Source organism: Eurosta solidaginis, chromosome 2 (genome assembly GCF_040869045.1).
Source record: "Eurosta solidaginis isolate ZX-2024a chromosome 2, ASM4086904v1, whole genome shotgun sequence".
In the NCBI taxonomy this organism is placed as follows: Eukaryota; Metazoa; Arthropoda; class Insecta; order Diptera; family Tephritidae; genus Eurosta; species Eurosta solidaginis.
The window spans coordinates 257,772,473-258,287,210 of NC_090320.1; the positions used below are offsets into that span (position 1 = coordinate 257,772,473).

General features: G+C 36.4%; 2 protein-coding genes and 2 pseudogenes across 31 annotated transcripts; 1 reads left to right on the forward strand and 3 right to left on the reverse strand.

Moving 5' to 3' along the window:
• Positions 1 to 16,701: 16,701 nt before the first annotated feature.
• LOC137241846 (uncharacterized) lies at positions 16,702 to 17,560 on the reverse strand (annotated as a pseudogene).
• Positions 17,561 to 38,939: 21,379 nt separating this feature from the next.
• Positions 38,940 to 465,070, forward strand: tutl (turtle). Of its 30 annotated transcripts, XM_067767694.1 has the most exons (14): positions 48,835 to 49,474; positions 55,409 to 56,172; positions 183,522 to 183,996; positions 249,088 to 249,209; positions 287,914 to 288,196; positions 331,842 to 332,083; positions 346,175 to 346,261; positions 361,191 to 361,461; positions 376,138 to 377,001; positions 407,413 to 407,496; positions 421,358 to 421,771; positions 437,779 to 437,992; positions 445,954 to 447,680; positions 447,738 to 465,070. In XM_067767694.1, exons 3-14 carry the CDS (start codon positions 183,579 to 183,581, stop codon positions 448,079 to 448,081), a joined length of 5,070 nt encoding a protein of 1,689 aa, XP_067623795.1. In that variant the 5' UTR covers positions 48,835 to 49,474; positions 55,409 to 56,172; positions 183,522 to 183,578; the 3' UTR covers positions 448,082 to 465,070. The 30 variants fall into 30 exon arrangements, with proteins under 30 accessions (XP_067623772.1, XP_067623770.1, XP_067623788.1 ...); XM_067767671.1 differs by lacking the exon at positions 48,835 to 49,474 and adding an exon at positions 38,940 to 39,039 and having other exon boundaries at positions 445,954 to 465,070; XM_067767669.1 differs by lacking the exon at positions 48,835 to 49,474 and adding an exon at positions 38,953 to 39,113 and having other exon boundaries at positions 445,954 to 465,070.
• LOC137242730 (cAMP-dependent protein kinase catalytic subunit 2-like) lies at positions 365,882 to 373,514 on the reverse strand. The gene is made up of 6 exons (XM_067769984.1): positions 373,418 to 373,514; positions 373,143 to 373,306; positions 372,850 to 373,079; positions 372,619 to 372,784; positions 366,221 to 366,498; positions 365,882 to 366,098 (listed from the first exon to the last, which is right to left on the reverse strand). Exons 1-6 carry the CDS (start codon positions 373,512 to 373,514, stop codon positions 365,882 to 365,884), a joined length of 1,152 nt encoding a protein of 383 aa, XP_067626085.1.
• Positions 465,071 to 466,636: 1,566 nt separating the features above from the next.
• LOC137241847 (gustatory and pheromone receptor 32a-like) lies at positions 466,637 to 472,746 on the reverse strand (annotated as a pseudogene).
• Between the last annotated feature and the right edge of the window lie 41,992 nt (positions 472,747 to 514,738).

Below are 514,738 nucleotides of genomic sequence, written 5' to 3' on the forward strand. Positions count from 1 at the left end.
AGTATATATTGTTGTCTGAAAAAATCATAGAGATCGGTTGTATATATAGTATATATCTCATACAACCGATTGTTCAGATAAGAAACTTTTCGCAATATCTACCCCATTTTAACAGCTATAAGCTTCAAATTTCACCGATTGCTTTCAACTATAGCATATATTGTTGTCTGAAAAAATCATAGAGATCGGTTGTATATATAGTATATATCTCATACAACCGATTGTTCAGATAAGAAACTTTTCGCAATTTCTACCCCATTTTATCAGCTATAAGCTTCAAATTTCACCAATTGCTTACGTATATAGCATATATTGTTGTCTGAAAAAATCATAGAGATCGGTTGTATATATAGTATATATCTGATACAACCCATTGTTCAGATAAGAAACTTCTCGCAAATTCTACCCCGTTTTAACAGCTATAAGCTTCAAATTTCACCAAAAGCTTACGTGTATAGCATATATTGTTGTCTGAAAAAATCATAGAGATCGGTTGTATATATAGTATATATCTCATACAACCGATTGTTCAGTTAAGAAACTTTGCGCAATTTCTGCCCCTTTTTAACAGCTAGACGCTTCAAATTTCACCATATGCTTACGGATATAGCATATATTGTTGTCTGAAAAAATCATAGAGATCGGTGGTATATATATTATATACTTCATATAAACTGTTATTTTTGCCCCTTTTTTACGGCTAGAAGCTTCAAAATTCATCAAATTCCATCAAATAGTTACGTTTACGTCATATATTGTTGAAATACGTGATTCGCACTCATAGTTTTTACACGCAGACCACAAAAAAACAGAAACTTTGCATCCTCACACAAAGTACCTACCTGTTTTTTATTTTATATTTATCTTAAAAATCGTTAAGGTATGCAGATCTGTTCACTATATATTTCTTATCTTATACATCCGAATATTCGGAGATTACGAACGGGATAAGATTATTGTTCAGCCCCATTCATGAAAGGTATGAAGTCTTCGGCACAACCGAAGACAGTCCCGTTCTTACTTGTTCCATTAAGTTTTACCAAATTGATGCTTGCTATATCTTTTGTAGCTATTATCATTTTGTAGATGTTCGTTAAGTAACTTATACATAGCAAGTAATTACAAATTAAATTTATAGGTATTTGATGTACGTATATATGTATATACTAGTTAGACAAAATCTGGGAAAGGCGCATTTTATCAAGTCCAATTATTATACTTTTTTATTGAGCACTTTATATGTATGTATGTATGTATCGCAAATATACCCCTTGAGACGATAACCTTAATAGAAGATTTTTACAAAATTTTCTCAAACAATAATTATTTAGTATTTAACAGATTTTAAACAAAATTTAACAGCGCAAACTCAAACATTTATTGATTTGTGTATTTTTCGTTTGTGTGGAAGTGCATTTGAGTAATTGTAACTAAAATACAACATTAAGCAAAACAATAAATCTTATTAAGATTTAAAAAAAATAAGTAAAATTCTAGAAGCATTTACAGAAAATCTGTTTCAAAAACACCTACTTTAAGAAATATTTTCAAATTGCATTTAATCCAATCGTAAATTTCTTTATATATACAGGATTTAGAGATATCGCCCACATCGTCAGTATCAACGTCTTATTTTGAGTCAGAAGTTGAGTTAGAAATTCTCTTGTCAATTTATTTAATTAATTATTGTAAGTGGTCTTTGGACGTTATGAAGATACATTCATGTGGGTGCAACCAATTTAATATCCTTTTACCAGTTGTTAAGAATAATTTTCTTTTTTGTTAATAAAGTCGCGTTTCGATGTAACAAAACAATATTCTAACGATTCCTCGAAAAGTCAGAACGATTTTGATAATGAACTATCTTCAAAACTTCAAGAAGGTATAATTTAATATTTCGCTTTGGTAATTTGAAAAAAAAAAAAAGAATAAATTTTAAAAGACGCACTTTATAAAACATGTGTGTATTGTATTACTTCCTATACTGGTTTAGGCCTAACTGAATTAGACAATACAAAAACCAGGGTAAAAGCAAAGTTGGTAAAGTTTCTTTTTCCCTGAAAATATTTTCCGTATCCCGAACGAACTCACCGCTTTCGTGTTGGGTATTGGTGTCACGGCTGGTCTGCTGGTTGCTGTTGCCCCGGTCGATGTTACAGCAGGCCTATATGCGTCGGCTCTGCTGGTTGCGCCTGCTGCTGTTGAGGTGGCGGCGGCCTAGTGGAGATTACGCCCTTGGTTGACGCTGCCGATGGGGTTGCGGTTGGGGTGGCCGGCGTTTGTTACGCCTGGCTTAGGTCGGTGGGCCTATATGATGCGGCCTGGTGGATGCTACGCGCTTGCTTGGCGCTGCCGATGGGATTGCGGTTGTGGTGGCCGGCGTTTGTTAAGCCTGGCTTGGGTAGTTGGGCCTATATGAAGCGCCCTGGTGGATGCTACGCGCTCGGTTGGCGCTACCGATGGGATTGCAGTTGTGGTGGCCGGCGTTTGTTATGCCGGCTTAGGTCGGTGTTGTGGTGGCCGGCGTTTGTTATGCCGGCTTAGGTCGGTGGGCCTATATGAAACGGCCTGGTAGATGTTACGCACTTGGTTGGCCTGCCGATGGGGTTGCGGTTGTGGTTGCGCCTGGTAGCCTTAGCGCGTGATGTTGCGCTGTTGTGTGGGTGCTAATAATAATAGTTACTTGAGTTAGTGGTATCTCGGGTACAGCCTTGATGGTGGCAGAGAGTGACTTTGCTTATGGGCGCCCTTGAATTCGTCCTGGGTCGGCGCGACAAAATCTGTATCGAGATCTTATACGTACAGATATAACATTGCCCCATCAGTCATGTCAGTTTCGTTTTGCCCAGCAATAATTTAATCAATTTTTTTTCACGAACTATCACTTTTTGGACTGTGGTTGCATACCATAAGTACACCTGGGTGACGTATGAATGTACTTTTCCTCAAATAGCAGCCACAGCGCATTAAACGTGGGCCTTTTTTCCACACCACTTTCACTTTGTACACAATCACTTTTTACCTTTAAGTGCGACATCCAATTCATACGGCAGCCGAATAGAAAAGACCGCTTTTTGACCATGCGTGCCGTCCCCTTAATTCCCTTTTTCTTTTTTTATTTTTTTTTTTCCTGCTCAAAATGGCCGCGCAGTTATAGTCTCGGCGAAAAATTTGCTCTTCTCTTTTTTCATTCAGCGATGGAAAAACGCAGTTATCTACTGCGGCGGCGATTATCGATTGGTTCATTGTCATCGTTGGCTCATCTCTACAGCACTATATCGGTCGCGTTCCAGTTGTCAAACCCTTGTATTGATGATAGGTGAATGGAACGTAGAGAAAGCGTAAAACTTTGCAACTTTTGTGTCTCGCGGGAACGTTGTGCGCCGAATTAGGTAAAACTTTACCACCACGCAGGGCATAATTGCTAATGCATCGGTTGCATTTTACGTTCACTATATCCTTTTGACAATCTCCATGTCAGTACAATGAAACGAATAAAATCAGCTGATGAGATGGGCCACCTACACCATTGCGTCAGGTGTTATTGAAAATCCGTCAATGTCATAGGAAATTTTTTGCGATGACACCCGCACGAAACTAACAAAAGGTGTTTTAACCATCCCAGGCAGACATGAGTGAGGGTGAATCCTAACCTTTTCCCTATCACTAGCCACTTGGTGCATTCCAAAGGTGACTCTCCCAAGTGGACCATAACAATGTCTTATCTTAACTGCTGTCTAGAGATCATACAACTCTGGGGCTTCTACCTCCTACCTCTGTTGTTATTGACGACGCTTCAGGCAGCGCCCTGTTAGTATACCCATCATGAGCCTTAAGTCCTCTCTCTATAGGGATTTGAGCAAATTTTAAAGCCTAATATCGAAAGGCTTTCACTTAGAAGCTGTGTATGGGCTCCGCTTTTCACCTCAAATTTGTTGTTTAATTGATCATAAGTATCTCTTGTGTCTTCTTAATTTCTCTTATTCCCTTTGCAGAAACAACTCACCTCTACTGTGGCTCTCAGATCGATTTTGAAGCTCGGATACGAGAATTTATAGTATGTCCGCTCTTTGTTAACTTAAGGTATAGTAAATTAATTATATAGCCAACACTGAAGCCTATTCGAGGCTTGAATTCTTGAGAGGCATCCATGCTAGCATTTTGAGCTAGAAAGATATAAGACCATAAGGCTGTAGTCTTTGAGGTGCATATGACTGCTCTTTCTTGAATTTTTTAGTAAGGCGGTGCGAACCCTCCTCCAAGTATACTAGACATCAATCAGTCTAACACCCCCCTCAAATATTATTTTCACCGATTTCACGGTCATTATGCCAGCCTAGTTCTAGTATACCGAAATTTGTACCTGCCAACTTAAACCTGGAAATTGTTATTACCACTTATGCAATACTGTAACATTCCTGTCTTCCGATGGCAGGTGTGTTTTGTAAAGGTCCCCGCAGGCCTCACCACTTCTTTTTTGACCACTCCATTTTCTCTATTTATATCAGTCTCTATACTATTTCACCTTTCGGTGGGACTTTTCTCAACCTAACTTTTTGCAGGAGCATTCAATTTATGCACAGAAATTTATTAGAATTGTTTTTTTTTTTTTATGCGTACTCATTTCAGCATACTAAGCTGTCTTCTACGAAGATTCAACAACTAACTTCACATTGGTGGCTTCGTTTTGTCTCGTAATCTCCTAAGAATGCCGAATTTGATATAAGCATTTTTAGAGTTTTTGATAAAATGTGTCCCAGAGTTTTGTTTAGTCCATTGACCTAGAGTTTTAAAAGACTTTTATGACTTTTTATGCTAAAGTCTGTGTAGGCATCGTCCAAGAAGGTCGGCTTATCAAGGACCATCCAATCATACCTAGACAAATTATGCCCTTATATGATACCTCTGGACAACGTTGGAGCAGCAATAAAGTGTGGTGCGTATTCACATCTTGCACTTGCCTATCAACTCTTCTGGTGGGCCCTACACGTATGACATATAAGGCTGGATGTCAAGAAAAGAGCCTTCTCTCTAGCCCGCTCGATGGCATCAACTTCTAGGTCGCTCGAGCTAAACCTAGACAACAACAATGAGTGCAGCTCGTACCCAGTCTCCAGTTTGCTGCAGTAATCCGGGGAGTTGTTGTTGTTGTTTTTGTTGTTGTTGTAATTGTAGCGATAAGGACACTTCCCGAAGGCGTTGGGGAGTGTTATCGATGTCGATGACCCTTTGACAGATGCAGATCCGGTACGTTCCGGTAACAAGCACCATAAAGGTACTAGCCCTCCCACCCCCCTTGATGCATCAGGAGTTCAGGGTCGCCAGAGCCCAGGCTTTTAATGAAAGCGGAGACGCTACGGCTAGTTGAGGTTGGAAATTGGGTTGGAGAAGCTATATATTGCGCTATCAACCCGTTGAGAGGGTTGCGCTACATATCCCCTTGAATCAATTTGGTATTTTAGTCGCCTCTTACGACAGGCATACCATCCGTGGGCATATTCTAAGCCCCCTCACCGAGGAGTTGTCATCTCCTTCAGTTGAAAACAATTTCTTCCTTTTCTTCTCTGTTAAGAGAAGTTTGCCCGATTTACCCACCTTGTTATTCTATAACAATAAATAGTTTGTCCAAAAATGCCCATTTGTTGAAAATTACGCGGCGTTTTCAACTTTGCGTTATAATTGGTCATTCACTAACTACTTTACAATCTACATAATAAAGCAGAACTTCTGATAATCTGACTTTTTTCATTGAAGTGCAAAAGCTAAACATTAACGAATTCAAAAACATATATGCATATGGGTGTGTGCGTGTTTAGTTAACAAAGTATTTGTATCTATGGCAACTGCCAAGCTTTCTGCCTGCTGATGGTTCATTTAAGTTTACCACGTTACAGGATTAAATTGCACGATAGAATAATAAGGCACACACACACACATACAAGAGTAAATAATTGCATACGTGCTAGTGCATTTAATAGCAGGAAAGCTGTGCAAAGCTTAAAAGTGGGTGTGAGAGGACACTCATTAAAAACTTTTTAGTAAATCATGCGCAACCGGATTGGTGTCGGCACGTTAAAATGTCGTTCTTATTGAAGAGATTTTAAGCTGATATCTCTATATAAATAATATTTGTTGTTAAATAATTTGTTATGCATTTATTTAATCAAAGTTTACAGCTTATTTTAGTAAATCAGAAATGCATGCTTTTGAATTTTAATTATTTGACGGCATTTAAAAATGGATATAGCTATTGGCTATAGGCGCAGATGCAAATGAGCAACACAGTGCGTGGGAAGGAAGAGCAAAAATGATTGATACGGGTCTCTTTAGTGTATTTCCATATATTGGTCCTACATACATTTATGCTCTTCATACTACCTTGAGCACTGAATATGAAACATCAAGGTATGATTGGTCCGATGGATGGAAGGATTGCTTAACAAGCCCTTTTCTGACCTTGCATATGTTAGCTTCACCGTCCGCCTAAAGAGGTTAGAGAAGGAAGAACCCTTAAGAAACCCTAGGCCAACGAACTGGACGAAATTCCATAAACACGCGGAAAAAACAAACTGTGACAACCCAAAGAGTTTGCAAATGTGGAAGAACTGGAAATATCCAATGAATTCCTTTCAGAGATGGTTGTGACTGCTTATAACAAAGCTTGCCTTATAAGAATATTCAGAGGAAAAGCAAAGCCGCAATGATGAAACATGAAGCTTAGTCTTCTTAGAAAACAGGCCTCTACGGTACTTTAAGCATGTAAAAGAATGCTGCGGTGTAGGTGGTCTACCGCCCGCTCTTTCACTGAATATTACAGCGATTGTAGAGCCTGTGCAACAGGTGTGGGAAGTGTGGACTGCAGGAAGAAACGGTTGAGCACGTTCTGTGTTCGCGTCCTGCGCTTGCCAGGTCAAGATTTCAGCTATTATGGGCGGCAGAGTTGTCAGATCTCGAGGCAGCAATAAAGCTAGGTCCTAGAAATTTTCTAGTTTTTTCCAACGGACAAGACAGAATTACTCTATAACATAAGTGCCGGTACCTTATTGGGGTTCTTCCGTTTGATGGCCAAATAAATACTGTTAACACTATAAACGCATTCAGTCTAGGCCAGCTCAAGCAAACCTAAAGCTTGTGGAGTCCTAGTTTGGTGAACAGCCACTCAAAAAAGAACGGTTGACCTTATGACGCAAAATAAAAAATTTGTAAAATTTTGGAAAATGGGCGTGGCACCCAGCTTTTATACACAGTCTACCGTCTGTCCTTCCTCTTAGCCGTTAACACGATAACTTGAGCAAAAATCGATATATTTTCACTAAATTTAGTTCACGTATTTACCTGAACTCACTTTGTATTGGTATAAAAAATGGATGAAATCCGACTATGACCACCGCCCACTTTTCCATATCGAGAATTTCGATATCGAGAATTTCGAAAAATGCCATAATTCTATACCAAATACGAAAAAAGGAATGAAACATGGTGATTGGATTGGTTTTTGACGCAAAATATAACTTTGGAAAAAACTTTGTAAAATGGGTGTGACACCTGTCATATTGAGTAGAAGAAAACGAAAAAGTTCTGCAGGGCGAAATCAATAACCCTTGGAATCATGGCAGCAGTACTGTTCATGGTGTTACATATATAAATAAATTAGCGGTACCCGACAGATGATGTTCTGGGTCACCCAGGTCCACATTTTGGTCGATATCTTGAAAACGCCTTCACATAAACATCGTACAAACACATTATAGAGTCACCCCTGGTCCGCCTTTATGACGATATCGCGAAAAGGCGTCCACCTATAGAACTAAGGCCCACTCCCTTTTAAAATACTTATTAACACCATTCATTTGATACCCATATCGTACAAACACATTACAGAGTCACCCCTGGTCCACCTTTATGGCGATATCTCGAAAAGGCGTCCACCTATAGAACTATGGCCCACTTCCTTCAAAAATACTCTTTAATACCTTCCATTATATACCCATGTCATACAAACACATTCCAAGTTAACCCTAGGTCCATTTTCCTACATGGTGATTTTCTCTTATTTTCTCTCCAAAAAAACTCAGCTGAGTATGTAATATTCGGTTACACCCGAACTTAGCCTTCCTTACTTGTTTTTTTTTTTAACTTGTATACACATATGAACTTAAATTTTATATGGGCTGCTAAGTGCATAACTTTATCTACATTTATGAAATTGTTGCGCACAAAATTAGTGCTATTCTCCAGTTTATACAGTATGATCTAAAACGTTTGTGTCTCCATCAGTCTTTAGTTGCAAATGTAGATGTATATACATGAGACAAAAAGCAAATATAGATGTATATACAGAAAAAAAAGGCACGGCTTATATCTCATAGCACACCATCTTAAAGTGTGTTAGAGTGTAACCAATCTCTCGAAAGAAACGGAATAGGGAAAAATGTGCATCTGTATTTGGTCCCTTGGCAATATTAGAATAGATGGAAATGAAATAAAGGATGAGCTAGCTAGACTGGGCGCATCGCTTGCAGCCTGTACCGTAAATTGGGCGAAATTAAAAGATCGCGAGAGCAGCAGATAATTTAACAAGCACGAATGGTTTGGAACCTGCGAGGTCTTACTGCAAAATTATTTACATATATTGAAAATATGGGACTCTAAACTCGTGATATTGTGATATTCTGACTGGGCACTGCCTTCGGCCAACACATGATTTTAAGTTAAACTTTGTCAGTGATAGCAGATGTAGGAAGTACGGCTTAGATGAGGAAATGATCGAGCGCGTTATGTACTTATGCACTGCGCTCGCAATGCTAAGATTTCAGCTAGGAGGAGGAGTGGCAAAGCTGTCAGATTTAGAAGCAGTAAGTAGCAGATATTAAAAAAACTTCTCGTATTTGCTAAAAGGAGTTATATTACTTGAAGTATTTATTATAGCATAGGTCCTGGTTTCTAATCGAGTTTTTCAGTTTCGTCGTTAAGCAAACTTCTGGTAATACTGTGGACTCATTCAGTCTGTGTGAGGTCCTCACCAACCAGTGCAAACACAGAGTTGATCAAACAGAGTGGGATATTTTTGCAATGCTAGAACACTGAAAGGAATGGTGCTAGTAAAATCAAAAAATCGGTTCTGTTGCTCTTGACTTAACGGAGATGCGGTGAAATTGATCGACTTATGGTTAATTCGATCGAGTTCTTTGTCAAGCGAACAAATTAGTTTAATCATATCAACGGAAGAGACTCTGGCGATCTTAAGTTAACAAAATTCTGTAAAATTGACAGATTCCTAATCAATCTAACTGATTTTTCTGTTAATACAACTGATCTCACTGGTCATTTCAACAGCGACCAACAGTCAATACATGAGCAAATTTCAAAGAGAATTTTACGCTCACTGCGCTCTCTACTATGTACTTATGACGATGGTGCCACTTGCTTAAAAAAAAATACCAAAATAAGAAAACCAACAAATGGAAAAAGCACACAAAATAGGAAAACAACATAAAACTAGTTTTTCAGTTATCAATACAAAACGAAAAACCCTTTTTTGAATTTACTGTGCAAAAAATTATGAGATACCGGGACTCTATTCATCGGGTACAATTTTGCAACTTCTCCCCAAAGCAAAATGCTAAACTGCGCCCTCTTGTTGCAAGAGTTGTGTTTGAACCAACAGGATTTTTCCAAATTTAGTAACATTTTGCCAAGTTTTTACGAATTTTCAATCACGCGAACGAATCTGATAAGATAATAAAAGACATCCTTTTTTAATGTTGATGTTTCCGACAACATAAAAGTTTGAGTTGTTTTGGAATCGCTTCAACTTAAAGTGTTACGAAGTTACTCCAGTGGTGTATTACCTTCTAACGATTTGATCTTCACTTTTCTATAACTTACAAGTTCTCCATTTAAAATGTTATGTCAAACATTTATACTACTGAGCTGCAACTGAAAGAATTGAGAATCAGTTTTGTGACTACTATTTGCACTTCTTTTTACAAAGCGGAGTGGGACTGGGACTGAGACTCGGAATGTGACTGGAGCAAACTACATACCACCCTCTGGGACTGGCAATAGGAAATGAAGAAGAAGGAGAAAAACTTGAGAGAAGAGAAAAGAGAGAAGGAGACTGAGAAAGAGATAGATTGAGACAAAGATGGTGATGAAGCGAAAAATACAGAGGGAGGAGTGAATAAAAAAATTAGGAAAAAGTGTAGAGGGGTAGGGCAGAGTTAGACGGAAAAAGCCTATTAAAATGTATGCAGATAGGCCAAATTTAGGGCAGAACAACGTCTGCCGGATCTGCTAGTAAAATATAAATTTGGTGAAAGTGCGTTTAATAAAACAAAATAATAAAGTGTATAATGTTTAATGTGTGCCAGCATATTTGATGTAAGGCCAACTGAAGTTCGGTTAGTAGGTCTGTACATATGTATGTAAATGTAGCAAGCATGCGTGTTTATATATTCACATATATACGTATGTATGTATATGGCCACCGTGTTGTGATGGTAGCGTGCTCCGCCTGCCACACCGGGGTTCGCACCCCGGGCAAAGCAACATAAAAATTTTAGAAATAAGGTTTTCCAATTAGAAGAAAATTTTTCTAAGTGGGGTCGCCACTCGGCAGTGTTTGGCAAGCGCTTATAATGTATTTCTGCCATGAAAATCTCTCAGCGAAAACTCATCTGCCTTGAAGATGCCGTCCGGAGTCGGCATAAGACATGGTCAAGTCCGGCCAATTTGTAGGGAAAATCAAGAGGAGCACGACGCAAATTGGAAGAGAAGCTCGGCCTTAGATCTCTTCGGAGGTTATCGCGCCTTACAATTATTCATTTATCTAATATATAAAATTCTTCTGTCACGGTTTTAGAGACTTAACTCCCCCGAAACGGCTAAACCGATTCTCATGAAATTTTGTGAGCATATTGGGTAGGTCTGAGAATCTGCCAGCGTCTACCTTTTTTTCGCTACGTACCTAGGGTCTTGAGATCAAAACGTGGACCCGGGTACCCCTAGTATGTGTTTATACAGTATGGATATCAAATGGAATCTGTTGATATGTGCTATAGTAAATGGTAATTTTCATAATCCTGGGTGACTAGGGTCTCGAGATATAGGCCAAAACGTGGACCCGGGTACCCCTAGAATGTGTTTATACAATATGGATATCAACTGAAAGCTGTTGATGAGTGCTATAGTACAGAATAATTTTCATACAACTGGGAGGCTAGGGTCTCGAGATATAGCCCAAAACGTGGATCCGGGTGCCCCTAGAATGTGTTTATACAGTATGGATATCAAATGAAAGCTGTTGATGAGTGCTATAGTACAGGATAATTTTCATACAACTGGGAGGCGAGGATCTCGAGATATAGCCCAAAACGTGGACCCGGGTGCCCCTAGAATGTGTTTATACAGTATGGATAACAAATGAAAGCTGTTGATGAGTGCTATAGTACAGGATAATTTTCATACAACTGGGAGGCTAGGGTCTCGAGATATAGCCCAAAACGTGGACCCGGGTGCCCCTAGAATGTGTTTATACAATATGGATATCATATGAAAGCTGTTGATGAGTGCTATAGTACAGGATAATTTTCATACAACTGGGAGGCGAGGGTTTCGAGATATAGCCCAAAACGTGGACCCGGGTGCCCCTAGAATGTGTTTATACAATATGGATATCAAATGAAAACTGTTGATGAGTGCTATAGTGCAGGATAATTTTCATACAACTGGGAGGCTAAGGTCTCGAGATATAGCCCAAAACGTGGACCCGGGTCACCTATAATGTGTTTTTAGATTATGGGTATCAAATTGAAGCTGTTGATGTATGATTTAGTACAGAGTAAGTTTTAAACCGCTGGGTGACTACGGTCTCAAGATATAGGCCAAAACATGAACCCGGATACACCTAGAATGTGTTTTTATATTATGGATATCAAATTGAAGCTGTTGATGTGTGCTATAATACAGAGTAAGTTTTGCACCGCTGAGAGACTAGGGTCTCGAGATATGGACCAAAACATGGACCCGGAAGAAGAAGGAGAAAAACTTGAGAGAAGAGAAAAGAGAGGAGGAGACTGAGAAAGACATAGAATGAGAAGAAGATGGAGATGAAGCGAAAAAGACGGAGGGAGGAGTGAATAAAAAGATTAGGAAAAAGTGTAGGGAGATAGGGCAGAGTTAGCCGGAAAAAGCTTATTAAAATGTACGCAGATAGGCCAAATTTAGGGCAGAAAAACATCTGCCGGGTCTGCTAGTATATGTATATATATATGGCAACATAGGTACTTTCGTACAAAGCTGTCGCAACAACTCGTTCATTTCATTTCATTTGACTACTAAAACGGTCAATTACGAATCAACGACTTGTGCGAAGTTGATTTAACATCTTGTTGGGATGGATAAAAATTAACAGAAATTTGAATTGACCCGTATTTCGGTTCATTTTACCAGTATTTTTCTTTCAGTGAAGATACGGTCTATAGTTCCGTTGAAGCCTTCTCACAATTTTGACTATTTCCCAGCGAAACCGAATAAAATATTTGTGATTTGAAACACGTGTTTCTAAGTGTGTCCCCTTTATGCAATAACAATATATGAAAGTATTATTTGCACAAATATCCAATTTTGTATTCAGCGACTACTCAATTATCATTCAAACATATGACGTCCTTATATAGCTAGCACCTGTGTATGGAATGTATGTAGTACAAACGCTATTGCTGTGTTAAAGTATTAAGGACTTTTTTTTACTTGCTTTAAGCTAATATTTTTATACCCTTGCAAACATATTTACATACATACATATGTAGATGTGTGCTTACATTTAATTGTGCTTTGGTACGAAAATTGTACTCCGCTACATGCGATTCCGCTTTGAATTTTTAATGAGCATTAAATTGCAAAACTGTAACAATGGCAATAAATGATTTAAAATTTCGTTAAGTTGTAAACGACTTACAGCAACATGTACAAGTGAAGCGATGTGTTTCGTTAAGTGAAGAAGAGTCTGAATTGATAGGCTGTCTGGGAAATGAATTCGCATATAATCAAAATTGAGGATAAAGTTTAAAACAGGTATCTACCAAAAAAGTCGAATATGAGTACAGAGAGCGTGCATAAACTTCTCGAAAGAGTTACTTACCTATATAGCTTTTAAATGAGTTATAGAGTGTGATTCAGAGCGAAGTATCAGCAAGTCTACGAATGGCAAATGTATAATTGATACTTCGCTTTGTTGTTTCCTACTGTCGGTGTCCTTTTTTATGTAATAGTACTCTTCGAGTATGATTTTGTGGCTCTTTCGAAATTGCTATTGCGCAAACGTCACAAACCACCGAGTGCAAAACCGAGTACTCAGCTGATGCGCCCTTTGCAGATATGCGCTCAAATTTGGAAGCTGTTCATCATCACACTATTCTCGTGAGCGATAGCTTAAGCTCGTTTCAAACAAGGATATGCCCAGTAACTCATATTGAGTGTTTTTTTTTTAGCTATTGTAATTCTCTGCGACTTGGTTTCATACACGCAAATGCTCATAAATTTTAATATCATTGCAGTATGCCTTTAAATATTTCAACTCATACCCAATATTGCTGTCGTCACTGACGTACTGACAGCTCACATATATGTTCCTATGTAAGCAAAAAATTAATCTTCATATTCTAATTGAATGTTTTACGAGTTTTTGCTTTTATGACGCTTAATTAGTGACTAACTGCCACAAATGCTTACACTTTAAGAGTTCATAAGAAAATATTTTCTTTCTCGTATGTATGTATGTATCTTTAGAAAAAAAGATCCCTCCGTCTTATTTGGTTTCACATCATATTCATTCACATACCGCTGTGCTTCGTGAGAATTGAATGACAACGCGCTAATGGCCTATCTACCTGTAAAACGCCTCATCAAACTACGAACACTCGGTTGTGAATGCATGCAATAGCCGTGTCAGCACAAGGGCTCGCTAGAATGTGCAATACACAAAAGCGGCGAGCAAATGAGATTTACTTGCTTATTTTATTATTTTTGCTTACATACATACCTACATACACATTTTTTTTTTCGGAACTGCATGCACGATTCAAAGGCATATGCCGCATTGCCGTGGGAAATGTATCAAATGCCGCTGCACATGCGCAGTCGGAAAGAGCATTACCTGCACGCACATGCGTACAAAGGTAAAAAAATATATTAATTCTTATGTTTACTTCTTGTTCATATTCTTGTTCAAGCATTAATAGATCACGATTTTTTTTTTCTCAGCCATTAAATCTTTGAGGGCAAACATAATCCCTCCTCCTCGTGTTGCCGAGAAGAAGCATTCATTTTTTTATGTTATTCTTATGATACGTAGACCCAACTTGGTATTTCCTTGTGGCAATAAATCAATTCGCTTACAAATTATTATTAATAGTTTGTTACGCAACAGGTTAAGGGAAAAGTGAAAATGTAATAAAACGATCAGCAGGAAATGCGTGGAAATGTGAAGTGATTGTTTGTGGGTAATGACATAATTCCTTTACAAAGGTGTAAGACAAAATAAGAAAACAGATTTATTTTTACCACCAATGAGCACGTTAAATAAATTGAAATAAATAAGTGCTTTGTATAAAGAATGTTTAATAAATTGGGTACGTTTTGAACCCTGCTCGCCTCTAAAAATTTTTGAGCAAATAGGTGTCTACTGAGCGTAGCCAACTGTGAATAATAAAAAAATTTTAATAGAATTTTTAAAGCCCACAAAGATAACAAGAAACTTAGAAACTTAAAACTTATAATTTTTCAAAAAAACGTGGAACGCTTTTTGGACGATTTTGGGTAAACGCGGTACAAATTTGACTTCCAACTGAACGCACCACCACCAAAAAGCGTTAAGCTATCAGTTTATGCTAAAATTCATTAAGCTCTGGGTGGGAAATTTGTATTTGCTTGGGAAAGTGCGGAAATTAAAGAAACCAAAAACTTAAGCCAATAAAGCGGAGACCGTTAGACAGGATATTACGGAGTTTCATTTACAATTTGAATAAAATTGTAAAAAAAAACTATTATTTCACGTTCTTTCAAGTTCGTATTAAAAATGATTTTTCTCATAGTGAAAGATATCTGAACCCTCCGATAGATTGTAGCGTATGGCCCGACAAGATGGCTTTATTTTCGTTAATAACTTTACTGCTACCCACCCGATCATTTGCAAACGTCAAGCTGTGTATTTGATTTTTTATCTGTGCTCTTGCGTTTTCAATAAATAAAGTGTTTAATATTACTAAATATAGTTTTATTGTTCACATAGTTGTTGAAGTGCAATAATTTTGTATGCTGAATTAATTAAATTTAAATTCAATTGATTTTGCTTAAATTTTTAATATTAAAAATTAAAATTTTCATCAATTTTGCATATACACATATGTACATATCTACTTGCAGTTGAATTACCGAGTGTTTTTGCATTGTGTTGTTGCTGTTGATAGGCTTCAGTTTTTATACTCAGCGTGTTTTGAACACAGAGTATATTAACTTTGATTGGATAACGGTTGGTTGTACAGGTATAAGCAATCGATATAGCTATAGACTTCAATATATCAAAATCATTAGTATCGAAAAAAATTTGATTGAGCCATGTCCGTCCGTCCGTCCGCCAGCACGATAACTTTAGTAAATATTGAGATATCTTCACCAAATTTCATACACTAGTTTATCTGGACCCCCCAGAATTGATTGGTATTGAAAATTACTCAAATCGGATGATAACCACGCCCACTTTTTATATATATAACATTTTGGAAAACACAAAAAACCTGATAATTTAATAAATAATACAACTACAATGTTGAAATTTGACAAGTGGACTGATATTGAGACTCTTGATATAAATTTCGATTTTTTTTTTAAATCGGGCGTGGCACCGCCCACTTGTGATAAAATCAATTTTACAAATATTACTAATCATAAATCAAAAACCGTTTAACCTTACTTACTTACTTAATTGGCGCTTAACCGTCTAAACGGTTATGGCTATCCAACAAGGCGCGCCAGTCTTTTCTCTCGATCACTCCCAGAGTCGCTTCATCTGCGGTTGTCATGGTTCATGTTTCTGCCCCATATAGCAGGACGGGTACGATAAGTGACTTGTAGAGTATGATTTTCGTTCGCCGAGAAAGGACTTTACTTTTCAATTGCCTACCTAGTCCAAAGTAACATATATTGACATGATTGATTTTTCTCTGGATTTCAGTGCTGATTTTGTTACTAGTGTTGATGCTGGTTTCCAAATAAACGAAGTCATTTACTATTTCGAAATTATGGCTGCCAACAGTAGCGTGGTTTCCAAGGCGCATATGCGCTGACTCTTTGTTCGATGACAGCAGCTACTGTGTTTTGTCCTCATTCACCATCAAGCCCATCTTTAGCGCTTCTTTTTCCAGTTTGGAGTATGCAGAACTAACAGCGCGGGTGTTTAGGCCGACGATATCAATGTCATCATCATATGCCAGTAATTGCACGCTTTTATAGAATATTGTTCCAGAGCGGTTAAGTTCTGCAGCTAGTATAATTTTCTCCAGCATCAAATTAAAGAAATCGCACGATAGGGGATCACCCTGCCTGAAACCTCGTTTAGTTTCGAACGGCTCGGAAAGGTCCTTCCCAATTCTTACTGAACTGATGGTGTTGCTCAACGTCATTTTGCGGGTGAGCAGAGAAGTGTTCCCTCCATAACCTAAGCACTCTCTGGAAATCAGTTACAAGGTCGCCATTTTCGTTCCTACAGGAGTTTGCTTCGGTCTTAAACCTTCCGTCTGTCGCCGTATTTTTGTTAAAATTTTCTGGCGTTATTCCTATTGGCTAGCAGCTCAAACTCCTCGCACTTACGACTTTCTGCTTCCGCTTTTTTCTTCCTGAAAAGGCGTCTCGCTTCCCTTTTCAACTCACGATAGCGTTCACACACTCCTCTTGTCGCGCTCGTTTTTAACGTATCCCTGTGGGCAACGTGTTTTCTTTCGGCTGCAACGCGGCATTCCTCATCGTATCTGTTGTTCTTTCGTGGCCGCAGGTAACCAATTTTGTCCTCGGCGGCAGAACGAAGTGCTTTCGAGATATGCTCCCGCTGCTCCAGTATTCCTTCAGGATAAGTTGTGCTCTCAGAGAGCATGTGTGAGAGTCGAGTTGCGAAATCATTAGCAGTCTGTTGTGATTGAAGCTTTTCGACGTCTAGCTTTCCCTGTGTTTTTTGTTTTTTGGTTTTAGCCGCGCTGAGGCGGGTGCGTATGTTGGCTGCAACGAGATTATGGTCCGAGTCGATTTTAGGTCCTCGGATCGTGCGCACATCTAAAACACTGGAGGCATGCCATCCGTCTGTCACAACGTGATCGATCTGATTGAGAGTATTTCGACCAGGAGACAGCCATGTAGCTTGATGTATCTTTTTATGCATGAACCTCGTGCTGGATATGACCATGTTTCCAGCACCGCTAAAATCAATCAGCCTCATTCCGTTAGGAGAAGTTTCGTTGTGTAAGCTGAACTTTCCGACTGTAGGGCCAAAAACACCTTCTTTGCCCATCCTGGCGTTAAAGTCGCCAAGCACGACTTTTACATCATGACGGGGACAGTGCTCGTATGTGCGTTCTAATTGTTCATAAAAAAGTATCTTTCACCTCATCGTCTTTCTCCTCTGTCGGTGCATGGGCGCAGATGAATGATATCGCTCGTCCACAGGCGCGAACGCCAGAACTTGGCGACAAAGTCTCTCTCCCACCACGAATCCGACGCCCGAAAACTGCGCTTATCTGTATGGCCACTCCAATAGATGTCATAATTTTGATCTTCTTTCTTCCATGCTTCGTCCAACGCATTTCTTCGATGGCGGTGATGTCAGATTTTGCTTTGACGAGGACATCAACCAGCCGGGCATCTGCAACAATCCCATTCAGGGAGCGAATGTTCCAGGTGCATGCCCTCAATTCATTGACATGGTCGGCATCAATAGAGAGTATATTTATTCGAGGCTTGTTGGTATATTTCATTGGAGTATGGTTTTACGTGGCGGGTCCCAAGCCCAGCGCACAACCCGCTCAGCGGGAGTGAAAATATTACTTGCACGTTTATATAGCGGGCCGCTTGCTCCAAGACAGACGCCCGCTTGCAGCCGCAACTAGAGGTGTACGGACGCTGCCGATGAGAGCTCCCCGGCTAGCCTTTAAACCGATTATGTCAGAGTGGCCTAGCCAGGTTGTCGCCTTCTCACAAATGAAATCTTTAAAAAACAAAAAAATCGCTTTCCTTCAAGCTGTACAAGAAGACGGGGTCACACTTCGACTACTTTAAGTACTCTATATTGCGCCATAAATATTTTGAATTAAAAAAGTGTTACAATACCTATCTCTGTGCGATGAAAAAGAAAATAACTTGCAATCCGAAAGCTTTCTATGATTTCGTGAGCTCTAAACGTAGGGTTAAAAGGTTTCCTTCTGGTATGAAATATCGTGATGATTTATCTAGCAAATATCAAGATTTACGGCACAAGTGGTAGAACCTGAAACCCATCTTAAAGCCTTAAAAACAGAAGGTTAGGTGAGGTTGAACTAGCCGGTCAATAAAGACCTCAAATAGCATAAGTGATTTCATAGTGCTACCAGAAATTGTTTGACGACCAAACGGAAAAGCCCCAATTAGGTACCAGGACGTATGTTATAGAATATTTTTGTCCTCTTGGCAAATACAAGAAGTTTTATAGCACCAAGTTTCAGGGCAGAAAATTTAAACTCTGTATATATATATATATATTGTGCCCGGTTTTTCAGTGAAAGTCTCCACTGTAGTTAAATTGAATTTTACTGCTTATCGCAGTTTATGTGGCAAAATTAATTTTTTTTTATACAGAGTATATTAAGTTTGATTGGATAACGGTTAGTTGTACATATATAAAGGAATCGAGATAGATATAGACTTCCATATATCAAAATAATCAGGATCAAAAAAAATTTTATTGAGCCATGTCCGTCTGTCCGTCCGTCCGTCCGTCCGTTAACACGATAACTTGAGTAAATTTTGAGGTATCTTGATGAAATTTGGTATGTAGGTTCCTGAGCACTCATCTCAGATCGCTATTTAAAATGAACGATATCGGACTATAACCACGCCCACTTTTTCGATATCGAAAATTTCGAAAAACCGAAAAAGTGCGATAATTCATTACAAAAGATAGCTAAAGCGACAAAACTTGGTAGATGAGTTGCACTTATGCCGCAGAATAGAAAATTAGTAAAATTTTGGACAATGGGGGTGGCACCGCCCACTTTTAAAATAAGGTAATTTAGAATTTTGCAAGCTGTAATTTGGCAGTCGTTGAAGATATCACGATGAAATGATATGGTGCAACAAAATACAAAAATAAAAGAAAATTTCAAAATGGGCGTGGCTTCGCCCTTTTTCATTAAATTTGTCTAGGATACTTTTAACGCCATAAGTCGAACAAAAATTAACCGATCCTTTTGAAATTTGGTGGGGGCATAGATCTTATGCCGTTAACTGTTTTATGTGAAAATGGTCGAAATCAGTTGATGCTACGCCCAGTTTTTATACACAGCCGTCCGTCTGTCCTTCCGCATGGCCATTAACACGATAACTTGAGCAAAAATCGACCTATCTTTAATGAACTTAGTTCACGTGCTTACTTGAACTCACTTTATCTTGGCATGAAAAATGAACGAAATCCGACTATGACCACGCCCACTTTTTCGATATCCAAAATTACGAAAAATGAAAAAAATGCAATAATTCTATACCAAATACGAAAAAAGGGATGAAACATGGTAAGGTAATTTGATTGTTTTATTGACGCGAAATATAACTTTATAAAAAACTTTATAAAATGGTTGTGACACCCACCATATTAAGTAGAAGAAAATGAAAAAGTTCTGCAGGGCGAAATAAAAAACCCTTGAAATCTTTGCAGGTATTACGTATATAAATAAATTAGCGGTATCCAACAGATGATGTTCTGGGTCACCCTGGTCCATATTTTGGTCGATACCTGGAAAACGCCTTCATATATACAATTAAGGGCCACTCCCTTTTAAAACTCTCATTAATACCTTTAGTTTGATACCCATATCGTACAAACTCATTCTAGAGTCACCCCTGGTCCACCTTTATGGCGATATCTCGAAAAGGCGTCTACCTATAGAACTAAGCCCCACACCCTTTTAAAATACTTGTTAACACCTTTCATTTGATACCCATATCGTACAAACATGTTATAAATTCACCCCTGGTCCACCTTTATGGCGATATCTCGAAAAGGCGAACACCTATAGAACGAAGGCCCACTCCCTTTTAAAAATACCCATTAACTCCTTTCGTTTGATAACCATATTGCACAAACGAATTCTAGAGTCACCCCTGGCCCACCTTTATGGCGATATCTCGAAACGGCGTCCACCTATGGAATTAAGGATTACTCCCTTTTAAAAAACTCATTAACACCTTTCTTTTGATACCCATATTGTACAAATAAATTCTAGGGTCACACCTGGTCCACCGTTATGGCGATATCTCGATACGGCGTCCACCTATGGAACTGAGGATTACTCCCTTTTTAAGTACTCATTAGCACCTTTAATTTGATACCCATATCGTACAAACGGATTCTAGAGTCACCCCTGGTCCACCTTTATGGCGATATCTCGAAAAGGCGATCACCTATACAACAACCACTACTCCCTTTTAAAACCCTCATTAATACCTTTAATTTGATACCAATATCGTACAAACACATTCTAAAGTCACCCCTGATCCACCTTTATGGCGATATCTCGAAAAGGCGAACACCTATAGAACGAAGGCCCACTCCCTTTTAAAAATACCCATTAACTCCTTTCGTTTGATAGCCATATTGCACAAACGAATTCTAGAGTCACCCCTGGCCCACCTTTATGGCGATATCTCGAAACGGCGTCCACCTATGGAACTAAGGATTACTCCCTTTTAAAAAACTCATTAACACCTTTCTTTTGATACCCATATTGTACAAATAAATTCTAGGGTCACCCCTGGTCCACCTTTATGGCGATATCTCGAAACGGCGTCCACCTATGGAACTGAGGATTACTCCCTTTTTAAATACTCATTAACACCCTTCATTTGATACCCATATCGTACAAACGCATTCTAGAGTCAACTCTGATCCACCTTTATGGCTATATCCCTAAATGGCGTCCTTTAATTTGATACCCATATCGTACAAACGCATTCTAGAGTCACCCCTGGCCCACCTTTATGGCGATATCTCGAAAAGGCGAACACCTATAGAACGAAGGCCCACTCCCTTTTAAAAATACCCATTAACTCCTTTCGTTTGATAACCATATTGCACAAACGAATTCTAGAGTCACCCCTGGCCCACCTTTATGGCGATATCTCGAAACGGCGTCCACCTATGGAACTAAGGATTACTCCCTTTTAAAAAACTCATTAACACCTTTCTTTTGATACCCATATTGTACAAATAAAACTAGGGTCACCCCTGATCTACCTTTATGGCGATATCTCGAAAAGGCGAACACCTATAGAACGAAGGCCCACTCCCTTTTAAAAATACCCATTAACTCCTTTCGTTTGATAACCATATTGCACAAACGAATTCTAGAGTCACCCCTGGCCCACCTTTATGGCGATATCTCGAAACGGCGTCCACCTATGGAATTAAGGATTACTCCCTTTTAAAAAACTCATTAGCACCTTTCTTTTGATACCCATATTGTACAAATAAATTCTAGGGTCACACCTGGCCCACCTTTATGGCGATATCTCGAAACGGCGTCCACCTATGGAACTAAGGATTACTCCCTTTTAAAAAACTCATTAACACCTTTCTTTTGATACCCATATTGTACAAATAAATTCTAGGGTCACCCCTGGTCCACCTTTATGGCGATATCTCGAAACGGCGTCCACCTATGGAACTGAGGATTACTCCCTTTTTAAATACTCATTAACACCTTTCATTTGATACCCATATCGTACAAACGCATTCTAGAGTCAACTCTGATCCACCTTTATGGCTATATCCCTAAATGGCGTCCACCTATAGAACTATGGCCCATTCCCTCATAAAATACTCTTTAATGCCTTTCATTTGATACACATGTCATACAAACACATTCCAGGGTTTCCCTCGGTTCAATTTCCTACATGGTTATTTTCCCTTATGTTGTCACCATAGCTCTCAACTGAGTATGTAATGTTCGGTTACACCCGAACTTAACCTTCCTTACTTGTTATATTTTTCCCTCATTTAAAATGACAAAAAAACTACTTTTCCTACAAAATATTATATTATGATTACATAATAACTAAAACTAAGAAAAAAATGAAACCACTTTAAATTTCGCATATCAATTGAGGCGTCGAAGAGGCTGCGCGCGACCGCTTTTTTTACAAAAGATGGCGCGCCCGCTTGAAGGCTAAAAGCTTACACGAAATATGGTGAGAAATATTTCACAGTGTAAAACTCAAAACCTATTACCTGTTTTTTTTTTTTTTTTTTTTTTTGAAAGAGAAATAACAAAAAAATGCTGATTCAAAAATGTCATTAAAGTTGATATGCATGTAAATACAAAAAAAAGCTTATATTGTTGTTTAATAACTCAACTACATATTTACTCTAGAAATCCATCAAAAAATCAGAAAAACAACAAATCAAATATAAAAACAAGTTTTAATTAATTAATTTTAACATTTAAATGAACAAGTCAACAATAAATTCAATAAGCACATATAATTCATTTATTAGTACGGTTATACACTGGCTACATTTTTTTATATTATAATTGACAGCGTGCCAAAATTTACAATATTTGTATGTACAAAGACACACACACACCCACACATATATCTAATATATAAAATTCTTCTGTCACGGTTTTAGAGGCTGAACTCCTCCGAAACGGCTGAACCGATTCTCATGAAATTTTGTGAGCATATTGGGTAGGCCTGAGAATCGGCCAACGTCTACCTTTTTTTTCGCTACGTGTTTAGGGTCTTGAGATCAAAACGTGGACCCGGGTACCGCTAGAATGTGTGTATATAATATGGATTTCAAATGAAAGCTGTTGATGAGTGCTATAGTACAGGATAATTTTCATATCCTGGGTGACTAGGGTCTCGAGATATAGGCCAAAACGTGGACCCGGATACCCCTAGTATGTGTTTATACAATATGGATGTAAAATGAAAGCTGTTGATGAGTGCTATAGTACAGGATAATTTTCATACAACTGGGAGGCTAAGGTCTCGAGATATAGCCCAAAACGTGGACCCGGGTACCCCTAGAATGTGCTTATACATTATGGATATCAAATGAAAGCTGTTGATGAGTGCTATAGTACAAGATAATTTTCATACAACTGGGAGGATAGGGTCTCGAGATATAGCCCAAAACGTGGACCCGGATACACCTAGAATATGTTTTTATATTATGGGTATCTAAAGATGCTGTTGATGTCTGCTATAATACAGAGTAAGTTTTACACCGCTGAGTGACTAGGGTCTCGAAATTTAGGCCAAAACATGGACCCAGATACCGCTAGAATGTGTGTGTATTATGGATATCAAATGAGAGCTGTTGCTGAGAGCTCTAAAGTTCATTCGATTTGGTCGCATCAACCTGGCAAAACTGATAAATATGCATGCGAAGCCGAAATAAAGACAGGAATTAATAATACCCACATACTTATTTGCATACGTCCTATTCGATTTGCCTGAAATTTCGTATATAAATTTGCCTATATAATTATTTACGATGCTTTTTTCCGGGAAGTATAATAGAGACGGACTGCGACTGGGATTAGGACTAGGACTGGGACTGAGACTGAGACTCGGAGTGTGACTGGGACTGAGACTCGGAATGGGACTGGGACAAAACACATACCACCCTCTGGGACTGGAAGTAAGAGATGAAGAAGAAGGAGAAACAATTGAGAGAAGAGTAAAGAGAGAAGAATACTGAGAAAGAGATAGAATGAGACGAAGATGGAGATGAAGCGAAAAAGATGGAGGGAGGAGTGAATAAAGAGATTAGGAAAAAGTGTAGAGGGGTAGGGCAGAGTTAGACGGAAAAAGCTTGTTAAAATGTATTCAGCTGGCCAAATTTAGGGCAGAAGAACGTCTGCCGGGTCTGCTGGTATATATATATATATCTACGTATATACATATACATATTTAATTACAATTTTGCTTTCAGGGTAGGATTTTAAAAACTGGATATTAAACGAGCAAGAGTTCAAAACATTTTCGGAAACACTTTTGAGCATAATTTATTAAAAAAACTGAATTTGGTAAATGACACTGAAGATGGCACAACATTGAAACCTATTTGTCTCCATATCAAATTTGACAAAAAATGACGGAAAATCGTTCAAATATACCTATGCAAAATGTCTCAATTTGTATGCATAGATATCACTTTTCCTAGTATATGGAAAATATTTTGTGAAAGGGGCCCAGAAACGCACGAAAGAGCTGAGAAGAACCAAACGGGTAACATTATTTTTATAAAATAAAACACCATAAATCGATAACGTTTTTGTTTAAAGTCGGTGATTTTTGCTAAACTTCTCGATAAATTTTCGATAGAAAATAAATTACACGACTTTAACAAATTAGTTGACAACCTATTAATAAATAAACGATACATTTTCGATAAAATTATTCGATAAATTTTCAATAGCTTTTGATGACAAATCGCTAACTTCTTGAAGAATTTTTCTTATTATTTCGATAATTTTTCGACTAAAATTAATAGATTTGTAATAAAATATCTATACATTTTTAATAAAAAATTCTCGTGTCACAGTGTTGGAGGTTGAACTCATGCAAATTTTCAGAGCATACTGAGTAGGTCAGAGTATCGGAACTTATCTATTTTTCATACCCATGAATAAGAGGATAAAGTGAAGGAGAGGAGAATGGGAGGCAGAGTAAGAGGTAAATAATTGTTAAAAGATACATAACTATAACAAAATTAGGACAGAACAACATCCGTCTGGCCTGCCATTAAACGATAACTTTTCGATAATAAATCCACAAATTCTAAGTATAATATTGGTAATTTTTTAGTAGCAAATCGTGATATTTTTGATAGCTTATCAATTAACTTTCGATTACAAATTTATAATGCTTTGATAAAATATTAACAACTTTTCGATAAATACTTTATTCGATAATAAATTGATATCTCGTTTATACCTCATCGATGAAAAATCTATAACATATCCATTACTCTTCGATAATAAATGGAAAACATTCTCATATGTAGTAGACAACAAACCGACAACTTATCAATAACAAATTGGTAATACTGCGATAATAAATTAATAGCACATACTTTAAATTGCTACCTGATTTCGCTAGAATCAACCCTGTTACGTACATTTATCCCACAAGTAACACTATTACAGTGAAGCAAGGCTCTGATTACGCTTACACCTAACTTGCACCCGTGTAATTTATTTGCTTCTTCCACTCAGTCCAACATATATTCGCAAAGTTCTGGATTAAGTTTTTTATGCATTTTAATTAGAAACGAATGAATAATTATAGATGATAGTGAGAACCCTCAGCTGGTATTATGGTGAATCCGACCCTTTGAGCATGAACGTATTAATATACAGTGAAATAACTTATAACCGGACACTCACCGTCGCACTGTTTTTGTCCGGCTTGTCCGCTTATAAGGGATGAAGTCACAAAATATACACCACACATATAAATTGTATTGTACATAGTTTATTTAAGAAGTTTTCGGAAGTAAAGAATATTTGCATATTTTAGTATTACATATAAATACATATACATATATCGATTAAATACATTGTACAGTTCTTTACATTTCAATACTAATTTGATTGAAAAAATTAGGTAATGCTTGATTGCTTGAACAGTGATTGCTTTAATTTAAAATGTTCATTTTCAGTGACTCGATATTTTTAATTTGCTGAAAAGCTACATAGTAATTTTTAGCAAATTGTTTCAAGCGCGCAGCAAGTTTTAAAGCCTCATCATTCATCTTCTCAATCACTTATGTCCAAATTGAATTTCTATGTTGTTGTCCTCAGTGAAAACATCTTGATCCATTTGGAGAAAACCTTCCAAATCATTTAACAAATCTAGTCCTTCCTGAAGCCTAGCATAGATTGCCAGTGGAATGTCATCTTCGGGATCAAAATCTGGAAGATCCTCATAAGTTTCCAAAAATCCTGCTTTACGGAAGCAATTTCGGACGATTATGGCTTCCACTTTATCCCAAGATGCTTTGATGAAATACACAGCTTCTAGTACATTAATCGATTTTGAGAGGTCCGAGGCTGAACTTGTATTGTCAATTTTAGATAGCAAGTGTTTTAAAATTAAGCTTCTATACAAAGTTTTAAAATTTTGGATTATACTCTGATCAAGGGGTTGGCTAACTGCCGTTATATTTGGCGGCAGGAAAATAATTTGTATGTTGGTTAAGTTTAATTCCTTTGGATGAGAAGCCGCTTTATCTAAACACAAGATAATTTTTCGATTCTGGGCCTTCGTTCTTCGATTGAACTGCTGCAGCCATTCACTCATTATTTCTCGAGTCATCCATGTTTTTTATTAGACTTCCAATCCACTGGCAGTTTTTCGCTTGTAACATGCTTAAAAGATCGAGGACGGGCTGCTTTATCTATAATCAAAACTGCTCCTTATCTCTCCAGCCATGTTAGCACAGAACAAAATTGTGTCTTTCCTTTGATAGTTTACTGCCCACGCATTTTTCGGATTTAAGAGCGAGGGTTTTGTCATGTAAGGCGCGAAAGAAAAGCCCACTTTCGTCTGAGTTTTAAATGTGTAGAGGCTTGTAACCGGTCAACAGAGATGGCAGTTTTGTCCTAAACTGTTCGACACCATCCTGGTATACATCTGCAGCTTCACCAGATACGCATTTGAAAGCAACGTTATTCCTTATTCGCCATTTCTTTAACCATCCATCTGAAGCATTAAAATTAGGTACACCCAGTTTGCCTGCAATTTCCATTGCCTTTGCTTTCAAAATGGGACCAGAAATCGGAATGTCTCTTTCAGAGCCGCCTTCTTTAAGAAAATTTCGCTTTTGATGAACATTAACTCCAGACTTCCATTTAGAAAGACTTTTTTCTTTATTTTTATTTATTTCAGTAGCTTGTGTTTTGCCAATATTGAACCTTCAAAACAAAATAAACATGTACCTACTACCATTAAATTTATGGGTTCCTTGCTTGTGATATTTTTGAATTTTGTCCGTTTATGAGAAATTTTTTTATGAAAATGGTTTGAAATCCGGTTTTAGAGTATCCGTTTATTAGGATGATATTTGTAAAAATAATAATTAAAAAATAACAAGTAAGGAAGGCTAAGTTCGGGTGTAACCGAACATTACATACTCAGCTGAGAGCTTTGGGGACAAAAAAGGGAAAATCACCATGTAGGAAAGTGAACCTATGGTAACCCTGGAATGTGTTTGTATGACATGGGTATCAAATGGACGGTATTAATGAGTCTTTCAAAAGGGAGTGGGCCTTAGTTCTATAGGTGGACGCCTTTTCTAGATATCGCCATGAAGGTGGAACAGGGGTGACTCTAGAATATGTTTGTACGATATTGGTATCAAATGAATTGGGTTAATGATTATTTAAAAGGGTATGTGTCTTAGTTTTAAAGGTGGCCGCCTTTTCGAGATATCGCCATAAAGGTGGACCAAGGGTGACTCTAGAATGTGTTTGTACGATATGGGTGTCAAATGAAAGGTGTTAATGAGTCTTTTAAAAGGGAGTGGGCCTTAGTTCTATTGGTGGACGCCTTTTCTAGATATCGCCATGAAGGTGGAACAGGGGTGACTCTAGAATATGTTTGTACGATATTGGTATCAAATGAAAGGTGTTAATGAGTCTTTTAAAAGGGAGTGGGCCTTAGTTCTATAGGTGGACGCCTTTTCCAGATATCGCCATAGAGGTGGACCAGGGGTGACTACAGAATGTGTTTGTACGATGTGGGTATCAAATCAAAGGTATTAATGAGGGGTTTAAAAGGGAGTAGGCCTTAGTTTTATAGGTGGCGCCTTTTCCAGATATCGCCATAGAGGTGGACCAGGGGTGACTCCAGAATGTGTTTGTACGATATGGGTATCAAATGAAAGTTATTAATGAGGGTTTTATATGGGAGTGGCCGTTAAGTTTATATGTGAAGGCGTTTTCGAGACATCGACCAAAATAATACCAGGGTGACCCAGAACATCATCTGTCGGGTACCGCAAATTTATTTATATATGTTATACCACGAACAGTATTTCTGCCAAGATTCCAAGGGCTTTTGATTTCGCCCTGCAGAACTTTTTCATTTTCTTCTACTTAATATGGTAGGTGTCACACCCATTTTACAAAGTTTTATCTAAAGTTATATTTTGCGTCAATAAACCAAACCAATTACCGTGTTCTATCCCTATTTTCATATTTGATATAGATATATGGCATTTTTTTCATTTTTCGTAATTTTCGATATCGAAAAATTGGGCGTGGTCATAGTCGGATTTTGGCCAGTTTTTATACCAAGATAAAGCGAGTTCAGATAAGTACGTTAACTAAGTTTAGTAAAGATATATCGATTTTTGCTCAAGTTATCGTGTTAACGGTTTTTCGAAATTTTCCAAATCGAAAATGTGGGTGTGGTTATTGTCCGATTGCGTTCATTTAAAATAGCGCTCTGTGATGAGTGCCCAGGAACCTACATACCAAATTTCATCAAGATACCTAAAAATTTACTCAAGTTATGGTGTTAACGGACAGACGGACGGACGGACGGACATGGCTAAATCAAATTTTTTTTCGATATTGATTATTTTGATATATGGAAGTCTATATCTATCTCGATTCCTTTATACCTATACAACCAACCGTTATCCAATCAAATTTAATATACTCTCTGAGCTCTGCTCAATTGAGTATAAACATGAATGAAAAACCCGTGTGCCCAAAATTTGTCCGGTTATTGGAGCTGCCCGGTTATATGGACTGTCCGTAATGGGACATTTTACTGTATTTTATTTTAAATGTTTATTTGTACATTTTTTAACACTTCATTCAATTTATAGCAGTTAATGCAGCGATTTGTGCGGAAAACTGTCATAGCAAAACTAATTACATACCTACAGCAATAACCACATATGTATATCTACATACACATATACATACATGTGTTTATAGAAAAGAACAAAAATAATCAACAATCAAGCGCGTAAAAGCAAGCAACCGAAACAATTATAAACTTTTGAGCTGTCAAAATGGTTTAAAAACATAATTTTTCATGTAATTAATTACAACTACAAATTACACATACTTATGCTATTTACAGCAGCGTAAATAAAAATGTGAACATACATTCATATCTACATACATATGTACGGTATACTATCGGTGTAAGTTGCTGTCAAGAAAATTTAAGTTGAATTTAAAGTTGAAGCGATGCATTTTTGATGTTGAGGAGTATGAACATTGGCTACTGCAAGCGTGTTGTTATTGTTGCTGATTTTATTGGTGCTGCTGCATTTTTCGAATGTTCAAACATATTAAGATACTCTTTTTTATTACAACACATTCAAAAGTCAAAATATTTCATCTGATGAGGCGGTAAAGCGTTGAAGAGCCAACATAACAACAAAAGTTTGAATATAAAATTATCGTAATAAAAATGCAGTTAACACACACTTATGATTTTTCATAACAATTCACTTGCGAGGGGGCGGGCATATGATTAAATGCTGCAAGTAATTTTAATGCGTAATACCTGTATGGTAAATAAATATACATATATATACGTAAATAGTTATATAAAGCTGGGGACTAAAAATAGTTCTACATAGGTATGTATATTTGAAGAAAAGTTTTTTTTTAAAAAGGAATAAAAAGTTGTGAGTACCAAGTACTCGTAAAGTTCGATGGGTAAGCATACAAGTCTACGTCTAAAATATTGGTGCAAACGAGAACTTCGGAGAGTTGCGAGGAGCAATTCGCTTTCACATACATCTCGCATGAGTGCAGCGACAGAGATTCTCCTGTTAGCAAATCTTCACTGAAAGTAAAGCGGGCAAATCCGAAGTGTTTTTTTTTCAAGTCAATTTAAACCTGTCAAGAGGAGAAAAGATACACATACATAAACTGTTATCCAAAATCTTATAAGTGAAAATGAGAGAAATATCACATATATTGGCGGCCGCCGTGGTGTGATGGTAGCGTGCACCGCCTACCACACCGTATGCCCTGGGTTCAAACCCCGGGCAAAGCAACATCAAAATTTTAGAAATAAGGTTTTTCAATTAGAAGAAAATTTTTCTAAGCGGGGTCGCCCCTCGGCAGTGTCTGGCAAGCGGTCCGGGTGTATTTCTGCCATGAAAAGCTCTCAGTGAAAACTCACCTGCCTTGCAGATGCCGTTCGAAGTCGGCATGAAACATGTAGGTCGCGTCCGGCCTATTTGTAGGGAAAATCAAGAGGAGCACGACGCAAATTGGAAGAGAAGGTCGGCCTTAGATCTCTTCGGATATTATCGCGCCTTACATTCATTTTTTATTTATTGAGAGAGCGCGTAATCTTTGTGGAGGTGATATATTTTGCCGGACGTTCTCACAAATTTAACCACGTCTGCAGTTAGACTTCCAACCAATATTAGTGCCAAATGTGTTAGTTTTGAAACTAATCAATTAACCCGTACTTTTCTTACTGGGGCAGTAATGCAAGCAGTCGATCAAGTTTGGCTTGTACTTCAAACAAGAAACATTTCATGCATGTGTTCTATACTCAAATATTGTTCATGAAAACACGATCTACTACAAAGAAAGCACCACTGGTCTAGAAAACTAGCTTTTTGCTTAAATTAATTAGCTCGCCCAGGGGTTAAAGGTAAAATACAAAGTAAATAATTTGGAGTTTTCTGAGAAGAGCTTCGTCGCCTTATTTGCAGTAAAAACCTATACCACCAAGTAACTGTTTTGTCAGCGTCTTTTTATCGCAGACGAATTATAAAAGTTGATTTGTCGGCTTTTTATCGCCAGGTCATCGGTTTCTTATTGGATTCTTATCGCCCTGTCTTGATTGTATTTTAAAATTTTATTAGTATCTGTTTTATGACAAGCCGATGTGTCGCCGTTAACAAATCGCCGATAAGAAATTGGTAATGTTCCGATATCAAATTGGTAATTTTTTTTTAGACAACTTTCCGATAACAAATCTAAAACTTTTCGATTAAAAATATCAACAACAAAAACAACATTTTTTCATCACAAATTGATAACATTTACATAAAAAATGACTAAATTTTCGATAAAAATTTGATAACATGCCCTTACAAATTGGTAAAACTCCGGTACCAAATCAATAGCTTATCGATGGCAAATCGATAACTTTTTGATTAAATATCAATATTTTTTCGATATCTCGTCGCGATGCCTCGTCTACAACAAACTTTTACATGACTTTTACTCCCTTTTCTTTCTTTTCTTTGCTTTGATTTGCTATCTGAGCGTACAAACGCCACACACTCCGCCCAAACCTACCCATTACTTACATTACTCACACGCTCCACTTACGCTGCCCCTTTTAGAACGGTGGCTAGTCCCACAATCGGATCAACCCATAGAAGCTTTTCTGATAGGTAGAAAACTCTCCCTTTCCCACAATGGGGAATTTTGGCCGATTATTGGAATGTATATGTGGAGCGTTGGCCATATCTCAGAAAGCTGATATATCCAGCTAGGATTTTATAAGGTAGCGCAATCTGTTAGGATGCGATCAAATTACGAAAGTACCGAGCAGATTATACCTCGTCCCAACGCAGATGTGCACTTCGAATTTCCTTCCAGTCCTTCCTTTTCAGTTTCAGTCTTAGCCGTTGTCGAGACTACACCGATGCACCTTCTGAATGAAATAAATTTTCTTCTTTTTCGAAATAGGTATATAAATAGCTGATGTGCAGGCCTAGAAATACATGATAAGATGCAATAGAGCTGTTGTGAAGGAAAGCATACCAGGGAACTACTTTACCCGGGACCTTCTTCGGTGTCTAAGCGGAGCACACTACCACCATATCACCAAGGCCACCGCAAACTCTTGTTAGTCCCCCCTTGAAAGCTCTTTAAATGTAGACAAGAACTCAACTCAGAAACTACATATGTTGGATATTTCAGTTTCGGCTAAGTGAATGTGGCCAGCAGCTGTCGCCAATGACCAAATCAACTGCAACAAAATTTATATACATACTTACAAAGTTCAGTTTAAATTTCAAAAATAAAATAAATCGAATGTTTTCAAAAAAGTGCATATAAACTTACTAACATATATTTGACACAGAAATTGTATTCGCATGGGGAACAAGTTCAACTTGAAGCCTAAAACTTTGTTGGTTTCTATTGAAAGCCAAAACCATAAACAAAAGCAAAAAAACAACAACAAATGAAAACTACAGCAAAAGAATGAAGCTGAAATATGCTTGTAAGCGCCAAACACTTAAGAAAAATGTTCGATGTACTTGTATCTATGTAGATACAACAACAAGAACTGGTTTCAAGAAACAAGCAAACAACAATAAACCAAAATATATGTCGAACTTGTTGTTTTGTAAAGAAGGTTAGGGCCAACTTTACTAGCGTACATGTAAAGGGCTACATGAAAGTTTCTTACACATACGCATACAAATGTTAACATGCATGCGAGCTTATATATGTACAAACGTACATATAAATGAACAGACAACATACATTAATTCCTGCATGCGTACATACAAATATTTATTGATTTCTTTTCTCTTTTTTATATTCCCAAGGCATGTGTTGAATGATTAGAGGAAAAGAACCTGTAAAGTGGTTTAAAAGCGAAATAAATAACAACAAAAAGCAGGAAGTCATGTGGTGCATTGTAAAGCAGCAGCAGCATTTCAAATGTACGTTAAGTTGCTACCGAAATGGCTACGATAACAAAACGTCATCAATAAAAGCATAAAATATCGATCACAATCGCAGCGGAAACGGATTGTTGGAGTTGCACGGTATGCATTTAGAAGAGCTTAAGATCAAATCAAATCCATTTTAACATCATTTTTTATAAAACCTATGTGACGGGTGGTGGTAACTGCGTCCAACCAGGCACTACGCAACTGATCCACGACAAACAACTTGTTTTCCCTTATAAAATTGAGTCTAGGTGAAAGATAAAACTTCCCTTCCTCCACTAAACTGTCGAAAATATCTGCTCCGCCTTTATTGTAGTCCTAGACATTTGCAGAGAATGTAATGAATCGAAGCCGCTTCCTTCTTATCCTAACAAACTCTGAAGAGGCCTGTGATGACACCCGTAAGTATTATCACTGCAGGTTTATTTTGCGTAAGCAGCAAGCTTTATCCATGGCCATAAGGACCTTGAGACCTCATAGTCATCACTGTTGGTCTATAGCAAGTTCGTTGCTCTAATAATGTATTTCTCGATTTTCCAGTGGAGACAACCCAGTGGTGGTCGTACGGAACTGTTCAGATGGTCTATTTACATTTCCGAACTTTTCAGGGGCATCCCAAGAGCAAATGCAATCCCTTCAATATTACTGTTTTGCATTCGTATCCACCAAAGAGGTACATTAAGGTCTCAGTGGATGCCAGCATGGATCGACAACTCCGTACGCTATTAGATTTTTAAGTTGGACTATAATGCTTTTAATACAGTCTGCCTTTCAACAAAAATGGAGTGGTACGGAGGAGAAAAGAATGATGAAGAACAAAAAATTAAGGGAAATAAAAGCGCAAGGGTATAAAAGTAAAAGCAAAAACTGTTTGTGGATTAAACTGGAAACCGATAGGGACGGGGAGAAATGTGGGAAAAGGAAGGTAATGAGTGGTGCAGTGAGAATAAGATTGCAAGTGGGAATAAAATAGGAGGAAAGGGGCGACTATGGAGAATAAGAAAAAAATAAATTTAATGCAAAATGGAGAACAGATGTGAGAAAAGAAAGAACGGGGGGAGGAAAAGGTGTTAGGAAAGGGAGAGAATAAGAGTGCTAGGGGGCTTAAAGTGTAAGAGGGAGACGACTTTGAAGCATACGAAAAATAGAAAGTATATGCAAAATTAATAGGAAAAGGACGATGATAAAACAAATAAAAAGAAATATGGTTTAGTAAATTTAGAAGAAATTGGTGAGGAGAAAGCGAGCCGTAAAATGTGAACAAGAGGAGAGGTAAAGAGAGGAATTGAAAAGCAGAATAGAGGCAGGGAGAGAATAATAAAGACCAAGTCTTTCCTTTCTAGTTAAGGTCTTACCCTTATGCTCTGAACACCTGTGACGACAATAAGAAAACTTTCTAAGCAAGAGAGTCTTCAAAAATTCGCAAACCATTACCCAGCCAGCAAAACCGCAGTGCGGAGGCCGCCTTGGTGTACTTTTAGTGCGCTTCACCTACCTCGCCGATGATCCTGAGTTTACACCCCGGACAAAGCAAAATCAAAATTTTAAAAACGATTTTTTTTTTTTGATTTTATTTTTATTTTTTTTTTTTTTTGTTTTTTTTTTTTTTTTTTGATTTTACAAACACTCTGAGCGTATTTCTGCAATGAAAAACTTCTCAGTAAAAACTCGTCTGCCTTTCAAATGACGTTCGGAGTCGGTGCAAAATATGTAGGTTCTGGAGCAAGACACAAATTGAAAGAGGAGTTAAAATGATGGGTAGGACTATAAATCGATTGAAAATTAATATTAGAAGCTTTATAAGACCTGCGCCACTCCTAATAGCTGGAGCCTTAGATTTACGAGCACAAAGCATGGGCAGAAAACATGCTATATCATTTCATTATCCAACCCACACATCGTCTAGTACTAATAAGGCCTAATTTAAAGTATGAAACTACACTCACCTTTATTTGAATGTTACGAGGTACTTTGTTAGTATGAGGTCTCCGGTACAAGCTTTGAGCTAATGCTGCCCTATCAAGCTAGCTCATTCGCTTTTATATTTCTATTCCCTTATGCCCAGGGTAAATACTTAACGCTTACCTGGTTCCTTCAAGTTCCATCGATACCTTCTTCACTTTCTCCATCTGCAACGAGAACTAACTGTCTAGAATGATTATATATATTTCGCAAAGTTTCTCCTAGCTAGGCCTAATCCGGCTTTGGACCTCCTAATAAGACCATATCAGTATTCTCCGCATTGGCGGTCAATTCGACATTCACCAGTTTATCATCCATATTGCACTTTATGTACATACCTATCAGCACCTCAAAGATTTCGAGCAGAAATGATATTAATCTAATTGGCCTGTTGCCTTTGGAATGTATATGATCGATGATGTATATTGGAACGATTTTCCGTCATCCCTTGGTTTTGAGACAAACCGGTTTCGGCGTTGTGCCATCATCAGTGTCGATTTTCGTTCTGATTTGTTGTTGTCGTTTTTCCTGTATTTATAGTTCGTAGGTACATGAGCAGGTATTGTCAAATTGATGCTTGTGTATATTTAGTTATGTGTATGTGCTGTGTGTTCATTCAGAACCGAGAGTGGCTTACTAATCGATTTGTGTGGCTGATTGGGATAGGTAAAAATCCGTGATTTTAATCGTTTGAGCTTTGTGGTTTTGTTGTTTTGGTGTGTTAATTGTTTTGTGTTTATTTGTTGTTGTCTGTGTGTCTGTTGTGTGATTATTTGTTTTGTTGTAAACAAGTTTTAAAGGCTCGAATATTGTGTCAGAAATTGTGTTTATCTATTCGTTTATTATTCTACCGTCGAATGTTTTCTGTTTGTAGATTTCCATGTTTTCGAGTACGTTGAGACGTCGGCCTTTTGTTTGTATGTGTAGAACCCTAACCGTTTTATTGATGATTGTTGGGGAACATTCATTCTCGACCATGTGAATTCGCGAAGTTAGACTCGGGTATAATGTTTGGATTCCGTATTTTTTTGTTGTAATCTCTAATATATTCTCTGAACCTCGTTATTATTTTCCATCCTGTTTGTCCTATGTAACTATGCTGGCATCCACAGGTAAGCTTGTATACACCGTGGCTGCTAAACGGATCCTCTGAGTTAGTGTTAGTTCTTAGTTTTCGCCCTAGATTGATCGATGTTTTGAATGCTGTGTTAATGTTGTAGTTTTTAAAGAAGTTTGCCAATTTATATGTTGCTTTTCAGTATATTTAATAGTCGTCCAACTATTATTTTCTTTTTCATTATTTTTTTTGGTTCTCCATTTTTCCTTCTGAGTTTATCTACTAGTGCTTTTTTATATCCGTTGTTTTCAGCGATATTATACATGACCTCAAGTTCTCTCTTATATGCCTCTTCTGTAAGAGGTGTTCTTTCAAGTATATGTACCAAGTGCCTTAATGCTGCATTTTTATGCTGTTGGGGTGATTTGAGGTATTATGTATTATTGTGTCGGTGGCCGTTGGCTTTCTATATATGTCATAGTTAAATCTTTTGGCTTCTTTATCAATATTTATTGCGAGGTCTAGATAGTTGATTCCTCCGTCTTTTTCGGTTTCCAATGTAAATTTTATATTTCCGTGCTGCTTTTTGAGGTACTCCAGTACGCGCTCTTCGCTATTAGTAGTTAAAACGCATATTATGTCATCCACGTATCTAGCATAAAATGACATGCCTAAATTGGACTTCAGCTCCTGTATGTAATTTTCTTCCAAATTTTGCATGAACACTTCCATAAGAATTGCTGATGTGGGGCTTCCCATTCCAAGGCCGCTTGTTTGTCTATATATTTTATTGTTGAATTGAAAATAGTTTTGACGTAAGGTGGTTCTTAGCGTATTTGTGATTTGCATACTTTTCACTTTGTTTTTTGTATTATGAACTATTGTTGAGCTAACTATGTCCAAAGTCTCCGATAGTGGTATAGATGGGTATAAATCTTTTATGTCAAAAGATGCCAATTTGCTGTTCCTTGTTAGCTCTACGGCCTCAAGTCTCTCTATTAGTTCTGTTGTGTTAGCTATTACATATTCGTCCTTAGCTCCAGAGTATCTTTCAATACCGTTTTTAAATATTTGGACAGTTTGTGACATGGTGCCGATTTAAAATTAATGATGGGTTTCATTGACGTGTCCCGCTTGTGGATTTTTGGTAGCGCAATCAGTGGAGGAGCCGAAGGGTTCATTTGGACCAATCTATGTACCATGTTAGAATCTACTATATTTGTTGCATTTTTTATAGCAACTTTGATTTGTTTTTGGTATTCATCTGTGAGATCCTCTCTCATTCTACGACATTTCATTTCCTCTATGAGATCTTCGGTTTTGGATATATATTGCTCTTTTTCGATTAGCACAGTGGTGCTTCCTTTGTCCGCTTTCGTTGTGAAAATATTGTTTTTCCTTAGTTTATGCCGTAGATTCTTTATTGTTTTCTCCTCTGTATTCAATTTTTGTCCTTCCTGTGCTTTCACCTCCTTTTTATTATTTCCATGCACATGTGTCTTGCGTGCTCCTGTTCTTCCTGTGGTATCAATGATATTGCGATCTCCGCATCTACAATCGCTTGTTCCGTTTTTCTTACTGTATTTTGGTCCATGATATTGTGCTTCAGGCCCTTTTCGAGAAGTTGTGCCTCTTCCTTGGTAATGGCCACTATTGTGAGGTTAACGAACTTGTCATGAAACTGGTGAGTTTTTTGGTTTTGGTTAACCGCTCGTCGTCCTGCCAGCTTGTATAATTTTCGGTTCAGCGAACAGAATTTTTGTTGTAGCTCCTGATCGACCTCTGTCTTAATGCGGTCGAAACATTCCATTAATGCAGTCGTAGGTAGTTGTTCTGCCAATCTTAAATGGATAGATAATAACTCGGCATTTATTTCATCCTTCTTCGAGTATAAGCTTTCCAACTTATATTTCAAAAAATCCTTTTCCGCTTTTCTAACTGTTTTCCTGCTAGATTTGGTATTTGCCTTTATTGTTATTTTAGCGAATTTTGGAGTAACATTCAATTCCAGGCATTGTTTGTTGAACCAAATGCTCGCCTTTGCTTTATATATTTTCAGTGGGTGTCGCTTTTAGAATTTTAAAAACTCCTAAAATTTTTTCCAGTGTATACACTCCAAACAAGGTATTTTTTTTTAAAAGCATACAAATATATAGAACTGCAGTTTAGTATGTAACACGCTTGTTTTTGAACATATTTATAAATATAATGCAAGCACCAACGGTCACTTGCGCACCATACAATTGTTAAAGGGTTCAGGCCGGTTTTGTGAATTTGAGCTGTTACAACAACCAAAACATCAAACACAAGGCTAGTAACACAAACAATAACAGGTTAGCCAATAAATAGATAGGTAGTAGTATTTGAGATGAAAGGTGGTAGATATAAACAAGGAGAGAGAAGTGTGCAGAGGAAGATAATGAGTGTGGAAAAACAGAAGAAGTAGCGCATAGCACCTGAGTGACATACACAAACAGATAACAAAAATTGCCTACTATACAGAGGCTGAGTGATAATCCACAACTGTGCGCATGCGCAATAGATAAAATATATATTGAGTATGTTTTTGTTAAAGCAAGCACTCAAATCTATCTATTGAGCGCTAGTGTTTGCAGCTGTGTTTAGTGGGCTGCTAATGCAGCCGTATCTCGCACACTCTCACCCAACTCGGCTTGGACCAAAACATAATCGAGGCCCGCTGTATTTCTCACAGATGCTGTTTCTGATTGTCTACTCTGATCACAAAAAGAGTTTGCGCATATTTTGTTTTACTGCTGTTTGCTCTCGCCCACAAGAGCGCAGATTCCTTTGACTGCAAGTGAGAGCTGCAGAGCAGCTCAATAGCTATATGGCTATTTGACTTTCAACTTTCCAGCCTCGCTTGCTGTACGTATGCCTGGCGCTCCATAATTTAGTACTCATTTGTTGTGCCCGTGAAGCGAACGTGTTCCGTAATTCAAAACGTGTGCGCTGGTTATTTATTGGGTGTAAAAGTGTGGAGTAGTGTAATAAGAGAGATATATGTGTACGCCGCCGAAAAATTCTATGTTTTGGCTATAACCACCACCTCTACCGACATCATAATCAACAACAACTACAGTAACAACAGCACTTTATTACATATATACCGACATCAACACTTAAAACCACTCAAATAATTTAACCGTTGTGTGTTGTATGTGGGGAAGTAAGTGTGTATGCGTGTGTATGAATGCAAAAATACGTGTATATGTTTTTCCGCAAAGTAAAAATTGAAGTGAAGTCAATTGGTACTAAACATTGTGGAAACTCTTAGAACAAAAATGTGAAAAATTACTGTGAAAATTTTTAGAGTAAAAGAAATTTAAAACAAAGAAAAAGTTCAAGAAAATTTAGGTGTATAATAAATTATAAAAAGCAATTAAAAATGTCAACAAATGCGTGGTGCGTATTGTAATGCTTGTGTGTGTGTGTGTGTTTGCTTATTCGTGTGGCGCTTAAGGGTGTGAAAATATTGTGTATCGTTTGATGGCATATAAAAATTGAAAAAAAAAAAAAAAATTCCAACATGAAAAGTTATCATAAATTCTAATCGAGCAACAATTTAGTGGAAAAAGGTCGCTGTGGAAAATAAATTGTGTGAACGAGAAAAATATGAAAAAAAATTTGTATGCACTGCACACCTAACTTAATTACGCACATGTGCCTGCTACCGTTTTCATATTCTACAAAAAAAAAAAAAAATACACACACGAAATTTTACGCATTTACACAAAAAAAAGGGAATTTTGAAATTTACCAAAAACAATTTCCATCGAGTGTATCGAATAAGTGCAAAACGGAAATAGGAAAATAGCAACGCTGCCACACACAACCAAAAGTCTGCAAATAACTTTTGTACGCAACTCCGGTTTTTGTGCACGTCAAACGGGTGGCATAGGAAGCAGGCGCATTGTAGTAGAGCCACGATTATGTGGTGAGGTAGGAAAAACAAGAAAAGGAAAATAGCCAAACTAGACAAAACCTGCAAATTCCTTTTACAGCCGATTTTTGCTATTTTTATACATAAACATGTTTTCACTAATTTGTGTGTGTGTGTGTGTTTGTGTACGTACACACCAAAGACCACACCCGCGCACGTTTTTCACAGGTTTGAAAAAATTTTCGGAAAATTTGCCAATTTGCCCGCTTTCAAAATTGCTAGAATAGTAGAAAGAATGAAAAATAGCAAAGCATAAATTAAAGAAAGGTAGTTGGATGGTCACAAGTAAAGCCAACAGTCAGTCTGTTAAATTGAAAGTCGCACCTTTAGCCGAAAAGGTCGACAGTCTCTTGGCTAGGAAGAGCAGTTGCCAAAATAGAAAACAGCAAGGCTGCTAAATAAGCAGACTGTTATTAAAGCATACATTCACACAGATTATACTCCAGTCAATACATTCTCTAGCCAGCCCGTGCTGCAGTCAGTCAAACAGTTGAACAGCCAGTTGTTTGGACATACAACCTGCAATGGAAATCGTATACATATATACGTACTTAAATAGAAAGGAATTTTTAGCAAGAACAAGCTTTAACAGTAGTTATACATAGCAGTAACAACAGAAGGAAGTAAAAAAGAAGAAGCATTAATAACATATTCAGTTGGCATTTAGTGATAAGTGCATAGTCGAAGGAGAGTTTAAAGGGGCTGATGTGACTTCTACAGCCAGCATCCCATTTCACTTGACCTGTTTAAAAAATGTGATTACATTTGCGTTTGATGATCACACTGCTTCCTCGACGCTATATTAAATCGGTTCCAAGTTTCGTAAGGGTTACATGAATTTATTGAATAATAAAATAACTTTTATTCGTCGCATAAGTTAAATCGACTTCTCGGTTTTATAGGTAAAAGAAAGTTCTGTTTCATCAGCTGGCACATCTCACTCGACAAGTTACCTTGCTCAAAATAGTATCTCACTATCCAAAATTGAACTATTGGCCGATAGACTTTAAGATAGGCTTAAAGTCAGAGTTCATCCCTAATTTTTTGAAGACCTTTTAATGGATAAACTTTGTAACCGCTGCATTCCTTTTGCCACATTCTTGATTAGTTTTCTCTAAGCAGTTACTATCAGGAGGATCATCCTACCACCAAGAGACCTACAGGTAGCGTTTCCCTTGTTTAGAAACGAAAATTGGCTTATGCACATAAATGGCTGCAAAGTAGAAAGGAGAACCTAATATTCTCTAAATTTAAAACTGTGTAAAATATTCCAGAATCTTTACTATTAGCTCATCAATTTTCATTTTATCAAGATCTGTGGTCGCTTGGAGGGACTTTAAGTGGCTTTAATTCATTTCCACAAACCATATCACGGCGGCTGTTGACTTCCACTTGCAGAATATGAGATATCCTTCGAGGAAAGAGTATGACGAAGGCCTATACTATGGAAGATGCATTACAATCAAAAACCACGGCTCGAAAATGGAAAAAGGGCTGCAATTAACGAATCTGCAAGTAAATTGGTCGACCCGACTTGCTGACTTATGCGATGCTTTCTAGGTGGAGGCCTGTGCTATAGGGATAGCACCTAAACTTCTTCAGAAGTGCACGATCTCAGGCAGCACCATAACAACCTTTGTCGATAGCCAGGCCGTTTTAAATGCATTAGAGTTCAGCGTAAAAAAGTCTGGTGGAATTTTCGAGCCCCGGTCGTGTCCATAGGGTATCTCAATATCTCTCTTTTCTGTTTCCCTAAGTACAGCGGTATTGAATTGGCAGAGAGATAGTCATAAAGGTGGACATATGCGAAGCGGACAGCTCCGTTGGTGTCGCTGGGTTATAACCAGAGGAAAATTAAAGAATATAAGACTAGAGCAAGGGAGTTTCTGTAGACTTACCAAAATGGTTGCAAAGTCTCAAGGTCTTGGTGGCCACGACTGGGTATAAAATGAATTATCTTCGTTATCAAGCTAAACAAATCTCCAATGAGAGTATGTACGGGTGCTGCCAAAGGTATTTGCGCTATTGCACCATTGCTCTGACGGTCGCGCTTAGCAACAAGTTTCCTCTGCAGAAGCTGTAAGGATTAAGATAAGTCAATTGGTCATTTTCTCTACCGATATCCAGGACTGCAGACAAGGTGACTCACTTGGATGCATAATGTTTGTACTGTCTGGCAGTGGGCGGGAATATGTATACCTTACGCTTATAAGTTCATCCGAGAAAGTAGGAGGTTCGTGGAGTACTACTATGAAGTAATCTGGTTGGACGAATGTGGTTGGCACTAGTAACGGCATTCAAAATTGACAAAAATGTAACCAAAGGAAGTCTGGGAAGTCTCAATGCACGCCAACTCAACCTAACCTAAACCAAGATATTTCATATTAAGTGGTCGGATAGGTGGCTCATGAATTTTGAGGTTAGGTTACGTTTATAGTGAAGGCCACGCAGGAAAATAGAGGGTTACACTAAGGCCGATTGACTCATTATGATCCCTTTCAGTTAGCTAGAGCTTATCCTTACTCAGACACCTACAAGATGAACTGATTCGTCATTTAAACATAGAACAGTTTCACTTCAGCAAAGCAAAGATTAACGGTTGGTGAAGTGGCTGTTCATTCTATACGCATTCTGGCTAGAGCAGAACATTCACAAAGAAAGTCTTAAACGCTTTCTGTCTACCCTTCGTCCCTACAGCTCCAACAGAATCCCTATCACTATGAAGATAAAATTAATATAAAATTGTTTTCATCATGTAATTAAATTGCTTAACTCAGCCTGTTCCTTGCTGGTTCGGTGGCACCATTTTTCCTAGGTACACCACTGTAGCCCTGACTGCATAAAACTGACATGGCCTAGATAAATTTGATGAAGCTTGATTGTCATATTGATTTTCTACGCACGTGGAACCCTTAGGCAGTAGCCTCAGAGCTATCCCTTCAATGACTTCAATACCCCACAGGATTTGCAATTTACAATTAAGGAGAGTGAGAGATCTTTCGAGAAGATACAACTGCCTACTTTGCCATAATTGAATCGTAGAGTATTGTTCGTGCGTCTGGTGGCCAGGGTATCAAAACTTTATAAAGCGTTAAGTCGGTACAGAAGCAATTCATTATATTTGCACTACGTGGTTCAAGTGTGCATTTGCCACCATATAGAACTAGGTTTCTCCTTATTAATCTGCCAACTTTAGAAAATCGAAGAACTTTACTAGGGTTAATTTTCATTCATAAGCTCATTATGGGCGAGATTGACTCCTCTGATCTTGTTAGCCTCCTGCGTAACTGTTGTTCGCACTACAACAACTTGTATAACTGCATCAGCTTTGAATGTTCGTTTACCGCGTTGCATAATTCAATATTATCACGTCTGGCCTGATATTTTGTACTTTCTCTCATATGTATGGTTGAATTTAATATATGGGGTATTCCATCCCATTTCGACCAATTTTGAACCCGACTCCTTTAGAATTGGCTGAAAGTTTTTCTTCTTTTTCTAGCTTACGAAAGACGTTTTTCAAATTTTTTCATCCAACTAAAAAAAGTTATGAATTTAAAAAAAAAAACACCGTTTTTGTTTTCAAAATGCTATAACTTTTTCAAAAATTGACCGTTTGGGATCTTTTTTTTTTTAAATTTGTTTTTAAATGTACTTTTCGGAAAAATTCAACAAAATTTTTAAAGTTTTTTTTTTTTGAAATTTTTCAGTTTTTCGAGATTTTTCGAATTTCGCCCTTTTTTTCTCATAAAAAACTTCAATCAATTCTGCAATCATCCCCACTAATTCCGGAGTGGGCCGAGAATTTTTTTTTTTTTATTTAATTGAAAAAAAAAAACTTTAAAATTTTTTTTGTATTTCTTCCGAAAACTACATTTAAAGACATATTTAAAAAAAAAAAAATGATACCAAACGGTGAATTGAAAAAGTTATAGCATTTAAACTTATTTTGAGTTGGAAAACGGTATTTTTTTTTTTAAATACTATAACTTTTTCAAAAATTTACCGTTTGGGATCATTTTTTTTTAATATGTTTTTAAATGTACTTTTCGGAAAAAATACAAAAAAATTTTAAAGTTTTTTTTAAATTAAAAAAAAAAAAAATTCTCGGCCCACTCCGGGATTAGTTGGGATGATTGCAGAATTGATTGAAGTTTTTTATGAGAAAAAAAAGGCGAATTTCGAAAAATCTCGAAAAACTGAAAAATTACAAACAAAAACTTTAAAAATTTTTTTGAATAATGAAAAATACATTTAAAAACAAATTTAAAAAAAAAAAGATCACAAAAGCATAGCTTTAACAGAAGTGCCTTTGATATAAACATTGCCGCCGATCGCTACACTCTGGACATCCTTCATACTGTGCTATTTCTTCTGCCTAAAAGTCATCAAACCCTGTTACGGTAAAATAAGACAGAACTTGCAATCAAAGTCCATAATTTTTTGTGTTATACTCCTCATTTTAAGCACGGCTGCTTAAGATGCGCTGTGTGCTGTGTGTGCTGTGCTGTGCTGACGCCTGCCGGTTCTATTGTGAAGAATATTTAATATTTGTCAAAGTCGAGCTCATCGTTCTTCATTGATGCGCACTCATAGTAAATCGGAGCGCAAATATACAATACATTACCTTTTCCTCGGAAATCATTAGAAGCTTTCCCTTTGCTTTGCGTCGAATGTCAAATGCAACATCATTAATAGATTTATTTTCAGAAGACAACTAAAACTGGGTAGTTAGGCTTGAGGGGCTAAGCCTAGACCCTTATTCCAGATCATTGTATTACTTATAATTTAATGAGAATACCTCCAAAATTTCACTCTCTTAATTTGTGAGAGTACCTAGCAATATGTACTTCCTAAAGAAACTTCTTCAATAAATATTGACGATATGCAGTTGACACCAAAGAATATTCTGTACATAACCAATTAGCCAAGGAAACATGCTGTGGTGGTTTAGTTGAAGCAACTTAAGGGCAGCATAACCAAACAAAACTTTTCGCTACATATGTCAAAATCATATATACAAAATCTGCAACATGCACATACACACATATACACCACGCAATGCATACATACAGCCATTCATGCATTTCTTTTGTATTCTTACTGCTTCTTAGCCGCATGTAACGGCCACTTTAAATGTCAACTTGCACAAATGCACGTCCTTTTGGCCCACAAATCAGGCACTTGTCACACAAACAACAACAAAATTAACAAAAACAACAGCAAACAACAACAACCAAATACTGCATACAGCTGTTGCCTCTCTCATACTCAACCCAGCTCACTACACTTTGGCACATAATGCCCTATTCTTTTCTGTTCTGTTACTCTCCCAACAACTTTCATCAATACTTTTTTCAGCTTTTACTCTGTTAATGTCACTTAACGGTAGTCCTGCACATAACTGGGTGTTGTTTTTGTGCAGAAATATTGTGTAAAAGTAAAAAAAGAAAAAGCAACAAATTAAAAAAAATATATATCAAAAATTGGGGCGCTGCTCTTTTTCGTGAACACTCGCTCGTTTGTGACTCCTGCTGATATAGTCGACAGTTTTTGACATGCTCCTGTTTGTTGCAGGTTTCTCTATTCGCGCTCATTTTTCTTGTTTTTATATTTCGTTCTCCTATTAGTTTTATGCTCTCTACATATGTTTTATATGGGAATATTTTATTAAATTGATTTCCTTTATTTTGTTTCCTTTTGACATCTGACGTTTATGATTTCACTGGGCACCGTTTCCTTTGTCTGCGAATATCATCAGCTGCTTTCGAGCTGTCACTATGAGGTTGTGTTAACTATTCGCGTATTTGATATCAATAATAGGCATTGTAAACATTAACAAGTAGCGCAACTAGCAGCTGATCGCCCAAAATCAACACACACATACAAACATCACTAATAGCCATATTACGAAAATCTTTTACAGAATTCAAGTTTAATTTTTAAACGGACTAAAATTGTGAAAATTTTGGAAAATATAGCACTAAGGACACCTTATTTGCAGTAATTGAAAGGAAATACGTAAAATGAAAGAAGATAAAATGCTTATATTCAAGAATCTAGTTATTTTATCTACATTTATCTGTAATGTTGTTATATAGATTGAAGGTATATTGATGCAATGCAACTCTGCTCTTTCTGCTGTTCTTCATTCCACTCCATTCCGCTGCCTTCTTTTACTGCCTTCCACTCAATTCGCAACATAACCTCAATTTAAGCTGCCAAACTATACAGTAAGCAATGTTTTTTTTTTCGGACGTTGTGGCAGCGCACTGCCCTTAAGTGGCCCGATGAAACCAGGCTAATCCTGTTTTTGTTTTTTTTTTTTTTAATTCATACATACTTTTTTTTTTCTTTCTTTTTTTTTTTGTATCCTAATTCTTATTTATATGTTATTTATAATTTTTTTGTTGTTACCGAGTCTTTGAGAGGCAGTGGCTTCTTAAGCGCCGAGATCTAAAACCGCTCAGCTACAGATAACCTCATCAGCTGAGAAATATAGATTCACAAAACACAATAGATTAAAAGTATAAATATAATTTTTTAATTATTAAGAGAAGATAGAACCGTTTATGGCAAAGAGCGAGTCCGAAACATCAATTATTCTCGAGTGAGAGTTATAATCTTCACACAAACATAGAAAAGGTTCGTGTAGTTGGAAATTGCTTCTGCGTTGTTTAAAAATTATAGGTTTATAATCCCTTGAAGCTCGGAGCTCGGCATGGAACATTCAAGTTTACTTCGTTCGAAAGAAATGGGCTTGAAATCGATCCATTTATAAGTCTAGCCATAAATAGTACACCTAGCATTTCTCTACGACTTGCAGGGGTAGGAAGATTTATTAGTTTTAATCGATTAGTGTAAGGAGGAAGATTATGCGGAGAGTCCCATTGAAGATTTCTCAAGGCGAAAAGTAAAAACTGTTTTTGAATTGATTCTCTTCTATCCACATGAACTTGATAACGCGGATTCCAAATTATCGATCCATATTCTAATATCGGCCTCACCAATGATGTTGTAACGTAAGGACTGTGGCATTACAAATTATTCCTAAGCTAATTAAAAATATGCTGTTTACCTCGTTTTTTGGTAGAAAGTCGTTTTATAATTTATTGTTCTCTCTTCAGCTGTGGTATCGAGGTTATATGTTGTTGTTGTTATCAAAGTCCTCCAACGGGAGTCCAAGAAAACGAGCAGTTTCAACAGTTGGATGGAGCTGTTAGAAACTTAGTTTCCACATTATAATTGAAAAGATAGTTATTGCCATGTGGGGACACATCACGTGCAGGTCATACATTACGTATGTCGCTGTTGATTTTGGACAAGTAAGAGTTTAAACTGAAATTATTATCCAGAAAAAAGTTGGACCAGAATGACGCGTTTCTCGTACTCTGCTTTCTTCTGAAAGAATTTTACAATGTATATTGTTAACAGGGTGCGACTTGGCAAAGATATTTACCGATTCTGTGTAGATTAGGCTTAGGACCTACTATTGCTTATCTCAGGGATGCACCTTAACGTTAAGCTAATTGTTTATCAAAAAATTTCCACCGTTTCCGTTGAAACACTTCGAAATATTATCGATAAAGAAATTATCAAGATAAATTGTATCTCGTTTTTAACCGAAACGAAAAGCTTTCTTTAACGTTAAAAACGTTAACAAAAACGTGATACTTTATGTTTGAATTGTGCTGGCAATGCTATAGCCATGGTGAAGCCGTAAGGTGGTAACAGCGAGTGGACATAAACACAAACTCCATGTAATTTGTTTGAGTAATTCGTTGGTGGTAATGTCAAAAATACTCTGAGAAATGTTCGTACTGTCAAAGTTCATGAGAAAAGTTGCAATCAGCTTGGCTAATGCTTTCACCTTTAATGACTCCGCCATCGATCAGCTTTGCCAGCATAGTTTGAAATTAATAACCAACATAAACGATTTGATTTAGTTTTGATATGGCAGAAAACGAAACAAAATCATTTCGTTAATTTGACGTTCTTAACGTTAATAAACGAAACGGAATGACTTTGTTTCGTTTATTAACGTTAATTATCGTAACGAAATGATATCGGTTCGTTGGTTAAGCATGCCTGGTTTATCTGGATGAAACCGGCAACGTAGGTAGCTGTCGGATCTCAACATAGTGCTTACGAACATTTTTCCTTCTCGGCGTTGGATGGATAGCAGTAAGCATGTATATATTATTCATATCTCTATTGAGGACACCCACAGACCTTTAATATGTTTATTAAAATGAAACAATTTTATCTTAGATTATTAATCTGTGAGGTTCACATTTCTTTACTCAATCAATGAAATGATAAGCTTTACAAGAGGAGATATATGATTTTTTTCCTGGGCCAACTGACAAGCACGTTTCATTTGCACGAAAACTTCAGCTACTTACCTTTTGAAGGGCTACGACCGTCAAATAGGGTCAGTCGCTTATTCGTAGTGCTAAATATCGCCAATTGGTAATACGAAGAGAATTTAAATAATTTACCACCTGATACTATAAGCGGCGTGATGGGCGCCCTCTTCCTCTGCTTCCATAGGTAGGCTCCGATAAGAATACATTTTTTGCCGCAGGTATAAGGTAAGCAGGGAAACCAAATTCACGTATACGAAGCTCATTTTTGGGCTGTTGTGGATTGGGAAAAGAACGCTTAAATTCCAATCGTCCGGCATGCACTCGTCCGACTATATTTTGTAAAGAAGAAAACATTACAAGCATGTCACCTATTGAAAATATGTCAACTTTATGATTTGGCTTAAATAAAAATTGTTTGTGACACAACCGCACCTAAAACACTTTCAACTTGACCTTCCACAAAAAATTGATCACAGCTCACCCTAAGAAGTAGCTAAATATATTTATCGAGAACGTCACTGTTACTAGTAACATGTAACCTACCCATCCAAAAAGGAAAAAGATTAATAAACGTTCAAATGTTACGATACAAAAATACGAAGTGAACTCGACTCATGACAGACAAAACGCGAAAGGAAAATTACAGTCCATTGCAGAATTTTCATACAATTTCTGCAATACTTTCAGCAAAAAAAAATTTCGGTTAAAGAGCTGCAGCCACTAATTTTTACTCGCCACAAAACTGGAGCTTCTAGAATTTTTGAGCAAACTTTGAGTGCTGATGCTATCGTCATCGTTCTCGCCGACTTCGTCATCATCACTAGACTTCGCGTCCTGCTAATGTCAGAGTCAATTTCAGCTATGGCTGTAAAACGAAAGTTGTGGATTGTGATCAAACATGCTGGAACACACAAAACAGACGAAGACGGACACAGACGCAGCTAAAAGACACATCAGAGTAGGACAGACGCGCGCGCGATTGAAATAAATTTAATTAAAATAAATTGTGTTTGAAAGAAGACAAAAAAAAAAAAAACATAAATTAAGGAATTGAAATGTGGAAAATGCATGCAATAAGTGAGTTTAATACAACAGCTAGAAGAAATAGAGTATGTCTGATTCAATGAGTGGTAATGATTTTTGCGTTATGAAAATATTAAAAATTGCAATCACCAGTCAAACTAAGCTACCGCATCACGCGCCCTCAAGCTAGTATGGGTCGTCCTTGCCCCACTGTGATTTGTGAAGTGATGAGCACGTCTGTTAAGTAGTACTAAGTATCTATTGTGACCTAATCTGGTAATAAGAAAAGTGTGTAAAAGTGCTTACCTTCGATGTTGCGGGGCGTTGAGTATAATTGGTAGACAAGTTGGCTGGTGCATTGTTGAAGAAATGAAATGAAAACAAACAAAAAATATTAAAAACAGACAGACAGTCAGGCGACAGTTCCAATGCCATAAGCACAAAACCGTCACATGCGTCGAAGCTGTCGAGTGAGTGAGTCACGTGCAAAACTATGTATTCGGAAACGAAAAATATTTTTGCGAGTATTATTATGAATCTGGCAAAAGGGCGTGAATGAAAGGTCAGGAATGTGAAAAAATTACAAAAGTCAGTTAATGGCGTAAAGCGGTCGTGAGTGTGAAGAAAGTTATAGTGGAAACTGAAGCTTTCAGTATATATGTAAAATGATTTTTATTAGTATATTAAATACAAGCCGGTGAAGAAAAATTGGTGTTTTCTTTTTAGTTAGTATAAATGAATGCGTAAATTGAAATAATTTAATTGTGCTAAAATTTTTTTTCCAAAGTAAAAATATTGTATTTGCGAGCTGATTAAAAAGAAAAAAATAGTGAGGAAGTGTATGCCAGAAATCTTCGAAGAAGTAGAAAGCTTTGCCACAAATTGGATATGTATTTATAACTAATATTTCGTGAGCCTATCTCAACGCATATGAAAATAACTAGAGCTACTCAACCCCTATACACTTGTGGCACTTTTTTTTTGCCCTAATTCATAAGCACAGTTACAAACACTTCAATTACACTTCAAATATAAAAAAAAAATATTTGTTTCGCACTCTCATATGCTGCCACATATGATTACGATTCATTTGAAAGTGCCTGAGGTTCTTATGGAAGTGTAAAGAAAATCTTTTTAAAGCACTTCCGCATGAAGTCCACGCACTTGGGTATGAAAAGCAAATTTACACTAACAAATTGGCAACTAAATATTATTTAAAAATATTATCGCACTCAAAAAATTTAAAATAAAAATTTAATCGTGAAGAAAATTAGAACCGAAATATTTTAAATACTAAAAATTTTAATTTGTATTTTTTTGAAATACAAAAAAAAAAAAAATTCCAATGTATCTACAATTTTGTGCATGTAATGTGATTTGCACTTCAATATAAAATATTTTGAGCCGCACTGAAAATAACCAAGAAATTAAAAAAAATATTAAAACAAAGTGCATGAAGTTCTTAAGAAAGTGTAAAAATTTTTTTTTAAAGCACTTCCATATGAAGCCCATGCAAAATTTTAAATGAAAGTTTGTTAATGAAAATAAACAAAATTAGAAAAATTACAAAAATTATAAAATTTCTGAGAAAAGAGGTTTTTCTTAAAACCAAGTAACTAACTGAAGTATACAATTGAGGACTTCTCAAATATATTACGGACGAATTTTACATAGGATTTAAAATTATTGAAAAAAATTTATAAAAACTCATATTACAGAATTTAAAGTAGCGGACTGAAAAAAGGCAGTGGAAATTTTTTTTTTATAAAATATCGGCAAATAAATTATAATTATAAATTTTTAAGAAAAAACGTTTTTCCAGAAATCACGGAAATCAAACTCGAAAAGCTCTTACCACCGAAAGGCTGCAAACCCAACAAAAAACAAATCGTAAAATTGGCCTAAATAAAGAGTAACAAAGATATTTTCGTAAAAATTCAAAAATTTTAAGAAATTCTCGAAATTTTTATTTGAAGTTTTCTAACTTTTTTTCGTTAGTATGCAGTTTTGTAGACCAATCAATTTTAGTTCATAAAAAAATACAGGCGTCAGAATTTGCATTTATTTTTGACATTTTTTGGCAAAGAGTGTTTTAGATTTTTCTGCACCTAAGTGTGAAAATGTTTTTATTTGGGTAAAATCAGAAACGCACTGCGAAAAAAATCTGTCAAAAATTGACATGAATTTTGAGAGGTCTATAAGTTGTACTTTTATAAACTAAAACTGTTCGGGCTACAAAACTGCTTAGTCAAAAAATTTAAGAGAAATTCCAATAAAAGGTTCGAAAATTGCGTAAAATTTTAAAGTTTTTTCTCTAATTTTCGAATTTTTTCGAAAAATTTTTGAAATTCGTTGGCATAGTTTCCGTTATAAGATTCACAGAAATTTTTTTTTAAAGCTTCGAAAATAAAAAAAAGCATTATTTACTTTACGAAATTTTGAAAAAATGCCTAGGAACTCAAATTCACTTGGATCTGTTTTCTCACGAGATTTCTATTAATTTTTACCTATAAAGCCGAATATTCACTTTTGTTCAGCAGCGCACACAAAATCAACAACAAAAATTTTAATCAAATTTTGTCAATTAAATTCTTGTTTTTTTTATATATAACTAATTTATTAAATAACTTTCATGAAGTTTAAAACTGTGCAAACCGATCATGGAAATTCAAGAAAATCTTCCAAATTTCGATTTTGGTTTTTATAGTTTCCGTATTTTTTTGAGTATCAAGTTCTGTATCCCATTCAATTCTACTCTAACAAAATAGGGTTTATAGATTTCTCAATATTCGCCTTGATTTTTGATAGGGTTTTCATTAATTGTAGTATAAAATATTTGGGAAAAGTTGTTTTACCTAAATTTTATGCAAAGATTAAAAATTTTATTTTCGCTTTCAACCAGACTAATTTTTATGTTGATAAAATTAGACACAACAAGTATCTGAAGCATGATAATTATCGTGTTAGTATTCAAATAACTTTCAAAAAAATTTTACACGAATTTACTAAGGGTCGAAAACGACGCAATGGGTAAAGTTAAAGATAGTGTTTTTTTACAACCAAATCATTATGACAAGTAATTTTATTCTCCACTAATTTCATCCATTTAAAATATCATAACTAAAAGTGGAGAAGACCTCACATAGCACTAATTATTGGCTATGTCCACTTAAAATAGCTTTTATGGTTATTTTCGACCCAACCATAGGCCTACGGTGAGTTTTGGAGTCCTACCTCACCATTAGTCTTAGAGATCAGGGGTTCTGCATGTTATAAAAGATCGAGAAATTTTTATTTATTTTAAAGTGCGCGAAGTCTCGCTCGTACCTACTTAATGATAAGAGTTAAATACTTTATTGGTTTTTTTGTTGATTTTCCGACAGCGTGTATAATTTATGTCTATTTTAATGATTTTGTGTCATCTTTTCCCGTCATATTTGGTTTGGAGAAAACCCGATTTCAGCATTGCGCCTTCATCAGTGTCATTTGTCGTTCTAAAATGTTGTTGTCGTTTGTCGTATATTTTAGTTCGTAGATACATGAGCAGGCATTGTCAAACTGAATGTTTGTGTTCGTTTAGAAACGGGGGTAGTTTTCAATGATCAACTTGTGTAACTAAGTGAGGCAGGTAGAAGTCAGTAATTGTAGTCGTTTGACCTTTTATTGTGCTTGTTGATTTGGTTTGGTAAATTTTTTTTAAATTATTATGCGTGTTTGTCTGTTGTATCTGTGTGATTACTTAATTTTTTTGTAAACAAGTTTTAATGGATTAAATACTATGTCAGAATTTGTATCTTTTTTTTTTTTGTTTATTATTCTATAATCGAATGCTTTTTATTTGTACGTTTCCAGGTTTTCGAAAACATTCAGATGCCGCCATTTTGCTTGAATGTGAAGGTCCTTGACTGACTTGTTGACGTTTGTAGGTGAACATTCATTTTCGACCATGTGATTCGTAAAATTGGAGGCTGGTATGATGGTTGGACATGTGTTCTCTGAACCTCAATCTTACTTTTTGTCTGGTTTGTCCTATGTAAAGGTGTTAGCATTCGTAAGTTAGCACGTTTATGCCGTGGCTGATAAACCGATCCTCTCAGTTAGTATAAGTTCTTAGTTTTTGCTCTAAGTCGTTCGAAGTTTCAAGCGCTGTGCTAATGTTGTATTTTTTCGAAAAAGCATGCCAATTTTTAAATTGTCATTTTCTTTTTTCTATGATTTCTTCTGAATTTATCTACTATTGATTTTTAAAATCCGATGTTTGCAGCAATGTTATGTCTTACTTAAAGCTTCTTTGTTATATGCTTAATTTAATGCTGCATTTTTATTATTTTGTGATGGTTCGAAGTTCTATGTCTTATAGTGTTGGTGGCTGTTGGTTTTTTATATAACTCGTATTTTAATATTGTAATGAATTTACTGCAATTCCTCTTATTTGCAATCTACTGCCAACGTTCGTATCGCTAAACTGTTCAATAAATAACTAAAAAAAAATAAATGTAAGGCGCGATAACCTCCGAAGAGATCTAAGGCCGAGCTTCTCTTCCAATTTGCGTCGTGCTCCTCTTGATTTTTCCCTACAAATTAGCCGGACGGGACCTACATGTTTTATGCCGACTCCGAACGGCATCTGCAAGGCAGATGAGTTTTCACTGAGAGCTTTTCATGGCAGAAATACAATCGGAGCGCTTGCCAGACACTGCCGAGGGGCGACCCCGCTTAGAAAAATTTTCTTCTAATTGAAAAATCTTATTTCTAAAATTTTGATGTTGCTTTGCCCGGGAGTTGAACCCAGGGCATACGGTGTGATAGGCGGAGCACGCTACCATCACACCACGGTGGCCGCCAACTCCAATATTGAATAATGGAAAAATGGCCTTTATTAAAGTACTTCACAATAACACTTATACTTTGCAATGATAGCTTGCTTAATAACCAAACTGATTGATAGCTCAAATGAAACTGATCTATTGCTCGACAGATAGCGTGCTTAACTGAAAACTGCTTGTAGCGCCTCTACCGCTGGTGCTTTAATACTCCGTGATTTCCTCGTGTTTTTCACCCCAAAGTGTTCAAAATCCAATTACTTCCAAACCAAAATGCAACAAAACATAATTTTTCAGGTCAAAACGCAATAATTATAGTAAACTATCTGTCTAGGCGCTTCCAGAATTTACTTAGTCACCGCCATGTAATTATAACTACAGATGCACGTATATAGCTTATCATATGCTTGTATTTGTGAGCGACACTTCCACAATTACAATTGCATACTTTTCGGAGCATCTCAGATATCTGCATGTGTTTGTGCATCTCTTCTCTGCTGCCTGTACGTACTGTCTACTTTATTGTTGTTGTGACTTCATTTACTTAGCATCAGACTAGGGATGTGAGTATAACTTAGTATTGCTAACATTCGTAACAATATATTGGAAATTTAATCTATACTTATCATGAGGTCTAAATAATTAATTTCTTCGCTATTTCTATTGTGAATTTTCTGTTGTCATGCTGCTCGTTGGCATCTTACATCTTAAGGAGCTCCATCTTATAATGGTTTAATCTGCACTATGCCAATGGGCTATATGTTATAATTCGTTATCATCTTATACGCAAAGTATAAAGTAGTCTGATTTATCAGTTTTATACAACGCAGGGCTGTGTTTTGAGAATACCCTCATTCTTTTTTAAACTCTTTTATATATTCCTTTTAAAATATACTCTTAAATAAATTTATTTAACCGTATCTGGCACAGAATAATTAAAAATAAAAGGTGAAATTTTTTGCATAATTTCTGAGAAAGTGATAAGCATTAAAAAGCTCAATCAGATTTAACACATTATCGAGTCCAAATTTACAGAAAACTCAAAATAGATTTCAAAGAAGCGAATGACAGTAAAATTAAAATGTAAAACATTTAATACAGGGTAACTTGATTATAGGAAACGTATAAATAGGGGAAATGTGTCGTTTAATTGCGTGCCCATGTGTGTGTAAAATTATAAGAACGTGCTTGTGCAACTTGTGGTTTCAATCATTTTAGTGAAAAAAGTCTACACTTAACAGAAAACGTCAATTTTAATTGACAGTTTCAAAAAAGTACAAAAAAAGATTGTCAACGTAACTTTATGTCAGCAAGGTTTTGCTATAATAAAAACGCCTTAAGGCACTAGCTCATAGAACCAAGACCAAAAAGCAACAAAGTAAGAAAAATGTGAAAAAATATCAGAGAAAATCTACAAAAAAAAATTAAAAGTGAAATAAAAAGCAGCAACAGTAATGTATCAACATCTTAAACAACTTCAATATTAGAAAGCGTATATAAAAAAAAAGTTGGAAATGTGTTTTTGTAAAGCAAAGTAAAAAAGTGGGCAAGAAAGTTCTCAACAACTTTATACAACTTACAACAACAAAAAAGTTGTGTGAAGAGTTCTTCTTTATTAAGAGATAATGCTATAATTGTGTAATTTATACTTTACAAGTAACGAAAATTAAGAAAATTGAGAAAAAAATACCCAACTGTAGAATAAATAAATATTCTATTCAAGTTACTGAAAGTGTTTGTATCTAAAAGTGAATTGTATGCACTGAAAAAGTATCAAATTTAGTTGTCTCCTTCATGCAAATTGGCATTGTAAGGAATTGTGCAGAAAAGGAAGAATAAATATCTTTGATCATAATTTACGTGAAAAGTTTTTTTCACTTACTGTGAGCATATCATATTAACGCTTTTGCTGCCAAGTTTCGAGAAAAGCAAATTTAATCATTGATTGGTTCATCAAGTTGGATAATGAATGCGCAAAAAAGGTAAGTTTTTGCTGTTTTTAATTTTGTATTACTTCTTATTTTATGAGTATCGCTCTGTATGTTTAGTGAAAAGAAAACTTTTTGGCTTATTTTGGCATATAAATAAAAGTCGTTCAAAACTTATAAATTTAAGATGGGTTCCAAGGAAATATCCAACTTGCTCTGCTAGTTGAGAGTGTCTAGCACACAATTTTTGAGAAAATATGTAAAAATCTTGTTTTTAAGGCATTTATTAAGCCATCGATTACCCAATTGCCATTTTGACTATTGATACCTGCATAAAGACCTTTGATCAATGATTCCACCCCACCGGGTTAGGGGGCTTTGAATATACCCGCGGCAGGTACGCCTGTCGTATGAGGCGACTAAAATACCAAACTGATTCAAGGGTTTGTGTAGCGCAACCCTTTCAAGTTGTTGCCAGCGCAAAATATAGCTTCTTCAACCCAATTGTCAACTTACCTCCAACCCAAATGTCAAACCCACCTACCCGTGGCGAATCTTTACTTTAAGAGCCGAGGCTATGGCGATCCCACCTTCCTCATGGTTCGAGGGGACGGGAGGGCGGAATGCCCTTGAAGGTTTCATGTAGTCATATTACATCGTTCCCGAGATGGTCGGGCTGGTGCTTTAATGATGCTTGTAACCGGAACGTACCGGATCTGCATCCGGCAAACGACCATCAACATAGATGAGACTCCCTAACGCCTTCGGAGAGTGTCCTTATCGCTACAACAAAAACAACAACCATTGATTCCATAAATTAAACGATCGAAACGATGCTATTAAATAAATAGATATTAATAATAATTTTCTTAGACTGTCAATCATTTTGAGAAAAAAATTTTATTTTAAGAAAAAAAAATTATAGAAATAGAGAACAGCCCTTTTTGAGAAGTTCCAAACCAAAACGCAATAGGTACACCCCTAATTTTGTTTTAAGATATGGGCGGGATTTTGATTCACTTTAAAAACATATGTAATAATCTTTATGAGAAATAAAAAAAGAACATCTAGACATTCTGGGACATTCCAGAAAATACGTTTCATAGAAAACTCAATAATTTCATACAATTTAAAAATTTTAGGATTGCACTTTTTTATGTTTATAGGAATGACGATAGGTTGTAAAGTACTGGTATACTACTTAACGATTTAAGGAATACTTTAAGAATGTTTTAAGAGTATACGAGTACACCACAACTGGTTCTCATACGTATAAAAATGTGTGGTCCAATTTACACTTTACATTGGCATATATATCATATTGGGGTACTAATATGACCAGAATGGTATTCATGATCAAACCATTGTTTCCTGGATCGGTGGAATGATACCAAACGACTTTGTGGTCTATAAATAGTAAATGTTTTTCAGCCCAAAGTGCTCAAAATCCAATTACTTCCAAACCAAAATGCAACAAAACATAATTTTTCAGGTCAAAACGCAATAATTATAGTAAACTATCTGCCTTAACTTCAAATCTAGTTTTCCGATATATGTAATTTTTTCGCTGTATTTGTGTTTTTTAACTGGTATAATATTGTAAGTATCATTTCAAAATGTGTCTCCGTTCAAGACTGAGCACTTTTTATCCATTATCTAGAAACTTGCTATTGCATTTTTGTTTGGAAATCCTCGTAATACCTTATAGAATTTCGAGTTTTTATACTCAGTTTTCAGTGCGAGTTCAATTTATTTAGAGTTTGACGCTGTTACTGCGGCCACATGAACTAAGATGAGCTGCAGTACTTTATGTGATCGAACAAATTGGAAGGTTAGGCCGGGTTCTTTTCTAGTTTTTTAAAGAAGGCTTAAATTTAGTTTGCTAAATTCTAGTTAAATCTAACTCCATTACTAGAGATTAGTTTTTAAGTTACAGTTTAATGCCGCCTTTGGGGTAGGCTTTTATGTATGGCAACATTGGTTTTTATATATCTAGAATCTAGATAATTTGTATATACATCAACAAGTAGGTTTTGTTAACCCAACAAATACGGAAAAATGATTTCTCCAACCTTTGCGAAATATACAATATCTAGTTCTGAAGTTGATATCCAACATGATTCACTTATAATTCTCAAACTTGAAAGTTTTCAAGTTGATTTCAAAGATCATTCTCCGATCACTTTCCAACCTTTGACAATGCTTTGTAAAATTAAAAGTTCTCGAAACGTTCTCCAATATCATTCTCAAATTATTCTCTAACCCAAAACATATTTTAAGAAATTTGTAGTTCTCAAATGAATATTTAGCACATTATCCAATTGATATCCTGGATTGCAAATCGAGTTGTAGTGGAGCTCAAACAAATCTTCTCCAAGGTGGCACCACCAAAGCAAACAGCTGTTTATTTTGAGAAATAAATAAGAGCCTGCTACCATGATTGAAGCGTTAACAATTTAAAATAACTTAAACATGTTTTTTTTTATTTTCATGAAAGCACTGCTGTAATGGATTCTTACATTCGAGTCCATTAAAGAATCACACTTGAGTACAAGTTGAGAATTTCTTTTTCTCAACGTGAGTAAGAGCATTTTTTTTTTAATTTTCTTTTTGTTTAGAACGCTATGATTCTCAGGTTGAGCCACTACTTAGGAACAAATATTTAAGTACGCTGGTTATTAAGATGAGCTCTAATGATACTCTGGCGCAGAAGTTTACTGGGTACGCAAATAATTGATAGGTAAAATAACCCTGCCAGATCGAGCGCTTACGCTTCAGCTAAAATTGACCGGAAAACTGCAAATTAAAGCATAGTTTAGCTGAAAAATCTGAGTTGCGCTAGCACTTAAAACCCAGACCTTAGTGAAAAATTAGCCTTTCTCGGCAGCCATTCAAGAAACGCTCTCTCTTAGAAATCTTTTCAAAAACGAACCTTTTGTGTCAGGTAGAGCGAATATAAAAATAGTTCTGGGAAATCAGCTTCTTCAGCCGCAAACTGAGAGTAGCTGATTTTGAGACAAAAACTGAAATGGGCGTTGTTGAAAAATATTCAAAAAAAGGCTTTTTTAAACTGGCGGCCAAAAGTCGTCGATTTAAAGTATGTATTGTAAGTATGTATTTGTTTGTGGAATAAGTATTATAAATTTTTGGTTTGTATTAAGTTCCTGAACGATTTCATGAGCAGACAGGAAAATGGTCTATACCTTGGACCATATTCAAATAAGTACACTCAGAAAAAATACATGAAAAAGATTTCCTAAAAAATTTTCATAAAATTGAGGAAAGCTTCAATGTAATGAGTTAGAATTTGTTATTTTCGAACAAAACTTTTCATACATTTTAGAAAAAAATTTTCTTAATTGTTTCAATCAATAATATTTGATTGATATTTACATGTATGAGTCAGCTCCGTGATTGAGAGTACTCGACTCTAAACTTGAGGACCTTGTCTAGATATCCACCTCTTAGACAGTTATACAATTAAATTTTCTCATATTTTTTTAAACAATTTTCTCCATTTTTAAGAAAGATATTCCTATTACCAAAGAAAATAAAGCTTAGTTTTTCATTAAACTTCTTATCTTTATTTAAACAGAATTTTTTTTAGTCATATATGCAATATAAAAAGGTTTTAGATTTAAGCTCAGTTTCAACTGTGAGGGTACTACTTAAATCATAGCACCAACTTAATAAATCACCTATTAATTTTTTCAAAACTGTGTAAATGATCAATTAAATCTTGAGTTTTATTCACATTTTGAATTGCTTAAATAATAGCGTCAATCCACAATAGATAGATACTCCATTATGATATTTTCAAATTATACAACTCATAGTACGTTAATTGAATGTCAGAACAGAAATGCTATATTGCGTGTTAAATAAGTGTCGTACCCACATATCCTTGAAAGGATACAAAATATGCATATAGATAAGAGATAAAAGTTATTTAACATAACTAATATTGGTTGTTGAAAACTCAATGAGCTTTCGACCTATTATATGTGTCTAGCTTCAAGCATATAACTACTAGAAACCACAATGAGAAAATTGTGAAACAAAAAATTTGTTGTCAATTTTATGTTTAAGGCCCGGTTTTTCAGTAATTGGTTAAGCTAAGCCTAAACTTATGGCATTTTCTATTTTAAGAATAATGTTACCCTGTTGCCTTTTCTGGGTTCTCTCAGAAGTATGTGTGTTCATTTCATAAAGTATTTTCATCTAAATAAGAAAAAGAACACTATTATCTACAGTCTCAGTAATTTTGCAGGGCGCCAAGTAACCAAATTCAGAAGTGAGGGTAACACTAGTGTAAAATTTTTCAGGAAAAGAAAACGCTATTCGTTTACTCAAACCCTATTTAAATTTAAACTACAGAGCAGTTTTTCAGTCACAGTTTAAGGCCGCTTTTGGGGTAGGCTTTTCTATACGGAAACATTGGTTTTTATTATCTAGATAAGTTGTAGATACGCTGGATCCTGTTTACACAAAAAAAAAATGGAAAAAAATATTTCTCCAGCTTTACAAGAATATATATCTAGTTCTAGAGTTGATATCCGACATCATCCCCTATTTATTCTTAAACATGATAGTTCTCAAGTCGATATCCAACATCATTTTCCAATCACTAGCCAACCTTTGAGAAACTCAGAGTTCTTGAGTTGATCTCCAACGTCATTCTCAAATTGTTCTTCAATCTTTGAGAGATTTTGAGAATTGTATTGTTTTCAAATGAATATCCAGCACTTTTCTCCATATTTATAAATTAAAAATTAATTTTAAAAATTTTACTTTATTTTCTTGAAAATTCTGTTGTATTGTATGGAGTCTTAAAACAATTTTTTTTTTATAAAAAATCCCCTCTTTTGTTGAGTACGCCAAGATTCTCGAGTTGAGCCACTATTTCGAAACAACTGTTAAGATTTTAGAAGTATGATAGTTATTAACTTAAGCTCTAATGGTACTCTAGGCTAAATGCTTGTTGGATTTATTCGACGCCATTGCGAACAAAAGAAAACTGATAGGTTAACTGCCAGATCGGTCGTTTAAGGTCACCTTAAACTTCGGTTAAAGTAGACTGAAAAACTACGGAATAAGCTTAACGTAGTTTTACTAACAAGCTGAGTTTAACTTATATTGGAGAAGTTACATTTTTATTGGTGTATTATATTTTTATCTCAAAGCATTGTTGAGATGCTTATGAAACTTTGTGATCTTTCATGAAAATCGGCAAAGTACTCAATTATTGATGCATATTGCAATGATTTTCCGTTATCCCTTTTCAAACTTGGTTTCGTGGCAAACCGGTTTCGGCGTTGTGCCATCATCAGTGTCGACAAACAAAATACTCATTTATTCATGTAACGCTTCTTCCAATATTGCGCAGCTATAAAATTGGTTCAATCCTTGAACTTCATGGTATATGTTCCAATGATTTCTTGGATTGAATTTTATTAAGAGTTGCAATCTGATTGGAGGTAAACAAAACTTCTAAATGTACCGACAAGACATAAGTTAATTTATGTTACTTATATGACTTGAGTTCTTCTCCTGAAACCCTCTTGAACAAATAGTAAGTTTTCTGACACAATAAATCGTTGCACATGCTATAAGTACAGCTTTGGAAGTGGGTAAAGAACATGAAAACAATTTTAGTTTAGTTTTTTTCAGTCTATGATAACCAGATCTCACAGACTGGATACAAAAAACAAAACCAAAAAACATAATTGTAAACATAAGTAGTGATAATGTCATATTAAAAATAAATTAAAAGATGACTTGAATGTGTCTCTGGACACAGAAAAATAAATATTTACAACCGCTGAGATTTTATAAAGTTCAGTTGTGGCGCGAAAGCTTGGATCAAATTGTTAGCAATTTGCTACCAAATAAAAGAGTGGGACTGAGCGTAGATATCTTTGAGGTACAATAAACAGCGCATTTTCAAGAAAGGTGGGACAGAGCAAAAAGCCTGAAATGAGATGATAGACATTATGACTAGTTTCACGTTTCTCCTTGTTTTAGGAGATAGAATATTTATAAGTTTGCAGCACGAAAAATAAGCTGCCAACGGATCACCAAAATTTGTAGAGTTTAAGGCAAAGCGAACCAACTTGTTTTGGAGTCTGTCTACTTGGACCGAATTAAGAGCACACCAAAGAGATGTATAGGGCTTTTAATAGTGAAAAATTTTTTCACATTAGGGAAAAGCTTGTTGGAACGGCCTCAATCAACCAAATCATTTACAGAAGGACGGCATCTGAAAGGGTATTTATTATACGGATGAGTTTGTGATCGTCATCATAAAGAAGGTAATGAAGTTTTTAAATAAGGGACCAATATATCTAATATAAAGCACAAACAGGAGTCGACCAAGAATACTGGCCTGGGGAGCTCCAAATATTGCAACAAATGGGCGTTATATTAGATTCCAACCAACTATCACAGAGTCGAAGCCAATACAGTGAAGCTTATATAAGAGGATATTGTTGGATACTTTATCGAATCGATATAGCAATTTATACCTTGATTCGTTTCGAACCATCTGTATATGTACCTTAAAATAAAGGGAAATAAATGTAAGATATAGCATAGGGGAACATATAAAGATAAGCTGCAACGCTTCAGAACAAAAGCCCGGATACCATCACTGTCATGATGGTTTTAACGTAAACATGGAATTACCAGCATCGTGTTTAGATATTGAGAAAGATCAAAAGTCTAATCGTTCGAAAACACCAGGAAAAATATTTGCAACAGCGGTAAGGTCATCAGAATTAGATTCAAAGAAAACGGCGAAAAACTCAACTTAATCGTCCATGAAAGTGGGTAAATTAGTGTAACCACGATTGCAGCGAACAAAATTCCAAAAAGCCCTAGGATTATCTTGCAGCTTTTACCTATATGCCGAACGTGCAGAAATTTTACGAACGCATTAAATTGTTGTTTATATTTTGGTATTTTCTCTACACAGCTTTACGTACTTATTATGTTTAATTTTTTAAGTTTCTTAGAGTTTTGTTGTACAAAATTATTTTATCTTTCCATAGGCCAAAAATGGGGCAAATTGAAATAAAATATATCAGAGAGTTAAGATTGGAAAGCATCAGATCAAGCACTGACATCTAGAGAAGTTAATATATTTTCCCAAGGTACTACGAAAAAAGCATTATTGAGTTCCTCAAAATTAGTACCCCGGAAGTTAAAATAGAATTTGTTCAAATGAGCAGCTGAAGGAATCGCCTCAGAGTTTTGTTAAAAATTTATTATTCACCCTTAATAAAACTCATAAGGAAAACTAACAGGTGTCAAGTGTAAATTTCCAGCACAAAATAAACCAAAGTAATCGACATTACAAAACATGAAGTACATCCACAATTATAGATAAATATCTATACAAAAGTAATCAATATTCTTGCTCCAAATATTTTAGTCTTAAGGAAATAATCAGAAGTAAGCTGTAAGAAAAGAAAAACCAAATACATAATATGAAACCTACCAGATGCCAATAGGAAGGAAAACAAAAAAATAAGTGGAATATCTTTCACCAATACAAATTCAAACAACCAAAATAAATGCAGTGGTTTTTCAATTTCTATTATATTGGTTTTCATTAATGCTTCATTACTTATGTATCTATGTGTGTATATACATAAATATACACATAACAACAGAAACTAAATAAGTAATTTAAAGCAACTTAGTATAAACATAAGATTTGTTACACTTTCGCAGCCTATTTTTCTGGGGTTTTAACATATTAACATTGGGGTGGTCCTTATAAATAAACGATTTTTTTCTAGTCTCACCCTCTCACACGGTAATACCTTAAACATAAATATCAAATATAAATTTTGGTCCCTACTGGGGGTCGAAATTAGGATTGTTCTAGGGAGCCCCAAATAATTAAAACTGTAGTTTTTGCTTTTCCATATTCAAAATCGATAAAACTATAGTTGGCAATATCACGTAATACTTTGGCCACGATTGGAAACGGTTAAGGCGCAATATAATAAAATCTGAACTACAATTCGGCACCCCTTAACCATCTTTTTATCGCGATCAAAACTTATAAATGATTTCGCAACTATCAAAAACATCTATTTATATTATTTGATTCTCCATAGAGCAATCTTAGCTTTGACTATTGTTTAACACGAAATTAAGAAAATTTTGGTTTTTCGTTGATATTTCGAAGGTTGAGCTTTTGTTTGGGCAAATTATATAGGGGAAAAAAACAATTGGGCTGGATACGAGTTTGCCTAAATTGTTACCTAAACAGTTAAAATATCTAAATCACTGGAAATTACCGGCAAGGCATTGCATACGCAAAGCTTTTTCAGCATACTTTTCAACCTAAATTGAAAAGTCACATTTTTCAAAATAAACAACATTTTGATCTCTTTTCTTATTTTGCTTTTTAATTTTAAAATAGTCTGCATCTGCATACAAACCAGTTTCTATACAGCCAAGAATGCGATGATTAGTTCTGCGGTCGGTGTTACGATCGTTTGATGATCGTGGTGCTTATGGTTGTGTTTTTGAGCAAATTTTTAAAGGTAGTCATCAATTGTTCTAAAATCTGTTATTGATAGAATGCCTAATTTTACCCACACATTTCCATCCTATGGCTGGTGACCAGATAGAGGATTCTAGAGGAAGAAACGTCTTGATATTTGCGCAGAGAGTATAAAAGCAGCGGAAGCTGAGTAGTCCGTAATCAGTTTGTTTTGAATAAGCTATCAGTTGCGAAGTGAAGTTTAATTGTGAAGTACTTTCAAAGCAGTCTAATAAGGACCATTTTGTCATACAGAATATTGGAGTGTTTTATTCAACAGTTTAGCGATACCAACATTGGTAGAAGGTGTAAAATAAGCGGAGTTCCCTAAATTCGTTACAATATATATTTTTCTTTACCCACACACAAACATTTATCTTCGTTTATAACGCAAAATTCTGAATCCTACGAAATTTGGTATTAATGATAAATGATTGCGTTTTTGGCAGTTTATTTTTTTTTATTTGCGATTTTATTGGCACAAAGGATTACTTGTATGTATTTGTAGAAGATTTATGTATTATTAAGTATTTTTTGTCATTTGTTTTTGATTTTAGGAGATTTTTTGACCAATGCGTTTATGCTCTGTGTGGTCATTATTGGTCTGTTGTTTTATTTGAGCCTTTAATCCCTGGCAATATAAATTTTCTTAAAGTTGAAATAAAGAAATTATGTATGTAACTGTAATGGGGTATTTATCTCTAAGCTGCTCTGGCATATATAAAATCGCTTTTACACCGTTATGAAAAAAATGAATGAAAAAGTAAATTAATGATTGTGGTAGATTTGAAATAATTCCAAACAACATCAATGTATTAAGAGATGCTTAGCTCTGTATTCTTCATGGAAATGCAAATTATGGGGATTATTTTCGATAACAGTTTTTGGAATCTATTTGTTTTAGAATCTGTGTTTTTAGCTCGACAAAGTTTTATTCATTCGTTCGTTCATTTTTTTTATATGCAATTTATGATGTCTTTTTATATTGTGATATAAAACAAGTAAGGAAGGCTAAGTTCGGGTGTAACCGAACATTACATACTCAGTTGAGAGCTTTGGAGACAAAATAAGGGAAAATAACCATGTAGGAAAATGAACCGAGGGAAACCCTGGAATGTGTTTGTATGACATGTGTATCAAGTGAAAGGCATTAACAAGTATTTTAAGAGAGAGTAGGCCATAGTTCTATGGATGGACGCCATTTAGGGATATCGCCATAAAGGTGGACCAGGGCTGACTCTAGAATGTGTTTGTACGATATGGGTATCAAATGAAAGGTGATAATGAGTATTTTAAAAGGGAATGGGCTTTAGTTCTATAGGTGAACGCCTTTTCGAGAAATCCCCATAAAGGTGGACCAGGGGTGACTCTAGAATATGTTTGTACGATATGGGTATCAAATGAAAGCTGTTAATGAGTATTTTGAAAAGGAGTGATCCTTAGTTCCCTAGGTGGACGCCGTTTCGAGATATCGCCATAAAGGTGCACCAGGGGTGTCTCTAGTTGTACGATATGGGAATCAAATGAAAGGTGTTACTGAGCGTTTTAAGAGGGAGTGGGCATTAGGTCTATAGGTGGACGCCTTTTCGAAATGTCGCCATTAGGGTGGGCCAGGGGTGACTCTAGAATGTGTTTGTACGATATGGGTATCAAACGAAAGGTGTTACTGAGCATTTTAAGAGGGAGTGGGCATTAGGTCCATAGGTGGACGCCTTTTCGAGATATCGCCATTAGGGTGGGCCAGGGGTGACTCTGGAATGTGTTTGTACGATATGGGTATCAAATGAAAGGTGGTAATGAGTATTTTAAAAGGGAGTAATCCTTAGTTCTATAGGTGGACGCCTTTTCGAGATATCGCCATAAAGGTGGACCAAGGGTGACTCTAGAATGTTTGTACGATATGGGTATCAAACGAAAGGTGTTACTGAGCATTTTAAGAGGGAGTGGGCACTAGGTCTATAGGTGGGCGCCTTTTCGAGATATCGCCATTAGGGTGGGCCAGGGTGACTCTAGAATGTGTTTGTACGATATGGGTATCAAATGAAAGGTGGTAATGAGTATTTTAAAAGGGAGTAATCCTCAGTTCTATAGGTGGACGCCTTTTCGAGATATCGCCATAAAGGTTGACCAAGGGTGACTCTAGAATGTTTGTACGATATGGGTATCAAACGAAAGGTGTTACTGAGCATTTTAAGAGGGAATGGGCATTAGGTCTATAGGTGGACGCCTTTTCGATATATCGCCATTAGGGTGGGCCAGGGGTGACTCTAGAATGTTTGTACGATATGGGTATCAAAGGAAAGGTGTTACTGAGCATTTTAAGAGGGAGTGGACATTAGGTCTATAGGTGGACGCCTTTTCGAGATATCGCCATTAGGGTGGGCCAGGGGTGACTCTAGAATGTTTTTACGATATGGGTATCAAACGAAAGGTGTTACTGAGCATTTTAAGAGGGAGTGGGCATTAGGTCTATAGGTGCACGCCATTTCGAGATATCGCCATTAGGGTGGGCCAGGGTTGACTCTAGAATGTGTTTGTACGATATGGATATCAAATTAAAGGTATTAATGAGGGTTTTAAAAGCGAGAGGCCCTTAGATGTATATGTGAAGGCGTTCTCGCGATATCGACCAAATGTGGATCAGGTGATCCAGAAAATCATCTGTCGGGTACTGCTAATTTATTTATATATTCAATAACACTAACAGTATTCTTGCCAAGATTCCAAGGCCTGTTGATTTCGCCTTGTAGAACTTTTTCATTTTCTTCTACTTAATATGGTAGGTGTCACACCCATTTTACAAAGTTTTTTCCAAAGTTATATTTTGCGTCAATAAACCAATCCAGTTACCATGTTTCATCCCTTTTTTCGTATTTGGTATAGAATTATGGCATTTTTTTAATTTTTCGTAATTTTCGATATCGATAAAGTGGGCGTGGTTATGGTCGGATTTCGGCCATTTTTTATACCAAGATAAAGTGAGTTCAGATAAGTACGTGGGCTAAGTTTAGTAAAGATATATCGGTTTTTGCTCAAGTTATTGTGTTAACGGCCGAGCGGAAGGACAGACGGTGGACTGTGTATAAAAACTGGGCGTGGCTTCCACCGATTTCGACCATTTTCACAGAGAACAGTTAGCGTCATAGAATCTATGCTCCTACCAAATTTCAAAAGGATTGGTAAATTTTTTTCGACTTATGGCATTAAAAAAATTCTAGACACACTAAATTAAAATGGGCGGAGCCACGCCCATTTTGAAATTTTCTTTTATTTTTGTATTTTGTTGCATCATATCATTACTGGAGTTGAATTTTGACTTAATTTACTTATATACAGTAAAGATATTAAATTTTTTGTTAAAATTTGAATTTAAAAAAAATTTTTTTTAAAATGTGGGCGTGTTCTTCATCCAATTTTGCTAATTTTTATTTAGCGCATATATAGTAATAGTAGTAACGTTCCTGCCAAATTTCATCATGATATCTTCAACGACTGCCAAATTACAGCTTGCAAAACTTTTAAATTACCTTCTTGTAAAAGTGGGCGGTGCCACGCCCATTGTCCACAATTTTACTAATTTTCTATTTTGCGTCATAACGTCAATGCATCTACCAAGTTTCATCGCTTTAACCGCATTTGGCAATGAATTATCGCATTTTTTCGGTTTTTCGAAATTTTCGATATCGAAAAAGTGGGCGTGGTTATAGTCCGATATCGTTCATTTTAAATAGCCATCTGAGATGAGTTCTCAGGAACCTACATACCAAATTTCATCAAGATACCTCAAAATTTACTCAAGTTATCGTGTTAACGGACGGACGGACGGACGGACATGGCTCAATCAAATTTTTTTTGGATCCTGATTATTTTGATATATGGAAGTCTATATCTATCTCGATTCCTTTATATATGTACAACCAACCGTTATCCAATCAAACTTAATATACTCTGTGAGCTCTGCTCAACTGAGTATAAAAATTATTTGGAAAATTAGATGGCACACTTTATGTAAAGAAATACTACTAAACGTAACATTATAAAACTGCTCAACCGAATATGACTAAGTGTAGTATTATATAACATAATAAAACATATTATATTGTAGAAAAACATATATGTAACTTATGTTAATAAAACAAAACATAAACTATCATAACAAAGCGTTACAAAAATTAACCGTCAAACAGATCAACACTTTGAACCTTTAATACAAAATTGATGACTTGCATTGTAGTAGGGAATGCTGTAGTGTGCATAACTTCAAAGTTTCAGTTTTTTATTTTTATATTTTGGTTCATTTTGTTTCATTTATTTTGTTTTATTATTTTTTATTTTATTTTATTATATTTTACTTTATTTTTTATTTTATTATACTTTATATTTTATTTTATTTTATTTTTATTTTGTTTTACTTTATTTTGTTTTGTTTTATTATATATTATTTTATTTTATTTTGTTTTATTTTATTTTATTTGTTTTACTTTATTTTATTTTATTTTATTATATTTTATTTTATTTTTTTTATGTTATTTTATTTTATTTTATTTGTTTTATTTTATTTTGTTTTATTTTATTTTATTTTATTTTATTTTATTTTATTTTATTTTATTTTATATTATTCTATTTTATTTAATTTTATTTTATTTGTTTTATTTTATTTCATTTTATTTTATTCTATTTTATTTTATTTTGTTTTATTTTATTTTATCTTGTTTTGTATTATGATATATTATTTTATTTTATTTTGTTTTATTTTAACATAGGTCCTGGTTTTTGATAGGGTTTTTCAGTTTGGTCGTTAAAACAAACTTCTGGTAACACTACGGACTCAATCAGTCTATGTGAGGTCCTCATGGACCGGCCAGTTCAACCTACCTACCTTGTTTTATTTTATTTTATTTTGTTTTATTTTATTTTATTTTATTTTATATTATTTTATTTTGTTTTCTTTGATTCTATTTAATTTTAGTTTAATAAGCAAAATAATATAGAACTTACAATTACAATTACTATGTAGGTGTGCGATTTGGAAAAATTTGTAGTACCCTGTATATTTTTACTGCAATGTATACTAATACTGCGATACAAAATTTAAAATTCAAGTAAATGCTTATCATAACCAATTTTCAATAATTTAGGCCAATCAAATATAAATCTTGATATAGAGCAACAATGAGGCAAAACAAATAGACCGATAACCACTTTTATATGGGTAGTAACGGTATTTAGTTAGGTACGTTATCAAATAAAAAATTGAGTTCAGCTTTTACATCTTTCCCAACTAAACTCATCGAACTCAATATTACAGGCTAAACTTCGCCTTATTTTTGGGCATTTATGATTGCCAAAACTTTCATAATCACATAGTACATAAATACATATCGCATACTTAAATCAAAAACAGCTCTAAACTCAAAAACTCGCAATGTTTTGAAAAACTGAACTGCCATGTGCAGGATCGCTGTTTTTAATTTTTACAAAGCCTTTTCTTATTGATTAGTGGAGGTATTAAAAAATCTAGCACATAGTTTAGTAGGTATTAAGAAGCCCATTGGTGCTCATACTTCGAAATTTCAGATTTTTGAGTTACCTGCCTTTTGGTCTAGGTGTGCGATATGTAAATGAAAATAAATATACATGATGCATGTGTGCTTAAATTCAATTTAAAAAAGCAATATTTGCGTAAGCTTCTTTACATATATTCATATTCCTATGAGTATATACTTACAGCAGCGAACAGAAAAATATCTCTGGCAGTTTTTATAAAATTTTCTTAATAAAACTTTTATGTTCTTCTGTTCGATATTTTATGCATAAATTTCTACGAAATTCTTTACAGAAATCAATATCAACAAATTTTCTCAAAAAATTCGACAGTTCGTGAAAATTTGACAAAAATTTCGAAAAATTTATTTCGAGCTCTCTAATTTTTTTAGTTTGTGCGATAAAGCTCAAGTTATAGGTCTCTCATATTTGCATTAATTTTTGAAAATTTTTTGGGAAGGGTGTTTTACATTTTTTTTCTACACAAAATGTGAAGTTTTTTGACAGAGTAATTTAACAGTAATCTGAAAAAAAAAAACACATAAAAAAAAATTAAGTGTCAAAAATCAATGCCAATTTCAGAGACCTTTAACTTGCAATTTGTTAGGCTAATAGCGTTTTCTTTTTTGGAAAAATTGTTATGCTTTTTGTACGCTGTGCAAGGGTTGTAAATAAATGTTATTCTATTCTAAAAATCAGGTAACGCCTTTAGCGGGCATTTAGTTCTTTTGTAAAAATTATTGAAAACGCTTTAAAACTTATTGGGCTACATAACTGAATACCCAAAAAAATTCAGTGAACTTCAAATAAAAATTTCGAAATTTTTGTAAAATTTTTTCTAACTTTCGGTTTTTTTCGAAAACGCTTTTGAGTTGACTTATTTTATTTGTTGATTTTCCGAAAGGGTGGATAAATTATGCATATTAGAACGATTTTCCGTCATTCCTTGTCAAGTTTGGTTTCGAGACAATCCGGTTTCAGCGTTGTGCCATCATCAGTGTCGATTTTCGAGACAAGAGATGACGAAAAATCGTTCCAATATACAATTTTTTAGTTTGCTTTATATATTTCAAGTTACGAATTTCGTAGAAATTTTTGCTAAAAATATCGACAGTAAAATATAGAACAATTTAATTGACGAAATTCGAATAAGATAGTGACTGCTATTTGTCTGTTCGCTGCTGTATATACATTTTTCATAATCAAAACTTGTAACGCATTTACCCCATCTATCAACTATGCCTCACACACAATTTTCACGCAACATTTTATTATTCATTTTAGTTTGCTACGAAACTTAATTTTAGCAATAGTTTTCAACAATTATGTCACTACTTGCTGCGGTTTCTGTAACTATTTTATTTTATTTTATTTTTTTCTTTTTCAAAAAACTCTTCAGCAGAGTCTTTCTTTGTATTGCATATCTGTACATGCATACATAAAAACCCAACAAAAATTGGCTTAAGCGATTATAAACAATAAAAACGTAATCTTAAGGTAAATAAAAATAATGAAAAACAAGTAAGGAAGGCTAAGTTCGGGTGTAGCCGAACATTACATACTCAGCTGAAGCTTTGGAGACAAAATAAGGGAAAATCACCATGTAGTAAAATGAACCTAGGGTAACCCTGGAATGTGTTTGTATGGCATGGGCATCAAATGGAAGGTATTAAAGATTATTATAGAAGCGATTGGGTCATAGTTCTAAAGGGGGACGCCTTTTCGAGATATCGCCATAAAGGTGGACCAGGGGTGACTCCAGAATGTGTTTGTACGATATGGGTATCAAATGAAAAGTATAAATGAGGGTTTTAAAAGGGAGTGGCCCTTAGTTGTATATGTGAAGGCGTTTTCGAGATATCGAACAAAATGTGGAACAGGGTGACCAAGAACATCATCTTTCGGATGCCGCTAATTTATTTATACATATATGTAATATCGCGAACATTATTCCTGCCATAATTCCAGGGGCTTTTGATTTCGCCCTGCAGAACTTTTTCAGTTTGTTCTATTTAATATGGTAGGTGTCACACCTATTTTACAAAGTTTTTACCAAAGTTATATTTAGCGTCAAAAAACCAATCCAATCACCATGTTTCATCCCTTTTTTTCGTATTTGGTATAGAATTATGGCTTTTTTTTTCATTTTTCGAAACTTTCGATATCGAAAAAGTGGGCGTGATCATAGTCGGATTTCGCCCATTTTTAATACCAAGATAAAGTGAGTTCAGAAAAATACGTTAACTAAGTTTAGTAAAGATATATCGATTTTTGCTCAAGTTATCGTGTTAAAAGCCAAGAGGAAGGACAGACGGTCGACTGTGTATAAAAACTGGGCGTGGCTTCAACCGATTTCGCCTATTTTCACAGAAAACAGTTACCGGTATAGAAGATATGCCCTTACCAAATTTCACAAGGATTTGTAAATTTTTGTTCGACTTATGACATTAAAAGTATTTTAGACAAATTAAATGAAAAAGGGCGGAGCCACGCCCATTTTGAAATTTTCTTTTATTTTTGTATTTTGTTGCACCATATCATTACTGGAGTTAAATGTTGACATAATTTACATATATAATGTAAAGATATTCAATTTTTTGTTAAAATTTTACTTATAAATTTTTTTTTAAGTGGGCGTGTTCCTCACCCGATTTTGCTGATTTTTATTTAGCACATATATAGAAATAGGAGTAACGCTCCTGCCAAATTTTATCATGATATCTTCAACGACTGCCAAATTACAGCTTGCAAAAATTTTAAATTACCTTCTTTTAAAAGTGGGCGGTGCCACGCCCATTGTCCACAATTTTACTAATTTTCTATTCTGCGTCATAAGGTCAACCCACCTACCAAGTTTCATCGCTTTACCCGTCTTTGGTAATGAATTATCGCACTTTTTGAGTTTTTCGAAATTTTCGATATCGAAAAAGTGGGCGTGGTTATAGTCCGATTTCGTGCATTTTAAACAGCGATCTGAGATGAGTGCCCAGGAACTTGTACACCAAATTTAATTAAGATACCTCAAACTTTACTCGAGTTATCGTGTTTACGGACGGACGGACGGACATGGCAAAATGAATTTCTTTTTTCGGCCAGATCATTTTGATATATAGAAGTCTATATCTATCTCGATTAGTTTATGCCGTTACGGGGTCCGTTATGCGAACAAAATTAATATACTCTGTGAGCTCTGCTCAGCTGAGTATAACAATAATAATCGAAGAATTTGTTTGGTAATTCTATACGACAGCATGACACTTTAAACACATGTCCAAAAACATCAAGAGGGGTATCAAAAGACGCGTTTTGTATCCAGGATTGCGAATGTGAAAGTGGAGGTCAACAATTTTGGGCCTGTCAAGAGATATTTGCAGAACATATTGAAAATTTTCATGGGGTTGTTGTAATTTTGATGATTTTGCCGTACCCACAAAAAAAAAAAATGTGAACAATGCAGAAAGGTGTTCTGCGTAAAAACACTATGGATTCCACCACTGGTTTCGTTGCACTCCGTGGTAATTTTTCCGTTTTTCGTAAATATTTTTTGAACGAGATAAACTTTTTATTTTCCGACTACGGATTATTGTTGTCGAGGTCAAAATGCGTCTTTTGACACCTCTCTCGATATTTTTGGAAGCGTATTAGCAGTGTCATGCTGTCGTATAGGATTACCTGGAATTTTTTTAGGGAAACTGGATTTGGAACTTTATTTTCGATATTTTGATAGCTTTCATCAATGTTGTGAATTTGGTGAAAACTATAAGGTAGTTGAATATTTTTTTTTTTATTTATTTCTTTAAAGTCAACACAACCACAAAGCGGTCCATTAATTATTGTAATAGAACAGATATGCATGTTATTACAAAGCCATAATTAAAATTAAAGAAATTAAATGAGATACACAAAATTTTATATGTTGTAAAAATCGTATTGCGTAAGAAAAATAAAATTAAAATATGAAGCTTAACTTAAGAGTATAGCAGTATGTAAAGCGGCAAACGAACATTTAAAGCTAGTATAACATGAGCACCATGCGAATGAAAGATGATGATCTGGCCAAGAAAGTGTTTCTGTTGGAACCCGCTATGGAAGCAGAGGTAGAGGGCGGCCCCCACTCCGTTGGAAGGAGCAGGGGGAAAACGATTCAAACTCCCTTGGTGTGACCAATTGGCGCCGGATGGCGGAGCGAAGGAGCGACTGGCGCGCCTTGTTGGACGGCCATAACCGTTTAGACGGTTAAGCGCCAATTAAGTAAGTAACATGAGCACCAATGACGCAGAGGACTTCTACTGGCAAAATTTTGTTGGCATAGAGATAAATGAAAAGGCACAAAATATGTGGAGGTCCTAGCAGATGCTGCAAAATTTAGTTGACTGATTAGTTTAGGGGAGTCAACCACGCCGATGATGAGCTTGTGAATGAACATAACGCCGAGTAATACTATACGATTAGGTTGTAGACCAAACACATGAATAATACTCGGGAATAGGACGTACCAGCGATATATAATGGATCTTGGTGAAATAGGGGTCATCAAATTATTTAGCACAACGTTTGATAAATCCTAGTACAATGGTTGCTTTGTTTATAGTGGTTGAGATATGTATGGTAAAACTCAATTTCGGATCAAAAATAACACCTAGATCAGTTACAACAGATATCCGCTTCAAAGGGTTACCGTTTAGTATACAAGATGTGAGGACCGACTTGACCCGGTGAAATGGCATTTGCTTACATTTAGAGCAATTCAAAAAAAAAATAAATTTGCAGTACACCAGTTTTGAAATCAGTCGAGATCGGCCTTAAGCAGTTCAAAACAGGATAAGTTTGAGGATAGATACTATGTGTAACAAATTTTTACAACATCTGCGTACGTGAAAACTATAGAATGTAAGATAACCAGTGAAAAGTCATTAATGAACAGGGTAAAAAGCACTCCGAGTGTATTTCTGCCACGAAAAGCTTCTCAGGGAAAACTCATCGGCCTTGCCGTCGGAGTCGGCATAAAACAAGTAGGTCCAGTTCCGCCAATTTGTAGGAAAAACTAAAAGGAGCACAACGCAAATTGGAAGAGAAGCTCGGCCTAAAACTCTTCGCAGGTTATGGCGCCTTACATTTTTTTTTTGTTTATAAAAAGTAATGGACCAAATGGCTACTCTGGGGCATGCCAGAAAGATTGTTTTTGAAGGTCTCAACGAGATTTTTCAAGATAACTTGAAATCCAATTTAATAAAGGCTTAAGAAAACCCAGTAGATCACGTTTGTGAACTAAGATCTCCTGGTTAACAGAGTCAAAAGCTAACTTACTCTAACTTTAGTGTAAATGATATCTATTTGTTTGCCCATCTAAAAATTCATTCATAACAAAAGACGTAAATTCAAGCAAGGTGGTAGTTGTTGATCTCCGACGCACAAAGTACTTAAGTACACAACTAGGAACACCATCTGAAACTGGTGGAGATGTCAGTATCAATGCAAGAAGACTATGAAGAACAATATCTTTATCAATAAATGGGTTTTAAATATTATTAGAAAATTTCCAAGCTAAATGGATAAACATCGGACTGGACACGTTGGGGTAAAGGGGTTGACTTTCAGACTTCAACAAATAAATCTGCGATTACATGATCAGAATTAGTGTTCCTGCACCATAAGACACTTGATCGTTATTTTGAAAGTTGTTTGCAAAGAACTGCAACTAATATACCTTTAATCTATTGTACTAGTAGGAGAGCTGTTAAGCATTTTTGAGCAGGTATTTGAGGCACAATGAAAATTATGTACAACGCTTTGTTAATGGTATCTAAGTATAGAAATGCAGAACTGGCTAATGGGTGGCGGGGCTGAGACTGCCCTTGAATTTAACAAAAAAAATTATTTTTGTATGCTAAAAATGTTTTTGAGGCACTTTGAAAATTAAATATTTTAAAATTTAATACTTGAAAAATATAAAAAGAAATAAGCCAGATTATTAGGTTGGGTCTAAAACTTTGCTAGGTCAGTGCAAAATAATTTTTTTTTAATTCAAACAAGTATGGCCGGGACTGTCTTCGGCTGTGCCGAAAACTTCATACCTTTCATGATAATGAAGTGGTATATTAATTTCGTCACGAATTCACCATGGTAGGTCCTTAAAGAAAAATAGATAGAAGTACCATTAAGTATACCGAAATAATCAGGATGAAGAGCTGAGTTGATTTAGCCATGTCCGTCTGTCATTCTGTCTGTTTGTATGCAAACTAGTCCCTCAATTTTTGAGATATCTTGATGAAATTTAGTGAGCGGGTGTATTTAGGTGTCCGAGACATTTGTCGGAATCGGACCACTATAGCATACTATATCCTCCATACAACCGATTTTTCAGAAAAAGGTTTTTTGTCATATCTTCCCCAATTTATCAGATTGACGCTTTAAACTTCACTATATGCTTACGTATATAGCACATATTTTTGTCTGAAAAATCATAGAGATCGGTAGTATATACATTATGTACCCCATATAAACTGTCATTTTTGCCCCTTTTTTACGGCTAGAAGCGTCAAATTTTATCAAAAACTAACGCTTGCCTCACATATTGTTGAAATAACTGATTCGTGGTCATAGCTTTTACATGCAGACCACAAAAAGCGTGAAATTTTTCATCCTCACACAAACTACCTACCTATTTTTTTATTTTATATTTATCTTAAAAAACGCTGAAGTATGTACATCTGTTCACTATATATTTCTTATCTCATACACCCGATTATTTGGATATTACGAATGGGATAATATTATTGTTCAGCCCCATTCATGAAAGGTGTGAAGTTTTCAGCACAGCCGAGGACAGTCCCGACCATACTTGTTTCAATTAAAAAAAAATATATTTTGCACTGACCTGGAAAAGTTTTAGACCCAACCTAATAATGTGGCTTATTTATTTTTATAATTTTCAAATACTAAATTTTAATATATCTGATTTTCAAAGTGCCTTAAAAACATTTTTTCAATTAAAGAAAATATTTTACAATGACCTGGCAAAGTTTTAGACCCAACCTAATAATCTGGCTTATTTCTTTTTATATTTTTAAAATATTAGTTTTTAACATATTTAATTTTCAAAGTGCCTCAAAAACATTTTTAGCATTCAAAAATAATTTTTTTTTGTTAAATTCAAGGGCAGTCTCAGCCCCGCCACCCCTTAGCCAGTTCTGCATTTTTATACTTAGATACCATTAAAAAAGCGTTGTACATAATTTTCATTGTGCCTCAAATACCTGCTCAAAAATGCTTAACAGCTCTTAGACTATACGTAATATTGCACTATCTTACTATAACGCCTTTTGTAAGCCTGATTTCGAGTTGGGTTTTAGATTTTCTATAAAAGGGTATAATGAAGCAAGTAGTGTCTTGGTATAAGGCCATATGTTCGTCTTTTTTTTTTTTTTTTGTTTGGCGCATAAGTCACACAATAAGGTTGTTTTGTTCTAAATAATGGCTTATGTTGTTGTTGTTGTTGTTGTTGTAGAAGTGCTTCGCTCCATCCAATGGGTGCGATCGATCACAAATTGTCATCAATATCCTCTAACGGGAGTCCAAGAAAACTTGCTGTTTCAACAGGGGTGGACCATAATGAGAGGGTTGTTAGAGGCGTTGGTTCCACAATATAGTTGAAGCAGCACGTTACAAGCAGGGCTTACGTTTTGTATGTGTGGTTTAATTCTGTATAGGTAAGAGTTTAGCCTGTTACAGTATCCAGATCTAAGTTGAGCTAAAGTGACTCGCGTTTCCTTAAGGAGTGTGCATTTCTCTCCTGCAAGTTTTGGGTATTGTTCTTTGAATACAGGATTCACCGGTCAATTCCTGGCATAGGTCCGACGCCTGTTTGTGTAGTTCACTGAGGACCTGTTGTGTTGTTCAGCTTCATACGGCTGTGTTCTCAGCTGCCGTATGTCCTCATAATGCTTACGGATGTCTGTTGGGATGCCCAGGTTTCTGGGTATTCAATGGGAACTGTTTGGTTCGCATTTCATTTCTCTCCCTAATGGGGAGTATTCTCGCTTCATTATGTAGACGGTGTTCTGGGGACATAAGAAGACAACCTGTGGCGGTTCTGAGAGCAGTATTTTGGCAGGCCTGTAGCTTCTTCCAGTGAGTAGTCTTTAGGCTTGGAGATCATATCGGGGACGCGTAGCATGCAATCGGTTGACCAATTGCTTTGTAAGTGGTAATGAGCGTTTCTTCATCTTAACCCCAAGTACTGCCAGCAAGAGATTTGAGGACTTTATTACTGCTCTAGATTTTTGGTACAATTGTGGCTACATGCTCACCAAAATGTAGATCCTGGATGTTCAAAGTATTCAAAATGGTCGACACTTGAGACGTCCATAGGCTTATAATAATTCCTTATGTAAGCCTTATTTTAAATGGGCTATAAGACTTATACATAATGTTTTCTTTCAGATAACCCGTATGCCTGTTGACACACATAAGTACAGAAAAATAAGGAATATTATAAGAAAAACGTCATACAATTGGCTGGGCACATACATAAAAAACTACAAGTAGTAAAAGCATTTATGTAGATATATTTATATTTGCCAAATCAGATATATTTAAATTCACATTATTTAATTTTTTGTACGACATACATATATTTATTTAAAAGTTATCTGTTAAACTTGAATGCCTAACAAAAAGTGAAGGTTAGTTAACTATTACAGGCTATGGCCAGTGAATTCACGCAAAGACGAATGACGAAAATTTAATATAAAAAATTGTTTTCGAAATAAAAGTTTTAATTTTATAACAATTGTTGAGAATTTTTAATTTTTTTGGGTTTCTGCCCATAATAGTTGAGTACAAAATGTCCAATGACAGTTCGAGGTTAAACTAATTTTAACATAAAGCATGAAATAAGTGAAGGTTATTATAAGGTTGTTAACAAAAACCATTATAAATGTATTACAGAAAAGTGATTATAGCCAAGCATTTGGAGACAAACTAGTTTTTTAATGTTGAAGATATTTTTCAATGAAATTTTGTCATATGTTATGCGTCGCATTTATTTTGTTGTACTCAAATTTGACCTTTACACAATAAAAAAACCTTTACACAATGCTTCATATAAAAAGTAATAGTTTAAATTTAACTTTTATTATAAAAGTCAAAAATAATAGTTAAAATTGTACTTTGTTATAAAAGTAAAAAAGAAAAGTCAAAATTGTTTGGAGGTTGTTTCAGAGATAAATGTGCCAATATTTCAGCACCCTTTCGGGATTATTATTGGAATGCATTCAAGACTATTTTATAACTCTTTTCTGATTGTTTTCGGACCTGTTTCAGTACTCTTATTATGTTTTTAATAAAGTTATAGAGGTCTTGACATTGCTGAACATTTTTACGCTACCGGCAATAACATTGTCTATAATCACTGAAGGCAAGCAATTATAACAATTTTGAGCTATTTATCTAAAAATGCTCTACCTCGACAAATTATTGGAAGACCGTAAACCAAACTAAATTGTCTGAAATGAAACCTAACTTCAAAAATTTTCTAGTTTTTGAAACGATTTTTAAGATGAAGCTTTCTAAAACTGAGTACAAATGTAGAGCATTTCTACCAACTTCTTTTTAAAGAAAGTTTTTGGATAGAGCACTTTCCAAAAAAATTTGAGAGGACCTTGAATTGTGAGGCAGCTATGACTTAAAGATGATTTTGGGCCACTGAAAGTCCTGAAGTGGTCCAGAAATAATCCTGAAAGTATTCTAAAACTATCCATAAATCTCCCTTGGTGACGCAACTTGCGCCCGCTAAAAAACGACCATTAAAATGGTAAAGCACCACTTAAGTAAGTTCCAAAATGATTCCGAAAATAATTCCAAAATATCCGCGAAATTATTGGGAAACAATACTGGAATTATCCCGAAATAATCCAAAAAATAATTTCGAAGCAATCCTGGCATGATCCCGAAATAGTCAACAAATCGGAAATATCGAAATGATCCCAAAGTAGTGCGATATCGAAATAGTCACGCAAACAATCACGTTTTGCTGAAAATTACGAAAAACTCGTTTTTTTTTACCTTTGACATTGAGTCAAATTTTTTCCGCACACTGGCATGGTGATATGTTTTTATTTATGATATTTTGAAAAATTTGACTGATTTTCAGCTTTTTCTATCACCGAATGTCTATATTGAACGGACTAAAAATACACTCCCAGCAGACGGATCATTCAATTCGGAACAAATTTCAGTACCACTTCGGCACTATCGGTATCGTTTCGGGAAAACTTCAAACCATTTAGAGACTTTTTCGGAAAAATTTTGTGGCAGTTGAAGCATATTTTCGGGTACACCTCGTTTTTTTTAGGTAACATTTCAGAACAACTTCAGGATAATTTCAAAACTACATATTTCGATATCATTTCCGTACAGTTACAGGATTATTTAAGAACCATTTCGGGACTATTTTTGAGACAAATTTGGAACAATTTTCAGATATTTTTGGGATTATTTTATGATCCTCTAACTGTCCTGCAATTGTTCCAAATTGGTCTCGAAATTGTTTCAAAACGCTTCCAAAAATAGTCCCGAATTATAGCCAAAAGGATACTACAACTGGTCTAAAACTGTACCGAAATAGTTTCGATACGATTCCAAAAATAGTCCGGAAGTGTAGCCGAAAGTATGCTTCAACTGCTCCAAAATTGCCACGAAAAATTTTCAATACGGTTTTCAAGTTTTTCCGAAATGATCTTGAATTGATTCTGAAATTATTCCTAATTGAATCACCCAGTTTCAAAGCTTGGATATCGATTTTTAAGTGGGCACGGTCGCCAACCGATTACATTTCCTTTCACAATGTATGTATACAGCCTCTATGGCAAATTTCAAATTGATATCTTCAACGACTTTTGTTGTACGTCTCAAAGGCTTTTTCGCATCACATAATTCACCAAGTTATTAAAAGAAATCACTTAAAGAAAATTTATATAATAAATTTAAATGCTCATTTTGCATATTTTTTTTTTAAATGAATAAAGAACAATACATTTAAATAAAATGTCCCAAAATGTCGAACATATTTTCAAATTGTACTCAAGTTGTTAAAAAAGCAAGTTACCCGAAAAAGGTGCCGAATTTTATATCCCGATTGGCTGAAAGAATAAGCGAAATTAGGGGTCAAAAATCCTTTAGTAGGCTCCAGTGGTTTAAATTCTCCTTTGAAATGATTCTCAGCTCACGCCTAAGTTGCATATATCTTCAACACGTATGAGATGGTTTTGAAAAATCACTTTATTTGCTTAACTAAAAAATAGCGTCTGAAATCTTAATTTTGATTTTCACACTTCATCATTCAACACCCAAGTTTCCCTATCCCCAACTAGTCCCTTGGAGTGAATCACATTGGTAATAGCCTATCAAACATGTTTAAATATGACCTACACGTGACGGCTCCTGTTGAAATGTGAATACCTAGGCACATTTTTAACCAGGTTAGGCTATGTCCTTCGCAAGTACACTGAAAGTGGTGAAGCAAACGCTTTCTCAATACAGTCGAACAAATGACCGGGCGTTCTACTACCCTAACGTAGGGGATAGTCGAACTAGTCTGAAAACTGAAGGCGGTCATCCATAATGAGCTCTTATATCATAAGGCCTGAAACTAAGACTATTGAAGCCAATGTATCGAACACAAACTTCTGCAAATTTTGTTCCACATTTTAAAACTTTTATCCACGGTCCTTGTAAAGTTTAAATTATGTAGATGCGACAAGGATTATATGATTTTCACCCATGTGTTACGCAATGATATCCACTTAGACTGCTTATGATTTCGAGGGCGGCATCCTTAACCGAATAGTTACTCCCTAACGTTTCAAGGTGTTTTTTTGGTGTAGCTCGGAAGCATAGCGCGACAAAAACATTCGTCATAAAGTCTCCTGAGCTACACCTAGAGCCTCTAGGAAAGTGACATCGACGAAGGTATGAGTTCGAAGTCGCAGACCTAAAGCTTCTGTGCTGGAATATGGTATAAGGGCCAGGATGCGTGGTAGCGACTGGTAGTCGGAATTGCTACTGTTCGCACGTCGGTAATTGTAGCTCCTAGAAACAGCCGACAAAACTGAAGGCGCCCTTTGGCGCGATTAACAATAAGCCAACATTGATGCTAATCGTTAAAACTGTGCCACGAGAGTCATGACTATTAGTAGATAATTGATGGCAACCGTAAGTCGCCTTTATGTGTTACCAGCATGTGGCCACAAATTATTTAAAGGCATCGTGCCGACGACGGGTATTAGAGTTAGCCCAGCTGTTTCGGTGAAACTACGCTACAAAAGTTTGACCATTTTAAGTATTTCTCCCTCTCTACTCCCGAAATTTTTTGAACGATCCGCGATATATTGAAGCAAAAACCCCGGATCTTTCCGAAATGGCCGAAACGTCGATTTCCTTAAATACGTATAAACAAAACCTTTCCAAAAATTATTTTTTTTTTTTAATTTTCGCTTTACAAGATATCTCAATTTACTCAAACAATCGTGTTAACAGACGGCCGGACGACGGACGGACATGGCTAAATCAAAATTGTTTTCTATGCTGATAATTTTAATATAGAGAAACCTATACCTGTCTTGATTCCTTTATGGCATTACGTACTCCCGTTATTCAGTCAAACTAATAATACCCTTGTGCACATATAAATGCATGTATGTGTGTATTCATTTCATTTAAGTTTTTTTACTAACTTATCCAGTTTAACCAAACCTCAGACTTATCCGTAGTTCAAGCGTGCTGCATTGCCCCATATTTCTTATGTGTTACAATCGCTTTTACGATTTGTAGATAGGTATACACAAAACATACTTACATACCAATACAACACACATTCACATATATGTATCCTTTTCGTTTTAAAAATTTAATGCACCGATCATGAAATTTTGATATCGTAATGAAATAATTTAGATATTACTGTCATTTATCATATAAATTATAAAATGTACAAGCATACAAGCATACTATATAAGCGTACATACATATATTCATACATTTGTAATATGAACCGTATCTGCGTCGAAATTTGATTTTATTGAATGTCAATTTGATTTCCGTTCAATTTTGGTGAGGAAGTCGCTATGCTGTTAAATTTTGGTCGATTGCTTGGGTTTGTCAGCTAAGGCCGCTTGAGTATAAACATAAGCCTATAAATGACATACATGTATGAACAAACGTATGTGTGTATGTTTATACCATGAAAAAAGATTTGAATATGAATTATTGTGCGATGAGATATGCGCTGACAAGGGGCTGTCATTTTAATGTCAGTTCAATATATACGAATTTGTTAAGATACCCCAGCAAACATTCAGAGTCTTAAAAGAGTCAGAAAAGTTGCCTTAACTGGAGCGTTTACGCTCTTTATGGGCTCACTTTGGACCCCGAAATGATAATAATAATAATAATACCCAAAGGATTAATACCTTCCAAAGCCCACCCAACCGAAGCGAAGGGCGCATCCGCATGACGCACGGATTTAGTTTTTGCCGTGTTGTTGATTGGCGGAGGTTAGTTAAGCGTCGAAATCTAATACTGCTCAGCTACAGAATAAAAATCATCAGCTGAGTATTATACATAACAGTTAGAAGTTATACTTATATATTTAAATAAGTGAACATTTTTAGAACGTACAATTTTTATTTTATTTTTATCTTTTGTTACGAGTTAAGATAGGTTAGGACAGTTTTCTTTATAGCTAAAAGTGAATCCGTTATATCGAATGAAGAATGAGTGTAAGGCCATGTCACAAACACCGAAAAGGTATATGTAATTCGAAATTAGGTCTACACTGCCCCAAATGAAGAGGTTTGTAATGTCTTGGCACTCGTGATGGGACGATAAGGTCTGATAGATTTGATAAACTTCAACCGACTAGTATAAGGGGTGAGATTATACGCAGAGTCCCACTGAAATTTCCTTAAAGAGAAAAGTAGAAATTGCTTTTGTATTGATTCAAGTCTATCTGCATGAGCTCGGTATTTTGGATTCCAGACTATTGATCCGTATACAAGTATCGGTCTAACTAAAGTGATGAAAAGGAAAGAATTTGGTGACCCTTATCACTAAATTTTTTGAACCACCGTTTCATGAATGAAAGAACACCTCTAGCCCTATTGACAGTAGTATTAATGTGAAGGTTGAATCTAAGTCAAATTGATTTCTATTATGCTCATAAATAGCTCATAATTTATGAACTTCTTATGTGATTCTTTTTGGAGTCAAGTGCATTAAATAAGGGTTTAGGATTGCTTCATTCAGAGCGGATTTTTGACGCTACCCATTAAAATTGGGGTAACATGCTAAGAAGCCTTATTGGAAAGTATGATATTTGGGCTAATCGACGACTCACGAAGACACGACACATCAAACGGGATATACAACGGAGGAAATTTGTTTTTACAAACAAAAAAGTACGTAATGCGTACGTACATACATTGTTGATATAAAAAAATTATTACGCGAAGCGTCTGTTGAACAAAAAGCATCCACACTAATTTGCAAAGGAAGAAACGTTATGATTATATTCAAATTTATTTGAATAGAATTTTTTTTTTTTTTTTTTTTTTTTTTCAAAAAATTGCTTTGTTTTCTGAATACCCTTGGCATAGGGCTCAAATTTGTTATCATATAGGAGTCATCAAAGACTTCTATATGATCGTATATCTGAGGCTCATATTTTTCATATATTTCGGACACATATTGGATTCCTAAATTATGAGCGCTCTGAGAATGTTTTAGGGGATGTATATTATAGTATGTATGCACGTACATACCTAAGCGTCTTATAAAAAATAAGTAAATATTTCAAGATACTCGTACACACATCAACACATAATATGCACACACAAAAAAACAAACAAATAATGTTATATAAACAGAAGAGTAAGTTGAACATGTTTATGCTTCGCAACGGACAGTGCCCACTTATCTTTTTTATACCTTTCATGAACATGAAATGGTATATTAACTTTGGTCCGATGTTTGTAACGTTGAGAAATATAGAAGATAGACTCACCATTAAGTATACCGAATTGATCAGCGCGACGAACTGAGGTGATATAGCCATGTCCGTCTGTCCGTCCGTCTGTTCGTCCGTCTGTCTGTTTGAACGCAAACTAGTCCCTCAAATTTAGAGATATCTCAATGAAATTTGGCACAAAGATGTTTTTGTATTATATTAGACATTTGCCGGATCCGGTAGGATCGGACCACTATAACATATATCTCCCATACAAACGATCGTTCAGATAAGACGATTTTGGCCGTTCCTGCCGCAATTTAGAAAGTGTAAACGTGAAACTCGGTGATATATATTCTAATATATCATAGAAGATTTCCTGTAAAAATCATTTCTATCGGAGCTATATATAATATATATCCCATACAACCGATCGTTCAGGTAAGGGGGTTTTTTTTTCATTTTTTATTTTGTATTTATCTTAAAAATCGTTTAGGTACGTACATCTGTTCACTATATATTTCTTATCTTATACATCCGATTATTTGGAGATTACGAACGGGATAAGATTATTGTTCAGCACCATTCATGAAAGGTATGAAGTCTTCGGCACAGCCGAAGACAGTCTCGTCCTTACTTGTTTTTCTTCCTTTTGACTTTTTTTCCAATGTTTATGTGAAGTGCCATGAAGTGAGAATAAATTTAATCTCATGCAGCTGGAGTGGGCGCGTGAACGCGCAAATATTTATGTTACTAATAGTGATAGGCTACGTCTGTATATACATACATATGTGCATACATATATTTATCAGAAAACAGCGCTGGAGTTCGGCTATGATATCTCAAGTACAGGTGTGAAGTTTCGTAGTCTGATTGATGATAATTCGATTGTGTTCCGAAAATATGAGGCAGTAATTGTCCTACATCTTTGTTGTGGGAAGTGCTTAACTGCTCTAATGGCATCGACAGTCACCGCGTTGTGGAGATAGTGGGTACAAGAATGAGTAAGATTTCAAAGATTTGATAGTAGCCTGGCTAACTATACCTATAGTCCCAGTTTCAAGTATCGGAAAAGAAACTTCAAAGTTGTTTGGAAATTTTTCAAAACCACGAAACAAACAAATTGAATATTTTGTTTCATTAATTTTTACAGGTCGTAGATTTTAAAAGTGTTGTTTTTATAGAAAGATTTTGAGTTTTAAAATAGAAGTGTCTAGTCCGATTTTCGAATTTTTGTTTGTTTTTTATATCATTTTTTTTTTTTTTTTTTTTGTGCAAAGTGTGAAATCGATTTTCCTGCTATTACTTAAAAATATTTAAGACATATCTCTTCTAAATCTCAAAATCTTTATACATATATAAATGAATTTCTATGCCTCAGTCTCGCTAAAACTCAAAAATAGCTTGATTGATTTCGACAATTATTTTGCTCGTTCGTAATGGTTCAGGGTTGGCTTTGAAAAAAAATTTTTTGATTTGTTTGCGGTGTCACACGCCCTATTTAAATTAACTCTATCTCCGCAATTATCTGAACAAGATATCCAAAATTCATTATAGAGATGCCATATATGAGTGGAGGTGCAGTATGAGTGGTAATGGGAGTGAGAGTTGGAGTGAAATTTGGAGTTGGAGGGGAGTGGGAATGTGAGTGGGATTTAGAGTTGGAATGGGAATGGGAGTGGGAGCGAGAGTTGGTGTGAAAGGGAGAGAGACTGAGCGTAAGAGTGGGAGTGAATGTGTGGGAATGAAAGTTGGAGTGGGTGTGGGAGTACGAATTGGAGTGGGAGAGAAAACAAGTGTAGGAGTGGGAGTGGGATTGGATAGAAGTGATAGTAGAAGCGAGAGTTGTAGTGGAAGTGCGAGTGGGGAGGGAGACAAATGGCATAATGGACAAGAATAAGAAGAATAATGGAGCATAAAGTAGGCGACAATGTTATAAAGAGGAAAAAGGCGAAGCGGGGCTCACGTTTTGAATGTACGCATATCAGTTTTCGGGCATCAAAAGGTGTGCCGGATACACTAGTCTTTATATAAAAATTAAAAGTTTCAACTTCGATTAAAAGATTATATATGCAAATATAAATGAAAGAAAATATTAAATTTGTCCCCATAAATTTGACAAACCATGCGGCAGTATTCTGCCATGAAAAACTTTTCCGCAAAAAACCTTCTGCCCAGAGATGCTACTCTAAATCAGCATACAAAAGTTCTAACTCCCGCCAAGTTTATAGGAAATAATCGGTATAAACCCTAAACGAAATTTTTCTGGAATTATTGCTTGGGAAAGCTAAGTTGTATATCGATCGCGTTCATTCCGTTGCTCAGACTCGACTCTTGTGGGTAATCTCAAGCACACAGCATTATCCAATTTCACAAAATATATTTCCTTTAAAAATTTTACAGAAATATAAAAATTGTACATAACTAGGGATGCCAACCCACTAGTTGTAGCACGAGCACTCCGGTATTTAGTGTGATTTCACTGGTTTCCTTGCTTTGGGCGGTAATCCGCGGGTCAAAATTTGATTCTTCCACCTACTATAAGGTTTAACTCTATCTCCTGTTTTTCTAATGAAATATGAAGAACCTTTAAACATTAATACCTTAAACAAATATTTTTTGATAGCCATACTCAACATCTAGTTGCTGTTGTTTGAGATTCTGAATGGTATTTTCAGTATTTTTCAAATTGATTAATTTGACCGTATTTGAGTGACTAAAATGATTTTCACTTTGTACTATTGTTAAAAGTATATATATAGATAAGGGTTTGAAAAAGTCGGTTAGTCTTATATTCAAACGAAATTGATACTTATCTTTTTCTCGAAGCATTGAAAATTGTTTTCGGTTGCTTATTTGGCAAACTATAAAACCAGTGCTGAAATCCAAATCTCCGGGTTTGGCATTTTTTTTTAAGTGGCCAACCCTTTATTTTTACATATGCCATACACTTTAAGTTGCGGTGCACTTTTGCATATCTCTGATATTATTTAATGTAGATAAGTTTATTTGTTATGTCTCCGTTTTTGTAAACAACTCAAAGCTTTTGAAAATGCGAAGCGTTGATTGTTGGGCATTTGATGCACGCACATTGTTTGCTTTTTTTGTAAATAGTTTTTATATAGTAAAGATCTCATTTGTGTGGGAGATGCGCACATGAGAGGTCAGTCGAGCATCGGTCACAAAGTAACTACATTTTTTATTTGTTTACTGTGTGCTTATAAATTATGCATTTATGGAAATGAAGATAATTATTTGTGAGCATGTGGACAATGCGTTGCGCTCTCGCAAGATAGAATAAATGAAAGCTCTCAAATCTGTACAGAATTTGGTTCCCAATTCGTCGCTTTATTATTATAAAAGCTAAGAAAACAGAAGGGATATCAAAGAACGAAGCAATCAACATTGTATGCTCAAAGTTTCGATCTGATCTGTAAAGTGATGCGCAAAGTACGTATTTTGTAGGAGATGTATGCTTCTGCTTCGAATTGGGAAACAAAGAAAATAGTTGTGGGATTTAGTCAGTTAAATAATTCCTTTTTTATTTTCGATAGTTTAAGAATATACTTGCATGAATTTTATAGCTAAATCTATCCAAAGCAAACTGAAAAACGTTTTCGAAAAATTTCGAAAATTTGCGAAAATTTTACAGACTTAAAATTTTTTATTTTTTTTCAGAGTTTTCAAAATTGTTTGGGTATCAGTTTTGTAGCCCAATAAGTTTTAGTCTAACAAAAAAGGACTTTTAGGTCACTAAAAATCGTCTTGATTTTGAAAAAAAAAATTTTTTTAAGGATGTTTTTTCATACGAAGGGCGCTCTATTGAACTTTTTACAAACTTAGAAAAAAATTACAAAATTTTCACGCAGCGATGGTTACTAGAACATATTTTTGAATTTCACTTTATCATCAGGTGGCTTTTCGTGAGCATAATTTCATACCTTTCGTATATTTGTTGTTTGGTACACAGGTGTAGTGAAATTCATGGACCAATTTTTTGTGTGCCGGTATTATCATTGGGCCTTATGCATTAAAAGGGAGCATTGGTATATGGTTTGTAGAGCCAAAACAGACTAGCCAACTTTAAAGGAGTCTGAAAAATTACTTACTTTTTACGCACATTTTCCATTATTGTTGTAAACATCACTTTTCCGATTTTTTACGCTTTTTTTTTTTTTTGGAACTACCACCCTCAAGTGGCCCAATGAGACCAGGCTAATCCTTTTCATGTGTCCGCACCTTGTGGGACCACCGTTATTCGGAGGCACAGTGTAGACAGAGAGGATCCTCCTCTATTCAACGCTTATTTAGGTATTCCTTGAAGCCGCCATGCGCGCTCAATATCTATGTGAGGTGATACTTTAGTTCGTCGTACCATTCCGGTATATTCCGAGCTAGCATGAAGGTCCAGCGCCCTTTTCTCGATTCTCCCCACCGTTCGTGCCACCTAACTATTGTTCGTGACCTTGCGCTTTTCTTAGCATCTTCAGATGATTGGCTGATTCCAATGCCGTACAAATCGGCCATTTCACCTGAGAGTAGATCTACTGGGATTTCCCTGGATAAAACATGGATCGCGTCGTCGGGCCCGTCCAATAAGGAAATGCTATTCGTATAGCAGTAATACGGTAGGGTGCTAGTAAATCTTTATGGTGAACCATTTTATATCCGTGCCATACTGCTGCTGCGTATAACATTATCGGGTTGGTTACGTTGGATAACAGCTGACGGTTCGCCGATGTTGGGCATTACTCGCGTTATGGCTCCACTAGAAGATTTTTGGCGCTAATTGTGACGACTAAGCCCAGTGGTAAAATAAGATCTTTATAATATAACCTTTTTTTAATCTATTTTTATTCTTTACCTATGTTTGTTTAAATAAATAGTGAAAATTGATAAAATATTACTATACGAAAACTTTAAAAAATTAACATAAAATTCATGGTTGTATGCGCTCTACACCAGCGAAGTACATCAATCCCATCTACAATTAGAAAACCAATCGTAAAATAAAATCGGGGTGAATATGAAGACCAGCAATTCACCTAAAATAAAAAAAAAACAGCAATTCACCTAAACACTCAATTTCCAGTGTAGACGATTGCATTTGTTTTGGATTGATTAATCATAGTATAGCAAACACACGTCTTTTAATGTAGTTGTTGTATTTATATGAGCCTACATAAAATTCCATAATACATACGTATGTATGTATGTTTATATTCTTGAAAACTAGCCTGGTCAAATCATACTAAGCACAAAGGTTGCTGAGTTGAATAGAGTAGGTAAATTTACACATAAATGATGCTGTGTACTAAAAACCTGATTTGAGTGAACGTGTTTTTGTGTGTTATGTCTATTAAACAACTTTTTCCAATGAGTATAAGAGTTTTTATCAGCAGTAGGTGAGTGGCCAACGCAATGCTGCTATATAAACAACAATAATAAACCATAACAAAAATGTTGAAAATTGAGAGTAAATATCTAGCAAAATCTGTGCTGCTGATTAGAACTGCAATGTTAGTGAGTACAACCTTATACTATTTTCACACGGCTTATTCAATAATAAAGGCAATTTTCTACATTAAGACGCTTATTGAGCTCAATCTTTCCTACAAAATTCGAATCTATTATTATTTCATTAGTAGCTAATCGAATGCCTAATGAGTCAAAAGCACAATGCAACTCTGTTGGCAGCGTTCCACTTCCATTTCCGCTTCTTAGTTTTTTGTGTGTTCAGTGCTTCAAAATGTCATTTGTCAAAGCAAATGTCATTGTCTGCATGGCGGAACGATACAAGGTGGCCGCATCGAACAGCTGACTATAACCTTTTTTATTTGATTTGATACATCAACTACCGGCGCAGTACGATTTTGACGTTTGTCCATCGAATTTACAAGTACATGGAATTTTTTTTGTTTGTAGGTATGTCACCATGCTCCCACCTTGTATCGTTCCGCCATGATTGTCTGTCTCATCTTTCATACTAATCGAGCAGTTACTTCTGTGTGAAAGCAAAAAATTTAAGATTTCATTAGCAGGTGAAATGAGATCATTAAGTTTCTGTGTGAAAACAGTATTATTCTTTTTTTTTTTTTTGTAAATACCAATAATAAAAATGTATGACGTCAAGCGTTTGATGCAAACGAGGTATGGGAAAAAATGCGTTTAATGAAATTTTCATTCCATCATGTACCTACATCTTTCAAGTGTACGTCTTCGAGGGCTTTAGAAGCTCGTGATATAGGAATTTGGCAATTTTCAATACAAAGGAAGCAAGGGAATGGAAGGAAAAGTTAAGTTTACAATAATTGCCTGTCAATAGCAGGAAATAGAAATCAATTAGCTCTGGGTTTGCTTATGTTATTTTTGTTGATTATTAACAAGCTAAACACTTGTGAATGGTTTCCCTTCCCCAAGATATCCAACTTTTCTATGTCTGAAAATTTTCGAAATTGGACATTGAATGTTATTTTCTATTAGTACCAGTTTTGATTTCACTCTATCTTAACGGTGGTAAAAAACGGAAAAATATACGAAAATAGCAGTGGCAATTTTTATCAAACATCATCAATTAAATTCGTTTTTTTTTTTTTGCAAACCAATCTAAAACAAAAATTCAAAATGACTCAAAAATGCGCGGAAAGTTTAAGAAATTTCGAAATTTTCGTTCTAAGTTTACTCAATTTTTTAACTGGAACCACATAAACAAATCTCAAAAACGTTTTCGAATATTCGAAAAAATTTTACATAAAATTCTCATTTATTATTATGGTTTCCTGTAATTGTTTTGAATATGTAGCTTCGTACTCCAACAAGAAGAAAACGTAAAACTCGAAAAAACATTTTTGAAATTTCCAGAAAATTTAACAATAGTTTCGAACTTGATATCAGGGATCTCTCAATTTTTTTGAGTATCTAGTTTTGTAGCCCAATCAATGAAATCCTCCCCAATTCTTCAAGACTACATTGCTGGGGTAAAATAAAATAATTTTTTGAGGTATTTGAACTTTCATGTCCTAATTTCATTGACATCCAAAAACTTCGACAACGAGAATGATCGATATACACGTCAGGATATCGTCCACGTCCATCACAGGCAAGCGTGAATACCAAGTACTCGTGAGGTTCAATGTGTAACTTATTGATAAAAATTCAATAACTTTAGATTAATTTTTGAAAATGGTAATAAATTGATTTTGGATTAACTACCAACAACTTTTCCATAACTAATAGATAATCCGTTGAAAAACTTCGAAACTGCTCGAAATTTTGTTTTTATCGATAGCAAATTTCCAGCACTTTCATAACAAATCGATAACTCGTTTAAACCTCATCAATACTTCAGTTATAACCCACCCTTTCTCTTTTATTCTGTCTTCTATATTATCCTACAGTCGCTAGTCGTTACGACTATCATTTCGCCTATATTCTGTATTCCCTCATGTAGCATACCAAGTCAAAACATTACGCTTAAGTTTACACTTACATTCGGAACTCTCCCATACTGTGAACAAAAGTTTTGACACACCAAAAATTATGGGGCATAACGGAATACCCACCGAGTGCTCTCTTCAAATCGTTCTGTATTACATTGCTAATGAGGTCTAATCTAGCCTTTGTGCTAAATATTAAAATTAATTGTCGAAAAACTGGTTGGATCTTAGCATGGCGTTTTTAAACATGGATGCCATTATATTCCGTTGAACTCTTCGAAATATAGAGAGGTTATAAACAAGTCCACTTCCTAAGTTCAAAAATGTAATGAGAGAGAGAGAAATCATCGTATCTGTAGAACAAATAAATACGACGTTATGCCCTTTCGAGCCTGTGTAAAAAGGTGAAGCAAGAAGAATATCGCACCAAACGTATACAAGGCATGATAAAGTTGAAATAATCGGTCAATGAAAATCTCACATGAACTGAATGTGTCCATAGAAATAAGATAGAATACTTGCCGTCAATAAAATCCCGCACATTCGTGACAAGAGGTTGAGTTCTGTTAAGCGCGCCGAAAAATGTTCCGCACAAGATTTAGTATATATTTACCAATGGCTGAGAAGATAGAGGCATCTGCCCTAACACCAATATGAATGCATGCCAACTCTTGGCTGATCAAGAATCAAAACTACGAAACATGTTTTTGTAAACATGGCGGTGTGGAAATTTTGTAACTTTTCTCTAATACAAATAACAAAATATTAGGTCTTGTTGTTAATCCGAGGCTTAATCATCTCTAGACTGATAATATTCAACCTTCATTCGTTGCTCATTATAATTTTCCTGATCAAGAACAGTTTCGAGAGAAATATCTGAGAGCACAGTTTTCCAAAAGATTCGAGGTCACTCCAGTCAGCAACGAAGAAAAATTTACCTTAAGCATATGTTAATATAATGGAACGAATATAAAAAAGAAGGAATGAATAAGAAAGCTCCGGCACCGAAAGTATTCCTTTAAGTTGTCATGAAAATTTGGTAGCAGAGAAGGAAAAATTAGTCGCTTATTGAGTTACAAAGAGCTTCTGGGCATAATTTGTCCTTGTCTAAGGTCACTTATTGGCATCAGTAATCGCTAATGGACTCTACACATGGTACGCTTAACTCGCGAGTCATCTGTGAACGTGTTGAGTCGCAGTAAAAATTAGATTTATTTTGATCTTTACGTAACATGCAGAGTCATATCCGCCCGACTAGTACTAAAATATGTCCACCAACACATCGGCTTGCATGTACTTTAGCATATATTTGTGAGTTTAATCAATAAGATATTCAAACTTGTGTGCTATGCCTTTGCATGCACATACAAACAAACACAAATAATATGAATGTTTGTATTTCAGATAAACGGCGCCATACAAATGCTTTATATAATCCTATTTCAATAAAATTAGTAACTACGCAACGTATCAATTACAATAAATAAATAAAAGATTATTTCCACATAACGACACATTCACATACATAAATATGTACGTAAGAATTTAACTGCATATGTATGTATATATATCTGTACATATAACTATACAAACATATTTTTGAAACGATAAAACTGATTGCCAATATGAAAAAGACATAAAAAATGTGAATCCGTAAGTAGAAGAAAATATAAGAACATGCGATAGTATGTGTGTATGGTCACATATATACAAACATGCCCACAAAGAAAATGGTAATAAAAGAATAGTAGAGCAACATTAATGGGCAGGTAAAAATAAAACAAATCAAGTTTCTAGGTCAATACGCAAGCCATAATCGCAGTTGAAAAATGTTAAAATGCCAATAGACATGCACACAGATGTAGATGAAATGGGTGCAAGCAAATACATACATACATATGTATATATGCATTTATTTATGCGAATATGAAATGAGGTAAGTTTCCATGTGTACGCGTCCTTTTATTTAGTTTATCATACGGTAGCATCTGCTTGCATTTTCACATAATCATAATACTTTACATAAACACCCTCATTGCAATTAGGTTAGGTTAGGGTGGCTGCCCGAGGGCACACTTAGGCCAGTAGTATTAGGCCCGTTGTGATACCACGAAAAACACCGTTACCTTTCCTCTTCGAACCATTTTGAGGACCTGATGAAAGCTACCAGGTCCTTGACGTCATGCTCCACAACCTTGTTCAGATTATAAAGAAATGGAGCTCCCACAAAGCGCTGCCATGCCCCGCTTAGTGCTGGGCAGTTGCAAATGAGGTGAACCACCGTTTCCTCCTCCTCATCCTCTTTACAACTCCTACAGCAACGACGATAAGGCGCGCCTAACCTTTCTGCATGTCTACCTATGAGGCAATGACCAGTTAGTGCCCCCAAAAGTGTGGAAATTGTATCCCTTCTTAGGTTGTACACGTGGCGGAATCTTTTAGGATCCCATTTAGGCCAGGTTTCTTTCGATGTTCGACACCCCGGTGTTTGTAGCCATCTTTCGTCGGCTTGGCGGAAGATGTACTCTTTTGCCATTAGCTTGCATGTGGACAGGGGCATACCTAAGCGTTCTTGTCCAGGAAGAACCTGCCTGGTTGTACCCTGCCTAGCGAGTTCATCTGCAATGCAGTTTCCCTCGATATCCCTATGTCCAGGGGCCCATGTGAGGTTTTCACGGTTCTATTGAACCATCTCTTGAAGAGATCGGCGACAGTTTAATGCTAGTTCAGAATTGAACGAGTGGGAGCCAAGAGATTTTATGGCAGCTTGGCTGTCGCTGAAGATAAAAATGTCTTTGCCGATATTGTATGTCCCTATCCTAGCTGCGGCTTCCATTATGGCTGCAACTTCTGCCTGGAATACACTGCAGTGGTCGGGTAGTCTGAATGAGAGCTGGAGGTCGAGGTCCCTTGAGTATTCTCCACCTCGAAATCTACCGTTTAGCTTGGAGCCATCCGTGTATATGGAAGTAATGGTTCTCATAGCAAGGCACTTATCCGACTCCGTCCAGGCATCCCTGCTGGGTATGTTTATCTTAAAGTTGGTTTCCGCAATTTTTGTGGTCGCACAGCGATCCGTGCTAGGAGGAAGAAAACTGTATTTGTTTAATATACTTGAGTGTTCTGTGGTCTTGTTGTTCCAACACGGCAACTCCCTTAGACGCAGGGCTGACGTTGCCGCTGCTCGGTGACCAGCTAGATTCAATGGAAGGATGTCAAGAATGACCTGAAGAACTTCGCTAGGCTTTGTTCTTAGAGCCCCGCTTATGCTTATCATGCTGGATCTGTGGACTTTACCGAACAAGTTTAGGTTTGACGCCTTGCTCAAGGCTGGCCACCATACGACTACCCCATACAGCAGTATGGGTCTGATAATCGCGGTATAAATCCATCTGCATATGTTGGGGGTGAGTCCCCATTTTTTGCCAATGGCTCTTTTATACGTATATAATGCAATGTATGCTTTCTTTTGTCGCTGAATAACGTTGTCCTTCCAGTTCAGCTTTTTGTCTAAAACTACGCCTAGAAATGTGGCTTTATCTGCCAGGCTTAGGCGCACCCCATTGAGTTCTGGTAGGTTTAACGATGGTATTTTGTATCGTTTGGTATATAAGACAAGTTCAACTTTATGGGAAATTGACGCTAAGTCTACATCGGGAAGCCAACAGGGAAACCTCTTGCAATGCTACCTGCATCAAGTCGCATAAAGTTTGAGGGAACTTGCCTCTGTAGACAATCGCTAGGTCATCAGCATATGCCACAACCTTCCTGCTCCCCCAACTAGTACCTCTTAATAGCGAGTTTACCGTTAGGTTCCATAGTAGAGGGAAAAGGACGCCACCCTGGGGCGTGGCCCTTGCGACAAATGGTGTTATATCAACCTTCCCCAGTGAGAAAAGCACTTTCCTTCCCCTGAGCAGTTGATCAATCAGTCCCACTAGGGGTCTATTTACGTCCAGACCAGTTAAAGCATTGCGGCCACCGTGGTGTGATGGTAGCGTGCTCCGCCTATCACACCGTATGCCCTGGGTTCAACTCCCGGGCAAAGCAACATCAAAATTTTAGAAATAAGGTTTTTCAATTAGAAGAAAATTTTTCTAAGCGGGATCGCCCCTCGGCAGTGACTGGCAAGCGCTCCGATTGTATTTCTGTCATGAAAAGCTCTGAGTGAAAACTCATCTGCTTTGCAGATGCCGTTCGGGGTCGGCATAAAACATGTAGGTCCCGTCCGGCCAATTTGTAGGGAAAATCAAGAGGAGCACGACGCAAATTGGAAGAGAAGCTCGGCCTTAGATCTCTTCGGAGGTTATCGCGCCTTATATTTATTTTTTTTTTTTAGTTAAAGCATTGTTAACGGCGTCTGGACTTATATTGTTGAATACTCCTTCAATGTCTAGGAAGACCACAAGACAATAACCCTTTCGAACAAGGATGTTTCTATAGTAGAGACTAGGCTGTGTAGCGCAGTCTCCGCAGATTTACCTTTGGTGTACGTGTGTTGGTAGCCCGAAATGAGTTGGCTGATAACTTCAAAGAGTAGGTAAGTTGAGCGGGGAAAATCCCGTCTGGTACAGCAGCCTTAAAAGGTTTAAAACTTTTAACTGCCCACCTCACCCTCTCCTCAGTGATGGGTATATTTACCGGTGCGTTGGTCATATTTCCCGGGAAATATGTGTTCAGGAGCAGCTCTAGGATTTTCCCTTCTGTGCTGGTCCAGTTCGGTCTCCGCAGAGAGCTAAAGCTGTTTGCTTCTTAGAAAGCACGCACCGTAGCCTTGGTGTGTCAACGACACTTTCGACTCCAGTGCAGAAATTTCTCCATGAAGTTCTCTTCGCTTTTCTCAGGACTTTTTTGTAGGTCCTTAGTTTGTCCTTGTATTCTAGCCATTGTGACCCGTTATCAAGGAATTGGCTTTGTTAAACTGTTCTCTACAGGATTTACGAAGTAGGATCAGATCATGGGACCACCAGTGAGGTTTACGCTTACCGCGTGGTTTTCACATTGGACAAGCCTGTTCTAAGGCATTTGAGAATGCTGATGTGGAGGTTTCTACCAGACTCTCAAACTCCTCCGTTGCTGAGGGGCTTTGTGGGGGCAGTGCTGGTAATTCTCTTGCTAACAGATCATTATGTAGTTCCCAGTTTATATCACGTGGGTTACATCTCGAAATTGGCTGATCAACGAGGAACTCTAACATTACTTCAATATACCGGTAGTCTTAAAAGTAATGTTCCTCAAGAACACGCCATTTTTAACCCACCCAAAAACGCTTTCGCTACAAATAGTGAGGTCAATAACCTCTTTGCGGTTTTTAGTATTGAAAGTGTGTTCATTACCTACATTGCACACTGCCAGGTTAGTTGTTAAAAGGCACTCAAAAAGTGACTCACCACGAGTGTTTATGTCGGAACTACCCCATTGCACGTGGTGGGCCTTTACGTCTGTCCCGACTAGCAGCTGGCCTTTGCTTGAGTCGGCCCCCAGATCCTTTACCGTCTTTTGCGGAGGAGGTTCCGCTGCGTCGTACGGCATATAAACGGAGGCTAGCGTTAATTGGGTGCCTCCGCTTGCCAAGCTGGCCGATGTAACGTCACCATTGCTATAATTAGGTAAGAGAAAGATATTTAGCTCAGACTTTACTAATATGCAGGTTCTAACTTTACATTCATCTGCAGCTCGGATGAGCTTAAACCCAATGGCCCCCAATCCGCAAATCCTTGAGTTGTTCACCCAGGGTTCTTGGATAACGACCACTCATTGCAATTAAATGTATGAATACATTTATTTGAAGCAATTTTTAATTTATAATTTATTTAATAATTTTCCAAATCATTTATTTACTAAATTTCCCAGGTGAGTGGTTAAACTCATACTTTTTTGACGAATATTTTAAATTAACTCTGGGGAGAAAAAAAACTTGCTGTTTTGCAAGTGGACCTTAGTTACATAGATTCTGTACTAAAAAAAAACAGGGGGAATAGTATTTGAAATAAAGAAAAATTGTATATGATATTTCGCTACAGAAATCTTTCCTTATATCTGGGCCGGTAATTTCGTAAATATTAACTATTTTTTTCTTGGATAAAGATATAATTTTCTTAAATATGGAGAAAATTATAAAAAATTAAACTGTTACGGCCGTGGACTTCCAATCGACGTGCTCAACTTTACAGTTGTGTGCTCTTATTCACTGAGCTATCTCGTACATGTAGCATTGTAAGAAATATTCAATCAAGGATGCTCGTTTCAAAAAATTTAAGATAAATTTTAAGTTTAAAAAAAATTAATTTATCCGACAGACATTGTTTTGCACTGTGATTGTTAGCGCTCTCCTCTTCAAAAACTATATTGATATTGTTGCCCCCCCCCCCCCCCCTAATGGTAACTTTTAACCAATCTCTTAGTTCCGGCGTCTTTGCGGATATTTGGAAAATTGCGGATATTACCCCAATCTGTAAAAAAAGCTATAAGAATGAAGCTATTTATTATTTCCAAACCTTCGAAGGGATTGTTAAGGAAAAAATGTATTTCGTAGTCAAACACTGTATTCTGCCAAATCAGCATAGTGTTGTTGTTCATCGGTCTACAGTCACTAATTTAGCATTCCCATATAACCATCAAGTGTAGTGTTTTTATACGTATTTCTCCAAGGAATTCGACAAGGTATCGCACAGCTTAATGCAACGAAAGTTATCTTCGCTTGAATGTCACTCCACGTTCCTTAATTGCTTGTATTCCTACCTAATGAAAAGCTGCTGTATGGTATCAATCGAGGGTGTATCATGCAAACTTTTTACTGGATCTCTGGCGCACCCCAAGCGAGTATCCTAGGTCCTCTTTTTCATTTTTTTATTAATGATATTGACAGTTGTTTAACCTCGTCAGAGTTCTTACTCTATGTTGATGACTCCCCCTGTGGGTTAGGGGTTAGAATATGCCCACGGTAGGTATACCGGTCGTAAAAGGCGACCATAATACCATGGGTACCCAATCCATGAGTAAGGTGTTTTACTCGAAAGGTAGCAGGGTGGACGCGGTGTATCACCCTGTGGGACCCTAGGCAAGGTCTTTATAAAAACTGCTACCGCGGGAGCAGGAGTAGCCAGTGTGATCTGGTGCACTGCATCGAACGATGCTTTGTACTCAGGTCTCACCTCCTGTCCTGGGATGGCCCCCTTGTGGGAGCATCGCGGTGGCTGTGGTTTCAAATAGAGTGCACTTATGACACACGCTCTGAGTAGACTTGTTTTCCCTTGGGGACCCAAGACCCAAGGGAATTCGGTCTCATGCTTGCCACGGCAGTCCCAATTTCATTGAGAAACTGACCCTGAGGGGCAGATGATAGGTTGGTCACATCCCTTAATTTGTGACAAAATGCTGCAAATAAGTTGACGAAAGATGGTGAAGGAACGCATGTCTATCGTCAGCCGAAAAACAATCGATAATTGTACGAGTGGGCCGGTGCTCATCTCGTCTTTTGAGATGTTTGAGGCTGCTCTAGACTGCGTAAGCGAATAGGAGGCGTTCGCTGTGTGGATGACCACATCCTATATGTGGTAGATTTGACGTTGTCAAATCACTGCAGTGTGGCGGACTGCAGTGCAAGGATATTGCTGGGGCAGGTACTCGGTACTTACAGGTCTGTGAGCGGAAAAGGTTGGCCACATCCCTTAATTGTGGTAGGAGTGTATTTGGAGGCAAATCGGTGCATAATTGTTGCGTAATTGAGTGGAAATTGGAGCGAAATTAGTAGCAAAAATGGAAGCCAATAGTAGACAATATGGCACACAATGTTTGTCAACGTAGTGTGGCCTCAAGCGATGTCGAGGGGCATTGTTGAGGCGGGCACTCGGCACTCACAGGTCTGTGTGCGGAAAAGGTTGGTCACATCCCTTGATTTAAATTGTGATGGTGTTTTAAGACGGAGCATAATTGGATGCCAAGCTTAGTTTGTTTGTCAACGTAGTGCGGCCCTTTAAGCAATATTTAAGCAAAACCAAGCTCCGTCGTTAACAATGTATTTATACATTGTTGTAACACTGCAGGACAGAAAAGGTTGGTCACATTCCTAAATTGCAACAAAAACACAATATCTCAATCTGGTTAACTTGTTAATCAGATATCGAGATATCTAAATCAATGAAAGAGGGACTCTGAGGCAAGCACGGAACTCGCGGTGGAGTTGCCGTGCAACCGGGTGCCATTACCCGAAAATGGAAGAGGAGGATAGATAGTCCTCCTCGGCCAAACCAAGGCTGGTTGACTTGAACACCCCAGCTCACCGAATTGGTACCAACTTGTTGGGTCGAAGATCAACGGACATTGATCTGTGTTTTACACCGGAGGTAAGTCTTCACGACAGGGACTCCCGTAATACACGTTCTTTCGTCTATGTTGATGACCTGAAAGTCTACTCAACAAGCAAAAACTTTGAAAATGCACAGTGTCTGCATGGAGACATAAATAAATTAGCACTCTGGTGCCGTGACTCGCATCTATTTCTTAATCTTAACAACTAATATTACATTACGTTTGCGAAAGTTCACAATGCCTTACCAACGACTTACAGTGTCTCAGGTGCTCCTCTTCAATTCCTACTTGAGATCAAGGACCTTGTGGTCATCTTCGACTCTTCGTTCTCGTTCAATAACCATATTAATAACATTATCTCTAGTGCATATACCCTCTCGGTTTTCTAAGGCGTCAATCAGCATCAATTTTTCAGATCCATATACCCTGAAATTGCTGTACTCATCGTTTGTACGCTCAAAAGAGAAAAATTAACGACATTGTAATGAGCGACATTGGAAAGTTAATCCAATATATTCCCGAAGAATATAAGGAATTATACGGCAGCTTGAGCGCCGACCATATGGGCATAGTAGTATAGCGTCATCAATCACAAGACCAACAGACTACCTGATTCCCTATCTGCGCTTCGAGGGAGATCTTAAGGCCACAATAGAGGTGGACGGTTGGCGCAAGGGTGCGCAAATGGCGGACGAGGCGAAACATGTGTACACCGATGGTTTCAAAGAAGTGGAAGGAGTAGGGTCTGCGGTATACTGCGCTGATCCAAAAATAAGCAGATCCTACAGGCTGCCGGATTACTGTAGCGTTTTCCAAGCGGAAATATTAGCCGTAACCAAAGCAGTAGAAACCCTGGAAGAGAATAGCTTAAGCTGCAACCGTGTTAACTTTTATATTGACAGTCAAGCTGCAATTAAGGCAATAATCTCGCATAGCACAGCATCTAAATGTAATTGGGTCCCAGGGCATATGGGAATAGATGGGAATGAAAAAGCGGACGAACTAGCTAAAACGGGCGCATCCCTTGAAGCTTACTCCGTAGATGCCCCAATTAGATTAGGCGAGATTAAGCGAAGGCGAGAGGTGCACATGATCGACCAAGCGGGAAAGGCGTGGGTTCAATCGCGGGGCTGTAAAGTGTCGAAGATTATGTGTAGGTCTTACAACCTTAGACTAACACAGTTGCTTCTATCATTAAAAAGAGAGGATTGTAGACTCATGACGTTTATTCTGACTGGACACTGCCTTCTGGCGTCACGTGCCTTTAAATTAGGCTTGGTCAGTGATAGCAGTTGTAGGAAGTGCGGGTTGGAGGAGGAAACGATCGAGCACGTTCTGTGCTCGTGCCCTGCACTTGCCAGGCTAAGACTCCAGCTATTAGAAGTGATACAGCTGTAAGATCTAGAAGCAGCAAGTGACTTAAGTCCTAGGAAGCTTCTAGTATTTGCCAAGAGGAGGGAGTTATTTTATAACATAGGTCCTGGTTTTTGATAAAGTTTTTCAGTTTGGTCGTTAAAACAAACTTCTCGTAACACTACGGACTCAATCAGTCTATGTGAGGTCCTCATGGACCTCCCAGTTCAACCTACCTACCTACGACAGTAACGTTGCTTTTCGAACTTCAACCAGGTCGTCTGATTCAGATAATGAAAACTAGTTCTATCATTCTCCATCTTTAATTTGAAATTTTCAACTTTAAAAACACGTTTGTAGAAAATATAATTAAAGCAATATAATGACGTTATTTTATAAAAAAATAATTCTTTGTTATTAAAAGGGCACACGACCACAGGCTAAAACTCTCAAAAAGTTTCTTCAAAAACTGTGATGCTCTTACCCAAAACCTAACATTTATAATAACAAAGAAAAGAAAAACAAAGTTTTTTGTGTCTGATGAAAAGTTTAAAAAGTTGGACACGTGCCCTTTTAATAATAAATGATTCAAATGTAACAGCATCGTTTTGCAAAAGTGTTGTTTTACATCACAATTAGTCTGCTTGCGCTTATATAAGTATGTATGTTAAAAGTTTGTATGTATAGAAGAAACTCATTATATCCCTTTAAGGATATAACGGCGGCAACAGTAACGTCGCCGGCGGTAATAATTACGATGCTTGGCCGAGTTTTTCCATCAAAAACAACAATAACATAAAAATTTAATTTAAAAAATTTAATTTAATTCCTTTCCTTCATTGTACATACATCCCTTTGCTCAAACTTATGTATATACATACATAAATATATATTTTTTCTTCTCTCGAGCGCTACTAACTTTTAACTGCTTTCCAAATCTAATTATACCTTTCATGAAAATGAAATGGTATATTAATTTCGTCACGAAACCGAAAATTGTAAGTCCTAAAAGGAAAATAGATAGACCCACCATTAAGTATACCGAAATAATGAGATTGAAGAGCTGAGTTGATTTAGCCATGTCCGTCTGTCCGTCTGTCCGTCTGTCCGTCTGTCTGTTTGTATGCAAACTAGTCCCTCAATTTTTGAGATATCTTGATAAAATTTGGTGAGCGGGTGTATTTGGGTGTCCGATTAGACATTTGTCGGAACCGACCGGATCGGACCACTATTGCATATATCCTCCATACAACCGATTTTTCAGAAAAAGAGGATTTTTGTAATATCTTACCCAATTTAACAGATTGAAGCTTCAAACTTCACCATATACTTTCGTATATTGCACGTATTGTTGCCTGAAAAGATTGATGAGATCGGTCGTATATATATTATATATCCCCCACAACCGATTGTTCAGATAAGAAACTTTTCGCAATTTCTACCCCATTTTAACAGCTATAAGCTTCAAATTTCACCGATTGCTTACGTATATAGCATATATTGTTGTCTGCAAAAATCATAGAGATCGGTTGTATATATAGTATATATATGGTGGTATATATAGTATATATATATAGTATATATATATATATATATTTTCGCAAATTTTAGGCCCATTTTAACAGCTAGAAGCTTCAAATTTCACCGAATACTTACGTATATAGCATATGCTGTTGTCTGAAAAAATCATAGAGATCGGTTGTATATAGTGTATATCTCATACAACCGATTGTTCAGATAAGAAACTTTTCGCAATTTCTACCCCATTTTAACAGCTATAAACTTCAAATTTCACCGATTACTTACTTATATAGCATATATTGTTGTCTGAAAAAATCATAGAGATCGGTTGTATATATAGTATATATCTCATACAACCGATTGTACAGATAAGAAACTTTTCGCAATTTCTGCCCCGTTTTAACAGCTGCAAGCTTCAAATTTCACAAAATGCTTACGTATATAGCATATATTGTTGTCTGAAAAAATCATAGAGATCGGTGGTATATATATTATATACTTCATATAAACTGTCATTTTTGCCCCTTTTTTACGGATAGAAGCTTCAAAATTCATCAAATTTCATCAAATAGTTACGTTTACGTCATATATTTTTGAAATGCGTGATTCATACTCATAGTTTTACATGCAGACCACAAAAAACGTGAAGCTTTGCATCCTCACACAGATTACCTACCTATTTTTTATTTTATATTTATCTTAAAAATCGTTAAGGTATGTAGATCTGTTCACTATATATTTCTTATCTTATACATCCGATTATTCGGAGATTACGAACGGGATAAGATTATTGTTCAGCCCCATTCATGAAAGGTATGAAGTCTTCGGCACAGCCGAAGACAGTCCCGTTCTTACTTGTTTTTTTATAACAATTTTTATATAGTTTGAAAAATATAACAGAAACTATTACAACAAAGTTAAAGAAGACAGCAAATGAAAAGTAAAATAAACACAGGAAATTTTAAAAAAGGAAAATTAAAATTAAAATAGTTGCAAGAATGAAATGGGCTGAGAAAGTTCACCCTTTTTATAACGTGGTGTACACTATACTGGACATTTTGTATGAAAAATATAAAAATTTATGAAAAAGCGCCACCGCACCCTCAAATTATTCCTTTGTATGTAGGTAATTAATTTCCAAACTCTCGGGCAGATAACGTAAGGTAAGCTGTGGCACATTTCCATTGAAAATGCTCAGAATCAACAAAACCTTATAAAAAGTTGTTAATACTCTATTTCTCTCTAAAGTGCATTTATAACAATTAAATGAATGGCAACAATCTTTGGAAGCGGACATGGTACCGCCTCTTATTTGATCATGCATTGACTACCGTTTCTAGAGCGATAACTCGAAGACCGATTGACGTTACGTAAATATTTTTAAATGGGTATGGCAACCAATGAGGAAGAATTTGAACAATGAGGAAGAATTGGCTACTGTGAAGAAAGTCTTTACATTTATTTCCTGTACAAAAAGAAATACTTCTAATAAGATACTCAAAATTTAAAAAGCAAGGTCCTCTCTCCGCAAATTAAAATCATGATCTACAAGTTACTTATATTTTACGTCCTGCTATATGGTGCAGAAGCATGGACCATGACAACATCATATGAAGCGGCTCTGGGAGTGTTCGAGAGAAAAGTTATTAAATTTAGCGACCTCTACGCGTTGGCGATAGCGAATACCAAAGAAGATTTAGTTATGAGCTGTACGAGCTATACACAGACATCAATATAGTCCAGCGAAATAAAACGCAGCGGCTATGCTGTCTAGGCCATGTTATCCGAATGAAAGATGACGCGCCGGGCATGCAAATATTTTTATCTGAACCCGCCTATGAAAGTATGGGAAGAGGGCGGCCTTCACTCCGCGGGAATGACCCGGTAAATTAGTATATGATATTGTGCCACGCCTTAAGCTGGTGTTATACGCCTAGGGGATATAATATTTATTACTTACATACAAAAGAATAATGTGTGGGGCGGTACAGTCTTTATGCGGAAAACAAATTTTTAAAACCTCTCTAGTGTACATACCTACATTGCGAAGGCGACGCTGATCTGACTATTGGGGCTGAAAATAATTCTTTTTAAAGTTGGTTTGAGTACGCGTTTGCAACTAAACGTAAAAGTGAATATAAAGCTGAAGAACGCCCAAAGTTATGGCTGTGAAAACAAAAGTGGCGCTATTGCCGATGTCAAGCAATAATTAGTTACAGTGCGCATAGCAAAAATAATGGAAAACAGTAGCACTGAGAGAACGTATCAGCAGAATTGTACTTATCTATTCATATAAACACACAATACATAAAATGTATCTTAAAACACAAGCTACTACATTTTTATAATCAGTTGAGCAGAGCTCACAGAGTATATTTACATTGATTGGATAACGGTTGGTTGTACAGGTATAAAGGAATCGAGATAGATATAGACTTCCATATATAAAAATGATCAGGATCGAAAAAAAATTTTATTGAGCCATATCCGTCCGTCCGTCCGTTAACACGATAACTTGAGTAAATTTTGAGGTATCTTAATGAAATTTGGCATGTAGGTTCCTGGGCACTCATCTCAGATCGCTATTTAAAATGAACGAAATCGGACCATAACGACGCCCACTTTTCGATATCGAAAGTTTCGAAAAACCGAAAAAGTGCGATAATTCATTACCAAAAACGGATAAAGGACGAAACTTGGGAGGTGTGTTGAATTAATGATGCAGAATAGAAAATTAGTAAAATTTTGGACAATGGGCGCGGCACCGCCCTCTTTTAAAAGAAGGTAATTTCAAAGTATTGCAAGCTGTAATTTGGCAGTCGCTGAAGATATTATGAAGAAATTTGGCAGGGACGTTACTCCTATTACTATATATGTACTAAATAAAAATTAGCAAAATCGATGTACGAACAAGCCCACTTTAAAAAAAAAATTTTTTTTAAAGTCAAATTTTAACAAAAAATTTAATATCTTTACAGTATATAAGTAAATTATGTCAACATTCAACTCCAGTAATGATATGGTTCAACAAAATAAAAATATAAAAGAAAATTTCAAAATGGGCGTGGCTCCGCCCTTTTTCATTTAATTTGTCTAGAATACTTTTAATGCCACAAGCCGACCAAAAAATTACCAATCCTTATGAAATTTGGTAAGGGCAAAACTACTATGACGATAACAGTTTTCTGTGAAAATGGGTGAAATCGGTTGAAGCCACGCCCAGTTTTTATACACAGTCATCCGTCTGTCCTTCCGCATGGCCGTTAACACGATAACTAGAGCAAAAATCGACATATCTTTACTGAACTTAGTTCACGTACTTATCTGAACGCACTTTATCTTGGTATAAAAAATGAACGAAATCCGACTACGACCACGCCCAATTTTTCGATATCGAAAATTACGAAAAATGAAAAAAATGCCATAATTCTATACCAAATACGAAAAAAGGGATGAAACATGGTAATTGGATTGGTTTATTGACGCGAAATATAACTTTAGAAAAAACTTTGTAAAATGGTTGTGACACCCACCATATTAAGTAGAAGAAAATGAAAAAGCTCTGCAGGGCGAAAGAAAAAACCCTTGAAATCTTGGCAGGTATTACATATATAAATAAATTAGCGGTATCCAACAGATGATGTGCTGGGTCACCCTGGTCCACATTTTGGTCGATATCTGGAAAACGCCTTCACATGTACAACTACCACCACTCCCTTTTAAAGCTCTCATTAACACCTTTCATTTGATACCCACATCGTACAAACAAAGTCTAGGGTCACCCCTGGTCCACCTTTATTGCGATACCACGAAAAGGCGTCCACCTATAAAAAATAAGGCCCACTCCCTTTTAAAATACTCATTAACACCTTTCGTTTGATACGCATATTGTACAAACGTATTCTAGAGTCACCCCTGGTCCACCTTTATGGCGATATCTTGAAAAGGCGACCACCTATACAACTACCACCACTCCCTTTTAAACCCTCATTAATACCTTTAATTTGATACCCATATCGTACAAACACATTCTAGAGTCACCCCTGGTCCACGTTTATGGCAATATTTCGAAACGGTGTCCACCTATAGAACTAAGGCCCACTCCCTTTTAAAATACTCATTAACACCTTTCGTTTGATACCCATATCGTACAAACAAATTCTAGGGTCACTCCTGGTCCACCTTTATGGCGATATCTCGAAACGGCGTCCACCTATGGAACTAAGGATCACTCCCTTTTAAAATACCCATTAACACCTTCCATTTGATACACATGTCATACAAACACATTCCAGGGTTTCCCTCGGTTCATTTTCCTATATGGTTATTTTCCCTTATGTTGTCACCATAGCTCTCAACTGAGTATGTAATGTTCGGTTACACCCGAACTTAACCTTCCTTACTTGTTATATATGCAATGGATGCACTGAGGACCGGGGTAACGATTTTAAATTTAACTTTTTATGCGCCTGAGAATATGCTATGTAGATGTATACGTATGATATGATGCTAAATGCACAAAATTACATATACAGTATACCTATGTATATCACAAACATAAAATATATGTAGATATATCCATATGCATTCAAACTCTACCCTGAAGTGAAGCACCCTGTAGAAAAATTTTAAAAGCTCATAGGGGGAAGGAAAACCATATGTTTTTGGGAGTGATTATCATGCAAATCATTCACATACAAAAATTCTTCTCTTCTTCCGTCAGAAGACACTCTTTCAAAAGATTCCAGTCAAGAACTTTCTTTTTAGTAAAAAAAAAATCTGGAAAATAAAAACTATCATGCTTTGTGTCGCTTACTTGATGATGTTATAATTCCCGATTTAACAACATCGCTTTTAAATCGTTTTCATTTCAATTTGAACATCTTTTTAAAGTCCCAAAAATAACGGTACTATTGAAATTTAATACCAGGATTGTTGAAAATACCATTTTGATGTCAAATTAAATAATTCAAATATTTTTCTTTAAGTTTCCCCCTTTTAAGAGCAAAACAAGCATTACACTGCAGAAAAAAAAACTGAAAAAAGGAGCTACATTTTGGTAAGGGTTTCTTAAGGTATTTTTTTGCACAGCAGCTAAATCTGAAATCAAATTGGTGCAGCTCTTCCAGATATGCTATTCTATGGCATAGGCCGACAAGAAACCGAATAAATTTTGTAACCACAAACATGAATATGTGTACCTTTTTAAAGGTTTCGATGTGATGAGCACGAATCTGGATCCAAACTAGTGCGAAACTTTAAGTTTTTGAAAAACTTGAGCATCGCAGTGCAAAAAAACAAATTTTTGGATACATTTGAGGTCATGTCACTTCGATACATTTTTTTAAAGATTATTCTACATCAAAGTGTCATTCTAGCTAATACTCAAAATCATACCGAGTTTTTGGTTAATACTTTTTTGCTTTCGAGAAATCGCCTGGAAGTTGTAACTGTGTTTCATGCTGAAGAAGTAGTTTGCCAAATTTACTCATTTTTTTGTTTTTTTTTTTTTTATTGATTTTTCAGTTCTCGAATATCGTCATTCCAAGCATGTGTGTGAGAAGTAGATATTCAAAAGCGGCTATTTGTTTTTAGGCAACAGAGGCCGAACAATTTTGGACCCAAAAATTGGCCTTCGGTAGGTTGAATGTGAGTCCAGTGTCGGAGTTTTTCAATTTTTACCCGTTTTCAAGATATTTTTAGCTATGAATGCTAAAAGCATGTTTTTATGGTATATTCAGTACCGTCTTTTTGAAAACTTCTTTTTACCATATAAGAACATAAAATTAGAAAGTGCAAATATTTTTTCTTCAAAACTAGATATGCTTTATTTTTTGCAGCGTTCTCTTTGTGATTTGGGAATTCTTTCTTAAACTGTATTGAGAGTTTGCGATACTTTCTCCATACATGTTTTTTTTTACAAATTTGAAGGATACCTTTAGGCGCGTCAGTCAATTAACAATTGCATGTTAGTGGATTTAAAAAAGTGTACGTATACCAAATAAAATTATATGAAACTAATAAAACAAAAAATTTTAGTTAAAAGGAATTATAAAGACTTCTACATCCGCTACACAACTCAAAATCCAATATAAAAAAAGTTTGCCTGAAAGCATGCTACACATATTGCTTTTGTTCGCAGCAATCAAGGAGGTAGAGTACAAAAACGCATATAACTCAATCAAGTATCTGAGAAAATTAAACAGCAATGGTGTGAAAAATTATTTTGCTTTCAAACGGCATATGTATGTTTTCAATAGAAATTAATTTTCGTGGCAAAATAAAGTACATAACGGAGCGAAAACTTGATTTACGTATTTTATATAAGAATATTTTGAAAGCAATAACCAAACTGAAAAATATGATTCGAAATTCAAATTAAGCGAACAAAAAACTTTTCGAACAGTATTATATCATTTCATCATATCTTTCAAATATTGTCGCTCTGTTTTATTGAACTTGCGTCCGTACCAATACATGGAACAAGCTGCGTTAAGAATATTCTTGCTATGTGTAACCTCGACAAAGCTCATACTCACCATGCTTTAAATTAAACATATTCTCGCTGTCCATTTTCTTATGTTACGGTTATTATACCTTTCATGAAAATGAAATGGTATATTAATTTCGTCACGAAACCCAAAATTGTAAGTCCTTAAAGGAAAATATCTAGACCCACCATTAAGTATACCGAAATAATCAGGTTGAAGAGCTGAGTTGATTTAGCCATGTCCGTCTGTCTGTTTGTACGCAAACTAGTCCCTCAATTTTTGAGATATCTTGATAAAATTTAGTGAGCGGGTGTATTTGGGTGTCCGATTAGACATTTGTCGGAACCGACCGGATCGGAACACTTTAGCATATATCCTCCATACAACCGATTTTTCAGAAAAAGAGGATTTTTGTAATATCTTACTCAATTTAACAGATTGAAGCTTCAAACTTCACCATATACTTTCGTATATTGCACATATTGTTGCCTGAAAAAATTGATGAGATCGGTCGTATATATAGTATATATCCCCCACAACCGATTGTTCAGATAAGAAACTTTTCGTATGTACTGCCCTATTTTAAGAGCTACAGGCTTCAAATTTCAACGAATTCTTACGTATATAGCATATATTGTTGTCTGAAAAAATCATACAGATCGGTGGTATATATAGTATATATATATAGTATATATACATAGTATATATACATAATATATATATATATTTTCGTAATTTTAGTGCCATTTTAACAGCTAGAAGCTTTAAATTTCACCGAACGCTTACGTATATGCCATATATTGTTGTCTGAAAAAATCATAGAGATGGGTTGTATATATAGTATATATCTCATACAACCGATTGTTCAGATAAAAAACTTTGCGCAATTTCTGCCCCGTTTTAACAGCTTGAAGCTTCAAATTTCACCAAATGCTTACGTATATAGCATATATTTTTGTCTGAAAAAATCATAGAGATCGGTGGTATATATATTATATACTTCATATAAGCTGTCATTTTTGCCCCTTTTTTACGGATAGAAGCTTCAAAATTCATAACATTTCATCAAATAGTTACATTTACGTCATATATTTTTGAAATGCGTGATTCGTAGTCATAGTTTTTAAATGCAGACCACAAAAAACGTGAAGTTTTGCATCCTCACACAAAGTACCTACCTATTTTTTATTTTATATTTATCTTAAAAATCGTTTAGGTATGTAGATCTGTTCACTAGATATTTCTTATCTTATACATCCGATTATTCGGAGATTACGAACGGGATAAGATTATTGTTCAGTCCCATTCATGAAAGGTATGAAGTCTTCGGCATAGCCGAAGACAGTCCCGTCCTTACTTGTTTTCCAACTGCTCCTGCCCTATTGTGAACATATATCTCAATACTTTCGTCTCAAATGTCTTCCAAACGCTCGAAACTAAGCAAATTTTTTCTTTACAGCTTAATGCGTTGTTGAGAATTGGACTGAAAGACGCTTGTGTGGTTGGTATTGATATGGTACCGATGTGGTAAAATAAACGGATGCCAATTTCAAAGCTATCATTGCTATAAATATGTTAGTGCATGTGTATGGGTGCTCACACTTTGAAGATGTTCTCACAAGTTTCCTTTTAATTTTGATTCGCACTTTCATATTTGTCATCAGCTTTCTTATATTAAAGCTTTCGGATTTTCCCAACAGGGTATGTATGTAATTCCGCTTAAATTTGCTGGTTTGAAAATTATGCGGGTGTTAGGGTGCCAGCTTAACTTTTGCTTCACCAAAAGATACATAAAAGGAAAATAGTAAACGCTGTTTGCAAATGCATGCAATTGAAGGGGCAGCATCCATAGTAGAGGCAGCTAAGCAAATAGAGAGATGTGTTAAATGCCAGTACAGTGAAGTTTAAGAGTTCAAAACGTATGCCTTTGCTATAGAAATCTGAACATGAAAGGATTTTTTCATATTACACATACATATATCTATATGCAATGTATATGCATACATTGTACATGTAAGTCAAATTTCATATGTGGACCAGTAAAGCAATGCTGCTCTGGTGTTTTTAAGTCCCGCTTGCAGATTATTTTTCTCTGCTATTTGGCTATTAAGAGGTTAACTAAAGTTGACTTAAATATTCTCAGCGAAGTGAAAGCCTAGTAAAGGAAAAACTGTGGGAAGTCATTTTGCAAGGAAAGTGCAAAAAAATAAAAAATAAAAACTAGTCTAAAAGGTGCACCTTTTGTTCTTGAGTCTTTAATCTTCATGTAACCGGTATTCTACATTTGGAAAAAACTGGGTAAAAGTCGAATAAACCAAAAATTTCCTAAACAGCCGACCACAATCTTTTCAGTTCCTTTCTCATTATAAATTATAAGTCCATTTGGTGCATAAAATTATTCAAACTATTATTTGCCGGCCCCCAAAGCCTACTTGAAGAAAACACACCTCAGCCGGCATCTATCTCATTAGGTATTTACTTTTATCCTGAGCTATGGCGTCAAAGTTTGGCAGACAGCCACACAAAAAAGAACCTACCTCAAACAAGTAAGGAAGGCTAAGTTCGGGTGTAACCGAACATCACATACTCAGCTGCCAAATTACAGCATGCAAACCTTGTAATTAACTTCTTTTTAAAGTGGGCGGTGCCACGCCCATTGTCCAAAATTTTACGAATTTTCCATTCTGCGCCATAAGGTCAACCCACCTACCAAGTTTCATCACATTATCCGTCTTTGGTAATGAATTATCGCACTTTGGGCGTGGTTATAGTCCGATTTCTTTCATTTTAAAAAGCGATCTGAGATGAGCGCCCGGGAACTTACGTACCAAATTTCATTAAGAAACCTCAAAATTTACTCAAGTTTACGGACAGACGGACGGACGGACATGGCTAAATGAACATCTTTTTTCGCCCAGATCATTTTGATATATAGAAGTCTATAGCTATCTCGATTAGTTTATGCCGTTACGGGGTACCGTTATGCGAACAAAATTAATATACTCTGTGAGAGCTGAGTATAAAAAATACAGTGCAGTATGCAGGCTTTCAATGCTCAACATTACGAGAGCACATAAAACAACCACAACGGCTGCACTATATCGAGAGTCGACATTATTGCCTAAGAGGGAAAGGCGTATACCAAAGCGTCTGATCATAAAGTCTCGTAGATCTTGTGTGGGTCTTACAATCTTACACTAACAAATTTACGCTTATCATTGAAGAGAGGGGAGTGCAGCCACTCTGGTATTCTGACTGCACACTACCTTTTGGCATCAAATGCTTTTAAATTAGGCCCTAGCTAGTAATATCAGATGAAGGGTGTGCGAGTTGGAGGAGGAAATGATCGAGCGCGTCTCGTGCTATTGTGCTGTGCTTGTCGGGCTAAGACTTCAGCTTTAAGGAGTGATATATGTAGCTATCAGTTCTGGAAGCAATAAGTGGCATAAGTCCTAGAAAGCGTCTAGTATTTGTCAAGAAGATAGAGTTATTTTATAACATATGTCCTGATTTTTGATAGAGGCTTTCAGTTTGGTCATCAAAAAAACTTACGGTAATATCATGGACTCATTCAGTCTATGTGCGTTCATCATGGACTGGCCAGTTCAACCTCACAGAAATTTAGTGCATCCTTGGCTGAAGTCTTTAATAAATTTCCAAAAAATTTTAGCAATTTTTGTTAAAGCAAAGTCTTATAAAAGAAATAAAATGAATAATATTACGATAAATAAGAGCTGCTTAAGACAAACCCAGCAAAAACTTGAGCTTTATTTAAGGCTTATTTCATAAAACCTAACGGCTTATGGTATCAGCCATTTATTCTATAAGGGATATTAATTGTTTGGCGTATTCCTTACAGTACTCCCTATTTTTGTTTACTTAGAGATTATCTGTAAGATAACGTTATATATAAGGCTTATATCATATATAAATAAGGTTTACATAAGGAAAGAATATAATAAACTTATTATAAAGCTTATGGACCATATCAAAGATATAAGGCGCGATAACCTCCGAAGAGATTAAGACGTTGTAATAAGGTAATACATGGAATACAATAACCTGATTTACCTTCCGATATATTCGGAAATTGATATTTTTTTTCTTTTTATTTTATCTTTTGTTTTTGTACCAAAATTGATTATGTCACATTTTAGCGTTGTCGTCTGGCTACACAAACGTATTTTTAAGCCTATAAGACCTCAAAGTTCGTATTAATTTCAAAATTTATCAACGACGACTATTCAAAATTTATAAAAAATTTGAATATTTGTGGATAAAGTTCAAAGTGTCAAATTTCGTCTGGGCAGGCGACAACGCTAAGATGTGTTGAATTTATTCAACGCTATTCGTAACCCTCCGAAAGGTTTATGAATCAGGTAGAATGGTTATCGACTAGAGCTGGGTTCTATTTATCATGTATTCTTCAGGTTTAGACAACATGTATTTTCTATTTGTTGGTTAACCTTAGATATAAGACTTACTTGTAGAGTAAATAAGCCTAAAATAAGTATGATGTACTCTTTTTCCGTTATTCTATGGTTTATCTGTCATTAGTGAAACCAGTATTCCTTATGGCTTATCACCGCATATGCCAGTTTTTGCTGATCATGTTAGGAAACGAAACCACAAAGACAACAACAACATTAAAAGGGAAACATAAAAAAATAAAAAATGGCAGAAGATATTAAGGAATATCAAAGAATCGAATAACAATAGAGTATTGAAAAACTTTTCCATTTGAATGCTTTCGTTTTTTTTTGTACTGCTTTTAAAGCTTCGGTTCGTGAGCGGATATTAACATGCGCGTGTGTGTATGTGCGCTGTTTTTAATATATTTGTGTCTTCGAGACTTTTCGCAAGTTTGTTGGCTAAGTGCCAGGAGCAAAAAAAAAAAATCTAAAAATATCCAACTTATTTTACATCATATACATACATCACAGATACACACATAGAAATTGGAGCATGCATGTACATGTACATGTTACACTTACATACAGTCTTATACAAACCACAGATACTATCGTCTCGATATGGTTATCCATTTCTGTTTGTTTATACTTTTGTTCTGACTCTTTGTGTGCAAATCCCACGATGATTTCCGATTTCTTCCACAATTTAGTGAATGACATGGTTGCCCTAGTAACCAAAAAAAAAATAATAATAACTGAATGTCGTATTTTTACACATTTTATTTTAAACTCCAATCATATTATTTTCAAAATATTATCAGTCTACGAATTGCGACTATTTAAATGAAAGAAACACCATTGTTTTGAATTGTTTAAGTTATTTTTAAATTTTCTGCGAAATAATATTTTCATAGTCTGCTTTTAGGCGTTTGTACTACTTTTGTATATATATATATCATTATGATATAAATATTGTGCCTTTATATTTTTAAGGACAAAGTATATCTTAAATCTTCTTATTTATTAGGGTGGGCAAAAAAAACTTTTTATTTCCTTCATCACGACTCAGTTTTACTATAAAAATTGTATGGCCAATCACATATACACAAAAATAATTTCGTGTTAGAATTCCAGTTTGTGTTGGTGTTCTAAAAAAAAAAAAAATAGTGGGAATTTCATCGTTTAGAAGTGCTGAACGAATTCAATTCTATTTATAAAAGTAATAATTAGATTCGGCCGTGACTTAAATCCAGGAGGATCGGTGTGGAAAGCGGATCTCGCTATTACCACACCCAAGGCATTCAAGGGGTCGATAAGCGCAATAAAAAGCTCTATAGCTTCAAAGCTTCCGCAACACAATTATCAACTTCAACAACGCGAGTTGTTTTAAAAACCGAACATCTATATGAATGTATAATACACATATTTAGCAGGCGAAGCTCTGGCGACCCCAAGTTCCTCATGGAACTAGGGGGTATGGAGATGGTCGGGCTAGTACCTTAATGGTGCTTTGTTACCGGAACGTACTGGATCTCTATCCGGCGAAGCACCATCAACATCGATACACTCCACAAAGGGGGCGACTTTATCGTTAATACAACAACAACAACAACCATACCCAAAACAATTAGTAACAGCGTTCACTTCAAAATTAGTTTTGAAATCACTCCGTAGTACTGCAGGTACTGTACAATTACATCAACATCACATTGAATTATTTTGATGCTAAAATTTAAAGTACGCCAAAATTAGTTTTGATATAACTTCCAAAAGTGTTAACACTGCACTTTATTTTTATGCGTTTACAATTTGAGGTTGAAACTTAACCTCCAGTTACTCCTAAAGAAGCCAACTTGGGAAAAAAAAAAATTGTTGGGCTGCTTTTGTAGACCTTTATAAATTGGAATGTCTGTATGTTGTTTTGTAATAGCGCCTAAAATACACAACGGAATAATGCAAAAAACGCGCGGGTTATGTTGTTTCCCCCACGGAAGTCCCTAGACATACTTTTATCTAGCTAGGTGGATAGGGTCTTGAGATATGGACCCAGGTAACCATAGCATGTGTTTGTGCAGTACGGGTATCAGCTGAAAGTTTCCGATGAGTACTTTAATACTGGGTATTTTTCGTACCCCTGAGCGACTAGGGTCTTGAGATGTAGGTCGAAGTGTGGACCCATGTACCCCAAGAATGTGTTCATTCACTATGGACATCAAATGATAGCTGTTGATGGGTGATTTAGTATAGGGTCATTTTTCGTACCCCTGAGTGACTAGGGTCTGGACATATAAGCCACACCGTGGACCCGGTTAGCCTTAGAATGTGTTTATAAAATATGGATATCAAATGTAAACTGTTGACGAGAGCTTTAAAATGAAGTAATTTTTATTGGGATATACGGTTTAGCTGCATCAACCTGGCAAAACGGACAAATGATAAAAAGAACTATAGAGAAAAGAAGAAGAAAGAAGAAGAAGGAGACTGAGAAAGAGATAGAGTTAGACAAAGATAGGGAGAAAGAAATGGATGTGGAAAAGACGGAGAGGGAGCAAGGAACGCAGAGTATGAGAACGGCAGAGGGATGAGTGAATAAGGGCATAATTAAAAGAGGAAGAGAGGAGAAGGGATAGTAAGCAGTAAAAGCTTCTTAGAAATTATGCAGATAGGCCAAAATTATCCCAGAACTTCGTCTGCCGGGTCTTCTAATTTTCTATAAATATAATAATAGCATGTGAATTAAGTGCTATAAAGTATGAATGTTGGACATTTCGATTTCAATACTCAGCTCCCGAAAAGCCAGCTGATCAAGAATTAAAAATTCAGAAACATGTCCTAGTAACCATCGCCGGTTGTAAATTTTGTCATTTTTCTCTAATATCAATAACGAAAATAGCAATTTTATAAAGCAATATGAACCTGCGTAATAATAATAATATTTATTTCCGTTCGGAATAAGAAAAAAATTAAAATCAATCCATTTCTCCATAGACGGTAAAGTAAGGAACGCATTTGGGTATTTGTTAAGCAGTAGGCACTAACCCCTAAGTATGATAACTTTGGCTTAATTTTGAGCAGTTATTATAAATTGCTAATATATTTCCATTCTCTCTGTTCTTTTAGGTAATTGATCTAAAATTTTACGCCATTGAAAACATGCATACATATATATTTCGCAAGCTTCAACGAGTAAGTAATTTTTATAATTTATCCTATATAATTTAAATGAGATCAACTAAAGCTTCAAATAAGTGAAATATAAGAAATAATTTGTTTTAAGTAGGTCGAGTTACAAACGAAAAATAAATTTCGAAACAATAATGACCAACTTGAGAGCAATCATTAATGAGCAATGGCAATTTAAGAGCACTTGAAACTTTCCGGTCCACTAATCGAATGCTCGCGCATTAAATGTTCTTTGGTAGCAAAGTTTAACTTAAAACAAGTAAAGGTGTCTAAGTTCGGGTGTAACCGAACATCTATACTCAGCGTGAGCTTCAATTGTACATTTCATTTCAGATAACAAGTTGGTGGTGCCGCCCGTTTAAAAAAAAAAATTTCTCCCCATTTTATCTTACAATAAAACTTGATAAGTGAAATATCATTGATTCAAAACTATTTTTAGTTATAGCTTATTATTCTTATCTACAACCCTTTTAAACTTGTTTTATATCGAAGTTGCCGTGGTCTTTAACCAATCCCGTCCATTTTGACTAGAAATATTTTCTGCTATAAGAAAAATTTGTGTACCCAGTTTTATTACGAATGTTAATCTTTCTTCGAGTTATGGGTCCCGAAACATAGAAAATTTCTTAGTCATAAAAGTACGGTGCCACGCCCATTTTTTTAAATTTGAAGTTTTTCCTATTTACTGTTATAAATCAACTTGGTAAATGAAATACCTTTGATATAAAACTCTTTTTTGCAACGATATAACTTATTTTATTCGTCTACGACCCTTTTAAAAATCTTTTATATAAAAGTGGGCGTCCTTATAGTAAGGGCAACCTCTCTGCCGAATTTTGTTACGATAGGTTTAACAATTTTTGATTTATGATTAATCTAATATATAAAATTCTTGTGTCACGCTGTTAGAGGCTTAACTCCTCCGAAACGGCTGAACCGATTCTCAAAAAATGTTGTGAGCATTTTGGGTAGGTCCGAAAATCGGCCAACGTATACCTCTTTTTTCGCTACGTGCCTAGGGTCTTGAGATCAAAACGTGGACCCGGGTACCCCTAGAATGTGTTTATACAATATGGATATCAAATGAAAGCTGTTGATGAGTGATTTAGTTGATGATAATTTTCATACCCCTGGGTGACTGGGGTCTCGAGATATAGGCCAAAACGTGGATCAGGGTAACACTAGGATTTGGTTTTACACTATGGATACCAAATTGAAGCTGTTGATGTGTGCCATAATACAGAGTAAGTTTTACACCGCTGAGTGACTAGGGTCTTGAGATATAGGCCAAAACATAGACCAGGATACCCCTAGAATGTGTTTATACAATATGGATATCAAATGAAAGCTGTTGCTGAGAGCTCTAAAGTTCATTGTGATATTCGATTTAGTCGCATCAACCTGGCAAAACTGATAAATATGCATGCGAAGCCAAAATAAAGACAAGAATTAATAATACCCACATACCTATTTACATACATCCTATTCGATTTGCCTGAAATTTTGTATATAAATTTGCCTATATTAGTATTTACGATGCTTTTTTCCAGGAAGTATACCAGAGACGGACTGGGACTGGGATTAAGACTAGGACTGGGACTGAGACTGAGACTCGGAGTGGAACTGGGACTGAGACTCGGAATGGGACTGGAACAAAATACATATCACCCTCTGGGACTGGCAATAAGAGATGAAGAAGAATGAGAAAAAATTGAGAGAAGAGAAGAGAGAGAAGGAGACTGAGAAAGAGATAGAATGAGACGAAGATGGAGATAGATGAAGCGAAAAAAGCGGAGGGAGGAGTGAATAAAAAGATTAGGGAAAAGTGTAGAGGGGTGGGGCAGAGTTAGACGGAAAAAGCTTATTAAAATGTATGCAGATAGGCCAAATTTAGCGCAGAAAAACGTCCGCCGGGTCTGCTAGTGATATTTGTAAAATTGATTTTATCACAAGTGGGCGGATTTTAAAGATTGTTTTCAAATTTTTATCAAGAGTCTCAATATCAGTCACACGTCAAATTTTTACATTCTAGGTGTATTATTTACTAAATAATCAGGTTTTTTGTGTTCTCCAAAATGTTATATATATAAAAAGTGGACGTGGTTATCATCCGATTTCGCTCATTTTCTACACCAATCTATTCTGGGTCCAGATAAGATCGTGTACCAAATTTGGTGAAGATATCTCAATATTTACTCAAGTTATCGTGTTTACGGGCAGACGAACGGACGGACGGACGGACGGACATGGGTCAATCAAATTTTTTTTCAATACTGATGATTTTGATATACGGAAGTCTATATCTATCTCGTTTCATTTATACCTGTGCAACCAAACGTTATCCAATCAAAGTTAATATACTCCGTGTGCAAAGCACGCTGAGTATAAAAAAAATATGGGGAAAATTCAAGCGCTTGAAATATTTGCTTGATAAACAGAAACGAAAAACGGTATCAAAGAATTTAATGAAAGAAAAAGTGATTGAAATGCAAATAACAAAACGATCATATGGTTCACGACCAACAAATGGCAAATCCTCACCAAACAAAGTTTTCTCATTATAGAAAGAAAAAACTGATAATAAAGAAATGTTCAAGCTGCAGCAAGCTTTTAAAAAAGAAAAGAAGCGCTGTTAAAAAGTAGCAAAAAAAATTTAAAACATATAAAACGGATTTTGTCTTGCTCATCGTAGCTCATTTGCCGTAGCGGATGTCTGTTAACATTTGATATTGATGACACGAAATTATTCTAATATCCGCTGCTCTATGTATTTTTTAGGTTGTTCTCCTTCCTAAAAAAAAAAAGTGAATGCAAGTGATAAAAAAGTGAGAGGATATGCGCGTGGCACAAAAAAGCTTATATTAAAATTACCAAATGCTTGAGGCAATATTTATTTAATACTGAAAGATTTATGGAAAAGCTTCTAAGGTTCGTTATTTATTGCTAATTACTATAGCATTTTTTTAATCACATATATTTTATGTATGTATGTGCACTTTTATGTGGGTACTTATGCATGTATGAGTACATCAAAGGAAAATTAAAAAATAAATGCTCGTCATATTATTTTCATAATTCCTTATTTGTGTTTGTGCATATTAAATTCACAGACTATAAAATTAAATTGAATTTTTAGAAGCTTTTTTTATTTTTTATTTTTGATTGCCTGCCACAACCCGCCAAATTTTACTTAATTTCAAGTGAATTTGTATACCTAGTGTAGCCATTGGGTAATTGTGTTACAAATATTTTCAATATAAACTGGGACAGAAATTTATACTTCCGTAAATATTATACTTCAGTAATGCCCTTCCAGTGGATATTGAAGGGCGCTTTCAACTCGATGGGAGGCGAATGAAATCTAGCAGAATTCATTTGCAGATTTTTTAGCGGTCCAGTATGGAAAGAGGTATGTCACAGGGGAGGTATTTTCTTTACTGATATGGATCGGCACTATTAGCTATCTGCTTGAGGACCTTGAGGGCGTGTCTTCTAAAAGATGGTATGATGATGACGTAGAAATAATATACATATAGTATTTTTAGGCCTCAATATAAATCTATTTCGCTTTACACTTCAGCCTCTTAATATATATGGAGGCATTTAAAAATGTATAAAATTACCTCCTCAGGCTTTTTACTCCATACTACGAAGGTATTAAGAGTCAAGCCAAGTGGTCTTCTCTGCTAAGATTAATGAGTTTGCTTGAGCATTGAGCCCGGTGTTGTCTGTACTGTACTGCTTAGAGATAGTTGCGTAAAGCTGCAAGGCACGTTATGTAATGAGCGTTGGAGTCATGGCATCACGTATTTGCAATACGCGATTTTCTATCAATTTTCTCATTAATTACATTTGTAGCTCATATATATTTCTAAGTCTTATTGCTGCAAGTGTTGCCCTTTTCTTCATTAAAACAGAGAAGGGTAGTAACGCTGCAAATGCATTAGCAGGGGAATTTGTCATCGCTCCCGCTAAGCTAATACAAACTAGTCTATGCAGTTTGCTTATATTTGTGAACGTACAGTATACCATTTTAGGAGACATCTGCCATGTTTTGGCATAGATTTCAGTGCAGGCGAACAAAGTTTTTGTTGTTGCTGTTGCAGCAGTGCTTCACCCCACCCAATAGGTTCGAACACTCACAAATTATCATCAGTATACTCTTACGGGAGTTAGGGGAACTTGCAGTCTCAAAAGTGGTGTACCAGAGAGAAGGGAGTCTTAGAGGCATTGCAGTGTGTCGATTCAAAAGATGTTTCCTGTTATTAGGGGACACGCTGGATGTACAATATTACGTCCGGATTAATTCTGGATAAGTAGGAGTTTAACTTATTATGGTGTCCAGATCCGAATTTTTTTGATTTTTGTTGTCTTTTTCTCAATAAAGCTGTAAACTTAGATGCCGTATTTCCATATCATGCTTTCGGAGATGACTTCTTAAGTCACTCGCTTTGTTGTGTTGATTTTCCGACAATGTGGATAATTGATCTATTTGGAACGATTTTCCGCCATCTCTTATCAAATTTGCCATTTATCACTGATGATCCGAACGCCGAAACGGGTTTTTCTCCAAATCAGTTTTGACAAGGGATGCCGGAAAATCGTTCCAATATATATCACTCTCTGGGAGGGCGTGTTCTTCAATAAGATACCTGTTGGGTTGCCTAGGTCTTTGGGTGTTCAGCAGAAACTGATTATTCAGCATTTCGTTTTTGGCCTCTCTGTAAATGGTGCTCTGGGGATATAACAAACAACAATGTAATTCGATTTAATTTGTTGTGAACAAAGCTCTTGTTGCTTTTTTAAGGTATCATCTAGATAAGCATTCCAAGTTTGGGTCTTTTTTAGTGTAACCCTTAGGAATTCTACTTCCACTGAAAATCGGATTTTGGTGCCACCTAAAAATAATTTTGGCATGGATATTTTCCGTTTATTGGTAAAAGGCACTAGGACAGTTTTCGAGAGGAGAGGATAGATAGTCCTTTGCTATCACACGACCTTTCTAAGATGCGCAGGAATGGTTGCATGATATTGGATATTGTTGCTTCGTGCATCCATGTGATGCAGGTTACTAACTCATCTGAAAACTTTCGTGTGTTAAATCTATTAGATTTCAGTAACTGAAGGATGTCGCCTATGACTAGGGTCCACAAAAGAGGAGAGAGAATATCCCTTTGACTTTATTTGAAACAAATTGTTCACATTACACTGAAATTCAGCAGCGAACAGGAAATTCGGTGAATTAAATTCTACAATGAGCAAATAGTTAAAGTTTTAAAATCGACGGAAATCTGAAACACCCTTCTTAAAAAAAAGTGTCAATGCAAATTTTGAGTGATCTATAGATTATACCTTCTTCAACTAAAATTGATTGGATAAAAACCCGCATACTCAAAACAGTTCAGACAAGTCTAAAATCGCTGCTGTACGTAACATATCATAACTGCACAAAATAAGTTATACATAAATAGTTTGGTTTCAACCACATAAACAATTTCTTATTAAATTTTTTCTTTTAATTTTGCCATACTCAAATATTTACACTTAATTTCCTATAAAAATATTTCATGCTTATTGCATTTAATTTAGTATATACGGTTGTAATAGTCACTAAATTTTATCGCCACCTAGTTGGTTTGGCATTATGTCTCACTTTTACCTCGAATATTATATTTGCTATAAAAGCTTTTATATTTTTTGCTTTTATCGGATATTTATATATTTATTTTGGTTCACATTTTCAACTTTCACGAGCAGTTTAAATTTATGCACATTTCGATTTTGCACAATTTTTAGAGTGTTTTTTATGGCAGACGTTTGTAAATTTTAATTTATGGCTTTATATACATAGGACTTTCGTATGCTTTTGATTAGTTTCACTTTTATGTGTATCTATTATAATGTATTTTTGTTGCCTGTTCGTTTAACTTTTGAATTTCTTGTTTTATATTTGCAAATGTATTTGTTGGTTTTATGATAACACCTTTGATGCAGTTATCTTAGGAAAGATTCTAGTATTTGCATAAGGACGGAGTTATAACAGGGGTTTTGGTTTTTGAAACAGGTTTTCAGTTGGGTGATTAAACAAACTTCTGGTAACACTATTAACTTATTCAATCTATGTGTGGTCCTCACGGACGGGCCAGTGGGACCTAAGCCAACCTAATCCCTTTTTCCTTTAATGTTTTCTCCCTCCTACAAATATCTTGACAAAACTGACTTTTGAAAATTCACCTTAACTTAGTTAGCATATATATAGGATATTTAATGCTTGAGCGGTGCTTAAGTAGATGTCTGTGCCTTATCTAACGCAATTTAAGCTTTTTGTACCTTTCATGAGAATGAAATGGTATATGTATTAAGTTTAATCCGAAATCGAAAATTAAAAGTTCAATAAGTATATCGAAATGATCACGCAGACGAGGTGAGTTGAGTCTTTATGCCTGACGCATGATAAAATTATCAAAATCCGTCATACATATAACCCAAAGAACTAATTGTGCCGAAAAGAGGTGTACCAGATATTTACTTATATTGTCCGAAAACTTCGCCAAGACTTGGCAAGTATACAATAAATCAACTGTTGAGTGGAATGTCGTCGCCCTTATCTTTGATACCGTTTCGAAAACTTTCTATCTCATAAAAATTTTGTACATCGCCATATTTCATAATTTGATTCAAAAAAGTCTATTTTTAAAATTCCGTTAAAGAACGACCTCTTTAAGAATTTGTTTCCAAAACGGCCCAGCATATGTCAAAATGAATTGAAACTTAGCTGGTACGTTTTTGAAATAAATTGTGAGATAGTACGTTCTTCAACCGCATTCTGAGATTGGGCGTTTTTGAAAAAAATTCTGAATTATGGCGTTATTCAAATTTTTTCTCTGGTTTTGCAATGGCAGCTGAGATACATAGGGCAATATTCCCCGATTGTTCAGATTTTATGAATTTTTCACATTTCATCAGATTGTCGTTCAGCTGCATTTATGAAAAGTACGAGGTCTTAAGCAAAGACAGCCCCGTTATTATTTGTTTAGCTTGCTTTTTTGCACTTTTAATAGATAGGGCATTTTTGAAAAAAATTCTGAATTATAGCGTTATTCAAATTTTTTCTGTGGTTTTGCAATGGCAGCTTAGATACATAGGGTAATATTCCCCGATTGTTCAGATTTTATGAATTTTGCAAATTTCATCAGATTGTCGTTCAGCTCCATTTATGAAAAGTATGAGGTCTTAAGCAAAGACAGACTCGTTCTTTCTTGTTTAACTTCCTTTTTTGCACTTTTAATAGAATGAACTCGTATACTCATATATTTCAAAACATTTGCTATTTTCATTTCATAAAAACTTTACCATTGCTTAGTTATAGAATTCGGCTTTTAATGCTCTCTCCACTTTTGAAGAAACAAAAAATTCACACAAAACCAAAAAAAAGTTGAGTTAACCGCTTGTCATTTACTTAAAAGTTGACAAAAGCTACGAGTAAGTAGAAAACTAAGTACCGCGCCCGTATAAGAATAAACAAAGTAAAAAAATACTTAGGCAGTTGTTAGCGAATAATAGTTTAGAGTTGAAAATCCTCAAACATCAAAGCATAAAAACCTAACAATGCAATTGAGTTGGCAGGACTTTACTTATTTTTTAAACTGACCTTTTTCCTGTGTGTCTTGCTTGCGTCTCTTCGTGACGGATGTTTGAGTAGAAGCAAGGCTTTGTTTTGAATATTTACCTGCGTGCATCTTTGTACGTCTGCGGTTTGTGGTTGGTGCTGTGTCTCAGATTATATAATTAATATCGTACACAGCTTAAGAGTATCTATTGACTGCACCGTATATTTAAGGTTTAAATTGAACGGCTTGAAGAGAATTAAAAAGCGAGTGAATTTAAGAATAATTTGGATCATTAGGTAGTGTATGAAGATAAATAAAACTCATTTTGTGACCTCATAAAATTTAAAATCGATTAATTGCTTGATTTGTTAAAGTTGGAAGAAATGAGTAAAATTGGTATGCATAATCATCATGATAACTGAAGCTAATTGGGAGCACCAAGGGAGGTGAAGTCTTTCTCCAACTGTCTCTCGCAACTCAGTGCAGGTCCTCTTCTTCCTATGCTTCCTAACTGCGGTGTCGACTGAAATACTTTCCTGTCTTCGTTCATTCGCATAACATTACCTAGCCAGCAAAGGCTTTGGGGTTTCACTCGCTGCTTTATCGCCATACAAAAACTCATACAGCTCATCATTATTCCCTCTTCGATACTCGCCGTCGGCATCATGTACCGGACCAAAAATCTTCCGGAGAAGTTTTCTCCCGAACACTCCAAGAGCCTACCCATCTTCTCTCGACACCGTCCATAGCTCCGAGCCATATATCAGGGCAGGTATAATGAGCAATTTGTACAGTGATATCTGTTCGTCGAGAGAGCTCTTTACTTTTAAATTGCCTACTCAATCCAAATGGCGGTCACCGTGGTGCGATGGTAGCGTGCTCCGCCTATCACACCGTATGCCCTGGGTTCAACTCCCGGGCAAAGCAACATCAAAATTTTAGAAATAAGGTTTTTCAATTAGAAGAAAATTTTTCTAAGCGGGGTCGCCCCTCGGCAGTGTCTGGCAAGCGCTCCGAGTGTATTTCTGCCATGAAAAGCTCTCAGTGAAAACTCATCTGCCTTGCAGATGCCGTTCGGAGTCGGCATAAAACACGTAGGTCTCGTCCGGCCAATTTGTAGGGAAAAATCAAGAGGAGCACGACGCAAATTGGAAGAGAAGCTCGGCCTTAGATCTCTTCGGAGGTTATCGCGCCTTAGATTTATTTTTTTATTTACTCAATCCAAAGTATTTTGGCAAGAGTAGTTCTCCGTTTTATTCCTAAGATGGCTCCTTTTCCTATGCTGGTTCCTTTAAAAAGAAGAAATCCGTCACTGCCTCGAATTAATATTCGTAAATAGTAACGTGGTTGTCAAGGCGAGAATGCGCCGATTCTGTCCTGGTTGACAGTAAGTGCTTCATCTTGTCCTCATTTAACGCAATACCCAATATTTTGCTTCTTTATCTAATCCCGAAAGGGCTGAACTAACAGCGCGTTTATTGAGGCAAATAATATCAATATCATAACGGTATAGTTCTGTCGCAAAAATTTTCGAGATCGCCTTTCTTGTAGATCTGGAGGTACTCGCTCATCCGACCATAGTTTGCATATGAGTTGATGCATGCTCTTTACCAACTCTTCGCGTCCGTGCATAAACAAACATACGTGACATTCTCACTTTGTTATAGCCGAGTGCCGGAACATATTTTCTATCAATGTCGTTTGGGTTCGTTTTCTCCCCCGCTAGCTGCCAATGAGTTCCCTCCACAAATTAAGTCCACTCTGTACGCAGTTACCAGGTCGCCATTATCGTTCCTGCAGGAATCTGCCCCGGTCTTGAAATCGTCCATCATCCGCTGGATTTTTTGGTAGGAGTGTTTGGGCATTATTCCTATCAGTCAGCATCTGAAGCTCATCACACTTACGTCGTTCTGTCCTACGTTTTTTCCTTCTAAGTAGGCGTTTTTCTTCCTCTCGCCCCATTATAACTCTCCATTTCTCATCATACCAGTTGTTTTTGCGGACTCGCTGGAAACCTATGGTGTCAGCAGCGGCGGTACGTAATGGGAAAACAAATTAGATCGTTCACATCGTCAGCAGCTTTATGTATCGTCAGCAGATTTTCGACGGAAAATTTTCCTCCGAGTCGATATTTGCACGACGTAGAGTGCGCACATCCAGGACAACCAACAGTCCTCAATACAATTCACGTAGCTCCGTCTACGCCTTAGAGTGGAGATCATAAGTCTCCAAGAAACATTTTAAGATAAAAGATGAAATGGAATATTATATGGCCCTTCAAAGAGTAGGACACTGACTGCGGGATGCAATGCTGTAGTTGTAGCGCAAAATCTAGATTCAAATGAGGAAACGAACGAAGCAGCAATGCTAGTCTCGCTTATTAAAATATATATAAATAATACTGAGATAACGGTGAGCATTATAAATAACACAGTGCTATAAAATCCAATAGCACTAATCAAATTCTGTCGAACGAGCCTAAAAGTATTCCCCACAATTTGGCATTAAAAAGATATAGTATATATATCCTCCTGACAAATAACGCTTGTGAGTATACAACTTGTCACATGCAACCTAATGCTAAAAGGGTACATTTACCGTTAAGCCAACTATAGAGGCTACAAATCTCTGGGTGGCGGGCATCCATGCAAACCTGGCCAAAATGGCAACGCAATAGAACACTTGATGTTTTCACCCTAAAAGGGTATGAAAATCCTCACTTGTAGAAGTCTAAGGAAGAAGTGCCTTATCGTCAATGCTATAGCAGCTTAAAAGTATAAAAAGGGTCGATCAACTAGTCATCAGCTTCCCCGTTAAGGTGTTAAGTGCCGCCAGATAGCGCGGCCTGAAGAATATCTCTGGGGATAATCTAAGCCAGGTCATGGAGTGCGACACAAGTGATTTCGTAGTCTTTATAAAGTTCTCGAAATGGTTCGAAGGGGTGAAGTGATGATGTCTGATTATGGCATCACAAATGGCCAACTGATACTGCCTACGCGGCTGCCATATCAACTTAAACTAACCGCGGCATAAGCAGAAGGTGGCACTGCTTCGTTAGAGAAATTATGCATGCGACATTTACACATGGAAATATGTATATAAAATTTATATAAAGAAACTAACTGCAGCATGTGAATATATATGAATAGTATTCATTGAATACTCAACGAGCATTTTGAACCAAGAGAAATACGAGAAACACGTCGCCTTTGTAATAGTGAAATATAGGTACGAATCTGAGTAACTTAAAGTGAAACGAATTTACATGGTTGGGAATAATTCTTTCAAAAAGCTTGCAAAGGACCTCAGCATATCGAAGGCTGTGTGATACGAAAATGCTTACTTGCTATAATCGAATATGTACATATGTGTGAATCTATGCACATGCAGTAGTAGCTACGTTAATGCTTATACGAATATTAGGTTTGTATGTTCGTGTGCTTAAGTGCTCTTGCATGCAGTGAGTGATGCTGCTAATGGGTTGTCAAGTCGTTAGCTACCTACTATTACTAATGATAATTCTTTAAATAGTAAAAGTGACAACACGCTTATTTCATCTGTTTAATGTTATAATAATTAACTAAACAGTTTACATAATTGTTGCGACATCTATATAGGTTAGGTTGAACTGGCCGGTCCATGAGGACCTCACATAGACTGAATAAGTCCGTAGTGTTACCAGAAGTTTCTTTTAACGACCAAACTGAAAAACCAGGACCTATGATATAAAATAACTCCGTCCTCTTGGCAAATACTAGAAGCTTCCTAGAATTTATGTCACTTGCTGCTTCTAGATCTGACAGCTGTATCACTCCTAATAGCAGGAGTCTTAGCCTGGCAAGTGCAGGGCACGAGCACAGAACGTGCTCGATCGTTTCCTCCTCCAACCCGCACTTCCTACATCTGCTATACCTGACCAAGCCTAGTTTAAAGGCATGTGACGCCAGAAGGCAGTGTCCTGTCAGAATACCCGTCATGAGTCTACAGTCTTCTCTTTTTAATTATAGAAGCAACTTTGTTAGTCTAAGGTTGTAAGACCTTCACATAATCTTCGACACAGCCCCACGCTTGAACCCACGCCTTTCCTGCTTGGTCGATCATGTGTACCTCTTGCCTTTGCTTAATTTCGCCCAGTCTAATTGGGACATCTACGGAGCAAGCTTCAAGGGATGCGCCCTTTTTAGCTAGTTCATCCGCTTTTTCATTCACATCTATATATGTTTAAATAAATTCACATTTGGCAGTCACATAAATGTGAGGGGAAGAGAATATGACCATGAAACGTTTGTCATGTTCGCACAACAAGGCGCACCAGCCGCTTCTTCGTTGGGCTAACTGGCGCCAATTGGAAAGCCAAGGGAATTTGAATATTTTTCTATTTGATGTTTCCAGCAGAGTGTAGGCCAAACACTTCCTTTGCTTTCATAGGCGGGTTCCTACCCCTGGGGGTTAGGGGTCAGAATATGTCCAGGGTTGGTATACCGGTCGTAAAAGGCGATCATAATACCATGGCTAACCAATCCATGAGTAAGGTGTCTTTACTCGAAAGGGAGCTGAGTGGACGCTGTGTACCACCTGCGATACCCTAAGCATGATCTTTAAAAACTGTACCTCGTGGAGCAGGAAAAGCCAGTTGCCACCTGATATATTGCATCGCATGATGCTTGTATGCAGGTCTCACCTCGTGTTCATGGGTTTGGCCTTCTTGTGGGAGAATCGCGGAGGCTTCAACCCTAAGAGTTCACTTATAGAATTCGGTATCTTACTTGTCTCGATAAACCTAATTCATTAAAAACTGACCCTGAGGGGCAGACGAAAGTGTTGCCTGTATCCCGTAATTGTGACAATCGGAGAAACACGGAGCGTAAAAGGAGTAATGGATGCCTATCGTCAGCTAAAAACTATCGATAATTGTAGGAGTGGGCCAGTGCTCATCTTTTCTTTTGAGATGTTTGAAGCTGCCTTAAGCTACGTTAGGAAAGGATGCCTGAAAGGATGCTTTCGCAGAACGGACGTCCACATCTAAAGCTGTGGCAGGATTTGACGGAAGATGTTAAATAATCGAAATTGGAAGGAAAATTGGAATGATATTGGTGTGAAAATGGAAGCAAAAATAAAGCGGAGGAAGGTGCATAGCGTTTGTCAACGAAGTAACGTCTTAAGAAATATCTAAGCAAAGGCAGTTTGTCAACAACAAAGTATGATACGACTTGGCAGAAAAGGTTGGTCACATTCCGCAATTGTGATAAACGAATACATATCTCATGCTGATTAATAGTTTAATCAGATATTGAGATAACAAAATCAATGAAAGAGGGTTACTGAGACAAGCCCGAAACTCGCGGTGGAGTTGCCGTGCAACTGGGTGCCATTTACCCGAAATGGAATGGCGGGGTAAAAGTAGGCCTCCCCAGCCTCACTAAGGCTGGTTGACATGAACACATAATTCAGCCCATTGGTACCAACTTTGTTGGGCCGTTGATCAACGGATATTGATTAGTATTTAAGTACACCGTGGGGTTTGGTCTTCTAAGACAGCTACCAACGTAACTTTTCACTCGAATAGGAGGGTTCCGAAAATAATACTTTTTAGCCGGCGCATGAACTTTTATTCGCATAACATGACCAGCATAGCCGCTGTGTTTTAATTTGCTGCACTATGGTGGTATCTGTATAAAGATCGTACAGCTAATCTGTGAATCTTCTTCGGTACTCGCCGTCGCATTTTCTGGTCAATCCAAGGAACTTTTCTGTAGAACATATGAAAATATGGTCGATCGTAGATTTACCACTGAAGCCGAACTGATAAGGACCAATCAGCAGATTCACGCTGTTCTTCAATCTTTCGCACAATAAGCTTAACAGGGTCTAATGTGGGATATTAAGAAGGCTGCTTTCACGATAGTTGGCGCAGTTTGCAGGATGCCTCTTCTTCTGGACCAGGTGAATAATACTTAGGTTCCAACCGTTAGGCATTGCATTATCGTCAATACATTGCTCAATTATATTGCTGGCTCATCACATCAGCTGATTTTATTATTTTCATTTCACTGGTATAGGGATTGTCAAAAAGAGATGGCAAACGCAAAATGTAACCAACACATTGACAATTATTTTCTGCCGTGGTGATCAATTTTTTTTATTAAAAACGAGCCGGACCCGTGCGCATCTTGCGCAACCAATATAAAAGCCTCTGATCAAATATTAACAGAAATCAGCTGCTATATTAATCAATTAAAACTTACAGCTTGCGCTGCCATCTAGCGTATGGTAGCAACTGCCGGTAATGCAGTGCAAATATTCACAACAGTGCCATAGTACAAATAGATTTCTTTGTGTGCTCACAATCGTTTATTTTTAGCAAATTATTTTAATAAAATATAGCTAAACAAAAGCACTACGACCAAAATTGCCCACATCTCGCTAATAGCACGAATCTCCCTCTTTACAACCAAAACTTTATTTATAGATTTGGATTCAAAATAAGGGCGAAAAAGGGACCCGTACATAAAAAAAAGCAATTAGAAATAATATATATGATAGTTTCCACATCCCTTTAATTTATTTTATTAGTGAATGCGTCGAATTTACTAATTGGCGCCCAATTAAACGGTTATGGCCGTCAAACAAGGCGCGCCAGTCGCTTCTTCTCTCTTCAAGGGATTTAAAATCCTTTTCCAACTGGCCCTTCCAGCGGAGTGGGGCCGCCCTCTTCCTCTGCTTCCGTAAGCCTGTTCCGATATCTAATTTAGCGCATTATTTTCCCACAACACAAAAGAATTGCAAAGTTTTATGTTTTCTCTCCATTCCGTTCGCCTACCACGAACGGGCAGATTTTGACAATCTGAACAAGGGTATGTTGTTGGTGTAGAGATGAGCCAACCATATAGTTGAACCAGGCGTCAACATTAGAATAAAGGCTCCATTACTGATACTTAGCATAGACTTGACTTGGCTTGCGAACTGTCACTTACAGTTCTGTTAAATGAACATTGCATGTTACTGATTACTCAAAACTTAACTTGATTTAGAAATATGTTGAATTTTGATTTTCTATGTAAGTTCTAAGTGACGTTTACATTTTGAGATGCCATTTGTTTGATTCCATTTAATTTTGACATTTTGTCATACAAATTGACATTTATTTAAAAATAAATTTCAACGCTGATTATGATGCCAGATTTTATGCGCCAAGTGGAGTATAATCGTGGCTAAGTTGCCAAGTTTACGCCAAGTCAAGTCAAGTCTATGCTAAGTATCAGTAATGGTGGCTTAACAGTGCAGGTTGTCGATATGACAGAGATTTTTATTGATCCATAATCAGTGCAAAACATTGAGCGCCATGAGCGTAAATTTCTCTCTTAAATTTGCCGATATATTAGAATAATATTGACAGTTTTTCGCTATTGAGATAACCAATCAGTTCTTTTAACAGCTGGTCTTCTGTTTAAATGACTAAACAAATTGGTTTTATTGACAAAAAACTCGATTGAATGTACTATAATGAGTTCAATTTAAGCCCTTGTCTGTTATTTGAAGAACAGCAAACCCGATTTGTTGATATTAATGGCCTCATTTGGTTCGGTGTAGCTTACAAAACAAAAACTTAATAACAGTGTCTTATTTTGGTATTCGTAATATTTTTTTATTTTTTATACTAGCCTGCCTTGAATTAAATTTTGTTCAAATTTTTTTTAGCAACATAAATACTTTGTCCAAAAAAATTTAATCTATTGGTTAATTTATCGCTACCAAGCTTAATGTTTGGCACTTTAACATTAAAACTATAATTTTACTGTTTCAATGAAATAGAATTAATTGCATGCCAAATATTACTTGGAACGAAAACAAATGTGTCTTAGATGGAAAAATGGAATTAATGCTAATGTTGGGTCAGACAATAATCTAGATTATAAGCTGGGTAAATTGTAGCAAATGAAATGACATTTTCAGTGACAAGAGCACGCAATGTTGGCTGATTTTGTTTGAAGAGCGATATAATTTGTTTATATTTGTAACTATTTTTTTTTTTTTTCAATAAAAATTTAACGTTATACCACGTTTCCACCAAACGTAAGCTGTGCGTTTTCTAGTATTCAGCGACCGCTAAAACTCGTCCAAAATTGTTCTGAGACGTATGCAAAGACGCGCGATCACCTCTTTAGGAATAATACGATAACGAACGTCAAAAAAAGCATTTCTGTCAAGAGATGTCATACGAAATCTTCTGCAGCTGACTTCGTAGTCTGTCAGACACCACAAATCAAAACCAATAGCGTATCTTTGGGAAAATTTTAGCTATGCTTTCCATACTCTCTTTACCTTTTCTATTGAATATCTATGTCGCTCAGTATGAGAAGAGTGTTCGAGAATAACGCACTTTTATGGTTAGGTGATAGAATGTTTGGGATACCTCCACTTCCGTATTAGTGTAATTATTTGGAAGACTACAGGAAAAATACAGTTGTGGTTTTTCATATGGTCTTGCAGACCTCAATCTTATCATAGTGTATCTTTGGCCTCGCGACAGTAAAATTGTATTTTATTACCTTTGCAGTCAATAAACTCAAATAATAAGTTCTTTCAAAAAAACCTCAGCCAAAAGATTTAAAAGCTGCGAAGAGTACATCACTGAGTTGCTCGAGCAAATTGAGGAAGAAGAGGTATTTAGCTAAGACGACGATATAAAGGACACATACTTCGACCCAGAAGCAATAATATTTGAAGATGATGAAACTTCTTCAGAAGCAGTAGTTTTAAAGAAATGTAAAAGGATTCAAAATGGCTTTATATGATCCAAAAGGGTCCAGAAAACTCCTGAAACTGATCCTTGTATCTACTCAAAATTCTCTCTCAAAAAGCTCTCTTGATTTTGGGACGAAAGGTTTTGTTGTGTCAATGCTCCCGTCTTTAACGAAAATACAATCCAAAAGTTTGAAAAATTTAGAAGGCGTTACAAAAATAGTAGCCGAACAGAACTTGTAAATTCCAATGAGAAATATTTGTCGGTTTTAAAATGCAGATAGCAATCCAACATTCTATTTTCAGGATGATCTTTTACCGCTACACATAGCTGTAATTGTTATGAATTTAGTCGAAACGTCGAGTTACTAAATAATTTCAAACATAAATGGGTGGTCGATTCAAATGGAAATATACCGGAAGGAGCTGTGGTTGGTGGTTGTTCGAAATTAGGTTAAAACATATATGTTGCACGACCAACACATTAAGACAAACTTTTATAGGCAAAGAATATCCTTCGAATAGAGTAATGTCTATGGCATACAATGGAACTGAGGTGAACACAACTGAGTATGAAATATTAGTACCAGAAACTATCCCAGCAGAACATAACGACGAAGCAAATGAGGAAGCTAGAGTTTCTAGTCGTGCACAAATTGAATACAAACTAAGAGGGGTGAGAGGAAAGGAAAATAATAAATTTTAATATATGACCAACTAATGACTTTGTATGGAAATTTTACTGCATCTGTTGTAATGTGTTATTCCAGAAAAGTCAGAAGTACTGAACTTTAATCACTTAGTGTGTATTTGTGTATCGGTTTTTAATATTATTTTAATTATTATTTTAAAGGAGAACTTAAATACACACACCGAATTGAAGGTTTAAATCCTAAATTAAAGTTTTAATTTAAAATAATTGAAAAGTTAAAAGTCACTGAACTTCTTCGACTATTTTGTAGATAACACACAATCTCCTATTAAAACAGTCGATCTCACTTTAGAGCAGGGCTGGGCAGTTTCGGCAGAGAGCTAATTTTATTCTAGCCGTTGACATCAGAGTTTTACTGCTCATCTCAGATGAAGGGTCAAAGTGACAAGATTAAACTCTACTTAATTTGAAGTCGCACTGAAAAACCCGTGACAGAGTTTTAACTCTTATAACAAGAGGTACTTTACGAATTTTTCTGTAATTCTTCGTGACATACAAGATCTAGTACTTTTTTTAGAAAGGAATTCAATGAAAAAGATTTTAAAGTTCTAGTTTTCGGATTTCCAAATTTTCATATCTGTGTTGTAAGGTGTTGCAATCAAGTTATTGCTGTGCAGTGTGAATGAAATTACTAAATCACAATTGAACACAGTCTTAATTAAAAAATTTAAACTTGTTGTGCAAGTTACTTATGCCGATTTTGGAATTAACTAGGGTGGGACAGAAAAAAGAAGCTATTCGCTAGTCACATAAAGTATTAGTTAAACTCTGCGAATTTATAAAAGTAATTCATTTTATTTAAATATCTCCATTTGCACTGACATATATAGAATATAATAACATAACAATAGCTTACTTTCAGTTTCTACTTTTATAATAATAATTAAAAATTGTAGTCTCACGGGTGGGACAGCCTTTGTCACGGGTGGGACAGCCTTTGCCACGGGTGGGACACGTTCGAACTGAAAGTACTTTGAAAGCTTATTTACCATAATTTATGGATGCCAAAGGTTCAGAATCGGATTCGTTCGATGATTTACCATAAATTAAAGATGCCAAAGGTTCAGATTCGGACTCGTTCCATGAACTTTCATCATAGTCGGAATCAATTTTTTTTACGTTAAGTTTAAATACTTTAAGACTAGAAAGTTTTAACTTGAGTGTAAGTCCCATAAAATGATCCTCTTGACTACATCTTTTTAAGAAATGGTGTGGTTGAACGTTGTTAATAGCGAGTAGATGGTTCCATCTTCGGTCAAGCATGATTCTGTTAGCTTCAAACTCTTCTTCAGATAAATGCAAAGTCTCAATATTCTTTATAACCTTTCTAGCAGCTAACGTGAAATTTACAGCATTATTGATATCAGTCTTACTTTGCCGTACTAGACTCCATACCGACCTCTTAACGGCGCCAACTCCATCCACTGCTCTTTTTCGATGGGAAGTGGCTAAAAAATATCACTCTACCTGTACATTAAAATCTGTAGGCATATAACAAAGGTTCGATAGGGTATACTTGTTTTTAAATTGTGATTCTGTACCATCATAGAACACTTTAATTGTTTTTGTCCGGGAATTTCATTTTTTAGTGACACGATAATCTTTTTTAGGCATGCATACACAGTATATTTGTCGTGTCATAAAACGTCACTAATAATGGCGTACGAATATCTTTTGCCTTCAGCCAGCCATACACACGCAGTAAATACTGTAAACTCTGCATGACCCTAATGTGCAGACTGAATCTCATCTTGCATTATTACGCTATAGTTTTCAGCAAAATCAGTCCCACCCATATCTGTCACGTATGGGACATATTTCACTGCTGCATATCTCTTATATAACTTTGTAGAAACGAAATTCCAATTGTGGTTTACATTCGCAATATAATTCTAGTTTTAGGCAATAAACACAAAAAAAAACGGTTCATCACTAATTAAGGAAAAAAAGAAATTTTGTTTTTTTTTTTGTCACGGGTGGGACAAAGCCGATACTGTTTTATTTATTGTACAAAAAATAGTAATAACTTACCCAATGTGTGATAAAACTAAATTTTGTTAAATAAAGACGAGCTCCTGTATTTATTACAATTATCATTCACTTGAAACTACCTTCTTCATCCTTACAAAAAATGCGGACCAAATAATTTTCATTAAAAAGTGAAAAAAGTAATTAAAAGTATATTTAATGTTAGAATTTGTTATTTTCCGGACGCGCTAATACATTTTACAGCATTTTTCGCAAGAGTTTGTTAGTTTTAATAAAAAACAAATTTTTGGTCTGAGGTTCTCTTTCTCATGGAAGCTCCCATAAGTAATATTGCAATTTCGTTACCATTTAGGATTTAGTGCTGTAATTAAAAAAAATATCAAATTTAATACTATTTAAGAAAACGGACTCGTCTGTTCTTCCCCTTTCTTTCATTATTCGTATTATATACGGGTTTTTAACATAAGCTGGCACTGCATAAAGCACCCTGGCTTTATTACATCATGGCTCTTGTGATTGAATCGTGACTTTTAAATATTATTCCGAAAATATATTTGTATTTTTAAGCAACGTTTTTGATATATTTTTGAAGCCGGGCAACGTTTTCAACATTTAAAGGTTTACAAGTAAGATATGTATCAACTGTTCGTTCACAGCTGCGCTCGCCTGACCATAATGCTTATTCTATCTCCTTTTTTGTGGAGGCTATTCGACAGCATTGTACTACCTTGGTACAAAGCAGTGTAGTACCTGCTGTTAAGTAGTATGTGGAGTAACTGCAAGACCGTTTTTCGCGTGTAATTTTCAACGAATGGAAAAACTTTATTTCCATGTTTGGATTCTTAAATGTCGATATAACTACGCGTCCTTGGATATCCCATTCCTCGACTTTTGTAAAATGTTCAATAGGTGAAATATAATGCACTACATATGTCATACTAAATATATCATAAAAAAAATTTTGCATCTAGGAACCCATATTTGAAATTTCGCTCCTTTTTCCACTAATAAATACATCCCTACATTGATTCCTATGGCAGCAACCCGGTAGTTTTGACACTTCGTTCAGATCAGGCATGCTTAACGAACGAAACGATATCATTTCGTTACGATAATCAACGCTAATAAACGAAACGAAGTCACTTCGTTTCGTTTATTAACGTTAAGATCGTCAAATTAACGTTAATTTGACGTTCTTAACGTTAATAAACGAAACGAAATGACTTCGTTTCGTTTATTAGCGTTGATTATCGTAACGAAATGATATCGTTTCGTTCGTTAAGCATGCCTGGTTCAGATTCAAGCACTCGTTCTACCACGATACACGCTTTTTGACACATCGGTCAGTTTCAAATGGCAGTGTGTTAGAAAAAGAAGGAAATAAATATACAATGAAATAACAATTAAATTATTTATCTGGACAAAACAGTTGGCTAACACGGAGTTGGGGTTTGGTGGAAACGTAGCATAAAACCATGAGTGGAAGGAAAACACACACCTTTTCTAACAAATTTGTTCTGTGATGGTTAAAACATTGTTCAGTTTCCTTAGAGCTTCAGTTTCTTTTAGTGCTTTATAATTTTTTTTTTTTTTTTGTTTAACACTAAAATTGTAGTGCTCTTTAAATGGAAATTTGCGTGCTCAGAAACAAGCCACAAATATTAATATTTGTATGAAATAAGAAAAATAATATCCATCTAACATGAGTCTCACACTAAATTGTGGCTTCTGTTGTAACAAATTGTGTATTATAAAATAAAAATAAATGTAAGGCGCGATAACCTCCGAAGAGATCTAAGGCCGAGCTTCTCTTCCAATTTGCGTCGTGCTCCTCTTGATTTTCCCTACAAATTGGCCGGACGGGACCTACATGTTTTATGCCGACTCCGAATGGCATCTGCAAGGCAGATGAGTTTTTACTGAGAGCTTTTCATGGCAGAAATACACTCGGAGCGCTTGCCAAACACTGCCGAGCGGCGACCCCGCTTAGAAAAAATGTCTTCTAATTGAAAAACCTCATTTCTAAAATTTTGATATTGCTTTGCCCGGCGTGTGAACCCAAGGCATACGGTGTGGCAGGCGGAGCACGCTACCATCACACCACGGTGGCTGCAAATTGTGTATTGAGCGGTCTATTTAAAGATATGACGCTTTTGCAGACCATAAATAACTTAATTTTTTTTTTATGATATATTTTAAATACCATAATACTTATTATTGCTAAGGCAACCGGCCTTGGTACGTAGGAAATCAATGAACAGGAAAAAAAAGGAATAAAATTTTACATGATAAATAAATCAAATCACACAGGTGGATTGTAGGTGTGCATGTTTAGGGATGCGTGAAGAAAGGGACATACGTAAAACAAATAGTCGCAATAAAGCGCTTAAAACATAAAACGAATAATAAGTTATCATTCCGCAAATACAAAAATCGGATAAAATAATCTTGAAATGTTCAGGCTGAGCAGCTTTAAGGTATACTTATATTAGTAGCAGATAATATAGAATAGAGTTAATACTGTAGGATTGTAATAAAAAGAAAACAAAACACAAGAAAAGCTAAAGGTCAAAAGACTGCAATCGCAACAAATTTCAAAAGATTTGCCAATTCGACTCTCTCACACCTGCTCTCTGAGAGAGGAAGTCAACCTAAAGAAATGCAGAAGCAGTGGGAGTATATCTCTAAAGCACTTGGTACTGCCGTGGAAGAATAAATTGGTTACGGGCGATCACGAAATTACAACTGGTGCAATGGAAAATGCCGCATTGCAAACGAAAGAAAAGACGCTGCCTATGAGGCTACGTTAAAAGCGAGCGCAACAAGGAAAGTGCGTGAATGATACCGCGAGTTCATTACGAAAGTGAAACGCCTTTTCAAGAAGAAAAAAGCATAGGCAGAAAGGCATGGGTGGGTAGAGTCACCACGAATAACGGCCCCAAGTTTTACCCAACAAACGGCTGTTTAGCAAAAGGTTTTAAGTCCGCTGAAAACTCCTGTTAAAACCAAAACGGTGACCTGTTAACCGATGTCCTGCTCTCTTAAATGGAGACAGCAATGTACCGCCCAGGTATGGTGAAACCGATCCCGCAAACGATGAGAGAATTGCCATATTAAAAAACAACAAATTTAACGACTGAACAAAATTACTCTGAGCAACACCATCAGCTCAGTGAGGATTGGGAAGGACCTCTCTGAGCCATTCGAAACTAAACGAGGTTTCAGACAGGGTGACCCCCTATCGTGAGTTTTCTTTCATTTCAGATACTGGAAAAAACAATACAAGCTATTTTTCCCAAATACAGAGCGCCGGATGATGAGTTACGGCACTTGAAGGTAGTATTTATCGCTCATTTGCTGCAACGTCGTCATAACTCAAAAAACACAATTTTCCAGGAGAGACATTCAAAGATTTTAATTGCCATATGTTGCGGATATAAAGGTATATTTTAATTTTTATACCACTTGCTAAATTTTTAACTGATCACGAATATTTTTTTATACAACATAGATGATGATATTGGGTATGTTTATATGTTATTGACTCAAGAGTCATGTTTTTTGAGTTATGACGACGTTGTAGCAAATGAGCGATATATCATTTTAAAAGCCACGTTTGTTTTGGTTACTATCGTTGTCTCGTTCTCTCTTGCAAACATCTATATGTATAACAAACATTTTGAATTTGCACGCACCACTAAACGCCTTAAATAATAAAGCAAACATATATATTACCCAAGGTTCATGCCCTTGAAATGCTTTAGTCATTTTTCATCACAATAAATATAGGACGCATAAATTTGCACAAAAACAATAAACAAAATTTATATCTCATTTTGCAAAGGTTGCGTTGGATGCTTCACTCAGAAGTTAATTTTGAAGCATACTTTTAAGCGCTATAAATATTTTACAACAATTTTATGTTTAATTTACTAGAAAATTAGATATGGGTGGAATTGTGCTTAAATAATTTATTTTAGATTTAAGCTGGATGGTTGATGGTAATATATGTACATAATCTAACTTTAAAAATCAGATGCCTTTTTTTTTTTTTTTTTTTGACATTGGGACGCTCCTCTTCAGCGTAAATTAGTCAAACTAAAAATGCTCACAGCAGTCGACCAATCTATATGTCTCTTGGGGGAACTGAATACCCTATGGTAGGTGCCTTTCCAAAAACTCTGTGTATGTTTCGCTGAGAAAACCAGAGTAATGAAACATTACGTGTTCTGCGTTTTCCAATACGTTGGGATAGGGCGGACAAATGTTAATACTACTTGAAACCGCCGTGCCCAATCAATATCAGCGTGAGGTGGTCTCTTACCATTCCGAACTAACGTGATGGTCCAGAGCTCTTTCGTCGTTACTTCCCACCATTCCTGCACCTAATTATTGCTGGTGCCCTTGCGTTTTGAGATGGTCGCCAGATTTCAACGTCATATACATAGGTCAGTCATTTCACTTAACAGCAGGTCAGCACTTGGTATTTGTATAGCAGTTATTTGGTAAGCTGCTAGTTTTTTATGTTGTGTCATTTGTCAAGAAAGGCTTTAAGTTTATTTGATAAACTTCTTTAGTTTTTACTAACTCATTCACAGTCCTCTTTGAGCTCACTAAAATCCATTCAAGGCAAGATTCAAGTTTCCGCAATTGTCAGCCTCATCTACGGGAGGTAACAGGATTCGAATATATCATACATATTGTTACGAATATTAGCAAAACTAAGGGGTGCTGCCATCTCTAAGCCGATGCTAAGGAGCGCCTTGCATGCACATCCATAGATCAATCATTATGTATCTACATAAACGAATAAAACATTATGTCTACACATATGTACGTACACGCAGCAGAGAAGGGATGCTCCCGATAGTATGCAATTGTAATTGTTGAAGTGTCGCTCACAAATACACGCATATGAGAAGCTATATACGTGCATCTGTAGTTATAATTATTTGACGGCAACTAAGCAAATTCTGGAAGCGCCTAGAAGATGCCACGAGGAAATCACAGAGTATAAAAGTACCAGCGGTAGAGGCGCTATAATCAGTTTCGATTAAGACGCTATATAGCGAGCAATAGCTGTATTATTTTGAAAGTGAGTTTCATTTTGAGCTATCAATCAGTTTGGTTGTTAATGGAGCTAGTTGCAAAGTATAAGTGTTATTGTGAAGTACTTTAATAAAGGCCATTTTTCCATTATTCAATATTGGAGTTATTTATTCAACAGTTTAGTGATTCGAACTTAGCAGAAGGGCAAATAAGAGGATTTGAAGTAAATTCGTTACAATATATTTAGCAGGTGAGGCTGACGACAAATTCTCATGGAATTTGAGGGTTTGGGCGGGATATGGTCCAGAAGGTTCAATGTGGTCATAACTAATTGAAGGGGATGGTAGGATGACTAGTAATTTATTGGTGCTTGTTAACGGAAAGTACCGCATTTATAACCAACATAGGACCACTATCATCAACAACAGTCGGCAAAACCTTCGGATAGTGTCTTTATCGGTACAGCAACAACAACAGCCCACCAAAACAAGTTTTGACTTATTGCTAGCCATCTAAAGCAACATATTCGTCAGTCATTTATGCTGAATAATACTTGGAGTAGATGCAGTTTCTTGGCAACTGCTAGGACGACAATATCATCTTGAGTGCCTTCGGCACGGTTGATTTATAGCACACCATCATACATTGCATTCCATAGCATTTTCCCTTAAACAGATCTCTGACCCATATCAAAGAAGAGTACTCTGCCGCTAAAAGAGCTACAAAATTAATATGCGCAGATAGGCATGTGTGCCTCGTTTTTGTAGCGCTGTCGTTATCTGCATCCAGTTCGCAGTGTTATCAATGTGCAGAACTTCCATTTACTTTGACCTTCAATTATAGCTTCACGGGCTGTATTGACAACTGTGTATATTACATCTATGGTGTATTTTGATTTTACAAATCCAAACTGACTATTTGACAAGCCACTTGTGCTTTCCAGGGTCTGTTGTGCATGCTCACCAATAATAAGGGTATATTTTGTAATAGTTTTCCAAATTTTTTTGCTGCTTACAAAAATGTTTCAGAATGGTATTTTATGTGTAAAATATTACTTTTTTATTACATTACTTTTTGATCTTTTATCGCTTTCACAACTTGGTTTGCGTAACATAATTCATGTCTGTCTTGCTAAGTCAGTTATTGCCAACATTGCAGCAACAGCATAAGGAAAACAAGTAAGGACGGGACTGTCTTCCTCTGTGCCGAAGACTTCATACCTTTCATGAATGGGGCTGAACAATAATCTTATCCCATTCGTAATCTCCAAATAATGCGCTGTATAAGATAATAAATATATACCTAAACGTTTTTTAAGATAAATATAAAACAAAAAATATATAAATATATAAAATATATCACCGATTTTCACATTTATAATTTGCAAATTGCGGCAGGAATGACCAAAATCGTCTTATATGAACGATCGGTTGTATGGGAGATATATGTCACAGTGGTCCGATCCTACCGGATCCGACAAATGTCTAATATAATACAAAAATACATCCTTGTGCCAAATTTCATTGAGATATCTCAAAATTTGAGGGACTAGTTTGTGTTCACACAGACAGACGGACGGACAGACGGACATGGCTATATCAACTCAGTTCGCCGCCCTGATCAATTCGGTATACTTAATGGTGAGTCTATATTCTATATTTCTCAACGTTACAAACATCGGACCAAAGTTAATATACCATTTCATGTTCATGAAATTATTATACAAGTTTTGTTGCAGACTTTTAGGCGTCATAAATTCTGTTTATAAAATTCTTGGTATTTATAAATGTACACATTTGGATTTGTATTTGTTTGTGTATGCCCTGCAAAAAATCATGAGATTACTTGTGTTGCATAATTATAGAATTTATTTTTGAGATCATCTTCGAATCCAGAGCCTCCTAAAACACGATATTAGGATCACTTTTGGAAAAAGACTTTCACTAAAACGATAAATATGAATAAGTCAAAGTATTTGTAAAAATGATAATAAATTAAAGATCTAATGTAGTAGTAGTAGTAGTGATTTATTTATTTTCTTTCAACTAGTAATTACAAAAGTAAAGCAAAATGAATTAAAACAACAAATATATAAAAATAAATAAAGATTCCAGAAAATAACAATAAATGTTGTGTGTCTTAAAAACACTTATAACTAAGCAACTCATTTAGAAAAATTCGTTGACAATAAGTTCTCTATACTTAAAACAATTTCTTATATAAACAAAGATTGAGTTATAGTTATAACCCTTAAGGATATTTACCACCTTCTGCAGATCTAAAACTTTCTCACCAAAACAATTAAACCGTATGTCTTTATATATATGGTATATCCCGGTGAAGTGATGGGTGTCTTCAGCTACACATAAATTGCACAGTTTTTGGAAAAAATATCGAGTATTAAGATTTAGCAAGCCACCCATTGCTCGGAAAATCAGACTTATGGCGTACGCAGAATAGTCATCGTTAAAATAGGTGGAGTACATAGGGAGCAAGTCGGAGTAAAGATTATGTGACGACTGAAAAGAACTATCGGCATAGTCTGCAAACTCTTTTTGAATTAATTTCTCTAGTAAAATTGGTATTCTGATATTAAGCGATGCGGAAGAAAAGTCAGAAAGAGTCACAATGGCGACACTTTCATAAACGTTTCTCCACTTTTTCACCCAGTACGACCCCTGTCTCACTGTCTCCTCTGCTACTACTCGGGGCAGTCTATTTGCTGCCAAACTTAAACAGAGCGCAATATAAAGCATGTGAATGCGTAAGGTGTGACTGAATAGCGACGATAAATCTGATCCAAGGTGTAACATATAGTTTGGTGTATTAGCTGGTAAAAAAAAATTAACTTTTTTAAAAAGAAGCGAAGAAGTTTCTCTTCGCATTAAAACTTAACAACACCCCAGACTTGCGCACCATAAAACATAATGGACCTACATGCTGTCTCGAAAATTTTCATCTTATTTGAGATACAAATGCGATGATTATTTATGTATTTTGATCAGGTAGCATTTATCGCTATTTTAACCTCAGCTAGTTTTGCCGCGAAGTGCTTTGTAAAAGATAGTTTGTAATTCAAGAGAACTCCCAGATACTTGTACTCATTTACAATCTCAATAACATCGCTACCATAAGACGAACGAAAATAAAGGACCTGCTACATTCCCTGAACACTAATATTTTAGATTTGGCCAGGTTAACTCTTAAACCCCACTGCATACTATACACGTAAAGCTCATTTATCATTTTATGTAAGAAAGTGGCATATATATTTTCTAAATAGGATTCACCATTACAGAATTATTTTGATTTCTAAAATTGTTTTCCATCACAGATCGCATAACACGCTACAGACCAAAAATGAACTTGTTTTATCAAATTTCTAGTGATAGCTATGAATTATTTCCATAAAGAATTTTACTAACAGACACACACTTTCTATTCAAAGAATAAAATCAAAATTGATTTGTAAATATCCTTTATCCCTAGAATAGTGTTTCCTCTTGTTTTTTATACATTACATACATTCATGAACATGTAATGGTATATTAACTTTGGTGCGATGTTTATAACGTTGAGAAGTATAGAAGATATACTCACTATTAAGTATACCGAATTGATCAGGGCGAAGAACTGAGTTGATATAGCCATGTCCGTCTGTCCGTCCTTCTGTATGTTTGAACGCAAACTAGTCCCTCAAATTTTGAGATATCTCAATGAAATTCGGCACAAGGATGTATTTTTGTATTATATTAGACATTTGTCGGATCCGGTAGGATCGGATCACTATAACATATATCTCCCATACAATCGATCGTTCAGATAAGATGATTTTGATCATTCCTAACGCAATTAAAAAGCATAAACGTCAAACTCGGTTATACATATTCTAATATATCATAGAAGATATCCTGAAAAAATCACTTTGATAGGAGCTATATATATTTATATCCCATACAACCGATCGTTCAGACAGAATGATTTTTGGCCATTTCTCCCTTAGTTTCCAATATAAAAACGTGAAACTTGGTGATAAATATTCCAATATATCATAGAATATGTCCTGTAAAAATCATTTCGATCGAAGCTATATATAATATATATACCATACAACCGATCGTTCAGATAAGGGGGTTTTTTGCCATTTTTTATTTTATATTTATCTTAAAAATCGTTTAGGTATGCACATCTTTTCACTATATATTTCTTATCTTTTACATCCGATTATTTGGAGATTACGAACGGGATAAGATTATTGTTCAGCCCCATTCATGAAAGGTATGAAGTCCCGTCCTTACTTGTTTGCCTTAATGCACTTTTCAAACAATTTTATTCACTTTATTGCGCTTCTATTGTTCTGAGCGCCTAAAGTCCTGCAACACTACATAAACTTTCATATACATCTATTGTTGCCGCACCCATAGTAAGCGTGCATAACTTTTATTATACACTTATGTATGTATGTGTGTATCTACATATATATAGATTTGTGAAAATACCTCTATTATAAAGATATATATATTTATATACACATAGTGGCGTTTCAAAGTGGCATCATCGTGTGCTCTTGTACCCCAGTCACTGCTGTGCTTTGTTTGTGTTGATTATAAAAGGTTTTTAAAGCTATTGCTACACTCACATAACATTTTCTTTCATATATACATATATGACAAACTGTGCATGCATACATAAATATATATATGTATATATTTGCTCATGTTCCCTAACGCATTTACTACAATTAACATAGTGCTTTTTTTTCATGTTATGCTTTACTATTGTTTTGCACTTCCTTTTATTGCAATTACATTTAAGTGTGTTATACATTGTTATTGCTTTTGTTTAGCTGCATAAAGTGTGTCATGCTTGTTATTGTTATCTGCTCATGCGGTGCGCGCACCAAGGACAAAAATTATATATTAGAAAATGCGATAGGGGGTTACTCTTTGTAGCGGATACGAGAAATCTTTGAAATTACAGCTTAATTTATTTAATTTATTTGACAGTTAGTTGTAGTGTATTGTGGTTATGCTGTTATATGTACTTGCAAGTAATTATCTAAATGTGTATGTATTGGTGGGAATAAAGATAATACTTGGTTTATAGAGAAAGCTGAGGTTGACAATTATTCCTATTCTTGGTTTAAGTGAATGCTGTAATTTTTATAAAGTGCATCAAGAAAAATCAATAAAAGGATAGAATACAACGAAACGGCCGATGAGTTAGAAAACTACATTGCAGTATCCGATGAATCGTCGGTAGACGTCCAAATCCGTTTGGGAAAAATTAAAAAGAGACTGGCGTTGCATATGATCCATTAAGCAGAAAATACGCGGACAAAAGCGCGGGACGGCAAATTTTCTTAGATCATTTGCAAATCCCACGACCTAAGACTGACAATGTTGCTTATATTTCCAAAGAGAGAAGATTTAAGGCTCACGATGAGCATATTAACTGGACACTGCTTTCTAGCATCTTATGCTTTTAGTATTCGCACAGTGAATGGAGTTATTTTATAACGTAACTCCTTAACCCCCGTTGAGATTTTTTTGGCTTGGTCGTAAAACTACTATGGATATATTCAGTCTATGTGAGGTTTTTGTAAACCGACCAGTTCAATCTTAACTAAGAAATATGCACCAATTTACGTAAAATTATTTGGAACAAAAAATTTCGTACTCAAGTGTTATTTTTATATGCTTTATTTTAATACTTTGAATAAGTTTATTTTACAACAAGTAAAAAGTAAATTTTGGTGTGAAAAACGTGGTAAAAGTTCCAATTGACAAATTCTACTTATTCGCATTATTCAGCATGCAATTACTTGCACACTTCAGGGCGAAAAATGTTACTTTCTTCGCCGCCGTTGTTGACTGTAATTTTCCGGTACATAAATTTTATAGAACATTTTTTCCCCTTAACATCCAACAAAACGACATTTTAATAGAATTTTCTAGATAAGGTGTCAAAAATAAAACCTGTCCCTCTCTCATAAAAGTGTCTTTGTGTATTCTTTATTGAAGAGTAAGAGTAGAATGTTATTTCAAAGGGAGCCACAGAGATAAAATATAGCAGAAAATTATACGCTGCCTTTGGATGGAAACCTTGTACAAAGAACTTAAAAAGTTGTCCATTGAAAACTATCGTAGCATAACTAGACTGTCCGCTATTCCAAAGTTGTTCAAAGCAATCGCTACAAATCACCTAACATTTTCGATATCGACATTAATTGCAAGTTCTCAGCATGGGTTTTGTAGGCGAAAATGAACCGTAACTAATTTACTTGAGCTCACAACTCAAATTTCGAATGTCTTCAGAGAAAATCTTCACACCGACGTTATATACAGTGTTGCCAGGTTAGCCTTTTCGGGGCTAGATTTAGCCCTTTTTTTGCCTTTAGCCTCGAAATTTTGGGTTTAGCTTCGTGACATTTTTCTAGCCTTTTTTACTCCGAATTTATTTTTAATAATTTCTAAAATAAAATAATTACAATAGCGCCTGTGAACACCTAATACCTAATAATATGAGTTCTCTACAAAATATTAATCCTTATTCTGCTGAAAATTCGTTGAAAGTTTCAAATCCAGATGTATTTTCTTACTTTGAAAAAGAAGTATAGTTATTCTTCAAGTCAAATAGCATTAATAGAGCTGCAGTGGCGAAAACTTATAACTATACAATGGAAACATGTACACTCCACCATGGAATTTTGGTCGGAAGTCCGAGAACATAAAAATGTATATAACGAACCTCCCTTTTTAGAACTTGTCGAATTCATATTTAGTTTTTAGTATTACCACTCAGTAACGCGGAGGTTGAAAGAATTTTTAGTGGCATGAAAATTCTGAAAACTAAATTAAAGAACAAACTAAAAATTAAAATGCTTAATGCACTGCTTAATATTAGATGCTCGTCAAAACGCTCATCTAAATGTTGTAATGATTTCGAAATTACCGATGGTTTCATATCTATGGTAAATAGCCAAACTTTATACGCAGACTTAAGCACTTGTGATTCTTCAGACGGGGAATATTTTATATAAATAATTTTTTTGTAAGATATTTTTTTTATGTATATACACATATGCAATCATTTAAAGTAATTCCATGTGCTAGTCAAGGAAAATGTGCCTGATATGTTTTGAAACAAGAAGTTATGTTTATAAGTTTTTATCTACAAATGTGTAAACTAAAATACAAAAACAAAATTTTATGAATTAACCAAAAAAAATTCTGGCCTTTTTTAGCTCCTTTTTTTCTAAATTTAGCTTTTTCTAACCTTTTTTTTTTGCCAATCTAGCTCCTTTTTTGTTCATCACCTGGCAACACTGGTTATATGCACCGATTTTAGCAAGCATTCGATAAAGTATGCCACTCTTTACTTGTATCTAAACTCAACATGTTTGGGTTTCAACCTAGTCTCACTCGTTTGGATTTCCTCCTATCTCTGTGTCAGAACACAGATAGTAATATTTAAAAATATGTTTTCGAGTATCATTAGTGTCACTTCTGGTATTCCTCAGGGCAGACATCTTGGCCCGATTCTGTTTTTGCTATTTATAAACGATATATATACAACTATAAAGTATTCTAAAATCTTGATGTATGATGAAGATGTAAAACTTTTTTAAGACTTACGCATCGATTGAAGAGCGTTATTTACTTCAGACAGATTTAAATTGCTTAGCTGCTTGGTGCAATGCGAACCACATGCCGCTTAATCTTCAGATATGTAAATTTTTGTGTTTTCCGCGTAGGAGTTGACAAACAGCTTCTAACACAATTAAAAACCAAAACCTTGAAAGTGTTAATGTTTTTGTAGACTTGGGAGTTATAATGAACTGCAAACTTAGCTTCAACACTCATATGTGTTGCCCATTAGTAACAGTGTTGTGCACGTTGAAGATATTCCTAAATTGTTAGTTGGCAATAGTGTCCTTTCGTTTACTGACAAAATTAGGAATTTGGGTTTTGTGATAAATTCTAAGTTGAACTGTGTTGGCCACGTTAATAAAGTCGTGAGTAATGTTTATTCGGTTTTACGTAGATTGCCTCGTTTGCTCCCTTAGAGACAAGAAAAGAGCTATCTGTTCAGCTTATAGTCCCACACATAATGTACTCAGAGCTAGTTTATAGTCAGTTTGATTCTGCTTCGTACCACAAAATTGATGTTGCTTTCAACAATATCTCGCGTTATGTCTACGGCCTAAGAAAATATGATCACATCTCTCTATTTAAGCGCGAAATTCTAGGATGCAGTATTTTTGAGTACATTGAGGCGCGAAACTGTATTTATATTTTCAAGCTCATCGAGTTCAAAACCCCTCAATATCTTTATGAAAAGCTTAAATTCTCAAAGTCTTGTAGGCACCGCAATCTGATAATCTCCAAACATTACTATCGGGCCTCATCGAGGCTATTTTTTGTAAATGCTGTAAGGCTTTGGAATTCTATACCCGATTTTCTCAAGGCTGCTTTAGGTAGGAGCAATTAAAAACAGGTGATCCATGATTATTTCAGTTCAGTGTGAATATTGTGATTTCAACATAACTGCATGACTATATCTCTTTCACATGCTCACTCTGTTTTTTCTTTCCTACAATATTTAAAGGTCTCTACTCTTTAGTCTTAAGTATGTATTTAACCCTCTAGTACATACTCCCGCCTTTAGACGGGCAATACAAAATAATTTAATTAATATAAAAGTTTTAAAATGTTTAAAACAAATTTTATACAAATCGGTGCAGAATATCTCAAGCTTCATTTGTGTGATATTAGTTTTGTCATTCAAGTTTTGGCTTTGAGCTTATATCAGTTTGAAGTTGCGGTTGATCCAATTTGCGTGTTTTTAATTGTTTGCGCTGCATTTTGCTTTTTTATAAAAAAATTAAAAATAGTTTGTGGTGCTGGAGAGCGGAATAAAAAATAGAATACGAATTTAAATAGTATTATTTATATATAAGAAGCATTATTTTTGAAAATATTTATAGTAAGAAGGTAAGTAAATTGAATTTAAATGACCCCGTCTTGAGGCGGACCCATGCATATACGTGGGTTTATTTTGGTAGCCTTTGCCGAAAAAGGGCCATGTTACCATAATTACCAGATATTACAGGTATTTGATACATTTTTTTATCCAGATTGTGGCTACTCAAATGAATCTTTATGCCACCCAAAACGATATTTCTACAAAGTTTAAAACTGAATAAGTGGAAAATCGAAAATTTTTGGGGATAATGTTTTTCATGTCAGTTTTCCGGTATCCGAGTTCTCGCTCGTATTGGGACAATATCTCTGGAACCGGTACGCTTAGCAATGACTTATAATCGTTTTGAGGAGCTCCGATAAAAACTTCACTTTGATGAAAATTCTTTATGTGCCAAGAAGGGTGAACTTGGATTGACCCGTTGTATAAAGCGAGACCTCTTATTCAACATTTCATTAACCGTTTCGGGTCAATTCCTATGCTTCAGCGTCTTTGTGTGGATGGACAAATATATTTTTCGAAAATACAAAAAAATCCCTTTGAGCAGTATATGCCGGCAAAACCCCATATCGAAGTTATTTGTTCTCTGCGACTATACGGGGTTTTCTTACAATTCCGAATTATATTGCGGCGCTGGGGACAGTAAAGTTTTTCCTGATTTCCTGATTTCCTGATCTAGGAGCTGCTTCGAACGTCGTTGTTAGATTGTCAAAAAACATACCGAACAATATAAATCACATCCTATACACATCAGTAGGACTACTAGTTTATTTGAAAAGCCGCGGAATTTAGGGTTTGGAACAGTGCGGGTAAATCGCGTTCCGAACATTAAACTTTCTACTTATGCTGAGTTCCAAAAGAAAAATGTAAGTCGTGGCTTTTCCGAACAGTATGTTGGAGCAGTTTGTGGCGTGGAAATAAGCAACGTTCTGTGGTACTATACAAGGCCAGTTCGTCTTCCTTCTAGTTATTTGGGATCAGAACACTTTGGGATCGAAAAGACAAAGAAAAATTTGATATAAGCTGCCCAGCAATACTCAAAGAATACAACAAACATATGGGTGGAGTCGACTTATTGGATGGACTTATCGGACGATACCATATTCGAATGAAGACAAAAAAGTGGACATCTCGCTTATTCTATTATTTCTAGTGGCTATGGTTAATTCTTATATATTGTACAAGAGGTTGCATCAAAATCCCAATGAAAAGCAGTATACCCTACCTGAGCTCAGAACAGAAGTTGCAGAAGTATTATGGTGGATGCGTTCAACTCCGTCTACGAAACGTGGTTGCCCCCTTTAGCTTCCCCTCAACAAAAGGCGAAAAAAGCTTACGTGCCACTAATAGACATTCGCTGTGACAATCAAGCCATTGGTGCAAGTTTTTAGATAGATTCGGAAAGAAAATGTGCAAGTATCCAGGTTGTAAATCAGAAACCCAAGCATTTTATGTAAAATATGAAATAAATTTACGTTTCTACAACAAAACAATGTTTTATAGAATTCCACACTAAACAATAAAAACAATATTGAGATAAATCTCTGAAAAATGTTTAAGATTCGAAATATATTGCTGTTTTCTTTTTATAACTATCCAGGCGTTGTTGCATGGGTCCGCCTCAAGGCGGACTGCACTTTTTTTAATTATTTCCCGAAAACGAAAAGTCACATTAAAAAATTATTAGCAGATTCGAGCTTAGATACATGAAATTAATCTAATTAAATTTTTTGAAGCCAAACAAAAATTCATGCATTAGAGGGTTAAGGTTTAACATTAAATTTACTTTTAACATTAATCTGACTTATAAGAAAATCGTTTTATTTTTAATTTTAAACTCGAATTTATTTTATGGTAATTATATTGATTTATAAAACGGATGATGTGCTATAAAAGACTCAGTCTTATTGTCACAACAACTTTGTTCAATTAATAAATAAATAAATAAATATAAGTGTCACTGTCAATAGAGCTAAAGGTGTCTTAGCATTTGTGAAAAGGTGGTCAAAAGAGTTTAGCGACCCCGGAATCCACGTTTTGAAGTCCATACTGACAGGCTCGAATCAATACAAAAAGAGTTTTTACTATTTGCTTACGAAATTTTCAATGGCACTCTTCATTTAATCTTCCACCGACCCTACTAATCGATTAAAACTTAACAATCTTCCAACTTTTGCTAGTCGCAGAGAAACACTTGGCATAATATTTATGACGAAACTACTGAACAGATCGATTTGAAGCCCATTTCTTCTGAATAAAGTAAGAGACACTACAAACCTCTTCTTTTAAAACAATTTAGAACGAATTTCGAACTTAGCGAACCTTTCCGGTGTTTGTGTCAAAATTATAACTCTCATTCAAACACATTTGATATGTCGGACTCCCTTTTTTCTATAAAAAAGACTGTCCTTATCTCTCTTAATCGTGTAGCGAATGAAATGATTTATACGTTCATTTATCCGCTATTATTCTTACCGTTCAGGATGTCCATTTAATAGAAAAATTGTTATTTTAGGGTATTTTAGTAATTTTAATAGATATTCAGATTTTATTGATTTAAAGATTTTACAGTTTTTTAAGAATTCGATGTTAACCGGTCGCGTACTCGTTTTCTACTCGTCAAAATACAATATCTTCGGTTCGACTTTTCACACTCAGTCGGTAGCGTCGTATTATGTTTCAGAGTTGTAATTTGGTAGTATGCAACAGTATTTCAGAGTACATATTTTATGCATATTTGGCATGACAGTAGTTGTATTTTACTTAACGTGACAGCTCGGCCTATCCTGCTCCAAATCGTCCTCGGTTTCGTCGTCGGATTCGAGTTCGGGGCTGTTACGACACCAAGGCTTCATTTTTTCGGAAGCGTATACTGAGCGGAATTTTTTATTTGTTATTTGGTACCCAGGAATATCTTCTAGCAAATAGCGGTCGTTTCCCAGAACTTTACGGACAATGTATGGTCCACGATATTTGGGTTCGAGCTTTTTGGACTCGCCTGTAGAAGATGGCTCATTTTCGATAACAACAAGATCCTCTTCGACGTAAGTTTTTGGAATTTTGTGACGCTTATCGAATTGTTTTTTCCATTTTTCGCGTTCGGAAGATAAATTTACTTCGGCTTGGTTATGTTTTTCCGCGGCGTTTAACTCATGTGGTTCGTCACTTATATCATGATGCACGGCTGCAAGCAATTGATTAGTTACACAGTCGCGAAGTTGAAAATCGAAGACCAGTTCATTAGGGCTGAAGCCTGTTGTAGCATTTTTACGAGAATTAATTGACCATTGCAGATCTCTTAACACGGTATCCCAGTCCTTTGGATTTTCGGTCGTCGTTCGTAGAAATTTCAAAATGCTTTGATTTGCTCGTTCAGCTTGCCCATTTGCGCGCGGAGTACGGACTGCAGTTTTAGTATGTTTAATATTGTTTTCGGTACAAAATTCTTCAAATGCTTTCGACGTAAATGACGTTCCTCTGTCGGTTACTATGTGTGATGGTAGACCAAAATATGATGACATTTCATTTAAAGCTTTAAGGACGTGGACGGTTTTTGTATCTCGGACAGGTTTAACGACTAGAAATTTGCTGAAGGCGTCAGAAATGGTAAGTACGTAACAATTTCCTCTTTTACTTCGGACAAACGGACCTAAGTGATCCAAATGTATGCGATAGAATGGGACAGATTTAATGGAGTCGATGTGAAGGCTACCTTCACTTTTCCCAGAACTTTGCGTTTGGTAACAACATTTCATACATGCTGCTATGTAGCTTTTGAAAAACCTTCTCATATTCGGGAACCAGTACGTTTTCTTAATGCGCTCGAGTGTCTTTTCTAGCGCTGTATGCCCAGCCTGATCGTGACAGAACTGAACAATGCGCCATCGTAAACCCTTTGGGACTACAAATTTTAGACCATCGGATTCTTTACGATAGAGACGGTGATTTCTTAGTTGATAGTCAGTTTTGATAGATTTTTCGTTTGGTGAATTTGTTTTGCCATGCAGAACATTTAAAATATCTCGAAGTTTTTCGTCTTGAATCTGCATCGTCAATAACCAATCGTTGATATCGCAGTTAACGTTTAGTATAAAACCAGCTGGGTCGACCTCATTCGCAGGTTGTTCGGGCATGCGGCTTAAAGCGTCCACATGTTGCAATCTGCTACCTTGGCGATGTATGCACTCATAGTCATACTCAAGTAGTTTTAGCCACCACCGCGCGATTTTCGTTTTCAGCTCTTTATGCTCCCTTACGTGTGCAATTACGGAGCAGTCGGTGATAAGACGAAAATGTTTGCCTAATATATAAACACGAAAACGTTCTAAGGTCTCTACAACGGCGAGTACCTCGAGCTCATAGCTATGGTATTTGCTTTCTGTGACAGTACAATGGCGACTAAAATAACATACTGGACGCCATTCGTTACCATCGATGGATTGGAGTAATACACCCGCAAGACCAATACTGCTTGCATCTGTATGTATTTCATGCTGTGCATTATAATCGTACAAAACAAGGAGGCTCGTTTGTAATGATATGAATAAGTTTTTCGAAAGAGCGCTGCTGCTCAGGACCCATGTGAATTTGTCCTGATTAGCTTTAGTCAATAATATGGAAATAGGTTTCGATATAATAGCATAGTCCTTCACAAATTTCCTGAAGAAACCCGTGAGGCCCAAAAAACGTCTTACCTCGGTTATGTTGTTTGGTTGCTTAAAATTTTGAATGGCAGACACTTTATTTTTACCCGGTGTGATTCCCTTTTCATTGATGATGTGTCCAAGATAATCGATTTTCGTGGCCAGGAAGTTACACTTATCGGGACGTAACGTAAGTCCGGCTTCTTTTAGAAGTTGCAAAAATCGTTCTAATCGCAAGAGTCCTTCATTGATTGTTTTGCTTGGAATCACAATATCATCCAAGTACACAAGCACTTCACCAGTTTTCATTTTCGATGCGATTTTATTCATGATAGATTGAAAAACGGCAGGTGCGTTAATGAGACCGAAAGGCATACGGTTAAATTCAAACTGTCCATCTGACGTTACAAACGCGGTGTATCTTTTCGAGGCTTCATCAATTTCGATTTGATGGTAGCCCATGCGTAGGTCGAGGGTAGTGAAAAATCGATTTCCCGCTAGTTGTGCGAACTGTTCCTCCATATTCGGCATGGGGAAGGGTTGTTTTACCGTAATTTTATTAAGGCAACGATAGTCTACACATAGTCGGTGCTCATTATTTTTCTTTTCTACCAAAACTACTGGAGACGAATATGGCGATTCACTTAATCGGATAATTTCGTTTTCTAATAGCTCGGCTATTATTTTAGATATAATAGGTCGCTTGCAAAAAGGTACGCGATATGGCTTTAACTGAATAGGCGTATCAGTTTTTAAATAAATTTTCATTTTAGAGATACCGCATTTTCCTATATTCGCAATATTTTCCGCAAAAACTCCACGAAACTCACTCATAATGTTTTCGAACTGTTTATTTTGTTTTTCGCTTAACCCGTTTGGAGTATTGATATTACGAATTTGCTCAACACGGCACTGATCATTTTCTATTATAAGGCGTTTGCTATAGCCACATAGTACATCCTTACCGAGGAGTACGTTCTCACAAATAAGGTCATCATTAATAACTAACATATCTACTTCAAGCTGTTGTTCATCAATTTTTAGTAACACATTTATTTTACGCGTGGAAACATATTCGCCACCACCGAAACCTCTTAACACTGCTACTTCGTTTTTAAGAGTCCCGATGCGGTTTGCAAATGTTTTCCGTATTAGTGTACGCGTGCTACCTGGGTCAACGAATGCACACGTAGCATGACCATTCACATTTATTTGTTTGTATATACCCTCACTTTTATTTTGAACATGTTTTTCCACGACTGCGTTTTCAATATTATTTACGTTAGTTTTGGCAAAACATTCTTTGGTTTTATGGGTCGTACGTTGACACTTTGCACATCTTTGTTTCTTTTGTGGTTCGGGGCAATTTACGGCAAGATGCCCGACCTTACCACAATTATAGCATTTAAAACTTTTTGCTTGTTGTTGTTTAGAATTTGGCAAATTATTATTATTGTTTACATTAAACGATTGAGGCTTAGACACGGTTGAAGATGTTTTCGGCTTATAAGTGTTTTGATATACATCGTTATATACACTGTAACTCATGATATCTTTTAACAAATCTTGACACCGTACGTACTCATTTGATATTTTTCGTTTCAAGTCATTATCATTGATACCATTTATTATGTGTCGCGAAATATTTGCTTCTGTTAAGCCACCTTTATTACCGAGCGCCAGCATTCTATAAAAGTACTCAACCGGCGTTTCTGATTGTTGACGTTTTGTTCGCGAGAGTTTTATGTGCGTATCTGCTTCATTATGCATACACGGAAAATCATTTAAAAATCTATTTACGAACTGTGGCCAATTAACGAATGCACACTGTAGCGAATCGATCCACAGTTTTGCCGAACCGCGCATTTTTTGTTGAACCGCAAATATTATAGCACTTTCTTGCCAATTATAGGCGTTTTTAAGCATTTCAACTCGTTTCACAAATTGCACAGAGTTTAGAGACGTATGGCTTGTTGGGTTGAATTCAGGCAACAACTCAACAATATCTTTTATTTTATACGATGAAGACTGACAATAGTCGGAATATAATGGAATCGGTACATTATTTCCATAATACATATCATTTCTAATTGGAAACTGTTGTGACGGCGCAGATGGCAAATCAGTCCTCTGCCACTGCGGTACGAAATTTGCATTTGCACTTGTTGTTGTCGGGTGCATATTTGCCGTTTGTGTATACACAGCCGAAACGGGAGATGACGAAATTGGTGGTTGAAAATTTTGCACGCGCGGAGTTACTGGCGTATTAACATTTGTTTTCGTTTGCGAATTTATAAAACGATCAATAATTTTTTCGAGAATTGATATGCGTTGTAACATAGTTACTTCTTCCTTATCACTTTCACTTTCATCATTGAAATGTACTCTTAAACGTTGTACTAGTTGGTTTTTTGTGCCATTCTTGGGCAAACCAGCATCTTTGCATTTTTGCTTTAATTCTTTTAACGTTGGATTTTTAGCTGACATATTCGCTTTTGATCTTTGTTATTGGTTCTAATTAGATTTTTTTCGGCAAATACATATATGTATATATTCACGAGTGAGACGCACAAAACGTATGAACACTCACTGGTACGAGCTAGATAGCTATAGAATCTCGGTAAACGAAGATTTTTGATATACGCAAAAATGTAGTGAAAACGAATATGATAAACGATATTGTAATGAGTGTACGTCAAACTGCAAAACTACAAATTTGAATTTAGTTCGTTGACCAAAACAACAAAACGAATGTCGCCGGAGCCCTAAAATTCCCGTGGAGTCTCACAAAATGTTAGGTTATGTAATATATGGCAAAGACGTGCGCCGCGTACTTATTACATTTATTTTACACTTTCATACAACTGAATGCTTACTTTTTTCATAAAATTTCACACGTATGTAATTTAACAAATTTTATGCGTTCTTTATCGGTTTAAGGCTTATAAATTCACTCTCACTTCTGAACTGTAGCGAATGAAATGATTTATACGTTCATTTATCCGCTATTATTCTTACCGTTCAGGATGTCCATTTAATAGAAAAATTGTTATTTTAGGGTATTTTAGTAATTTTAATAGATATTCAGATTTTATTGATTTAAAGATTTTACAGTTTTTTAAGAATTCGATGTTAACCGGTCGCGTACTCGTTTTCTACTCGTCAAAATACAATATCTTCGGTTCGACTTTTCACACTCAGTCGGTAGCGTCGTATTATGTTTCAGAGTTGTAATTTGGTAGTATGCAACAGTATTTCAGAGTACATATTTTATGCATATTTGGCATGACAGTAGTTGTATTTTACTTAACGTGACAATCGTTAATGCTGTATATTTTTGTTTCTATATTCTATTAATTTAAGTTTTAGCCTCAGCTGATGATATTTCTTGTGTATCTGAGCAATTTTAGCTCTCGACTCTTGACAAACCACTGTCCATCAATGACTCGGCCCATAAAAAAATTATAAATATGTAATAAAATTAATAAATAAAAAAAATAATGAACAGGATTTGCCTGGTGTTATTGGGCCACTTGAGGGCAGTGCGCTGCCACAACGTCTAATTTATATATTAATACGCTAACAAAATTTCCATACAATCTATTGACAGGCTGTTTCGCATACTTAGCATACGTAAAATCATACAAAAATTTTTTTGAATCGATTCGTATTGATCAGCCGCAGTGCATAGGCCTATTTTTGTTAACAAATATTACTCTATTTGTTTATAATTAATAGAAAGTTTTTTGTAAATTCGAACAATTCATACAAATATCGTAATTCATTATGGTGCACAAGCGCGCCATCTTTGGGAACAATTATCTAAGTTTGCAAATGCGAATTTCAAAGACCTAAACCTTTATGCACAAGCGCGCCGTCTTTGGGAACAATTATCTAAGTGTTTAATGTGAATTTCAAATGTTATGTATCCCCGCTAAATTCGAAGGCACAAATGTTTCACCTGCATACAATTATGGTTTCCCATTGTTGCCGCTTACCTATAATAGCCTCTACCAAAATCCTAAAAAATTGTTCCAAAATAATTTATAGCGTACCAAAAATCTTAAATAGAATTAATTTTAGACCGGCCCATTTTTTGTGGCAAATTTTACCTACACGTAAATACATAAGTCTTTATTTAACAGATTCTTTGTTTTTTATTTTAGTTGTTTAGTTGTTTTTCACGGGTGGCGTGAAATAGGCTAAATTCCTTTAGCAAATTTCTTAATTTTTAACTAAAAGTTCGTGTTTTTTTAAATATGACACTATTGACGTAAACGGGCGATATGTGCATATGGGTGATATGGGCCTACTGGGGAACCGAGCTCCCAAAACTAACTTCGGTAGCGCGCCAACGGAGACCTTCCGGGTGGTGTGGAAAAACCTATTTTTGAATTAAATTTCAAGTAATTTCACCATAATTCTATGTCAATTTCATATGATTTTACATAATTTTTATATTTTTGTTTAAGGAGCTCCATACCAAAACGTTATAATTACATGTGAAAAGTTTGTAGAGAATTTAAGAAAATACAATCAAAAAGTACAAAGTCTTAGATCAAATTCAAAATTTTAAAGAAAAAATTAAGTAAGTTAGACCAGTTTGCTATATTTCCAACACTTGACGCATAGACTGAGTTGAAAAAAATACACGTTGGTCGAATTTCGACCACAGGCGATACTAGTTATTATAAATAAATAAAATTATGAAATTTCGCGCCTAAAAATATGCAAAATATTTTTAATAATTTTCGTATTAAATTTTTGTTTCCTAAGTGTTTTACGGATTAGATATATCCTAAACTAAAAATAAACTGCATATAAAATAAAGCATATAAAATAATAACAATACCGGGAGAATAAAAATGCAGCATTGCGCCTTAAGGTATGCACCAAATTTTCAATCATCCTCGTGTTGACCATTTGTTTCCTGAAAATCGTAGACATTAAAGATTAAAAATAACTTTTTATAAAAATGTTTTTCCAGCATACTTTTAGGTGGAAAATATCTTGTTTTTTTTTTCTTTTCTGTGGTTTTTGAATGAAATATACCAGCAAAGCATTAAGTTAAATAAATTTCTAGAACATGTTGACCTTCTTACTACCTCCTAAATTATATTTTAGGAAAAAAGTGAGCAAAGCGAGAGCTTTCGTACAAAAGGGAACTGGTTAATGATTAAAGAATGCTAAATGATTTCGAGGTTTTTTATATGGGCATGGATATTTCATTCTGGGAAAATTTTAGAATAGTTTTCGAAATTGCTTCGAGACTTTTTTGGTATTATTTCGAGAACAATTCCGCATTATCTTGTGATCATTTCGAGACCATGTATTAGATATTTTAGGGAGCAATTTGATATAATTTTGCCATCAGTTTTAAATTATCTTGAGGATGATTCGGTACTTTGTTTTTTTTTTTTTTTTTGATAATTTCAAAATTATTTTCGGCATCACTGCAGGACTTTTCCGGCATCGTTTGAGAATTATTTAGTGATTTATTCAGAACTTTTGTGAGTTTTTTTAGGACTATTGATATCTGGATTTTTGATATTTTTGATATTATGTTTGGCTCTTATTTGAATTAATTCTCGACCGTTGGGAATTATTCAGAAATATTTTGCGATGATTTTAGGACTGTTATCGGGCTTGTTTCGGGTTTATTATTATTATTAGATTATTTTAGATAACATTGTGAGGCAATTTAGGAATATATTCTAGATTGTTCTTGTGATCACTTGATCAGTACAGTATTATTTTCAAGGTTATCGTGGGTATGCTACGGAAAATTTGTCAGCTCATTTTAAAACTATTGCGGTATAATTTCGGGAATGATTCGGGACTATTTCGCATTTATTTCGGGACCGTGTAGTTTCATCGTTATTTTAAGATTGTTTCAGAACTGTTTGCAGATTATTCCGGAACCATTTCATTCCAGCTCATTTCGGGACTATAAAATCTGGATTCTTTTACGATTTGGATTAAGGTGAACCGCTAAACGATAATGGTGTAAAAATTCTGTAAATCTCACTATGAATAGCGAAATCGGTATAGGTGTCAATTCTAAAAAAAATCTCCCTCACTAGCTTTTATTTAGTCATTTAATGACTCAGCGATTGTTCATCAAAATCCAATAATAAAGGAATTTACTTATTTTTCAATAACAAAAAAATTCACAAAAGCTGAGTATTAGTCATATAAGTTTTAATATATCCACTATTGGAATATATTGCACAAAAATCTAGCTTATTCAATGTATTTCATGAATTCAAATCAAGTATGCAAAATCAAAACAATATCTAACAACAACAAAGACAACAAATCACATCAACCCCAAAACAAAATTTGATATCAACTTATGCATGTAACGATGTAAGTACACTCAATAAAAATGCTAAACTTCACTAAAGTAATCAAACCGAAAAACTATAAACCAGAACAGACAAGGAAACTTGTAACAGAGAGGCTTGTATAATGATATACTGATCACGAAACTATACAAAAGTAATATACATACATATATACATATATGAACACATGCTGAGTATTGCATATGAAGCATACAACACCAACACAGATATATACAGAGCTTTGCTATGAAACAATGTATGTGTTTGATTTTTTCACCGAATTTTGTCTGGTTACAAAATTAAAATTTTTATATGTCCACATGACCGAATTATTCCTACACAGACAAAGGATAATTGCATACATGCAAAGGATGATTGCATGTGTGTGTGCCATTTTGCATGCTGGCCAACTCAATGATGGATGGATGGATGTATGGGTGGGCGTATGGATGAATGGTTAGTAAGCATAGAATGGCTGTTTCTGATGATACTGCAGATATAATAGGGGGAACAAATGTCCAGTTTGTCCAACCAAAAAAATTTCGTTTACAGTAGCACACGGGCGTGAAGATATACGTAAGGGTGAGTCTTTTTTGCAACTTACTACACACATGGACCATAGTGTTACCAGAAGTTTGGTCTACGACCGAATTGAAATACCTTATTTGAAATCAGGACCTATGTTATAAAATATCTCCATCCTATTGGCGAATACTTAAAGCTTTCTAGAACTTATGCTACTTGCTGCTTCTAGATCTGATAGCTGTGGTACTCCTAATAACTGGAGTCTTAGCCTTGTGAGCACAGGGCACGAGCACGACACGTGCGCGATCGTTTCATCTTCTAACACTCATTTCCTTTATCTGCTATTACTGACAAGGCTTCATTCAAAATCATGTGTCGCTGTAGGGCAGTGTTCAGTTAGAGTGCCCATCATGAGCCTACAATCCAAGCTTTCGACGATAAGAGTAGCTTTGTTAGTCAAAGGTTGTAAGGTTGGTTTATGCCTTTCCTGCTTGATCAGCAATGTGCAGCTCTCGCCTTCTTTAGATCTCGCCTAATCTTAATGGAACGTCTACGTTACAAGATTTGAGCGATGAGCGCTGTTTGCTATGAGAGATAAAAGCCTTAATTGCTGCTTGGCTGTCAAAATAAAAGCTGATTCGATTACAGCTAAATTTATTCGCTTCCAGTGTTTTTACTACTTTTGTTACGGCTACTACTTCCGCCTGAAAAGCACTGCGGTGATTTCCCAGCTTATGGGATCTATTTATTTCCGGATCAGCACAATGAACCGCAGACTCTACTCCATATACTACCTTATAACCGCCGGTGTATGGCCTCGTCCGGCATTTGAACACTCCTGCGCCAACCATTCACCTCGATTGATGCTGTAACAGCCCATGCGAAGAGCAGATACGGAATCAGATAGACTGTTCATCGTGTAGTGCATAGTGCTTTACTGCTATGGCCATATGGTCGAGGATCGTCGTCTGCAGTGTGGGTATATTCTGAAATGTAGGCGGTGTGTGAGGTAATGTATGGGAAATTACAGAATGTAAGCGTAAGTGTAGTCAATGCACTGTAGAGCAATGTGGGAACAATGTAAAAGGTAAAGTCGATATGAGTGAAATGGTCTCATATCGGTTTGTTATCGATGAGTTTTATGCGTGTTATGCATTTCTTATCGAAGCACTATAGGTTTAGTATTAGGTGGGTTCCCAACGTGGTATAAACCTTTTATCAATTTAATATAAAACTTTTATAAATTTTCTATCAATAAAATTTGATATTTTTATTGATATTGATTTACTACCGAAAAGTTATAGATTTGTTACCAAAAAAATATGGATATGTTGTCGAAAATGTATCGGGTTTTTATCGAAATTTATCGATTTTTTATCAAAAAATTACTGATTAAAAAAAAAAATAAATGTAAGGCGCGATAACCTCCGAAGAGATCTAAGGCCGAGCTCCTCTTCCAATTTGCGTCGTGCTCCTCTTGATTTTCCTTACAAATTGGCCGGACGGGACCTACATGTTTTATGCCGACTCCGAACGGCATCTGCAAGGCAGATGAGTTTTCACTGAGAGCTTTTCATGGCAGAAATACAATCGGAGCGCTTGCCAAACACTGCCGAGGGGCGACCCCGCTTAGAAAAATTTTCTTCTAATTGAAAAACCTTATTTCTAAAGTTTTTGATGTTGCTTTGCCCGAGGTGCGAACCCAGGGCATACGGTGTGGCAGGCGGAGCATGCTACCAACACACCACGGTGGGCGCCGATTTACTGATTAGCTATCGGAAATTTCTTCGATATGTTATCATAAAGTTTCGATCGTATATCTTGTTGTACTAATATCTTGGAAAATAAATGAATGAAAATGAATGACTGAATTTGTTATCGAAATGTTACAAACTTGTTATCAGCGAGTTATCGAATTTTATTAGAAATTTATGGAAAGCTATCGATTGGATATGAACAATATATAGCCTTAAAATCGAAGATTTTTAGAGTTCTACTAGGAGTGCTATAAATTTGTTATCGGGTTAAATCAGGCGAAGCTCTTCTCAAAAATCCCAAAATTATTGACATCAAAAAAAAGTTTCGTATTAGAACCCTTGGGCGAGTTATAGTTAACCTAAGAAGATTAGCATCCAGACACAGACCCGTTTGTTTACATGGAAATTTTTCCGAAAAAAAAAAATGTTATACAAAAATGTTGGAGGTATTTTTTTATTCCGATTGCAATCCGTTGAAAAGCAACTTCCAAATATATATTAAGTTTTTTGTAAAAACGGTCAAAACTAGAGCGGGTGCAAAAAAATTTGGTTTCCCTTTTGGTGTTGTGCTATTATTTTTCGCCTACAAAAACTGCAGCATTTTATTTGCCTCAGAGCAACTTTCAAGTCTCAATAAAAAGCGTATAGAAAGTAACATACAATTTGTGGTTGATTTTTAACCTGGAAAAACTAGATACTAAACGAGTTAAGATATACAAGACAAGAAAATTGTCTATGATATTGTAAGATGGCAACTCTGAACAAATAGCGAGTTGTATTAGATTAGGTACTAGATTGAGAAATGTACGATATTGAAGATTAATGCAACTCTGTAAAAGGAGAAAGATAAAGAAGAAGAAGAAGATGGCCGACTTCCGGGTGTCAAATATATATTGATTGTGGACGAAGAAAATTGTGTTTTTACTAACTCGGTTGCATCTCCTTCTAAATAAGGAAATAAATAGGTTAAGTTTTACAATATGTATGAATAAGAATTTTTTTTGCCGACCCACCCTAGTGTACATACATTTGTGCATCTATTCTAGCAGACACAAATAAACTTTGGTCAATTCCTTGCACTCATCGTTACTTTAACGTGTAAAATGCAACAAAAAAGGAAAACTGCAATAATGGCAATAGCGTTGATGATCCTCGTTGCCATTGACATCAGCAGCACTGACTGACGGCGCATACTGGCTATAAATGTATTTCAGTATTAAGTAGCAGCTAGGACGGTGCCCAATGGCTATGCCATTCCAATCATATTAGAGGTAAAGGTAAACATACAACATTTTCTGGTTTATCCAATTTGGTTGCCGTTACTATAACATTTGTTGCTATTTAAGGTATTCAAATGTTGATGTGATTTTCAGGAGCCTCTCATATTTTATATATATTATATATATGTATTGCATAAACATATTTATACTTATATGTGGCTTCATATTGCAATCACCACGGCCATACTATTTTGGTGGCGTTGGCATTCTTTCAGCTTTTCTTTATATAATCAACAAATACGAACTTAACTAGGGTTAAAAGTTGGTGCAACTTTAGAATTATGGAAAAAACAAGTAAGGAAGGTTAAGTTCGGGTGTAACCGAACATTACATACTCAGTTGAGAGCTATGGTGACAACATAAGGGAAAATAACCATGTAGGAAAATGAACCGAGGGAAACCCTGGAATGTGTTTGTATGACATGTGTATCAAATGAAAGGCATTAAAGAGTATTTTATGAGGGAGTGCGCCATAGTTCTATAGGTGGACGCCATTTAGGGATATAGCCATAAAGGTGGATCAGGGTTGACCCTAGAATGCGTTTGCACGATATGGGTATCAAATGAAAGGTGTTAATGAGTATTTTAAAAGGGAGTAATCCTTAGTTCCATAGGTGGACGCCGTTTCGAGATATCGCCATAAAGGTGGCCCAGGGGTGACCCTAGAATTTGTTTGTACAATATGGGTATCAAAAGAAAGGTGTTAATGAGTATTTTAAAAGGGAGTAATCCTTAGTTCCATAGGTGGACGCCGTTTCGGGATATCGCCATAAAGGTGGAACAGGGGTGACCCTAGAATTTGTTTGTACAATATGGGTATCAAAAGAAAGGTGTTAATGAGTATTTTAAAAGGGTGTGGGGCTTAGTTCTATAGGTGGACACCTTTTCGGAATATCGCCAAAAAGGTGGACCAGGGGTGACTCTAGAATGTGTTTGTACGATATGGGTATCAAATTAAAGGTATTAATGAGGGTTTTAAAAGGGAGTGGTGGTTGTTGTATAGGTGGTCGGATTTTCGAGATATCGCCATAAAGGTGGACCAGGGGTGACTCTAGAATGAGTTTGTACGATATGGGTATCAAATTAAAGGTATTAATGAGAGTTTTAAAAGGGAGTGGTGGTAGTTGTATATGTGAAGGCGTTTTCCAGATATCGACCAAAATGTGGACTAGGGTGACCCAGAACATTATCGGTTGGATACCTCTAATTTATTTATATATGTAATACCTGGCAAGATTTAAAGGGTGTTTTATTTCGCCCTGCAGAACTTTTTCATTTTCTTCTACTTAATATGGTAGGTGTCACAACCATTTTATAAAGTTTTTTCTAAAGTTATATTTCGCGTCAATAAAACAATCTAATTACCTAACCATGTTTCATCCCTTTTTTCGTATTTGTATAGAATTATGGCATTTTTTTCATTTTTCGCAATTTTCGATATCGAAAAAGTGGGCGTGGTCATAGTCGGATTTCGTTAATTTTTCATACCAAGGTAAAGTGGGTTCAGATAAGTACGTGAACTGAGTTTAGTAAAGATATATCGATTTTTGCTCAAGTTATCGTGTTAACGGCCATGCGGAAGGACAGACAGACGACTGTGTATAAAAACTGGGCGTGGCATCAACCGATTTCGCCCATTTTCACAGAAAACAGTTAACGCCATAACATCTATGCCCCTACCAAATTTCAAAAGGATTGGTTAATTTTTATTCGATTTATGGCATTAAAAGTATCCTAGACAAATTAAATGAAAAAGGGCGGAGCCACGCCCATTTTTAAATTTTCTTTTATTTTTGTATTTTGTTGCACCATATCATTACTGGAGTTGAATCTTGACATAATTTACTTATATACTGTAAAGATATTAAATTTTTTGTTAAAATTTTACTTTAAAAAAATTTTTTTTTTAAAAGTGGGCGTGGTCCTTCTCCGATTTTGCTAATTTTTATTAAGCGTATATGCAGTAATAAGAGTAACGTTCCTGCCAAATTTCATCATGATATCTTCAACGACTGCCAAATTACAGCTTGCAAATTTTTAAATTACCTTCTTTAAAAAGTGGGCGGCGCCACACCCATTGTCCAAAATTTTACTAATTTTATATTTTGCGTCATAAGTTCAACTCATCTACCAAGTTTCGTCGCTTTATCGGTCTTTTGTAATGAATTATCGTACTTTTTCTGTTTTTCGAAATTTTCGATATCGAAAAAGTGGGCGTGGTTATAGTCCGATATCGTTCATTTTAAATAGCGGTCTGAGATGAGTGCTCAGGAACCTACATACCAAATTTCATCAAGATACCTCAAAATTTACTCAAGTTATCGTGTTAACGGACGGACGGACGGACGGACGGACATGGCTCAATCAAATTTTTTTGCGATCCTGATTATTTTGATATATGGAAGTCTATATCTATCTCGATTCCTTTATATATGTACAACCAACCGTTATCCAATCAAACTTAATATACTCTGTGAGCTCTGCTCAACTGAGTATAATAATGACTTGCTACCCAACCGCGAACTTCAATGTGTAAACATAGACATATGTTTTTTTAATTAACTAGAGTTCAACTAGCGGTTGAAATAAAACCACCACAGCGGTAACCTTACGTGAAACGAAGAGTTTTGGGCTTTTTGAGAAGAGCTTCGTCGGCTTCCCCTCGCTACCACCCAACAACGACATATCATTTTTTTAATATCGGCTTCTTACCGATTGCTATTTATTATCGTCGATATATCGGATTGTTATTCCCTAGTCAACGGCTTCTTATTGGTTTATTATTATATCTCTTCATTGACGGGCTACAGATGTGTGATCGATTTTATATTGAAACTCTATCGGTTTCTGTTTCATAAAAAACCAATGACTTGACGATAACAAAATAACAACACTTCGATAAAATGATAGCTTTTAAAAATCAATTCTATAACTGCTTGACGACAAACCGACAACTTATCGATAGCTAATCGTTAACTTTTTATAAGAAATGGATAATATTTCGATAACAACTTTGAAGTACTTAATCGGTTACTTTTCGGTAATATTTTAGAAAACTTTTCTTTAAAAAGCAATAACTTTTCTTTAAGGAATCGATATATTTGTGATTTATGATCGATAATGTTTCGATAATAAATTTCTAAATTTCTAAATAACAAACAGATGCCATTTCTAAGGCAAATCGCAAGCTCTTCGTTGAAAAATCGATAACACGCCAATAATAAATTATAACTCCATTAGCAAATAGATTTTGATAAATAGCAGTAACCGAGCCGAAACGGTTTTCAATCGAAACACCAATTATCCCTGGTTCCATTACTGCTGCCGTAGACTAAAACCACGACCATAAAATTAAAGCCTAACCATAAACGTCTAATCCTTTGACCGTCAAAGGAGTCATATCTGTCGACATAACCATGAACTTAATCGTTTCCGCAAGAATATACCTCAGTTCTTATGCTTTTTTAACTCCATCCTCATCCTCTCCTGCCTTAACTATAGCACTAGTCTGTACAGTGGCTGTTACTGAAAATAGATCTAGACTACATTATTCAACTCAACCTAGTCTCACCATATTCGACATCATTCAAGGATACCCGCCTATGCATTCTTTTACTGAAACCAATCTCAGAAATGTTTTGGAAAAATTCAAAAATTTCGAACATTTTATTAAGTGTTTTCCCATTATTTTTTTTTTTTTTTTGCACTATTGTCGCCCAATTGATTTTAGTCAAACAAAGTCTTAGCTATTGGATTCTGAAAATTCGCAAGGTGTTTTTGATTTTCGTCAATATAAAAGAGGCTATGCGCCCTTCGTATGTAAAAAAAAAGTTCTAAATAAATTTTTCGAAATAATCGTTAAACTCAAAAGTGTAGATAAAGTTATGCACTTAAATTGCATACAAAGTTTAAGTGCATATGTGTATACATGTAAAAAAAAACAGCTAATAATATTCGTTAACCCCTTAAGTTTCATTGTCTTACAACCGGTAAGACATACATTATATGGCACAATGCTGCTTAATTTTCATTTCTAGTTTCCCTTCTTTATTTATTATATTTTGTTTTATACTCAGTTGAGTAGAGCTCACAGAGTATATTTACTTTGATTGGATAGGTGAGTTGAACATATGACGCAGAATAGAAAATTAGTAAAATTTTGGACAATGGGCGTGGCATTGCCCACTTTTGAAAGAAAGTAATTTAAACGTTTTGCAAGCTGTAATTTGGCAGTCGGTGAAGATATCATGATGAAATTTGGCAGGAACGTTACTCCTATTACTAATGTTTACATAATAAAAATTGACAAAATCGGAGAACGGTCACGCCAGCTTAAAAAAAAAATTTTTTAAAGTCGAATTTTAACAAAAAATTTAATATCTTTACAGTATATAAGTAAATTATGTCAACATTCAATTCCAGTAATGATACGGTGCAACAAAATACAAAAATAAAAGAAGATTTCAAAATGGGCGTGGCTCCGCCCTTTTTCATTTAATTTGTCTAGGATACTTTTGATGCCATAAGTCGAACACAAATTTACCAATCCTTGTGAAATTTGGTACGGGCTTAGTTTCTAGGACGATAACTGTTTTCTGTGAAAAAGGGCGAAATTGGTTCAAGCCACGCCCAGTTTTTATACACAGTCAACCGTCTGTCCTATAGTTCGGCCGTTAACACGATAACTTGAGAAAAATCGATACATATTTACTAAACTAAGTCCACGTACTTATCTGAACTTACTTTGTATTGGTATACAAAATGGCCGAAATCCGACTATGACCACACCCACTTTTTCGATTTCGAAAATTAAGAAAAATGAGAAAAATGCCATAATTCTATACCAAATACGAAAAAAGGGATAAAACATGGTAATTGGATTGGCTTATTGAAACATAACTTTAGAAAAAACTTTGTAAAATGGGTGTGACACCTACCAACCATATTAAGTAGAAGAAAATGAAAAAGTTCTGCAGGGCGAAATCAAAAGCCCTTGAAATCTTGGCATGAATACTGTTCGTGGTATTACATATATAAAAAAATTAGCGGTACCCGACAGATGATGTTCTGGGTCACCCTGGTCCACATTTTGGTCGATATCTCGAAAACGCCTTCACATAAATAACTACCATCACTCCCTTTTAAAGCCATCATTAGTACCTTTAATTTGATACTCATGTCGTACAAACACATTATAGAGTCACCCCTGGTCCAGCTTTATGGCGATATCTCGAAAATTCGTCCACCTATAGAACAAAGGCCCACTCCCTTTTAAAATACTCATTAACACCTTTCGTTTGATACACATGTCATACAAACACATTCCAGGGTTACCTTAGTTTCATTTTCCTAGATGGTGATTTTCCCTTACTTTATCAGCTCTCAGCTGAGTATGTAATGTTAGGTTACACCCGAATTTAGCCTTCCTTACTTGTTTTTATGTCACTTCGCACAAACATAGATACGTAACCATACACATGTATATGTATATATGTATGGATATTCGTTGCAATTGGAGTAAGTAATTGCATTCTGTAAGGATTTCTTGTAAAATGCGATTCACAAATGATATTATGCAGCAATTGAAGTAAAAGGAAATTTCGTTTTAACAGCAGGTACTCGCATTGTCATTCCAAATAGTAAAACCAATATTCAGTAAGACCATGCAATGACATTCAATGATGAAGCACCACGCCGAAAAGTGCATGAATTGGTGATTTTATGTTATATACGTATCTGTGTGTGACTTTTTGGTACCAAGGAACGACCACCTTTTTTACCCCTTTTCAATTCACACACCAGTTCACGTGTGAGATTCATACATTTCGTAACTCGTATCCGATTACATTACTTGTCCAGTTTGTATTTGTTTGTATCAGTTGGTTGCATTAATGAATTGCCTGCCGTGACAGTTGTTGACGTTGTATGTGTGTGCGTTATATACTAACTTAGGTTTGATTGTATTGATTGTTTTGCGGTTGAGTGGAATTGCCTCGTTTCCTCGTTGATATAAGGACTTTGTTTGCTTCCTGCTAGCTGATTTGAATAATCATACTGAGTGGTTTTTATTTTGGCTGAGATCACCATTCGTTGCATATTGTTGAGCGGAGAGATAACTAAACTTGAACTTTTTTTTAATGATTTGTGGAAAGATTTGTTTTTGATACATCTTTATGGAGTTGTTAGTTAAAAAAAGCTTTCCCTATGATTAAAAGCGAGTTTCGAACGAAGTTCTTTGATTAAATTAAAGTAGGTTAGGTTGAACTCGCCGATCAATAAAGACCAAACAAGGCTGTATATGCCCATATTTTTACCAGAATTTTTTTGAGGACCTTAAACTATGTTATAGATTAGCTTCATCCTCTTGGCCCTCGGTCAATAACTACCTCGAGATTTGGCACCTCGCAAGCGCGGGACACGAACACAGATTCTGCTCAACCCTTTCTTTCAACACATCGCACTTCCTACATCTGCTGTTGCTAACGGGGCCTAAGTTATAAGCATGTGGCGCCATAAGACAGTGTCCGGCTAGTGTGCCCATCATGAGCTTAAGTCTTTTCCCTTTAGTGGTATGAGCAATTTAGTGAGTCTAACGTCGTAGGATCCGCGCCTTTTCTTCTTGATTAATCATATGCAACTCCGGTCTCCTCTTGATTTCTTCCAAGCGAATTGGGCCGTCTGCCGTCGATTCATCGAGTGCTGCACACACATTTACAAACTAATCCGCCTTCTCTTTTCTTCCTTTTCCCTTTGTGTCGTTGAAAACAGTTTAGTTGCATAGTCCGGAATCTTCGAAGTCTCTCCAGTACTTTTTAGCAATCCAGGACACTTCTTGATGAAGTACTGCTTGATCACCGCCTGACTGTCAACATATATGTGGACGCGACTACATCTTAAGCAAGCTTTCTCCAAAATTTCCGATGTTTTTTTTTCACGAGTACAATTACCGCCTGAAAGACAATGCAGTTATCTGGCAGCCTGTAGGATCTGCTTATTTATGGATGGACACAGTAAACAGCAGACCCGCCCTCTTTCGTTAATTTATAGTCATCCATATGTACATGTATAGTATGTTCTTTTTCAAAGCTCAGGCGCGGAATTATTTAGTCGCTATAGTGATGTGGCCATACGGGCTGCACTCAAGTTGCCCCGAGCCTTTAACTCTTGTTGCAGTTACACGCGCTACATTTCTGATCACAAAGTATCCAGGTGGGGTGCACAGAATGGCATGCAATGATGCTTTCAGGGTATTCTTCAGGGCCTCCGTTATGCTTGTCAAGTTTTTGGGTAAACGCAGTTTTTTGTGTGGCTGTCCATCAAAGTGGGACCCTATAGTAAAGTATGAGCTCACAATTTCCTTAAATACCAAATATGAGGGTTTGGGCGATAGGTGCCACGTGCAACCTTGCATTCTCTTGCATGCATATAGTGCCACGGCGGTGTATTTTTATTGTAGGACGACCACCCCAAACTTAGGCTTAGTCCATTTGGGGACCTTATATATCCTTTTAAATGGGACCAGATCGGGTTTTTCCATGTTAACTGGCTAAACGTTAACCCTACTCCAGATGCCCATTCATGTACATCTCGAAGCGCCTGATCCACCAAGAGCTGCCTGTTGTTGAACATCTGCGGCTTAGGACTGCAAACGCCGTGAGTTTGACTGGCTCTCTGTCGAACCGCACATGCAGTTGGTTGATGGCCGGCGTCCACAGAATTGGTGATAATACCCCACCCAGATTTTTTCAATCGAAGTAAGTTCAGTAGCCAAAGCATTTGGCAAAATTAACTTAAAAGTTTCGGCTAACCAAGCAACATTAAAAAGCCTCAAATTTAACAAGATATTACTTTTCTTAGTAGACTTATGATAACCATCGGTTTAAAGTATTATCTTCGATCCAGACTAGTCCTAAGATCATTCGAAAAAATTCAGATTTACTTTAAATCTCTTTATAAGGAGACTACATAAAAGAAATGGAAAAACGTTTACGCTGTAGAACCTAACAGTCATACTAAGAACTAAAAGCTGAATTGCAATGCGGGTAGATGTCTTTAAGTACATGGTAATACAACAATTTTTAAGCTGAACTAAATATTCTACATTCATCTTGTTGAACTTCTACAGTCAAGCAACGTCCAAAGTCTCTTAGAGCAGGAAAATACTATGGAAGAAAGCGATTGCATAATCTGTCAATGAACTGGTCTTGACATTCACCCATGAAAAAGTGCTTTGGCTTCTCGGATGTAGCATGAGCAAAATGATTCAGCGTCTTGCTCATATGAAGATGGAGGAAATCCCCTTTATTAAAACTCGAGCCGCTATGTCGCATCACTTTTATGGTTTTTCTGGAAATAAACATTTGGTTTAGAAACATAACAATTCAGCGTTCCTCAAAACGTTGGCTATATAGCGAAGAACAGAAACTCTTAATTGTACTTGAAAAGTTCCTTATGAATATTCTCGAACTTTTGGTTTTAGTAATTGGCAGTCTTTTTATGAAATGTTCTGCAAAAAGCGCATATCAATTTGTTATCAGATACTTTTTATGATCCGATTGACGATCTCAAAAAATTGCAAAACCACTTTTTTTAAAGCAGACTTTTGAAGCTATTTTAGCTTCATTTTTCTTGAAAGTGAAAATTTATTGCTAGAAAATTGTAATTGTTATCCAAAAATGGGTATGTAATATAAAGGGCCTAAAAGTATGCAATATTTGGGAATACGTGTATTTCATACTTGAAGACCGTAACTAACTTATCACCTTTACCATTTGGGCTGCCGTATACTTAGGTGCAAAAAACCAATACAACATGTCGATTGGCATGTAAATATCCACAATTCTGCTCTATTCAAAAGTACTGGGCTGTTCCAAAAAACCAAGAACAGTAAAACATAAGAATAGGCGTATGTGGTATTCAATAAAATTCTGCATAGCTAAACAACCAAAGATAACTCAGCAAAAGCTGAGAAAGTAGAAAGTACCAAAATATCACCACACCCTCCATTTATCTGCTAGTCAATTTTAAGTTTACCTTAGTTTGGCAAACTGGAACTTCTCGAACAATAAAGCTGCCGACACGGTAAGTGTGACATGAGATTTAACACGCCTAGTTATGTACGTACAAGCGTTGAAGCATACTTAAGTATTAGCTGCATACAATTAGGCGTTAACAAAGGAAAACTTTCTTTGTTGAAAACGGATATGTTTGCTTTTGTTTTATGCAAGTACATATAAGTAGTGTCACAATTCAAAACTTTTTATCAACATTTAAAATCACAATAAAGGTGTGAATGGCATTTTTGGATTGTCCTATAGAGATTATGTGTAAATATGTATGCGGGTGCATTAATCGGCTAATTTTACAAGCTGTAATACGGAAAGTAAAACAAAGATAGTATTTTTGAGGACAAATACAAAAACCTCCTTGACATCTAGCGTTACTATACGAGACTCATGAGGAGTTTGAACAAGTATGGGGCATTTACTTTGAACAAGTATGGGGCATAGTTTTGCCCTACATCGCATAAAGATGGCACAACTCATAGGGCGTAGCCAGCAGATGTTTGGTTGTGTTTTACTCAGAATATTTATTTGCTATGCATACAAAGTCAATTTTTTATCAAAAAGTTATCAATTTGTAATCGATAAATTATGGATTTCTTATAAAAACGATAAATATTTTTTATTTTTTCGGCTTATTATCGAAAAGTATTCGATTATTATCAACGATTTATTAATTTGCTTACGAAAAGTTATCGATTTGCTATAGGATTTTTTCCAGTTTGTTATTTGCATATTATCGATTTGGTACTAAACAAGAATTAATTTATTAGCGAAAATATATGGAGTTAATAGCGAAAATTATATATTTTTTAAGGAAAAATTATCGATATATAACCTAAATTTGTCATTTTGTTAACGAAAAGTTATCAATATGTTATCTCGGTGTTACCAGATTTAGGTTAGGTTGAACTGGTCGGACCATGAGGACCTCACATAGACTGACTGAGTCCATAGTGTTACCAGGAGTTTGTTTTAACGACCAAACTGAAAACCCCTATCAAAAACTAGGACCTATGTTATAAAATAACTCCGTCCTCTTGGCAAATACTAAAAGCTTTCGAGGACTTAAGTCACTTTGAGGGAAGTGAGATTGTTCTGACAAAGAACTGCCTTGAGGATGTTATGTATTTAAAATAAGGGACCAATAGATTTTGGATCCGAGTGGACTGACACAAATTTAGTTTTTCAAATAAGTAAGGGGGATTTTTGGAATGAAGCAGCTTATACAAAAAGCATAGATTTCTAAGTTTTAAGAAATCATTAACATCACATCACCGAGAATTTGTACGGCATATGAAGAGATATGATATGATCAAATTTCTTTTGAGAAAAACGAAACGAACAGCATTGTTTAAGGCAAACTGCAATTTATTATGTGAACACGAATGAAGATTACCGCATATAAGTTCCCCATACGAAATTTGAGGAATTATAAGAGATTTGACCAGCTTCATTTTTGTTTTATGTGGTAGTAGATAGGCAGTTCTGTACAAATTTCGAAGGGTATTATATATTTCACCAACCATAAGGTTAACATGGTCAACGCAAATTAATTTAGAGTTAATTCTGAAGCCTAAATTGGTGACCACGTCTTGGAATAATATTTTGTCTTCATTAAGTATGACTTCAAAAAAGCTCTTCAAGTCACATGTCCTCCATATTGCTAGCGCCTTAGATTTCGTTGCATTCAGATATAACTTATTTCTGTGAGCTCAATGTGCTATGTGTGACAAAGCTTCATTCAGCCTTACGAACCAATCTTCGGTAAGCCCAGTAGGGCCTGGCAAGTATGTTTGTGTGTCGTCCGCGTAAAGATGTATTTTGGCATTTCGGCAACAAGGAAATATGTCGTCAATAAAAAGTGTAAACAATATTGGGCCTAAAATAGATCCTTGTTATACGCTTTAAGTTTGAGACATTACTACTTGCTGAAATCGAGCTGTGAGGTAGTTTTGGATTAGCTTTATAGCATAAGAGCTGAAGTTATAGTTTATTTCCAGCTTATGAAGAAGTATTCTGAAATGAACTGTGTCAAAAGCTCGTAAGAAATCTAAAAGTACAGGTACTGTAAGTTCATTACGGTCATAGGCAGGGCGTATGTCTTCAAGAATCTTAAGCATGGCAGTAGCGCAAATATGTCCTCTCCTGAATCCTGACTGGACTGAGGTAAGTTATTAATATATATATAATCAATTATTTGCATAGCTTATAGCTTCTCATAAACCTTAAATAAGGCTGGCAACAGGCTAATTGGTCTAAACTCTTTGGAAGAACATGAAGACTTAACTTTAGGAGTAGGGATAACATTAGCTATTTTCCATTGATTTGGAAATCCTCCGGACATAATTGAAAAGTTAAATATATGTGGTAGTGAAGCTGTAACAAATGGAAGTATAAGTTTAATAAATCGTATATTGATGCCCATCGACTCCAATGGCATTAGACTTAATAATAAATAAAATATAGCGTCCAAGACATCATTTTCAGTTACAACTGAGAAGTGAAAAATATAAATAGCCATATTCGGCCTTCTGCTTATACTACCCATCTTACTGTGTTCATAACTGGTGTCATTATCATCAATATAATTTACACTGTTATCGCTTATATTACCATTCAAGAAGTGCGAGTTCATGACATTAGGGTCAAATTTGCATTGAATATTATCATTTTTGGATACTCCAAAAGTGCGAAGATTCTTCCATAGCATTTCTGGGGGCAAATTTGCTTTGAATTTATTATCGATTAGCGAAAAATTATCGATATATAACCAAAATTTATCAATTTGTTATCGAAAGTTATCGATTTGTTATCTCGGTGTTATCAGATTTATATATTATCGATTTATTCTTAAAATTACATAGACATTATATCGAAGAGTTATCGGTTCCTTATCGAAAAAGTAAATTTGCTATCGAAAAGATATGAAATTCTTATCGGAGTGCTTTCAATTTTTGTTACCAGAATTGTTATCGGTATATTATCGATTTGATTTTGGAGTGTTATCGAAAAGTTATCGATTTATTATCAAAATTACACCGACATTATATCGAAAGGTTATCGGTTCCTTATCGAAAAATTATCAAAAGATGGTAAATTTGTTTTAGAAAAGATAAATTCTTATCGGAGTTCTCTCAATTTGTTATTGATTCTTTAGCGACAACTCATCGTTTTTTTAGAAGCAAATTTGAGAGTAAAAATGGAGAATAAATAGCGAACAAAAATAATAAAACAAGAAATAAATAAGAAAAAAGAATTGACCACGCCATAGCATCGAATCCTTCATTAGCATTATTTGATCAAACTCTTTTTGTTTTAACCACAAACAAAATTTTCCAATTAAGTGGCTCTTGTTTTGTATTTTGCCGATTCTTACTAGAATTTCGGCTATTCATAAATGCAGATAAGGTATCTATATACACACAAGTGCACAAACACATACATGCACAAATAAATCCTACGTATCCTCGTGTTGCTATCAGAATCATTCTATTATTTTGAAAAGGTTGTACATATTTCCTTTCCTTCATTTATTTTTACCAAAAATTTGAGAATTGGCCAATCAATAGCCACAGCAATGTTAAACTCATACAATCAAATGAAATGACAGATCTTTTTTTATTTACCAAATATCTGAGTTAGACAAGAAAATTGAATTTGTGGTTTACTTATTTGTTCCACACAGTGATGTGTACAAATTATTGTTTCTACTGTTTTTGAAAATTGGATATTTGTGTTTAGGTTGCAAATAACATGATATAATTACGATAAATATATGTACATACATATGTACATATGTACGTGTGTATGTAAATATCTACACATAAATATTTTGAAGCGAAGTGATTGTGCAAAGTGACAATTGTATGATTGGATTTGCGGAGGAGAGATGGATATTTGATTTTCTTTTTAAATTCAAGAAAAAGCAATTAATCTACCTCTGCCTGTTTTTCTAGGAATTTCTTAATTTTTCATACTCGTAATTTAGTGGAGATTCGTTAAAGACATGACGATAATGATAATTTTTATACCTAGCTGCTTATTATTATTAGTAGTGCTGTATGTACAAACGTGACTTTCATAACCATATCAGTATCCTTTCTCAAAACAGGCTGATTTTCTAAAGCCGGGTGCCTATGCAGAACTGGATACGTTTAAAGAACCACGTACTTTTTCACAACCGGCTAATTTTTTAGGACCGTGTACTTCTTTAAGAACCGGGTACTTATTTTGAGCCGAGTGCTTTTTTTTTGCCCCAGGAACTGTCTCAGAATGGGTAACTTTTTTTGGATAGGTATTATGCAAGAACCGGGAAATTTTTTTAACGGGAGTGTTTTAAAAATCGTATAATTTATAAGAAGGAGTACTTTTTAAAACCGTGTAGTTTTAACTGGGTCCTTTTTATAGCCGATGCCTTTTTTAGCATCCGGGTACTTTTTAAAACGGATAGTTTTTAAGAAGCGTTTACATTTTTTGAGTCGGCTTCTTTTTTAGAAGCGGGTAATTCTTTAAGGACCGGGTACTTATTTTGAATGGGATACTTTTTTGAGCCCAGTGTTTCTTTTTACCAGGAATTGTTTCAGAACTGGGTGCTTTTGGAGATAGGCAAATTTCAGAACCGGATATTGTTGGAACCAGAACTATTTCAGAACCGAATACTTTTTGAACCGTGTACTTTTTGGAAACCGAATAATTCTTAAGAAACGATACCTTTTTAAGAACCGTGTAGTCCTTTGAGCCGGGTCCTTTTTGGAAAATCAGTTCTTTTTTAGAACTGGGAACTTTTCTGAAACCGGGTACTTTTTTGAACTGGATACTTTTTGAACCGGGTAATTTTTTCGAAATGGGTACATTTTCAGAATGGGGTACTTTTTTAGAACGGTATAGTTTTCAGAAACAAGTACTTTTTACAAACTGGGTACTGTTTTAAAACCGCATCCTACGAGCGCACTTAAAAGGGTGGGGTAAGCTAACAATAAAAGTCCATTAGCTCTTAGTTCAACGTAGAATAAACCATGTTATTGCGTTCATTTGCTCTAGGGAGAAATGGGCCAAAATTCATGTCCACAATCCCCGATGGTTTTGGGGAGTGTTACTCTAATAACTTCGTTCGTCTTTGGAACTCTCTTCCTGTTAGATTAAAGCAACTAACTAATACACAAAAACGAGGTGACCAGTTTTTACAATAATTACAATAATGGATAAATACTAGTTATGTACAGCATGAGTATATATGAACATATAGTATTCTTTTACAATCTATATATATATATCTATTTTCTCTAATATGTTAGTCTTAATTATTGCTTGTTAGCTAAGCGTGGTGCAGTTGAGGGCGAGCAGTTTAATGTGAGTTATAAGGGAGTAATTTGATGTGCTTGTAGGCGTATGAGTCGTGGCACAGTGGATGACGTACCCGACTCAAACTTTTGGGGTTACGGGTTCAAAGCCCATTGCAACCAAGCATTTTTTAAATTTATTATTTTTTTAATGTATTTAATTTTATAAGTTTATTATTTTTAATTTTATTTATGGTGTATTTAAAACACGGGGCGATGCAAAGCATCGGTACACCTTTATTTATTTAATTTCTTTTTTTTTTAAGGTATTCAATTTATTAAGTGGTGCCATTAAAATATGGGACGATGCAAAGCATCGGTACACCTTTATTTATTTAATTTGGGGCGAGCATAGGGAACTCTGAGGTTTCGCTTTAATGAGCCACCTCATCTTCTATTTGAAGACCCCTTAAAAAATGTGATGTGGAGGCGAGCACTGTGCTCTGAGGTATTGGCACCCCATCTTCCACTCGAAGAATCTCTATGTATTTAATTTGGGGCCAGCATAGGGAACTCTGAGGTTTCGCTCAAATGAGCCACCTCGTCTTCTATTTGAAGACCCCTTAAAAAATGTGATGTGGAGGCGAGCACTGGGCTCTGAAGTATTGGCACCCCATCTTCTACTAGAAAAACCTTTATTTATTTAATTTGGGGCGAGCATAGGGAACTCTGAGGTTTCGCTCTAATGAGCCACCTAATCTTCTATTTGAAGACCCCTTTCAAAATGTGTTGTGGATGCGAGCACTGGGCTCTGAGGTATTGGCACCCCATCTTCTACTCGAAGAACCTCTATGTGTTTAATTTGGGGCGAGCATAGGGAACTCTGAGGTTTCGCTCAAATGAGCCACCTCGTCTTCTATTTGAAGACCCCTTAAAAAATGTGATGTGAAGGCGAGCACTGGGCTCTGAGGTATTGGCACCCCATTTTCTACTCGAAGAACCTCAATTTTAAATTAAAAACTAAAACTATGTCTTTAGAATATTTCATAAGCCAGATGAGAATTTCAGCGCATATGAAACAAACGAAAGAAAAAAAATCATAGTTTAAGTCGCTTAAACACTGGTATATTTTACTTTCCTTCCCTCTACTTCTGCTACTACTTTCATCCTTTCTTTCTGTTTAATAAATTACACCTAAGAAGTTAAATTGTATAACACGTGACTGGCACTTTAAGATAATTTTGTTTTAAATTGTTGTGTCAGGATAAGCATTTATATGTTAATAATAATAATAATAATAATAATAATAATACTGTCCTGTAATGGTGTGATGCGGTAGAGAACGCCTCGAAAAATGGGACGATAACCACGCCCACTTTTTCGGTATTTAAAATTTCTAAAAATTAAAAAGCGGGACTACTTATTATGCATGCAATTTTTTTTAATTTCGAATAGGTGGCAACCTTGTGAAACATTTTGAGTGGCAACACCTAGGTAGAAAGTCTTAGAAGGCGATGCATTATCTATGTGCCAAATTTTATTTAAATCGATTGAGTTCGGCTATACAATCATACAAATATACGAATATACAAATATACAAGAATTGCTCTTTTAAAGTTATTACATTATTGGGTTTCTAAACTCACTATACTGTAAAAAAAATTGAAGTCGACTGGAGTTCTTAATTTGTCAAGCTATTAACCAAAAATATTAGGGAGACAATAATGGAATTTGGTAGGTGGATTCCGTTTTCGTTAAATATAGATCGACTGCAATCTACTCAAATTGGTGAACGTCCACGCCTTCGTTCGAAATGTCGAAAACATACAGAATTTGTGGGCCTTTAATCAATATTTCAAAAGCAAAAGCGAAAACTGATTTGTTGCCTGCTTTGCCGAATCTCAGTCGCTGCGCTTACACGCCATCAAGGTGAACGCCGAATAGTTTTCGAAGCTCCACGAAGATCTCGAGTGCACTATTGACTTAGAATAATTTCTTATATTAGGACTAAATTATATATCTGCAAATTTATAAATTTTTCTAATTTTAACTCTAAGGCGGACTTGCAAATTCTACACATAATAAGCAATCAGAGAAATGTATGGTAGACTTTTAGAAACTTCTCCTAATGAACTGAGGCTATTTGACTTTGCGGGCGCTCGAAACAGGGTCACATCTAGCACGAGGTTCGTGCATAAAAAGATACATCAAGCTACATGGCTGTCCCCCGATCGAAATACACGCAATCAGGTCGACCACTTTGTGATAGACGAACGGCCTGCCTCCAGTGTTTTAGATGTGCGCACGATCCGAAGACCTACATCGACTCGGACCATTATCTTTTCGCAGCCAAAATACGCACCCACCTCTGCACTGCTAAAACCAAGGAACAAAACACGAAAGGAAAGCTAGACATCGAAAGGCTGCAATCGCAACAGACTGCCAATGATTTCGAAACTCAACTTTCACACCTGCACAACTCAACCCCACGGAATGTAGGAGCAGTGGGAGCATATCTTCAAAGCACTTTGTACTGCCGCCGAGGAAAAACTGGTCACCGGCAACCACAGAAAAACAATTGGTACGATGAAGAATGTTGCGTTGCAACTGAAAGAAAACACGCTGCCTTCAGGGCTACGTTAAAAGCTAGCGCCACAAGGGGAGTGTGTGAACGCTATCGCGAGTTGAAAAGGGAAGCAAGACGCCTTTTCAGGAAGAAAAAAGCAGAGACAGAAAGGCGTAGTGCGAGGAACTTGAGCTGGTAGCCACCAGGAATAACGCCCGAAAATTTTACCAAAAAATTCGGCGACAGATGGAAGGTTTTAAGAGGCAAACTCTTGTAAGAACGTAAAGGACGACCTTGTAGCTGATGTCCAGAGAGTACTTAGATTATGGAGGGAACACTTCTCTTTTCTCCTAAATGGAGAGAGCGATTTATCGCGCAGGGATGATGATCCGGATCTCGCAATCGATGATGATTGAAACCATATTGAAAAACAAAACATCGCGGGCGCTGATGCATTTCCTGCGGAGCTATTCAAATACGGCGGCGAGGACTTAGTAAGGCGCATGCATCAGCTTCTTCGCAAAATATGGTCGGACGAGCGCATCCTCGACGATTGGAATCTAAGTGTTCTTTTCTCAGTCCACAAGAAAGGGGATACTGCTATATTTATTCCCATCATTTTGGCTTTCCGTAGCTGATTTTCACAGAATGTTTGAGGGATTTTCAGGAAAATTAATTATGGCAAACAAATGCCTGAAGATGCCGCCGCAGGTTTTTTGACCGTTGGTGTTTGACTTTTGATTGATTGCCACAAATCGTAAAAATCTGCCTTTGCTGCCTTTTGTCGACACTTTAGCCTTTTACTGAACTGAGATGCAGAAAATGAAAATATTGATAACTAATAGATAAGACATATCTATAGAAGATTACAACTGCCCTAAGGGGCTTAAACGTAAAATGAGTTTTCATTAATTGGGATTAAATATTTTTATTATTATTAATTTGATAATATTTACTATAGACTTTTAAAACTTTGTGTATTAAAAAGCCAAAAACGTTATAAACAAATTTTTTTCTTTCTTCTATCGCTCATTTTTTTTTAGATGACGCCGCTGCAATGAGGACCATCCTTTAGCGGCATTGACTATGGGACCAGAGGCATGGGCGTGTGTGCGGACCCTGGGTCTTATCGGTGGTGTCAGGCATTAAGCCGATCGCGATCATCGTTCGCCACAAACAACAACAAAATTTCGAATACAACTACGTTTAATACGAACAACAACAAAAATCACGAAACATCACCAAAAGCAACAACAATCAAAAACAACTGCATATTAACGAATTCGAAATCACTTGCAAACCGCAAATCAACGAAATTTCAAATAATTGCTGACAGTTGTAAAATCCAACATAGCAACAGCGACCAACAACAACAAGAGTGTCGTGACTGGAATAATAGCAACTACAGTATACCAATCAACAACAACCATAACAAAATAACGCAATTGCTGAAAACGTATCAGTTTATTATATTATTGTTGGTTTTGCTGGCTAAAACCACATATGCAAATATACCAGGTAAGTGAATGAAAATCTGTATAAAATGGAGTAAAAAGAGATAAAAGGAAAATTGTATTTTAAATCTTAAAACTTTGGGAACAAATTTTATTTTCATTGTACAAAAGTGACACATATTTAAAAAAAACTGGTGTTATAATCCCGACTAAAAAATCCCAAAACACCAAAATCCAAAACATATAACCGCGACAAGACCAAATCCCGAACACTCATAATCCCGAAACAACCAAACTCCGACAGCACGTAAATTGGGAAATCACACATTATGTCATACAAAATACACATCTTGAGTATTGTTCTACTATTATAGACATCTCATTATAAGAATTCGATTCAACACGCGTTCCACCTTCTACATAGGCGTTATGTGTAGTATTGATATTTTGGTCAATTTGTCGGTATTTTGTATTGTTGGTATTTGAAGCTGTTGGGATTTTGTCTAGTCGAGATTATATGTTGTCGGGATATTGTTTTGTAGGGATTTCGCTATGTCGGGCTTTTGTCTTTTCGGGATTTCCGAACATTGTCGGGATTATGAACTTTCGGGATTCTGAAAGACGGGATTGTGAGGTGCACCTAAAAAAACTTCATATGAAATGGAACGATAATTATAAACTTCGATTATAATCATTATCATTTATAATTTATGAGCGCTTAACCGCCTAAGCAGTTTTCACCGTTTCGTATCAAGTCATACCCGCTATCCCTGTTTTGCGATAACTGACGCAACTTTTCAACTATGGTTTCGACTAAAATACTTTCTTAGCATCTTTTTCAATTCGCGCATCTACATGAGGCCCATGAAGTTCATCATTATACTTCCATCGATACTTACCATCGTCATCACGGACAGGACCATACATTTTTCTCTTGAACACTGCAAAGTTTATCTCATCTTTTCTGGACACCGTCCAAAATTCCAAGCAATACATCATGACAGGGCCTATGTGCGACTAATAGAGCGTGATTTTTGTTCACCAAGATAGACCCATTTGTTTGGCTCCTTATCAAATGAAGAGAAAGCAGAATTTATACTGCATTTTTAAAGGCCAAAGATATCAATATCATCAGCATACACCCGCAATTGTACCCCCATACAATAGAGTGTCCCAAAGCAGTTGATATTTCTTTATTTGAGACAAAAATACTCTCATTGCGTTTGCCAAACTACCTTGTAAAGTTTTCTGTTCATAGGAATCGCCAGGGATCGCCAAAGCTTCTTATGGAAGCGTGACTACACCTACTTTGAAATACAAAAATAAGAAAATATGGCGACGGAGCTAGTAAAAAGTACACTGTAAAAAAATCGAAAATTCATAAAATACTATTTTTTAAATATCTCGATCGTTGCGCCACCTAGCGGCGATTTTTCTTTTCATAGGTCGCTTTCTATTCATATATGTATTATGTTTTCCAAATATGAACCAAATCGGACCACAAATACGATTTTTTGAAATAGTTCGATCCATGCGCCACCTATCGGAGTTTTTTTTTTTTATTATTACATTGTCGTCGAGTTCTGAACTATACTCCAAGTTTCAAACTTGCAGCTTGTCGGGAAGTTACTTAAATTTTGATTACAAAATTCCTTTGGCTACACAGAGTCACGCTAAATAAAACCGTTTTAAAAAACACGGCTATTATTTATTATATTATATTAGATAAATGACTGGTAATCTTAAATTGTCTTCTTGCTTCAAACTTTTCACTAATATGTATGTAGGGTTTTAATCGAAACACGGTTTATTTTAGTTATAACGCATTTAATTTTTAATTTAATAAAACTTTTCTTTTTATGTTCTTCACAAAAAAGCACTTAACGCTACGCGACCATATTAGCGTATGGCTTCTTCAACTGTACGATTAAAACTAAACTTATTAACTATCGTTTACATTTAAAAACCCTAAGAACGCTTTGATGCCTCTTCGTTAGGTTTTAAGGGTTGCCGCCCTTCTATAATATTTTGTACCTTTCTAAAGGTTGCCGCCTATCTTACTTCTATTCCTACAATCGGCCATCCTGACTTATGATTCGACCTCGAATCAGTATCTAAGTCCATCTCTTCATATTCTCCGCTACCGTCGTAGTTTTTCGCGGCCCCTCCTGATCTCCTACTTTCTCCACCTCGTATCTGTCATGGGGTAGTTTGGCGACTATTTTATATGGCCCCAGATATTTCGGCCTCAATCTCATAGCTACCCCGAATTGGGTTCTCTTGATCGCTACCAGGTCGTTTATTTCATACTTGGTTCCTTTCTTTCTTCCCTTATCAAATGATTTCCTGTTCTCCTTTTGTATTTTTTCAATGTTTTCACGAGCTATCTCCCTAGCGGAATCACGCGCACTATTCAATCCTTCTATTTCTATTTCATTTAAAATTGCGAGTAAATCTGGGAAATCCGAAGTTCGCATGTCTAATCCAGTCAGAATTTTAAAGGGTGCTATCTTCGTGCTGCGTGGCGCGGTACTATTTAAAACCTGTTGCACTTTTGCGACATGATTATACCACTGGGTTGGATTGCTTTGACACTTTTTAGACAACATTGGGACGACCGTCCTGTGTACGCGTTCTATTTGACCATTTCCCCGAGGTACACCAGTGGCGATCAACAAGTGTTGAATATTTTCTTTATCGCAGTACTCCTTAAAAGCATTTGCCGTAAATGCAGCGCCTCTATCAGTTATTATTCGTTTTGGATTTCCGAAAATTGCCGATTGTTTTCCGAGTCTGTCTAAAACTTCATCTACTCCAGTTGATTTCGTTGGGTATAGCCAAACAAATTTTGAAAACCCGTCGATAATAGCCAATATGTAATTGTATTTTTTCCGCGTTTCAGTTAACGGACCCACATGGTCAATGTGGTAAGTCCCTAACGGCTCACAGGCTTTGTCGATTGGTGTCAACAACCCCTCTTTTTTACCCCTTTTACTATCGACGATGATACACTCCACACACGACCTTACTACATTGTGTACTTTTGTGCTCAGACTTGGTATGTAATAATTCCTCTCTACCAGCTCCTGTGTTCGTTTCTCCGAAAAATGTCCTTGGCAGTGAGCTAATTTGATAATTTCTTCTTCCATACTGGAAGGTACGACTAATAACTCCTTGATGGGGTCATTATATAGAAGGTCGTTGCGTACAAAAAAATTTTCGTATGTTCCGGTTCCTAAAACTTTTCTAACCGCCCTTACCCAGTCGTCCTGTAATTGCGATTCCCTGATCTTAAACTTTAACGAGTCTTCCACCAGTAAACAGTATGCACGACTCAGAGCGTCTACGTGCTTCATGCGCTTCCCCGATCTATGCTCCACCACGTAGTTGTAATCCTGTAAATACATCGCCCATCTCATAATTCTATCCGGTACGTCTTGCTTTTTAACCGTCATGGTAAACGCGTTACAATCGCTAACTATTTTAAATTTAATGTCTTTCAGGTAGATGCGCCACTTCTTTAAAGCATTAATAACCGCTAAAACTTCCAGTTCAAAAGCACTGTATCTCTCTTCTGCTGGCGTTGTTTTGCGACTCATGTATTCTACCGGATGCAACAAGCTATCCTCTGAGTCCTTTTGCAGCAAAACGGCCCCGTATCCGAACTTAGAGGCATCTGCATGCAGTTCAGTTTCTGCAGAAGGGTTAAACAATTTCAGTGCAGGCGCACTCACCAACGCGCGCTTAAGTTCTTGTATTGCCAACAAGTGCACGTCTTCAAGTTTAAACTTTTCGTCCTTTCGCAGCAGATCTGTAAGCGGTTTCGCGATCACAGCATAATCCCTAACAAACCGCCTGAAAAAAGAGGTTAACCCCAAGAATCTCTGTACCTCTTTCTTGCTCCCCGGTGTTGGAAAACCACTGACTGCCTTGGTTTTCTCCTCTGAAGGACGTATTTTCCCACTTTCTACGATAAACCCTAAAAAACTGATCTTCCTTTTCAAAATTTGACACTTCTCCCACCTAATGTGCAGTCCGTTTTTGCTTGCATGCCTTAGAACTCTCTCTAATTTTCCGCGACCCTCCGTCATATCCTTGGCGGGAATGACGATGTCGTCCATATATATTATGACAGTTCCATCGGCCAACATCTCCTGAAATATTGCGCGAATATAGCGACAGAACACTGCCGGGGAATTAGTTATACCGAATGGCACGTAACAAAATTCATATTGACCGTTTTGTGTCACGAAGGAGGTATATTTTCGTGAGTCAGGCTCCACCGGCACGTGGTAGAAGCCATTTTTCAAATCGAGGGTGGTATAAATGTTCGCGCCCTCCAATCTGTCCAACGCTTCGTCTACTAAAGCCATTGGGAAATTATCTCTCATTATTTTTTCGTTCACCTTACGGAAATCACAGCAAAATCGTTTTGTGCCGTTTTTCTTCGTAGTTAGTACGACTGGTGATGCGTATTCCGACACGCTATGCTGAATAATGCCATCCTTCAACATATTCTCAACCTGTTCGTCAATATACCTCTGATCAGCATACGACACCCGACGTGGTCGCTGAAACACTGGTTTTTCATCCGTCAAATTTAATTTCATCTGTACCGGAGTGCTGCTGGGCTTTTCAGGGTGATAAGTCTTTATCAACTTCCTTACTTCTTTAGCTACACTCTCGATCAGATGTGACAGATCTACCTTCTCTGACTCCTCAAATTCTTCGCTTTCAATTGCACACAGTACCTGAAACGCTTTTCCCAACTGTGTAGAGTATCTCTGTTCCTCCCGAATATTATTCCAACCCTTCTCATGGTCCACTGGCGCGCAATGAACGAAAGCTGCCCCTTCCGTATCACAATTTGCGCTATCACTTACTCTTGCTGTCTTTGAATGCTGACAATTCTCTTTGTTCCTAAACTCATCGTGAACTGAGCTGACCACTCCAGTATCACCATAAGCACCGGCAGTACCAATCCCAGATACCACGTGCTGATAACCTTTATCCCTAGGCTTATCGTGGACTGACACAATCCCTTCAGTGCCACCATACGCACCGGCAGTAACCATCTCGGATACTGCGTGCTGACCCTCTTTATTATTCAACTGGCCGTGGACTGACACAACCGCTTCAGTACCATCGCCCGCTACGGCAGTAACCATCTCAGTTACTGTGTGATCCCGAGTAATTTCCGTATCTGTCGTCGGCTTCCTAAACTCTACACTACCATTTCTGAAAACAAGTTCTACATCTTGTAGTATATCATTTCCGATGATTGCTGCATACGGAATATCACGTTCCTTAACTACCTGAAAAGTGACCCTCAACCAAAATCCTTCCACCAGCATATCGGCCGAAAAGCTGCCTAGTGTCGTAAGCTCGCCATTTCCGATACCGAATAATTTCTTTTTTTCCTGCGTTATCTCTATGTCCCCTAACATAAATAATGTGTCGTACCTCATAATACATGCACTACAACCTGTATCAACTAAGGCATTAAACTTAAAACCGCCGATAGTCGCGTCAACAAAAATCATTCCGCCCTTGCTGGCAACCTTAGCTGACTCGATCGTGTTCACACGCTCACTTTTGACTTCTTTTCCTTTCCTATCTTTGCATTCATGGGCATAGTGGCCCTTTTGTTTGCACCTAAAGCATGTTACGTCTTTTGGTTCCGACCCCGGACACTCTCTTGCTATATGTCCTTCCTTATCGCACTTGAAGCATTTCCTCTTTGAGGAATATTTTCCTTCTGCCGAAGCTAGTCCTACACTACTTTTACTAAAGGTTGTCTGCACCCCTTTTACCTTCTCATACACCCGTATATGCTCCTTTAACTCGCTTAATGTAGTTGCCTGGTACAACATGCTCTTGTTTGCCCTAACATCCGGTATACCCTCCACGAAATACTCAACTACGCTTCTTTCATCTAAAGAGATTTGCTTCCCTAACTCAATCAATGCGTACAGATATTCCTGAAATGTCTCTTTTTGCTGTTTCTTCCGGTTCCTTAACGCTCGGTGTACCTCGGACGCACATAGTTTTTTACCAAATTCTTCGATGAGGGCTTGCTTTAAGCTACTCCAATCTCTTACGCCCACCAATCCCCTTACAAACAACTTCGCAGCTCCTTTGAGCAACTGCTTAGCATATACAATCCTCTGCAAGTTATTCCAACTGACTGTGTCAGCTGTATCGTCAAATTCTTCAACCCAGTGTACAATATCATAAGTGCCATCCCCGAAAAAGAATGAAAAGCTATCTTTAACATCGCGCAACGTAAATAACACCCTTTGCGCATGCGAGTTAGTTGTTGGAGCATCCTCATACAACGAGTTTGACGACTCGTTTCCATTTTCATCCTCTTCTTCATTACCCAGAATTACATGCTGTAACAACCGCAACTGTAATTCTTTTTTCCTGCCTGACACGCTCAACCCTAACTCCCTTAACTTTTCCTTTAACACTTCGACTGTCATCGACTTAATTGTATCCGCGTCCATCTTCTCCTCTTTTCCTCCTATAAGTTTAAATATACTTGACTGATAACGCACTTACTTTGTACTACTCTCTATTTTCCAACTTGAAACGCTTATGTTTGTATATTTGTTTCTTTTACGCTTAGCCTTTTTTTAATTTCAAAGCACTCATGCAACCGCTTAACAAATGTGACATTTATCTCTCTTCATCTCTCGCCTGACTTATCAGTGGCAGATTGCCTTCTTTCCTAACTCTAGCTCCTGCTGTTAAGCTTCAACTTCGTGTTCAGCACACAAATATACACGAGCACCCATGCGACCGCCGTACATAACCAACTACCTGTCTACAATTCTACAAACATCAAAAGCAAAATCAAATACATACATAAGTTTAAAATATACATATATTTGCTCACGTTCCGGCTTCTCTGCTTCTGGTGTTCGCCCTTCTTGTTGCCTGTGTTGATTTCCTTTTGTTCTTGTCGGTATTTCTATTCTCATTAATTTGTTTTTCATAAGTTTCTTTGTCGTTACTTGTGTTGCTTTTATATTTCTTCCCTCGTTGTTATTTCTGTTTTTTCAATTATTTTTTGCTTTTCATAAGTTTCAGATTTTCTTTAGCATTGCTTTATGCATTTCGTTTCACTTTCTTTAACGTTTTTACTTTGCTTTAGATATTTCGATTTTTCCTTTTCTTTGTTGTTGTTTGTATTGCTTTTCTTTTTTCTCGTTGGTATTTCTTTTTTCCCCCATTTGTTTTTGCTTTTCATATGTTTTAGATTTTCTTTAGCATTGCTGAATTCATTTCGTTTTACTTTATTTTACGTTTCCTTTGCTTCGTATTTTCTATTAAAATTTTTTACACTCTTGCTTTTAGCTTCATTTGCCGTCTTTTTCACACCTCTAACTTCTCTAAGTTTGTTATACTTCTTTTTGATTTATAGTTTTCTCACTTTTGCTTTCTTGTGTCATCTTTTCCACACTCATATTTCTAGGTTCAACTTTAGTTATTTCACTCTATTTTTCTTTCCATTTCAAGCCTTCGGTTATTTGAAATAACCGCTGTTTTAAATTTTCGCTGCTTTAAATTTCGCTGCCAACGTTTGCGCTCTGCCCGTTGGAGCACCTTTTTTCCAAGCTTGCTTGGTGCTTCTAAGCACCTGTACTTGTACTTTTGTATGCACTAAAACCCAAGCGCCTTTTCTGAATTTTTATTTATTTTTAACTTCGCACCTTTCCATATGCACACAGATAATCACGATCAGTTGTGAGAAACTGATTTATTTGCTTCTTTGTGGCTTCTGCGAATTTCGCACACACTTTTGCGTCTTTTAATCTTTTTTTTCACCACGAAATAATCCCGGTTGAGCCCCCAATTGTAGGGTTTTAATCGAAACACGGTTTATTTTAGTTATAACGCATTTAATTTTTAATTTAATAAAACTTTTCTTTTTATGTTCTTCACAAAAAAGCACTTAACGCTACGCGACCATATTAGCGTATGGCTTCTTCAACTGTACGATTAAAACTAAACTTATTAACTATCGTTTACATTTAAAAACCCTAAGAACGCTTTGATGCCTCTTCGTTAGGTTTTAAGGGTTGCCGCCCTTCTATAATATTTTGTACCTTTCTAAAGGTTGCCGCCTATCTTACTTCTATTCCTACATGTATATTCCATATTCAATTTTTAAGTTCAAGTGAGACGAAATAAATTTTTGTCAGTGCATGTATATTAGGGCGGGTCGATTTAAAAATCGCTCATTGCTCTATGAAAATCATATTCTAGGGATCAAAATAAGAAACTTTGCCGAAGGAACCATACCTCTAAAACGAATTCTGATGCCCCCCCCCCTTTGGGTCGAACTTTTGGGTAGGGGCAATTTCAATTCTACCTGCTGTGTCTTGTGGTGGCTTACAAAAAACAATACAAGCGATTTTACGATCTGCAATTGTGTCACGGTGATACCTTCATTTTTTAAAACGGTTGAATAAAAAACCCACACAACTATGTTTACGACATGCAAATGCATCACAGTGATGCCTTGGTTTTGGGTTTTAAAAACGCTAATTTCTAATAATTTTTTTTAATTTCTTTTCTATTACTAAGTTGAATTCATTTTTTCATTTACATGCGTTCTGACTAAATAAATTTCTAAAGAGAAAAATAAACTCCAAAAAGAAAAAACATAGGCATTTCAAAGTGGAATTTTTCAAAATTTGCCCCTACGACCCAAAGGGGGGGGGGGGGACATCAGAATTCGTTTTAGAGGTATGGTCCCTTCGGCAAAGTTTCTTATTTTGATCCCTAGAATATGATTTTCACAGAGCAATGGGCGCTTTTTTTTGCCTCCCCACAAATTGACCCGGCCTAATGTATATTTTTCATTCTGTTTTCTAAAAAAATAGCGACAACCAATCAGCCAGCAGAAATGGCGCTGGTACGTACACAATCCCAGTCGGACTTGGTAGCTTTCAAAATTAACGTATCGCATTGTTTTCTTGAATGCATTCAAAAATGCGTTCAATTAAAATTTAATTCAGTTTGAAATGTAATTTTTAAACAAATCAAACAAAGCTTCATTGTTTTCGTACAGGTGAACCAAAAATATACCCAAAAATATTACTTCAAAGCAATTTTTCACGAAATTCTAGCAGTTTAGTTCCTAATGTGTACAGCAGAATACATTCGGTTGATGACGAGAGGATATAATGGGCGCGGGGATGTGTGGTTCGCTTGCCTAAGCGGTGCGCTTGCCTGAGAGTTTTACAAAAACAACTGCGTGAAAGCGTTTATGGGGTAGCGATCACTGACCTAAACCCAACACTTTCAGTACACTAGCGCCACCCATACCGGGCACCCACCATCAGAATCGCAAAGAGCAAAAGTTCTGGAGGATGTTTAAAAACACACCATGTAATTTTCTTTTAGCCGATATATATACCTTTCATGAAAATGAAATGGTATATTAATTTCGTCACGAAACCGAAAATTGTAAGTCCTTAAAGGAAAATAGATAGACCCAACATTAAGTATAGCGAAATAATCAGGTTGAAGAGCTGAGTTGATTTAGCCATGCCCGTCTGTCCGTCTGTCTGTTTGTATGCAAACTAGTCCCTCAATTTTTGAGATAACTTGATAAAATTTGGTGAGCGGGTGTATTTGGGTATCCGATTAGACATTTGTCGGAACCGACCGGATCGGACCACTATAGCATATATCCTCCATACAACCGATTTTTCAGAAAAAGAGGATTTTTGTAATATCTTACCCAATTTAACAGATTGAAGCTTCAAACTTCACCATATACTTTCGTATATTGCACATATTGTTGCCTGAAAAAATTGATGAGATCGGTCGTATATATAGTATATATCCCCCACAACCGATTGTTCAGATAAGAAACTTTGCGCAATTTCTGCCCCGCTTTAACAGCTAGAAGCTTCAAATTTCACAAAATGCTTACGTATATAGCATATATTGTTGTCTGAAAAAAACATAGAGATCGGTGATATATATATTATATACTTCATATAAACTGTCATTTTTGCCACTTTTTTACGGCTAGAAGCTTCAAAATTCATCAAATTTCATCAAATAGTTACGTCTACGTCATATATTTTTGAAATACGTAATTCGTAGTCATAGTTTTTACATGCAGACCACAAAAAACGTGAAGCTTTGTATCCTCACACAAAGAACCTACCTACTTTTTATTTTATATTTATCTTAAAAATCGTTTAGGTATATGGATCTGTTCACTATATATTTCTTATCTTATACATCCGATTAATCGAAGATTACGAACGGGAAGCCGAAGGCACAGCCGAAGACAGTCCCGTCCTTACTTGTTTTGTTTTATTTCAATAAAATATCTTAACTTAACATTTTATTTGGCCGATTTTTGACAATAATTTTAGATAACGAACTATACTTATTTTTAAGAATTCATGAGCTTAACACCGGCTTATAATAATTGAATATTCAATTATTATATTTTCCTAAGAGAAACTGAAAAGAAAGAAAGAAACATTTACTGGCATATTGCGATGGTACCATTTCGAAAACCGCCACGAATTCATTGTCAGGCAATTTCGTAATGTTATCAAAGTTTTCACCGAAATTCGAACCGGAATCACACGGTGAAACTGCAGTTGCCTTAACCACAAGGCTATCCTGCTTGTATTTGTCTCCTTGCTTAATTCAGTTTATCTTATCTCTACACTAACAACACAACTGAGACAATCTACCTCAATTACTTTGTGTGTATGTAGGTTTGTGTTTGTAAAGTTTCTTAGCCAATTTGGGCGAAATTTTTGCAAATCTAGCAGATTCCTCAAAAAAGTTCTGACAAAACTGGCAGCAACTGTGATTAAACATAGCAAGCAGTGCATCCGTTTTCACCTATACTTCAATTAGTAAAGACCTCATACGAAAATTCTACACCGCCCAATTTCTTCAACCACTCTCATTTCATACAAATATTACTACAAAATATGTTGTGCTCGTATTCGAATATCTGCTGGCATTGTGCACCTGTCTTATAGGTCCATTTCTATGCCCGTTAAACCCAAAATCGTCAGAGAGCTCTGTGTCATCTGACAAATCATGAGCGCCCTTGAAGTACAGCAAAAAAAAAAAAAAAACAAGTAAGGTTCATTCGAATGACATGTCTTTTATCCTAGTTTGTTCAACAGATGAACTTCGAAACAGTGGTGAATCCGCAAACTCAGATAAATATACAAACATACGAAGATATATTATGGATGCAAAACAAAAAACTTACATCCTTTCCACCACTATATTAATAAGCTGGAATATAAATCTCAACCCAAATGCAATATCCTGTTGTTTATACATGGAATATTTTTTTTACTTTTATGTTTTTGCTTTGAATTTGTTGTTATTCGTTGACAGGGCATTCCACAGAGGATTCAATTAAAATTCAGCTCCCAAAATTCACCTGCACAATTGTTATTCGGTATTGTTTTGCTTTTGGTCTTTTCTTTAGTTTTTCCTTTTGTTTGTCGTTTGGCCATTTCGTAGCTTTTGTTTTGCAGATATTGTCATTTCCGTTCAATTGCTTGCAAAAAATTTGAAATTCGTTTTTACCTTTCTTCGTTTTTGTTGTCAACAACTATATGGGTATACTTTAAGTTTTCGTTGTTGATGATTGTCAAATGCCACCAACAGCAGCAATTACAGTAGTATCAGAAGTATTGCTCTTTTGTTTGTCAATGGTAGTTGAAAATGATGGCACTTAATGCGTTATGTTCTCGTTAGTTTGGCATTTTTTTTTTTGCTATCGAATTCCATCATCAAGTGGTAGCAATTGTCTGTTGTACTATCGTTATGATAGCGGTCGATGTTGTTTACAAAAGCACCGATATTTTAAGTTGTATTTGAGTGTTCTTAGAAAATTGCACGTAGTTTAGTGTACGTTTTTCAACATTCTTTTTAGTATTGATGTATTTCTAGATTTAGTTGCAAAAGCGTAACCCCATGACTATGCTGAAACCATGGTTAGATTATGTTAGAGTTTTACTTTTGTTGATGTTGTTGTTGCTGCTATTGTAGTAATTCTGCGGCCCTTCCAGTGTGTGCGATCTCTCACAAATTGTCATCAATATTCTCTAACAGGAGTTCGAGGAAATTTTGCAGTTTCAACAGGGTTGCACCAGAGAGATAAGGGTGTTAAAGGTGATGGTTCAACACTGCAATTGAAAAGATGATTGGAGTAATGTGCTTGTACCTTGGTTAAGTCGGGGCTCATTCTGTATATGTAAGAGTTTAACCTATTGAAGAATACAAACCGTAGTTCAGCTGGAGTCATACGCGTCTCCGTGTGGAGGTTGCTTTCCTCAGTTGCGACTTTAGGGTATTTGTTTTTTTATACGGCTGTCGCTGGGCATTTCCTGGCCTAGTAGTTCAACGCTTTTCTCTGCAGGGCCTTTTCACGCTTTTTTTTACTCAACTGAACAGAGCTCACAGAGTATGTTAATTTTGTTCGCATAAGTGTACCCCGTAATGGCATAAACTAATCGAGATAGATATAGACTTCTATATATCAAGGTGATCTGGCCGAAAAAAGAAATATATTTAGCCAATGTCCGCCCTTCGTCCGTCTGTCCGTAAACACGATAACTTGAGTAAATTTTGAGGTATCTTAATAAAATTTGGTATGTAAGTTCCTGCGTGCTCATCTCAGATCGCAATTTAAAATGAACGAAATAGGACTATAACCACGCCAACTTTTTCGATATAGAAAATTTCGAAAAACCGAAAAAGTACGGTAATTCATTACAAAAGACGGGTAAAGCGATGAAACTTGGTAGGTGGGTTGACCTTATGACGCAGAAAAGAAAATGGATAATGGGCTTGGCACCGCCCGCTTTAAAAAGAAGCTAATTTAAAAGTTTTGCAAGCTGTAATTTGGCAGTCGTTGAAGATATCATGTTGAAATTTGGCGCGAACGTTACTCCTGTTACTATATTGTTCTAAATAAAAATTAGGAAATTCGGATGACGAACACGGCCACTTTAAAACAAAAAAAAAATTTTTTAAGTCAAGTTTTAACATAAAATTTAATATCTTTACAGTATATAATAAATTATGTCAACATTCAACTCCAACATTTGTCTCCAAAGCTTTCACCTGAGTAGGTAAGGCTTGATTACACCCGAACTTAGCCTTCCTTACTTGTTTCTTTATACAGATGATTTTCTAAGTTACGGATTTCTTTATAACGCCTAAGGAGATTATTTCTTATGTTCCTGGGAGACGCGGCCCTTCAAGCAGATGCCCAGATTTCTGGGTGTCAAAAAAGACTGTTTGTTCAGCATTAAATTTCTCTTCTTTATGAAGAGTATTTCCGCTCACTGTGATATGGTGGCAATTCTGAGCGCGGTGTTTTGACAGGCCTCAGTTTCCTCCAGTGTCTCTCTTTTAGGCTCAGGGACAATACTGGTGACGCGAAGCACACAAGCAGCCAGTCAATTTTGTTTCTTCTCTTTGCCCCAAGTGCTGCCAACAAGAGACTTAAGGATTTTATTACGGATCTGCGCTTTGGGAACAACTGCGGTTGTATGCTCGCCAGGATGATGAGTTAGAGTCATCGTGGTACTTCTTATTTGCCTGTAAACAGACAGAAAGATGTGAAAATATTTCAGCCTGTGTTAACTTTGATCTACTGCATATATATTCAAGGTTTAAATCAGCTATTTTCGAAATAACATCGTGGCTACTCAGCGTTTGTCCAAGTAAATATAGCTTCCTTTCCTCATGTACTTTAAGAAATGGTTCGCTTGAAAAGTCTGTCTATAAGTGCAGCTTTGTAGGGTACAGTTCCCAGGGTAGGGTTTTAGATAGCTGCAACTTCATTTAATGCCTCTCTGTTAAAGGAAAAGACAATATTTGCAATGTTTAGTTTACAACCAACCATAGTTGCTCAACATGTTGTCAAAAATATCTCTTTTTTTTCAAAAGTGGACCCCAAGTTTCTCATTGAAATAGGATTCAGTGTGGTAATGTTAAATAGTTCCCGAGAGGGTCGGACTGGTAGCGTAATGGTGCTTGGTACCGAAAAGTAATGCGTCTATATCTGGAGAGATGGCGGCCGCCGTGGTACTCCAGTAGCGAGCTCCGCCTACCAAACCGATGATCATCGGTTCCCACCACCGGGAAAAGCAACATCAAAATTTTGGATACAAGTTTTTTCAATAAGAAGAACATTTTTATAAGCGGGGTCGGCCTTCGGCAGTGTTTGGCACGAGTGTATTTCTGCTATGAACAGCTCTCAATGAAAATGCATCTGCCTTGCAGATGCCGTTTCGAGTTGGCATAAAGAAGTAGGAATATTTTCATAGCTACAAGAAGAAAAAGAAGAAGGACAGCTTCTGTTATCCTCCTACCAAAGTCGGTAGTGATCAGACTACGTATATACCTTAGAGTCTACAGGCCAATAATTCTAACATCTAGGCTGCTCAAAGCACTTGACAGGCTAACAGGTGTGTATATAAAATTCATCATTTGAGAAAGCTTCAGGATACAGAAACAAGCCTTACAGATTTGTTGTTGTCGTTGTATGCCCTGCTTCATTCAATCAGCAAATTGTCATCAAAGTCCTCTAACGGGAGTCCAAGGAAACTAGCAGTTTCAACCATAGCGAGGTTGGTTTTAGAAGCGTAGCTCCCATATTACAGCTAAAAAGATGGTTGGTATTATGTGGCGACAAATCGCATGTTAGTAGAGTGCTTTTTCATCTTCAAGGATAGGATTACGTATATAATAGAGTTCACCGAGCGCGTACAAAGGTGTTTACCGTCTCTGTGTGATTTGGTCTAAGTTCTTGTCATGTTCGTCTGGATCAAACGGCTGTGCAAGCGCCGAATCCAATCATATTGCTTATGGAGACGTTTGCTTAACCCTCTTGGAGGCGGGGCTAGGTCAAACAGTTCCTCGCTAAGGTGTCCTGGTATGTGATAACTAAGCAAAAACTGTCTGTTCAGCATTTCGTGCTAGGGTAACCCCTTCGACATCTGCTAGGCATTGTAAGTTTTCCGACAATGTCGCTTTGAATTCAAAATGAAGTTACATTTGAAAAAATATAGATAATTCTACAAAATTAGGTTCAGTAATTTTCGTCGTTATCGCTGTATCCAAAAATCGTACCTCGTGAATTTGGTCGTAAGCATGTGAATAAAATTAAGATACGGTACAGAATAAACTAAGGAACTTACTTACTTACTGACGCTTGACCGTTTTAAGGGTTATGACCGTCCAGCAAGGTGCACCTTCTCTCTGCCAACTGGCGCCAATTGGTCCCACCAAGTGGGTTTGAATCGTTTTCCCCCTGATCCTTCCAGTGGAGTGGGCCGCCCTCTGCTTCCATAGGCGGGTTCCGATAGAAACACTTTCTTAGCCGGAGCGTCATCTCTCATTCGCTGTCCTAGCCAGCGCAGCCGCTGCTTTTTAATTCGCGCCTAAAGCTCGTACCGCTCATCATTAAATCATTTTCGGTACTCGCCACCGCCAAAGCGTAGAGATCCATAAAACTTTCGCAAAACTTTTCTCTGGAACTTATCTTAGGAACACAATAAATAAATAAGTACAATTAATATAACTGCACTACGATGTACATACATTTGTTCATAGCAGAAAAAGGTAAAATTATAACAACAAACAAATCTTTTCTAGTCTTTTAAGAATTTGAATAATAATCTAATTTGTTAAAGCTTAAATTTGTTTTCCGAACACTCATTCATACTAACACACACATACAAACACGTAATCAAATATGTAAAAACTACAGAAGCACACGCATCAAAATAAATTCTCTGCAAAATTGATGGTATGATATAAATGGGTTGTCATAAATCAAACTAATGTCCTTTAGAAAGTAGAATAAGGCCCCCATAAGCAGAGAAAAGTGAAAAAATTACAACGTCAAATCATACAAGAAGAAAGAAGAGAGAAGAAGATGTAAAACAGATAGCTAATATGTAAAGCAAACAAGAAACTGTATGTATGTATGTATAATGCACATACTGTCGAACGTTTGTATGTATATATGAATTCTCACAATCAAATAACGGTCATCTAAGTAATGCTATTACTGTCCAACCAACTTTCACTCACCGTACGCTTATCGTTGACGTTAACAAAGTTAAGATGATGGCAACATTGATGATGACATGAAATCGATGACAAGAGGATATTGTCTTCGTTGTATTACATAAGTCCTACGTTAAAGATAACGCCACGAAGTTGAATAGAACCAAGAAAAGTTAAAATATCAGGCAACTATTTTATACTTCGCATACTGAGAGAAAACATTGAACTACATGCATTTGAACCAACGAAGTTTGAAAGTAATACATAACGTAGAGTGTGTAGTTGTTTTATTGCATATCGACCGCTGAGTGGAATCCTATATCCCATTCCTGTTATCCTGCCCCTTCTGTCGTTTTAAAAATGTTATTTCTCAGAAAACATTTGAAAAACGACCAATTTTTCTCATAAATACCCAAGCCAATATCAGGGCTTTTCATACATTTTTATATTAGGGGGACTCATGAAAGCATATAAACTTATAAGGTGTAAAATTATATCCATTTACACACACGGTTATATGAACGCACCTAGTAATACTCTTGATAAACTTGATTGTTTATCAGCTGTATTATTGCCAAACAAAATTTTTTTGATTGTTATACAAATTAAAAAATGCCAAGATTAAGTGAAAAATCAAAATTAAAACGCCTTTACTTGCTGATGTTGGAGATTTCTGATGAAAATGCCTGCTGTAATGTCTGCAAGGTTGCATTCCTTTGAGTTTACCGCGTTTACACAATGAAATGTGCGCGTAAATTTATACAAATTGTGTTAATGATTTTTCATACAAAATTTGACAGCTCGTTTACGCACTAAATAAATTTATACGTTTACACACTTTATAAGGCATTTATACGGTTATACGAGTCCCCCTATTGGAATGCAAATCACAACACATATACAAAATTATATGTACACTAGGCCGGGTCGATTTGTGGGGAGGCAAAAATATCGCCCATTGCTCTGTGAAAATCATATTCTAGGGATCAAAATAAGAAACTTTGCTGAAGGAACCGTACGTCTAAAACGAATTCTGATGTCCCCCCCTTTGGGTCGTAGGGGCAAATTTTGAAAAATCCCACTTTGAAATGCCTATGTTTTTTCTTTTTGGAGTTTATTTTTCTCTTTAGAAATTTATTTAGTCAGAACATATGTAAATGAAAAAATGAATTTAACTTAGTAATAGAAAAGAAATTAAAAAAAATTTATAGAAATTAGCGTTTTTACAACCCACAAACAAATGGGTGGGCATCAGAATTCGTTTTAGAGGTATGGTTCCTTCGGCAAAGTTTCTTATTTTGATCCCCAGAATACGATTTTCACAGAGCAATGAGAGATTTTTAAATCGACCCGCCCTAATGTACACTGAACATTTTTTAAATTAAAAAGAAATATAGGTGTTTTTTTTTCAAGCGAGCTTGAAAAAAGCGCTTCAACTAGGTAAACAGTTTCATTATGCCAAAACCATACAGGTGGTGGAAGTTTATCAGCTAATCGTTACTTTTTTTAGCTGCTATGACACTTCTACTTCTAGCGCAGTATGTTTTTGACACTCAACCAGAGAATTAAAAAAACAAAATACATGAAATGCGTGTGTTTGTTTGTATGTATGTCACCCTGCCGCCACGCTGTTATTTTTTTATTTTTGTTTGTCTGCATATTCGTATGTTAATTTCATTCGCTCGTTCACAATAGTGCCCTATTTTTGAATATGCAACACTATACAATACTATCAATCAGGTCGACAATTACTTAAGCGGTTTCAACTGAAAGCGCTTAGCCAACTCAACTCGATTACTTTTTATTGTTGCTTTCCATGCAATTCGGTAAGCTAGCTAGTGTTTTAATTATAATAGTTAACAAAGAAATACAGCTTATATATATATATATTGTAAAGACTATTGCAAGGAATTTTGCGGAGTTCCGATAATTATGCAGCTTCCGCTAACGTTCGAATCGCTAAACTGTCGAAAAAATAACTCCAATATTTAGTATTGGAAAATGGTCTTTATTTGGACTACTTTGAGAGCAGTATAATTATACTTCACTACCACGTACTTCACAAAAGCATGTATACTCTCTGTTTTCACGAACATGTAACAATTGTATCGCATACTTAGTTATTTAGCTATACGCGTGTGTATTTGTGAGTAACAACTTCGTATCTTAGCTTATTACTACATATGTGAATGTGAGATAATTTCTTTGCTTTAAGCTGCTGGCTATGTGTGTGGAATATCTTATATTGCTCGCTTTCATGTGTACATGTACATAAATGTGGCTGCTTGCTGTTTTTATACTCAGCTGAGCAGAGCTCACAGAGTATATTAACTTTGTTCGCATAACGTTAATCCGTAACGGCATAAACTAAGCGAGATAGATATAGACTTCTATATATCAAAATAATCTGGGCGAAAAAAAAATTCATTTAGCCATGTCCGCCCACCCGTCCGCCCGTCTGTCCGTAAACACGATAACTTGAGTATATTTTGAGGTATCTTGATGAAATTTGGTATGTAAGTTCCTGGGCGCTCATCTCAGATCGATATTTAAAATGAACGAAATCGGACTACAGCCACGCCCACTTTTTCGATATCGAAAATTTCGAAAAACCGAAAAAGTGCGATAATTCACAATCAAAAACGAATAAAACGATGAAGCTTTTTAGGTGCGTTGACCTTATGTCGCAAAATGGAAAATTAGTAAAATTTTGGACAATGGGCTTGGCACCGCCCACTTTTAAAAGAAGGTAATTTAAAAGTTTTGCAAGCTGTAATTTGGCAGTCGTTGAAGATATCGTGATGAAATTTGGCAGGAACGTTACTCCTATTACTATATGTGTGCTAAAAATTAACAAAATCGATTGACGAACACGCCCGCTTAAAAAAAAATTTTTTAAGTAAAATTTTAACAAAAAATTTAATATCTTTAGAGTATATAAGTAAATTATGTCAACATTCAACTCCAGTAATGATATGGTGCAACAAAATACAAAAAAAAAAAAAAATTCCCCAATGGGCGTGGCTCTGCCCTTTTTTATTTAATTCTCCTAGAATACTTTTAATGCCATAAGTCGAACAAAAATTTAGCAATCCTTGTGAAATTTGGTAGGGGTATAGATTCTATGACGATAACTGTTTTTTGTGAAAATATGCGAAATCGGTTGAAGCCATGCCCAGTTTTTATACACAGTCGACCGTCTGTCCTTCCGCTTGGCCGTTAACACGATAACTTGAGCAAAAATCGATATATCTTTACTAAACTTAGTTCATGTACTTATCTGAACTCACTTTATCTTGGTATAAAAATGGCCGAAATCCGACTATGACCACGCCCACTTTTTCGATATCGAAAATTTCGAAGAATGAAAAAAATTCCATAATTCTATACCAAATACGAAAAAAGAAATGAAACATGTTAATTGGATTGGTTTATTGACGCAAAATATAACTTTAGGAAAAAACTTTGTAAAATGGGTGTGACACCTTCCATATTAAGTAGAAGAAAATGAAAAAGTTCTGCAGGGCGAAATCAAAAGCCCTTGGAATCTTGGTAGGAATACTCTTCTTGGTATACATATATAAATACATTAGCGGTATTACATATATAAATAAATTAGCGGTGCCCGACAGATGATGTTCTGGGTCACCCTGTTCCACATTTTGGTCGTTATCTCGAAAAGGTGTCCACCTATAGAACTATGGCCCACTCCATTTTAAAATACTCTTTAATACCTTCCATTTGAAACCTATGTCATACAAACACATTCCAGGGTTACCCTAGGTTATTTTTGCTAAATGGTGGTTTTCCCTTATTTTGTCTCCAAAGCTCTCAGCTGAGTATGTAATGTTCGGTTACACCCGAATTTAGCCTTCCTTACTTGTCGTTGTTGTGAATATTTACTATGCATTTTCATATGAAATTCAGGTACTTTCATGTGAATCGAATTAATATGTGAAGGCATGTGGGAATGCTATGAAATTAATTTTTTTTTTTTTATATATTCAAAGTGTGAAGGGTAGGAAGTAAGGGTTGAGCAGCTCTGGTCAAAATATATTGAATTTGAGCTCAGATAGCGTGTTTGGAACACAAAATCAGAGGCAGAGGGTTTTTAACAGAATTCCGAGATAAGATATTTTCGAAACGATTTCTGAAATAGGGCGTAATCCTAACGTTTTTAGAGATGGGGCGATTTCGAAACGTTATCAGCTTTCGGTATGATATATTTAAAAGCTTCATTTCAAAATCAAGATAACTTGGCTACTTAATTGGCGCTTCACTGTTTAAACGGTTATAACCGTCAAAAGATGTCCCTCCTTTGTTGTGTTGACTGACGCCAATTGGTAACTTCAAGGGAATTTCAATTGTTTTCCACCTGGTACTTCCACCCGAGTAGGAGCAGCCTTCTTCTTTTTCTTCTTTCTCATACGGGTTTCGATAAAAATACTTTCTTATAAGTAGCATCATATTTCATTGGCTTTACCATGAAGCATATATGTGTTTTAAATCGCTGCATTATTTTGATGTCTGCTTAACGTTCGTACAGCTCATCCCTAAGTCTCTTTCGGCACTCGCCATCGCTATCGCGTAGGATTCGTAAACTTTGGTCTCGAACACACCCAAAGCCATCTCATCTGATGTTATCAAAGTCCATTGTTCTGCACCATAAACAGGATGTGTATGATACGTGATTAACGGAGCATGAGTTTCGTTTGCTAGGATAGAACTTTTATTTTTAATTGGCTACCTAGTCCAGTAGTATTTATTGGCAAGCTGTAGTTCAAAGCTGAGGTTGCTGTTTATATTAATGCTGTTTCCTTAAGGCGCTGTATCTTTTCTTGATGGCAGCAAGTACTTCGTTTTGTCTTAATTTACCAACAATTCCATTTTTTCGATTCTTTTTCCACTACTTACTCCAAAGGCAGAACTTACGGTGGAGAATAAAGATACAAAAAAATCCTGATGATATCAATATTTGATCTAAAATATTCTTATAATTGTTTGAAACCTCAGTTCAACCCCACAATGCGTCATACATCCTCAAACATTTATAGCAAAGCAAAATCAACCCTTTTTAATCTACGAACGAAAATTTATGACCAGATTATGTATAACGCCAAGACACTTTTCGTCGCCGTGAGCTTTGCTACAAAAAAACGGCTATCTCCCTGACCTCTCCAGTTTTGTCACCTCGCGAAACCTGACACTATTACCGACTAAATCATCGGCGACCTTATTTACAAAATGGACGTCCCAAATGCCGACCATTTTGAACATTCACGTCAATGGCACTACGCTACTGACTGTCTTATACCCCAACATCTTGGGTGTGACGTTCGATCAGGATATATATTTTGGTGAGCATGCTGCTGCAGTTGTACCGAAAATGCAGAGCCGCAATAAAATCCCCAAATCTCTTTCTGGCAGTGTTTGGGGTAAAGATAAAAAATGCTCATTACCACTTACAAACCAATTGGATTGCATGCTGAGCGTCCCCGATATGGTCGCCAGGCCTAAAGAATACCCACTGAAAGAAGTTACAGGTCTGCCAAAATACCGTCCTCAGAACCGCCGAGGTTGTTTTCCTCTATCCCCAGAACACCATCTACATAACAAGGCGAGAATACTCCCCATTATGGAGAGAAATGAAATGCTAACCAAACAGTTTTTGTTGAATACCCAGACACCTGGGCACCCCCACAGACATAAGAGTGATGATCCTATAACTCCCAGGGGCTTATGGAGTCATCTCCGTAAGGATTATGAGGAAATACGGCACCTGAGACCACAGTCGTATGTAGAAAAAAACACAAGCAGGTCCTCAGTGAAATCAAAGAACAATACCCAGAACTAGGAGAGGAGGAACGCACTCTCCCTAGGCAAATGCGCGTCAATCCAGCTCAACTTCGATTTGGATACTGTAACAGGTTAAACTCTTACCTATCCAGAATCAACCCCGACATACAAAACATATGTGCTGCTTGTAATGTGTCCGCACATGATATCAACCATCTCTTTAACTGCATTGTGGAACCAACGCCTCTAACAACCCTCTCATTATGGTCCACCCGTGCAAGTTTCCTTGGACTCCCGTTAGAGGACATTGATGACAATTTGTGATCGGTCGCACCTATTGGATGGGGCGAAGCACTGCTACAACAACAACAACACTATGCGTCACAGTCACTGACTTACACACTCACCACCCTATAACATTGTTTTATAAAAACGAGTTTAGTTCTGTCAAATATGCTTTTTCGGAAAGGAAGGAAAAATTAAAAATGCACGTGTATCGGTGATTTTCATGTACACGTCAGAATTTTTTTTTTATGTAGAAAGTATAAAGCTCGTAGTGTTCGTCTGTCCACCTATGTGAAAGACTTTAGATCGATTTTAACCCTTTTTCGGTGATCCAATCGAGCTGAATTTTTGCAGGCAGACTAGTGGAAATGTCTGTATCACTTCTAATTTTTTAAAAAATAGATTTTTATCAATTCTAATATTTTCCTAAATTAAAAAAAAAAAATTTTTTTCACTTTTTTCGGCATAACTTGAACGGACTCCAAATTTTTAAAATACTAAAGCGTTCCGAAAAAAAATTGTTTTTGACCCATCCTACTCCATATATTTGTAGTTTATCAATAGTAGCTTTCTAATACTAAACTGTTTATGACTTTTAAAACACTTACAACTGGTATGACAGATCAAACATTGAGTTGCACAATCAATATTGCATCATTCAGATTCGTTTAATTTATTGTTTGATACAACAGACTCTGTGCCGTTTGTATGTTTGTTCCGATCAGCTGACAATTGCTTCTAGGAGACGTATACTTTGACAACTGTTTTAAGTTATGTTTACTTTTTTAATGATGTGTATGATTTAAGGTGTTTTCAATGGTGCGCAGATAAAAAAAAATAGGCAAGTTATAAATTTTCATCAAAATTTAATGCTATCGAACAACGTGCATTGAAAGGCACAGTTGCGGTTATTGAGTAGAGTCTTGGCAACAAACGAGCTGCGAATTATAAAAATATTGTCGCAGAAATGACCTGGGCATATGGAGAAATGGACATATTAATGTCGCTAAAGATCAATTTCCTTCACAATTATTTAGATTTTTCCTGATGATTAAGGAGCTTGTAGCGGAGCATGGCGCAATTGAAAAGCGCTTTAAAGGACAAGACATTACGCATATGCTTGCCGAATACTGTTGGTCTATTTGTCGCGATACTGACATAAATGCTTACAAACCCAAAAATAAAAGGCCTAAGTTTCTTTAAAAGCATTGAAATTTTTTATGCAACAATTTTTAATTTTAATATACAAAAATTAATAAAAACTTCGGTTTTTTAATGAGCTCAAACCGTTACAAAAAAAAACCGATAACCATTTAAAAAAAAATCAGGAAAATCTGAGAATTAATAAAAACTATTTTTTTTTTTAATTTGATGTGATATGAACATTTCCAGGAGTCTGCCTGCAAAAATTAAGCTCGATTGGGTCACGGAAAAGGGTTAAAAATCGATCCAAAGGCTTTTACACAGGCGGACAGACGGACACTACGAGCTTTATGCTTTATACATAAAAAAAATACTGACGTGTACATGAAAATCGCCGATACACGCGTATTTTTATATTTCTCCCCTTTCCGAAAAAGTGTATTGGGTTCATAAGACAGAATGTGTGTAACGGGGTGTAATATAAAAATTTTAACAAAGGCACTCAGGTTTACTGTCACTCACTTAATTGAATGAGCGCTCTTTTTTCATACGTGATAAAATGTCTCGTTGCGATATACATAATTTGCCCTTTAATAATAATTTAAACAACTACAGACTGAGAATAGATAATTTACTGTCCTTTTCATTGCTTTCCTACTCAGGTATTCATAGAAAATAATAACATAAAATATGCAGGTCTGCTTTTCACTTGTGTTGTTGGCAATAACTTACGGCAAGTCACTCGTTCTTTGATAAAAATGACCGCACATTTTTCGTTAACAGCACTTTGAGCTTTTTACCTTTTTTTGAAGAGATGATGTACATCTATACAGTAGTACATATATTATGTGCTTTATTATGGTAATAAATTGAGTAGGCCGAAGTAAATATCTGCAAATCTTGCTTTCACTCAATCACGCCCTTATATTTTGACAAAGTGTAGATTGAACTTTAGCTGGAAAAAAATGTTTTCAAATACAATTACAAATCACTTTCACTTAAGATGGCAAAATGCATTCAGGTAAATGCCAATTTCTTTAATACCTGATTGATGTCTGTTTATAGCCAATCAAGTTTTATTCATGAGCTTTTTTAGCTGACATTAGACATTCTTAGTAAAAGATATGTTTTATCATTAATAAAATACCATATAAATTATTGTTATTAATATTGTAATGATTAAAAGTACCCAAAAAATTTGAAAATTTCTAGGTAGCTTCTAGATACTAACTTAAAATTATTTGCCTAATTAGTTAAATTTAAAGTACCTGGGCGACCGAGCTTTGCCTGGCAACGTTTCGTTGTGCTGGCAACGTTTCTTTTTTTTAATTTCGAACCTTAAATGGCAACCCTACTCAAAAATGTCGCTATTGCAATGCGGAATGAAATACCTTTCGTTTGATACCCATATCAGCATATCTCATTCAATTTTTTTTTCATTTCGAAAAGGTGGCAACCCTAAACGGCAATCCTACTCAAAAATGTCCCTATTGTAATGCGGAGTGAAATACCTTTCGTTTGATACCCATATCGGCATATCTCATGCAATTTTTTTTTTATTTCGAATAGGTGGCAACCCTAAACGGCAGTCCTACTCAAAAATGTCCCTATTGTAATGCGGAGTGAAATACCTTTCGTTTGATACCCATATAGGCATATCTCATGCAATTTTTTTTTATTTCGAATAGGTGGCAACCTTAAATGACAACCCTCCTCAAAAATTTCCCTATTGTAATGCGGAATCTTTCGTTTGATACGCATATCGGCATATCTCATACAATTTTTTTTAATTTGCAATAGCTGGCAACTCCAAATGGCAACCATACTCAAAAATATCCCTATTGTAATGCGGAGTGAAATACCTTTCGTTTGATACCCATATCGGCATATCTCATGCAAATTTTTTTTTAATTTCGAATAGGTGGCAACCCTAATGGCAACCCTACTCAAAAATTTCCCTGTTGTAATGCGGAGTGAAATACCTTTCGTTTGATACCCATATCGGCATATCTAATGCACTTTTTTCATTTCCAATGGCTGGCAACTCCAAATGGCAACCCTACTCAAAAATATCCCTATTGTAATGCGGAATGAAACACCTTTCGCTCGATACCCATATCGGCATATCTCATGCAATTTTTTTTAATTTGCAATAGCTGGCAACTCCAAATGGCAACCATACTCAAAAATATCCCTATTGTAATGCGGAGTGAAATACCTTTCGTTTGATACCCATATCGGCATATCTCATGCAAATTTTTTTTTTAATTTCGAATAGGTGGCAACCCTAATGGCAACCCTACTCAAAAACTTCCCTGTTGTAATGCGGAGTGAAATACCTTTCGTTTGATACCCATATCGGCATATCTAATGCACTTTTTTCATTTCGAATAGGTTGGCAACCCTAAACGGCAACCCTACTCAAAAATATCCCTATTGTAATGCGGAGTGAAATACCTTTCGTTTGATACCCATATCGGCATATCTCATGCAATTTTTTTTTAATTTCGAATAGGTGGCAACCCTAAATGGCAACCCTACTCAAAAATTTCCCTATTGTAATGCGGAGTGAAATACCTTTCGTTTGATACCCATATCGGCATATCTCAAACAATTTTTTTTAATTTCCAATAGCTGGCAACTCCAAATGGCAACCATACTCAAAAATATCCCTATTGTAATGCGGAGTGAAATACCTTTCGTTGGATACCCATATCGGCATATCTCATGGAAATTTTTTTTCGAATAGGTGGCAACCCTAAATGTCAACCCTACTCAAAAATTTCCCTATTGTAATGCGGAATGAAATACCTTTCGTTTGATACCCATATCGGCATATCTAATGCCCTTTTTTCATTTCGAATAGGTGGCAACCCTAAACGGCAATCCTACTCAAAAATGTCCCTATTGTAATGCGGAGTGAAATACCTTTCGTTTGATACCCATATCGGCATATCTCATGCAATTTTTTTTAATTTCGAATAGGTGGCAACCCTAAATGGCAGTCCTACTCAAAAATGTCCCTATTGTAATGCGGAGTGAAATACCTTTCGTTTGATACCCATATCGGCATATCTCATGCAATTTTTTTTTAATTTCGAATAGGTGGCAACCTTAAATGGCAACCCTACTCAAAAATTTCCCTATTGTAATGCGGAATGCAATACCTTTCGCTCGATACCCATATCGGCATATCTCATGCAATTTTTTTTAATTTGCAATAGCTGGCAACTCCAAATGGCAACCCTACTCAAAAATATCCCTATTGTAATGCGGAGTGAAATACCTTTCGTTTGATACCCATATCGGCATATCTCATGCAAATTTTTTTTTAATTTCGAATAGGTGGCAACCCTAATGGCAACCCTACTCAAAAATTTCCCTGCTGTAATGCGGAGTGAAATACCTTTCGTTTGATACCCATATCGGCATATCTCATGCAATTTTTTTTTAATTTCGAATAGGTGGCAACCCTAAATGGCAACCCTACTCAAAAATTTCCCTATTGTAATGCGAATGAAATACCTTTCGTTTGATACCCATATGGGCATATCTCATACAATTTTTTTTAATTTCCAATAGCTGGCAACTCCAAATGGCAACCCTACTCAAAAATATCCCTATTGTAATGCGGAGTGAAATACCTTTCGTTTGATACCCATATCGACATATCTCATGCAATTTTTTTTAATTTCGAATAGGTGGCAACCCTAAATGGCAACCCTACTCAAAAATTTCCCTATTGTAATGCGGAATGAAATACCTTTCGTTTGATACCCATATCGGCATATCTCATACAATTTTTTTTTATTTCCAATAGCTGGCAACTCCAAATGGCAACCCTACTCAAAAATATCCCTATTGTAATGCAGAGTTAAATACCTTTCGTTTGATACCCATATCGGCATATCTCATGGAAATTTTTTTTCGAATAGGTGGCAACCCTAAATGGCAACCCTACTCAAAAATATCCCTATTGTAATGCGGAGTGAAATACCTTTCGTTTGATACCCATATCGGCATATCTAATGCAATTTTTTCATTCCGAATAGGTGGCAACCCTAAACGGCAACCCTACTCAAAAATATCCCTATTGTAATGCGGAGTGAAATACCTTTCGTTTGATACCCATATCGGCATATCTCATGCTTTTTTTTTTTAATTTCGAATAGGTGGCAACCCTAAATGGCAACCCTACTCAAAAATGTCCCTATTGTAATGCGGAATGAAATACCTTTCGTTTGATACCCATATCGGCATATCTCATACAATTTTTTTTAATTTCCAATAGCTGGCAACTCCAAATGGCAACCCTACTCAAAAATATTTCTATTGTAATGCGGAGTGAAATACCTTTCGTTTGATACCCATATCGGCATATCTCATGGAAATTTTTTTTCGAATAGGTGGCAACCCTAAATGGCAACCCTACTCAAAAATTTCCCTATTGTAATGCGGAATGAAATACCTTTCGCTCGATACCCATATCGGCATATCTCATGCAATTTTTTTTAATTTGCAATAGCTGGCAACTCCAAATGGCAACCTTACTCAAAAATATCCCTATTGTAATGCGGAGTGAAATACCTTTCGTTTGATACCCATATCGGCATATCTCATGCAAATTTTTTTTTAATTTCGAATAGGTGGCAACCCTAATGGCAACCCTACTCAAAAATTTCCCTGTTGTAATGCGGAGTGAAATACCTTTCGTTTGATACCCATATCGGCATATCTAATGCACTTTTTTCATTTCGAATAGGTGGCAACCGTAAACGGCAACCCTACTCAAAAATATCCCTATTGTAATGCGGAGTGAAATACCTTTCGTTTGATACCCATATCGGCATATCTCATGCAATTTTTTTTTTAATTTCGAATAGGTGGCAACCCTAAATGGCAACCCTACTCAAAAATGTCCCTGTCGTAATGCGGAGTGAAATACCTCTCGTTTGATACCCATATCGGCATATCTCATGCATTTTTTTTTTAATTTCGAATAGGTGGCAACCTTGTGAAACATTCTAAGTGGCAACACCTATCGGCTTAGCCGCTTCCGAGATCGTTCGGCTATACAAACAAACAAGAATTGCTCGTTTAAAGTTATAAGATATAAGATTTAGACGAATTGGACAAAGTTCATTATAAATCATTATAAAAGGCTAACAAATTTAATAAATTAACCAGAATAATATTTTACTTGGGAGGTACATTTTGTAGTGAAATTTAGGAAGTAATAAATATGAGCAAGCCATCTGAAAATACAAGCATCGGTGCGTATACGTAACCTTTTTATAATAATGCAATCTGAGAACTTCATACAAAGTGTGCTTAAGTTGTGGAGGGAACAGTTTTCCTCATTGCTAGCAAGCAAGATAGAAGCCAAACTCGGCTAAAAAATCACAAGACACCATGGAATGACGGTGTACCCGCCGAGCTGTTCAAACGTAGAGGCGAAGAGTTAGTAAAGAGTATGCATCAACTTCTATGCAAAGTATTATCGGATGAGCGCATGCCCCCGATTGAAATTTAATTTGCTCTGTATAATCTACAAGAATGGTGTTACCGCAAACTGCGCCACTTACCACGGAATCAGACAAAAGACCGCAACCCACAGTCAACAAGCCTGCTAAATCTACTTTCGACCTGATCTTTACGATGCGCCAGATCCTATAAAACACTTGCGATAAGAGAAATGACACTCACTATTTTTTGGTCGACCTCAAATTAGCCTTCGGAGGCGCAAAAAGGAGTTGCTTGTATGCTGCTTTATCTGAATTAAAGTTAAAAAAAGCTATGCGAAATGACGTTGAGCAACACCAACAGTTCTGTAAGGATTGAGCAGAACCTCTCCGAGCCATTCGAAACCAAACGAGGTCTCAGATAAAGCGACTTCATTTCGTGGGATTTCTTTAACATAAAGCTGGAGAATAAGATCAAATAATATCTGGCGAATGCTGATGATTGTAATATTATTTACCTTGACAAACACGCTACGAGTTCTGCCTTCTCTGGTTTATAAAAAGGACTAAAAAACGTAGGTCAAGCGGTAGATGAGAGCAAAATGAGGTACTAGCTGTCATCCAGAAAAGGAATCGGCACATTTCCGTCTTGGGAATCACGCCCCTCTGAAGAATACAAAAACGAGACTGTGAAGGATTTCGTTTGTTTGGAAACCAGCATTAAGAGTAAAATCAAGGGCAGCTAAGATATCAAGCGGATAACAACTATTGCCAACAAGTGCCTATTTGGACTGCAATTGCAAAGTAAAGTTCTCTCTCGAGGAACAAAAATCACGCTCTACCAGTCGCTCATCATATCTGTTCAGACATATGGCTCTAAATCATGGATGGTGTTGAGAGAAAAAGAAATGGCCCCAGAGGAAAGTTCTCCGGAACAACTATAGCCCTATCCGCGATTCCGACGGAGAGTGTCGAAGAACGTATGATGATTAGCTAATGAGCTTTACGCAGACATGACGATAGCGCTGTTATGCGAAAGTATTTTCTACATCGCAGCCTGGAAGCAGAGGAAAGGGGAGACCTCCACTGAGTTGGGAGAGGCAAGTGGAGGAAGACTTGATTTCACTTGGTGCTTCCAATTGGCGTCAGCTATCGCGAAGCAACAAAACATTTCTTTGCCTGCACTCGACTCTATATCAAAGCATGGGGATATCTCCCAAAATGTTATACTGAACACTTAATACTGCTGTGAAGCCAATTATTACCTATGCTTTCTTAGTTTGGTGGTCTAAGGCCACGAAAAGAAGAGTAACAGCAAAGTTAAGCACACTGCAAAGACTTGTTTTTCATTGAGTAAGGGGTGTCATGAGAACCTTCCCTGCTGAGGCACTTAGTTCCTCAAGAAGAGGGAAGAGACAATACTTGCTGCACTGAGACGTCAAAATATCTATCTTTATGAAAAATTACAGAGTATATGAAAGCAATACGAAAATGTATAGCAAATCCTGTATTGTAACTATGTGATGCAATGGCCCGACGTTGTAAACCACGGAATTTCGCAGTTAACCATTTAAGACAGAACTTTTTGGGAATACGGGGACCCATATACAGCTCCAGACTGGGGGCCTGGTTCACTGATGGATCAGCATTTAACGACGGAAAAGTGTAGGTTGCATCTATGGGCCAAACTTCAAGAAACTGAAGCCAATGGGATGGACGCTTATCCACAATTTTCCAGGAAATCTATGCAAAAAACGATCTAGCAGCCAAAATAAGGGTGCTACAGCGTGTTCCTTTATCCAGAGTTCTTCTGTGGGCTCACAAAAGCAGCTACTAGGAAAACCATAAATAACTGGGATCAAAACAGCAATGGGCAAAGACTGGTCAAATTGTTTATACTCCCAGCAGCGAGAGTATCAGCCAAATTCATTTATCTACGCAAAGAAGACCTGCGATAGCATAGCCCCCTTCGCATGACCTCCATAAGTTTGAAGCCTGCCAAGGTGTGTTTGCAAAGAGCTCAGTGCTTTTTCGATAATGCTGACAACCTCGTTCGTTATGGAAAGCGATTTGGTCTTTTTGTATGCGTGTTGAACGCGAAAATCCTGAAGAAGCTAGTTTCGCCTCTTATGTGTAGGTCAATAAGTCTCTCTAGTGTTAAAGAGCAAGCGATACTAATTATAAAATTGCACTGAAAGAAATGGTGCTAGTAAAATCAACAAATCGGTTCTGTTGTTCTTGATTTAACGTAGATTCAGTGAAATTGATCGAATTATGGTTAATCCGACCGAGCTCTTTGTCAAGCGAACAAATTAGTTTAGTCATTTCAACAGAAGAGAAATTGTCGCTCTTAAGTTAACAAAATTCTGTAAAATTTACAGATTTCTAATCAATCTAACTAATTCTTCTGTTAATAAAACTGATCTCACTGGCCATTTCAACAGCTATGAACAGTCAATACATGAGCGAATTTCAAAGAGAATTTTACGCTCACTGCGCTCTGTACTTTGTACTTATGACGATGGTGCCACTTATTAAAAAACAACACCAAAATAAGAAGATCCAAATAGAAAAAACACACAAAATGGGAAAACAACAAAAAACTAGTTTTTCAGTTATCAATACAAAATGAAAAACCCTTTTTTGAATTTACTGTGCAAAAAATTATGAGATACGGGGACACCTATTTATCGGGTACAATTTTGCAACATCTCCTCCAAGCGAAATGCAAAATTGCGCCTTCTTGTTGCAAAAGTTTTGTTTGAACGAACAGTATTTTTCCAAAGTTAGTAAAATTTTGTTCAATTTTTTACGAATTTTCACTCACGCGAACGAATCTAATAAGATAATAATAAAAATCCTTTTTAATGTTGATGTTTCCGACAACATAAAAGTTTGAGTTGTTTTGGAATCGTTTCAACTTAAAGTGTTGCGAAAATTAAACTTGCCGAATTACATGTAAAGTTACTCCAGTGGTGAATTACCTTCCTGCGATTTGATTCTTTACTTTTCTATAACTTACAAGTTCTCTATTTAAAATGTTATGCCAAACGTTTATACTACAAATTTTGTTCGAAAAAATCAAATGTGGCAACTACATGCGAGAGAAGAAATTGAGAATGAGCTTAGCTTCAACTGAAAGATTTGAGAATCAGTTTATGACTACTATTTTCGTTTCTGTTTGCAAAGCGGAGTTCAAAACTATAAATTAAATAAATTATAAAATATAAAATTTGGTGAAAGTGCGTTTAATAAAACAAAATAATAAAATGTATAATGTTTAATATGTGAAGTTCGGTTAGTAAGTGCGTACAAATGTATGTATATGTATTTATGTATTCACATATTTACGTATGTATGTATATGGCAACATATGTAGGTAATTTCGTCCAAAGCTATCGCAACAACTTTTTTTTGTTCATTTGACTACTAAAACGGTCAATTATGAATCAACGATTTGTGCGCAGTTGATTCAACATCTTGTTGCGATGGATAAAAATTTACAGAAATTTCGGTTGAATTGACCCGTATTTCGGGTGATTTTACCAGTCTGTTTCTTTCAGTGTACAGAATGAGACCTAAATTATACTAAAATTGTCCCGAAATGATTCCGGTGTCAATTCCAAAATATACTGAAACCAATTCAAAAATATGTTGTCCTGCATAATCTCAAACACAATCTATTAATGGTTCGTCAGTTACCCGAAAACTATTCCGAAAAGGTCCAGCAGTAGCCCCGACCTTGAACAGTAGGAAGTTATCTAGAAATTGTAATCGCTTTCCAAAATTGGCCAGACCTCAAACTTTTTGATATACTCAATACAGTTTTTTCAAGTCACTAATTTAAAGGAAGAACGTTTAAATGGTTAATAGAAAATACTATTCAACATTTTACCCAGTATACCCTTTCACACTGGTAGTCTGTATATGTAAGCCAAATTTCACGCAAAATAAAAACAGGTAAGGAAGGCTAACTTCGAGTGTAACCGAACATTACATACTCAGTTGAGAGCTATGGAGACAAAATAAGGGAAAATCACCATGTAGGAAAATGAACCTTGGGTAACCCTGGAATGTGTTTGTATGACATGGTATCAAATGGAAGGTATGAAAGAGGGGGTGGCCATTGTTCTATAGGTGGACGCCATTTAGGGATATCGCCATAAAGGTGGACCAGGGCTGACTCTAGAATTTGTTTGTACGATATAGGTATCAAATTAAAGGTATTAATGAGGGCTTTAAAAGGGAGTGGTGGTAGTTTTATATGTGAAGGCGTTTTCGAAATATCGACCAAAATGTGGACCAGGGTGACCCACACCATCATCTGCCGGGTACCGCTAATTTATTTATACATGTAATACCACGAACACTATTCCTGCCAAGATTCCAAGGGCTTTTGATTTCGCCATTCATTTTGAAATTTTCTTTTATTTTTGTATTTTGTTGCACCATATCATTACTGGAGTTGAATGTTGAAATAATTTACTTATATACTGTAAAGGTATAAAAATTTTTGTTAAAATTTGACTTAAAAAAAATATTAAAAGTGGGCGTGGTCGTTCTCCGATTTTGCTAATTTTTATTAGTCATACATATAGTAATAGGAGTAACGTTCCTGCAAAATTTCATCATGATATCTTCAACGACTCCAAATTACAGCTTGCAAAACTTCTAAATTGCCTTCTTTTAAAAGTCGGCGGTGCCACGCCCATTGTCGAAAATTTTACTAATTTTCTATTCTGCGTTATAAGTTCAACCTACCAAGTTTCATCGCTTTATCCGTCTTTGGTAACGAATTATCGCGCTTTTTCGATCTTTCGAAAATTTCGATATCGAAAAAGTGGGGTAGTTATAGTCCGATGTCGTTCATTTTAAATAGCGATCTGAGATGAGAGCCCAGGAACCTACAAAATTTCATCAAGATACCTCAAAATTTACTCAAGTTATCGTGTTAACGGACGGACGGACGGATCGACACGGCTCAATCAAATTTTTTTTCGATCCTGATTATTTTGATATATGGAAGTCTATATCTATCTCGATTCCTTTATACCTGTACAACCAACCGTTATCCAATCAAAGTTGATATACTCTGTCAGCGCTGCTCAACTGGGTATAAAAAAAAAAAACAAAACAAAAAAAATACCTTTCGATTCCGATTTTCTCATCAAAGGATTTTGAATACATACTCGACCATATATATTCGCTTAAACTTTAAGGGTATCCTTTAAATGCAAGAATTACCATAATAGTTTCAACTAATTTTAGCGATTAGGTTAAAAGCCTAAGCGTGTTGACATTAGAAATTTACATAATTTTTTGTTAACCATTCCGTTATAGGAAAATAATAGCTCTAATGACACCAGGTGGAAGGGACATAATAACTTAGCATTCTAAATGGATTCCATCAACTAAAAATGTTAAGCAGTTCATCATTTTTTAATGCACAAGTCTATTTCATTAGATTCGGACTATTGATATTCGTTGGATACCATTGAAGTAATTTGTTATTTTAAGGTTTCTTAGTAGTATTATTATATGTTTGAACTATGTGTTATGAAAAATGGAATATTTGGAGACTGTAAATTAACTTTAGTCATATCCACACATGGTTTGTTAAAGTTCTTGGTCGGTAGTTCGGATTTGATTATCAATTTCAGCTGTTAAGGTTTTTGTAGCAAAATAATTTTCAAACTTTTAAGACTAGTTCTTTGATACTTATTCAAATACTTTATTAAAAAAAAAAAACGCCTAAAACTACCGACTACTAACTTCAGAATTAAAAACTAGGTGAGAGTCCCACTATTATTTAATTATATTTTTTTATTAGATAAGGTTTAAAGCCTATACAGTATACACATACTCTTCATACAGATCTTTATATGTATGTTGTTAATGCACTTCAAGTTGTTATGTTCGTTTTAATGGTTGAATAATAATAATATGAAAAAAATTGGTTTTAATGTTTCTGAAAATTCTACCACTATTTTTAGGAGATCTACCACCTTTTTTTTTTTTTAAATCTACCACTAAATAGATTTTAGAAGTGACTTAGCCTAAAATAATTGTTTTCCTCCCTCTCCTCGTTTCACCCTCAACCAAATGAAACTTCTCACGAACTACGCATCGCTATTTATTATAAATCGTTCCAGTTATAAAATCCAAGACTGCAAGAAACAAATTTAAGTTGCACCCATCTATGAAACATTAATATAATTTCGCTGACTACAGCTGTTGTGAGATAATGAAATCCCAAAAATGTTTTTAGTAATTTTGTTAAATTGATATTTGTTCTGTTTCAGTGATGCGCCACATGAAATTGACAAATGTCACTAATGAAATGCTGTTGATGAAGTACACTTTAATTGGAAATTTTCCATCTGTGAAATAATTTGTTGGACTATTTTCTTTGTTTAATGCCCAAGTAGGGATGTTAATTTATGTAAATTTGTCTTTCTTTTTTGATTACAAATCAAAATCAAATATTATTGTGATTTCTGTCCAGCAGAATGTTGAATTAAATGTAATTTATTTAACTTAATTTATTTTCTTTCTGAATGTTTGTTTATTTTCTAAGCAGCCATAATTATAAGGTGCAGAAAGGTGTGAGCAGTAGACAGTTGAGGCGAAACTTATTCCATTAGGGCTTTCTCATTTATCCAAGAGAAATTCAAAGTATGTAGCGAAGAATAATAATAAGCGTAGAAGACAAATAGGAAAAAATGTACAACAACAAAAACGTGGCTTTGAGCTAATTTGTTTGTCAACAGTTAGATCATCGCAAGAATAGATTCGATCCCCACTTCTGGGTGAAAAAGCTTTTGAAGAGACTCACAAAGTTTAATCGAAAAAGCTATAGCTCTTTACACCACGCACTGCAGATGCCGTATAACAGGGAGGGATATCACCCACGGAGCATGGCTTCAGGCTCGAAAAATGCACGTTAGGCGCAATTGAATAAGTCCTTACAAGCGTAGAAGTAGCAATGCAAGGTAATGCTAAATCGCAGCGAGTTGTCCTCCTTTCAACCTTAAAGGTCAGAAACGCTTTCAGATGGGCAGACAATGCTCTAAAGTAGTGATTTCAAATACTATTTCGCCCACAGTGTCTCAACAGAAGCTATCTCAGGAGTAAGGTTAAACCCCCCACTGACATATTAGGCGAACATGCGACTGAGAGGCCATATAAACAGGTATCGTTGCTAAGCAGGCTGATGGCAAGCATCAGAGGACCAGGGGCGGATTAGAGATTTACGAGGCCCGGGACTAAAATGAATATGGGGCCTACTTAAGGGGACCAAATATAATCATTTTTTTAAATAAATAAAAACTGTTATAATTATTTTTATAATTATCAAATTATCAAAATCAATGGATCGAAGTAAATCAACTTCAATGGTTAACCTCATCAATGTGGACAACCGTTCATCTAACATAAATGATTGATACATATTTTTTATTCTTTTTAAAACCGAGAATGACCTTTCAGATACGCAGTTTGCTATTGGAATCGCAACCAAAATCCTGTAAGCGATGTAGATATTCGGGAATACTTCGATCATGTTCACATTTACAATCCAATTAAGAACTTGCAAAGGGCGCAGCATTTGTTCTGTTTCGTTATATAATTTTTCTGTTCTATTGGAGAAAAAACCTTTTGGTTGTGGTTTCAAGCGGGGTATAAACTGTTTGAGTTCTAATAATAAGTCATTTTGCAAATCATCCGAATAAACTTTTATCAAATTTGTAGCTTTAGTTTCCAATTCATCTATTATTATTATTATTAATATCTGATATTATGACTAATAATTGAGTAAGAAAACTAAATTTCGTCTTTTGTTGTTTTTCCGGGAAAATAAGCATTAAACAAGTATCGAGTGGTGCCGGCTCGGCGAACGGCGGCGCCTTCTGAAGCGCCACAACTATGACGTTTTTCGCGAACTAAAACATGCATCGACGTTCGACCGGCTTCTGCGGTAAACCTCCAAATGCCATCGATGGTGTTTTTGTGATAATCTAAGCAAGGGGGTTCAGATTACAATGAGTATATGTCATGATATACTTACTATAGTCCGAACTCTGAACGTGCTTGCTTATATTCTCTTATTCTTAACGAGTGCGTGTATTAAATTATGTGTACGCCAATACGTAATACATTATTTATTCGAGCTCGCGAGGACCTCCCAATGCCGAGCCCGGGGCTATAGCCACTGCTAGCCTCTCCTTTAATCCGCCCCTGCGGAGGACCAACAGAGGGCAAGAGGAAGCTGCTGATGGACATCATCCTATCCACCTTACTGTACGGCTCAAAACTGCAGGCAAACATGCTTCGCAGAAAGAATCTTTGTAAGCTTCGTTGCGACTTAGGAAAAAGTTAATTTAATTGTGCTAGTCGTCCATTTTTTCAAAGTAAACTCCTGTGTAGAAGGCCTTTGTTGCTAATTTCTATTGTGTTTATTTTCGCTCCCCCCAACCATCTCATTGCATATTTATTTAGTTAACAGTTGTTTGCTTCGTCATTTCATTTCTAGTTGCCATCATTTTCATTTGTCAATTGTGTGCAATTAAATTATGTAAATTATTGTGCGTTTTGAAAACTTTTCAACTTAAATTCAAAATTTTTATTTAAAAATAACAAACAAACAAATTATAATAATATGAAACAGCAACAAACGGCAGCTGGCGCAAAATTAATGCTCAAACGGCTAGTCAATAAAGCCGCGCCAAACATCGGAGATGTGGCGAGTTGAGTGGAAACTTGTGGACAATAGGAAAATCAGAAAGGCTTCAAAGGCTTAGTTAGGAAGTAAACGTTGTTTTCAAAAGGATTATGAAAGTATGCGTTGAAACGAGGTGCTGGCAGGAAATGCGCATTCAATAAAGAAACGTGGAATAAATAAATATTTCGCTCATTTCACTGGCGGGCGGAAAAATAAAGAAAGAAAAGTTTATGAGCAAAACTTTTGTTAATTTAAAATTTTGTTATTTATGAAATAAACGTACTTGCTTGGAATCTTAGATTTGAAGTATTTTAAGAAATTTGCTGTATTTTTTAATTTGTTCAGTTCAGTGGTGGCTTTCAATCCTTCGGTTGTTAGTTATAACGAACTTAAATTCAGGCTTACATAGATTTTAGTTTAAATGCTGCATATTTAATAAGGCAGTTTAGCGAAACTATTTTAATCATAATAGAAAAAGAGCGTCACCTAAGTTATATAAACAAACATATATATTCATTAGGGCGGGTCGATTTAAAAATCGTTCATTGCTCTGTGAAAATCATATTCTAGGGATCAAAAAAAGAAACTATGCCGAAGGAATCATACCTCTAAAATGAATTCTGATGTCCCCCAATTTGGGTCGAACTTTTGGGTAGGGGCAAATTTTGAAAAATCCCACTTTGACCCATTTAGAGTGCTCCAATCGAGTCCAAATGTATGACCGACCCCCACTAACCTTGGAGGCCCGCCCCACCGATGCCAGTGGAACACCCCCTGGAACCCCCCTGGGGTTCACCATACAAACATTTCAAAAAATCGCCGGTTTTGCACTATACATGAAAAAATTAGCTAAATGGCTATGTGGTAATAAGGCCAATTGACCTTATGGCCGTTGACCTTATGTCACCACACCATCACATTAATGCATTGTCATCGAACCTTCATAGGTGTGCAAAGTTGCAATCAAACTTATCGCCATTCAAAGTGGTGATAAGGCCAATTGACCTTATGACCGTTGACCTTATGTCACCACACCATCACATTAATGCATTGTCACCGGTCCTTGATACGTATGCAAAGTTTCAAATTAAGCAGACTTCTAGAAACCGGTAAAAATAAAGCTCAAAGATTCCGTTACATACAGGCCAAGCTAATAAAAGCGTGCTAAAAATGAATTTAACTTAGTAATAGAAAAGAAATTAAAAAAAATTATTAGAAATTAGCGTTTTACAACCCTTTTAAAACCAAGGCATCACTGTGATGCATTTGCATGTCGTAAACATAGTTGTGTGGGTTTTTTATTCAACCGTTTTAAAAAATGAAGGTATCACTGTGACACAATTGCAGATCGTAAAATTGCTTGTGTTGTTTTTTTTTTAAGCCACCACAAGACACAGCAGGTAGAATTGAAATTACCATTTCATTCTTATTACCTCGTCTCGTAGACCATATATAACGCAACAGTTTTTGTGAATGCATTAAGTCGTTGTGAAGAACTCAAAGTGTGAAGTGCTAATTTCAGATAAAAAATATTTCAAAAAAAATAATAAGTGAAGTGACCATTCCAAATCAAAAAGTTTACAATGAATCCACCATCCTCTACACCGCAAGTTGAGCAACTACCGAAACAAGTATCGAAAACCCAAGGAGTCATATACCCAAGCATGATGTTACTGTGTTTGATGTCTCTATTGATTTAACTGATCTTAATTTACCAACCCATCTGGATATCTTGAGATATTATTTTCACTTAAGCGAACGTGCTAAAACAGAACAAAAAAAGTTTTCCCATAAATCATTCACTATTCAAGTACAAGATAAGTTGATTGGGAATTGGGAAAAACTTGGTATGGAAATAATGCTGAAAAAAAGTGTATTTAATAAATTGAATAAATTGCTTGACAAGTATCAAGAGGAAATCAAGAGAAGAAACGATAGATAAAATTGATGAGAAGTATCATACTAGGATGGTAAAAGAACCTCATCCTGTTATTTTGAGAGAACCCAATTCTGAATTGATTGGTTACGTAAGACTGGAACATCATGCTTGGGTATATCACTCATTGGGTTTTCGATAGTTGTTGATGTAGTTGCTTCATCTTGCGGTGTGGAGGATGGTGGATTCAATGTAAACTTTTTGATTTGGAATGGTCACTTCACTTATTATTTTTTTTGAAATATTTTTTTATCTGAAATTAGCACTTCACACTTTGAGTTCTTCACAACGACTTAATGCATTCACAAAAACTGTTGCGTTATATATGGTCTACAAGACGAGGTAATAAGAACGAAATGGTAATTTCAATTTTACCTGCTGTGTCTTGTGGTGGTTTAAAAAAAACAACACAAGCAATTTTACGATCTGCAATTGTGTCGCAGTGATACCTTCATTTTTTAAAACGGTTGAATAAAAAACCCACACAACTATGTTTACGACATGCAAATGCATCACAGTGATGCCTTGGTTTTAAAAGGATTGTAAAAACGCTAATTTCTAATAATTTTTTTAATTTTTTTTCTATTACTAAGTTAAATTCATTTTTATCACGCTTTTATTAGCTTGACCTGTATGTAACGGAATCTTTGAGCTTAATTTTCACCGGTTTCTAGAAGTGTGATTAATTTGAAACCAAGGACCGATGACAATGCATTAATGTGATGCTGTGGTGACATAAGGTCAACGGCCATAAGGTCAATTGGCCTTATTACCACATAGCCATTTAGCTGATTTTTTCATGTAAAGTGCAAAACCGGCGATTTTTTGAAATGTTTGTATGGTGAACCCCCAGGGGGGTTTCAGTGGGTGTACCACTGGCATCGGTGGGTCGGGCCTTCAAAGTTAGTGTGGGTCGGACATACATTTGGACTCGATTGGAGCACTCTAAATGGGTCATAGTGGGATTTTTCAAATTTTTCCCATACCCAAAAGTTCGACCCAAATTGGGGGACATCAGAATTCGTTTTAGATGTATGGTTCCTTCGGCAAGGTTTCTTATTTTGATCCCTAGAATATGATTTTCATAGAGCAATGGGCGATTTTTTTGCCTCCCCACAAATCAACCCGGCCTAATATTCATATACCTCGACATGTGCACCATCTGGCGTAGTTTTCTTGTTCAGTGAAAAGATGAAATGAAAAAAAAAAAAATTTCAAACAAAAATTTATTCAAATGTGAGAAAATATTTTTCACTTCATCGTTTCACAGGAAAAAATTCCCCCGCTGTTTAAAATTGATCAGCGTCATGTTCTGAAATAAGTTAATTATTTGAAACTGGTATCTTATGCCACCGATTGTTATTTTAGTTTTTTTTTTAACCGTGAAGGAATCCTTGTTCTGTGAAACGATGATGTGAAAAAAATATTTTCTTACATTTGAATAAATTTTTGGTAAATTCATTTTTTTTTGTTTCATTTCATCTTTTTACAGGACAAGAATCCCATCCCTGTTACTTTTCGGAACAATATACGTGCAGGGTAGGGTAGGGATATCTTTTTGAAACTAGCAGCTACTTCTAGTTTTAGAACCGGTTACTTCATTGAAAATGGAATTTCTTAGAACCGTTTATTTCTTTAAAACTGGTTACGTTTTGTAACCAGCTACTTCTTTGAAACTGGTTACTTTAGTGAAGCCGGTTACTTCTTTGAAAACGGTTACTTTAAGAACCGGCTACTTCTTTTAAAACGGTTACTTTCAGAACTGGTTACTTCTTTGAAAATGGTTATTTTAAGAACCGGCTACTTCTTTGAAAACGGTTACTTTAAGAACCGGTTACTCCTTTGAAAACGGTTACTTTAAGAACCGGTTACTTCTTTGAAAATGGTTACTTTAAGGACCGGCTACTTCATAGAAAACGGTTACTTTAAGAACCGGCTAATTCTTTGAAAACGGCTACTTTAATAACCGGCTACTTCATAGAAAACGGTTACCTTAAGAACCGGTTACTCCTTTGAAAACGGTTACTTTAAGAACCGGTTACTTCTTTGAAAATGGTTACTTTAAGAACCGGCTACTTCATAGAAAACGGTTACTTTAAGAACCGGCTAATTCTTTGAAAACGGCTACTTTAATAACCGGCTACTTCATAGAAAACGGTTACCTTAAGAACCGGCTACTTCATAGAAAATGGTTACTTTAAGAACCGACTACTTCATGGAAAACGATTAAATTTAAGAACCGATTACTTCGTGGAATACGGTTACTTTAAGAACCGATTACTTCATCGAATACTGTTTCTTTAAGAACCGGTTACATTTAGGAACTTTTTTTAAAATCAATAGTCTTTTAAAAACCTATTATTTGTTTTAAAGCGTGTTACAGTTGTACAACTGGTTAATGATTTTAAGATCGACTACTTTTTTTAGAGGTGGGAACTTTCTTCAATACAGGCTACTTTTTCTATATAATTTTACTAATTTTGAGACCTTTTAGTAATTTTCAACCCGGTTACTGATTTTAGGACCGGTTCCTGTTTTTAAAACACGTTACTTATTTTTAAACTGGTTATTTACAATCTGTTGTAGTTTTAGGCCAATTTTTTTTTTTAAATCTTTTCCTTTTTTTATAACCGGTTACTTTTTAAAATGGTTACTGTTTTGTAAGCTGGATATTTTTTTAAAACCAGCCACTTATTTAAAAAGCGGTGGATTTTTTAAACTTGTTACTTTTTCAACACCGTTCACTTACCGATTATTTTCTAAATTCGATCATTTTTTAAAACCGATTATTTTTTCAAACCAGGTACGTTTTTAAACCGATTGTTTTATTAAAAAGCTTTACATTTTTTAAAGTCGGGAAATTTTTCAAAACCGAAGACTTTATATATAACGGATTACTTGTTTTAAAACCTTTCTTGAATTCCATAACTTTTTTAAACCGATTACTTTTTTTGAACCGATAACTTTTCTTTAAATCCGTTATCAAAATTTTTTATAGCATAAATATATTTTTTAAATCGATATAATTTTTTAAAACCAGTAAAATTTTTTATGTCCGGTCTAATTTTTTAAACCGGTAAAATTTTTTTGAAAATACATGAAGTTTTTAAAAACGGTCTAATATCTTCTCAAACCCGGTCATTTATTTTCAAACCGGGTGCCATTTAAACTTGATTCTATTCTAAACCAGTTATATTTTTTAAACTGATTGTTTTATAAAAATGTTTACTTTTTTGAAAACCAAAAACTTTTTTAAGCCCGACAACTTTTGTTTAAAATTAATTGATTTTCTTTAATTGGCTACTGTTTTTTTAACCGGTTTCTCAAGTTATTAAAACTGGTCAATATTTCTTAGGTTAGGTTAGGTTGAAGTGGCCGGTCCATGAGGACCTCACATAGACTGAGATTGAGTCCGTAGTGTTACCAGAATTTTTTTTTTAACGACCAAACTGGAAAACCCTATCAAAAACCAGAACCTATGTTATAAAATAACTAAGTCCTCTTGGCAAATACTAGAACTTCCTAGGATTTAAGCCACTTGCTGCTTCTAGATCTGACAGCTGTATCACTCCTAATAGCTGGAGTCTTAGCCTGGCAGGGCAAGAGCACAGAACGTGCTCTATCGTTTCCTCCTCCAGCCCGCACTTCCAATATCTGCTATCGCTGACCAAGCCTAATTTAAAGGCATGTGACGCCAGAAGGCAGTGTTCAGTCAGAATACCCGTCATGACTACAGTCCTCTCTTTTTAATGATAGAAGCTACTTTTTTAGTCCAAGATTGTAAGACCTGCACATAATCTTCGACACTTTACAGCCCCGAGCTTGAACCCACGCCTTTCCTGCTTGGGCGATCATGTGCACCTCTCGCTTTCGCTTAATTTCGCTCAGTCTAATTGGGACGTCTACGGAGCAAGCTTCGAGGGGTGCGCCCTTTTTAGCTAGTTCTTCCGCTTTTTCATTCCTATCTATTCCCATATGCCCTAGAACCTATTGCAGCATGGGCTATTTTCTTCCAGGGTTTCTACTGCTTTGGTTACGGCTACTATTTCCGCTTGGAAAACACTACAGTAGTCCGGCAGCCTGTAGGATCTGTTTATTTCCGGATCAGCACAGTATACCGCAGACCCTACTCCTTCCACTACTTTGGAACCATCGCTTTACACATGTATCGCCTCGTCCGCCATTTGAGCACCCTTGCGCCAACCGTCCACCTCTATTATGGCCCAATATTTCTTAAATCGGTACACCAAATCAAAATCAAATTTTTTAAAATCATTACATTTTTTTAAAACCGGTCACTCATTTTGAAACCGTTAGCATTCTTTAATAGGTATTCTTAACAGGTTACAAAACCGGTAACTCTAATTTTTTTAAATCGGTTACTTTTTTAGGTAGGCAATTGAAAAGTAAAATTTTCACTTGGCAAACGAAAATCATTCTTTACAAGTCACTTATCGTTCCCGTACTTATATATGGTGCATAATCATAGACCATGACAACAGCAGTTGGAGCGGCTCTGGGAGTGTGCGAGAGAAAATTTCTTCGAAAGTTTTACAGACCTCTACGCGTTTGGCGACGGCGACTACCGAAGGGGATACGTGCTTTACACAGACATAATTATAGTCGAGCAAATTAAAACGCAGCGGCTACGCTGGCTAGGCTAATTAATGCGAATGAAAAATTACGTTCCGGCTCAGAAATTAATTTTATCGGAACCCGCGTATTGGAGCAGTGGAAGAGGGTGTCCCCCACTTTTTTTAAATGGTTATTTATTTCAAAGCCGGTTAATTTATTCAGCCAGTCACTTGTTGTCACTGTAAACTCTTTTAGCCAATTAGGCCTATAGAAGTGATACTTGTTCTTAAATCAATACAGTGTTCTGTTTTGTAGTATTTTAAAATCAAACTAACTGACCATCGCTTGATTGAGTAACCATCAATTCTCGATTAGTGTCCTTATCAACTCGCCATTTTCTTCCAAGTATATATGTACTTATACGGGTAATGTCATCTGTTCTCTTTGTTATAGTAGATATGTTTGAGTAATGTCGTATCCGCTCTTTGTTGCTGTTTACATGTGGGAGTAATGTCGTATGCGCTCTTTGCTGCTGTGTACTCGTGTGCGTCAATATGAAATATTTTCTTAACACACTGTCGCGGAGCGGCTATAAATTTCCTAAATTTAATTCGCAAGCCATGGGTTCTCAGGTGAGAACAGACAGCTCAGAAATGTAAAAGGCAATTGGAGCTGCAATGTTGACAAAGCATCTGCATCAATCGTGCTGACTACCTGCTTATGTAATGTCTTCCAAGTGCAGGTCTATGCCATAGCGAGATCAGCCAGACTGCTCCAGTAAAGTACGACCCCAGCTATCCATGTAATGATATTTTTCAACAGCCGCTTTTAAGGCATCAGAATTCAACGTTAAAAATTCCGTTATCGTTCGGAGGTCTCACTGGCGTCCATAAGGCACCTAAGTGTCTCCCTTTACTGGACTCCAGGGCACACTGTTTCGAAGCGAATGATTTGCAGTGGAGATGGCTGGGGATGAGATAGATGGAACGGGAATACGCGAAGCGGACGAGTAAAATCGAGGAATATGGGATTAGAGAAATCGACTTGCTGTGAACCAAACGCGATGATTGTCTCAAGGTCCTTACGGTTATGTTTGGATAGGAAAACAACTTCAAATAAGTTTCCTTATCAAGCTAAACAAATATTCAAAGAGAATACTATAGGGTGTTTTCACAGGTCATTGCGCTATTGCAGAGGTTAATTCATCACTTTCTCTGCCGACGCCCAGGACGCACGGCTTTTTGGCAGTCTGTTCATCAGAGAAAGGAAGTTATTCATTGAGGATCACTAGGAAGTAGTCTGATTGTATTGAGGAGTTGTAAATTTTGAATGTCTATCTCAAGGCTACTGATACATATGCACATACTTGCGAACAATAAATAAATTGATGTGGATATTAAATTATATATATAAATCTGAAAAGCATTTAAATGGCATACATCAGCATTTTCTTTTATAATTCTATGATTAATATACAAATATATTCACACAAATGAGCATATGAATTTGTAACGTTTATATAATTAAATGTTTCATGTGAACAATGCACACACATGTATGCATAAACAAATATCCTTTAACGTACTTACAAATACAAATGCATGAACAAAATTAAAATCAGCAGATATGATAAGTAGGCCAACATTCGTTCGCTTGTTGGCATGTCATTAAAATTAAGTACAAAAGTAATCTTTTTAGCTGATAGAAAGGCAAATGTCAGCATATTTAAATTATATTTAAATATCAACTGACACATTTACATGCCTTAAAAATTGTTACCATTAAGGCAAAATGAGGTTTACACAGCGCTTGTAAAATATATAGCAAGGAAAAGCTACAGGAGGAGCAGAGCAGCAGCTAAGTGTTGATTGTGTAGGTGCATAAATAGTGGCTGATTATGTAATTCTGAATACAAATAGTTTACCCAATAAACAGCAGAGAAAGACTGAATGATCTTAGCTCTCAAATTGCAACGTTTTTAAAAACGATAACCTGACATTACCACATAACTTTTATTCATCATTTATTTTCAACTTAAAATAAAGTTGAAAAACCTTTGAAAAAAGCTTTTTCTTTTCCTTCCCTGCCAGCCATGTTTGAGATGAGTTTGAAAACTACGCAACTTGAAAACTAGCCAAATTGATCTTAAAAATGTGCCGTTTACTTAAAGGCCTTAACGTAAACCCTATTAGGAAGGAGCTAACACTGTTTACTATCGAGAACAAGATACCACAGTTTCGACTGCCCTCCTTTAAAGGTACTACCCCAACTCTGTCTACTAGGTTCAAGTATTTGGTACACGTTATAAGCTGAAAACTTGGCTGGAGATCTGATATAGAACGTGAGTCGAAAAGCCGAGTGGAAACTCATGTAAAAGAATCGTCAGCAGAAACTAGGGTCTAAAACCCAAGCTTGTGGTGTGGCTTAGCAGACCTATTCTACCATATGATCCAATAGCTTAATGGCCGGATTTCCCATGGTCGGTACAATATTTTAAAGATGAATACAGTACAGCGAGCAGCCTTCGAATGGGTAACAGGGGCACTAACGTAGAGTCCTGCTGATGCTCCAAATGTGCACCTAAGCTTTCACATACGTGGAATTGCAATTTGTTCAGCAATAAAACTTCATGAGTCTGCCTGTTGTCAATCGAGACAGTACGACCAAACTAGTATTCTCAGAAGGCCTCCCAATGTGGTTCCATCATCAGACTATCACAACCAAATAGTAAGTGTTTGGCAGTTGTCATAAGGTTAGGTTCCTATCGGGATGGGGGCCATCGTCCTAACTTAGCTGGTATATTCTTAGCGGAAGAAGAGGCCTGTACGCTGTAATCGGAGGACTTGGTGAGGTGGCGCAAGGTATGCATTTACCTATATAGCCTAGCAGCGCTCATTGGACTTAACTCATCCATTGGTCTAAGACCGTTAGAAAATGAAGGGTTCGCTTTAAGCAGCAGATAACTTCGCAAAAATAGCATGGGAAGCTGAACACAGGAATATTGAAGGCAATGCAAGAAAGATGTTCCAGTTATATACTGCCGTAACTTCAGGATGCCACTACATGCTCTGTAAAACAATCAGCAGGTTCGCTGTCCGCACCAATTGGTTTGAACAGAACACCAACCACTCATACCAAAATAGCAGGAATTCGCTCCCGAGCAATGTGCATCGAAATGGCGCTCCGTGTGCTCCTTTGGCTCGGGTTTGTGGTATTCGGGCGGTACAGGATTTTAGAACTAAGGTTTAAGATGTATTATTTTCAAATGTTGCTCAAATTGATACTGAACTCAAATGCTCATTGGGTACAAATCCTTACATAAATATGTGTATGTGTTTGGATGATTTCATTCCAATACATTAGCGTGCCCTAAATTTAAATGCAGATTTATTTACATGCATCTCCATACTAAGTGCTTTATATTGATAATAATACTTAAGTGCAAATTTAGTGAAATGATTTTATAGTATCCAAGTATATGGAAGTCCTTCGTTTCGAATGCGATATTCTCGCGTGTTTAGCTGTCCTTAAAACTTGAATATATATAGCTTGAATGCAGAATAACTCCTTCCAAAAAAATTAAGGGTTCCTTGCCCCAACTACGGCTAACCATAACCAGCAGTTTATCTGTAATACGCCTTTCGGTGATCTATCTTGACTAGTTCTGTCAAATGCACTATTGGTCTTCGTTAACCGGGCTATTGTTAATATTGGTCATAACAGATGCATCTTAATTTCATATTCCTCTGGAGAAAATTGGCTCTTGCAGTAAATCAGGAGAAGACGAAGAAAAAACCTTGATATAAATTGGAGACGGTGAAGGCCTGCCTCTATCTTGGAACCTATATTCAAGGGCTGTGCAGTGCAAAATTTAAAAGGACTGACAGCGCAATTTATATCTTCTCCAACCCACCTTTTAACCTCAATTACCCGTGGTGAATCCGACATATTTATCAGGCGAGGCACTGGCTCGTTCCCGGGATACTGAGGCTAGTACCATAATGGAGCTGGTTTCCGGAACATACCGGTCCAATATCCTGCAAAGGATCATCAACGTCGATAAAACTAGCCAAAATCTTTGGGGAATCTCGTCATTCCGACAAAAAGAAGAAGAAGAGAAGAAGGACTTCATCCCTCCTGTTTCTACAGATTTTTCTCAGTTAACACTAAAGGGGATGGTTCTCGTACTTTGCTGCGAGACGACAAAATCCCAGCACATCAACATTTGTTTATCTCTTCTTTCTTCAACAAGTTGATGGCAGATTAGAGCTGCGTGCACAAGATTCTGGAATTGCCCACATAACGATGCAGCGTATGTGTGTGCATATGATAGTAAATATATTGGACCCTTACCATGGTGTATTAGTAATACAAAACTAAATGTCAACGCTGCTATCGGGCCTAAAACTCTTGATGGAATTTTGTAACTTTAAGGGTTGGCACTTTGCATAAAATCATGTATGGTTAAAACCTTTTTCTCTTTGAAATGGAATTTTCAAGTGCTAAGAAAATTGTCTTCAGTAATTACAATTTAAGGAATCAACCTCATCGCCAATGTAATGATTTTCAAGCTAATTTCGGTTTTCGGCTAAGAATTAGACCAATCTGAAGTCAAATATGGTCTATATAAATACTGGGTTTCCGGTCATAAAGGGATGGAAGGTACCGAAGAGACCGAACATTTTGCAAAAGAAGGGTACAGCGCGCGATGCATCGACGATAGAGGCCCCAAACCACTTGGGAGAAATTAAAACAATTAAGGAATGTTAAGTTCGGGTGTAACCGAACATTACATACTCAGTTGAGAGCTATGGTGACAATATGAGGGAAAATAACCATGCAGGAAAATGAACCGAGGGAAACCCTGGAATGTATTTGTATGATATGTGTATCAACTGAATGGTATTAGAGAGTATTTTATGAGGGAGTGGGCCATAGTTCTATAGGTGGACGCCATTTAGGGATAAAGGTGGATCAGGGTTGACTCTAAAATTTGTTTGTACGATATGGGTATCAAATGAAAGGTGTTAATGAGTATTTTAAAAGAGAGTAATCCTTAGTTCCATAGGTGGACGCCGTTTCGATATATCTCCATAAAGGTGAACCAGGGGTGACCCTAGAATTGGTTTGTATGATATGGGTATCAAATTAAAGGTACTAATGAGGGTTTTAACAGGGAGTGGTGGTAGTTGTATAGGTGGTCGCCTTTTCGAGATATCGCCATAAAGGTGGACCAGGGGTGACTCTAGATTGCGTTCGTACAATATGGGTATCAAACGAAAGGTGTTAATGAGTATTTTAAAAGGGAGTAGGCCTTAGTTCTATAGGTGGACGCCTTTTCGAGGTATCGCAATAAAGGTGGACCAGGGGTGACTCTAGAATGTGTTTGTACGATATGGGAATCAAATGAAAGGTGTTAATGAGTATTTTAAAAGGGCGTGGGCCTTCGTTCTACAGGTGGTCGCCTTTTCGAGATATCGCCATAAAGGTGGACAAGGGGTGACTCTAGAATGCGTTTGTACAATATGGGTATCAAACGAAAAGTGTTAATGAGTATTTTAAAAGGGAGTGGGCCTTAGTTCTATAGGTGGACGCCGTTTCGAAATATCGCCATAAAGGTGGACCAGGTGTGACTCTAGAATGTGTTTGTACGATATGGGTATCAAATGAAAGGTGTTAATGAGTATTTTTAAAAGGGAGTGGGCCTTCGTTCTACAGGTGGTCGCCTTTTCGAGATATCGCCATAAAGGTGGACAAGAGGTGACTCTAGAATGTGTTTGTACGATATTGGTATCAAATTAAAGGTACTAGTGTGAGTTTTAAAAGGGAGTGGTGGTAGTTGTATATGTGAAGGCGTTTTCCAGATATCGACCAAAATGTGGACCAGGGTGACCCAGAATATCATCTGTTGGATACCGCTAATTTATTTATATATGCAATACCTGCCAAGAGTTCAAGGGTTTTTTACTTCGCCCTGCAGAACTTTTTCATATTCTTCTACTTAATATGGTAGGTGTCACAACCGTTTTACAAAGTTTTTTCTAAAGTTATATTTCGCGTCAATAAACCAATCCAGTTACCATTTTTCATCCCTTTTTTCGTATTTGGTATAGAATTATTGCATTTTTTTCATTTTCCGTAATTTTCGATATCGAAAAATTGGGCGTGGTCATAGTCGGATTTAGTTCATTTTTTATACCAAGATAAAGTGAGTTCAGATAAGTACGTGAACTAAGTTCAGTAAAGATATGTCGATTTTTGCTCAAGTTATCGTGTTAACGGCCATGCGGAAGGACAGACGGACGACTGTGTATAAAAACTGGGCGTGGCTTCAACCGATTTCGCGCATTTTCACAGAAAACAGTTAACGTTATAAAATCTATGCCCGTACCAAATTTCAAAAGGATTGGTAAATTTTTGTTCGACTTAGGGCATTAAAAGTATCCTAGACAAATTAAATGAAAAAGGGCGGAGCCACGCCCATTTTGAAATTTTCTTTTGGTTTTGTATTTTGTTGCATCATATCATTACTGGAATTGAATGTTGACATAATTTACTTATATACTGTAATGATATTAAATTTTTTGTTACAATTTTACTTAAAAAAAAATTTGTTTAAAGTGGGCGTGGTCCTTCTCCGATTTTGCTAATTTTTATTAAGCGTACATATAGTAATAGGAGTAACGTTCCTGACCAATTTCATCATGATGTCTTCAACGAATGCCAAATTACAGCTTGCAAAATTTTAAATTACTTCCTTTTAAAAGTGGGCGGTGCCACGCCCACTGTCCAAAATTTTACTAATTTTCTCTTCTGCTTCATAAGTTCAACTCACCTACCAAGTTTCATCGCTTTATCTGTCTTTGGTAATTATTGCACTTTTTCGGTTTTTCGAAATTTCCGATATCGAAAAAGTGGGCGTGGTTATAGTCCGATATCGTTCATTTTAAATAGCGATCTGAGATGAGTGCTCAGAAACCTACATACCAAATTTCATCAAAATACTTCAAAATTTAATCAAGTTATCGTGTTAACGGACGGACGGACGTGGCTCAATCGAATTTTTTTTCGATACTGATGATTTTGATATATGGGAGTCTATATCTATCTCGATTCCTTTATACCTGTACAACCAACCGTTATCCAATCAAACTTAATATACTCTGTGAGCTCTGCTCAACTGAGTATAAATATACAGGGGTTGCATATGATCCAGCAAGCAAGAAAGGAGTGCATAGAACCGCGGGGCTGAACAATTTCTAAGAGCATGTGCAAAACTTACGACGCTAGGATCACAAATTTGCTTTTGTCTCTAAAGAAATAAAACTCAAGAGCTCGAAGCATACTAACTAGGCATTGCTTTCTCGAGTCACATGCTTATAAGTAAGATCTCGTCAAAGAGGGCAGATGCAACAAATTCAAATAATTTCCCTCCTATTTGTGGCTTCATAAATTCACACAACTACACCCGTATATTTCTCCTTCATGCTCGGCCATTGACATAGTTCTTACTTAAGCACTGGCTCAGTTGAAATGCTTTTAGAAACATTAGCGAAATTCGTGTTAAATATAATTAATGTAGCAAGAAGGGTGGTACGAGGTCATATCAAATTACTAAACGATTGACTAACAATTTGCTTTTTAAATTAACAAGCAAATAGTTAACTGTCAATCAGCGCAGTAAATAGCTACTGATTGCTGTTCTAATTCCATTATGTTGAATACCTGTACCCCTTACACTTTTTCACTGTCTCCAGCAAATTTCAACGTTGCTTAAAATTACCGTCATAGCATGATTTTAAAGGCCCTTCAAGGCGCGTGGAAAGGGATGCAAGTATTAGTAAAGCAACTAAGTAATTGTCAATTGTGTACGAATTGTTATGCACCTGAAATGTTAAAATAACATAGTATATAAAAACTGTTTGTATATTCAGGCGTTCTTGGAAAAATCGCATACATTTAATATAATTCCAGTGAAATATTATAAATTTTTCTAATGACCCTATGTACATCATGAATGAATAACTTAAAGGTTGCGGATAATTAAATAATACCAAATTAAATAATGTAGAATCGACAACCCTTAAAGATGCATAAACTCTATCAAGATCGGAATAAGAATTATGCTTCTTCCATATGGTTACTGTTACTTATACATAACGTGAAAATTAACGTTTGTTTTTTTTTTTTTTTTGTTTCGTGCAAGGAAGAAATGCTTTATGCGCTGACCGGGATACTTATGCCCCACTGCGAGACTCTGCGAGTGTAGGACTCGCTTCTACCATGAAGGCCTACCCACTAAAACCTAACCTCCCACGGCCCGCGCAAATCCCCGTACCTGGGACCTCGTTTAGCATTACTTCGCATACGGGTGCGCGCTACGTGAGCTCGATGGCTACTCTCACGCTAATGGGCTAGGCATCTGTCTTCTCGTTTACGCCTAACATATGTGCTGACCGTATGCCATCTGTCTTTTCGGCAGGTCAAGTTATTGATGACACTGCCCGGGGATAGGTCGCCAAGTAGCTCTTCTACCCTCCTTCGCTGATCGGAGAAGTGCCTGCATTCGAAGAAGGTGTGACGTACATCGTCTATTTTCCCACAGTACAGTCAGCTCGGGCTATCAACCTTGCCCATTCTGTGTAGGTATTTGCTGAAGTAACCGTGTCCCATTACAAACTGGGTCAGGTAAAAGTCTACCTCTCCGTGCCTACCATGGATTCAGTTCAGGGTTTAGTTCCCTAGTCCACGTACCTGATCTTGCCAGCGTCGAATCGATTCTTTTCGCGCCTGCATGGTAACAGCAGCTCTACTTGCTTGCGATCCGTTGTCGTATGTTGCTTTTCTTTCCTCAGCGAGAAGATATATCGGTATGGTTCCCGCAACGACCAGGACAGCTTCAGCCGATACCGTGTGGTGAGCCGAAGATATTCGCAGCACTCCTCTGCGTTGGACTGAGGCAAGGGCGACTCGGCTCTTCCGGTATTTCATTGCTTTCCATTAATCTACTCAAATTCGCTATAGAATGCGCAACTCTTTCGCAGGCTCCTATTATGTGAGCCGAGAAGTTGAGTTTGCTGTCTAACCTCACTCCCAGATATTTCGTTGAAGCGAGTGTTTCTATTGGCTGGTCCACAACCATCATGTTCCTGGTAGTGGGAGGAATACGTCTCTTTATGAGGATGACGATCTCCGTTTTTGCTGTTGCTATCTGGAGACCGTACTCAGCCATCCAACTATACACATTACGCATGACGTGGTTTAATTTTTATCTATTCCAGCTCGCAGTTTTGTGCTGTTATAACAGCTGCCACGTCGTTTGCAAAAGCACCGAGGAAGGTGATTTTTGGCATGTCTAATCGAAGAAGACTGTCGTAAGTTATATTCCAGAGATCGGGACCTAGTACTGAACCCTGGGCTGCTCCACCTGTTATTTTTACCTTTTTTTGACCATGAGACGTTATATTATATACCTGCCTCTTAAGTAGTCCCCTAAAATTTCTGACAAATATTGCGGTACTTTCAAAGTGCTCTCTAGTGCACTATAGGTCTTGCTCTGTTGCACGCTGTCTCGGCTTTCTTGATTGCGTCTATAACTTCTGCTATGGCGTCGAGTGTGGAGTGCCCCCTCCGAAAAACATGCTGTCTGAGAAACAATCCTCCGCCGTCTTGTAACGGTCTGGTGAGGCGTTGGTTCAAGAGACTCCATCAATTTTCCTGCTGTGTCCAACATACAAAGGGGATGGTAGGATGGTGGAGAGTTGGGATCTGCTTTCCCTTTTAGAATGAGAACCAGTCGTGCTGTCTTCCATATGGTGGGGAAAGTTCTTTCTTCCAGACATTTCTTGTGCATGTGCAACATAAATTCTGGGAAGTTATTTGCAGCCAGCCTAAATGCATCCGCGGGTATTCCGTCTGGTCCAGGTGCTTTCCTAGGTTTCATAGTTCGCCCGGCAGTTTTAAGCTCTTCTTCTTGGAATGGTTCCACGTTGCGATCTTCGTGGGTAAAGTACCCGTCCTCCCTAGGCGGTTGGGTGGGAAACAGGACATCCACAATGTTCCTAATTTAGTTCTCGTCCATCCTGGCTTGGCGAAGGGAACTTATTCATTACTATCTGACAACCTTGCCCCCAGGGATCTCGGTGCACTTCCTCGCAAAGCGCTTTCCCGCACGTAAGCTTACTTTCCTTAATGGCAGCACTAAGAGCTTTCTTCGCTCCTTTGTACGCTCCGACTTTTCTAGAGCCTCAGATCTGCCGCGCACGCGTCTTGCTAGCCTTCTCATCCTAAGGCATATTTTCCGCTGTTCCGCGATTTCACTGTTCCACCAGTACACCTGCTTTTTATCCCTCCACACTCCTCTCCGTGGCATAGAGAGATTGCAAGCATGGCGAAGACTTTTCAACCGTCTCTTCCGTCGCACTGGATTTGTTGATTATCCGTCGAGCATCCGCCAGTACTGATGCTAAGAACGTGGTAGAGTCGACATTGGATGCGTCCCATGCTATTGTTTTGCGTGCCCCGTTCGGAATCTGCCTCTGACCGGGATTGTTTAGGTGGAAAGTGATGTAGTTGTGATCGCTGCCAGTCAGATCCTCTATGACTTTCCATCCAGCAGCGGTCAGCAGCAGGCTTTCTGATACTAGTGTTATATCGGGGATCGAGTACCTAAAGCCTGGCCGTCGGTACGTAGGGACCGTACCAGTGTTGAGCACGTTCAAACCGAGCCCGGCTGCCATCTCAAGAACTAACCTTCCACATGTGTTAGTCTGCGTCATTCCCCATTCGACGGCTCTTGCGTTAAATTCTCCAGCCACAACCAGGTTACTAGTCTTCGATAGGTTCAAGCTTGTTTCTGAACGTTTGAATGGGCGTTTGCATCTGCCATCGAGATTGCGGCGGTGCCGTTGTTGTCTATATTCCAGTCATTTCCGGCTCTATAAGGTTCACTGATGATAACGCAGTTTGCTTTATGGTCTAAGACCAACTGTTGTAGTAGCTCATCAGCAAGCCTGCTCCGGCTAAGGTTGCCTTGGATAAAACCAATCACTACTGAATTGAGATTTTGGCCTTTGCAACAGCGAGTGCCGCTCTGAAAATGCTGCATGCTCCAGATCCAGGGACATGATCGACCTTCTGTGTGTTACACAGGTAATATTTTGGAGCTGAGGTACAGGCCGAAGCCTTCTGGCAGATTTATCCGCACTTCAAGCTGGCGTTACTCCTGTCTGGACCCTTGCATTCAGCCTTCCGGTGTCCGTAGCCGAGACACCGAAAGCAGCGTTGCACTTCTGCTCGCTGTCTGATTCGGCATTGTATCCATCCGATAGGAATTCGGTGACTGCTATTTTCTGTTCTCTTTGGTTCGCTGCGAACACAGAGACACGGAGAGGTCCACTAATTTCTTCTTATCCGACCCCGCTTCTTATTGCGTCTTGGATTTCTGTTTCTGTTGTGAGACAATACATGCCAAGTACTTCCAGCTTCATCCACTTGGAGAGCTTTTGTGCTTTACCGACCTCTCCTACTGTACTACCTATAGCTGCTGTGAAGGCCGTCTGGTCACTGCAGCGCGGTTTTAATCAGTACGTTACCAGATTTGGTTTTTCGTACTGCCCATACCACCTTACCTGTGTCATTAGGGCGGAGCTGGCCACGTATGGCCCCTAGTACCTGGGCATAGCTTTTGCCTTCCACAGGTTTTACCACAAAAGTTGCTGCTCTTCTCCTCTTTCTCGGCCGTTTTTGAGCTTTAGGAGCTCGGACAGGGGTTACCGGCTTGGCTGGTTGGGCCCGCTGTTTCAGCCTCCGGCGGCCTACATTGGACCAAGACTCGCCTTGTGAAAGCGCATTTGCTCCGTCGTATCGTTTCTTTTTGGCTTCCAAGTCTTTTGAATGGGAATATGAGCTCTTGCCCTTTTTTTGCGGCCCGATTCTCTGCTCTCATCTACCTTTTGGGCCCTAAATGATCCAATGCAGCTTAACGCTTCCTCGAGAAGCGCCATACCGGTTTTTATGTCCTTTGACACGGTCTTCTGCTTGAGAGCGGTTTCCTGCATCTCGCGCAGCACTGATACCGCGTCCTCCAGCAGCTCATCTTGGCTCTCCCCTTCGAGGTTTGTATATGAGAGTGAGCCTCTTAGCGGATTCGCACGTTTTTCCTTCCCAACAGCGGCCTGTGCGACGACACTGGAGCAGCAGACCAGCGCTTTTTTCCTTGTTGTTGCGCGGCTGTCTTTTCGCCGCCGGTATTCCTTCCGCCGATTCGATGGCTTGTGTGGGCATTATCAAAAAGGTCGCTTTAGCGGGCGTTGTTAAAACCGACGATCTCAGCCCTTTAGTAATCTTCTTGAACACCGCTTCATCGCCCCTTTCTTTCTCGCTTTCTCACTTTTATCTACGTTTGTTGTTTTTATTTTTCTGTTCATTTACTTTATTGGGTCTCCGCTTCAAGCCGCTATATCCGCACGATGTACAGTCGCCGCCTTCAATTCCTGTGGTTATCTTTGCAAAAGCAAGGAGGCCACGCGTGGGTTGCCACAGGTCCTTATGGGATTTTGTGTGCAGAGCCAGAATGCAGCGTTAGTCAGGAGTCGTCTCAACTGATCCTGCACCACTAACTTAATGGCGACGTGCTTCGAATGTACTTGAAGCCCTGCCAAGGTAGTAACGAGACAGAGACGGTGACGATATTAACATACCAGCCGCTTCGGCAAGGTGTCACCTTTGCTTATTATGGTAGTAGCCTATCGTCATCGCCAGCCCGTAGCAATCATTTCAAAATCATATTTCCAGTTCTGGTCAACAGGATCTTACTGGCCCTTAGAGCAACACATTCCCATTTTTCCTCTGGATTGCTCATGTTGGTTAGCCCTGAGTACTTAATTTACTCAGTACCTCCCGTCTTTTGGGAAGCGTCACTCTATTTACCACCTGAGGAGGCGCCCGGTAGGGGACCGATACCTCGCGAAAGTTAAAGTTAAAATTACAGTTAAAGTTAAAGCTAAAGTTAAAGTTAAAGTTGATGTTGAAGCTAAAGTTAAAGTTAAAGTTAAAGTTAAAGTTAAAATTAAAGTTAAAGTTAAAGTTAAAGTTAATGTTAAAGTTAAAGTTAAAGCTAAAGTTAAAGTTAAAGTTAAAGCTAAAGTTAAAGTTAAAGTTAAAGTTAAAATTAAAGTTAAAGTTAAAGTTAAAGTTAATGCTAAAGTTAAAGTTAAAGTTAAAGTTAAAGTTAAATTAAAGCTAAAGATAAAGTTAAACATATCCAACATAATGAACCCATTTTTGCAAGTTTTTAAGTGCTTCTACCCGTATTCTGTCTATCCCTGTGGCTTAATTGTTTTTAAGCTGATTTTTTCATACCGCAGCTCTTCTGTGGTGTATGGTGTATGGGGGAATTTCTTCAAGCGGACTGATCTGGCCTTCACAGTTTTTCCTCCTGTAGTGAGTGTTTGCTGTGTTTTACAATACGGCTGTTTCTAACTACGGTGTTGAAGCCCAAGTTTTCGTGAATATCCTCCCTGCTTTTCTTCGGCTTCAACATTACCTTGTCCCAAGCATAGTGCAGATAACAGATGCGTAACTGGTACTCAATAGAAAGTGATTTTCAGATGTTTATACTAAAGGAAACGATGTCTCAAGTGCATTGCGAAATTTTGCAATGGCTTAATCCATTTAGATAAGGCGTATAGTAATTTGAATAAAAAAATACCCCAGCAAATTATGAAGTCCATTATAATTCTGTTTTACATGCAAACCATTCATGTCACTATAATTTTCCTATTGGCCACTTAAGTGACACATTCTATGACTGATAAACACTAATTAAATAAAAGTGTCAATGAAACTCACACACGAAACGGATTATCCATCGAACGAATTAACCGAATGAAAGGTATACACATACATACATAGGTAGATACATAGATATATTGGACTCATAAAGTATTGTGCGAAAATTGTGTCAATACACTTAACAACTACAACAATAGCTAAAACTATTGACACAGTGTAGGATAAACTGAATCTAAAACTCAAGACCAATAAACTGCAAATCGAAAACTTGACATAAAAAAACCAAGCGCGAAGAGAGACGAAGCAATTTGCGAATGTTAGAAAGTAAAGGTGTAAACAGAAAAAACAAGCGCAGCACATTGTAAAGTGGGACTATACATGTAAACCGCCAGTGTCCTAGAGAGATACGAATCAGGCTTATTCCAAATATCCATGTAGTGAGTGTTTGTTAAGGACTTGTTGGAATGAAAGTAAGGTATGTGTATTATGAATATAGGAATGTATACGTGAATTCTGTTGTTGAGAGAATAGAATTTTAGATTACTTTTATATGCATTCGAAACAGGTCTTTAAAAAATAATATATAATTCAGGAAATCTATTCGTAATATTTTTTTTTTATATCCCAATCCCTATGCCCCTTACGAAGGCCTTTTTTCTTAGCAGATCTAAACCTGATCTCAAACTTCAATCTCATCTCATTTCTTGTACCCCCTCCCGATAGTTTTTGTACTTTATTGTCATCCAATTTTGATAAAAGCTTTCAAATATTTCAGGTTAATGAGAAGGTACTGGAATATTTATAATAAGTTTCAACTATTGTCTGCGCTTCGATGGGGCTCATAGCGCTGAGGTGGATGGTTAGCACAAAGGCGCCCAAATAGCGGACGAGGCAAGACACGTATACACCGGTGGTTCCAAATTAGTGGAAGGAGTAAGCTCTGCAGTATACTGCGCTGACCCGTTAGTAAACACGTCCTTCAAGCTGCAAGGTTATACATAGTAGCTTTTTTAAGGTGGAAGTAGTGGCCGTAATCAAAGAAGTCTGGAAGAAACTAGCTTAAACTGCAGTCGTGTCAACTTTTATATTGATATTCTTGCAGAAAATTAAGCAATAATCACGCATAGCACAGCTTCTTAAAATATTTTAAAGTGTAAGAAGCATCATCAACATCATCATTAACTGCCGCTTAATACCATAAGCGATTTTGTTCGTTTCATAAGAAGTCACGCCGGCTATCTTTGGTTTGGCATAACTGACGCCAATCGGGACACCAAGGGAGGACTAGTCTTCCTCCAACTGACCCTCCCTACTCATTAGAGGTCTTCTCCTTTCTCTGCTTCTAAATTGCGGTGTCGAATGAAATACTTTCTTGGGCGTATCGTTTTCGTCTATTAGCATAACGTGTCCTAGCTAGCGAAGCCTTTGGGCTTTCCTTCGCTACACTGTTGGGATATATGCGTAAAGCTCATGCAGCTCGCCACTATACTTCACGACGATAAATCGACGGGAGAACTTTTCTTTCGAACACTCTAAGAGCCATCTCATCTTCTCGTAACTATCTCCAAGATTCTTAGCCATACATTAGGACAGGTATAGTGGCGTGATTCTTGTTCGCCAACAGAGGAATTTAATTTTCCATTGCCTATTCAGTCCATTGTAGCATTTATTAGCGAGAGTTATTCCCCGTTTTAGAGAGAAGGAAAACCCTGGAAAAACGGAATAGGTAGAAGTATATATATATATTGGGTCCCAGGGCATATGGGGATGATGTGAATGAAAAACCGGATGAGCTAGCTAAAAATAACACATCCCTCGAAACTGTCCAGCATGTCTTGTCCTCGTGCTCAGCGTTTGCGAGGCTAAGCCTCAGCTATGAAAAAAGAGTGACACAGCTGCCAAATCTAGAAGTATCAAATGGAATAGGTCCTAGAAAGCCTCTAGTATTTCCCAAGAAGACGAAGTTATTTTTTAACCTGAGGCCTAGTTTTTAATAGGGCTTTTCATTCCGGTCATTGAACAAATTTCTGGAAATACTATGGAGATATTCAGTCTATGTGAGATCCTCACGGACCAGTCGGTTCAACCTAACCTAACCTCTACTATTGTCACGTGTTTTTGTTTATGCCAATCTGAGTGTCATCTAGCTGCATTTTAAGACATCAGGTTATACTTGTTGTTACAAAAACACCGACTTCCTAATCATATTCATTATTTAAGGTTTTTAAGCCCTACTCTATGCTACGCAGTACACATCCCCTTTGTACCGTGAATGGAAATGATTTGAATGATTAAATCATACTATATTAAAACCTCACTTTGTTACTCCCTAGAGGGAACACAGTCAGTGAATGCGATAACAGGAGCAGAAGCTGGCGTATTGTAGACTCTCATGCGGTGAGGGATGAGGGAGTCGAATTCATTAAAAATTCTGAAATGCTCGGAAATTACAAATTTATATCAGGCGCCAAGGAGCCATATTTCCGCCCACACTGCGGACGTTTTTCCCACGATATCAACTGCCGAGTACCGCTGCAGCATTGCATTGAGTCCCAGTATTAACTTTGCACGAAGGGACTTGCTTATTACAATCATTATGGAATAAGGGTCTAGTTGTCTACTATAGGCTGGGACGCCAAGGCACTAAAAGGCATCCGAAGATTTCTCAGCCATGTCCTTCACATTCAGTTTACATGAAAGCTTGCGGTCAAGGCTAATAACAACGTATTTAACTCTATCAGAGACTACTAGCTTGTTTTTTATCAGGACTAAAGCAAGGGAGAAAGAACACTCCCATTTTGCGTGCGCCCTTTCATCTATCTATATGCTGATCCAAACCTGTTCGTCGCAACAGTTCTGCTACTCAAAAATCTGCTGAAGAATCCCACCAGAATCGACTAAATTCTCAGTTACGAGTGAAGAGAAAAATAGTAAAAGAAGCAGTCCGAACAGGTCTCTGCTTAATTTCGAGAATAATACGTTATGTAGAATTGGGAATGATGTAGAAGAAATCATAAGAACTAATTGTATTTCCTTCTCCAAAGAAGTAAAGATATTCACCATTCCTACCCATTTAACTACCACGAAATTCAACGCAATGAATACAAAACGCATAAAAAGTTTATGTTTCCAGGTTGTATCATATTTTTTTATACGACTTATATTATTTCTCAAACTTTGCCTAAGCGCCAGTTGGTTCTTGTGACCTAAAAAGCCGCACAAGTGCCAATAGGTTGTCATGTTGCATTAGCTTATATCGACATGTCGTCGCTGAAATGTATTCTGACACATTCATACAAATGTACATGCATACATACAAACATATTTTATTATGAGCTTTTGCAGCAACGTTTAATATCACATTGCATTGCTTGGGCTGGAAATGACATCAAATCGCATTTCATCGATGGCGGCAATATCAGCTTTATCTTCAACACTGACAACGGCAACGGACAGAACGTCAATGACAACAGTCAATAGCTATGACCACACGTACACTAAGAACACTACTAACAAAGTTAATCATCTTCTTCTGTAGTGATGGCGCGTTGGGAGCTGAATTGTGACAGAAGGTTTGTTATAACAATGGAAAGGGTTTTCGCATGCGAGTTGACATTTGAGTCGAGCATGCTATAACAACACAGTTGCGGCTATTATAATTGTATTTTATATAGTCACATAATCACATTGTCAAACAGACTTGCAACTTGTATGATATGGCACCTGCAGTTGAGCTCTGCAGCAGCAGCAGCAGCAATGTCAAGCCACCATAAGAATCATCGATGCTGTCGTCATTGTCAGCGATATCGTGAATGTCGTTGAATTGAAGTTGTCGTATATCGTGGTTGGTTTTTCGTTGTGGTTGTTGTTGCATTTATTGTTGTGCACTTGATACTTCCGGGTAGAAATACAGCATGTCTTCGTTAGTGCTCTTGAGTTTTAGAGTCCAATTATGTAATTTCCTTCTGTTCTAACAGGACAGTGTGTATGCTCGATGTTGTTTTTATGAATCTCTCTTCTATTATGTATTCTTATCCTTTCCACACCCAGATTGTCCTACATGCTTTTTTAATTATTATCCAATTTTCTTTTATTTTAAATTTGTGAATACGCCTCTTGGTGTGTATTGCTGGACTCACTCTTGACTGGCTTATCTTGCTAGACAAATTTTGGCATGAAATTTGAAGTTTTAAATACTAGTATATTCTATTCTTGATAAATATAAATAATCCAACTCGTAGCTCACAATACCATCATCAACAATCGCAAAAAAAAACTTTAGAAAAAGATGCAAGATAGAAAGTTATCTTCAAAACTCAAGTTTTGCTTTTCATGAGAGTGCATGTTTGTTAGGTTGAGTTGGCTACCCAAAACCACTCACAGACCAATAGATTTGACAAATTGCGAGAACACGAAAAGACACCATTACCTTTCCTCTTCGAACCATTTCGATGACCAGATAAAGGCTAACAAGTGCTTGATGTACGATTATCCAGAAAGAAGCTCTCAGGAAGCGCCGCCTTGGACTACTTAGCACCGTGAATTTGCATAGAAGGTGAAAAACATTTCTTCCGCTGTATCTTCCTCACAACTCTTGCAGCAAAGACGAGAAGGCCCTCCTAACCTTTCTGCATGTCTACCTTTAACGCAGTGTAAGTAGCCATTTTTGCTCGTCGGTTTGACGGTGGACGTGCTTTTTTAGCGTTGTTAGTTTGTAAGAATCTGCCTCTTCGTACCTTGTCAAGCGAGCTTATCTGAAATGCAGCTTCTCTCGATGTTCCTGTGCCTTGATATCTCGAGGTTTAGACGGCTCTTTTCAACCATCTCTTAAGGAGATCAATTTAGTGGAAGTTCGCAAAAAACGAGTAAGAGCCAAAGGATTTTGATAGCAGCCTGCTTTCGCTGGAAATAGGGATTTCGTTGCAGATATTGTGTATCCCTATCTCAACTGCCTCTTTTATATGGCTGATATTTCAATCTGGAAGGCACTTCAGTGCTCGGGTTGTTTTAAGCAGAGTTGGAGGTATAGTTCCCTTGAATAAACAACATCTCCAGCTTTGTCATTTAGCTTAAAACCGTCGGTGTATATGGAAATACTACCGTCAACAGCAACGCACTTATCCGACTTCACCCAATCATTACTTATGGGAATATATACAATAGAGTAGCTTTCCGCAACTGTTGTGGTCGCACCGAAAATTGCGCTGGGAGGATGAAAAATGTATTTCTTTAGTATCCTGGAGTACGTTATGGTTTTGGTGTGTTTTTGTGTTATAATTGAACAACCCTCTTAATCACAAGGCTAACGTTTCGCTGCTTAGAAATCAGGTCTCATGATCGGTTGTTTTTATAGTACCACTTATGCTGATCATGCTTCGTTTGTGGAATTTACTCAACAGATTTGACGCCTTGCTCAAAGCTGAGTGCCATGCGACTATTCCATAAAACAGTACGGACACCCATACACCACGGTGGACCAGTTATAAATCCATCTGTATATATTAATGATAAGTATCAAATTTTTCCCAATAGCTCTTTTACGCTTATATTGAGCAAGTACGCTTTGGTGCTGCATGACGTTGTCCTTCCAGTTCTACTTTTTTTTCAGAACTACGCCTATGAATTGGGCACTTGGCTTTCTCTGTTAGGTTTATGTGCTCACCATTTTATTCTGATAAGTTTAGCTGTGATTTTTGTATTTTTTTTTGTGTATAAGACATGCCCATCTCTATCGGTTTTTTTTTTGCTTTTTTGTTAACGCTTAGTTTTCCCCGGGAGGCCCACAAGGAAGCCTCTCGCAATGCAACCTGCATCAGTTCGTATAAAGTCTGAGTCGTGATGAGTTGAACTCGTACAATTTTGACAAAACTTAATTTTAGCTCTGAGTTAAAAGGTCACTTATTTTTTTAGAAGAAAAAGTAGCCGAAGTAGAACCTATAGAAATTATGAAATCATCCTCCATATATATGAACCGTTGAACAAAGTACCACATTTTTATTGGTGGTGTTTTTCGCAGAAACTCTTAAAACTGCTAGCTGTAAAGGTGAACCTGTGCCTAAGATTCAAAGGATTTATTAACATATATTATAACTTTATAGTTTTATGGGTCAAACCCAATTGTCAGCCTAACCTAAGTGGGGGAAAACCTGCACGATCCGAGTCTCATTCCAAATTACAAAATAACCAATGAAGCTCATAGTGTTCATATCAAATCATTCTCAAAATCTGTATTTATTTTTGACAATTTTTGTTCCGAAGGATGTTTTATATATTCTTCCATATAAAAACTATGCGCCCTTGGAAAATGCATTAAAGACCCTTAGGAAAAAAAACTGCCAAAAATCAATGGGAATTTTTAGAGATCAGTATTGAGGGACTAGTTTGCGTTCAAACAAACGGACAGACGGACGGACGGACAGACGGATATGGCTAAATCAACCTGATACATGATCATTTTGGTATACTTATTGGTGGGTCTAACGGAAACATATACATAATAAATGATTTGGAGCCTTGAAAACGAAAAAAAATCGATTTTGACCAAAACAAAACTGTTAATGCCAACGGCTTTATCATATAATTTTAAGTGGGCAGGAACTATGAGACAAATTCGTTTTCATCGGCAACACTTTTGCACGTTTCTGAAGAAACCCTTAAAAAAAATGGCGAAAAAATATATTTTTTCACCAAAACACTCCTCAAAACCCAAAAAAAAAATTTTTTTTCAAAAAACTGTTATCGCCAAAGTTTTTAGCGCACAATTTTGTGTCGGACAGGGTATACGTGAAAATTTTAAAATCAAATGAAAATTTTTTAAGTAGGTCATGAAAAAAACCTTAAAAATCAAAGAAAAAAAGTCAAAAAAACTCAAATTTTGCAGGCTCGAAAATTACATTGTGAATGATAACTAAGTGTGATATCTTATCTCTCAACTGCCTGACAGGATGTTCAATATGGCTACTTTTTAGCGTTTTGACAGGGTGTTCAATACGGCGGCGCATATCTTCAGCGGGTGATAGAAAGAGATGCAGAATGAGATAGCGATAGTCAATTACAAATCAGGTGATCCAATCATTTTGGAATTTTGACGTCTATGCAGAAGATATCACACTTAGTTATCATTCACAATGGAAAATTATTTTTTCGGGTATGCTTAGTGGAACTTTTTTTCCTGAGCTCAAAACCTATCGAAAAATCGATGGCGCGATATAGGTTAATAAATCGGCCCAGCTTAATATATATGCTTTCAAAAATTTAAATTAAGACTTGCAAAAAAAAAAATTAAATAACCAATCACACTGGCTAATTTCCAACAATTTCCTCAATTTTTTTTTTTTTTACTTGCAGAAGATGCGGTACACATCACAGCGATACTCGGCGAAGGTGTCATCTTCAATTGTCACGTCGAATTTCCAAATGATCATCCGGTGCCCTATGTCCTACAGTGGGACAAGAAGGTGAGCGAAACGGTACGATATCACAAAAAATATTTCTTCTCTAAACTCTCTTTATTAAAAGCGTCCCAAACGTTTTGTTTGTTTACTTTTTTCGATAAAAAATATTAAAAAAAAAATATATATAAAACACAAACAACAACAACGTTCAAGTATCATTTTGAGAAAAATACGTCAAACACTTTTGAACGTTAAGTAAAATAAAAAACAACAAAAAAGTACATGCAAGTATTGACAGAAACAACTGAATATTACAAAATTATAAGAAGAGCAACAAGCAGTGTTTTAAAATGCAGTACAAACATATACACGGGAAAAAAACATGGTTTTGCGAAAGCACTTTATCAATAATGCGCAAAATAGTAATATATCTTTTAAAAAATTTTAGAAAGGAAATTAATGAGAAGAGTGTGGCTCTAAGTACAGGAAAGACTTGAAGATTATAAATCGAAGTGCTGTATTAAAAATCTGTTAATATCTAGCAGCACTAGTAGTGAGAATTGCGATTAAACCTCTATTTAATCATAATTATTCGTAATAAATAATTTTGCATTACTAGTTAAATCTTTCTGTTTATATAACGAAAAATAGTATTCGAGCAATATTTTCTTGACACTTTTCCATCACACTGATGTATTAATGCAAATTAAGTTGCATTACCCACAAAAATTCTCATTTCTTTTACTCAGATGCAGGGTTCAGAAAACCATCAAAATAATATTTAAAAGCTCAGGAGTATTGTCAACCAATTTTTATTTAGTTTGTTCACAATCTTTTCTTCTCACTTATATTCCTCAGGCATGAACGAGCATTTGAAGAGTTTTAAAGTGAGTAGGCAGAAAACTGCATAATAAAAGCAAAACACCCGGACTTTTACTCGTACATATATGATCTGCGCTTCATCATAAATCGTTACCTTTTTTGTCTTTGCAACTTATTATGGGCGTGCCTAGTGAAAGAGCTTTTTGTCAGCTTTCGGTAGTAATATCTTCAGAATGGTTTAAGGTAAAGTGACGAACTTTGTATAGATCTTCTATTACCAAAGACTGCTTTCTCCAACGAAAATGGTAATCGGTAGATTATCATGCCCATTTTTTGTTAAAAAAAACCCTTGGGATTATATACAAACAGTGCTTAAGAGGTACAATATCGTAAAGAAGACTTAGAATAACTATTAAGCCATTTAAAAAATGGCCGTGTTAGCACATACTTAGGCCTCACATAACTTTTATAAAAGCTGTGCACCGAATTTGGGTAGCGATATCTCGAGAAGGGTTTAAGATATATTAATGAAATTTGGTGCGCATTTTGCTGTTCAACGGAGAATTGTCCGAGATATGAAAATCGTGTGAAGATTAGGCTTCTTTCTTTTTGTTATAATGCTTTCTTTAGAGACGACCGATATTTTCGGTTGGCTTAAATCGATGGAGGCAATCGAAATCGTTATGGTCAAGAAGGTTTAATGCAGTCATATTATCATATTCTGAAATGCCTGGAAACATACAAGATCTATATTTTGCAAGGAACCATCAACATCGATAACACTCCGCAAAACTTTCGGTGAGTGTCTTTATCGCTATGATAAAAAATATCGATACTACTAGTTCCGAAATTATAACGACAACAACACAAAATAGGTACATTTACTCATAAGTACTTATAAGTATTTTGAAAAAGTCGAGAGTTAGTCCCGTAATGGCACCAAAATGATCCCGAAATGGTACATGAATTATTCCGAAAATATTGCAAAAGCGATCCCGAAAAAGATCTGTAAACGTTTTGCGACAGTTCGCAATTGAACTCGAAAACTTGCCCAAAATGTTTTCTAAAGTATCTCAAAAAAATTCCAAAATATTCTCAATGATCGGGAGATATTTGCGAAAATGATCGGCACAGAAACAATAATAATAAATAAGTATCAAAAAATTATGGCCAGATTCATTACGAAAACAATTTCGAATTTAATTTAAGTAATCGAAGCAGAAAAGATCTTAAAAAGTTCCGAAAATAGTCCACGGAAGGGAGGGGAGACTATATGACGCAGATGCCAAATATAGGCAAATCTGAGAAAAAATTGCAAAGGGGTTTGTGTACGAAAAAAATATTTACTGCGTAATTTGGAAAATGTCTTGATGAGTTATTACTTAAAAATAAAATCAATTTATCAATTGACACAATTAACTGAGTGGTGAAATCTGAGGGAGCTAATAAGCGGCCACCGTGGTGTGATGGTAACGTGCTCCGCCTATCACACCGTATGCCCTGCGTTCAACTCCCGGGCAAAGCAACATCAAAATTTTAGAAATAAGGTTTTTCAATTAGAAGATTATTTATATAAGCGGGGACGCCCCTCGGCAGTGTCTGGCAAGCGCTACGATTATATTTCTGCCATGAAAAGCTTTCAGTGAAAACTCATCTGCCTTGCAGATGCCGTTCGGGGACGGCATAAAACATGTAGGTCCCGTCCGGCAAATTTGTAGGGGAAAATCAAGAGGATCACGACGCAAATTGGAAGAGAAGCTCGGCCTTAGATCTCTTCGGAGGTTATCGCGCCTTACATTTATTTTATTTAAATGCAACAACAACGATTTGAGCCAGATAAATCCAGATAGAAATCTGGTTCAATTTGTGAGCCAGATAATTTGTTAATTACTTCTTTTTAGGTTGGTAACGCGGCCTTTAATATACCTACTTTTTCAAAAATAGATGTCGGTGCTTAGCCTTTCGCCGTATGAGTTAAATGAAAAACAGCGGCGACATCTGCCTATCACATTTCACGTGTGTGAAAATTTCACGACATCTGCTTCTCAAGTCTCTAAATGATCCAGAGCATTCCCGTGAGGATTGAGCGTGAGCCGGAGCTGTAAAACTCACTGAATGACGGCAAATGAGTATGAAGTAAAGAGTATCCAAGTTTTGTTTTCTCACATTTGATGCAATAGTAATTAAGTTATTATAAATTTTTTTGAATTTGTCGAAAAAAGTAATAATCGAGTTTATCAATGAAGAGTTTTTCTGAACCCTGCTCAGTGGATATGCGTAAGCAAGTCATATTGGCCTTAACATTACAGTTTCAAACGCGTACAAAAACAACAAAAAAATTTTACATACAAATATTTATATGTCTACAAATAAATACAGAGTAAACTGTAAATTAATTATTTTGAAAAAATTCTAACTATAGTTTTTATTTTTTTTTTTTAATTTTTCCAACTTTAAGTTCAGATGTGTTTTGTTTTGCTAGTGTTTGCATTCGGTGTTTGAAGTTTATATAAAAAAAAGATTTCTTAAATTGTTAACTAAATGTTATTGGCTGCTAAACAATAGAAGGAACGTTAAATTTGTATTTTCTAAAAAGCTATTATTAAATATAGAGCTGTTAAGTAGGGAAAAAAAATTGAAATTGAAAATTTCGTTATTGCTTTCTCCCAAATTGTTGTTAAATTGAAAGTATTCTTATTTTGGTTTGTTAATCTTTTGTTGACTTCCTTACCTTATACATACATACAAACGTAAACTTTTAAAATTAAGAGTTAATATTAGTTTGATAATAGCATAAGCTAAAATGCCAGTTTAATGCATAAGTAAGCTGAATAAACTTAAATGCTTTTAGCTATTAAACATTAAAATAGTACAAACTTATATACGAATATAACACAGAGTAAACATGGTTACATAAAAGCAAACATAAGGGTGAGTCAAAAATTATCAAATTTCACAACATACCGTAACGAATTTTTGGCAAATTCCAGACAATTTTGGAGCTTCTGTTAAGGTTCGAATCTCCGAACTGTCGAATAAATAACTTAAACATTTAGTATAGCAACACGTTCTTTATTTAGACTACTTTGGGAGTAGTACTTCACAATTACCGCGAGCTTCACTAATAGCGTGTTTAAATCAAAACTGATTGATTATCGCTTGCATCGCGCTACTTTTATATTCTCAGCTAGCTTCGTTCAGCCATTTCTCTTAAGGTCAAGAATTTTCATGAACATACCTTCTGGAACAGTTGTATTTCATACTTAATTATTTTAGTTTATGTTTTCTTCTAGCTATATGCGCGTGTATGTGTGAGTAACCACTTCTGCTCTTAGCTGATGACTACATACATACGTTTATGTTAAATAATCTCTTTGCTTCAAGCTGCTGATTATGTTTGTGAAATATTCTTCGTCGCCTTCTTTGTATGTGTGTAAATTACTTACTGTTGTTGTGTTTCTACTATATATTTGTGAAAGTATGTCTGTATGTATGTTTGCACTTGCAGCCTAAACCGCAGAATGGAATCGAACGAAATTTTGCCATGACATATCCAGAGTGCGTCAATCTATGGTAGGATATATAAAAAAAGTTTTCGACAAGGGGGCGTGGCACCTCCCATACAACTGGAATTTTTCGTAGTCAATATATCTGAAAGTATTAAGGCTAGACTACTGAAATTAGGTAAGTGGTTATATGAGACCAATCCCTACCCCCTCCAGAAAAACTGGGTATAATGAAAAAGGGGGCGTGGCACCTCCCATACAAATGGAGTTTTTCGTTGTCAATATATCTGAAAGATAGACGACTGAAATTAGGTGAGGAAGTATATAAGACTAATCCCTACCCCCTCTAGAAAAATTGAAGATAGCGAAAAAGGGGCGTGGCATCTCCCATACAAATGGGGTTTGGGATTAGTCTAATATATTAGTCTATATTACTGCTTTTATTTATACCCGAACGACGTCCGGTACTCTGCTAGTATTTTATAAAAGGATAGTGATGTTAGAAATGCCAATATTCACCACAATACATAGTTGTGGAATCTCGCAATCGATTTTTGAGTTTCCTCCTGTGGGGCTAGATTGTTGAAGTTTGGATATTTTCATAACCTAAAATTCTATTAAAGTGCAATTCTAGGTAAAATGCACTCGAATCTTGCCATCGATTTTTAAATAACTTCTCATCGAGCTAGAAATGACAATGCAAGGAAAATTGTACTGATCGGATGGCATCGTGCGATTAATTTCAAATATATTTCCAATTGTGCTATAATTTCATGTACACGATAAAAATGCGTTTTTTAGAAATTTTGTCTCAAACGAGAGAGTATTGCGATCAAGTTTAAAAAATTCGAATTAACTTTCATATAACCGACAGTCAACATTTGTAGCAATTTGGGGAAAAAGTTAAACAAAATAAAAATTTTTTAAACAGAAAGCCCCAAGGTTTTCATAAGCTTCCTAATTATTAGCTCTACGTCAATTTTGTTCATAAAATCATTCAAACTATTACTTGCCATACCTCCTAACCCTACAAGAAAAAAATCACCACCTATCACCCGATATCCTCCATAAAATCGAAAGTTCAAGAAGCTTTGTGACGGAACGGCAGGATAATCCGAGCAAAGAAGGAGATTGTGGAAGGGTGCGTATCTTGGGGAGAAAAGGAGCCCTTCTCCACAGTTATGTCCAGCATTGAGAATTGTCTTACGCTTGGAGGTCTAGCCAACAAACCTAGAGAGTGAGCGCTTGGCTTGGATTTTGTAACAGTAGAAGTATGCAAAAGGGAGCTCAATATTTTTGTCACAAAAAGCCAGCTTTCTCCAAATCAATAAATTTAAAAAAATGCGCACCGTTGAGCCACCAGCTTAAAACTTCACAAATATTTCAGGGTAGCGAGAACGTGTAGAGAAATGGGGCAAAAGGGCCGCTAGGTGGAGCACGGCTTAAATAATTAATAAGTTTATAACTTGGAATCCTGCGATCCCATGCACGTCCTCTTAACCTTGCCTTACTTTTTCTGTTGTTGTTGTTGTTGTTGTTCTAGCAGTGCTTCGCCATATCCAATAGGCGCGACCGACCGACAATTGTAATCAATATCCTCCAACGGGAGTCCAAGGAAACTTGCAACTTTCAACAGGGGTGTACCATAGTGAGAGAGGGGTTATAGGCGTTGGTTTCACATTACTTTCGCACACTTCCACAAGATACATTTCTGTACATAGTGTGTAAATTCAGTGAGTACCAAGCGGCGGCTTATTCCTAAAAATAGAGCCCAAGCAGAAGTGGAAGAACCACTTTCCTAAATTCTTTCAGGCTGTCAAAAAGCCGTTCCCCCAGAAATTTGTGTCGTCTTATTTTCAGTCCCCGACATATGCAGAGTAATTGTTGAATCGACTCCTCTTACTCCTTAACCTGACAGCTTCTGCAGATGGAGCTTGTGTGTATGTATGCGCCACCGCCAGGGCATTGGTGCAACGAAACGTTAACTGCAGATTATGGTGTAGCTTGAGTATAAGCTACTTCCCTTCTAATCCAAATATGTCTATAAGAACCTTAAGACCTTGAGGCCAACGCGATTGGTCCACAGCGAGAACGTTGCGATAACACAGCGGCCGTTGTTCAGAGCTGTTAACGTCAAAAAAATAAACATCAATTTTGTTTTTGGCTCACTCTAATGCATATGTATATACATACAAACATTACCTATGTATATAAAATTTTACAATAATAACAAAGCTTTTTAATTATTTACACGAACCTTAATTGTTATTTTTACTGCTTAAACACGCGCATATTTTAACAGAAGCAAATAAACTATACAAATTCAAACAAAATTTACAAAAATTTCCAAAATTACAACAGGATTTCAAAATTAACAAACAAATTTCAGCATAAAAGTGCGTCCTTATGCGAAACCTAAACAACCAAATTGGAATCGGAAAATCAAACAATTTGCTAAGAATTATTCGAAAAAAAATATTTGCTCGCCAATTTAAATAAAAAAAAAGAGAGAGAGTGAGAGAAGAAAATACACCCCGCATCCACCACCGCCATAAGCCACTGCCACCTCCATAGCCACCGCCAATAGTCCATTAGCTAAAAATTCACTTAAATAGCAAACCCCATTTTTGCAGTGCACCAACAACTTCCATTTGTATAATTCACAACCAACAAAAAAAAAAAAAAAAAAAAAACAACAAAGTAATGGCTTTTCTTACATGTTTCCTTCCTGCGTTATGTAGTTTTCACTTTTTTACGCGACCTTTTCACATCCTAACATTACTAAATAAATGTACACGCTATGTTCCTGCTGCGTGCAAAAGTAGACGCTTTTTTTTCTAAAAACTTTTCTTATAGCACTAATTAAATTACTTACTTCATTCCATTAGCAACAACAGAAATAACAAAAATAATACGAATTTTACTAACATTTGCATAGCACCAAATACTTTTAAACAGTTAGTTAGAAAAATATATGTAGCAAGAAAAACTGTTCCGCATAACTTTTTATTTAAGTAATTCTTATAGCACAAACACATTTTTCGCGCACTTTTTGAGTAGTAAGAGTAAATAAAATTTAAAAAACTATAAACAATTATTTTGATAACAGCCTTTTCTAAGTAACTTTTCGCGAGAGTGGTGATCAATTTGCATTACATAATATGCATATGTACTTACGAGTTACAATTACAGGTTGTGGATAGAAAAGAACTGTACGGTAATTACTTTCAAGTAAAATTTTACGAATTTGTGTATTAGCAATGAAAAACCACCAATTAACTTACTTAAAAGTGCCAGCTTCATTGAATTGGAAAACTGAAAAGCAATGGTGATTGCCGTGGTAATATACTAAGGTCACCTACGATGTGATGCACTTTAGTGTTAAAGTTTTCATGGGGAATGTTTTCACTTAGCGACCATAAGTAATACAATTTCAACTTACGCCACTGATGACCTGATACGAAACATTGATTCTCTCTCAATTCGTTTCCGGAAATGGGTCTTGAAATTCATTCGATTGTAAATAAAAGTTCATTCATTTCCAAGAGTGGGTCTTGAAGATCAGACGACTATAGAGTTGCCTAAAATACGCCAAAAAAAACTCCAACAAATCCGTTCGGTTTCATTATTTTCAAATAAATCAGCAAGTAAGCTGATAAAAACTTATTAAAATGTATAAAAAAGCAAAGTTTTGAAGAAATATTTTGTGTTAGATAAGTGAAAAAATATGAAATAATATATTTCGATTGCGTTGCTTTGCTTTGTTGCTCTGCCACCGCCACAAGATAACAATGAACGGCTAGCTCCTTTTTTCACTTTGATGCGACCAAAAAGTTTATGAACATACATATGTATATTCACATACAATAAAAAACGCAAAAAATGTATAATAAATTACGAAATTAGATCACTTGGTGAAGTATCTGCGTTGTCGTCCGCAAAAGGCTGTTAATTAAACATGTTGCGTTAACCTATACGTATACCTACAATTTATCTCAGCTGTCAAAAATGGAATGTCGCAACGCTCCACAAAACCATGGCCTTAATGCATCCATTTACATCAATGCGAAGACTAAGAAGCTGACTTTTTCAACAATCGAAAGTTGCTACCAAAACCCCTTTGGTGTGCAGCCCTTCGATGAAAGGTGTTGTCACTGATAAATTTTCCACGGGTCAAAAATACTTTTTCTTCGGATTTGTAATCCTGACAAAAATTCGAGTTTTTTGATATCCCATTTGACAATCTTGAGTAAATTTTCGGTGAAAATCATAAATTTAACCTTTACCATGTAAAATACCCCAAAGTTATTCTGAAATGTCCAAATTTGATTTTGAGCATGATGGCATCTATGGCCAATATTATAAATAATGCACAATTTCACGCGCTCTCAGAGAGCGAGAAGTTTCATATCAGGTCATCAGTGACTTCCGCTACAAGTAACTGCGAGCTAACTCAAAAACATGCGGCAGTTGTAGAGAAATATTTGCTCAAGAGGGAGAGGGACAGCTATGTTTGTGTTACTGAATATGAGGTAACAACAATTCGGTCCCTACAGCTGCCGGGCAATGCACAAATTTGCTTGATGGTTACCATAGCAACGGGTAGTTGTGTGCGTATCGGGTGATTGTCGATTGCCCGGCCATCACACAAGCAGAAAGCATCAAGCGCCATTTTATTGAAAATTCGTAGCATGCGGACATAAACATGTCATCGGATGACGATTTTTTATTGCTTGTAACTGTAGTTGTTTTGGCGGGAAAAAAGAAAAAGAAAGAAAAAAAGAAAAATTGTGGATGAAAAAATATCATATAGCTTATTTTTTCATCACGGTTGGAATATGCTTCACATTTTATATTCCACAATGCTGGTAAGCATTCGTAGGTTTCAATAAACCGCAACGTAAAATCTTTTTTCCGCGAAGTTGCTCATTGCACGTTCTCAAAAAACTAACACATTAATGCATATCAACCAAGTCGGCCACGATCAAATAGACGAGCTGTCAAGCGAAAAAATCTAAAAATTTTGGTTTTCATCAACGCGAAGCCGACAACAAATACGTGTGAGCACGACATCGCCCGATACGCACAAAACTACCCGTTGCTATGGTAACCATCAAGCAAATTTTGCATTGCCGGACAGCTTAAGGCCAACACATAGGCCGAAAGTGTCCATCATCCACCAAAATTTTGTGCTGATACCACACACGGTGATGTCTGTCGGATCATGTTTCTGAATCACAAATTCTTAATCAGCTCCATTCAAAAAACAAAAAAAAAAAAAAAAACCATATTTCGCTATAGAAATACTTCGCTAAATCTAGACAAGTAGTCTTCTGAACAAGTAATATATTTTTTTCATTAATTTTTGGAATAATTTTCTTAAAATTGGGGGGTATGGTAAAGTTGAACTGGCCGCTCCGTGAGGATTTCACATAAACTGAATGAGCCCAAAGTGTTTCCAGAAGTTTGTTAAAAAACCTATCAAAAACCAGCACACATATTATAAAATAACTCCGGCAATAACTCTCTAGAAACTTCGTAGGACCTATGCCACTTGCGTCTTCTAGATATGATAACTGATAGCTGGAGTCTTAGACAAGCTTGCACAGGGCACCTGCATAAAACGTGCTTGATCATTTTATCCTCAAACACGCCCGTTTCGTCTACTTGGAGAGATATTGGATTGAGGAATTTTTGCTTCATACTGTGGCCAATAGCGATTACAGCCGATTACAGCCTAAGTCTCCTAATGTGCAAAGCGCGAAGGCTTACTGCCGATTCTTAATAATAAAAGCTCATATTTTTGTAAATATTTTTTAATTAGTATAGCGTTTTTTCTATGTGCTATTAAAAAATTGTTTCTAGCGTAAGTTTAAATGGATCCTTGTTATGAATTTGGCCAGTAAAACTACTGTATTTTGGATATTTCTTAAGGCTACTTAGATTATTATCGCGGAGTCTATGTTCAAACTCGCGGACTAACGCTCCATTTCACCAAATCGAACTTTTTTGTTTTTAGTTTTAATAACATCACAAATATTCCAATATTAATTTCAAGTTATCACACTCGCTGTAACTTTCCGCAACTCTTCAATCACCTGTCGAAAAATTTAAAAGCAGTTTCAATTGAGTTAATTGTACAGAGTACAGTAAATTGTGAATTCAAATACAAATTCAAGCACTTCTAGATTTAGGATATACGTAAATTTAGAAGCAACATGTTTGAGTATATATACATATATATATATTTTTTTTTTCATCAAAAAGTCTAAATTGAATTGCTTGACAGAGAAGTTGGGGAGCACGATTGTAGTTTTTATTTTTTGTGCATGTTAAGAATTTACTATCAAGAACATATTTTATTTTGTTTATTTTTAAATGTTATGTGCGTGCTTTAAGTTATTGAATGTCCCATGTATATTTATTTATGTACATATACAAATATATATGGCATTTTAATTCAGAAATAAATTATTTGTATACATTTGTAGATCCATAGCATTTCCTGTTATAAAAAAGAAATCGTTAGATGTAAATGCTTAAGCGAGATATGGAAATGTGAAAAGTCAATTCTAAATGCGATATGTGAATAGACACTTTTAAATGAGAGCGTCTAATAAAATTCCAAAAGCATTAGTTGTTGTTGAGAACAATAAATTTAAAATGCGAAAACATTATATGAAAATGTGAATAGTTTTCTGTATATGAGAAACTACAAATGTAAATGCGACCAAGTACCCAATACGGAGAAAACTGAATTACAAAAAGGCAGCAATCTATGATGCATGTAGCTCTTGCGAGACCTTTGATAGTCCAGTAGGAGCTCAAGAGTAGCTGCATACACCAGTAGGGGGCAGGTCTCACCTTACTGTTTGTGGAAACGGCCTTTTAGTCAAGTTTTGCGGTGGCTTTGTTTATCTTTTATGCGACAGCGTTCATTTTTGATTTTAGATCTAAAAGTTGGGTTTGTAGAACTAAATGTTATTAAAACAAAAACAAAAAGGCTTTATATAGACCTCGTACCTCATCAAGGTGGATTGAGCATTGTACCACCTGACATTGATGGGCTGGTTATTAAAGTAAATAAATTCGTGTGTTTTAGAACACTGCGAGTTTATGCCATATTCGTATTTCGTATTTCCTTTAACGGACACTGTTAATCCGCTGCTTCAGTTGTAGATGGTTCCATGCTAATCGCTGCCTTTTTGATTAATTTTGGTTAATGTGGCCACCACCTGCCCCACTCTACATCCGTTGAACACCAGTTTGGGAGTTATTATTAAACCTGCAGTGAAAACCTGTCGCTTTGTGTGACTGTCTTTAGGTGATTTCTTTGGATCGTATTGTCTACGGGACAGATTAATATATGTCAGCAATTGCACGGGGCTGCCGTGGTGTGATGGTAGCGTGCCCCGCGTACCACACCGAAGATCGTGGGTTAACGCCCCGGGCAAAGCAAATCTAAATTTTTTCCAAGCGATATCGCTCCAAGGGTTGGAAAACACTCCTTGTGCATTTCTGCCATGACAAACTCATCTGCCTTGCAGATGCTGTTCGGAATGAACATAAAACAATTAGGTCTCGCCCTGCAAGTTTGTAGGAAAATTTTAAAGGAACAGGACGCAAGTTGGAAGAAAAGCTTGGTCTAAAATCTCTTCGTAGTTTATCTCGAGTTACATTTATTTTTATTTAATTGATGCTCTTAGTATATATCCCTATCTATTAAGATCTGTTACTAGAACCTTGTTTTTTTTTTTGATCAGCACTTTTACTCGCAGTCGAAAATCAATTTAAGCACTTAACGTCAGAGGGAAAGTTAAGAAGTAATATATGCTTAAACCCCTAAATTAAAAAAAAACCCAAAAGACCAGATTTGATCTATACATGATTATAAGCTATTAGAGCTGCTCAACCCCTTCACACATATAGCACTTTTGTTTTTCCCTGGATAATATCCACAGATACAAATTCACACTTTGAATATAGAAAAAGTTTCATAGGACTACCTTATTAAATCGATATATATAAATGTGCATGACTTTCATATGAAAGTGCAAAAAAAAGCACTTCGATATGATATTCAAATTTACACTTGCGAATCTACAAACAAAATTTTTTTTAATATTGTAGCACTGAGAAAAATTTTAATTCAAAATTTATTCATTTAGGGGACCATCACAATTCTTTAAACATTTAAAATAAACTTTTTTTTTTATTATTATTTTTTTATTATGTATAAGTATTGCAATTTGCACTTCAATATACATATTTGAGCAGACCTGATTATAAGTATAATTTTTTCAAATATTCTCTCGTTAATAATTGAGGAAAATAGACAAACACAAAAAAAGTTAAACCCACTTTTGAATGTTATGATTAGCACAAAGTAAATAAATAAAATTCAAAACTAATAACACAAATAAATAAATATTAATCCCTTCAGAAAGTCAAAAAGTATTGTATTAATGCAATTACGATAAATATTGCAAATGCATGAATCTTAATAAAATTTAGCTTAATGGTTAACAAAGGCATACGCCACATGCTAACAGAAATTGGCAAAATATATAAAATCAAATAAGGAAGGCTAAGTTCGGGTGTAACCGGACATTACATACACATCTTAGAGCTATGGAGACAAAATAAGGGAAAATCACCATGTAGGAAATTGAACCTAGGGTAACCCTGGAATGTGTTTGTATGACATGTGTATCAAATGGAAGGTATTAAAGAGCATTTTAAAAGAGAGTGGGCCATAGTTCTATAGGTGGACGCCATTTAGGGATATCGCCATACAGTTGGACCAGGGCTGACTCTAGAATTTGTTTGTACGATATGGGTATGAAATAAAAGGTGCTAATGACTATTTTAAAAAGGAGTGGACGTTAGTTCTATAGGTGGACCGCCTTTTCGAGATATCGCCATAAAGGTGGACCAGGGGTGACTCTAGAATTTGTTTCTACGATATGGGTATCAAATGAAAGGTTTTAATGAATATTTTTAAAGGGCGTGGGCTTAGTTCTATAGGTGGACGCCTTTTCGAGATATCGCCATAAAGGTGGACCAGGGGTGACTCTAGAATTTGTTTGTACGATATGGGTATTAAATGAAAGGTGCTAATGAGTATATTAAAAGGAAGTGGGCCTTAGTTCTATGGGTGGACGCCTTTCCGGGACATCGCCATAAACGTGGAACAGGGGTGACTCTAGAATGCGTTTGTACAATACGGGTATCAAACGGAAGGTGTTAATGAGTATTGTAACGAATTTACTGCAATTCCCCTTATTTGCAACATTCTGCTAACGTTCAAATCACTAAACTGTTGAATAAATAACTCCACTATTCAATAAAGCAAAATGGTCTTTATTAAAATACTTCAGAATAACACTACTATTTCTCGCCAGATAGCGTCTTAAATCCAACTGATTGTCGTGCCTCGCTGTCTTTTATACTGTCTGGATTCCCTCGTTGCATATTTCTAGGCTTTTCTGTTTCCAGAACTTACTAGTTAGTTATCTGGTATAAAATTACTCAACTGTAACTACAGATGCATGATTTTATATGTTCTCTCATACCCCATGCGCGTGTATATGTGAGCAACACTTGCGCAACCATCGCACACTTTCGGAAGTATCTCAGATATATGCATGTGGTTGTGCAATGCTTCTCCGCTGCGCGTACGTACAAATGTGTAGACATAATTATTGAATTATTGATGTGCATACAAGTCACTGCTTAGCATCGGCTTAGAGTTGATAGTATCCCCTAGTGCTGCTAATATTCGTTACAGTATTTTAAAAGGGAGTGGGCCTTAGTTATATGGGTGGACGCCTTTTCGATATAACGCTATGAAGGTGGACCAGGGGTCACTTTAGAATTTTTTTGTACGATATGGATATCAAATGAAAGGTGCTAATGAGTATTTTAAAATCGAGTGGGCTTTAGTTCTATAGGTGGTCGCCTTTTCGAGATATCGCATTAAAGGTGGACCAGGGGTGACTCTATAATGTGTTTGTGCGATATGGGTATCAAGTTAAAGGTGTTAATGAGTACTTTAAAAGGGAGTAGGCCTTAGGTATATAGGTGGACGCCTTTTCGAGATATCGCCATTAAGGTGGACCAGGGGTGACTCTAGAATATGTTTGTACGATATGGGTATCAAATGAAAGGTGTTAATGAGTATTTTAAATGGAGTGGGCCTTAGTTCGATAGGTGGACGCCTTTTCGAGATATCGCCATAAAGGTGGACCAGGGGTGACTCTAGAATGCGTTTGTACGATATGGATATCAAACGAAAGGTGCTAATGAGTATTTTAAAAGGGAATGGACCTTAGTTCTATAGGTGGACACCTTTTCGAGATATCGCCATAAAGGTGGTTCGACATATCGCCAGGGGTGACTCTATAATGTGTTTGTGCGATATGGGTATCAAGTTAAAGGTGTTAATGAGTATTTTAAAAGGGAGCGGGCCTTAGTTCTATAGGTTGACGCCTTTTCGAGATATCGCCATAAAGGTGGACCAGGGGTGACTCTAGAATGCGTTTGTACGTTATGGGTATCAAACGAAAGGTGTTAATGAGTATTTTAAAAGGGAGTGGGCCTTAGTTCTATAGGTGGACGCCTTTTCGAGATGTCGCCTTAAAAGTGGACCAGGGATGACTCTAGAATGCGTTTGTACGATATGGATATCAAACGAAAGGTGCTAATGAGTATTTTAAAAGGGAATGGACCTTAGTTCTATAGGTGGACACCTTTTCGAGATATCGCCATAAAGGTGGTTCGACATATCGCCAGGGGTGACTCTATAATGTGTTTGTGCGATATGGGTATCAAGTTAAAGGTGTTAATGAGTATTTTAAAAGGGAGCGGGCCTTAGTTCTATAGGTTGACGCCTTTTCGAGATATCGCCATAAAGGTGGACCAGGGGTGACTCTAGAATGCGTTTGTACGTTATGGGTATCAAACGAAAGGTGTTAATGAGTATTTTAAAAGAGAGTGGGCCTTAGTTCTATAGGTGGACGCCTTTTCGAGATGTCGCCATAAAAGTGGACCAGGGATGACTCTAGAATGCGTTTGTACGATATGGAGTATTTTAAAAGGGAATGGACCTTAGTTCTATAGGTGGACACCTTTTCGAGATATCGCCATAAAGGTGGTTCGACATATCGCCAGGGGTGACTCTATAATGTGTTTGTGCGATATGGGTATCAAGTTAAAGGTGTTAATGAGTATTTTAAAAGGGAGCGGGCCTTAGTTCTATAGGTTGACGCCTTTTCGAGATATCGCCATAAAGGTGGACCAGGGGTGACTCTAGAATGCGTTTGTACGTTATGGGTATCAAACGAAAGGTGTTAATGAGTATTTTAAAAGGGAGTGGGCCTTAGTTCTATAGGTGGACGCCTTTTCGAGATGTCGCCATAAAAGTGGACCAGGGATGACTCTAGAATGCGTTTGTACGATATGGATATCAAACGAGAGGTGCTAATGAGTATTTTAAAAGGGAATGGACCTTAGTTCTATAGGTGGACACCTTTTCGAGATATCGCCATAAAGGTGGTTCGACATATCGCCAGGGGTGACTCTATAATGTGTTTGTGCGATATGGGTATCAAGTTAAAGGTGTTAATGAGTATTTTAAAAGGGAGCGGGCCTTAGTTCTGTAGGTTGACGCCTTTTCGAGATATCGCCATAAAGGTGGACCAGGGGTGACTCTAGAATGCGTTTGTGCGATATGGATATCAAACGAAAGGTGCTAATGAGTATTTTAAAAGGGAATGGACCTTAGTTCTATAGGTGGACACCTTTTCGAGATATCGCCATAAAGGTGGTTCGACATATCGCCAGCAGTGACTCTATAATGTGTTTGTGCGATATGGGTATCAAGTTAAAGGTGTTAATGAGTATTTTAAAAGGGAGCGGGCCTTAGTTCTATAGGTTGACGCCTTTTCGAGATATCGCCATAAAGGTGGACCAGGGGTGACTCTAGAATGCGTTTGTACGATATGGATATCAAACGAAAGGTGCTAATGAGTATTTTAAAAGGGAATGGACCTTAGTTCTATAGGTGGACACCTTTTCGAGATATCGCCATAAAGGTGGTTCGACATATCGCCAGGGGTGACTCTATAATTTGTTTGTGCGATATGGGTATAAAGTTAAAGGTATTAATGAGGGTTTTAAAAGGGAGTGGTGGTGGTTGTATATGTGAAGGCGTTTTCGAGGTATCGACCAAAATGTGGACCAGGGTGACCCAGAACTTCATTTGTTGGGTACCGCTAATTTATTTATATATGTAATACCACGAACAGCATTCCTGCCAAGATTCCAAGGGCTGTTGATTTCGCCCTGCAAAACTTTTTCATTTTCTTCTACTAAATATGGCAAGTGTCACACCCATTTTACAAAGTTTTTTTCTACAGTTATATTTTGCGTCAATAAACCAATCCAATTACCATGTTTCATCACTGTTTTCGTGTTTGGTATAGAATTATGGTATTTTTTTCATTTTTCGAAATTTTCGATATCGAAAAAGTGGGCGTGGTTATAGTCGGATTTCGGCCATTTTTTATACCAATATAAAATGAGTTCAGATAATTACGCGAACTGAGTTTAGTAAAGATATATCGATTTTTGCTCAAGTTATCGTGTCAAAGGCCGAGCGGAAGGACAGACGATTGACTGTGTATAAAAACTGGGCGTGGCTTAAACCGATTTCGCCCTTTTTCACAGAAAACAATTATCGTCCTAGAATCTAAGCCCCTACCAAATTTCACAAGGGTTAGTAAATTTTTGTTCGACTTATGGCATTAAAAGTATCCTAGACAAATTAAATGAAAAAGGGCGGAGCCACTCCCATTTTGAAATTTTTTTGTATTTTTGTATTTTGTTGCACCATATCATTACTGGAGTTGAATGTTGACATAATTTACTTATATACTGTAAAGATATTAACATTTTTTTTAAATTTGACTTTAAAAAAATTTTTTTTTTAAAGTGGGCGTGGTGGTTCTCCGATTTTGCTAATTTTTTTAAGCATACTTATAGTAACAGGAGTAACGTTCCTACCAAATTTCATCATGATATCTTCAACGACTGTCAAATAAAACTTGCAAAACTTCTAAATTACCTTCTTTAAAAGTGGGCAGTACCACGCCCATTGTCCAAAATTTTACTAATTTTCTATTCTGTGTCATCAGCTTAACTAACCTACCAAGTTTCGTCGCTTTATCCGTCTTCGGTAATGAATTATCGCACTTTTTCGATTTTTCGAAATTTTCGATATCGAAAAAGAATCGTTCATTTTAAATAGCGATCTGAGATGAGTGCCCAGGAACCTGCATACCAAATTTCATCAAGATACCTCAAAATTTACTCAAGTTATCGTGTTAACGTACGGGCGGACGGACATGGCTCAATCAAATTTTTTTTCGATACTGATGATTTTGATATATGGAAGTCTATATCTATCTCTATTCCTTTATACCTGTACAACCAACCGTTATCCAATCAAAGTTAATATACTCTGTGAGCTCTGCTCAACTGAGTATAAAAAGCATCACTACTTATACCTTTCATGATATGGTATATTTAGTTTGTCACGAACCTCAAATTGTAAGTCTTTAAAGGAGAAGAGATAGACCCACCAATAAGTATACTGAAATTATCAGGATGAAGAGCTGAGTTGATTTGTCCGTCTGTCCGTCTGTCTGTTTGTATGCAAACTGGTCCCTCAATTTTTGAGATATCTTGATAAAATTTTGGTGAGCGGGTATATTTAGTTGTCCGATTAGACATTTGTTGGATCCGTCCACTATAGCACATATACCCAATACAACTGAGTTTACCAGACCGATGCCTCAAATTTCATCATTGCACATATTGTTGTCTGAACAAATGGATGAGATCGGTCGCATATATAACATATATCCCCCACAACCGGTTGTTCAAATATGAAGCTTTTCGTAATAGCTGCCCTATTTTAACAGCTAAAGGCTTCAAATTTCACCTAATACTTACATATAGGACATTCATTGTTATCTGAAAAAATCATAGAGATCGGTCGCATATATGGTATGTATCCTATACAACCGATTATTCAGATAAGAAAATTTTCGTAATTTCTACCCCATTTCCACAGCTAGAACCTTCAAATTTCATCAAATACTTATGCTTATGTCATATATTGTTGAAATAAGTTGAGATAAGGTATGAAGTCTGCATGCGGGTCTCATAATAGGTGGACGCCTTTTCGAGATGTCGCCATAAAAGTGGACCAGGGATGACTCTAGAATGCGTTTGTACGATATGGATATCAAACGAGAGGTGCTAATGAGTATTTTAAAAGGGAATGGACCTTAGTTCTATAGGTGGACACCTTTTCGAGATATCGCCATAAAGGTGGTTCGACATATCGCCAGGGGTGACTCTATAATGTGTTTGTGCGATATGGGTATCAAGTTAAAGGTGTTAATGAGTATTTTAAAAGGGAGCGGGCCTTAGTTCTGTAGGTTGACGCCTTTTCGAGATATCGCCATAAAGGTGGACCAGGGGTGACTCTAGAATGCGTTTGTGCGATATGGATATCAAACGAAAGGTGCTAATGAGTATTTCAAAAGGGAATGGACCTTAGTTCTATAGGTGGACACCTTTTCGAGATATCGCCATAAAGGTGGTTCGACATATCGCCAGCAGTGACTCTATAATGTGTTTGTGCGATATGGGTATCAAGTTAAAGGTGTTAATGAGTATTTTAAAAGGGAGCGGGCCTTAGTTCTATAGGTTGACGCCTTTTCGAGATATCGCCATAAAGGTGGACCAGGGGTGACTCTAGAATGCGTTTGTACGATATGGATATCAAACGAAAGGTGCTAATGAGTATTTTAAAAGGGAATGGACCTTAGTTCTATAGGTGGACACCTTTTCGAGATATCGCCATAAAGGTGGTTCGACATATCGCCAGGGGTGACTCTATAATTTGTTTGTGCGATATGGGTATAAAGTTAAAGGTATTAATGAGGGTTTTAAAAGGGAGTGGTGGTGGTTGTATATGTGAAGGCGTTTTCGAGGTATCGACCAAAATGTGGACCAGGGTGACCCAGAACTTCATTTGTTGGGTACCGCTAATTTATTTATATATGTAATACCACGAACAGCATTCCTGCCAAGATTCCAAGGGCTGTTGATTTCGCCCTGCAAAACTTTTTCATTTTCTTCTACTAAATATGGCAAGTGTCACACCCATTTTACAAAGTTTTTTTCTACAGTTATATTTTGCGTCAATAAACCAATCCAATTACCATGTTTCATCACTGTTTTCGTGTTTGGTATAGAATTATGGTATTTTTTTCATTTTTCGAAATTTTCGATATCGAAAAAGTGGGCGTGGTTATAGTCGGATTTCGGCCATTTTTTATACCAATATAAAATGAGTTCAGATAATTACGCGAACTGAGTTTAGTAAAGATATATCGATTTTTGCTCAAGTTATCGTGTCAAAGGCCGAGCGGAAGGACAGACGATTGACTGTGTATAAAAACTGGGCGTGGCTTAAACCGATTTCGCCCTTTTTCACAGAAAACAATTATCGTCCTAGAATCTAAGCCCCTACCAAATTTCACAAGGGTTAGTAAATTTTTGTTCGACTTATGGCATTAAAAGTATCCTAGACAAATTAAATGAAAAAGGGCGGAGCCACTCCCATTTTGAAATTTTTTTGTATTTTTGTATTTTGTTGCACCATATCATTACTGGAGTTGAATGTTGACATAATTTACTTATATACTGTAAAGATATTAACATTTTTTTTAAATTTGACTTTAAAAAAATTTTTTTTTTAAAGTGGGCGTGGTGGTTCTCCGATTTTGCTAATTTTTTTAAGCATACTTATAGTAACAGGAGTAACGTTCCTACCAAATTTCATCATGATATCTTCAACGACTGTCAAATAAAACTTGCAAAACTTCTAAATTACCTTCTTTAAAAGTGGGCAGTACCACGCCCATTGTCCAAAATTTTACTAATTTTCTATTCTGTGTCATCAGCTTAACTAACCTACCAAGTTTCGTCGCTTTATCCGTCTTCGGTAATGAATTATCGCACTTTTTCGATTTTTCGAAATTTTCGATATCGAAAAAGAATCGTTCATTTTAAATAGCGATCTGAGATGAGTGCCCAGGAACCTGCATACCAAATTTCATCAAGATACCTCAAAATTTACTCAAGTTATCGTGTTAACGTACGGGCGGACGGACATGGCTCAATCAAATTTTTTTTCGATACTGATGATTTTGATATATGGAAGTCTATATCTATCTCTATTCCTTTATACCTGTACAACCAACCGTTATCCAATCAAAGTTAATATACTCTGTGAGCTCTGCTCAACTGAGTATAAAAAGCATCACTACTTATACCTTTCATGATATGGTATATTTAGTTTGTCACGAACCTCAAATTGTAAGTCTTTAAAGGAGAAGAGATAGACCCACCAATAAGTATACTGAAATTATCAGGATGAAGAGCTGAGTTGATTTGTCCGTCTGTCCGTCTGTCTGTTTGTATGCAAACTGGTCCCTCAATTTTTGAGATATCTTGATAAAATTTTGGTGAGCGGGTATATTTAGTTGTCCGATTAGACATTTGTTGGATCCGTCCACTATAGCACATATACCCAATACAACTGAGTTTACCAGACCGATGCCTCAAATTTCATCATTGCACATATTGTTGTCTGAACAAATGGATGAGATCGGTCGCATATATAACATATATCCCCCACAACCGGTTGTTCAAATATGAAGCTTTTCGTAATAGCTGCCCTATTTTAACAGCTAAAGGCTTCAAATTTCACCTAATACTTACATATAGGACATTCATTGTTATCTGAAAAAATCATAGAGATCGGTCGCATATATGGTATGTATCCTATACAACCGATTATTCAGATAAGAAAATTTTCGTAATTTCTACCCCATTTCCACAGCTAGAACCTTCAAATTTCATCAAATACTTATGCTTATGTCATATATTGTTGAAATAAGTTGAGATAAGGTATGAAGTCTGCATGCGGGTCTCATAATGCCAGAACAGAGAGTAATATTACAAGTGCTATTGAATCTTATGTCATAGATAACTTTTTAAGTATCGGCTTAACGCAAATTAATGATTTATGTAATAAGCTGCATCGCTTTCTGGATTTGATTTTCATAAGTAATGAATTGAATTTTGTGTTATCGCAGGCTGCAACTTGTATATCACCTGCTAATTTGCATCATATCCCGATCTTATTGGAAGTTCAATTTTTAGAATTTTTCAAATCGTCTACCTCTATGACCAAACCGTCATTTAATTTTGATCGTTGCAATTTTAATGCTTTTGATGCAGAGTTGAACAACATTGATTGGGACTCCGCGTTTAAAAATAAAGAAGTTGCAACCTGCTTCAGTATCCTTAAGAGCTCTCTGGCAGCTTTGTGTCATAAATATATCCCTGCTATTAAGAGTAAATTATATAAGTTTCCTTGGTACTCGGCAGAGCTTAAGCATCTGAAAAATTTGAGAAATAAGTTTTTCAAAAAGTACAAAGCCACAAAAAGAGCCAACTTTTTTGAGTTGCATGCTTATTACACTAAAAAATTTAATGATTTGAATAAACTTTTATATGACAATTATATTAATAACTTTGAGAAAAACATTAAGAATAATCCTAAAAAGTTCTGGGCTTATGTTAAATCGAAAAAAAATGTATCGAGTATTCCCAAAACAGTGTACTACAACAATGTCTCAGCCTCATCGATCAGTGAGGCTGCCAATCTATTTGCGAACTTCTTTTCATCGAACTTTGTATCAGATGAGGACTTGACTGTAAACGACCTAGATGCGTTACGTGTTAGCCTCAATGATAAACCGTGTTCTTCTATTGATTTTGGATCTTTGGTATTATCTGAAGTGGATGTCATCGAAGGTTTAAAGGGTGTCAAAGACTCTTCGCATACCGATGTTGACGGGCTTTCCATGAAACTTTTGAAAAATTGTACCTCGCTGGTAAAACCCCTCATGCTTATTTTTAATCTGTCCCTAGCTTCAGGGGTTTTCATTAATGATTGGAAAAGCACTTCTATTACCCCTATTTTTAAAAGTGGAAATAAAAATGATATTTTAAATTATAGGCCTATATCCAAGTTGTCGTCTGTTTCCAAGCTATTTGAATGCATTGTAAAAGAGAAACTTTATTTTCATGTGAAACATATAATTTGCGCAAATCAGCATAGATTTGTGGCAGCACGCTCGTCAGTTAACAATCTTTCAGTCTTTACTGAGAATTGCCATTCGTGCTTTCGTAATGGTCTTCAACTTGATACGATTTATACTGATTTTTCTAAGGCGTTTGACAAAATTTCTCACGTAATCCTCATTGAGAAACTTGCATTCCTGGGTTTTCATTCCAGCATCCTCATCTGGATAAAATCTTATTTACATAATAGGAGTTGCATGGTTGCTATAGATGGGGCATTCTCGGATCCATTCATTGCTACATCTGGTGTACCTCAAGGTAGCATATTAGGTCCTTTATTATTCATCTTGTTTATTAATGATGTTTCTTTTTGTTTTAACTCGTCTAGATTTCTCTTATATGCCGATGATCTTAAAATATATTCTGAAATAAGTGACTCGCGTGATTCATCGGCGCTTCAATGTGAGCTTAATAAATTTTTAGATTATTGCGCCTTGAACAGGCTTTATATAAATATTAACAAGTGTTTCAAAGTAACTTACTCTAAAATGGTCAAGCCTTTGGATACTTGCTACTGGTTGGCGGACTCTTGCCTTTCTGAGGTTAATGAAATTAAAGATCTTGGCGTGTATTTTGATAGCAAACTAAATTTTACTACTCATTTAAACTACATAATTACAAATTCTTTTGGAACACTTGCCTTTGTGAAACGCCACTCTTCTAATTTTTCAGACCCATATACCTTTAAGCTTTTGTACTCGGCTTTTGTCCGTTCTAAAATGGAATACGCAGCTGTCATTTGGAGACCATACCATTCAGTCCACATAAATCGTCTGGAGAAAGTCCAAAAGTGCTTTGTTCGTTTTGCTTTACGCTCTCTTAACTTTACTGAACCGATTCCGTCGTACGTTGCTCGTTGTCGATTAATTAGTTTGGTATCGTTATCCGATAGGAGAACGCTATTATCCGTTACATTTATTATGGATCTTGTTTCTGGCAGGATAGATTGTCCTTCCTTACTTCAGCTAGTTAACTTTAATGTGCCCTGCAGAAATTTACGAAATTTTGTTGGTTTTCGTGTTGGACTTAACAGAACAATCTATGATGCTAACGCTCCCTTGAATAGAATTATGTCTGATTACAACTATTTCTCAAATTTTCTGGATTTAGATTTTACGTATACCAGATCGGTTATACAGTTCAAACTAAAAACCTATTTTTTAAGTAATACTTAATTTACATTAGTTGTACTATATTCTTAAGTGTCTGCTGTATAATAGACATACAAGTAAATAAATAATCGTCGCAGAATGCAGGGAACAGTGGTAACGATTCTTATAGAATAATGGTGAATATATAAAATCCTGAGAGAAATATTGGCGCGACTCGGTGATGTCCAACTGACAGAACGCGATCAATTTGATCTAGGGAAAGAATATAATAAGAATTTTTTCTAGATCAACCTCAAAAATATGTGAAAGTGCTTAATGGGAGACTCAGTACTCCTCAGTGAGTGCCTCGCATCAGAGTCCTAGCATGCCTGATTGGTGTCACCCTTAACGTTTGACTCGGCATTCTAATCAAGGAGCGGAGAGGGAGATCCCCCTCGGACACCCTGGCTGAAATATTTGTGTCTTATGCCACCCAATTGGTATTTGTGAGGCCTTGGTTTCTGCGAAGGCTCAGTATTCCCTTCACGGGGTCTCGGACTGGAGTCTTGGTGTTCTTGTATGGTTGAATTAATTATCTCCGAGGATCAGTTGGGCACACTTTACATTCTCTATAATGAAATTCCAACTAGTGGTGTCGAATGGAAAATCATTCTAGAGATAGCCCCACTAACTAGTGCAGGATCAATATCTGCTAAAAAACCCATCGTAGCCGGTTACGTTCCTAAAAATTTTCGGGAAGTGGCTTTATTTACTTAAACTACAAAACCAAAAGCTCAGGCTATATATGTATATATCAATGATTAGGTTATGAACAATATATAAAAAATTTAAGGAAGGTAGTTCGCACACCACACAAAAAGAGATCAAAGGATGTGCAAAAAGGCACAAGCAGGTCCTCAGTGAAGTCGGACCTCTATGCCTGGAATTGCCCGGCGAATCCAGTACTGAAAGAAAAATACATAGAACTAGCACTTTACCTAGGGAAACGCCCGTCAATCTAGCTCAACTTAGATCTGGGTGCTGTATCAGGTTACCTATCCAGAATCAACCCCGACATACAAAATGTATGTCCAGCTTGCAATGTATCCCCACATGACAACAACCATCTCTTCCATTGTATTGTGTAAACAAAGCTTCTAACACCTCTCTCATTGTGGTGTACCCCTGCTGAAACAGCAAGTTTTTTGGACCTCTGTTAGAAGACATTGATGACAATTTGTGGTTGATCGAACCTATTGGATGGGGCGAAGAACTGCTAAAACAGCAATAACAACATATCAGACGAGAAAAGACAAAAGTGAGAAAGGTGTACTGGCTCTCGATTACTGGACTTGGTAAATAGTAAAAACTTTAATTGAAGTACATTGCATAAACCGCCACGAAACTAAAAGCAAGCTATTAAAGAACTCTCATAAGACCCATAGTTCCACTCTAGGAGGTAGTTCCAAATCGATCAAGTAAAAACTAGTTTTGAAACAAAAGAGTTTTATCTGCCGAGCGCTCTTATCGCGAACATATTGAAATAGCTCCACTTGTTTTTTTTTTTTTTTTTTGTTTGGCATTTGCGTATTAATTTCAAACCACAAAATCGTATTAGTAGCAACATAAAAAAAGCCATTTAAATTATCGTAATCGCCTGTATTGCAACTGTGGTAACCACGACCAACAATTTTAACATATGTTATCTCTATATGACACGTAAACTCAAAAACACATAAGCACATTTAGAAGCAGTAGCGAACAGAAAAATAGCATTAGAAATTTTTATAAACTTTCGGAAAACAAATGACTTTGTTTTAATTTTCGTTAAGATTTCAAAATTTTTTTCAGAATGCAGCTTTGTAGCCCAATCGATTTTAGTATCGCAAAGCATAAGTTTTAGTTTTATACACCCTTGCATTGATTTTTGACAATTTTTCTTCCGAAGCATGTTTTATATTTTCTTCTATACGCTTATTTTTAATATTGAAGAAAATGGAAGAAGAAAATGAGAACATACTTTTCGAAAATCAATTCCAACTCTGAGGGACTTATACTTTGTATTTTTTTGATGAAAATTGATTGTACTATAAAACTGCTTACTCAAAAAAACTAAGAGAACTCTAAAAAAACTTCGAAATTTTCGGAATTTTTTCAAAACACGTTTTCGAGATCGGTTGAAATAAAAAAAAAAAAAAAAAAAAGAAAAATCGGTTGAAATAGTTTCGGTTAAAATTCATAAAATTTTCTTCTTGAATTATGCATAATAAAAAAATTGTATTTACAAATTTTGCTGGAAATTGCCATTGCTGTTTTCATGTTCGCTGCTGTACTTAAGCGTGTGCTTGTGGACTAACCCACAATCACTTAATGCTGTAAAAAATTGTAAAGAAATACATACCTATACATGTATGTGAATAAGTACGATTGTAAAAAAGGAAGCCAAAAATACCACAAACCGCATACCGAAGGGAAGGCAGGCAAGCTGGCAACCAAAAGTTATGCGACCATGGCAACAATAAACGAATTTTGCAAGCAAATCAGAGCACATATACGACATGTCGTACGCTTGGAGTCATATGTGTGGGATAGAACAACATACGAGCACAAGATACATATAACTGCACACATATTCGCAGAAAAACAATACGTGTGTATTAATGCTAGTGTTGGAGAATATAAGTGCAATTATTTGACCGAATTTAAAAGGCTTTGAATGGTATTATCCTTTTATTTATTAACGAGAATTATTTAACTAAAGTCAAATGATTATTTTTGCATTATTTTACAACACTAAGTTTGTGAATTGTATCGATATCTACGGGAAGCCAATTCAGTTTATCCCTTAGCTTATATCTTCGGCTTTAGATATTTAATTTCTGAGAGACTCTTTATAAAATATTTTCCAAATATTTCAAGCTACGTCTGACACATGATTTCCCATACTCCTGCCGTTTGGCATTTGTGTTTAATTAAACCACTACTTTCTCACATCAACTTATGGGAAATACGTACTTAAAAATCTCAGCCCTTTGTATGGCGAAAAAGGTGATGAAATAATTTCCCAACCTACTTATGTAGTCATATGCTGTAGTGGATAGCTTTTTCTGTTTGCCATCGTTCTATGTTTACGCTCTCAAGTAATAATTGGTTAGTTTTTCAAAGAATTAGCTTATTTTCCTGGTAATGCTTTGACATAGAGAGCTTGTGTGCCACCAATAATCGAAATTTTTCCACCGCAACACCCAACAATGTTTGTAAAAAGTAACTAAATGTCTATTTTGCAAACTTTCCTGTTCAACTCTTTTGCAATTTCGTTCATTTTGATAGTGCTGTGCTTGAAGATTATCAATTTTGCTAAAAATGTAAGCGATGTAACAACCACCCTCTTCTAAATGCTAACCTGCAACTAATTAAACTCCTTTTTAGCCTCTTTAAAATTTTGTAGGTTCAATGAAGTCAACCTTATTCATACGCCATTAAGTCTCACTATGGTTCGCATGATCTATTCTCTAAAATTTTCAATATCCTCTCTTGCTAAATAGCCTCAACCTTCCCGTGTTTCTTATCTTCCCTTCTAATATCCTTCCTCTAATTTTCTTCTCACCTCCTCTTGGTCATTACTCTTGCCCTATAAACATCCATCTCTCCATTTTTTAACACTCTTATATTAGCTCCACTTGTATGTTTGTAACTCTCTAGGCTATGCGCGCAAAGAGACCCATTTGGCGGCAATTTTGGAAGAAGGAAGTGGTTAAATAACTTGCTACAAAACGAGTTGTGCTTTATAGCGGAGACACGAACCTGTGTGCTATGGCTTCTTGGTTAGTTTTTTTAAACTATATTTATGGTATTCTGTTAGATTTGTTTAATGTTCACTTCTTGCGCCTTCTAATATTTTGCTTTTTATAACTATGCATTTAAAAACTATCATTTGTTGTTTTAATTTTTTTTTGCTCTATTTCCATTATCTTTCTTAGCCTCTTTTTTTAACCAATTCTTTTCTCTTTATTTTTCGTTTTCTTTTTATGATTTTTTTTTCTTGTTCGTTATCCTCTTCTTTTTATTTTTATTTTTATATTTATTTTTACTTTACGGTTTTTCTTTTTGTTTTAATTTTTCTTTTTATTATTTCTTAATAAGTTTCGTTTTCCATTAAGTAAATTTTTTTTTTCATCTTTTAATTTTTCCCTCTCTTATTTTCTTCTTTTTTATTTTTATTTATATTTATAAATTTTTTCCTTTTTCTTCTCGCCTTTTTTACTTTTCATCATAATTTTCGTTATTGATATTAGATAAAAATTACAAAGTTTATTAAAAGCGATTTTTACTAGGACATGTTTCTGAATTTCACTTCTTCATCAACAAGCTTCTCGGGAGCTGATATTGAAATCTCCAACATTCATAAGTTTCTTTTTCTTCGTTAAATTTTTTCTTTTCTTTTTATTATATTTATTTTTTTCTTTTTTTTCCTTTCATTTTCTTTCTTATTTCTTATAATTTTCCTTTATATATTTATTTTAATTTTTATTTGATTTTTTCCTTTCTCTTTTAATTCTTCTCTTTATTTTCTATTTTTCTTGTTGTCCTCTTCTTTTTTTCTTCTTTTAATATTTTTTTTTTGTCTGATTTTGTTTTTAGTTATTTTTTTCGTTTTCTGTTTCATTTCATTTTTTTTCGTTTTCTTTTAATGATTAAGTAATTTTTTTCGATTTTCTTTTAATACTTTACTGTTTTATTTTTGACTTTGTTTCCTTTCGTTTTTTTATTCACATACATTTAATTTTTTTTATTTTTTTTATTTTTTTCAATATTCTTTTTTTTTTAGTTTTTTCCTCTTTTTTCAATTCGTTTTATTTTTTTTTTCAGTTTTTCTTTTTCTTTCCCTGTTTCTTTCGTTTTTATCTTACCTTTATTTCAATTTGTTTATTTCTTTTTCTTTTTGATTTTATTTTATTCCTCTCTATTCAATTTCCTATTCAGTTTCGCTTCCCTTCTTTCCTTTATCCCCGCTCTTTCTCCTTACCGTTTATTTTTCCATCCCTCCCCGTCACTTTTGTCCACCCACTCCCGTTACCCTATTCCTTCCCAACTACTTTCCTAGTTATAAGATTAAGCTTTTTTAGCCTGAATTAAGTTCACTCACAGAGTTTTTGCTAACTCTCAAATTTCCATAATGTCAAACACACTTTCCCCTAGGTTCAAAAGTGTATCCATATTCAATAAATTTTCTCATTTAATTATTGCTGCCATTAAAAAGCGTAATTTATTTACAACGCCATAAAGACTTACTAAAAACAAATCAAAATTATCGCAAAGTTTTTCCGCAATCACCGTTATATAACATTAAGCGTACATTTTCTTAAGCCACATATGTCACGTGTCTATTAAAAATCTACTAAGGTGGCGTGAATATCTCAATGGTACTTTGCTACAGCTTCAGTGTATTTGTATGTCAGTTCATTACAGCAAAATTTATACAATTTTTTTTTTTTTTTAATTTTTTTTCCTGACACTTTTATCAAGCAAAACTTTTGACCTGCAGTCATGTCAGGCTAATGTAAATTTTAAGTGTCATGAAAAATCAACAAAAACGTAGCCAAGAGAAAAAGTTACAATAGCAAGAGCAGCAGCTTTAGCATAAGAACAGACTAAATTAGAAACAAAACTCTGAAATGACTTCAAGTTTTAAGTACCGGCTTAAACAAAAATTTTAATGCGATTGCAAAAAATTACTTACGTGGTGCTAATGGTGTGAGCTGAAATAAAAATTTTATAAGCAACTTAAAATAACTTTAGCCTTTTATATACAAAAATACATATAATTAAAGAAAACACGCTTTTAAAGCAATTGGCACTAAAAAATTCAAAAAAATTGTTTGTTGATTTTTAAAAACCTGGTCCTGTTTTGGAGCGGTATACTTTTCTAGAAACCGGCACCGTTTTAAAACCAGGCAATTTTTTTTTGTAAACAAATACTTTTGTTAAACCTGTCTCCCTTATAAAACTCTGGTAATTTTTTTGATCCCAGTTATTATTCAGAGCTAGGTACTTTAAAGAATTGAGTTCTGAGAGGGAGCTTGAGTTCAGAACAGAGTACTTTTTTAGAAACCGAGTACTGTTTCAGAACAGGATACTTTTAAGAACGGATGCGGGCACTTTTTGAAAACCTTACAAATTTTTATAAACCGGGTATATTTCAGTATCCGGTAAATTTTGGAATCCCTGTTCTTACTTAGAATAGGGTATTTCATCGAATTCGACTCCCTTTTTAAAATTTTGTACTTTTTAGAACAGAGTACTTTTTCAGAACCGGTAAGTTTTTCCGATGTGCATTCTTTTTAAAAACCAATCTATATAAACCAGGTAGTTTTCTGGATCCGCGTACATTTTCGGAATCTGGTTTTTATTAAGAGTCGGGTATTTTTTGGATCGGATACTTTTTAAATACCTGGTACTTTTTATGATTTTGGCAATTTTTAAAAACCTGGTAACTTTTATGATTTTGGTACTTCTCAAAACCTGGTAATTTTTAAAAAATCTCGTAATTTTTAAAAACCTCGTACTTTTTAAATTCCGCTACTTTTTAAAAAACTGGTACTTTATAGAAACGTGTACCTCTTCGAATAAGGGGACCCTTAAAGAACAGAGTAGTTTTTCACAACCGAGTCTTTTCCACATCCGGGCACCTTTACGGATCCCGGTACTTATTTAAAACCGGGTACTTTTTTAGTATCGGGAGCTTTCGAACAAGCGGGTACTTTTTCGTATCCGTGTACTTCTTAGAAGCAGGTACATTTTTGAAACCATGTACGAACGCACTTACTAACAGTAATAAGCCACTATCACTTATTCCAAAAAGCATTATATACTTCTAAACAAGCATATAAGTGAAGTTTGTATGACCGTGTTAATAAGGAAAAATTCTCTAGTATTTTTACTTCCACAGATACACGTTTTGTGCTCGTGGCCTGCGCTTGCCAGGCAACAACATCAGTTATTATGATTGATAGAGCTGGCAAGTCTAGATGAAGTGAGTGGCATACATCCTACAACGTCTAGTATTTGCCAAGAGAACGGATTTAATTTTTAACATAGGTCCTGGTTTTTATAGGGTTTTTTAGTTTAGTCGTTGAGCAAACTTCTGCCAACACTATGGGCTCACTCAGTGTATGTGAGGCCCTCACGTACCGTGCAGTTCAACATAACCTAACCTTTGTTGCACAGAAAAATAGTAGTAATGCAATCCTAGGAGAGAAAAAGGTTTTTAATATAATTTCTGGTACAGAACATTTTGAACTCCCTACATGTTTTTATACTCAGCTGAACAGAGCTCACAGAGCATATAACCTTATTCGCATAACGGTAAACCGTAACGGCATAAACTAATCGAGACAGATATAGACTTATATATATCAAACTTATCTGGGCGAAAAAAGAAATTTATTTAGCCATGCCCGTCCCTCCGTACATCCGTCTATCCGTCCGTCCATAAACAAGATAACTTCAGTAAGTTTTGAGGTATCTTGATGAAATTTGGTATGTAGATTCCTGGGCACTCATCTCAGATCTCTATTTAAAATGAACGAAATTGGACTATAACCACGCCCACCTTCGCGATATCGAAAATTTCGAAAACGGAAAAAGTGGGATAATTCATTACCAAAGACGGACAAAGCGATAAATCTTGGTAGGTGGGTTGACCTTATGACGCAGAATAGAAAATTAGTAAAATTTTGGACAATGGCCGTGGCACCACCCACTTTTAAAAGAGAGACACTTAAAAGTTTTCCAAGCTGTAATTTGGCAATCGTTGAAGATATCATGATGAAATTTGGCACGAAAATCAATCCTATATTGAATTTTTTCAGTATACAAGTAAATTTTGTCCACATGCAACTCCAGTAATGATATGGTGCAACAAAATACAAAAATAAAAGTAATTTTCAAAATGGGCGTGGCTCTGCCCTTTTTCATTTAATTTGTCTAGCATACTTTTAATGCCATAAATCGAAAAAAAATTTGCCAATCCTTCTAAAATTTTTTAAGGACAAAGCTTCTATGACGATAACAGTTTTCTGTGAAAATTGGCGAAATCGGTTGAAGCCACGCCCAGTTTTTATACACAATTGACCGTCTGACCTTCCGTTCGGCCGTTAACACGATAACTTGAGCAAAAATATATATCTTTACTAAACTTAGTTCACGTACTTATCTGAACTCACTATCGAAAATTTTGAAAAATGAAGAAATGCCACAATTCTATACCTAATACGAAAAAAGGGATTAAACGTAATGACTGGATTGGTTTATTGACGCCTTCAAGTATACAACTAAGGGCCACTCCCTTCCAAATCCTTCATTAATACCTTTAATTTGATACCCGTACCGTACAAACACATTCTACAGTCACCCCTGTTCCAACTTTATGGTGATATCGCGAAAAGGCATCCACCTATACAACTAAGGCCCATTCCCTTTTAAAATACACCTTAGCGCCTTTCATTTGATGTCGATATCGTACAAACAAATTGTAGAGTCACCCCTGGTTCACCTTTATGGCGATATCTCGAAAAGGCGTCCACCTATAGAACTAAGGCCCACTCCCTTTTAAATAATCATTAACACCTTTAATTTGATACCCATATCGTACAAACACATTCTAGAGTCACCCCTGGTCCACCTTTACCACCCTTACCACCGGAAATGACGTCCACCTATAGATATATGGCCCAATCCCTTTTAAAATACTCTTTAATACTTTCCATTTGATACCAATTTCATAAAAACGCATTCCAGGGTTACCCTAGGTTCATTTTCCCATATAGTTATTTTCCCTTATTTTGTCTCCAAAGTTCTCAGCTGAGTATGAAATGTTCGGTTACACCCGAACTTAGCCTTCCTTACTTGTTTTTCTTCTTCGTTTAGTATGAAGTCAAATGATACAAAAAAAGAGGGACAAACGGAAATAAAGAAAAAAATTTTATTGCCAAAATTTTTATACTGAATTTTCCAAACGAAGATGGGCAGCCGTTTGATAAACTTTGGGCCAAAGTCTGACCGAATTTTTGACCTTTGTTCGGAATATTGACTTATCTTAAAATACGATGAATACCCCAAAAATAAATACTTCAACAAACTCCGTAAAAAACTTTTATGTTATTTATTATGGTGTGCACCTAACGATATCGATTTCAGCTGAAAACGAATATACACCCATTTATAGATATGTGTGTTGAACAAGAAATGAAATAAGTCAGGAATTTTTATTGCATTCTGGGAACTAGGTAACAATATCATCACACAAATATACATTTCAATAAAAATTTGTACATATATTAATGTGTGAAAAATTTGCAGCAATTGAATTGAATTAATAAAGAATACACGCAACTTAAGGTTATTGCATTCATGGAATTTTCAGTAATAAAAAAGAATAAAATTACAGTGAAAATATTTGTATTTTATTAATATTTGTGCACAAAAGTAAATTGATAAATTTGCATATAGGATGACTTTTATTAATACAGAACCGACAAAAAAACAAATACACATATGTAGGTTTTACATCCTGATATAACTACTTTAGTATGTGTGGGTTTATCTGAATGCAAATTATAAAGGAAAATTTTACTAATAAACTCTAAATACAAAAATTTATCCCTGTCTATGGAGAGAAACCGTAAAATTCTTTGTTAATGATAACTGAAAGCTTAACTCTCTAGAACGAAAATCGACACTGATTATGGCACAACGCCGAAACCGGATTCTCTCAAAACTAAATATGACAAGGGATGACGAAAAATCGTACCAATATACATCATTTATCCACCCTCTCGAAAATCAACAAAACAAAATAAGTTGAAATCATATTTACTATTCCAATATACAAATATTTTAACAATATTGTCTCTCATTAACCAAAAACACCTTAAGAACCAAGTTAAAAACAAGACCGTTATACCATTCAAATATGAAAACTTATCATCGAAAGCAAAATATGTCAAAAGCTCAATAAATGCATAAAATGATTAATCAAAATTGAGAGACACAACGAATAGATTTTTGTTGTTATTTTATTCATATTTTTCGTTTCTCTAATCGAGAGCATGATTTGGTCCTAGGATTGGGCTGATATATAAAAAATCAAACGTGTGATCGTTAATCAAAACTATAACTAGCCAATGAAAAAAGCATTAATCATTTCGAAAATTATCACGTTTATTCGACAAAATCTTAGTTTGAGCCAATCAATTTTTGAAAATCTTTGGAGCTTCCTTTAAAAATGTGTAAAAATTTGCATTACTTTCGCATATGAATGCAAATTTTCCTTTTGATTAATCAATACATTTTTTTATTCGAGTACACATTCCTATAAGAAATATATCTTGCTCAGTTGAATTTAATAAGAAATCAATTGACTAATTCAAAATTTTATTAATCTGTACTTTGACGAACTAATTAATTTTCAAAACCATAATGACCGTTATCTCCTCAAACAAAAAATGTTTATAGGTCTTGATAACTGGTTTATTTTTGTTTGACTTTGCTGCTACTAGCCAGCAAATACAAGATTTTATTACTTGCAGATACAAAAATAAAAGAAGAAAATCAAATAATATTATTTAATTAATCATATATGTTACTCAATTTTTTTTGATTAGATATATATTAATCATTGGTTTGAATTATTTCATAAATTAGGGAGTTTTATCCCAATCAATTAGTTCTAAAATATATAAAATCGATGCTCGGTTTCTGGAACTGATTAGATTTGGAGAGTATTTAAATGATTTATATTATTTACATTTTTCGATACAACAACTGCATTTATGTGATTAGGAAAAAAGCTCAGTTGGTCTTTTTATTTGATGTTAGACTAACAAAAATATTTGTCAAGAATTTATACTTTTTCATGATCAATAAAAAGGGATTTAAGTAGTCCTTATTTTGATTGGTAAAACCTTAGTTGAGGATTTGCATAGTCAAGAGTTTTATAATCAAACTTTAATTAGTTAAGTCGTGATAAATCAGCTCTCTAAATAATTGATATATTTATATTTAGTGAATTAGTCACTACAACTTGATTAGTCGACATTTTCCAGCAACTTATTAATAGAAAATTCTTGTATAAAAATGAGCAAGAAAAAGGTTTTAAATTAAATGAAACAAAATATTCCCTAAACACTAATTAGCTCAACAGTTCAGCACTCTATTTTCCCACCATATTCGGAGCGCCTCTTCAAAGGCGTGCTTTGAAAGTCTCATTTTCCAGAACTTCGAAGCGCTCTTCATTTGGTTGGCTGGGATGCTTCACCATACATTTCGAAGCACTGACGCATATATATAAGTATCTAAGTATGTATGGTAATTGAATGCATATTTGCTTTTTAAATACATGAAGTACTTAGTCGAGTCAATCGGCTAATTTCATGCAATTATAAGCATTTTCTGCTAACAAATTTTAATCACAGCACACACACATTCATGCATATGTACATAGTTGCAAACAAATACATATTTTATTATAAATATAATACATAGCTATATGGTGCATGATAATTAAACAAAAACTGAAAGAGAAAATATGGAAAATGTGTACCATATTCGCTTACCATGCAATGGAGTATGCAATGCGCCTGTTTATAGGCAATGAAATTTTATTTTGTTGCACGCAAATTCACAGAATTTTTTTTGTATAGCATTATTTTGTATTGTTAGGGGTTTTATACTTTATTAAATACTTGTGGAAATTTTTAATTATAAATTAGAAAGTTATATGCACATATTTTTATTTTACGTAAATAATTAATCAAAAAATGTAGCTTTCACATAGTACAATATATCACATTTGTTTAAAAATTTTGCATGTGCCCTTATGTATGTATATAATACGTTCGTATACAAAAGTAGTTCTTTCCCTAAAACTTTATTTTATGCATAATATCGTCGCACGCTTGCCAGAAGCATGAATGTGCCAAAACTAAAATGTTGGGAAATCGAGTTTCAAAGTTTATTGCTCTCTCAAAATTAGAAGAATTAGTTTCTAGGGTAAAAATATACTTATATATTATACTCACACTATGCTCTTTTAACTGAGATAATTGTTCTGCTCGCATCCCTTCTATTATCAGAGATTTAGCAAATTCATTTTTCTGGCACAACAACAATTTAAAAAGCTGATATATTTTTTGTTAACACATCTATACAAAAAAATTAAAAGTAGTCGGATCATGTTAATCTGCTCATGCTTTCTATGCATTTTGATGCGCTTAATCCGAATAAGCTATAAGAATTGGCCCAACTGGTCATGGTATGGCCTCAACCTCAAAAGACGTAAAAAAATCACTACAAATTGATTTTTAAATAACGTTAGGGCCAAGCCAATACCCGCTAGCCCAATTCCGTTGGCGGATTGGGATTAGGAGCATCACAGTACTTGGGAAAACATCCGCGGCTTTGACTTATCGAAAGTATGTATGTAAATGAAAATAGTTACACATTCAATTCAATTTCATATAGACTAATGTGTTTTTATTTAAGATATTATTTCAAACATAGAACTAGTTCTTATTCTCTTCAGAATCAGAATCTTCTGAAATGTTTGGTTCGGGAAAAGCGTTGTCCTCAAGATTTTTATAAAAAGGATGATATTATTTTGGTATAACCAGTTTTTCACAAAATTTTTCCAAGTATTTTAGTTTTGATTCGGGAAGAGGCAACGGCTTCGAATAAACCGGTTTTCCTTCATTTAGACAACAATTTTTTTTAGGATATTGAACTATTAAAAATTCTTCATCGGTGTAATTTTTTTTGAAGAATACAAGCACGTATACCCGAACGATAGAACATACGAATATGTGCTGTTCTTATTTTTTTTTCAAAAATTGTAAAAATTGTTTAGCCATATCAACGAATGTGTCATACAATATGCCATAGGAAGATAAGCTTCCTAAGGAGATTGAATTATCAGTATTTTTTGGCTAAGTGCCTTTACGTAAACTTACCAAACCACACACCATAAGCACCATAACTATTTGAGAAACACTGCATTGTCTCATAAATTAGCTGGCGCTTAATAGCGACTTATAGATTGCTTCGGCTGTTATATAGCTAGTTACGGCACACATAACTGCCCTCGCGGTAATAGCGGTTCAGTTTACCCCCCCCCCCCCCTGTATATTTCTTCGCTCACTTCAGTTGCCGATAGGTATACTTTCTGCGCTGTAGTTCTTGTATCCATTCGGAGAACAAGCCCTAGCCAGTGAAACCTTGCTCTTACTGGCGAGACTTTACTTATAACAAAGTGACGCCAGAAGGTAATGCCCAATTAGTACGTCTTCTCTCTTGAGATATATGAGCGACTTTGTGAGTCTACCGACGCGACGTTAAGTTTTAACATGATAATAGAAATTTTGCGGCGTTCCTTGATGCATGGATCATTTCTAACTCCTATCTTTTTTGATTCCTCTCAAATGTATTAAGTTAGGTTAAGGAAGAAAAATCTGTTTGGAAGTATTTTACCAGGTCTGAAGCCAAATTGGTAAGATTAGTCTGTTGTCTTTGGGTTTCACTTTTTCTCACTATCCGCTTAATATAACCTTATATATATACGTTACTAGTCAAGCTATGTCCAAAAATTGGCACAGTTTTGGGAATCACGTATACTTAAATTCCACCCTACAGATCTTGTGACACAGTTTTTCTGAGGATGTGATACATGCTCTTTGTACCATCTCTTTGCCTCGGCGTTTGAACTGCTTGAACGGTATTACAACGTTTTACAGAGCTTTGTAGTTTTAGGCCAGTACCTATGTTGTTATTCTCACTTTGTCATTTTCGGATGACAAAACTTACTGTAGTGAAAACACAAATAACAGTGACAATTTTTATCAAAGTTTTTTAATTTTCGTCAAATACAGGTCGCAAAGCTTTATTTTTATTTGGAATAAAATTTGAAATACCGTTCAGAAAAAATTTTTTTTTTAAATCAATGTGAATTAGTGGACGCAAATTGATTGGGCTACGAAATTTTCGAAACATTTTCTAAAATTTTGGAATTTTTTCGAAAAGATTTTTTAAATTAAACTTCATAGTTTTATTTATAAAATTTATGAGAACTTTTGCCTGAACTGTCGAAAATAAAATAACAAGAGTTTAGTTGACGAAATCTTATGAAAAATACTGATATTTTAGTGTTCGTTGCCGTATATAGCATCACGATAGTTTGGAAACCAAGTTTTCTTTATATCTAGCAAATGGAGAAAACGCTTTCTTCACATATTTATAATTAATAAACATTTCATCAAAGAATATAGTAAATTTTTTCATTCTAATGTTTACATCTATATCTATGAAATATTTTCTTCGTTTTTTTTTTTTAAATATTTTTGGTTCTTTTAAAAAAGAAAATTTCATTTAGTATTTAGTTTCGTAAGTGTTTTCATCTGCCTCCAGTATTAAAAGGAATTTTTGGCAATTTATTTTTAAATCAAAACATAAATTGCCACATTTGCTTCTATTGTCACGCTGCTTAAAAACTAACACTCACACATACATATGTATGTATTTGCATAAAAACGGCTTCATATTTACATAATCGCTTACATACATATAATTATAGCTAACAAACTGCATTATATCTAGCGAACTTATCAACTGAAAATAAATCGCCTGTAGATCTCTACCAATTTCATATCTCATTTGTAAATATGTACGTTACTAAACTTTTTGTTTGTGAGAATACCTTTTTTTTTTTGTTTACAGCAACTTTTTCCAGTTGCGTTATTGTCTTACAAAAACATACATAAGTACAGTACTGTCTTTTTGGTTTACTTATATATTTTGTTTTATTTTTAAGTTCTTTTTGCACTCACCAACATTACGAATTATACTAATTGCATAAAATCTATTTTATACTTTTCTTCCCTTCAATCGCCTATAAATAACTTGAATTCAAAATACATTTTGTGTGCTTATAACACAAATACAATGAATTTACAAAAAAATTTCATAAATAATAAAAATTATTATCAACGATATCATCATCACCACCGCTAATGCAAACAGGGCTCCGATTTGCCCATCTATATATGGTATGAAAGTTATCCGGAACACATCGAAGAGGGTTACAAGGGTCGTGTGTCACGCGTCTCACAGGACTCACCGTTCGGTTCGGCTTCCCTCAATTTGACCAACATCAAGGAGTCGGATCAAGGCTGGTATGAGTGTAAAGTGGTATTTTTAAATCGTGATCCAAAGCAGCATAAGAACGGTACATGGTTCCATTTAGACGTACATGCACCGCCACGTTTTAGTGTTACACCAGAAGATATTATATATGTTAATTTAGGTAAGTATTAAACAAATGTAACTTATACATATATAAATAATATATAATAACAAATGAAGCTAGTTATTTAAAAGCTATTTTCAAATAAGCACGCTGTTCTACCAACAGCCAACCAATTACATGCAAACATATTTGTACCCACCTGAAAAGACGTGCGCCTATGCGTATACGTAACATTTTTATTAAATTTTTGGTATGAAGGTATTATAAGCGCATTAAAATTTTTATCCAATATGTATATAAAATCTCATATCGGGGTAGGGATACTCTAAGAGATCCATAAATTTTTATGAATTTTTCATGAAAATCAAGTCATAAATGAGACTCGTAATAATTGAAGATATTGGAAGCGTCCGTTGGTATAGCCCGAAATATGGACGCGGATACTCCTAGAATGTATTTTTAAAGCGAGAGGTGTAGAATAAGGCACTTTTCAGTGAAAACTCAACGCAGGCTTTTCTTATTCCTACGTTAGCTGGTTGGCCAGTAGGCGGTGCTGTGGTTGAGATATTGTTAGAGGTCGTATTAACCCTACATTTGGAACATTTCAACAGCAGAGGACGAATTAATTTGAATAGAAATGTACTCAAAATTTAAAGTTAAATTCCAAATATTTTAGAAATCTCTTTAATTGTCCGGACTGGTTAATTTTTCGTACTAAAGCACGAATAAAATTTTTAATTTTTTCATTTTATAAGTAGGAAGTATTGGGCTTCTCAAAACTCCCTTAGCCTGGGGGTTACCTCATTCACAAATGGCGGTGTTTGTGTGCATGTTTAGTTAGTGCTCTACAGATTCCGTCTTAATAACATCAATTCTTCTACGTTATAGACTTTTTGAATAGAATATTTCTATGTCTTGAAAACTCCCATCTGTCTTGCTGCTAACAGACCTTGGAGCAGAATGTGGGGAATTAAGACAAGGGCCATAAGATGCCACTGGAGGTGAACAATAAGGAACCAAACAGGTTTTAAGGAAATTCTCGGGTCGACGAGTATTCAACATCCCTTTTGGTGCGAATATTTTCGTAATTGATTTTCTTCGCTCTTGATCAATATTTATTGACTGGACAATATTATCAATTTTTAATTATTGTTGTATGCATGACTGTGGAGATCTAGCCATAGATTTTTGTCAGCGTAGTTATGTATAATTTTTTGGAAGGAGGTGGGTTCTATTGTGGACCTCTGCATGTAATGGACTTACAACTTTGGTTACTACCTTAAGCACATGGGGTCACCGTCTGTCTGTTGGTGTTACACATGTGGTTTATCCTTTCGAACTACGCAGTCAACATATTGCTAATTTTAGATGTCCTGAACTCTTTCCATTCCTGATATTATCGGAAATACACAGTGCGCTTTGGTTTTTGATTTATCGTCTTCTTCTAGCTATCTTTTTTTTTTTTTGTTTTTTTTTTTCTCGGACGTTGTAGCCCGATGAAATCACCTAAGATGTGCTGTAAATAATGCTGCGAAATATGGAGTGTTTAGTCCCTGGGTAACAACCCACATCAGAGTGGATTTACTCTTATGACTTGCAGATTCTGCTGTGGTGCAACCGTCACCGTATGCAGATTATTTCTTTCGCTTGTATGAATGTGACTCTTTTTTGGACTAAGAGGTAGTGGCATATTTATGTAAATATATCCCGACATCGTTCGTCGCCCGAGTGCGGCTCTGAAAAATTATACAGTTTAAAAAAACTAGCCGGTTCTTAAAAAATGATCTGCCTCTAAAAAGTGCCTGGTTGTTCAGTAGTGCAAAGCTACCCGGTTCTTAAAATTATCCTGTTCATATAAACCGGATTTAAAAAAAGTACTCGACTCTATATAAGGATCCGGTTTTGAAAAACTACCTCCAAAAAGTACCCGGTTTAAATTTTCCGGTTCCAAAGACGAACCCGGTTTTATGAAAATACCCAGCTCTGGAAAAGTACCCAGTCCCCAAAAACGAGTTAGTTTAAAGGAAGTGTCTGGTTCTTATATGTAGCCAGTTTAAAAGATGACCGAATTTTTAAGAATTCCTTGGCTCTAACAAAAGTAACTAGTTCTGAAAAAGTACTCAGTTCTGAAAAAGTCCCCATTTCTAAAAAGCATCCATGTCAAGGGGGTGCCCTGTACAGTAACCGGTTCTAAATACTTTACGCTTCTAAAACAGTAGCCGCTTCAAAAAATCAAGGTTTTAACTAGCACTCGCTTCTGAAAAATTACCCGGTTAGAAAACAGGTTCTAGAAAACCAAGTTCCAAAAATGGACCTTGTTCTAAAAACTTTCCGCTCCTAAAAAAGTAGCCAGTTCAAAAAGTATAAAGCTTAAATAGCACTCGCCTCACTCTGTCATAAAAAATTTCCCGGTTCTAATAGAGTATCTGGACAGGCAGAATTCTTTTGAATCCTCGCGAAACGCAAAACTAAAAGCTCTCTTTTGTTTTATATACACAAGTTTGCTCTTCCAGCGACATGACTGCCGAACGAATATACATATTTAGCACTTAAATCCAAATCAAGTTTCAACCAAAAGATAATCTTCAAAAAAAGTGTACGCTCACAAAATACACAGTAGCTAAGGTTATTATCTACATTTAATTTTCTTACGTAAGTAAATGACGGAAAATTTTTCAAGCCACAGTTTATGTGCATAAAACCCATATTAATATTGTTTACTTTGTAAACCTAAATATACCGCAAAGTATGCTCATTAATATTTTTGCCTCTCAATTTTGAAAACGGTGTAATAGTTCCCATAGCAACACATACATTTTATTCAAACAAGTGAAATAAACAGGCAAGTTGGGCAAACATATCAGAACAAACCAATGCACACGCCTGTAGAAATGTGTAAAACTCATTCGTTTCGATTTGTCATTGTCAGCCTTGAAGTAGCAAAAAAAATTAAAAATTTACCACAAGTGGATAGCTTGTGGCTTAAGATGGAAAGTTATGTCATGCATATATTGGCATGACAAGTATGCAGAAATAAAAAATCAAGCAGAAAAATAAAAAGTAATAAAGAAGAAAAACATAAACTGAAAACAACATAACTGGAAAAGAGTAGGTTAGGTTATGATGAACTGGCCGGTCTATGAGGACCTCACATAGACTGATTGAGTCCGTAGTGTTGCCAGAAGTATTTTTTAATGACCAAACTGAAAAACAGTATCAAAAACCAGGACCTATGTTATAAAATAAATCCGTCCTCTTGGCAAATACTAGAAGCTTCCCAGGACTTAAGCCACTTGCTGCTTCTAGATCTGACAGCCGTATCACTCCTAATAGCTGGAGTCTTAACCTGTCAAGTACATGGCACGAGCACAGAACGTGCTCCATCGTTTCCTCCTCCAAACCGCACTTCCTACATCTGCTATCACTCACCAAGCCTAATTTAAAGCATGTGACGCCAGAAAGCAGTGTCCAGTCAGAATACCCGTCATGAGTCCACAATCCTCTCTTTTTAATGATAGAAGCAACTTTGTTAGTCTAAGGTTGTAAGACCTACACATAATCTTCGACACTTTACAGCCCCGCCTTTCCCGCTTGGTCTATCATGTGTGCCTCTTGCCTTCACTTAATCTCGCCCAGTCTAATTGGGACGTCTACGGAGCAAGCTTCAAGGGTTCTGTGGGGCCCGAGATTTAGAGGTACTATGACATTTTTTTAATACAGGAGAGTCTTTAGTTGTTCCATGTGCAATTTTTAAGCCGAATTTCAAAAGCAACGAAAATCTGCATTTCGTTTTAATATTATAGTGAAGTGTGAAAAATAAAAATCTATAATATAAAAAGAAAGGCTAAAATGTGTGTTAGTTGGTCGCCGGTGTTTGAAAAAATTCGTCGGTCGATTTTGTTCAAATTTTCGCACACGTTGCATAAACCTCACGCGGTGGTTACTACAGGTACAGGGTTTCGAGATATAGGCCAAAACGTGGGCCAGTGAATGCCCAATATTTATACAATATGGATATCAAATGAAAGCTCTTGACGAGTGCTTTGGTACAGAGTAATATATTATCCAGAGACGGAGTGGAAAAGGGATTAGGACTAGGACTGGGACTGAGACTCGGAGTGGCACTGGGACTGAGACTCGGAGTGGGACTGGGGCTGAGACTAGGAGTGGGACGGGGACTGGAATAAAATACATACCACCCTCTTGGAGAGGCAACAAGGGATGCAGAAGAATGAGAAGGAATTGAGGGAAGGGAAAAGAGAGAAGGACAAGGAGATTGTGAAAGAGATAGAATGAGAAGAAGATGGAGATAGATGAAGCGAAAAAGACGGAGGGAGTAGTGATTAGGAAAAAGTGAAGAGGAGGGGAGGGCAGAGTCAGACGGAAAAAGCTTATTAAAACGTATGCAGACAGGCCAAATATAGGGCAGGACAACGTGAAAAAATAGAACTTTCAATAAGCTGTTCTTCAACTGTGTTCATGAATAAGTTAGATAGGAATGGGCTAATTTTCAAAACCATAGGTAAACCATCCGCTTGTGCAAAGAATTCCCCTCTAAACTGGAAGAAAGATTGATTTATACAAACCACGGTCAACACGAACAAGGCGCTAGCCACCAGTGGATTTATATTTTGTTTGTCTAACCAAATACGTAAAGAATCCAAGGCATCATTTCTTGGGACGTTAGAAAAGTAGGAAGTGATATCGAACGACGCAAAACACTTATTGAGATTCAACTTCACAATTTTAATCTTATCAATTAGTTCAAATGAATTTTCTCTTTTTTCTTTTCAATTAACTTTACCCAATTTTTTAATATTAAAATGTTTTTAAATGTTTAAATGTTTTAGTGAAAATTATGTGTTTCGTTTAATTCCAATTTTGTAAGTAAGAAAATACTTCTTGTACAAACAATATTTAATTGCAATATTTTAAATTTTAATTTTATATGTATCTGATTGTGTTCTTTGTTGTTTTTTGTTTTATTAAATAAATACAGTGTCACGCTCCTGAAGATGCCAAGGCAAATTGGCGAAACGTCGAGCTGAAAGGTGGAATAATCTTTGTTTTATTTGCACCCAACACAATAAATCTGCCTAGCTTAAAATATACATAAATATTATTCAAACAGATCGGAAGAAAATTATATATATTATTCACGGGAAGCCTGCCGGTAATAATAAAAATTCTGTATTACATCATAATTTACAACAACAATAAAGAACAACATAGCCGAACCATGAAGAACTACTACAACCACATGAAATATAAATATGGTGAACATATTTGTATGAATCTTAAGTATTTTAGTAAACAGAAAATTAAGCTTTCGAAACAAACAGAAACTCTTAAATTTCTGTTAGAATGCAAAAGGTACGCGCTTATTCCCAAACATCTATCCAACACATTAAATAGTATAATAGTTGACACAACGTCAGGTAAAATAACACAACAAATAGAAAAAACAAAACACAATTTCTTCTTAAAAATACTTAACATTGAGATAACACAAACAAATATGAACATAAAACCACCAAAGATACAATATACCACACTCAACAACAAATACGTAAAGCTCTTAATGAGGAAGAATTTAATGCAGTTATAGTCAAGCAAAACGTTCTCAGCAAAAAGATAGGAGAACAGAAAGCAGCGACGCTATCCTCTAAGATTAACCAACTCAAGCACGAGCAAATATGAAAACTGGGAATCAACATTAACAGCGAATGGTTTGTCAACACTACAAACATAGATTTTCCCGAAGATGTGAAGTGGTTGTTGTCTTTAGGTAAAAAATTTACAGTCCCTACAACAAACAATAATTTCTCACCTATACACACTATAGCAGAAATGGAACAAGTGTTTGAAACATTAGAAACTGACAATGAAAAAGAAATAGCAAGAAACAAATTGTGCAGCAGGATTATTCAATTTAGGCGCAACATTAAACATAATTCCGTAGAGAAATTTGTACTAGAGACTTACAAAAAAACAAAAGCTTTTCTAAAACTTCACAAAGATGACATAATCGTAACAGACGCGTACAAGGGGAACAAAACAGTCGTTCTATATAAAGCGGACTACAACACGAAAATTGAAAAACTACTAGGAGACAAGAATACCTATAAAGCGATAAGAGCCGACCCAACATCCACACTTCAAAGGAAAAACAACAATATAATAATCGAGCTATTCAAAGGAAAACACATTGGCCTAAAAGATAAACAACAATTAACTAGCACAGCAGCTACAGCACCTCGTTTATATGGACTGCCAAAAATCCATAAGCCAGAATGTCCCTTACGTCCGATTGTCTCGTCTATCAATGTTCCATGTTATCACTTGTCCAAATACATAGGAACAATTCTCAAGTCGTTGATTTCCACCGAATATAACATTAAAGACTCGTTTGAGTTAAAAGAAAGACTGCAAAATTTAACTATACGTGATGATGAATTGTTAGTGTCGTTTGATGTCGTCTCGTTATTCACTAATATACCAACAAATATGGCCTCCAAAATAATAATGCAAAAATGGGATGAAATAAAGGAAAATACGAATATACCTAAGAGCAAGTTTCACAATATTTTAGAGTTCTGCTTAAAAGACAACAATTACTTCGTGCACAACAACAACATATATACACAAACATATGGAATGCCTATGGGCAACCCCCTTTCCCCAACCATTGCCGATATAATAATGGATGACGCGCTTTCACACACTTTTATTGAATTACAAAAACAACACAACATGCAAATAAAGTTCCTAGTCAAATATGTAGATGATATTTTCGCCATCATCCCAAGAAAATACACAAATACAATATTAGATGTTTTAAATAAATACCATAATCGACTAAAGTTTACGATCGAAAAAGAAGAAAACAACAACATCCCCTTTCTAGACACACGTATACACAGGCTCAATAATAAACTAATATTGGATTGGTACTCGAAACCAACCTCTTCTGGGCGCCTCATAAACTTTATATCTTCACAGCCTTTCAAATACAAAATAAATACGGCGAAGAACTTTATAGACAAAATACTATCTATCAGCCATCAAAGTTTTCATGACACAAATATTAGGAAAATTAAATTGACGCTTAAAAAGAATAATTATCCGGACCATATCATATCAAATTTAATATATCAGAAACAAATGGAAATAGAAAATATAACCCAAAAAACACAGTCTTCAGATACAAATAACCAGACAAAGCGATACTTCAGTGTCACTTACATTCCTAGGCTCACAGAAAATTTCACACATGACTTGCCAAAAACATCAAACACAAACACTAAACTAGCATACAGGTCGAACTGCACTTTGGCAACGTGCTTTACAAAAACAAAAACACCCATAGATCTCCAACAACGCAGCAATGTAGTTTACGAAATTAAATGTAAAGGGAATGAAGAAGATAGCTGCAATAAGGTGTATATTAGGACTACAAAGCGGGCGCTCGGCACGCGGGTAGCTGAGCACGAATCCGATATACGTAAACAAAAACAAAGCACAGCTTTGGCACAGCATGCAATAGAAAATAAACACACAGCTGATTTTGAAAACATAAAAATAATAGACACCGAAAGGAGAGAAAAAGCGCGTTACACCTTAGAAAGCCTAAGAATTTTGCAAAAAAGAGGAAACACAATAAACAAAAAGAAGATACAGACAATATCGCCGCCGCGTACCTATTATGTTTGTAATTTAGTTTTTAGTATGACAAGTTTACCGCATGTTGGTGGTATCGATTTTTTCTTTTCAATTAACTTTACCCAATTTTTTAATATTAAAATGTTTTTAAATGTTTAAATGTTTTAGTGAAAATTATGTGTTTCGTTTAATTCCAATTTTGTAAGTAAGAAAATACTTCTTGTACAAACAATATTTAATTGCAATATTTTAAATTTTAATTTTATATGTATCTGATTGTGTTCTTTGTTGTTTTTTGTTTTATTAAATAAATACAGTGTCACGCTCCTGAAGATGCCAAGGAAAATTGGCGAAACGTCGAGCTGAAAGGTGGAATAATCTTTGTTTTATTTGCACCCAACACAATAGATCTGCCTAGCTTAAAATATGCATAAATGAATTTTCGATAGAAAAACTATCGAAACTCTTAAGTTTCCCGAAACAATCACTCAACCATGACGCGATGTTTGCTATGGGCGAAGTGTACCCAGCGATAATTGGTCGCAACTTATTTCCTGGTTTATGAGCTTTGTATAAACCATACAAACAGGGGACTCGTACATAAGATTTATGCATTCTTTTGTCCCAGCGGCGACCGAACAGATCGGCATACTTTTTCCTACATCGTACCACTTGTCTTTTGATCTTTTGGAGAGGATTTTTTACTTTAATGTAATTTTCTTCCTCTATCAGTGCGATCATCCCGTTGTTGTAATCGTGCTCATTTAGTACAACAACAAAGTTACCTTTATCGGCTTTTGTTATGTAAACATTATTTTCGTTTAACGACTTTACAGCGCCATGCAAATTGTTGGTGTAACTAATATTATTTGAAGTGGGCTTCGATGATAAAATTTTTTTTTTAATTTATAACGTATATTGTCGGCTATTTCGGAATCCAATCTACCAAGAGCTAACTGAGAATCAACGACGATATCCCGCATAGGTGAACGTTTGTGGGGTAACGCAAATTTCAAGCCTTTATTTAAAAGATTTATTTCATTATCTTCTAAGATCGCGTCCGATTTGTTGATTATAAGGCCAGGAATGAATTTACTAGATGACAACCTGCGCGGTTTTGATTGTATCAATTTTCCCAATTTCAATCTTTTCCTTTTCATGTGAAGATGGGAAAGACGGTCAATTTTTGCGTTCAATTTAATCAAGAAAACATCCCAAACTACGGAAAAAAGCTTGCAGGCTAAAGATTTGTGAAGTTTATAAGCTAGTAATTCACATGAAGCCAAATGATCGTGCTTTTTTTTAGGGCGTGACTTAACCAATACACCTTAGCTTTTTCCACGTATGTTTTTCCAACAGGGCAATTGCTTTTGCACCTAACCGAAAAATCTATGAATTTTGGCATTACTCTTAGGTTTCTGCGTCTTGATAAAAACCAAACGTCCGACAACAGAGAACAAATTTTCTCCATGGTCTTTGAATTTATTTGATAATCTCTTGTGGTTAGGACTAACTCATCGGCAGCCCGCTTTGAGCTCACCAAAACCACTTCTGTCTTATTGCTAGCCATCTCAGCTACATGTTCATCAGCCATTCCTTTATTCGTCAGCCATTCCTTTATTCTTCCCACGATGTCATTACATAATTCTTAGAGCAGATCAAGTTTCTTGGACACTGCTACTACGACTATATCATCTGCATAATCGACAATTTCCGTGCTCCCTGAGACGTACATCTAAGCTTCAAAGAATATGTTGTAGTTGTAACAGTCTTGTGAAACAAAAAATTCATGTCTCGATGAAAAGTCGTTACTTAGGGCTGAAAATGGCCGCGCTTCTCTTCATATTTAGTGGTTCCTCCAAAACACATTCATTTTGTGGCATCTACATGATGATTTCACGCTTTGTTACAGTTGTGTTATCGACGAAATATAGACGAGCTACAGACTTCTTATCGAACTGTTATAAATTTGTTATCGATAACAAAAGATACCAATGAGGAACCAATATTTTATCGACGAGTTATGATTTGTTATCGTTTTATTATCGAACATTTTTCAATTATTTCTTGAAAACTGGTGCTACCAGTTTGTTATCGATTAGTTATCCATAACCCATAAGTTTGTTTTAAAACAGATACCAGTCCAACTTCAATATAAAATCGCTTACAGATGAGCCGGTTCTTTAACTGTACGATAAGAAACCAGTATGAAGACAATATTTTAGCAATAGTATGCCGATCCTTCCGACCAGCAGCCTGGTGTGGTGGAAAGCAATGGACACGGCGAACACCTCCAAAATGTTAGTGTCAGTGCAACGGAGGGCGCTGATCGGTATCAGTGGCGCTCTCAGAACAACACCTAACTTGGCACTAAATGGCATGCTGAACATACATCCAGTAGATATTGCGGACTCGAGTCAGTTCAGCAAACGTTCGGCCGACACCACCTCTTGCAGTGTAGCAAGATCTTTCTGGACGAACATAGGAGACAAAAGGGCTGCCGAAATAATTGGGTTCACTACGGCTGACCTATCATTGGTCATTGAGGCTTTGACAGGGCACTGTCCAATGGGTATCCATGCGGTATGCCTCAATATACTGGAAACTAAATGGCATGCTGGACATACATCCAGTAGATATTGCGGGCTCGAGTCAGTATAGCAAACGTTGGGCCGACACCACCTCTTGCAGGGTAGCAAGATTTTTGTGGCCGAAAATGGGTGACAAAAGGTCTGCCGAAATAATTGGGTTCACTAAGGCTCACCTATCAATGGTCATTGGGGCTTTGACAGGGCACTGTCCCATGGGTATCCATGCAGTATGTCTCAATATACTGGAAACTCCCTCCTGCTGCAGCTGTATGGACGATGATGAGATGGAATCATCAAATCACTTAATGCTTGATTGCCCATCTTTTGCCAGAACTAGGCGAAAGTACTTCGGCCGCGACTCCCTTGGATCTCCCGAGGATTTATCCAAGGTTGAGATCGGTACCATTCGGAACTCTATCGTTGCTGCCCAACGATTCTCTAAGTAGCTATATCTACGTCACCCTTATTTTACTGTATATAATATCACAACCTATCTTCATGTTGTCCAAGTGAGCTTCCCTTATCAGAGCAGCTACCATCTAACCTAACCAAGTTAGTTATTAGTAACCTAACCTAACCTAAACCGAAAACAAACCGATAACTCGACGCTATTAATTTATTATCGAAAATAAGCTCATAATAAAACAACAAATTGTCAGTATCGTTGTTAGCGATAAGAAGTCGACGAAGCTCTTTTCAATAATCCCGAAATCACTAGTCTTTGTAGAAGTTATGTACCTGTGCTGTGATTTAACTTCACCTTACGGAGTGCCTGTGCGCTTACATATCGAACTTCACGACACATGGTCATACACATAAAATTCAAATATGTATTAGATTCAGTTTTGAGTCTCCACACACATTTACTTATACACACACACTTTCATTCATTAACAAAAGAGAAGTTGAAAAGCTTTGTTGCGTGCAATAAAAATTATTTATTAGTTCGCATGTTCATAGCTCTATATTGCCACTTTGCCCAATTCATAGTATACATATATCATTTATTCTCCACCTACAGCATACACACATGTTAGAAGCTTCTACGCAATAATACAAGTACGTACATATATACGTATGTTCGCATATAAGTTTATGTGCCACCTTTGTTCAATTTCAGCACAATGGCTTGTGAATATAAATTCATCATGTTGACAAATTTGTGTTCTTAGGTGCATTTTATCGCAAAGATACTACAATATCGGATATTGAGATCTTTATCCTTTAACTTGTTTTTCGCCAAAATTTGGCAACTACACTTTTCATTCCGTCTTTGTAATGCAATTTCTATAGTTGGGTACTTGTTATACTCAGTTGAGAAGAGCTCACAGAGTATATTAACTTTGATTGGATAACGGTTGGTTGTACAGGTATAAAGGAATCGAGATAGATATAGACTTCCATATATCAAGATCATCAGGATCGAAAAAAAATTTGATTGAGCCATGTCCGTCCGTCCGTCTGTCCGTTAACACGATAACTTGAGTAAATTTTGAGGTATCTTGATGAAATTTGGTATGTAGGTTCCAGAGCACTCATCTCAGATCGCTATTTAAAATGAACGATATCGGACAATAACCACGCCCACTTTTTCGATATCGAAAATTTCGAAAAACAGAAAAAGTGCAATAATTCATTACCAAAGACAGATAAAGCGATGTAATTTTGTAGGTGAGTTGAACTTATGACGCAGAATAGAAAATTAGTAAAATTTTGGACAATGGGCGTGGCACCGCCCACTTTTAAAAGAAGGTAATTTAAAAGTTTTGCAAGCTATAATTTGGCAGTCGTTGAAGATATCATAATGAAATTTCGCAGGAACGTTACTCCTATTACTATGTGCACGCTTAATAAAAATTAACAAAATCGGAGAAGGAACGCCCACTTTAAAAAAAAAAATTTTTTTAAAGTAAAATTTTAACAAAAAATGTAATATCTTCACAGTATATAAGTAAATTATGTCAACATTCAACTACTATGATAAGGTGCAACAAAATACAAAAATAAAAGAAAATTTCAAAATGGGCGTGGCTCCACCCTTTTTCATTTAATTTGTCTAGGATACTTTTAATGCCATAAGTCGAACAAAAATTTACCAATCCTTTTGAAATTTGGTAGGGGCATAGATTTTATGACGTTAACTGTTTTCTGTGAAAATGGGCGAAATCGGTTGAAGCCACGCCCAGTTTTTATACACAGTCTTCCATCTGTCCTTCCGCATGGCCGTTAACACGATAACTCCAGCAAAAATCGACATATCTTTACTGAACTTAGTTCACGTACTTATCTGAACGCACTTTATCTTGGTATAAAAAATGAACGAAATCCGACTATGACCACGCCCACTTTTTCGATATCGAAAATTACGAAAAATTAAAAAAATGCCATGATTCTATACCAAATACGAAAAAAGGGATGAAAAATGGTAATTGGATTAGTTTATTGACGCGAAATATAACTTTAGAAAAAACTTTGTAAAACGGATGTGACACCTACCAAATTAAGTAGAAGAAAATGAAAAAGTTCTGCAGGGCGAAATAAAAAACCCTTGAAATCTTTGCAGGTATTACATATATAAATAAATTAGCGGTATCCAGCAGATGATGTTCTGGGTCACCCTGGTCCACATTTTGGTCGATATCTGGTAAACGCCTTCACATATACAACTACCACTACTCCCTTTTAAAACTCTTATTAATACCTTTAATTTTATACCAATATCGTACAAACACATTCTAGAGTTACCCCTGGTCCACCTTTATGGCGATATCTCCAAAAGGCGTCCACCTATAGAAATAAGCCCCACGCCCTTTTAAAATACTCATTAACACCTTTCATCTGATACCCATATTGTACAAACAAAGTCTAGAGACACCCCTGGTTCACCTTTATTGCGATACCTCGAAAAGGCGTCCACCTATAGAACTAAGGCCCATTCCTTTTAAAATACTCATTAACACCTTTCGTTTGATACCCATATTGTACAAACGTATTCTTCTGGTCCATCGTTATATCGATATCTCGAAAGGGCGACCACCTATACAACTACCACCACTCCCTTTTAAAACCCTCATTAATACCTTTAATTTGATACCCATATCGTACAAACAAATTCTAGAGTCAACCCTGATCCACCTTTATGGCGATATCCCTAAATGGCGTCCACCTATAGAACTATGGCCCACTCCCTCATAAAATACTCTTTAATGCCTTTCACTTGATACACATGTCATACAAACACATTCCAGGGTTTCCCTCGGTTCATTTTCCTACATTGTTATTTTCCCTTATGTTGTCACCATAGCTCTCAACTGAGTATGTAATGTCCCGTTACACCCGAACTTAACTTTCCTTACTTGTTTTTCACTACTTTATGCGTGAGTTTCAAATGTGTCCACGATAAAAGTGGCAAATTGCAGTCGGGTTGTTTGCGAAATCTACAAATTTGTCAGTTTTGTTGGTTATTGCTAAAAGTATGTATGTAATAAGTGAACGTGTTTGTAGGTGTGTCTTATAGTTTTTCTTAATGCATACATCTGTACGTGTCAATTAAGGGTAAAGCCATCCTGCTGAAATACTATTTGAGTGTTGTCTGTATTTTCTATTATCTTGAACATAGTTGCGTATGACCAACTCTCCCAAGCGTGAGATTGCTGCATATCCCTCTTTGGTACATACATTTCTGTCTCCCATCCAACGCTGGAGGCTATGTCTGAATTTAGATTTTTCAATTGAGAAATCTATATTCAAAGAATTTGTGAACAAATTAAACTCTCGTAAGGTTCTGATGAGAGGAGCATAATATGCATAGTCAGTCCTCACGCATTCAATAAAAAACAAATCATTACTTCTTAGGTTCCTCTGTGGAACTAAGAAGTTAATTCGTTCTAAAAGAGTTGGAGCGTCTACTATGCCTTGAATGATGTCAAACACAAAGCTAAGCGAAAGCAAGATTCTTCTGTTATCCAACGTCTTCAGGTTAATAAGGAGACATCTAGCATTATAAGATGGAATAGGCTCTTCAAAGTTTAATCTGCGCAGAGCAAATTTTATGAAGGTATTTTGCACCCGTTCTAGCCTCTTTATATGGTATTCGTAAAATGGTCTCCATTTAAACACAGCGTATTTTAACGTGGAACGAACCATCGAGGTGTAAAGAAGTTTTAGAGTGTATGGATCAGTACTGCAACGGCGTATAAAGGCAAGCATTGCGTATGATTTAGCAATTGCATGATTTATATGATCATGAAACATAAACTTGTAGTCAAAAATTACTTCTAAATCTCGAATTTTAGACTGCGTAGCCAGTTTAGATCCATTAATATCATATGATGTAGGAATTAAGGAACGGGATATTTAAAAGTTATGTGAAAACATTTACTAATATTTACTAATAATGAGTTGTAGGTGGTTTATTCTACACTAGCTTGTCCAGATCATTTTGAAGGCTATGTGCATCAGAAATACACGAAATTTTTGAAAAGGTTTTCAGATCATCCGCATACAAAAGGAACCCAGAGGTTAAAAAACGGGAAGATATATCATTAATAAAAATAACAAAAGGGGGCCCAGGATACTGCCCTGAGGAACGTCTGAGGAGGCAGTGAAGGGATCGGACGCACAATCATCAAAAACGACTACACACTTGCGAAGAGAAAGATAAGATTTAATCCATGATAGGAAGGTTGAATCAAAGCCGTCTTAGCTAACTTATCTAATAAAAATAATAACTAACCTTGTCGAAAGCTTTTGAGAAGTCTGTATAAACAGTGTCCACCTGCAGCCGATCATTAAAAGCTGACACACAGTAATCAGAGAAAACCACCAGTTTGGAAACTGTGGATCTGCCAGACACGAAGCCATGTTGATTGCAGGAAATTATGTGACTTATAGAGAAATACATCTTCTGTTTAACGATGTATTCAAACAGCTTCGACGTTGTTGATAATTGTATTGTATTGTATTGTATTGTATTTTATTAAACATTTTCCAGATGCATACTTATTAACCTAAGATTACAATATTACATTAAATAATTTCAAATTACTATGCAGCATAGGAAAAGTATATGGCATTTTTTATATTAAAGTTTAACATAGTTCTAAATGCCAGTCCTAGCTTTGGTATATTGTTTTGTGTGGGGTGTACAAAAATAAAAATTTCATAAAGAGTTTATGTTATACATTAAATTAAATCATCAAAGATATGAAAGAGAATCAATACTAAATATTTGCAGCTTCCTAAGGTATGTACGGTTTATAGGGTCATCCTCAGCATCGTTTCTAATTCAAAGTGATTATAACCAAAAAGATACAGCTTAACTTCTTTTTTAAATAAGTTGACATTTCTTATTACCTGTACAGTGGCAGGAAGGGAGTTGAAAAATTTGCACGACGTGTATGTGTAAAAACTTCTAAAGTGCGACGTCCTAGTATGCGGAATTTGTACCATCGGAAGTAGATTTCTTCGTAAGTTGTAGACTTCCGAAGGAAAGCTTTCCAGGTAGCCACACCGTATAAAGAATGTTTTTAAAACTTTGTAAAGATAGAGATGTCGACACGGAAATATATCTAGTTTCCTAAAATATAGCATAGAGTGAGACCTATAGTTTGCACTACAGATTCGCCTTATAATCCCCTTTTGAATTGTTACCACTGCTGACAGCTTATTAGCCGAAGCGCCGCCCCAGCATGTGATACCATATTGCAGTTTAGATTGAAATATTCCGTAGTAAACTGTTTTTAAAGTGGATATTGAACATAACTTTTTCAGACGATAAAAGTGACGAGTGGTATATAGAAAGTATTTTTTTAGTGCATTAATGTGCTCAGACCAACTCAAGCGGTTGTCTATTATAATTCCTAGGTACTTGAAATTCTCAACAACTTCAACCCTGAAGCAGCTCTCACTACAGTTTCTATTACAATCAAAAGATCTCATCGCGTCACTTTGAGTGCACGATATATGGTGCATGTTAAAGCGAGAGCACACTGCGGAGTGAAATATGACATCATAAGTTGGTTGTTCTTTGAGAACATGACTGAAATACATAAGTCTAGTTTTACTACTTACAATCAGTTTGTGTGAAGCGAACCAGGTTCGTAACAAATGTATATCATGGTTAATGTCACATATTAATTCAAAGTAATTCTGTGTACTGTACGCAATTGCAAGATCGTCTGCAAAGGCAGTGGCCTTGCCTCTCAATGGAAGCTTAAATATTGAATTAATATAGACCAAGAACAATATTGGACCAAGAACTGAGCCTTGGGGAACACCCAGATTAACAAGCTGTAATCTACTGTAGCTACATTCTACTTTAACTTTTTGTGTTCTGCCCGATATATACGATTTAAGCCACTTATGCATAACACCGCGGAATCCTGCACTATATAGTTTATCCAATAGTACACCCCTATCGACCATATCAAAAGCTTTTGTTATGTCCACAAAGAGACCAGCACAACTTCTTTTTTCATCCAGAGCTTTGTAGACGTTGGTGCAAAAATCTAGCAAAGCGTCTTCTGTTGAAAGGTCAGAACGAAAGCCAAACTGCATGGAGCTAAAAAAGCTCGCTTTATTTAGAAAATTAACAATTCTGGTTTTAACAGCCTTTTCAAAAACTTTAGATATGGCCGAGAGTAGTGAAATAGGTCTGTAATTATTAACATCTTTTTTATCCCCTTTTTTCAAGATCGGAATTACAATCGCACATTTCAAACCATCGGGAAAAATACCCTGAGTAATGCTGGTGTTGAATAAGTATATCAGTATATCAACCACATTAAAATATATCTTTTTTAAAATTAAATTGGAAATACCATCCTCACCGCATGAACTAGAGTTTTTTAAGGTTTTTATAATGCTTATAATTTCGAAACCTGTGATAGGGTCAAAAAAGAAGCTATTTCGAGCATCTTGGCCCGATGGTAAATGGGTCGCAAACCGACAATTGCAGTTAGTTAATACTGTGTTCCCAACCGTTGTAAAGTGCGTGTTAAGTTTATTAGCTACTTCCACAGCATCCGTAATCGACTGACTCCCAGCTTGTAATGCTATTCGCTCATTATCTTTTTCACCGTTTCGATTAAGAAGATTATTGACAACTTCCCATTCTTTCCTAATATTACCAAGTGCTGAATTAAACTTGTTTCGAAAGAAGTTTTCCCGCGTCAGTCGTATGGCCTTATTGGTGCTATTACTTATTTTGTTGTATCTAGTGCGGAGCCTTCTATTACTAGGATACTTAGCACACTTTTTTCTTAGTTGGTTTTTGAGCTTTATTTTCTGTAGGAGATCCCGAGTAATCCAAGGCTTAAGTCTCACATTTTTTTTACGATCATTTACAGTATACGAAGAGTTGAGAATGTGCGCGTTTAAGGTATCTAAAAATATGTAAAAAGCTACTGATATGTCATTTTCAGCGAGGACATTCGACCAACTTTCGAAACATAGCTTATGGTTCAGCATAGGGAAATTAACTTTGGTATATGATTTCTGAACGCGATTTGCTTTTGGTTTGTCGAAAACAATTCCAAATATTTGCAAACCCGTCATCGTGTGATCAGTTACTTGCAAGTCAATGTTAAAACTATTACAATATCTATATGGTACGGCATTAAAGCGGCAAAAAATATGATCAATACACGTACCCGAACTTAAGCGCGTCGGCTCATTAATATAGGAAGTATAACCATTTCCAGCCATCAAGGCCAAATAATAATCAGTTGTATTACAGTGATGCAAAAGGTCTAAATTAAAATCACCCAGTATGAAAAAGTTTGTAGTTTCTTCACACAGCACGAAACTGGAGTATTCTTGAATAAATACAGAAATAGGAACAGATTGTAGTCTGTATACCCCTAGGAAAACAAATTGTTCGCCTTTTATATTAAGAGAAAGTTGTAGCATATCAGCACTATAAAGATTTTTACTTACTGAGGTACACTCATAAGTATCGCGCACAAAGGCTCCAACACCTCCCGCACTGTATCTATCATTCGCATTGGCATAAAAATTGGAATGAGGTATGCTGTAGTCACTTACTTCATAAGAATATATCCAAATTTCCGTTAAAAATATAATATCTGGTAGGCAACCTAATGCATCGATATGACTTAAAAATAAATCAAAATTCTGCCTAAGGCTACGTATATTCTGATGCACAACTTTTATATCGTTAGAACCTACTGAGGGCGCTTTATGAAAAAAATTTTTGCTAGCGATGATTGGGTTATCATCAATCAGAACGTCAACAAACATCGAAGAAAAATAAATGAAGAAAAAAAGAACAAAGAGTATAGCTACAGAGTAGCTAATCAACAATAAATTTTATGTCTTCAAAAGTTCTGATGTTGATAACCCTCTCATTTTCTGCTCTTTTTAATAGGAAGCTCGATTTCCCTAACCATAAATATTTGTAGTGTTTCTCTTTCTTTAATTTATATGCTGCCGTAAACAAAGCTCGATTAAAACCCGTGAGTGCATCATTAATATATATTTTGTTATTGCTAGTTCCATCAAACATTCGCGCTGTCAGCTTACGTGCTTTTGTTTTTCTCGCTGCCATAACTCTCTTCTTGGTATCAGTTGAGGAGAAATGCACGCGTATAACACTGCGGGTGAGCGAAGCGTCATTTTTTTGCTTTATGCTTCTTACTACGCATTTTTCAATCTCAGATGGTGTTACTGAGATTCCCAAAGTGTCCACGATTTTCTGCATACATTCTTCCGCATTGTTGCTGTGTTCTTGTGGAATGCCAGCAATTTCAATCACGTTGTTAAGGTCTCTCTGGTCTCTCCAGTTAAGCTTGCTCTCTAACGTAGTCACCTTTTCTTTTAATGCTTTGTTTTCATCAGCAAGCATACTCAGTGTGCTAAGCATTTCAGAGTTAACACTTCTGAGGGCAACTATCTCTTCATATAGCAGCTGAAGAGTTATTGGCTTTTTGCTGCTATTCGGTAATCCGCAAGGTTGTTGACTCGTAGATGCCTGAATTTGACTCTTTATTTGATTGTTACCTTTATTTTTCATGCTAATCGTATTGGCATGTGTGTTACACTGAGCTGCACGTTGTTTTTGTTCCTCTGCACCTGCTGTAGCCGAATTAGTGTACAGCGCAGTGGGAGTTGTGGAGGCGACAGGTGGATCAGAAACAGCTTGCATTGGTGCCAGGGACTGCGTCTGCATCGATTTTCGACGGAGGATGGAACATCCCTCACATCTATAGTTAAGATTATTGGCTTTCATATATTCCACATCAGCCTTGTCCATCTTGGCGCACAAACAATGAAATATGCACTTACAGTCTGCACAGGTGACTTTGGCAGGATCTGCGCGGTCACTTTTTTGCTTGCAAACTTGACAGTTCATAATTATTTATGTAAATTATTTAGTGTAAAAGAAAAAACTAAATCAGTTTAGTGAAACGAAATAATCAAATGCGCGCACCCCACACACACCGAAAAACACGTCCACTCGTGACGACGATTACTTTATTTAATTTTGCAATAGGGCGGTAGTTAGCTACATTTGCTTTATTACCGCTTTTATGAATAGGGATAATTGAGGCAAACTTCCACCCATCAATAAAAACTCCACTTCCAAGGGATTTGTTAAAAATGAGAAGAAGAGGAAGCTCTACAGTTCTTAAAAAGATATGACGAAAAACCGTCCATATCAGGCTTCATAGAGGGTTTAATGTTATTCACTCCTTCAACTATATCTTCTAAAGTAAACACCAGAGAGCCTAAATTTATTGGGCTATTTAAATTAAAGACTATACTAGGCGATGATTGAGATTCACTATCAAAGTTCGATTTGAAAAATTCCCCAATGAGGTCAGCGGCTTCGGAAATCGAACCTGCCTAGTCTTATTGTAGAACACGCCCGTTGGAATATTTGAGCGAGCCTCCTTCGATTTAACGTTTTGCCAAAAAGACTTAGGGTTACTCTTGATTTCGCGCTCAAACTTACGCACATAATTCCTGTATAGAGATTTATTAAGAGATGTGAACTTCTTCGCATATCTCAGGTAAAAATACTTATAAGAAGAGCCATTTGAAGACTTAAACCTTTTATAAAATTTGTTCCTCGTGAAGAATTTGTTTCAATGAATGAAGACTTATTGAACGTTATGAGTACCGATACTGCAGTGAGATCATTTTGCGATTTTTATTTAAATCAACAAAAAAGGTAGACAGCAAACAAGCATCAACTAAACTTCTCCCAAATCTTGATAACCATTCGTTTGACGCTGCGCTGATCAAGAACCAATAGCTTCCTTCAAGAGAAAAGCAAAGCGAGTGGTCTATGAGTTGCTTTGTCTACAGTTTGATATAGCTTATACCCTTCAATCTCTTTTGGGTACCGTTGGTACAAGTCAGTCTGAAAATTATGGAGGCGATTTTTGGAGCAAATTGAAACGAAATATTTAAGGAAATTGTGTGGCCCCATATACTAGTACATTGTGTTCCATTATCAAGGAATTTGTGTTATTTTTTTTTTTTTTGCTCTGCAATACTAATACCCCGTAGGCATAAAAACAGAACTTGTCCGACAGTACGCACAGGCGAAAAAAATAGGTGATATCTTACAGTACCCGTAGGGATAAAAGAATATCCGCCCGACACTACCCGTTCAGGCGTTAGCAGGTACAACTGTTCTATCCAAGGGACATGCTCAAACAAAAGCGATAATTCCAAACTATATAAACCAAGTAAGGAAGGTTAAGTTCGAGTGTAACCGAACATTACATACTCAGTTGAGAGCTATAGTGACAACATAAGGGAAAATAACCATGTAGGAAAATGAACCGAGGGAAACCCTGGAATGTGTTTGATGGCATGCGTATCAAATAAAAGGCATTAAAGAGTATTTTAAGCCATAGTTCTATAGGTGGACGCCATTTAGGGATATCGCCATAAAGGTGGATCAGGGTTGAATCTAGAATTTGTTTGTACGATATGGGTATCAAATGAAAGGTGCTAATGAGTATTTTAAAAGGGAGTGACCCTTAGTTCCATAGGTGGACGCGGTTTGAGATATCGCTATAAAGGTGGACCAGGGGTGACTCTAAAATGTGATTGTAGGATATTGGTATCAAATTAAAGGTATTAATGAGAGTTTTAAAAGGGAGTGGTGGTAGTTGTATATGTGAAGGCGTTTTGCAGATATAGACCAAAATGTGGACCAGGGTGACCCAGAACATCATCTGTCGGGTACCGCTAATTTATTTATATATGTAATACCACGAACAGTTATCCTTCCAAGATTCCAAGGGCTTTTGATTTCGCCCTGCAAACCTTTTTCATTTTCTTCTACTTAATATGGTAGGTGTCACAACCATTTTACAAAGTTTTTTCTAAAGTTATATTTCGCGTCAATAAACCAATCCAATTACCATTTTTCATCCCTTTTTTCGTATTTGGTATAGAATTATGGCATTTTTTTCATTTTTCGTAATTTTCGATATCGAAAAAGTGGGCGTGGTCATAGTCGGATTTCGTTCATTTTTATACCAAGATAAAGTGCGTTCAGATAAGTACGTGAACTAAGTTCAGTAAACATATGTCGATTTTTGCTCTAGTTATCGTGTCAACGGCCATGCGGAAGGACAGACGGACGACTGTGTATAAAAACTGGGCGTGGCTTCAACCCATTTTGCCCATTTTCACAGAAAACAGTTAACGTCATAAAATCTATGCCCCAACAAATTTCTAAAGGATTGGTAAATTTTTGTTCGACTTGTGGCATTAAAAGTATCCTAGACAAATTAAATGGAAAAGGGCGGAGCCACGCCCATTTTCTTTTATTTTTGTATTCTGTTGCATCATATCATTACTGGAGTTGAATGTTGACATAATTTACTTATATACTGTAAAGATATTAAATTTTTTGTTAAAATTTTACTTAAAAAAATTTTTTTTTAAAGTGGGCGTGGTCCTTCTCCAATTTTGCTAATTTTTTTTAAGCGCGCATATAGTAAGAGGGGTAATGTTCCTGCCAAATTTCATCATGATATCTTCAACGACTGCCAAATTACAGCTTGCAAAATTTTAAATTACCTTCTTTTAAAAGTGGGCGGTGCCACGCCCATTGTCCAAAATTTTACTAGTTTTCTATTCTGCGTCATAAGTTCCACTCAACTACCAAATTTCATCACCTTATCTGTCTTTGGTAATTAATTATTGCACTTTTTCGGTTTTTCGAAATTTTCGATATCGAAAAAGTGGGCGTGGTTATAGTCCGATATCGTTCATTTTAAATAGCGATCTGTGATAAGTGTTCAGGAACCTACATACCAAATTTCATCAAGATACCTCGAAATTTACTCAAGTTATCGTGTTAACGGGCGGACGGACATGGATCAATCTAATTTTTTTTCGATCCTGATTATTTTGATATATGGAAGTCTATATCTATCTCGATTCCTTTATATATGTACAACCAACCGTTATCCAATCAAACTTAATATACTCTGTGAGCTCTGCTCAACTGAGTATAAAAACTGGTTACAGTCATTGCATTTTGCGGGACATGATGTTGTGTAGTTTCTACACTGAAAATTTGGTGGTGAGGTGGAAATACTGATTGGTAGTCACTTCTCGGTTGTATACTCTGGAGTAGTTGACATGAAACAGTATTAGCTTAAAAGGAATATTATTTATTTATTAGAACTATGCCTCTATACATTGCGTCCCTTATTTGGATTTATTTTGCTTGAAGTTTTTAGACTTTTCCTGTATCTGGAGGCTTTTAATGTGTTTTAGTAACCCTTCAGGCTCCATGTCACGACGGGACCAAGAATCAAACCACCTAGATGAAAGAATATATGCTTTTCCAAAGCTACGTATTCGCAGAAAATATATACCACTGTTTCATTCTCCGGCCCACAAGGGCGACAAATAGGTGTACCGTATAGTACCCAGCCAAGGTTTCTTGATCCTTTCTGCTTAGGTTAACGAGTTTGGCTAATACTCCTGCATTCATCCACTGGTTTAGAAGTAATTGTGTAAGACTGCCGGGCTGTCTCGAGCATAAGCCTCTTCGCAGTAATTTCTCAAAAAAATTCTATATTAGATTGGAGTGTATAGTAACACTTATTCACGAGCCAACCCCCACCTTTCTGTCCACCGCATTATTTATTGTTATCATTTGTATCTGCAGTGATAAAAAATAAAGCAGAACTATGTAAGTAGCAAAAGCAATTGCAAAATGTCTTTTCATGTTTAGTATCGTTTTGAGTTTTTCTCTGAATTTCACTTTTTTAAGTTTCTGTTGATGGTTTTTTCTTTTATTCCTTGCCCAATGCTTTATCACCCCACATTTCTGCAATTCACTATTAAAGCTGAAATTCTTTCATGCGCTCTTTTGTCAGCTTCACACTTTGTATTCAAATATCTATCCGTATTTCTTATACAATTTAGGCAATATTTTTAACGTTCTCTTATACCAAGCGCTTCTGCTAAAAAACACATTCGCAGCAGCAACAACTTCAAGAAAAATTTCACATCTTTTCCCTGAAAATTTTGTTCACAAGCAGTGATTTTTATTTTATTTTAAAGTCTGCGAAATAGCAGAAGTTAATTGTTTTAAATATTTTTTTTTTGAATGGCGTCTAATTACACTTGAAAAGGAGCTAAGTTAACAAAAGTTAATTTGCGGTTGACTTATGTCTGCTCTGATGTATCTGCTTCCAACTGCCAACTGTTATTTTTTTTTTTTTTGTTGATGTCCAAATGGACAGCTATGAAGACGTTCATAGTTTAAGCGTATACATATGTACATTCATAGCCTGCGCCAGAGCTACAGCGTTCTATCTTTATGAACTGCTGCTGTTACAGATAAATGACAGTTTCTCTTGAGCTTTAAATTGCTAAACTGAAAACATGTGAAGCGTTGGATTTTGATGTAAAGAGAAGGTTTAGTCACTACAAATCAAGACAAGACACGGCAAGGATAGGAAATGAAGAGAAAGGAAGGAAAAGGGAGGGACCGTAAAAAAAGAGACGTGTAGAGAAATGAAGACAAGGGAAGCGAAGTGAAGGGGAAGGAAGGGCGCGTACTGAGAAAGTAAGAGAAAGGGAGGGAAATGAAGGGGAAGAATGGGAGGGGAAAAGTTTGTAATAGGTGTGTTATAGACGAGGTATATACGAGTTATCGATTTGTTATCGAACTTTTATAAATCAGTTTAGAAATCAAAAAGGGAATAACTCTTACCAAAAAATGCTACCATGTACTAAGCGTGCAATTGAAAGTCCTCTCTCGTCAAAAAAAAAAATCACGCTCTACTTGTCGCTCATCATACCTATACTGATGTATGGCACGGAATCATGGACGGTGTCTAGAGAAGATGGGATGGCTCTTGTAGTGTTCGAGGGAAAAGTTCTCCTTAAGATTTGTAGGTCTTTCCGTGGTGCCAACGGCGAGTATGAGTTTTACGCAGATATGACGAAAACTTCGCTGGCTTGTTCATGTTATGCGAATGGACGAAGATAATGCAGCCAAGACAATATTCCAGTTGACCTCTTTTGGTGCTCCCAATTGTTGACAGTTATCACGAAACAGCGCAAAACAGCGATAACTGGTGTGACTTTTGCTGTAACGGCCAAGATCGCTCAGTCGGTTTAGTGCCAATTAATGTTTAATGATGATGATGATGATGCGTCCGGAATTTATTTCGATGACGATTGTTATTATCTACGAATTCTTTTTATTGTTACCAAAAAGATATCGATTTAGGTTTGAAAATGTATTTATTATTTATTGAAAAGCTATCGATATATTATTGAAAAGTACTTGATTTGTTATCGAAAAAATTATCGATTTGTTATTGGAGTGTTGCCAATTTGATATTGGCATGTTATCGAAGATTAATTGATTAATAATGGATGTGTTATCGATTTTCTATCAAAAAGTTATAGCTTTGTTATCGAAAAGTAGTCAATATTTTAAGGATTAAATATCGAAAAGTCATCGACTTAATATAAACTATTATCGATTATTTACCGAAAATCGTCCATTTCTTGCTTATGCCCGTGGAGGCCTTTTCCAAAATTCCAAATTTTTCTGGAGTTGTTAATACTTTAATACTTTACTACGTCCTGTGGCTGTGGCTACCTACCAATTTTCATTATTCTACAATTACTACATCCAGAGATATGCAATATGAATTTTTCCAGTTGTATGGAAGGTGCCACGACCAATAGTTAATTAAAAATTGTTTATGAATTGGTCAGCAGCAAAACTTCGATTTCGTTATGCGAAACGAGCAAAATAAAGGATTTCACGCTTTTCATGAATTGTTATAAATTTCGTAAGGCACGAATTTCGGCAGGTAGTGCATTAAAAAGTTTTCTAGATACTATCGTATAAAACTTGCTAGAGTGTGTGGTGCGCGAGGAAGGTACAAATGTTGCAGGATGTGAGTTTGTCCTTAGATTATGGGTTTCCGATCTCATACTATGTAGGTATCGACACCTTAAAAAAAATGATTAGAACTTTAAAATAATAAAGATCTCTTAACAAAAGAATCGCTAGACTTCTAAAAAGTTCTCTTGAGGGATGCAACCAATTAACATTTGATAATTTTCTAATAACACATTTTTTCAAAACAAGTATAGGTTGAATTTTGTTCAGGGTAGCGCCTCCCCAGCAGCTGATTCCATACATTAATAAAGAATTAAATAAAGCATATAAGACCGTTTTAAGGGTTGAGTTAGGACATCAACTTCTTAGATGATAAAAACAGCGTAAAGAAGATTGGAAATATTGTTTAAGGCGGGATGTGTGACCGCCCCAATTCATGTTCTGGTCGAGAGTTACTCCTAGGAATTGGAAGTTCTCAACAGTGTCAATCATGAAACAATTGCTGCTACAAGTAGCAAGCTGATCTAAGCAACCCGGCTTTCACAAAATCGCGGAATGAAAAACAATATTTACAACTGCAGATTTTCTTGCATTTAAACTAAAAAATATAAGCTTGGCTGTATTGCTGACCACGAGCTTCTGTTTAGCAAACCAGGATCTTAAAATATGTACCTGGTGGTATATGTTGGCTACCAGATCAAAAGTATTGGACGAGCCATAGGCTATAGCAAGATGATCTGCAAATACAGTGACCTTTCCCACGAAAGACATATCGAGAATTGAATTAACGTATATTAGAAATAACCCTGTGGAACGCTAATTTTTATTGGACTAGAATTGCTTAGAACATCGCTGATTCTAACGCGTTGTTTCCTACCAGTAAGATAAGATACAAACCACTTATGTATGAATCCTCGAAACCCGGCATAATATAATTTATTAAGTAGCATCGAATGATCCACTGTCAAATACTTTGGTGATGTCCACAAATAGACTTGCGCAATTCTTTTTTTTTTTTTTTTGTCCAATTCCCGATAGATGAAGAAACAGTAGTCTAATAAAGCATCCTCGGTTGAGGAGCCAGTTCTAAACCCAAAGTGGGCAGGACTAAAAAGGGAATTGCTTTACAAAAATAGCAAAAGATGGCTTTTAACAGCCCTCTCAAAAACTTTAGAAATAGAAGAAAGTAGAGAAATCGGCCTGTAGTTAGTTTTGTCTTTCTTATTACCCTTTTTACACAAATGAATAATAATTGCGCATTTCAAATCTTCGGGGAAGGTTCATGAATAAACGCTAGCATTAAATAGATGCTTCAAACGTCCAATAGAGTTGTACTGTACGGAGTTGTGCCGTAACAAACATTTGATTTGTATGGAATGTGCTATGCCCATGTTATGTATCGAAATTATTTTCAGCCGTCGACCATCCTTGTAAGGTTTCTAGTCGTTGTTTCAAATTTGGTTGTGAGCGGTCGTTGCATTAAGGACGAAAACCGATCTATACATACATACATAATTTCAATGTTATGTATATAGATTTGCCAAAAGTAAATATCAATTGGTTATATTATATTATATTTATAAAAAAGTTATCGATTTGCTACTGAGCAGTTAAAATCGTGCCGTTATCGATTATTTATCAAAAAGTAATCGATTTGATATCGAGTATTTATCTATCAATTTACCAGCTACCAAAAAACGTAGTTGATGACTATCTGTTACCCGTCGACAACAAGCCCAAAAGAAACACGGAGCCAATAGGAAGCCGTTGAATCGGCAATAACACACCGATATTCCGATAACTTTGGCTCTCCAGTCATACACGAATGCAGACCATCTTATGCAAAGTAACAACAATAATTATACCTTTCATGAACATGAAATGGTATATTAACTTTGGTCCGATGTTTGTAACGCTGAGAAATGTAGAAGATAGACTCACCATTAAGTATGCAGAATTGATCAGGGCGACGAACTGAGTTGATATAGCCATGACCGTCTGTCCATCCGTCTGTCTGTTTGAACGCAAACTACTCCCTCAAATTTTGAGATATCTCAATGAAATTTGGCACAAGGATGTATTTTTGTATTATATCTCCCATACAACCGATCGTTCAGATAAGACGATTTTGGTCATTCCTGCCGCAATTTAGAAAGTATAAACGTGAAAATCGGTGATATATATTCTAATATATCATAGAAGGTATCCTGAAAAAATCACTTTGATCAGAGCTATATATAGTATATATCCCATACAACCGATCGTTCAGATAGAAAGATTTTTGACAATTTCTCCCTTAATTTAGAAAGTATATATCATAGGAGATTTTCTGAAAAAATCACTTTGATCGGAGCTATATATAGTATATACCCCATACAATCGATCGTTCAGATAGAAAGATTTTTGGCAATTTCTCCCTTAATTTCCAATATAAAACGTTAAACTTGGTGATATTCATTCTAATATATCATAGAAGATTTCATGAAAAAATCATTTCGATCGGAGCTATATATAATATATATCCCATACAATCGATCTTTCAGATAGAAAGATTTTTGGCAATTTCTCTCTTAATTTCCAATATAAAAACGTTAAACTTGGTGATATTCATTCTAATATATCATAGAATATTTCATGAAAAAATCATATCGATAGGAGCTATATATAATATATATCCCATACAACCGATCGTTCAGATAAGGGGGTTTTTTTGCCATTTTTTTATGTTTATCTTAAAATCGTTTAGGTATGTACAACTGTTCACTATATATTTCTTATTTTATACAGTGAATTATTTGGAGATTACGAATTGGATAAGATTATTATTCAGCCCCATTCATGAAAGGTATGAAGTCTTCGGCATAGCCAAAGACAGTCCCGTCCTTACTTGTTTTATTTTCTTTAAATAATTAAAACAAGAACATATTTAAAAAACGTTTTATCTTAGAAAAGATGTTAGGTAATTACATTTTTATTGCAATAATAAAAAGCTTTGGAATTATAATATTAAATTCCAAATCCATAGCTTAAATATATCTTTGTAGGAAGTTTGCATTACCGCAGAGAACACTGAGAACTTTGTTAATTAAAAAGTAATTAAAATGCTTTGGATAAACATACAAAGGGCTTCTTGTAGAAAAGAATAGCCAATTGAAGTTTAGTGGCGACAACAATACCAACTGTCAGGGCGTAGCCAACAACAGCAACAAACAATAAAAATATATACAATAATCACAAGAATCCTACCACTGCGGTAACACGCAATGAAGAAGAACAATGGCAACAAACAAAGGACAACAACAACAACTAAAGGCAAACGAAACCAATTGTAGCCATTTGTGTAAATTTCGACTGCCGTAGGATGCATAAACAACAACAATAACACCAACAACATCATTTACTGTACAAATATAAGGCAAATAAATGCATAAAAAGAGAAAATGAATGAGGAAATGAAAGAGCATAGCAGAATGAATAGAAAAATGGTGTAATATCTACATATTGTTGTCTACCTACATATATGCAATTATTTAATATACATATGAGCAACAAACATATGTATGTATGAAGATGTGAAGTGAGGAACATAAAGTATACAAAAGCACATTTTCAACGAAAAATATAAAAATCCAAGAAGAAGTGTGGATGGAGCAAGAGGTGACGGAATATCAGGTGCAGAAGTTACTGAGAAGAAAGCCACACGGTTTTTTCACTATTCCTGCATTTGGGGAAGAGGGCTATAAAAAATTATAACAGCGTGTGGGTGTTTTATGGCTGTGTGAAAAAATAGGAAGGAAGAGCCGTCGAGGGAAGTTTATGTATAAATGTTAGCAGGTGGCAAAACAAAAAAGAAAATTATGTTCCCGAGAAAAGTCCAATGAAGTATGTTTTATTGGTCCCAATGAACCCCTACTCAATCGCCAAAGCGATTATGGCCGTTTCGTAGTAAATCACTACAGCTATCCCTGTTTCGCTAAAACTGGCGCCAATAGTGAAAATATGGTCGACTAACCAGATCTGATGCCACACTGGTAAGATTCAATCAGATCGTTGACTTTAGGCTTCAATCACTGAGAGATAATTGAGGCGGGACAGGTAAAATAAGTGCCATTAATGGCAGTGGAAGTGAGTGGGAAAAGGACTGAGAGTGAAAGTGGGGTTGGAGTGTGGTTGAGAGTGGGAGATGGAGAGGGAGAGGAGGAGAAAGTGGAAATGGGAATCGGAGTGGGAAAGGGGTAGGGTGGGGAACGGAAATGGGAGTTGCAATGGAAGTGGGAGTGCAATGGCGATCAGGACTAAGAGTGGCAGGTAGACGAAAAAGTAAAATTAGAATGATAAAGTAATAGAGATAAAACAAATAAAGTAAATAAAAATATAAGGAGTGAAAGAAAAAATCAAGTTCGCTTTATCTCCGCAATTATTTATGGGAAGGAAGTATCCACTACTTGATACCCTTAATTCATAAATAAGGATAATTAGGTGGGAGTGGAAGTGAGAGTAAGAATGAGAATGGGTTCGGGAGTTAGAGGGCGAAGTAGAGTAAGAAGGCAATGTAGATAAAAGAAAAAGGGATGGATAAGAATAGAGTTAAATGGCAGAAAAAGTTGAAAGTGTGGTATAGAAAGGAATAGGGGGAAGGGAGGACAAATTTGCAAAACAAACCAATTTTCGATCACGACAACGTCTCCTGCTACGCTAGCTTCATAAGAAACGAAAGTTAGAGCGAAACACTTATGTACGTTACCTTTGCAATAGTATCGAAAATCCGGTCCATCCTGTTTATTTCCAGCGGCACGCTGTTTTGCAAAGAGGCCCACGAATGATGACTTTGAGATGTGAATAGATAGAATTTTCGAATTAAATTCTTATATCTCTGATGGTCTTAAAACTAAACATGATGATCGTGGTTGCTGGAGTAGCACTTTTGCAGCTCTTCCTCTGCTATAGATCTTGGCGAAGAAAGCAATGTAAGAGTCCACAGTCAGTAGCATTTTCTGCCTTGCAGGCTCTTCGAGTGAAGACCATCATACGTTTTAGTTAAGAGTTGTCACCAATCCGTATATATATATTACTAACTCCTATCAATATGTAAGCTGGGAAGAGAATAAGAATACTATTCCTGTTATTGTAGCGGTAAAGACATACCCTGATGGCTTTGGAGAGCTTTATCGATGTTATTGGTATGGTATGCCTTTCAGTTAACAACTAACATCCGTTCCGTTCAAGTCCTCTTGTCACGTCTTGTTACGTGTTTGTGGTTGACCAGCTTTTACATACTGATTTCTCTTAGTCTAAAAGCATTTTTTCGACCAAATTTTGCTCGAGCATATGCAGGTAAAAAGCATAAAAGACTATATTTTTCCCTTTCCGAGGTACGATCCTTACTGAGTCGTACCTGTGCGTACCTGATCGAACAATAGTAATCAACAGGGCAACCAAAAATATGCGCAAGCATGTTTATTTTTGTATGCTCTATTACGAAATATATAACGAAAGAATGCTCTTTTTACAAAATAACAATGGTTTTTGTAATTGATATTAGAGAAAAATTGTAAGTTTACAATCGGCGATGGTTACTAGGACTTGTTTCTGAATTTCACTTCTCCATCAGCTAGCTTTTCGGGAGCTGAGCGTTGAACTCGAATCTCCAACATTCATATCAGTGCAAAGGCTGACGCCTTTAGCTGCTAAGCGATATGAATGTCCCGTTGTTCTCTGTACAATTGGTCTCTAAGAGTTGCCTTTTTGTTTATATTCCTTTTGATCACCATGTAGGCACATACACTCTGTATGTAGTTTATTCCTAATGGTGTGGACATGATTTTAGGCGCGCTTTTTGAAAGCTTAGTAACATTTGTTCGGATTTTTACAGTAGCTAGCTAGCTGATGAAGAAGTGAAATTCAGAAACATGTCCTAGTAACCATCGCCGATTGTAAACTTACAATTTTTCTCTAATATCAATTAAAACAAGTAAGGAAGGTTAAGGTCGGGTGTAACCGAACATTACATACTCAGTTGAGAGCTATGGTGACAACATAAGGGAAAATAACCATGTAGGAAAATGAACCGAGGGAAACCGTGGAATGTGTTTGTATGACATGTGCATCAAATGAAAGACATTAAAGAGTATTTTATGAGGGAGTGGGCCATAGTTCTATAGGTGGTCGCCATTTAGGGATATCGCCATAAAGGTGGATAACGGTTGACTCTAGAATTTGTTTGTACAATATGGGTATCAAAAAAAAAGTGCTAATGAGTATTTTAAAAGGGAGTGATCCTTAGTTCCACAGGTGGACGCGGTTTCGAGATATCGCCATAAAGGTGGACCAGGTGACCCTAGAATTTGTTTGTACGATACGGGTGTCAAAAAAAACGGTGCTAATGAGTATTTTAAAAGGGAGTGATCCTTAGTTCCACAGGTGGACGCGGTTTCGAGATATCGCCATAAAGGTGGACCAGGTGACCCTAGAATTTGTTTGTACGATACGGGTGTCAAAAAAAACGGTGCTAATGAGTATTTTAAAAGGGAGTGATCCTTAGTTCCATAGGTGGACGCCGTTTCGAGATATCGCCATAAAGGTGGACCAGGTGACCCTAAAATTTGTTTGTACGATATGGGTATCAAATTAAAGGTATTAATGAGAGTTTTCAAAGGGAGTGGTGGTAGTTGTATATGTGAAGGCGTTTGCCAGATATCGACCAAAATGTGGACCAAGGTGACCCAGAACATCATCTATTGGATACCGCTAATTTATTTATATATGTAAAGATTTCAAGGGTTTTTTATTTCGCCCTGCAGAACATTTTCATTTTCTTCTACTTAATATGGTAGGTGTCACAACCATTTTACAAAGTTTTTTCCAAAGTTATATTTCGCTTCAATAAACCAATCCAATTACCATGTTTCATCCCTTTTTTCGTATTTGGTATAGAATTATGGAATTTTTTTCATTTTTCGGAATTTTCGATATCGAAAAAGTGGGCGTGGTCATAGTCGGATCTCGTTCATTTTTTACACCAAGATAAAGTGCGTTCAGATAAGTACATGAACTAAGTTCAGTAAAGATGTGTCGAGTTTTGCTCAAGTTATCGTGTTAAGGGCCATGCGGAAGGACCGACGGACGACTGTGTATAAAAACTGGGCGTGGTTTCAACCGATTTTGCCCGTTTTCACAGAAAGCACTTAGCGTCATAAAATCTATGTCCCTACCACATTTTAAAAGGATTGGTAAATTTTTGTTCGACTTATGGCATTAAAATTATCCTAGACAAATTAAATGAAAAAGGGCGTAGCCACGCCCATTTTGAAATTTTCTTTTATTTTTGTATTTTGTTGCACCATATCATTACTGGAGTTGAATTTTGACATAATTTACTTATATACTGTAAAGATATTAAATTTTTTGTTAAAATTTTACTTTAAAAAAAAATTTGTTTAAAGTGGGCGTGGTCCTTCTCCGATTTTGCTAATTTTTATTACGCGTACATATAGTAACAGGAGTAACATTCCTGCCAAATTTCATCATGATATCTTCAACGACTGCCAAATTACAGCTAGCAAAATTTTAAATTACCTTCTTTTAAAAGTGGGCGGTGCCACACCCATTGTCCAAACTTTTACTAATTTTCAATTCTGCGTCATATGTTCAACTCACCTACCAAATTTCATCGCTTTATCTGTCTTTAGTAATGAATTATTGCACTTTTTCGGTTTTTCGAAATTTTCGATATCGAAATAGTGGGCGTGGTTATAGTCCGATGTCGTTCATTTTAAATAGCGATCTGAGATGAGTGCTCAGGGACCTACATACCAAATTTCATCAAGATACCTCAAAATTTACTCAAGTTATCGTGTTAACGGACGTACGGACGGACGGACGGACATGGCTAAATCAAATTTTTTTTCGATTCTGATGATTTTGATATATGGAAGTCTATATCTATCTCGATTCCTTTATACCTGTACAACCAACCGTTATGCAATCAAACTTAATATACTCTGTGAGCTCTGCTCAACTGAGTATAAAAATGACGATGTTTAAGCCATATTTGTTAGAGCATATTTCAGCATATTTTGCAATAAAAGCATTTTTTTGCATATTTTAAAAATAAATGCTTATTTACGGCATAAGTGATATAAATCATTTTTTAAATTGAAACTAGCAGGAAGAACAGAACAGATGCAGACATGGAAAAAGCATCCAAGGCGATTGAAATTTGTTTCCCTAAGGCTATTACGCCCAAAACTTCGATATAATAAGTGAAGTCAATAACTCCCTTGATTGTCTAGATACACAGGCAGCTAAGGAAGCTAAGGATTTGTTGCGCAATAACAAACTACGTAGCCAGATTGTATTTATCTACAGTAACTAAAATTGTTTGCCCGAATCAATTTTGAAATTAGAAGCAAGTATATTGACTCCGCCCAAGTAGAAATCGTTGTGAAAACTGAAGAAAAAATTAGTGGTGTAAATTTTTCACCTGTAAGAAATAAGCTCACTCTGGTTCTTAACAAGAACAGTGGGCTAAACGTTTTAAAAAGTATTTTAAGCCAAATTGAATCCGGTAATTCGATTCAATCGCTTGAAAAATATACCATCACTGGAATCTCTGCCTTCAGGTTCGCGCCTATTACAATCGTAGATCTGGAAAGGTCCTTATCTATGTTTAAGAATCTATTCCACAACAACAGGCAATCAATTCTTTTTAAAAATATATCTAAATATTTTGTTATATATTGTAACAAAAATTTTTAACTTAAGCTGGAATTTTTAATTCTGTACTTAAGTAAGTGAACACGAATTTGTAATATTTTATTTTAACCTGTTTTTGTATCTTCCTGAATAAAATTCAATATAATATTTTTGTTGAAAGAAACTGAATGTGTTTATATTATACTCAGTTGAGCAGAGCTCACAGAGTATATTAAGTTTGATTGGATAACGGTTGGTTGTACAGGTATAAAGGAATCCGTCCGTCCGTCCGTCTGTCCGTTAACACGATAACTTGAGTAAATTTTGAGGTATCTTGATGAAATTTGGTATGTAGGTTCCTGGGCACGCGTCTCAGATCGCTATTTAAAATGAACGATATCGGACAAAAACCACGCCCACTTTTTCGATATAGAAAATTTCGAAAAATCGAAAAAGTGCGATAATTCATTACCAAATAGGGATTAAGCGATGGAACTTGGTACGTGCGTTGAACTTATGACGCAGAATAGAAAACTTGTAAAATTTTGGACAATGGGCGTGGCACCGCCCACTTTTAAAAGAAGGTAATTTAGAAGTTTTGCAAGTTGTAATTTGGCAGTCGTTGAAGATATCATTATGAAATTTGCCAGGAACGTTACTATATTACTATTATATCTGCGTAATAAAAAATAGCAAACTCGGAGAACGACCACGCCACTTTTTAAAAAAAATTTTTTTTAAACTCAAATTTTAAAAGAAAAGTTAATATCTTTACAGTATATAAGTAAATTATGTCAACATTCAGCCCCAGTAATGATACGTTGCAACAAAATTCAAAAAAAAAGAAAATTTCAAAATGGGCGTGGTTCCACCCTTTTTCATTTAATTTGTCTAGGATACTTTTAATGCCATAAGTCGAACAAAAATTTACCAATCCTTGTGAAATTTGGTAGAGGCTTAGACTCTAGGACGATAATTATTTTCTGTTAAAAAGGGCGAAATCGGTTGAAGCCACGCCCAGTTTTTATACACAGTCGACCGCATGTCCTTTCGCTCGGCCGTTAACATGATAACTTGAGCAAAAATCGATATATCTTTATACTTATCTGAACTCACTTTGTATTGGCGTAAAAAATGGCCGAAATCCGACTATGACCACGCCCACTTTTTCGATATCAAAAATTACGAAAAATGAAAAAAATGCCATAGTTATATACCAAATACGAAAAAAGGGATGAAACATGGTAACTGGATTGGTTTATTGACGCAAAATATAACTTTAGAAAAAAACTTGGTAAAATGGGTGTGACACCTACAATATTAAGTCGAAGAAAATTAAAAAGTTTTGCAGGGCGAAATCAAAAGGCCTTGGATTCATGGAAGGAATACTGTTCGTGGTATTATATATATAAATAAATTAGCGGTACCCGACAGATGGTGTTCTGGATCACCCTGGTCCACATTTTGGTCGATATCTCGAAAACGCCTTCACATATACAACTAAGGGACACTCCCTTTTAAAACCCTCATTAATACCTTTAATTTGATGCCCATATCGTACAAACATATTCTAGAGTCACCCCTGGTCCACGTTTATGGCGATATCTCGAAAAGGCGTCCACATATAGAACTAAGGCCCACTCCTTTTTAAAATACTCATTAACTCCTTTCATTTGATACCCATATCGTACAAAAAAATTCTAGAGTCACCCCTGGCCCACCTTTAAGGTGATATCTCGAAAAGGCATCCACCTATAGAAATAAGGCCCACTCCCTTTTAAAATACTCATTAACACCTTTCATTTGATACCCATATCGTACAAACAAATTCTAGAGTCACCCCTGGTCCACCTTTATGGCGATATCTTGAAAAGGCGTCCACCTATAGAACTAAGGCCCACGCCCTTTTAAAACACTCATTAACACCTTTCATTTGATACCCATATCGTACAAACAAATTCTAGAGTCACCCCTGGTCCACCTTTATGACGATATCTTGAAAAGGTGTCCACCTATAGAACTAAGGCCCACGCCCTTTTAAAATACTCATTAACACCTTTCATTTGATATCCATATCGTACAAACAAATTCTAGAGTCACCCCTGGTCCACCTTTATGGCGATATATCGAAAAGGCGTCCACTTATTGAACTTAGGCCCACTCCCTTTTAAAATTATCATTAACACATTTCATTTGATATCCATATCGTACAAAATAAATTCTAGAGTCACCCCTGGTCCACCTTTATGGCGATATCTCGAAAAGGCGTCCACCCATAGAACTTAGGCCCACTCCCTTTTAAAATTATCATTAACACATTTCATTTTATACCCATATCGTACAAAATAAATACTAGAGTCACCCCTGGTCCACCTTTATGGCGATATCTCAAAAAGGCGTCCACCTATAGAACTATGGCCCACTTCCACTTGATACACATGTCATACAAACACATTCCAGGGTTACCCTAGGTTCTTTTTACAACATGGTGATTTTCCCTTACTTTGTCTCCACAGCTCTCAACAGAGTATGTAATGTTCTGTTACACCCGAACTTAGCCTTCCTTACTTGTTTTTTTTTTGCATATTTTGAGCACTTAAAACTATTTTTTACGGCATTTTTCCGGTTGCCCTAGTAATCATAGTTCTTTGTGCCTACCTAACTTGTTATGCATAATGTTCTCTTGAAATTATAGTGCACTGCCAGAACTCTTGCTAGTTCAAGTTGGACTGGTGGTTTGTACCAAGATATATATCTTGGGATAAGAAATTTAGTCTCCTATTTAAAGGACGAAGTCATGGTTTTCTAATGAAAAGCAAAACCTCCGTTTGATCGATAAGAAAGCTGGTACGACCAAGATTTCTCCTCTTATTCTGTAAACGTAGCACGACTGAGCTGTACTTCTTGGCCCAGACCCAATACTTTAAACGTTTGAGTCCTGGGTTTATCGTGGTGCAAGTGTCTTGCATACGGCCTCTGCCTTAACATTGAGAGCTCCGTCTATGTCGAGAAAGTACGCTAGGATGCACCTCTTTCATTTTGGAATAGTCTTAGGGTAGTAAGGAATTATGTCTCTTTTGTATATCTTTATCACCACAACAACCAAAGCAACAATGAGAGAAGTTTTTTAAGGATGTAGTCAGATAGGCTGTAGTTCAAGGATACATGCTTTGGATGTTATAAGTATGTTAAGGGAAGCTACCGAGTAGGAGCGCATGCCTTTTGAATAGCTATTTCGAGGAGCTAGCTTCACTAAAATAGCCCAATCTTGGGACGAGCGAACGAAAAACTATTTAGGCTTCATATTAAACTCCCCACAGATTTTGTAACACAGAACGAAATTGTTTGTAAATCGTATTTTTCTACAGGTAGCTGAAGCGGTAAAACGACTTCCACAATAAAAAATTGCTAGCAAAATATCTAAAGACCGTAGCAGTGTAAAATTCTATTTCAACAACAACAACTACAACAACAACAAGTATCAGTTTTATGTTGTACTTTTCACGAACATCACCGCAGTAGTCATAAACAAAAGCCAAATATCGTTGGCATACTCGCTATTCTTTGTTTTAGTTCCGCCATGTTGTTTTTTTTTTTTTCTTTTATTGTTAACTGTTGATGTTATTTGCGCGCATGTTTTATTTTGCCTACTCCTGCAGAATGAAGCTGTTAAAGATAACAAGTAAGAACGGACTTCCTTCGGCTGTGCCGAAGACTTCATGCCTTTCATGAATGGGGCTGAACAATAATCTTATCCCGTTAGTAATCTCCAGATAATAGGATGTATAAGATAAGAAATATATAGTGAACAGATGTACACACCTAAACGATTTTTAAGATAAATATAAATATATAGATCTCTTCGGAGGTTATCGCGCCTTACATTTATTTTTTTTTTATAAAATAAAAAATGGCAAAAAACCCCCTTATCTGAACGATCGGTTGCATGGGATATATATTATATATAGCTCCGATTGAAATGATTTTTAGAGGAAATCTTCTATGATATATTAGAATATATATCACCAAGTTTCATGTTTTTTATTGGAAACTAAGGGAGAAATGGCCAAAACTCTTTCTATCTGAACGATCGGTTGTATGGGATATATACTATATATAGCTCCGATCAAAGTGATTTTTTCAGAAAATATTCCATGATATATTATAATATAGTTTCATGTTTATACTTTCTAAATTGCGGCAGGAATGACCAAAATCGTGTTATCTGAACGATCGGTTGTATGAGAGATATATGTTATAGTGGTCCGATCCTGCCGGATCCGACGAATGTCTAATATAATACAAAAGTACATCCTTGTGCCAAATTTCATTGAGATATCTCAAAATTTGAGAGACTAGGTTGCGTTCAAACAGACAGACGGACGGACAGACGGACGGACGGACAGACAGACATGGCTATATCAACTCAGTTTGTCGCCCTGATCAATTCGGTATACTTAATGGTGAGTATATCTTCTACATTTCTCAACGTTACAAACATCGGACCAAAGTTAATATACCATTTCATGTTCATGAAAGGTATAAAAAGAGCTTTGGAAACAAAAGAGAAAGCAAACTGCAGTTTTTATAGCAAAAAAATATTTCAACAGAATGGGCAGTGCCAGTGATTGTGCCAAGTTGAAGTGTACATAAATATCAAGAGCAGGAGTGAAAAGAGGAAAAGGATAAGAAAATGAAGAACGGGCATTATAATCAGGAAGGAAATTTGGTTCGCACAATTGTGCAAGCATCAAAAATAGGCCCACTTAAATGCCGCTTTTATTCAGAGGAAAGTATAGAAATGATATTTAAAAGTCACTGTCATAGTCCACATATAGGATAAGAATATTCCGCTATAGCCAGGAAGTACTCCAAAATTAACCAAACAATTTTTTCTTTTTATTATACTTTTTTGTATTTTAAATATGTAAATAAATATATATAAGGAGTGATAACCTCCGAAGATATTTTAGGCTGAACTTCTCTTCCAATTTGCATCGTGCTCCGTTTAATTATACTCAGATGAACAGAGCTCACAGAGTATAATAACTTTGATTGGATAACGGTTGGTTGTACAGGTATAAAGGAATCGAGATAGATATAGACTCATCAGTATCGAAAAAAAAAAATTGATTCAGCCATGTCCGTCCGTCCGTCTGCCCGTTAACACGATAACTTGAGTAAATTTTGAGATATCTTGATGAAATTTGGCATGTAGTTTCCTGGGCACTCATCTCATATCGGTATTTAAAATGAACGATATCAGACTATAACCACGCCCATTATTTCGATATCGAAAATTTCGAAAAATCGAAAAAGCGCGATAATTCATTACCAAAGTCGGATAAAGCGATGAAACTTGGTGGGTGGGTTGAACTTATGACGCAAAATAGAAAATTCGTAAAATGTTGGACAATTTTAAAAGAAGGTAATTTCAAAGTTTTGCACGCTGTAATTTGGCAGTCGTTGAAGATATCATAATGAAATTTGGCAGGAACATTACTCCTATTACTGTATGTGTGCCTAATAAAAATTAGCACAATAGGATGAAGAACACGCCCACTTAAAAAAAAATTTTTTTAAGTCAAATTTTATGAAAATTCAATATCTATAAGTAAATTATGTCAACATTCAAATCCAGTAATGATATAGTACAACAAAATACAAAAATAAAAGAAAATTTCAAAATGGGTGTGGCTCCGCCACTTTTTTAATTTGTCTAGAATACTTTTAATACCGTAATTCGAACAAAAATTTACCAATCCTTATGAAATTTGGTAAGAGCAAAGCTTCTATAACGATAACAGTTTTCCGTGAAAATGGGCGAAATCGGTTGGAGCCACGCCCAGTTTTTATACACAGTCGTCCGTCTGTCCTTCCGCTCGGCCGTTAATACGATAACTTGAGCAAAAATCGATATATCTTTACTAAACTAAGTTCACGTACTTATCTGAACTCAATTTATCTTGGTGTTAAAAATGGGAGAAATCAGACTGTGACCACGCCCACTTTTTCGATATCGAAAATTTCCAAAAATGAAAAAAATGTCATAATTCTATATCAAATACGAAAAAAGGGATGAATCATGTTGATTGGATTGCTTTATTGACGCCTTCACATATACAACTAAGGGCCACTCTCTTTCAAAACCTTCAGTAATACTTTTAGTTTGATACCCACTTATTACAAACACATTCTACAGCCACACTTGGCCACCTTTTTGGCGATATCTCGAAAAGGCATCCACCTAGTGAACTAATGCCCACTCCCTTTTAGAATACTCCTTACTACCTAGAGTCATCCCTGGTCCACCTTTATGGCGATATCTCGAAAAGGCGTCCATCTATGGAACTAAGGCCCACTCCCTTTTAAAATGCTCATTACCACCTTTCATTTGATATCCATATCGTACAAACACATTCTAGAGCCATCCCTGGTCCACCTTTATGGCGATATCCCTAAAAGGCGTCTACGGCCCACTGCCTTTTAAAATACTCTTGAATACCTTCCATTTGATACCCATGTCATACCAACACATTCAAGGGTTACCTTAGGTTCATTTTCATATATGGTAATTTTCCCTTATTTTGTCTCCAAAGCTCTCAGCTGAGTATGCAATGTTCGTTTACACACGAACTTAACTTTCCTTACTTGTTTTTCTTACAAATTGTCACGATGGGACCTACTTGTTTTAGGCCGACTCTGAACGGCATCTGCAAGACAGGTGAGTTTTCGATGAGAGCTTTTCATGGCAGAAATACACTCTGAGTACTTACCTAATAGCGTTTTCTTTTCTGAAATAAATTATTGCCTAAGCAGATGGTAAAGCCTTAATAAAGTTACTCCTACCACAGAAAAAGTTCAACATTTATAGTGCATACAAACAACATTTCAACTCACCATATTCACTCATATTAACAGAGTATATGTGGAACTTAAGAGCGTATTGGAAGTTTCACAGAGTTGCACTGCCACACCGCCATTTTATACAGGGTAAAAGTGTAACGCTTTTGCGTTGCGAGCAGGCAACAATTTTAACAAAAGAACGAAATATCCCGTAAAGGCGTTGCCTGTTGTTTAGATTAGAACAACAACCCTTGCGCGGCGTACAAAAAGCGTAGCACTTTAGCCAGAAAAGAAAACGCTATAACACTGTCGAAGGGCAACCCGTTAGAAAAATCTTCTTCTAATTGAAAAAAATGTTTCTATAATTTTGATATTGCTTTGTCCGGGGCGTGAACCAAGGATCTACGGCATGGTAGGCAGGGCATGCTACCAGTAGAGCACGGTGGCCGTGCTCTTGGCAAATACCTCAATATTTAATGACGTGCTCTTTTCCGAAAAAACATGCTACCCTTATGTTGCACTCTTAAATTCTAAGTTGTGAACAAAGGCACTATTTTCAGAAAAGAAAGCGCCATAAGTGATTATGATCAAATAACTAGAATAAATGTGTTGGTAAAACTACTCTGGTATCGATGTCAGCTTACCAACTGCTCCACTAATGCACTAAAGGGCCAGAATTCTACTAGTACTTATACATTGAAAAAATGTGCGAGAAGGCAAACGACAAAAATATATTAAGACTTTTAAGTTGGGATTACAATGAATGTAATTCCAGTCGCCCTCCCCGATTCTCAGGAAAGCAACGCCTTTTAGTGCCGCAAAAAGGTGCAAACAAATTTGCTGTTGAGCTACTACGAAATGTAACAAAGTACTCTGGATTAAATAGGTATTCGTTATTGATTGGCAAGTTTGTCATAGGCAGTCATCTTTTAGCGGTAAGTGACGCCAACTGGAAGCACCGAGGGGTATGAGGTGATTTTTCAACCCCAGCGGACTAGTGGCGTAGAATATACCCGCGGCAGGTATGCCTGTCGTAATAGGCGACTAAAATATACAAATTATTCAAGGGCCTGCCAGCGAAATGTATAGCTTCTCTAACCCAAATGTCAATTTCGGGGAGTATCTTTGTCGCCACAAAAACAGCAACAACAAATGTTTCTCCACCTTTCTCTGCCAACTAGTTGGAGATTGTCTCTTCCCCTCAAAAGTGTCTTCAACCTTTAGAACGATATGATCTAGCGAGCGAAGATATTGGGCTTTTATTCGGTACACCACAATCAATTTGCATACCATACAGCTCACCATTAAATCCCCTTCATCATTTCGTTTAGATAGTGGAAAAAACCATGCATCTAAAGGAGTTCTTTTTTCCGCAGTACTCTAAGGGCCATCTTTGTTCTTTAGATGCCGCCAATGATTCGAATCCAACCATTAGGACATGTATGATAAAGACTTTATAGAGCGTAGGTTTTGTCGGGAGGTATTTTTTTCTGAATTTTTCGTTTAATGTCTGGGCTGAAATGGTTTGCGCCAATATAAATCGCTTCGGAATAGACGCAGTTTTTCACAGTGAAGTAGTTCTTTAGTACGGTCTTTGTTGCACAGTCAATGTCATATGAAAAGAACTACATGCTCCTGCTATCAAATGGTAAGGGACAGATTCTCTTTGTAAAAAACAATGACCTGCACTTTTTCCGCGAAAGAAATAATATGACAATAACTTCAAGATATAGTGTCCGATATGGTCATTTCATCCAATGTCTTTGACGTGAATTTTTTATCCTCTTATTCTCAAAGACCTATCTAACGTCAGAATGTATTAAATTTATGCTCGGATAGGGAACTTTTGAAAAAAAAAATTCTGAAAAAAAAACGCCTATTGACATTGAGCTTTTTTTAACGGCAGCCGGGATAAACGGATATTCCACTCGGCAGTCCATATGTAAATGTTAAGCTAAAATAGAAGGTTTGAATATGAGAGCGATTTTGGCTTGACATACGAGAAATTATAGAACTCAAAGGAAAAGGACTCATATACGGTAAGAAACTGTCAATCCGGCATCACTCCGTAAAATCTTTCGAAAGCATTCTAAGACCAAAGTAACAGCGATTTCAATTGAGATTGGTATTCACGCTCATAAAGAATTGGCGTTTTGAGCTCAATATCTTAAGATATCTGTCGCTTTGAAACGTATTTTGAAGCAGATTACATTTTCTAAAGCTTGACATTTATATTTTTTTTAAATATTCAGTCATTTGTGAGGTAGTTCGTTTAAAATTGCATCGACTCGGGAACTTGTAGATATTATTTAAATCTTAAAAAATTCTGTTTGAGATCTGGACTAAACCACTTCAATCTCCTGTATAGTAGATATTTGAAAGAAAAAAAAGAGTTTTAAAAGTTTACTTGTATTGGACATGGAAATTCTGTGTGCCGATGATCAACCAAATATTCCTAGCATAAGTTTTGTCTAAATATTCTATATATTTTGTATTTTTATTAATACTGATATCTTACTTTTCTTCTTTACTTCCACAGGCGACTCAATTATTCTAAATTGTCAAGCAGATGGCACACCAACACCGGAAATCTTATGGTACAAAGATGCTAATCCCGTTGATCCCTCGCCTACTGTTGGCATCTTTAATGATGGTACCGAGTTACGGATCTCCACCATACGACACGAGGACATCGGAGAATACACTTGCATTGCACGCAATGGTGAGGGACAAGTCTCCCATACGGCCCGTGTTATAATAGCGGGCGGCGCTGTAATCATGGTAAAAAATAAATTATTTTCGAACCAACCAAAAAAATCCCCATCCAAATCGGAAAAAATATAAATAAAATAGCTGGCCAAGTCCTTTTATGAAACCAAACATAATTCAATAATCCCTTAAAAATAGCTCTCAAATGCTAAATTGAGTTAACAAAAAAATTTTATTGCTTTATGGGAAAAATTTTTTTAAAAGTTAAGATGATGTCGTTCTAGGTTGATGTCGTTTCTAGGGAGTTAGATTAACGACACTAAATTACCTATTTAAATATTTTGTTGAAATTTCTGGTGTCACATGCTTATAAGTTAGACCTCGTCAGTAACAGCAGATATGAGATGCAGGAAAAAATTTTTGATCACGTTCTGTGTTCATGTCCTGCGTTCGAGAGGTCAAGACTCGAGCTACTAAGTGTGGCAGAGTTGCAGATCTCTAGCCAGCTATTAAGAAAACTTCTAGTATTTGATAAGGGAAGAAACCAGTTTATAGCGTTATTCAAAGTAACCAATTGGTTTTGGCAGTTTGGTGGTCAAACGAACTCTGGTAACACTACGGCATATATAGTCTATGTCAAATTTTTAATGACTAGCCAGTTTAATCTAACCTAACCTAAGCTCTTATACAGTTGCTTATCGTTTTTTCTCACTGACCTAATGTACATATATGTATATATACAGTACGTTATCAAAACCAATTATTAAATCGTAATTATTAAATGCAATTATATAAGGCAAAACCGCTCAATAACTTGTATGCTGCTATACGCATATCTTCTCTTCCCCTCTGTGTGTTTATTTGACAAATTGAATTGCTTAAACAAAGACAACGACAACTAAGAAGAAAATCTTAATTTAACATGACAATACTAGTGTGAAACAAAAATTTTATAGTTAAAAGGCGAAACTGCTATACCAACCTAGAAAAGAGCATACACACACACACAAATGCCAGCACAAACTATATAACTTCGCAGTGTTTTTGCAACTAAGCCGGAACTTCTACACTCGTATAATAGCGCGGGTTTGACATGGCGTATGAGCAACATTAACGTATTGTGCGCACACTATATTGCTTTTTATACCTTTCATGAACATGCAATGAATGGTATATTAACTTTGGTCCGCTGTTTGTAACGTTGAGAAATATAGAAGATAGACTCACCACTAAGTATACCGAATTGATCAAGGCGACGAACTGAGCTGATATAGCCATGTCCGTCTGTCCGCCCGTCTGTCTGTTTGAACGCAAATTGGTCCCTCAAATTTTGAGATATCTTAATCAAATTTGGCACAAGGATGTATTTTTGTATTATATTAGACATTTGTCGGATCCGGTAGGATCGGACCACTATAACATATATCTCCCATACAACAGATCGCTCAGATAAGACGATTTTGGTCATTCCTGTCGCAATTTAGAAAGTATAAACGTGAAACTCGGTGATATATATTGTAATATATCATAGAAGATATCCTGAAAAAAACACTTTGATCGGAGCTATATATAATATATATCCCATACAAGCGATCGTTCAGTAAGAAAATTTTTTAGCCATTTCTCCCTCAATTTCCAATATAAAAACGTTTGGTGATATTTATTCTAATATATCATAGAAGATATCCTGAAAAAATCACTTTGATCGGAGCTATATATAATATATATCCCATACAAGCGATCGTTCAGTAAGAAAATTTTTTAGCCATTCCTCCCTTAATTTCCAATATAAAAACGTTAAACTTAGAAGATTTCCTGAAAAAATCACTTTGATCGGAGCTATATATACTATATATCCCATACAAGCGATCGTTCAGTAAGAAAATTTTTTCGCCATTTCTCCCTTAATTTCCAATATAAAAACGTTAAACTTGGTGATATTTATTCTAATATAAATATCATAGAAGATTTCATAAAAAAATCAGTTCCATCGGAGCCATATATAATATACATCCCATACAACCGATCGTTCAGATAGAAAGATTTTTAGCCATTTCTCCCTTAATTTCCAATATAAAAACGTTAAACTTAGAAGATTTCCTGAAAAATCACTTTGATCGGAGCTATATGTATATAGTATATACCTATACCATACAACCGATTGTTCAGATAGAAAATTTTTTAGCCATTTCTCCCTTAATTTCCAATATAAAAACGTTAAACTTGGTGATATTTATTCTAATATAAATATCATAGAAGATTTCATAAAAAAATCAGTTCCATCGGAGCCATATATAATATACATCCCATACAACCGATCGTTCAGATAGAAAGATTTTTAGCCATTTGTCCCTTCATTTCCAATATAAAAACGTTAAACTTAGAAGATTTCCTGAAAAAATCACTTTGATCGGAGCTATATGTATATAGTATATACCTATACCCTACAACCGATCGTTCAAATAGAAAGATTTTTAGTCATTTCTCCATTAATTTCCAATATAAAAACGTTAAACTTGGTGATATTTATTCTAATATAAATATCATAGAAGATTTCATAAAAAAATCAGTTCCATCGGAGCCATATATAATATATATCCCATACAACCGATCGTTCAGATAGAAAGATTTTTAGCCATTTCTCCCTTAATTTCCAATACAGAAACGTTAAATTTAGAAGATTTCCTGAAAAAATCACTTTGATCGGAGCTATATATAATATATATCCCATACAAGTGATCGTTCAGTAAGAAAATTTTTTAGCCATTTCTCCCTTAATTTCCAATATAAAAACGTTAAACTTGGTGATATTTATTCTAATATAAATATCATAGAAGATTTCATAAAAAAATCAGTTCCATCGGAGCCATATGTAATGTACATCCCATACAACCGATCGTTCAGATAGAAAGATTTTTACCCATTTCTCCCTTAATTTCCAATATAAAAACGTTAAACTTAGAAGATTTCCTGAAAAAATCACTTTGATCGGAGCTATATGTATATAGTATATACCTATACCATACAACCGATCGTTCAGATAGAAAATTTTTTAGCCATTTCTCCCTTAATTTCCAATATAAAGACGTTAAACTTGGTGATGTTCATTCTAATATAAATATCATAGAAGATTTCATGAAAAAATCAGTTCCATCGGAGCCATATATAATATATATCCCATACAACCGATCGTTCAGATAGAAAGATTTTTAGCCATTTCTCCCTTAATTTCCAATATAGAAACGTTAAATTTAGAAGATTTCCTGAAAAAATCACTTTGATCGGAGCTATATATAATATATATCCCATACAAGTGATCGTTCAGTAAGAAAATTTTTTAGCCATTTCTCACTTAATTTCCAATATAAAAACGTTAAACTTGGTGATATTTATTCTAATATAAATACCATAGAAGATTTCATAAAAAAATCAGTTCCATCGGAGCCATATATAATATACATCCCATACAACCGATCGTTCAGATAGAAAGATTTTTAGCCATTTCTCCCTTAATTTCCAATATAAAAACGTTAAACTTAGAAGATTTCCTGAAAAAATCACTTTGATCGGAGCTATATGTATATAGTATATACCTATACCATACAACCGATCGTTCAGATAGAAAATTTTTTAGCCATTTCTCCCTTAATTGCCAATATAAAAACGTTAAACTTGGTGATATTCATTCTAATATAAATATCATAGAAGATTTCATGAAAAAATCAGTTCCATCGGAGCCATATTTAATATATATCCCATACAACCGATCGTTCAGATAGAAAGATTTTTAGCCATTTCTCCCTTAATTTCCAATATAAAAACGTTAAATTTAGAAGATTTCCTGAAAAAATCACTTTGATCGGAGCAATATATAATATATATCCCATACAAGCGATCGTTCAGTAAGAAAATTTTTTAGCCATTTCTCACTTAATTTCCAATATAAAAACGTTAAACTTGGTGATATTTATTCTAATATAAATATTATAGAAGATTTCATAAAAAAATCAGTTCCATCGGAGCCATATATAATATATATCCCATACAACCGATCGTTCAGTAAGAAAATTTTTTAGCCATTTCTCACTTAATTTCCAATATAAACGTTAAACTTGGTGATATTTATTCTAATATAAATATCATAGAAGATTTCATGAAAAAATCAGTTCCATCGGAGCCATATATAATATATATCCCATACAACCGATCGTTCAGATAGAAAGATTTTTAGCCATTTCTCCCTTAATTTCCAATATAGAAACGTTAAATTTAGAAGATTTCCTGAAAAAATCACTTTGATCGGAGCTATATATAATATATATCCCATACAAGCGATCGTTCAGTAAGAAAATTTTTTAGCCATTTCTCACTTAATTTCCAATATAAAAACGTTAAACTTGGTGATATTTATTCTAATATAAATATCATAGAAGATTTCATAAAAAAATCAGTTCCATCGGAGCCATATATAATATATATCCCATACAACCGATCGTTCAGTAAGAAAATTTTTTAGCCATTTCTCACTTAATTTCCAATATAAAAACGTTAAACTTGGTGATATTTATTCTAATATAAATATCATAGAAGATTTCATAAAAAAATCAGTTCCATCGGAGCCATATATAATATATGTCCCATACAACCGATCGTTCAGTAAGAAAATTTTTTAGCCATTTCTCACTTAATTTCCAATATAAAAACGTTAAACTTGGTGATATTTATTCTAATATAAATATCATAGAAGATTTCGTAAAAAAATCAGTTCCATCGGGGCCATATATAATATATATCCCATACAAGCGATCGTTCAGTAAGAAAATTTTTTAGCCATTTCTCACTTAATTTCCAATATAAAAACGTTAAACTTGGTGATATTTATTCTAATATAAATATCATAGAAGATTTCATGAAAAAATCAGTTCCATCGGAGCCATATATAATATATATCCCATACAACCGATCGTTCAGATAGAAAGATTTTTAGCCATTTCTCCCTTAATTTCCAATATAGAAACGTTAAATTTAGAAGATTTCCTGAAAAAATCACTTTGATCGGAGCTATATATAATATATATCCCATACAAGCGATCGTTCAGTAAGAAAATTTTTTAGCCATTTCTCCCTTAATTTCCAATATAGAAACGTTAAATTTAGAAGATTTCCTGAAAAAATCACTTTGATCGGAGCTATATATAATATATATCCCATACAAGCGATCGTTCAGTAAGAAAATTTTTTAGCCATTTCTCACTTAATTTCCAATATAAAAACGTTAAACTTGGTGATATTTATTCTAATATAAATATCATAGAAGATTTCATAAAAAAATCAGTTCCATCGGAGCCATATATAATATATATCCCATACAACCGATCGTTCAGTTAGAAAATTTTTTAGCCATTTCTCACTTAATTTCCAATATAAAAACGTGAAACTTGGTGATATTTATTCTAATTTATCATAGAAGAATTCCTGTAAAAATCATTTAGATCGGAGCTATATATAATATATATCCCATACAACCGATCGTTCAGATAAGGGGGTTTTTTGCCATTTTTTTATTTTATATTTATCTTAAAAATCGTTAGGGTATGTAGATCTGTTCACTATATATTTCTTATCTTATACATCCGATTATTCAGAGATTATGAACGGGACAAGATTATTGTTCAGTCCCATTCATAAAAGGTATGAAGTCTTCGGCACAGCCGAAGACAGTCCTGTTCTTACTTGTTAATGCTCATGAATGTATTTATGTACATGTACATATCGCTCATTTTCTGCAACGTCATGATGCAGCTGATATCGTTAGGCGACGTCTTGCTCTATTTTCTTCATTTGTTTCTGACTACTTAAATACTTGCTTAGCATTAAATTTACATTTTATTTATTATTTCACTCTTTGCCTCGGAATTAATTAGCAGCCTGCCAAATTTTGTTAAAAGATTTTCTCACATAATTATGGATCTTCTTTGCCAATTTCAACTGCCCCACATATTTTAGCAAATAAGTTACTTTACCGCTTCAAACAAAAACATATTTTCACCAACACCTTTCATCTTATAGCTTCATTTCTAAATAGTTTATTAATGCTGTGCCCCTTTCATATCTATATGTCGTTTCGTATTAGAGGAACAGTTCTTCCCGAAGGCTGACAAGAATTCGAAACAACGGCGATATCTCCGGTGATCATTTCATAGAAACGTCATATCCAAAAAGTGGCTTTCGCGATAAAGAATGCTGGGCGGGGATTTTTTGCCATAGAAATTCTTTCATCAGTCTTTTTTTTTTAATTAAAGATATTACTTTATAGTGTCCTACACACTAAGTTCACATGTACACGTAAATATTTGGAGAACCACTCCAAAATTAAAGTGAAAAGAAGTAAGGAAGGCTAATTTCGGGTGTAACCGAACACTGCATACTCAGCTGAGAGCTTTGGAGACAAAATAAGGGAAAATCGCCATGTAGGAAAATGAACCTAGGGTAATCCTGGAATGTGTTTGTATGACATGTGTATCAAATGGAAGGTATTAAAGAGTATTTTAAGAGGGAGTGGACCATAGTTCTATAGGTGGACGCCATTTAGGGATATCGCCATAAAGGTGGACCAGAGCTGACTCTAGAATTTGTCTGTACGATAAGGGTATCAAATGAAAGGTGTTAACGAGTATTTTAAAATGCAGTGGGCATTATTTCTATAGGTGGACATTTTTTTGAGATATCGCCATAAAGGTGGACCAGGGGTGATTATAGAATTTGTTTGTACGATATGGGTATCAAACGAAAGGTGATAATGAGTATTTTAAAAGGGAGTGGGCTTTAATTCTATAGGTGGACGTCTTTTCCAGATATCGCCATAAAGGTGGACCAGCGGTGACTCTATAATGTGTTGGTACGATATGGGTATCAAATTAAAGGTATTAGTGAGGATTTAAAAGGGAGTGGTGGTATTTGTATATGTGAAGGCGTTTTCGAAATATCGACCAAAATGTGGACCAGGGTGACCCAGAACATCATCTGCCGCTAATTTATTTATATATGAAATACCACGAAGGGTATTCCTGCCATGATTCCAAGGGCTTTTGATTTCGCGCTGCAGAACTTTTTCATTTTCTTCTACTTAATATGGTAGGTATCACACCCATTTTACAAAGTTATATTTTGCGTCAATAAACCAATCCAATTACAATATTTCATCCCTTTTTTCGTATTTGGAATTTTTTAATTTTTCGTAATTTTCTAAATCGATAAAGAGGGCGTGGTCATAGTCGGATTTCTTCCATTTTTTATACCAATACAAAGTGAGTTCAGATAAGTGCGTGAAGTGAGTTCAGTAAAGATATATCGATTTTTGCTCAAGTTATCGTGTCAACGGCCGAGCGGAAGGAGAGACGGTCGACTGTGTATAAAACCTGGGCATGGCTTCAACCGATTCCGCCCTTTTTCACAGAAAACAGTTATCGTCCGAGAATATAAGCCCCTACCAAATTTCACAAGGATTGGTAAATTTTTGTTCGACTTATGGCATTAAAAGTATCTTAGGCAAATTAAATGAAAAAGGACGGAGCCTTGCCCATTTTGAAATTTTCTTTTATTTTTGTATTTTGTTGCACCATATCATTACTGGAGTTGAATGTAGACATAATTTACTAATATACTGTAAAGATATTAAAATTTTTGTTAAAATTTGACTTAAAAAATTTTTTTTTAAGTGGGCGTGGTCGTTCTCCGATTTTTCTAGTTTTTGTTAAGTACACATATAGTAATAGGAGTAAGGCTCCTGCCAAATTTCATTGTGATATCTTCAACGACTGCCAAATTACAGCTTGCAAAACTTTTAAATTACCTTCTTTTAAAAGTGGGCAGTGCCACGGCCATTGTCCAAAATTTTACTAATTTTCCATTCTGCGTCATAAGTTCAACTCACCTACCAAGTTTAATCGCTTTATCCGTCTTTGGTAATGAATTATCGCACTTTTTGTGTTTTTCGAAATTTTCGATATCGAAAAAGTGAGCGTGGTCCCATTTCGTGCATTTTAAATAGCGATCTGAGAAGACTACCCAAGAACCTACATACCAAATTTCATCAAGATACCTCAAAATATACTCAAGTTATCGTGTTAACGGACGGACGGACACGGTTCAATCAATTTTTTTTCGATACTGATGATTTTGATATATGGAAGTCTATACCTATTTCGATTCCTTTATACCTGTACAACCAACCGTTATCCAATCAAAGTTATTATACTCTGTGAGCTCGGTTCAACTGAGTATAGCAACCCCACAAAACATGTTTACCAAACAAACCAGTAGAAGTCAATTTTTCATTGGTTGAATAGTGAGGCCGTACCTAGTGCGATTACGAGATTTAACTCCTCGTTTTATATCCTTTATATTAGTCTTGATTCATGTTTTTGCTTAAATCTCTGTAAAAAATTGAGGAATTTCGTTATAAAAAAATCTTCCAAATTCGAAAACTTGGCGTGCAAGTTTTAAACAACTTCCCGATGAGTTAGAGACTTGAATTTTTTAACAATAATTCGGATACAAAAAAAAATAGTATTTTGGACGCGGAACGAGTATGAAGAGATATATTTAGAGCATGCGAAAATTTGAAAACGAGTATATAGTTGAGAGGACCGTGACAATGCCAACACAAAAAAAAAAAATTTCAATTAAAATATGTATAAATTTCATACGAGATTTAGAATTTCAGGATCTCTTTTTAAGGAACTTCCCGATGAGCCCGACAACTGAAATTTCAAATTTGTTGCACAGTTCAATGACCATAATAAATATGATGTAAGTAATGTAGATGTAAGGCGCGATAGCCTCCGAAAAAATTTTAGGGCGAGTCTCTCTTCCAATTTGCGCCGTGGTCCTTTTAAATTTTCCTACGAGTTTTTTACCGACTCCGAACGGCATCTGCAAGGCAGATGAGTTTTCATTGAGAGCTTCTCATGGCAGAGATACAATCGAAGTGCATGCCAGACACTGCCGAGGAGCAACCCCGCTTAGAAAAATTTTCTTTTAATTCAAAAAATTGTTTTGTAAAACTTTGATGCTGCCCGGAGCATGATCACAGATCTTTCGGTGTGGTAGGCGGTCACGTTACCATCACATACTATGACAATTCAAAGTATATGACAAAAAGATTCGATAGGTGTGTTACATATAACAAAAACCGTATGGAACCTAGATATTTCGAAAAATCTAACGTATAGCATGGAATCCTGCAAACAATGTTTGAGAGACTTTCCATCGAGCTATAAACTAAGTACCTAATATGTAGTTGACAACTTCATACACAGCTCAGAGCAGCTAGTTAATTCTATTAAGCTTAGGTTGAACACAACATAGGCCGAATGAGTCCATAGTTTTACCATGAGTTTGTCAAAGACTAAACTATAAAAGCCTATCTGAAACCAGGCCCTAAGCTATGAAATAACTCCTTTCTAGGACCGATGCTACCTGGTACTGCTTTTTGATCTGTGAGCTGTATCACCCACGTTTTCGACTGCTTCCTCCTCCAACCCGCACTTCGTTAATCTACTATCACTAAATAAAATTCCTAATTTGAACGCGTGTGACGTCAGAACGCAGAGTTTAGTCAGAATACCCATCAGAGTCCGCTTTTTCTAATGATAAGAGTAATTTCGTGAATCCATTCGACCAACATTTTTTTATGGCCCTCATAATAAGCCTTTTTTGTTAGCCTGTAATATTTGGTACATTGATCAAAGTCTCTGCAATGTGCTTGTCGAATTGGACATTTTACGCCTGATAAAAGTACGGGTAGTATTTTTCCATAGCGTATGTATGTACACATGCACGTGTACTAGCAAATATTGGACGAGTTCAGACAAACCTAAAAACTTAAAAAAAAGACCAAATTCAATTTATGGCAGGCAGAATATCAAAAGCATGTACCACCTTATTTTTGTGTCTACGTACAACATTGCTGTTCATTCTTGTTCTGGTAATACTTAATAGTTATAAAACAATTGAGGCGTGGATGTAAACGTTCGTGACTCAAGCTAAATCAAGTAATTTACTACGAACTTCAATTACAATGGCCTACAATGCTCGCGCAATTTAGCATCCCACGCACTTACTTATATATATTACAGCAAATGAGGTTATCTCTCCTCATCATGACCTGATGTGAAGGTACTTTTCCAACAGTTACCAAATGTTTAGTAACGAGCTGGTCAAGGCTGAGTTTATATATATTTTTAGATCCATACTGGCAAGTTAGAATTTGCAGGAATGAACTTAACTTTCTGTTTTGAGCATTGGGTATATATAAATTTAACCAAAATATCTCAAACTCGCTTTTAAATAATAAATAATTAAACTCGAAATGTGTCCCTGAGCGGTTTTTAAATGAATTTTGATGGCCCCAATGATGCATTCGTGTGTACACAAAACCTTTGCTATGTGTACGTGCTTTATATATTTTATATCGTTTCAATTTAATTTTTCAAGTGAGTGCATTTTAAAATTGAACATTTAATAAGTATATAAAATGACCAAGGAATTTTAAGTAACTGACCCTATAATAATTTCCAGAACTAAAAATTATTGTGCTACATTGTCTTTATTTAGGTAAATATGATGAAATTTTTTTATTTCGCATTTATTTAAAACCCTAAGAACTACCCCTACAGCAGCATTGCACGCCATTCTACACATCCCAACTGCAGACCTAATGGCCAAAAATATTGCGTGAACAACTACCAAAGGCTTAAGGCCTCAGGGCAGCTTGAGTGCAGGCCATATGACCATAGCAATATAGCGTCGTCCAGTATCGGGCAAAAGAAATATATGGTCCCGGAGGGTTGTTGCCAAAGTGCAGAAATGGCAGAAAATACTACAAATGTGTATACGGATGGTTCCAAATTTATGGAAGGGGTCGGGTCTGCTGTTTACTGCGTCGATCCTGAAATAATGTGATCCTACAGGCTGCCAGATTACTGCAGCGTCTTTAAAGCAGAAATTGTAGCCGTTAAGAAGCAGAAATTCTACTGAAAGGGTGCTTAAGCTGCAGGAAATAATCTCACATAGTGCTTCAGAAGTGTTCTTAAATGCAAAAGAGCATTGGAACTCTGAAACTTCGCTCAGGCCGAACTATACATCTACACTGGGTTCCCGGTCAGAAAGGGATAGAAAGTAACGCAAAGGCCGATGAATTGACAAAGGAGGGTGCAACACTCGCGGAAACGACAATACACCTCCCACGTTTGGGAGAAATTAAAAGAAGACAGGAGCTGCATATGACCCGTCAAGCAGGAAATGCGTGGACGAAAGCACGGGGCTGCAAAATTTTTAAGATCATGTGCATGGCCTACGATATTAAACTCACAAAGTGGCTCATAACGCTGAAGTAAAGACTTAAGATTCACGATGGGCATACCAAGTGAACACCGCCTTCTAACCTCACATGCTTACAAGTTAGGTCTTATCAGTAACAGCAGGTTTAGGACGTGGGAGCTGCAGGAAGAAACAGTTGAGCACGTTCTGTGTTCATGATCTGCGCTCGCCAGTTCCAGGCTCCAGCTATTAGGGGCGGCAGAGTATCCAGACCACAAGGGAGCAATTAAGCAAGGTTCTTAAAAAACGTCTAGTATTTGCCAAGAGGATAGAGCTATTCTATAACATAAGTTTTGGTACCTGATTGGGGTTCTTCCGTTTGGTCGACAAACAAATCCTGGTAACATTATGGACACATTCAATCTATGTGAGGTCTTTGTTGAGCGGCCAGTTCAACCTATATCTATATCTGCTTAAATTCAAAAAAAAAATTGCCATATCGCGAACTTAGACCCAAGCAGCGGTCAACTCAAAAAATCGCCATGCTCTGAAAATGGGAAGAAAAAAATGAGAGTGAAATTTTCAAGCCGATATTTTTTTACGGCTCTAAACTTATAATGAAAACCTACATTTAGAATTGTAAAGTGTAAGAAGGATAGGAGACGTAATGAGAAGTTGTTAGGAACATAAGCAAAGATAAAGTAAATCGGGTCCACAAATATAAAGTAAGGAGGAGTGGATTGGGAAGAATATATGATAAGAATAAAAAGGGGATAGAAAATAGCGTGATAGAAGGGCAAGGTGGGAGGATGAAAAAAAAGTGAGTAAAAATTTCGTGCCACCACAGTCACTAGTGAAATTACTGCAAAAATTCCACACTTGTAAAATGGGATCGCGTTTAGCCAACCCAGCCAACAAATACATTTCAAATTGCTACTGTTGTTTGAGCAAAATATATGTGGAAATGGTGATAAGTAGCAGATGATTGATTCGCCGGTTAAAAGTAAGTGGAGAAGCGAGCGGTTAACGGTGGAATCGCTGGACTGGAACGGTAGAATGAAAGAACGGTTAAAAGTCAACCGGGTAAATGGTTTGACTGTAAAACGGATAATGGCCACCCGCTCATTTTAGATCAAAAAACTATGAACGGATTTCGGTGATGCCTCAACTATACGCTGAACTGGGTTATCAGTAAATCAGTAAATAGGTTGAAGAACAACCAAAATTACCGTTAGAACCATTAAATATTTAATAGATGAGGAGTTGGCTGACGTCGTGAATAATTTATGGAGTAAGTAAGAGAAGAATATTCGAAAGGTAGTTGGTTAATAATGGCCAACTAACTTGCGGGTGGTTGAAAGTGAATCATTAATGATGGAAGGCCAGCATTTTAATGTTACAATGATCACAGAGTAATCAATAGATAAGTGTGGTGGAGCTGATGACCAATAAATCGATAGATGGTCGATGATGACTGCTGGCTGGTTAAAGGTGAATGGTGGTTGCCGGTGGGTGGATGATTAAATGGAGAGTGGTTGATTTAATGGAACAATGTGAAAATAACTGGTTACCAAATTCACTAGCGGCTATAACAGAACAATGAGTGGAAGTTTTGTGTACTATAACGGGAAGTGGTATATTCAAGCAAGTCCAGGAGTACACCTGAACATTTATTGAAACCGCGCTTTAGCCCACTTTAGCTCAAATTTGATTTTGTACGGAAGTACAGGTCGTGATAAACTATTTGAGAATTTTAAACAGTCACGGTAAGCTTATGTTTTTTGTTTTTTCAATTGAAAGATGAACGATCAAAGCAAAAAATGAGTGAGAGAAAACATGGTAGAGTGAGATAGTTAGAAATAGCCATACAGAAAGAAAGTATGATATTTACACGGAAGATTTTTTGTCAGAGGCAGATGGAAGAAATATAGGAAGAGGGAGCGGGGGATAGAGCGGGATGGGGAAGATGGAGGGTGACGAAAAGAGAGGGAGATGGAGAGAAAGGGTGCGGCGGAGAGAGGGAGGAATAGAAGAAGAAAGGTAAGGGAGATTGAGAAAGAAGGTAGCCCGTAAATATTGTTAAATTTTAATAGCAGTCAAAAGCATGTTATGTACACATATTTATTTATTTTCGAAACTAGTATTCGGATATAATTACGAATAAATTTTACTTTTGGGTTCGTTTGTTTCAATATGCCCAAAGTTCGAAGGTTTCTCTGCTACAACATATTCATATGTGTATAAACTGCGATCAGTTCTCATTTGTGCTCCCAATATACCACGCATCAATCTTGAGTTCTGCCTTCCGCCATTAATATAACAAAAACAAATTTCAAATAGGAAAACAGCTTCTTTGCCTTAAGTCTGCTAAAGCTAACTCGTTAACTTGTGAATAAAAACTAAACTATTCCATTGCTCATAAAACCTCCTTACTATTTCTACACGTCTAACAAATTTTTTCCATTTCCACTTTATTTCTGAATATCCGAATTTTCCAACTTGTTATGCTTGAATACTGAAACGATTACTCTCACAATTGACCAACAAATATATCACCAAACGATGCAACAATCCAACAAAACATGTGCAACAAAATATGCTGCAAATATATTCACGACTGTCCTAACAACAACAATTACAACAACTGTAATGCAATACACGTACTACAAAAAAAATCCCAAAAACCCCGTAAAATCTTTGTAAAATTTTTTATGCATAACTTTGTATTTGTGTATACGTGTGTGTATGCGAACACTCCATATTTGCAACGGAACAACAACAACAACCTATGAAAATTAAATTCTGAAATATAACAATGAATGACGATGGTGAATGTTGCAGCCAACGGCAGGTGGGAAAGAAAAAGTAGGAAAATCGGGTCCGAAAAAAAACGCTAAAACTGTCAAAAAAGCAAAAATCAGCATTGCAGTAAGTGGCTAAAAAACCAAATATATGTTTTTTGATAAATATTTTTGTTATTTGAAAATAAATAAAAATTTAATTGTTTTTGGAATGTTTTGTTCAAGCTTAAAAGTATTAGTATTCGAATTTTGTTAATTTGTAAACAAAAAAAAAAATTAAAACACCTGCATATTTCATAAAAACCAACGCTCCACTCGCTCATGCATTTACGCATAAATAAATAAAAATGATGTTAAATATTTTAAAATTTAAAATTTAGCGCATATTTTTTATTTATTTTTTTTTTTTTATATTTAAAATAAATTTAAAATAAGAAAAAAATTTGATTGTGAAATAATTTTTCCAGAAGCATAAAATAGGCGTTTACACAAATAATTTCATTTCGCTGCCATCTAAAATATGCCATTTGATTTCTATTTGATCAAACAATATATATGAAAATATCACAATCATACTTATTCGTACAAATTTACTTACATACAACATTGTTGTCATGCCACATCGTTGTCGTTGTCGCCACAGCTGTTGCTGTTGCTGTTGTTGTCGCTGCTCTTGTTCTTGCTGCTGCTGCCATATTGCATTTGAAACCATCAACTTCAAGCACCAGACATTTGCCATACATTCATTGCTAAATACACAAGCATTACATTTTGCTGTTACTGTTGTTTTTGCTGTTACTCTTATTGATATTAAACAATGTGAAACCATAAATTTTGCATATTTGCACAATATGTGCGCTTGCCTTGCAGGCATTTGCCAATGTGCTTTACATACATACATACATAAATAAGTCTATGCATACAAAATGCAATAATCTAAAGTGTTTCTTTCATATATGTAAGTATGTACAGCTGCGAGCATAAAAATAGCAGTGGTGATTTTTAGCATATTTTATACATTATATCCATTTTTTAAATTTTGATATTTTGAGAAAAACTTTTCATGAGTTTTGTAACTGAATCTGCGAAACTAAGCTAAAAAGAATATTTCGAAAATATTTGAAAACTGGAATATATGTATGTGAAAAAATTTAACAAATATATCGAACTAGTCTTTGAATTTTGTTTTTTTTTTTTTTGAACATGCAGTTCTTTATCTCAAAGTACAAGTTATAGTTCTACCCAAATTCCGCACTAATTTTTGACAATTTTTCCTAAAGTTGTATAACTTTTTTTCCATACGGAAATCGCAAAATTTCAGTTTTATATGAAAAAAATATCAAATACCCTTTGCAAAAAAATTTAAAAAAAATCAAAGCCAATTTTGCAAGACTAATAATTTGAATTTTAATGGACTAAAATTGATTGGGCTATAAAACTGCATACCCGAAAAAATGTAGAAAAGTCAAACTAAAAAAAAAATATAGTAGTTTTCGTAGTATATTTTTCGTATTTTCGAAATTTGAAAATCTGTTTTGCATAGTTTCAGATAAATTATTATTTTTTTCATAAATTTAAAAATAAACAAGTAAAGGTGTCTAATTTCGGATATAAGCGAGCATTATATACCCATCGTGAGCTTCAATTTCACATTTCATTTCAGATAAATTACTTTCCTACATAACACGTGGCACCGCCCGTTCAAAAAAAATGTCTCCCCATTGCCTGTTACAATAAAACTTGACAAGTGAAATATCTTTGATTCAAAACTGTTTTTTGCTAAGTTATAGCTTATTATTCAAGTCTACGACCCTTTTAAACTTGTTTTATATCTATGTTGCCGTGGTGTTTAATCGATCCCGTCCATTTTTACTAGAAATATTTTCTGCTATAAGCAAAATATGTGTACACTCAAAAAAAAGTTATCATCAAGGCGATGCCATCTAGGCATCAATGTGCAATTTTTGCTTATCTTTTTTTCGTCATCAATGATCTTATGATATTCACATTTTCGAAATATTAGTTTGATACTTGTATTTGTCAAGTTAATAGACTACATACAAATGTAATGCGTTTTATATTCAATCTAGTATTAAATGTTATCATAATGAAACTAGGAAATATATACAGGTATCATTTTGATACATTTTAAGGGCGAAACAAATATTTTCCATGTGCAAATCAATAGTCAAGATACAAAATTGATACTTTTAATTATAATTTTTATAATATTTATCGTTGCATTGATACCACGAAAATGATACCGCTTATAGTTTAATTTTTGCATATTGTGTATTAAATTAATAGTGATACTTTTTTTTTAGTGTACACAATTTCATTACGATATGTTAATTTTTCTTCGAGTTATGGCGCCCGAAACATAGACAATTGCTTAGTCATAAAAGGGGCAGTGCCACGCCCATTTTAAAAAACTTTTTCAAACTTATATCAACAGTCTTAATATTAGTCCACACGTCAAATTTCAACATTATAGGTGTATTATTTACTAAATAATCATGTTTTTTGTTTTTCCAAAATGTTACATATAAAAAAGTGGGCGTGGTTATCATCCGATTTCGCTCATTTTCAATGCCAATCTATTCTGGGTCCAGATAAGCTAGTGTACCAAATTTGGTGAAGAATTCTCAATATTTCCTCAAGTTATCATGTTAACGCACAGACGGACGGACGGACGGACATGAATAAAATTTTTTTTCGTCACTGATGATTTTGATATATGGAAGTCTATATCTATCTCAATTGCTTTATACCTGTTATCCAATCAAAGTTAATATACTCTGTGTGCAAACCACGTTGAGTATAAATATTTCGAAATTTTCGTAATATTTTTTTTTTTCGAATTTCCGAAGAGTTTTGAAAATATTTTTGAGATTATTTTGCCTAGTTCCAGTTACACAATTCATGAAACTTTTTCATAAATTATCAGAAATAGCAAAGAAGAGTAAATTAAAAAAAAGCGTCGAAAATTTCTATAAATCAATGCGAATTTTAATAGAACTATAGCTCGTACAATCTAGGATATGAATACTACAAAAAATTTAGTAAACTCAAAATGAAAAGTTGTAAAGTTTCGTATTGTTTTACAAATTTTTCAAAAATATAGGAATTTTCGTAATATATTATTCGTATTTTCGAAATTTGGAAATCTGTTTTGCATAGTTTCAGATAACTTATTTTTCATAATAAATCTATATATATAAAAATGAATTGCTGTTCGTTAGTCTCGCTAAAACTCGAGAACGGCTGAACGGATTTATCTTATCTTGGTCTTGAATTATTCGTGGAGGTCTATGGAAGGTTTAAAAGGTGAGAAAAATTCGAATACTTGCCGGGAAATCTATATATATAAAAATGAATGTTTGTATGTATGTCATCGATTAACTCAAAAATTACTGGACCGATTATTATGAAAATTGGTATATATATGTATTTTTCCACAGGGAAGGTTCATATAATAAGTACTTTGATACCGGTTGACTAGGGTCTCGAGATATGGGCCAAAACATGGACCCGGGTAACTCCAGGAAGTGTTTGTACAATATGGGTATCAAATGGAAGCTGTGTATGAGTACTTTGACACTGGGTATTTTTCGTACCCCTGGGTGACTAGGGTCTCGAGATATAGGCCAAAACATGGACCCGGGCACCCCTAAAACGTGTTTATACAATATGGATATGAAAGGAAAACTGTTGATGAGTGCTTTACAACAGGGTAGTTTTCATAGATATGAAGAAAAATGAGAAAAACTTGAGAGAAGAGAAAAGAGAGAAGGACACTGAGAAAGAGATAGAATGAGACGAAGATGGAGATAGATGAAGCGAAAAATACGGAGAGAGGAGTGAATACAAAGATTAGGAAAAAGTTTAGAGGGGAAAGGGCAGATTTAGACGGAAAAAGCTTATTAAAACGTATGCAGATATACCAAATTTAGGGCAGAACAACGTCTGCCGGGTCTGCTAGTTTCAAAATAAAAATTTTGAAATTTTTGTAATATATTTTCCAATTTTCGAAGATATAAAATATTTTTGTGATTGTTTTGCAGAGTTCCAATTACACAATTCTTAAAATTTTTTCATAAATTATTAAAAATAAAAGGAGGAGTATAATTAAATAAATTTGTTGAAAATTCCCATAAATCAATACGAATTTTAGCCAAATTATAGCTCGTAGTTTCAAAGATTTGTATATTATAAAAATCTAGAAAACTCAAAATGAGAAGTTGGACATTTTCGTATTGTTTTCAAATTTTTACAAATTTTTCGAAAACGTCGGAATTTTCGTAATATATTTTTCGTATTTTCGAAATTTGGAAATCTGTTTTGCATAGTTTCAGATACAATTTTTTTTATAAATTTCAAATAAAAAATTTAGAAATTTTCCTAATATTTTTTTCGAATTTTCGAAGATCTTTGAAAATATTTTTGAGATTGGTTCGCATAGTTCCAGGTACACAATTCATGAAACTTTTTTATAAATTATCATAAATAAAATGAAGAGTATAATTGATGAAATTTGTCTAAAATTTCCATAAATTAAACGGATTTTAACGGAACTATAGCTTGTACTTTATAAGATCTGAATACTAAAAAAAATTAGAAAACTCAAAATGAAAAGTTGGAAATTTTCTTATAAACAGTTTTCAAATGTTTCAGATTTTCGAGAATGTCTTTGAGACTGGTTTGCATAGCTTCAAGAACTTAGTTTATGCCATACATTTTCTCAAATTATCAAAAATAAAAAATAAGAATATTATTGATGAAATTTTCAAAAAAATATCTACGTCTATTTATGAGTTCGCATGTGTATGGATATTACCATACAACATTTGCTTCAATATGCAAGCCTTCGCGAAGTTATTCCATTCATTCCATATATGTATTTAACCTCTCGTTGTTTTGTTACACATATTTTTCCAAAATACCAATGCAGGCTATCGTGGCATTTCCGATTATTATTACATTCTATTTCGATAACATGTATGCTATTTAGTGTGCATGTTTTAAGCTGTTATATATATTTACAAAATGTACATACATAAATGTATTGCTGTAACCCAGATGTATTCAATTGATTTTTATGATATGTATGTATAAGTAGCCCAATTAACGTTAAATATACTATTGGAAGTTTTATCCTCATAGGGGCCTTGCTGGACAGATTTCTTTCTAATTTTGTCGACTTGTGAAAATTGCGGCCTAAGGCTCCAGAAAGACAGAAATTTGTCTACCTATTCCATCGACATAAGACTTGAACATTAGCAGCAACGCTCTTAGTTCAACCCCTTTCTTGAATGGTTCCGCTCATGTGCAAGCATTGCCATCTTTTTATGTCAAAACTCTTTCGGCTATTATTTGCAGCTGAAAGACTCTAGTTACTATCAACTATCCCATTGTTTATTTCGAAATCAGCATACTACACCTCTGATTCAATTCCTACCACTAGTTTGAAACCCTCGATATATACATTTATCGTATTTTCTGCTATATGCCCACTATCCTACTAACTTTCCATATCTTGTGTAGCTCTTAGATCTCGAACAAAACACGAACACCGAACCAGGTGGTATCCCTGCTAATGATAGGCAGATTCGCCTCTTCGGCGTTGGACTTCAACAGCACATAACATTTCTAAATATCAAAATCTATATCCCGAAGCACTCGTTCAATATGAGAGCTAGTTTTGGCAGACATTTTCCACATTTACATACTAGTTACATAAAACTGGCTACCTGATCTGCAGTTCATACATTACACTCTTCTAGGGGGTAGGGGATTAAGGGGCCTTGAATATACCCGGTAGGTATTCCTGTTTTAGGAAGTGGCTAAGATGCCCTAACTAATCAAGGAATTATGTGGCGCGCCCCTTTCAAAGATTTGGCTTTCAATTTATAGCTTCTTTAGCAGCCGAAGAGACCCCAAATTCCATTGAAATAGGCCCTGGGCGCTATGGCTTAGAGGTTCAATGTGGTCATGTTAAATCGTGCCCGAAATGGTCCGGCTTGTACCTTAATGGCGCATGTTACCTGAACGTATCGGATCTGTATCCGGCAAAGGACCATCAACAGCGATAACACTCCTAATCTTCGGGGAGTGTCTTTATTGCTACAACAACAACAAGTATGACGTTATCTAAGCTACACATAGCTCTTCCCTATATAACTCACGGTAAAAGTTGGACAGCATGTTTCTGTGCCCTAAGGCAGTTTTTCTTCTGCTATTAGAAGTCCCAGCCGATGAAAAAAATTGTATATGAGCCCTCCCTTTTCTCGGTTAAAATGTTAGCTCTCAGGTTCCCCTTACAGAGTCCCATTGTGCAGAATCATCTTCTGGACGGCAATTTTTTTGTTAAAAGACCAAATAGCTTGTGGTCTTTTTGTTGTATATCCTGGTAGCGAAATCATTCCTCTTTCCTTACCTTTCCTGACCAGCGAGGCTTTCCTAACTCACCCTGGAATTAGATTTGAAAAGCATAATTTTGATCGCATAGCGGGATAACTGCATTATGGGTTCTTTCCAATTTATCACAGAAGAAGAACTTATTCAAGTTGCTTGACGTGCAATAATATCAAAGGAATCAACATCAGTTGACATTATTTCACTTTTAGAAGCGAATTAAAGTCAGTTACTTTAACTCTCAACACGAAAGATAATCAACAAATTTCACGCATTTTTATATAGGAATGATAGGTTTCCATTTCAATAAAGTATCCCACAACTGGTCCATCCTATCGTGCTTGCATGTGGATGAACACGATGTATATTGGAACAATTTTCCGTCATCCCTTGCCAAATTTGGTTTCGATTTTTCTTCAATCTGAAGCACTTTTAAATATACATACATAAAATTAAATTACTCTTCGTTTTATACACACTTAATTACAACAAAAATTGTTAAGTCATTATTCATCCAAAATTGATGAAGCAGGTCACTTTTGACAATTAAATTTAATTACAACCAAATATTTGTTATGGTAATGAAGTAACTTTTAATAAAAATTTTCCCATTATTTATTGACTCTTTGCATGACAAATTTGTAAATATTTGAAATAATTTAAACAAATTAAATAAATTTTATTAAAATCATTGAAGCCTCCAGACCCCAATTAACGATCAAAGAGTACTTTGCTCAATTTATATTTTCAAATGGGTCACCAACACATCAAATATACACCTGTGTGTGTGTTGTTTAATTACCCTGCAACAAATGCGATTAGTCTAGGATGAATCCGGGTTGAGTCGCAAAGGAGTATTCGACCAATGCCAGTGTTGATCTCTTCATATGCGTCGAACTGTTCCGTTTTGTTTGAGCATGCCTTATGAAGAGATTAATTGTACCCATTTATACCCGAAGAAGATCGATAGGACCAATTCCCCTTGTACGCAAATGGGAATATATGAAGACTAGTCCCTTTTCGTTAAAATAAGGGTTCAAATAGGGACCAATCGCATTTTTAACCCCAATGTTAATAGAATGATACTCACCGATGTAATCCATAAAAAAAAAAAAATAAAACAATAATTCAAATTGTTTTTGTTTCATTTCCGGTTTATATTGAAATAAGCAACTTTCATGGCAGAAAAAAAATCAAAATGTTTGCCAAGCCACCACATAAAAGCGGGTGATTTCAAAAAGCAATAAAATAACCGAAAACTGTACCCTAACTCCGGCTTAGTCTTTAAGTCCTAGTAATTTAAGTTCGTTATAGGGCTCCACATTTTTCTTAAATAGTTCGAATCAATCACTTTTAGGCTGTGTACGAGTTGACCTAAATTTCTACCTAAATAGAGAAAAAACCTAAATCACTGGAAACTGTCGGTAAGGCAGTGCAAAATAAAAATTTAAAATTTTTATGAGCATATTTTTCAACCTAAATTCAAATGTCCAAATTTCAAAAACACAAAAATTGATTTTTCAATATTGTATATGCAAATAAATGGCTCTTGTCCATTCAATTTAATTAAATCATAGATCATAGAGCTATGATCCCTGCTGCGATTAAGGTACGATCGATTGTACGTGATGGTGAGCTCAATTTTGTTCAAGCTGATGTTGGCGACACAAGAATTGGACCGCAATCTGAACATGTTTGACAGCTAAGTGCATTAATTGGCCTAAAGAAGTTATTGGAGGCGTACCAACATCACAGTATTGAATTCGAGATTGTAGAAATGGTCATTGTACACGTGCTCCACTATGTACGAAAAAAGCCTTATAAAACGGAGCCACTGCATTTCCTTGAATTGCTATCTTGGGATAGTTATTTACCGCGGACCCTAATTGACCTCTGTTCTTTTTACGCGTGAAAACGCATCAAAAATACCAAATTTCCAGTATCGTTATTATTTTCTTAGCAGAAATAAACAATTAAGTTTTCAAATCAACTCGCACAGTTTTGACAGCTTTTTCTTAAATTATTGCAGTGCTGGGAAGTTCCAGTGGAATATCAGTTTAGGTACCTAAAATTTAGGCGAACTCGTACCCAGCCTTAATCTTTTTTATTTTATTAATTTCGTTGCGGTTTTTTTTTTAATTTACTTAAAATTAGCTACATATGTAGATTTCAAACTGACTAATACCAACTGTACGCGAAAGGGGCTAAAGGGGATCAATTATGCCCAAATGTAGACAAAAGTGATCAATTGGAGCCCGATCTCTTTTGGGATTAATCGCTACGATTTTTTGCAGGGTAGCCACTTCATATGAAAATGCTTTAAATATGAAAGATATCTACATAAACAAATACGGGAATATAAATAGCATACTCGCACATTAGGCTGTAATTACTCGTAACTGTTTTTGTTGTTAAATATTAATTTAGGTGTGGACGTGCGAACTGAAGTGTGCGATGATGGCAATGTTAGTTGTACAAATTCAAAATTATACATTCCTAAATTTAATCCTTACATATTTAGAAACGGTCTCGGAAATTAAATTTATCCTTTCAAATACAGCCAAAACCAGCGCTGCCATATCCTTAAAAAAACGCTCTAAAACGTTACTTTTGTTTACAATTATACCTAAAAATGTTTTACAACGACCACCGTGGTGTAGTGATAGCGCGCCACGCCTACCGTACCAAAGATCGTGGATTTAATTCCAGGGCAAAGCAACCCCAAAACACTCAGAAGCAAGTTTTAATCAGGAAAATGTTTTTCTAAGCGAGGTCGCCCCAATGCAGTGATTTGGGAAACACTCCGTGTGTATTTTTTCCAATAAAAGCTTCTCAGTGAAAAGTCATCTGTCTTGAGATGACATTCGGATTTCTGTTCCTATTTATTTTCCTACTCCTAATACCATTCTTATTTCTCTTACCCCGTAACGGCATAAACTAATCGAGATAGATATGGACTTATACATATCAAAACGATCTGGGCGAAAAAATAAATTCATTTAGCCATGTCCGTCCGTCAGACCGTCTGTCCGTTAACACAATAAATTGAGTAAATTTTGAGGTATCTTCATGAAACTTGGTATGTAGATTCCTGGGCACTCATCTCAGATCGCTTTTTAAAATGAACGAAATCGCCCTATAAAAACCTAAAAAGTGCGTTAATTAATTACCAAATACTGTTGAAGCGATGAAGTTTGGTATGTGCGTTCATCCTGAAATGCAGAATAGAAAATTAGTAAAATTTTGGACAATGGACGTGGCACCGCCCGCTTTTAAAAGAAGGTAATTTAAAAGTTTTGCAAGCTGTAATTTGGCAGTCGTTGTTGATATTATGACGAAATTGGGCAGGAACGTTACTCCTATTACGATATGTGTTCCAAATCAAAACTAGCAAAATCGGATGATTAGAAAGTTTAAAAACAAAAAATTTAAAAGTCAAATTTTAACACAAAATTTAATATCTTTACATAATATAAATAAACTAGAAGACCCGGCAGACGTTGTCCTGCCTAAATTTGGCCAATCTGCATACATTTTAATAAGCTTTTTCCGTCTGACTCTGCCCCCCCCCTCTTCACTTTTTCCTAATCCTTTTTTCACTCCTCCCTCCGTCTTTTTCGCTTCATCTATCTCCATCTTCGTCTCATTCTATCTCTTTCTCAATCCCCTTCTCTCTTTTCTCTTCTCTCAATTTCTTCTCATTCTTCTGCATCCCTTATTGCCTGTCCCAGAAGGTGGTATCTATTTTATTCCAGTCCCAGTCCCACTCCGAGTCTCAGTCCCAGTCCTAGTCCTAATCCCAGTCAAAGTCCGTCTCTGGATAATATATTACTCTGTACTAAAGCACTCATCAACAGCTTTCATTTGATACCCATGTTGTATAAGCACTGTCTAGGCATTCGCTGGCCCACGTTCTGGCCTATATCTCGATACCCTAGTCGCCCAGGGGTATGAAAATACCCTCAACTAAAGCACTCATCCACAGCTTTCATTTGATATCAATATTCTATAAACACATTCTAGGGGTACCCGGGTCCACGTTTTGGCCTATTTCTCGAGACCCGTGTCACCCAGGGGCATGAAAATTACCCTTTAAGAAAGCACTCATCAACAGCTTTCATTTGATATCCACATTCTTTAAATACATTCTAGGGGTACCCGGGTCCACGTTTTGGCCTATATCTCGAGGCCCTAGTAACATTCTAGGGGTACCCGGGTCCACTTTTTGGCCTATAGCTCGAGACCCTAGTCACCCAGGAAGATGAAAATTACCCTCTACTAAAGCACTCAACAGCTTTCATTTGATATCCATATTCTATATACAAATTCTAGGGGTACCCACGTCCACGTTTTGGCCTATATCTCGAGACCCGAGTCACCCAAAGGCATGAAAATTACCCTCTACTAAATCACTCATCATCAGCTTTCATTTGATATCCATATTCTATAAACAGCCTCTTGGGGTACCCGGGTCCACGTTTTGGCCTATATCTTGAGACCTGCGTCACCCAGGGTCATGAAAATTACCCTCTACTAAAGCACTCATCATCAGCTTTCATTTGATATCCATATTCTATAAACACACTCTAGGGGTACCCGTTTTGGCCTACATCTCGAGACCCTAGTCACCTAGTCACCTATCCTATATTTCAAGATAGATCAAACTACACACGGGGTGCAAACCAAATTCAAAATTGGTTCAGTAGTTTAGGAGTCCATTGGCCTCAATTGTGTGACACGTGTTTTTTATATATTAAGATTATGTCAAAATTCAACTCCAGTAATGATATGGTGCAACATAATACAAAAACAAAATAAAATTTCAAAATGGGCGTGCCTCCGCCCTTTTTCATGTAATTTGTCTAGAATACTTTTAATGACATAAGTCGAACAAAAATCTACCAATTCTTGTGAAATTTGGTAAGGACATAGCTCCTATGACGGTAATTTTTTTCTGTGAAAATGGGCAAAATGGGATGAAGCGATGCCCAGTTTTTATACACAGTCGGCCGTCTGTCCTTCCGCTCGGCCGTCAACACGTTAACTTAAGCAAAAATCGATGTATCTTTATTAAACTTAGTTCACGTACTTATCTGAACTCACTTTTTCTTGGTATTAAAAATGGGCGAAATCCGACTATGACCACGCCCACTTTTTCGATATCGAAAAATGAAAAAAATGCCAGAATTCTATACCATATACGAAAAAAGGGATGAAACACGGTGATTGGATTGGTTTTTTTAACGCAAAATATAACTTCATAAAATTCTTTGTAACATGGGTGTGACACCTAACATATTAAGTAGAAGAAAATGAAAAAGTCCTGCAGGGTGAAATCAAAAGCCCTTGGAATCATGGCAAGAATACTGTTCATAGTATTACTTATATAAATAAATTAGCGGTACCCGACAGATGATGCTCTGGGTCACCCTGGTCCACATTTTGTTTGATATGTTGAAAACGCCTTCACATATATAACTAAGGGCCACTCCCTTTTACAACCCTCATTAATACCTTTAGTTTGATACCCATATCATACCCATATTATAGATTCACCCCTGGTCCACCTTTATGGCGATATCTCTAAAAGGCGTCCGCCTATATAACTAAGGCCCACTCCCTTTTACAACCCTCATTAATACCTTTAATTTGATACCCATATCATACAAACACATTATAGAGTTACCCCTGGTCCACCTTTATGGCGATATCTAGAAAAGGCGTCCGCCTATATAACTAAGGTCCACTACTTTCTAAAATACTCTTTAATACCTTTCATTTGATACCCATGCCATACAAACACATTCCAGGGTCACCCTAGGCTCATTTTCCTGCATGGTGATTTTCCCTTATTTGACAAAGTATGAAGGAAAATCATTCCAGAAAACGTCACCCTTGGTCTACAATTTGGTCGATATTTCCCAAACGTATGTGATTAGGAATTAAAAACCACTTATAAACCGTCTACAAAACCCTATGAAACCAACGCTGCTAAGCTCTCAGCTGAGTATGTAATATTCGGTACCACCCGAACTTATCCTTCCTTACTTGTTATTTTTATTCCTAATTATTGTCCAATTCCTATTCCTACCCCTTTGCCTGTTTATTTTCCTATTCTTACTCCTATTTCGGTTGCTATTCCTATTACCATACCTATTCCAATTCCTAATCCTATTCATTATTATCCAATTCCTATTAATATACCCATTATTTTTACAATCATAGTCTTTCCTTTTCTAATTGTGGTCTCCGTCCGCTTCTTTCTATCATCTACGTGATAAAGGAAAATTAACGTATTCTGTGTTGGGGCGTGGCGCTTTAAAAAAGAAAAAATTACGTTTAGCGTGTGTATGCTTTTAAATCAAATCAGCTTAAAAAAAATTGTATTCAAGCATGAAAATCACGAACCATTTTGCTAACTAAGTATTACACGCTATAATGAAACATTAAGCGAATTTTTAGCGTAATCGATTTTTTTCTTTGTTTGAGTTTAATCACGTGCCATATCATCAAATCACGCTGAGAAATTAAATAAAGTTGTTAGGCAATTTTAAATTAATGACTTTACAATAAATGGAAGCGATGCGTATGCTTAATTAAAGCAAGTGGCTTGGCACTTATTTTAGGCGAGATCCGCCTGGATGGTTGCTCGATGGAGAAAAAAGAATTTTGCTTTAATTTTATTTCAATATCAAGCAAGAATATAAACTACGAATAAGCAAAGGAAATAAAAATAAATTTTTTTGGTATTGCTTTTTCCATTTAGAATATGACGTTTTATGCATTGCATACACTGAAAGTAATGGTGCTAGTAAAATTAACAAATCGGTTCTGTTGTTCTTGACTTAACGGAGATTGGGTGAAATTGATCGAATTATGGTTAATTCGACCGAGTTCTTTGTCAAGCAAACAAACTAGTTTAGTCATTTCAACAGAAGAGAAATATTCGCTCGCAAGTTAACAAAATTCTGTAAAATTGGCAGATTCCTAATCAATCTAACTGATTTTTCTGTTAACACAACTGATCTCACGGGTCATTTCAACAGCGATAAACTGTCAATACATGAACAAATTTCAAAGAGAATTTTACGCTCAATGCACTCTCCACTTTGTACTTATGACGATGGTGCCATTTGTTAAAAAAACACCAAAATAAGAAAACCATCAAATCGAAAAAACCCACAAAATGGGAAAACCATAAAAAACTAGTTTTTCAGTTATCAATACAAAACGAAAAAAAACCTTTTTTGAATTTACTGTGCAAAAAATTATAAGATAACGGGACACCTATTTATCGGGAACAATTTTGCAACTTCTGGTCCAAGCGTAATGCAAAATTGCGCCGTCTTGTTGCAAAAGTTTTGCTTGTACGAACAGGATTTTTCCAAAGTTAGTAATATTTTGTTCAAGTTTTTACGAATTTTCACTCACGCTAACGAATCTAATAAGGCATCCTTTTTTAATGTTGATGTTTCCGACAAAATAAAAGTTTGAGTTGTTTTGGAATCGTTTCAACTTAAAGTGTTACGAAAATTAATCTTGCCGAATTACATGTAAAGTTACTCCAGTGGTGAATGACCTTCCTGCGATTTGATTCTTTACTTTTCTATAAATTACAAGTTCTCTTTTTAAAATGTTACGTCAAACATTTATACTACAAGTTTTGTTCGAAACAATCAAGTGTGGCAACTACATGCGAGAGAAGAAATTGAGAATGAGCTGAGCTGCAACTGAAAGGATTGAGAATCAGTTTTGTGACTACTATGTTGATTTCTATATTCACATATTTACGCATTTGTATGGCGGAGCCGTGGTGTGATGGTAGCGTGCTCGGCCTACCACACCGAGACCCTGGGTTCACACCCCGGGAAAAGCAACATCAAAATTTTAGAAACAAGCCTTTTCAATTAGAAGAAAATTTTTGTAAGCGGAGTCGCCCCTCTGCAGTGTTCGGCAAGCACTCCGAGTGTATTTCTGCCATGAAATGATCTTAGTGAAAACTCATATGCGTTGCAGATGCCGTTCGGAGTCGGCATAAAACAAGTAGGTCGCGTCCCGCCAATTTGTAAGAAAAATTAAAAAGGAGCACGACGGAAGTTGGAAGAGAAGTTCGGCCTAAAATCCCTTCGGAGGTTATCGCGCCTTACATTTATTTATTTATATGGCAACATATGTAGGTACTTTCATACAAAGCTATCGCAACAACTTTTTTTGTTCATTTGACCAATAAAACGGTCAATTACGAATCAACGATTTGTGCGCAGTTGATTCAACATCTTGTTGCGATGGATAAAAATTTCGGTTGAATTGACCCGTATTTCGGTTGATTTTAACAGTCTTTTTCTCTCAGTGTAGGACATTCTCAAACGCTTAAGATTAACAAAACTACAAAAATGCAATAAATTTTTCATTTATCACCATATAATAGAAAGCAATCATTTAGTTTATACGCAATACGTATAGATATCTTATAAACCCTTTTACTTCCACTCCAAATCCTCAATTTTTAAGTGTTCGAAATTAATGAAATTTACCTTAACACCAACCCTACCTTATGAACATTGACACATGTACACCGAAAAGAAAATCGCAATATTGATATATATATATATATTTTTTTCTTAACTTTAACATAACAACAGGTGCCGCCCACTAACCAAACAAAACTCGAGGGCGAAAAGGTGATATTCTCGTGCGAAGCAAAAGCACTGCCCGGCAATGTCACTGTTAGATGGTTTCGCGAGGGTTCTCCCGTACGGGAGGTGGCCTCATTGGAGACACGTGTCACAATACGCAAAGATGGTTCGTTAATTATAAATCCAGTTAACGCCGATGATTCCGGTCAATATTTGTGTGAGGTGACGAATGGCATTGGAGATCCTCAAAGTGCTTCGGCTTATTTAAATGTTGAATGTAAGTATGAGGAAAATTAATATTTTTTTTAGCACCATGTTAACTACATATAACGAGTTTACTTTCATTATCTTAACTAACTCCAAATTGGTTATTTATTAAATTATCAAAACCCTACATTTTAGTATGGTTGTCGGGTTTTATCACTTGATGAAAACAAAGGAAAAGCCTACAAAAAGTAAGGTGGTTGACTTGACAGCTAGCAATCTAGCTTTTAATGATGGTATATACCAAAAAAATGTCAACAGTAAAATCCACAAATTAAGTGTGTTGTTCTTAAATTAGCAGGGATTCGATAGGTTAGGTTAAGATGGCGTGCGTGGGAGTTTCCCACAGTTCCACTCGAAACTTTTTGTCCATTGTGAGACACTCAGTGGGTGCCGGGTGGTGGCACATTAATCCAACCAGATTACTTCTAGTGTTGTTTAAAAAACAATTTGCGGTCCTGGATATCGGCAGAGAAAGTGATGTATCGTCTCCTCCTCCTCGCCATTATCGGAGCATTGCGGGGGTAGCACATTTACCTGCAATTTCATTGCATATTTGTTTAGATTAAGAAGGAAACCAGTTACTTTTCTCAGCAAACATAGCTATAAGGATTTTAAGACATCGAAGTAATTCTGATTGGATCACAGAATTTCCGGTTCCCTAATATAATATTCCTCTATAATTCTTCAGGAAAAAGCTCCAGCCAAGGTCGTATGTCCGTCTCTCTTTTGTCCATTGTGGAAACTTTCTTGGCCATGTCATATACAAATTTATCCCTTTAGTATCGTTGTGCCTTGGAACCCAGCAAAGGGAGATATTGAAGTGCCTTATGAACGCCAGTGAACCTCGATATATATATATCTTATGCTTTAAGGCGGCCTGGCTGTCGACAAAGATCGTTGCGTTAATGTCTGGGACAGTACTGTCCTCGGGTACTCGGTAAAATTGATATCATAATCGTTAATTTAACCAACATTTTTGTCAAATTAACAAATTTTATTTATTCATTTCACCAGAAGAGAAACCCTTAGTCTCAAGTTAACAATGTAGATAAATAACAGATTCTGAATCAAACTGACTGATTTCTCAGTAAAAAGAACTGATTTCCTTGGTTATTTCAACTATCAATACTATACAAAAACAAGTAAGGAAGGCTAAGTTCGGGTGTAACCGAACATTGCATACTCAGCTGAGAGCTTTGGAGACAAAATAAGGGAAAACACCACGTAGGAAAATGAACCTAGGGTACCCCTGGAATGTGTTTGTATGACATGGGTATCAAATGGAAGGTATTAAAGAGTATTTTAAAAGGGAGTCGGCCATAGTTCTAAAGGTGGACCAGGGGTGACTCTATAATGTGTTTGTACGATATGGGTATCAAACTAAAGGTATTAATGGGGGTTTTAAAAGGAAGTGGCCCTTAGTTGTATATGTGAAGGCGTTTTCGAGATATCGACGAAATGTAGACCAGGGTGACCCAGAACATTATCTGTCGGGTACCACTAACTTATTTATATATGTAATACCACGAACAGTATTCCTGCCAAGATTCGAAGGGGTTTTGATTGCGCCCTGCAGAACTTTTTCATTTTTTTCTACTTAATATGGTAGGTGTCACACCCATTTTACAAAGTTGTCTCTAAAGTTACATTTTGCGTCAATAACCCAATCAAATTACCATGTTTCATCCCTTTTTTCATATTTGGTATAGAATTATGGCATTTTTTTTATTTTTCGTAATTTTCGATTTCGAAAAAGTGGGCACGGTTATAGTCGGATTTCGGCCATTTTTTGTACCAAGATAAAATGAGTTCAGATAAGTACGCGAACTGAGTTTAGTAAAGATATATCGGTTTTTGCTCAAGTTATCGTTTTAACGGCCGCGCGAAAGGACAGACGGTCGACTGTGTATAAAAAATGGGCGTGGTTTCAACCGTTTTCCCATTTTCACAGAAAACAGTTACCGTCATAGAGTATTGCCCCTACCAAATTTCAGAAGGATTGGTGTATTTTTGTTCGACTTATGGCATTAAAATTATTCTAGACAGACTAAATGAAAAAGGGCGGAACCACGCCCATTTTGACATTTTCTTTTATTTTTGTTTTTGTTGCACCATATCATTACTGGAGTTGAATGTTGACATAATTTATTTTTATACAGTAAAGGTATTCAATTTTTTGTTAAAATTTGACTTTAAAAAAAAATTTTTTTAAAAGTGGGCGTGTTCTTGATCCGATTTTTCTAATTTTTATTTACCACATATATAGTGTTAGTAGTAACGTTCCTGCCAAATTTCTTCATGATATCCTCAATCACTGCCAAATTACAGCTTGCAAAATTTTAAATTACCTTCTTTTAAAAGTGGGCGGTGCCACGCCCATTGTCCAAAATTTTACTAATTTTCTATTCTGCGTCATAAGGTCAACCCACCTACCAAGCTTCATCGCTTTATCCGTCTTTGGCAATGAATTATCGCATTTTTTCGGTTTTTCGAAATTTTCGATATCGAAAAAGTGGGCGTGGTTATAGTCCGATATCCTTCATTTTAAACAGCGATCTGAGATGAGTGCCCAGGAACCTACGTACCAAATTTCATCAAGATACCTCAAAATTTACTCAAGTTATCGTGTTAACGGACAGACGGACGGACGGACTCAATCAAATTTTCTTTCGATACTGATGATTTTGATATATGGAAGTCTATATCTATCTCGATTCCTTTATACCTGTACAACCAACCGTTATCCAATCAGAGTTAATATACTGTGTGAGCTCTGCTCAACTGAGTATAGCAACAGCTAATTTTGAAGAGAGACTTATACTGTTTTCACACAGAAACTTAATGATCTCATTTCACCTGCTAATGAAATCGTAAATTTTTTGCTTTCACACAGAAGTAACTGCTCGATTAGTATGAAGGATGAAATGTCAAGCAAATAAAATGACAATGCTATATGACAGACAATCATGGCGGAACGATACAAGGTGGCAGCATGGTGACATACCTACAAACAAACAAAATTCCATGTACTTGTAAATTCGATGGACAAATGTCAAAATCGTACTGCGCCGGTAGTTGATGTATCAAATCAAATAAAAAAGGTTATAATCAGTTGTTCGATGCGGCCACCTTGTATCGTTCCGCCATGCAGACAATGACATTTACTTTGACAAATGACATTTTTAAGCACTGAACACACCAAAAACTAAAAAGCGGAACGCGGCCAACAGAGTTGCATTGTGCTTTTGACTTCATTAGGCATTCGATTAGCTACTAACGAAATAATTATAGATTCGAATTTTGTAGGGAAGATTGAGCTCAATAAGCGTCTTAATGTAGAAAACTGCCTTTATTATTCAATAAGCCGTCTGTGTGAAAACAGTATTACGCTCACAACTCTGCTTTTATGACAAATGTACCGCAGAAATCCCTGTTCGCAAAAATCTATTATTGTAACAGTTTTAGTTGTTATTATTAGGGTGACGGTTATAATTATTAATTGAAATGAATAAAAGTTAACAGAAAATTAGGTTCAATTGACCAATAATTCGATAACGTTTTCCTTATTTGGATTAATCATTGCAAGTAAGAAGCTGGTAAAATCAACCGAGTACGGATCAATTCAACCGACATTTCTGTAAATTTTTAACTGAAAAAGCTGTTGATTTAACTTCGCATAATTTCGTCATTCTGAATTAACAGTTATAACAGTCAAATTAAAAGCTCTGTTAGAAAATTAAAATTTAAGCAAATAAAAAACTTCTTCTAAAGGTTTTAATTTAGCTTTTTCCAGGGTTTTTGATGTGGTAGGCATAACACGCTACCATCACACCGCGGTGGCCGGCTAGCGACGTTGTGTTAAAAAACAATAATTTATGTAAACCTAAAAATACCAATGAAAGCTGTTAAAATATAACAATGACAACAATGATACGACAGACATTTTTGTGACAAGAACAAAGTAGTGAGTGGCATGAGCGTAAGTTTCCTTTTGAAACTAGCTGATGAATTTGGATAATATTGACAGTTGTTCGCTGTTGAAATTACCGAAGTCATCAGTTTTTTTAACAGAATAATCGATTAAATTTGTAGAGGGTTTGTCGTTTTTAGAAAATATTGTCAACTTGAGACCAACAATTTTCTTCTGTTGAATTGACTACATAAATTTGGCCTCCTGACTTAAAACTCAGTTCAATTAACCATAATGTGATATGTTTTACCGAATAACTGTTGACTTTAGAGAAACAAACCTGATTTGTTGATTTTACTAACTTCTATTCTTTTGATAATTAAAGCTTCTATTCTTTCGGGGATTCGAAACTCTTCCCAAATTTTTTCTAATATATATTTTAATCACTTATTCTTAAAAAAAAATGTATGTAAATATGTAACTAATAACGAAAAAAAAAAAAAAATTAATTTTATTTTAATTAAAATTCGGCAAATATTTCAGGATATTTATTTGCTTTTGACTTAGTCGTTTTCTTGCTTTCAGGATATTTATCGAAATTCGATAGATCTTCCATATTTGCGATGACGGGTACATAAGGCGGAATAATTTGTTGATTCAGTAAGCCATACCAATCAATTCCCTTGAACCATTCGTGGTTTTTAATATCTTTTTGTGCGTTCGTTAAACAGCCGAGCCTGTAAGGAAACAATATAAGTAGTAAGGACAATTTGAGTGAAAAATTAAAAGTTCTTAATGTGTCAATCTACAAATGTTAAATGAGATAATATTTATGTATATCTGCAATGAAATCACTCACCTTTTTGAAGGATCAACTACTAAGATCCGTTGTACTAAATCCTTTAAAAGTGGGGGAAACACTGATGGAATTTTATATGAAGCTTCACATATTTTTCCATACATTACCATTACATCACGATTATGTTCGGCGAATGGTGAGTTACCAGAAACAAATTCAAAAAGTAAAATACCGTAAGCCCACCAATCGACGCTTGTGGAATAAGGTTTTGATTTAATTAACTCCGGTGCTAAATATTCGGGTGTGCCACATAAGGTCATTGTACGGGTTTCCACTTTCTGTTAACGAATAAAAAGTATTAAGTTTGAAACACTATTAACAAAAATGGTATTTTTTTGGTTGTGATACTATTAAAAAAATAAGCGATATGGTATATAACAACCGAGCACTGGTTACTTTTCGAACCGGATCACGGAACTTTTTCAGAACCGGAACTTTTTTAGAATCTGGCACTATTTTGTACGAGACACTTTTTAAGAACCGGGTACTTTTTTATAACCAGATTGTTCTTTGTAACTGGATTCTTTTTTTAGAACCCGATACTTTATTAGAGCGATGTACTTCTTCGAATAGGTTACTTAACTTGAGCATGATAAATCTTTGGCAATGGTCTCGAAGTTATGCCAACAGAATCTCGAAATTATCCCGGAAAAACCCCACAGTAAATTTAAAAAAGATCCGAAATGAACCTGAATAGTCTCGAAATTAATCCTGAAAAAATCCTGAAATAGTCCTGGAACGAACTGATATGATTCCAAAATAGTCCAGGAATGATGTAAAACAGTTACAAAACTATACCGCAACAGACCCGAAAACATTACCCAAATTGTGCTAGAATGATTCAGAAAATTTTATAGAAATGTTCACAAAACCATTAAGAAATGTTTCCGAAAAAATTCCATAAAGCTTTCGAAATAGTTGCGAAACGATGTAAAAACAGTTCCGAAATTATTCCGAAAAAAGTATCAAAATAAGAACGAAAACCAACCCGAACCCCAAACAAAAAATTTCACTAAAATTTTCGAAATAAAAACCCTGAAATAATTCCAAAATGAACCCCAATAGATCGGGAAAACATTCCAAAAAGATCATGAAATAATCCTAGAAAGAGCCGAAGCGATTCCAAAATAATCGGACAACGATTTCAAATTAGTTCAGAAATTGCTCCATATTAATCCCGAAAGAAGTACCAAGACAATACCGAAACTGATCCTTTAAAGATTCCGAAATTATCTGGAACATCTACCGAAACAATCTAGAAATAATCCCGAAAGAAGTTCCAAGGATCTTGAAACAGAAGTGTTTCTAACATGGTACGGAAACGAAATTGTTCCGTAATAATTCCAAAAAGAGTACCAAGATTTCTGAATAATCACGAAATAGTAGCGAACCCTTTCCTAAAATAGTTCAGAGAATTTTACCGAAATGTTCGGAAAAATTTCTAAAACTAACTAGTCCGGAAATCAACCTCACTAGTCCCCGAAAACCAGGGAAAGAACCGAAGTGATTCCAAAATTGTGGGGAAACGCTATCAAATCAGTTCAGAAATTATTCCGTGTTAATCCCGAAAGTATAAAAATGATCCCAAATCCGAACTGATCCCTTAAAAATTCCGAAATTAAATAGAAATATTATCGAAACAATCTTGATATAGTCCCATAAAAAATTGTAAATATCTTGAAATAGCCTTGGAAAGAACCGAACTGGTTCTAACATGGTCCGGAATCAAAATTATTCCGTAATAATTTTGAAAAGAGTACCAAAATAATCTCGGCAAAAGCCCTGACTAAACAACCTCGAAATTGTCTGGAAATGTTTCCGAAATTATCGAGATAGTTCAGAAAATTCTACTAAAATATCTTGAATACAATCTCGAAATGATTCTTAAATAGGTGTTCTAAGAATATCTTAATGACTTTAAAATAATATCGAATTACAAAAGTGATTGCCGAAGCGTTCGTAAATTGAGCCGAAGATGTTCACGACATAATATCGAAACAATAAATAATTATAATCTCGAAAATAATATTATTTGCAAATTTTGATACTAGCATGATGCCCAGCTAAGATTATGTTAAGGCCAGCAGAACAGATGAGATATGTACTGTCTGTAAGATCATTTTGTATTCTTGTATGTGTTAACGTTATAGTTTGTAACCATGGCGAAATTGACATAGTTGTTGTTGTTGTAGCAATGCTCGCCCCACCTAATAGCCGCGACCGATCACAAATTGTCATCAATATCCTCTAACGGGAGTCCAAGGAAACTTGCCGTTTCAACAGGGGTGGACCATAAGGAAAAGGGTGTTAGAGGCGTTGGTTCCACATTACAATTAAATAGATGGTTGGTGTCATGTGGGGACACATTGCAAGCGGGGCATACATTTTGTATGTCGGGGTTGATTCTGGATAGGTAAGAGTTTAACCTGTTACAGTAACCAGAACGAAGTTGAGCAAGAGTGACACGCGTTTCCCTGGGGAGTATGCGTTCCTCTTCCGCGAGTTCTGGATATTTTTCTTCAAGTACTGGATTCACCGGGCAATTCCCGACATAAAGGTCCGACGCCTGTCTATGGAGTTCACCAAGGACCTGCTTGTGTTTTTTCGCTTCATACGGCTGGGTTCTCAGCATTTCCTCAAAATGCTTACGGAGATGACTCCTTAGGCCCCTAGGCAGTGCTGGTTCATCAATAAGATGTCTGTTGGGATGCCCAGGTTTCTGGGTATTCAACAGAAACTGTTTGGTCAGCATCTCATTTCTCTCCCTGATGGGGAGTATTCTCGCCTCATTATGCAGATGGTGTTCTGGGGACATAAGAAAACAGCCCGTGGCGATTCTGAGAGCAGTATTTTGGCAGACCTGTAGTTTCTTCCAGTGGGTAGTTTTTAGGCTTGGCGACCATATGGGTGACGCGTAGCACGTAATCGGCTGGCTAATTGATTTGTATGTGGTCATGAGTGTTTCTTTATCTTTTCCCCAGGTACTGCCAGCAAGGGATTTGAGGATTTTATTACGGCTCTGAATTCTCGGAACAATTGCGGTTGCGTGCGCACCAAAATGTAGATCCTGATCAAACGTCATACCCAAGATTTTGGGGTGTAGGACAGTCGGTAGCGTAGTGCCATCGACGTGGATGTTCAATATGGTCGACATTTGGGGCGTCCATGTTGTAAATAAGGTCGCGGAAGATTTAGTCGGTGACAAAGCCAGGTTTCGCGAAGCGAAAAAACTGGAGAGGTCAGGGAGATAGCCGTTTATTTTATTGCATAGCTCATCTATCTCTGGGCCTGGGCCTGTGGCCATTATTGTGCAGTCATCGGCGTAGGAAACGAATGTGACTCCTTCCGGTGGTGAAGGTAGCTTAGATATGTAGAAATTAAACCAAAATGGGGATAGGACACCACCCTGTGGCACCCCTTGTTTAATTCTCCTTGGTTTTGATGTTTCGTTTCAGAATTGCACCGATGCCTGCCGACCACCCAGATAATTTGCGGTCCACCTTTTAAGACATGGTGGAAGGGTAGACCCTTCCAGGTCTTGCAGTAATGAGCCATAGTTGACCGTATCAAAGGCTTTTGATAGGTCTAGCGCTACGAGTACTGTTCTATGGTGGGGGTATTGATTCAAACCGCAATTTATCTAGGTGCTAATGACATTTAGCGCGGAAGTAGTGCTATAGAGTTTTCTGAAGCCATGCTGATGAGGGGCTAGCTGCAAATGTGCTTGGAAATAAGGGAGCAAAATGGCTTCAAGCGTTTTTGCCACTGGCGATAGGAGAGATATCGGACGATATGACTCACCTACGTTAGCTGGTTTCCCAGGCTTTAGTAGCGGGACCACCTTGGCCATTTTCCATTTCTCGGGTATGGCAAAGGTGTAGAGAGACAGGTTGAAGACATGCGCTAAATATTTGAAACCCTCTTTCCCTAGGTTTTTAAGCATCGGCATGGCTATGCCGTCTGGGCCCACTGCTTTGGATGGTTTAGCGCGACCAATTGCGTCCTCAACCTCTCTAGCGGTGATGGTGATTGGTGACGCGCTGAATCTGTGTTTATGTGCGTGTCTATTGGCTCTCCGTCTATCTTTGTCGACCGTAGGATGCATTATATATTGTCGGCAGAAAGCGCTCGCGCATTTTTCCGCATCCGACAGCACCTTATCGCCAAAGGCGATGGAAACTTTGTCTTTGTGCTTAGTCGGATTCGATAGGGACTTTACGGTGGACCAAAGTTTACCTACATCGGTAGAGAGGTTACAACCTCTTAGGTGCTCTTCCCATTTCGCCCGCTTGTGTTCGTCCACAAGCAATCTGATGCGTTGGTTTATATCCCTTATTTGGGGGTCGCCTGGATCAAGCTGTCTTATAAAGTCGCGTTCCCTCGCTAAGCTCGCGGCCTCCGCCGGGAAGTGGGGCCGGATTTCGGGAATTCTCCCGGCGGGAATGAAATGTGCCGAGGCGGATTCAATGACCTTATGGAAGGCACGCTCCCCTTGGCGGGCATCAGTCGGGATAGGGAGGGCAGCAAAGCTGTTGTCTGTTGCAGATTTATATTCTTCCCACTTTCCTTTTTTGAAGTTTATGAAAGTGCGTTTTTCGGTGACGATGAAGTTGGCGGTACGCTCGAACGAAATAAGTATGGGCAGGTGGTCGGATGCCAATGTTACCATCGGCTGCCAGTTGACGCAGTTTACGAGTTCTGCGCTCACGATTGAGATATCTGGCGAGCTATGACAGCTTCCTACCATACGTGTGGTGGCGTCTCCTTTTATTGTACAGAACGTCATTTCTTCTATTTGATCCACCAACATCTCACCCCTACTGTCCGCCCGCAAGTTTGAATGCCATAGGTCGTGATGGGCATTGAAATCGCCTAAGATAATGCGAATGTTGCCAGTTAGTAAGGCCTCGATTTTAGGGCGGTATCCACTGGGGCAACAGGTCACAGGAGGGATGTAGATGTTGATGATTTCTAGATTTGCATCGCCTGACCGGACAGATAGGCCTTGACGTTCTAAAACATTGCCCTACGGTCGATGCCAGGATCAAATATATGATATTGCACAGAGTGGTGAATAATAAACGCCAGGCCGCTTCCATTTCCGCTCTCGCGGTCCTTCCTGCGGACATTATACCCAGAGCAGGTCTGCAATGCAGATCTTGCTGTGAGTTTAGTCTCTTGAATCGCAGCAATGCGGATGTTGTGCCGCTTCATGAAATCGACTATCTCCGTAATCTTCCCAGTTAGTCCATTACAGTTTAACTGCAGAATTCTGAATTGCATGAGGGGTGACGCCGCCACTCTAGGGGTAAGTGACGGGTGACTACACCTAGGTTGTGGTAGGCCAGAACGCAATTGCTGTTGTGGCATTGGGACTGGGCGCCCTTGGGCAAGCATTGGGGTACCCGGATGATTTGGGTTTGCGACCTGGCAACATGGCGCGATGAAACCCGTCGAGGGGTTACCGTCGCGGAGACCAGAACATCTAGGAAAGTGGCACCACCCAAGGCAGGAGCTGCATTGAGCGGATGTCGCAAACCTATATATTCTGTGCTGGTAGACGGTGCAAACGGAGGTAGGGACTAAGAGTCTGTTTCCCTGACCTGCACGATTGCTGCCAGAAAAGAGGGGGGGGGGGAGAAGACGGGGGCAGGGGCTGATGCTCAGCATTGCTACCAGCTCTACTACGAAGGTAGTAGTTATGAGTGGTATCAGCTGTTTGAATTGTTGGCGCCGTGGGGCGCGAGCAGCAGCGGGTACTTGTTGTGGCTTGCTGAGCAGCGAGGCTGCTGGAAGGTAGTGGTGGGGCGCTTAGGCGTAGACTACGGGACGCCCTTGGGCGTGAGCAGCAAGGAGCCACAAAAGATTTATAAAAGTTACGTGGATGTCGGGTTTTGGGATCAAGCCCAGAACAACCTGTCCGATGCAACCATCCCTTGCACGAGACACACTGAACAGAGTATGACCGTCCTAAAAAGATTCTTTTCTGGCAAATGCAGCAAAACCATTTCTCAGGACCGGGGTCAGGAGACGGACCCGGATTGGGTTCGATACCTTCCCGGAGTAAGAGAATATGTAGCAGTCGTGCTGCAAGGAGCTGCTGGGAGGATGACAATTTGTGGGAGGGACGAAACAAATTAAATGGGGTCACACTGAAATGACAGTCCTTGGTCGGGAAAAATCCCGAGTCGCTCCGGTACATAGAACCGACTGCCTTGGGAATTGACATAGTCATAATGCCTTGTGGATATAGACATGGAAAGCTTGCCAGGTCTTTTAGTTTGAGCTCATTTGCCTAAGAAATAACAGCGGCCAAAAATATTTAATAGTCACGGCGGACGGGACCTCTTTTTCTACTGCTTATGGGTTCATATCACAAATAAATACGAAAATCATACCTTTGCGAATCCAAAATCTGTTATTTTAAGATAACCCTTTTTGTCTATCAAAATATTTTCTGGTTTCAAATCACGATAAAGCAATTGCAAATTGTGTAGATATTCTAGAGCGAGAAATACTTGCGCCCCATAAAAACGTGCCTGCTTCTCTGTGAACCGTTTCACTCTATGAATGGATAAATTTAACATTAGATGAATCAAAAGAATCTATTCAATGTTTTTGTTGTATACTTGCGATGATAAGTAAACAGCTCGCCACCGTTAATGAATGGTAAACCAAATATCAAATGATCAAAATCTTTTCGACAAAAATCCATCATAACTACAAATGGGAAATCTATGCTGAGAAGAACGCGCTTTTCATTGAAAATATGTGGCACTTGTTTTGTTTTGACGACCATTTCTTTTAAAACAAATTTTGCTGCATAATAATTTCCGGTTGATTTTTCGCGCACCAATTTCTGATGAAAAGTTAAAGTTAAACTTTTATTTCAATCTACAAAAGAAATAGCTTTTCCGCTTACAACGCGTCCAAATGATCCAGCACCTATTGTCGCCAATTCATCAAAACCTTCAAGTCCTGTATTAGGTGATGGTTGCATTTTGTTCCATTTTTTCAGAAAATTTTCTTTAAATACAATTAAGAGCATGTCGTAATCAACCTTACCACTAAATCTGGTGTTAACAGCTACAATTTCGCAAAAAAAAAACAAATTATGGAAAAATTTGTAATTTCGAATATCAATTAGGCCTTCGTTTAAACCATGATAAAAACACATCACATAACTCAAGCTCATACCTTTGTTTGCCTTTTCTACAGCAAATGTTTTCAATTCACCCTCACGCATATCCGTATCGGATCTGTCCATTGAGACCAATTCCATTTGATGCGCCATTTTTGTAGCTTGAAAACAATGACTTCAGGGGCTTCAAGAATCGCCAAATATATAAATATTTATTAATATTTGAGATCTTATGGCTTTATAAAAATGTTTCTGTTTTAAACAAACAAACAAAAATATAGAACTGAAAAGAAATGCAAAAAAAAAATGTTTTTTTTTTTTTTTCAAAATTGATAAGCAATATTATTAACTGTGTTGGAAAAAGCTCCAGATATATAGGGTGCGTGATGATTATCTTTTTTATATTAGACCGATTTCATGTTTGTCCCAAAATTTTAGTACAAAATAGAGGAATTCGGCTATTGACTTTTTAGTAGTTCGAGGAAACAAGATTTTCGCGTGATGGCGCAAGCATCGAGTTGTAAGTATCTTCTCGATATCCTAGAAACCTGAAACTTAAGGTGAAGGCTCCTTTATAGATATTTAGAAAATCCATATGGAGCATATGAAATCTTGGGATGGATTTTTAAATAGGTAAGGAAGGAACATAGAAGGAAACTTCCCACACTTCGACACAGCGATGGTTTTCTCCATTTTAACTGCCCTTAGCGCGTGTTCCGTGGTGGAAAATTCGTCCAACGAATGCTTTCTTTAATGACATAAGTAGAAGCGAAAGACCCAACTACACAACCTCTGCAAGACTGTCGAAAAACTATGCGCCCAGAAATCTAAGTATTTTTTTCTGCTTTGCTAGTCGTCGGCAGGAAAGAAATGAATTGACTACTATACTTCCACATCTTTACAGCGCCTGGAGAGGTTGGTATGTACCACCTTCAGAGCATCGGTGCGGATGAGAAATGACATGTAATCCCTCAGTCGTACCGGTTGTTCCACAGAAAGTACGTTGGCCAGGTGTTTTATTCCTTAATTTTCCTCAAAAGGTAACCCAGCGGTGATCGAAAGCAGTCTTCCGACACTTCGACATGCCACAACAGATTCTAATGCCCATAATGTGGTCCAGCTTTCGAAGAAGGTCGATATTCTGGTTTTGACCATCCGAACTATCCACGAATAATCTGGCTGCTCATATTTTCAAGTTTCTTCTCATTGAAATAGAAACTTTCATTTCATTTTTCGGTTTTGATGAATTTTGCTATTGGCTAGGGAAACCGATTGCTTCTTTAGTGTTAATTACTTTTCGGAGTTCAGGAACAGATTCCTTTTCTGGAACCGGCTGGTATTATTTTTGTAACCGGTTATATTTTTGGAAACTTTTACTTTATTAGAACCGGTTATTTTTTTGAAACTGGTTAGGGGTTTAAAACCGGTTATCTTTTCGGAATTGATTAGTTTTTGAAACCGGTTACTTTTATGGAAGCGGTAGCATTTTCGGTAACGGGTATTTTTTAATAGTGTTACTTTTACGTTGTACGTTATTTTTTAGTTTTCGGTTCCTTTCTCCAAAGCTGGTTACTTATTTAAAAACGTTAGCTATTAAAATAACATTTCCTACACAGTTATTTTTTCGATATCAGCAATATCAGTAGATTTCTCACAACGTATTCCCTCTTCGGATCCGGTAAAATTTTCGATACCTGTTACTTTCTCGATACCAAATACTTTTTCTATACCGATTATTTTCGTTTTTATTAATTTTTCGATACATATTATATCCTGACACTGATACATTTTTCGATATTGACTACTTTCTCGGTACAGATTAATATTTCGATACTGGTTACTTTCTCTATAACAATTAATTTTTTGATACCGATTACTCTTTCGGTACCGACTTATTCTCGATATCGATTTCTTTCTCGATACCGGCTGCTTTTTCTACACCGTTTACCTATTCGATATTGTTAGATCTCTTTTACATAGTTACTCTTTCGAAACCGGTCCATTTTTCAAAATCTGTTACTTTTTCGAATCAGGTTTATTTTTCGATCCGGTTTTTTTTCCTCGATACGGACTAGCTTTCGATACCGGATACTTTCTGTGTACCGAACAATCTTTCAATACCGGTCTTTCTGTATACCGAACAATCTTTCAATACCGCTTACTTTCTCGAAACCCGTTACTTTCTGTTTATCGAACAATCTTTCGATACCGGTTACTTTCTCGTTACCGATTAGCTGTTACTTTTCCGATATCGATTTATTTTTCGATGCCGGTGAGTTTCTCGATACTGACTTAGCTTTCGATACTGGAGAGATTTTTAACTCATTCACTCTTTAGATACCGGTTAGCTTCTCGATACTTGTAGCTTTATAGAAATCGGTACAATAACAGTTCGTAACTAGGACTGAAATAAGCAGGAAGCACAAATTACTTCGGGAAATTATCAGAACTATTTTTAAAACGAGTCAATCATAGCTCATAAGTCTAACTAACTTTAAAGGCGTTCTGAAAGGAAACCATCTTGGGAGTAAACCTCAAATTAGTCAAAAGCTGGCTCTTCAGTAGCATCTTATATGGAGTCGCTGCGAGAAACTAAAACCTACTTAATCCAATTTTTTTATCCCAAGTTATTTAGAACTCTTGCCCTGATTGTTCGGAAAGTTTACAGAAGATGTACTATTAAAAAAACAACATTGATTGACTTTTCTTAATTTTAACTTTACAACTACGCTTACGAACATTAATTACAACAATTTATTATTTCCCTTATTTTCAGATCCTGCCAAAGTAACCTTCACTCCCACTGTACAGTATCTACCTTTCCGTTTGGCTGGCGTTGTTCAGTGTTACATCAAATCGAATCCAATACTACAATACGTAACTTGGACCAAAGATAAACGTTTACTCGAACCATATCAGATGAAAGATATAGTAGTCATGGCAAATGGTTCATTACTTTTTACGCGCGTCAATGAAGATCATCAGGGTCGTTATACCTGCACACCATACAATGCGCAAGGTACGCAAGGTTCATCGGGACCGATGGAAGTATTGGTACGCAAACCGCCCACCTTCACTGTCGAACCCGAATCGCTGTATCAGCGTAAGGTGGGCGATAGCGTTGAAATGCATTGTGATGCCATCGAAGCGGAGGGTACACAACGACCCACAATTAAATGGCAACGTCAAGATGGTGGTGAACTAACTGAAACTCAACGTATGCGCGTCAAAGTGTCGGGTGGTAATATAACAATAGAAAATTTACGTGGTGAAGATTTTGGTTATTATCAATGTGTTGTGTCGAATGAAGTCGCTACTCTAATGTCGGTTACTCAACTAGTCATCGAGGGTACACAGCCGCATGCACCATATAATATTACCGGTAAAGCGACAGAATCTTCGATAACGTTACAATGGATGCCCGGTTATAGTGGTGGTTCGGAGTATAAACAAGATTATACGATTTGGTATCGTGAGGCGGGTGCTGCCGATTGGCAAACAATTTCGGTTACACCTTCGGGCAGTACACAGGTGACGATCAATGGCTTGGCTTCGGGTACTACGTATGAATTTCAGGTTGTCGGTCGTAATGTGCTCGGCGATGGATTAATGAGCAAAGTGATGACTGTACGCACATTGGGTGAGTTGAATGGTTTTTGTTAAATTTGTTTCAATTTGCTTTGAAAATGTAATTGTTGCACAATTATTGGGTGGATTTGACAAAGTTGGTGAGTTTAGGTGGTGAGATTGTATAATTGCGGTTGGAAGAATAGTCGAAGTATGAAAAAATTAATACGAAAAATGTAAAAGTTCCAAACAAATCGTAGTATTCATTTTTTTTTAATGATAGTATTCAATCTCTTTGCTGGAGCTATTTGCCTTCAAAGGGTTTACTGGATATGATAACTGACAGAGCAAATGGCTTGGCCGCAATAGCGTGACCCCGGTTATGTTTCAAAAGTTAGGTTACTTGTTAGTATCTCGACTGAGGTTGGTAGACGTACGCACGGAAACGCCAAATGCTAAAGACCTATAATATTCACATCCTTTATGCTTAAAACACTTTCGCGGCTGTTGGGCATCTTCAGTAAGTCGATGAGCGCCCTTTATGATCCCATTGGTTCAATAGAACTATCACTACACTACAAACAGAAAACTCTTGATGCCTTAATAGATATAGAGGGAGCTTCCAACAACACTGAAACCAGTCCTATTCTGAAATCCCTCCAAAGGGCCGAGGTTGATAACCATGCAATCAGTGCTGGAAAAAACAAAATTTCAATACATTGGATCGGTAACGACGATAAAAAACATACGTCCTGCTTGTAACGTGTCCCCACATGACACCAACCATCTCTTCAACTGTATTGTGGAACGAACGCCTCACAACACCCCTCTCATTACGATTCACCCCTGTTGAAAGAACAAGTTTTCTTGGACTTCCGTTAGAGGATATTGATGAAAATGTGTGATCGGTCGCACCTATTGGATGGGGCGAAGCACTGCTACAACAACAACAACAACCAGAGGCTATATCACTACAATTTTGGGTTGTTGCACTGAACGAGTTACTGCTCGAACTCGATAGGAATCTAATAAAGGTAGTCACATATGCAGATTACGTAGTGATCGCAGTTTCTAGGATTTTCGCTCAACGTTCAGCGAAATCGTATAGGCTGCAGTTAGCAGGTTACTTACCTGAGCTGCAGAGAACGGACTCAATACTTATCCAAGCAAGATATAACTAATACTCTTCAGAAACAGATCCTAAATGTATAAATTTCGAAAGCCGACATCAAATGGCACTGAACTCTCCCTCTCAACGAGAGTAGAGTACTTTGGCGTCGAAATAACTCGTTACCGAGTTAACTAGAAAACTCAGTATTGATAGAAGAGTAAAGAAAGCATATATTGCATACTACTCATTAGACCCACCCTAGGGTACGGAGAGTTAACACTGGATAAGCAATGCAATATTAATAAGCTAAAAAAAGTACAACGGGCAGCCTGTGCCGCGGTAACAGGAAAAAATTTGGTCGGGTATATTAGAATCGTTAAATGTTATTATTAACTACTACTACTACTACCTTTTCCATCGGACTCGGGGAGTCTAGATGCTGGAATGAGAAGCAATACGGCAACAGCGATGTACTCAAAAGGCCACCCGATGTAGTCTCGACAACAGATTTTCTTTTGCCGACACTGAAATTTGAAAGGAACTGTAAAGTGAGGATACCCTCGGGAACGAGCTGATCAGCGGACGTCGTGTAACTTCACTATTCACTGACGCGTCCAAAACGTATTGCGGTGTTGGTACAGGAGTATTCTCCGTGCAGTCGCACTCTCTATCCTTCCTTCAAACTCAGCTAGTATTTTTCAAGCAGAGGTACTAGGATCCTGTTGCTTCCTCTTGTAGGACTCTTTAATAGGTCGAGAGGTATGCATACTTGCAGGCAGGCAAGCAGCGCTAATGGCGTTGGATTCACCACGTACGTCCTCAGGAATATAGACTGCAATAAAAAAGTGGATGAACTGGCAAAGGCCGGTGAATCGTTAGGTATCACTGAGGCAGTTGCGGTACATCGACCGCTTCGATTAGTAAAAACTGACATTCTTACCTATTCCAACCGCTATTAGGAATTGTTAATCTAAGGACTCATGTAGGATCACCAAAAAAAAAGTTTTTTCAGACAGAGGATTTTCTTAAATTTTATAGGGAAGAAATATTTACGATGACAGCCACAATTACAGGACACTGTGCATTTGGCCCACACGCAGAAAGAATGGAAGCGTCCTTTTTGCAGGAGTTGCCAGCAAGATGGTTCTAAGGAAACTGTCTCCGATTTCTTCTGCAAATGTCCAGTTCTGTACCATGTTCTGTATCATGCACAGAACTCTAGGCGGTTTCATACAGTCCGATCAAAGAGAAAATGCTCCATAAATGACATCAATAGATTTATTTGATCTTACAAAATGGTTCGAGTAAAAACAAGCCATTTTATATATATAAAAACAAAAAAATGACAGCCATGTTACGATTTTTAGTTTAGAGGAACTTAAAAATTCGATTCGAAATTTTCTTTTATAACCCAGAAAAAGCCTATAGAAATTATTCAAAGTTTTGAAAAAACATTGCAGCGTCTTTTAATAATTTTTAAAATTTTTTACAAATTCAACTTTAAAGCTTTTTAAATTAAAGGGACCTCAATTAAGTTCTTAGCATTTCCTAAAAAGTATTGACTGACATAAACAAATTAAGTAAATTCTCCCATCTCCACCAACTTTGCGCCACTTACTTAAAAAAAATTACTTAAAAAAAAATTCTTGCATTTTCTTTCTCTTTTTCTCTTTCTGTCTACAACTACATACAAATAAATAATAACTACATTAAATATTAATTATCTACCACTCATAACTCTTTCATCATCTTTCGTCTTAAACTGAAACAAAAAATCAAAAATAAAAAAAAAACAATTATTTTAAATCGCTAAACATTCACAACTTTAACAAATCAAACAAACAACAAATTAAATATGGACATTTGAATTTCCATTGTAAAATTGTAAATTCAAATGCCTTTAGAAGATGCTCCGGCAGCGCCACGTAATGTCAAGGCTGCAACACAACCGCCAGATCATATTTTTCAACTAATGCCAGACGAAGCTGGTAAGCAAATAAACACAAAACCCAAACCCCAACCTTCAAAAATTATTAAAAATATGTATAATGAAACGTAGTGCTCAAGAGCAATGCAAATTTATTGAAGTGTTGTAAGAAGGTGTTTCAATTCGTTGCATTGTTCTAGAATAGGCCTTTATTTTTAAAACAGCTAGTTTTTTTATTTTTTGTTTTTAGGTTAAAAAGATTTCTTTTGTGCTCTTTGTGGAAGTTTTTCAAATTATGAATGCTTTAAAACCGAAACAAAAGACATTTTAATATCACATTTAATTGATCCTGAACCACTGGGCGCGGTTTTCCTTATTTCATCTCTTTGTTTCTTGAAAGAAAGTAACTATAAAACAGAATGGAAAGTTTTTTTTTTTTTTTTTTTTGTAACTCAAATTTAACCTGATATGAGAAGTTAACCTCATAAGTTTTTGAAAACTTTTTTAAGTTAAAACGATAACTTGCCGTTCTGCATGTGGTCCAAAATATTTATAGTACGTCAGAGTTTTGAAAATTAAAAAAAAAAAATCTGAAAGAAAAACTGAGGGTTCGATTTTTTTTAGAACGCTCTTCTGGACAAAATGTGAAATTTAAAACAGATAGCGTAGAGTATTTTATATGTTCCTGCTAAGTCTCCCGTGATAGAACAAAAACATGTAACTATTTTTTTGAACATTGTGGGAAAATAAGGATTTGCGTAGAAGTTCATATCTCCCAAAGGCGTTAGCCTAAACTCTAAAGCTTTTATGAATAAGGGGGTAACAATATATATTTCTAGCCTTGGATTAATTTATTAAAATATAAAGTTACTCGCCTAGAGAATGACATGCAAAATACTTGTACATGTCACAACAAAACCACGTAACTTGGACTTAAGTTCTATGAAATTACAACACAAATTTGTTTTTTATACATCTAAATTGAGTGTGCTTTAGCAAAAGCATATAACTGCAGATATTTTAAAATGATTAAAATTCAGAGTCCATTACCGATGGGGTTTTGAAAATTTTGGCGGAGCTTCCAAGGATATTGGATATTGGAGAGTCCGTGCAGTAATAACGGGGATTCTTTAAGAGTTGCTTGCTTTTTTCGTGCACCCATTTTAAGGATTTCATATATTTTAAGTTACGTTGTTATACCTTTCATGAACATGAAATGGTATATTAACTTTGGTCCGATGTTTGCAACGTTGAGAAATATAGAAGATAGACTCACCATTAAGTATACCAAATTGATCAGGGCGACGAACTGAGTTGATATAGCCATGTCCGTCTGTCCGTCCGTTTGACTGTTTGAACGCCAACTAGTCCTGCAAATTTTGAGATATCTCAATGAAATTTGGCACAAGGATGTATTTTTGTATTATATTAGACATTTGTTGGATCTTGTAGGATCGGACACTAGAACATATATCTCCCATACAACCGATCGTCCAGCTAAGACGATTTTGGTCATTCCTGCCGCAATTTAGAAAGTATAAACATGAAACTCGGTGATATATATTCTAATATATCATAGAAGATATCCTGAAAAAACACTTTGATCGGAGCTATATATAGTTATATCCCATACAGCCGATCGTTCAGATAGAAAGATTTTTGGCAATTTCTCTCTTAATTTTCAATGTAAAAACGTTAAACATGGTGATATTTATTCTAATATAGCATAGAAGATTTCATGAAAAAATCATTTCGATCGGAGCTATATCTAATATATATCCCATACAACCGATCGTTCAGATAAGGGGGTTTTTGCCATGTTTTATTTAATATTTATCTTAAAAATCGTTTAGGTATGTACATCTGTTCACTATATATTTCTTAACTTATACATCAGATTATTTGGAGATTAAGAAATGGATAAGATTATTGTTCAGCCCCATTCATGAAAGGTACGAAGTCTTTGGCACAGTCGTCCCGTCCTTACTTGTTTTATTTTGCTTTAAGTTTAAGGTAGTTAGAAATGAGATAGAACAAGTAAGGAAGACTAAGTTCGGGTGCAACCGAACATTATATACTCAGCGTGAGCTTCCATGTACATTTCATTTCAGATAAATTACTTTTCTACATAACACGTGGCACCGCCCGGTTAAAAAAAAATTCCTCCCCATTTCCTCTTACAATAAAACTTGATAAGTGAAATATCGTTGATTCAAAACTATTTTTTGCTAAGTTATAGCTTATTATTCTAGTCTACGACCCTTTTAAACTTGTTTTATATAAAAGTGGGCGTTGGCTTTAACCGACCCCGTCCATTTTTATTAGAAATATTTTCTGCTATAAGGAAAATATGTGCACACAATTTCATTACGGTGTGTTATTTTTTCTTCGAGTTATGGATCCCGAAACATAGAAAATTACTTTGTCATAAAAGGGGCGGTGCCACACCCATTTTCAAAAATTGTAGTGTTTTCCAATTTAATTAATGTTATAATTCAATTTAGCAAGTAGAATTCTGTTGATATAAAGCTCTGTTTTGCAAAGGTATAACTTATTTTATTCGTCCACGACCTTTTTAAAAATCTTTTATATAAAAGTGGGCGTTGTCCTTAACCAATTTCGTTAATTTTTCTTCAAAGCATTACTTATAGTAAAGGCAACTTCTCTGCCGAACGTTTTTAAAATAGGTTTAACGATTTTTAATTTATGATTAATAATATTTGTAAAATTGATTTTATCACAAGTGGGCGGTGCCACGCCCAATAAAAAATTTTTTTTATCAAGAGTCTCAGTATCAGTCCACATGTCAAATTTCAATTCAAGGTGTCAACATTCTAGCTGTATTATTTACTATATTATCAGGTTTTTTGTGTTTTCCAAAATTTTATATATATAAAAAGTGGGCGTGGTTATCACCCGATTTCGATTATTTTGAATACCAATCTCCAGATAAGCTCGTGTACTAAATTTGGTGAAGATATTTCAATATTTACTGAAGTTATTGTGTTAACGGACGGACGGACGGGCGGACATGGCTCAATCAAAGTTTTTTTCGATACTGATGATTTTGATATATGGAAGTCTATATTTATCTCGATTCCTTTATACCTGTACAACCAACCGTTATCCAATCAAGGTTAATATACTCTGTGTGCACAGCACGCTGAATATAAAAAAAGGGGTTGAATTCCTTAAAAGATTTTTTTCTCGGTATTCCGAATATCCATAGCAATACAAAAGCGCGTAAGTAAGAGCTACGTGTTTCTGTTCTATCACGGGAGAAGTGTTTTTGGCTTATTTTATTAAATTACCAAATAAATGAGCTCAAATGCTGTGTAGAAATAATTGGCTTTAATCAACATTAAAAATAGCAATACCTTTTACCTCAGCTCGTTTGCAACAAGATAAAATCTATTAAGGTGCTGTGGATCATATGTACCTCACGTAAGCAGTTCTGGTGAAACCATTTATTATTAGGAACAATTTTTGGCTACATTCATTGAACCCGTAATATCAAATTACGATAGCAGATATACGCTTACGTATCACATACTACCAAAACGGCACTTTTAAGAGACCAGTATTCAGTTCACGGAATACGTAGTCCGAGCCTGGTTTTCGATCAATGGCTTATTCTTAGGTTGGAAAAAAGTTGTGGGCAAACCGTTTACCTTTGTCACATTTCTAGATACTTTCGTTAGGTTGTCTACGGAAGTATTGTATCGGATTTCCATCGAATTTTACTGCTCATTCCAGTTTAAATGGCCATGTTGTATTCTTTACTTTTATTCGATCCTAAAAGTAATGTAAACTACCACTGGCCCTTTGTATTCAATTTTACATTTTTTTGAATTACTCTAACAAGCGACGCAGACGATATTCTTCATTGCGTTGCAGTAATTTGAATCATACTATAATAGTGCTCGGTGCGTTATAGCTCAATTCAGCCAGACTTGCTTCACACGTATTCTTAAATTCGCGGCACAATGAAATTTTTCATAAAGATGCGTTTGACACAAGTGTATGCATTTCCGTAACATCGCCGCTGATTCGACCAACGTTATGTGAATCAATGCAATCGATTATTGGTGCTACTAAGGTCGTAACCGTATCGTAGCCAACCAATTGGTTTTTGGTTTACCATCGTAACGATAAACAGCTGATTACGTTAGGGATACGACTACAGCGATACGACATACGGCACCAATGACTCCCGCTTTAGACGCATATATATATATGAAATCCAACTTATGTGACGGGGATTTTACTCTCCATTGCTCAGTCGTTAGCGAGACAGCAACAAATAAATATTGCGCCATCGCACAAATGTTAAGATTCCTTATAAGAAATATTATGATGGGGAAACGTAGCTGTTAAGATGGCCTTTCTGTAATTAACTCATGGCCTTAACATTCTTAGGGTACATTTTTACCTTTTTAGATTTGTTATAGAAAATCAGTACGATTTTTTTTTTAATTATTTAACCAAAAGTCGTAGCAGATTCCTTCTGGCTCACTTTTTACTAGCCAAAAAAACTTAGTTTTTGTTTTGCAAAAAATTACTATAAAATGTTTAAAATAACTTGGCTAAATAGGCTAAAAATTAACATGAATGAATATTTTTGTTTTTTGTAAGTCAGCCACATAATTTTAAAACATTCTGCACTTCTCTGGCGGCGGGACCCATATTAGCTTCGGAGATATGATGTTTGAAACGAGTGACCGGCACTATTTTTGCGCTGTTTGCCGTATTAAGCCGCTTTGGAAAGCCAAATTTCAAGTGCCGTTACATGTAAAAGTAGCGTTTACCCTTCGAAGTGACTTCAACTTAATTAATTAGGGCACTCAAACTATTTGTGAATCAACCAAACTAAATCAAGTTTTCCAAAAAGGGTTTTTAATAAACACACGTTGCCATTTTGACTTTAATTTTCAGCTGGGATGCTCACGCTCTCGCTCTCTCTAATATATTTGGATATAAATTTTTGCTGACCACTGTACTAGAATTATTTGTTTCATTTTCAATCAATAGCGTTTTTTTTTTTGAAAATAATATCGGGTTTTCTCAGCTGTCTCGTGACTACGTGTGTTCCTTTCACAAAATATTTTCCAATAAATAAAAAGAGTGGTGTCATTGCCTACAAATAGCGCTATTTTCCTTAGCTCCAGGTGACCCAGTTTAAAAGTTAGAATTTAAAAGTGCAAAATGAGGGCAACATTTTTTTCCAGAAAATAAACACCATTATTGTCTTATTTTGATTTGCCGTCATACCATTTATCTGGCTTTATTTTTAGGGCGCTACTTTACATGCCCTAAGTCATGAACCATTGTCTCCAAAGGAATCGATTTTTAATAGTGAGCTCTGGTTCACGTCTGGTTTATAGAGGCCACTTTTTATACCTTTCATGAACATGAAATTGTATATTAACTTTGGCCCGATGTTTGTAACGTTGAGAAATATAGAAGATGGACTCACCATTATGTATACCGAATTGATCAGGGCGAAGAAGTGAGTTGATATAGCATTGTCCGTCTGTTTGAACGCAAACTAGTCCCTCAAATTTTGAGATATCTTAATGAAATATGGCAGAAGGATGTATTCTTTTATTATATTAGACATTTGTCGGATCCGGTAGGAGCGGACCACTATAACATATATCTCCCATACAACCGACCGTTCAGATAAGACTATTTTGGTCATTCCTGCCGCACTTTAGAAAGTATAAACGTGAAACTCGGTCATATATATTCTACTATATCATAGAAGATATCCCGAAAAAATCACTTTGATCGGAGCTGTATATAGTTATATCCCATACAATCGATCATTCAGATAGAAAGATTTTTGGCAAATTCTCCCTTAATGTCCTATATAAAAACGTTAAACTTGGTGATATTTCTTCTAATATATCATAGAAGATTCCGTGAAAAAGCCGTTTCGATCGGAGCTATATATAATATTTATCCCATACAACCGATCGTTCAGATAAGGGGGTTTTTTGCCATTTTTTCATACTTATCTTAAAATCGTTTAGGTATGTGCATATATTTCTTATCTTATACAGCGCATTTTTTGGAGATTACGAATGGGATAAGATTATTGTTCGGCCCCATTCATGAAAGATATGAAGTCTTCGGCACAGCCGAAGACAGTCCCGTCCTTACTTGTTTTAATTTTTTTTTTTTTTTAATCTTTCATTTTTACTGTACACACCAAAGAAGTACAGACAAGACAAGCTATAATAAATTTCAATACAATTGAACTACGCTGATAGTAAATTTTTTAACTTTTTCGTATATACCAACACAAACAATTTTGCAAGTGAATATTTTATACCAACTACTGAATGCAAACTTTGTTGCACGCACGGCTTGAAAAAAAATGTTACATATAAATAAGGAATGTATTGCAATATATGGAATGTCAAGTACCTCCCCCCGGTTGGCCCATATTATACACCTTTAACTGGATGACTGACTAACACAATTTTTTTTTTTTTTTTTTTTTGGTTCGATATAGCAAGAACATTTATTGAAACACTTAACAGAAGAAAAACAATAGATTAAGAACAAAAAACTTTTAAACAAATACCAATTTGTACTCGTATTTCGTTTTGTATGTTGTTGTGTAATGCAACCCTGGATTTCGTGTTCCTCTGGCGCTGTTAGTTTTATCTCCCGTACTTCTTTTTGAGTTTAAAGCATAAATTATTTTATATTTTGCGTTTTACGCTTAAGCGTTTTTCATGTCGCTTTAGTTTTTATGTGTTTTGTGTTCGAGTGTATTCACCCATTAAATATTTTATGTTGCGCCGTTTTTTTGCATTTTTCATGTGATTTCATTGAAACACATTTTTATGCTTTGCACGAAATCTCACTGCATCTACATCAACACAAACATACGTACATACATATATATATAAATAAATGCATACACCCATACATACATATGTAAAAAAAATTCGCACCTACAATCGTAGATAGCTAAAGAAAGGCAAGTCCAAATGAATAAATATATTTAGTCACATACCAACACATGCAAATTAAAGTAAAATTTAAAAGTGTTTAAATTTTATTCACATGCACTTTTTATAAGTATTTACGTATGTATGTGTACATTTCACTATACAGTGGTGGCAATAATAATGAACTTAAAAGGTTATTACGAGGATTTTTACCTTTTTGTATTATATGTATGTGCATATACATATGTGAAGTACAAGCCTGCTATCGATACCAAATAGTATCTATAGGTTATCGATACTTATACGACGAGCTATGCTTTTGTTATTGTAAATTTTTCGATTTATTGTAGAAAAATTCAATATGTTGTTAATGGATCACCAAAGTATTGTCGAAAAGTTATCGATTTTTTGTGGAAAATGTATAGTAAATTTTCGCTTTGTTATCAAAAACCTATCCTTTGATATCAGAGAATTATCGATTGCTTACCGGAGTGCAGTTTCTTGCTCCATAACACTTTTATAGACTGGCATATCAATAGTTCCATCATATTAAACACTCGCCTGATGTGGAACGTGCCTTCCGACGATTATGTCTCTGATAGGTCGGGCGTTTCGGGATGCCGAGTTGACAGCCAATGCAGATAAGGCGGATGTGGTCTTGTTTACCAAGAGGTACAAGGTCCCAAATTGGACCTGATCTAAGCTAGGAGTGGGTGATCATGTAGCAAAAACCTAGCACAAAGTACCTAATAATTATTCAAGATAGTAAGTTGTCGTGTAGGCCAAACTTGGAGGTGAGAATGAAGAAGGCCCCGATGGCAATTTATGCATGTAAAAGAGAGCTGGGGTATATGTGGGGTTTATCACACTCTCTCTTTCTCTTATTGGGTATTTACAGCGATTGTTAAACCTATCCTCTACTATGGAATCCTTGTTTGGTGGACACTCAATAAGTTATAGAGGGTATGCAGGCTATCAATGTTTAGCATTACGGAAGCTTTAAAAACAGCCCAGACGAATGCATTGCATGCCATCCTACACATTCGACCTGTTGACCTGGTAGCAAAGAACATAGCCTTAACAACTTCTACGAGGTTCAATGCCTCGGGGCAGCTTTACCGCAGACCATACAGCCAAAGTGGTATAGCGTCAACAACTACAAGACAAACAGACTACCTGATTCCGTATCTATGCTTCGAAGGGGCTCTAAGAGCCATAATAAAGATGGAAGATTGGTGCAATGGTATCCACATAACGGGTGAGGCGATACACGTGTAAACCGATGATTCCAAAGTAGTGGAAGGTGTAGGCTCTGCGGTATACTGTGCTTATCCGGAAATAAACAGATACTACAAGCTGCCAAATCATTATAGCGTTCTTTATCTGGAAGTAGTTGCCATAACCGAAGCAATAGAAACACTGGAAGAAAATAGCTAAACTGTAGCCACGTCAATCTTTATATTGACAGCCAAGCAGTAATTAAGGCAATAGTCTCGCATAACACAGCATCTGAAAAAGTGTTAAAGTGCAAGAAATCCTCGAAAAGAATCGAGAGGGGGATAAGCATGGATCTGTATTAGATTCCAGATAAATTTGCTAAAATGCGCGCATCCGTCAGAGCTGCTCCGTAGATGTCCCAATTAGAGAAGGCCAGAGGTGTACATGATCGACCAAGCGGGAAAGGCAGGCAAGAAGTGTCGAAGATCATGTGGCGCATGTAGGCTCATGGCGGGTATTCTAACTGTACACAGCCTTCTGGTGTCACATGCCCTTTAATTAGGCTTGGTCGGTGTTTGCAGACGTAGTAAGTGCGGGCTGGTGGAGGAAACGGTCGAGCACATTTTATGTTTGTGCGCTGCGCTTGAAAGCCTATAATTCCAGCTATAAGGAGGAGGTTCCAAAAGCCGCAAATGGCACATGTCCTAGTAAACTTCTAATATTTCCGAAAAGGACAGATTTATTTTATAACATAGGTCCTAGTTTTTGGTAGGGTTTTACAGTTTGGTCATTTAACAAACTGCTGTAAACACTAAGGATTCATTCAGTCTATGTGAGGTCCTCATGCACCGGTCAGTTCAACCTAATCTATCTTCGCCAGATGTATCGGCATTTCAAATATAGTTAACTAACGGTTGGTTGCTTGCTGTGCTGCTCAGGCGAAGATACCGAAACAGAGTACAACTGCCTAGAGTTTGCCATTGCTGGGAAGTCGCAGAGGAAATGGGTGGCTGTCTCCATACAACCGTACACACTACATCTTCTACACTTGTATTTAAAATGCATTCCCATTCTCTCCTGTTGTGGACCAAATCGTCAGGGTCTCGTGTTTGTGGATGTAATCTTGTATATTTTTTCTTATTAGCATACATTTGCTCAAACCTCTTCTGGGCTAAATTTATTTATATTTTTATTTCAACAGTAATTTATCCGTATGTGAATATATTGTCATGAGAATATTTTTATTGCCACCAGTGTATTGTAATATTCATATTATCTTCGTATGCAATTTAAGTTTTAAATTTGTTGTATGCATTGATTATACATTGCCAAGCAAAAACCAAACCCAAAGGTAAAGTAATAACAAAAAAAGGAATTCAAAAACAAAATGGCGACTAGGAAAATCGGATTGCGAGAAAACCAGGAAAATACTTAAATATCCTTAAAGCGCATACAAGCCCACACATTTTCGAGTGCTAACGAACATAAACCAAATAAATTCACTGGCATACTTGCATCTAGGCTTTATAAGCCAAAGTGATAAATTCATTTAAGAAAGTTCGGCTTAGCATATATCACTCCCAAAAAAAAAAAAAATTAGAAAATTTGTTTAATGCAGCGGCGTTCAAATGTGCAATAAATAGTCCAACAAAAAATTGTTTTTTTTTTTTTTTTTTGAATGAGAAATTGATAAGGTTTTGTATAAAATATTTAAGGACTTTGGATATTTCCTCTGGAAAGTCGAAAACGTGCCGGCTGATATACTCACGTCTCACACGCACAGAGGTTGAACAACTGAGTACAAAGTAACTGGAAGATATATCTTCTTGGAAATTGATCCTACACGCTTCAGGAACTAACACCATAAATGCACTAAGGTGATTGTCATACCTCTATACTTTTGGGCTGTCTATAACATAAGATTAAGCCACACCGAACTCCTATTGGGAAATATCCTGTGAGCACTTCAATTACCATGGACAAGTGAAATCTAACATAGTTCGAAAATGATTGCCGGGGCAACATATTATGTGACAGTTGGCAGTAGTATACGTACTGCTCCTTTTTCTTCTCCTTATTGGAGCTATAAAGACACCTGTAACGATTTAGGAGAGTTTTGTCGTTGATAACGGTCCTCTACCGGATATTTATCTGGAATATTTCTACTAGCCCAACAAGGTCGAGAGCGATTCAATTTTAAAATGTCGAGCCTTAACAACCGATGGATTTTTAAAGCTTCTTGCGGGAGCCACATCTACCGCGGTAGTATTTTTAGCCCAGATAATTTGTATCAATAAATTGATAACGTAGAATGTTTAATTAAACCGGGAGATAGCATCCCAATCACTTCATCATTAATAGATACGACCTCCACGTGAAAGACGCTGCAGTGTTTGGGGCTTCTTAATTCGCGATTGATGACGGCTTTCCTTAGGAATATTTCATCGCAATCATAGCGTCCAGCATGCATTCATACGTGCAAACATTTACAAAATTAGTTTGACATATAATAGCTCCATTATTTCCATCCCTTGAAACGGTATGAGTTGTGAGCACTTTTAAGGCGTTGCTAACGCAATTGTTAATCTGAGCTCTCAGACGGGTTTCGGCCCAACTCAGGTTCCACTGGAAAGCACGGGCTGGACGGCCTGAAAGGTTCAGAGTGTTTATTTCAAATCGTTGCCGAGATGGTCGGGCTAGTATTACAATGTAGCTAGTTTTCTGAACTTACTAGATCAACATCCGGCAAAGAACTACCAACATCGAATGACCAAATTTCGCAAAGCCTTTGGAATGACGATTGTTGATACGAATAAAGAAAATAGAAACACCTAGAGCTTACAAATATACATTTCGCGTCTCGAAGCTTCATTTAACCAGATTCGCTTTAACCGAGCGATCTTACTTGTTTCAAACATCGCCAATCACTGCACCGTTTCCAACACCCTGCCCGTGGAAGAGGTGTACAATGCTCCCTAAAGATCTTTACTTCATCATAGACTAAAACCAATATGTCACCCGTGATTAGTGCTGGCAGTGTTCGTCATTTGCTGCCCAAAAATGCTAGAAGGGCTTTCCTAGCATTTTTTTCCACATCAAGCTTATATCTTGGTTTCCTGGCATAATCTAAAAAACCACTCAGAGCATATTTCGAGAAAACCAGCCTTAGATTGAGTGAAATTTTCGATTATGCCAAGAGCCCACAGATACGACAGCTTGATATCAAGCATATAAATAAGCTATTCAGTCCTGTTAGACAGCACCAGTTGGTTTACCTAAATTTATTGTGGTCCGATTTCAACCATATTTTACTTGCTCCTGAACAAAACTAGCCAAATTTTGCCAGGATTGACAGCTTCTATGAATGATTCACATCACTCATTTAAATCGTCCTTTAAAAAAACCCTTTAGCAGCCACTACTTTCTTGATTTCTAGGCAGATTTCTCACATCCACGATCCAAATGGGGGGAAAAAGAACACCACAAGAGGTGTACCTTTTCTGAGCCGCCGCTTCGCCATATTCTGCCATGACGGTTCTGTTATTAGAAGCAATTTAGATCCCCCAGTGGGTTAGGAGGTCAGAATATACCCGCGGTAGGCATACCCGTCGTAAGAGGCGACTAAACTACAAGATTCAAGGGCTATGTAGCGCAACCCTTCAGGTTGCCAGCGCAATATACAGCTTCTCCAAACCCAATTGTCGACCTCACCTATCCGCGGCGAATCCTGTTTCACTAACAGGCGAGGCTCTGGCGACCGCAAGCTCCTCATGGAATGGAGAGGGAGGGATGGCCTGAAGGTTTAATGTTCCGGAGATGGTCGGGCTAGCACCTTAATGGTGCTGTGTTACCGGAGCGTACCGGATCTGTATCCGGCAAAGGACCATCACATCGATAACACTCCCCAAGGCCTTCGGGGAGCAACCTTATCGCTACAACAACAACAACAACAACAACGGTTCTGTTATTCAGAAGTCGGCAGATAAATTATATAAACGAAGCTATTGCTATATCATAAGCATGGGCGTGGTTGTATATGCCTGTCTTACTTTACCCATACTCAAGTCCAATCTATTCTGTGGCTAACAAACTAGTGTACCAAATTTGGTATAATATCTCAATGCTTGCCCAAATTATAACGAAAATAAAGTATGGGGAGGCAGACGGATGGATAAATAAATAAATAAATAAATATTGACAGTCTCCGTTATCATTACAGCATAAAGCTATGTAACTAGTTAGAAAAAAACTTTAAATACTTGGTGCAATTTATCTCTTATAAGATTAAGATCGAGCTTGTCTTCCAATTAGCGTCGTGCTATTTTTTTCTTTTTTCGTACGTTGGCAGGGCAAAACCTTTATGTTTGACGCCATCTCCGAATGAAATCTGTAAGGCTGCTGAATTTTACTGAGAAGCTGCTCATAGCCGGTAAACACTTGGAGAGTTACCCAGACTATCACGAAAGTGCAACCCCTCTAGAAAAATAGTTTTCCTCATTGAAACAATGTTTATCTAAATTTATGATGCTGAGTTGCCCGGGACTTTTATCTAGGACTGTCGGTGTGTTAGGCGGAGCACGCTTCCACCACACTTCTGCGGACGCGGGTTCGGCTGCATCTGTGTATAAAAGTTATGATGATGAAAGTAAAGCTGCTTAGTCTCTTAAGAGCCGCAAATACTGAAGCAGCTTTATTTGTCGCCCCCGGGTAACTGGAAAAATGAACTTATTACCTTTTTTCATGAAGCCAACGAATAACACATACTAAAACAAACATGGCACAGCTATATGTACATATATATTTGAAACATTTACATAAAAATCTGCTGCAAAAATGCAAATATGCCTTTGTATATACAAAATAAAATTTGATCAATAATATTGTGCGTTTTTGTATTTTAGGAAATTTAAGAAAAAACTTTACGACAAAGCCATGCCTACAAACATTTTAGAAAAATTTTCAACATTCGAGAAGTCTGCATAAAAATGTAGATTTTTTATTTAGAATCTTCAGAACTGTTTCGAATATGCAATTTTGTAACCCAAAGAATTTTAGGCTCACAAAATGAAAGATATAGTTCTCTTAAATTTTGCATTCATTTTTGAAAAAAAATTTTGCGAAACGTATTTCAGTTTTTTCCATAATTTAGTTTTTTATATGGAAGAAAATCCAAGACAGGCGTCAGAAAAAAAAATTTTCAGAAATACTTCGAAATTCGACAGATTCCAAATGGATATTTTGTTAGAGATAAATTGCTTCGGCTACAGAATTCTAGAATTTCTAAATAATAAATTCGAAAATTTAATAGGTGTTTTTTGAATTTTCGACATATTTTGAAGAGGCGTTTAAAATTTCTTTATATAGCTACTGTCAGACAATTTCGAATGACAATTTTTGCTTGAATTTTGAAAAATAAACTTGCACGTTGTTTTCTTAAAAAAAAGAAAAAATACCCGCAAACACGTCACCTGAAAATGCGGACACCGGTTCGTATACGTAAAATTGTTTATACCCAGTTGAGCAGAGCTCACAGAGTATAATAACTTTGATTGGATAACGGTTGGTTGTACAGGTTTGAAGAAATCGAGATAGATATCGTCAGTATCGAAAAAAAATGTGATTGAGCCATGTCCGTGCGTCCGTCCGTCCGTCCGTTAACACGATAACTTGAGTAAATTTTGAGGTATCTAGATGAAGTTTGGTATGTTGGTTCCTGCGCACTCATTCAGATCGCTATTTAAAATGACATAAATCGGACTATAACTACGACCACTTTTTCGATATCGAAAATTTCTAAAAACACAAAAAGTGCGATAATTCATTACCAAAGACGGATAAAGCGATGAAACTTGGTAGCTGAGTTGAACTTATGACGCGGAATAGAAAGTTAGTAAAATTTTGGACAATAGGCGTGGCACCGCCCACTTTTAAAATAAGGTAATTTAAAAGTTTTGCAAGCTGTAATTTGGCAGTTGTTGAAGATATCATGATGAAATTTGGCAGGTACGTTACTCCTATTACTATATGTACGCTTAATAAAAATTAGCAAAATCGGAGAACGACCACGCCCACTTAAAAAAAAAAATTTTTAAGTCCAATTTTAACAAAAAATTTAATATCTTTACAGTATATATGTAAGTAAATTATGTCAACATTCAATTCCAGTAATAATATGGTGCAACAAAATACAAAAATAAAAGAAAATTTCAAAATGGGCGTGGCTCCGCCCTTTTTCATTTAATTTGTCTCGGATACTTTTAATGCCATAAGTCGAACAAAAATTTACCAATCCTTGCGAAATATAGTAGAGGCTTAAATTCTAGAGCGATAACTGTTTTCTGTGAAAAAGGGCGGAATCGGCTGAAGCAACGCCCAGTATTTATACACAGTCACCCGTCTGTCCTTCCGCTCGGCCGTTAACACGATAACTTGAGCAAAAATCGATGTATATTTACTAAACTTAGTTCACGTACTTCTCTGAGCTCACTTTGTATTGGTATGAAAAATGGCCGAAATCCGACTATGACCACGCCCACTTTTTCGATTTCGAAAATTACGAAAAATTAAAAAACTGCCATAATTCTATACCAAATACGAAAAAAGGGATGAAACATGGCAATTGGATTGATTTATTGACGCAAAATATAACCTTACATATACAACTACCTTTTTAAAACCCTCATTAATACCTTTAACTTGATACCCACATCGTACAAACAAATTCTAGAGTCACCCCTGGTCCACCTTTATAACGATATCTCGAAAAGGCGTCCACCTATAGAACCAAGGCCCACTCCCTTTTAAAATACTCATTAACACCTTTCATTTGATACCCATATCGTACAAACGCATTCTAGAGTTACCCCTGGTCCACCTTTGTGGCGATATCTCGAAAAGGCGTCCACTTATAGAACTAAGGCCCACTCCCTTTTAAAATACTCATTAACACCTTTCACTTGATACCCATATCGTACAAGTAAATTCTAGAGTCACCCCTAGGCGTTCACCTATAGAACTAAAGGCCACGCGCTTTTAAAATACTCGTTAACACCTTTCATTTGATACCAATATCATACACGCGCTTTGTAGAGTCACCCCTGGTCCACCTTTATGGCGATATCTCGAAAAGGCGTACACCTATAGAACTATGGCCCACTTCCTCTTAAAATACTCTTTAATACCTTCCATTTGATACACATGTCATACAAACACATTCCAGGGTTACCCTCGGTTCATTTTCCTACATGGTGATTTTCCCTTATTTTGTCTCCATAGCTCTCAGCTGAGTATTTAATGTTCGGTTACACCCGAACTTAGCCTTCCTTATTTGTTTTATTTGCTATTTTCGTATTCGCAAATGTACATTTACATGACTGTAGATATGTAACTGTATTTTCGATTTTAGATTGTTTAGGTAAGCTATTATTTGTTCCTTTGTTTGTCTAAGGCCTCTGTGTCAAGCGCATGGTGATTGAAAGGGTTTCAGTGAAACAATGTGTGTATGTATTCCATGCTTTACAAAATACATAGGTACATATATATCTACATATTTATATGCAATATTATATGTGTCAGGGCCACTTGCTCTCATGTGCTTGTTCACATGACTATAAAAGTTTACAACAATAATAATTTATTAAAAAAATAAACATTGTTTAATATTAACATGTAAAGCTAGCCATCGACAGTGCAATAATTTTAATGGAATTACAATAAATTTTTTACATTGAAATTGTGTTTTGGATTGAAGGTTGGCCCATTTCGCTGTAATATTGATTGTTTTGAAAAAATGTTATAGGAAAAGTATCTGAAAACCGCTTAGATTTAATTAATATTTAAAACATGTATAAAGACGTTGGTTAATAAAAACGGCGGCCACCGTGGTGTGATGGTAGCGTGCTCCGCCTACCACACCGTATGCCCTGGGTTCATACCCCGTACAAAGCAACATCAAAATTTTAGAAATTAGGTTTTTCAATTAGAAGACAATTTTTGTAAGCGGGGTCCCCCTTGGCACTGTTTGGCAAGCGCTCCGGGTGTATTTCTGCCATGAAAAGCGCTCAGTGAAAACTCATCTGCCTTACAGATGCTGTTCGGAGTCGGCATAAAACACGTATATATATATATATATATATATTAAAAACCAACCAATTATACACAAACACATCCATAAAAAAATACGAGCAAGGCGCGATAACCCCCGCAGAGATTTTAGGCCTATGTTCCTTTTTAATTTTTCCAACAAATTGGCGAATGGCACCTACATGTTTTATGCCGACTCCGAACGGCATCTGCAGGGCACATAAATTTTCACTGAGAAGCTTTTCATGGCATAAATACACTCGGAACGTTTGGTAAATCTCTACCAAGGGGCGACCACGCTTACAAAAACTTTTTTCTAATGGAAACATTTCTTTCTAAATTTTCGCTGTTTATTTGACAGGGAGTTGAACCCACGATCTTCGGTGTGGTAGGCGGAGCTCGCTACCACCACACCAAGGCGGCCGCATTTAACACATCCATACCACCTGAAAAAACGGGTAATGGTGCGTTTTTTATATTTTTGTTTGGTACAAATGGGAGTTGCATACAAAGATACAAAGGAAGCAAATAAGCGGCTTAAAATGAAGTGGAAAATAAGGAAAGAACTATGATTTAGGCGGTACTTTCTACTGTACAAACGAGGTGCCCCGATCATAGAAATTTCTTCTGCTTTTGATCTACACCCAATTAAACAAAACCTCCCACGGGTCTCATGAAATTTTGCACACCTGGGGCTGCTATAAGCTTTTTTTCGGTTATGCCTGCGCACTGAGCTCTGCTAAGGCTATACACATATTAAAAGTCTTAGCCATAGTTAAATGAGGAGCACCTGCCTTTCTTGGCAGATCGTATCTAATGTTTCTCTTCAACTGTTTATCTTATGAAAAACACTACCAATATATAGGCCATATCTATTCCACTCTCATTTGCTGTGGAGTGAAGTAATCTACTCAAAGTAAGTGCGGGGTGCATTGTCTATATTTGGGCTATTTATTAAATCTTGCAAGTTTTCATGATTTTAGACGCCTTTTTGCTGGCTTCTGTAAAGTATATTATGATGAACAGTTTATTTCTTTTTGTTGTACCCCAATCGTTTGCCGGGGCTTTCAATAATGTTGCAAAATGGGCGATTATGGATGGTCTTAATTACATTAAAGTACATCCTGCCTTAATCAGATGGATCGGCTGCATGTTAAATCGCAGGAAGATTACATCACAATGGGGATTGTACGAGGCCACGAAATCAGTGAACAGGGGCACGCCGCAGGGAGGGGTGCTATCACCTCTGCTGTGGACACTGGTCATCAACCAACTGCTCAGGCAATTCGATGAGGGACCCGTAAAACTTACGGCTTACGCAGATGACGTTGCAATTGTCATAAGTGGAAAATGCCTTCCAACGATTAGTTCTTTGATGGATCGGGCGCTTCGGGATATTCATACCTGGGCATCTAATGTCGGGCTGAAAGTCAATGCGGAGAAGACGGATATGGTCTTGTTTACAAAGAGGTACAAGGTCCCAAATTGGACCAGGCCTAAGTTAGGAGCGGTGACCTTACAGGAGAAACCTTGCACAAAATATCTAGGAATCATCCAAGACAGTAAGCTGTCATGGAAGCTCAACGTGGAGGAGAGGGTCAAGAAGGCCTCAACGGCACTCTATGCATGTAAAAGAATGCTGGGGTGTACGTGGGGCCTATCGCCCTCTCTTTCTCATTGGGTTTTTACAGCGATTGTAAGCCCTATTCTATACTATGGAGTTCTTGTTTGGTGGAAAGCCACACAAAAAACAACATACCTCAAAAAATTAGAGGGGGTATGCAGACTATCGATGCTTTGCATTACGGGAGCCCTGAAAACAACCCCGACGGCTGCACTGTATGCCATTCTGCACATTCCACCTGTAGACCTGGTAGCAAAGAACAAAGCGTTAACGACCGCAACCAGGCTCGATGCTTCGGGGCAGCTTGAGCGCCGACCATATGGCCATAGTAGTATAGCGTCCTCAGTCACAAGACGAACAGACTACATGATTCCCTACCTGCACTTTGAGGGAGATCTTAAGGCCACAATAGAGGTGGACGGTTGGCGCAAGGGTGCGCAAATGGCGGACGAGGCGATACATGTGTACACCGATGGTTCCAAAATAGTGGAAGGAGTAGGGTCTGCGGTATACTGCGCTGATCCGGAATTAAGCAGATCCTACAGGCTGCCGGATTACTGTAGCGTTTTCCAAGCGGAAATATTAGCCGTAACCAAAGCAGTAGAAACCCTGGAAGAGAATAGGTTAAGCTGCAACCGTGTTAACTTTTATGTTGACAGTCAAGCAGCAATTAAGGCAATAATCTCGCATAGCACAGCATCTAAATGCGTGTTAGAGTGTAAGCAGTCTCTGGAGAGAATCGGGACAGGGAGAAGCATACATCTATATTGGGTCCCAGATCATATGGGAATAGATGGGAATGAAAAAGCGGACGAATTAGCTAAAAAGGGTGCATCCCTTGAAGCTTGCTCCGTAGACGTCCCAATTAGATTGGGCGAGATTAAGCGAAGGCGAGAGGTGCACATGATCGACCAAGCAGAAAAGGCGTGGGTTCAAGCGCGGGGCTGTAAAGTGTCGAAGATTATGTGTAGGTCTTACAACCTTAGACTAACACAGTTGCTTCTATCATTAAAAAGAGAGGACTGTAGACTCATGACGGGTATTCTGACTGGACACTGCCTTCTGGCGTCACATGCCTTTAAATTAGGCTTGGTCAGAGATAGCAGGTGTAGGAAGTGCGGGTTGGAGGAGGAAACGATCGAGCACGTTCTGTGCTCGTGCCCTGCACTTGCCAGGCAAAGACTCCAGCTATTAGGAGTGATACAGCTGTCAGATCTAGAAGCAGCAAGTGGCTTAAGTCCTAGGAAGCTTCTAGTATTTGCCAAGAGGACGGAGTTATTTTATAACATAGGTCCTGGTTTTTGATAGGGTTTTTCAGTTTGGTCGTTAAAACAAACTTCTGGTAACACTACGGACTCAATCAGTCTATGTGAGGTCCTCATGGACCGGCCAGTTCAACCTACCTACCTACCCCAATCGTTATATGATGTTGTACTGTATATGAATGTTACTAGGTTAAGAGTGGCTACATGATTCAGACTCGGAAGTTTACGATGAATCAGGGCGTAGCGGAAGAGCTTCCATTGGTCAGAAATCTGTCATAGTCTTTATTAATTCCAACTCAACTTCCACTAAGAAGGATCTTGCTTTCATTCAAAGAAGTATTCATCACCCAAAAATCCCCGCACATAACATTAACCAAAGCCATATATACAGCCTCAGTTTGACCCGTTCAGTTGAAGATGGATGATATAATAGCTCGATGCTATCCCAATCGATGTCAAATACACCCTAAAACTATTACACTCTATGTGGTGCAGCAGTTGAACTCAGGCTTGAATTGCCGATTGGCTTTCCAAAACATCTTGTATTCTCTAATATAGTATCCTGTCGATCGCATCCTCAATCGAAACGACTTCCGATTGGAAGACACCGACAATCTCTTTGTCACGAAAAGAACAAGAAGAAGAAGACGATGGATATATGGATCTGTTTTGCCCTTCGAAATACCATGCAGTCTTCCTTTGGTGGGGAAGAATTTTGCTTATATCGTGCATCTGCAATAATGATAAAGTATGTTATATGAATAAGCTCAACTGGATTCTGTTGTTTTAAAAAAAAATAAATAAATGTAAGGCGCGATAACCTCCGAAGAGATCTAAGGCCGAGCTTCTCTTCCAATTTGCGTCGTGCTCCTCTTGATTTTTCCCTACAAATTGGCCGGACGGGACCTACATGTTTTATGCCGACTCCGAACGGCATCTGCAAGGCAGATGAGTTTTCACTGAGAGCTTTTCATGGCAGAAATACAATCGGAGCGTTTGCAAGACACTGCCGAGGGGCGACCCCGCTTAGAAAAAGTTTCTTCTAATTGAAAAATCTTATTTCTAAAATTTTGATGTTGCTTTGCCCGGGAGGTGAACCCAGGGCATACGGTGTGATAGGCGGAGCACGCTACCATCACACCACGGTGGCCGCCCTTTGTGGTTTCGTCGAATAAGAATAACCCGCTCTCAATTGTTAAGTGCGAAACAGAACATCTTCAGTATTTCCTAGGTATCCTTGTTCACCACTTGGTTCATAATTAGGCAGATCGAAGTATTGGTGAAACTACAAAAACAACCTTTAACATTCCTGGACCCTGAACAGGTATTGAGGTTAAACTACAACAGAGGTAGCTTAACCAGAAACAAATATCTTCGGGCTTTTTGAGAAAAGTTTCGTTGGCTTCTTAGCAGTAACAACATATACTGAGTCCGCTATAATAATTAGATATAACTAGTTTGCAACACTCCGAGAAAAAATCGGTAACTGTTTGATATCCAATCGATTATTTTTTATAAAAAATATATATATTTTTCGATTGCAAATCGACCCTATTACTTTTCGACAACCCTCTGAAAACTTTTCGATATGAAATTTACAACTTTTCGATAATATACCGATAGTTTTTTTAGAACAAATCGGTAACTTTGATAAAAGGTCGATAATTTTTAAGTAAAAAATCGAAAGCCGTTCGATAATACATGGTTAAATTTCTAATAACAAACCAATTGTTCGTCAATAATAAATAGATAACCCATCGATAGCCCATGTTATCGACAGAAATTTAATAACAAATCGGTAACTTGTATTTACTTGTACTATGACAAATTATTCTTTTATAAAAATATATATATAATTTTTCGATAGCTAATCGATCCGGTCACTTTTCGGCAACTTTCTGCAAATTTATCGATATGACGTTTACAACTTTTCGATAATATACCGATAATTGTCTTATAACATATCGGTAGCTTTGATAATAGGTCGATAATTTTTAAGTAAAAAATCGATAGCCGTTCAATAATAAATCGATAAATTTTTGATAATAAACCGATTATTCGTCAATAAAAAATAACTCGATAGCTTTCGTTATCGACAGAAAATTAATAACAAATCGGTAACTCGCAATAACTTCTACTGTAAGAAACCTATAAATAACTGATTACTTGTCGATAAAGATCGGACCGATATCTCATCGATAACAAACCGTTGTCAAACTCTTTCTCTCATGCCAACCTTTCCACGTACTTTGTTTCCATATTATTCTATAGTGTTGTGACTATACTTATACATTCTGTATATCCTCATAGCCCACTTTCAAACACTACCCTTATAATTACACTATAATTACGCTTAAATTATGTACTCTTCCATCCCCCGAGAAAAGCTCTTCACACCTACAGTAGTCTTAGAAATCATACTCCAACTCAACTTCGAGTTTCTTATAAGTTGGCGAATGTCCTGGCGGCTTCTGAGAAGCAGATTCAGTTTTCTGAATAACTTTTCATTTGAGAAACAAAACCGGAGTGTTTGCAAAGCTCCTGCTGTGGTGCGACCCTCTTTAAGACAAACCTCTAATCCACTTCAATAGAATCTATCCAACTTTTTGTTTGCCTTAATGGAACAATCAATATGTGCAAATATTTTGAATTCAACGAATAAACGAGAAAGTGCCCACAATAGTTTTCACTGACCTTAAACCGCTGCTACCAAAACTATATTAATACAAATTGTTGCAGCATTACTTTTAATAATTAAATTTTGCCATATGAAAGTCATAAAAGCTTAAGAGTATAAGCTTTAATTTTTATGCCACGCAAACTATGAGCCTTCGCGCTTGCACATGAGAAACTGTTTAAGCGATGGCAACAAGTAATTTCTGTTAAATTTTCCACACACACACTCACAAATGCATGTTTAACAACGCCATTACTACACACTTTGTTTACCGCTTCCACAAGGCCTCACGTTTTGCTTTAGAAGTAGACGACTCGTTGCCAATATTTAAGAAAAATGAAGCAATATTCTTTTTTGCTCCCATTTAAAATGCAACTGAAATACATGCGACCAGCGACGACTGAAGGCCAACTATGTGTACACGACTTTAAAAAAATAAAGTCGCACACACTGACTTATACATACATACGCACATGTCCTGATGTAAAAGTGCACTGCAGCAAGGACACCTGAAAATGGACCCACTTTCATATTCACATTTGCGAAAAAAGCAATGCTCGAACGAACAACGAATGCATCCATTAACAAACTGCGTAGTAGGAGCTAAAAGCAGATGTGTGTTAACATGTGTGTAAAGGTACCCATACACATATGTACATATGTATCTGCATTAATGTTTATTTGAAAGTAGGCCATAATATGTCAGATTGACCGTGTGAGTTGTTCTTGCCTCGTACGTAAGTTTTCATGCCATGGAACTATGCGTGTATTGTGCATTGAACGCGTTGAATTGCACAGAATGCAGTTAATTATTGCACATGTTCGAATGCACACATTTGCAGCTGTTTTGCATATTTTTCGAACATGTATCTGTGTATCCGTTATAAATACATATATGCATACTTCCATCCATATGTATATGCATATGCAGGTGTGATAAATCCACATTATGTGCTGACATTAAGGCGGATCACTTGTAAACGTAGTGTAAGCATAAGCATAGCCTTTGCTGCAAATTGAATGCAGAAGGCCAGTGTGTAGTGTAGGCGTTGTTTGCGGGATTAGTAAGCTGCATGAAGGAGTAGGGGACGTAAGCGTAAGTGTAGTCACTTCACTCTGGCGTAATGTGGGAATAGTACAATGCAAGGAAAGGAAAGATATGTTGTAAGTCTGTTATCTAAACAAACTATAACAAAGGTTATCGCTGCTTTATCGATTTGTTACGAAAAACGTATCGATAATTTATCAAAAGGTTATTGTTGCTTTATCAATAACTAATCGAAAAGCTGTCGATATATTTTTTCAATAAATTACGGATTTTTTATTTAAATGTTATCGCTTTACTACCAAAAGATTATCAGATATTTATCGAAAAATCTTAAATATGTTTTCAAAAATGTATCGATTTTTTTCGAAAAGTGGTTGATTTATTGCTGATAAATAACAAATTCATTATCGCCTGTTTATCGATTTTTCATCGATTTGCTATCGGAGTTATATTTTCTTATTATCAGCGTACTATCGATTTCCTTTCGAAAAGTAATCGATTTTCTATCAAAAATGTTTCTTACATATATTACGAATTTCTTAACGAAAAGCTATACATTTTTTGTCCAAAAATTAACGATACTTTGTCGAAAATTTTCAATTTCTTATCGGAGTGTTATCGATACGTCCACAAAGACTCATTGGATTGTTTGGAAACACATACTGCCAAAACATCAATATTGTGGGTAATATTACCAACTCCTTTACATCACAGTGCCGGTAGTAAATAAATGCTAAACAACCACAAGAGCAATGTAAGCAGATCAGACAGCAAATAGCTACGCACACATGTACATAGCAGCTACGGACGTAGAAGGCAGTACACATAAACACATATAAACAGCAGCAAAGAGCGCTGACAACATTACTCCCACATATGCATACTTAGAAGATTACAGCGAATATGAGCTGTAGAGAAAAGAGAGAAGCTACTAAGCAACTAATCGAGGAAGTTGTTCGCGAAATGTGTATACCCTGGGAGAAATAGGCGAATGAGGCAACTAAGAGTATGTAGAGATCATTTTGCACACATAATGCTTGAGTTTAATTCGAATAACTGCTCAAAGACTCGAACGATAACAGAAACTAAGTAATAATAAGTAAGGAAGGTTAAGTTCGGGTGTAACCGAACATTACATACTCAGTTGAGAGCTATGGTGACAACATAAGGCAAAATAACCATGTAGGAAAATGAACCGAGGGAAACCCTGTATTGTGTTTGTATGACATGTCTATCAAATGAAAGGCGCTAAAGAGTATTTTATGTGGGAGTGGGCCATAGTTCTATAGGTGGACGCCATTTCGAGATATCGCCATAAAGGTGGACCAGGGGTGACTCTAGAATGTGTTTGTACGAAATTGGTATCAAATTAAAGGTATTAATGAGAGTTTTAAAAGGGAGTGGTGGTAGTTGTATATGTGAAGGCGTTTTCCAGATATCGACCAAAATGTGGATCAGAGTGACCCAGAACATCATCTGTTTTATACCGCTAATTTATTTATATATGTAATACCTGCCAAGATTTCAATGGTTTTTTATTTCGCACTGCAGAACTTTTTCATTTTCTTCTACTTAATATGGTAGGTGTCACAACCATTTTACAAAGTTTTTTCTAAAGTTATATTTCGCGTCAATAAACCAATCCAATTACCATGTTTCATCCCTTTTTTCGTATTTGGTATAGAATTATGGCATTTTTTTCATTTTTCGTAATTTTCGATATCGAAAAAGTGGGCGTGGTCATAGTCGGATTTCGTTCATTTTTTGTACCGAGATAAAATGAGTTCAGATAAGTACGTGAACTAAGTTCAGTAAAGATATGTCGATTTTTGCTCAAGTTATCGTGTTAAGGGCCATGCGGAAGGACAGACGGACGACTGGGTTTAAAAGCTGGGCGTGGCTTCAACCGATTTCGCCCATTTTCACAGAAAACAGCTAGCGTCATAAAATCTATGCCCCTACCAAATTTCAAAAGTATTGGTAAATTTTTTCGACTTATGGCATTAAAAGTGTCCTAGACAAATTAAATGAAAAAGGGCGGAGCAACGCCCAATTTGAAATTTTCTTTTATTTTTGTATTTTGTTGCACCATATCATTACTGGAGTTGAATGTTGACATAATTTACTTATATACTGTAAAGATATTAAATTTTTTGTTAAAATTTTACTTTAAAAAAAATTTTTTTTAAAAGTGGGCGTGGTCCTTCTCCGATTTTGCTAATTTTTATTAAGCGTACATATAGTAATAGGAGTAACGTTCCTGCCAAATTTCATCATGATATCTTCAACGACTAAGGCTTGTAAAACTTTTAAATTTTCTTCTTTTAAAAGTGGGCGGTGCCACGCCCATTGTCAAAAATTTTACTAGTTTTCTATTCTGCGTCATAAGTTCAACCCACCTACCAAGTTTCATTGCTTTATCTGTCTTTGGTAATGAATTATCGCACTTTTTCCGTTTTTCGAAATTTTCGATATCGAAAAAGTGGGCGTGTTTATATTCCGATATCGTTCATTTTAAATAGCGATCTGAGATGAGTGCTTAGGAACCTACATACCAAACTTCATCAAGATACCTCAAAATTTACTCAAGTTATCGTGTTAACGGACGGACGGACGGACGGAAGGACATGGCTCAATCAAATTTTTTTTCGATCCTGATGATTTTGATATATGGAAGTCTATATCTATCTCGATTCCTTTATACCTGTACAACCAACCGTTATCCAATCAAACTTAATATACTCTGTGAGCTCTGCTCAACTGAGTATAATTAGTAATTTCTTTTAAATTCGCAACAGCATGCAATCGATGAAACTTCTGTAAATCATCGATAAAAAAAAATTATACTTAATGCAAGGCGCTATAATCTACAAAGTGATTTGAAGCCGAGCTTCTCTTCCAATTTGAGTCGTACTCCTTTCAATTTTTTTTGCAAATTAGCGTTACGGGACTTAACTGTTTTCTGCGGTCTTCGAACGGCATCTGAAGGGGAAACAATTTCCCCTGAGAAGCTTTTAAGGCAGAAATACACTCGCAATGTTTTCCAAATTACTTACGAGGGGCAACCCCGCTTAAAAAAACTTGTTTCTTATTGAAAAAAAAACTTGTTTCTAAATTTTTGATGTTACTTTTCCCCGGATCTGAACCCAGGATCTTCAGCGTGGTAGGTGGAGTATGCTACTGCCATACCAGGGCGGTTATCAAACCATCGATAACAACACGAAAAAACCAATAAGAGTCATATTAATCGGAGATTTTGTGTTTGGGGATTTTGATTTTGGGGATTTTGGATTTGGGGGTTATGTGTTTGGATATTTGTTTTTCTTTGGGGAATTTCCCCTGAGAAGCTTTTAAGGCAGAAATAAACTCGCAATGTTTACCAAATTACTTACGAGGGGCAACCCCGCTTAAAAAAACTTGTTTCTTATTGAAAAAAAAACTTGTTTCTAAATTTTTGATGTTACTTTTCCCCGGATCTGAACCCAGGATCTTCAGCGTGGTAGGTGGAGTATGCTACTGCCATACCAGGGCGGTTATCAAACCATCGATAACAACACGAAAAAACCAATAAGAGTCATATTAATCGGAGATTTTGTGTTTGGGGATTTTGATTTTGGGGATTTTGGATTTGGGGGTTATGTGTTTGGATATTTGTTTTTCTTTGGGGAATTTCCCCTGAGAAGCTTTTAAGGCAGAAATACACTCGCAATGTTTACCAAATTACTTACGAGGGGCAACCCCGCTTAAAAAAACTTGTTTCTTATTGAAAAAAAAACTTTTTTCTAAATTTTTGATGTTACTTTTCCCCGGATTTGAACCCAGGATCTTCAGCGTGGTAGGTGAAGTATGCTACTGCAATACCAGGGCGGTTATCAAACCATCGATAACAACACGAAAAAACCAATAAGAGTCATATTACTCGGAGATTTTGTGTTTGGGGATTTTGATTTTGGGGATTTTGGATTTGGGGATTATGTGTTTGGATATTTGCTTTTCTTTGGGGATTTTGTGTTTGGGTATTTTTTTATGAGGATTTCGTGGCACTCCCTTAAAAGACACATTTCACTTTTCTTTTATGCCATATAAATGAAATCTTGATTTTTTTTTTTTTTTCAATTATGAGGAGGCTCACTCAATTGAACCCACCCTAGTATGTATTGTGATATAAAAATAAATTCCACTTGATTAATGATGCAAAGTACTTATTAAGATAATTTTAATAAAATATAAAACCTTATGTTAAGAGAAGAAAAACTTTAAGTTCTGTTTTCTTAACTTCTACTCGATCTCTTATTTTGCTCATGCCTTTCATGCAAATATTTTCACTTTCTCTCAAATACACAACAATTTTCGTTTCATTTTCAGTCGTTTGTCTTTCTCTTCCATCATAAAGTATTTAGTACTTTAAAATATCCAGAAGTAATTTTTTCAAACCTTTCACCTATAACTTTCCTCTACTGCACATGCATGCATAATTAATTATTTTTAAATATTTTTTTATGATTATTAAAATAAACATTTTTTTTTTCGTTGTTTTCTTTGGTTTTTATTTTACTTTTCATTGCAGACCTTTTAGCATATTTTGATATTTATTTTCATACCGATTCGCAAGGTTCGATCGTTTATTCACCACCAAAATTAAAATTGAAAGGTATTTACACATTATTTACACATTGCTTACATACATTCATTTTTTAATAGTTACAAATATAGCACACATACATTCAGATACATAAAAATAAATCAAAGGCTGATACTTAAATACTTACGTGGAATGATTTTCTATCATTTCTTTTCAAGTTGTCATTTCTTAACTCAAATACGAACTTAAGTTGGAGTGTCGATCGGAACAGTCACCAGATGTTATCAGTGTGCATGATTCTGCGCAACATATGAGGAGGGGTACAATAAATGACTTGTAGAGCATGATTTTCGTTTGCCGAGAGAGGACTTTACTTTTCAATGGCCTACCTAATCCAAAGTAGCATTTATTGACAAGAGTGATCCTTCGCTGGATTTCAAAGCTATGTTTTTGTTTACGTTAATGCTCAATTTTAATTAAACGAAGCATTTTACTAGCTCGAAATCATGGTTGCCAACGTGGTTGACAAAGCGCAAGTGCGCTGACTCTCTTCTTTAAGACAGCAGGTATTTCGTTTTGTCGTCGTTTACACCAGATCTGAAGCTGCACTGATGACATCTGTACATCTGATTCACGATGAGCTTCAATTTTTCGTACAATATGCTTGACAAAACCTTATGATCGATACTAAGAAGGCTTACTCCGTGCCATATAGTGCAGTGTGCAGGATCCTCCTTTTTGTGAACTGGGTGAAGAACACTTATATTCCAGTGGTCGGACATGCACTCGTTCGACCATATTTTGCAAAGAAGTTGATGCATGCGCCTAACCAACTCCTCGCTGCCATATTTGAATAGCACTGCAGGCATTTCCTCACCGCCTGCGGACTTGTGTTTTAATCTGGTTATTTTTATTCTGATTTCGTCAAAAGCGGGTGAGCGGACATTAATCTTCCCTGGGTGTTTTATCGCTTTCTCCATTTAGGGGCTCTGAGGAGCGTTCCCTTCATAATCTAAGCACGCTCTGCACATTGGTTACCAGGTCGCCGTTTTCGTTTTTACAGGGGTTTGCTGCGGGCTTAAAATCCTCTGCCTGTCTTCGAATTTTTGTAAACTTTTTTCTTCTGCGGCAGTACGAAGTGCTTTGAAGATACGCTATCACTGCTCCTGCACTCCGTGGGACTGACTTTTGCTCTCAGAGAGCAGGTGTGTGAGACGAGTTGCGAAATCTTTTGGAACTTTTTTTTTTTTGCCTTTCGACGCTAACTTTCTTTGTGGTTACTTTTTATTTTTTCCAATCGCGTATTTTGATTGCGACAAGATAGTGTTCCGAGTCGATGTTTGGTTCTTTAATCGTACATGCATCTAAACCACTGGAGGGATGCTGTTAGCATATCAAAACTTGGTTGATCTGGTTGCATGCATTTCGAACTTTGGATAGCCATGTACCCTTGATGCATGTACCTTGTGCTGGATATGACCATGTTTCGAACACCGGCGAAGTCGGTCAGCCACAGACCGTTAGGGATTGTTTTGTTGTGGACGCCGACCTTGGGGCCAAGAACACATTCTCCACTCACCCTGACGTTAAAGTCGCCAAGCACAACTCGTATATCACGGCGGGTACAGCGCTCGTATGTACGTTCTAGGCGGTCGTAGAATACGTCATTGACATCAACATCCTTCTCATCCGTCGGTGTATAAGCGCAAATGAATTAAATATTCAAACATTTTTATTTTACGGATAGCGGCGAGATGTTCGTTCACATGGGTGAACGAGATTACTTGCGATGAAGTCTCTCTCCCACGACCATTCCAACGCTAAAATTGCGCTTATATGATTTTATGCGCATAGCGGCGAGACGTTCGTCAACATGCGTGAACGATAGTATTTGGCGATAAAATTTCTTTCCGACAATGAATCCCACGCCAAAACTGCGCTTAGTTGCACGGCCGTTCTAGCAAACACACAACTTTTGACTGTCTCTTTTACTTGCATAGCCCTGTGCATCTTTTGGATGGCTTTGTCTGGAAATAAACCACTCGAACACTTGCATCAATCCCTTTAAGGAAACAGATATTTTAGGAGCCACTTCAACCTAACCAACCTAACACCCACATTCTTTTTAGGACGGCAGTATATACTCCTTGTATTTACAAAAAATCATGAATTGTTGTGGTTGTTTTTGTATTAACAGTGCTTCGCCCCATTCAATGGGCACGACCACTCACAAATTGTCATCAAAGCCTTCTTACGCGAGTCCAAGGAAACTGGCTGTTTCACCAGGGGTGGACCATAGGAAGATAGGTGTTAGAGGCGTAGGTTCCACATTACGATTGAAAAGATATTTGGTGTCATGTGGGGACACATCGCATGCAGGACATACATTACGTATGGCGGTGTTGATTCTGGACAAGTAAGAGTTTGACCTGTTACAGTATCCAGAACGAAGTTGGGCCAATGTGACTCATGTCTCCCTTGGTAATGTGCTTTCTTCATCTTCAAGGGTGGTGTATTGCATATTAATAACGGAGTCCACCCAGCGCGTCTTGACAAAGGCGTCTGCCGATTCTGTGTGGATTTGGCTAAGGGCCTGCTTATGCTTGCCTGGATCAATCGCGTGTTGGCAGGTGTCGGATCTCGTCATAGTGCTTATGGAGATGTTCCCTTAATCCCCGTGGAGGCGGTCCTAGATCAAGCAGTTGTTTGCTAGGATGTTATGGTTTGTGACAATTAAGCAAAAACTGCTTGTTCAGCATTTCGTTGTGCTCTCAATATTGAGCTCTTTGGCTCCACTATGTAGGTGGTGTTGGGTTGTCATAAAGAAACATCCGGTGACAGTTCCGATTTCAGCATTTTGACAGGTCTGTAGCCTTTTCCAGTGTGTATTTTTAAGACCAGCGACCAAACTGGTGACGCGTAGCTCGTGGCCGGCCGACCAATTGCTTTGTACGTGGTTAGCAACGTTTCCTTATATTTTTCCCATTTGCTACCGGCAAGCGACTTGAGGATTTTGGTGCGAATTTGTACTTTAGAAACAATTTCGGTGGAATGAGCTTTTAAGGTCAATGTATTATTGAACATTACCCCTGAAATCTTTGGGTGACTGACAGTCGCTTGACACCATCAACCTGAACGTCCAATATTTGCAACATCTGTTCCTTCCACGTCGTAAAAAGAGTAGCCGTGGATTTTGTCGGTGATACGGCCAAGTTGCGCGGTGAAGAAACCGGAAAGATCGTTGATATAGCAGTTTATTTTAGAAACTAATTCATCAGTGGGCTTAGCTATTCCGTCTGGGCCTATTGACTTGGAGTGCTTGGCCTTGCGGATGCCTGCTTCAACTTCTGTGGGGGTGATGGTAATGGGTGGCACGTCGTGTTTATGTTTATGAGCTCGTCTGTTAGCACGACGTCTGGCTTTGTCTACAGAAGAATGCACAATAAATTGTCGGCAAAAGGCGCTCGCGCATTTCTTCAAATCAGATAAAGTTTTGTCACCGAAGGCTATAGATACTTTATCGTTGTGTTTAGTTGGATTAGACAAGGATTTGTTGGTTGACCACAATTTTCCAACACCCACAGAGAGGTTTTAGTTCTTTAGATGATCCTCCCATTTGGTACGTTTATGTTAATTTACCAGCCGCATGATATTCAAGTTAAGACTCCTAATATGGAGGTCTCTATGAAATGCCATGAATTGATTGGAGAGCTTTATACTATTTTCACACAGACGGCTTATTGAATAATAAACGCAGTTTTCTACATTAAGACGCTTATTGAGCTCAATCTTCCCTACAAAATTCGAATCTATAATTATTTCATTAGTAGCTAATCGAATGCCTAATGAAGTCAAAAGCACAATGCAACTCTGTTGGCCGCGTTCCGCATCTTAGTTTATGGTGTGTTCAGTGCTTAAAAAAGTCATTTGTCAAAGTAAATGTCATTGTCTGCATGGCGGAACGATACAAGGTGGCCGCATCGAACAGCTGATTATAACCTTTTTTATTTGATTTGATACATCAACTACCGGCACAGTACGATTTTGACATTTGTCCATCGAATTTACAAGTACATGGAATTTTTTTTGTTTGTAGGTATGTCACCATGCTGCCACCTTGTATCGTTCCGCCATGATTGTCTGTCATATAGCATTGTCATTTTATTCGCTTGACATTTCATCCTTCATACTAATCGAGCAGTTACTTCTGTGTGAAAGCAAAAAATTTATGATTTCATTAGAAGGTGAAATGAGATCATTAAGTTTCTGTGTGAAAATAGTATTATGCTTTAATTTTATTTTATATCTTTAACTGTGTATAAAGAAAATCACTCATACGCCATGGCACCCAACATAGCCTGCTTTATCGATAAGAAACATAATTTAGGCAAAACAACTTGCATTGTATACATGCATGTCTCTGAATACTTACATATGCATTTACGCTTATCATAAATTTATCCCCAAAGCAATTGTATACACATGTGCATAGTTATAAACATTTATATATAAATTTAAACTTATGTAACGAAGAAAACTTTTTGCCTGCCTCTAAAAATATATGAACTGAGCTTGTATTTGTACATGTAGCAAGTAAACATGCAATATAAAATATAAACGGTCACATCGGTTTGGCGTGGCTGACTAGTTGGCTGCAGGCATATTTACCGTTAAGTCGTTAGCTCTTTACAATCAAACGTCAGCCGTTTGCACGTACAACCCTTCATCGTATTCTTCTGTAGTCGGCACAACTGCACGTTTGGCATACTGCCTGTGCAAGAAGCAATTAAATTTAAATTTCCGTTTATGACCAGTTGATAGGCGGAAAAGCGAGATGGGTTGTGTGAATGTGCATATGTATGTAGGAAATTGTTGGCATAGGAGGTTAGAGTTAAAGCGCCTTCACCACATTGCCTTGAAGATATTCATGCACAAAAAATTTAAAAAAAGTTTAAGCAGCAACAGCACACACCGAAGTAATATACCTGCACACACGCATTCATAAATGCATACACGATAAGGACACAACAATAAATGTGACAGCAAACAAAGGTCGTATTCGTGTTTATGTCCTGTTTTGTCGCGTAAAGCTGACATTTTATACTCTACTGCCGCTGTTGCAGTAGCCAGTTAAAAGTGTACAGTGCTGCAGTAAACTGAAAAATTTATGAGTTACCTTCGTGTGTGCGCGAAGCAGAGTGAGAATGTGTTTTTTATACAAATAAAAGTTTTATTTGTGCGACTTGAAGGCCTCACGATTCGCATTTGCTACCTTCACTTGCCCGTATTTGGCGTAGCGTCCTCCTACTTGATTATTATTTTTACACTTGGTTCTTGGCGATTTTACTCAAACTACTTGTTGTATACTTTTACCCTTCATTTTTTTCTCATTTGTTATGCTTATTAAAATTTCTAGGGCAGCCGTAAATAACATTTTCGCTTTCATGACATTTACACCAAAATTGTGTCCTTCTCACTTGGTGCACTCGCATTTGTTGTTGAATTATTTTTTTTTTTTTTTGCATTTTATATTTTTATTGTTGTTTTTGCCCTTACTCATTTCTACTCTCAGAGCAGGTTTATACAAACCAACATGTTTATATATACACACATTTACACTTGTCTTAGCAGCCATAAAAGTTTAACACAAACTGCCAAAATAAAAAGTCAAGCCAACGTCAAAGGATGTGTATATATGTATTGAAGTCAACCGGCGACGACTTGTTTGGCAGCTATGACTCGTTAAAAATGTAAGCATGTCAGAAACGCGAAAAGGTTGGAATGCTAAAATATCTTACAATGCTTTAATGTCGGCGCAGGTTCAACATAAAAATAGGGGCCGTTCTTATCTTTTTTTGCTTAAAAATGGTAAATAAGAATATTTGAATGGTAGAATGGATCTACCATGAATCTCCACTAGCTAGTTCTTCGCGATGTGGCGACGTAAAGTTGCTGTTGTTGTTGTAGCGGTAAAGATAATCCTCAAAAGCCCTCGGGAATGTTATCGATATTGATGGTCCTTTTTCCGGATATTGATCCGGTAACAAGCACCATTAAGGTACTAACCAAAAAATTTCGGAAACCATTTAATACGACCACATTTACCATTTTAGGCCACCCCTATCCCACCCCTAGTTTGTTGGAAAATGGGTTACCAGAGCCTCTGCTGCTAAAAAAAGCAGGATTCGCCACCAATGGGTGAGGTTGTCAATAATGTTGGAGAACCTATAAACTGCATTGGTAACCTATTGACCAACCAATTTGGGCATTTTAGTCGCCTCATACCTGCCGCGTATAAATGCTAAGCCTCCTAAGCCGCTGGGTTGGATTATGACCATAGGATTAGTTGGCCGTATCATCGTTTCACATTTCGACTTTATCAGCATTTAGGAAATTTTCGGGTTTCCTCGCTGCTGTTTGTGGTAACGCCATAAATACACATATAAATTACGGACTAAATCAGGAAAACCCCATTACAGGACAGTGCCCGTGACACATGACCTGTCAAAAACTTTCGGCACAGTAAACCACGGCACCCTACTCAAAGACATAGATGGTTCACGGTTTCCCCCTTGCCTAAATATAAGAATTTGAATGGGCTGCAAGTGCCCGTTCAATTAAGGAATGAAATCTCGAAAGCCCAGAAAAATTAAACAGGGAAACCATAGGCCCCCCCCACTGCTGTTAAGTTTTTACATATCAAATCACCTTTCCCCAGCAGAAAGAGTTACAATCATTTGGACTGCACGTTTATGGCATCGGGACCTAGCCCTTCAAATATGAATTAGTTTCTAAAATAAACAGCTATTTCCACAGACTTTCTAGTTGCAACACCTCGCGTAACCTGGCATTATCACCGACAAAGTTCACGGCCACTCTGTTTATGACGTGAAAGGAACAAATGACGCAAATAATGGACGCTCACGTCGATGGTGTCACGGTAGCAACTGTCAGTCACCCAAAGATCTTAGGGGTAACGCTCTATAACACTTTGGCCTTCAAGGCGCATGCCACCGAAGTTGCATCTGAAGTACGAAGCCGCAACAAAATCCTAATCCCGCTTGCTAGCACCTGCGGGAAAGATAAACAACGTTGCTAACCACGTGCAAAGCAATTGGCCGGCCGCTCATGTGCTACGCGTCACCAATTTGGTCGCCTAGTCTTAAATACACATACTGAAAAAGGCTGTATGCCTCTCAAAATGCTGCAATCAGAACTTCCACGGGATATTTCCTCATGGCCCCCGAATACCAGCTACATATTGAGCCCAAGGAGCTCAATATTTAAGATCACAACGAATTCTGAACACGCAGTGTTTGCTAAACTGTCACAAACTGGGATACCCTAGCAAACACCTGCTTGATCTAGCTCCGCCTCCACGGGCGTAAAGGGAACATCTCCATAAGCACTATGAAAAGATCCGGAACCCGCTAACACAAACGTTTGATTCAGACAAGTATCAGGAGGACCTAACTAACATCCAAACAGAATCATGATACGCCTTAGCCAGGACGCGTCATGTGAACCTTGTTATCAATATATAATATCCCACTCGTGCAGAAGAAGAAAACATAATACCGAGGGAGACACGAGTTGCCCTGGCCCAACTTCGTTCTGTATACTGTAACAGGTTAAACTCTTACTTGTCTAGAATCAGCTCCGACATGCGTAATGTATATCCTGCATGCGATGCGTCCCCATATGACACCAACCATCTTTTCAATTGTAATGTGGAATCTACGCCTCTAACACCAATCTCCCTTTGGTCTGCCCCTATTGAAACTTTCAGTTTCCTTGGACTCCCGTTAGAGGACTTTGAAGACAATTTAGAAAAAAAATTTATTTTTTAGAACATTTTGGACCGGCAGAGGATGGGCATAATGTCGATATCGTTAACATTCAAACAATTTGAAATTTTTAATTGTGACTATTTTATAAAGTCATAACTTATATTGACATCGTTACCAGTTTAATTGGTAATAAGGCCAAGTGAAGTTATAGCCGTTGAACTTTTGTCACCCCTCCGTCCTCTGCATACAATAAACTGACTGTAATATTGCGCTATCCTTGAGAGGTATCGCATCGCGTTTTCTGTGTATTCATCATTACCATTAACTTTCCAAGCAACTTACGCCAAGTACGGCTGCTTCGCGTTAACTGACCCCAGTGGGAAGCAGCGATGGGTGATTTAGTATTGATTCCTCTGTCTTTCCCAGCTTTCTTCTTCTAAATACAGACACCTTGGCAAGTTTTTTTCTGGATCTCAGCGCTCTGTCATTTCTCATGACATAACTTCTCTAGCAAATTATTTCGGCTTGAATTCTCTGCATTAACTTCATACTTTCGGGGAGTGTCTTCATCGCTACAACAACAACAACGACCAGTATAATGCTCGTACGTCTCATCACTGAACACGCCGTTAGCATCGCTGGATGCCCTTAAAATTTTTGGAGAATTTTTTTAAATAAAATTTTATATTCTTCCGATACCATCCTTTATTCCGAACCATAAAACCGCCTCATTTTTGGTTTTTCCATTACTTTTTCCAAAACTCCGATAGAAGAATTCGCGTATTCATGGCAAATATTCATTTTAAGGGCTTCAATAGAATGAGACTTGTTGGCGTAATCCCCTGACTTCAAAAAATCCCACAAATCAGTTTATATGCTCGGGCAATGATAGCCACATAACGAGAGAGTAAGCGGTTAAGAAGGCGAGTAAGTTTGCTCTGTTCAATATATCCGTTGGCACCACATGTTCACCAGTCCCAAGTCGTCCAAACGAGGAGTTTTAAAACACCACTCGATAATCGTGACCCTCTCACGCTTTCCACAGTCATCGTTCCCAGATTTAGCGACGCGCAAATTCTCATTCAGAATATCGGTTGTAACACGGGTAGTGTGGCTTGTTGCTCAGTCCTGCTAGTACTAGATGTACACCAGTCCCAAGTCATTAAATCGAGGAAATTGATAAAACTCAATAATCATGGCTCTCTCATCCTGTCCGCACTCTTTATTCAGAGTGCTGGTCCTTGAGATTAGCGGAGCTTAAACGTGCTTTGTGGCCAACACCTAACATGTAGTTCATGGTGTGCAGCTTTTAAGATAACAAATATTTAACTTGATCGGCACCTCGTCTTGTCCATGTTTCTGCTTTCTCCTTGACTTATTGAAACAAAGCAGCTATATTATGAGCAGAATAATTGTTCCGGCACCAGCGTGCTCAGAGAGCATTTCGTATTATTTCATTCTCTTCAAATCCAGTTACTCAAGATCGCCATGTTTGTCAGACGACCAGTATATCTGTGCCGATCTTCGCTCTGCACCAAATCATTCGACGAGTTTTCGAACAAACAAGTGACAGCATTCATTACTCTTGAGGGCTAAATCAATTAATAACTTGACAAATTTTGTTCTGCGTTCATTTACTTTGGAAATGTTAAAACCATCCACATTATTTCAATTCAAGTACATTTCGAATGGAAAATCGACAGGTAATAATCATGGCAACAATCAACTGGCACTTCACTGCGTTTGAAAATAAGAGAGTTACCCATATTACCTGCCTTAGTGCTACATTTCCTTACTTCTGTACGCGTCTGGATTTATCACCTATCACATTCTCGAGTACTTCTCTCATGTATGGGCATCTTCTGTTTATCTTATGTTCTTTTTGACTTCACTCCAGCATACATATGGGTGTAACTTTCGTTATCCTTTGCTTACATTATCGTGGTTGCCTTTTCCGTCTTAGTTTATAAAAGGGGAGAGTTAGCATTCCCGAGATGGTCGGGCTAGTACCCTGATGGTGGAACGTGCAAGATCTATATGCACCAAAGGACCATGAACATTGATAACACTCCCCAAAGCCTTCGGGGAATGTCTTTATCGATAATACAAAAACAACAACAACAAGGGAGAGGTAGAGTTGTTTAGCAATGTACCATATGTACTTGATCACGTTCGTGATAATAAATTTCGGAAAAGAGAAGCGCTGCCCCTTATGTTTTCAGCTTAACCAGACAATGAATACACCAATGTTATAGTCCTACAAAGCAACATTTTATATATTAACTAACGTTAACTATAATTCAAAATAAGTAATTACAACAACAAAACAAATGTATGATTAACTAAACACTTCCAACATACGTGCGTACATATTGGCGGCTTCTAAATCAGACCTCTATGCATACAAGTCATTTCATAAATAGAAATGAGCATATGAATAACTTAAACTATCAAAGGATTTAAAAAATTTTACTTGCTAAAGTTCCAATTTATACATATATACAAAGGTAGCCACATTTAGGTATGTGTGTGTGTATATGTAGACATGTAATGTAATAAAACTAATTTGAAATTAGTGTTAGTAAAAAATTTTATACAGCTTCTTGCTCCTCGTTGTACACCAAAGATAAAGCGAAAAATCATAAAATTGTTTAATGGTTAAATGCTCTTTTTCTATTTGTAATAAAATATAGATATTAGGGATGTTTGTAAATTTTAACATTCGTCAAAAGTATGGGCATTTTTTCTTTTCATCTTTTGCTTGCCATTGTCGGGGCTTTTAACAGTGTCTCGAAACGAGCAATCATCGACATTACCAATTCAATTGAAGTACATCCGGGCTCCACAAATTGGATTGGCTCCACGTTAAGCTGCAGAATGAATTATCACTGCGAAATGAGGTCTATGCGAGGTCACAAAATCTGTAAACAGAGAAACGGCGAGGAGTAGGATATTACCACCAATGATGTGGATGCTGGTGTTCAATCAATTGCTAATGTGGTTCGACAGAGGATCAGTCAAACTCACTGTGTATGCAGATAGCTCCAGCTATAAGGCATGGCATAGTTGCCAGATCCCGAGGCAGCAATTAAGCTAGGTCCTAAAAAACTTCTTGCATATGCCAAGAGGATGATGTTATTCTATAATATAGTTCCTGGTACATAATGGGGGTTTTCCCGTTTGGTTACCAAATTCTGGTAATATTATGGACACATGTAGGAATACAGAATCTAGGTAGGTGTAGGTAGAATGGATCGATTTCAATCTCACTGAATGTTCCATGCCGAGTTTCAAGGCATTAGAAACCTATAATTCTTAAACAATGTAGAAGCAATTTCCAACTAAACGAACCTTTTCTATGTTTGTGTGAAGAATATAACTCTCACTCGAGAATAATGGATATTTCGGCCACGCTCTTTGCCATGAAAAAACGGTTCTATCTTCTCTTAATAATTAAAAAATAATGTGTATACTTTTAATCTGTTGTATTTGTGAATCTATATTTCTCAGCTAATGAGTTTCTCTGTTTTAGATCTCGGCGATTAAGAAGCCACTGCCTCTCAAAGACTCTGTAACAATAAAAATTATAAATAATAAATAAAACATAAATGATATCGTATATTATCTTCAAGTTATCGCTTTGTTATCGAAGTGTTATAAGCTTGATAACGATAACAAAGGTATCTGATGAGTTATCGATGTTTACGAGTTATCGGTTTGCTATGGAAAATTTATCGATTTCATATCAACAATATATCGAATATTTATCGAAAAGGTATCAATTTTTTAGAACAAGTTATTTATGAGTTATCGAAAAGTCATCGATTTTTTATCGGCGTTTTATCCATTGTGTTTGTTTTATGCAAAGTTATAGATTTTTGTTTTAAATTCATAAATTTCGAAAATTCATAAATTGGTTATTTAAAGCGTACCAATTTACTATCGCAAAGTTGTGTATTATTTATCGATTATCATGTTAAAGGCGTGTTATCGATTTTCTATAGATTACTCTTACCGATACTGATAACTCGTTCAATGACACATCTGTACCCTGCTCTAAGGATCGGATAACAAATAATAATTCGTTGTCGATAATAAACCAATATTAAAACTGTAAGGCGTCAGTTGTTATCAACATGAAGTCTACGAGCTCTTCTCAAACAGGCTGAAATTATTTTTTTCTGGTAAATCTACATCCCTTGTGATTTAAATTCAACTCCTGGATGAGCTGTAGTTAATTTAGGAACAATAGTTTTTTTTTTTTTTTCTCGGACGTTGTGGCAGCGCATTGCCCTCAAATAGTCGTTTTCATGTATGTTTGCAACTCAAACTACGTACTTCTTTATTTTTGAAAAACCGACTATCTACTTGCCTTTTTCGACGTGTTATGAGTGTCCTGAATATGAAAAACCAGTTTTCTGTAAAAGTGAAGTTACGTAATTCGCGTAGAAACATGAAAATTTGCCACTTTGAATGAGTTGCCAACTATAATAGATTGGCATCTCTTTTCTCGCCTAGCCACATACCAAGCTTTGTATCAACAGCCTAACTGTGCGCTTTATTAACAAAAGCCTAATTTTCAAGTTATCTGATTAAATACTTCTTATATAGTCGTTTTTGTAAACATACTTAGTACAAATTCAAGCAGAACTGTTTAGATTTTAATATATATAGGGGGATTTACTTAGCGCTTAAATGAAGACTACTTGGATAATTACTTCATTAGTTCTCTGTGTGAAATTGGTACAATTTACACCTTTTTTAATGACAGAATCGATTTTAATTGAGAAAAGCTCAGTGGAATTATATGTAAAATTAAATCATCTATCATTGTTGTAAAGATTTTTTTTATAATAGAATATAAAATTTTATAAATTCAATTAAGTTTAATGAAAAACACACCCATACCAAATTTGCTGGTCATTATTTACCAAATCTTTATTTTTTAATTTAAAAAATATTTTTTTGATTACATTTATAATATATGAGCGGGGCTCGCTTTGTATTGCAAACGGTGCATGGATTTCTTGGAATGCATAAATTGTACCACGTGTAATGTTACAACAACAAAATAGACGAAAAAATATCAAATTCTAGGAAATGAAAATGCAACCCTGCTTCAACGGTATTCTTCTAAATCCTCAGAATGTGCTCACGAAAAAATTTAACAATTGGTTCTCATATTTTTTGTAATATTTTGTTATATTCTATGCCAGTTATTTGACGCTTGTTTACAACTGATGCATACTATAACTACGCAATCGTGTGCTCTGGTAATATTGCAAAGGATATAAACAAACCGAGCAATCGATGCACCTTGCAAGACAAAGCAAATACCCCTATTATGATATTAATACAATATACAGCAGCTGACTGAAAATAAGCAGTGGAACAATTTTTATGGATTTTTTTATAAAATTATGTAAACTATTCTCAAAAGTGCTTTGGAAAAAAGATCGAAGTTTCGAGAAAATTTTTCGAAAATTTCGAACTTTTTTTCGAATTTTTTTTTTCGAAGGATGTTTCATATTTTCTTCCATATAATAATATTTTACACACTTTGCATGAAAATATAAAATAACAAAAAATCAGATAAAAAAACTTTTAACTTTTCGACAATTCTCTCGAATTTCGAGAACGTTTGCGATATTATTACAATAGTTTCATTTACAAAGTTTATAGAAATTTTTTCTTAAAGTATCCAAAGTAAGACAAGAAGAATTTAATTGACGAATTTGAGTTCAATTACTAGGACTACAAAACTATGTACGCACACAAAACATTCAGTGAAATCAAAACAGAGAGTTCGAAATTTTCAAAAACTGTTTTCAAACTTTCAAATTTTTTGGATAACTTTTCTCAAAACATCGAATTTTTTTCGAAAACCTGCTCTGAAATTAGGTTACTTAGTTTAATTTAGCTTACGTAGTTTAAGTTAAAAAATTTAAACGAGTAATTTTCTTTAAATAACGAAAACAAACAAAAACTTTAATAAACGAAATTTGGTGAAAATGTTCACTGCTATTTTTCCGTTCGCAGGTGTAAATCCAATTTATAAATGCATATGTAATATTTACATTAAATCATTACATTTATTTACACAATTTTCACTTTCTCCATATCTTTACACATCTATACAGGTCCAAAGCCCGGTCCACCACGCAATCTAACCGTTACGGAAGTCTCAAATGGTTTTCTTATATCATGGCAAGCACCATTGGAACGTGCGCATATCGTCAAATTCTATACAATCAAATATCGCACCGATGCCCAATGGAAGACGCTCAATCGCGGTCAAATACGACCCGAAGAGACACAATATTTAGTTAAGAATTTAGTTGGCGGTCGTACATATTATTTTCGCGTTTTAGCTAATTCCGAAAAATCCTACGAATCCAGTGATGAAGTTAAATTTCCGGTACCGGCACGCGTCAAACATAAAGCAATAACAGCCGGTGTCGTTGGGGGAATCCTGTTTTTCATAGTTGCTATCATTTTATCGGTTTGTGCTGTAAAAATTTGCAATAAACGTAAACGACGAAAACAGGAAAAAGGTAAAAAACTTCATATACCAATGAAGCAAGTGCAAAAAAGCGAATACATTAAAGTTAAAACGAAAAATAAAAATGAAAACTTTAACTGACAATGTATTCGCAGAAATGGTTTTTGATGATGGCCAATAAAAAGGGAATGCGTAGACGTGACGCCACAGCACCAGAAGCAGCAGAAACACCAATGGTGTATTGATGCTTGTGTATGTGTGTGTGTGTGTACTTGTGATATGCAAATAAACGAAGCATAAACGAATGTAGCGCAGAATTTGAAAAAAAAAAAAATGGTGGCAGTTTGGTAGGCAGCTGTGACAGGCAGTTCAAAATGTGACAGCGAATGTTGGTGCTACCGCTGCTACTGGTGCTGCCCTCCTCATAGGCTTTGTTTCGCGCTGCGCATTCCATTTACGGTCAAATATAAGTACTAAGGATTATTTTTTTATTATATACTAATATGATATATAAACATAGATGCTTTTGTGAAATTAAATTAAAATTTGATTGCTAAATAAGTTTGAAAATACCAAACAAATAAACAAAATTCAATATATGAAATCTTGGTTTTGCGTGAAATTTGCTAATTAAACCTACCTATTGATTGCTTGATTAAATTCTACAACTTTGTTTATGATTTCCCAAAAGAATTTTCATACATAACTAATTTGTAATTATAATATACATTTTTTGATTAAATAAATATGTAAAATTCTCTTGTAATAGTAATAATAATTAATTTTAACCACCACTTTTTCTGTTTTTGTATAACAATAGCATAGTATGATTATTATTTTATTACAACAAAAAATAACCGTTAATAATTAATTACAAACAAATACTTGACTATTTACGATATTTGTGTAAAATATTTTTAAATAAATTTCTTTGTTTGAAGCAAAAATTGGCTTATCGTAATAACAAAAAACTAAAACTAATAATTAATGAGTACAAATATTTAATTATTATTATTATTTAAAAATTTACAAATGCTTTGTTTCTTATATTAAAATAATTTGCTTTTGTATTTTACAACACTGTTTTATTTATAACTTTTTATGAATTTTGCTAATTTGAATGAACTATACTTTATTTTTTGAACTAGGTAGGTACTAGGCAATTATAAAGAAATAAAAAACTTTGAACCTTGGAAGGAAAGATACATATGTATACTGTTGTTATCCGCCATCCATCTTACACAGGTTTCTTAATTTCATAGTGTATAACTAGAAGCTAGGAATAACTTATTAAACACTTGCAGCTTTCAGCCACATTTATACCAGCTTTCAATACGGTATGGTCACTGGCGGGAGCTTTCTATACTAACTCATATTATCGAATATTTTTATATCAACAATTGGCTGAATTTTTTTAAAACATTTTTCTTGTACACATAAGGAGGATATGAATTAGAAATTGTTAAAATTGAGGTATAATGGCCGGAATTCCATTGCACAATTCTGCTCTCAATTTTTGGATACCCATGAGTTAAGGGCCAATTAAACTTCCTTAACCCTAACGCCATAGTCATATCCATATTTTTACTTATCCGTATCAAATTGGCATCAGTTATTGGTGCCTTAACCTAAAACTCGTGAAAATTTCATTAAAATGAAGAAATCGCAAAAAATTGCAAACATATAACACAAAAAATAAGTCTCTTAGTCAAAACGTATCCAAAACAATAAATAAAATCTACAAAAAGTTAATAAATCCTCCAACTCAAATATTTTTAGCCAATTTGTTGGCTATGGTATGGTTATGGCTTTGGCGTTATGGTATGGCACCATTAATCGATTAGATTGGTTTCCATAAGGTTGGTGCGATCAGCTGTATTATCTGGTTATGGATAAGTCACTATTAATTGGCCCTTTAGATCTATAGTGCTTAGCCTTTCAGCCTATTACTGTATGTTGTAGTTTTTAACGTATTTAAGTAGCTCTTCAGGCATTTCTCTTCATAACACGAGAGGCTCAAGTGTCTATCCAGCTAAATGGGTGAATTCTGCCTTGCCAGAGCCATGCATTGGCAGAAAGAGAGCATGTGAACCGTCATTTCATAATCCAGCTCACAAAAGTAACACATTTTTTCATCCGATAGATCTTACTAAAAGGATATCTTAGGCTAGAGTGTCTCGTATTGTACCCATTGAGAGAGTTAAAATTAAATTAGGGTTTGGCTAATACATTTGCTGCTGGGGTACTAGCAGTTTGGCGTGTCTTTGCGCTGAGCATAATATTCAGTGTTGACTAAACTGCTTTTTCCCCAGTTACTTATGGTTTCCCTAGTTAGTCTTTTGTGAGTACAGAAGTCAATAATTATATTAATACAACATTAACATAGCGTTCAAAACATCGAACAATTTGAGGTGAAAACTAAAAACTAACACTAGCTTAGTTTAGCAATTACTGTGTGTACAAGCTTACCTGCGGATGTCAACACAGTTACATAGGACAAACAGAACGACAAATAATATTGAGGTTGAGAAAACACATTAGAGATTACAACAAAAAACACGAACCGCAAACATCAGAGACCAGCTTCGCGAAACGCATGGTCGAAAATGAATGTTCCCCAGCAAACATCAATAAAATGGTCGGGGTCATTCACATACAAGCAATAGGCCGACGTCTGACCGTTCGACGATAGGATAATAAACGAAAAGACAAACACGATTCCTGATACAATATTTGAACATTTAAAACTTGTTTACAAAGAAACTGTAATCACATAGGTACAACAGACAAACACACAACAACAAATAAACACAAAACAATAAACACACCAAAGCAACAAACACACAAAGAATGTCAAAAGACTAGGATTACTGACTTCTACCTGCCTCAGTTACCCACACAAATAGATGAGTAAAAATTCTTATCGGTTCTGAAAGAACACACAGCACATACACATACATATGTATATACACCTACGAATTCTAACTACAAAACAAACCACAACAACAAATTAGAACGAAAATTTACGAAATCAAAATTGATTAGGGATGATCGGAAATTCGTTCCAATATACATCAAATACCCACCCTGAGTTTGAAATTTTCTTCTATAGCTTTTCCAGTTTCAGTTCAGAAAATCACAATTCAAGTTTAGAAAATTACAACTGAAGTTCAGAATTTTCAATTTATATTCAGAAATCTACAATTTAAGCTCAGAAAGTTGCAACTTAAGTTCAGAATTTTCAATTTATATTCAGAAATCTACAATTTAAGCTCAGAAATTTGCAACTTAAGTTCAGAGTTTCCCATTTAAGTTCAGAAATTTACAATTCAAATTCGGAATTCGAGCTCAAAATTTTTAATTAAAGTTCAGAAAATTATTACTCAAGTTCAGAAAATTATACTCGATATTCAGAAAATTACAATTTAAGTTCAGAAAATTACGATTCAAGATCAGAAACTCAAGTTCAGAAAATTTGTCAGTATTTTTTGCTTTCATCCAATGGAAATAAAAGAAACCTTCCCTCTCTTCTCTCTCTTGCGCTCATAAGAATCAGTTACAAGGCCTTTCAGCTATATTCTTAGGGTCACAACCATTGATTTGCATTGATTGTGACAGCAGTGATGACGAAGATATGACCACTTACAAACTCAATGGAGCGCCCACCCTCCCACAATAACGTATAGGTTCTGTGTGCATAGATATTCGCACCATATGTCAAAAATTTCTCAACTTATCCGCCATCAACATCATTCATCATGAATTGGCGCTAACCGTCTATGGAAGTTTGGCCGTTTCGTAACAAATCTCGCCAGCTTTCCCTGTTTTGCGGTAAATGACGGCGATTGGGAGCACCACGGGAGATCAAGTTGTCCTCATCTGCCTCTCGCCACTATGTGGGGGTCTCTCCCTTCCACTGCGGCCAAAATGCGGTGTCGACTGAAGTACTTTCTTGGCCGAACCGTTCTCATGCACTTGTTGGAAAGATTTATCCTCCGTTTGATTTCTAAGCTCGGGATGTAAATATCTTGGACAAAATTTGGGGTAGAGTATATCCAAGCCACCATTTTAGCAACATTGTCAACGAAGCATCAATATTTCCGAATGTAACATATAAGTGTTACATATACGTTGAATAACTTTTATAAAAATAACACCCTTCTTATAGATTTCTGAAATTGAATTGAATTTTCAGAACTTGATATGTAATTTTCTTAACTTGAGTTGTAATTTCTGAACTTTAATTGTAATTGCCTGAACTTGAATTGTAATTTCTGAACTCGAATTGAAAATGTTTGACCTTGAATTGAAAATCCGAACTTGAATTGTAATTTTCTGAACTTGAATTGCAAGGTGTTAATAAAAAATAAAGCTATGTGCTCTTCGCATGAAAGCATATATAAAAACCCTTCGCAAAATAAAATTGTCGAAAGTCAATGAAAATTTAGAGAGACCTATAACATATAATTTGAGATTAAAATTTATTGGAATTTTGCCTGCTATTTTCGTATTCGCTGTATATATATGCATTTTCTTAGTTTAAATTTAGTGAGCGAAGTTCAATATTTGAAGTCAATAAATAGAAAAATTTAAATTGAAATGCACAAAAACCTTTACCTCTATTTAAGAGCCCAAATATGAATATTTAGCTAAGCCATTCAATACAAGTTTGATTAAACCAGAAAAATAAATGTTTCGTTTCAAAAATTCAAAGCTGCAGCATTCATTTGAATGTAGTTTTTCACAATAAGCTAATTAAGGATTCAAACTTTATCATACAAACAATAAATGTTCCCCGGGCTAAAATTTTACACAAAATTAGCTTAATTTAAAATTGAAAGTTTAATGACGTGGAAAAATAGCAACTGTTAACGATTTCAATACAAAATCAAAATCACACGCAATCAGTTTTAAAATAAGTGATGGTAACATTTACACTGAAAGAAAAAGACTGGTAAAATCAACCAAAATACGGGTCAATTCAACCGAAATTTTTATCCATCGCTACAAGATGTTGAATCAACTGCGCACAAATCGCAGATTCGTAATTGACCGTTTTAGTAATCAAATGAACAATAAAAGTTGTTGTGACAGCTTAGTACGAAAGTACCTATGTTTGAAAGGCAGATGAGTTTTCACTGAGACCTTTTCATGGCAGAAATACACTCGGAGTGCTTGCCGAACAGTGCCGAGGGGCGACCCCGCTTGGGAAAATTTTCTTCTAATTGAAAAACCTTATTTCTAAAATTTGTATGTTGCTTTGCCCGGGGTGTGAACCCAGGGTCTTCGGTATGGTAGACGGAGCACGCTACCATCACACCACGGCGGCCGCCATATATATACGTAAATTGACTGTTGATCGCTGTAGAAATGACCAGTGAGATCAGTTGTTTTAACAAAAAAATCAGTTAGATTGATTAGGAATCTGTCCATTTTACAGAATTTTGTTAACTTAAGAGCGACGATTTCTCTTCTGTTGAAATGACTAAACCAATTTGTTCACTTGACAAAGAACTCGGTCGAATTAACCATAATTCGATCAATTTCACCGAATCTCCGTTAAGTCAAGAACAACAGAACCGATTTGTTGATTTTACTAGCACCATTTCTTTCAGTGTAAGTATTGAATTAAAATAAACTCGACACGCGAAAATAAAACCACAATGGAGTTACCACGGCAATTCTACTGTTATCATTTCCCCTAGCATTCGTATGATAAATCTGCAAAACAATTTAAATTGCATGCAGAATGTCGCCACAATCAATACTTGGCCTCTGACCTCATTGCCTTGTGCTGTACAAATTTTAATATTTGAGGGGTTTGACTGTTGTGGATTTATATTTAAATTAATTTTGGTTATGTCATATACAGTCCAAATTAGCACTTTGGGGCAGAAGTGATTTTTCTTTGAACTTAAAGCTGGCATTGCTCACGCTGTTAAGGCTGCTTCCCACATTATTCTTGTTATTAAGCCTCGATGCACCACGACCTTTATTTATATTCACTGTGCTTGAATTTCAACCTTTTGTTGTATGTGGAGGTTTTTAATGTATTTAAGTAACTCTTTGACTTTTTACTCTTTATTACGAAGCGATTAAGATTACGCCAAATAGATGTGAGAAACTCTGCGTTACGAGAGCGCAGAGACTGTAAACCGGCATTTCATCTTTCAGCTCACAAAAACGATAGATTTTTGTATTGGATCGATTCAACTTACTTTGGTGATACGTATACTACAATTTCTCGTATTGTACCCATTTAAAGTTCGTAGGTCTTCTCTGTTTAATGAGTTGCTGGGGGTATTAACGATTTTGTCTGTTTTTGCCCTGAGTATTGAAGGTAGTTTTGTCTGCACTGCATTGTTCCCAGTTACTTATGGTTTCCTTAGTGTGTGCCTATATAAGTTCACAGAATTTCTCTGGACTATATATTACTGCTACGGCGGCCACCGTGGTGTGATGGTAGCGTGCTCCGCCTATCACACCTTATGCCCTGGGTTCGCACCCTGGGCAAAGCAACATAAAAATTTTAGAAATAAGGTTTTTCAATTAGAAGAAAATTTTTCTAAGCGGGGTCGCCCCTCGGCAGTGTTTGGCAAGCGCTCCGGGTGTATTTCTGCCATGAAAAGCTCTCAGTGAAAACTCATCTGCCTTGCAGATGCCGTTCGGAGTCGGCATAAGACATGTAGGTCCCGTCCGGCCAATTTGTAGGGAAAATCAAGAGGAGCACGACGCAAATTGGAAGAGAAGCTCGGCCTTAGATCTCTTCGGAGGTTATCGCGCCTTACATTAATTTTTATTTTATATATTACTGCTTCAGCACCTTGTTCTACTTGTTGGTCGGCCTGTTCATACCATCGTGTCCCTGATGGCCGTTAGTCCATCCAGACAAAACCTTCTTTTTGGCTCCCAGATTGTTTACAGCTCTAATGCATTCATCCACTAATTTAATAATAATTATTTGATACTACAAGGCATGTAAGGTTTCCTGGCTGTCTGACAAAAAAAAAGCATAGGGGACAATATTGCCTTTTCAATTAATTTATGTCCAGTATACCATTTTGTTTTGCCATAGAGTCGAATGCAGACGAAGCAAGCTGTTGTTAGTTTTTTAAGGTAATATCCACATGAGGATTTTGTACAATGTAACCCATAGGTATTTTGCTTCTCGTTCCCATATAGACGAAGCTCCTTAGAGTGTCAAATTCATAGATATCCATCAAAAGCAACATGGACACATATGCGCAACTCTAATGCATTTTTTTTTTTTTTTTTTTTTTGCAGATAAACAGTTTCATATTACATTTCATAAATCACAACACCTTTACTTCAAATGTTCTAAAATATAATTTATTTCCAGTTTGTTATAATTTTTTCTTAATTTATTTCATACCTTTTCAAAAACTTCAGTGCTTTATTTTTTCACGCAAAGATCACCTTTTAAATTTTTGGTTTATGAATTTAATTATTTTAAACATATCTTATAATGAATTTATTGCATGCTTTATTGAAAATAGTTTTTTGCTCATATGCTTACATATTTCGCTTCATATTTCATTTAACATAAGTATTCATATATGTATGCATTCATAAACTCTAGTTAAAGGAAATTATTGTATTATAGATTTTTATGGTATGTTTTTCATGTAAATAGCTAGTTGTTTTTTCTTGCCTTGCATTCCTAGCCCCTTTACCAAATCCTAAACAGTATGTAAAACTATCAGTTAGATTCAGTGCCAACTAATTCTTTTTTTTTAAAACTACTTAACTAAATAACAAAAATTTGCCCGAAATGTTAAAACCCAGAACAAAAGAAGAAATTTGATTATTATTGACAATTTTATTGGTGGAAAGTAACTAACTTCTAGTTAACTGCAAAAAGTCAGCTATTGGTTAGTTTTTAAGTTATGCAAGTTGCCATATCAAGCAGTATAACTTTGAAATTGAAAAATTAACGTATGTATTTGAAGTGATGCATCGCAAATTCGTATAACAGTAACAGGGAGAGTATGTTCCCAACCCCTTTCAAAAAAGGCATCGAAGTTTTCAAACAATTTTTTTTTTTTTTCGAAAAAACTGAATCATATTTCACCAGAGGAATTTCTTCTCAAAACAATCAAATTTTTCTAAAACCGGAAAAAAAACATATTTTACATGCACGGCAATTTCCCTCATTATTATAGAAAGTCATATAATAAATTTGCAAAAAATACCTCAAATTCTTATCTTTTGAGGAAGTATTTTTCAACAATTTTTGTTGTTGTATCGGCCTACTGATTTGTAAGATCGCGAGTTTGAATCGAGCTCAAGGCCTAATAATAATTATTGTATCATTATTATTGTTATGATATATTTTTCTTAATTTAAAAAATTTTAAATTAGAATAGAAGAAAGAAAAAATTTAGACAACTGCCAAAGCTCGTTGCATAGATCCATTTCGGGGACTGCTAAATTCCTTCATCGGCAGCGTTTAGGCGCCGCTGCTATAAGCATTCAGTTATCACAGCGGTTGTTTGTTTGTCTTCATTATTTCGACTTCTATTCGGTTCTTGCCAATGGAAGTATTTTTTCGTGCTTATTTCATATTCGGCACATTGGTAGTGACGACCTCTATTGCTTAAACGTATTTTGCTTACGTGTGACAAATAAAAATTTGGAGCCAAATCGTAACATCCATGATCGCATAACTGGCCACGAAACACATGATTTTCGGATTATGACATACGTGAGCGTACTACTTCGATCGTAAGTTTGGTTGGCAACATACGTGACGAGTGACTGAACGTACACGTTCCGTTCCACTTTCATTCGAACACAAACTGGCTATCGTATACACACAAAATTTATTGAAAATGTAAGAAAATTGTTAAAATAGATGAATAAATAAAATATAATAAAAAATTTCAAAGGTGTATTTCAAACAAGCTTATTCCAAACCAACAGGAAATATTGGCGGCATTTGTGGCGAGACACCGGCTTTGGTATCGGCTTGCTTCAAATGTAACTTCTCCAGAAAGTAATTAAAAGCTTATTAAGTTAATCGAAATCTGTTCAAAAAACTGCAATAATTTTTTTTATAAAGAAATAATACATAATTGGTATGCTTACGCTTTGTTCGATAAGTCCAAAGGGTTACTGGTCTCTCTTAACCGCCTTCAGACTATCTCTTCAAACAAAGAAATAAAATTGGATCCATCGCAGTTATTTACTTCAACTTTTATATTTTTGGCAACCAATTTGATAGTTCAAAATCTACTGTAAGCTAAAAATACAATTCAACCTAATGTGGAACGTAAAATTTAAGAATTTAAAATAAATTACGCTCCGTTTGCTATCGTATGTTATAATCCCATTTTGTTTATACGTTTGACGTATCACGTAATTTTCTTTCGTATGGTTGCCGATCCGTGATCATATTGTAACGAATTTACTGAAATTCCGCTTATTCCAAATCTTCTGCTAATGTTCGAATCACTAAACTGTTGAATAAATAACTCCAATATTGAATAATGCAAAAATGGTCTTTATTAGACTACTTGAAAATAATACTTATACTTCGCAACTGATAGCTTGCTTAAATCAAACTGATTACTGATTCTCAGCTTTACCTCCTTTTATAATCTGTGATTTCTCGTTCGCATACTTCTAGGCGCTTCTATTTCTAGAATTTACTAGCAGCTATAAAATTACCAGCTATAACGTAACTACAAATTACCAGCTATAACGTAACTACAGATGCACGTTATAGCTTCCCATATGCGCGTGTATATGTGAGTGTTACTTGCACAAATTATTGCTTCCTTTTGGGAGCATCTCAGATAAGATATATGCATGTGTTTGTGCATCTCTCTCCGCTGCGTGTACGTACATATGTGTAGACATAATGATTGATTCGTTTATTTAGATACAAATGACTGCCTACTTTATTGTTGTTGTGGCTTCATTTACTTAGCATCAGACTAGTGAAGTGAGTATCTCTTAGTGTCACTAATATTCGTCACAATATGTTACGATTCGTGCCCTGGCTTAGGAGTACAATGACAAACTACATATAGTACAAGCATTCCAAATCGTTATTTTTTGCCGTATTTCGAATTGCAAATTTTTTTTTTTTTTAATGCCAATATATCTTAAATAAATCACAACTTACCGTGCCAATTAGGAAGAACTTAAAATTTATATCAGCTTGATAAAAAGAGCTAAAAAATAATATATACATATATAGAAAAAAATTTAAATTCAAAAATAACCAAAAACCATGTTTACAGCCGTAAAAGTTGGCTTTTTTACCATTATTTTCTTAGTGCAAAGTTAATTAAAAATCCACTATTTCGGCTCGACGAGTCGAATTTTATTTAACTTTGCACTAAGCAAATAATGGTCTAAAACCAATTTCTACTGCTGTAAACCACATAATTGATCCGCTATATTTTATTTAACAAAAGCCATGTTTTTATTCCTGAAAAATACAGAAGGTTCAATTCAAAAAATAGAACGATTTCACACAGAAACTTAATCGAATCACGATTTTGTTTAATCAAATAATTAAGTTTTCCTTTTCATTAAGCGAACATTTATCAGCAACCCAAAAAACTATTACGCTTTTACAAAAAATAGTGAAATGCAGCCGTTTCCCCCTTAACCATTAAGGCAATCAAAATAAAATACATGCGCAACTACTTATAGATGTTGCACCTAAACAAATTTGTGCCTATTTTTGGAAGCGCCATATTATCTTTTTCTGCAAATGTAGCGAAAATAAATTATGTAATTTTTTTGATGTTTTTCTATTTTTTTTTTTTAATTATTGAAAATAATTTATTTTCATTGTGATTTGTTACATTGATAATAAAATCCGACCCATTAGGCAAAACCTACTAAATTTTTGACTCCATTAGGCATTCAATAAAGCAATAATGATATAATTAGCAATTCGTATTTTGTATGCGATATTGAGTTCAATATGTGCTCTAATGTAGAAAACTTGACTAATTATTTCATTAACCCTCTGTGTGAAATAGGTATAAGCTTTTCAAACGTTATCTCATTGAGAGGCCAAATGACTAATTTTAGTAAACAAAAAAATTTCTTAAAATTAAGTTACGGCCAGACTATATATGACGCCGTGTCACTTCGCGTCACAGTCACTCACACCCACAGTCACCACTATATAATACAAAACATTTCATAGAGGTGTTCAGGTTTTATGTCCGTCATTAAAGTGAATGCATGAAATTTTGGTTCAAACGAGAAAAAATTACTCCTTGTGTTATACATAATTTGCCCCCTGAAGTATGATAATTTCGTGAGCGTGTTGCTACATGTGATCGAATCCCATTACACGAAAAGGTTGAAGGATGAAGGAACAGATGCAGGAAATCCGCGTATCGCTGTATTGGAGAAAGATTATGACTATCAAATTTGTTTGTTAGTCCACCCTGGGATAATCCATTCTTATATATTTTAGTTGTAGTGAATATTTTTTTAACTACAGTATATGTATCACAACACGCACAAAGGCTTAGCTATATAGAATTAGCCTTAGATTTGGTCCAGGACCCTATCGAATTTTAAAAGGATTATCTTCTTGACATTGTTGTATTGTTAACATTTCTTAGGTTTTCTAAATTTTTTTTTTTTTATTAAGTATTAATTTTTATATTTTTCTACTTTTTATCTATTCTTTTTTTTTTTTATAGTTAAATAAACATACAATTACAACTACACAAAACAATTAACTTATAAATTCTTTAAAAAACAAACAAACATACTGCTTAGTACATGAATTAAAAAAAAAAGATCAGAGTGCTTAAAAATATAAACAAACTTTGATATCTTATAATTAATGATAAAGCTATTTTAAAATTAGCTTGAGTGTTGTGAAAGTCAAAAAACAATATCAAATTCAAAAATGGTATTTGAATATTGCATAGGCTTTCGTACCTTCAAGAAAATTTAAAAAAAAAAAACAAACATTATTTTTTTTTTTTTTTTTTTTTTGAACAAATCAAAACCACCTTTACCCACAAAATAATTTTGGCATGTTCTTAGTTTCTTCGTCGTTGTTTCTGCCCAGAACTAAGTACAATACCGGTAAAGGTGCCTGAATAAGAAATGGGCAGACGTTTTTTGTAAACAATTCACGCACAAAGATGGTAAAATAAAGGCCCGAACGACATCTGATGAAAATGAGCACAATCAATTTTTTTTTTACATTTTGCTAAACGAACCACACAGCACTTTTTTGCATATATTCAGCAAATTTCGTTAAACTTTACATACACCAGCGGACAAAATGTGAAGCACGCTTGCAGCGAGAGACCTCGGTTACCAGTTTACGCTAATATGTGGAAGAAAAAAGATAAACATTTTAATTTACAGGCAACCTCCGTGGTGTATGTAATTTATGAACACAAATTGCTGAATTTCGTTTGGCAACCTAAATATATAGTATTTTTTTTATATAACAATATAATGCGTGGGTACCTAAATAAGCGCAATAGTATTGCAAAATCAGCGTATCACAATTATTTCATTTGAGACTTTCAACCAATAATGCCTCAGGGCACATGCGGGCGAAACGTAGTCAACACACACCTTATACCAAAAAAACACGCTGGATTTTCAAACAAGCAATTTAAAGCAAAACAGATATTCCAAGTAAGATGCATAAAAAAAATCTGTAAATTGGGTAAGTTCAAATATTTTAGTTGAATTTCGTGTATCATTGTGTGCTGCTTGTTTAAGTCTTTTTCTCTATCAAACTAAGAATGCAAAAACAAAAAAAAAAAAAAAATCATGATGAACGCTCAGGTTTTGTATAACATATACATACATCTTCATATATATTATTTTCCATCAATTTCTTGCCAAAACTCATCACTCGCCGCAATTAAAATATTAAACAAAAAGCAAATATTTGAAAGAACAAAATTAAATTTCACCACGCTACGTCTACCATTGGGAAAGCATAGAAATGATTTGCTTTCGTGTTGAAAAAAAAAAAAAATAAACATCTAATAATTTTTTTTCTTTGTGTAGTTACGCACATTCTTCATAGCTAGCACTCGTTACCAATTCTTTTTACATTTTCATACAAATAAACACTCAGACATACACAACTCATGCCAATGTTAATAATTTTTCACAAAAACAGGAACTCTCTTACAACTTTCTTGTATGCTTTTTCTTCGAATTTCATTTTCTTTCGTCCGATTCCAAAGTGTAACTTTTCGGTTTAAATAAGTATTAAGAAAGCTCAAACACTAATATTCTACAAATTTTATAAATAAGAAAAAAAGGCTTAGCAACCTTTAAAGCTTAAACTTACTCTTGACTCTGCCTTCAAGAACGAAACAGCTTATCTTTAGAATCTTACTTAGAGCTATAAGCTCTCCTTTAGAGCTTTTTTTACGAGGACATATGCCTAAAAATAAGAATGAGCAGTCAGCAGAAAATAAGACAGCTTTCCATAAGAACCTTACCTTATTAGAGCTAACTATTTTCTCCATATGCATATAAATTTACAACCAGCAATCCATATCCTTAGGTAAGAGCTTTTATATACAAATCAGTAAAAAACGCAAATTAAAAAGCTTAGTGAGTTTTGAAGATTATTTTTACTTCCGAGTCTACATTCAAGCATTAAGCCTGAACTTTTGCTAGAAAATTAGACAGTTTTGCTTAACAAGCCTTTCTAAGGCTTTACAAGCTTTACTTTTTCATAAGAATCACCAAGAAAATATGCTTAAAAAATTACAATCAGCAATCCGCCTCCTACTTTTACCTCCAAATCCATAAGAAAAGTTTAAAAGATCAATATTAAGTAAAAAGGCTTAGCGAGCTTTAAAGCTTAAATTACTTTTGATTACTTTCTACAATTTTGGGTAGAAAATAAAAGCCTTTCTTAAGAAGCTTATCTACGGCTTCAAGTGCTGTTTAGAGTTTTTTTTTCGAGTAAATATGCACACAAACTTTTTAGAAGATTCAAGTGCCCAGGCTTCACTGGTTAAAAGATTCAAGCTACCTAACTTCCAGTTATGCTTCAAAAAGAAAATTTTCAGCTTTGTGGAATAGAACATAAACCGTGAGGTTTTAAAACTTAGGCCCTTCTTCAAATTAAAATAAAAAATATCATAAAAAATTATTGTGGAATATCAGATAAACAAAATTTACTAACTGAAAAGCTTGGCTCAAAAAAATTTATCGAAAAATCTCAAGAGCTTAGAAGCAAAATTTCAACAAAATTTCAGTTGCAAGTATCAGTGCCTTGAAACTTTTCTGAGAGACTTAACAATTTACCACATCTTGATATGCTGCATGTTTTAAATCATTTATTTATAGCAAGTGTGCTATGTACTTCAATATTCTTAAATATATCATCCCAGAAAGCTGTTTCCCAATTAGAGCTCCAAATTTTCAGAAAATGTAAAGACTTTTTTATTTATTTTCAAAGCGTTAGCTTTGGAAAAATGAAAAACTCAAGCTTTAGATTTGGACTGTTTCGAATGCTTTCTAAACTTCACTAGAAAGCTTAAAGCTCCATTCAAACTCTTTGTTTTGAAGCGTTTTTCATTCACTCAAAAACCGTTTATATATTTATTTATAGCAAGAGTGCTATCGATTCCAATAATATTCAATATATGCGTCTTCCCAGTAAGCTATTTCAATAGAAAAATCTTCAAAAAATGAAAGGACTTAATGGAAAAATTTGCAATTTAGCCTTACACTTACGCTTTTTCGAATGCTTCCCGAGCTTAATTAGAAAGCTTAAAGCTCCATCGGAATCTTTTGATTATTTATTTTTTAATTGTTTTTTAGCCATCAAAAACCGTTTCACCAAATTTTTTTTAATCACCTTATGCAAACCGATCCTGTGCTAAAATATATCCATACCATATACCATTCTACTCCTTTGTACTAACATCCTCATATACATATGTATACCATACTTGCATACCTATGTATAATCTATCCAATTGCTTATGTATGTATGTATACATGTGTGTTGTATGTGTATTGCTATTATCCTTTAGATGTTGCATTTGGGTGTATGGATGAGTGCTTGTGTGTGTGTATATTTCATGTGCGTTTACTCCCCTCCATCGATAGAAAGAAGCAAACCATTAGTTGAAATCGCTTTAAAGTAGGCTAGGAAAAATTTTATATAATTGATAAACTGGATATCCCCATGCTTTAGGTTTCTAGAAAGTACACAAACGAAATGTTTTTAGACTTAAATAATGGAACAATAAAAAGATTATTGTAGCATCAAGTTCATATAATTGTATATCTTAAATTGGTTTTTAACTTAATATTGGCGAAATAGAATCCCAACTATGTTTAACATTTGGAAAGTGGTTTTTAGTAGATAAGAAATATTTCAGTAGCTCATAACATTAAAACTGCAAAACAATGTTTAATATAATTTTTATTTTACTATTTAAATAGCTCATATTATTTATTTTAGTTATTTATATATTTATTTATCTATTTTTTATTCATGATGTACGCTTTTCTCATTAATCATATATGCATATAATTTATATTGTGCCCATAATTATTGTTTACTAGTTTGAATTCATGCACTATTTTAATAATATAATATGACTTTATTTTTTTTTAATCATATGCTTAAAAAATTTGTATCAAGAACAAAACTATTCTTCTTCAATTTAAAAAATTTTAATAAATTTTCACCACTTATTCATACTAAATATTGAAATTCATACATAACTTCCAATGGATACATACATATTTGTGGTGGAGAGTGTAACTCATATGTTATATACATACATATATACATTCTCTATACTTATGTATGCTATATATGCACCCATTTAACATCTGAAAAGCAACAGCAATCATATTCTTCATTATACATTCAATACATCGGCATACGTATGTATGTATGTAACTGCATTTGTATGTCTGTTTGTATATGTATGTGTATGTATCTACATAATTGTGTATATGTGTTTGGTAAATGGATCATATTTTAGCCAATAAGGAACGGTCAATACTCCACCAAAATTAATTATAGAAATTATTCGTTTGCAGAGTTCAATATGGTAGCTTGCCGGATAACTGATGCTCGTAATATTGCAACAAATAATCATCATTTACATCAACATTCACAACAACATCAACAACAATCATTACAGCAGCAGCAACCACTACAACAACAAATACAACATACGCATCAACAACTTCAACATAATATGCATAGCCATAGTACGGGCTCAATTTCCGTTGGTCAAGTGCCTTTAAAAAAGTGAGTATTGTAAAAGCTTATACAACAATTTAAACAGAACAAATAGTTCTTAGTACAAATTCATACACATGTACACTTGAAATCGATTGAAAACACAGTGAGAAGCAGATTATTTCGCTAATTGGAATAAATCCGATATGAAATTTAAATTCTTCTACCATCAGATTATATGCAAAACTAATCGCCTAAAAGCATGCAGCAAGAAATTAAAAATTAAGTAAAAGGGGGACTTACGTGTGGAGTCTGTGCGGGACTTTGAAATTTAATTCTCAAAAAGAAATTTTTTTAACATATAATTTTTATGAATTTCGAAAACAAGCAATTTAAAAAATCTTATTTACTTTGGAAGTTATAAGATTCCCATAAAAAAAATTTAATAAATAAAAAATAAATGTAAGGCGCGATAACCTCCGAAGAGATTTTAGGCCGAGCCTCTCTTCCAATTTGCGTCATGCTCCTTTTAATTTTGCCTACCAATTGACGGGACGTTACCTACTTGTTTTATGCCGACTCCGAACGGCATCTGCAAGGCAGATGCGTTTTCACTGAGAGCTTTTCATAGCAGAAATACACTAGGAGTGCTTGCCAAACACTGCCGAGGGTTGACCCCGCTTAGAAAAATTTTCGTCTAATTGAAAAAATTTGCTTCTAAAATTTTGATGTTGCTTTGCCCGGGGCGTGAATCCGGGATGTTCGGTGTGGTAGGCGGAGCACGCTACCATCACACCACGGCAGTCGTACGTAATAACTTTCAAAATAAATTAGATATCTTCAATTGATTGTTTTGGAATTACAACAAATATATATATAAATTAAATGTTGTTAATTTTTGTTTTATGGGAAGCCAATAACTTCCAAAATAAATAAAATATTTTCAATTAGTTGCTTTCGAGCTTCATAAAAATTATAGGTTAAAACAAATTTCTTTTTGCGAATTATTATTTTTTTTTTAATTTCTTCAACAACTTCATATGAACACAATAAAAACAAACACTTTCAAGCTATCATTGTCTGTCAAAACAAGATTTCCATATTTGAAATGGATTTTTTCTTTCTCCATATTCGGAAACAGTTTGAGAACTCAAAATATGCCTTTGGAAAATTAAACTATTTTTGAAAAAATGGTAAAAACATAAAAACGCCCACTGAGGTCCCGGAAATCCCCTAGTGCATAAAATGCGTCAAGTTCCACGTTATACCCGTTCCGATATGAATATAAACCAATTAGTATCTTCAAACGAAAGCATACTCTCAGGCGCAGCTAAGGGAGAAGTTCGAAATTTTTACGTGTACAAAGCTGCTTAGTAAAAGTGAAAGAGCACAACGAGTTCTGATATATCAAGAACTACATGGCCAGACTATAAATTAAGTCCAAGTAGTCCACTTAGTAATTTGTGGCGATCTGCAGTGGTCATTATACATTAACCTGGGCCGATTTGTATGGACGAAAGTTAACCTATATCGCGCCATCGATTTTTCGATATGATTTGGGCTCAGGAAAAAAAGTTCCACTACGCATACCCAAAAAAATAATTTTCAAGCCCGGAAAAAAAATTGATTTTTCTAAAAACTGCATTTACCAATTTTGTGTTTGCCAATTGACACGAAAAAAATACATAAAAAATGATTTGGAGCCTTGAAAATTACAAAATGCATAAAAAATCGTAAAAATCGTTGAAATTTTGCAGGGTCAAAAAAAAATTTTTTTTGGGTATGCGTAGTGGAACTTTTTTTTCCTGAGCCCGAGTCTTATCCGAAAATCGATGGCGCGATATCGGTTAATAAATCGACCCAGTCTATTATACATGCATGCGGAAACAAGGGGCATAGTGATCACTGTACAGACGACCTACCAAAGAGACTGCTGAGCACTTTATGTGTAAATACCCGGCTTTAAATTAGAATATGTCTAGGATACTTCGGGAGTCTGTTATTTTTATCCTGGGCAGACTATCGGAAATTGGTACTCCAAATATTCCTGATTATTTAGGTAACTCGAACTGAATGTTGCACATTAATATTATATGCTTAAGGTGTGTACCCGTTGTCGTATGGTTCAACCTCGCGGTGTTAAACAACAAAACGGATCTAATTGCGTAGATCAGTGGCCCAACGAATGTTTCATGATTTCTGACATTTCTTTTTTAACTGCGTTTTGGGACTTTTTTCTTTTAGAACGTTTTAATAATATTTCTCTGCTTGATTCGTGTGACTTGCACATTTGTAGTGTTGGCTATTTTGGCCAAATCTCTCCTTGATATGAATTGGTCTTTCCTAATTAGGGATGGAACATTATTCTCCAACTGGGCATGCTGATCCCTTTGGACGTTCATTTCTTGGCTTGTCCTTCACTAAAGCACCTTCTTCGAGGCGTAGAACCATTCCGCGGGCAGTTTCATAAGATAATATTGTGAGTTTAGTCAACCTTTTTAACTAACTGACTAATTTTTCCCTAATATCATTAACTTTTTTTCTTTGTTGAAAGGTTGACTTCAGAAACATATATTTTAAAAAATATCATATCGTCGCTCACTAGCCAGAAGCATGAATGTGCAAATTTTCCGATTTTGTATTAGAAGCTTCGTTCGATTAGCCTTTAGATTCTTTAGGTTCTACTTAAATCTACAGCTTCCTACCTTACATGGAAACCCCAAGAATATGCAATGCCATTTTCATGAATGTATAATTCAATCACAACAAGTAAGAACGGGACAAGTAGGAACGGGACTTCATACCTTTCATGAATGGGGCTGAACAATAATCTTATCCCGTTCGTAATCTCCGAATAACCGAATGTATAAGATAAGAAATATATAGTGAACAGATCTACATACCTAAACGATTTTTAAGATAAATATAAAATAAAAAACCGGTAGGTACTTTGTGTGAGGATGCAAAGTTTCAGGTTTTTTGTGGGCTGCGTGTAAAAACTGTGACTACGAATCACGTATTTCCACAATATATGACGTAAACGTAACTATTTGATGAAATCTGATGAATTTTGAAGCTTCTAGCCGTAAAAAAGGGGCAAAAAGTACAGTTTATATGGGGTATATGATATATATACCACCGATCTCTATGATTTTTTCAGACAACAATATATGCTAAAATGGGGAAGAAATTGCGCAAAGTTTCTTATCTGAACAATCGGTTGTGTGAGATATACACTATATATACCACCGGTCTCTATGATTTTTTCAGACAACAATATATGCTATATACGTAAGCAATCGGTGAAATTTGAAGCTTATAGCTGTTAGAATGGAGTAGAAATTGCGAAAAGTTTCTTATCTGAACAATCGGTTGTATGAGATATATACTATATATACAACCGATCGCTATCCTTTTTTCAGACAACAATATATGCTATATACGTAAGCATTCGGTGAAATTTGAAGCTTCTAGCTGTTAAGATGGGGCTAAAGTTGCGAAAATATATATATATACTATATATACCACCATATATATACTATATATACCACCGATCTTTATGAGTTTTTCAGACAACAATATATGCTATATACGTAAGCATTCGTTGAAATTTGAAGCCTCTAGCTCTTAAAATAGGGCAGTAATTACGAAAAGTTTCTTATCTGAACAATCGGTTGTGGGGGATATATACTATATATACAACCGATCTCATCAATTTTTCAGGCAACAATATGTGCAATATACGAAATTTTTTGGTGAAGTTTGAAGCGTCAATCTGTTAAATGGAGTAAGATATGACAAAAATCCTCTTTTTCTGAAAAATCGGTTGTATGGAGGATATATGCTATAGTAGTCCGATCCGGCCGGTTCCGACAAATGTCTAATCAGACACCCAAATACATCCGCTCACCAAATTTTATCAAGATATAATTTTTTGATACATTTTTACATTAAAAACTAATATATACTTCTAATTTTGAGGGAGGAAACAACTTTAAAACTCGATTTCCCAACATTTTCAATTTGGCACATTCATGCTTCTGGCAAGCGGGCGAAGATAAAACACCAATTCAAAAACAATTTATTTAAAGTGAACTTTGTCATCACCAAAAAACTAATAGAGACTTCTAAATTTGCAGAACTTTCTGTACCAGTCTTTAGTCGAAATATTATATTCCTACTAATTTCCGTTAAGAAAAAAAACAGTTTTGTTGGTTACAGCAAAAGGGAGGTAAAAGCGTGAAGTTAAATTTCTCACTGTGTACAAACGATCTATAATGCCTATGCATATAACATAACTACATACAAAATTTCACAACCACATCAAACACACACACATAGCTCACACTCACCATTACTTACATAATACTAAATACTTGTTTCGTTAAAATTTTTTCATATACGATAGCTGGAAAATAATAATATTGAAAAATAAAATACTTAAATATTTACAGTTACTCATTAACCATCCCCATTTTCATTGCTAACTAATAAACATTTTTCTCTTTCTTCATTTAACTAATAAAATAATAAAATTCATAAAATATTAACACTGCTTATGAAACACAAAAAAAAAAAATAAATAAACATTGATCGATTTCGTTCATAAAGTAGCAACTCTGAGCATTTTCGTGATTATGAAACCGTTTTTATAGTTCCCGGTCCATCATGTCATAGTCAAAATCGTAAGAGTAAATTTTTTTATTTTAAAAAACAATAAAAAAGTATGTAATTACGTGATATTTGTTTGTTAAAAAAAAAAATTATATATAAGAGTTTTTTATTTCTTTTGTTAGTATTTTTTTTTTGTAAATATAGAAGTTCGCTGTACATGCGTTTATATACATACATACAACTAGTGTTTAATTAAAATTTGCTATGTTTAGAAAAACGGGTTGTTTCATCATTAAATCGTGACGTGCTAAAAAATTTAGTAAAACTTTTATATAATTTCACATTTATTCAGTTCAACAAAACTTGTTTATGAAGGTGTTATTTATTATTACTGAAAAATTTTGCTAAAAGCACTAATTTCTTTCTGTACTATTCGTTTCTTATTAGATATTTTGTTTTTAGTTTTTTTTTATTTGCAGAGCTCCTCAAAAATTTTTATATGGAAGTGCAAATCATAATATATATAAAAAATTACATGTGCACTGAATCTTTTTTAAATTGAAAAAAAAAAAATTTATTTTAAATGATTAAAGAATTTTGATGGTCCCCTTAATGAATAAGTTTTGAATTAAATTTCTTCTCAGCGCTACAATATTTTTAAAAAAACGTTTGGTGTCAATTTGTTAGTGTAAATTTTAATATCATACTGAAGTGCCTTGACTTCATATGAAAGTGCTTTTTCTCTGCACTGTCATATGAATCGGATTTATATGTGAAGGCATATGGGAGTGCGATGATTTTTTTTTTATATTCAAAGTGTGAATTTGTATCTGTGCCTATTGTTCAGGGCAAAACAAAAACAAAAGTGCTATAAGTGTATAAGGGTTGAGCAGCTTTGTTAATTTCAATTTAAAAACATTTTTTTTATATTTTTTATAATTTTTTTTTTTTTTTTTTTTTGTTATATCATTTTTCTTTACGACTCACTCATTTATCGTTTCATATCAAGTTTTATATGCGTTAAAATGAATTAGCAATACACTAACAAATACTTGTAAATATCTTTTTGTCTATTTGGTATGTAATTCAAACTAAATACATTCTATGGATTTTGAAGATCAAAAGGTTTGCATTTAAAATATTTACACTTTATAAGTTACTTGAAACTTTTTCTCATTTAAATGCATGTTTACCTATAATTTCAATGAAATATAATTTAATAGCAAGTTTATTTTTTTAGGCACTTTTTATATAGATATATATATATATATATATATATATATATACTAGGGACTTCGTCCGTGTTATAGCCCTATTGGTTGCAGGAAACCGAAGGAATATAGCAAATCTTCCTAGAAAAACTTAGAAGTTATACCTGAAATGATCAAAATAATCCACAATTGTTAAGAAAATAATTCCAAAATGAACCCAAATAGTTCAATAATTACCCTATCTGTAGTCGTGCGTCGGACCCAAAATGATCTTAATCAAAAATAACTTGGAAGGTATTTTGAAATACTCTTGAAACCATAAGGCCCCAAATAGTCCAAAAAAAAGTCACGAAATGATCATGTGATAGTTTCGAAAGGATCGAAAACAATCCCAAAACGGTACGAAATAATATTGAAATAATTTCGAAAACAATTCCGAACTTAAACAGAGATAACACGAAATTATATGGAGATACAAAATGGTCATGAAACATCCTCCGCGATTTTTTAAGAAAACAACCCAAAAACCGATCCAAAACACTACCCTTTCTCTCCCCCAGCGGGTTAGGGGGGGGGGGGGGGGGGGGGGGGAGGGTGAGAATATACCCGCGGTAGGTATGCCTGTCGTAAGAGGCGACTAAAATACCAAATTCAAGGGGGGGCTGTGTAGCCTTAATGGTGCTGTGGTACCGGAGCGTACCGGATCTGTATCGGGCAAAGGACCATCACATCGATTACACTCCCCAAAGCCTTCGGGGAGCAACCTTATCGCTACAACAACAACAATAACAACTACCCTTTCTCAATCGTGAAATGTCTGAAATAAAATAGAACTTTGAAATAATCCCAAAATGGCCCCAAATCGTTTTGAATTTATGATATTATTCCAAAATCACCCCAAAATGCTCCAAAAATATTCTGTAAAAATATCAGAAATATCCTAAGAACGCTCGCGAAACAACCCGGATAAAAAGTGTTCAAAGGATTCGCAGATAGCCGGATATAAAATGAAAAGAGTCTAGTAGTTATTCTGTAACCATCCTGAAAACGAACTAATTTTCCAAAATTATTTAGACCAAAGTTTATATCAACCATACAATTATTACAATTGGAATATGTGGATACGTGGATATTTCGATTTCGGGATAATCAGGTAAAGCCTCTGTGACTCAATTACATCAGATATTGGCTCACCCACAGCTAACACTCAAAAATAGTTCACATATTATATATATATTTTTTTTTAAGTTGAGACTGTCCTGAAACTTTCAAAAAATAGCTCCGAAGGCAATTCAGTAATTATCCGCAGATAGTTCCGAAATAATTGAAATCATCCTCAAATATCTTGTAATTGTCCTGAATCGATCCAGGAAACAATCCGAATTGATTACGAAAATAGTGTCCATGCCCAAATTATTCCGAAAAAGTCCCGATTAGATCCCTAAACCATTCCCAATTTATTCCAAATTGACCCCGAAATTGTCCAAAAACAGCTCCAAAATCAATCCCGAAACAAACGTCAACACAGTTCAAAATAATCTGCTGTCTTATCTAATAATCATATTATAAGATCTTGTGGCTTTTCTCAACGGCATTTTGTACAGCCCTAAAAGTTTGGCAGGGATGCCAACCTGTTTGATGATTACTTATCATTTTATTGATCTTCTCCGATATATGAAGCATCATAAAAAATTGGTTGGTAAGTCAGACGCACTTATAAGACCAGAGGTTGACAGCCGCCATGAATAGTGTTTTACCTACACTTTTGCTAGTGGTAAAACTTTTGGGCATTTTTCAGGCAGCATCTTCACAATGTATCGATTTGTTGTCAAGTTGTTATAAATTTCTTATCTATAATAAAGATTATCGATGAGTTATCGTTTTGTTATACAAAAGTTATTGATTTATTATCGCAAAGTTATCGATTTTTTATCGAAAAAATATAGATTCCATATCGGACGTTTTTAATTAATTTTTAGATTTTACATAATTATTTGTATTTGTTTACGTACTTTTATTCGTAATCGCAGCGGCACTAATATAAGTTCTTGTGTTCGCATTGGTTTAGATACTTACTATTTTTCTAAAATAAATTATGTTATATCTTGTAGACTTATTTAGCACGATTGATTCATTATTTCTTAAACTTTTAATTATTAAATAACACCCTAATTATCTTTTCTCATCTTCTTTTCCTTTCTTAAGATTTAAGCAAACCCGAATATCGAGTCTAACCACGATACTAATTGCGATACTTCACTGGATTTGGCCACCGGATCGTTGTACCAACTGCCACTCCATCTACAGTTCACAAATAGATAACGAATGTGCACGTGATCGTCATTCTCTAAGTCAAATTCAACGCTCCGTCGATGGACGCTTTATACTCGGCGCCGGTACTAAAGCATGCAGCAATAGCAAACTCAATGCGATAACCAATGGCGATCAATTTGATGGTGTTGACGAAGTGGACGCCATTACAACACGGCGCAATAGCCGAGCGTCACAAAACTCCTCCAGCGACGATGGCGGTTTTCTTTCGCGACGAAATTTCATTACAGCACGAGCTTCATGGCGACGACCACTAGTAGCTTCACCCTCACAGCTAAGTTTGCAATCAGCTGTAGGTTCGGCGCGCGGTTTCTTACAAGGCCTAGGCGGGCTGCTACGTGTTGGTAGTAATTCTGCTCTTGCTGGTGGTAGTAACGGCGGTATTGCGGGCCTCACAACAGCAAACGGCGCCACAGTAATTCACAGTGAGGATATGCCTGGTAATACGGGTGCACGTTATCAAAATATCTATCGTGGTCATTATGGGCACAATATTTATCGCAACTTACATTCCACACAGCCAGCTCAAGCCACAAGTCGACCATTGCACATCAACACTCTAACTGGGAGTTCCTTACTCAATACACATCAATATCATCAGCAGCATCTGCATGATTTGCAATTAACACCCAATTTATATACACCATCACGCGTATCACACATCTTCTCCAGTTCCCCCGCTAGCACACCTAATAATACTCTGGGCAGCGGCGCACATCATCATCATATCGCTGGTATAGGGGTTGTGAGTGGAAGTGGCGGCGGCGCTGGTCTACTCCCCTCACCCTGGTCATTGAACACACCTGGCAGCGGGCATCTACATACACATTTCAGTGATCTAAGTAGCGTTTATCCGGGTTCCGCTGAACGTTCCTTACCAACGCTGTCAGCAACTAGCGGTAATCTCAGCCGTTATCGTTACTACGCACACGAGCTGCCATCACTGCGCACCATACAAGAGGAAACGCGTCGGTACAATCAACAACAGCGTGAGCAAAAAGAAGAGAAACAGCAACAAGAGCTGCCTAACTCAGCTGATTTCCTACCGCTACAGATACCTTCACCACCCGCATGGCGGCAACATTATCATAACACGCATCTGCCATATCACAGTTATCGTCCGCGCACACGCTGGTATCCACGTCACTATGCGCGTCTCTTTGGACGCACGCAGTCCGAGATCATGTCACCACTGCCGCATTTGAATTTAACGTTACGCGGCGGCCCAGTTGGTGCTATAGGTTTGGAAGCCTCACCAGAATCACGTTCCAGCTCAAGTGGTTTCGGTTCGAAAAATACCTCAAATCATCCACAAGGATCTCATCATTCGGGTAGTACCAGCGAATGGCGGCTGCTGCCACCATATAGACCGCCACCACCACCACCGGCAAGCAATAGCGCTTACTTTGGTTTATCACAGGCGAGTGCTCAACAGCAAGCGCAAGGACAAGCGCCAGCGAGTCATCATCATCAACAGCTACATCATCCATCTTTGTTTGGCAGCAGATCGCTGCCTTATTATCCACACTATAGTGGTGCTAGTAGTGGAAGCTTGCAACAACGTCCCACAACACCACCTTACACCATGGAACATTGGTTGGGTATGATCTCTGATTTGAATGTAGCTACCGATATTGTTAATTTTCCAAAATCTGTAGATGTTGGCAGCGTTGATGGTCATTACGAATTTGATCCATCAACACCTACACCCAGTGCATCTACACCAACTGGTGGTTTGCTACGGGAAGATCTCAATTTACATGTCGATACTACAGGCCATCATACACTTGGTCCATTGGGCAGTAGTAGCATTTTTCATCATCCGGCCAGTGCACTCAATTCGGGTGCAGCCACCTATGGTGGACCAATGCGTAAAACTCGTTTCTCACGCTATGATAATGTGGAGGCGCGTCTGCAAGCAATGCGTGAGGAGTTCTATGAATACCGTAAACGTCAAGCCATGCAACAAGCAGGCGTAACGGAATTGGAGAGTGTATGCTAAATGAGGTTTATGCGTGGTGAATGTGGTCAGTGCGCGTTGCAAGTCAAAAACAAAGTTGAGAGTGGAAGCGTAGTATTTAAGTATATTGTTAGCTATAATTAGGGTTAGCTTAACTCAAGTGAAGTTGAAATCAAATTCTTGAATGCAAACGAGAAAACATCTCAAATGGATTATACATTTCGGTAGATATTATTTCGAATTAGGTCAACAAAAACCAAATATTTCAATACTGCCAAAAAAAATTAATATTTTAACTTGAAAAAGCTAACACCGCAATAAAAATGCGGTTATGGTGAAAGGCATGCATTTTCAGAAAAGCCGGAAGCAAAAGAAAGAACTCATAGCTCGAAGGTATGAGAGAAATCGTAATCAAAAAAGTGGAAGCTTTTAAGTAAAAGGCAGCAAAACTTCTATCCCACAGTTGACTATATCACTTTTTCAATAGAAGAATAAAGAAGCTGGGGCTACCAGTAAAGCAAATATCTGCGTAAAAAAGGCTTTTTTTATCCTTTTCTAACATTAGCTTCACGTGGTACCAAATATAAAAAGTTTCTGTTTAGCTTAATGCACTTAATCTCTCGCTCTCTCTTTCTCCCTCTCTCTTTTGTATTCTTTGAAGATGTTTAGACCCAACTTACTCTTTTTTTTATATTTGTAGGCGAACCTTTCCTTTAAGTTGAATTCAGTTACTGAATTTCAACAGATATTTCATGATGGACAACCAATTCTTAGTCCCAATATAAATGAATCTGTTTGACTCCTTACAAAAGTATCTTCTTTATCCATATCTGTATATATAATAAATCAAAGTCTTAATTTTTGGAAAGGGAAATAATAAAAATTTGCCTATCCATTTCTGAAATATTCAAGGATTAAGTTTTCAAAGTACTAAGTAGCATAAGTACGATCGAACGCAATTTCAGTGCGTCAAAAAGTGTTATTGTGTGAGTCGTTAATCAACTACCCTCGGTTTATTCGTTTCGATTACGCAGCGAGGAGCAAGCAGCAATGACTGAGTTTCACACCCACTGTGATACACAATGCCAAGCGCACTATAAAAGTTATATCTGGTCTGATTTAATATAATATAATATTTAACATGTGAACGCTCATACGCTAACGAACGGCAGCCGCACAAGCTTCATAGTTAGCGACTCATCACAATTTTTATTTGTTTTAGATTTCATGCAAAAAAAAACAGAGTGAGTTCTTCGAGCCAAGTCTTCTTTTTCTTATTCTTGTAGCGAGAAAGACGCTCCCAATGTTGACGTTCCGGTACGTTCTGGTAACAAGCACCATTTAGGTACTAGTCCGACAATCTCGGACACGATATTACCACATTGAACCTTCTAGAAGCTTTCTTATACAAACAGCTTTTTCAAAAACTTATGTAAAGGCTATCTCGCTAATAAAATCTCAGGATGTGTTTGAAAAACGACATAGCCCACACAATTGATTGAGATATTTTGTCATAAACCCCCTATGTCACGTCAAGTTTTATTGATATTATAATCAGGTAGAGCGTTCTTCAAACAGGTTCTGAGATGGGGCGTTTTTGAAAAAATTTTGAAGGAGAGTGCTCTACAGATTAATTTCTCAATGAGATAAAGGGTTTTCCAAACGGCAGCCGAGATATGTTGGTATTCCATTCAGCAGTCGAAATGGTAACGTTACATTAAATCTATCAAGTTTTAGTCTTTTTCAGCTTGAAATTTTCAGATAGGCTTAGGCAGTTTTGGCAAGTTTAAATTCCAGTCAGAAAACCCGTATAGACAGAATGTGGCCAGAGAAGCTTGAATCAAGCAAATGGATCTCACTTATACTACAAAAAATACTTTTAAATTTCAAAATAAAGAGAGTGTCAATTTACACTTCGTAATGTATAAAGAGAGAAGTAAAAACCATCAAAGCTTACCAACCACTAAGAGTCAGTAGAGCTATTTGATTTGCTAATAACTAGAAATTTTCTTCTATAAATACCCTCATTACCTTTGACGCTATCGTGTGCAAAACGATCGTCGTTCGTCTGTTTGTTGCACGATGAACAATGCGATAAGCAGTAAATATACTCCGAAAATTTAATTTTTACTCCGTCGTAGTCGTTTACTCATATTTAATAAATCGAAAAACTTCAAAAGCGCTACGTCATCAAACTTTTTTTTTCAAATTCGACTACAAATACAACAATTCCGGAATGCTCGATCTTGGCTCATTTGTGTATGATAACAGCCGACTCTTACGTTAACTAGGCACTCTCTCTCTCATAAACAGCTGCTGTGAATACGGAAACAGAATGTCAGACATAAAGGCAGAAAACAAATTTGACAATTGCTTACGTGCAGTTGACGAATAACGGAAAGCTATACGATAAACGAAAACGTAAACTTCCGAGTACTATTAGCAAACGATATTGCCAAAGCAGATATAGATCGTTGATCGTCTCGTTCGCCAAAGAGAATGAGGCTGTAAATTTAGTTTGGTGACGTGAGCTAGTTCTTATATAACGAAGAACTGCGTATATTCAAAACTGCGAGAGTATATAATTCAAAAACAATACAATTATACCTAAGAAGAAAACTTGAGCCGCTAGGTGGCGTTGAGAGTACGCGTTCGAACAAAGTTTCATGCAGAAACTTCTATTTAAAATATTCATGTAAATATTTAAATAATAAGTTTAAACTAAAAGCAAAAAAATTTATTCAAAAAAACTAAGCGAATTGCAATGAAGGGATAATGAGATTATGCAAAAACATAGCAATTATAAAGACATATTATAATTATAAAATGATTAAAATTAACTTTAAATAAAATACATTTGATCTAAGCAAAAAAAAAAACTAAATTTATTAAAACAAAAAAGGATATAATTAATTATAAAAAAAGTAGTTAATAATAGCAAATTAAATAAATTTAAAATATATATGTATATACCTTTATACAGTTAAAAACTTAAATTGAGTATGTATTAAGCAATTGTGGTTTAACTTAATAATTTAAGCAAGTAAAAAAATTAAATAAAACAAAAATTCTAGTAAACGACAAAAACAAGCAGCATAAAAAAATTTAATTTATTAATTGCATGTAGTGTTAAGACGTAAACGTTATTATTAAAAAATTAATATTTAATAATAATAGTGAGAAGCAGCAAAAATTTAAAAACAAAATATATAAAAAATTAAAAAAACTTTTAAATGGCTATGCGCATGTAATAAAAAAAAATAATTAAATATGATATACTTTAAGTAGTTTAATATGTAATGAAAAAATAAAAATAAAGTTATTAATAAACGAAAACTATATACATATATCTATTAAATTAAGAATAGTTATTTTAAGCAAATAAAAAGATATAAAATTACGAAAAATTTAAAGTTAAAAATTAAAAATTATTCCTGAACAACAAAAGCGTTAAAAAATGTATAAAAATATTTTTGAAAATTTCTAATTTTTTTGTAGGTGCACATTAAAAAATTACTAAGCAAACAAATTTAATAAATTAAAACGAAAGGGAAATAAAAACCAAAAAAATATTTAAAAACACTTAAAAAACGTTAAAAAAATTTAAAACGCAGAATTTCTTACTTATTTGTTATTAACGTAAAATAGTAGCGCGACGACATACAGCAGAGAGCAAAATATGATATATAAATTTTTAAAACCAAAAGATGAGTAGCGTTTAGACACAAAAAACATTTATTGCATAACTAAAAACAGTAAAATTTCAACACTGCACTTTTTTGTGCAGCAATGAAAATGATACTCGAAAACTGCTAAATTTACTTTTTTCTAGGACAACAAAATTTATGAAATTAAAAAAAAAAAATTGTATTATTGAATAAAAAAAAAATTAAATACAGAAAAAAAATTTAAATGTTAATGAAATATAATACAAATTTAAATGACCTGAAAAAAAAATTTAATAAAAAAAAAAATATAAAAACAGATAATAAAATAAGAAAAAAATAAATTAAATATTATTATAATAAAAATTAATAAAAGAAATAGCAAAATTTTTATATAAAACAAATAAAAACAACTTTTGAAAACTTTTCGAAATAACACGTTGTAATTTGAACGCAGAAATAAACTGAAAAACTTTAGTTAAATAATGATGAAATGAAATAATTACCGAAAAATTTATAATAATAAAAAAAAATAAAAAATAAAAATCTTAATGATTTGATTGGAATAAAAACAAAAATCAAAAAGCCTAAATTCTCCATAATAAAATAAAATAATTACCAAAAAATGTATAAATAAACAAACAAAAAATTAGTTGCGATGTTTAACGTGCTAAGGAGGGCAAAAAGAATACTTCAATTTATAAATTTTGTATTACAATAACTACATTTTCAATCATTATTTTAAGAAATGAAAAAATGCAAATAAAATTGACTCAAGTTATTATTTCTTTGGTACACAATGGCCTGCTCTAACTTTGGTTTACCTACATAATTTTGAGGCACCTTAAAGAATTATCTTGCTCTCCCAAAACCTAATTTTGCTCTCTCTTTTTAATATTCCTATCCCCTACTGTTGCTCTTCCCAGAAAGACAATAATATGTAGCGAATTACAAATTTTAGTTATAAACAAAATTTGTGTAATAGATCATTGGTCTCCAAAAATGGGAATATGTTGCCCTCTCGCACATTCAATAAGAGCACAATTGTGCTATGGAATGCAGACCCCTATAATAGATCTACTATCCGGAAAAAATACTATCTACGGAGACGATTATTTTGTACTGCTCGATGAAATCTGAACACAAACGCTTCTCTGATTAGCGTTCTATGATTATGACACACGCTACAAAGATCGTAGACTCTACCTTGCCAGATTGACACATTAGCAGAAAATGTGAACCAACGTTTCATCCTTCAGTTCCCAAAAGCGACAGACTTGTGCATCGGATAGGTTGTGTCGTACGCTGTCCTGTCAGATTCTGTGTGATACTCTCATTGCTGGAAGTATAAGCAATTTGAACTGTCTTTACCCAGTCCATTCAATCCAGCACGGGCTGAACTGCTTTGTTTCCAGCTAATTATGGTTACCCTAGTGTGTGCCTTTGTGAGTCCAAAGAAATGCCCTGGACCATAGAATGTTATTGCATCCTGCTGGGCTAGGTAGTCTGCCTGTTTGTTACCTTCATGTCCCTGAAAGTAATTGTGTCGGACTGCAAGGCATGCAAAGCTGACTGGCTGTATGTCATAATCAGGATTATCCTCCAGGATAAACCTCTTCGAATGCATTCTATATCGCAAATTTCTATTGCATGGATTTCTGCCTTCAAAATGGTGGGAAAGTATCATATTGGTATCGATTTCTTTAAGTTCGGCCCGTTATTCCGTCATCAAACTTTGATCCATCCGTCAGCCAGACCACTAAATCGGGGTCAGTATATGGATGCCATGTTGCCAAAAAAGTTCTGTTGTCCACAATAGACACATCAACGATACGTGATATTCTGAGGTTAGGGGTCATTTCATCACGCAGTTGCAATATGGAATTTCTTATAACCTATTATTTTTCCGATCTCAAACTCAGAAATATTTTGAAGTCTTGAGCCAACAAGTGTTGACTTTTTGTTATTGGAATAGAAGGGATGCTTTAATCCTAATTGCATCAGCAGACGCCATTCTAATCGCACCCGTTATGATAATACAAACTAGTCGATGTATTTTCTTTGCTTTCTTATTGCTTATCTATGCGTGGTCTTCCACTATTTTACTTGAAAAATTTCATAGCTTCCAATTTTTTTTTTTCAAGATTAATATTTCAACACAAAAGCAATTGCATTAAGTATTTGAAATTTTTTAAGCCCACGAAACATAGCAATTTTTATCAGGTAATCATTAATAAAAAAACCTAATAATAATAACAACAACCAAATACTTAATAAAAAAATTATTTTAAAAAAACTACACTCTCTAGAATTTTTTGCATGTACATATACAAAAACTTTGGTACAATTTTTTTAAATTTGTTTTATTACAAAATATTATAAAAACTCTGTGAAATTGTTAATACATATATATAAACTATGTTTTATTTTTATTATTATTATTATTTTTTTTTTTTGTATTGAATCATAACATAAAAAAAACAAATGTTAAACAAAACAATAAACTTGTATACATACAAAAAGTAAAAACAAAATATTGAACGGAATGGTTTGACACAACTCGACGCCAAAACACTGCCACAGCGACACGAGGAAAGTCAGAAATGGGGCGACAGGCACTGAGGCTCAAAGTTTTGCGGGTAATTGTGATACAAATACTATACAGAAGGGCGCACACTATATAAGCTGTTAAAAATACAGTTAAAAAAGATGGATACAAATTTGGCTTCTCTTGAACGCCTTTCTATTTGGAATAAGTCACTCTGTAAATTGATTTTCAGCGACTTGCCTATTATTTCATTATTTCAAGTTTACAGGGAAGAAATGAAAATTGGCTCTAAAGATGACACAAATCCGGAAACGGTTTCTCCTCAAATCCAATCATTGGAGTACAGTACATCAACAATTTGGGATAGCTAAAGAGGGCCTAGGTTTTATATATCAAACATACACCCTTCTCTTTATCCCTCTTATTTTCTTTCCCACCACACCTTTTTTTGCTCATACTCTCTCGAATACTTGGAATTTTCATCATAACGGCTACGCATAGTATAAGCCTTATCCGGAAAATGAGTCATGTTTTCCCTCAATTCAATTAAGGTTAGAGGGACACTCATAGCATCTCCCTTTCAGAAGCAAGACATCCAGAATAATATTCAGATAAGAGCTCTGAAACAAGTGGTTATAAAGCCTTTCCCGCTCCCTCTTGTGACACAGATATGTCTCGAAGACTAAATAGACAAACGTATACATTTTGAACATAAAGGTTTCAACGTCTGAGATGCTTATAACGCCAGAGATGCTTACTGCTTCAAGCACCAGCGAAAACTGATTGACTTCTTGCATTGCTCTACCTCAGTTTATTGGTTTACACAATATGTAAGCGAATTACGAATAGTATGCCGTTGTTGTACGAAGGCATCTCTGTTCAAGAACACACCCAACTTTGTTTATAGCATATTAGTTAGTACGGCCGAAATCATACTATGGGAACTTCTTCATGAAAATCGGAGCTATTCAAAAAGCACCGTAGTACTGCCCTTGTCTTACTAGGGAATTGATATATATCTAAATAGTCCTTTGCTGGATATGGTCCCCCATATGAGCAACCTTTTGGGACTAGCCTAAGGTTACGAGCTTTTTTTTTTTTTTTTTTTTTTTTTTTGACTGTTCGTTTATGTGCATCTTTGCATTTTGATTTTTGTCGCATCTGAAACCCTTTAACAATCTCTAGGTCATAACGACGGGTGGCGTTGATTGAGGAAGTGGACAGCGAAATACAGGGTTACTTCAAGGTTCATCAGATATGACCTCATGGCTTATTATATCACTACTACTCAATTCAAACTTAATTTTGCCCTTATACAATACGACCTTATCCAATTCCCTACACCGTAATTTAATAGTCTCTCCAAGAACAAGCTAAGAATGTTAGAATGAATTCTAGCAAGTCAAGACGCAAACATCACTTGATAAGCTGGAAATTAGACAAAATGATAAGTGATGGTTTTTTACAGCGGGGAGCGCATTGTATTCCCTTGTAGTACACCCGAGATAGTATGGAGTGCGATTACTCTACTTTATACTTGTTGTAAGAGTACGAATTTGAAAATTTGGGTTAGAATACTGCATTAAATCCCATTTATTAAAAATATTATTCTGAGACTAACCATAAACTAGCTTTTAGGGGCTTTTATTAAAAACGACATTTTAAGAGAGTTTTTAAGAGTGGTTGTTGCTGCTTTTTTTGTAATAATAATTACTACCCCCGCACTGTCCAATCATAGGAGTGGAGAGTAATAGATGAAATAGAGCAATACTGAAATAACATACTTTAGTCTACTAAATCCAAGTCCTTCGGGTACTTAGACTCGGCCGTCCCGAAAATGGTTAGAAACGTATTCATACTCTGCGTGAAAAACTCTCACAGTGACACTTGATTTGTTGAGATATCTCTTTAGATCCAAGAAACATTTGTGCGAAAAATTACAGTGTGAATATATATTTGAACAAAAGTGAGGTATACTGTGCATTTATGTATGAATAAGAGGATGCTAATTGTCAAATATTTGTACCACTCTAACCCACTGCTGCACCCCAGTACATTTGTCGCCCATGTATATCTAAGAATGATGTAAGTATGGTTTTGTAGGTATGTAGAGATTTGAGGATGTGTAAAGTGATGTATGTAAAGAAAAATTAAATATTTGAAAAAATAAAGAGTTTTCAAAACAAATACTTTTTGTAATGTAAAGATGATAAATGAAATTGAAAACGTTAAGAAGAAGAAAGAAATTGATAATGATAAGAGATGTTTAACCAAGTAAATATGTTAATGAGAGGCAAACAAACAAACAGCATAAAAGCACCATTTGTTTTATTTTTGTTTTAACATTTATGCTAATAAGTAAATTTTAATTTTATTTTAGTTTCTTAAGTTTTCAAATAAGGCTGGAATATGTACAAAATAATTATAATGCAAAATAATAAAATTTAATGATATTGGAAGCAGCTAAAAATGCAACAAAATTTAATAATAAAAATTTTATTTAAAAAAAATACTCTTTTAACAAATTATTATTTTTGGTTATGATTTTTAAGGCAAGAGCAGATGCAAGGTAATTGCCAGCAGGACAATGGCTTGGTTTGCCAGACTGGCTATGCGAGGAATTAGTGAGAGCGAAATAACATAAAATTGAATTATTGTAACTAACGTCATATACGCTGTTTAACTTCTACTAACCTAATTTAAAATTTTCACTATTTAAACATTGATTGCTTGGGTGTGAAGTTACTGATTTAAAATATAAATCAAAATACACACAAGAAAGGAATAGAAGAAATTGAAAAGAAATACAATTTTTCCTATGTTTGTGGATTGTTTTTGGAGCGTTAATAATCATGCGTGTATATAGATTACCTCATTGCTCGTTGCTCAGCGACTAAACCACTACCACTACGACGATTTTACTCTTACCAACAGTGTTGCCAGGTTAGCTTTTTCGAGGCTATATTTAGCCTTTTTTTTTGCCTTTAACCTGGTAATGTTGGGTTTAGCTTCGTGACTTTTTTCTAGCCTTTTTTACTCGGAATGTATTTTTAAAAATTTCTAAAATAAAATAATTTCAGTAGTTCCTGTGAACACCTAATACCTAATAATATGAGTTCTCTACAAAAGATTAATTCTTTTTCTGCTGAAAATTCGTTGAAAATTTTAAAGTCAGATGTATTTTCTTACTTTGAAAAAGAGAAGTATAGTTATTCTTCAAGTCAAATAGCATTAATAGAGATGCAGTGGCGAAAACTTATAACTATACAATGGAAAAATGTACATTCCACCATGGAATTTTGGTCGGAAGTCCGAGAACATAAAAATGCATTAAACGGACCTCCTTTTTTAGAACTTGTCGAATTCATATTTGGTTTTTTAGTATTACCACTCAGTAACGCGGAGGTTGAAAGAATTTTTAGTGGCATGAAAATTCTGAAAACTAAATTAAGGAACAAACTAAAAATTAAAATGCTTAATGCGCTGATTAATATTAAATGCTCGTTAAAACGCTTATCTAAATGTTGTAATGACTTTGAAATTACTGATGATCTCATATCTATGGTAAATAGCCAAACTTTATACCCAGACTTAAGCTCTTCTGATTCTTCAGACGGGGAATATATATATAAATAATTAGTTTGTAATATTTTTTTATGTATTACACATATGCAATCATTTAAAGTAATTCCATGTGCTATTCAAGGCAAATGCGCCTAATATGTTTTGAAACAGGAAGTTATGCTTAAGTTATGTTTATAAGTTTTTATTTACAATGTGTAAACTAAAATATAAAAAAAAATTTATGAATTAACCAAAAAATTTCTGGCCTTTTTTTAGCTTATTTTTTTTTCTAAATTTAGCTTTTTCTAACTTTTTTTTTTTTTTGCCAATCTAGCTTCTTTTTTTTGCATCACCTGGCAACACTGCTTACCAACACAGCCACCAGAGTTGTCTCTCAGCGCGTCATCTCATTATTGAAATATAAACAAAAAATCAACGCTTGCATTTCTCGATTAATAAGATGCGCTATTCCCTCTCTTTAACTACGATAAGCACCATAGCGGAACGATACAAGGTGGCAGCATGGTTACAAACCTACAAACATATATAAAAATTCTATATACTTTGTTTTTGTAAATTCGATGGACGAATGTCAAAATCGCATTGCGCCGGAAGTTGATGTATCAAATCAAATAAAAAAAGTTTATAATCAGCCGTCCCGTGCTGCCACCTTGCATCGTTACGCCATGGTAAGCACTTTTATAGCAGAATGATACAAGATGGCAGCATGGTGACATACCTACAAACATAAATAAAAATTCCATGTACTTTGTTTTTGTAAATTCGGTGGACAAATACCAAAATCGTACTGCGCCGGAAGTTGATGTACCAAATCAAATAAAAAGCATTGTGAATGATGACTAAGTGTGATATCTTATCTGTCAAGTGCCTAACAGGATGTTCAATATGGCTACTTTTTAGCGTTTTGACAGAGTATTCAATATGGCGGCGCCTATCTTTAGCGTGTGATAGAAAGAGATACAGAATGAGAGAGCGATAGTCAATTACAAATCAGGTGATCCAATCACTTTGGAATTTTGACGTCTATGCAGAAGATATCACACTTAGTTATCATTCACAATGAAAAAGTTTTAAAACAGCTGTTCCATGCTGCCAGCTTGTATCGTTACGCCATGGCACTTTTCTAACGCTCTCCCGTGCTATTGCCATCACGCTTGCCACTTTTGGTACATTTGGACCAAAAATAGCCCCTTCCAACCCCATTTGGTCCGCTGGTCCTTTTTTTCAATTTTGGTCCTTTCTAGGCAGTAGCCACAATTTTTGTACTTTTCTTCCTTTGTTACTGAGGTTAAAATTCACAACTCAGCCTACAACATTTGGCACACTTTCATTAACCCACACATAATTTTCAATTTACTAATGTATATGGAAATCTTACCTCAAAAATTGCTCAGTAAAAAAAATTTATCAGACCAATGACATTTCATAGGAGATATTTTAGGTGAGGCATTAATAAGAAAAGTGATGGATCTAAGGGCAAACACATTACACGGCCTTATCGAAAAAAATTCTTGTTTTAGTATCCAGATATTTCGGTCGGTTATCACACACTTTTCGTGATAGATTTTTTTCACTAGTTGAGATAAGAAAATTTTTCTCAAATACACGTGTGCCTCTAAGAAATTTGGCAGGACTTTCCACTGATGGAGCCATTACGATGGATCTCGAGTTAAAATTTGAATTGAAAACTAAGTAAAATAATGAAACTAATTGGTTTTATATTGGTTAACACTTTCAAAATTTTTTACAAAGAAATCCTGTGTAAAAATTGCAGGATTATTTTGGTGTTCCAGGAGTATTGAGGCACGCCGAATACATGAAAACTAAGTAGCTTGGCATAAGAAATATTTTAACTGCAAGTAAGGCAGGAATACTTCTTGTAAGCGGTAACTTTATAAATGAATAACGAATCGCGATTGAACAAATTTACTTTTATATCTGATTTTGAAGCAAATGTAAAAAATATTTCATTTCGAAAGAAGTGTTTTGTGTTTTATTCTCGTAGGTACAGAACCCCATAAACTTCAATAACAACGCTGTTAACTAATTTCTAGTACCTACTTAAATGTAATCAGGTTCCGTTATTGCACAGTTGAAACTCTTAAGACGTTTGATTTTTAATCTGAAGCCTGGGGCTACATTCAGTAAATACGCTTTTTTCAAAAATCACACTTACTAAATCTAGACTTTGGTATGAAATTTCAACGTTCAGGGGAAAAAGTAAGCACCACTTATGTTTTACTGAGTTTGCTCATAGTTCGGCTACACCAAATCACAGATTTTTAAGCCTTTTCTTACTAAAACCTAACTGCGCTATACATTTTATTTCTTTCCAATTAACAAAACTACATTCAAAACTTATAGTTCGTGAAGGCATAGACTTATCCTAAAAATTTTAAAATGTAATACCCAAAAGTAGTGTTTTTGTTTGTGCGGTTTGAATTAAGTCTCCTATTCGCTAAGTTTATTAAAATTTTGTATAGCAAACCATGGAAATGTCTTGAAATTTTATGTTTAACAATAACTACGCCACTTTTGTGAATTGCTTGTATCACAATCAAATAAAACAAAAATTTGGTCCTTTTTTCTGAGATTTGGTCCTTTTGTTCGATGAATTTTGGTCCCAAATGAAAACATGGTGTGGCAACCGTGATTGCCATCGGTATAAACCAGTCGTCGGCAAACAGTGAAACAATTGTTTGAACTCAATTCACACGTATTCTTATTCTCTCTAGTTTAATGGTCGCTGCATTGTTAATCAAACTAAGTGTGATATCTTATCTGTCAACTGCCGGACAGGATGTTCAATATGGCTACTTTTTGGCGTTTTGACAGGGTGTTCAATATGGCGGCCCATAGGGCTGGCTATCTTCAGCGGGTGATAGAAAGAGATACAGAATGAGACAGCGATAGTAAATTACAAATCAGGTGATCCAATCACTTCGGAATTTTGACGTCTATGCAGAAGATATCACACTTAGTTTGATTCACAATGAGTCGCCAAGCATTTGGCGCAGTAACATCGATTGTATGCGTCGCTCGCAATATTAAGGAATGTTGTCCATATGTATATTAGGAGTAGATAATATGTATTTAGGGGGTATATTCTGCAAAAAAATTTATCTTAGGATAAACCATTATTTTACTGAGTAGAATTTTCAAAATTGAAAAAAAAATTATAATAAACGATTTTGTCTTCTTGCTTGCTAAGAAGCGCATAAACAACGCAACGATGCAATAATGATGTGCGCGATCATCGCGCTCTCATTAACACATCTGCATTTTCATTTTGGCGACGTCTGGTTTAAATTTAAACTTTTTTGAATATGGGAAGTTTTTTCAAAAGATTTGTTTTCGACAAAGTCTTTTAAATTTTTAAAAATATTGTAAATCGATTTGAAATTATCGCATTGGGACTACTTTCTTGATACATCATCCTCACCATCATTAAGTAGCGCTCTAGCTCCCAAACGATTTTGGCCGTTTCGTCTCGCTACGTTTCCTTACTTCGCGATAACGACGAAAATTGAGAGCACCAAGGGATATCAAGTCTGTCTACCCATACTCCGCTGAGATGAAGACCTCTGCTTCAAAATACGGCCGTAAAAATACTTTCAAGGCCGGAGCGTCTTCGCTTATTCGCATAACATGATCAAACCCACGAATCCTTCGACTTGCAACCTCGTTGTTTTATCTTCATAAATTCGTATAGCCGATAAAGCTCCCATTATACTACCTTCCGTAAGGTGTATAATCACGAAAAGGACCAAACATTTTCTGGAAAACTTCTTCACTATCCATACCATTCGAGCCGTACATAAGAATAGGTATGATGAGCGATTTGTCGAGCGTAATTTTTTTGCTTTTTTGTCGAGATAGGACTTAGTTTTTCACGTTCAAGGTAGAACTTGTTGGCAAGAGTTAATTCACGTTTTGTTTCTAAGCTGAAATTATTCTCGTTGTAAATACTGGTCTCCAGATTGACGAAGTCTTCGAGTTTATATCCGTCAGCAGTGACGTGGCTGCCAAGGCCGTGGCTGCACGACAGGAAAGAGTTCGTCATGTCTTCATTTAATGCAAGACCCATAGCTTTTCCTCTAAGGCAATATAGACTTGTCTCTTTACGGGCTGTCAAAGGCTACTATGAAGTCAACAAAAACATGGCGAGTTACGATTCTCTTACTGTGACCCTTCTCCAGGATCTAATGCATTCTTCATTCAAGCATCAATCGCACTGAAGTTACAAAAATTAACTTTGCTACGTATACCCCTTTTTATTGGACGAAATACACGTGGATGGCCTTACCACATACTGCTATGGGGTTGGCCCGTGCATAAAACCACAAATTACACCAAACGCACCAATTAGTCAAAACAACCGATGCTATACGAAGCTCTTGCGGACAACTCTGTATTAAATCATTGTCGTTATAGTGGTAGTGGTTTAGTCGTCGTTAAACGAGCAACCAGGCAAGATGTATGCACGCATATTTGTTAACACTTATGTAAATCACTTTCCATGTTGCTACTCTGCTTATTTAACGACTACTAAATGAAAAAGAATAATAGTATTTGTCAATTGAGTGCAAATAGTTATTTCACTAGCTAAAGGCCTCTGGACTAGTTGGACATTTTTTTTGGATTGAGCTTTATTTCTATATTCGAAAACGTATGTAAAATATTTTGCTTTAGTTCAGTTTTTTTTAGAGAATTAAAAATCAAAAAGCTGCTTCCAAAAATCATTTAAATATGCATATATGTAAATGAATAAATTAATAAAACACAAACCAAGTAATCTAATTGATCTCAGTCAGTACATAATACTTTTTATTATTAACGCTTTTTTATTCTATGCCTATAATTTTTTAAATATTCATTATTTGTTAAGCTATAGCAACAAACAAACTTAAATTCAAGCGCGTGCGTAATTTTCGAGCCCAAAAATATTTAAAAAGAATTTTAAGCGCCTGCTTTAGATTTTATTTAAGCGAAATTTTTTTGTCACAAAAATTTTTGAAAAATATTTAAAATTTAAATCATGCGCTTAGTTCAAATAGAAGGAAGAAGAAATGTTCTAATATATGTAAATGACGTCATTTGTTTTTTTTTTTTTTAGTAAATATTTAAACGTACGTAAAGCGCTTGTTAAATGGTTTGCTTTGACAAATTTTAGTCTTAAAAAAATATACATATTTTATATAAATTTTTTTTTTTTTTTTCAAATATTTTAGAAATTCATTATAACCACTTCGCATATTTACTAACTTTATTTTAGAAACAGAAACAAAAGTTCATTTCGTCAAATGCACATTAAAGCTGGTGACATTGGTGCTTTATCGGTAGTATCGGTAACCTTATAACAGCTGATTCGACCAACCTTATTAGAATCAATGCAATCGATTATTGGTGCCGCTAAGGTCGTAACCGTAGCATACAGCGATACGACATACGGCACCAATGACTCCGGCTTAAAACATTCCTGAGCGCCAAGTCGCACGGTGGAGTATTTGATCAATCTAGCAGACCAAAACAAAAACAGCAGCTATTTCTGTTAAAAAAGTAGTTGTCTCACTTCATTGTTATGAAAGGAAATATTTGACAGTAAATTCACGGTGTTCCGCGCAGAATTACTATGGATCGAGCCCTCGGTTTCGGAGGGACCCGGGATCGTTTTTTGGCATTACATGAGATATGTATGTCAATATGGGTATCAAACGAAAAGTATTTTACACCGCATTTCTATTGATACATTTAAGTAGGGTTGCCACCACATCTTCTTTTTTATATTTCTTTGTATATCCACTACCATCTCGGAAACGGCTTAACCGATTTGAGTCAAATTTGGTACATCGATATTGTATTACATTTTAAGACTTTCACATGGTTGCCACCTTTCGCCAATAGGGGTATCAGTCTCTTACAAAATTGATCACCATTCAAAAAATCGCGGGTATGCGCAGCCGTTTTTATTATTAAACTTTGAAACAAATACAAGCTTATGTATTGCCAAAAAATTACTGACATGATATGCCATGAAAAAAAGATATATCTTTTTGTTTGCAAGGTTTTTAAAAAATTAATATTTAAAATTAGTAGCATTACAAATAGAATAAATCTGTTGAAACATGCGGTATAAAAAATTTAACATATGAATTAAAAACACATTTACCTGTCCTAAAAGAACATGTAACTAGATTTGATTAAGGCTAAACAAGTGAACAAGTATTTAGGTTAGAAAGGTATATTGCTTTTTAATCCAAAAATATATCGAACTACACACAATTTTTGTACGATTTTAGATGTGCGCGGTTAGCTCCGTTGACGTTGCAGATGGATTTTGGGGTATGTATACTATTCAGTGGACATCTAGAGTATAGAGTATAGTATAGAGTATGGCCAAGGAGTATATTAAAAAAATTAAATATTTTGAAAAATCGACTTTTGGCCAGCTAAATTGATCAAATACCCCACCGTGCGTTGATTGAATATCTCATTTTGACAAAACATGTTTTCAACGATCTAAAATTGTGCAAAATATCGGCAAAAAAATATAAAATTAAAAAGAAAAATATTAAATAGTTAAATAAAAAACACAAACGCGGGACCCATAAAACAAGCAACTCAAATTCAAAAAACAAAAAAAAGAAACACAAAAATATAATAGAAAAGCGTTATACACGACCCGAATGACAAAAATAAACAAAATTAAAAATTATCGAAATTCGAAAACCAAGCAAAATAATAGAAAATACCGAATAAGGAAAAGAAGAAATAAGTTAGATAAACCAAAAATAGATAACAAAAGCTGAAATCCTCTTGGCCAGCTGTGACAAAGTCAGAGAGGAATTATGGAAAATAGCTGCACAACATATGGACGATAAAGGCTATGAGAGAGCGTAAGTAAGAACTAACAATAAAATACGCAAAAGTATAGAGAGTTTGAAATTAAATTATAAAAAAAGCATATAGTAGCAATCGAATTGTTATTGTAATCGTGACTAATTTTCAAAATTAGTAAGAACATACATAAATAAAATTAAATAATAAAATAGCATGTATTTAATTAATGAAATTAAAAACGCAAATTTTAGAAATTAAAAAAAATATATTTAATTATAAGAAAACATGTATTAAAGTAATTGAAAATAAGAATTATATATATATATATATATATATATAAATTTAGTATAAGTAAATTATAAAATTAACATTGAAATGAAAAAGGAATTAATAAAAAATAAATTTAATAACTAAAAGAAATGGCATTAAATTGTAGGTGAATATGGGAAAATTGGTAAAAACACATACGTATATGTGTATTAGACTGGGTTGGTCCCCATACAAAAAAAAGTTCCAAAATCCGCGCTTTAATTTGAAGTTTAAACAAATTCTGAAAAAAATGTATTTATTTTTTTTTTTTTTTTTAGCTTGTTAATTTGAACCGCCATGGTTAAATAAGGTAAGTAAGGGGGCAGATAAAGGATATTTCTAAGCTGTGAAAAGTTTCTTAAAGCAAGGAGTTCTGGGAAGAATATACAGATCTGTTGAAGATATATAAACGTGAAATCAGCAGGTTGAAAAGTGTTTCATGGAGAATTTTCAGTGATTGCATAGAATGGTCCAGGGAAAACTAACAAAAGAGGTTTCTAACTGATATATAGTCCTCGGATTGATAAAACAGTACAACATGGAATGGTCACAGAGTAGTGAAAAGTCCCTTGAGGCGCTACATAATACCCACCTCCCGTCAGGTTATGATATGCAAGAATTGTGAAACAACGTCAACACTCCAAATACGGAGCGAGCAGTACCAGGACTGGTGACTAAGAACGAAATAGAATAGGTAATAAAAACTGGTGTCAAGTGCAAATTGCCGGTTTCAGATGGAATATGCCCTACTATGCTGCAGAGATCAGGTGAAACGATTGTTGAAGGGCTTAGAACAATCTTTGATGGTCCTAATATGGTTTGGGAAAAATCGAAAGCACACAGTAGTTGCATATAATTCATTAAACAATAAACGCGCTGACAGAAGAGCAGGGCTGTAAATGTTTAAGATCATGTGCAAATTGTACAACATTAAACTCACAAAGTTGCCTATGTCTTAAGGGAGATGAGTCGTGAGGTAACGATGACGTCACATGCTTATATGTTAGCCCTTGTTGGAAGTGTTATCGATGTTGATGGTAATTTGCCGGATTTAGAACCGATACGTTCCGGTAACAAGCACCATTAGGGTACTAGCACGATCATCACGTGAGCGATTTAATGTGACTATATGGAACAGTCTAGACGAAGATGCTTCATAATTTCTTTTAAAGGTATTTACACCTCCTAAGTCGCACTGCAGCGAATATGGGAGCAAGGCACGCACGATTTAAATTGATCAATGCAGGGCTGCGATTATCTCAGTACCTCCTACCACTAAACTGGTTAAGAACGGATTCAAAACTTCTGCAAAGGGAGAAATTATTAGTTTTAAGGACACCACAACGTTAAAGGTGCCATTGGAAACCACTAAAAAGACCTCAGTATTACCTACTTTTACTGCAGTAGTTCTGCGCTGGTTCGGAACAAGTGCGATTCACTGCAGGGTATAAACAGAACTATATCGGAAAAGGTTTTATTTGCAATACGAAGATATAAAGAATATTTAGGCTTTTATTAAGTTTAGAAAAAAGTCATTAAACAAATACGGTCCGCAAAATTTTGTATAGAAAATGTAGCATAGCTGCTACACTGGCTAATTTGTCAATTATGACTTTTTTATTGCTGTAGCAAGAGTTTGGGGAATTTAGTTCACCGTTTGCTTTTCGTTCCTTCAAACTGTTTAAATTGTATTAAAATAACCACGTAAGTAGTAACGGCTGAAAAAACCTGAAATTACCAATTTTTAGTTAATTTTAGATAAGCAAAAAATTAACGTCTACAATATCTCATTACGAGTTTTACCTTGAAACATGTTGTATTGTCGAAAGCGAAGAAACCATAAGCAGTAAATTGTACATCCTGTCTTATACTCTTCATAAAGAACTTATCTATCTGTTTAAAAGAAAAGGAAAGACAAATTATTTATACAAATCCTTCAAAAAGTTGCTTACCACAAATTGATTCTCACTTGCATATCCATAGATAGGCGAGAGTACTTTGATGGTTTATTTGCATAAAAATATATTTTTAGAATAAGAAAACTAATAGAAAAGCAATAAATTTGGAAACAAGTGTACAGAGAAAATCAGATCTAGAATAACTATCACTCTCCCTACGGGGTTAAAAGTTGTAATGGAAAGTTAAAACGAATGGACTATGGTACGCAGTCACCATAAGAGTCTCATCGGGTGAAAAGGGCCCATTACTAGAACGCCCTATTATGATGCGGGAGAGAAGAGCTATCAATCTCTGCACCACTAAATTTCGTCCTATTGCGAGTTCGTACATGGCTTTTTGCTATTAACCTCAAATTTTTGAAAAATCACTTTTTGTAAAATTGGAAAAAACTCGCTTTCGAACAGTAACATGACTTTAAAATATTAGAAATGTGTTTGAGGCAGAGCTGTGCAGTAATGAATATACTTGGAAATGGTAATTGGACATTAACAAGTATTTCGTAATTAAAAACAACATCGTTTTCTATTTCCTGATCAATTATTTCAAATACTTTCAATGGTTTTCAATTATTTGTAAATATCTAGTGAACTAAAAAAGACAAAGGAGTTCGGGTAACGGAGTTAGGATAATTTTGAGATGCAGAAATCAGAAAATAATACATCCGTTCAATAAAATAATTAGCTTGACCTCTAAAATGGTTTTCAAAGTAACATATTTTATTTTATTTTCTTTATTGACATTAGAGAAAAATTATAAACTTTACAAACGGCGATGTTTACTGGGACATGTATCTGAATTTCACTTCTTCATCAGCTGGCTTCCCGGGAGCTGAGTATTTGGCTCGAAACTCCAACATTCACACTTTATACCAGGGATGCACCTTAAAGTTAAGCTAATCGTTTATCAAAAAATGTCCACCGTTTCCGTTGAAACACTTCGAAATATTATCGATAAAGGAATTATCCAGATAAATTGTATCTCGTTTTTAACCGAAACGAAAAGCTTTCGTTAACGTTAAAAACGTTAACAAACACGTGATACTTTATGTTTGAATTGTGCTGGCAATGCTATAGCCATGGTGAAGCCGTAAGGTGGTAACAGCGAGCGGACATACACACAAACTCCATGTAATTTGTTTGTGTAATTCGTTGGTGGTAATGTCAGAAATATTCTGAGAAATGTTCGTACTGTCAAAATTCATGAGAAAAGTTGCAATCAGCTTGGCTAATGCTTTCACCTTTAATGACTCCGCCATCAATCAGCTTTGTCAACATAGTTTGAAATTAATAATCAACATAAACGATTTGATTTCGTTTCGAAATGACTTTGTTTCGTTTATTAACGTTAATTATCGTAACGAAATTATATCGGTTCGTTGGTTAAGCATGCCTGCTTTATACAAGTCAGGTGCCTTTATCCACTCAGCCAAATGAATGCCCCACTGCTCGCTTTGCAATTGGTCTCTAAGTGTTACTTTTTTGTTGCTAATCCTTTATTCACCATTTAGGCACATACTAATTCTATATGCTTTTTAATACTAATTGTGTGGAATAATTATAAGCGCGTCCTTAAAAGCTTAATAACATTGGTTTATAGCATTTCTTTTATAAGCAGTAATTCCGCTGTTTACTATTATATCAATATTATTATCTGTATTTAATTAGCGAAACATGCTCAAATTGCTTTATACAATTGTTTTTGTTATTGATAATAGAGAACAAGTAAAGGGTGTAACCGAACATTATATACTCAGCGTGAGCTTCAATTGTACATTTCATTTCAGATACATTATTTTTCTGCATAACACGTGGCACCGCCCATTTAAAAAAAAATTTTTCCCCATTTCCTCTTACAGTAAAACTTGATAAATGAAATATCATTGATTCAAAACTATTTTTTGCTAAGTTATAGCTTATTATTCCAGTCTACGACCCTTTTAAACCTGTTTTATATCTAAGTTGACGTGGTCTTTAACCGATCCCGTCCATTTTTACAAGAAATATTTTCTGCTATAAGGAAAAAATGTGTACACAACTTCATTACGATATGTTAATTTTTCTTCGAGTTATGGCTCCCGAAACATAGAAAATTGCTTAGTCATAAAAGGGGCGGTGCCACACCCATATTTTAAATTTGAAGTTTTTCCTATTTATTGTTATAAATCCACTAGGGAAATGAAATACCACTTTGAATGAAATAGCTCTTGTTTGCAAAAATATAGCTTATTCTATTCGTCCACGGCCTTTAAAAATCTCTTATACAAAATTGGGAGTGATCCTTAACCGATTTCGTTAATTTTTCTTCAAAGCATTCCTTATAGTAAAGGCAACCTCTCTGCCGAACTTTGTCACGATAGGTTTAACGATTTTTGATTTATGATTAATAATATTTGTAAAATTGATTTTATCACAAGTGGGCGGTGCCACGCCAATTTAAAAAAATGTTTTGAAGTTTTTATCAAGAGTCTCAATATCCGAGCACACGTCAAATTTCAACATTGTAGGTGACTTATTTACTAAATAATCAGGTTTTTTGTGTTTTCGAAAATGTTATATATATAAAAAGTGGGCGTGGTTATCATCCGATATCGCTCATTTTCAATACCAATCTATTCTGGATCCAGATAAGCTCGTGTACCAAATTTGGTGAAGATATCTCAATATTTACTCAAGTTACCGTGTTAACGGACAGACGTACAGGCGGACGGACGGAAATGGCTCAATCAAATTTTTATACTCAGTTGAGCAGAGCTCACGGAGTATATTAACTTTGATTGGATAACGGTTAGTTGTACAGGTATAAAGGAATCGAGATAGATATAGACTTCCATATATCAAAATCATCAGTATCGAAAAAATATTTTATTGAGCCATGTCCGTCCGTCTGTCCGTTAACACGATAACTTGAGTACATTTTGAGGTATCTTGATGAAATTTGGTATGTAGGTTCCTGGGCTCTCATCTCAGATCGCAATTTAAAATGAACGATATCGGACTATAACCACGCCCACTTTTTCGATATCGAAAATTTCGAAAAACCGAAAAAATACGATAATTCAGTGCCAAAGACGGATAAAGCGATGCAAGTTGGTAGGTGGGTTTACCTTATGACGCAGAATAGAAAATTGGTAAAATTTTGGACAATGGCCGTGGTACCGTCCACTTTAAAAACAAGGTAATTGAAAAGTTTTGCAAGCTGTAATTTGGCAGTTATTGAAGATATCATAATGAAATTTGGCAGGAGTGTTACTACTATTACTATGTATGTGCTAAATAAAAATTTGAAAAATCAGATGAAGAAAACGCCTACTTTTAAAAAAAAATTTTTTAAAAGTCAAATTTTAAAAAAATTGCATATTTTTACTGTATATAAGTAAGTTATGTCAACATTTAACTCCAGTAATGATATAGTGCAACAAAATAAAAAAATAAAAGAAAATTTCAAAATGGGCGTGGCTCCGCCCTTTTTCATTTAGTTTGTCTAGAATACTTTTAATGCCATAAGTCGAACAAAAATTTAAAATTTTTTTTGAAATTTGGTAGTGGCATAAATTCTATGACGGTAACTGTTTTCCGTGAAAATGGGCGAAATCGGTTGAAGCCACGCCCAGTTTTTATACACAGTCGACCGTCTGTCCTTCCGCTCGGCCGTTAACACGATAACTTGAACAAAAATCGATATATCTTTACTAAACTCAGTTCACGTACTTATCTGAACTCACTTTGTATTGGTGTAAAAAATGGCCGAAATCCGACTATGACCACGCCCACTTTTTCGATATCGAAAATTACGAAAAATGAAAAAAAATGCCATAATTATATACCAACTACGAAAAAAGGGATGAAACATGGTAATTGTATTGGTCTGTTGACGCAAAATATAACTTTAGAAAAAAACTTGGTAAAATGGGTGTGACACCTACCATATTAAGTAGAAGAAAATGAAAAAGTTCTACAAGGCGAAATCAACAGCCCTTGGAATCTTGGCAGGAATACTGTTCGTTATATTCCATATATAAATAAATTAGCAGTACCCGACCGATGATTTTCTGGATCACCCTGGTCCACATTTTGATCGATATTGCGAAAACGCCTTCACATATACATCTAAGGGCCACTCGCTTTTAAAACCCTCATTAATATCTTTAATTTGATACCCATATGGTACAAACGCATTCTAGATTCACCCCTGGTCCACCTTTATGGCGATATCCCGAAATGGCGTCCACCTATAGAACTAAGTCCTACTCCCTTTTAAAATACTCTTTAATACCTTCCATTTGATATCCATGTCATACAAACACATTCCAGGGTTACCCTAGGTTCATTTTCCTACATGGTGATTTTCCCTTATTTTGTCTCCTAAACTCTCAGCTGAGTATGTAATGTTCGTTTGCACTTGTTTTTTTTTTCGATACTTATGATTTTGATATATGGAAGTCTATATTTATCTCGATTCCTTTATACCTGTACAACCAACCGTTATCCAATCTAAGTTAATATACTCTGTGTGCAAAGCACGCTGAGTATAAAAATTACAAAGCTTACATACGGCGATGGTTACTAGGGCATGTTTCTGAATTTCACTTGAGTTCGAAATCTCCAACATTCATACTTTATACTAGTGTAAAGGCAGATGCCCCCATACGCAGCCATATGAATGCCACGCTGCTCACTTTGCAATTGGTCTATAAGTGTTGCCTCTTTTTCTTACCTCTCTCATTACCTTGTCGCAATGGGTTGTCAGCAAAGTTAACATGCAAGCATAAAGTGGTATCCAGGATGTCGTAAATATAATATAACTAAAATTATCATCATTTTCAAAATCGTACAAGAACGCTGAATAAATGCAGTAGAGTAAACCATAGAAGGCATATAATAGAAATGCCAATAAACCCAAACTAGCGTAGCTTTTTATCATTTTATATATATCCAGTAATTCGTTATGTAAACCATATATCAATTTTGAATTCTCCACAAATTTTCGTAAATTTAATTCGCTGTGCCTCAGCGCATCTCTTGCCCCCCACAATCGATGAGCTAGTCTAATATTCATATATGAGTCCGATTGTAGATTACTTTTTGGTTGTAAATCCTTATTATTATTATATTGCATTATTAATTGATTAACGTATTGGAAACGCTGCGTAAGTAAATGTAAAAGTGCCGTAATAAATACAACAAAAAGGCAAGATTCCATATTCTCCAATTGATAAACGATTAGATATAAACAATAATATATGGAGAGATAATTCGCTGAACGTTTAACAAATGCTACCGTTACAAAGCTTATATAAGCCAAAACTAAGGTTAAATAGAGATTATATGGATGTTTGTGCTTTAATTGCATATGCGCTGGCGTTTTATCATAATTTTTTAGTAGTTTATCAATTTTCATAAAACTATTAATTATTTCTAGAAACTTTGTTTCACTACTGGCACAGGACCAAGAAATTGTTAATCCGGTGAGTAAACCAAATAGCACATCTAGCACATTACTAACGCCATCCGTTTTGCTGCGACCGAAAAGTATTTGTATAATTGTTGGTGATAGAAGAATGCAAATATGTAATAAATTTAATGTAATTTTACAACAAATAATTCCGCGATTAATACGTAACCAAGCGGATTAGGCGCTGCAATCTCATCGTAGTTCACTGTCGTGTAGAATGGTATTAAGCCAATTGATTTTAATACTATTAAAATCCTATCGAGATATAAGAGTATAGGATTTGTGTGTGCTTTTGGTGAATTTTGTCTGTGAAGACTCTTCGTAAAGGAGATGCGATTACTGTTTTGCATTTTGCGCTGACCTTTTATGACTAATGCGCGTTTAACATTCGAAGCGCATTAACTATCAACTAAAAATTAATTTAATTGATCAAGTTTATCATATGCTAACATTGTATAATATTAATTACACTGTACAACATTAAATATGCAACGAAAGGACCACAGTACTTTTCTGGAAGGTGATGTCGCACAGAAACATTTTTCAAAACAAGCTTATAGGCCAGCTTACCTACTTAGTTTTATTTTGCATTTAATTAGTAAACTTGTCACAAGGTATTCTTAGGCAATATTTGCAGAATCCTGCAGTGTTTAAGCTTAGATTTCTAAGGAACATTTGTCTTAAAAAGAAAAGTAACATTTCATACTAACACATGAAAACTTAATCATTTCTCTTTCTAACTGCCACTCCCGAAATATCCGCCCTTTGAAAAAGCTTCAACGTATTTCATATCAAATACACTCGATCCACTAGAAGTGATTTCTAGATGATGAGTGATGACAGATAAAAATTAAGAGTTTTTCATACCATATTACCGTCATGCTTCTACTTGAAACACACTCCGGTTCCACATTCTCGCCATGACCACGGCGCATGTCTACCCCATGAACAAATGAGCCAAGATCACGCATTCCGGAATGGTTGTAGTTGTAGATAATCGAATTTGAAAAAAAAATGTTTGATGATGTAGCGCTTTTGAAATATTTCGATTTATTAAATATCTCTCACATTTCACTACCAGTGTTCGGAGTATTTAAAACTGTTACTTGAGTAAAAGACTACACAGGAGTGAAAATTATATTTTCGGCGAATATTTTTTCTTCCTTTTTTGAAAGCAGGCGAACACCTGACATCAAATTGATTTGGTGGCTTGGCAAACCCTTCGATTGTGTTTCTACCATGAAATGTTTCTCAGCAAAAAAGTTAACTGCCTTATCAGATGTACATGGATTCGGCCTAAATCGTGTAGGATTAGCAATTATGGTTCCCATTATCACACCACGTTCTGAAAGAAAAGTGGGCTCTATCTATCTCCCCGGACATTTATCGCGATAAAATATTATAATTATTTTCGGGTTTACCATACATATTTCATGCTCTTTTAATGACGGAAGGTTTCAAGACGGGTGCATCCAACTATGGGGAAGTGAGAATGCCAATATCCCGGCTAAAAAAGGTGCCAAGTAATGACGGGATACCCGCCGAGCTGTTCAAGCATGCAGGCGAAGAGTTGATATAAGATAAAGAAGCAAAAAAGGTCTCGTGGTAAATGAAGCGAAGTACTTGCTATAATCGTGGCCCTTTTAGCCACGTCACTGTTGACGGATATAAATTCGAGGTTGTGAAGGATTTCGTCTATTTGGGAAGCAGCATTAAAAGCAAAAACAATGTTGGTCTAGAAATCAGTCGGACACCTGCAACAAGTGGTACTTTAGGCCATTGAAAAGTAAAGTCCTCCCTCGATGAACAAAAATCTCGCTCTACAAGTCACTCATCACATCTGGCCTGATGTATGGCTCGGAATCATGGAATTTGTAGATAGAAGATGAGATGTCTCTTGAAATATTCAAGAGAAATGTTCTCCGGAAGATTTATAGTCCTGCCGACGGCGAGTATCGAAGCAGGTATAATGATGAGCTATATGAGCTTTTTGCTGATATGACGATAGTGCAGCGAATAGAAACAGAAAGCTTCGCTAGCTAGGTCATTTATGCGGATGGACGAATACGAAAGTGATGACCTTCACTGAGTTGGGAGAGACAGTAGGGGGAAGATTTGACCTCGCTTGGTGCTCCCAATTGGCGACTGTTATCGCAAAATTGGGTCAGCTGACCTCACTGACTCAAAGTTTTTAATTTTTATATAAAACTTCAAGAAGTGCAATGTGTGTTGAATTTTTGGCAGGATTTACAGATCGCGTCCGGACATATTTTTTTCTTACATTTTACTGCTTCTATTTTCAACTCGACCCAAATAAACCTTTGAGATAAAAGATGTAGTAGGAGGTAAGATCGGAGAAAAATACTCCGATTGGAATAAAATCTGAACACTGCGTCAGCAATGAAACATGTTGTCAAAAGCGTGACTTCACGCCGAGAAAATGTATTTCACGACTATGATTTTGTGCTCTCTCATTTTTTAATGCGGCATCTGGTTATTGGTTCATGTGTGCAAGCAGCATTCAGAACCTTGAGTAAATACCCCAAATATACGTTGCCAACAATTTCAGTTCGACCCACCTTTCCTTTCTCTTTCTTAATTGAGGTTTAGTGTTTACAATCCTTCCCTGGAAATAGTTTACGAAACCATGGGCAACGTTTATGGCTGAATAAATAAATCATGTGTTTCTACCGGTCGTTTTGATTTTGCGAAACCCAATTTCAAAAAATGAAATGGAGAACTTTCTAAAATAGCTTAGCCTTAAAATAATTCACACGTGGATCAGAACGTTTTTTTATTTTAGTAGTATTATTTATATGTAACGAATTTTGGGAAATTCTGATTATTTTGCACATTATTCTATCGTTCGAAACGCTGAACTCTCGAATAACTCAAATGTTCAGTATCGCAATAACTCCTTTATTTACAACTTTACTGTAGTAGTACTTGACAATTACAATACTCGCGTACTTCACTCATAGCGTGTTAAAATCAAACTGATTCCTGAATTCTCAGCTTTCGCTGCTTTTATACTATCAGTTACCTCGTTCGCTCATTTCCCTAAGATCTAGACGATTTATGAACATGCCTTCTAGAACAGTTGTATGTCATGCTTGGTTATTTAGCTATATATGTACATGTATATCTGTAGTAGGCATACTAAATAGACACTGTCTTCTGGTGTCACAGGCTTGTAAGTAAGGTTTCATCAGTAACAGCAGGTACAGGAATTGCGAGCTGCAGAAATAAACGGTTTGAGCACGTTCTGTGTTCATATTCTGCGCTCGCCAGGGCAAGGCTCCAGAGTTATAAGATCTCGAGGCAGCAAGTAAGCTAGGTTCTAGAAAATTTCTAGTATTTGCCAAGATAATGAAGTTATTCTATAACACAAGTCCAGGCCCCTGATTGGGGCTCTTACGTTTGGTCGTCAACCAAAATCCGGTAACACTATGGACACATACAGTTTATGTGAGGTCTTTATTGACCGGCGAGTTCAACCTAACCGCTTTCGGTGCTTAAAACACGTTGCATTGAAATAGGTATTAAAATATATTATTCATAAGTGGCCACTGTACGACTTGAGGGAGACGTATTTACTTTGCTAAAACAGTGTTTTGGTAGGTGGGTTGACCTTGTGACGCAGAAAAGAAAATTTTTAAACTTTGAATAAAAGGTGTGGCACCGCCCACTTTTAAAAGAAAGTAATTTAAAAGTTTTGCAAGCTGTAATTTGGCAGTCGTTGAGGATATCGTGATGCAATTTGGCAAGATCGTTGCTCCTATCGCTATATGCGTTACAAATAAAACTTAGCAAAATCGGATAACGAACACGCCCACTTTTAAAAAAAAATTTGTAAAGTAAAATTTTAACAAAGAATTTAATATCTTTACAGTATATAAGTAATGTATGTCAAAATTCAACTCCAGTAATGATATGGTGCAACAAAATACAAAAATAAAAGGAAATTTAAAAATGGGCCATAAGTCGAACAAAAATTTATCAATCCATGTGAAATTTGGTAAGAGCATTTCTTCTATTATGGCAACTGTTTTCTGTGAAAATGGGCGAAATCGGTTAAACCCACACCCAGTTTTTATACACATTCGACCGTCTCTCCTTCCGCTCGGCCCTTAACACGATAACTCGAACAAAAATCGATATATCTTTACTAAACTCAGTTCATGTACTTATCTGAACACACTTTATCTTGGTATTAAAAATGGGCGAAATCCGAATATGACCACGCCCACTTTTTCGATATCGAAAATTTCGAAAAATGAAAAAAAAAAAATTCTATACCAAATACGAAAAGAGGAATGAAACATGGTGATTGGATGGGTTGTTTAACGCAAAGTATAAATAACTTTAGAAAAAACTTTGTAAAATGGGTGTGACACCTACCACATTAAGTAGAAGAAAATGAAAAAGTTCTGTAGGGCGAAATCGAAAGCCCTTGGAATCTTGACAGGAATACTGTTCGAGGTATTACATCCATAAATAAATTAGCTGTACCCGGCAGATGATATTCTGGGTCACCCTGGTCCACATTTTGGTCGATATCCCGAAAACGCCTTCACATATACGACTAGGGGCCACTCCCTTTTAAAACCCTCATTAATACCTGGCCACCGTGGTGTGATGGTAGCGTGCTCCGCCTACCACACCGTATGCCCTGAGTTCACGCCCCGGGCAAAGCAACATCAAAATTTTAGAAATAAGGTTTTTCAATTAGAAGACAATTTTTATAAGCGGGGTCGCCCCTCGGCAGTGTTTGGCAAGCGCTCCGGGTGTATTTCTGCCATGAAAAGCTCTCAGTGAAAACTCATCTGCCTGCAGATGCACAAAACATGTAGGTCCCGTCCGGCCAATTTGTAGGGAAAATCAATCTTCGGAGGTTATCGCGCCTTGCATTTATTTTATTTTTATTTTTATAATACCTTGAATTTGATACCCGTATCGTACAAACACATTCAAGAGTCACCCCTGGTCCACCTTTATGGCGATATCTCGAAAAGGCGTCCACCTATAGAACTAAGGCCCACTCCCTTTTAAAATACTCAATACCACCTTTCATTTAACACCCATATCGGTCAAACACATTCTAGATTCACGCTTGGTCCACCTTTATGGCGATATCTCAAAAAGGGGTCCACCTATACAACTAAGGCACACTTCATTTTAAAATACTCATGAACACCTTTCATTTGATACCCATAACGTACAAACACATTCTAGAGTCACCCCTGGTTCACCTTTATGGCGATATCTCGAAAAGGCTTCCACCTATAGAACTAAGGCCCATTCCCTTTTAAAATACTCATTAACACCTTTCAGTTGATACCCATATCGCACATTCTAGAGTCACCCTTGGTCCACCTTTATGGCGATATCTCGAAAAGGCTTCCACCTATAGAACTAAGGCCACTCCTTTTTAAAACACTCATTAACACCTTTCATTCGATACCCACATCATACAAACAAATTCTAGAGTCACCCCTGGTCCATCTTTATGGCGATAACTCGAAAAGGCGTCCATCTATAGAACTATGGCCCACTCCATTTTAAAATACTCTTTAATACCTTCCATTTGATACCCATGTCATACAAACACATTCCAGGGTTACCCTAGGTTCATTTTACTACATGGCGATTTTCCCTTATTTTGTCTCCAAAGCTCTCAGCTGAGTATGTAATGCGCGGTTACACCCGAACTTAGCCTTCCTTACTTGTTTTTTATATTTTTCTTATTAATTTTTGTATTTTAGCTTTAAACGTTTATAGGTTAATAGCTCTTCCACATAAATAAATGGTACAGGTCGTTAAGCACAGCCGAAAATATCCCTTACTTTATTTTTGTAAATTAGTAGCATATCAGCACAGTTTTCGGCGCGCGAGTGATAACGGTCTATTTGCTCAGTAAATACACAAACAAACTAAGAATAGCTTAATGTTAAATTATTTATTTAGCTAATTTGCTATTAGGAAACATTAATTAATTACTCAAGGCTTGTTGCAATAGATTTTCAGTTTCATCGAAAAATTGATGGACAAATGTTCGCTCAACTAAAGGAAGGACGTTATAGTGCATTTATTTTAAGGGCAAAAATTTAAGAAGTTTTTTAATTTAATCGAGCTAAGCATTTGTAACAAAAGCAATATGTTCAAAGCAAAGGCAACAACACAAGAATCAATAATAAATTTAAAAAAATTACGTAAACGTAAACGCCAGCGTGAACTCACAACTGCATACAACACATTCGCTGAAATAAAATGGCTAACATTTATACTCAAAATTTTTGGATTACTGCCAGTTTATAAAATTATAGAAAATTTTAAAATCGCTATACCACAGCCCGAAAATGGAAAACCAAATATAAGAGTGCTTTATACTAAATTTGTGTATTTCCTATCAATTTTAGGGATTTTCATAAATTTCTATTTGCATGCTGAACTATCTGAAGTTTTAAAAATCATAATCATAAGTAACTTTGAAAGATTCAATCAAGGACTATTTTCTTTTGTAAGCATTTTATCATATTTGATAATCGCTGTCGTTTGCGCTATAAAATCACAAAAATTTTTAGATTACGTCAATAATTTTTTAAAAATGGATCAACAATTACAAGAATATTCACAAAAACGCAACAATGCACGTTTATTAAATGAATCTGCATTTTATAAAAAATATTTAGTAATCTTACTTATTTTTCAAATTTTCTCTTTCACTTTAATTAACATGAGTGATTGGAATCATTTTTCCATTATTTTGCAATTATTTTATATAGGCCAAACTTCGGTGACGTATTGTTTTATACTTTTCACTGCGATTTTATGTCATTTGCTCAAAAAACGTTTTTGTTATTTTAATGAAATTTTAAAAACTTACACTAATGATCAATGGCTTTATGATAATCGTAGAAAATCTTTTCATAAGCAATACGAAAGTGAGCGCACACTTATGGAGCAGCAATTTGTTGACGATAGTTCATTTATATATCGTACCCATTATGAAATGCTGCAACTTTTTTATCAACTTAATGATTATGTTGGTTTTGCGTTAATGACTTATTTTTTTAATATATTTTTTTTAACGTCGGTATCATTATATCGTATTGCCTATGATCTAAAAGGTAATCAAACATCTGCCATTACGTTATGGTTCTTTACGGTTGCATTCTTATATTTCAATATTTTATTATTTGTGACACGTTCGTGTGGAAATCTTGCAAGAGAGGTGAGTTTCGTTTAATGCAGATTCTGTTTTATGTTTTCTCAAAATCATTTCGCCTTCTCATCTCTCTCGTGGGAGTGTGTGTTCTATTTACCAAATAGTTTCCAATAAATAAGGAAAGGGTTAAGTGTGACATTTTTTCCAGAGAAGAAAACAGCATTAAATTGAATAAACCATGATAAAAATATTACCAGGTAAAACCGGTGAGAGGCAAATGGCGTTTCAAAAATTTTAAAACTCTCACTGTTCTTAGATTTTTATTTTAGTTTTTTTTTTTTTTTTCATAACAAAAACAAAAAACAAATTAAAGTTATTGTTGTTACATGAAAACTTTACAATTTTATGCAGATAAGAATTTTCGGTCGTCTGATGGAAGTTTTTTTGGTGGGCAAGAATTCAAACAGCCAGCCGCATTCCAGACTTTCCAGCTCACACATTATTTTCTAGTTTCCCGCATCATGCCACGATCCCCTTATGAAGGATTTTCTTCCACAAATTCTTTAGGAATTTATATCTCAGAAGAGATCAAGGGCCAAGCTTCACTTAAAATTTAGAGTATTCCTACCGATTAGAACAATTAGGACTGTGATATAAACTGTAAGATTTAATAATTTAGGCGTAAAGTTTTAATGTTAAAAATCTATAATTATGTACAATATGGAATTTTGTTGTCGCAGACGAAGAAACCTAATTATCGTTAAAGGTTATAATGAACTTATAAAGTGTTATATTTCTTTACAGTCAATTTGTTTTTTACTTTTTAATTGATTTTATTAACCATTAACCAATAATAAAAGCTCATTTTTAAGAAAGTTTTTTTCTTTAATTTTATTATCTAAAAAGTTTTTTTTTTCTTTAATTTTATTTCTATAATAATTCATTTAATTAAAAGAAAACACATGATACTATTCAGTTTAGGGAGGAAGAAGGATAGGCTAAGTGTCACCTTTGTCCATATGTAAGGTATTCGCGGACATCGATACAATTTTGAAGGGGGTCGGATATATCATATATTTTGTGACCATTTCGGGACTACTTTGACACCGTTTCGTGAACATTTGGAAATTATGTTGGAACCAGTTCGCGACAATTTCAGGTTCGCTTCCAAACTATTTTAGGTATCATTTCGGGACTAAAGGCAGACTTCAAAATATCACCTAGGTAAAGAGAGTAAACATGACAGGGCATATGAAAGTAATAAGAAAATGTATAGAAAATTGCATATTACTACTACGGTATTTGTGGTACAGAATGTCTTCGAAGGGACTTATCCTCGAGGAGTATCCTCATTATTTCCCACAGCCTTGCGTGCCTTGCTGTCTTTCACACTAACTTCTCATATAGTAAATGAATGCAGAAGGAGCCATTAGCGATGTGGGAGTCAAAATGGATGTTAAGATGGATTGCCGGGACGTCCATTTATAGAACATGAACACGACCTAGCCAACTAGCGTGCTTTAGCAGCATTCAATGGCCTAGAGCCCTTCTGAAGATTGATAAAAGCACACACAAGGGAAACCATAAGTAACTGAGAAACAAAGCAGTCCAGACAACATTGGATTAAATGCCCAAGGCCTTGGCTGTCACGCTCATTTTCCAAAATACTTAATTGTTATTTGTATTTGTTATTGCATTGTCCCATTTTTCGAAATTTTTCGTATCAAAACAACAGGCGTGATTACTACCTGATTACGATCATTTTCACCACGAATGCTGCTTCAGCTTAGCCCGCGTACTATATTTGGTTTTGTTGTTGTTATTATAGCGATAAAGACACTATCCGATGGCTTTTAGGAGTCTTATCGATTTTGATGGTCCTTTGCCGGATACAGATCCGGTACTTTCCGTTAAAAGTAATATTAAGGTACAATTTCGAGCATATGGGAAATTGTTTTTGTGACCATATAGAACCTTTTAGTCCATCCGGCCCCTCACGCCCCTAATCACTGAGAAACTTAGGTGGCTGGTGTTTTCATACCGATTTCAACCATTTAACAAAAAAGCATGTGTTCATATAATAGCAAGGACAACCTCCGTCCCAATTTCAACATGTTGTCTACAACGGCTTTTGATTAAAGGCTTGAAAAACTTTTAAATTTTCTTCTCCTTAATGTGGACAGTCCTAATCCCATATTTCTGAATTTAAGAAAATTTATTTTTATAATGTATGTATTGTGGCGAGGACAACCTTTATGCTAAATTTCAACTCGATATCTTCAACGGGCTCCAATTTACGGCTTGAAAAACATCCAAATTGCCTTCTTCTTAGTGTTGGAAGTGCCACGCACATTTTGTGAAATTTTCCGCGTCATAAAGTCAACAAAACGTAGCAATTTTCCTTACTTTAGCGGTCGTTAGTAAAGAATTGTCTAATTATTTCCATTCTTCGAAATTTTCGATATCAAAAAAGTGGGCGCGCCTATCAATCGAATTCGCCATATACCAATTTGTTATGGGTCCTGATGAGCCGGCATAACAATTTTCGTAAAGATACTCAACTTTAACGGGTGGCTGGACTTACGGACGGTCATGCCTCAATCAAAGTTTGTTCCGATGCTCTAAATTTTGATATAAGGAGTCTTTATCTATCTCGATCCAAAACCATTAAGCATTACCGTTATCCAGCCAAAATTATAATCTCAATATTCAGACTAAGAGAGCAAAAGATTTTGAAAAAAGTTTTGACTAATTTCTGATTATAGACTTTTTTTATATTTTGTTCACCTGTATTATATTCGATATTCACTTTGGAGGTAAATCTTTATTTTAGAATTTCCGAAAATTGCTTCAAACCCTGTATACATAGCTTAGTTTGATTTCTAGTGTATCAGCTGCTTAAGCATACTTTTAGGCGCAAAAGTTATAATGTGTGGGTTTGTTTAGTAATTATTAGGTATGCAATATTTTGAATAACTACATCAAATTAATACGAAAATCATAGAGTATTTACTTAATTTGTATATTTGATGGGTATATTTGATGGGCTTATTGTAATACTGTTTGTTCATCGTTCTTAGTAAACGTACGGTGTTGTGTTAAGAAGGAAGTACAAACTCAGTATTTTAAACTCAATCGACATGCACAATTTGAACAAAAAATAAATAAATGTAAGGCGCGATTTGGGACGAGCTTCTCTTCAAATTTGCTTCGTGCTCCTTTCAATATCAAAAACTTCATGAACGCCTCTCTACTAGGTATGCCGACGGCGAATGTGCTGACTCTGCATTTAGGGGGAAATTATGTATAACGCAACGAGTAATTTTTCACGTGTGTACTAAATTCCTTTCATATAAGAGGATTCATTCACTTCAGTGAGTAACAGTAAAGCTAAATGTATTTGGTATTGTATAGTGGTGACTATGAATGTGAGAGGCTCCGACGCAAAATGTCACTGCGTCATACATAATCTGGCCCTAAGTTTATATAACTATAAAACAATGTTTTCCTGAAGTATGAGCCTTTGAAAATTGTTTCATCGCTTCGCTGCTGGGTCTTTGAGTTAACGCTGCTAAAATAATGTACAACAAAATATTTTTATTACTTACAGGCTGTTGGCATAACAAGAGTACTAACAAGAGTTTATGGTCGCATTCCGCAAAATAAAAAAGTAGTAAGTATCCAAGCGAATGTTTTGTAAATAAAATATCATCATAGAGTGAAGCTTGAAACACAATGCCCTGACGCCGCGAAATAAACACGACGAACATCGTCTTGTCAAAAATAGAATCCACATAAAGGTGAACACAATGAACGCGCCCAGAGCGAAATTTACGCGACGCCATTTTGCGACGATAGATTTATTTATATCGTCGCCCTGGGCGATGACGACAAACATCCCAAGAGTTGCTGCTGCTCAATTTTTTAAGTATAAAAAAAGAAAACATAATATCCAAAAACAAATTTGTTTTCTTTACATATAATTTTTAATTTAATTTCTTAACATTTTTGTTTTGTTTTGTTAATTTCTTAACATTTTGGGCGTGTTTTAGCAGTCAAGTGCTAAAGCAGAGAATTTAACCCTAGAAAGATGACGTTATTTTTTTACTCTAGAAGGATAACGTACGTCTGAGAGACATGTTCAAGTTTAAGGACCCTAAAGATAAAAAACAAAAAACCTACATTTTTTTTTTAATCATTTATTTTATATATATTCACTTGTTTTAAATGTTTTTTTTTAAGAAAACTATTGTTTTTTTAATATATTAAAAATTAAGTTTGACATGTCTTGGACTTACCCTTACAAAAATCGCTCTTTTTCGAAGGACCTCAGGTAAAGCGGAAAAATTAAAATAAAATACGTTTTCTTGTAATTCAATTGTATGAATTTACTGTTTTAAACTATACTTAGGCAAAATTACATATAAAATTTGTAGTCACGTAAAAGATAACCATACGTCTCTTGGACGTATTTTTAAAAAACAATCGTATATATTTCAGCAACCCAAAAAGTTACTACTGAAAAACACCACCCACTAACAAGCTGGCAATGGTAGCTGAGAAAACTGAGAATGAGAATGTTCTCTCTTTACGATTGTGGGAGACTGAGAGAAAAATTAAAACGACGTACGTCTCACAGACGTACGTTATCTCGCTAGGGTTAAAAAGTTTTAATTGTTTTCATCTTTATTTCTAAATAATGGCCACTCTGAATAAACAGCGTCAATTTCGCCCGGCATTGTATTTTAAGTAGACGAAATGTCTGGGCGTAATTCGAAAAATGTCATCACCCGACGCAGCGTATATCGTCGTCGCTCGGCATTGTGTTTCAAGCATGAGGTTAACGCCACCTCATCACTTATAAAACTTATGAAACGGTTTTATGTAAAAATATGAGAAAACAAGGTACAAAATGAAAAATCTGATTCGGTTTTCATATTAAGCGAACCGAAAACCTTACAAAACCAATAAGATCATTTTTGCATCTGGACTTTTTTCAACTTCTTTCGATTTATGTAATTAGCCAATTCAAACGCTTTGAAATTGGAGAGGTATCACCATAGTCATCACAGTTTTGCCTACCGCAGTTTTCAGAGCCATAGTAGTTTTTCAAGTTTATGAGAATCGGGTGTGATTATACTCTACAGCAAGTTCTTTTTGATAGTATGATTGACTAGACAGCTGACTTCTTTGCTAAGATAGGCAAAAATATTGCAAAACCTTCTCAAAACCTTTTTTTTTTTTTTAATTTGAACATCAGAAGTATTTTCAGTTATTTTTAGTTCATACATAACTGTTAATACTTTACATTTTCTTTATTTAGTCAATAAATTTCACCTACTTTTCCAATTTTTGGCAGATTGATAAATTTTTATTGGCGAGCCTTAGAGACAACATAAAATTTATGGCTTGGAAATCATTTTCCATTAACAACTCAACGCTTTTTAAGGTAAATTAAAATAATTGTAAATTACATCTAATCTAATATCTAATATCTAATCTAATATCTAATATATATTATAAATGGGAAAGTTTGGATGTTAAGATGTTTGGATGTTTAGATGTTTGGATGTTTGGATGTTTGGATGTTTGTCCAGACGTTTGTCTTTGTGACTCAATAACGCAAGAACGGCTGGACCGATTTGGATGAAATTTTGCACACATATAGCCAATAGTCTAGAAGGATCTACTAGCTATATATTTTTCAAAAGGGGCGTGGTCCCCGCCCCCTAGTTACAGTTATAATTTAATTATTATATTTTTTCGTCTTTGCGACTGAATCACGCCAGAATGGCTACACGGATTTTGATGAAATTTGGGACACAGACAGTAGTCTACTAGCGAAATTTTTTTCGAACATGGAAAGAGGGGTGGGGGTTCCACGACCCTTCGAGAAATTATTTTTCATAATTTTTACACATTATAACTTTACGTATACTGGCCTTCACCAATATCACAGACTCAAGGGGTCAAATAAGTCGAGGGCTTACAAAGTAAGCAGTGACACCCTCCGCCCGCCCCCCTTTATCCCCCCTCTGGTGTAAAATCCATAAATTGTTATAACTCAATCTAAATTTTCTCCTAAATCAATAGTTTTTGGTATCTGGTACATACAGAACGAGATCTAGACAATTTTGGAGGAACGATCAGTGGTCCTCTCCTCTACTCCCGCCATCCGCCCTCCATCAATTGTTTTTATTGGCACGCTTTTATTAGCTTTACCTGTATGTTTCTATCTAACTTTTTATTCGCTCCAATGCGCCTGCTGCCTTATTAACATGGTTTTATAATTAGCTTCACCTTATTTGTAATCCCGTAAGGGTCATATCGAGACCCTTCCGGGATCATTTCTGGATGGTTTTCGGGATCGGTCCGGGATTACGCCGGGGTAATTTCGGGACTTTTTCGGGACTATTTCGGGATCATTTTGGGACCCTTCCGGGATCATTTCTGTATAGTTTACGGGATCCGTCCGGGATCCCGTCGGGGTTATTTTGGAACATTTTCGGGACTATTCCGGAATCATTTCGGGACTATTTCGCGATCATTTGGGGACCCTTCCGGCATCATTTCTGGATGGTTTTCGGGATCCGTGCGGGATCTCGTCGGGGTCATATGGGGACTTTTTCGGGATCATTTGACGGCTCTTCCGGCATCATTTCTGGATGGTTTTCGGGATCCGTCCGGGATCCCGTCGGGGTGTTTTCGGGACTTTTTCGCGACTAATACGGGATCATTTGGGAACCCTTTCGGCATCATTTCTGGATGGTTTTCGGGATCCGTCCGGGATCCCATTAGGGTAATTTCGGGATTATTAGGGGATCATTTGGGAACCTTTCCGGCATCATTTCTGGATAATTTTCGGGATCCGTCCGGGATGCCGACGAGGTCATTTCGGGACTATTTCGGGATCATTTGGGATACCTACCGGCATCATTTCTGGATGGTTTTTGGGATTCGTCCGGGATCCCGTCGTGGTCCTTTCGGGACTTTTTTTCGACTAATACGGGATCATTTGCGGACCCTTTCGGCATCATTTCTGGATAGTTGTCGGGATCCCGTCACGGTCATTTCGGGACTATTAGGGGATCATTTGAGGACCTTTCTGGCATAATTTCTCTATTGTTTTCGGAATCCTTTCGGGATCCCGTCAGGGTCATTTTGGGACTTTTTTGGGGCTAATACGGGATCATTTGGGGATCCTCTAGGGGTCGTTTCGTGACTTTTTCTGTTTTATTTCGGGATCATTTGGGGACCCTTCCGGCATAATTTCTTGATGGTTTGCCGGATCCATCAGGGTCATTTCGGGACCATTTTGGGATCATTTGGGGACCCTTCCGAGATCATTTCTGGATCCGTCCGGGATACCGTATCCCGTTTCACATTCCCATTTCGGGATTTTTTGTTACTTTTCCGGGATAGTTTTTGGACCCTTCCGGGATCATTTCTGGATCTGTGCGGGATCCCATCTGGGTAATTTCGGGACTATTAGGGGATCATTTGTGGACCTTTCTGGCATCATTTCTGGATAATTTTCGGTATCCGTCCGGGATGCCGACGAGGTCATTTCGGGATTATTTCGGGATCATTTGGGATACCTACCGGCATCATTTCTGGATGGTTTTTGGGATTCGTCCGGGATCCCGTCGGGGTCATTTGGGGACTTTTTCGCGACTAATACGGGATCATTTGGGAACCCTTTCGGCATCATTTCTGGATGGTTTTCGGGATCCGTCCGGGATCCCATTAGGGTAATTTCGGGATTATTAGGGGATCATTTGGGATCCTTCCGGAATCATTTCTGTATGGTTTTCGCGATCCGTCGTTGATTCCCTCGGAGCCATTTCGGAACCTTTTCTGGAGTATGTCGGGGTCATTTGGGGACTTTTTCGGGATCATTTGGGGGCTCTTCCGGCATCATTTCTGGATGGTTTTCGGGATCCGTCCGGGATATCGTCGGGGTCATTTGGGGACTTTTTCGGGATCATTTGGGGGCTCTATCGGCATCATTTCTGGATGGTTTTCGGGATCCGGCCGGGATCCCATCAGGGTAATTTCGGGACTATTAGGGGATCATTTGTGGACCTTTCCGGCATCATTTCTGGATAATTTTCGGTATCCGTCCGGGATGCCGACGAGGTCATTTCGGGATTATTTCGGGATCATTTGGGATACCTACCGGCATCATTTCTGGATGGTTTTTGGGATTCGTCCGGGATCCCGTCGGGGTCATTTCGGGACTTTTTCTCGACTAATACGGGATCATTTGCGGACCCTTTCGGCATAATTTCTGGATAGTTGTCGGGATCCGTTCGGGATCCCGTCACGGTCATTTCGGAACTATTAGGGGATCATTTGAGGACCTTTCCGGCATCATTTCTGGATAGTTTTTGGAATCCTTTCGGGATCCCGTCAGGGTCATTTCGGGGCTTTTTCGGGATCCTTTAAGGATGGCTTTCAGGATTCGTCCGGGAACCCGTCAGGATAATTTCTGGACTTTTCCGAGACTATTTCGGGATCATTTTGGGACCTTCCCAAGATCATTTCTGGATGGATTTCGGGATTTGTCCGGGATGCCCTCAGGGTCATTTTGGGACTATTAGGTGAGCATTTGAGGACCGTTCCGGCATCACTTCTGGATGGTTTTCGGTATCCGTTCAGATTCCTGTCGGAATAATTGCGGGACTTTTTCGGGATCATTGGGGTCCCTTCCAAAATCATTTCTGGATGGTTTTTGGGATTCGTCCGGCATCCCGTCGGGGTCATTACGGGACTTTTTCTCGAATAATACGGGATCGTTTGCGGGCCCTTTCGGTATCATTTCTGGATAGTTGTCAGGGTCTTTTCGGAACTATTGGGAGATCATTTGAGGACCTTTCCGGCATCATTTCAGGTTAGTTTTCGGGATCCTTTCCGGGTCCCATCAGGGTCATTTCGGGACTTTTTCGGCATCATTTAAGATTGGTTTTCAGGATTCGTCCGGTATCCGTCAGGGTAATTTCTGGACTTTTCCCAGACTATTTCGGGATAATTTTGGGACCCTCCCAAGATCATTTCTGGATGGATTTCGGGATCTGTCCGGGATGCCGTCAGGGTCATTTTGGGACTATTAGGTGATCATTTGAGGACCTTTTCGGCATCACTTCTGGATGGTTTTCGGTATCCGCTCAGGATCCCGTTGGAATTATTGCGGGACTTTTTCGGGATCATTTGGTGTCCCTTCCGGCATCATTTCTGGCTGGTTTTTGGGATTCGTCCGGCATCCCGTCCGGTTCATTTCGGGACTTTTTCTCGACTAATACGGGATCATTTGCGGGCCCTTTCGGCATCATTTCTAGATAGTTGTCGGGATCCGTTCGGGATCCCGTCAGGGTCTTTTCGGAACTATTAGGTGATCATTTGAGGACATTTCCGGCATCATTTCTGGATAGTTTTCGGGATCCTTTCGGGGTCCAGTCGGGGTCATTTCGGGACTTTTTCGGGATCATTTAGAGATGGCTTTCAGGATTCGTCCGGGAACCCGTCAGGGTAATTTCTGAACTTTTCCTAGACTATTTCGGGATAATTTTGGGACCTTCCCAAGATCATTTCTGGATGGATTTTGGGATCAGTCCGGGATGCCGTCAGGGTCATTTTGGTATTAGGTGATCATTTGAGGACCTTTCCGGCATCACTTCTGGATGGTTATCGGTATCCGATCAGGATCCCCTCGGAATCATTGCGGGACTTTTTCGGGATCATTTGGGGTCCCTCCCAAGATCATTTCTGGATGGATTTCGGGATCTGTCCGGGATCCCGTCAGGGTCATTTAGGGGTGCGTTCGAGATCCCGTCAGGGTCATTTCGTGACTTCTTCGGGAATATATCGGGATCATTTCTGGATGGTTTATGGGATCCGTCCATGACCCCTTAAGGGTCATTTCGGGATTATTAGGTGATCATTTGAGGACCTTTCCGGCATCACTTCTGGATGATTTTCGGTATCCGTTCGGGATCCCGTCGGAATCAATGCGGGACTTTTACGGAATCATTTGGGATTCCTTCCGGCATCATTTCTGGATGGTTTTCGGGATTTGTCCGGGATCCCGTCGGGGTTATTTCGGGACCTTTTCGGGGCTAATACGGGATCATTTGGGGATCCTCTAGGGGTCGTTTCGTGACTTTTTCTGTATTATTTCGGGATCATTTTGGGACCCTTTCGGCATAATTTCTTGATGGTTTGCCGGATCCATCAGGGTCATTTCGGGACCATTTTGGGATCATTTGGGGACCCTTCCGAGATCATTTCTGGATCCGTCCGGGATGCCGTAGGAGCCATTTCGGGATTTTTTGTTACTTTTCCGGGATAGTTTTTGCACCCTTCCGGATCATTTCTGGATCTGTGCGGGATGCCATCTGGGTCAATTCCGGACTATTTCGGGATCATTTTGGAATCCTTCCGGAATCATTTCTGTATGGTTTTCGCGATCCATCGTGGATCCCCTCGGAGCCATTTCGGAACTTTTTCTGGAGTTAGTCGGGATAATTTAGGGACCCTTTCTGGATATTTTCTGGATGGTTTCTGAGATCCGTCCGGGAGCCCGTCAGGGTAATTTCGGAACTTTTTCGGGACTATTTCGGGATCAATTTGGTACCCTTCATGCATCATTTCTGTGTGGTTATCTGGATAAGTCTAGAATCGTGTCGTTGTCATTTCGGGTTTTTTTGGAACTACTTCGGGAACTTTTGGAAACACATCCGGGGCGTTTCTGGATGGTTTTCGGGATCCGTCCGCGATAGCGTCGGGGTCATTTCGTGGCTTTTTCTGGATAATTTCGTTATCATTTTGGGATCCTATCAGGTTATCAGCTCATAAAGTTCTTTTTTTTACTCAATTACAAAAATAAAATGCTTTAGACAGAAAAAAAATTTTAAACAGATAACTTTATAAGCAGGCTAACGTGAATAGCCCACATATTTCATTTTCTCCTTGCGGACGGGGCCGCGGGTAAAGGCTAGTATATTATAAATGGGAAAGTTTGGATGTTAAGATGTTTGGATGTTTGGATGTTTGTCCAGACGTTTGTCTTTGTGACTCAATAACGCAAGAACGGCTGGACCGATTTGGATGAAATTTTGCACACATATAGCCAATAGTCTAGAAGGATCTACTAGCTATATATTTTTCAAAAGGGGCGTGGTCCCCGCCCCCTAGGAACAGTTATAATTTAATTATTATATTTTTTCGTCTTTGCGACTGAATCACGCCAGAATGACTACACGGATTTTGATGAAATTTGGGACACAGACAGTAGTCTACTAGCGAAATTTTTTTCGAACATGGAAAGAGGGGTGGGGGTCCCACGACCCTTCGATAAATTATTTTTCATAATTTTTACACATTATAACTTTACGTATACTGGCCTTCACCAATATCACAGACTCAAGGGGTCAAATAAGTCGAGGGCTTACAAAGTAAGCAGTGACACCCTCCGCCCGCCCCCCTTTATCTCCCCCTCTGGTGTAAAATACATAAATTGTTATAACTCAATTTAAATTTTCTCCTAAATCAATAGTTTTTGGTATCTGGTACATACAGAACGAGATCTAGACAATTTTGGAGGAACGATCAGTGGTCCTCTCCTCTACTCCCGCCATCCGCCCTCCATCAATTGTTTTTATTAGCACGCTTTTATTAGCTTTACCTGTATGTTTCTATCTAACTTTTTATTCGCTCCAATGCGCCTGCTGCCTTATTAACATGGTTTTATAATTAGCTGCACCTTATTTGTAATCCCGTAAGGGTCATACCGAGACCCTTCCGGGATCATTTCTGGATGGTTTTCGGGATCGGTCCGGGATTACGCCGGGGTAATTTCGGGACTTTTTCGGGACTATTTCGGGATCATTTTGGGACCCTTCCGGGATCATTTCTGTATAGTTTACGGGATCCGTCCGGGATCCCGTCGGGGTTATTTTAGAACATTTTCGGGACTATTCCGGAATCATTTCGGGACTATTTCGCGATCATTTGGGGACCCTTCCGGCATCATTTCTGGATGGTTTTCGGGATCCGTGCGGGATCTCGTCGGGGTCATATGGGGACTTTTTCGGGATCATTTGAGGGCTCTTCCGGCATCATTTCTGGATGGTTTTCGGGATCCGTCCGGGATATCGTCGGGGTCATTTGGGGACTATTTCGGGATCATTTGGGGGCTCTTCCGGCATCATTTCTGGATGGTTTTCGGGATCCGTCCGGGATCTCGTCGGGGTCATTTGGGGACTTTTTCGGGATCATTTTGGGGCTCATCCGGCATCATTTCTGGATGGTTTTCGGGATCCGTCCGGGATCCCGTCGGGGTCATTTCGGGACTTTTTCGCGACTAATACGGGATCATTTGGGAACCCTTTCGGCATCATTTCTGGATGGTTTTCGGGATCCGTCCGGGATCCCGTGGGGGTCGTTTCGGGACTTGTTCGCGACTAATACGGGATCATTTGGGAACCCTTTCGGCATCATTTCTGGATGGTTTTCGGGATCCGTCCGGGATCCCATTAGGGTAATTTCGGGATTATTAGGGGATTATTTGGGAACCTTTCCGGCATCATTTCTGGATAATTTTCGGGATCCGTCCGGGATGCCGACGAGGTCATTTCGGGACTATTTCGGGATCATTTGGGATACCTACCGGCATCATTTCTGGATGGTTTTTGGGATTCGTCCGGGATCCCGTCGTGGTCCTTTCGGGACTTTTTTTCGACTAATACGGGATCATTTGCGGACCCTTTCGGCATCATTTCTGGATAGTTGTCGGGATCCCGTTACGGTCATTTCGGGACTATTAGGGGATCATTTGAGGACCTTTCCGGCATCATTTCTCTATTGTTTTCGGAATCCTTTCGGGATCCCGTCAGGGTCATTTTGGGACTTTTTTGGGGCTAATACGGGATCATTTGGGGATCCTCTAGGGGTCGTTTCGTGACTTTTTCTGTTTTATTTCGGGATCATTTGGGGACCCTTCCGGCATAATTTCTTGATGGTTTGCCGGATCCATCAGGGTCATTTCGGGACCATTTTGGGATCATTTGGGGACCCTTCCGAGATAATTTCTGGATCCGTCCGGGATACCGTAGGAGCCATTTCGGGATTTTTTGTTACTTTTCCGGGATAGTTTTTGGACCCTTCCGGGATCATTTCTGGATCTGTGCGGGATCCCATCTGGGTCATTTCCGGACTATTTCGGGATCATTTTGGGATCCTTCCGGAATCATTTCTGTATGGTTTTCGCGATCCGTCGTTGATTCCCTCGGAGCCATTTCGGAACCTTTTCTGGAGTATGTCGGGGTCATTTGGGGACTTTTTCGGGATCATTTGGGGCTCTTCCGGCGTCATTTCTGGATGGTTTTCGGGATCCGTGCGGGATCTTGTCGGGGTCATTTGGGGACTTTTTCGGGATCATTTGGGGGCTCTTCCGGCATCATTTCTGGATGGTTTTCGGGATCCGTCCGGGATATCGTCGGGGTCATTTGGGGCCTTTTTCGGGATCATTTGGGGGCTCTTCCGGCATCATTTCTGGATGGTTTTCGGGATCCGTCCGGGATCCCATCAGGGTAATTTCGGGACTATTAGGGGATCATTTGTGGACCTTTCCGGCATCATTTCTGGATAATTTTCGGTATCCGTCCGGGATGCCGACGAGGTCATTTCGGGATCATTTGGGATACCTACCGGCATCATTTCTGGATAGTTTTTGGGATTCGTCCGGGATCCCGTCGGGGTCATTTCGGGACTTTTTCTCGACTAATACGGGATCATTTGCGGACCCTTTCGGCATAATTTCTGGATAGTTGTCGGGATCCGTTCGGGATCCCGTCACGGTCATTTCGGAACTATTAGGGTATCATTTGAGGACCTTTCCGGCATCATTTCTGGATAGTTTTCGGAATCCTTTCGGGATCCCGTCAGGGTCATTTCGGGGCTTTTTCGGGATCATTTAAGGATGGCTTTCAGGATTCGTCCGGGAACCCGTCAGGGTAATTTCTGGACTTTTCCGAGACTATTTCGGGATCATTTTGGGACCTTCCCAAGATCATTTCTGGATGGATTTCGGGATTTGTCCGGGATGCCCTCAGGGTCATTTTGGGACTATTAGGTGAGCATTTGAGGACCGTTCCGGCATCACTTCTGGATGGTTTTCGGTATCCGTTCAGATTCCCGTCGGAATAATTGCGGGACTTTTTCGGGATCATTGGGGTCCCTTCCAAAATAATTTCTGGATGGTTTTTGGGATTCGTCCGGCATCCCGTCGGGGTCATTTCGGGACTTTTTCTCGAATAATACGGGATCGTTTGCGGGCCCTTTCGGTATCATTTCTGGATAGTTGTCAGGGTCTTTTCGGAACTATTGGGAGATCATTTGAGGACCTTTCCGGCATCATTTCAGGTTAGTTTTCGGGATCCTTTCCGGGTCCCATCAGGGTCATTTCGGGACTTTTTCGGCATCATTTAAGATTGGTTTTCAGGATTCGTCCGGTATCCGTCAGGGTAATTTCTGGACTTTTCCCAGACTATTTCGGGATAATTTTGGGACCCTCCCAAGATCATTTCTGGATGGATTTCGGGATCTGTCCGGGATGCCGTCAGGGTCATTTTGGGACTATTAGGTGATCATTTGAGGACCTTTTCGGCATCACTTCTGGATGGTTTTCGGTATCCGCTCAGGATCCCGTCGGAATTATTGCGGGACTTTTTCGGGATCATTTGGTGTCCCTTCCGGCATCATTTCTGGCTGGTTTTGGGATTCGTCCGGCATCCCGTCGGGTTCATTTCGGGACTTTTTCTCGACTAATACGGGATCATTTGCGGGCCCTTTCGGCATTATTTCTAGATAGTTGTCGGGATCCGTTCGGGATCCCGTCAGGGTCTTTTCGGAACTATTAGGTGATCATTTGAGGACATTTCCGGCATCATTTCTGGATAGTTTTCGGGATCCTTTCGGGGTCCAGTCAGGGTCATTTCGGGACTTTTTCGGGATCATTTAGAGATGGCTTTCAGGATTCGTCCGGGAACCCGTCAGGGTAATTTCTGAACTTTTCCTAGACTATTTCGGGATAATTTTGGGACCTTCCCAAGATCATTTCTGGATGGATTTTGGGATCAGTCCGGGATGCCGTCAGGGTCATTTTGGTATTAGGTGATCATTTGAGGACCTTTCCGGCATCACTTCTGGATGGTTATCGGTATCCGATCAGGATCCCCTCGGAATCATCGCGGGACTTTTTCGGGATCATTTGGGGTCCCTCCCAAGATCATTTCTGGATGGATTTCGGGATCTGTCCGGGATCCCGTCAGGGTCATTTAGGGGTGTGTTCGAGATCCCGTCAGGGTCATTTCGTGACTTCTTCGGGAATATATTGGGATCATTTCTGGATGGTTTATGGGATCCGTCCATGACCCCTTAAGGGTAATTTCGGGACTATTAGTGATCATTTGAGGACCTTTCCGGTATCACTTCTGGATGATTTTCGGTATCCGTTCGGGATCCCGTCGGAATCAATGCGGGACTTTTACGGAATCATTTGGGATTCCTTCCGGCATCATTTCTGGATGGTTTTCGGGATTTGTCCGGGATCCCGTCGGGGTTATTTCGGGACCTTTTCGGGGCTAATACGGGATCATTTGGGGATCCTCTAGGGGTCGTTTCGTGACTTTTTCTGTATTATTTCGGGATCATTTTGGGACCCTTTCGGCATAATTTCTTGATGGTTTGCCGGATCCATCAGGGTCATTTCGGGACCATTTTGGGATCATTTGGGGACCCTTCCGAGATCATTTCTGGATCCGTCCGGGATGCCGTAGGAGCCATTTCGGGATTTTTTGTTACTTTTCCGGGATAGTTTTTGCACCCTTCCGGGATCATTTCTGGATCTGTGCGGGATCCCATCTGGGTCAATTTCGGACTATTTCGGGATCATTTTGGAATCCTTCCGGAATCATTTCTGTATGGTTTTCGCGATCCATCGTGGATCCCCTCGGAGCCATTTCGGAACTTTTTCTGGAGTTAGTCGGGATAATTTAGGGACCCTTCCTGGATATTTTCTGGATGGTTTCTGAGATCCGTCCGGGAGCCCGTCAGGGTAATTTCGGAACTTTTTCGGGACTATTTCGGGATCAATTTGGTACCCTTCAGGCATCATTTATGTGTGGTTATCTGGATAAGTCTAGAATCGTGTCGTTGTCATTTCGGGTTTTTTTGGAACTACTTCGGGAACTTTTGGAAACACTTCCGGGGCGTTTCTGGATGGTTTTCGGGATCCGTCCGCGATAGCGTCGGGGTCATTTCGTGGCTTTTTCTGGATAATTTCGTTATCATTTTGGGATCCTATCAGGTTATCAGCTCATAAAGTTCTTTTTTTTACTCAATTACAAAAATAAAATGCATTAGACAGAAAAAAAATTTTAAACAGATAACTTTATAAGCAGGCTAACGTGAATAGCCCACATATTTCATTTTCTCCTTGCGGACGGGGCCGCGGGTAAAGGCTAGTATATTATAAATGGCAAAGTTTGGATGTTTGGATGTTTAGATGTTTGGATGTTTGTCCAGACGTTTGTCTTTGTGACTCAATCACGCAAGAACGGCTGGATTTGCATGAAATTTGGCATGCATATAGCCAATAGTCTAGGAGGATCTACTAGCTATATATTTTTCAAAAGGGGCGTGGTCTCCGCCCCCTAGCAACAGTTATAATTTAATTATTATATTTTTTTGTTTTTGCGACTGAACCACGCCAGAACGGCTTCACGGATTTTGATGAAATTTGGGACAGAGATAATAGGCTACTGGCGAAATTTTTTTCGAACATGGAAAGGGGGAAGGAGGTTCCACGACCTCTTCGAATAATTACTTTTTAACAATTTTTACACATTATAACTTTACGTATACTGACCTTCACCAATATTACAAACTCAATGGGTGAAATAAGTCGAGGGCTTACAAAGTGAGCAGTGATACACCGCCCCCCCCCCCCCCCCCCTTTATCTACCCTCTGGTGTAAAATCTATAAATTGTTATAACTCAATATAAATTTTCTCCTAAATGAATAGTTTTTGGTATCTGGCACATACAGTTTCTAATTAGCTTCTCCTTATTTGTAATCCCGTAAGGGTCATATCGAGACCCTTCCGGGATCATTTCCGGATGGTTTTCGGGATCGGTTCGGGATCACGCCGGGGTAATTTCGGGACTTTTTCGGGATCATTTTGGGACCCTTCCGGGATCATTTCTGTATAGTTTTGGGGATCCGTCCGGGATCCCGTCGGGGTTATTTTGGGACATTTTCGGGACTATTCCGGAATCATTTCGGGAGTATTTCGCGATCATTCGGGGAGCCTTCCGGCATCATTTCCGGATGGTTTTCGGGATCGGTCCGGGATCCCGCCGGGGTAATTTCGGGACTTTTTCGGGATCATTTGGGGCTCTTCCGGCATCATTTCTGGATGGTTTTCAGGATCCGTCCGGGATCTCGTCGGGGTCATTTGGGGACTTTTTCTGGATCATTTGGGGGCTCTTCCGGCATCATTTCTGGATGGTTTTCGGGATTCCGTCGGGGTCATTTCGGGACTTTTTCGCGACTAATACGAGATCATTTGGGAACCCTTTCGGCATCATTTCTGGATGGTTTTCGGGATCCGTCCGTGATCTCGTTGGGGTCATTTGGGGACTTTTTCGGGATCATTTGAGGGCTCTTCCGGCATTATTTCTGGATGGTTTTCGGGATCCGTCCGGGATCCCGTCGGGGTCATTTCGGGATTTTTTCGCGACTAATACGGGATCATTTGGGAACCCTTTCGGCATCATTTCTGGATGGTTTTCGGGATCCGTCCGGGATCCCGTCGGGGTCATTTCGGGAAGTTTTCGCGACTAATACGGGATCATTTGGGAACCATTTCGGCATAATTTCTCGACGGTTTTCGGGATCCGTCCGAGATCCCGTCGGGGTCATTTCGGGATTTTTTCGCGACTAATACGGGATCATTTGGGAACCCTTTCGGCATCATTTCTGGATGGTTTTCGGGATCCGTCCGGGATCCCGTCGGGGTCATTTCGGGAATTTTTCGCGGCTAATACGGGATCATTTGGGAACCCTTTCGGCATCATTTCCGGATGGTTTTCGGGATCGGTCCGGGATCACGCCGGGGTAATTTCGGGACTTCTTCGGGATCATTTTGGGACCCTTCCGGGATCATTTCTGTATAGTTTTGGGGATCCGTCCGGGATCCCGTCGGGGTTATTTTGGGACATTTTCGGGACTATTCCGGAATCATTTCGGGAGTATTTCGCGATCATTCGGGGACCCTTCCGGCATCATTTCCGGATGGTTTTCGGGATCCGTCCGGGATCTCGTCGGGGTCATTTGGGGACTTTTTCGGGATCATTTGAGGGCTCTTCCGGCATCATTTCTGGATGTTTTTCGGGATCCGTCCGGGATCCCGTCGGGGTCATTTCGGGAATTTTTCGCGACTAATACGGGATCATTTGGGAGCCCTTTCGGCATCATTTCTGGATGGTTTCCGGGATCCGTCCGGGATCCCGTCGGGGTCATTTCGGGAATTTTTCGCGACTAATACGGGATCATTTGGGAGCCCTTTCGGCATCATTTCTGGATGGTTTTCGGGATCCGTCCGGGATCCCGTCGGGGTCATTTCGGGAATTTTTCGCGACTAATACGGGATCATTTGGGAACCCTTTCGGCATCATTTCTGGATGGTTTTCGGGATCCGTCCGGGATCTCGTCGGGGTCATTTGGGGACTTTTTCGGGATCATTTGAGGGCTCTTCCGGCATCATTTCTGGATTGTTTTCGGGATCCGTCCGGGATTCCGTCGGGGTCATTTCGGGATTTTTCGCGACTAATACGGGATCATTTGGGAACCCTTTCGGCATCATTTCTGGATGGTTTTCGGGATCCGTCCGGGATCTCGTCGGGGTCATTTGGGGACTTTTTCGGGATCATTTGAGGGCTCTTCCGGCATCATTTCTGGATGGTTTTCGGGATCCGTCCGGGATCCCGTCGGGGTCATTTCAGGATTTTTCGCGACTAATACGGGATCATTTGGGAACCCTTTCGGCATCATTTCTGGATGGTTTTCGGGATCCGTCCGGGATCTCGTCGGGGTCATTTGGGGACTTTTTCGGGATCATTTGAGGGCTCTTCCGGCATCATTTCTGGATGGTTTTCGGGATCCGTCCGGGATCCCGTCGGGGTCATTTCGGGATTTTCTCGACTAATACGGGATCATTTGCGGACCCTTTCGGCATCATTTCTGGATAATTGTCGGGATCCGTTCCGAATTCCGTCACGGTCATTTCGGGACTATTAGGGGATCATTTGAGGACCTTGCCGGCATTATTTCTGGATAGTTTTCGGAATCCTTTCGGGATCCCGTCAGGGTCATTTCGGGATCACTTAAGGATGGCTTTCAGGATTCGTCCGGGAACCCCTCAGGGTTATTTCTGGACTTTTCCTAGACTATTTCGGGATCATTTTGGGATCTTCCTAAGATCATTTCTGGATGGATTTCTGGATTTGTCCGGAATGCCGTCAGGGTTATTTTGGGACTATTAGGTGATCATTTGAGGACCTTTCCGGCATCACTTCTGGATGGTTTTCGGTATCCGTTCAAGATCCCGTCGGAATAATTGCAGGACTTTTTCGGGATCATTTGGGGTCCCTTCCGACATCATTTCTGGATGGGTTTTGGGATTCGTCGGGCATCCCGTCGGGGTCATTTCGGGACTTTTTCTCGATTAATACGTGATAATTTGCGGGCCCTTTCGGTATCATTTCTGGATAGTTGTCGGGATCCGTTCGGGATCCTGTCAGGGTCTTTTCGGGACTTTTTCGGCAACATTTAAGATTGGTTTTCAAGATTCGTCCGGGATCCCGTCAAGGTAATTTCTGGACTTTTCCGAGACTATTTCGGGATAATTTGGGAACCCCCCAAGATCATTTCTGGATGGATTTCGGGATCTGTCCGGGATGTCGTCAGGGTCATTTTGGGAATATTAGGTGATCATTTGAGAACCTTTCCGGCATCACTTCTGCATGGTTTTCGGTATCCGTTCAGGGACTTTTTCGGGATCATTTGGGGTCCCTTCCGGCATCATTTCTGGATGGTTTTTAGGATTCGTCCGGCATCCCGACGGGGTCATTTCGGGACTTTTTCTCGCCTAATAAGGCATCATTTGCGGGCCCTTACGGCATCATTTCTAGATAGTTGTCGGGATCCGTTCGGGATCCCGTCAGGGTCTTTTCGGAACTATTAGGAGATCATTTGAGGACCTTTCCGGCATCATTTTTGGATAGTTTTCGGGATTCTTTCGGGGTCCCGTCAGGGACATTTCGGGACTTTTTCGGGATCATTTAAGGATGGCGTTCAGGATTCGTCCGGGAACCCGTCAGGGTAATTTCTGTATCATTTTGGACCTTCCCAAGATCATTTCTGGACGGATTTCGGGATCAGTCCGGGATGCCGTCAGGGTCATTTTGGGACTATTAGGTGATCATTTGAGGACCTTTCCGGCATCACTTCTGGATGGTTTCCGGTATCCGTTCAGGATCCCGTCGGAATCATTGCGGGACTTTTTCGTGATCATTTGGGGTCCCTCCCAAGATCATTTCTGAATGGATTTCGGGATCCGTCCGGGATCCGGACGGGGTCATTTCGGGACTATTTCGGGATCATTTGGGGTACCTACCGTCATCATTTCTGGATCGTTTTCGGTATCCGTCCGGGATCTCCTCGGGGTCATTTGGGGACATTTGAGGGCTCTCCCGGCATCATTTCTGGATGGTTTTCGGGATCCGTCCGGAATCCCGTCGGGATCATTTCGGGACTTTTTCGCGACTATTGCGGGCCCTTTCGGCATCATTTCTGGATAGTTGTCGGGATCCGTTCAGGATCCCGTCACGGTCATTTCGGGACTATTAGGTGATCATTTGAGGACCTTTCCGGCATCATTTCTGGATAGTTTTCGTAATCCTTTCGGGATCCCGCCAGGGTCATTTCAGGACTTTTTCGGGATCATTTAAGGATGGCTTTCAGGATTCGTCCGGGAACCCGTCAGGGTAATTTCTGAACTTTTTCGAGACTATTTCGGGATAATTTAGGGACCTTCCCAAGATCATTTCTGGATGGATTTCGGGATTTGTCCGGGATGCAGTCAGGGTAATTTTGGGACTATTAGGTGATTATTTGAGGACCTTTCCGGCATCACTTCTGGATGGTTCTCGGTATCCGTTCAGGATCCCGTCGGACTAATTGCGGGACTTTTTCGGGATCATTTGGGGTCCCTTCCGGCATAATTTCTGGATGGTTTTTGGGATTCGTCCGGCATCCCGTCGGGGTCATTTCGGGATAATTTGGGAACCCCCCAAGATCATTTCTGGATGGATTTCGGGATCTGTCCGGGATGTCGTCAGGGTCATTTTGGGACTATTAGGTGATCATTTGAGGACCTTTCCGGCATCACTTCTGCATGGTTTTCGGTATTCGTTCAGGATACCATCGGGACTTTTTCGGGATCATTTGGGGTCCCTTCCGGCATCATTTCTGAATGGTTTTTAGGATTCGTCCGGCATCCCGACAGGGTCATTTCGGGACTTTTTCTCGACTAATAAGGCATCATTTGCGGGCCCTTTCGGCATCATTTCTAGATAGTTGTCGGGATCGGTTCGGTATCCCGTCAGGGTCTTTTCGGAACTATTACGAGATCATTTGAGGGCCTTTCCGGCATCATTTCTGGATAATTTTCGGGATCATTTCGGGGTCCCGTCAGGGTCATTTCGGGACTTTTTCGGGATCATTTAAGGATGGCTTTCAGGATTCGTCCGGGAACCCGTCAGGGTAATCTCTTGACTTTTCTGAGACTATTTCGGGATCATTTTAGGACCTTCCCAAGATCATTTCTGGATGGATTCCGGAATCAGTATGGGATGTCGTCAGGGTCATTTTGGTATTAGGTGATCATTTGAGGACCTTTCCGGCATCACTTCTGAATGATTTTCGGTATCCGTTCAGGATCCCGTCGGAATCATTGCGGGACTTTTTCGGGATCATTTCGGGTCCTTCCCGAGATCATTTCTGGATGGATTTCGAGATCTGTTCGGGATCCAGTCATGGTCATTTAGGGATGCGTTCGAGATCCCGTCAGGGTCATTTCGCGACTTCTTCGGGACTATATCGGGATCATTTCTGGATGGTTAACGGGATCCGTCCAGTACCTCTTAAGGGTCATTTCGGGACTATCAGGTGATCATTTGAGGACCTTTACGGCATCACTTTTGGATGATTTTCGGTATCCGTTCCGGATCCGGTCGGAATCAATGCGGGACTTTTTCGGAATCATTTGGGATCCCTTCCGGCATCATTTCTGGATGGTTTTCGGGATTTGTCCGGATCCCGCCGGGGTTATTTGGGAACCTTTTCGGGGCTAATACGGGATCATTTGGAGATCCTCTAGGGATCGTTTCGTGACTTTTTCTGTTTTATATCGGGATCATTTGGGGACCCTTCCGGCATAATTTCTTGATGGTTTGCTGAATCCATCAGGGTCATTTCGGGACCATTTTGGGATCATTTGGGAACCCTTCCGAGATCATTTCTGGATCCGTTCGGGATACCGTAGGAGCCATTTCGGGATTTTTTGTTACTTTTCCGGGATAGTTTTTGGATCATTTCGGGATCATTTCTGGATCTGTGCGGGATCCCATCTGGGTCATTTCCGGACTATTTCGGGATCATTTTGGGATCCTTCCGGAATCATTTCTGTATGGTTTTCGCGATCCGTCGTGGATCCCCTCGGAGCCATTTCGGAACTTTTTCTGGAGTATGTCGGGATAATTTAGGGACCCTTCCTGGATGGTTTTCGAGTTCCGCCCGGGAGCCCGTCAGGGTCATTTCGGAACCTTTTCGGGATGATTTTGGAACACCTTCAGGGATCATTTCTGCGTGGTTCTCTGGATACGTCTAGGATCGTATCGTTGTCATTTCGGGTTTTTTTGGGACTATTCCGGCAACTTTTGGAGACCCTTTCGGGGCATTTCTGTATGGTTTTCGGGATCCGTCCACGATAGCGTGGGGGTCATTTCGTAGCTTTTTCTGGATAATTTCGGGATCATTTGGAATTCTATCAGGTTATCAGCTCATTTAGTTATTTTGTTTTTACTCAATTACAAAAATAAAATGCATTAGACCGAAAACAAAATTTTAAACAGATAACTTGATAAACAGGCTAACGCGAATAGCCCATATATTTAAATTTCTCCTTCCGGACGGGGCCGCGGGTAAAGGCTAGTATTATATATAAATTTGGGTTTGAGGATGCCTTGGATTCACAATTTGGTCCGGGAATTGGACCAGTGGCCTACCTAATCCAAATAATCTTATTTACGGTGTGATTCGCTTTAAATTTGGTATAGGGGTACATATTATTTGAGAAACCTTTCTTCGGGATTTTGATCAGGGCCTTATCTATTGCAACAAATCGTATTTATTGTGCGAATTCTTGGAAATTTAGTACATACTTTTCTTTCCGGAAAGTGGACGAGGGCTCGACCTATTATAGTAATTCGTATTGTGGCGAATACTTGCATCACTATGCTGCTAGCAAATAATCACAACAACAAAAATAGCAAGCAAGCCACACTTGTGTATATGGACATATCAATCATCATTTGCACACACAGGTACATAGAAAAATATCTCACATACACATATGTAGTCATCATCTAAGAGAAGAAATTATACTCACACATACACACGCATATGGTTAGTAGTAGCATAAACTACAAATATACATGTATATAGCTAGTACCAAAGAATGAGATACAACTGTTCTAGAACACATTTTCGCGAAACGACTAGAAGTTAGGAGAAATGGGTGAACGAGAAAACCGAGAGTATAAAAGCAGCGCAAGCTGAAGTATCAGTAGTCAGATTGATTTAAACACGCTATTAGTTGTGAAGTGAAGTATAATTGTGAAGTACTCCCAAAGTAATCTAAATAAAGAGGAGTTTGCAATAATGAATATTAGAGTTATTTATTCGATAGTTCAGCGATTGGAACGTTAGCAGAAGGAGTATAATTGGCAGAAATTCCTAGAATTCGTTACAGTATTCATGTTGTGATTTTTTTACGGCGTACCTCTTTGTCGAGCTTAATATTTGACAAACTTTTCTTTCCGAGAACTGTGACAGTGACCGACCTATTTAAAAAAATCTTATTTGTGTAGCGATTTGCTTGAAATTTAGTACAGAAGTTCCTTTCCTTCAAGCTATGTACTTGAGAAGCTTACTTTCCGGCATATGGACCAGTGGCCTACTTATTCCAAAATATCTTATTTTTGGTGCAATTTGTTTGTAATGTGAATTGAAAAAGGTAAGAAAGATAAGGGAAGGTTAGGGAGAAGAAAGAAAGCGTGACTAGAAAAAGTAGATATAAAAGAAGAGGGTGCGAGGGGATGATGGGAAGGAGAGGCAGCATGTGCAAGAAAGGTGATAAAGAAAAGTAAAGGAAGGTTGGGGGAAAGGAAAGAAAGTAAAAATAAAAAAGAGAAAAATCGAGAATTTAAAAGGAAAATATGAAGAGAAGCAGGGATGGGCAAGAAGTTACAGTTTTTGGTTTTTTGCTAAACCAACAATATGACAAATTCGTCTGCTTTCGGGTAGGATAACGGGTCAATTACACTACTCAACAAATTTTGAACAACTTTAGTCTATAAGAATAAAATAGGCCTTTCCTAAAGTGAAATGCTGATTCCGAATATGACTTCCATTTTCCTGTGGCAGATCTAGTTTCCGAGATATCAGCGAAGATATGAAAATTCCCATTTTTGCATATACATAGGTACGGCAAAAATTGGTATTTTTCATTTTTTCGTTGAATTATGCATTATACTAATTCCGATAAAAATTTCTTGCCTTCACCTCCCGTAAGTAGATTCAGTAGTTTGGCCACTATGCCAAAAAAGGTTCAAAAAATGTTGAAAAAAAAACGAAATTTTTTACAAAATTTCAGATTTAACCACTTTAAAATCGAAAAAATTCTATTGCCGAAAAAAATCTAGCCCTCCTATGTTGTAGGTAATTTAACTACGAAAATTTTAAGCATACCAGTGCAACAATCGGACGTGCCGTTGAGATTATAGCCCCGTTAACTTGCAAGCGTCTATCCTACAATTTTTTATAGAGACAATTAAATCATGTGGTCTTGATGAAACCTTTCACCCTGTTCATCACCTTCAGCACCTAGGTTTGCGGTAAAATTATACAAATGTGAATGCAAAAAATGCATTTTGAGGGACATATTGAATTTCATAGCGCTGTAGTTTTTCAACAAGTCTTTGACCATCTCTCTATAGTTGGGATCTTTGTTGTTGCCAAGAAATCCTTGCTTAAAGCTGTCCCAAGCCGCTGCTTCTACTGATGATAAATGATACGCAAAATTTTCGTCTTTCAGCAACTTTCTAATTTGCGGACCAACAAACATACCTTCTTTTAATTTGGCTTGAGTTATTTTAGGGAAAAATTTCGTTAGGTACTGGAAGGATGGCGCGTCCTTATTTAAAGCCTTTACAAAATTTTTCATTAATCCTAATTTGATGTGAAGTGCTGGGAAAATAACTCGTTCGGGATTTACCAAAGGCGGGTTTGCAATATTGAAGGCACCTGGTTTGTACTCAGCTCTCAGTTTTCCTGAATATAATGGGTTTCTCTAGCACGGCTGTCCCAAAAACAGAGAAAACAGCAATATTTAGTGAAACCTCCTTGAAGTCCGCGAATTAGAGCTACAACCTGGGATGTATTTCATATACTATTTTTTTAAAATTGTACCACCGAAACTGCTTACCTTTAAGTCCGCGCAAAGCCTCCAATTAATTTGTTTATATTGAATGAGCTCAAGTAAATTGGATATGCTTAAATAAGTTTCTTTAGTATTCTCATAATGTGCCACTGGTATTGACGGTAACGAATTTCCTTTATGGAGTAATGCTGCTTTTAAACTAATCTTTGAACTGTCTATAAACAAGCGCCAGTCATCCACTTTATTTTCAAATTTTAGTGCTTCAAATAAACCTTGAACATCATTGCAGGAGCAAATATTTTCACTTTTAGTAAAAAAAGAAGAGAAAGTCTTGTGTCTATTTCGAAATTTGGAAGTACTTGTCGAGGCTGCCCAGGCTGCCCCATTGCTGCAAACGAGATCCTAGAACTTCGCTATCAAATTGCGATAATTTCAAATCTCTGGCCAAGTCATTAAGTTCGGGTTGTGAGACTCGATGTGGGACCTCTCCTTCTTGTTCACTGTCTGAATTATCTGCTTCGGAGTCACTTTCGCTTTAGACTTCAAAACTTATAGGCGGCCTAGGTATGGGTAAGGTATGGTCATGTAGTATTGGTTGTTTAGCTGATGCCACATTTGGATAACTTATTAATTTCCTCTTTTTCTCGTTTTACCTTTAAGGTCTATTACGCAAAAATAGCACTGGTCGTGGTTAAAGGGTTCAGTCCACATCAATGGAACACCAAACTTCATGTTATGACCTTTACCCGATACCCATCTCATTAAAGTTAATCTACAGGAGGCGTAAATAAAATGAGGTGTCCAAGATTTATCGAGATTTTTTACACGGAAACCGAAATAATGAAAGTATGCATCTTTGACAGAATTAGTTATTTTCCGAGCTGAGTTTCCGAAAATATAATGTCCGCAAATAAAGCAAAAATCATCCGGATTATTTTTACATTTAAATCTCTTTTGCAACAAGCCATTTCGTAAACGCATCTACCGATATAGTATGTATAAATTTGCACTACAATGTTCAAAACAAAGTTTACAACAAACAGTAGTGACAATTAAATTCTTGATGTCTTTTTAAATTTATTAGACCCTAAGGTAGAGTGACCAAATGAAATGTCTCGCCAATTTTATCAAAGTAATACTACAAGGATAGACGCTTGCAAGTTAACGGGGCTATAGTCTCAACGGCACGTCCGAGTGTTGGACTAGTATGCTTAACGTTTTCGCAGTTAAATTACCTGCAACATAGGAGGGCTAATTTTTTTTCGTCCTTAAAATTTTTCCGATTTTAAAGTGGTTAAATCTGAAATTTTATAAAAAATTTCTTTTTTTCTCAAAATTTTTCCAACGTTTTTGGCATAGTGGCCAAACTACTGAAGATACTCAAAGGAGGTGACGGCAAAAAATGTTTATTGAAATTAGTATAACGTACAGTTTAACAGTTTAAAACGAAAAAATGAAAACTACAAATTTTTGCCCTACCTATATGAAGTAGTGTTCTGCAAAAATGGGAATTTTCATATTTTCGCCGATATCTCGGAAACTAGATTTGCCACCGGAAAATTGAGGTCATATTCGGAATCAGGAGAAAATTTTACTTTAGGAAAGGCCTATTTTATTTTTGGAGATTTTTTTTTCGAGTAGTTTATCTGCCTATGTTTATACTCAGTTGAGCAGGGCTCACAGAGTATATTAAGTTTGATTGGATAACGGTTGGTTGTACATATATAAAAGAATCGAGATAGATATAGACTTCCATATATCAAAATAATCAGGATCGAAAAAAAATTTGATTGAGCCATGTCCGTCCGTCCGTCCGTCCGTCCGTCCGTCCGTCCGTCCGTCCGTTAACACGATAACTTGAGTAAATTTTGAGGTATCTTGATGGAATTTGGTATGTAGGTTCCTGAGCACTCATCTCAGATCGCTATTTAAAATGAACGATATCGGACTATAACCACGCCCACTTTTTCGATATCGAAAATTTCGAAAAACCGAAAAAGAGCGATAACTCATTACAAAAGACAGATAAAGCGACGAAACTTGGTAGATGGGTTGACGTTATGACGTAGAATAGAAAATTAGTAAGATTTTGGACAATGGGCGTGGCACCGCCCACTTTTACAAGAAGGTAATTTAAAAGTTTTGCAAGCTGTAATTTGGCAGTCGTTGAAGATATCATGATGAAATTTGGCAGGAACGTTACTACTATTACTCTATATGTGCCAAATAAAAATTAGCAAAATTGGATGAAGAACACGCCCACTTTTAAAAAAAAAATTTTTTTAATTCAAATTTTAACATAAAATTTAATATCTTTACTGTATATAAGTAAATTAAGTCAAAATTCAACTCCAGTAATGATATGATGCAACAAAATACAAAAAGAAAAGAAAATTTCAAAATTGGCGTGGCTCCGCCCATTTTCATTTAGTTTGTCTAGAATACTTTTATTGCCATAAGTCGAACAAAAATTTACCAATCCCTCTCAAATTTGGTAGGAGCATAGATTCTATGACGGTAACTGTTCTCTGTGAAAATGGGCGAAATCGGTGGAAGCCACGCCCAGTTTTTATACACAGTCCACCGTCTGTCCTTCCGCTCGGCCATTAACACAATAACTTGAGCAAAATCCGATATATCTTTACTAAACTTAGCCCACGTACTTACCTGAGCTCACTTTTTCTTGGTATAAAAAATGGGCGAAATCTGACCATAACCACGCCCACTTTATCGATATCGAAAATTACGAAAAATGAAAAAAATGCCATAATTCTATACCAAATACGAAAAAAGTGATGAAACATGGTAACTGGATTGGTTTATTGACGCAAAATATAACTTTGGAAAAAACTTTGTAAAATGGGTGTGACACCTACCATATTAAGTAGAAGAAAATGAAAAAGTTCTACAAGGCGAAATCAACAGCCCTTGGAATCTTGGCAGGAATACTGTTAGTGGTATTGCATATATAAATAAATTAGCAGTACCCGACAGATGATTTTCTGGATCACCTGGTCCACATTTTGGTCGATATCGCGAGAACGCCTTCACATATACATCTAAGGGCCACTCGCTTTTAAAACCCTCATTAATACCTTTGATTTGATATCCATATCGTACAAAAACATACCAGAGTCACCCCTGTCCCACCCTAATGGCGATATCTCGAAAAGGCGTCCACCTATAGACCTAATGCCCCCTCCCTCTTAAAATGCTCAGTAACACCTTTCGTTTGATACCCATATCGTACAAACATTCTAGAGTCACCCCTGTCCCACCCTAATGGCGATATCTCGAAAAGGCGTCCACCTATAGACCTAGTGTCCACTCCCTCTTAAAATGCTCAGTAACACCTTTCGTTTGATACCCATATCGTACAAACATTCTAGAGTCACCCCTGGCCCACCCTAATGGCGATATCTCGAAAAGGCGTCCACCTATAGACCTAATGCCCACTCCCTCTTAAAATGCTCAGTAACAGCTTTCGTTTGATACTCATATCGTACAAACATTCTAGAGTCACACCTGGCCCACCCTAATGGCGATATTTCGAAACCGCATCCACCTATAGAACTAAGGATTACTCCCTTTTAAAATACTCATTACCACCTTTCATTTGATACCCATATCGTACAAACACATTCTAGAGTCACCCTGGCCCACCCTAATGGCGATATCTCGAAAAGGCGTCCACCTATAGACCTAATGTCCACTCCCTCTTAAAATGCTCAGTAACACCTTTCGTTTGATACCCATATCGTACAAACATTCTAGAGTCACCCCTGGCCCACCCTAATGGCGATATCTCGAAAAGGCGTCCACCTATAGACCTAATGTCCACTCCCTCTTAAAATGCTCAGTAACACCTTTCGTTTGATACCCATATCGTACAAACAATCTAGAGTCACCCCTGTCCCACCCTAATGGCGATATCTCGAAAAGGCGTCCACCTATAGACCTAATGCCCACTCCCTCTTAAAATGCTCAGTAACACCTTTCGTTTGATACCCATATCGTACAAACATTCTAGAGTCACACCTGGCCCACCCTAATGGCGATATCCCGAAAAGGCGTCCACCTATAGAACTAAGGATTACTCCCTTTTAAAATACTCATTACCACCTTTCATTTGATACCCATATCGTACAAACACATTCTAGAGTCACCCTGGCCCACCCTAATGGCGATATCTCGAAAAGGCGTCCACCTATAGACCTAATGCCCACTCCCTCTTAAAATGCTCAGTAACACCTTTCGTTTGATACCCATACCGTACAAACATTCTAGAGTCACCCTTGGTCCAGCTTTATGGCGATATCTCGAAAAGGCGTCCACCTATAGACCTAATGCCCCCTCCCTCTTAAAATGCTCAGTAACACCTTTCGTTTGATACCCATATCGTACAAACATTCTAGAATCACCCCTGTCCCACCCTAATGGCGATATCTCGAAAAGGCGTCCACCTATAGACCTAATGCCCACTCCCTCTTAAAATGCTCAGTAACAGCTTTCGTTTGATACCCATATCGTACAAACATTCTAGAGTCACACCTGGCCCACCCTAATGGCGATATTTCGAAACGGCGTCCACCTATAGAACTAAGGATTACTCCCTTTTAAAATACTCATTACCACCTTTCATTTGATACCCATATCGTACAAACACATTCTAGAGTCACCCTGGCCCACCCTAATGGCGATATCTCGAAAAGGCGTCCACCTATAGACCTAATGTCCACTCCCTCTTAAAATGCTCAGTAACACCTTTCGTTTGATACCCATATCGTACAAACATTCTAGAGTCACCCCTGGCCCACCCTAATGGCGATATCTCGAAAAGGCGTCCACCTATAGACCTAATGTCCACTCCCTCTTAAAATGCTCAGTAACACCTTTCGTTTGATACCCATATCGTACAAACATTCTAGAGTCACCCCTGTCCCACCCTAATGGCGATATCTCGAAAAGGCGTCCACCTATAGACCTAATGCCCACTCCCTCTTAAAATGCTCAGTAACACCTTTCGTTTGATACCCATATCGTACAAACATTCTAGAGTCACACCTGGCCCACCCTAATGGCGATATCCCGAAAAGGCGTCCACCTATAGAACTAAGGATTACTCCCTTTTAAAATACTCATTACCACCTTTCATTTGATACCCATATCGTACAAACACATTCTAGAGTCACCCTGGCCCACCCTAATGGCGATATCTCGAAAAGGCGTCCACCTATAGACCTAATGCCCACTCCCTCTTAAAATGCTCAGTAACACCTTTCGTTTGATACCCATACCGTACAAACATTCTAGAGTCACCCTTGGTCCAGCTTTATGGCGATATCTCGAAAAGGCGTCCACCTATAGAACTAAGGATTACTCCCTTTTAAAATACTCCTTACCACCTTTCATTTGATACCCAAATCGTACAAACACATTCTAAAGTCACCCTGGCCCACCCTAATGGCGATATCTCGAAAAGGCGTCCACCTGTAGACCTAATGCCCACTCCCTCTTAAAATGCTCAGTAACACCTTTCGTTTGATACCCATATCGTACAAAGATTCTAGAGTCACCCTTGGTCCATCTTTATGGCGATATCTCGAAAAGGCGTCCACCTATAGAACTAAGGATTACTCCCTTTTAAAATACTCCTTACCACCTTTCATTTGATACCCAAATCGTACAAACACATTCTAGAGTCACCCCTGGCCCACCCTAACGGCGATATCTCGAAAAGGCGTCCACCTATAGACCTAATGCCCACTCCCTCTTAAAATGCTCAGTAACACCTTTCGTTTGATACCCATATCGTACAAAGATTCTAGAGTCACCCTTGGTCCACCTTTATGGCGATATCTCGAAAAGGCGTCCACCTATAGAACTAAGGATTACTCCCTTTTAAAATACTCCTTACCACCTTTCATTTGATACCCAAATCGTACAAACACATTCTAGAGTCACCCTGGCCCACCCTAATGGCGATATCTCGAAAAGGCGTCCACCTGTAGACCTAATGCCCACTCCCTCTTAAAATGCTCAGTAACACCTTTCGTTTGATACCCATATCGTACAAAGATTCTAGAATCACCCTTGGTCCACCTTTATGGCGATATCTCGAAAAGGCGTCTACCTATAGAACTAAGGATTACTCCCTTTTAAAATACTCCTTACCACCTTTCATTTGATACCCAAATCGTACAAACACATTCTAGAGTCACCCTGGCCCACCCTAATGGCGATATCTCGAAAAGGCGTCCACCTGTAGACCTAATGCCCACTCCCTCTTAAAATGCTCAGTAACACCTTTCGTTTGATACCCATATCGTACAAAGATTCTAGAGTCACCCTTGGTCCACCTTTATGGGCGTCCACCTATAGAACTAAGGATTACTCCCTTTTAAAATACTCCTTACCACCTTTCATTTGATACCCAAATCGCACAAACACATTCTAGAGTCACCCCTGGCCCACCCTAATGGCGATATCTCGAAAAGGCGTCCACCTATAGACCTAATGCCCACTCCCTCTTAAAATGCTCAGTAACACCTTTCGTTTGATACCCATATCGTACAAACATTCTAGAGTCACCCCTGGCCCACCCTAATGGCGATATCTCGAAAGGGCATCCACCTATAGACCTAATGCCCACTCCCTCTTAAAATGCTCAGTAACACCTTTCGTTTGATGCACATATCGTACAAACACATTCTAGAGTCACCCCTGGCCCACCCTAATGACGATATCTCGAAAAGGCGTCCACCTATAGACCTCATGCCCACTCCCTCTTAAAATGCTCAGTAACACCTTTCGTTTGATACCCATACCGTACAAACATTCTAGAGTCACCCCTGGCCCACCCTAATGGCGATATCTCGAAAAGGCGTCCACCTATAGACCTAATGCCCACTCCCTCTTAAAATGCTCAGTAACACCTTTCATTTGATTCCCATATCGTACAAACACATTCTAGAGACACCCCTGGTCCACCTTTATGGCGATATCTCGAAACGGCGTCCACCTATGGAACTAAGGATCACTCCTTTTCAAAATACTCATTAACAGCTTTCATTTGATACCCATATCGTACAAACACATTATAGAATCACCCCTGGTCCACCTTAATGGGGACATCTCGAAAAGGCGTCCACCGATAGACCTAAGGCCCACTCCCTCTTAAAATGCTCAGTAACACCTTTCATTTGATACCCATATCGTACAAACAAATTCTAGAGTCAGCCCTGGTCTACCTTTATGGCGATATCCCTAAATGGCGTTCATCCATAGAACTATGGCCTACTCTCTCTTAAAATACTCTTTAATACCTTTCATTTGATACACATGTTATACAACCACATTCCAGGGTTACCCCAGATTGATTTTCCTTATTTTGTCTCCATAGCTCTCAACTGAGTATGTTATGTTCTGTTACACCCGAACTTAGCCTTCCTTACTTGTTTATTTATAGAAAGGATGGTAATTTAATTTGCGTTAGTTTTGTTTAGTTAACTAAAGATTTATACAAACAAAAATATTGGAACGGATCGGCCAAGTAATTCGATATTTGGTAAAAAGTTTCCAAATATGAGAAAATTAAGGTGAGAGAAGGAGACAGAATGGGAGTGGGAGTCGTGGGAAGTGGAACTAGAACTGGAAGTGGGATTGGGAATGTGAAGTTTAGCAGAATTAGATGTGAGTGTAGGAGTAGGAATGGTATTGGGAGTGGAGGCAGAGGCAGCCAAATGAAATATGGGATGAACAAGAATTATAAGAATAGTGGAAGGTAGAGTAAATAGATAGTGAAAAGGGGAAGCGAGGCCCAATTTTTTAATTTAGACAAACCAATTTTCGGGCAGACCAAAGTCTATGGGTAATATCTTAAGAAATTGCAGTATCATGTCCATAAATGGATCGCATTTCCAATAGTTTTTGTTCATGGACTTTACAAATTTTTATTGAAACTTACAATCTTACATACATTTATACATACGTATGTATGTATATGAATTGAACTTTGCATGATTTTATAAAAATATTTTCTTTATTTTCTGTAACTTCAGTTGTATTCCGGTGTCATGACATATTTGGTTATATTGATACAATTTCAACAAGTAGAGGATTCCAGATCTGAACACTGAGTTCATGGCTGAAGTAAATCGGCTGTTTCGCATGTAAAAGTGATGAATTTCATATGTGTAAATTTAGTAGTTAATAAAATGCATCTTTGCTTAAATTATGTAATTTATTTATTAAAATAAAAAAGTCTTTGTTAATTAATTAAATTTAAATATACACATTTAAACAAGTCATAAATCAGGAAATTGAATTTCGGAAATATGTAACCACGGACACTGCTGAAGGTATTGGGCTGCAACTTTCTTTAAACACAGCCGTCTCTGTCTATAAAGATGGACCGCTAATTACCTGAGTGGCCGGCAGGCGCCGGTTGAATTTAGGATCGAAATTTCTAAACCTCGGAAAATTTACCAGGGGGTTCCACAGAGTGGTGTCCTATCCCCGCTTCTGTTTAATTTTTACATATCGAAACTACCTTCCCACCACAAGGAGTCACAATCATTTCCTGGCCCTTCAGTCGATGAATTAGTATCTAAAATAAACAGTTATCTCCGCTATCTTTACGGTTTCTTCACCTCTCGCAACTTGTCATTATCATCGACAAAATCCACGGCCGCCCTGTTTACGACGTGGAAAGAATAAATAAATAAATAAATGTAAGGCACGATAACCTCCGAAGAGATCTAAGACCGAGATTCTCATCCAATTTGCGTCGTGTTCCTCTTCATTTTCCCTACAAATTGGCCGGACGAGACCTACATGTTTTATGCCGACCCCGAACGGCATCTGCAAGGCAAATGAGTTTTCACTGAGAGCTATTCATGGCAGAAATACACCCGGAGCGCTTGCCAAACACTGTCGAGGGGCGACTCCGCTTAGAAAAAATTTCTTCTAATTGAAAAACCTTATTTCTAAAATTTTGATGTTGCTTTGCCCGGGGTGTGAACCCAGAACATTAGCTGTGGTAGACGGAGCACACTACCATCACAACACGGTACCCACAGTGGAAGGAACAGACGCCGCAAATGATGGACGTACGCATCGATGGTATCACACTACCGACTGTCAGTCACCCAAAGGGGTAACGCTCGATAATACTCTAACCTTCACACTCTTACCTAAAGTACAAAGTCGCAACAAAATCCTCAAGTCGCTTGCCGGCAGCACATGGGGAAAAGATAAATAAACGTTACTAGCCACGTACAAAGCAGTTGACCGGTTGCTCATGAGCTACGCGTCACCAGTTTGGTCGCC

Bases quoted from the DNA above. Each gene is read 5' to 3' on its own strand.
- tutl (XM_067767671.1), top strand. From the start codon at position 183,579: ATGGGCGTGTGTGCGGACCCTGGGTCTTATCGGTGGTGTCAGGCATTA. The intron at 332,084-346,174 runs GTAAAAAATAAA...TGAATGTTGCAG, and splicing joins CGGGCGGCGCTGTAATCATG to CCAACGGCAGGTGGGAAAGA. The intron at 346,262-361,190 runs GTAAGTGGCTAA...ACATAACAACAG, and splicing joins AAGCAAAAATCAGCATTGCA to GTGCCGCCCACTAACCAAAC.
- LOC137242730 (XM_067769984.1), bottom strand. From the start codon at position 373,514: ATGGCGCATCAAATGGAATTGGTCTCAATGGACAGATCCGATACGGAT. The intron at 373,080-373,142 runs GTAAGCGGAAAA...ACTTTTCATCAG, and splicing joins CTGGATCATTTGGACGCGTT to AAATTGGTGCGCGAAAAATC. The intron at 366,499-372,618 runs GTATGATTTTCG...ATTCGTTAACAG, and splicing joins CAGATTTTGGATTCGCAAAG to AAAGTGGAAACCCGTACAAT.